Raw genomic sequence first — 576716 nt, forward strand, 5'->3', positions numbered from 1 at the left:
GGTAATTTTTAATGTAGCGCTGGTAGATTTACAATCTACCGCAGGTTAGGTAAATTTAGTAAATTTTGTGTTAGGAAGGTTAAAAGTTTGCCTCTGTTCCAGCTTGGCTGATGTTCTGTGTGCTTCCGTGCTGACCGGTGGGTGTCGCTGTTACCACTGGTCGGTGTTGGAAAAGCAACATGTCGAAGTGTGTAAATGCTCCTCTGTCTCAGAGACAAGCTCGGTGGAGGTGGTCCTCCGAGTTGCATTCTGGGAAGGGGGTATTTATGGGACAGACGCCATGTTCTAGGTTCGTTTTACAGCCACCTGCTGGCCCTCCTGGCCGACAGGTATGTGTTAAGGAGCTACCTCGTGGTCCTCCAATCGGGAGGCCCATGATACAGCGGCGCAGGGGTGGGTCCAGAGGCTTGTCTGGGGCCTACCACCGCGGCCGAGGAATGGTCCTGAGCTGTTGGTCATGTGTGACGAAGCTGAACGGCCGAGGAGATCCCAGGGGAGGACCCGTCTTGGAGAGATCATGCAGCGTGCTGGTCTATAGAGGGGCCTGGTGACTCGGTCGAAGGACGTATCCAAAAGAAGTAACTATACAGCGTGGTGTTGCCGGTTCAGCTTAAAGGTTCAGGCACTGTGACTGACTTTCACTGCAGAGAAAATCTGATACATCCTGTGGCAGAGGATTGTACGGATTTACCCCCCAAACGAATCTGTGGCAGAGACTTTTGATTCGTGCTGCGTACTGGCTGCTAGACCGGTGAGAGAGGCCTATCCAGACGAGCAAAGAGTGTGTCCCACAAGGGGAGCGCATTCCACCTAATTATTTGAATTCTACCAGAACATTTGTCGCTAAGATTCTATAAGAAGATATTTGAGTTTCTCCTGAAAGTTTGCTTTTCCGACTCTTTCCTGCTACTTCCTAAAGTTTGTTTGTTCAATAAAGCATTGAAAACGTATTCCAGTGGTGGTGCGTGTGTCGTCCAGAAGTAAACTCAACGGAACCCCTAGACTGGTGCCGGTGACACCAAGGGAAGCAAGGTGAAGGTAACAGACGCGCTTAAACTAGCAGCTCCACCGTGAGTTAGTGCTACATGAATAACATTCAATTACAATATGACTTGTATTGCAATTGTACACGTTATATTATTTTATCTTTATTTGCTATTTTTTCCCCACGAAAGTGGAGTTACCCTTTAAGGGAAAACAGGCCTGGGATCCAGTTGGGTTATATTTATATGAATATTGTTTCTCTCACATAAGATTCGGATTTAGACTGTATTCCTAATATTTGTTACTCATAATGTAAAGTAGTTATGTCATTCAACAGTTGTGTCTGTATTTTTGACTCTATGTACAATATACATTTTTAATAAATATTTGTTGAGTGTTTCTCTTGTGCCAGTGACCACCATCAGAAACTACTGTAAAATGTTATTGTTGATTATTATTAATTTTATTTTTGTGAGTATAATCAATAATAATTTATTAAAAGTGCTTTATGCAGCTTTGGGGACTACATGCAAACTGTACCGTTCAAACACTGACCATTGTGCTCTACTTAAAACCTAACCCCCAGATGCTGTTAAAGCGTTTGTTACCCTAAAAAAAAAATGTATCCTGTCCCTTTATGGCATGAATAACAGCCCAGTGCCTGTGTAATTTGGCCCCCTGTATCACCTAAAATACCTGGCTGATCCTGCCTGGTTCTTCTCTCCCCCCTGTAAACTGACCACAAATTATTATGGCTGCTGAGCCCTGATACTGTGGTCAGTTTGCGTATCTCTGTCATCCGTAGCTCTCCTCTGTCCCCCCCCACCTGTTGGCTCGTGACAGTGCCGCCTGTCCCCTCCTGCTTCTGTAATAACTTTAGTATTTTAAGGCAATCTCATGTTTATAAAAAGCAATGTCTTCATGTCTGCATCCCCGTGCCGTTCCTTCAGAGCGATGTACCAGGGCTGTAACTCCTGCACATGCGTGACGTCATCGCGGCTGGGCCATTCAAGCTGCCGGAACCCGCGAACATGGAAGGAAAACCGGGTGAAGGTGGAAGCCCTATCAGCGGTGACAGTGGAGGGCTTCATTCTAAGGTAAGTATTTCATAATGCGCTAGTATGTGATGCATACTAGCAAATTATGTAATTGCTTACCATAGGATTTTTTTTTCCCTTTTCACGGTTTACTTCTGCTTTAATCTGAATAAACTTGAAGTTTGTGAACTTACTTTGAGAAGATCCCGATACTTTTATTACCTTCACTTCTGTGACACATATTCACTATGCCCTGTGAGTAGGCACTGCTGTGTCTGAAAATACACAGAGGCTGCCTTCCGTCTTCCAAACTACAGAGGAGCTGAGAGGAGGAGCTTCAGGAGGCAGAGACAGTACAGGAATCACTGCTTGCAGGCAGCAAGGTACCATGGGATATGTAGTCCTAGGAAATTGAACGTAAACAGAAGAGGAAAAGCAGCAAAGTATGCAGAGAATCCAGGAACTGGATAGAGACAGCGAGTAGAATGGCAGAACTCACAACACAAAAGGAAATTTTTTAAGTAAGCTTATATTGGATTGTCAAAAATAGCTATTTGTATTGTTGTTACAATGCTGAGGTTATAAAGTGGAATTGTATGCTGTGACCATAGATTTCCCCCTAAATCGTTTGTTACCCCAACACTTCATATTCCTGATATGTGCTTGTTGTACCATGTACTTGTATGAGAAAGTATCTTGTTCTCTTTGTATTGTTTCTCTTATGTGAAAACTTCGGCGTTCCTGCCAGTCCCTCTGCTTTCCTATTAAAAACTGATCACACTAAGCAGGAGAGCACACCATGGTCAGTTCTCTAGCTATGCAGAGCACTCAGCATGCTCTCCTCCGATTGATCAGACTTGTCCTGACACACCCCCTCTCATCTAGATAAAGGAAGGCCCGTAGACCTGGTGTATCTGGACTTTGCAAAAGCATTTGACACAGTTCCCCATAAACGTTTACCGTACAAAGTAAGGTCAGTTGGCATGGACCATAGTGTGAGTACATGCATTGAAAACTGGCTACAAGGGAGAGTTCAGAGGGTGGTGATAAATGGGGAGTACTCGGAATGGTCAGGGGTGGGTAGTGGGGTCCCCCAGGGTTCTGTGCTGGGACCAATCCTATTTATTTTGTTCATAAACGACCTGGAGGATGAGGTAAACAGTGCCATCTCTGTATTTGTGGACGATACTAAGCTAAGCAGGGCAATAACTTCTCCATTGAATGTGGAAACCTTACAAGAAGATCTGAACAAATTAATGGGGTGGGCAACTACATGGCAAATGAGGTTTAATGTAGAAAAATGTAAAATAATGCATTTGGGTGGCAAAAATATGAATGCAATCTATACACTGGGGGGAGAACCTCTGGGGGGGAATCTAGGATGGAAAAGGACCTGGGGGTCCTAGTAGGTGATAGGCTCAGCAATGGCATGCAATGCCAAGCTGCTGCTAACAAAGCAAACAAAATATTGGCGTGCATTAAAAAGGGGAATAACTCCAGGGATAAAGTGATAAATCTCACGCTCTACAAGATTCTGGTCCAGCCACACCTGGAGTATGCTGTCCAGTTCTGGGCACCAGTCCTCAGGAAGGGCAACAAAGCTAATAAAGGGTCTGGAGGATATTAGGATATTAGAAAAGGTTGTGAGCACTGAACTTATTCTCTCAGAAAAGAGACTCTTGAGAGGGTATATGGCTTAAATTTACAAATACCATACTGGTATACAATAGGGATAAAACTTTTTCGCGGAAGGGAGTTTAACAAGACACGTGACCACTCACTTAAATTAGAAGAAAAGAGGTTTGACCTTAAACTGTGTAGAGGGTTCTTTACTGTAAGAGCAGCAAGGATGTGGAATTCCTTTCCACAGGCGGTGGCTTCAGCGGGGAACATCGATAGTTTCAAAAAACTATTAGATAAGCACCTGAACGACTGCAACATACAGGAATATACAATGTAATACTGACATATAATCAAACACATAGGTTGGACTTGATGGCCTTGTGTCTTTTTTCAACCTCACCTATTATGTAACCCCCCGCTGCACAGCCATTCACTGGAAAGCTCAGTGTGCCGCTGCCCCCCCCCCAGCTCTTATGCAGCTAAGAACAGAGGGAAAAATGTTTTGCCTTTCGTTTCTATTTTAAACTGAATTGGTTCTTTCATTATACTTTTTCTAAAAACATAGACTCACTTGTACTTCCCGGGTTGGCAAATAATGCCTTCTGCATAAATGTATTGATAAGTGCTCATGTGTACATAAGGTCTTAAACTGAACCTGTGGCCAGGCTATGGACATTTAAGTATTTACATACCCTTAACATGCAATAATGAGCTTTGAAATTCCTCACTGACCTATGTAGGTACAGCCACAGTGATGCCATTCATCCTTAAAGCTCACAGCATAAGCACAAAAGTCTTTATCTCTCATCAGTTCAGCTCCCCCTACTGCTCCTCCTTCCAGAGCACTTGCTCTGTGTTTATATTAGACATTAGAGTTACTGCTGGGAGTGGAGCTGAGCTAGCTTAGATAAGGATTTCATTTCTTCTGAGGTAAACTTTTAGGATAAATTGCTCTACAGTGCTAGAGGTCAAAGAGGGGTGGGAAATCGGACTGACAACACTGGCTGGTATTTGAGTACAGAAAAGGCACTGTGCTGTCAGTCCAAACAGGAAACGAGAAGCAGGCTGGATTTCTGGTCAACAGGTATTTTTGTACTTGGTGTACAGGATAAAAAGGAATAAAACATGGAAAAATGTACATCTATTGCAGAGATGTACTGAATATGTTTATTTATGTAGCACTACCCCCGTAGAAGCTGCTGATCAGGATGGGTCCTCTGTTCTTTGCCTGAACTTTTAAAAAAAAAACAGCCCCTCTAACACACCAGTTTGAGTGTACAAATATACAAAATCAAAATAAAGAACTGAAAGCAATACTTTGTACCCAGTAGTAACGCTATATCAAAGAAAACAGGCACCAAACCAGGTAGTAAAGGCAAACCTAATATATTGGTAACTTGGCAAGTATTAAATGGATTAACAATGGTAATAGCACAATTTAGCATACAAAGTGATTAAAAGTAAGGACTAGGCTTAAGATGACGATTGGCATCCAGATCAGCATAAACAGTAGCAAGGCTACCTCAGTTGTGGAAATGCAAGTCCTAGACCAACTGGGTATGCACTGTCCAAAAGAAATTGAGGCTGGTAGCGAAGGGGGCCAGAGAACAAAGAAGGCTTGCAGAATAATTATTATGGGAGGGACAGTCCTTTCAGATATTCTTTTGCTGGCTATTGTTGGGCCTCTTTAAGAGCGTTGGTGCACTTAACAAGAGTCCCAGTTAACCTGCATGCATATAGGTACAGTGTAGGTACAGTATAGTCTTGGCACAGGTGCAAGGTAGATGTAGTTCAGGTTTGGAATTAGTGCAGTATAGAGTGCAGTATGGGTGTGGAATGAATTTGGGTACACTTGGTGTCCTGCTCTCAGTGGCTCAGTCCATTCTCGCAGTATCAGCAATGGGTGGATAGCCCTCTTGCCAGTCCCCAGGATGCTGTAAAAAGGGAGGGCCCCCTCAGTCTCTCCCTAAAAGCCTCCGGTGATCAGCGGTAAAAGCAGAGGGAGAGTGGATCTCCACTGGTACCCAGACAGAGGTGCTATCTCTCTAACTCCCTTGCCTGCCAGGAGGAAGAACTTTCCTGGGCAGTTTAATAAAATCGTCTCTCCACCCCTCTTACTGCACAGTGTCTATTGAGATATATAGCGTGTAGCATCCTGGAGTTTAGGCAGGGTTGCTCCTCATAAATTTACTTGCCGGGAATAATTAGCCTGTTTGATTGTTAGAGATCTATTGATTTCCCCCTAAGTTTGGCCTTGTTGCAATTTTCTCTTCTACCACTAGGTGGCCGGGTACTTGGTGGTACTAGATACGAGAAGGTCAACGCAAGGTCAGGTTATGAGTATATGGGGTATCTCAGCCAATGGGCAGGGGTTTTCTTGAATCCCTTGGCCTGCTGGGAGAACCTATATATTCCGGTGAAGTCAGGTAATCTATGTTCTGCGCTACCTGGACACGTGTCTGGGTGGACGTGTGGTACGCCCCAGGCAGTTAGGCCAGGAGATTGGGCCTAGCCTGAGGGCATCTGGCTGCCAGGCTGTGTGAGGGCCTATCCAGAAGTAAGAGGGCAGCGCAGGGTTGGGACTGCGGCTTTCAGTATAACCAGAAGTGACGGTTCAGACGGCCGGAGAACCTGTCAGTGGTCGGAGGTACAAGGGAAGCTGTCGCCACAAAGGGACCAACCACCTTTACCAGGGACCGCAGTGAGTAACAAGCAAGTACCGGAACCATATTCTCACCGAAAGGGCATGGTGGAGAATTGGGAAACTTCAGGCGGTGATCAAGTCATGGATCCAACCCACGGAGGAGACGCTTGGAGAGCAACCTTGTGAGTCAAGCCAGGGCAGGGACCTCACCGTTTAGCAGGGGTCAAACTTGAGAAGTATCTGGAGTGCCAAGCTAGGGACCCAGCAGGGAAGCGTGGGTGACGCTTGAGGGAGATACCACCGCCAACCTTGGAGGAGCTCAAGGGATTCAGTGGCAGTGAATCATTGGGTCTAATGAAAGACCGGGAGCTCAGTGTTGAAGAACTACAAGAGGTATTTGTAGTGGTGATGAAAGGACTGTTACATTTGAGTTAGGAACTGTTAAAGACTGCTGCCATAGGAGACATAGCAGACAACATTCCTGCACATGCAGATGTGGCATCTTGCTGGATGCCTTTCCCTGCATGGCTGTCCTCCTCTTGAAGTCTTGGAGTCTGCCAATTGAACTTGCAACTACCTAAGGGTGTCTTGGCCTTAACCCTCTCTCCCCCAAAAAGGTTTGTTAAGAGAAATTAACTTTCTTTTGCATCCAAGAAGTGTCTGGCGCCCAATAACTTTAACTACTCTGCACCCACCATGCCTCACAACCCATTACATACAGAAGGATGTCAGCTATCCCTGGCCCTGGAGGCTCTCATTAGATCACAGGAGGCCTGGGACCTTGCTACAAGTGTAAGGAGTCTATTGGTCCCATTATTTGGCTTCCATCTCAAATTACAACTCCCAGGATTCTCAGTACTCTGCATAAAAGTCTATTGACTTGCTCGGCTTTAGCTCTCCCCCTGCTGGCCGGAGGAGAAAGGTACAGCATAACATTAGTAACTCAGTGCCTGGGACCTCTGCTGTGTCTGGCAATGACTCTGCTTGCTGAGCCACCTGGAATGCTTTATAATTCCTTGAATGATCCTGCCTTGAATCTTGTTGGTCTTGAACCTTGAACTCTTTGCTCCTCCCATGAACTTCCTGATTTAAAGAGGAACTCCAGTCTGCTCACATAATTTGTAAAAAAAAAACATTTTTACCATTCTAAAGCTTTCATCCAACCACTTTGCATATTATTTTATATATACTGTGATTCTGTACTTGCCAAATATGCTGCAGAAATCTCTCTCCACTGAGTCTAGCTGCAACCATTTTAACTGTGGGCAGCTGAAGCTGCTGCCTGTTCACTTCCTGGATTGACACAGGCACACAGAGGCACACCTCCAGCTCTGCAGCTCTCATTGGCCCTCTTATGACTCATCCCCCCTCCCTCACTGGCAAACTCTCACGAGAGTGAGAGAGAGAGAGCTGTGTACGATGTCATAGGCCTAGGCTTTTTACCAGACAAGAAACAGGAAGTGGGCTGTATAAGGTATTTGCTGGCAGAAAAAAAAATGTTTTACTATCCAAAGTTAAAACAACAAGGGCAGAAGATTTAATAGATGGAAAGTTGAAAAAAATGACTGAAGTTCTGCTTTAACCACTTCCCTACCCGTTCCATAGACTAATGACGTCCACAGATGGGATCTCCCATCCTGGGTGGACGTCATATGACGGTCTGGACTTCCCGCCGCCTAGGGGTGCGCGCGCGCGCGCGCCGCGTTGCTCGGGACCCAGTGCGTGTGCCCGGCAGCCGCGATGTCCGCCGGGCACCCGCGATTGCCCGTTAACCGGGCTGGACCGTGGATCTGTGTGTGTAAACACACAGATCCACGTCCTGTCAGGTGAGAGGAGAGCGATCTGTGTTCCCAGTACAGCAGAACACTGATCGATCTCCTCCCCTTGTACGTCCCCGCCCCCTACAGTTAGAAACACTCCCTTAGAGCTCTTGCACACTGGGGCGGGGGGCGGCGTCGGCGGTAAAACGCCGCTATTATTAGCGGCGTTTTACCGTCGGTATGCGGCCGCTAGCGGGGCGGTTTTACCCCCGCTAGCGGCCGAGAAAGGGTTAAATACCACCGCAAAGCGCCTCTGCAGAGGCGCTTTGCCGGCGGTATAGCCGCGCCATCCCATTGATTTCAATGGGCAGGAGCGGTAAAGGAGCGGTATACACACCGCTCCTTCACCGCTCCGAAGATGCTGCTGGCAGGACTTTTTTTACCGTCCTGCCAGCGCATCGCTCCAGTGTGCAAGCCCTCGGGGCTTGCACACTGGAATGAAAGTAGCGGCACTTTCGGGGCGGTTTGCAGGTGCTATTATTAGCGCAATAGCGCCTGCAAACCGCCCCAGTGTGCAAGGGCTCTTAGGAAACATAGTTAACCCCTTGTGTCCCCCTAGTGGTTAACCCCTTCACTGCCTGTCACATTTATACAGTAATCAATGCAATTTTATAGCATTGATCGCTGTATAAATGTGAATGGTCCCAAAAATGTGTCAAAAGTGTCCGATGTGTCCGCCATAATGTCGCAGTCACGAAAAAAATCGAGATCGCCACTATTACTAGTAAAAAAAAAAAAAATAAAAAAATGTTTTTTTAAAAATGCCATATATCTATCCCGTATTTTATAGACGCTATAACTTTTGCGCAAACTAATCAATATACGCTTATTGCGATTTTTTTTACCAAAAATATGTAGAAGAAAACGTATCGGCCGAAACTGAGGAAAAAATTTGTTTTGTTTTTTTAAAATTGGCCCTCTTCTTTTGTTTATAGCGCAAAAAATAAAAACCGCAGAGGTGATCAAATACCACCAAAAAAAAGCTCTATTTGTGGGGAAAAAAGGACGTCAATTTTGTTTGGGTACAACGTCGCACAGCCATGCAATTGTCGTTTAAAGTGCGACAGCGCTGAAAACTAAAAATTGGTCTGGGAAGGAAGGGGGTGAAAATGCCCGGTATTGAACTGGTCAAGCCACGTCTCTGCACTTTTGTCTCTCCTGTTGCCCTCCGTATCTTTGCTACCATTCGTTACTGACTTTTGGCTTGTTCCTCAACTACGCTTCTGCTTATTTCCAACCTGCAACCATTCGTTACTGACCTTTTGGCTTGTGTCCTGGCTACGCTTCTGCTTGATCCCTACCTGCTATATCTGCTCCTGGATCCTGACTTGCTCACCTCCTGGAGGGGCGATCCTGAGGACCGTAACCTGATATTACTTGTTTTGTTTCGTTGTCATTCGTAAAATACATAATTTTGTTCTGTTATATTCGTTATGTTACGTTAATTCGTTTTCGGATAATTCGTTATTTCTATAGAGTGACGATATTCGTTATAGTGAATCTCGAATCATGACGAATTCATTCGTTATATCCGCTATAATTTATTTCGTATTCGTTGAAATTCGATATTTATGTATGTATATATATTCGTGATAATGATTCGAAGTTTGGAAAGTCATTTGTTTATTGAATCTATTAACACACACAATGATAATATCTCTTCTCCTCTGCTCAAATACAATACAACATCCTTCTCACTCACTTCTCAGGAATGCACTTTGCCAGTAATCCAACCTCCAGCACAAAATTAATCAGCTGATTGGACTGTAAGATTTACTTTGAGTTGACCTTTTGTTTCATTAGATCTTTAAAGAACTACTGAATCATGTCGAGTTCATTCATTATATTTGCTATAATTTCTTTTGTATTATTTGAAATTTGTTATTATTTTATTCGGACATTCGGATGCATCCGAATGCCCAAAAGATGAAAAATACGGCCAAATTTCGATTCGTTACGAAAGGAATTGAAAATGTCTACCGATTAGTACTTAGACTCCGCACCTCAGGTGACCCTGTATCATCAGCTAGGGTGACCTGCTTGTATACCTGTCCCGCTTGTTGGTGGGTGCTGCTCCACTGTTATAGCTACTGGCCTCCAATCCTGACTCCAGACCGTGACAGTAGAGGGAAAGAAGAATAAAAGGCAATGTCTCCTCTTCCATATTGCTGTAACCCAGCACCTGGCTACATTTAATTTTGTCCTGACATACACATTAACTAAAGCTACTTAAAGATACTAGATTTCCATTGGGTCAGCCCTAATCTGATGACAGCCAGGATGTCTATTCCTTGACATCAACAACCAAAACTAAATGATGGGAATACCAGAGTCAATGGGAGAGTCTACTTTGCACACTGACATAAACATATATATGATACTATCACGTCAGTGTACAAATCTGTAGTGAAAAAAAAAAAATAATTCAGCGGCCAGTCAGATTAGATACAAACATGTGACCACCATCTAATGTCCAAGGCCCACTTTCAACCTTACTATTATATTCTGCAAAGCACTACATCAAAGGAATGTTTACTTTGACATGCCTCCAGTCATTTACAAACACTACATGAATCTCTTTCTGTCCTGTTTAAGCTGTAATTTAATTGCAACAATAGAGTTAGATTGCATTTAGAGAGAAAAAAATGAAATATTTCCTGCGCTTTAATATGCATTTCAAATTTAATTATCATACCTATTATTTCACCAGTAAAGTGAATACAATAATGTCCAAAGTGTTGGTTAACCAATGTCAATTACTCTACTTATCCAGTAATTGACTGCCGTAATATGAGAGAGTAGAAGTGTTTGCTGTGTAGAAGAGCTTGATGGGCATAATATTCGTCATGTAGATTTGGTTAGGACTGTAAATGTATTAGATTTCATTGCATTATGCACAATGATAATACATAATTAGTTATACACCTGCTGTATGGGTCATGATTATTTTTGCTGTCTAATAATTTAGTACAAACAGACCATTTTTCTTAGCATCAATTACTTGCTAAGTGTCTTCCAGTCTTTTAACTATTGCACGGCCATCCTAGCCTTTTGCATAGAATAGTATATCCCAAATGAATAGGACATGTGCCATTTGTGATTTACATCACCAACAGAGGTGGTACATACCTGGACTCAAGGTTTGCAGGCATAACAGCTTTGTTGGAGAAGATTTTAAACCCTAGAGTCAACTGTCAGGTACATGTGCAACATATTGATTTAAGGCGGACCTTCTGTCCCGCACCCCAGCTACCCTTCTTGCATAGGCAAGAATGTTGCCTCCTCTGCTCCAAGGCCCCCTGCGATACCATGTTACATATACCAGGATGATTCACGTTCCAATCACTGCAGCTGGTGGGGTCAGACCAGGCAGCACATCATCAGGGGACTGGGCTGCTTGAACCAGGAAGAGCCAGCTGGTTCCCCACGACATGTGAAACAAAGATGGGAGCACAGGACAAGGCATGTGGCAGCAGAGCAGCAGATCACAGCAGGACAATGCTGGATTTGCTAGCTACGTGTTTATGAGAACACCAGGGAAAATGGCTAATAACATAATAGTATTGTATGGTATTATGATTTCAAAAGTTTTGTCAATCTATCTAAGTATGCAGACTTAAAAAAAAAAGAATACCTGGCACACAAACTAAATAGCAGCTACATCAATTAAATCAGCCACCTCATATTTAGAAGGACTTTCGAAACTGAGACCCATCAACCCCTAAGTATAACCTTGCCATAAAATTGGTGCTTTTCATAGTAGCATATATTGCCACTGCAGCTGAAATGCCCTGATGGGGCACAAGGCATGATCAAGATTGCTATGAGTAATGCATTATTACTAAAATACCCCCTTCTTTGTATCTTTTACCCTATTTTCCCTCTTATCTTATCGGGGTCTAGCCCTGATAAAATGCACCGCAGTCACAGAGTAGTAGGTAAACAACCCCTTAGGTATTACAGCTGGCAGCCATTATACAATAAATCTGTGCATGTCTCCAACTATCTCCTATTGCCCTTAGACAGAATGACAGTAATCACATTACCTACATTTTTTCACCTTTCTTACAATTCCTGCTTTCCCTTATCAAATCGACTCTTTACCAAGAAGTCTTTCAGTTAGGTCATACACCTATATGTACAATTGGAATACTTACCCACAAGCTTGGTTGTTTCAGATTCCTTCACCAGAAAATGCCCATGTTTATTTACAATTTACCTATTTTTTACTAGCACATGTTAGCACATATTTCTTTTTATTTTAAAAAGTAACTTCTCTTGAAAATTCCCCTTCAGCCAACGTGGGGCTTAGGGCTATATGTCTTTTGCCCCCCTTCCCTAGAATGATAATGCAAACCTTTTCCTTTTGTCAGTATATGAGCACCTCGTATTGTGAAAATTATCCATTATTCAAATATATATTTTGTTATTTTTCTACCCATTGTGAAACATTTTAATAAAAACATTAAAACAGAAAATTCCTCTCCATTTTCCTATATGCTTTAGCCAAACATTTGGTATTGTAACCTTTCTGTTTAACCTCCGGGCCTAAAACTCCACATTAGTAAAATAGTTTCTGTGAGCCCAGAGATACTGACCAATCAGTATTCTGTCAATTAATAACCTTTTCTGTAATTTGTATCTCCAGTGGGTAATTTGTAATTTCTGTAATTTGAATCTCCAGTGGTTGGGACCTTTTTGTTCTGGTTATTAGAATGTAGGCTCTTAATGAAATCTTCAAAGAGTGACTCCACTTTTGTTGCGAAAAAAACCTTCCCCTCTGAGTGATCTACTGTATGTACTTTTTTGGGATTTCAACAAACATTGTTGTTCATTCCTTTGTTATTCTGAAGGAATAGCTGTTTGTCTGTGTTCATGTTCAGAGTGAATCTCTATGGGAGTGGTTTTATAAATATCAATCAGCTGCAGGGCTCTAGTGAGGAAAGTGGCAGGGCCTGCATCCCTTTAGAGGAGATTTCCCTTTGGGAGTATAAAGGGAAAAAAAACATGCTAAAATACATACAGCAATCTTATTGAAGTATTATAGATTATTGATGTTGATCATAAATATAAAAAGTCCCAAATAAAGCAGCAGCATATAGCAGAAATTGCACGTAATAATGGGAAAGAGAGGCTGCGCTATATGTAGATGCAGATCAGCAATGCGTTGTGTATTCCAAATCACTGAAGTGCAGTTCAAACGTATGACACCCAGGTGAACTATTCCTTAACAGTGCCACCACCAAATAAAAGACTCGCTTACCAGATAGTAAGCAGAAAGGAGCGGATGGCTAAAACCCAGCCAGGGCCTTTGTTAAACCAGCGGGGACGTCCAGACAGGGGTAGTCACTGGCTTGTTGCGTGCTCCAATTCCTCTACGGCGTAGATAGCCCATCAGAAGATCTGGAACACAGACATCCCCCCAGGTGCTGAGGTTTATGGGCTATCTACGCCGTAGAGGAATTGGAGCATTTTTGTTGCAGAGGATGCCAAAAATCTGAGTTGTATCTTAGTGCAGAATTCTGGGAAAATCAGTGAGCCAATCACACAAGCAGGAAATTACATATCTGGGAGGCGTTCTGTACACAGTCTGTGTACAGAACGCCTCCAGTTAGCCAAATTTCATTGCATTTTACAGAAAATTACAGAGCTGCAGATTGAAAAGGAAAGTTAATTTTTAATAACATTCAATTACAATATGACTTGTTTCACAATTGTATACGCTATATTATTATTTTCTTTATTTGCTATTTTTTTTCCTACAAAAATGAAGTTACCCTTTAAGTACCTGCTCTGTTCCTTTAAAATAAAAGCAACAAATTATCAATATACCTGTGCTAGGTAATTATCCGGCAATGCCTCAGTCCATCATCTGGTTAAAAACAAAAATGACCATTCCCAGTCCCTCAGATACATGTTTGCTTGGCAGAAGCAACACTTAGTGCCCCTAGTGAAACGCTGTATCTGTATAAAATGGGAACAAGTGAAGATAAACTCATTGAGAGTAAGCAAAAATGCCAATAAATCTTACACAATCTTGTTAAACAGTGTTTTATTTATATTACTCTCCTCCAGTTAAACTGCATTCAACTCCTTCTGTTAGGGATACGCAAATAGAGTGATTTGATATCTATCGCAGCCATCAATGTACCCTCAGGTACATCCATTTCATGTACCAATGTCAGTAAGGCCGTTGTGACATAAGGAAAGGTGAGGTGATTGAGGGACTCTATAGGGCTGATTTACTAAAACTGGAGAGTGCAAAATCTGGTGCAGCTCTGTATGGTAGCCAATTGGTTTCTAACTTCAGCTTGTTCAATCCAGCTTTGACAATAAAACCTGGAAGCTGATTGGTTTCTATGCAGAGCTGCACCAGATTTTGCACTCTATAATTTTAGTATATTAACCCTTATGTATCACTTTGCATTATGTGGGAAACTAAGGTGGAATTCGGTTCTTGGCAGGGTGGGTTCCAAAACAGATTTTGCTTTTCACTTTTGACCAACAGCAGGTGGTATAAAAAAGGAAGGACAGGAGCATGAGGTTGCTATGGCCTGGGGCTCAGGGAAGTTAATACCTGAGAGAGCGATAAAGTGTCACTAGTTTTAGCGGCGCTTTACCGTCGTTTTAGTGGCGCTTTTCGGCCGATAAAATGACGGGGGTTAAAAGCACCCCACTAGCGGCCGAAAAGTGCCGCTAAAATTACGGTAAAGCGCCGCTAAAACTAGCGGCACTTTACCGCTCTCTCAGGTATTAGCTTCCCTGAGCCCCAGGCCATAGCAACCTCATGCTCCTGTCCTTCCTTTTTTATACCACCTGCTGTTGGTCAAAAGTGAAAAGCAAAATCTGTTTCAGAACCCACCCTGCCAAGAACTGAATTCCACCTTAGCTTCCCACATAATAATAGTGAAAATAGGGTTAAGCAGGCGCTTCGGTAGTGCTGCCCATTCATTTCAATGGGCAGGGCTTTCCTGCTGCTTGCAGGACATTTGTCAGAAGGTCCCGCAAGCATACAGCCTCAGTGTGAAAGGCTTTCACACTGGGGTGGCACGGGAGGCGTTTTTCAGGCGCTTTACAGGCACTATTTTTAGTGCTAAAACGCCTGAAAAACGCCTTCAGTATGAAAGGTGTCTAAGAGAAGGGAAAAGGTTTGCAAATTTTTTTATTTTTGTTTGGTAACTGGAAGAAGCCCCTTACCTGTGAGGTAGGAACCTGTACTGTTTAGTTAATGTCTGGATGAAAAGGATTTTTTTTCTGTTTTATTTGTTTTCTGTGCAACCTTTTAAATAAGACTGAGTACACTTCAGAATTTTAAGAAAAGACCTGCCATTGCACTGCCTTTTTCCCTGGGAAAGTAATCCCCACTTGAGCTAACCCCTACATCGTACACAACCACAATGTATTAATTAATTTGGTGTTTGGGCTGGAATACAGCCAGCATGCAGTAGAATGATCAACTGAAAATGTCCCCAGTTCCCTGGCATGAAATAACGATGGACAATTTTAAATTGTATAAACCTATCACTGCCTGAAATCAATTGTCTAAACAAATAATCCCAGATGTCACCCCAGTTATCATTATCTAGGGTCCTCTATACATATTGTTAAGGATATGGGCTGTTGGAGAGCCTTATAGTCGAGTGAGCTTTGGATAAGGATGTTCTTATATGTTTTACCAAATGTTTTTATTTCTTGTGTCACTCAGCAATAAAGGAAAATTTGTAAAGTGCTGTCTTCCCTCTTGCATCTATGCCCCGTACACACGGTCAGATTTTCCGATGAAAAATGCCCGATCGGAGCGTGTTGTCGGAAATTCCGACCATGTGTGGGCTCCATCGGACATTTTCCATCGGATTTTCCGACACACAAAGTTTGAGAGCAGGCTATAAAATTTTCCAACAACAAAATCCGATCGCGTCAATTCCGACCGTGTGTGGCCTGTTCCGACGCACAAAGTGCCATGCATGCTCAGAAGAAATTCCGACACGGAACAGCTCGGTCTGGTAAACTTAGCATTCGCAATGGATACAGCACTTTCGTCACGTTGCAATGTAAAAAATGGTTTAATACAGCGCACTCTCTTCTTCTTTATAATGTGAGAAGAATGAAGTAGTTTTGCTGCTCATATTCACACAGACTTCTCACAAACTTCTTTCTTTATTATTTATCGGGATTCCCTTAATATATTTTGATTTGTCACATCTGCCAAAAATTTTTTTTTTTTTTTTTTTTTTTAAAGCCATTTTTTTTTAGGATTTTATGTTTGTATTTTTTCAAAGGCTGATCTATGTTTATTTTAGTTTTAGTTTTACTCCATAATATTTTTGTGTATGTTTTGTGTGTCAAGTTACCACAACACCATTGATATCTTTTATTATTTAATCTCAAGGAGATTGTTTGGTGTTGGTGTCCCTTGTTAATTTCACATTGTATTTTTGAAATGTACCTGAATCCTCACAAACAAACTGTCCTTTTTAAAGTAAAACACACATAGGCAAGTATAATTCAAACCAAAAAGGGCTCAGAACCAAAGAGGGAGGCAACGCTGGAGAAACAGGAGAAATTAGCGAAGCCTTGGACCCCCAGGGCAGACATCAATTCTTGAACCTCAAAATTGGTGGCCTGAGGAGTCCATATGTAAGGAAGTGCAGTCTGGTCCAGAAGTCCCAGAGATCCGGAAAGCAGCAGATGACATCTGTGTCCCCAGGCTGTGGTACCACAAGAGGCTGCATCTTTTGCCAGACCAGACTGGATCCAGGGTCCTCACTTTCTGGTCTTCCTTCCACGCTTCCTTCCTGGCTGTGGCTCCGCTGTTGGAGATGTGGCAGGAGGAGGAGTAGGACCTGGAGGAGGAGGAGGACTAGTAGGACCTGGAGGAGAAGGAGGAGGAGGACCTGGAGGAGGATGAGGAGGACCATGTGTGAGTTCACAAAGGTGGGTATCAGATGTTATTTGGGCCCTCAACCCCTTATTGAGAGCCTCCAACATTAATGACTCACACGAGTTGTTGCCCCTCCTCCATCCGCTGCATTTTACAGGCAATGATGGCAGCAAAGTCCTCCTCAACGGTGTGTGGTGCTCCCAGGGCCTCTGTAGCCTTCCAAAAGAGGCCTATGGCAGCCTCCTCTAGGGTACTCCTCCTCCTGCCACTTTCTCTTTGCGGGTGTAGGGGAGGGACCGGCATATCAGGCAGCCTGCTCGGCCCGGCCACCTCCTGGCTGAGACTTCCCTCTGTATGAAAAAGAGACATGGTTGTAATGTTTTGCATCATCAATCACAATCATAAATTAGTACTCCAAACTAACATCTAGTTAACATCATTGATTGGACAACCTGAACTATTTAGAAGAATGCTATACCTGGCTCAAGCTGGGCTCCTCCACATGTTGCTGCCTGGAAGGCCCAGGTTGGGCGTCAGAAGCCTCAGCTGGAGGGGAAGGAAGCGTGGAAGAAAGACTGGAGAGTGATGACCCGGGTTCAGTCTGGCCTGCCAGAAAATGCAGCCTGTCTTAGTACCACATCCAGGGGACATAGATGTCATCTGCTGCTCCGGATCTCTGCGAATCCTGGACTTTCTTGTGCTCCCTTACATATGTGCTCCTCAGGCCACCAATTAGGATCTTCAAATATGTGATGTCTGCCATGGGGGGATCACCTGCTTCACAATTTCCAACAATTGATCCAGTGCTGCTTTCCTCTTTGTTTGGTTCCTATAATGTGGGTGGTTGATCTCCCACAGACAAGGCAGCTCCCTGAACATGTCAATGAATATTGCCATGAAGTCGGTATCATTCAAGATATCCATTTTCACTGCAAGACACAACACAAGACAAACCCTAATGTCAGCCAAAACTCTCCTAATCTTGTTACAATATAGGCCTCAATCTAGAAGCAGTATAGGCCCAAGTTTGTCTCTTACCTTCGTTATTACGATCGGCGCCTCCAATGCTCCTTCCTCCGCTCACAGATCGTACGTAATACGCACGCGTGTTACGCTTTATACACACTGCGCATGCGTGTAACTCCGCCCGCCCCGACGTTCTTTCTAGTCTATTCCCCGCCCCTTTTTGTTTGGAGCAGTGGGTGAAGAGCACATGGCGGAGTCAGAGCAGGTGCGTGCAAATTATAGCAACGAGGAGGAGGAAAGCCCGGATCCGGAAACGTCCCGATCCAGAAGGAGAAGATTTAAGGCCACAAATATGTCCTTTGGGGAGATGTTGGAGATGGTCGACATCCTGAAGAAGGCCGACTATGACGGAAAGTATGGGCCTTACCCCAACCCCGATATCAGAAAGGCCAAGATCATTGCGAAAGTGGTCAAGAGTCTGCACCGGAATTTCGGGGTACGTCGATCGAAAGATCAGCTCGGGAAGCGGTGGTCGGACCTGAAATTAAGAGAGCCCGAGCAGTACCAAAAGATCCGGAGAGTGCTGCAAAAAAGTAAGTAGTTGTGCTGTGTTCCTATTCTTTTTGTCTTTATTACGTTCGTGCTGCTCCATATGCTTTTCTTAATTGTTGTACAGTTTAAAATGGCAACTTTAATGTTCATGGGCCCATTATTCGTTCGTATCAAACATTTTTCTTTCGGCCTCTAAAACACCATTGTTTAAGCCATATACATTTTCCAACATTTTTTAGGGCCTACTTGTATAAAAAATCTTTGGTTGTGTAGATGGGTTTGTTACTAGAATTAAATGCAAACCAGATTCTGTGTAAGGAGAGGAGACTCAGCAGCTGTTTTCACATCTGAACGCTGGAGCACTAGTGTGGGACACAAGAACACCCTTTTTATTAGGGGGCCCACACAGGTGCTCCAGTGTATACTATAGGGGGGTCTCCATCTGTGAAGCTTGTACAAGACAGGTAAAGTATTGAAGCTTGACAAAGGACAATAAAAATTCTACATCTTGGAACTCAGCCAAAATAGACAATTGTACCACACTTCCAAGCAATGTTTCATCTTTATATTTTGGCCATCAAATATCTGTGTGCTAATTATACCATTTTTGTTTTACATAGGGGAGAAAAGACTCGGAGGACACCCCTCATCCAAGGAGACCAGAGACCCCCCACCTCCGGAAGAAGGGGAAATACCACCAACCCAAGCTGAGCAGGAGGAGGAAGAAGATGTGGTGGAAATTGGCACCACAACAGGTGAGTGTCTGCGACCACAGACTCAGGTAAGAGATGTATGCCGGTAGATTTTTGATACCTGTTTTTGTTTGGTTTCTCTCTTTTTAGGTGATTGTGATGTTGTGGATCGAGATCCTTTCACATCAGAAAGTGCCCAGATCCTGATCGGGGAGATCATGGGGTGTAATTTAGAATTGGAAAACCTCAAGAAAAAACTCAATGATGTTATTCAAAAAAATAATAACATCATTGATGTTTTGGGGCAAATTTAAAACCGCACAAAATCACTTTGTTTTTTTGTGTGCTACAATCTTAAAAAATTTTTCGCGATGTTTCGAAAAGCCAAATTTGGAGGATGCACACAGTATGCCAACATGTGCTATCTGCCATCATGGGAGATCAATGGACGCGTTTTGGGGATGCAACCCCTTCCTCAATAATAAAGTAGCTGTGAGGAAGGGGTTGCTCCCCCAAAACACGTCCCTTGATCCCCCGTGATGGCAGCTAGCACATGTTGACATTCGTAAATTGGTGTGCATCTTCCAAATTTGGCTTTTCAAGGGGTAACTTCACCCCATCTGAACGCAATATCAAACACAGTTCCTAAATACTCATGTCTGATATTGCCTTCAAGTTTTACCATATGTGAACTTTGTTTTTTTTTTGTCTTTCTTGTTGGTTTTACACAGGCCTGTTTTATCGTAAATGGACATTTTTATTTTTGATAATGCCACCCCAAAAATTGTTATACAACTAACATGTTGGTTTGTTTTAAAAACCTTTTCTAAATGCACATGTGATTGTGCAGGTATTAAAAAGTTTGTTAATCAAGAATGTGTGGATTATTGTCTCAACGCTACAACACTTTTGTGGTGATGGAATTGCTGTTTTCTGTGAAAATGGGGGTTATTTCCTAAGGGCGAATCCTCTTTGCACTACAAGTGCAGTTTCAGTGCAGTTTCAAGTGCACTTGTAGTGCAAAGTGTCTACGCCTTTAGTAAATAACACCCAACAGTGCCTTGTATAAAAGGTTACACAATCACGCCATTTTCAGGACTCCCCACATTGCTGTCAGGATCAGCTAAAACAAACACAAGCAGTAAATGTCACCAAAGATTAGCTTTTTTTTTTTATTTGATAAATGCTTCACAAAATTGTCTGGCATATTGATGGCCCCCCTACCCTCAAAGAACTCAAGGTATCTTAACCAGACTTCACGGGCACTCAGGGAGGGCTAGCCAGGACGGCCACTTTCAAGCGCCGTCAGGGTTGTATCATGTAGAATTCCGGCCTCAGGCCCAACTGAGCCAGCATAGTTGGCAGAATGTTGGCGTAAAAAGTTATGTAGAACACAGCACGCCAGGATTATATGATTAAGTTTATACTCCGCCATATGGATGGGTGTCAGAAATAGGCGGAACCGGCTGGCCATGATTCCAAATGTGTTCTCCACCACTCTTCTGGCTCTGGCCAGCGGGTAATTAAAAACCCTCTGTTCCGGGGTGAGGGTCCTCATCGGGAATGGCCGCATAAGATGGTCCCCCAGTGCAAATGCTTCATCCGCAACAAAGACGAATGGGAGTCCTTCCACATTGTCCTCTGGAGGTGGCAAGTCCAAGCTGCCATTCTGGAGACGCCTGTAGAACTCCATCTGGGCAATGACTCCACCATCGGACATCCGGCCATTCTTCCCCACGTCCACATACAAGAAGTCGTAATTAGCTGACACCACCGCCAACATCACAATACTCAATAGTTATAGTTGAAATAGTACGACCCCAAGTTGGGTGGTGGGACAATGTGGACGTGTTTCCCATCAATTGCCCCTCCGTAGTTAGGAAAGTCCCACCACTGGGCAAAGTGGGAGGCCACAGTCTGCCATTCCTGTGGCGTGGAAGGAAACTGTTGAGGAAAACAAAACAAAAATAGTATTTTTGCACATAAACATGGCAAGCAGATTAGACACAAACATTCTTGGCCAACATCCAGATAGCATTTATTAAGGGGAATTTAACAACACCAAAGTATAAGGTACACCTATCATATCCCCCCTCCCCCCCCCCTCTCATGGGCCATTTCTAACATTATGGGGGGGGGGGGAATCTTGGACAGGTAACCCTCTCCACTTCATTGAGAGATGAATGCCTAAATACAGGGTATTACTTGGAACAGCCCCTCCTTAGTTACACTATTGGCAGCCCACTGGACAGGTAAGAAGTGTCATAATACAAAGATATAAATACACACTGTACACATTTGAGGACATTTGGACATTCTGCTATTACCTGTCAAGATAATAATAGGATACAAAAACTTTAAACAGTACCATTTGAAAGTATACAGGCAGGCCCTTGCACTACATGCTTTGGGTAATTCATCCATACATCTGACCACAAAAGAGATGGGTATAGTGTGTATGGGTTTGGCAAAGTCAGCAGATAGATGATTGAGGATAGATAGAGAATTTGGATCAGCTGACTTAGCAGGTAGGGGGAGGGAGGGTTACTAAAAATGATTTGGGGACACCACAAAAAAATGCCTCTGGCACTCTGCCTGAATTTAAAGCACAAATCACATTTAAAAACATTTTAGGGGGTGTTTGGGGTAAAGCACTACTGTGGAGCAGACAAAATACATTGTTAAGTGACTACATGAGGTGAATATAGGGCAGGAGAGCATGCTGGGGAAGTTATTGAAGGCAAATATGTAGGACTTAAAAAAATAATTACAGAAAAATCCAGCATGCATGAGAACAAAGGGGACATTCACAGCATATTACAATCATGGTAATTAGGGAATGAGGAAAGAAATACAATATATTAACAAACATTCAATACAATAAAATGTGATATTAAAGGCTAAAAATCTTACCTTCATATACTCCTTCTGCAGGACCTGGATGATGGCAGAACAGGTCTCTGGGATAATGATCCCCAGAGCCTGGGGGGAGATGCCTGTCGAGAACTTGAGGTCCTGCAGGCTTCTCCCTGTCGCCAAGTACTGCAGGGTAGCGACGAGCCTCTGCTCCGGAGTGATGGCTTGCCTCATGCAGGTATCCTGCCTGCTGACATAGGGGGTCAGCAAAGCCAGCAGATGGTGAAATACGGGGTCCGTCATCCTGAGAAAGTTCCTGAAATCATCAGGATTATTCTCACGGATCTCACGGAGCAAAGGCATATGAGAGAACTGGTCACGCTGAAGCAACCAATTCTTGATCCATGAACTCCTCCCCACCCTGTTCATGGACTGGACTTGTGTCAAGGTCAGGACTCCAACACCAAGCCCCCGCACAGCACGAACTCTACGAGGAGTACGTATACGCAACATGGCTAGAAAACGGTCGGCTGCTCAGAACGAAGTAACAGAACGCACTGAAGAACAGCAAGGCCTGTGAAGAGCGACCTGAAAAACAGTAACGAATGAACAAGAACACAATGACTATAAGTCACGCGGAACTTGCTTGCACGCACTGAAGAGCAAATACAAACCCACAAGCACAAACTGAACCGCAGAAAATGATCTGAAAGCCACGAGTCTGAAAAAGCGCGAATCGTCTCTCACCAAACTTTTACTAACACGAGATTAGCAAAAGGAGCCCAAAGGGTGCCGCGCTTGGTTCTGAACTGGCCTTTTCTAGTCTCGTCGTACGTGGTTGACGTCACCGCGTTGTTGGCGATCAGAAATTCCGACAACTTTGTGCGACCGTGTGTACGCAAAACAAGTTTGAGCCAACATCCGTCGGAAAAAATCCTAGGATTTTGTTGTCGGAATGTCCGAACAAAGTCCGACCGTGTGTACGGGGCATTACAGTTTTTCATTTAACCACTTGCCCCGATCACCCACAGTACATTTACTGCAGACGGACGGCACAGGTAGGCTGGATCACGTACATGTATATCATCCAGCCTGTTTTGCATTAGGGGCGCACTGCATGACCCCTGGGGCATGCAACACACCGCTCCCACAACAGCAGACGCAGCGGATTGCGGATCCTGCTTTGCAATGACAGGATCACAATGTCAACAAAGCTGTTATGAATGAATTTCATTCATAACATCTGTGTTTTCTGCAAAATTATGCTGTGATTGGCACACAGCTATCACATGGTACCTGGGCCAATCATAGCACCCTGTACCATGTGATTAGCTGTAGCCAAAGATCACAGTCACAGATCACTAGTAATCACTGCTGTCATTAATTTAACCCAACCCAAATATTGCTGTTACAATGATCATCATTGTAACAGCAATCAAAGTGTGTACAAAAAAAACTAAATCCCTGATCACCCACCCCACCCCAGAGTAGTACAGTGTTACTATGGTGACACTGAACTACTCTGATGAGAGTATGGAAAAATAATAGAGAAATATTTCTTTAAAAAGTGTTACAAATGTAATGAGAACTTTCCTAGCCAAAGATAGCTGACATCCTTCTGTATGTGGTGGGTTGTGATCAAAGCGGGTGCAAGGTGAACAAAGTTATTGGGCACCAGACACTTCTTTATTGTAGTTAGTTTAACAGTCCTTTTTGTATTTTTAGATAGTTGCTAATTCAATTGGCAGACTCCAAGACTTCAATAAGAGAACAGCCATGCAGGGAAAGGCCCCAGCAAGGAGCCACATCTGCCCTTGCAGGAATGCTGTCTCCTGTGGTAACAGTCTTTAACAGTTCCCAACTCAAATGTAACAGTCCTTTCAGGTCCACTATAACTGCCTCTTGTAGTTCTTCAACACTGAGCTCCCGGCCTCTCACTAGACCCTCTGATTCACTGACTCTGAATCCCTTGAGCTCCTCCAAGGTTGGTGGTGGTATCTCCCTCAAGCGTCACCCACGCATCCCTGCTGGGTCCCTAGCTTGGCACTCCAGATACTTCTCAAGCTTTACCCCTGCTAACCGGTAAGGTCCCTGGCTTGACTCACAAGGCTGCTCTGCCAGCGTCTCCTCCGTGGGTTGGGTCCATGACTTGATCACCGCCTGAAATTTCACGATTCTCCATCGTGCCCTTTCGGTGAGAATATGGTTCTGGTACTGTGGTCCCTGGTAAAGGTGGTTGGTCCCTTTGTGGCTACAGCTTCCCTTGTACCTCCGACCACTGACAAGTTCCCCGCCAACAGAACCGTAACTTCTGGTTATAACCGCAGTCCCAAAGCCGCAGTCCCAACCCTCCGCTGCCCTCTTACTTCTGGATAGGCCCTCACACAGCCCGGCAGCCAGATGCCCCCGGGATAGGCCCAATCTCCGGCCTAGCAGCCCAGGGCATAGGGCACACGTCCACTCAGACAGCCATCCAGGTGGCGCAGAACATAGATCACCTGACTTCACCCGAATATATAGGTTCTCCCAGCAGGCCAAGGGATTCAAGAAAACCCCTACCCATTGGCTGAGATACCCCATATACCCATAACCTGACTACGAAACAAGAAAAGGTGAGTGAGTCTCTGGTTAATCCCCACACACACTAGTCAGGTGCTAGCCCAGCTTGCATTCTGTGTAACATAAGAAAATGATGCCGGACAGCTGCACTTCCAAAAATCCTTTTATTGAAGCTTCATATGACAAGTTGCTTCCACAAAACCTACATGATGACAGAAGTGAAATCGCTGAAATATCATAGCTCTAAATCTACGTGGCATACAACCCCTAATCTTTTGATAATGACATTGCTAACAACTGTCTGAAATTCAAAAGAGAATGGGAAGTGTGCAGCAAAGCAGGACTCTCAGACAAGTCAAAAAAGATACAAGCTTACACTCTTCTCAATTTTGCTGGTTCAGATGCACTAGATAAATATGAGTCATTTCATTTTCAAGACAATGGGGACAAAGAGGATCCTAACATCCTTAAGCCACACTGAGACTGCTGTCTAATAAATGTGATTTTGGTGCACTAACAGATGAACTGATACGTGGCAGGATTGTATGTGGTATCTACAATGATGCAGTTTGTGATCAGAGAAAGATTTAACACTGGAATCAGCCATCAGAATATGTATGTTGTTTGAACATTCTGAAAGGGCCACTAAGGAACTAAAAAGAGAGGCAGAAGTGTTTGTGGTGCAACAGAACAAAAGACAATGCAGCAACTGTTGCAGTGAACACGCTACTGAGCGCAACAAGTGTCAGGCCTTTAACAAAAGGTGAAACTCATACAACAAATTAAATTATATTGCAAAATATTGTAGGTCCAAGCCTCAAAATAGAGGTGCGTGGATGACACCATCTAGTGATACTAAACAACAAAATGTGCAGAAAATTATTGAAGTGGAAAGTGATGATCACCAAAACTGTTTTCATTGTGAAAGTGTGGGCCTAATTGCAAATAAAGGAGAAATATTCACCACCTTCTCAACAGCATACAACAAACATGTCAAGTTGAAAATTGACACTGGTGCCAAATCCACATTCCACAGCATTGCCCCCAAGCTGAAAATGATCAGTCAAATAAAGTAAACCTAATAGCTTATGGTGGTCAATCAATTCAGACACTGTGCAGTTCTACCTTGGATCTATCAAGCTGCTATTCCACATTGTGGATAGAAATGTTAAGAGCCTGCTAGGCTTCCCAGACAGCATGCACTTAAATCCAATCTAACTCAGTCCAGAAGTACATGCTATACAACAACAGGCTCATGGGATGACAGATTATGACGACTTATTTCGTACTGACACTGTTGGTAAGCTTCCAGTCACGTATCACATGCGCTTAGATGAATCGCTACATCCTACCGTGCGTGCCCCTGGAAGGATCCCACTGACTATAAAAGACAAAGTCTTGCAAGAGTTGGAAAGGATGACTAGACTGGGCATCATTGCACCAGTGCAGGAAGATACCCATTGGGTGTCTGCCATGGCAGCAGTGGTCAAGAAAGATGCACTGTCCACATATGCATTGTTCCTTTGCACCTCAATAAGGCTCCCCTGAGGCCTTATCACCCATTAAAGACTGTAGAGTAAGTGACTGCTGATATGCCACAGGGAAAGGTCTTCAGCATTCTAGATGCAAAGTGTGGATTCTGGCAAATCCCCCTGGATGAGGAATCATCATTACTCACAACATTTATGACCCTATTTGGGAGATACAAATGCTTACGGATGCCATATTGAATTTCAACTGGATACGAGGTCTTTCAGAGATGTATGGAACAGCTCTTTGCTGGACAGCCATGTGAAATAGTCGTGGATGTTATCTTGATTTGGGGATTCTTCTTTTGAGGAACATGACAAATGACTTCAATGCATACTAGACCGTGTCAGAGCCATCAATATGCAGTTCAACCCTACCAAATGTCACTTCAGGATCTCAGAGGTGCCATATGTTGGACACCTCACGAATAAAGGTGTCAAGCCTGACCCAGAAAAAAACAAAGCCATCCATCAAATGCCTGCTCCAGAGGACAAACATGGATTGCAAAGGTTTCTTGGCATGACCAATTATCTCTCGAAGTTCATTCATCACTACAGTCATAGGTGTGCGCAGCCTAGTGCATTAGGGTGTGCACCCCAAAGCTTAAACACACACAATCAATATATATTATATATTTTATATATATATATATATATATATATATATATATATATATATATATATATATATATGTCAGTAGGGCAGGGATTGGTGTCAGTAATTTATTTTTATTTTTTTATTATTATAACTTTTTTTTTACAATTGTATTATTTTTTATAATAATTTATTATTTTTTACAATAATAATTATTATTATTATTATTATTTTTACAATTTATTAGGAGCCCCATTGGTGGACTTTGGTGAAATATCCAGGGTTTGAACAGCCTCACTTTTGAGACAGTGAGATTTTTGAGGACAGAGATTTCCCAGTCCCTTTCTCTGCAGCCAAGCAGTAAGGGGAATCTGCATAGCACTGGGTGATTAGGGTGTGCCCAGGCACACCTGGCACACCCTGTGCGCACGCCTATGACTACAGTGAGATAACATCTCCACTTCATCAGCTACTGTGCCAAGATGCCAACTGGTGTTGGACTGAACAACATGCTGTTGCTGTGGATACATTGAAAGCACATTTAACTAGTCCACCTGTCCTACAGTATTTTGATGTGCATAAGCCGGTGGTATTGTCTGCTGATGCTTCCCAGCATGGTCTCGGTGCAGTCAAGATGGGAGGCCTGTAGCTTTTGCATTAAGAGACCATACTGAGACTGAAGCACGCTATGCACAAATTGATAAGGAATTAGTTCCTGTGTAAAATTCCATTAATATAAATCTATGGCCGCCCTGTGACTGTGGAGACAGATCATCAGCCACTCATAACCATACTGAGAAAACCCCTGCACACAGCATCTGCGCATATCCAGCGAATGATGCCAAAGCTTCAACGCTACCACCTGAATGTAATCTATAAACAAGGCTGTGAACTATTTGTTGTGGATGCTCTTTCACGTTCACACCTCCCCATTTCTGATAACTCTGATGCTATTGAGGAATATGATGTGTTGGCTCTGGATGGGGTGTTGTGATCCAGAAGGATTCAGGAACGTAAGCAAGAAACACAGGCAGATGCCACCTGTCAGCACCTCGTGGACATCATTCTCAGTGTGTGGCCTGGCTCCTTTGAGGAAATCCCACATGACATTCGACCATTCTACTCTATGAGGGACAAATTGACAGTGTATGATAGATTAATCCTGTGTGGTCAGAGATATGTAATCCCTCACTCTCTCCAGAAATACTACTTGACGCAGCTCCATCAAGGTCATCCTGGCATTCATTCCACTAAGCGAAGGGCATGTGAAACCATGTTTTGGCCCACCATATACATTGACATTGAAAGAGAAGTTTCCAGATGTGCCCCCTGCAACGCTCTACGACAGCACCAGATGAGAGAACCCTTAACTTTTCACCAAATACCTGACAGACCATAGTCTATCACAACAGCTGACATATTTGAGTGGTCCAACAAGGATTACCTGGTCTTGGTAGATTCGTACTCTGGCTGGTGGGAATTTGATGTCCTCCCAAACACTTCCAGTAACACAGTGATAAGGACATTAAAGCGGATATTCTGTACACATGGAATTCCCTATCAATTCATGACTGACGATGCAACATCATTTTCAAGTAGAGAATCCAAGAACTTTGCTCACAAATGGGATTTTCAGCACATCACTAGCAGTCCCAAATACCCTAGATCCAATGGTCTTGCAGAGCATAGTGTAAGGTCAGCCAAGCATTTCCTAGAGAAATGTGCTCTGATATTTATGCAGCTCTACTCAACCTCCGCAACACACCTAGGGATGGCATGCCTTCTCTGGCACAATGTTTACTATCACGATGAATCAGGTCTCTGATTCTCATGGTCCAATCCCAGCTCCTGCCAAGAGTTGAGACTGATGTTAAGACTGCTTTATTTACACTCAGGCAAAATGGAAAGATAAGCCAGACGCCTTTCTCCTCTGGAGCCTGGGCAGGTGGTAAGGATGGAGACAACCCGTGGGTTTGACAAACTGGCCATGGTTCATGGAAAGGCCTACCAACCAAACAGTTATGCTGTCCATTCTGATGGTAGGACCTATGTAGGAAACCGCCGTCACCTCCTACAGGTACCTGAATCACACTGTACTGCCGCTGCCCATGTGCCTATGATCACTTCAGGACCCAAGCACAGCCATCTGCTGCTGTGCCAATTGACACTTCCAAGAACGGATGTAACACACAACCACAAAATTATGACGGCGACAGGCAAGAGGTTTCAGACTCCCAAGACCCACAAGTTGTTGCTTGATCTGGAAGAGTGTGTAAACACAATCCAAATATCACACACTGACTCTTATCCAGCATTTTGCATTTTATATTGTTTGTTATTGTTCCTTGCTATGCTCCACTCCTTGTTGGTTCTATTTTAAAATTAATTTATATATGCTTATCTTTTCTTTAAAAGGGGAAAGATGTAGAATATGTATGTGTTGCAGATTTACATAAATATGTGAGGACCTGGGGGTGGGAACAGGAAGTAGGATGTTCTGAAGTGAAACTAGAAAAAAGGTTTACATGCGGTTCACTGCTGCTGGAAATAAACAAGTTCTTTACAAGATTCATCTGACGACTCATCATCACATCCACAAAATCTACACCACCACCCCAGTCATATGATAACACTGCACTGGTGACAGTATGTAAAAAGAAAAGGGAAAAAAATATTACATTTTTTCATTTTCCAAAAAATTGTGACAAAAAAATTGCAACTTCAAAAAACTCGCCATGCCTCTTACTAAATACTTTGGACTATCTACATTTCAAAAAGGGGTCATTTATGGAGAATTTGTACTATTCTGGCACTTTAAGGACCTCAAGAAATGAGATGGACCTTCAGTTCATCAGGATTGATTAATTTTCAAATACCTTATTTATCGGCGTATAACACGCACTTTTTTCCCCTTAAAATCAGGGGAAAATCTTGGGTGCGTGTAATACGCTGATCCCCCGCCGATTGTGAGCCTCTCGGCCGTCCTCGGCGGCTTTCAGCCATTCTCGGCGGCTTTCGGCCTCTCTCGGCTGTTCTCGGCGGCTTTCGGCCGCTCTCGGCTGTTCTCGGCAGCTTTCAGCAGCTCTCGCAGTCCCGCGTGAGCCGCCAAAAGCCGCCGAGAACAGCCGAGAGCGTCCGAGAGCCGCCGAAAGCCGCCGAGAACGGCCAAGCGCCACTGAGATATTAAGGATATCCGTCTCTATATCTCGGCGGTGCCATTTTTAAATGGCAAGGTACTGACAGTGTACAGACTGTCTGCAAATGCACAGGGGCAAGGCTGCAATTGACACTGAAAAGGATGCAATGATGGACACTGAGAGGACACTGACAAGGCTGCAATGATGGACACTGAGAGGACACTGACAAGGCTGCAATGATGGACAAGGCTGCAGATGGACACTGATAAGTCTGCATTGATGGGCATTTAAATGTAAGTTTTTTTTCCTTAAACATCCCTCCTAAAAGTTTTTTCCTTAAAATTCCCTACTAAACTTGGGGTGCGTGTTATACGCCGGCGCGTGTTATACGCCGATAAATACGGTATATATACTGCATATACACTATAACTTTAACGAAAATCAAATAATATACACTTATTGGGATTTTTTTTTACCAAAGATGTAGGAGAATAAATTTTGGCCTAAATTTATGAAGAAATTAGATTTTTTATTGGATATGTTTTATAACAGATTTTTAAAAGCAAATTTTGGTCTATTTTCATTTATATAGCAAAAGTAAAGAAAGGTCTATTTGTGAAAAAAAAAAATGCTATAAATTTCATTTGGGTACAGCATTGCATGATGACACAATCGCCAGTGAAAGTAGCACAGTGCTGAATAGCAAATGACCTGGTCATAAAGGGGGTAAAACCTTTGGAGCTGAAGTGGTTAAACATACAGGTCTCTAGAAGTCACCTATAGAGAGTTTTTGGTAGGTGTTTTACGTTTGTTCTTGTTTACTCAAGAGTACGGATCTTCTGCTTGGGAGTGTTTAGTCGACATCATTGTTCTAGGGGTTTTTTTCTGAAAGCTCAAAAATGCAGGTCAAATGCTTTGTGCTCACCTTAGTGCAAGTCTAATTAAAACTATCTGCTGCAGAATTCAGCTGTAACCATGGTAACCTCCGGTTGCAGAATCTTAATTGAAAGTATAAACAGAAGTTTAACTAGAAAAGAATTAACATAAAGAAGGAGAAGGAGCCTCCGTGTGCTGACATAACCAGGTGTGACATTGCATTTACATGATGTGTCAAGAAGTGAAAATTAAAGAAGAATGTTGAGGCAATCTTATTCTGTCACAAAAAGGTGCTAAGTAATTTTATAGAAAAGCATTTGTTGTCATGTCACTGCAAGGGCTGGGTAGCTTTGTTGACATTTTGCTCTAAAAGAGGCGTTGAATAAAGGGGATGTCCACAAAATAGAAAAAAATATACAAGTAAGCCAGTATCATTTTAATAGAGTTTTCAATAAGTACAGAAATTACTGGTTCACGTTAAAGGGTTAGTTCGCTTTTACAAAAAAAAAAGTGAACTAACACCATACATAGATGGTGCATAGAAACCAATCAGCTTCCAGGTTTTATTGGCAAAGCTTAATTGAACAAGCTGAAGTTAGAAGCTGATTGGCTACAATGCAGAGCTGCACCAGATTTTCTTCTCCCCAGTTTTAGCAAATCATCTCCACTTTGTGTAAGGAAAGCCTCTTAGGAGATGTACATCTGGGGTGTGCCTATGTTAATAGCAACTAAGCTCACCAAAAGTTGTCCCTGCAAGACTTTTACAAGCCTGCTCAAGATGTAACAGGGACTAATATAATCTGTTTCTTGCTTCAGGAAATACAGTAGGTAAAGAGTGTGAAGAAAGGGAGGTTTGGGGGAAATTTTGGTTAAAGCGGAGTTCCACCCATTTAAAGTGGTGTTCCAGACGAAATTTTATTTTTTAAATAAAAAATACCCCTATACTACACAAGCTTAATGTATTCTAGTAAAGTTAGTCTGTAAACTAAGGTCTGTTTTGTTAGTTTATAGCATTAGTTTGTTATTTTATAAACTTACAGCAGGCCGTGGCCATCTTAAGTGTGGGCATCTGAAGCCAGACTGTATTTCTTCCTGCATCTCATCCTTGCAGATCTCGCACATGCTCAGTGCAGCACAAGCAGTGTAATAGGTTTCAGGTCAGGTTTCCATAGCAACGGCAGTGTCAGAGGAAGTTGCTGCCCCTTCCCAGAAGGCATTGCAAACAGGAAATGATGCGATGGGCCATGGCCAGGGAGGAGGAAGTGAAAAATCAATACAGCAGATATACAGTAGGTGCTGAGAAAAAAAAATTTAAAATATCCAATTCGTTTACAGTGCACAATTTAGTGAGGGATGCTGAAGAGTTGTAAAAGTGGGTGGAACTCCATTTTAAATACCAGCAGCTACAAAAAGTGTAGCTGCTGACTTTTAATAATCAGACACTCACTTGTCCCACGGTCCAGCGATGCGGGCTCACGAAGCCCCGCTCCTCTCCCCCTCCTCTCTGAGGCTCGGACATTCTAATTGAGGGCACCCAGCTGTGGCTTCACAGAAGGGCGCGCACTGCGCATGCGCAAACCACGCTGCGCGCTGTAAATGGTCAGGCAATCTCCTGTGACCTGTGACGTGTCCCAGAAGATTGCAGGGAGGGAGAGGGGAGAGGTGAACTTCCTTCCAGCGCCGCAGAGCCCGGGTAGGAAGTGGGAGCTGGGTGCCCATAAAAACTGGGTACCCCCCCAAAAAAAAAATGACATGCCAAATGTGGCATGTCAGGGGGTCACCATCACTTAAAGGTGGAAGTTCAATTTTTGGGTGAAACTCCACTTTAAGGAGGATATACACATTAAGTATTTCTGTACACAAATATGCAGCACAGAAAGCCTCATTTCATTACATATAACACATACACTAATATAATAGAAACATAATAGAAGCATTTTTCCATCACTCCATTATATACCTCAGAAATAAGAGGAATATTCTTCATTTCAAGGCAGTGGGCAAAGCCATGCAAATCATTGTATCAGGAGTCAGCAGCTGTGATGACCAGATATATGTAGCTACACAAGAAAACTGGGCCCAAACAATGAATAATAAAGTAAATTCATTAACAGCAAGAACATAAACAACAAGTGACCCACAGCCAAAAGTGCCTAATTAACAGAAGCCTAGCAAACTAACTAATACAATATATACAAATATATATATATATGGGTAACAGGAGCAATGCAAGAAAAATGGGGAATACAGGACTGGGTACATGAACAAGGCGAGCAGCAGTAAGGGAACAGGATACAAGGATAGCTCAAGAGCAGTGTGGATCTGGCAGCAAGCAAGGCAATCAAAACACTGATGCAAATTGCAATAGCAGAGGTGGGACTTAAAGTGTTACTAAACCCAGGACCCTGCATTCACTATATCTGGTCTCCCACAGTACACAAAACATGGAAATGCAATCATTTTAGTAAATATAAACTGCTAAATGCCTTTTCTCATCAGCAGCATATAGCAGTCTTGTGATTTCTATGAGTGTCTGGTTAAAGTTTGTAGAAGGATGCAGGACCCCTGACCCTCTGTCTGGACAGTGCTGATTGGCCCTGTGCTGATCACACTCACTCTCCTAAGAAGAAAAAACTCTCTAGCAATGCACACCAAACTGAGCATGTGCAGCCTGACTCCATTTACTCTGTCTTATCAAGACATGTTTTGGAGACAGTGGAAAAGGAGTAGGATCTGTGCATATAGGATCAAATAGCCTTTTCATACAATGCAGAGGATTAACCCCTTAGGTTCCACAGTAAGTATAACAAGCATGCTTTTCTGCATATACAGATTTATTTTACTGTTGTGGGTTTAGTAAACACTTTAAGTACCCTCCCAGCAGCTGGGCCAGGTGGAACTGATTGCAGGAACCTGCTGTCCGCTGGGAGAGACCTGCTGGTGGTCACTGAAACTACAGCTTTCAGCCCAGAGAACCACAGTGCCACCAGCAGATGAACTAGGTCTTGACGGTTCCCTCACCTTAAGGAGTGGCATCTGGACACTCCACCGTGCCCCACCGCCAGGGTCTAAATACTGACTGAGTATTCGCCACCAGGGTCTGAAAGTTGGCTGGGCTCCCCGCTGGTCAGACTCCTGAGGATGCGCAACAATTGGAGCTTACAATTCCTGAATGCAGCATAGGTCTCAACGCTGGGACTCCAAAGGCAGCCGAAGGCTTAATACCAGAGTCCTTGGCCCATACAGTTACCCTGATGCCAGGATGTCCAATCGCAACTGGATCATCCCCATTTAGGTAGCTAGAGTGCGCAAAGCATTTTAACTGCCACTTAGGTCTATCCAGGGGATAGGTTACCCAAACCGGACCCCTGAATGCACCTGGGATTACAGAGCTATCGCTTAGATCCAGGCAAGGTTCCAATGGAATCCTGCCCTTCCCAAGAAGACCTCTACTACTAGGGCTGTAATAGCGGGTGCAGTTCTCACATTCAAAGTAGGTATCTGGCTCTCTCTGCTTTGGCTCAACAAAAGCAAACGGCTGCAAAAGGATTTTAAGACAGGCAACAATAGGGATCTTAGACCAGACAGGTAACCCATGCAAGCCACTAGACAATGGAAACCCAGAAGCCTCAAACCCATCAGCAGGCAGGAGCATAACCCAGTTAACTGGGTCTGGCTGGGCAGCGAGTCAGGAATCAGTATATTCCGGCAGGCAGCAGCCCAGAAATCAGCATAGTCCGGCTGTCAGGGAAGGCATGTCTGTGGTACAGATAGAGTTTTACGGTGCATACATATGCGTATGCGCAGACCAGCAACTGCCAGGTAGATTGGCATAGTCGTGTACTTAGGAGCACACACCTGTTGCTAATGCTGGTGACAAGTGGGCTATTTAAACAGGCTTCTGTACGGACTCATTGCTGTTTGGTCTGCAGCTTCTGTGTGTATTCTAGATTCCTGTGTTGACCTCTGATCTTGATCCGGCTTACATCTGACCAGCGTTTGTCTGCTACTTGCTCCGACCTTGGCTTGTCTTGGATTCTGCTTCTGCCTCCTGTCTCTGCTTGATGGATCCCCCGTTGCTGACTTGGCTTGTGACTCGACCATCCTGCTGTCTGCTGTCTATGCCTGATCTGCCTGAACATTACCGACCTGGCTTGTCTGACCCTGCATCGTACTCATCCAGCCTGCCCTCAGTCCAGCAAGTTCTCATCTGTTTCCTGTTTCTTTTATATATTATAACGCTTGTTTTGCGCCTATCTTTTGGGTCTTGGGAAAGATGAATAAAAATCTGTTATTGAAAGTAGAATTCCAGGCTAAACCTAACTAATCTTAAAAAATGTTCCCTCCTCCCTCTTCCCTCCTAAATCCTATGCTGAATAACCTATGTAAGAAATATATACATATACAATATCTCACAAAAGTGAGAACACCCCTCACATTTTTGTAAATATATTATATATCTTTTCTTGTGATAACACTGAAGAAATGACACTTTGCTACAATATAAAGTAGTGAGTGCACAGCTTGTATAACAGTGTAAATTTGTTGTCCCCTCAAAATAACTCAAAACACAACCATAAATGTCTAAACCACTGGCAACAAAAATGAGTACACCCCTAAGTGCAAATGTCCAAATTGGGCACAAAGTGTCAATATTTTGTGTGGCCACCATTATTTTCCAGCAAAATATTACGTCCATGTGCAAGAGGCCTAAATGTGTCAGTCCCCCAAAACTGATATTTTAGAAAGCACTGTATTTTTGCACTTACTGGAAGACATTGCAAAGTCTTTCTGCTAGAATGTAATTTGCACTGGATCCACCAGAGTTCCTGACAATAAAACCTATGATTTATGTCAGCCTATAGTTATCTAGAAGGTGAATGTACCCCTAAAAATGTTCCAAGTGAACAGTAAATTCTGGGCCCACTAAGTTCTCTAGAAAAATCTGAAATGTTCCAGACTGTAATAGGTCCTTAGTTGTGTCTTTTTTTTATTAAACACTTATACTACAATAAATAGCTATTAAAGTGTACTTTTTCCATTACTTGTTCCCAAAGAACCACCTTGTGCCTCTAAGCGCCTGATGGGGCAGGTATTGCTCTTCAGTTCCTGAAGTCAGCCAACCGTACATGTAGGAAATTATGCATTAGACTTCTATGAAGAACATGTCTAAGTCTAAGAACATTAAAGAATTAGCAAGAATCAGTCCTGCTGATGATGGACTTTACTGGCATCCACATGAGACAAGATACAATTTATTAAAATATCACATTTTATTTGCAAATTATTTATAAAATAATGCAATTGTGTCAATACATGATTTTATTTAGAAAGAGTATGTTTGGTCCCTAATGGGATCATATGATGAGTTGTGCTAATGTATTTTAAAATTATGTATTGATGCAATTGTGTTATTTTTAAAATAATTTGTAAATAAAATTTGATATTTTTATAAATTGTATCTTGTCTCATTGGATGCCAGTAGGACTGGCTCTTGCTAATTACTTAATGTTCTATTAATACGGATGTGGCACAAGTAGAGGTCTCCCCTTTTTCTCATGTCTAAAGTCTCACGCTTAGATTTTCGGACGACCGAATGTCCATTTTTTGTGGCATGCTAGTCTCCTGTCAAAAGTGAAGAGGTTACTTACAATACGAAAATTTTCGTACGACAGAATACAATGTCAGGAGTGACGTAATGTGTTGAATAGTTTTGTATGTATTCTTTTGTTTCTGAGCATGAGTAGTCTTGCTGTTACGTTTTTTTTCCTACGAAAACCGTACTAATATAACGAAAATCAGACTTTGAGTTCACATAGTCTGCACATCCAGCTTTTGTCTGACGAAAAAGCGAAATCGGCTGTCGAAAGCACCGTACTAACGATCCGAAAATCGTCAGACAGCTGGTCATACCAATTGTTCTATCCGATTTTTATATCGCGTGTACAGGCCTTAAGTCTAACTGAAATGTGACCTCTTTTTTTTTTTTTTTTTTTTAGAAAACAATATTTCCTAAACCCACTGGAAAGATCCATGCTCCAATAGTCTATTATAGTCCAATAGTCTTTTATCCAATCCTTGATACAAGGACATTAGAACAGTTTCTCACAGCTCTCAAGAAATCATCGATGCAACGACTGCGATCTCCTCGCTTCCACTGGAGTTTTTGCCAGCACAGTACCTCCTTCATCTCTCCAAAATACTACGGAAAAGATACTATAAGTCGGTGGCTATGCATATGATTAACGCTGCTAGGCTATGGTTACCGGTCGATTGGAGGTCCAAATCACCCCCTTCAACGAAAGAATGGGCGTCACGTATCAATCACATAGCAGCGATGGAGGAGCTGTTATACACCACCCAGGATAGGATCTCCAGTTTCTCAAATATATGGGAAGCCTGGTTTAAATATCGAAACTCTCAAGGGTATCAAGAACTGATACAAGACAACGTTTAACCTTTGTTTAATGGTTCCTTATTATTTTCGAAGATACAATCTGAAGGCAATGTGGTTTTTATATAACATATATCGCTACCAGAAGTGGATGGAGAGGGTAGCTGGTGGTCATCCCACACCCTCTCCTCGCATTAGCCTCTCAGTACACCCCCCCCCCCTTTTCTTTCTCTTTTCTTTCCTTCTGCCCCCTAAGTCCTAGCATGCAGAGATTTTGGGGTAAGAGTCTGACTTCGTGATCAGCTCCTTTTCCCATTCATCTCATGTATTGCGGAACAAACAGAAATCAGATTAAGAGCATTTTAAGACGCCTTTAATTATTTAATAGTTCTGACATGTCTATAGACACCTGCAATATCATACACAAAACTAGCATTGCATTGACATCTAGAGGAGCACTTTATGTTTTTTCATGTCAGGAATGTTATTTACAATTTATACAGGGAGACCCTTGTTGGCTCCATCATTTGTTTGAAAATATGTACTGCAATTGGAGCCATGTCCTTTTATATTTTCTGTATTGTCTGTTCAAATTTTTAATAAAATTTTTAATAACAAAAAAAAAAAGAAATCATCAACAGGCATAGCTTTAATTTTATTTCTGCACTTAATCTGCAGGGGTGTTGCCCACATTCCCTGAAATACTTTTGTGAAGCTACAGTAAGCATGAAAAAAATATAAAGTCTAATCTAAGATTCTTATCAGTTAAATATTACAATAATGAATTGTATACTCACTGGAAGAAAAAAATGACTAAGGGCTGCTGCCTGCTCAGGTTATGCTCTGCATGACACATGTGCACTGTGTGCATTGTATAGGGCAGTACGATGCATTGTTAGAGAGCATGCACTTTTTGTTTTATTCATTTTTTTAAACTTTATTGCAATTTAAAATTAAGTTTCATGTAACTTTATACACTACGGGGTGCTGCAATGTGCTACAGTGGCATACAATGGGGACGGAAAGTATTCAGACCCCCTTAAATTTTTCACTCTTTTTTATTAGATCAAAAAGGTGCTTCTAATAAATACTGAGCAAAGGGTCTGAATACTTAGGATCATGTGATATTTCAGTTGTTATTTTAATAAATCTGCAAAAATGTCAACAATTCTGTGTTTTTCTGTCAAAATGGGGTGCTGTGTGTACATTAATGAGGAAAAAAATGAACTTAAATGATTTTAGCAAATGGCTGCAATATAACAAAGAGTGAAAAATTTAAGGGGATCTGAATACTTTCCGTCCCCACTGTATAGTCAATGGGTTGCACTGTGTGAACTGTTGTTTTATATGTGCCCTCGTGTTATACCTGCATTGATCAGTGTTGATCAGTGCAGTTCAATGCACCTAGTGTGAACAATCCCTTAAAGAAAGCATGTTAGCGTCATAAAAAAAAAACAGAAAAACTTTATAAAGATTTGGTTTATAAATGTGGCTGATATATAGAGGCATGTTTACTGTTAGTTCATATGGATACATGTAAACTTGAATATGCATATAGATAATCTATACCCTTTCTTTTATTACCCACAGACACACACACATATTTGCTGTTAATTTGTTTCTGTCGACCTTCCCCAGAATAATATCAAGTGACATGCATTGCATATTCATCTGTTCCTTTGTCCATATATCTAAGATACATCATGCCACAGACCACTTATGAAAAAAAAAATTGCAAAAAAACAGAGAGTCAAAATTCATATAGAACAAATTGATTGAAAAGGAGCTATGTAAATTGATCTGTTTTAAATACAAGGACAATTAAAATAAGTGTTCTGGAAGATTTGCCCTGGGACCCATTCCTTCTTATCATGCATTGTATTAATGACCTTCCAAATATCTGCACCTTCACAAAAGTCTATCTATATGCAGATGACATTCTTCTAATAAATGTGGACAGATATGTCAAAGTAGTAGAAAATAGCTTAAATGATGACAAATGTTTCCATGTGCTTTTCTAAAAACAGTTTATCTTAAGTGTTGCAAAGCAAAACCATTATTTTGAAATGTCATTATGAAATTTAAATGAGCAAAGAACTGTATAATGGTGATATCCCAATACGGAGATGTGACACCGAATTATAATATGAAATAGCTCAGAGGTAATACTATTAAACACTAGAGAAGTCACTTTAATTATTTTGAATGCAGCATTATGTTAAAGAGGCTTCCATTATACTATAGTCATTTTGATTTCTTGTATTTCACAGTTTGCAATAAAAATCTACTAATGTGGCATTTTAGGACATGTTGCATTCTTGAAAAGAATAAATTGTAAACAATGTCACAATCTCATCTAGGGTGGTCATACATGAGCAGATTTCTTGTTAAGAAAGGTGAGTGGTAAGCAAGTTGCCTTTGCTGGCTCAGATTACCCTATTTTTGGGAACTGGACAACTGTTTCTCCTTCTAATGTTCTATCATGTTACAATCATGATAGAAGCTTGCTCCCTTTTCTGTATAACTCTATAAAATTCTAGAAAATGAGTGTAAGAACAAGCCCTTCTTATGATCAAAACTGATAAGCTGATAAAACTGATAAGGTTCTGTTCTTGGACCGCTTCTCTTCTCTATCTACACCTCCTCCCTTGGTCACCTGATAACCTCCCATGGCCTCCAATACCATCTCTATGCCGATGACACCCAAATCTATCTCTCTACTTCTCACCTCACTTCTTCAGTCCCTTCTCGCATTACTTACTAACTGACATATGTTGCATGGATGTTGCACCACTTCCTTAAACTAGATCTCTCTAAAACTGAGTTTTCCACCCCCCGCCCTTGCCTTCCTCCATGACTTTTCCATCAAATTCTATAATGCAACCATCAATCCTTCTAGTCACCCCAGTGTACTAGGTGTAATCCTAGACTCTGACCTGTCCTTTCAGCCCCAAATCCAATTGTTGTCAAAAGCTTGTAGACTTCACCTCTGTAACATCTCTAAAATTAGCCCCTTTTCAAAGTGTAAGTAAACCCCTCTATCGTTTTAAGCCAATGTTAAGTGCAGTTTTCAACTTAACTGCTTCTAGTTTATATTGCTTTGCCAAATTTAGCTATCAAAGAAATAAAACACAGAATATAGGTTTCTGTATATCAGATCCGAGCCTTAAAGGTCCCGTACTATCAACTGAACCTGTCGGCTCTTTATTGGGGCTTTTTATAAGGCTGGTTACACAAGCATCAGTTTGAGCAAATTTCCATATAAGGTAACAAGCAGTATAATTTCAACATACATGACGCTGGACTTACACATCTGGAAAGACTTAAGCTACGTCTTACAACTGACACGCACACATTATGTAGAAAAATGAAAAACAACTTAAGTAGAACTCCAACCTATTATTTCCAACCTTATCAATTTCCCCCTTTGACATCATCCCCTCCACGATTCTGGGTCCTTGCAAACAAGTGAACAGCCGATACTTCAAAGAGTACTATCCCTGACCGCGGGTTGTCAGAGGAGGATAAGTCTTCTTTATTTACCCTCATCCCTCAAATCCATACCAGCATCTTATAAGCAAAGAGAATAGAAAAGGGGTGATGTCAAGTTACCCTTTTTGTCATTGGAGTTCCTAATACCTTTCTCTTTCCATTCTATCTGTTCATACCTTAATCTTCCTATATAATCAACAGTTTATCACAGTAAGCAGTACAAAAACTAAAATTAGAATAAGTATCGGATTGAGCATCCAATTAAAAATTGCCGTAGCAGTGGGTGATCATCCAGCAAATACATCATACCAATGATGTGTTGTTTCATCTCTTATTTGTGAGGATAAATGTATTAATTTCCCTTTATCTATAACCGCAGATATTAGATTATTTTGAAGGGTATGTTCTTGTGTCTCTATGTGTTTTCTAAGTATTTCGGACTCATTTAAGATTTGCCGTAAGAGCTCTAATGATATTATAAAAGGAGTAGTATCAGTAAGATTATCTACCGTCCATTCTAGATTAAATATTCTATGTGCATCTGGTTCAAAAAGGAAAGTGTCATTTTGTCATTTAAGCATTTTAACATTCTTTACGCATCCTGAAAAAAGGGGCCGTTTTATTTAAACTTTCCATAGTTTCCTGATCATTTGTGACTAAACAAATATGTTGTGTTCCTATCTCCATAAATCTGTTTCCTACACCTACTGGTAATCTCTGAAACTTACATATGTTAGATTGATGTTTCAATAAGCAAAGTTCATAGACTGGAGAATTTCTTCCACAGACTATTCCCTTATTAGTTTTAGCACATAAACTTAGATCATGAGTCATGTTTTGTGTATCTACATAGTGTCCATAAATCTCAGGATACCAAAATTCAGGTAGATCCTTTCCTATCAGGAGTGGCATCACTATTAACTTACACATTACCTGGACCTCCTCCACTTTATATACATCAAACCTTCCAGCACACCATCTTTCCTCACATTCAACTTCTTTTCCTGGTACTTCAAACCATGTACTTTCTAAATTTAAACCCTTGAAATAGTTCATCCAAGTGCAATAATTCCCTAATCGTAGCTCATCTCGAGCTCTATTAATTTGAATGTGATAAGATAGTGTAGAAAAAGCACATTGAGTAATGTTTATAAACTCCTGATTTGCTTTCCACAACTCCAGACTGGCTAGTGCTGTGTGATTAACCATAATATTGAGATATTTAGTTAATTGTACCTAGCTAATTTGTGTTTTGAATGTTGTAGGTAACCATTTACTTATGATTATTAAACTATCAGCTATGTGACTTCCTGCACATTTCCACTTATTTTGTATCATTTCCATCTGTATCCCATTCATTATTCCCATTCCAGTTCCTGCAGCTCCCAGAACTGTATCATACCATTCTCGGCGATACCATTATTCTGGTAGCTGGGGAAAAGTTACATTAAATTTGATTTTTGTTTTCTGTTGTGATACCGAAACATTTATGCAAGATCTAGGAATAGGAGTTAATAGAGAAGATTCGAAGATGGTGGGTAGAGCGTCTTCTATCTTTATATTGAAACCATAATGTTGCCATTGTATATATATCCTCCTGTTGTGCTTCCCATTTCCTTACTAGTACAAAATACCATGCTGTACAAATAAAAGTTGCAGATTGATTGGTACTAAGAGGACCTATTAGATTGAATTGCCCACTTCCCCTTGCTGGTCTAGGACCTTTTCCCTTCTGTGCTATCTCGTATTCTTTTGAATTCGGAGTTCTAAGTAACTGTAGTAATTTGTCTTTTACTTCTCTCCATGTTTCAGATGGACCTAACTTATGACATTTATGTGGTGTGTTATTAAAGGGCCATGTTAAATTGTCTCTCCAATGGAAAGTTATGTTTACTTGTGCTTGTGATTTAGCTTTTATCCACACTACTGGTGATTCCATATTCTGCATCATATAAAAAGGACCCTCCTGTCCTGACACCGTGAAATTTCCTACCGTATACCATTCGTAGTAAGGATATTGTGTTATACTCTTATCCTGATTTACCCATCTAAGATCAGTACTATTTTCATGAACTGTTACATTGATACCCGGAGTCCATGTATAAACAAACATTTGAAAACATTCAAGCACTATTATCATAGTTAGAAGGATCTTCATTCTGTTTCTCTTGGTTCAAGACTCTTTTTACAGTGTGATGCGTGGATCCAGGCTGCTTTTCCTTCCAATTTCACTGAAGTGGCTGTGGTCAAAAGCACTTGATAAGGACCTTCAAATCTAGGTTCCAATGTCTTTCTTGTGTGTTTCTTAACATATACATAATCTCCTGGTAGCAGTGTATGTGTACCTGCTATTGAGTTAGGGTCTGGAAGAGAAGAATACACACTTTTGTGGATCTTAGTTAGACGTTGTTGTAATTGTATCACATATGCAGTCAAACTATCACATTGCAATTGCATACTCTGTGGAAAGTATAGACCTAATCTAGGTGCATTCCCAAAAAGTATTTCATATGGGTTTGTTTAACTCTTGCATAGCTTTTTGTATTTTCAACTTTATTGTCCCATTTACTCTTTCCACTGATCCTGAACTCTGTGGATGGTAAGGGGTGTGAAAACTTTGTTGAACCCCTAACATGGTCATCACATTCTGCATGATTTCTCCTGTAAAGTGTATCCCCCTATCTGATTCTATTGTTTCAGGAAGACCAAACCTAGGTATTAACTCAGTGATCAGTTTCTTGGCTGTGGCTTTTGCTGTGGCTGATTTTACTGGATAGCTTTCGGGCCAACCCGAGAATAAATCGATACACACGAGGACAAATTCAAAGGGGCCGCTCTTAGGCATTTGTATGTAGTCAATTTGCAGTCTCTGGAAGGGGTATTGGGCCAGAACCTGGTATTTTCGTGGGGTTTTTACTCTCTGTCCTGGGTTATTCAGGAGACAGATTTGGCAGGCTGCACAGTAGTTTCTTGCAGTACTACTGAATCCAGGGGCGAGCCATCCTTGGTTCACAATCTTATACATGGAATTGGAACTGACGTGTGTGGGTAGGTGAACTGCCGCTGCCATTGCTGGGTACAGAGAGGCAGGCAGGCATACTTTGCCTCCTTCCCTCCATACATTGTCAAGGTCTGGTGCTGCTCCCATCCTGACCCACTTATCTTTCTCGCTCTCCCCTACTTGCTCCTGTAATTTACTCAGCTGCTGCCATGTTGGTTCTGGGATACTCACCTCTACCGCTGCTAAGGTCTCAGGGCTTCCTTCCCCTAGAGCTGCCTGTTTTGCAGTCAAATCTACAAATGCATTTCCTTTTGCCTCAATTGTTTTTGCGCTCGTGTGTGCCGCTATCTTCATAATGGACACTCGTTTAACCTTTTGAAGATTGTTCAGAACTCTCTTAATCCCTTCTCCATGTTTTACAGGTGTACCTGCTGCTGTCAGATAACCTCTAGCCTTCCATATATGGCCATAATCGTGTGCTAAGCCATAAACGTAGGCAGAGTCAGTATAAATATTCCCTTCTCGTCCTTTTAAGTATTCTAGGGCTTGTTCTAAAGCTTTTAATTCTGCTTCTTGTGCTGACATATGGGCTGGTAAGAGCTGTACGTCAATCACCTGTGTATCAGTCACTACGGCATACCCTGTGTGATATTTACCCTTGTCATCAGCAAACCTACTACCATCTATGTACAAAGTGTGCTCAGCATTTAAGATTGGTGTATCTGTAACATGTACCTTTAAGAAAAAAAAATGTACTCTGTCTTAATTATCACCAGATGTTCCTTCTAACTAGAATGACTCTATTGTAGGGATGTTTAACCCTTTCAACTCTGAAAATACACTATATATGAATGTAAAAAATGATGTGTAAAAAATATCTCATCTTGATATAATAAACATGTCCTGTCACATAAAAATTATATATAAAAACTGCAACATATCTGATGGATAAATTATTTCATCAGTAGTCAAAAAAACTAAAAAGTCCATTGTTTTTAGAATGTCCTCTCTTATCAGAAGTTCTCGAGAATTTTTTTTTTCTTTTTCCTCTTTTTCTTCCTTATTAGCACTATTATTCCCCCTTGCCAAATCTGGTGACTGAAGAGGCAAAAAGGTAGCCAAATTTAAAGTTGTACAGCGCTGAAAAGTAACATTTGGAGGTAAAAGTAAAGTACACTGTAACCTTAATTGCCTAGCCATTGAAATGTGTTTGGGCTGTACCTGAGACAAGATTGCATGTATGTCATGTGTAGTGTGCACTACAACTGGATTGTCTAGAACAATTTCTGATGACTTATCTAGGATTATCGACACCGCTGCTATCGCCCGTACACAGGACGGTGAACCTCTGGACACTGGATCTAATGCTGCTGAAAATTAAGCAACGGATCTTGGTTTTACATGTGCCTGTGTCAAAACACCTGTGGCGTGTCCAGTGATTTCAGCAATGTACAAATAAAATATCTTGGTGTAATCTGGAATATCGATAGCCAGGGCAGAAATCAACAACCTTTTCAAAGTGACAAACGACTCATAAGCTACTTCTGTAAGCATATACGGTACAATTTTCAAACAATCGTATAATGGCTGCATCAAAGCGCTAGCATGTGGTATCCATTGTCTACAATATGACACAATACCTAAAAACATATGCAATTGTTTGAAATTCCGTGGGGGTAACATTCCCTTTATCACTTGAACCCTCTCCTCAGTGAGATGTCTCGTACCCTGTGATATACAATGTCCCAAAAAGATAACTTTTTCTGACACACTTGCAACTTTTTCTTATTAACCTTGCAACCTTTTTCTGCCAAAAATCGCAACAAATTAAGGGTGGTATGCAGGCTTTCAGTCTTTCACTTATCTGTGGAATTAATCCTTCCATAAACTGTCTATTGAAGGCTCAGATCGTGAATGGCAGAGCCAAATCCAATCCCTCATCTGCCATCATACTTTCCATAGATAAGTAAAATTCCGATACAGTCTGTCCTGGCATTTGTTTCATGAGTGATATTGACCCCCCTCAGCTCAGTCTGCAGGTCGGTCATAAACTGGTTAAACAGGGTCAGAGTCATTTTATGTCTGCATAAATCCTCACCATCCTGCCAGGTTGCTTCATGTGTATTCATTAACTGTGTCACAAAAAAAATCTACAGAAAGCAGCTGGCTTTGCTATACAAAACCCATCCTCTACCCTCAATTTCAGGATATATCTTGTGTAGTTTACGTACTATGTCAGTATATGGGGGTGGGATGGCTGAACTAAGATTATTTAAAATTTCAACATTTTTTTTTTTTTTTCCCTATTCTTCTGTCTTTCATATCCCAACCATCACAATCTGAATTATATTTCCACCCCTCTTCTTTTGCTCTATTTGAGACCTTAATTAAGCATTGAATCTGACGCATCCATTGCTTCTCTAACACCTCTCCTTGTCTGTCCCTTTTTATTTCACTCCATACATCCAGGTCTAAACCCGCTGCTCCTTTCACCTTAAATTTACGAAGGACATCCTTTAAGTCCTATGCTTCATCTTTCCCATAGATGTTCTTAATTATCTGTGGCACCGTATAATGCACCACAATTCCCTGACGGGGTTTCGTGTTCTGCTGGCCCATTCTGACAGTCCGTGCCTAGGTAGCGTGTGGGACACTTAGTGTACAGTACTAAATACTAAAAAAGCTACACTAGTTCCTCGTTGCCTTCCTCCTAGGGTGCCAGAATACTAAAAACCTCTCCAGGATGAGATTTCTGAAATCGAATTACTTTATATGCTAGCCAACTCACAAATATTATGACCAGAATGGCAGCTACACATATACAAGCATTCCTTTAAGTGACCAGGTATCCGACTAGATCTCCGGGCTTATGGAGACCTCATTCCCCCTGTATCTGGGATCCCTCTCATACACTCTTATCCCTGCTTTATGGAGCAGACAGGGCTTATACTTTCAACCCGTCTATGGTTTATGAATTAAATTGAATATCAAACTTAAGCGGCAGACCCCCAAAGTCCTCTTGCGAGGTTAAGGACGCATTCCACTGCTCATTGGGATGATATTCTTTCAATTCATACCAACCTAGGCAAGGCTCATTCACTTTCTCAACAAGACAGACAGAAAACAAAACAACAATTAATTCCAGCAATATAAACCACAATATGCAGTAATTCTAGACTCACCACTACAGAGGCTGGTGTTTTAAAACCAGGAGAACCGTAACTGACAGAACGGATAGGCACAAATCAGGGGAGCACAGAATATAAGAAAAATAAAGCTTTTTCTTACCTGCGCAGGTTTTCAATCTGTGGTTCCCGGAATGCCTGACCTTTTGTTCCGTCAGTCCAATTCATCCACCTCTTGAAGTGTCATCGGTGTGTCCCTGTTCGGGCGCCAGAAATGTTAAGTGCAGTTTTCAACTTAACTGCTTCTAGTTTATATTGCTTTGCCAAATTTAGCTATCAAAGAAATAAGACACAGAATATAGGTTTCTGTATATCAGATCCGAGCCTTAAAGGTCCCGTACTATCAACTGAACCTGTCGGCTCTTTATTGGGGCTTTTTATAAGGCTGGTTACACAAGCATCAGTTTGAGCAAATTTCCATATAAGGTAACAAGCAGTATAATTTCAACATACATGACGCTGGACTTACACATCTGGAAAGACTTAAGCTACGTCTTACAACTGACACGCACACATTATGTAGAAAAATGAAAAACAACTTAAGTAGAACTCCAACCTATTATTTCCAACCTTATCACCAACAAAGCTGCCATCTTTGCTTCTGTTTAATCTACAACTGCCATGATTCTGCCCATGTGATCAGTTATGACACCCTCCATTGGATGGTTTGACAGTTTGGTTGAGAGCACAACCAATGGGAGTGTTACATTTCCAGCATGTGCCGTAAATGAAACTTTTTTGAAACTGGTAAATGGATGGGTTTACTTCCGCTTTAAATAAAGAAACCACCAAGCTACTCATTTACTCCCTTGTTATCTCTCGCCATGACTATTGCAACTCCCTTCTCATAGGCCTACCTCTCCATAGACTATCCCCTCTTCAGTCTATCATGAATGCTGCTCCCAGACTCATCTACCTCACCAACTGCTCAGTGTCTGCTACCCCTCTCCGCCAATCCCTACACTGGCTTCCGATTGCCCAGCGAATTAGATTAAAAATAATAACAACAACATACAACGCCATTAACAACTCTGTCCCGAGCTACATCACCAATCTTGTCTCCAAATATCACCCAAACCGTACTCTCTGCTCCTCTGAAGACCTCTTGCTCTCAAGCTCCCTCACTTCCTCCTCCCTTGCTCATCTCCAGGATTTCTCCAGAGTCTCTCCTATTCTCTGGGACTCTCTACCTCAATCTGTCCAGCTATCCCCTACTCTGGCTGCCTTTAGGCGACACCTGAAAACTCATCTCTTCAGGGAAGCCTATCACGCCTCTAACTAATCTTTTATTATTTCCATCAGCTCATCCCCCACAGTTATAACCTTTTGTACCACTTGCCTCACCTTCCTAGATTTTAAGTTCTTCTGAGCAAGGCCCTCTTAACCCTCTTGTATTTTATTGTATTGTAACTGTACTGTCTCCCTTCTTATATTGTAAAGCGCTGTGTAAACTGTTGATGCTATATAAATTCTGTATAATAATAATAATAATAAGCTTGCCTGTCACCAGCAATCTGTGGCCTGTTTGATCACATTGTGTGCAAACCTCAGGCCATGTGTGGCTGATCTTAAAGTATACCTAAGGGCAAAACTTTTTTTTAGTTTTAGATAGAGTGGAGAAATATTAGAACACCTGTCAAATTTGTATTGATGTCATGCCTCTGTTAGAGAGATTTCCCCTCTCTATTTGTCATGTTTACTGTTATTACCAAGAGTAAAAGTGAAAGAACATCCCAAATTTTGGGTTGTCACCAGAACAGGAATAGAGGGAAAATCTTCTAATAGGGATGCTAGCTCTGGTGACCTTGATGACAACCAGGATTTCCTTCTCTTTGAAGGGATTTCCTCTTACTTTCTGTTTTGGCTATGAGACAGGAAGTAAAGGGAAACCTCTCCAATAGGACACATATGGCAGAAAATAAACTGACGGGTTATAACCTTCCCTTACCCGATCCAAAAAAAACATTTTGACTTTAGTTCTTCTTTAACATTTACTTCCACTTTTTGAATCACACATGCTTTATGAATAAATCAACACACCTTTTTTGTGGAGTATTTTTGGGCTTCCTGTGGGCTTAATTGCATATCTTATAAGTGCATCTTATTCATTTGGAAGCTGTTTATAGAACTCCAGGAAATGCAAGTAGAAATGTCACCTACTTCTGCTTAAGTATATAGGTGAGGGAAATAAACATACGAGTGGCTTTCTGCACTAAATGGCAAGCTCTCATTGTTCTAGCAGGACTCCACCAGGCACTTATTTTGAAAAGTTTAAGCAATTCATAGGAAAATGTGCTTCTAATATCTCACAACTGCTTTTTGAATATATCAATGCACCTCTTTTTTGCAGAGTTTTTGGGGTTTCCTGCCAGTTTGGTCTGAGTGGCTTTCTGCACTAAAGCGTTGCATGCCAGTCATTACTCTAGCAGAACAGCACAGTGGCTTAAGCTGGCCATAGATAGATTGAAGTTTGGGTGGTTCAGCAGGGACTGGCCAAATTTCTATCTATCTATGGCCATTCCTGTTTATGGGAAGCCCATCTACTGATGAACTTTTTTATAAATGGGCTTATTGGAAAATGTTTGTACAATCAGTGCTACAGTCAATCGGCTGCAGCGCTAATCAGTGTATTCTGACAGTGGAAGAGTTACCGCTGTCAAAATACAATAGCATAGTGGGGAGGATTCCCCTCATCTGCCTCGCTTATGGCCAGTTTAAGTGATTAACCTTGCAGTATTTGGGTCCTCAGTTTGATATATCACTAGGACACTATCTGAACATAGTTTGCATATTCTCCTTGTGCTTCTGTGGGTTTCCTCCAGGTACTTAGATTTTCTTGCACACTCTAAAGACATGCTGGAAGGTTAATTAGCTCTTGTCATTGTGTTAACAGTTGGCTATATATGAATGATTGTAATAAATAAAATACTGTAAGTACGGTAGCAAAGGATTAAAAAGCTGGTGTTCCTTTTTTAAACATCCATACTGTATATGAGATCATTTAACGGTTCCTTCAAAAAATTTTGATCAACCAACTATTGTTTTGTAATACTCAAAAATAACCCACAAGAGTGTATGCTCTGTGTGCAAACAGCACTTGCCTATTAAAATAATTCGCTATAATACAACATGTAATTCTAAAATAAAAAAGGTTTTAGAATTTTTACAGGTATAGGGTTGGTGGCGCTGGCCGTCACACAAAGAGTGATTCTCCATAGCGAATCACTCCTTCTGGGTGAGTGTGCAAGCAGGGAAGGTGTTTTTCACTTTCGTCACCTGAAAAGTGAACCACTATTTGGGTCGCTTACAAATTGCACGGTCATGCAACACTATATCCAAACTAAATTTTTATTATTTTCTTCCCACAAATAGAGTTTTCTTTTGGTGGTATTTGATCACCTCTGCGTTTTTTAATTATTACTGTTGAGCTTTTGGGAACTTTGTTGACATTATTCCTGAACCTTTGCGTCACTTACTACTGAACCCCTGCACGCTATGTCCCTTTAAGCCACAGCGAATATTCAGCGCAATTAAAGTCACACCCAACTTTTGCTGCGGCGCATTTTTTCTCAACTGCGGGGCCCAACTTATGATCCTGCACACAGGCCCACTGCTTCCAGAAAATACCCCTGAGCTCATACTTGCGCATCCATTCCAGATGCTTGTATGTGATGTCACATACAAGCATGTGGATTGAATGTGAGAGTTGGATCAGCAGGATGAGTGTGCCAGGACAGGTAGATGTGTCTCATCTCTGCTTCCTTTAACCACTCTGCATATCACACATATCATAGATGAGAAGGGGGTTTCTAGCGGTGGAGCAGATTAGCAGGAGGGGTTCAGAGGTGGGGAAAATGAGCAGGAGGGGTTCAGAGGTGGGACAGATGTGCAGGGAGGTACAGTGGTGGAATAGATGAGAAGGGGGTTCAGCAGTGGGACAGAAGAGCAGAGGGGTACAGTGATGGTGCAGATGAGCAGGGGGGGGGGGTTCAGTGTTGGGACAGAAAAGCAGTGGGGCAGATGTGAAAGGAGGTGTATTAGTGGGACAGATGAGCAGATCGTTACAGTAGTGGAGCAGGAGAGCAGGGGGGTGCAGAGGTGAGACAGATATGCAGGAGGTACATTGGTGGGGCAGATGAGAAAGTGGGTTACAGTGGTGGAGCAAATGAGCAGACAGGTTCAGTGTTAGGACAGATGAGAAGGTGATTCAGAAGAGTAGTGGTGTGGCAGATGAGAAAAGGGGGCCATTGATGGGGCAGATGAGCAGGGTGTTACAGTGGTGGGGCAGATGTGCAGTTCAGCGGTGAGACAGAATAGCATGGGGTATGGCGGTGGAGCAGATGTGCAGGGAGGTACAGTGGTGGGGCAGATGAGAAAGGGGGAACATTGGTGGGGCAGATGAGCAAGGGGGAACATTGGTGGGGCAGATGAGCAGGGGGTTACAGTGGTGGGACAGATAAGCAGGGGGTACAGAGGTGGGGCAGATGTGCAGGGTAGTACAATGGTGGGGCAGATGAGCAGGGAGTTACAGTGGTGGGACAGACGAGCAGGGTGGTACCAGTGTTGCCAACTGTCAGTATTTTACTGGCAGCCAGTAAAAAACAGGCAGTTTTCTCCTGACAGTAAATGCTAGTAAAAGTAAAAGGTTGCCAGTAAAAAATATGGCTATGACACTCAGCTTGGTCCAGAGCCAGCTGAGACCATCCGAGTGCCTTCTACAGTGTGATCGTGCGGCTCTGGCAGAGGCGGTGCAATGGAGCAAAGCAGAGCGGCAGAGCCACGTGTGGGTCTGCGGTATGGGAGCAAGACAGGCTGGGACTGTCAGTGCTCTTTAGACTGGAGTGGACTGAAGGGACCATTTGGCATGGAGAATGTCACTGTGACTCAGGAGGGGACGTGTTGTGTCAGTGAGACCTCGTCCTCATCTGTGCTGCTGCACACTGCTGTCAGTGTCACTGTGAGAGTCAATTTTATGTGTGAGTGCCGCCCATTCTAATTTCTTGCCCTCCTGAGTCCTGTCCCTGAGCTACTTACTTACTACATCGCAAATAAAATGAGAAATATGTTTTTTGCCTTATTATCTACCTTAACCACTTCAGCCCCAGGAGATTTGGCTGCTCAATGGCCATTTTTTGCGATTCGGAGTCGCTTTAACTGACAATTGCGCGTTCGTGCGATGCTGTACCCAAACAAAATTGACGTCCTTTTTTTCCCACAAATAGCGCTTTATTTTGGTGGTATTTGATCACCTCTGCGCTATAAACAAAAGGAGAGTGACAATTTTGAAAAAAAAAAACACAATGGGGGTTATTTACGAAAGGCAAATCCACTTAGCACTGAAAGTGCACTTGGAAGTGCAGTCACTCTAAATCTAAGGGGTAGATGTGAAATGAGTGGAAGCTCTGCTGATTTTTATCATCCAATCATGTGCAAGCTAAAATTCTGTTTTTTATTTTCCTTGCATGTCCCCCTCGGATCTATAGCGACTGCACTTTCAAGTGCACTTGCAGTGCAAAGTGGATTTTCCTTTAGTAAATAACCCCCAATATCTTTTAATTTTTGCTATAATAAATATCCCACATTTTTTAAATAAATATCCCACATTTTTTATCAAAAATAATTATTTTTTCCTCAGTTTAGGCTGATATGTATTCTTATAATAAAGAAATAATAAAGAAACGACGCAGCGCTAAATTAATAAGTTGAACAGTAATGTGAAAAAGCACAAAGGAAAACCACATAAGAAAAACTAAAGCAGTTTTCAAAAAATGAAAAATTACATAGGAATATTTAACATAAATGAATGCACAATATAAAAAACATAAAATCATATATCAGTGTCACAGAATAGTGATATATTAATTCACCAGAAAGATTCAAGTGTTAAATCAGTGAAATCAATTGAATTAAACACTGAATAGCATCCAAGTGCTATTAATCACCATAAACGAAAAACAAATCTATAAAAAGTCCCATCACAAACAGTGCAAATGAATAAGAGAAAAAAAAGTCCATAAACATGATATAGAAGCTAATCCAAAAGTTGTGGTGAAAATAGATCCAGTCTCCCAATTGTTAAATGCACCCAAGTGAGTAATGAGGCTCATTACCGACTCAAATGACCACACAGGTGGTCTCACCAAGCATAGGGAATGTTAAGGTCTCCCAACAACCTCTACCGGCATCTGTAGTGTTGGCTAGATCTGCAATGACACAAGCACATGACCTTCAGACTAATAGACTGGGTAGCAACTGCTATTGTGTTCCCACCAGTATTCTTCTACATATTTTTGGTAAAAAAAAATTGCAATAAGCGTATATTGATTGGTTTGCGCAAAAGTTATAGCGTCTATAAAATAGGGGATAGATTTATGACATTTTTATTATTATTTTTTGTTTTTACCAGTAATGGCGACGATCTGCGATTTTTATTGGGATTGCGACATTATGGCGGACACATCGGACACTTTTGACACATTTTTGAAACCATTGACAATTATACAGCAATCAGTGCTATAAAAATGCACTGATTACTGTGTAAATGTCACTGGCAGGGAAGGGGTTAACACTAGGGGGGCGGTCAAGGGGTTAATTGTGTCCCCTAGTGTGTGTTCTAACTGTGGGGGGGGAGTGGGACTGTTTAGGAGGAGACAGAGATCGGAGTTTATACATAATATGAACACACGATCTGTCTCCTCTCCCCTGAAAGAACCAGGGTCTATGTGTTTACACACACTGATCCCAGTTCTCGCTCTGTCACGAGTGATTTCGGGAGCCCGGCGGTCCTCGGGGTCGGGCAAACGCTGCTGGCGTGCGCTCCCCTAGTGCCCAAAAGGCCCAGCCCTGCCATTCTGCCGCAGTAAAACTGCGGCGGCTGGTTGGCAAGCAGTTAAATCATATTGCTAATTGCATACTGTATATGTTTGTAGCCTAAATACTCTAATTTGCACTTAAAAGTTTAATTTTGTAACTTTTGGAAATGCCAGTAAAAACCTTGCTGTGCCAGTAAATGTTGGGTGTTGTGCCAATAAATTTCAATCTGGTAGGTTGTCAACACTGGGTGGTACAGTGGTGGGGCAGACAAGCAGGGGGATACAGTGGTGGGGCAGAGGAGCAGGGGGTCACAGTGGTGGGACAGAAGAGCAGAGTGGTACAGTGGTGGGGCAGATGAGCAGGGTGGTACAGTGGTGGGGCAGATGAGCAGGGGGTCACAGTGGTGGGACAGAAGAGTAGGGGGTACAGTGGTGGGGCAGATGAGCAGGCGGTTATAGTGGTGGGACAGATGAGTAGGGGGTACAATGGGGGCAGATGAGCAGGGGGGTACAGTGGTGGGGCAGATGTGCAGGCGGTTTAGTGGTGGGACAGATGAGTAGAGGGTACAATGGGGGCAGATGAGCAGGGGGGTACAGTGGTGGGGCAGATGTGCAGGCGGTTATAGTGGTGGGACAGATGAGTAGGGGGTACAATGGGGGCAGATGAGCAGGGGGGTACAGTGGTGGGGCAGTTGTTCAGGCATTTATAGTGGTGGACAGAAGAGTAGGGGGGTATAGTGGTGGGGCACACGTGCAGGGGGAACAGTGATCTGAGGTGTGAAGGTGCAGAAATTGGGTCTGATCTGAGGCGTGAGAGTGCAGGATGTTAATTTCTCACTACTAAAGTAGTTTACAGCATTTACTTTATAAAAAATCCTTTTTGTGATTGAGAGTGTGAAGTTGACATCTTGTTGTTATAAAATTGGCACGCTCAATTTCTTTGAAAACATTTTTCGGCACACTGTGCTCAAAAGGTTGCCTACCCCTGTTATAACGTATAAAAAGTAATAATACTATTCTTAGTTTCTATTAACCATTCCTGTTGCAACATCCTTTGCAGGATCCATAAACAAGTTTGTTCTGAAGACATCATCAATGGAGACAAGTCTGTACATGTAAACAAGAAAGACTGTAAAAGCACAGAAGCACGGCTATGTAGGAGGCTCTTACAGTCACAAATAAAAGAGAAGCTAATGTCCTCTGTTCCAAATGAACATAAAAATATATAGGATTTGCCTCAATACAACACAGCACATCGATGAGCAATTGGAAAACTTGGCAATTGGTAAACACAATGTTCTAGTATCTTAAACCCACTCGCTTTTCTATTACAATGAAGCACGGAAAAAACACCGCATATGCCTGAGAATGCGTTCTGGAACACTGTTTTCTTCAAATCAAAACATATGTTTTTCTAAATAGAGCAGCAATGTTGTTTGCCTGATTTTGTAGGGCACAATTTAGCCAAACAAAAATTAACTCCGTAAATAAGCTTTTAAGCAATATACAACCGAAAAAAAGCCTATTATATTTTTCAGCATAAGCTATTTTTATAAAAAAATGTTTTTATTAAAGTATGATTTCATTTAAAAAAATACTTAGGCATTGGTGTAGGTATGTTTTCTGGTCTACACAATGCTGTAGGTAAATTTTTCAATATATGTATAATTTTTGTATTTTTGTTAATGTATGTATGATAATACATTCTTTTTATTGGGGGGGGGGGGGTATTATGGTTTTTCTTTTCTTTTTTCTCTCTTTTTAGAATTTTTTTCTTTTTCTTTTAGATTTTTTTTTGTTTTATTTTGTAAGATGTTTTTCAAGTCCAGCCCTCCCTAAAGCGGTATATAGAATCTATACAGGTGCTAAATACAGCTGCCTTATATGATACATGGGTCAGAAAGTCCCAGGGCAACCGTAACAGGCCTCTTTTCTCTTTTTGTATATATACAGTGCCTTGAAAAGGTACTCATACACCTTGACATTTTCCACATTTTGTCATGTTACAACCAAAAACGTAAATGTATTTTATTGGGATTTTATATGATAGACTAACACAAAGTGGCACATAAATGTGAAGTGGAAGGAAAATGATAAATGGTTTTAAATTTATTTTTACAAAACAATATTTGAAAAGTGTGGCATGCATTTGTATTCAGCTCCCTTTACTCTGATACCCCTAACTAAAATCTATTGGAACCAATTGCCTTTAAAATTCACCTAATTAGTAAATAGACTCCACCTGTGTGTAATTTAATCTCAGTAAAAAAAAAAATACAGCTGTTCTTTGAAGCCCTCAGAGGTTTCTTAGAGAACCTTATGGCCCGTACACACGATCCGAATATTGTACGACCGATCATACGACCGTTCTCGCTTAATAGTCGCAAGTAGAATTTGAATAGCTAAGTAAAGTCCCGAAAATTCTCATACGACAGACAAAAAAATCGGAAGTGATGTCATGTGTTGTAATTTACTTGTATTGTATTTTCAGACGACAGCTATACTGACTAAACGAAAATCGTACGATCTGGAATCGTACGAGGAAAATTTTCGGGTATGTCCGATCGAATAATATCGGATGAATAGTCGTGATCGGCTGTCGAAAGTAGTGTACACGCGATCCGAATATCGTACGATCCTTCCTCGGACGACCGTTTTCGTATGTGTATGGGCCATAAGTGAACAAACAGCATCATGAAGGCCAAGGAACACACAAGACAGGTCAGGACTAAAGATGTGGAGAAGTTTAATGCCAGGATTAGGTTATAAAAAAAGTATCCCAAGCTTTGAACATCTCATAGAGCACTGTTCAATCCATCATCCGAAAATGGAAGAAGTATGGTACAACTGCAAACCTACCAAGACATGGCCGTGCACCTAAACTGATAAGCCTGTGCAAGGAGAACATTAACCACTTAAGGACCGAGCCTCTTTCTGAGATTTGGTGTTTACAAGTTAAAAACAGTTTTTTTTGCTAGAACTTAGAACCCCAAAACATTATATATTTTTTTTTCTAACACCCTAGAGAATAAAATGACAGTCAATGCAATACTTTATGTCACACTGTATTTGCGCAGCGGTCTTACAAGCACATTTTTTTGGAAAAAATTCACTTTTTTGAATTAAAAAATAAGACAAGAGTAAAGGTGGGAAGTACTAAACTGCATATTGGGATGATGGGATTATTGGATTATTTGCTGCAATACTCAAAACTCTCACTAGATGTCAGTGTACTTTATACACATGTATATGGTAATGACTTGGTTGTTTCCTCAGTTTATGTTTTTCTGCAGTGCTTGATACAATGTTGCAAGAAGCAGTTGCTAATGTTTAACTGTTCACTTGCTGTTGTATATGCAGCTGTACAACAGAATCATAGTAAATTATACAAAAGTAATGGAAAAATTACATTTGACCTGTTTTTGATGGGAATATGGGTAGAATTATTATTTTTCATGAGGATTATATGAGGAATATCATGTTAACACTTAACAATGAACATATTTAATCTATTACTGATAATAATATGCATTAAAATTATTTTTCTACATAGGGATTATGGGTGGAATATTGCAGTTAAACATACCTAGGAACATATGTAACCTGTTTCTGATAAGAATATGCATATAATTATGTTTCTGCATGGGGATTATGGGTGGAAAATTGTAGTTAAACATATATAGGAACATATTAAACCAATTTCTGACAAGAATATGCATATAATTATTTTTTTACATGGGGATTACGGGTGGAATATTGTAGTTAAACATACCCGGAAGCATATTTAACCAATTTCTCATAAGAATAGGCATATAATTATTTTTCTACATGGGGATTATGGGTGGAATATCATAGTTAAACATATCTAGGAAAGAACATATTTAACCCATTTCTGATAAGAATATGCATATAATTATTTTCCTACATGGGGATTATGGGTGGAATATTACAGTTAAACATACATAGGAACATATTTAACCAATTTCTGATAAGAATATGCATATAATTATTTTCCTACATGGGGATTATGGGTGGAATATTACAGTTAAACATACATAGGAACATATTTAACCAATTTCTGATAAGAATATGCATATCATTATTTTTCTACATGGAAATTATGGGTGGAATATTGTAGTTAAACATACCTGGGAACATATTTAACCTATTTCTCATAAGAATATGCATATAATATTTTTTCTGCATGGGAATTATGGGCGGAATATTACAGTTAAATATACATAGGAACATATTTGACCTATTTCTAATAAGAATATGCATATAAGTATTTTTCTACTTCTACATCCCAATGCCCCAGTTGAAGTCCACTGGGATGAAACGCATCGGACTTGCATTTTACTGTTTTCCACATTGCTTCTAACTCTTGTGATCACATTTTTGTACAGATCTATGATTTAATGTATGTACTTTTTACAATAAATCCACCTTTTTGACCTGCACCATATGGAGCCTTTTTGTTTTTCATCATCCTTACATTGGTCCGGGTGAGAATACCTGCCTACTTACTACCTACTTCTGGATCAATCCCCAACCAGGTTCCAGTTCCATCAAGCCTCGTGCAACATTGGAGTCCCAGGCTTTGGCCAATACAAGCTGGATTGACCCACTGTGGCTGGCATGTGAGTCCACTCCGTCTGGTAAGAGTATACATCTATACTTTCTTGGTGGAAGATATACTATTTCTGGTGTCTCAGCGACCAGTCACACTCTATTAGTATCCACTATTCAAAGTGTCATCTCAAGAGTGGACATTTGCTCAAATGAGCTCACCATAGTGGTGATTTCACGTTTTCACTGTTTCAGTCACTGGACTTCATTATTATTAATTTCTGGTATACAGTATTATTTTTCCTGTATACATTAGTATTTCATGTTTACACATCTTTAATGCACTGTATAGTATGTTGTATTTTTGATGGTTCTTAGCACTACACTGTGTTTTCACAAACACACATAGGCACATATTTAACCCATTTCTATTAATAAATATGCATAGAATTATTTTTCTACATGGGGATTGTGAGTGTAATATTGTAGTTAAACATACCTAGGAACATATTTCAAATATCTCTGACAGGAATATGGGTATAAATATTGTTCTACATGGGGATTATGGGCTGAATATCATAGCTACAAATCCTATGTAATACATTTGCCCCGTTTCTCATAGGAATATGGGTATAGTTATTGTTTTTTAGGGGGATTATGAATGAAATATCATGTTTACACCTAACAATGAACATATTTAGCCTATTTCTGATAAGAATATGCACATCATATTTTTTCTTATAGTTACATAGTTACATAGTTACATAGTAGGTGAGGTTGAAAAAAGACACAAGTCCATCAAGTCCAACCTATGTGTGTGATTATGTGTCAGTATTACATTATATATCCCTGTATGTTGCGGTCATTCAGGTGCTTATCTAATAGTTTCTTAAAGCTATCGATGCTGCCCGCTGAGACCACCGCCTGTGGAAGGGAATTCACATCCTTGCTGCTCTTACAGTAAAGAACCCTCTACGTAGTTTAAGGTTAAACCTCTTTTCTTCTAATTTTAATGAGTGGCCGCGAGTCTTGTTAAACTCTCTTCTGCGAAAAAGTTTTATTTCTATTGTAGAGTCACCAGTACGGTATTTGTATATCGAAATCATATCCCCTCTCAAGCGTCTCTTCTCCAGAGAGAATAAGTTCAGTGCTCGCAACCTTTCCTCATAACTAAGATCCTCTAGACCCTTTATTAGCTTTGTTGCCCTTCTTTGTACGCGCTCCATTTCCAGTACATCCTTCCTGAGGACTGGTGCCCAGAACTGGACAGCATACTCCAGGTGCTGCCGGACCAGAGTCTTGTAGAGTGGGAGAATTATCGTTTTATCTCTGGAGTTGATCCCCTTTTTAATGCATGCCAATATTCTGTTTGCTTTGTTAGCAGCAGCTTGGCATTGCATGCCATTGCTGAGCCTATCATCTACTAGGACCCCCAGGTCCTTTTCCATCCTAGATTCCCCCAGAGGTTCTCCCCCCAGTGTATAGATTGCATTCATATTTTTGCCACCCAAATGCATTATTTTACATTTTTCTACATTGAACCTCATTTGCCATGTAGTTGCCCACCCCATTAATTTATTCAGATCTTTTTGCAAGGTTTCCACATCCTGCGGAGAAGTTATTGCCCTGCTTAGCTTAGTATCGTCTGCAAATACAGAGATTGAACTGTTTATCCTATCCTCCAGGTCATTTATGAACAAATTAAATAGGATTGTTCCCAGCACAGAACCCTGGGGAACCCCACTACCCACCCCTGACCATTCCGAGTACTCCCCATTTATCACCACCCTCTGAACTCGCCCTTGTAGCCAGTTTTCAATCCATGTACTCACCCTATGGTCCATGCCAACAGAGCTTATTTTGTACAGTAAACGTTTATGGGGAACCGTGTCAAATGCTTTTTCAAAATCCAGATACACCACGTCTACGGGCCTTCCTTTATCTAGATGGCAACTCTGAACTCACCCTTGTAGCCAGTTTTCAATCCATGTACTCACCCTATGGTCCATGCCAACAGAGCTTATTTTGTACAGTAAACGTTTATGGGGAACCGTGTCAAATGCTTTTGCAAAATCCAGATACACCACGTCTACGGGCCTTCCTTTATCTAGATGGCAACTCACCTCCTCATAGAAGGTTAGTAGATTGGTTTGGCAAGAACGATTCTTCATGAATCCATGCTGATTACTGCTAATGATACAGTTCTTATTACTAAAATCTTGTATATAGTCCCTTATCATCCCCTCCAAGAGTTTACATACTATTGATGTTAGGCTAACTGGTCTGTAATTCCCAGGGATGTATTTTGGGCCCTTTTTAAATATTGGTGCTACATTGGCTTTTCTCCAATCAGCTGGTACCATTCCAGTCAGTAGACTGTCTGTAAAAATTAGGAACAACGGTCTGGCAATCACTTGACTGAGTACCCTCGGATGCAAGCCATCTGGTCCCGGTGATTTATTAATGTTAAGTTTCTCAAGTCTAATTTTAATTCTGTCCTCTGTTAACCATGGAGGTGCTTCCTGTGTTGTGTCATGAGGATAAACACTGCAGTTTTGGTTACTGAAGCCCGCCGATTCACTCGTGAAGACTGAGGAGAAGAATTCAATACCTTCGCCATCTCCCCATCCTTTGTAACCAGATGTCCTTCCTCCTTCTTTATGGGGCCAATATGGTCTGTCCTCCCTTTTTTACTGTTTACATACTTAAAGAATTTCTTGAGATTTTCTTTGCTCTCCTCCGCTATGTGTCTTTCATGTTCTATCTTAGCGTCCTAATTGCACCCTTACATTTCTTGTTGCATTCTTTATAAAGTCTGAATGCTGATGATGATCCCTCAACCTTGTATTTTTTGAAGGCCTTCTCCTTTGCTTCTATATGCATTTTTACATTGGAGTTAAGCCATCCAGGGCTTTTGTTCGCTCTTTTAAATTTATTACCCAATGGAATACATTGGCTAATGCCCTTATTTAATATGCTCTTAAAGCAAACCCATCTCTCCTCCGTATTCTTTGTTCCTAATTTTTTATCCCAATTTATGCCTTTTAGCAAGGTTTGTAGTTTAGGGAAGTTGGCTCTTTTGACATTCAGTGTCTTTGTATTCCCTTTATGTTTCTTATTTGTGTGATTTATACTAAAACTAATTGACCTGTGATCGCTGTTACCTAAATTGCCCCATATTTACACATCCGTGATTAGGTCTGTATTGTTGGTAATCAGTAGATCCAGTAATGTTTTATTTCTAGTTGGTGCGTCTACCATCTGACCCATAAAATTGTCCTGCAAGACATTAAGGAACTGTCGAGCCTTAAATGAATGCGCGGAATGGGTGGAATGTCATGGTTAATCATACCTAAGAACATAGGTAACCAATTTCTGATAGGAATATGGGTATAATTGTTTTTCTACAAGGAGATTATGGGGAGAATAACATGATTACACAATTTTTGATTGTCCCTCATTACAATTGAAAATAATTTTTACCAGAATGGAAAATATGAAGGGTTGATGTTTATTAGGTAGAAGTGCTTTTAGGAATGTCTGGGGCTTTTGAAAACAAAAGGAGCGACCTAAACTTTACATTTTTTATTACTTTTTTTTTTCTAGAAAGTTTCTTAGAACCCTCCGGTTGGGTTCACACTGTTGTGAATTGGATGTGGGATTCTCCACATCTAATTCACATAGCAGAAGACTGTGACCAGCTCTCTATGGAGCCAGTTCACATATCTCTGGAGCGGCTCCGGTGTGAATTGCACTGGGGTCCTGTGCATCTTCTGGTCCATTTCAGGTCCAAATTCAGCAAAAAATTTGGGCTGAAATCAGACCTCAAGCGGTGAATGGGGACGCACCGAACTCCTTCTGTGAGCCTCTCCAGTGTGCAGTGTGAACCCAGCCTCAAACATTATATTTTTTTTTTTAAGAAGAGGCACTAGAGAATAAATTGCTGGGTGTTACAATATTTTATGTCACATGGTATTTGCACAGCAGTTTTTTAAACACAATTTTTTGGGAACAAATATACTTTTTTAATTTTAATTTAAAAAAAACACAATATACAACCATATTTTTGATAAATATAAAAGACAATCTTAAGCAGAGTAAATAGATACCAAACATGTCATGCTTTAAAATTGCACATGCCGGTGCAATGGAACAAACGGCGTAAATGTTATTTGCCATAGTGAATGATTAAAAAGCCTTTACAGGTTACCGTTTTAGATTTACACAGGAGGTCCAGTATTAGAATTACTGTCCATGATCTGACGTTTGTAGTGATACCTCAGATGCGTGAGTTGATCGTTGCTTGCGTATGTGCAAAACTGACGCAAACATTAGCCTTTGCGCATGAGCATGTGGGATGGAGACGCTTTACATTTTTACATTTTTTTTATATTCTTTTACACTGTCGCTTTAACTTTTATAAAAATTTTTTATCACTGTCACAAAGAATGTAAACATGTCATGTGACAATAATAGGCAGTGACAGATACTCTTCATGGAGACCCCAGATCTCTCCTCTGCCCTTAAAAGCATTTGATCCCACCAAAATCAGTGTGACCAAATGCTTTCCACTTTAAAAACCGGCGCCGGGGGAAACCGGAAGTAATGTAAGCTAATTGCTTCATGTTTCCTATATCATAGAGGCGGACAGAGCTGTTTTGGTCTTTGTCCGTCTCTGTAATCAGCCGGTGGAAGTGCTGGCTGGTCGATCCAGTGTCAGGACAGCCTGCTGAAGGCAGCGGGAGGAAAAAGACATTGTAAAAGCAATCAAGTGGCTAGTTAGCTGCTTGGATTGCTTTTACAAGAGAGCCGACCGTCGGCTATAAACCTTGCTGCTTACAAGGCTCTATGTAAAAAAAAAAAAGAAAAGAGAAAATTCTTCCCTGGCGCCCAGAACTTCATGTCCTGGTTGTCCGGTGATAGGAATTGAATTTCCCTGCAAAAAACACATTTGACCGGATTTTGATAAGAATATGGGTACAATTACTTTTATACATGGGGAGTATAGAGGAAAATCTCATGCTTAAAGGGGTTGTAAACCCTCAAGGTTTTTCACCTTAATGCATTCTATGCATTAAGGTGAAAAACCTCTTGTGATGCGGCAGCCCCCTAGAATCCCCCCTTTTACTTACTTGAACCCGGTCTTTCCAGCGACAGGGATGAGCACACCAGCTCCAGCCGGTGTCTTGGGTCCTGATTGGATAGACTGATAGCAGCACAACCATCGGCTCCCACTGCTGTCAAGCAAATTCAACGACATGAAAGTGGGGGGCGGGGCTGAGTCCTGCTGTCTGTGTCAATGGACGCAGCAGCAGGACATGGGAGCACGCCCACACGAGTGCACTGAGAGTGACTCTTCAACGGGGCACTCGAGAAGAGGAGGAGCCAGTAGCACCGCTGAGGGACCCCAGAAGAGGAGGATCGAGGCCACTATGTGATATGTGATAATGTCATTTAAAATTTTTTTTTTTTTAAATGTCCCTTTAAGAGCTATGGGCAGAAGTGATGTTTTGATGTCGCTTCCACCCTGCAGTGGTATGGAGACGGGTGGGGGCCATCTTCCCCTCACTTGTCTCCATGCCTAACAGGAAGAAGGATCCAATCCCCTCCGCCGCTACAGATGGCTCTGGTAAGCGGCGGAGGTCACCAGAGCGTGGCGGGGGGGCCCCTCTCCCGCTGCCGATAAAAGTGATCTTGCAGCGAACCTGCCACACAGACCACTTTTATCTGAAAGCGGACCGCTCGCTGAAGAAGAGGATACCGGGGTTATGGCAGCTAGCTGCTGCCATAACAACGATACTCCTCTGTAAAGTAGCGACGTAAAACAACAGCAGGCGGTCTGTATATGGTTAATCAGAGAAGCAGCCAAGAGGCCCATGGTAACTCTGGAGGCGTTGCAGAGATCCACAGCTCAGATGGGAGAATCTGTCCACAGGACAACTATTAGTCGTGCACACCACAAATCTGACCTTTATGGAAGAGTGGCAAGAACAAAGCCATAAGAAGTCCCATTTGCAGTTTGCGAGAAGCAATGTGGGAGAAACAGCAAACATGTGTAAGAAGGTGCTCTGCTGGTCACTGGTCAGATGAGACCAAAATTTAACTATTTGGTCTAAAAGCAAAAATGTGTGTCGGAAAACTAACACTGCACATCGCAGTGAACACACCATCCCAACCGTGAAACATGTTGGTGGCAGAATCATGTTGTGGAGATGATTTTCTTCAGCAGAGACAGGGAAGCTGGTCAGAGTTGATAAGAAGGTGGATGCAACCAAATACAGGGCAATCTTAATAGAAAACCTGTTAAGAGTCTGCAAAAGACTTGAGACTGGGGCGGAGGTTCACCTTCCAGCAGGACAACGAGCCTAAACATACAGCCAGAGCTACAATGGAATGGTTTAGATAAAAGCATGTTCATGTGTTAGAATGGCCCAGTCAAAGTCCAGACCTAAATCTAATTGAGATTCTGTGGCAAGACTTGAAAATTGCTGTTCACAGATGCTATCTATCCAATCTGACAGAGCCTGAGCTATTTTGCAAAGAAGAATGGGCAAAAATTTCACTCTCTAGATGTGCAAAGCTAGTGGAGACATCCCCAAAAAGACTTTCAGCTGTAACTGCAGTGAAAGGTGGTTCTACAAAGTATTGTTTCAGGGGGCTTAAATACAAATGCACGTCACACTTCTCACATATTTATTTGTAAAAAAATGTAAAATCATTTATCATTTTCCATCCACTTCACAATTATGTGCCACTTGGTGTTGGTCTATCACATAAAGTTCCAATAAAATACATTTACATTTTTGGTTGTAACATGACAAAATGTGGAACATTTCAAGGCACTGTATATATATAAAAGTGGTAGACTATTGAGGGTTGTCTCAAAGAAAGTAAGTGGTGCGAACAGCCCCTTGAAACGTCAGTCGATTTTTGATACTCTAAATGGCTTAAAACCAGAACTGACCTGTGTGAAGGAGACTCACGCCACCTCAGAAACAGTTCAGTTTTTAAAACGGCATGGTATAAAAGTGGCATACCACTCTACATACTCCTCATACGCCAGGGGGTATCTGTTCTAGTGTTTTGTGGTGACGGATTCTCCTGTGAATGTGTGGAGATGGGAGATATGTCTTTTTGTGTTGCAGACTTTTTGCGAGGCATTTTGGGTTTGCTAATGTGTACACCCTGCCGCCGTTTTCAGATGAAGTAAATCAGTTGTTTATGAAGTTTCTAGCTGATATATTACCTCTGCCTGTCCTGTTAGTGGGTGATTTCAACAATGTTTTCAATATTAAACGGGATAGGTTTCCTCCACCCAAGCAGGTTGATGCAGAACTCTTAACCCCTCTTGGGGAATTGCGTATGCATGACCTCTGGTGTAGATTACATCCGTTGGAATCGCAATATACCTGTTACTCAAGGACCTACAATTCTCTATCCCACATCAACTTGATGTTGGGCTCCTTTGAGATATTAAGGTACATTGTCTCAATCGATATATTAGCCAGGGATGTGTCAGACTACTCCCTCTTATTGGCAACCCCAGGGGGTTTTGCGATTGGGACCAAAAGGGCTACATGGAAACTTAACACATTTTGGCTCCAGACAATTACTAATCATGATTCTAATTACTAATCATGGCTTTAATTTCTTTTCTAGACATCAATTTCAATTCAGCTCCCTATAGGATAGTTTGGGCCTAAAATGAAGGCCTATCTCAGAGGCATTCTTATCAAAGAAATTAGCTTGGTTAAAACCAAAAAGTAGACAAGCGATATATAAAAGAAATGAACGGGTGGTTGCAATGGAGACTGCTTATGTTCAAAACCCAACATCTGAAAACTGTTTGTCCTGGACTGAGGCGCAGACTCATCTCAAACTCCTTATGGAAAAAAGATCATGGAACAAGCAGTTATGGGAGGAATCATTGTTGGACTTGAAGGAAGGTGTCAGAAACCATGAAATCAGACTGAGACAGAAGTACAGTTAAATCACACTTGTTTAATAATAAAAGTAAAAAGAACAAACGTAGTCAAAACATAGCCAAAGTTCAGTAACCGGAACGGATAGTCAGCCAAGCAGAAGTCAGGGATCATAGTAGTGGAACAGCAAGCAGGATCTGGAGCCAGAAGGGATATCAGCAAAGCCAGTCTTTAAACAGGAATGCAGGAGATAGTTTCTTGTGATGTGACCAAGGCGAAGGCAGAGCTCCTCTGGACTGGACAGCTTAAGTAGGCAGCACTGACGAGCAGGATCATCAACAGCTGGGTAACAGTGGAGAGAGATGGGAGCTGGCAATCAGCCCACAGCTGAGTGGCCAGCTCAGAGAAGGAAGGGCTGAGCCCAGCCCTGACAGAAGGAAAGGACCCAGTAGTACCTGCGAGTTATAGACCGATATCATTACTAAATATAGATACAAAGATATTTGCAAAAATAATAGCAGAAAGATTAAAACCATTATTATTAACATGGATCCATAATGATCAGGTAGGGTTTGTGACAGGGAGGGAGGGGAGGAACAACTGTCTTAAGTCTCTTTTCTTGATACATGAGGTGAGAGAGAGGGAAGCCCCAGTCGTACTATTGTCAATAGATGCCGAAAAGGCTTTTGACAGAGTGGACTGGGACTTTATGCTAGGAATTTTAAGACATTTAGGTATTGGGGAAAAGATGGTGCGAGGGATTTCTGTGTTCTATTACCATCCAACAGCTAAAATTAGAATAATTGGAAGTCCCCCCCCCCTATTTAATGGAACAAGACAGGGATGTCCCCTCTCACCAATGATATTTGTAATTGTATTGGAAACCCTTCTAGCTGCGATTAGTAAAAACCCAGATATTAGAGGAGTGAGATTTGGGGAGAGGTAGCTGCTTATGCAGATGATGTGCTATTTTAAATTTCTAACCCCAGAATAACAATACCGAATGCGTTGAAAGAATTGGGCCAATATGGAAAGCTGACAAGCTTTAAAATAAAAGCATCTAAATCAGGGATTTTGAATATAACCACTTTGATCGAGGAACAGCAGGCAATCCAACCTAGATTCCCTTTTGTAAGGTGCAGAGGTGAACTTGTATATTTAGGAATAAAGCTAACAGCATCGTTAGGGACTCTATATATGGCTAATTATATTCCTATGCTTACTAAGGTTAAGATACAACTATATCATTTGAGACACAAACCTCTCTCGTGGCTTGGGAGAATAAATGCATTAAAAATGAATATTTAACCAAAATTATCCCAATAACATTGCCTCAGGAATATTGCAGGAAATTAAAATCTATAGTGTTTAGTGTTAAAATATATATGGATACATAAACATCCCAGGATCGCACTTGCGATGCTTGTAAAAGTAAAAAAAGCAGGGGGATTAGCAACCCCCAAATTGTAAGAAATACTATCAGGCAATCACTATTTCATGGAAAGGAAAGGAAGAGAAAAGTTGGGTGGAAATTGAGATGGCACAAAGTAAAGTAGATTTAGGGAAGATGGTATGGATACCACGGCAATACCGGGAATGATCTAGTAGCACAAACCCACTGACTAGGAATACTTTTAAGGTATGGGATGATCTGAGTGGACTATTTCACTAGGAATATAATGCACCTTTAATTTCTTTATTAGACAAAAATTATTTTAAGCCAGGAAAAGAGGATAATATGTATTTTACTCAGGGCCATAGATATTTTTTTTTTCCTGGGGGGGGTTTAGATCTTTCAAACTTAAAGGTATCATTTACACTTTTATGTTGGGGGAGGTACAGTTAAATCATGTGACAGCAGAGTGGGGCCATGAGGCTTTGCAAAGCAGCGCAGCAAAAATTACCCCCATCCAACTAAATAGAACGCAATGCACGCAGTTCTGGTGCAGTAGTGTACTCATTAGTACAGCGAGCTCCTCCTAAGCTCCCTTTTTTTTTCATTCAGCCCCCATGTTTAAGCTCCGGGGGACAAAGCAAAATACATTGGGGTGTGGCCTGGCGGGAACCCAGGCTGAGGTAGTGTCTCCCATCACTACTACATTACCATAGGACTCCGTGGATGTGTGGCACCGGGGATTTTTTTTCTCTCTTCCCTACATGAGCTGGGATGAGCTCCATCCTTTGCTGACACTCCTGCAGCAAATTCAGTATCATCTACATTACTCCCCACATTGACTGTGCCTGAGCGACACACTAACAAACCGTGGGTCACAATGGTTACCTGCTGTTAGGGACAAATTTCTGACCCTGGATGCAGAGAGATTTTATCCAAGGGCAAAAATGTATCCCTACCTGCAGGTAACCACTGGATGTGCAGATACATGTGGATACATGTTTACAGCAGCAGACAGCCTTGGCTCTTTTCAGCCAATCACTCAAAGATTCCCACTGTAAAATATCTCCCTCCTCAAAAAATTAACCCCCCCTGTTTCTAAACCGACACCTCCCAAAGCAAAAATATCTCCCTCAGTCAACACCCTCTCCCCCAGCAAAGATTCCTAATTATGAAGAAAAACTCCCTTCATCCAATCAAACTCCCTCCCAGAAGAAAATCCCTACCATTAACCACCCCCTGTAAACTTCTCTACAAGAAAATCCCCCTTTCTCCAAAAACAAACCCACCCCCCTTTCCTTCCTTAACCCCCCACTAAAAGAAACTCCCCAGGCTGGAATTCTCACTTCCTCCTTCCCAAAACAGAAAATGAATGCCTCCCCACTTACCAGACCTTAGATTCAGCACGGCACATAAGTAGGAAAACTTCTGCATCCCCAGTCTCCCTTCAGGTGTGTCATATGATACCTTGGGGAGGAGTCTAGGAGTTCCCTCAACCATGCACTGTCAATTGCCGGCATCCGAGACCTCGTAGTAATTTCATGCTTTTCAGGGGATCCCCTTTTTAAAGGGGTTGTAAAAGGTAAAAGTTTTTTCACTTTAATGCATTGTATGCATTAAGGTGAAAAAACATCCAATACCGGCCCCCCCAGCCCTCCCGTTTTACTTACCTGACCCCTCGAAATTCCCGCGCTCGAACCCGACATCCTCTTCGCCGCTCAGCCTGGCCATTGATTGGTTACAGTGGATGGATTGAAAGCAGCACAGCCATTGGCTCGGGTTCAGGGCCACTCTGTGCGAAACGAGCTGCACAGTGGAGGTAAGTATAACATGTTTGTTATTTAAAAAAAAAAAAAAAATTATCTTTAGTGATCCTTTAAACTGAGGGGATGGCTGCTGAACTCCAAAACTCTGGTTGCTTCTACTGTGCTGATGCTGAGGCTAAACAGCAGGGACACTGTCTGGGCATTTTGCCAGGATGCTCTGGGGGGAGGGGGGGGGTTGAACACCCTTGACCCCCCCCTTATCTATGCCCCTGATTTCACTAGATGGGCAAAGAAAGAGGAGATACTATTACAGGATGTGATGAAAGGGAATAGGATATGCACGTTTACTGAAAATACACAAAAATGGGCAAGTATGCCATTAGACAGCAAAGCAAAGTGTATCTAAAATATATTAAATACTAGTAAAAGAGGTAGAACCCAAATATCCACCCTGTTTGGGAAACCTGGAGGAGGAAATAGGAGCCCTTCGAGATGAGGAACATAGGAAAAAGATCTTAAGACTAGCCTGTTTTTCTTCAAGCAATGCTAAGACAACAGAGATGAGTTATAAACTGTTAGCCCCACAGAGGGCACGGAGGATTGGAGCAGAGGTCCCCCCCAACATGAAGTGACATCCCTGGGACTTTTGCACACCTGTGGGGGGAATGTGCAAAGATTCAACCATACTGGGAGGGAATTATCAGGGGGATTTATCAGGACAGGAGAACAAATCCAGAGAGACCCTTGGAAATGTCATATGGATAAAACAGTCACTCAGTATAGGAATACCCTAAACCAGTGGTCCCCAACTTTTTTGCCACCGGGGACCGGCTGCGTGGAAGAAAATTGTGCCAAGGCCCGGCAAGGGGGGGGGGGTGTACGCACACGCCGGGGGGTAAGCGAATTTCGCTGGCAATTTATCAGGGCAATAGCTGGTGTTCTGCTGTTGGTACTTCAATCATCACGGCACCATGGTTGGTATGGTGTCAGAATGAATGAAGCGCATTATTTCTTATATTACATTGTAATATAAATTAAATAGTTCAACTCACCATAATGCAGAATCAGTTGGAGCCCTGAGTGTGTCACTTTCCACGTCGCCTGCCACCAGATGAGGAATGCCACTTGCCACGCTGCCTGCCACCAGATGAGGAATGCCACTTGCCGCACTGCCTGCCACCAAATGAGGAATGCCACTTGCCATGCTTGCCTGCCACCAGTTGAGGAATGCCACTTGCCACGTCACCTGCCTGTGCCACCAGTTGAGGAATGCCACTTGCCATGTCACCTGCCTGTGCCACTAGATGAGGAATGCCACTTTCCACATCACCTGCCAGTGCCACCAGATGAGGATTTTCACTGTATTGGTGACACTGGTTCAGTAATCGTTCTTGAGTGAGGGCAGGAGAGCAGAGATGTGGGGCGGGCGGTGAGAGATGATGTCATCTCTCTGCTCCCCGCCGCACCTCCGACATTCTGTATGCTGTGAGGGCAGAAGAGCGGTAATGCTAGGCGGGCAGGGAGAGATGATGTCATCTCTCTGCTCCCCGCTGCACCACCGACATTCCTCACGCCGTGAGGGCGGAAGAGCGGTGATGCTAGGTGAGAGATGTCATCTCTGCTCGCCAGCCCGCTTCTCTCATTCACCCTCCCGCTTTCCTCACTGATCCACCGGTGCCTTAAATGTCATGCCGCCAGCTGCGGCCCGGCTGCAAAGACGCCGCGGCCCGGTAGTAGGCCGCGGCCTGGGGGTTGACGACCCCTGCCCTAGACCCATACCTTTTAAACGCAGCCAAAAGTTTGATCCCGAGACTGTGGAGAACGTCAGAAGTCCCTACTAAGAAGGAGTGGGTCATAAAAGTAGACTGGTTAAGAGCAATAGAAGAAACAAAAAAAAATAGCCCTGTATGCAGACAATATGCTACTTTATCTGGTCGATACTTAGGGCTCACTAGTCAGTCATAGAGAAGTTTGACATGTTTTTCAGTCTTAGGATCAACTGGAAAAAAGTCTACGCTACTCCTATTGGATCCCCTCCAGGACTCTCTCCCTCCCGTATTATCACAACTTAAGGTGGATACAAAGGTTAAATATCTAGGGATGATTATCTCTATCCATTCTAAGGAATATGTTCCCCTTAATTTGACACCATTACTTCAGAAATTTAGATCCCACAGCAAAGTATGGTGTAAGCTGCCAATTTCTGCAACAGGTCAGGTTAAGCTTTTAAAAACGATCTACAGTGCCTTGAAAAAGTATTCATACCCCTTGAAATTATCCACATTTTGTCATGTTACATCCAAAAACGTAAATGTATTTTATTGGGATTTTATGTGATAGACCAACACAAAGTGGCACATAATTGTGAAGTGGAAGGAAAATGATCAATGGTTTTCAACATTTTTTACAAATAAATATGTGAAAAGTGTGGCATTTGTATTCAGGCCCCCCTGAGTCAATTGCCACAGATTCTCAATAGGATTTAGGTCTGTACTTGACTGGGCCATTCTACAAATAAATATGTGAAAAGTGTGGCATTTGTATTCAGGCCCCCCTGAGTCAATTGCCACAGATTCTCAATAGGATTTAGGTCTGTACTTGACTGGGCCATTCTAAAACATGTATATCCTTTGATCTAAACCATTCCATGGTAGATCTGGCTGTATGTTTAGGGTCGTTGCCCTGCTGGAAGGTGAACCTCAGCCCCAGTCTCAAGTCTTTTGCAGACTGTAACAGGTTTTCTTTGGCTTTATCCATCTTCCTATCAACTCTGACCAGCTTCCCTGTTCCTGCTGAAGAAAAGCATCCCCACAGCATGATAGCATGATGCTGCCACCACCCTGTTTCACGGTGGGGATGGTCTGTTCAGGGTGATGTGCAATGTTAGTTTTCCGACACATATAGCGTTTTTGCTTTTAGGCCAAAAAGTTCAATTTGATCTCATCTGACCAGAGCACCTTCTTCCACATGTTTGCTGTGCCCCCCACATGGCTTCTCGCAAACTGCAAATGGGACTTTTTATGGCTTTCTTTCAACAATGGCTTTCTTCTTACCATTCTTCCATGAAGGACAGATTTGTGGAGTGCACAACTAATAGTTGTCCTGTGGACAGATTCTCCCACCTGAACTATGGATCTCTGCAGTTCCTCCAGAGTTACCATGGGCCTCTTGTCTGCTTCTCTGATTAATGCTCTCCTTGCCTGGCCTGTCAGTTTAGGTGGACGGCCATGTCTTGGTAGGTTTGCAGTTGTGCCATACTCTTTCCAATTTCGAATGATAAATTGAACAGTGCTCCGTAAGATGTTTAAAGCTTTGGATATTTTTTATTAACTCAACCCTGCTTTAAATTTCTCCACAACTTTTTCCTTGACCTTCATGATGCTGTATTTATACTGAGATTAAATTACACACAGGTGGACTCTATTTACTAATTAGGTAACTTCTGAAGGCAATTGGTTCCACTAGATTTTAGTGGTATCAGAGTAAAGGGGTCTGAATACAAATGCACACCACACTTTTCAGATATTTATTTGTAAAAAATTATGAAAACCAATTATTATTTTCCTTCCACTTCACAATTATGTGCCACTTTGTGTTGGTCTATTACATAAAATCACAATAAAATACATTTATGTTTTTGGTTGTAACATGACAAAATGTGGAAAATTTCAAGGGATATGAATATTTTTTCAAGGCGCTTCAAACAATTGGGGGGGGGGGTTATCTGTACCTAATCCCTGGTTATATTTCTTGCAGGTTAGGAAATAGGTGGTTTGTATGTATCCTCTTAAAATATACCTAGCTCTCTATTTTACAATAGTAGCCCGTTATGGGCCTTGGATTCTTCCACTCCACCTGTTAATCAATATTCTTATCCGACAATCTACCCGATTAACAAGGTTTGGCAGTCCACTAAAAAAAGGCTGGGTAACTTAGCGTATACCAGATTCACACCATTATGGACAAACAAAGCACTCCCTGGAATTTCCTGGCTGGACAGGTTCTCCGGGTGGGAATGGGCTGGGATAGTAACTCTGATGCAGTTGTACTCTGACAGAGTGCTGAAAACATTTAAGCAGCTCTGTATGGACTACAGTCTGGATCGAAGGTGGTTCTTCCAGTACTCACAATTAAGATATGCCTTGGAATCCCATGGTTTGGCCCTGAATGCCTCTTTTTCTCTAATTCCCATTTTGGATTGTGTAGTACAGGCTTGTAACACAAAGGGCCTTATTTCTAAAGTTTATACGTGACTGCAATCTAACTCGCTTTTTAGTTCTCATCTTCCATGTAGACAGAAATGGGGGATGGATGTTGATGTGGGTCTAGGGGACATGTGGGACCAAATAATGGAAACTGTTCAGTTGGTTTTGTTGTCTCCAACACATAGAGTCACCTAACTTTTTATCCTGCATAGGTCCTACCAAACCTCAGAACTTCTGCACAGGATAGGTAGGAAGGAAAATCCTGAACGTTCAAGATGTGCTCAATCTCTTGGTTCTTTTATTCAACTGTACTGGAGGTGACCAAAGTTACACGGGTACTGGCAGGATGTGATAGATGTGATTAACTCTGTTTATAACACTGCGTTGACCCTAGACCCGTTCTAGACCCGTTCTATGTCTCCTAGGGTTTATGTGTCAAATATAACTAACTAGCTCTTTCATGGATAGATTTTCGTGGACTAATGTGTCATTGTGCCACAATCAATGGTGTGTAATGTGAAAGATGGGTGTTCTTAAAGGGCGTGGTTTATTGTGACACACCTTTCCCCATCTTCCAGGACTAGCTTCATATGCAGCTAGTTGAGGCTGGAAGACTTTCTCTCCTAGGCACTGTGATTGCAGATTTAACTGGGGAGCAGGTGGCTATATAATGCCCAGCATGGGTCACTGTAAAAGGAAATTTGAGAGTTCTGTATATAATTGTATTCTATTTTACATGTATTGCACACTGCCCTCAGTTGTGCACACGGCACTAATGTTTTCAGCACATGTTTGCATTCTTTCGAGTCTTGATTAGAATTAGCCTCTCTATGTTATGCCCCTTGTTACCATAAAAGTACAATTGTAATATTATTGTGATACCTACGTGATCATGTGTATAAAAACCTTCAATTGTGTCATAATAAAGCAGAACAGTCATTTGGAAAGATGCAGAGTGTATCTTTTTTGTCTGTTCCCTACTGCAGTAGTTATTATTAATTTGGAACCACTAAATAATTATGTCAGGCTTTGCCTAGGAGGGGATTTTCAGGTGACCCTGAGAATCCAAAACAAGGAGCTTGAGACGATACAAGAATTTCTGATAAATCAGCCGGCTGAGGTAAGCCTTTTGCTTACATTTGCGTAATCACACTTCCTTGATCGGTAAGGCATTTTCGAGACAAAGGGTACCTATATTACTCTCCTTAATCAAACTGTATTGATTGGTGGTTATAAGTTATGTTGTCCCTGTCTACTGTCCATCGGAGTGTTATAGATAAGAAAGGGAAGAATAGTGCTGTTCACAGGTATATGTAGTACATCTGCTAGATAAAGTAGTTTAGAGGCAAGAGGGTATAGGCACACGTAGAGAAGACTGGCCAGTCATTATGGGCATTAAATTAAGTAAGGGAATGAAGGGTAAGAGACCCTCAAAAATGCCCAGAGCAAGAGGAGCGCTATAAAATATATGAACCGAAGGTGCGGTTCTGCCTATACTGAGCCCCTAGATAAATGGTTAGAGTGGACAGGGATCCACAATGGGTAACTGGGTTACCACCAAAGTCCACAGGGACTAAGAATCATGCAGAGTAAACAGTAATGCCCTGTACACACGGTCGGATTTTCCGACAGAAAATGTGTGATAGGACCTTGTTGTCGGAAATTCCGACCGCGTGTGGGCTCCATCACACATTTTCCATCGGAATTTCCAACACACAAAGTTTGAGAGCTTGCTATAAAATTTTCCGACAACAAAATCCGTTGTCGGAAATTCCGATCCTGTGTACACAAATTCGACGCACATAGTGCCAGGCATGCTCAGAATAAATTAAGAGATGAAAGCAATTGGCTACTGCCCCGTTTATAGTCCCGACGTACGTGTTTTACATCACTGCGTTTAGAACGATCGGATTTTCCGACAACATTGTGTGACCGTGTGCATGCAAGACAAGTTTGAGTCAACATCCGTCGGAAAAAATCCATGGATTTTGTTGTCGGACTGTCCGATCAATGTCCGACCGTGTGTGCAGGGCATTAGAGAAACAGCTATCTATGTGAGCAGGATGGATCAAGGGTGACAATTAACACTAGACAGAAAGGGACATTTTCATGTTAAGTTGAATTTGGGGTCAGACACTACAACTAGTAAAGTCAAAACAGAATACTTTATATGTTGTCAGAGAGGGAAGATGAGATGAGCACTATGGCTGCCCGTCTGATCATAAAATCATAGAAGCTAGAGTATGTGAAGTATAGGATTACAATACATAGGATACAAAGGATATCAGAACAAAATAAGGAAAGCAGAATTTAGGCAAGGAAATATTAAAGTGTTAAAAGAAAGTGAGAGAATGATATGCATATGTTGTGTACAAATGGGAAAAATGTAAGCGATTTTAGAGAGATATTTGTGTATGTTTGTGAATACTGGAACCTTTAGTTCTATCTCTTGTGTGTGTCATGTATGCAGATGTGACCCCCTCCTTTGCGCTCTCATGAAAGAATGTAGCTGGGATGAGAGATCAGTGATAAGCTGGAAGGACACCATGCCAATTTCAGTTTTTTAGACAAAACATTAATAACAAAATGTGATGTGTTAATTAATCTAATGATAAACAATGTGATCACAATTATTTTGAATCTGTTTTCCAAATATGGTAAAATGAAGGTTACATTTAACCGTGTATTACACAAATTGAATATCCTTTGATAGTGGAAACACTGCATTTAAAAAATGGAATCTAAGTAAAATGTCCTCCTTTAAGGAAATATATCTGTGGATATATATTAGTAATAGGGTGTGATATTGAGATTGTCACTTAATTTTAAAGTATTAATTTCTAATATGAGTTTAACAATTTTATTAATAATATAGATATATTGTAATTGGTTTAGACAACCTTTGGTTGGAAATGAAATCCAGGTTATTGGGGAAATTAGTAAAATGGGATTCGTTTAGAGTAAGATGAGTTTGGTAATTGGAAAACAGCTGCCATAATATTTAACAAAGCCAAGATGGATGGGATACATAAGAGGTTTTTATACAAAGATGAAATCTAAAGGTCTGATAATAACTTAGTTATTTGGAAAGATGCGGAGTGTGTCTTTTGTGTCTGTTCCCTACTGCAGTAGTTATTATTTGGAACCACTAATCAGTATGTTAGTCACTGACTGCAGGTCTTTCTCTGATCGATGACTGAATAGTGAAGAATCCCCACTCAGGGCCATCAGCCGAACATATCTTATAAGTACTGGCCAGTGGGCAAATGCCACAAGGGAGAGGGGCCGTGAGTCATGTTCAACCATTTCCATAAATGTCCAGGTATATCTCTTCACTCCTAGCATCCAAACTGAGTATAAATAAATATCTGAAAAGTGTGGCATGCATTTTTATTCAGCCCTCTTTACTCTGATACCCCTAACTAATATCTAGTGGAATCAATTGCCTTCAGTAGTCACCTAAATAGTAAAGAGAGTCCACCTATGTGTAATTTTAACTCAGTATAAATACAGCTGTTCTGTGAAGCCCTCAGAGGTTTGTTAGAGAACCTTACTGAACAAACAGCATCACGAAGACCAAGGAACACACCAGATAGGACAGGGATAAAGTTGTGGAGAAGTTTAAAGCAGGGTTAGGTTTTAAAAAAATATCCCAAGCTTTAAACATCTCACGGAGCACTGTTCAATCCATCATCCAAAAATGGAAAGAGTATGGCACAACTGCAATCCTACCATGACATGGCCGTCCACCTAAACTGACAGGCCAGGCAAGGAGAGCATTCATCAGAGAAGCAGCCAAGAGGCTCATGGTAACTCTGGAGGAGCTGCAGAGATCCACAGCTCAGGTAGGAGAATCTAACCACAGGACAATTATTAGTTGCACACTCCACAAATCTGGCCAAATTGTTGAAAGAAAGCTATTCCACAGCAAACATGTGGAAGAAGTTGCTCTGGTCAGATGCTACCCAAGATTGAACTTTTTGGCCTAAAAGCAAAATGCTATGTGTGGCGGAAAACTAACACTGCACATCACCCTGAACACACCATCCCCACTGTGAAAAATGGTGGTGGCAGCATCATGTTGTGGGGATGCTTTTCTTCAGCAGGGACAGGGAAGCTGGTCAGAGTTGATAGGAAGATGGATAAAGCCAAATACAGGGCAATCTTAGAAGAAAACCTGTTATGCCTCGTACACACGATCGGACATTCCGACATCAAAATCCATGTTTTTTTTCCGACGGATGTTGGCTCAAACTTGTCTTGCATACACACGATCACACAAAGTTGGTTGGAAATTCCGAACGTCAAAAACGCGGTGACGTACATGTACGACGAGCCGAGAAAAAGGAAGTTCAATAGCCAGTGCTGCTCTTCTGCTTGATTCCGAGCATGCGTGGCACTTTGTGTGTCAGAATTGTGTACACACGATCGTAATTTACGATTTACAACGGATTTTGTTGTCGGAAAATTTGAGAACCAGATCTCAAATTTTGTGCGACGGAAATTCCGATGGAAACTGTCCGATGGAGCCTACACACGGTCCAATTTCTGACAAAAGGCTCCCATCGAACATTTTCCGTCGGAAGATCCGACCATGTGTACGGGGCATTAGAGTCTGCAAAAACCTGAGACTAGGGTGGAGGTTCACCTTCCAGCAGAACAATGACCCTAAACATACAGCCAGAGCTACAATGGAATGGTTTAGATCAAAGCATATTCATGTGTTAGAATGATCTAGTCAAAGTCCAGACCTAAATCCAATTGAGAATCTGTAGCAAAACTTGAAAATTGCTATTCACAGACGCTCGCTATCCAATCTGACAGAGTTTGAACTATTTTGCAGAAGAATGGGAAAAAATGTCACTCTCTAGATGTGCAAAGCTGGTAGAGACATCCCCAAAAAGACTTGCAGCTGTAATTGCAGCGAAAAGGTGGATCTACACAGTATTGACTCAGGGGGGCTGAATACAAATGCACGCCACACTGTTTAGATATTTATTTGTAAAAAATGTTGAAAACCATTTATCAATTTCCTTCCACTTCACAATTATGTGCCACTTTATGTTGGTCTATCACATAAAATCCCAATAAAATACATTTATCATTTTGGTTGTAACATGACAAAATGTGGAAAATTTCAAGGGGTGTGAATACTTTTTCAAGGCACTGTACACTGACTATGGGAAAAAGTGTAAGTGTAAGTGTAGATATACAGTCATATAAAGGACAGCAACAAAAAGGTTATAGTCTAGGACCTTTCAAACATGATTTGGGGGAAGTGCTATTGGTGTGTCTATTTTGTACGTAGATCTTTATCAATATTAATACATTGCCTCCTCACCACCTGTTTACTCTGTAACTGCCCACATTTTGCCTACCTTCTCTTTTAAGGCAGCCCCCAACCCCAAGTGTAAACAATATTTATGTATTAATCCTTGCACTCAGTGTACACAAAAAAAACAAGCAATCTTAGTGCTTGTTCACATTAGAATGCCTTGTGGCAAACCAGTGTTCCGTGCTGGTTTCCCACACCGCATGCAAATCGTACTGCCTTTGCGATCTGCAGCAGTTGTCAGTACGACACCCCAAACGCAGGTCGCAAATGCAGTGCATTTGCTTGCACCATATCGCATGGTACAAATGCACCATGCAATCTGGTTGCAGTGTGTTTCCAAAAGTAGTGCATGCACTGCTTTTGGTGCGGTGCAGAAATCTCACTGCACAGAACTGCATGTGGATCACACAGGAACACGCAGCTCGATCCTATGCAATTCACATGCAGTTCCTAATGTGAATGGGCCCTTAAACCTGCAGGAAAGCCGCAATATAACCACTTCAATTCCTGAACACTTTCACCCCATTCCATCCCAGGCCAACTTTCAGCAGTGTTTCAGCACAAGCTATTTGAATGACAATTGCACGGTCATGCAACACTGTACCCAAATTAAATTTACCATTTTTCGAGACAGATAAAGCTTTCCTTTGGTGGTATTTAAGTATTTTTTCTTCTTCACTGATGTGCACCGATGAGGCTGCACTGATGAGGCTGCACTGATGGGTACTTATGGGCTGCACTGATGGGACTGCACTGATGGGCACTGGTGAGACTGCACTGATGAGCACTGATAGGTGGCACTGTTGCGCACTTATGGGCTGCACTGATGGGCACTAATGAGACTGCACTGATGTGCACTGGTGAGACTGCACTGATGGGCACTGATAGGCGGCACTGTTGCACACTTATGGGCTGCACTGATGAGACAGCACTGGTGAGCACTGGTGAAACTGCACTGATGGGCACTGATGAGACTGCACTGATGGACACTGGTAAGTTGCACTAATGGGCACTGATTGGCACTGCACTGATAATCAGGTCACTGATTATCAGTGTAAATGTGCCCTGTCAGACTTGCCCGTTACCGGCTCTACTTTCCTCACGCTGTGACAGTGCATGAGGAAAGGAATGCCGATAAACGGCAAGATTTTTTACATGTGATCAGCCATGATTGGACACATGGTCACATGGTAAAGGGCCGCTGTGATTGGCTCTTTACCTCAATCTCTGATGAGCTGAATCCGAAGGACACAACGATCACAGGGCACGCGTGGGAGACATGTTCTGGGAGGACGTCCATGGAGAGCCATGCTGTAGCCGTCTTTCGGCTATGATGCAGTATTGTGGCTAAATAATGCCTGAATACCACAACACTCTAAATATACAAAAACTGATTAGGTACACTATCCCTTAAAGTGATATACATAATCAGTATGATACAACATATAACAACAAATGTATATAAAAAATAAATAAAGTGCAAAGCAATAAATATCTCAATAAAATAATAATTCTTATACATACAATAAAAGTGCATCAACTAAATATGTGCAAATTATGCTGTCAAACAAATGTATCCACTCCCCAAAAAGTGCCAGGGCAATAAATAATAATAATTGAATGATTTAATAAAAAATCCAGTTGACATCAACTGTGAAATGTGAATCCACGCTGACTCTTTACATCAACTTCATTGCTCCTTCAATACACCAATGCACACCGGTTTGTTACCACACGGGTACAGACCACCATTTGGCTGAATAAGGACATCTAGGGTTAATATTCCCCACTCGGTATAGCAAATGTCCCCATATGCCAGTTACCAGCTGTTCCATCGGATATAACAGCAATCATGCACCCTCAGACATTAAAAAAAAATGACACCAAAGAAAAAAAAAACATAGGGGGTTATTTACTAAAGGCAAATCCACTTTGCACTACAAGTGCACTTGGAAGTAAAGGTGCTGTCGATCTGAGGGGGAGATGCAAGGAAAATAAAAACAGCATTTTAGCTTGCATATGATTGGATGAAAAAAAAAAAAAAAAATCGGCAGAGCTTCCCCTCATTTCCGATCTTCCTCTCAGATCTACAGCAACTGCACTTCCAAGTGCACTTTCAGTGCACTTGTAGTGCAAAGTGGATTTGCCTTTAGTAATAAAAGATGGACTTACAGGAATAAAGACATGTATAGCATCGATAAAACAATCCACCAGTGGCGGCCCGTCTATTAGGGGCGCAGGGGCGCTGCCCCCCTAATCCATGTACCTGGTCCCTAATCTACATGCAGGGCACTGGACGCATGGATTCCAATGGGTTTTTTTTTTTTAGAAGCAAATGATTAGAGCTGGGAGCTCTAATTGACTTCAAAAAGGGTGGGCTCGGGGCACAGTGCTCACCCAGTTGTGTGACATTAGCAAATTAATATTCACTAATATCTCCCTGTTTCCTGGGAGTCCTAAGTCCCAATTGACCGCGAGTCCTAACTTCTGATTGGCCGGGAAGAGAAGCGACCGCCAGGACTCAGGAAGAGACGAAGGGGGAAGCCGCCACCTGGATGGGGTAAGGGTAAGTGCGGGGCTGGTGGGGGGCCTGGCGGGCGATCAAGCGAGCGACCGGGGGGGGCGTGGTGATCGAGTGAGCGCCGGGGGGTGGTGGGTGGGTTATGTGGTCGGTTGGCTGGCTGGGGGGGAGGGTTATTGCCTGGCTGGGGGGGGTGGCTGCAGGCCACCGTGCCCCCAAGAAAACTGAGCACCAGCTGCCACTGCAATCCACAACTTTCAAGCAGCCTGAATCTGCAGCCGGCAGGATGACGTCCCTGCCAGAAGCATCGCCTTGATGCGTTTCGTCTACTAACGTCTTCAGAGGACAGTGGGCACAGGAGGTCATCAAAGGTAGATAATTGGAAAAACATCAGCTTAGCTCATGACTCTCAAGTTTTCTTCTTGACAGCTCATGGTAGGTTCACAATTTGTCAATCACAGCGTGATGGTAAAGGGAATGTGGCACGAATGTGGCAAAATTATATGTATTTTTTTAATGCCTCAGCATTCCTGAGAATTGTTGCAATCTTTTTCCACCTCTCTAGGACTGTTTTCCAGCGGCTATTGCTAGCAGGATAATCTGCCAAATCCCAAAACATCCATTATCTCAATCTCGATTCCCATGAACATAAAAGTGACATTAGTGTACTCCAGTGGCCTGCACTATACCCGAATCTCTGTCCAAAACTAGTATATGTACTGTATAATGCAAGATGAAAAACCTAACATGCTTCTAAAGCTTATTTTGTTAAAAACTACTAGCAGATTGGTTGACATTTACTTTGGTAAATCAGTGTGTTTCATAGTTGCGATGGTATATTTTCCATAAAATACTGGCTTTGACTGCACAGCATTGCTCTAGACTAGCTCGCTTATAGAGAAGACAGTGTACCATGCCTGTGTAATGAGTTTAGGTACAGCTGATTGTAGCTTAAAGTCTTCACTAGCATTGCAAGTGAGATGGTGACAACCATAGGCGTGCGCACAGGGTGTGCCAGGTGTGCCTGGGCACACCCTAATCACCCAGTGCTACGCAGATTCCCCTTACTGCTTGGCTGCAGAGAAAGGGACTGGGAAATCTCTGTCCTCAAAAATCTCACTGTCTCAAAAGTGAGGCTGTTCAAACCCTGGATATTTCACCAAAGTCCACCAATGGAGCTCCTAATAAATTGTAAAAATAATAATAATAATAATTAATTATTGTAAAAAATAATAAATTATTATAAAAAATAATACAATTGTAAAAAAAAAAGTTATAATAATAAAAAAATAAAAATAAATTACTGACACCAATCCCTGCCCTACTGACACTAATATAATATATATATATATATATATATATATATATATATATATATATATATATATATATATATATATATATATATATATATATATATATATATATATATATATTATATATAATATATATTGATTGTGTGTGTTTAAGCTTTAATGCACTAGGCTGCGCACACCTATGGTGACAACACATTTGCACAACTGGGAGACAGCTGTCCCCAAAAACAGGAAGTGCCTGAACAAGGACCTTTATGGCAACATCACCAGGTATTATTTATATGAAAGCTGCAGATCTAAAAGGATTGAAAACGATGCTTGAAATTACATTAGTGAAAGCTTATATGAGATTTTACTAATTGGGTTTAGATTTACTTTAAATTAGCCAATAAAGGGTATTATACCCCAAACTTTCTGCATCAATCCATGGCTACAATATTCTGCTACTACTATATCTAGTATAAGAAACAATTCACACTTCCTAATCTTGTACTATAGCACCATCTGCTGGAAATATACATTTATAGCAAAAACCCTGCAAAGCTGCTTTAAAACAAACTAGAACTTTTGTCAATTTATCAATGAATAAAACAAATAAATAAAATTAAATCCAAATGAGATTCTGTTCCCACTAAACAACCCAACAACTTTATCTGTGTCAATACATTATGGCGCTGTGCGATTTTTTTAAAAAAGGTACAGGTTCTTGTTTTGGTGCAGCATAGTGCATTTTTGAACCCATGGACTTTAATGGGAGTCCATAAAAAACGTTTTCTTAATGGCACCCCCATGCATCGGCAAACATGCGCATTTTGGCTCTAACCGTGGTGCAGTATAATTTTATGTAACGGTACCCCCCGCAGGAGCTGCTGGTGAATGTGATCCCCACCCTGCACAGCCAGGCACACTGTATGTTCCACAGCACACAGAGTCAGGAAACAGTCCAAGCAGCTTTGTTTTTTTGGGTTTTATTAGGGGATTTGAACTTGGAATATGGGATGTCCACTTGATCAGGGCAGTAAAGTCTTCAGGGACAACTATATACACAAACTATATACACTCCTCAGCCTCCTGCACAAACTTGTTTGCAGATTTCCTTCAACTCTTCCAGCACAACTCTTGCTTGTGGAACTACAACACCGAGGACCAGCTGGCACCATTTGGATGGTCCAATAAAGGCTCAATTAGACCAGTAGCAAATGCCTCCTACAAGCAGGGACCATGGACCCCTTTGGTGTAGCAAAGAAAGTCCTAGTGCACAACTGTCTTATCTGAGGCTACTGCTCCCAGAACCACCTAATCAGGCACTGCCAGCCCACCTGGCTGAAGCTGCCCCTTCCTCCTACCCATTCCACAACAGTCCTCCTGACCGACTCTGCATCCATCCAGAATGCTCTCATCCAGTCCTCTTATGCCGCGTACACACGAGCGAAATGTCTGACAGAAAAAGTCCGACTGAAGCTTTTCATCATCTATTCCAATCGTGTGTGCACCTCATTGGACTTTTTCTTTAGAAAATTCTGACGGACCTAGAAATAGAACATGTTCTAAACATTTGCGACAGAACCAATTCCTATCGGGAAAACCGCTCGTCTGTATTCTGTTCCGACAGACCAAAAATGACGAATGCTCTGAAGCAAGTACGAGACGGAAGCTATTGGCTACTGGTTATTGAACTTCTTTTTTCTAGTCCCGTCGTAAGTGTTGTACATCACCGTATTCTTGACGGCCGGACTTCGGTTTGACCGTGTGTAGGTAAGACCGCTTGAATGGAATTCCATCGGAGTTCCATCGGAAACCTTCAGAGATTATTGCGACGGCAAAACCGGTCGTGTGTACGCGGCATTCGTCTGACTGTGTGTCACTCACCAGCCCACCTGGCTGTCTTCATCATTAGAGATTTACCTGGCAGTATCCTCCTGCTGTCCTCTCCTTCCTCTCGTGCCTCCTGGTCAGGATCCCTCTGTGCGTCATGAGAAGGGTCCTTTCTGCACCCGGGGTAAAGGGCCGCTGTGATTGGCTCTTTACCCCAATCTGTGATCAGTTGTGTCAGAAAGCGAGTCAGATGCGCTACGGCGGGTGCGAGGGGTGTTTAGATCTGGAAGGAGGTCAATAAATGTCCTCTCAAAACCCATGTTGTAGCCGTCATTCGGCTATAGCGTGGTCAAGAAGTGGTTAAAATGAAGCTTTAGTTAAAATATATATATATAAATTGATGAACAGGCAAGATTTTTAATGCAGAAGAGACTCTGTGTTAACATTTCTTACCTGCTTTTCCACACTGTACACAGTGTTTTGTCATCTGCCAATGAATGAACTCCCATGCATGCATAGGAGTGATGTCATCTCAGGCTGGCCAATACACTAAAATGCCTGAAGATCAGGAACCCAGAAGAAAACTGGCTGAAAATGTCAGCAATGGTGGATTGCTTTTCAGAGGCAGTTAAAGTGGAACTTTAGTCAGAAAATTAAGTCATGCTAGATCACTTCAGGCTGGCCCCCTGTGTAAGGCTGGGTTCACACAATGTAAGACATTAAAAATAAGTGCCTATAGTGTTTAGAATCCAGTAATATACTGTCTCACCCTGCTCTGCACATGCTCAGTTGCTCTCCATTTTTAGGCACTGCTAAGTTTGTAGAGGCGGATCTGCTGACAGCCCTAAAGCGAAATTAAACCCTCCTATTCTTTACAGCCCAGGAAGCTGCTTCTGTTTGATCTGCAACTGCCATGATGCCTCACATGTGATAAGTTATGACACCAGTCATGTGATGGTTGACAGTTTGGTTGAGAGCACAAGCAAATGTGACAGTTAGCAATCCCGGCATACCAAGAATGTAACTGTTTTTTGAAATCATTAAGTTGATGTGTTTAATTCTGCTTTATGATTTATTGCTGCTCAGGGTCTCTGGGCTTCAGCAGAATGGCAGCCTCCAATAAGTTGCCATTTAAACCCTCCTATGCTTTACAACCAAGGAAGCTGCTTCTGTTTGATCTGCAACTGCCATGGTGCTGCACATGTGATCCGTTATGACACGGCCATTTGATGGTTCACTGGTTTGGTTGAGCAGACAAGCAAATGTGACAGTTAGCCATTCCGGCATTCCAGGATTGTAACTGTTTTTTGAAACCGTTAAAGAGGAACTGCAGTCTGCTCACATAATTTGTAATAAAAACATCTTTGCCATTCTGAAGCTTCTCTCCAACCACTCTGCATATTATTTTATATATACTGTGATTCTGTACTTGCCAAATATGCTGCAGAAATCTCCCTCCAGTAAGTCTGGCTGCAACCATTTTAACTGTGGTCAGCTGAATCTGCTGCCTGTTCATGTTCTGGATTTACACAGAGGCACACCTCCAGCTCTGCAGCTCTCATTGGCCCTTTTAGGATTCATCCCTTCCTGACAAACTCTCACGAGAGTGAGAGAGCTGTGCATGGTGTCATAAGCCAAGGCTTTGTACCAGACAAGAAACAAGAAGTGGGCTGTATAAGGTATTTACTGGCAGAAAAAAAATGTTTTACTATCCACAGTTAAGACAACAACAAGGGCAGAGAATTTAATAGATGGAAAGATAAAAAAAATTACAAAAGTTCCGCTTTAAATTGATGGGTTTAGTTCCACTTTATGATTAATGCTGCTCAGGTGCTCTTGGCTTCAGCAAAATGGCAGCTTCCAGTAAGCAGAAACTGAAGCAATGCTGGAGGCAATTTACTGCACACACTAGTTTTGGTAGCATAATTCTTAAATGCACAATGCATGTTCCTTGCTAAAGAACATTATTTTTTATCAGGTTGTTTTGGGTAAAGTTCTGCTTTAAGCAAATCCTGAGATGCTGTAACTGCGTGTGACAACCAATGCTACACAGCAAATAGTAGTCACACGCAGTTACAGCACATCCCCATTGACTTCAATAGACACATTTGCCAAGCGACATCGCCCGCCAAACATGACAAGCTGAAGATTGCGGCAATGTGAACAGGCCTCACTTGCTGCAATGTTAATTTGCAGGCAGGCAGTTGGGGCAGTAAAATTGCAGATCAATGGCCTGTTTTTACCACCCGTATAAAGCCAAAGATGGCTGTGCTGGGAAATGGCTTGTTATATAGAATAACTATGAACAAAAAACAGAATAAATACTTAATATGTTTATTGTATTATATATTGTTATTAAAATATTTTATATTAAAATGTTTATTGTATTGTATAAAATAATAAACTTAGATATTTAATGTGGGCAGCCAGTCGGTAAGCGATGTCACTGCTGCTCTGCAAGTTTATTCCAGGTATGAATGACTCCGAGTAGCAGTGACAGCTCGTTCAGCCGTCCGTACAAGGTTTGGTCCCCCGGTGTCTCATCAGATTAGGCGACGCGTCAGAATGTATCACGGAAGTGACGTTTCGTCGCCGCCATCTTGCTACACCCCGCACTCCTTCTACAGTAAGGATACACTGAGAAGGGGGGAAGCGGACATCTGTTACACCCACCAGAGTTTTGCATTTCACACTTATTTTTAACAGTAAAGTGAGTTTAAATTGTGAAATACAGTACTTAGAACTCCGTCTGAATGTTTAGATGTTTAATTTTAGAAGCAGCGAACTTCTGTCAGATTAGCAAACCTGTGAGATCAGCAAGCTTGCCGCTGCTTTTAAAATTCAACATCTAATCAGTCAGACGGGGTTCTAACTACTGCATTTCACTGGATAAACTCACTGTACTGTTAAAAATAAGTGTAAAATGCAAAACTCCGTTGGGTGTAACAAGATGTCCGCTGTCCCCCTTCTCACTGTGCAGGAGTGTGGGGTGTAGCAAGATGGCGGCAACAGAACGTCACTTCCTTTACACATTCTGACGGCTCGCCGTAGAACGCCGTGTCCGGTTGCTAGGGAACGTCCTCAGCTGATCCAGGCCTGTGTTCTGTGGTCGGGCCTGCTGTATATTATCGCACAGAGTGCATGGCTGGTCGTGTTGTTTGCTCAGCCCGGACACAGCAGTGACAGCCATGTTCCGATGGCTCTTGGGCGGGAGAGAACCGCAGGCCGGTGCGGAGGTAAGGACCACAAGTCCCAGAATGGCACCATCATCTCTGCACAGCCTTCAGACCTTTCTGACAACTGAGGAACTACAGATCCCAGCAGAGGGCCTGTACAATGACCACATTGGAGAGATGTATTCCTCACACTACAAAGTGTTTTTGTCAGTGATAAATCCTGTGTATGATACATAGGACTTCCTGTTTGGTGTATTGAACATGGCGATTGTTTCTAATACACAGGAAGTGATGGAGGCCCAACTTCCTGTCCTGTGTAAGCTCTAATCCGGGGTGCTTCCTCCGCAGAGTAGTCTACTCGCTGATTCCACGTGGGTTAGCTGCGCTTTGTCATAGGTTTCTATTATGTCTGCTATTTTGGTGCTTTTTCAGAAAGAGCGCCAAAACTGGGGGGATAATAGAAGTCTATGGCAAAGCGCAGATAACTTGCACCAAAACCACAAGGACACCAGGCACAATTCACTAAAGGTTATCACGTGCATTATGACGGTCACGTGACCACTTGGCGCATGCGACAATGAAAATGTCAATTCACTATTGTATGCCGTATTTAGCGCAAACACCAAAAACGCTTGATAAATAATGCATAAAGAGACGTTAACGTTAATTCACAAATGGAAATGAACGCATGCGCTAATTAAGTACTGGTGATGGTTTTATGCGGTATTTATGGCATAATTCAGAAAGATACTGCATGCAGGATTTTAAGGAGAGTTTCTTTGTGAATTGCACATTTTTTTTCCCCTGAATGTTGTGCATTATTTTATTACATACCCAGATGAGGTAAAATATCACTTAGTGAATTGTGCCCACTGGGCTGCTCCAATGCAAAGGGAGAAGCACACCGGATCAGCATGAAAGCGGTCGTAGAGATGAGCTCAGGCATGTTCAGACACCAGTGCACACCCACCTGAACTAACCTGCTATTAAAGCCGGTGGCCAATTAGAGGAGGCAGAGGCATTCCCCACCCCACAGACACGTATAGGCAAGGGGCGTGTATATGTGTGGGACAGGGAATGCCTCCTCCACCTTTGATTGGCTGTCGGCTGTGACAGCTTCCCTGCAGGATAGCTCAGGAAGATTCAGACTTGTGTCCAAACCCATCTAAACTCATCACCGGAGAGGAGCTTGGGCATCCTCCGAGCTCACCTCTAGCCAAACTCTGAACTTGTGCTTTTTTATTTTATGTGGTTGTAAAGGCAGAAGGTTTTTTTTTTATCTTAATGAATTCTATCCATTAAGATAAAAAGCCTACTGTGTGCAGCAGCCCCCCTAATAATTATCTGAGCCCCATCTCTGTCCAGCGATGTCCACGAGTGTTTCGGCCATCTGAGACTCTCCCTCCTGATTGGCTGAGACACAGCAGCGGAGTCATTGGCTCCCGCTGCTGGCAATCAAGGTCAGTTAGCCAATCAGGAGAGAGAAATGGGGCGGGCCCAGACTAGCTTATTCTCTGAATGGATACAGGGAGCTGTGGCTTGGCTTGGGTGCCCCCATAGCAAGCTGCTTGCTGTGGGGGCACTGAACAGGAGGGAGGTGCCAGGAGCACTGAAGAGGGACCCGAGAAGAGGAGGATCCGGGCTGCTTTGTGCAAATCCATTTCACAGAGCAGGCAAGTATAACATGTTTGTTATTGTTGAAGAAAAAAAATGAGACTTTAGTATCACTTTAAGTGTGCACCCACAATGAAACTTTTGAATGGTCCCGACTGTGGTTCACCCCCTTGGGCTGGTTCATTCATGTAATGTGAGGGCTCCGACCGTCAGTTAAAGGATAAGTTCACCTTTTGGAAAATGTTGCATATTTCACCCATATTTAGGGTGTAACATGTAACAGCTCCTGCTGCCAGTTACTATAATTCTACTTTAGGCTTGGAGGGAGTGGTCCTGGGCACAGTTCACTTGTGTTCCAGAACAATTTGCTTCAGTGTGAGTGGAGACTGTGTCAGATGTCTCTATTGATGTCTATATACTGAAGCAGGGATCACTGTGGGTTGATTAGCATAAGTATTCCCAAGAATACTACCATATAGCCCAGTGTGAGTGCAGACCACAGGAGAAGTGGGGACATTCAATCTCAGGCAAGGTTCAGTTAAAATCGTCCCAATTTGAGTGCACCCTTAGACCGGCCATGCACAGAGTAAATTTCTTTCTTGCAACCACGGGTTGCAGGAAAGAAATTTGCTCAATTCCCCATCAACACAGACAGTGCTGACAGGGGAATCCCTCCCACCGAGCCATTGTATTTAGTGAAGACAATGATTTTTGCTAGCACCTATAGCAGCTACTAGTGATAATCACAGGTGAAACCCGGCATGCTGGTTGTACCCAAGAACTGTGGGAGGGGGAAAATGAATCCCCCCCTCAGGGGACCGTGAACAGGCTGATGATTCCTCTTCCGAGGAATCAAGTGTGAAAAGACCTTCTTCAGCTTCACATGCTGAGAAGTTGCTGGTGCACTCTCTTACTGAAATGGTCCGCGCCACATTTAAGCTACCCTTAACGGAGTCGGTTGAAGAGCCCACTTCTTTGGGTTCACTAAAGCCCCCGCAAGCCTTGCGTGCCTTTCCTGTCCATTCATTACTAGAAAAGCTTATGTATTCTGAGTAGAATCGCCCAGATAAGCACTTTTTTCCTTCTAAGAAGTTTTCAACACTTAATCCTATGGAGGAAAAATTTACTAAGATGTGGAGTATACCAGCCATTGACGCTGCTATATCCTCTGTGAATAAAAGTTTGACTTGTCCGGTTGACAATGCGCAAATGCTTAGGGATCCAACTGATAAAAAATTGGAATTCCTGTTAAAAAACATTCTCTCCCTGGCAGGTTCAGTGGCTCAACCTGCAGTGGTGGCAATTGGGGTATGTCAATCCTTGAGAGACCACTTGAAACAGGTGCTCAAGGTGTTCCCTGAACAGCAGGCCCAGGAATTAGCTGAGCTGCCAGCAGCTTTGTGCTTTGCAATTGATGCAATCAGAAATTCTATTCTTCAAACCTCTCACCTTACGCTTGGGTTGGTACATATGCGTGGAATCTTATGGTTAAAAGGTTGGTCAGCCGAAGCACCATGCAAGAAGCTCCTGGCTGGTTTTCCTTTTCGCGGTGAAAAGCTGTTTGGGGAGGATTTGGACAAATATATCCAAAAAATATCAAGTGGGAAAAGTACCCTTTTGCCGTTAAAGGGGTTGTAAAGGTAAAAATTTTTTCACCTTAATGCATTCTATGCATTAAGGTGAAAAAACTTTTGACAATACCGCCGCCCCCAGCCCCCCCCGTTTTACTTACCTGACGCCTCGAATCTTCGCTGCTCGTTCTCCTCATCTTCATTACAGCTGAGCCTGGTCGCTGATTGGCTGCAGTGGATGGATTGAAAGCAGCGCAGCCATTGGCTCGCGCTGCTGTCAATCACATCTGATGACGCGGCGCGCCAGGGGGCGGGGCCGAGTGATACAGCGAGCGGCTATAGCCGCCGGCTGTATCACGGGAGCGCGCCCGCAAGCACTCACCACCATGCGAGGGAGCTCGCATTAAGGTGGTTAATGCTTGCGGGGAGGAGCTGAAACAGCCGCCGAGGGACCCCAGAAGACCAGGTTCGGGGCCACTCTGTGCAGAACGAGCTGCACAGTGAAGGTAAGTATAACATGTTTGTTATTTAAAAAAAAAAAAAAAATTTACCTTTACAACCCCTTTAAGAAAAAGAGTAAACAGCCCTCATTTAAACGGGCTCTTTCTCCAGTGGAAAACAGGAACAAGTTCTGGACAGCCGTACTCTTGAAAAATTAGCCTTGTTTATTAGGAAAAATTCACATCAAAAACAGAAATGACAGCGCACCTTTTCACTGTGCCAAAACCAAATGGGGATGTAAGGCCCATTCTAAATCTCAAAGATCTAAATCAATTCCTGAAGATTCGCTCTTTTCGCATGGAATCAATCCGATCAGTAGTCTCCATCCTACAAGGAGGAGAGCTTCTGGCATCAATTGACATAAAGGATGCATACCTGCATGTACCTATGTTCCCCGCTCACCAGAAGTATCTGCCTTTCGAAGTAGAAGGACTTCATTTTCAGTTTGTAGCCTTGCCTTTCAGTCTAACTACTGCACCTCGGGTGTTTTCAAAACTTTTGGCCCTTCCCCTGGCCAGGTTAAGGACTCAAGGTGTAACAATAATAGCATACCTGGACGACCTGCTCTTAATAGACCGGTCGGTAGTCTGCTTGGACCAAAACGTGGTCACCACAGTCAACTACCTGGAATACCTAGGTTGGGTCATCAACCTAGAGAAATCTTCTTTAAAGCCAGTGAGAAGATTACAGTACTTGTGTCTGTGGTCATAGATACAGCCCAGAAGAAGGTGTTTTTACCCCAGGCAAAGATCAGCGCCATAAAAGAGCTGGTTCAAGGGGTCAGGGCAGAGAAGGGTCCTTCCATTCACCTTTGTATGAGGTTGTTGGGGAAGATGGTGGCTTCATTTGAAGCAGTTCCCTATGCTCAGTTTCATTTGAGACTGCTGCAAAACAGTATCCTATCGGCCTGGGACAAGAAGATTCAGGCACTAGATTTTCCAATGCGTTTGTCACCAAAAGTGCATCAGAGCCTCAGTTGGTGGAGGATATCCGAGAATCTGCAGAAGGGGAAATCCTTCTTACCTGTTACCTGGAAGGTGGTAACAACAGATACCAGCCTTTAGGGTGGGGTAGCAGTCTTGGAAGAAGCGTCTTTTCAAGGGAAATGTTCCAGAACCGAAAGGACCTTGCCCATCAACATTCGAGAAATTTGGGCGGCGCGTCTTGCTCTAAGCCCCGGTTCACACAGGGGCGGCACGACTTGCAAGTCGCCTCAGCGAGGCGACCTGCAAACGACTTCCGCGGCGACTTGCAAAACGACTTCTGTATAGAAGTCTATGCAAGTCGCCCCCGAAGTAGTACAGGAACCTTTTTCTAAGTCGGAGCGACTTGCGTCACTCCTATTAGAACGGTTCCATTGTACAGAACGGGAGGCGACTTGTCAGGCGGCTAGGTCGCCTGACAAGTCTCCCCTGTGTGAACCGGCTGTAAGGGCCATTCAGGTTGCAGAATTCTCCTGTCAGGATTCAATCCGACAATGCCACAGCAGTGGCTTATATCAATCACCAAGGGGGCACCCGAAGTCAGGCAGCCCAGGGAGAGGTAAACCATATCCTAACCTGGGCAGAAAAACATGTGCCGTGCGTTTTGGAAATCTTCATTACAGGGGTAGAGAAGTGACAGGCAGACTACTTAAGTTGCCAGCAGTTGTTCCCGGGGGAATGGTCCCTTCACCCCGACATCTTCCTGGCTATATACCAAAGATGGGGGATCCCGGATGTAGATCCGTTTGCGTCCAGGTTCAACAACAAAGTCGACAACTTTGTGTCAAGAACAAGGTATACACTCGCATGTGGAACAGATGCGTTGGTGACCCCGTGGGATCAGTTCTCACTGATTTATGTATTCCCTCCAATTCTGCTGCTACCTCGACTTCTTCGCAGGATCAAGCGAGAAAGGTGGTTCTTGTGGCCCAGAAGATCTTGGTATGCAGAAATAGTAAAGATGGTGGTAGGGGCCCCATGGACAATTTTATTATGTCTGGCCTTTAGTAAATGGGAGCGGGTTCTTGATAGAACCTTCGCACCTAACCAACAAGAAGACATCATCCCCCTTGCTCTGAAATCATCCATATGCACGCGCACTCAGGAAACCAATTACAAACTAGAAAACTTAAACAGTACTGGTCAGGTGTAAAAAAGATTACTCAACAATTTACAGATTTTCCTGATAAGAGTATCCTGCCTTCTTGCTCCACTGCTCACAAGTCCCTTTGAAGAAATACAAGAAATCAGTTCTTCGTCATATGGTTAATGCCGCCAAAGCTTGTATTACCCTGTGCTGGAAAGACTCTAACCCTCCTTCCATTGCTCTGGAGGACCTAGTACTGACTGCCCAAAATAGTAGAGCAATATACCAATACATGGTCATACTGGGACATGTTTGTATATTCAGACGAGAGAAAGCCCTCTTGGAACACTACTCTGGAGATTGAAGTCTTCCTCTCTCTCCTTGCTGTGGCACATATGCACCTTACAGTGCCTTGAAAAAGTATTCAAACCCATTGAAACTTTCCACATTTTTGTCAAATTGCAACCAAAACGTAAATGTATTTTATTGGGTTTTTATCTGATTATGTGATAGATCAACACAAAGTGGCACATAATTGTGAAGTGGAAAGAAAATGATAAACAATTTTCAACATTTTTTTTACAAATAAATATGTGAAAAGTGTGGCGTGCATTTGTATTCAGACCCCCTGAGTCAATACTTTGTAGAACCACCTTTCGCTGCAATTACAGCTGCAAGTCTTTTTTGGGTATATCTCTACCAGCTTCGCACCTAGAGAGTGACATTTTTACCCATTCTTCTTTGCAAAATAGCTCAAGCTCTGTCAGATTGGATGGAGAGTGTCAGCAATTTTCAAGTCTTGCCACAGATTCTCATTTGGATTTAGGTCTAGACCTTGGGCCATTCTAACACATGAATATGATTTGATCTAAACCATTCAATTGTAGCTCTGGCTGTATGTTTAGGGTTGTTGTCCTGCTAGAAGATGAACCTCTGCTCCAGTCTCAAGTCTTTTGCAGACTCTAATGGGGCGTACACACGGTCGGACTTTTCGACTCCAAAAGTCCGACAGCCCATCCGACAAACTTTCAACGGACTTTTGGCGGACTTGCGGCGGACTTTCTACCGAACGGACTTGCCTACATACGATCACACAAAAGTCCGACGGATTCGTACGTGATGACGTACACCGGCCTAAAATAAGGAAGTTGATAGCCAGTAGCCAATAGCTGCCCTTAGCGTGGGTTTTTGTCCTTCGGACTAGCATACAGAAGAGCGGATTTCTGGGTCCGGCGGAGTTACGACGTAAAGATTTGAAGCATGTTCCAAATCTAAAGTCTGTCAGATTTGTGACAGGAAAAGTCAGCTGAAAGTCCGGGGAAGCCCACACACAATCGGATTGTCCACCGGATTTGGTCCGTCGGCGTCCGTCGGACTTTTGTAGTCGAAAAGTCCGACCGTGTGTACACCCCATTAGGCTGGATTCACTCCTTATGCATTTTCTGTGCTTTTTGCACTTTGCAGATTTGCACTACAGAACGAGTTCCATAGGAAACCATGTTAAATAAACTGTAATGTAAATATGCAAAAAGCACTAAAAATGCATAGGTGTGAATCCAGCCTAACCGATTTTCTTCCTTGCATTTGGCTCTGACCAGTTTCCCTGTCCCTGCTGAAAATAAGCATCCCCACAACATGATGCTGCCACCACCATCTTTCACGGTGGGGATGGTGTGTTCGGGGTGATGTGCAGTGTTAGTTTTCTGCCACACATAGCGTTTTCCTTTTAAGCCAAAAAGTTCAATTTTGGTCTCATCTGACCAGAGCAACCTTTTCTACATGTTTGCTGTGCCCCCCACATGGCTTCTCGCAAACTGCAAACGGGACTTCTTATGTCTTTCTTTCAACAATGACTTTCTTCTTGCCACTCTTCCATAAAGGCCAGATTTGTGGAGTGCATGACTAATAGTTGTCCTGTGGACAGATTCTCCCACCTGAACTGTGGATCTCTGCAGCTCCTCCAGAGTTACCATGGGCCTCTTGTCTGCTTCTCTGATTAATGCTATTCTTGCTCAGCCTGTCAGTTTAGGTGGACAGCCATGTCTTGGTAGGTTTGCAGTTGTGCCATACTCTTTCCATTTTTTGATGATGGATTGAACAGTGCTCCGTGAGATGTTCAAACCTTGGGACATTTTTTTCATAATCTAACTCTGCTTTAAACTTCTCCACACCTTTATCCCTGACCTGTCTGGTATGTTCTTTGGCCTTCATAATGCTGTTTGTTCACTAAGGTTCTCTAACAAACCTCTGAGGGCTTCACAGAACATCTGCATTTATACTGAGATTAAATTACACACAGGTGGACTCTATTTACTAATTCAGTGACTTCTGAAGGCAATTGGTTTCACTAGATTTTAGTTAGGGGTATCAGAGTAAAGGGGGCTGAATACAAATGCACGCCACACTTTTCACATATTTATTTGTAAGAAATTTGGAAAACCATTTATTGTTTTCCTTCAACTTCACAATTATTTGCCACTTTGTGTTGGTCTGTCACGAAAAATCCCAATAAAATACATCTATGTTTCTGATTGTAACATGACAAATTGTGGACAATTTCAGGGGGTATGAATACTTTTTCAAGGCACTGTATTGCACCTCCTTACACCTCAATATCTCTCCTGCATGAGACCTACCTTTCTGGTGCCCTTTAACCTTTTTGTTCCTTTTTTCTCTCTTTTAACATGATAGTGTCCATCCGAGAGCACTTCTTCATATTTATATTCATATTACCTTGCATTTTCTGTATCTCCCACCATGCTTCCATGATACTTTGGATTGTCTCTATTTTCTGTGAGATATTGCATTGATTCTGTTGGATTATGTTATTCCTTTATAAAATAATGAATGAAATATATAATATTATAATATATTTATAATATATTTGTGTGTGTATATGTGTGTGTGTGTGCATGTATGTATGTATGTATGTATATATATATATAATATATATATATATATATATGTATATGTATGTATGTGTGTGTGTGTATATGTGTATATATATATATATATATATATATATATATATATATATATATATATATATATATATATATATATATATATATATATATATATATATATATATATATATAATATATATATATATTACACGTGGGTGTGTTTTTGCAACCTGACTACCTACCCATGATAAAATGGCTTTATTTGGGCTTTAGTATAATGCTTGTTGATCTTGCCATGAAAGTCTTGTCCAGGTACTTTCTGTTATCATGTGACAGTGCTTTGTGCTCCTGTTTTGTCACCCTGTCACATGGGCTTCTGATGTAGAATCAATTGACTAATGCAGAAAAGTTTGGGATAATCTTTTATTTGTTATAGTAGATCTATACCCAGTCACTAAAATTACACGAAAGCTTTAATGTGAGCTCAAACATTGATTTTAAAGCTTTTAAATCTGCAGCCTTCATATAAATAAAATCTGTTGATGCTGCTATAAAGGTTCTTGTTTGGGCACTTCCTTTTATGGAGGACAACTAGGAATGCACCAATACCATTTATTTATTTTTTTTACAATGAGTATGAGTACCGATACTTTTTTTTTTTTTTTTTTTTTAGTACTCGCCGATACCAATTACCTATACCCACCGCAACTGTTTTGTTTTAACTTCCGTTGTCAGCAATGGTACAAATGAAATGAAATAAATAGATTTTTTTTTTTTTTTAATTTAGCTCTTTTTCATTGTGAAATGTGTACATATATGTTAATATATATGTGTAAAAATATTCACTAACAAAGCAAACAAAAAAAAAAAAAAGTTTTAATTGTTTTATCGTTTATAAAATAGACGTGAACAAAAGGAAAAAAACAGGAAAACAATTAAATGGAGGAGAATAGGGAGTTAATTAAGGCTGATTAGAGTAAGTTAAGGGTTATTAAGGGGTTAAACAGAGGAACATTTGTTCATTCATTTGATCTGCAGATGAAGAGATAGAAATATACAAAAAGAAACAATGTTCCTTTTTATTTTAGTGTTTGAGGGCTGAGCAATTTTGTTTATAAACATTGCCGGATGCTTTTTTTTTTTTTTTTTTTTTTTCTTGACAGCTCCAATTACTGGACTTCTTTAACACTGGGGAGACCCACTGACAGTTCAAAGTGCCGAGCCTGAAAGTATCGGTTTCAAGTATCGGTGCATTTGCACTCGTACCGATACTTGTGCAACTACTCGGTATCGGCACCGAAACTAGTATCGGTGCAACCTTAAGGACAACTGTATCCCAGTTGTGCTACTGTGTTGTCACTTGCGTTACTAGTAGAGACTACAAGTAGCCTTGCTGACACACTGTGCAGGTATAGTCCACTGTTGTCACCATCAGTGCAGACAGGCAGGTAGGAAGGAAATGTTAAAGTGGTTGTAAACCCTTACATATACTCAGTAAAGTGAATGGCCTCAGGTCATACACAAAGATGAAACATATCCGCCTACATAAGTTGTACTGTACCAGTTTACCTGCAGCCATCTCTCCTATACATCCATCCAGAATGTATACAGCTTGCCTGAGCTCTCAAAAAGCAGGAGGGGGGGGGGGTGTTAAAAAATACACTCTGCAGAGTTCAGTGAGGAGAGCTGATGGGAGGAAAGGGATACACAGCACACAGGAACAAAGATGAAGCTGTCAATCACAGGCTGGTGCTAATGCTGCCTCTCCTGTCACCTTTTTTCTCTTGGTGTCAGGAGAACTTGAAGTGACTCATGCAGACAGAAATGATGGGGAGGTTTACTAAAACTGGAGCACTTTAGAATCTGGTGCAGCTGTGCATGATAGGCAATCGGCTTCTAATTTCAACCTGTTCACTTAAGCTTTGACACTAAAACCTGGAAGCTGATTGGTTTCTATGCAGAGGTGCAGCAGATTTTGCACTCCCCAGTTTTAGTAAATCTCCCCCTTAGTGCTCCTCACAAATACACACTATAGTGGGATATGCTTTGCTCATATTTCATGTCTGAGTTTTACAACCACTTTAACATGAAAGAGATATAGGGGTTGATATACTAAAGGCAAATAGTCTGTGCACCGTAAGTGCAGTTGCTCTAGATCTGGGGGGAACCAAGTGATCTTGCAATGCAGTGTATTTGCCTTAAGTAAATCAACCTCCATATAGAGTTGCCACCTCATCCCTTTGAACCCGACCACCTTTGAATTACACAGGTTCTGAGGCTAATTAAATACAGATAAGGCACCAGGTGAGTTTAATTACCACCTTAATCAGCCACAGAACCTGTATAATTAATATGTGTTCAGGTTTAAAGGGATGAGGTGGCAACCCTACCTCCATAGTATGCCTCTTCTGCATTGAAATATTTGCCTGTTCCACTGGAAGCTTTGAAAATGAAAGCTAGAAGCTGATTGGTTGCCTCTATGGCCTTTTCATACCCAATGCATTGGGACTGCTATGGTCAGCCTATCCCAGCATAATCTCATTGCAGGACAGGGCAGTTGGCATTGTTTACAGTTGGCTCAGCTCATGCCAATGTGATGTGTGCAAAAAAAAAACTAGACATTAAGTACTTTTTTCAGTGCAGTGTATAGCAACACAATCTACCATATCCCAGTGCACTGTGGCCAATAGAATTGAATGAAATGTCAGTTTTCACCAGAAAAGGTGTTTCCATTGACTTCTCCTATATTCCTGGAAAATCTAACATTTTACAATATATATTTTTTTCTTTGCATTCAATTGTAGAAGACCACAGTGTTGAACATTGGAGAAGAACAGATCCAAAATCCTTACACCGAGCTTACAGCATTAAAAGGTCACCATGATATAGTGCGTTTCCTTGTGCAAGTGGATGACAACAGGTAGGAAATACTTAAGAAGGTTGGTTTGTCACTTTGCTGTTTGTAAAGGCACAGAACAGAATTCTAGGTACACACCTTTCAAAGATGAGAGACATACAATTTCATACAAGAAAGGTATTTTAGCCAGAGGTTGATTTTTCACAAAATGAAGGTTATCTTTTCATCCAGATGTTACTACGCTACACCAGTCTGCATTGCTCCCTGTTGGCTGTAATCTTGTGCTGGAATGCTCCTGCTGTTGCAGATGGAACACCCATTTTGCTGAAGATACCTGCCTGATAATAATATATGCTAGTATCAAGAAGTTTCTCCAACCCACCAATCAGATTAAAACTTGCCTTAAATGCTTGAATGTCTTTGTAAACACAGGACGCAGAAATAGAGGACATAGCACAGGCATTAGAAATAACTTTCCCATAGTCCTTTCCTACTTGCCCTCTATTGAGATGTGTGTGCTTATTCTGTAGGGATGCACACACAATTGGGACACCTGCATCTGCCTGATAAAATATGAAGGCTGCCACTATTGTAGACTAAACTGGACAGCGCCACCAAGCCTTGTGTGTGTGATCTTCTGGTCCCTTGATGTGCCTGGCACTGACCCCAGAGAGCTCGTCTCAATATCCAACAACTGATACAGAAGAGGAGGTTGCACACTAATGACATTAAACCATATAGTTTATTCATTCACAGTGGCTTTGTTTTTGCCTGTTGATCTATCCAGTAAGTCTGTTTTTTTCAGATTCCTTTAGCAGACCAAGCTGTCCAGCAAAAGTGGAAGTTAGAGGGTGGAGACAAACCATTTAACATTGACAGCGGTGCTTACAATTCTCAACATTTATTTATTTATGTAAAACCTTTATCCCAAAAGGAAGAAAAAACAGTTAGCTGTAATTGATTAAAAAGTGTTAGGTTGGGTTCTACTTTAATGTTAGTCAGGTTCATCTAAATTTGCCAGTGCATCCTAGGCCCCATTCAGCTGCTCGAACAGCAACTACTGGGCCGATCATTCGCAGGTAATTAATGCTTGAGCAGTTACATGTGAATGCCCACAAATATCTGTGGGAGTTGTCAGCCTCCCATTGCTTTCAGTGGGGGTTCTACCTGCAGCTAATCGCTGGAAACTCCCACTGGGTCTCTTGCATCTAATTGTTAAAGTGGTTGTTAAGCCACTATGTTATGTTTTTACCACCCCCTCTGTTAGATAACAACATGTCCTATTGTCTGTGCTTTATTAAAAAAATGAAGATTTCTACCTGATTTCACAGCACCTCCCGGTGCTCACGTGACTCCTTGGCTCTCTCCTTTCCCTGTCTGACAGTGGGCAGGGCCGAGAACTAACGCTGACGTCAGCCAGGGAGGAGAGGAGGGGAGACCTGAGGATTCACATAAGCGCCAGGGGGCACTGTAAAATCAGGTAGACATCTGCTGGTTTTTTTTTCTTTTTTATAAAGCACAGACACTAGGACACATGTTCTTATCTAACAGAGGGAATGGTATAAACATAGCAAAGTTTTATAGCAGTGGGGAGGGGAGCATAGCGGCACTGGTACGAGCAGACAGGCAGGGAGGGATGGGGGGAGAGAAGGACAGGAGAGCTGTGGATAACGGAGGCATGTAAACTGACCACGGTGTCAGGGCTCAGCAGCCATGATAAACCGCGGTCAGTTTACAGAGGGGAGGGAGGGACCAGGCAGGATCATCCAGGTTTTTCAGGTGATAGAGAGGGCCAAATTACACAGCAGAAGCACTGTGCTGTATAACATGCTTTAAGGGAACAGGATCCTTTTTTTTTTTTTTTTTTTTTTTTTTTTTTTGGGTAACAAACACTTTAATGGCTCCATTTGTAAGTGGGAACGGGGCCTAAAACTACCCTCTCCCACATTGACAATGCTGCTATCCAAAGGTGTCTCCATTGCTTCTCCATAGAGTGGAGCTACCCCATGAAGGGAACTGTGTTATTGACACAATCAGCAGGTAAAAAATAAAGGTAAAAAGCCTAAAAAAAAAGAAACCTAATGCAGCCATCACATTTAATGTTTGGTAACCTGCAATATATTACATTTTTTTGTTTTAATACCCCTTTAAAGAGGATCTTTACCCTAGAAAGAAAAAAATGTAAAAGTCGACAGCTATATACTGTAGCTGCTGACTTTTAATAAAGGACAATTACCTGTCCAAGGATTCAGCTCTGTCCTTACTTGAGCTGGTTCTTCGCTGTTCTTCGAGTCCCCAGCGCCAGCATGTTTGGTTAGTTTAGACTCCATATGGCTTCACAGCACGCATGCATGAGTTGCGCTGTGCTTTGTGAATCATCCCGCTGCCTTCTGGGACCTGTGACGTGTCCCATAAGGTTGCGGGCACACTGGAGGAGGGGGGAGAACTTCCGCTTTGATTGTCTAGGCAACAAGTGCCAAAAGAAGAGGAGGTGGGGAGAAGGCGAAAAAGTGAAACTTTTGGGCTATGCTTCTTCTTTAAGATTAACTCAAAATCAGGAACACTAAGCTTTTGCTAATAAAGTGAAACCAGGATCAGAGGGGTGCACAGAACAAACCTGTCTAGCTAACAGAAGTAATAGTTGGCATGTTTGACCAAAAAAACATTTCATAAATGTGCTCTCTCTGGAGTGCCATTTTCAAGGTGTTGTGTCTAGTGCACAGTGCAGCTATGGCATATGTATGGTACAAGTATTTGGGTCTCTAACGCTATAGAAATATCTTGAGTGTCAGATTATTCATATCCACAAAAGGTAACAATAAAAATCAGAAGTTGTGTTTCTGCCAAGACTCCTACATACTTCCAGCATTATTCCGTCTTTCACTATAGAATAGAATAGAATTGCAAATTATGTGTGTGTGTGGTGTCTGACACCGCTATTTGTACAACTTGTATACATTTTGTGTAATTTTTTTATGTTATTAGTTGTCCCAATTTTTCCAGGTTTAGGAGTTACTTTAGTCAGAATTACCTCTGGTGGTAGAGGAGGTGAACCTGCTTAGTATGTACACTTGGGTGTTCTCATCCACCTCTTTAAATAGTTTCATGCTTCAAGTACTTTGATAATATCTTACTGCAAGCTTTGAAAAGGGATTTTCATGTTCTCAGTGTAGACAGGTAGAAAAGTAAATCAGTGATTCGAACATTTACGCTGATTGACTTTTAAGATACTAAATGAATCCTGTATGAACCTTTAAAATTGCATCTGTTTAATTCCTCACTGACATACGATTATGAAGGTCATAATAATCCAGGTCATGGTTAGTATAATCTGCTGATACAGCAATATAGCAAGACTATCCTCTCTGCTTCATTTATTACTGTGTTATTTTATTGGTGGCTGTGAGCAATATAGGCAGTTCTTAATCCAGTTAAGCCTGAAAATTGTAGGATCCAGATATTGAAAGCAGGCTGAGACTTACTGCAAAAGTAATGCTCTGTGTGTATGTTTGTATTTTGCGTGGATGTTTCACCCTGGACACAGGATTCCTATAACATAGCAGCAGTATTTGTCTACTTTATGATGCCATACTGAAAGAAAATTGAGGGGTAGACTCGGCTCTGACTCATTCACTTGTGTGTGTAAATTTTAGCCTGAGCTATTGAGCCCTGTAAACAGACCTTTTTTTTATCAATGTGAAAAGAAGCCTAAGCTCCACCCTCTTGGGTCATTTCAAAATGTAAGTTATTCATATGTAAGATTTCATACTTGCCCTTCATTGATAATGTGTTTGGGTTCCTGTGTAAATAACTGCAAATATCAACTAACAGTAAATATCCCATTAACTGTGACTCTTGTCTGAAACAGCATGGGATGTGGAAAAGCCCATATCACTTCCAGCAACATGTGAAACTAGTTAGTAAGTTACTTGTGCTGACCAGGGCAACATTCAGAAACCCTGTATCATTTGATTTAAAAGAGAAGTATGGAATTTTTTTTTTATCCTATATTTATACTTGCCTAGGTGGATGCTGCATCTGTCCCCCGCCGTCTCTTCACTGAGAACCGAGCCACCGAACACCGCCGATGGCTCAGTTCTTTCACCTCCCCGAGTGGAGAACTGCTGTCTGTCAGTCAGCAGCTCTCCTGCTCTGCTCCTCAGTGCTCATTGGAATGCTGAGCTGTGGAGGGGTGGGGAGTGGGCGTATCAGCGGCTCGCTTAGAGGCTGAGACGCCTATCAGTCCAGGCACCTGGTGGATCCAGACTTCCGAAGTCGGCATGACGCAGTGCCTGGCCTGATCCTGGTGACATCAGCAGAGAACGGACTTCAGACCGCTCTCTGCTGAAAACGGGTCACAGGAGTGCAAAACTAGATGCACTCCTGTGATCCAATGGAGAAGCCCAGCCAAATGAGCTCAGGCTGGACTTCTCCTTTAATCTGAACTTTGCATATTCCCAGTGCACCTAGATTTCCCACGTTTCTCTCAAGGCTGCAGACTCTCTTGCTTATAAAAATGTATTTTAGTTGTAGAAGGTGTCTACTTGCTGAGAGTCAAGTTGACCTGGCTAATACCATTTTTGGACAGATTGCCATTTGACCTACTGATTAATAGCTGACCTGAGCAGCAGCCTTATTTCTCACACGTTGATTGATATGATTGTTCTCTTAGATCCCATCCAGTCACACTTGAGCGTCTTTGGTCGTTTTTCAGATGTTTTGCATTTATACAGGCATTTGTGCATGGGTTTCAAACCTGAGAATATTTTTTAAAATATTTAACCACTTTAGCCCCAAAGAATTTACCCCCTTCCTGACCAGAGCACTTTTTGCGATTCGGCACTGCGTCGCTTTAACTGACAATTGCGCGGTTCGTGCGATGACGTACCCAAATAAAATTGATGTCCTTTTTTTTCCCCACAAATAGAGCTTTCTTTTGGTGGTATTTGATCACCTCTGCGGTTTTTAGTTCTTGCGCTATAAACAAAAAAAGTGACAATTTTGAAAAAAAAAATCAGTATTTTTTACTTTTTGCTATAATAAATATCCCCCAAAAATATATAAAAAAAAATGTTTTTCCTCAGTTAGGCCGATATGTATTCTTCTACATATTTTTGGTAAAAAAAATCGCAATAAGCCTATATTGTTTGGTTTGCACAAAATTTATAGCATCTACAAAATAGGGGATAGTTTTATGGCATATTTATTAGTAATTCTTTTTTATTAGTAATGGCGGCGATCTGCGACATTATGGCGGACACTTTTGACACTATTTTGGGGCCATTGTCATTTTATACAGCGATCAGTGCTATAAAAATGCACTGATTACTGTGTAAATTACACTGTCAGGGAAGGGGTTAAACACTAGGGGGCGATGAAGGGGTTAAGTGGGTCCTAGGGAGTGATTCTAACTAGGGGGGTGGGCTTCGACTCACATGACAGCGGTCACTACTCCCGATGACAGGGAGCAGTGATCTGTCATGTCACAAGGCAGAACAGAAAAATGCCTGGTTTACAAAGGCATCTTCCCATTCTACCTCTCTGTGACACGATCGCAGGCACCCGGTGGACATCGAGTCCGCGGGACCCGCAGTTACGGAGAATGCGCCCGCAGTACTGCTTCTTAAAGGGGATGTACCTGTACGCCCTTTTGCCCACTCGTGCCATTCTGCCGACGTATATCAATGTGCAATGGTCAGGAAGCGGTTAATCTGCAAATGTGCACATCTTGCAATTCAGTGCTGCCTATTTTTGGAAAAGAGTTTGGGACTTCTTTTCCGCCTTTCTAGCTTAAACAACATATGCCAAATCCAGTGTTGTAAAGAAACTACTTTCAGGGGAAAGTGCACGCAGACACCTTCACATACAGTGCATCCGCAAAGTATTCACAGCGCTTCACTTTTTCCACATTTTGTTATGTTACAGCCTTATTCCAAAATGGATTACATTTTTTTTTCCCTGAAAATTCTACAAACAATACCCCATAATGACAATGTGAAAGAAGTTTGTTTGAAATCTTTGCAAATTTATTAAAATAAGAAAAATTTAAAAAAAAAATCAATGTACATAAGTATTCGCAGCCTTTGAAATTACACCAAAAATTGAGCTCTGGTGCATCTCATTTCCACTGATCTTCCTTGAGATGTTTCTTCAACTTGATTGGAGTTCACCTGTGGTAAATTAAGTTGATTGGACATGATTTGGAAAGGCACACACCTGTCTATATAAGGCCCCACAGTTAACAGTGTATGTCAGAGCACAAATCAAGCAATGAAGTCCAAGGATATGTCTGTAGACCTCCAAGACAGGATTGTATCGAGGCACAGATCTGGGGAAGGATACAGAAAAATGTCTGCAGCATTGAAGGTCTCAATGAGCACAGTGGCCTCTATCATCTGTAAATGGAAGAAATTTGGAACCACCAGTACTCTTCCTAGAGTGGGCCCCCCAGCCAAACTGAGCTATCGGGGAAGAAAGGCCTTAGTCAGGGAGGTTCAAGAATCTGATGGTCACTCTGACAGAGCTCCAGCCTGCCTTTGTGGAGAGAGGAGAACCTCCCAGAAGAACAATTATCTCTGCAGCACTTCACCAATCAGGCCTCTGTGGTAGGGGAAGCCACTCCTCAGTAAAAGGCACATGACAGCCCACATGAAGTTTGCCAAAAGGCAGTTGAAGGACTCTCAGGCCACGAGAAACAAAATTCTCTGGTCTGATGAAACAGAGATTGAACTCTTTGGCCTGAATGGCAATTGTCACGTCTGGAGGAAACCAGGCACCGCTCAACACCTGGCCTATACTTTCCCGAAAGTGAAGCATGGTGGTGGCAGCAGCATGCTATGGGGATGTTTTTCAGTGGCAGGAACACTGAGACTAGTCAGGATCGAGGGAAAAATGAATGCAGCAATGTACAGAGACATCCTTAATGAAAACCTGCTCCTGGACCTCAGACTGGGGTGAAGGTTCATCTTCTAACAGGACAACGACCCTCAGCACACATCCGTGATGGCAAAGAAGTGGCTACAGAGCAACTCTGTGAATGTCCTTGAGTGGCCCAGACTTGAACCCGATTTGAACATCTCTGGAGAGATCTGAAAATGGCTGTGCACCGACGCTCCCCATCCAACCTGATGGAGCTTGAGAGGTCCTGCAAAGAAGAATGGGAGAAACTGCCCAAACATAGGTGTGCCAAGCTTGTGGCATCATACTCAAAAAAAAAAAAAAAAAAAAAAAAATTTAGGCTATAATTGATGCCAAAGGTGCTTCAACAAATTATTGCACAGAGGCTGTGAAATAATTATGTAAATGTGATTTTTTTTTTTTTTTTTTTCTCTTTTGATTTTTTTTTTTTAAATACATTTGCAAAGATTTCAAACAGACTTCTTGCACATTGTCATTATGGGGTATTGTTTGTAGCATTTTGAGGAAAATAATTAATTTAATCCATTTTGGAATAAGGCAGTAACCTAACAAAATGTGGAAAAAGTGAAGCGCTGTAAATACTTTCCGGATGCACTGTAAGGTCAAGTCAACACATTGAACTCCTTTTTCTGTTCTTTATACCATTCTTGAACTCATCAAATCAGGCCATCTTCTTCTATTGCTCTAGAAAGGAAGGGTAACCCCTGGAAATTGCACATCTATGGTGTCCTACTGCAATAAATGGAGTGGCAACCTCAGCCTGGACTCTGACCAGGCAACGCCCCGTCTTCTATTGCTCTGTGATCCAGTTCTGATGTTCATGTACCCATTGTGGGCACTTTTGGCTGTGGACACGGGTCGGAATGGGCACCCTAACCGGTCTGTGGCTACGCAGTCCCATGCACAACAAACTGGGATGCACTGTGTTCTGATACCTTTCTATCAGAACCAGCATTTACTTTTTCATCGATTTGACCCAAAGTATCTCTTCTATTGGATCAGCTTACACTGGCCAGGCTTCGCTCCCCAAGTGCATCATTGAGCCTTGGCCGCCCATGAACCTGTCGCCTGTTTTTCTTCCTTGGACCGCTTTTGGTAGGTCCTGACCACTGCAGACTGGTAATATCCAACAAGAGCTGCAGTTCTGGAGTTGCTCTGACCCAGTTGTCCAGCCATTACAATTTGGCCTTTGTCAAATCTGCTCAAATTCTTACACTTGCCCATTTTTTTTTCTGATTTTAATACATCAACTTCATGGACAACATGTTTACTTGCTGCCTAATATAACACACACACACACACACACACACACACACACTTGTAATGAGATAATTATTGTTATTCACATTAGCTGTCAGTGGTCATAATATTATGGCTGTTTGGCTTACGTTGTAAACTAACCTTTCACATTGCCAGCAGAAAATCCTCCACTCCTTTTTAGTATATAAAAACCCATTGATTCACTTGATCTTCATCAGTTAACTGCATTTTTTTTACAGCTAACTGCAACTTTCCATCACTTTCTTTCATTCATTTTTCAGTTTTATGACTGTGGTGATTATATCATTCAGTACATGCTACGACACCATAACCTATTTGTAAACCGCATCATATACTTGGCAATAGATTTTAGGAAACATATCCATCTTTGTAAACAGCAAATCCAATAAGAGTCAATTCACCACACCAGGTTATTTGCAGTAACCTTGACAAATGTGGGCTTCTTCGACAAACCCAAAAAAATTGGCTTTTTTCCCCTGGTATTTTACTTTTGTGAAAACTGCAGATTTAGAGTTGAGAATTGCTGCTTTTCAAAAGAAAAAGCAATTACAAAGGCTTAAAAGATCAATAGAAATGATGCTGTTGTCCTAAAGAAAATGCAAAATATTGAGACTTGTGTTCTTTTGGTGCTCACCTGTCAATCCAACAGCAAACGAGGAAATCAATAGCCCAGGGAGAAGGCATTAGAAGGTGTAGTTACAGCAACAAATGTCTATCATCAGCACAGTTTCTTCTTTTAATAGGAGCAGAAAGGGGGGATATAATAAAAGCAGTCCCATTCCCTGAGGACAGCTCGGCTCAGATGAAAAAGAGAATTGAAATGCCTTTAGTGATCCTTAACCACCATATCCAATACCTATTTAATCTGGGAAAATTGACCTGGAATAAAGGGACACACATAATGGATTCATAGTAACTAAGTGGCTAGAGAACTAAGCAAAAGTGTACGCTAAAGATTTAAGGTTCAATAACCGCGAGGTTCGATAAACAGATTTTATATATATATTAGAATAGAATTTTTTTTTTTTTTTTTTTGCAAGGGTCATCTGGCAGTTCGGTGACAGGGTTTTCCTTACTCCTATACTGAATGGCTCTCACATAATGTCAAATGAGTGCCATTCAATGTAGTAATACTCTGAGCCCAGCTTAGGGAGGGTGTGTGCCTATGAGAGCCTGTCCATATATCAAAGTGATCCAGTGCACTCCTTACAGCTATAGTCCTAAGAGCAGGCAGGTGCTGTGGTGACGAATGGCGTTGTCAGCAAGACATCACAAGCACACTATTGAAGAAAATCATTATTAGTACATTTATTTGCCTACACGTTTTGGGCCACTGAGGACCCCCTCTCCAGGCAGCAGTGAAAATTAAAGCTTTTGTTACCCCAACACTTCATATTCCTGATATATGCCTGTTGTACCATATACTTAGTGTATGAGAAAGTATCCTGTTCTCTTTGTATTGCTTCCTTTGTGTGAAATTCCTGTTGTTCCTGCCAGTCCCCTTGCTTTCCTATTTTTAAAAAAACTGACCACACTAAGCAGGAGAGCACGTCATGGTCAGTTCTCTAGCTATGCTGGGAACTCTGTGTACTCTCTTTCAATGATCAGACTTGTCCTGACACGCCCTCACTGCCAATACATTCAGTAAGAAGCTAAGTGTCCTGCTGCTTCTCCTCCCCCCAGCTCTTATGCAGTTGAGAACAGAGGGAATGCGATCATTTTTTGTTTTTTTTTTTTTGTTTTTTTGTTTTTTGTTTTTTTTTTTTTATATCTATACAAAAATGTTGCCTTTTCATTTCTATTTTAAACTTAATGGGTTGTTTTACAAGGTGATCGTTTACAATCACAACAGTAGCCTGAGCAGAGGAAGTGGGCTGAATGACAATCAATGGCTGTCATTCAAACAGTGGCAGAAACTAATTTGAAGGTTAGTATTGTAGCAAAGGCTGCTTTTTAATTTTTTTTCCTTTTTTAATATTTTTCTTAAAGCTGGAGTTCTAATTTAAAGCTTAATTAGATGTAGATATAAAAGTATTAATCAACGTATTCAATAAACATTTTTTCTTGAACACAGCTAATATAAGTATCTGATTTATTTTTAAAGTGGAACTTCACTCTCTCCATCAACATCGACTATTTTTAACCACTTAAGCCCCGGAAGGTTCACCCCCCCCCCCTTCATGACCAGGCTGTTTTTTGCGATACAGCACTGCGTTACTTTAACTGACAGTTGTGTGGTCGTGCGACACTGTACACAAATAAAATGTATGTCCTTTTTTTCCCCACAAATAGCACTTTCTTTTGGTGGTATTTGATCACCTCTGTGGTTTCTTATATTTTGCGCTATAAACAAAATAAGACTGACAATTTTGAAAAAAAAAAACAATATTTTTAACTTTTTTCTATAAAACACATCCAATAAAATTTTTTAAAAAATCTATTTTCTTCATCAATTTAGATCAACATGTATTCTGCTACATATTTTTGGTAAAAAAAATCCCAATAAGCGTATGTTGATTGGTTTGCGCAAAAGTTTATTGTGTCTACAAACTATGGGATGGATTTATGGACTTTATTTTTTATTAACAATGGCGGTGATCAGCGATTTTTAGCTAGACTGCGACATTGCAGCGGACAAATTTGACACTTTTTGGGGACCAGTGACACTAGTACAGTGATCAGTGCTAAAACAATGCACTGTTACTGTACTAATGACACTGGCAGGGAAGGGATTAACATCAGGGGCTATCAAAGTGTTAAATGTGTTCCCTGGGAATGCTTGCTAACTGTGTAGGGGATGCTCTGACTGGGGGAAGACAGAGATCTGTGTTCCTGCTTAGCAGAAACCCAAGATCTCCATCTTCCCCTCGGACAGAACGGCGGTCTGCCTATTTTTACGTAGGCGGACCGCCGTTCTGCCTCTCCCACAAGCGGTTGCAGGGTGCCGGCGAACATTGGGTCCGCCGGCCCTGCTGATTGGCTCCCGCTGTGTCCAATCACAGCGAGGGCGGGTCGCGGGCAGCGCATGTGCGCCCCAGACCCTTTGCATGAAATCACGTACAGGTACGTGATTTTGCGCAGTGGGGCAGTCCAGAAGTGGTTATTCATTATGCTGCTAGCATTAGTAAATAGATAGGAAAGTATATTTACTTGTTTTAAACTTTTTTTTTTTTGCATTACTTTAGTAACTTCCTGGTTTCCAGGCCTAGGCAAATGAAGTCATACATTCCAGGAGTCTTTAGGAGGGGGAGGAGGGGTTTTCTCAGTTTAAGCATACCGTCCTGCCTACATGCCTGAGCTACACCAAAGTTCACCAAAGTAAGAGCAAATCCACAGACCATTATCACCAGAACAAGTGTTCTCATGGAGGACTTTTACTCTAATCACCAACTCAAAATTTGGGATTTTCCCCCAGGACAACGGTCATCTTGGCAAGTACAGAGGATCTCAGCAGCAGTAAAAACATGACATAGGTCATAAGGAGTGTGCTCCAGGTCGTGCAACTGCAAGGACGTCACATTGGGAGCAGCGGTTGTGTCCATGCAGTCACCGCGTCCCATTTGACAGCAATGGAACTGCCTGCAATGGGATGCATGGAACACCTGTACATCCCCATGCGGGTAAACATGTACACTTATGTACGCCCCATATGGATGAGGCCTAACTCTTCACCACTCTAGAAAAATGGCTTTAGATATACTTTATTATTATTATTAATATATTATTATTCTTTTAGAGGCAGCAGATTTTTTAATTGTAAGGTCATTGATATGGTTACCACCCCAGACTCCACTTGATGACCGTCTCTGTATTTTTTAATAGGTTTGCCTCAGCTTGTGACGATGGATCAGTCCTGGTGTGGGATCTTCAGGTATTCAACCTATAATGGCTATCTTGACCTAGTAAACTGTAGTCATTGACCAGCAAATGCACAGCTAAATGTATATAGTTTCAACTTGTGATTTGCTTAACTTTCTTCTTTGGATAATACAGTAAAGGACCGAGATGCATTTTTCTTGAATTTCCTTTGTGTTTCATAATGAAATTGTTAGCTAGAAAAATTTAGAATGCCAAGAGCTAAGGATTCTCATAAAAAAAACTTTTTTCAATTCTGATAGGTGATTGAAAACATGTCCTAAAACTATGTCTTCCACTACAGATTTTCTATGATACATTTTAGCTATGTATGTCCAACACTGTTAGGCCCCTTTCACACGGGACGGATCCGTGATGATCCGCCCCGTGAACCTCCGCTTGCTCAGCGGGGATCGCTCCGTTGATCCCTGCTGAGTTGGCAGATGACAGGGCGGTCCCTGCAAACTGTGCAGGGACCGCCCTGTCAGATCTCCGCTCTCCCCTATGGGGGATCGGATGAACACGGACCGTCTGTCCGTGTTCATCCGATCCGCTCTGCAGATGGATAGAAAAATAGGATTTTCCTCCGTCTGCAGAATCGGACGAGAGCGGGGCCAGATGATATTGGGTGTCAGCGGATGTTCATCCCGCTATCCCATAGGGATGTATGTATGTCCGTATTTCATCCGAAAACGGATGGATGAAATACGGACATACGGTCCGCACGTGTGAAAGGGGCCTTAAGCTTCATGCACACTGGACGTTTTTACAGCTGCTGTTTTTGGCTTCAGACGTTTTTTTCTGCAGCTAATAAACTCCCCTGCATGTTATCCTATGTGTCCATGCACACATATGCTGTTATCAGCAATTTTTGGCTGGGGCGTTTTCTGGCTAGAAAAACCCCCCAGAACTAGTGGGTTTTAAGGAGATTTTCAGCTGTAAAAACACTCTAACTCTTAAAAAAAAAAAAAGAAAAACAGCTTAAAAAAACGATTAAAAACATGGCTATTCTGCGTTTATCAGTGTTTTTGGGCCATAAGCTTTAATGGCAGTATAGTTTTGCTAAAAAAAAAAAAAAAAAAAAAAACGCTACTGCAAAAACACTGAAAAACTCACTCTACAGCTTTTGTACAGCTAACGTTACTGACTTTTTTAATAACGTTCAGTGTGCATGAGGCCAGAAAATGAACCTCCGGGAATAATGCACATATTGAAGTTGAACAGCAGAGAGAAGGAATGCTAACCTTATAGTAAGAAAACATACTATGACACATATGCTGCTGACAGTAAACAATATACCACATATATAAGTTGAATTACTTTTAACCATTTCAGCTCTGGAAAATTTTTAAGAAAAACCCAATAAACAAAAATGTAAAAATCTAATTTCTTCATAAATTTAGGCCAGTATGTATTCTGCTACACGTTTTTGTTAAAAAATCCCAATAAGCGTATATTAATTGGTTTACGAGAATGTTGGAGGGCCAACAAACTATGGGATATTTTTACTGGAATTTTGTTTGTTTTTTTTGTTTTTTTAATACTAGTTATGACGGTGATGGCAGGGGCGTTTTTTGGCAGCTGTTTTCAGCTGAAAAAATGCTGATAAACGCTCAAAAATGCAGCTCACCAGGTTTTTTTTTACATTTTTAATCCATTGGGAAAAAAAACGCTATTGCAAAAACGTTGAAAAACTCACTGCAAAGCCGCTGCCATTTTTATAACGTTATTTTAATGTCCAGTGTGCATGAGGCCATAGTGGGACTGTGATAGTTTGGTGGGAAGTCTGACACTAACTGACACTTAGTGGAAACTAGTGACACTAATACAGTGATCAGTGCTAAAAATATACATTGTCACTGTACTAATGACACTGACTGGGAAGGGGTTAACATCTAGAGCGATGAAAGGGTCAAATGTGTGCCTAACAGTGCTTGGTGTGTTTACTGTGAGGTGCTTTTACTAAGGGATGTGCCAGTTTTTATTCCCTGCAGGGAAACAAAAACTGGCACATCCCTGCTGACAGGACTAAGCTCTGTATTGTTTACACTGACAGATCTGTGTCCTGTCTTCCTCCTCGCTGATCAGCGGGTGCCGGAGGTCATCCATTGACCAGCACCCTCTGATTGCCTTGTGCTGTGACTAATCACTGCACAGCCAGCGCTCCCGCCCCCTAATTGGAAGTGCTGGATCACGTACTAGGTACGTGATTCGGCACAGGAGAACCGCTTTCCCGCCGTGCTCCTACTTGAGGCGGTCAGCAAATAGTTAATACCAATGGTGTACAGATTGTTGAATGCCATAAGTGGTTTTCCCCAATAAATACACATTCAGGCCAAAAGTTTGTGACCCCCCTGAACATCACAACTATCTATATGGCTAAACTTATGTGGGCACCCCTCCAAACTATTTTCAGTATTGTAAATGCTGCAGTTTGGTGAAGGACATTTCTCTGTTCCAGTATGACTCTACCCCTGGGCTCTCAAAACCAGCTAAGCAAAGATGTTGGTTGGTTGCGTTTAATGTGCAGGAACTCAAATGGCTTGTACAGAAATCTGACCTCAACCCTTTTGAACACTTTTGGGATGAATCTGAATGCCAAGTGTGAGCCATGTCATCTTGTCCAACATACATGACCTTACAAATGCTCTTTTTCCTAAATGGGCACAAATTCCCACACACTACACTGTAAAATCCTGAAAAAAAAGCCTTTTTAGACATGTTTAAGCTGTTATTGCCACAAAGAGAGGGGGGATTCAAAATTTGGTGTCCAAGTTCTTATAGATGCAATGTTTGGGTGTCCACAAGTATTTGGCTATAGAGCATGTTTATTTGATAAAGTGCTATTAATATATCAAAGCAAAAGGGAAAACATTCTGTACATACTGTACACATCCGATGCCAGATAAGATATGATAGATGCGAATTGCAGAAAAGGGTATTTATTATTTTTAACTGTTGTATGGTTATCGGAAGCAAGAATTATTTTCTTTTGTGTATCTTTGTATGTTTATGTATTTTATAGTTATGTATCAGTGCTGTTATAATATTATAATGCTATCCTATATTACTACTACTTTTCAGACTGGAGAAGTCCTTTTTGAGCTCCATGGTCACAATCAGAAGATTACCGCTATAGCTGTATTTCCCACCAGTGAAACTTACTATGTGAAGGCTAACCTGATACTTACTGCATCGTCCGATAAGACAGTAATTGTATCCTTAAAGCTGAAGGTTCATCTGCCGATGTTTTGTCTTCTCTGGTTCCTCCTTCCACCATTCATTAACCTTTAACACAACTTTATTTTAGACCTTGTGATGTCATTACAAGGTCACTGTGCTTCGCTATGCAGGACAGGCGATGATGTCAGGTTGGAGGGACCAACAGAGTAACCTACATAGCTTCCTGAAAACACCACAGAACCCTACCCCAGTATTTCTCTCAAGAGTGCTCAGCCCTGATGCAAGCAATGACCTGGCTCCTGAAAGGATGATGAGAATGACATCCATCCATCAGGGTATTTTGTTATTCTGGAGGAGTAGGCCTATACTGGCAGGCTGCATTTTCATGCTGATTGTCCTTGGTAACATCCATGTGTCATGCTGAGACTCCATGATTGAAAGACATGAAATCCAATGAATGAACACCTGTTCAATTGCTTGGTAACACAAATTGATAATCAGCCAATCACATGGCAGCAATTCAATGCATTTAGGCATCTAGGCATGGTGAACGACTTGCTGAAGTTCAAACCAAGCATCAGAACAGGGAAGAAAGGGGTTTTCAAGTAACTTTGAACGTGGCATGGTTGTTGGTGCCAGACGGGCTGGTTTGAGTATTTAAAAAACTGCTGATCTACTGGGATTTTCACGCCCAGCCATCTCTCAGGTTTACAGAGAATGTTCAGAAAAAGAGAAAGCATCCAGTGAGTGGCAGTTGTGTGGACGAAAATGCCTTGTTGTCAGAGGAGAGTGGGCAGACTAGTTTGAGATGATAGAAAGGCAATAATAACTCTCATATCCACTCGTTACAACCAAGCGATGCAGAATACTATCTCTGAATGCAAAACACATTGAACCTTGAATCAGATGGGCTACAGCAGCAGAGGACCACACTGGGTGCCACTCCTGTCAGTTAAGAACATGAAACTGAGGCTACAATTCACACAGGCTCACCAAAATTGGACAATAGAAGAAAAACTTTGCCTGGTCTGATGAGTCTGGATTTCAGCTGCGGAATTCAGATGGTAGGGTCAGAATTTGGTGTAAACAACATGAAAGCATGGATCCATCCTGCCTTGTATCAATGGTTCAGGCTGGTGGTGGTGCTGTAATGGGGTGTGAGTGATATTTTCTTGGCACACTTTTGGCCCCTTAGTACCGACTGAGCATCATTTAAATGCCACAGCCTACCTGAGTATTGTTGCTGACCATGTCTATCCCTTTATGACTACACTGTACCCATCTTCTGATGGTGACTTTCAGCAGGATAATGCACCATGTCACAAAGCTCAAATCATCTCACCACTGGTTTCTTAAACATGACAATGAGTTCACTGTACTCAATGGCCTCCACAGTCACCTGATCTCAATCCAATAGAGCACCTTTGGGATGTGATGGAAGAGGATATTCTCATCATGGATGTGCGGCTGACAAATGCAGCAACTGCGTGATGCTATCCTGTCCATATGGACCAAAATCTCTGAGGGATGTTTCCAACACCTTGTTGAATCGATGCCACAAAGAATTTAACGCAGTTCTGAAGGCAAAAAGATAAAAGCACATGGGAAGCCAGCCTTCAGATACTGTTTTGTTGATTTTAAACCTCAGACTTAGCCATCCAATTACATATGAGCCATTATGATGAATCATTTAAGTGTGTGTCCAAATTTTAGCTTGAGCTGCTAATTATTTTTTTTTTATTTTTTTACACAATGGGTGACTAAGATAAATAAAATTAAAAAAAAAAAACATAAAAAGAAGCCTAAAGCTCCAACTGTTGGCGGATAGAAAACTACATAATATGCATATGTATTTTTTTTATTTACCTGACTTAAATATATATTTATACAATTTTTGAATGCGTTTTTCTTTCTTCTGCATATAATTAATAAGTAAAAAATATACCAAATCACTACAGATTCCTATTGAGGTATCTCTAAAAATTTGAAACAATGACAGAGCAGTAACTGAGCTCAGCATTTTGAGAACTTGTGGATGTAAACCATCTAGTCCAGGTACTTTATTCACATTTTTGTGATTAGTTTTTTTTTCTGCTTCATATAACTAGAAAACAAGTCTCAGAAAAAGGCTTATGTATTTGCATGTCTCTCACTGTGGATTCTGTAAGAATTTAAAAAATGTAGTATTGAATAATTATGTCAAATAATCGTCCTTCCAAAAACATTCCTTAATAGCTCAAGTCAGGCTTGGGATTGTGAAAGTGGACAGCAGTGGCGAAAAACTTCAGATTTTCATTCTACTGTAAAGGTGAGTTAAAAATGCTTTGTATCTGCATTTTTTAAACAAAATGTCTTTGCGAGTTGGGGTACTTCTGCCAGTCACTGTAGAGGCCAGTTTTGGCGAGACGTTGTCGGATTGAATTATCTTTCAAGTTCCTTTATATCACTCAGGTGATGACATTTATCTGCAGTAGTTTAAATCTCTGCCTTGTACCAAAGCCATAATGAAGAGTTCTTGCGTGATAATTTTACTTTTTTTAAAGAGGTTTAGCAGCTTAAATTTGATTATTTGATTTCAACCTCTTTGTTTAACGTATATAGAGGTCCTTTTCACCCACTAGCAATATCGGGACCCTTGGGTAAACAGTTGGGTAGAGCAATGTGTCTCAACCTTTTTTTCAGTCAAGGCACCTTTTAAAATGATGCACAATCTCAAGGCACCCCATTTATAATAAATAGCCTTTGTACATTGGTACTGACTAGTATTCCAATGTTTCTCTTCTCCCTCACTTAGCTAATGTGACCCCAGTGCCGATAGAGAGGGGCATGGGAGGGGCAAACAAATATGTGCAGGTGCCCAATGTCCTCCTTATCCACTGACAATGTAATTTGTTGTTAGGCCAGTGACTAGAAGGTTGTAATGGTGCACAACGAAAGCCTGTGGCTTTGTGTAACTAAAAGGCAGGCTTGATCCACCCACTGGCTTGTATGTCATTTTATAGCAATTTTTAGGCATTTTGGCTAGACACCCCTGAAAAAACCTGAAGGCACCCTGGTTGAAAAAGGCTGGGGTAGAGAAAAGACCCATCCATTTAGATTTAGCAGCACTGTGGATTGCCATCTTGGATACCAAGTTTCACTTTCAAATAGTGCTTCAGGTAAAATGCGTCTGAACTGTGAAGCAGCTAGAAACATTTTGCTTACTTGTGACCGCTATCATATCTTCTTATAATTTCTTGCTATCCCTTCTTACTTAGTCTGTGAGGTTTCACCCAGTATTCCTCGTCAGATTGACCAACTTGGGGATAACCTATAAAAGCAGCAGACTTTGAACTATTTCTGATGCCACCACTTATGCCTTGAAACTTATGTGCTCCTAGTATGTTCTCACATGATGTGTAGGTGGAACCACTAAGTGATCCTGTTCAACTTTTCACTAGTCGCTTGCCAACCCATCCACTCCCATTCCGTTCCCTTACAACACTCAAAGATGAGCAATGCTGGGAGTTGTGATTCAAGCAGTTGCATCCATAGTATACATTACTAACAGTATTCATGGAAAAAGAAGCCTCCTTTTGTTTTGGCCATTTTAAGACATTGAGGACTTCAGAAAGCAAGTAGGAAGCTTAAATTCTCAACTGATTTCATGGTGCTCACTAGAGCTTTGGTAGCAGCTGAATATGATGGGTTGATTACTAGGAGGCCCTTGTCAATGCGTGTTTATATTGTGCCTGGAGATCTGCTTTGAGGCAGCATGTGTGAATAGACCCTTTTCTGTCTTGTTTTGGAAGGTGGATGCCTTTAGGGCAAGTCAGCAGTGGTCAATTCCCACATTCTTACAAGTCCCATAAAGATTTGTCAAATTTTTCTGTTTGTTCTAATTTTTCATGTGTATTCTGTTCTGACGGACATGATTACATGCACAGTTGGTAGTATAAATTGTACTGTGTAATATGTTATAAAGGTAATGATCAGATTGTCTTATCTTTTATAATACAGACCTTAATAGTTGTCCAGAGCTTGGATGTCTGGCTTTCTGGTGGATCTGAGCTCCGGGTGTGGAATCGCAATTTCAACCTCTTGGGAGAGACAGGATTCTTTTCTGATGGAGGTTTGTAAAACAATTGTGTTCTTAACCTCAGCAATCAACTTGATATAAGGTAGATAAGGATGCTTCCATTTTTGATAACCCTCAGAAAAAGTTTTAGTTGCCTGGCTGTCATAATGACCCTCTGACTTCAATACCTTCGATGGCCTGGAACAAGTACAAAGTTAGAGTAAAATTGAAACTTGATTTGCATGCATGTTCTAGATTAGCGATTTATAAAGTATTAAAGCAATGAATTTAGAATGGCATCCAGGAGACAGCATTTTCAAAAGGAATACTCCGCTATGAAAGCGTTTTATCTTTTGTTTAACCCCTGACTGTGACAGTGCTCACCTGCTCGGTAGCCATCCTGCTGGTTTCCGATCATTAGTACAGACCAAGAGCTGTCTTTGACAGCTTGGACTCTGCTGGAAGCGTTCATTTAGTCTACAGGAATCTCTGCCACCAATAGATGCATATGTGCGGTGTGTGGGCGTTAAACCACACCCTCTTTGCCTAATATGCATTACGTGGACAGCAAGAGGTTGAGTATAGTTTTTTTTTTTAAAAACAATAGGAGATATTACTAGAGAGGGTGAACTTCTAACCTTTGACCAATTGAAAAAAAGACATAGTATAGTATAGTTTTTTTTTTTTTTTTTTTTTTTTTTTTAAAGAGACTCTAAGAAAAAGAGAGAGAAAAGAGATAAGCTGCTGCAGGTTTAAAGCTCAGGCACCCTAGAGATCCATGTTTTTGTGTGTGTGTTTTTTTGTTGGTTGTATTGTATCTAAGAGCCCTTTCACACTGCAGCGCTATTAGCGCTATTGCGCTATTGCGCTAATAATAGCGCCTACAAACCGACCCGAAAGTGCCGCTGCATGTATTCCTGCGTGAAAGCCCCGAGGGCTTTCACACTGGAGCGATGCGCTGGCAGGACGGTAAAAAAAGTCCTGCCAGCAGCATCTTCGGAGCGGTGAAGGAGCGGAGTGTATACCGCTCCTTCACCGCTCCTGCCCATTGAAATCAATGGGACAGCGCGGCTATACCGCCGGCAAAGCGCCTCTGCAGAGGCGCTTTGCGTTGGTATTTAACCCTTTCTCGGCCGCTAGCGGGGGTAAAACCGCCCCGCTAGCGGCCGCATGCCGCCGGTAAAACGCTGCTAATAATAGCGGCGTTTTACCGCCAACGCCGCCCCCCGCCCCAGTGTGAAAGGGCTCTTAAAGAGGTTCTAAAGATTTTTTGCCCTAATGCATTCTCTGCATTAGCCACATTTGTGGAGCATTTGTGATATTGTTGTCACACGCACACAATGACCACTGTTTATCATAAATTCCTGCAACTGCTTCAGAGTTGCTGTAGGCCTCTTGGTAGCCTCTCTGAGAAGTTTCCTCCTGTAACTTTCACCCAGTTTAAAGCGACGTCCTGATCCAGGGAGCATCTGTGTTATACCAAATACCTTCCACTTCTTTATAATAGACTTCACTGTGCTTCTAGGCATTGATAAAGCATTTGACATTTTTTTGTATCCATCGCCTGACTTGTGCCTGTCCACAACTTTATCCCGGATCTTTATCCGATCTTTTGACAATGCCTTGCCACCCATAGTTGATTGTTTGCTTCAGTTGCACTACCAAGGACTGAAATGCTCTAAGAAAGCTCTTTTCATGCTGAGCTAATCAAAATGACCAAAGCTGATCACAGTTCAAAGTCAAATGGCTTTGTGTACCATTTGAGAAGTTGATTAGCTACACCTGATTGAGTTTACAAGTCATTTTTAGGAGGGGGTGATTCTTTTTTTCAAATTTTTTTTTTTTATTATTTATTTTTTACTGACATGTTGGTGTTCTATCTTTTACTTGGATGTTATAAGTTCCACTGAGTAAATACAACTGGATAAAAAAAATGTATGTCTTGATTTCAACCTGCAAAGCAACAAAATGTGATTATTTTAAAGGGGGGTGATTCTTTTTTTATACACATTGTATATGAACAGATGTAATTTGCAATGGCAAGAAGGAGTTATGTTTACTTGAATACTAAAAACGTACCACCATATCCTTTGTCTTTTAAGGTATTCTAGCATTGATTGAACTGCCCAAGAATTGTGTAGCGGCAGCAGTTGGAAAAGATTTGAGTAAGTTTCTTTTTTTTTTTTTTGGTTTTTGTTTTGTTTTTTATTTCATTTCAGAGTAGCTTTACATCGGTGATTTAAGGGAGCAGTAAATTAAGGTTGACTTAAAGTGGAACTTTAAGTAAAAAAAGAAAAAAAATTTGCGAGCAGGATGTTTTTTTTTTTTTTTTGGTATAGACAGGTGCCCCAAAACTTTTGGTAATATAGTGTATGTGATAAACATAAATATTTAAATCTGTGACGTGTTACTAGTGCAATGCAATATAGTGTATGTGTCTTTGTGTTGCACAGCTATACTTTTCTCTAATAGCTTTTAATGAGTCTTTGCTCCAATAAGGCTAACTGCAATAATTAAAGTGGGCTAGTGCACTGAACCACCTACAAGCTTCTTGCACTGTATATCTCTTGTGAAGTGGGGAGATCTACAGAACCCAAGGAAATTCCTAGCCCTCCTCCCTCATCCTTTACCTGACCAATGAAAACATCCTTCTAAACCTATCCCTAGATTTCAGTGGTCTGACCTTAGCTTCAGGGGTTAGGGCTTGGTAAGGCTCGATTCACACTGGGGCAACACGACTTCAGCGCGACTTTGTACCGCGACTTTAGCGCGACTTTAGCGCGACTTCGGCAAATTACGAGGCGACTTGAAGTCGCCTCCATGACAGGCGACTTCGCCTGTGGCCAATCACCTCTCTGGGAGGGAGGGGGGAGGGAGGGGTTTTCCCTGCAAAGTCGCTTGACTTTACAGAGAGATCCAACTTGCAGGCGACTTACATTGAGTTGAATGGGTACAAGTCGCCTACAAGTCGGATAGAAGTAGTACAGGAACCTTTTCTGAAGTCAGAGCGACTTCAGTAGTGTCAATTAAGATGCTCCCATTGCCTACCATGATAATCTAAATGCAAAGCGACTTGGGGCGACTTGAGGGCGTACAAGTCGGATCCCAAGTCGCCCCAGTGTGAACCGACCCTAAGATGAGCCCTTAGTAACAATGTGTCAATCACAAAAGCCTATGCTGTGTTTCAACATTAACATAAGGCACTTTCTCATGACTGTTTTTTGCCAGGGCTTTTAATAATTCAAGAAGGGTGACTGTTTTATCATAAGAGGGACCTTCCATGCTAGCACCTCTTCATTAAAGTTCCTAATCTTTGTGTGGAAAAGCAGATTTTCTAAGCATACCTGGAAAAAACACATTTAGGACCCATAAGTTGTGGTAGCACACCCAGCTCACTTATTTAACTTTGTGTTGTAGGTAATCTTAACTTGTGGTACCTCACTCCTTTGTGTAATGCGTGGTACCTCCTTTGTGTAATGCGTGGTACCTCACTCCTGTTTGTAATGCATGGTAACTCACTCCTGTGTGCTGCACTGGACAGAAATGCTGCAGGTCTGATTTTGGGTCTAGTATTCTTTGGCAGCCCATTCACATAAGTAGGCTACCTTAATATTACCCTGGTGTATATGGATCTTCAAAATGTGATTTGACCTTTTAGAAAGTACCTGCATACACATACTGTATATCTGAGATGTCTTCTGCAGAAAAAAATAAATGTCTGTGTTTGTGTCCAGTTAGGGTACATGCACCCAGCTGTGATAAAAAAAAAAAAAAAGCAAAAAAACAAAACCAAAGCTTTTTTTGTTTTCAAATCCGACTGCAAGTGTATTGTTTTTAATGGGGACATGCATACAGATGAGTAATCATCAGTATCCGTATATTATCAGTTTATAACCAAAAATCATTTTGGTGCAAGAAAAACGATCTGTATGTGAGCAGGAAAATACTGATCTTATATGCTCGTGTACATGTAACCTTGTAGTACATTTTATTTAATAATAATATGCTCTCTTACTTATAGTTAAATGTCTGGCATTACTGTTTGTACATTTGGGTAACCTTTTGTTTGTTTTTTTTGTCTTTTAGTAATCTTTAAAATGGGCACGTCCAAAGAATTGGATAAATGGGATATTTTTCAGATTAAATACCTTTCAGGTCACCAGGACATTGTTCGAACAGTGATAAATGTCAACGGTTAGCATCTTTTTTTTTTTTTTTTTTTTTTTTTTTTCTTTGCTTTATTCTATGCACTTTCCAAACATTTTTGTATAATTAGTGTAAGGCCTCATGCACACTCTTGCTGGTAAACTGATGTTTAGGAGAAGTTGGACATTTTTTTCAGCTGCTCCTGAACTCTCCTCTATGTTATCTTATTAGTACATGTACACAGAGTCGTTTATAGTTGTTTTTAGGCAGTTGAGTTTAGAAGCATTTTTTGGAAAGCAAAAAAATGCATTCAGAACGGATGTTCCGAGGCATTTAAAACGCCAAATGCCTGTAACAGCTTGTAAATGCGGCAACTCGTGTTTAGCCGTGTTTCGTTTACAGGCACTTTTAATTTTTGACTATTTTGAAAAAAAAAAACGCTCCTAGATGCAAACGCAGCAAAACACGGCATTTTAACGCAGCAAAACTGATGTTTTTAAACGTCGGTTACTATCTGTCAAGTTGAAACGTTCAGGAGAGGTTGTAAAACGTCCCGTGTATGTTAAGCCTTATACAGACATGCAAAGCTTTAAAACTTAATTTATTTTTGTAATAAACATCATTTATATATTTATTTACAATTTATTCATTAAAAATGGTGTTCATCATACAGCAGAAGCCCAAACTGACAGGTTAGTTGTCCTTCAGCCTAGGATCACACTGCTGCGGGATTGAAATTAACTCGCACGATTTCATTCCAGTATGTCAGTCCAACAATTTCAGAGACGTCTGTGCGGTTTCCTGCACAGAAGTCTATTGAAATCGCACCTCAAATCACCAAAAGCAGTACAGAAAAAACTCTGCTGCTAGTAGTAACCATTGTATTTTTCCAGCCGGTAATACTCTCCGTGCATCCCCCTCCCATCCGCTAGCAGAGTACAATAGCGCAGCAGGAGGCATTCCCCCATAAACACTGACTGTGATGACAGGGGAATCAAGCGATTTTCTTTCCTTCAGCCTGTAGTGGAAGGAAAGAAAATCGTATCGTCTATGGCCAGCTTTAGAACTATAGGAAGCAATTGATTTTTGTGAATGTTCATACATTTTGTCTGCATTTTAAATGACTGTATAATACATAGTATGCCCTGTGTGAGTGAGCCATTTACTGGCACTGCCTGCTATTAGTATTGTAGTTTTGAGGGCTGCAGATAAGACATGTTTTTTTGTTGCGGTCAGTTATTGGGCCTAAATGTTGTTTAATAGCTAATTGAAATATTTTGTGTGCCATCTGTTTTGGTTTCTTATTCTGTAGAGTTAACATTTGTGAGCGGCTGTGATGCTGGGGAGCTGATTGTGTGGGATGCTTTAGACTGGTCTATCCAAGGCTGTGAAAGAAACTTCCCACACATATATGCACAGCAAGACTCTCCTCCAGAGAATAGACTGCTGCCAACACAAGAGGAGGTGTCCATACAACACCTGTCGTCTGATAGAGAGGTCTGTATTCTGTTCCTATTTCAGTTCTGATGACGTGCTGTACATTTTTGGAGCATAAGTAGTTTATTTACTGTCCTGTTTTTCTTTATTCTCTCCTTTTTTTTAAAGCTGATCTTCAGCTTTCACTGAAGTTTCACAGTCAAAAAATGTCAGTTTATTGAAAAAAAACAAGTATGGTACAAACAGGGTAGCAGATGGCAGTTGTTACAATGCGTAGTACAGGATTTAGTAGAGAAGGTACATAGACTTAATCAGGAAATATGATTGCATTTTATACACCTTTCGGGGTACCCAGGTCACAGTGGATTACAGAACAGGAATAACAGTCATTTGTTCAATAGAGTCAAAATGGCCTTTCAGCAAAATGTACCAGTAAAAGGAAGGGAGGTAGGCAAGGAGAGGGAGGGAAGGGAGAAAAAGAAAAGGGAGGGAGAGAAGGGGGGAAAGGGCAGCGGGGGGAAAAGGGTTAAGGCACCACACATGACATTCAATTGTGTCACTCATTGCACTCATGCCCTCCAAGGTAACCAAATACCATCAAACTTTTTGGGACATTCCTATTCAAATAGGTTATTTTATACAGTGGTAAGGCACTATGGTATTTTCCCAAAGAGTAACCATTGGGGAGGGGGTGCAGAGTTCCATTTAGGTAGAATAGTTTTAGCATAATAAAGCAGGAAAGAAATCAGGAGTTTGCTGTATTGGGGCCTCTGGTCTTCCTCCTGTATTCCAAGCAGAGTCAGCTCTGGAGACTGGACCAAGGACAGCCCAAGGCGCTCATTAATGGCTTCAAATATCGCTGCCCAGAATCGAGCTACTCCAGGACATATCCAGAACATATGGTAATACAGGGGATATCAGTTTCCCAAGCCTCCCAGAGCCTCTCCAGCCTGGGGGAATCCAAGCTGAGCAGCGACAAGTAGAGGGAAGAGAGAGGCTTGGAAAGTGATTTCTGAGCTAAAAGCTCCTCTATGGGGTCCATTGACATAACGATAGGCCCCGGAATTTCACTGAAGTTTAAATAGTTAATTTGGGCCAAGCTGGTCTAAATGAACTATTAACTTTACTTACTGATGCAGCGGCTGTGCTGCGTGCACTGTATGAATGTTCTTTAGCCTCGACTACATACAGTATAAAGCTCTGTGTTCTGGCAGTGGGGTGAGAACTTCTCGTCCAATGCCTGAAACAAATTTGAGTCGGACTGAGCGCTGCTCGGTCATTCACAGGAAGCTTTGAATTCACTGAATACAAAGCTTCCTCTGATTGGTCGAGGTGGAGAGCCAGGCAGATGGTGTGACAATCTCTGCGTTACGCTAGTCAGAGGAAGTTTTGTATTCAATCATAGAATACAAAGCTCTCTGTGAATCGCTGAGCATAACTCAATCCGGCTTGAATTTGTTCCGTGAACAGGACAGGAAGTTCTTGTTTCGCTCCTAAAACACAGTGCTGTATACTGTATGTAGTTGAGGCAACTTGCAGTTTATACAGTTCACTCAGACACTGCATCTATTAGTGAAGTAAATAGTTTGCTTGAACTTGCTTGGTCTTCACTAAAAGCAGGAAACTGACAATAATTTAATATGATTACAGTAATGTATGTGTTATTTCCCTGCAGTGTGTCTACGTGGCAGTGGGAAGAGGAATTTATGTTTACAACTTACATACAAAGAGAGTTATTGCTTTTCAGAAGAACGCTCATGACTCCAGTATACAGCACATGGCAAACATTCCAAACAGGTATCAAGTCTTAATAGCATATTACTTTTTAAAATAATTGTAAATACAAATATAATTTTACACAACTATCGGCGGCTTTGCAGATCTGTGGCTGGAAAACTGTTTCAATACAGTATTTCTGAATGTATTTATTCAGTACATGCTTTTCGTGTTCATTCAATGCAATTCAGCGGCTGGTGTCTGGTGCGGTCCGGCTGAGATCAGCACAGTGATGATGTGCTGATCTCTGTGCATCACACTGTTTCTCTTTTTTTTTTTTTGTCACACAGACATCTCAAATAGTTGAATTGTCAACGGTGTGGTGCGAGGTAGTGGATTGCTGTGCACTGCGTTGCTCTGAAAACAAGTACTGCATGCAGCACTTTTTTTTTTAGTGCACATCTCCCACACACCACCGCCACGCGGCGGTCTGAACTGGGCACATAGGGAGACAAGGAATTTTCCCTTGTCATGCGTAGGACTTTGGTGGAATAGCCACCTAACACTGTCCCACCACATCTGATGTGACCTTAACCTAAAAGTAGATTTTCTGCCTAACATTAAAGGGGTTGTAAACCCTCAAAGTTTTTTACCTCTAATGCATTCTGTGCATTAAGGTGAAAAACCTTCTGTATGAATGATTTGAATGAATGATTTGTATAGCGCTGCAAATGCGAACTGAATCGCCTCAAGGTGCTAGATCCGTCCGTTCTGTAGTGCAGTACCCCCCCAGAGCCCCCCTTTTACTTACCTGAACCCGATCGTTCTATCGACAGGGATGAGCACAGCAGCTCCAGCTGCTGTCTCGGGTCCTCATTGGATAGATTGATAGCAGTGCAGCCATTGGCTCCCACTGCTGTCCATCAAATCCAGTGACACAGGGGGCGGGGCTGAATCCTGCTGTCTGTGTCAATGGACGCAGCAGCAGGACTCGGGAGCACACCCGCATGGGTGCCCCCTTGGAAAGCCAGAAGCGCCGCTGTGGGGCCCCAGAAGAGGAGGATTGAGACCACTGTGCAAAACCTTTGCACAGAGGAGGTAAGTGTACCATGTTTGTTATTTAAAAAATACAAAAAACAAAAAAAACAAACAAAAAAAAAAAAAAAACCTTTACAACCCCTGTTAGTAGCCTGAAAGCTGTATTAAACCCCAAAACAAACATATATTATATTGCAGCTAACCAATTCTTAGGTGTGATGGCTGCATTTATTTTCTATTATAGGCTTTCTTCCTTCTATTTTCATCTGGTGATCTGGCCAGTAAGTTTGTTTTTCAAAAGAACAAGCTCTCCAGCAGAATGTACCAGTTACAGAGATTAGACAAACCATATAACTCTAGCAGGGGTGCTTAAATTGATTAGCTTTTATTTATTTATGTAAAATGTTTATCTTCTTGGGTTCCCCACTGGTGCTTTTAGCCAGTCCTCTTCCTTGTGTGCTCCCATAACAAGCCACTTTCTATTGGGCACACCCGTGGGCTTGATCCCGAGCCAGGCTGTGTGCTTCTATTGACACACATAGCGCAGCTCAGTCCCACCCCCAGCTCTCTGCTCACGTGATTTGATTGACAGCAGCAGGAGCCAGTGGCAGTGTGAACAGAGAGAGGAGAAAGCTGCTGGAGATGGGCACAGCGCTGGTCTGAGATCGGGCTCAAGTAAGTATACAGGGGGTGAGGAGTGGTACAAACACTGGGACATTTTTTATCTTAGTGCAGGGAATGCACACAAATGTAAAGGAAAAAAAATGTCCAGGCTTTACAACCATTTTATTAACTCGAGTTAGTAAAGTGTATTACTTTGACTACAAACTTTTTGTGAAATACTATTTGCACTTTGGCATGAATAATCATTTTAGTTAACATCTAGAAAATGTTTATACAGTAAATAGTTGTATTTATAGTGTTTCTTTATCCAGGCAACTCGTTTCATGTTCAGAAGATGGCAGTGTTCGTATTTGGGAGTTGAGATCAAAACCCCAACTCCAGGCAGAGTCTGTGCCAGCAGGTATGTAGTGATGGTTAACGTTAATACTAGAATGAAAAAATGAGAGTAAGGTATGTACAGAGATGCCAACATCCTAAAAACTGGAACAAGAAGGAACTGTGCACTATAAGTGCACCGAGGTCGCCCTTGGAGGATTTTTACTGGCAAGAGGTAAATGTATATCAAGAGTATTTTGTATAAAAATGCACTACAGTGCAAACTTTATTAAACATATAGAAAAATATATATAAAAGGTAACAATACAAATACAATTATACAAAGTGCAAATACAGACATAATATGCACATCCAATTGTATACAAAAGATATGACACCCCTGTGCCTACAGCCCGCAGCCTAAGGGTAAAAGGTCAAGCGGATGAAGTGTACAGCACGTGACCCGACATGTTTCGGAAATAGGTATGTATTACTCCTTCATCAAGGGATTTACAATTGGGTGATCAAATCTCTATATCAATCTGATTCATAAGGACAAACAGGTGATGACAAAGCAAAAATTGAACACCAGAGGTAGAGCAGGCTGGCTTAGAAAGTCCACAAAATGTGAGATGGACATCCACAGATGTAGGACTTAGCGCTGCAACACTTTCACAAGAGACGCCTGATTTAGGTCTTGTGGTTTTTAGATGATCTCCTGAGACACAGACCTCCGGGCAGCAGTTCAAAACAATAACGTTAATGCTACCATCATAATTGATAGTTATTTATTTTAAATTCTTTATAACAGAAACTGTATCACCATTCCAGAAAACAAATGACAAATCACGTCCATTTGCAATTCAAACAATACAGTGTTAGGTATTCATAAGGCCCACATTAGTAGTTATTTATGGCAGTTGTAGTTATCACTGGCTTATAGAGCAGTGCTGTTTTTGAGTGCAAGTCGTAGTCTATGTGGGAAAAGATATGGGAAAACAAAAAAAGGAGATCACTACATGCTGCTTTTTGTTTTTCTATTTCCCACACACTGGTCCATTATACCCCTGCTCCATATCCCACGCCACCATTTTTGCCGCCATATATTCACGTCATAGGTAGCCAGCTTCTTTTTCCTTGTTTTCTGTACCCGCTCATCGATAATTTCTTCAGCAGATCTCCTATAGTGCACGATCTGTAAGAAATCTGCCATGGTTTGTTATTGTCTATACATTGCCATGATGTTAGCAACATGAGCAAAAGTACATCAGCCAACACTCTTGTTGCTAAAAGGATGGCAATATTTACACAAAAAAGGCCTTTTTTCGAAGGTCTCACAAAATCTTGGGGGATAGTAGAGTTTGACTTCCTGGAAGGCAGTGGTGACGTAACCTTCCCGGTGGGCAGCGGTAAGGCACTGGCCAAGTCACTAGTGTTTCAGAAAGAAGAATTTATAGCAAAGTAATATACATTAAACAGAAGCTTTCAATGTGTTTTGAATTCAGTCGGCAGATCTACAATACATACATATGTTTTTTTGGGGGGGAGGGGCTCCACTTTAATAGAGAAAAGGCTTTATTGGTAAAGGTTGTTGAGTGTTGATTGACAGCTGTGTATGGCTTGCCATTTCCAATATTCACTTACTTGAATGTTTTCTTTTATTATAAGGAATTTATAGGTTGAAAATGCTAAATGTTTTTTTTCAGGTTTTTTCACTATGTGGGGCTTTGGAAAAGGCAATAAGCCGTCCAATCAAACGGTGAAGAAGATGAATGAAAATGGCATTGTAGCTTCCTTGGAGCTGATTGGAGATTTGATTGGACATTCTTCTGCTGTACAGGTAAAGGCTTTGGTTTCTGTGCAGGTGTACGTCAAGAAAATATGTCTCAGCAGGTAGTGCTAAGTGTAATAGTTTGCTGGGGAAAAAAAATAGAAATCTTGTGTGGCTTTTGTTATCACTGTTTTTTTCAGCAGGGGCTGAGTATTCTGCTTAGACTGCTAAGGCGGCCATACTGTAGATGGATCAAAATTCGGTCACTTCAGCAAGGACCAGCCAAATTTCTATCCAGGTGTGGCCACTGCAATTAAACTCCCGTTCAACCGCCCTGTCAAATAAAAGCTGCTCGATCAGCGGCTGCAGCGCTAATCTGTGTATTCTGACTAATGGGGGAGTCTCCCCACTATGAGAATACAATAGCACAGTGGAAGGATTCCCCCATCCACTTGAATATGTGGGTGGGGGAATTGGTTTAGTTGTTCCTGTTCTGCCCACTGGGAGAATGAAAAAACGGAACCATGTATGACCAACGTCAGCATAAAATGGGTCTAAGGCTCAGTTCACACCTATGCAGTTTGCTTTTAGTAATTTCTGCAGTGCTTTTGCTGTGCATTTTTGCAGATGTGATTTTGCTGCGATATGCATTTTGCATTCTTTATGCTTTTTTTTTTTTTTTTTTTGGCCAATTTGTTGGGCAAATTAAAAACCGCAAATCAAAGTAAAATTGTGGCAAAAACGCACTACATGCTTTTCTGCAGCTCCTCCACTGAAGTCTATTGAACCAAAAAAGCAAAAAAAAAGCACTGCTTTGTGTTTAAAAGAGTCCCTGACCCTTTCCAAAAATGCAGCGGCTAAAAAAAGCCTAGATGTGAATGTGTGCGATAGGAAACCATGTTAGATGAACTGTAGTGCATTTCTGCATAAAGCACCAAGAAAAGCATAGGTGTGAACCGAGACTTAGGGTGTCCATACACACTGCAATCTGATTATACAGTTCCTTTACAATCTCATTTAAATTTACCAAAACCTCTACAGTCCCATCAATTTCTATCCAGTTGCACAGGCCCTTATGTTGCATAGTTTGTATATCGAAAAGGGGGATTGTACAATCAGATTTTATAGTGTATGTTTAGCTTTAGCGAGTTCATCTTCCCCATCGTCCAGTATCTGACAATTGCATTAGGGATTGTGTAGATGGGCTTTGTTTCTTCAAATGGACTTTGCATTTGCCATACATATTTATAGGAATGTAAACCCCACTAGGAGGTGCAGGCCAAATGCACTAGTCACTGAATTCTCAAAAGCTCAACTGCTGATGTCAAGCCATTGACGCAATCCCCCATAAAAAATATATTTAAAAAAAAAAAAACACTAAAGAGCTCAAAAAACAGTATTTTTTTTTTTCTTTTCCCCAAAACGTTCCCCACTCTTTGCCCATTTCATTGCCTGTGAAGAAAGAAAGCACACCTTTTCGGTCAGACTTTTTCAGTCCGACTCTTTTTTTAAGAACTTTGGAACAGATTCAAAACAAGTTGGAAAACTGTATACAGTGAAGCAATCCAAACATACTTAAAAATAGATTTTAGATTTACACACTTTAGATCTCTCCCAGAGCTTGTACAAATGCTCCTAGGTAACAAGTATGCAGCTTTAGACAACTTGCCACTGTGTATCCAGCTTTATACAGACTGCCTGTATAGTATATTACCTAGCTAGCTTTTATTTGCGTAACTAGTTCATATTTTGCTTTTACAGATGTTCCTGTATTTTCAAGATCATGGTCTAGTCACATGCTCAGCGGACCAGCTCATCATCCTGTGGAAAGAAGGAAAGCGGGAATCCAGATTACGTAGTCTTTTACTTTTTCAGAAATTAGAGCAGAATGGAGATTTGCTGATTAGATATTCCCCCCACTAACCCATTTATTTATGATGCCACAAACATGTTGTATATTGGTTCATGCAGAACAAATGATTGCAGATTATGGAGCTAATATATGTTTTTATGTTTAACACCTGTACTGGTGATGAAAAGAAAATGCATAACTGCTATTTTAATTGCGTTGAGCCACTTTAGAGGCAGAGTTGTTGTACCTGAGTGTCTCACCTGTGGGACTTGGATCATCGCTAAAAGCCCAATCGACAAAGAAGATTCAGTGGGGAAGTTAGGCCTAATTATGAAAATGAACTAGCTTCAAGGAAACACACAGATGAGGTTTTTGGTTAACCACTATCTAGGCATCTTGTGGTGTGTGTGCTTGGGCATGACTCTACTGTTAAAGGTTCAGAAAACCCGACTGCTTTACTTTAAAGCTGGGCAGGAATGCAAACAATTATTGCGAGTGACTGGTTTACAAGGATTCAAAATTTAGAACAAAAACAGTTTCCCAAAACAGCTAAGCTGACCAAAGAAATTTGTCATGTTTAGCAGGGACCCACAGAATTTCGATCCATCTATGGCTGTGCCTGTTTCCATAGATCAACTTTTACCAGCTGCAGCAGCTGATCAGTGTATTCTGACTGCCGGGAGTAACGCTTTTGAGAATACAGTGTCCACTCACTTGTGTGGATGGAGGAATCTGTTCATTTTATTTCGTTCAGCTCATTGGCTGAATGCAAAAAAGAAAAAAAAAACAAGATCTATGGCCAGCTTTACATTTACGTGAGCTCTGGTGTCATAGCTGACCACATGTGCAACACCATGGCAACTGCAGATCTAAATAGAGGCTAAGATGGCTCACTGTTTGGCCATAAAGGATAGGTGGGGCTAATTCTGCTTAAAGGCGGAAGTGGTATACTCACTCAACTGATTCTGTCTGGCAAAACTGCCAAATATCCTTTTGCTGGATCGCGTTGCCTACATGGCATTAAATAAACTTCTCTATATGTATGGATACTTTGGTGTAAATAATTTCTTAGATTTTTTAGGAGATCTTTTACATAATGTAGCTTTTTTGTTTTTGTTTTAGCTTTTTAGTGCTACTAAAGTCTCTTTGTTATTTTTAACTAAAAAAAAAAACATGTTATGCTTACCTGCTCTGTGCAGTGGCTTTGCACAGAGCAGCCTCGAACCTCCACTTCTTGGGTCCCTCTTCGGTGCTCCTGGCCCCTCCCTTCTGTTGAGTGCCCCCACAGCAAGCAGCTTGTTATGGGGGCACCTGAGCCGAGGCACAGCTACCTGTGTCCATTCAGACACGGAACTGCGGCCCAGCCCGTCCCCCTTCTTACCTCATTGGCTGATTGACTTTGACCGCAGCCGGAGCCAATGGTGCCACGCTGCTGTCTCCACAAATGAGAAGGGGAGTCCCAGGCTGCAACATCGCTGAATCTAGATGGGGCTCAGGTAAATATTAGGGGGGCTGAGGGGAGCTGCTGCACACAGAAGGTTTTTTTATCTTAATGCATAGAATGCATTAATAATAATAAAAAAAAACTTCTGCCTTTACAACCACTTTAAGTGTTGGCATTTGTATCATTTTACAAAAAGAAAAAAAAAAATTTTTTTCCAATTTTTATTTTGAATGAATGGATCCATATTACTGCTTTGATCTTACCAGTGATGTGTCTGCGTACAGGACAATTTACTACTGATTTGTTTCTATCCAAATAACAATTATTCACAATAGTATTTGCCAAACGGGTTAATTAAATAATTATGAAGTGCAGCAAATGAAGATGTTAATTATGTGGTGTAAAGATGAAGCAAAAAAGGGATTATTTGATTATTACTAATTTATACAGAGCATTGTCTCCTCCTTTGTGGTTCTTGTGTAAACAGAGGCGCTTGCACTAATCTTTTCTTTCTTTTTTTTTTTTTTTTCTTTTTTTTATCTTCAGTTTTTTTTTTTTCGTGGACAAAGACTGCTGAGATGTTCTGTTTTCTTGTAGAACAGTGTTATTACGTAGTTCTACCTTTTAGGGAGCTCCATGGATATAAATAGGGGCCTTCAACCTCAGTGGCAGGCCCCTGGCCCCTTCCCTAAGAATCTGCATACAAGTACCTGTGGAAGGAAAAATAGATAATATACTGTATTTACCTTTCCCCAACATCCTTCCCACATCGCCTAGGCAGGGTGATGTCTTCCTGCTTCCAGCCAGATCTCGGAAAATGTTCATTAGCCCAAATATCAACTTAAGACGATCCTGCATTATCGTCCTGTGAAATTTAAGCTAGCAGGAGGATGACGTCAACCCATGCACTAGGGAAGTTGGGAAATTTGAGCATACTGTTCCCCTCCCAAAGGTACTTTTATGCAGCTTTATATGGAGAGGGCTACCTAAAATAAAATGAACTTGCCACTCGGGTGGTAGGGCCACTTTGAATTTTATTGGTTTCTATGGTGAGCTAGTTAGAGTTCATGCCAAACCCTAGCATTTTAGGGAGTTTTTTCATACCACCTAGTGGTCATACTTGGCTGTAGTCCTATTTATATAAGCTGGAAAGGGAAGTATGTTCTGCAGTGTATTCTGAAGTATTTTTTCTTGGCATATTGTAATATTAAATGTCATTTTCTAAAAATGTAAGTGACTAAAAATATTAAAGATATTTCTAAAACATAGCATGTACATAGCAAAAATGACACCCCAAAATACATTCTGCTACTCTTCCTGAGTATGGTGATACATGTGTGAGACTTTTACACAGCCTGGCCGCATACAGAGGCCCAACATGCAGGGAGCACCTTTAGCTGTTCTAGGGACATAAAATACACATCTAGTTTAATGACTACCTATCACACTTTTGTGAGGCACTGATGAGCACTGTAGTACCACTGTAATGGCACAGATGAGGCACGGATGTGGCATGGTTGAGGCATGGACGAGCACTGATGTGGCACGGATGAGGCACTGATGTGGCATGGACGAAAGAATAAATACCCAGCGAGCATGCATGAGTTCGGGAGGACGTCAGTATATGCCCTCCCAGAACTAGCTGACTGCGCTGTAGCTGTCATTCGGCTATGGCCCCGGTCGGCAAGTGGTTAAAGGATAAGTTCACTTAAAAAAGTTGCTGTTTTGTTTTTTTTTTTGTTTTTTTTTTAGTAGGAGCCTGAAAAGCTACAGAATGTCAGTGTAAGCTGTCTACCTGTACATCGTATGGGCAGGCAGTTTCACACTGACAGGAAGAATCTATGATCTACAACCGACAGCTGCAAAGGTGGAAGATCCCCCCCTTGCGCACTGTCACAACAGGTGATTGGGGGGAGTGCGGGGGCCAGTGCTACAGTAACATATTATAAGTTACCCCCTAAAAATGGGTGTAACATGTTACAAAAGGTGAACTGAGCCTTTAAATGGCCAGTTGTAAAACAGGCCACAGAATTTTAGCTGTACTCATCACTTGACTGTTCCAAATTATTGTGGATTATTCAGCATTTGGTGTGAAAGAATGCTTAATGTGGATGTAAACCCTCTCCTATACCCAGTGAAGTGAATAGCCTTAGATGATAAACAGGGATGAAACAAATCTCCCTACATACATTTTGCATGCATATCTGCTGTCTTTCCCTTGTTATATTCTTTAGAATTCTTACATCGTGTTAGAATTTTTACTTCCTCGTTCAGCACTGGAAGTGATGTCTTGTTATACACTGTGTGACAGCTGGTTGGAGGAAAGGTACACATCCCCACTCCACATAGGCAGAAAAGCGAAGATCTTTTCAGAGCTGTGCTGTGTCAAGAGTGCTGGCAGCTGTTACAATAAAACAGCCAATATTGCCATCAGCCAAAATGTGAGCCATGGGTGGCCGTGTCTGCACCACCCACCTCAACAAGTCAAGGTGAAAAATTACCAACCAAACATTGACTGCATCCAGTTGTAGTTACTGTTTGAGTATTCAGACAGCTGTGGATGCCTGAATACCACAGCTGGTACTACAGGTTCCTCCATCCACACCGTTTAGTGGATAGAAGTGTGTAGCACATCTGGCAACGTGAAGTATCTGCACAATGTCACATGGCAGTGCAGAGAGCGCCCTAGAACTTTGTATGCATACTACCACTTTTAGGATAGAGCTATCAGGTGGTTTAATTTTCTGTTGTCTAAATAGAATATTTATTTTTAACTTGATCATAATTTAAAGTGTAATATTTATTGTGCATTGCAATTTAGTGTGCAAAAATATTATTCAGTATCAACAATGTAAAAGACTTTAACCACTTCAGCCTTGGAAGGTTTTACCCCCTTCCTGACCTGAGCACTTTTTACAATTTGGCACTGCATCGCTTTAACTGGTAATTGTGCGGTCATGCAATGTTGTACTCAAACGAAATTTGCGTCCTTTTTTTCCCACAAATAGAGCTTTCTTTTGATGGTATTTGATCACCTCTGCGGTTTTTATTTTTTGCGCTATAAACGGAAAAAGACCGAAAATTTTGGGAAAAAAAAGTTTTTTTTCTACTTTTTGTTATAAAAAAATCCGATAAACTCAATTTTAGTCATACATTTAGGCCAAAATGTATTCAGCCACATGTCTTTGGTAAAAAAAAAATGTCAATAAGCATATATTGGTTTGCGCAAAAGTTATAGCGTCTACAAACTAGAGTACATTTTCTGGAATTTACACAGCTTTTAGTTTATGACTGCCTATGTCATTTCTTGAGGTGCTAAAATGGCAGGGCAGTACAACCCCCCCCCCCCCAAATGACCCCATTTTGGAAGGTAGACACCCCAAGGAAATTGCTGAGAGGCATGTTGAGCCCATTGAATATTTTATTTTTTTGTCCCAAGTGATTGAATAATGACAAAAAAAAAAAAAAATTTACAAAAAGTTGTCACTAAATGATATATTGCTCACACAGGCCATGGTTATATGTGGAATTGCACCCCAAAATACATTTTGCTGCTTCTGAGTACGGGGGTTCCACATGTGTGGGACTTTTTGGGAGCCTAGCCGCGTACGGGCCCCCCCCCCGAAAGCCCCCACCGCTTTCAGGATTTCTAAGGGTGTAAATTTTTGATTTCACTCCTCACTACCTATCATAGTTTTGAAGGCCATAAAATGCCAAGATGGCACAACCCCCCCCCCAAATGACCCCATTTTGGAAAGTAGACACCCCAATCTATTTGCTGAGAGGCATGTTGAGTCCATGGAATATTTTATATTTTGCTACAAGTTGCGGGAAAATGACAAACTTTTTTTTTTTTTTTTTTTTCTTTTGCAAAAAGTTGTAAATAAATGATATATTGCTCACACAGGCCATGGGCATATGTGGAATTGCACCTCAAAATACTTTCTGCTGCTTCTCCTGAGTACGGGGATACCACATGTGTGGGACTTTTTGGGAGCCTAGCTGTGTACGGGGCCCTGAAAACCAAGCACCGCCTTCAGGATTTCTAAGGTCGTAAATTTTTGATTTCACTCCTCACAAAGCCTCCACCAGTCGGGGCTTTATGGCAGAGTGGTCCGACGGACCTCTCCCCAGTGCAAGACACATGAAAGCCTGAATGGAGTTTGCTAAAAAAAACACCTGAAGGACTCCAAGATGGTGATAAATAAGATTCTCTGGTCTGATGAGACTTTTGGCCTTAATTCTAAGTGGTATGTGTGGAGAAAACCAAGCACTGCTCATCACCTGTCCAATACAGTCCCAACAGTGAAGCATGGTGGTGGCAGCATCATGCTGTGGGGGTGTTTTTCAGCTGCAGGGACAGGGCAACTGGTTGCAATCGAGGGAAAGATGAATGTGGCCAAGTACAGGGATATCCTGGACGAAAACCTTCTCCAGAGTGCTCAGGACCTCAGACTGGGCCGAAGGTTTACCTTCCAACAAGACAATGACCCTAAGAACACAGCTAAAATAACGAAGGAGTGGCTTGAAAACAACTCCGTGACTGTTCTTGAATGGCCCAGCCAGAGCCCTGACTTAAACCCAATTGAGCATCTCCGGAGAGACCTAAAAATGGCTGTCCACCAACGTTTACCATCCAACCTGACAGAACTGGAGAGGATCTGCAAGGAGGAATGGCAGAGGATCCCCAAATCCAGGTGTGAAAAACTTATTGCATCTTTCCCAAAAAGACTCATGGCTGTATTAGATCAAAAGGGTGCTTCTACTAAATATTGAGCAAAGGGTCTGAATACTTAGGACCATGTGATATTTCAGTTTTTCTTTTTTAATAAATCTGCAAAAATGTCAACAATTCTGTGTTTTTCTGTCAATATGGGGTGCTGTGTGTACATTAATGAGGAAAAAATATGAACTTAAATGATTTTAGCAAATAGCTGCAATATAAGGAAGAGTAAAAAATTTAAGGGGGTCTGAATACTTTCCGTCCCCACTGTATATGCCGAAGCATGGGGGCATCCACCTGCAAAAGGTAGGAGCAAATCGCTCCTCCGCCCCTGCTGCCCCCATGCTTCAGCATATATGCTCTTTTTTTTTCACTTTTTTTTTCACTTTTTTTTTCACTTTTTTTTTTAACTCCAACAGCGCTGGAGTCACGGCTTTATGTATCGTGGGAGCAAACGCTGTTGCTGTCAAGATAAATAAATCCGCGCTGCAGCTGAATGGCGTACCTGAAAACAAAAAAAATGGTAAAATGGTTAACAATAAAACACAGTAAACAGTAAAATATAAAAAAATTACATACCTGCAAAGCAAACATGATAAAACATAGTAACAATAAAACATTGCAGAATAGAATACAGTAAAAAAGAGCAGAACAATAGAGAGAGAGAGAATAGAGAGAGAACAATAAAACGACAACTATTTTTATTTTTTTTTAATTTTATATTTTTTTGTGTAATTTTTTTTCTTTTACTTTTTTTTTTAAAACTGTAACTTTTGTAACTGTAACCGGTTCCAGGTTCGGGTCTTTCAAAATGCGATGGCATCTTGGGAGACCCTGTGAAAGTGTGCCTAGTCTGTGCAATGCTGTACCCTACGCTAAAACTCAACTAGTGTATGGTAGCGCTCAAAACATTCACCAATGCAAAGACCAGGATTGTCAGGACAGGAGGGACAATAATAGCGGGTGTCACGCCTATATCCGCGCTCTCTACAGACACGACATTTTCTTTGGGGGGCTCATTGGGTAGGAAGGGAGGACATAAAGAAAATGCCTCTCATGCTGCCGGCTTACTGCATTTGGTTGGGGAAGGTGAGGTGGAGCACCGTCTGGAAACAGAAGGGCTCTGACGATCTCTTCCTGGAATTTAAGGAAGGATCCAGTCCGTCCTGCAGCTCTGTATAGCACATGAGCATTCAGCAAAGCCAATTGAAATAAGTATACAGACACTTTTTTATACCAGCGTCTGGCCTTACGGGCAACTAGGTACAGCGCCAACAACTGGTCGTTGAGGTCCACCCCTCCCATATTTTGGTTATATTCATGGACACAGAAGGGTTTTTCCACAACACCAGTGGCTGTAGTAATTTGGACAGTCGTGTCTGCATGAAGGGAGGTAAGAACAAAAACATTCTTATTATCCCTCTATTCCATAGTGAGCAAGTTATTACACTTCAAGCAGGCTCTCTCCCCAGCCTAAAACGGGAATCTACAAGCCGCTGGGGAAAGCCCCGGCGATTAGATCGTACGGTGCCACATGCTCCAATCTGATGATCAAAAAGGTGACTACAAAGTGGCACGCTCGTGTAATAATTGTCCACGTACAAGTGGTACCCCTTTCCGAATAAGGGTGGCACCAAGTCCCACACAATCTTGCCAGCACTTCCTATGTAGTCTGGGCAGTTTGTCGGCTCTACGTGACTATCTCTCCCCTCGTAAACCATAAAACTACATGTATAGCCTGTGGCCCTGTCACAGAGCTTATACATCTTGACCCCGTATCTGGCATGCTTGCTGGGAAGGTACTGTTTGAATGACGAGCGGCCAGAAAACTTAATCAGGGACTCCTCAACGCAGACAACTTGATGGGGAGTAAACAAGTCTGCAAAACGTTGGTTGAAGTGGTTTACGAGGGGCCGAATTTTGTAGAGCCGATTGTATCCAGGGTCTCCACGAGGATGACAGAGTTCATTGTTGTTGAAGTGCATGAACCGCAAAATCTGCTCGTATCGTGCCCTGGCCATGGAAGCAGAGAACACGGGCATATGGTGAATTGGGTCAGTGGACCAATATGACCGCAACTCACTCTTTTTGGTTATGCCCATGAGGAGGGATAAGCCCATAAAGATCTTAAATTCGGAAACCGTAATTGGTTTCCGATCTCTGGCAAGGGAGGACTGGGGAATAGTGGCAATGTGTTGACCAGCATACAAATTGCTTTGGTCCACAATAGATCTATAGAGATCTTCGGTGAAAAACAGCAAATAAAAATCAAGCGGCGTAAAATCAACTGTTTCCACCTGAATGCCGGGTTGGCCAGTGAATGGGGAAGTACGGGTGCTGCAGAAGTGGTGGGTTCCCAATTAGGATTGGCGAATGCAGCAGGAAGGGCACTATGGGCACTGTGTTCATCTTCTTGGTGGCAGCGGGACACTAACTTGTGCTTGCCACCTCGCCAGCTTGAACTGCACTTATGGGACTCGCCACATCACCAAGTGTTACTGCAGTGCTGGATGTACGACCAGGGTGTACTAGGCCATTGGTGCTTGCCAGTTCACCAGAAGGAATAGCGGCGCTAGTACTTCTCTGCTCCATACGAGAGCCCTGCGGTTCTTTAACTTCAACAGCAGAAGAAGAAGATTGGGGTCTGGTATGCCTGACCTTGGCAGGGACCACAACTCCGTCATCAGAGCTATCTGTCATGGAGCCGCTGCTGTCTACAGGTTCGTATTCTGAGCCTGAATCTGATAGATGAGTGATTTCCTCTTCACTATCGGTCATGCTCAGAAACATGTAGGCCTCTTCACTACTGTACCTTCGATTTGACATTTTAGTAGTACAGTAGTGAGACTCACAGGTAAAAAAGCTCCTGACTGTTAGCGACTGTATCAAAACGCTACCAAAAAACTGTTAGCGATCGCAGGGATCAGGCCTGACTCTGCGAATGCTGCAGTTATGTGTTTAGTGTTTTGTAAGTGACAGTGATCGATCGATACTGCACTTGGGTGGTCTGGGCTGGGCTGGGCAGAGGGGCAAAACGCAGGTGCTAGCAGGTAGCTGGGTTGATCCCGCTAACGGATACTATACCACTAAGGGAGGTATATGCTGCGTGCGTGGGTGTTAGCGGTACTAGCACTAACCTGACACGGCCTGGGGTGACGCAGACCCTATCTGATCCTAAAACATTATATCACCCGCCGGGCGATTAGGGGGCTAAACTTTTATTAGGTAATAAACGGCGGGTGCCCTGACACTATAAAAAACTAACTAACCAGTGTCGCTTGTAACAGTTATACGGTGATCACTGGTGAAAGGGTTAACTAGGGGGCAATCAGGGGGTTAAAACCTTTACTAGGTAGTATATGGGGGTACCTGACGCCAGGGCCGTTTTTAAGGCAGGGCAAAAGGGGCAGCTGCCCTGGGCCCTGTCATTGTTGGGGGCCCAAAGCAGCTGCTTCATACCTGCCAACTATCCAGGTTTAAATTCCCTCATCCCTTGAGGTATTAGTCCTGTGCTGTGTCCCAATATCTCAATGTGAAGTGCTGCTACTAATGCTGCCCAGCTCTGTCCTTTTGTGTACAGATGACTGACCTGCAGACTCTGTGTTTACATGTAAATTACCGGCATTCATATGTAAATGTAGGCGGCATTCATATGTAAATAGTGGTGGCATTCATATGTAAATGGCCGCAGCCGGTGGCATTTATATGTATATCATTCCCCCTGAGGTCATATCCACAGTATTCTCTAGCAGCCAATCAACAAGCAGAAATCATGTGCTGTAACCTCTAGCAACTAATCAGCGAGCCGTAATGTGTGCTGTAACCTCTAGCAACCAGTCAGTGAGCGGTAATGACAGGGCCGTCTTTAAGGCAGGGCAAAAGGGGCAGCTGCCCTGGGCCCTGTCATTGGTGTGGGGCCCAAAGCAGCTGCCTCATACTTGCCAACTATCCCAGTTTAAATTCCCTTGTCCCTTGAAGATTTAGTCCTGTGCTGTGTCCCGATATCTCAGTGTGAAGTGCTGTTACTAATGCTGCCCAGCTCTGCCCTATTGTTGTGTACAGATGACTCACCTGCAGACCCTGTGTTTACATGTAAATAACCAGCATTCATATGTAAATAGTGGCGGCATTACTAAGTAAATAGCTGCGGTCGGTGGCATTGATATGTAAATAAAGGCGGCATTCATATGTATATCATGCTCCCCTGCAGTCAGGAGATGATGTGCTGTAACCTCTAGCAACTAATCAGTGAGCTGTAATGTGTGCTGTAACCTCTAGCAACCAGTCAGTAAGCAGTAAAGATATGCTGTAACTGCTGGCAACCAGTCGCAATTGCTGCCTGATCTGATACAGTAAATTGATTTTAAGTCTAGCTGCTATTTATTGTATGTCTCAGAGCAGGTGGAGAGTGAAATTGCATGGGGGGGCCCAAGAAAATTTTTGCCCAGGGTCCAATCAATATTAAAGACGGCCCTGCCTGACGCTATATTCACCTGACGGCGAACCTAAATACTTACCTCCCTAACTAGCATCACCTGTGACTCTAATACAGCGATCAGATAAACGATCGCTTAGTGACACTGGCGACGGGGGGTGATCACGGGGTTAAAACTTTATTAGGGGGGGGTTTGGGGGGTACCCTAGACCTAAAGGGGCCTACCACGAACTGCCCTACCACTTATAACTTTCACAAAATGACACCAATGCAATAATCAGAAAAAAAAAACAGCTATTGGTGTCACTGTGACATGGGGGTACAGGGGGGTGATTGGGGGGTGAAAAGTGTGCCTGCGTGTTCTACTGTAATGTGTAGTGTTGGTGCAAACTTACTTGATGTCTTCTCTCCTCGGAAGCCGGAACGAAAAGGCTTCACGAGGAGCGATGACATCACTTCCTCTGCCGTTGTTTACATTACAGCAGCAGAGGAAGATTGTCATTCTCCAGGAGCGATCGTGAGGGGGTGGCCATGAAGCAGTGGCCTCCCCCTCAGCTCTGATCGCTCCTGACAGTAATCCGACCGCTGCAGGCACCGGGGGGGGTCCGATCGGACCCCCGCCCACAGGCAGGCAGGGACGTACAGGTAAGCCCTTATGCATGCCTGTGCCATTCTGCTGACGTACATCGGCGTGCGGCGGTCGGCAACTGGTTAACCACTCCCCACTCGTAGGACGTCATATGACATCTCAAGATAGAAGTGCATCTACAGGCATCATTCAGATATCTTTCTTTCCAGCCGGTAATTCCCTGTAATGTAAAAGAAACAAAAGTGTGGCGCTATATATCACATCCACAGCCGTGTGTATTACAATAAAGACATATAAAAATAGTGAATACTACCAAAAAATGTATGATCATAAAATGGATAGTGTCAAATAATTAATCAGTGTTGATCACATATAAAGTAAATACTCAATAATGCTTAATCATCAGATGTGCCAGTGATTAGTAGAAACCTGTGCTGGTTCCATGAGCCAGACACCAAACATAAAAAACATAAAACTTTAAAAGTCCATAAAAAATGTATAGAAAAATAGTGAAGAAAACATCAACAGAGTTCAAAGGGGGTGATGCATGGCCAGATGGTATTCACAGAATTTTAGTCGCACCAAATCTGGCGAGTGGGCAGAAGTAGCACCAAAGTCGCACCAAATCTGGCGAGTGGGCAGAAGGGAAACCACAAGTGTGCATAGATTGTACATCAGTGCCGGGGGCAAACACCAGGAGTAGAGGAGGCCTACCGGAAAAAATTGACCTGAAATGGCGTACGCCAGACAAGTCAAAAAAGCATAATAACCACTGGTTCTGGGAAATGCATCTTGTCAGATGTCATCAACAGATGGTGGAAAGAAAAAGGGGGGGTCCGCACGGCTTCCTCTCCCATAGGTAATCCAGCATAAGCCAAACGTGTAGTTTCATATGCCATGCAAGGAGCAAACAAAACTCACATAGCGTAATAACGTTTTAAAACACTAGTTTATTAAAATAATAAAAAACAAACTCACATTTGGAAGAACGAAACAGAGCTCAAATATCAAATAGCGGCGATCGTGAGGGGTCCACCCGACATGTTTCAGCTAAGGAGCCGTCATCTGGGGTATGGACCACCCTCACCTCACCGCTTTATAAACAGAAGATGACCCCCACTGGGAGTGTCTACAAACCGGAAGTACAACAAGTAAGAATCACTTCCGGTTTTCAGGGTCATAGGATGACTAATTGAATAGTTATATTAAGAACAAATTAATGAAACAGAGAACCATGTATCTCATGTTTCTAAATTAGGATATTAAAAATGAAAAAATAAGTACAAAAAAACGGTAAGCTGTGCCCTGAATCAGTCGATCTATCAGGAACTGGTCAGAGCGCTAGCCATGCCTCCTTTTCAGCCAGCCTGCCTGCTCCTCAAGCCTCACTCTCATATGTGATGCACTTCCCATCACACAGAGAGGAAGTAATACCACTGCACTCCATAAGGAGGAAACCAAGCCTCAATCTGAGGTGAAGTGTCAGCAGAGAGGAGAAAAAAATCAGTGCACTGAAAAAAGGCATTAGTGTTACAATAAAAACAGATTGAAAAAGAAAAAGGGGATAAAAATTATTACACAAGGCTAATGCTAGCAATAACATTACCTTATAAAAGGTGATACAAGAACATTCTAATAAGGTTAATTAGTGATCAATATTAGAATCATGGACCATAATGTTAAAGGGACACTGCCAATGGGGGACATCAACAGCTTACATAACAAAAATTGCATTCTGAATTAAACCATAATTATCCCGGATTCCATGACATAAATTAAGACAACCAATAATCATCTTGTATAGTAAAAAAATAACAGTATTCTTTGTCATTTAGACAATAAGAGAGATAATATTTATATTCAAGCTTGGTTAATAAAAGAGTTGATGTCCCACTCCACATTGATACCCTGTGGAAAATGGGACCCCATCTCATATACCCAGTAGGTCTCTAAACGCGAGACACCTCTAAGAATCGACCCTCCCCGCCAGGGGGGCACGTACTTATCTATAATGAGGAATTGAGTACCCACAGGGTTCCGATCGTGAACCTCCCTATAGTGTCTAGGGACAGTGTGTTTAGTACTGCCCGCTTTAATGAGATTGATGTGTTCCGAAACCCGTGTAGTAAAAGATCTGATGGTCCGGCCGACATATTGCTTGCCACAAGGGCAAGTTAAAAGATAAACTATTCCTGTAGTGGCATACGTGCAGAAATGTTTAATTTTGTAAGTACGGCCGGTCACGGTGGAAGAAAAACTATGACTAGCCCTTCTGCCACAGGTATTAAATTTACAGAATCTTTGAGGTGACCGAGTCGGTCACCTCAAAGATTGGGAAATATATCGACTTTTTCCTACAGCCATCTGTACTTAAGATGCCATCCTACTTAAAGATACTAAGGATGTGATTAAACTGTTATCGAATGTTTCCCATTCTGGTGACCTTATCATGGACGTTGCGTCCCTTTATACCTGCATTCCACACCGTGAAGGTGTGGATGCGGTACATTGTTTTCTAAACAGGGATGCCTCCCTTTCTTCACCCCAGATAGAATTCATTATTGATTTAATTGAGTTTGCAACACAACACAATTATTTCTGGTTTGGTGGTAAATTCTATCGCCAACATAAAGGGGTGGCTATGGGAGCAAAATTTGCTCCCAGCCTGGCCAACCTGTTCATGGCCAAGTGGGAGGAGGATGTCGTCTATGCCATGAAGAACCCACACCTTCTGTTGTGGGCCCGGTACATAGACGACATCCTCCTCCTGTGGACAGGGAGTCATGATGGTCTGGTTGATTTTTTCACAACTTTGAATAACAATGATAGGGGTATTGCTTTATCCTTTGAAACTAGTACCACCTCAATCCACTTTTTAGACCTTGTCATTGAAAGAAGTGGGTCCTCATTTATATTTAGTACTTATTTTAAATCCACCGACAGGAATGCATACATATCGACTGATAGTTGCCACCACAGTTCCTGGATCAGATCTGTTCCCAAAAGTCAGTTCCTACGATTACGAAGGAACTGTACTGATTCAGACACTTTTAGACTACAGGCCATGACCTTGAAAGATAGGTTCCTAGAGAAGGGTTATAACTCTGTGGATTTAGATAATGATATCGAAAGTGCTTGTGCAACAGACCGTCAGTCATTATTAGAGGATAGACCTAGACAAACGAATGATGAATTCAGATGGTCCTTCTTGACATCTTTCTCCATGCGGCACAAACATGTTAAAAAAAATCTTTGAAAATCACTGGGGTTTTAAAAACAGATAAAATCTTGGGACCTCTGTTGCCTAAGACTCCAAAGGTGGTGTTTAACCACTTCCCACCCGGCCACTGTACATAAACGGCCGGGTGGGCTATCTCTCCTTCTGAGTGGACGTTCAGGAATGTCCCTCAGAAGGAGCGGGATCCCGATGCGCTCGTGTCACCCGGACACGGCGCATCTCCGATCGGCCCTCCTGATCACATGACGGCCGTGTCGAATCACAGCCGTCATGTGATGTAAACACAGAGCCGGTTGCTAGGCAATCGGCTCTCCTCACAGTGAGGAGAGGGGATCGCTGCAGCCGGCTGGTGATCAGCGAGTATGAGCTGTTTTTTACAGCTTTTTACTCGCTGATCACCAGTTTAGTGACCCCACACATGTAAAAACACAAAACAAACACTAAGTAAACACACAATGTCCCCAAAACACATGTCCCCCAAACACATGTCCCCACATATTAAAAACACATGTCCCCCACATATGTCCCAGTAAAATCTCATGTCCCAATGATTATCTGCACACATATGTCACCTGCGCACATCTGTACATGATCATTTGTGCACATGTGTCCGTGATCACACGAACCAATTATTATACACTTAACGGGATTTTTTTTACCAAAAATATGTAACAGAATACGTTTTGGCTTAAATTTATGACAAAATTTGATTTGATTGGATTTGTTTTAAAATAGAAAAAAGAAAATATTGTTTTTTTTTCCAAATTTACACTCTTTTTTCACTTATATCGCAAAAAATAAAAAATGGAGTCGTGAATAAATACCGCCAAAAGAAAGCTCTATTTGTGTGAACAAAATGATAAAAATTTAATTTGGGTACAGCGTAGCATGACCGCGCAATTGTCATTGAAAGTGTGAGAGCGCTGAAAGCTGAAAATTGGTCTGGGAAGGAGGGGGGCGAAAGTGCCCAGTATTGAGGTGGTTAAGGGTGTTCCATCTCTCCGGAATAGGTTAGCACCTAATTTCATCAACCCACCAGAGAGACCATCCTTTTTCCACAACTTGATTGGATTTTATCCTTGTAAAAAGTGCTTGGTCTGTAAATTTAATACCTGTGGCAGAAGGGCTAGTCATAGTTTTTCTTCCACCGTGACCGGCCGTACTTACAAAATTAAACATTTCTGCACGTGTGCCACTACAGGAATAGTTTATCTTTTAACTTGCCCTTGTGGCAAGCAATATGTCGGCCGGACCATCAGATCTTTTACTACACGGGTTTCGGAACACATCAATCTCATTAAAGAGGGCAGTATTAAACACACTGTCCCTAGACACTATAGGGAGGTTCACGATCGGAACCCTGTGGGTACTCAATTCCTCATTATAGATAGGTACGTGCCCCCCTGGCGGGGCAAGTCGATTCTTAGAGGTGTCTCGCGTTTAGAGACCTACTGGGTATATGAGTTGGGGTCCCATTTTCCACAGGGTATCAACGTGGAGTGGGACATCAACTCTTTTATTAACCAAGCTTGAATATAAATATGATCTCTCTTATTGTCTAAATGACAAAGAATACTGTTATTTTTTTACTATACAAGATGATTATTGGTTGTCTTAATTTATGTCATGGAATCCGGGATAATTATGGTTTAATTCAGAATGCAATTTTTGTTATGTACGCTGTTGATGTCCCCCATTGGCAGTGTCCCTTTAATATTATGGTCCATGATTCTAATATTGATCACTAATTAACCTTATTAGAATGTTCTTGTATCACCTTTATAAGGTAATGTTATTGCTAGCATTAGCCTTGTGTAATAATTTTTATCCCCTTTTTCTTTTTCAATCTGTTTTTATTTTAACACTAATGCCTTTTTTCAGTGCACTGATTTTTTTCTCCTCTCTGCTGACACTTCACCTCAGATTGAGGCTTGGTTTCCTCCTTATGGAGTGCAGTGGAATTACTTCCTCTCTGTGTGATGGGAAGTGCATCACATATGAGAGTGAGGCTTGAGGAGCAGGCTGGCTGAAAGGGAGGCATGGCTAGCGCTCTGACCAGTTCCTGATAGATGGACTGATTCAGGGCACAGCTTACCGTTTTTTTGTACTTATTTTTTCATTTTTAATCTCCTAATTTAGAAACATGAGATACATGGTTCTCTGTTTCATTAATTTGTTCTTAATATAACTATTCAATTAGTCATCCTATGACCCTGAAAACCGGAAGTGATTCTTACTTGTTGCACTTCCGGTTTGTAGACACTCCCAGTGGGGGTCATCTTCTGTTTATAAAGCGGTGAGGTGAGGGTGGTCCATACCCCAGATGACGGCTCCTTAGCTGAAACATGTCGGGTGGACCCCTCACGATCGCCGCTATTTGATATTTGAGCTCTGTTTCGTTCTTCCAAATGTGAGTTTGTTTTTTATTATTTTAATAAACTAGTGTTTTAAAACGTTATTACGCTATGTGAGTTTTGTTTGCTCCTTGCATGGCATATGAAACTACACGTTTGGCTTATGCTGGATTACCTATGGGAGAGGAAGCCGTGCGGACCCCCCCTTTTTCTTTCCACCATCTGTTGATGACATCTGAGAAGACGCATTTCCCAGAACCAGTGGTTATTATGCTTTTTTTACTTGTCTGGCGTACGCCATTTCAGGTCAATTTTTTCAGGTAAGCCTCCTCTACTCCTGGTGTTGGCCCCGACACTGATGTACAATCTACAATTCCCTTCTGCCCACTCGCCAGATTTGGTGCGACTTTGGTGCGACTTCTGCGCACTCGCCAGATTTGGTGCGACTAAAATTCTGTGAATACCATCTGGCCATGCATCACCCCCTTTGAACTCTGTTGATGTTTCCTTCACTATTTTTCTACACATTTTTTATGGACTTTTAAAGTTTTATGTTTTTTATGTTTGGTGTCTGGCTCATGGAACCAGCACAGGTTTCTACTAATCACTGGCACATCTGATGATTAAGCATTATTGTGTATTTACTTTATATGTGATCAACACTGATTAATTATTTGACACTATCCATTTTATGGTCATACATTTTTTGGTAGTATTCACTATTTTTATATGCCTTTATTGTAATACACACGGCTGTGGATGTGATATATAGCGCCACACTTTTGTTTCTTTTGTTTTTTTTCTGCCTTGAGTCTATAGGTGTGTTGGCTGCTTTTCACTTCTCGTGGCCCTATTATCGGCCAGAAGAGTGAGCGGAATCCAAGCCCTGTCTATGATGGAATCATACTGCCTAATACATATAGACAAAATAATTCTCTCGCCAGACCCGGCCTTTCTACCCAAGGTCTCTTCAACATTCCGTAGAACCCAAAATATCATCCCTTTGCTTCCAAAAACTATGGACAGCAAAAAAAAGAGACACAACAAACTAGATGTAAGACAGACACTCATAACATACCTTGAAAGAATGAAGGATTGGCGAAGAACGACTTCTCTGTTTGTCCTCTATGCAGGAGTTAACAAAGGGAAGCCAGCATCCAAGAATACCATCAGCAGATGGATAAGAATGGCCATACAGACGACCTATGAGGCACAAAATCTCACCCCTCCAGGCGGGATCAGAGTACACACAACCATCGCCTGGGCAACCTTGGTCGCAGAGAAAGCAGGGGAGCGACATGATCGCGCTTCAGTACCTTCGCAAGGCACTATCATATAGACCAGCTGTCTGACAAAGACCAGGCGTTTGGTCGCAAGGTGCTCCAGTCTCTATCCCCACCCTAGTAAGTATTGATTGATACATCCTCTCGGATGCTGCCCTGGAAGCCGACTTGAGAAAATAGAGTTAGGTACCTGGTAACTCGTTCTAAGAAGTCTTCCAGGGCAGCACTAGTTCCCACCCTTAAAACGATAAATACCAGGTACAACAGGGGAGCTATAAGCTTACTGAGATTTCCTTCGGTGCTTTAATACAACTGAGGCACGCAGGTAAGACTGTAAAATTGATAATGGTGGACTAATGTGTTTCCTGTTTCAGGGAGGAGGAGCCTATCTCTCAGATGCTGCCCTGGAAGACTTCTTAGAAAAAGAGTTACCAGGTACCTAACTCTATTTTCTTTGCCCAGTATTTGGCTCCATCCATCTTCCAATCAACTCTGACAAGCTTCCCTGTCCCTGCTGAAGAAAAGCATTCTCACAACATGATTCGACGACCACCATGTTTTACGGTGGGGATGGTGTGTTCGGGGTGATGTGCAGTGTTAGTTTTCTGCCACAGATAGCATTTTGCTTTTTAGGCCAAAAAGTTCAATTTTGGTCTCATCTGACCAGAGCACCTTTTTCCACATGTTTGCTGTGTCCCCCATATGGCTTCTCGCAAACTGCAAACGGGACTTCTTATGGCTTTTTTTCAATAATGGCTTTCTTCTTGCCACTTTTCCATAAAGGCCAGATTTGTGGAGTGCACGACTAATAGTTGTCTTGTGGACAGATTCTCCCATCTGAGCTATGGATTTTTGCAGCTCCTCCAGAGTTGCCATGGGCCTCTTGGCTGCTTCTCTGATTTAATGCTCTAATTGATCGGCCTGTCTGAAACCCTTGGTAAGGAAACTCCAAAGGCAATCAGGCAGGGTGCTCTACAGGTCCAGAGGAGTGGCACCAAGATTATAGGGGATACAGACAGGTTTTTCAGACAGGCTCTCCTTGACTGGCCTGTCTGAAAAACGAAGCGAGAATAACATACAAAAATGATAAAGAAATAGTGGGGAAATGATAATTAGTAATAATACTAATAAAGAGCAAATAAGAAATAGAGAAATAAAGAAATAATGAAATAAAAATAGAAAAAATAAAAATATAAATAAAAATAAAAATAGAAATGAAAAATAGATAAAAATAGAAATAAAAATAAAATAAATATATAAATAAACAAAAACATAGAGATATTAAAAAGAATAAGGGGGAAGGTCTGTTGTCTGTTATTCTCGCTTCATTTTTCACGACTCTTCGGTCCTATTTCCATTTCCTTTCCCCTCTTACTTGCACTCTCTCTCCTCTATCTTGTTTTCACTTCTTGGTTTCCTAGTGTGCAGCTGCTTGCTTCTTTTACATTCACATTTACCACTTCACCTCTTTTACCCACCTCCCTTGATTTGACATATCCTGGCTTAGGGGCGGGGTCCGCTGACGTCACTCGTTTCCATGACATCGGCGGCCCCAGCACAGCAGCGTCCCTCGTTGCTCAGCTACCACCGGCACAACGCGCGTGTGCGGTCAGCGGTGGCTGTTGTAAGCCCATCACCCTCATACGCTGGCTACACTACAGCACTTCAGCGTCTCCTGTTGCCCTGGTTACCGCCGCTGCATGACGCAAGCGCGGCTTACGATTACTGCTGTGATCTGCCCCACAGCCTCCGATCCCTGCACTGGCGCCGATCCATTGCAGGATTATGCGCAGCATCCTGATGTTCCCTGACAGCTGGTTTGTCCCCACAATGACTGGGGACCCACGCTAAAACACTGTTATAAAGGTGCCATAATGACATTTTCAGGATGTCCTTTTCTAAACCTTCTTTTTTGTTATGTGTTTTTTTTGTGATTTCTGCTCATGTATTTTAAACATTTGAAGAGTTTTGGCGGGATTTGTGACGTCACACCAGTCTGGGGGTGGGAGGAGCTTTTGTTTTTTTCCTTTTCTCTTTTTTTATGATTGTTTGATGTTTTTTTTTTTAAATACTTTCCACTGTTATCCCACATTTATCACATGCCTGAAGAAGGGGTCCTGCGTGACTCCGTAATGTTGCACTCTCCTTGTGTTGTGTTCATGCAATAAATTACACGTTTGGATGCTATCTATGTCGTTCCATGGTGTGCTGGCAAATATCTTCATCAAGATTATAGGGGGACTCAGTCCTTGAAGGTCCATAAGAGACAGAACCTGCCGTGATGGGTGAAGATTGGAGTCTAGCTATAAGCACAGTCCTGCGGCAGGATTGGTAAGTGATTTGTTTTGAAAAAGAAACATTTGTGCACTATTACTTAAAAACAGCATCTTACAGTTTGACAGCAAGCCGGGTGCCATGATTTGTTTTCACCACTGGAGGGCAGTGATGTCACGGATCCAGCTGTAGAGCATATATCTGGAATTCCTCTCCTAAGGAGGAGACTTCTGGTGTTCTGTCAAAATAGCCAATTCATCAAGATCTCCAATCATGTCACTTCCGGTTACTGTAAATCATCGGTAATTGGAGATAAAGCTTCAGTACTTGGAGATTTAGATGAGTTGCTGTTTTTACACAACATAGGCAAGCGTGGACACTCCAGTACACGATATTATATGAGCGGACATTGTTAGTCCGCCTGATGCTAACATGGCTGCCTCGAAGGTAGCCACAACTTTTTCCTCCTTTGCCGCTGTTCTGTCAAAACAGCATATTCTTTGTGTACCGGAGTGTACACGATTGCCGGTGTTGTGTCAAAACAGCAACTCGTCTAAATCTCCAATTACTGATGGTTTACAGTAACCGAAGTGACGTAATTGGAGATCTCAATGAATTCGCTATTTTGACAGAACACCGGCCTCTCTGTAAAGCCCAGCGGGCTGCGGGACTTAGATTCCCTGCCCGTACACCTGGTCTCTCACCCAGCGCCTTCGGGGGCCATTCCCCAACACTGTATATGCAGTAAGGTTGCCTCATCCCTTTAATCCAGGACACATATGAATTACACAGGTTCTGGGGCTAATTTAATGCAGATAAGGCACCAAGTGCATCAGCCCCAGAACCTGTGTAATTAATGTGTGTACTGGATTAAAGGAATGGTGTGGTAACCCTAAAATATCGAACAATATTTTCACAGAAAATACATGAAAATCATTATTACTTGACACAAACATTCTGTCATACATAAAAAATATATAAATTCGGCCTGCAAGCCAAAATTCTTCCAAAACAATAATGCACATATTCTATCAACTCCCAGTTCCAATCCCCTCCCCACAACTTTTTGCCCCCCAATCATGTCCCCCAGCTCGAACCCCACCTCCTAGCACAAATCTCCCTCAACCTAAAAAAAAAAATCACTCTATCTAACACGCTTCCTCTTTCTCCTCAAACTTTCCTATCCTATCCTAGCACAAATCTTCTCCCCCAATTCCCCCCTGCCAGCACAAATCCCCCCCAGTCCCTCCTATTAGCCCAAATTCCCCCACACCTTTCTGGCACCTTCGCTCGCCACGCTTCGGGTATGGCCTCGCTTCGCTCGGCGTAGATTTATTCAAACTCTATGCCCACTTGGATGGTGGGGCTTGAACCTGGACTCAGTGCGCAGGCGCCGTGTAGAGCTGACGATCAGCTGTTCAACTTCGGAGTCTTTTGGCGGCTCAGTAGTCGTTCATACTGCGCAAGTGCAGTGCATGCACAGTACAGGGGGGTCCTTATGCGCCGGGGGAACTTTCTCGGCAAGACACCGGCAGTAGGAAATGTGGATAGGGGTCGCTGTGTGTATACAGTGCGATCTACAGTAAGAGCGATCCTGTGCTGTATAGATGAACACTCTTGACAGGAGGCAAGAGCACAACACAGTGAACATTCAGCTCCTCCTGGCTTTTTTCTCTCAGCCACTTCTCCTCCCACTGCTCCAGCCTACAGGCTGCCGTCTCCTTCTCTCGGCTCTGAGTGCAATTGGGGGCAGGGGAAGGAGCTTAGCGGCTGCTGGACAGACACGGCACATCAATCGTGGAAGGGTCAGCTTGGGGGGGGGGGCAGAACTGAAATCTGGCTGGGCACAACCCACCACAGCACCCCCATAAATCTGGCCACGTGTGTCTTTCACACAACAACTGAAAGCCGGCGAAAGGGAGAGGGGGAGAAACCGGTGTAGCAGTAAGATTGGTATCCTTCCATTGCTGAAGGGAGAAACACATGTGGCATTGTTCTGTCATGCTTCATTCCCTGCTCCACCAATCCTGCTGGTCTCCGGGCCCCTCTGTGTGCTGGGCCCCCTACAGGAGGACCGGTGGTCCCCCCCTATCAGAGGCCCTGTGGTCCGGTCTGGATTTAGGTTACCTCCATTAGAGGTTTCTGAAGTTTCCTTTTCTTCATAAGTCTCATTACGCCCTCCACAGAGTTCTCAGGGCATCCCTTTGCATCCGTTTTTGGAGCAGACAGTGTATGCTGACTGGGATCACCCTGATAGGGCTTTTGCTCCTCCCAAATGCCAGACACATTGTGTTCGTGTTAACTCCCTGGCTGCATGCTTCATATAAAGTCTTGAACCCTCCCCCTATGTACTTTATCTTGGTCTCATAAGACCACAGGACATTAACGTATTGGTTTAGATGGTGTCAAACATGTGTGGCAGCAACCAGGTGAGGGGTACAAAGACAAGTGTGTCTTGCCTACAGTCAAGTATGGTGGTGGGAGGGTCTGGGGCTGCACCAGTGCTGCCAGCACTGGGGAGCAACAGTTTATTGAGGGAACCATGAATGCCAACATGTACTGTGACATACTGAAGCAGAGCATGATCCCCTCCAGGGCCGGACTTACCATTGGGCTTGACTGGGCTCAAGCCCATGGGCCCCGCTCAATAGGGGGCCCCATGGGCCCCAGCCGAGTGGACTCGGCTATACTCGGCCTAGTCCCGCCCTATGATGGACATAACACAGGGCATGACTGTGAGCGGAGCTAGCCGAGTACACTCGGCTATGTATGTATATCGGCGGCGCTCGGCTCGCTCACAGTCACACACAGTCCCGCCATTGGACCTGTGTTATGTCCATCATAGGGTGGGACTGGGCGGGACTGTGACAGGAGCCAAGAAAAGCCGTCAGGAGCCGAGATACACAGGACCGGCTCTGTGTATCTTGGCGGCGCTATATTTAAACTGCAGTGACACTGAGAAGTCACTGCAGTTTAACTGTAGCCTGGGCAAGGCTGCAAATGACGCAGACAAGGCTGCAGATGGACACTGATAAGGCGGCAGATGGAGGCTGCAAATGGCACTGACAAGGTTGCAAGGCTGCAAATGGCACTGAAAAGGCTGCATGATTGAGGCTGCAAATGACACAGACAAGGCTGCAAGGCTGCAAATGACACTGACAAGGCTGCAAGGCTGCAAATGACACTGATAAGGCTGCAATGTCACTGGGCAAGGCTGCAAATGACACTGACAAGGCTGCAAATGACACTGGACAAGCATGCATTTAAATGTAAGTTTTTTTTCCTTAAAATTCCTTAAACTCTTATCTTGAGGTTTGCTGATTGGTTATTGGCAGTTACGTAGTGCCTCTTTTACTGCCGTTGAGAAAACCTGTCTGCATTAGACAGTGATGTAATGGCGGACAATCGCTATCAGAGTGGCGTGCACACACCTCCAAGATGACCACTGCCTTGCTAAAGAAGCTGAGCGTAAAGGTGATGGACTGGCCAAGCATGTCTCCATACCTAAACACTATTGAGCATCTGTGGGGCATCCTTAAACAGAAGGTGGATGCAGGGCCGTCTTTAACATTGATTGGACCCTGGGCAAAAATTTTCTTAGGGCCTCCCTCCATGCAGTTTTGCTCTCCACCTTCTCTGAGGCATACAATAAATAGCAGCTAGACTCAAAATCCGTTTACTGAATCAGATCAGGCAGCGATTGCAATTGGTTGCCAGAGGTTACAGTGTATCATTACCGCTCACTGACTGGTTGCTAGAGGTTACAGCATACATTACGGCTCACTGATTAGTTGATAGAGGTTACAGCACATGATTTCTGCTTGTTGATTGGTTGCTAGAGATTACTGTACATCAATACTGCTCACTGATTGGTTGCTAGAAGTTACTGCACATCACTACTGCTTACTGATTGGTCGCTAGAGGTTACAGCACATCATCTCCTCACTGCCTGCACACCATGAACTGGGGAGGTGAGGGGACGCATTAATAGACAGAAAACTCCCAGGGATCCTAGGACTCCTGGGATCAGTGGCAGTGCTGGGGGGAGGGTGTGATCAATGGCAATGCTAATTTTTTTTACTGACTACCAATATAAAGATGAGTTCTAACACTGGTCACCAATGTAATAGGGGTTTACACTGACCACTAATATAATAGGGGTTTACACTGACCACTAATGTAATAGAAGCATTCACAGTAACCACCAATGTAAGGAGGGATTTACACTGACCACCAATGTAAAGGGGACATTCACATTGGCCACTAGTGTGAATGAAAGGATTCTACACCAAGCACCAATGTAATGAGAAGATTTACACTGACCACCAATGTAATTGAGACATTTAGCCTGCGTTCACATTTGTGTGTGTTCGGAACCTCAAGGGATGAGGGAATTTAAACTGGGATATTTGTCAAGTACAAGGCAGCTGCTTTGGGCCTCACAACAATGAGAGGGCCCAGGGCAGCTGCCCCTTTTGCCCTGCCTTAAAGACGGCCCTGGGTGGATGAGTGCAAGGTCTCTAACATTCACCAGCTCCATGATGTCGTCATGGAGGAGTGGAAGAGGACTCCAGTGGCAACCTGTGAAGCTCTGGTAAACTCCATGCCCAAGAGGGCTAAGGCAGTGTAGAAAAATAATGGTGGCCACACAAAAGATTGACACTTTGGACATTTTCACTTAGGGGTATACTCACTAATGTTGCCAGCGGTTTAGACATTATTGCCTGTATGTCAAGTTTTTTTGAGGGGACAGCAAATTTACACTGTCATACAACCTGTACACTCACTACTTTACATTGTAGCAAAGTGTAATGTCTTCATTGTTGTCACATGAAAAGATCTAATAAAATATTTACAAAAATGTGAGATACTGTATATCTTTGTGGAATTCTTAATGTAACAAATCCTTGTGAAAGTGATCCAAATAAAGTTATAAGTGCCACCACTCTCATGCTCCCCCCCGTTTGATGTTATCCTCACCTCAGGAAATGTGACCTCACAGTTAAGTTTGGTCAATTAGCACTGCTGAGCCACCCCCTAATAGGTTAAATCTCCAGGCTCCTTTGTTGCTCTTTTCAATAGGTATCCTCGGTGCATACAATTAAGGGACAAGCCACATAGTGCTTATACCGTTTTAAAACCACTTTTTTATTAAAATGAATAAAGGTACTCACACATTTTGGGTGCTTACAGTGCACCAATCTACGTTGTACAGACTCTGTATATTCACAAACAGGGAGCAATCAGCGCAAACAAAACCAAAAAGCACAAATGGATGCAAGCTGAACACTATAGGTAATCACATATGCCTAAAAAATATATTGGTAAATTATGGTAAGTGCAGCGCAATAAATATAGCAAATATATCAAAAAGAGAGAAAAAAGTCCAATCCGTATGAGTGGAAAAATGCTATATCCAAAGAGGATGGAAGCCAAGATTCCTCGGGACAGAAAGTGGAATAATTTCTCCAAGTGAAAATGGGTGACGTTATCCTTCACCCAGTGGTGGAACTACCGCCATAGCGACCCACGCATGCACTATGGGGCCCGCAGCCATGTAGGGCCCGGCAGAGGCGGCTCTCTAATTCGGCAATTAGGCTAATTGAAGAGCTGCCTCTGCTGAAAAATGTCGCCACGGGCGCAGCGTTAAGCTCCGGCCAGCAGCGGGTTGCCTGTGAGCTCCAAGCACGGCCAAGCAGTGGACAGAGGGGTCAGAGCGTGGCTGTCTTGGGGAGGAGGCGGGGCCACGCTGTGTTCTCTTAAGGAGGAGAAGGGGAGGAGATTCCAGCAGCCTGAGCAGTGAGCACAATTCCCTCTGCTCGGGAGACACAGATCGCGCCCCCCCCCTCCCCAGCCGTCACCCCCCCTACTACTGGAGTGCTCAGCAGAGCGGCGGTTTCCGCACACCCCAGAGGAGGCATCTGGCTGACGAGGAGAGGAAGAGGAAGGCACCGTGGAGGAGGCCTCACGAGCGCTCTATGGTGCCGATCCGACCAAAGGGAAGGTAAGAGAGAAGAGGTGTCTGGGCTGCCCCTCTCTGGGGCTGTCAATCAGTGTGTGTGTGTGTGGGGGGGGGGGGGGGATCAGGGGCTCCAGCTGCAGGGATAAGCAAAGCTACCACCATGCCACAACCTTTTCTGCAGCCAGCGACCAACATTTTTTTTTTTATGAGAGAGAGCCACCCCCCCCCCATCCATGTTCCTGCAGCATCACTCAGCCACAGCCAGAGACTGGTCTTTATATCCACCCCTGTCCCACCCCCCCACTCCATTCTTCCTGATCATGTGTCGCTAACAGTAAGGACAGCTCAGTCCTGTGCCAGTGTCCATCTGTGATTAACAGCCCCTGACCCATCCCTCCACCCTGCCCTTACCCCTGCCTATGCAGGGCTCCACGGGGGGGGGGGGGGTTGGGAGGTCCCTGTCCAGGGCTGATCCTCTGCCGTGGTGGGCCGGGTGATCCGCATCCTGCATTGGCACTGCCAGCTGATTGGCTTCTCCGCTGCTACGTCCCTCACTGACACCAGCACCGAGATAAAGAGCACCGACACCAGCACTGAGACGAGAGCACTGACACCAGCACCAGGATAGAGAGCACTGACACCAGCGATAAGAGAGCACCAACACCAGCGATAAGAGAGCACCAACACCAGCGATAAGAGAGCACCGACACCAGCACTGAGATAAGAGAGCGCCGACACCAGCACTGAGATAAGAGAGCACTGGCACCAGCACTGAGATAAGAGAGCACTGACACCAGCACTGAGATAAGAGAGCACTGACACCAGCACTGACATAAGAGAGCACTGACACCAGCACTGACATAAGAGAGCACTGACACCAGCACTGAGATAAGGGAACACTGACACCAGCACTGAGATAAGGGAGCACTGACACCAGCACTGAAAAAGGGAACACTGACACCAGCACTGAGATAAGGGAACACTGACACCAGCACTGAGATAAGGGAACACCGACACCAGCACTGAGATAAGGAAGCACTGAGATAAGAGAGCACTGACACCAGCACCAGGATAGAGAGCACTGACACCAGCACTGAGATAAGAGAGCACCGACACCAGCACTGAGATAAGAGAGCACCGACACCAGCACTGAGATAAGGGAGCACCGACACCAGCACTGAGATAAGGGAACACCGACACCAGCACTGAGATAAGGGAACACCGACACCAGCACTGAGATAAGAGAGCACCGACACCAGCACTGAGATAAGGGAGCACTGACACCAGCACTGAGATAAGGGAGCACTGAGATAAGGGAACACTGACACCAGCACTGAGATAAGGGAACACTGAGATAAGGGAACACTGACACCAGCACTGAGATAAGGGAGCACTGACACCAGCAATGAGATAAGGGAGCACTGACACCAGCAATGAGATAAGGGAGCACTGACACCAGCACTTTAAAGCTCTTAATATATGTGAGTGTGGTAATCTGTTGTTCAATGGCATTAGTTCATCTTTTTTTTTGGGGGGGGGGTTGCCCCATACAACATTTTGCTATGGGGCCCTGTGTTTTCTAGTTATGCGCCTGCCTCCACCATATAAACCAAATTGCGCTTACCAGATGAGAAGGTCAGACAGCAATATTTCCTCTCTACCCCTTCCAGCAATGTTTCCTCTCTTCTCTCTTCCTCTCTCTTCTTCTCGTAGAGAGGAAACATTGCTGGAAGTGGCAGCAGAGGAGGTTGTATTATCCTTACACTCACCATTGCCGACTTGGAGGTTTTAAAATTGGAACTCTTTGCTGGGCGTTTTCTTCCATCTTGCTGGAGTGAGGACCTTTGCAGCAGTGCCAGGAGTTACCACCATCCCTGACGGGATATATGTGTGTCTGGCCTTCTCATCTGGTAAGCGCAATTTGGTTTATATGGTGGAGGATAACGTCACCCATTTTCACTTGGAGAAATTATTCCCCTTTCTGTCCCGAGGAATCTTGGCTTCCATTTTCTTTGGATATAGCATTTTTCTACTCATACGGATTGGACTTTTTTCTCTCTTTTTGATATATTTGCTATATTTATTGCACTGCACTTACCATCATTTACCAAGACTATGTATATTCCCGAATGAAGCCGTACAGCCATTTGTTTGTCCACAGCTCCTCGTTCCTCGTGAAGCTGCTGCTGCTTACACTGTACATTGCAGAGGATTCACCATTTGGCCGTAGTGTGTTACAGGCTGCTGTTTAGACTGATGGTTGTTTTTTCATTGGGATGTGTCTTCCTCCCCCCAAAGGGATTGCTCTGGGATCCTCTTTTGGAAAGCATTGCTTGCTACAAAACTGAGGTACTTCCTGTATGGGAGGCGTTATATAGAGGGGGACTTCCTGTCTGTTCTTTTTTTTGTTGGTCTGCCAGTGTCCATTCACCTACAGGTGGTGCATAACCCAGATAATTAAGTATATAGCCTGCTCTGTGTCCTGTGATGTACTCCAAGAAATGGATTTTACAGGTAAGTATATTAAAAAAATCCTATTTTTTTCCCTTCTGTTGGTTGAACTGGATGTGTCTTTTTTTTTTAAGCAGACTAACTATGTATGAGGATTTGTTTAATCTCCGTGGATCATCAGAGGCTGTTCACTTCATTGGGCTCACTTCACTGGGTATATGAGGGGGTTTATAACCACAAAAAGGTCCTAGTAGTATGCCTGTCCCCTCTACTTCCCATAATATACTTACATCGATCCAGCGCTGTGCCTGACTGCAGTAGTTCCCGCCTCCCTCTCAAAGGCAGGAGTCGGAACCATTGAAAAAAGTGGGCATTTAATTAGATGCCCACAGCATGGGATTGTGGCAGTTAAATAAAAAAAAAAAAAAAAAAAAAAAAAAATTTGTGTGTTACTGTCTCTTTAAGGTTAGTCATGACAGGACACGAGTTTTGCGGGCGGGAACAACGTGACTTTGGGCGGGAAAAACACGTGTTTTCAAAAGTATGGACATGTGAGGAAGGGCTATATAAGACCCCCGCATTAAGGCTCCTGTCAGAGTGTGACCCGGAGTGATTTGGCGAGCTCCACAGGCTATAATACAAGAGCTATAATACAGGAGCTCGCCAATCACAAGAGGTCATGAAGACGCTATTGCGGCAGGTCTTGGAAAGAGCGGCGTCGGAAGGAGGGGAAGAATGGCTGAAGAAATGCTTATCCGAATTTACAGCGGAGCCGGCGCCGAACATAGAAGCAGAAGATCTACTAACATATCCTGTTAGTGAAGAGAAAGATGGTGAGCCGGTTGTATCGCCTAATACTCCCCCCTCTCCCAGCCAGACTGCTCGTCCTAGAAGGATTCAACGCAGCTTACCCACAGAGCGTCCGGTATCCTCTGGAAAATCGCGAGAACATGTAGAGTCCCACACGCGCAGTGAAGAGGTGGATGTCGGTCATGCGCAGCTACGTAGTGGGCAGCGCGTGCGCAGAAAGAAGAGGGCTTTCCCTCCGTCCCCTGCGCGTGTCAACGAACGGAGAGAGCAATCGCGGAAGTCTCCGCCTACGGATAGGTTTTCTCTTTTTTCTTTACAGGTGCCCCGGGAATCCACTTCGGAGGTTGCTATGCCAACGGCGTCGCAAGCGTCTAGGCTGTCTCAGCTGGACACCGCGATGGCTCCTCAGAGGACAGCGCACACGGAAGCCGCTGCGGGGGCTGATTCACAGAACAATAGTGCAACCAGCGTTAATTCTACTAGTAATCTTGCTCAGCCTGGTGAGTCAACACAACAACTTTTGTTTTCACAGTTAATTAATTCATTTTCTAAATTTACTGAGTATTTAAGCAATCCTAATTTTTCTGCTCCTGTTTCCTCGCCTGCCAGTGTTTGGGCTAGTACAGTTAACATTCACAAGCCTGTAGATTCCAATGCTGCTGTGCACAATTCTTTGATTAGTAATGTTACAGAGAATACTGCTATATCACCTGTTTTATCACATGTTCCTGAAACATGTTACAAAGAAGTTTTACCCTGTGATATTTCACCTTTGGGTTTTCATTTAGCGCCACATATAAAAGAAAAAATTTGGAAAGGTGAGTTTATTGATTTGTTAACATTGCTTCCTAATAATCAAGATTTTATACAAAAACATGATAAAAGAGCTGAAGAATCTTTAGATAGGCGTCAAACAGCACCAAAATCTTTTTACAATTGGTTACAGGCCTTCTGTATTTTTTCGGCTGTGCTTGGTGAGAAGTTCCTGGAAAAATGTAGTGGTTTGTTCCAACATCTTGAGCATATTCTTGAGGCTTATAAAAATTTTGGAGGTTTTGGCTGGTATAATTATGACGAGTCATTCCGCCAAAAATTAGCTATTTATCCTACGTTGAAATGGGGTATGAAGGATGTAGGATTATGGTTAAACCTTATCCTTCCGACAAAACCAGTTTTCAATAAACAATCGGTTAGTGCTCAAAATGTATATGTATCTACTGTTTATAAAGAAGGTGTATGTTATGCTTTTAATGAGTCCCAGTGCAAATGGGCTACTTCGTGTCGTTATAAGCACAAGTGCTCTTTTTGTTTTGGGACTCACCCATTACCAAAATGTTTCAAAAGGACCCATTCCTATACTCCAAACAGGGACAATTCCAAAAGTGTTCACACCAGTGAAGCTGGAAAGAATGTATCCTTGGCTACTGCTATATCCAGACAAGGTGAAAGCGGAAGTTTTAATTAACGGTTTTTCTTTTGGTTTTCAGCTCCCAGTTTTTACTGGTTCAGGTTGCAAGATAGTAGATAATCTTAAATCTGTTCAAGCCCATAGTCAGGTAGTTAGAATCAAATTGATAAAAGAAATTTTAGCTGGTCGAATGGCAGGTCCTTTTCTATTCCCTCCTTTCAAGAACTTCCGTATTTCACCTTTGGGAATAGTTCCAAAGAAAGAACCAAATTCTTATCGATTGATACACCATCTTTCTTTCCCCAAGGGCAATTCCCTTAATGACGAGATTGATACTGAATTAGCATCTGTGACCTATGCTACATTTGATGATGCCATTGCATTAATAAGACAATTTGACAATGGCGCTTTATTAGCAAAATCTGACATTCAATCTGCATTCAGGCTATTGCCTATTGCACCGGAATCTTTTAATTCCCTGGGTTTTTGTTTTGAAGGAGCCTTTTTCTATGACATGTGCTTACCTATGGGATGCTCATTATCTTGTAGATATTTTGAGACTTTCGCTACATTTTTACAGTGGGTAGTTATGCACGAATCTGGCTGTGAGGGCATTATTCATTATCTGGATGATTTTCTTTTTATAGGCCCTCCAGACTCACCGATTTGTGCATTATTATTACAGTTATTTTTAGCCATTTCTAAATTTTTTGGCATTCCTATTGCTCTAGAAAAAACTTTTCTTCCTGCACCAGTTATGGAATTCTTAGGAATTAAAATTGATTCTAATTTGTTCCAGTATGAACTTCCTTTATTAAAGATTTCTCGCCTTCAAAATTTAATTTGCTATTTTTTACGTCGAAAAAAGGTTTTATTAAAAGAACTTCAATCTTTTTTAGGGTTATTAGCGTTTGCGTCTCGCATTATGCCCATCGGCCGCATTTTTTCTAGGAGATTGGCATTGGCAATGACTGGTCTAAAATCACCTTTTTCGCACGTTCGCCTTACTTCGGATCTCAAAGATGACCTTTTGGTTTGGTCTCAATCCCTTATGGATTATAATGGTCGAACCTTTTTTCAGGAAGAATTTGTTTTTTCTGCGGATATGGAATTGTACACAGATGCTGCAGGATCGTATGGTTTTGCAGCTATTTGGCGTACTCACTGGTGCTGTGGCTCTTGGCCTCAATCTTGGGTCACTACAAAGGCAACAAAAAATATTGTTTTGTTGGAATTATTTCCCATCATTGTGGCTTTTGAGATTTGGGGTAAATATTTTGCTAATAAGAGGATTTTAGTTCATTCAGATAACAAAGGAGTGCTTTTTGCGTTAAATTGTCTCTCTTCAAAATCACTTTATGTGATAAAGCTTCTGCGTTATTTTGTTTTATTATGTTTAAAATATAATATTTGGGTTAAAGCAAAATACGTTCCTGGAAAACATAATGTAGTAGCTGACGCATTATCTCGTTTCCAGATGGTTCGTTTCAGACAGTTTTTTCCGGAAGCGGATCTAGTCGGTCATTCTTGCCCAAGTCACCTGTGGGATTTGATCTAGCCACGGTTTTTTTCTGCTATTCAATATTCTGTGGCTCCTAAAACATGGACTGAATATTCGGTTGCATGGAATAGGTGGCTGTTGTTTAACGATGAATTAGGTTTCTGTGGTTATGATCCTACAGAACAAACGGTTTTGGCTTTTCTTTGTTCACTTATGCAACAGAAGCTATCTTTTCACCATATTAATAAGAGTATAGCAGGAATTTCTTTTTTCTTAAAATTCTATAATTTACCAGTATGTAAAAGTTTTTTCTCTGTTCGTCAGGCGTTGAAAGGATATAGAAAAAAGAATTTTACACCTGATTCCAGAAGGCCAGTTTCATTGGATCTTTTAAAAAGGCTTTGTTTAGCAACACCTTTGATTTGTAGTTCCAAATATGAAGCGTTGTTATTTCATTCAGCTTTCGTTCTGATATTCTTCGCGGCACTTCGTATTTCTGAGCTAGTTCCAAATAATAAGAAGGGTCTTTCTGGTTTAAAATTTGAAGATGTTTCAGTTTCCTCAGGTGTTGTGAGGATTTTTATTAGTAAATCCAAGACCGACGTTACGGGTAAAGGGCACTGGCTAACGTTGCATGCTTGTGGCGATCCTATTATTTGCCCTTATAAGGTAATTTCAAATTATCTTTCCTCCAGACCGTCGTGTTCAGGTAATTTTTTGGTTCATTTAGACCTTTTTCCCCTCACAAAATTTCAATTTTCCGCTATTTTTAAACGATGCTTGTCTCATTTAAGCCTTTCTCATTTAAAATTCTCAACCCATTCGTTCCGTATTGGAGCGGCCACGGAAGCAGCCAGATTGGGCCTGGATGATGCTATTATTATGCAATTGGGGAGGTGGGAATCTAATCGTTTTAATATCTATGTTCGTCCTAATTTATCTCTCTAATTTTAGGTGAAAAGTTTTTCGTTTGGATAATTGGACACTCATTTGTTCATTGGGCCCACAAAAGAGCATGCAGACGCTGTTATACGTCCAACTTATCTTTTTCTCCTGCATCTTTTCGAATTCTTTGGAAAGGTATTCGTGGGTTAAAATGGACGAATCTTAACCTTCATCTTTCAAATTTGGCTCAGTTATGGCCCAATCCTGCAGTTATTATTTTACATTTAGGTGGCAATGATGTGGGTAAGATTAAAACGTTGGATTTAATTTTTATGATAAAAAATGATTTACATCGGATACAGCTCTCTTTTTCACGCACTCGGATAATTTTTTCCGAGATGGTTCCGCGTCTTATTTGGTTATCCTCTTCAGAGAACAAACCTTTGGAGAAGATCCGTAGACGTGTGAATCATTCTATTGAAAAATTCATGCCTCTTTTGAACGGCTTTTCATTTCGCCATGTAGATTTAGAAGGAGGTTTTTCAGGCCTTTATAGACAAGACGGAGTTCACTTGTCGGATATTGGTCTAGATATTTTTAATTTGGGTTTACAATCTATGATTGAAATGGCCGCGGTTATGGGGTAGGCCGTTTTTTGTTTTTTATTAAAACAAAAAATCGGCTGGTGGGGACTTTGATGTTTTTTATTCAGTGTACTCGCTCGAGTTCTATGACTGAGCGAGATAGTAATTGATATTTAAAGTTTTAATTTTAAATTATTTATGAATTTAAGGAAATAAATTAATTTATTTATTTATTATTATACCAATAAAAGTGCCGCGGCCATTTGTATTACCAAAAAAAAAAAAATATATATATATATATATATATATATATATCATTTATATATGATAAAGATTTAAATAAAATATATGAGATAATTTTTTGTGTGGTCTAATTTATTTATTATTTATATATGGTTCAATGAATATTATTTATACGGCCTACATTCCCATGAAAAAAGTGGGCATTTAATTAGATGCTCACAGCATGGGATTGTGGCAGTTAAATAAAAAAAAAAAATTTGTGTGTTACTGTCTCTTTAAGGTTAGTCATGACAGGACACGAGTTTTGCGGGCGGGAACAACGTGACTTTGGGCGGGAAAAACACGTGTTTTCAAAAGTATGGACATGTGAGGAAGGGCTATATAAGACCCCCGCATTAAGGCTCCTGTCAGAGTGTGACTCGGAGTGATTTGGCGAGCTCCCCTCCCTCCCACCCTGTCGCAGCACTTTTATGTGGTTTACACCCTTGGATCAAGGGGGGACTTTGATGTTTTTTATTCAGTGTACTCGCTCGAGTTCTATGACTGAGCGAGATATTAATTGATATTTAAAGTTTTAATTTTAAATTATTTATGAATTTAAGGAAATAAATTAATTTATTTATTATTATACCAATAAAAGTGCCGCGGCCATTTGTATTACCAAAAAAAATAAATAAATAAATAAATAAATATATATATCATTTATATATGATAAAGATTTAAATAAAATATATGAGTTAATTTTTTGTGTGTAATTTATTTATTATTTATATATGGTTTAATGAATATTATTTATATGGCCTACATTCCCATGGCTCCTGCTGCTGTCATTCAAATTCAGTGAGCAGATAGCATGGGTGGGCCTGAGTTGTGCTGTGTGTGTCAATGGATGTAAACAGCCCTGCTCAGGATCGAGCCTGCAGGTGCACCACCCTAGGAATCATGTTCCTACAGTGGCACTCCGAAAAGAAGTGGAGTGCAGAGTACAGAGCTGGTAGGTATATTTAAAAAAAAAAAAAGAACATTAAAGCTTTACAACCGCTTTAAACTCAAGAAAACAGACACAGATGTTAGTTTTTACACAGCAAATTTATTAAAGTTCATGTTTTATCTAGAGGTATTCTAAGCAGTATATCAAAACCTTCACGGAGAAAGGAGTAAGGACCTTTTCCATCTTTTAAGTGATAACTGCCATTATAGTTTGGCTTGAAAGTACTTCATTGGAGTGTTACTGTTTCTACAATCATAGTGATACACATTGAAAAGATGGAGCTTTTTTTTTTTTACAATTCAAACATTGGCATTTGATTTCTAATTATTTGACAGTAATTGCAGCAAAAAGAAAAGGTAAGGCCATCACTCATCCTACCAATCAAGTTTTTAGCTCTCCTTTTGTAACTTGCACAAGGAATCTGAAGAACTGACCCTGACCTTATGCCATGGATCACAGCCACACTTTTCTGTACCCCCACTTTCTCAAATATCCCCACTTAGCCCACCAAACGTTTCCATCCTGGGGAGAAGGTCCCGCTGAAATCAATGGGGATCAAATTTACAGGCACAGCCAGCACAAAGAAATTTTACTGCAGGATGTAAACAGTGCAGCCGGCCACAAGATACTGTTGTGTATACATTTGAATCGGGGTGGACAGAAAGGATAAGTGCACTTTCTGAAAAAGTGTGCTTATCTTTGCAAGATAAACTCCAGGCAAACAGCTGCACACAGATACACTACACAAAAGGGGTCGGTTTTACCTGCCAAAGAATTTATATTTCTGTCCATCCAGTCCTGATATTTACCCAGCTCTGCTATATAGCACAGCCCTATTGAGCAGGGCAGAAGATCTGTTTTTTTCTCTTTGCTGTTTTTAAGCTGAACTCCAGGGATTTAACCACTTTGTACCATGTGCTGCCGTGCTGTGAGCTGGTGGAACTAAACCCATTGATTTAGCTGTTTCTCAAAAGTTACTTTCAAGGCATGGCATGAATGATAACTGTCACAACTGCTTACACTCTTAACTAAAGAGTCAAGCTATCAAATGACTGATCATATACTGCACCATGGCAAGTGCAGTTCAAACAGAAGCTAAGATGTTAGCTGTAAGGAGAGGAGGGTTTAGTTCCACTTTATGTCCAACGAGGTGCATGCCACCTGGGGGACTTATCACTTTAATTTACAGCTAAAACTTTTATGGAGCTCTTGGAGCACAGCTATTGCTACACTTCCGGATCTCTGACAGGAGAGACGCTGCTCTCTCATACAGTAACTGCTGTGCCCACCCCTACCCTTTACTGTACATTCATAGAAGCCTTTGTATTTTGTAAATGAGTTGACATAATAATAATAATGACATAATACAAAGTGCTCTGTGATTGGGTAGGAGGAGAGGAGGGGCAGGTACAGTGGCTGCATGTGACGCTGCAGCTGCAGTCGCTGGGATCGGAGCACCAGAACTATCGAATTAGCTATGCTGAGGGCGCTCAGTAAAAATAAAACAAATTAAATTAAAGGAGATAAGTCCACAAGGGGGCAGGCACCTTGATGGACTAGCCCCCTAGTAATCTAGAACACTATACAAAGTGGCTGAATTCCTGCAGTTCAGCTTTAAGAAACACTTCTTGTCTCTTTACCATTATGTGACAGGACAGTGAAAAGAGCAGCATCACATTGATGAGCTCAGCTGTCTGTCTGTTACTCTGCTCTCTCCTCCTATCAGCATGTCCCTTCTTAGCACATAAGCACTGCAACACAGCTGATAGGCTCTTTGTGCTGCTTTGAATAAAACAAAAAACAAATGCAAGATGCATAGTCAGTTAAAGATCTACAGTATATTGATGTGTGCCTTCATATCTGCCTAGAGTTAAGCTTCAAGTAGTCAGATAAGCCAAATCATATGCTGCATTGCCTTCGTATATGTCTTGGTGACTCAAGCTATGAGGTCCTTACTGCAGAGGTTCCAGCTCTACCTATGTGCTATAGGACTATCTTTATTCCCAGCATATTCTTCTACTATGTCACATTGCACAGAATGGAACCTCAGCCATGAGATTTTCCACAAGGGACCAAAGCCAAGACAGGCGGCCGTCTACGGTGGACTTCATCTCCCATTTCTGAGCTATTGTATCAGTGTTATACCATTTGTGGGTTCTGTACATTTATAGTGAAATCTGCATTGATAATTTCATATTTTGACCATAAACTGTACAACATACAAAAATAGGACTTTGTGCTGCAGAGTAAATTGTATTCATTCTAATAATATATCATTCTATGCTGTATAAATATATCTGTCCTAGAATACATTTATATATTCTACAAATAAAACAATATCTAGATTGTAACTGTTTAGTCTCCATTGTATTTCTGAACAGTGATAGAGTCTTTCTCTAACATTAAAGTAGAGCTCTAGCCAAAACTTTAGCTTTAGAAAAGTGTAGGGATGAGTTTAAACCTCTGTTGGTTTTTATTGCAATCCATATTCCTTCGGTGGAGATGTAGCTTTGCGCTTTGTCACTGGAAGAAAAATGGTGGCCATACACATACCAGTCTGATGAAATGATTCTCTGCAGAACCAGATAGAATGATCAGGTCTATAATATATTGAGAAGATACATAAAGTGTCATTGATTGGTTTTGCTCACAATCAATCAATATCATCAGAATTACTCTGATCTGGTCTGTATAGGGAAGTAGATATTTCAAACTGATCTCTAAAGTAAAACTATAGGCAAAACTTTTTTTTTCATTTTGGATAGGGCAGATCTTTTTTTTTGTTTGCTATCTATGTCCCATTGGGGAGATTTCCCTTCAGTTTCCTGCCTCATAACCAAAACAGGAAGTGAGAGGAAATCCATGCAAATTAAGAACTAGTGTCCCCCATTGGAAAATGTACCCTTTAGAATTTTCTGGGAACAACTCCAATTTTGGGATTTTCTTATACTTTCACTTTCAGGCTGGGTTCACACATGTGTGGTGCGAATTGCAGCTCCGGTTACCCTGTGAAGATAAAAAAGGGGGGAGGTGTAGTGAGGAAGGGGAGAGAATTTGTGTTCAGAACGGTACCCATCTGTGAATCAGATGCGTTCACATTGAAGATTATGTGCCTGCAATTCTGCCTAGAAAATGCACACGTATTTTGTGCAATGCGGAGTGCGGATACAGCGCACATATGTGAACCAGACCCATTGAAAAGAACAGATTTTCAAATATTTTGTGAATTACACCACATCCAATTCGCATAGGTGTGAACCCGGCCTCAATGATAATGGTAAATATGACAAACAGAGAGGGTGAATCTCCTTAATGGGGGCACAGCCAGCAATAATAACCTGACAGGGGGTCTAATCCCTCTCCATTCTATCCAAAATAAAAAAAATAAAACATTTTTTGCCTTTGGTTATAAGTGTATGGCACATGGACCAATCCTTTTGATTTTCTGGTTGCTATTCCAATCGGATATTAAATATATTGACAATACAGTGATCTTTAGGGCCTTGTTTACACTAGCAGAATAAAACTGCCCCTCTATCACACCCCTTTAGCTGGAAAGGCAGTAGCCACTGGTGTACACATGCCGGGGTCATGATGCTTTCTGTTGGCAGGAATTATACCCCCTGTTGCGTTCGACAGGCGCTACCACCCACCAAGCGCAAACTATTCAAATGAATGGGGCCACGCTTCAACCACTAGTCTGGCATTTATGGACTTAGAACGGGCAGTGATGGGGCAATACAATGTCCCCTCGCTGCCTAGCAAATGCTCTCTGAAGAGCGATTCGAATGCAGAAAGGCGCAAGTGTAAATGATGCCTTCAATCATCCTGTGTATGGCCACCAAAAAAAAAGGGCAAATGTAAAAAGTTAAATTTGTCACTGGAATAGGAAGTGGAAGATATCTTTCAATGGGGACACCTGCTTGGTAATAACTGTCAAAGATGGGATTTTTACTCTTATTTGAATAGACTTCCACTTGTATCCTGTTGTGTCCCTGGGCACAGCAAGTCCAGGGAAATTTCTATGATGGGCTGCAGTAATGAGAACCTCACAGAGTTCTGTCCTAACTCTTCCCAAATCTAAAATAGAAATTGGCTCCACTTTAAGTTTTCTCAGTGTCCTCCCTTTACAAGTACCAGTCAACCATGACTATGCAAAGAATGTTAAGGCTACATGAATCCATCAATCAGCACATACCTCTTCTGTATAAAGTGAACCATGGTTGTGTTATGCTAACAAAAGTGTCTGTGTGCACCTTTAATTGGCGTAAACTCTGTCCCAACCCCAGGGTACTGGATGCAAATTGCAATATTTTTTTTTTATGTTGGTTGAAGTTAACCAGAATAAATGTAAATGAACAAGTTAGAAGTTCCCTTCCCTTGAACTAGCACTACTGTTTTTCTCTTGATAAGGCCTGGTTTACACCTATGCAGGTTGCAGTTTGCATATACCAGGTGCATTTTGACTTTTTCAATACACATTTTTGATCCATTGAAGTCTATGGAACCAAAAAACGGAAAGAAGTCCCTGGATCTTTCCATAAAATGCACAGATGTGAACGTGACCCATAGGAAACCATGTTAACTGGACTGCACTGTGTTTCTGCAAAACTGAAAATGCACTAAAATGCACAGATGTGAACCAGGCCTAAGCTAGTACTGGAGGCTTCTTTTGCATGGCTCCCCTGTCCTGCTCCATAGACTGATCGTTCATGTTTAGGACCCGCCTAGATGTTACAGTTACCTTCTACTGTCTGTAGCAAATGGGACCACTTCCATACTGGGCCTTTTCTGGAACTTTTTGTTTAAAAGTTTAAATTAGTATTTTTTGCCAGAAAATTACTGAAAAACCCCAAACATTATATATGTTTTTTTTAGCAGACACCCTAGGGAACAAAATGGCAGTCATTGCAACTTTTTATGTAAAATGGTATTTGCGCAACAATTTAAAAAAAAAAAAAAAAAAAAATTGGGGGGGAAAAAAAAATGAATACAAAAAATAACAAAACAGTAAAGTTAGCCCAATTTTTTTGTACAATGTGAAAGATGATGTTACACCAAGTAAATAGATACCTAACATGTCACGTTTTAACATTGCGCACACTTATGGAAGGGCGCCAAACTTTGGTACTTAAAAATCTCCATAGGCGACGCTTTACAATTTTTTTACAGGTTACCAACTTAGAGTTACAGAGAAGGTCTAGTGCTAGAATTGTTTCTCTCGCTCTAACGCACGCGGTGATACCTCACGTGTATGATTTGAATGCCGTTTGCATATGCGAGCGCATATGTGACTTACGTATGCGTTCACTTCTGTGCGTGAGCACACAGGGACGGGGGGTGCTTTAAAAAAATTTTCGTTTTTTTATTGTTTATTTTACTTTCATTTTTTTATTTTTACACTTTCTCTTTAAATTTTTTTTATTACTCTTATTCCTATTACAAGGAATGTAAACATCCCTTGTAATAGGAATGGTGTGTGACAGGTCCTCTTTATGGAGAGATATGGGGTCAATATGACCCCACATCTCTCCTCCAGGCTGGAAAGGCTGAGATCTGAAAGAAATCTTTCTTTCCAGCTGAGTCCTCTACATTTTTTACCTCGGCTGGCCGTACGTGATGTTATAACATCACGCCCGGGCCTCCGAAGGTCAGAGAGATGACTGGGGACCATCTGGTCACCAGAAATCTCTATGATTAAAATCTGGCGGCGGAGGATTCCTTCTCCGGCTTGTGGATTGTAAGGGCGAGCCGGGAGAAGCACCGGAGCGTGGCGGGAGGGGGGGATGTACCGTCCCGCCGCCTGTAAGAATGATCAAGCGGCTGAACTGCCGCTATGATTGATCTTATGGTGCACAACATTGCTGGCTGTAAAAGATATCTGAATGATGCCTGTAGCTGCAGGCATCATTCAGATATCCTCACTCAAAGTGAGCGAGGAGGAGCAGAGCATATGATGTCCTTGGGCTGGAAGTGGTTAATATTCAAAGCAAACTCACCCATCCATTCATGTCTCCATGATTTATTTTGGTGAGAAATTACTTTGAAAAACACCCCCTAGCATTTCTGGCAGTGGCCATCCTGAGTAAGGGCAGATGACTCATGTAGCATTTAAGTCCATCTGCCCTTAGCTCAGGCATGCAAGCAGGAGAGGATGTGCTTAGCTCCCCTCCTGAAGACTCTTGGGATGTATGACAACATTTGCCTAGGCATGGAAACAAGAAAGTAACTGAAGAAATGTAAAAAAAAAAAAACAGTTTAAAGAAAGTAAATATAATATACTTTCCTATCTACCTACTAATGCTAGCAGCATTAGGATTACAAATAGTCCATGTTGATTGAGAGAGTGAAGTTCCACTTTAAAACATAACAGGCACAGATTCGATTCGATTCAGTTATAAGCAGAACTACAGACAAACAGTTGAACATACACAATTGAAATACATGTATGTAAACTGCTTTTGTAATTCTGGTCAGCCAGTCCTGTATTTGTATTGGACATGACTCTGCCATATTGCATGAAAATCGAAAGTTCCCTTTATTTGACCGTTCCACTTTACGGCTTCCTGGGCTCTGTGCTTGCTTATTGGCTGATTCGTTGTCCAGTGAGCAGGCCACAGGGGTAGTGGTGACCTTAGAAGCTGCAAGCGTGAACAAGAAAAAAAGTAGCGTCACCTGCCTGACACTGCGGTGTGCAGAAGTGTGAATCACAAGACTGGCTGAAAAGAATTAAAAATCCTTTCCAAAGTAAAAATAGGTTTAAATAAATTATACAAAATAAAACCTCAAAAGAGATGTATGGGTTGCTGGTTTTTTTTGTTTTAATTACATTTACCTGGATGGATGTAGCATCTGTGACCCGCTGGCTCTAAGACAGAGCTGAGCGATCAAACACTGCTTATCGCTCGGTTCCCAAAGCTCCCTAAACAGAGAGCTGGTGGCTGTCAGTCACCGGCTCTCTGCTCTGCTCCTCCTCGCTCACTGGAGTGCTGGGCTGTGGAGGGGAGAGGTGGAAGTGACCAGCTCAGCCTCTCAGTGGTTCACTGGCTCTGTGACATCAGCCAACAGCTGGCCTCAGCCCACTGTCTGCTGAAAATTGGGTCACGGGAGTGCAGAATGAACTGCACACCTGTGATCCACAGAAGTACAGCTGTACTTCTCCTTTAAGGCCTAGTTTACATTTGCGGTCTGGTTGGTGGTAAAAATAGGCAGTTGAGCTGCGGTTGTACTATCCCCCAATCGCCCTCCTTTAAGTTGCAAATTCAGGAAAATGGGGCCACGCCACAACTATGTGCAATGCACATGGTTGCTGTATGGTAGTGCAGGCATTTAAGGGTCAAAATTGCCTCCCAGTCACCTGTCAACTGCCTTCTGAAAAGCAATCCACCGCGGATCACCTATCAAAGAGTAGTTGCCAAGTGGCTGGAAGACAATATGTGGCCTCATTACTGCCTGTTTTAACCCTGAAAAGCCCATATCACAACCACCTGCATTACATGTGATTGTTGCATGCCCCCAATCACTTAAATGAGTCGCATTTGGCAGCTGCATCTCCCACCTAACGCAACGGGGGTGTCATTTTTGTTGTGGCCACAAAGCTCAACAGGCTATTTTTACCATTCCCCAACCACAACTTTCAATGAGGTTTTAAAGCCTAACTGCATGTTTAGTGTCCCTTTATCTAGTTCATTTGGGTCATGCTGGCCCAAAGAAACGATTTGCTACACTAACAGGTGCGCCTGCTGGGCGTGTTATATAAATGTATGTAGATTTGGCTATTTACAGTGTGCAGTGCTGTGTTCCCGGCAGTAGGATGGGAAATTCTCCCGCAACAAAACCGAGTCGGTCTGAGCATTGCTCAGCCATTCATAGGCAGCTAAAAAAGTTAAATAGACTGAAGCGTCCCTTTCGGCACACATCGTGGATGATAACGTTTAAAGTGTACCTGTTTCCTATACATTGTAGAGTCACAACAGGGTTTCTTGCAGATAACAAGCTATTATGATGTGACGTCATCCCATAAACCAGTGATATGCAATTAGAGGACCTCCAGCTGTTGTAGAACTACAAGTCCCATGAGGCATAGCAAGACTCTGACAGCCACAAGCATGACACCCAGAGGCAGAGGCATGATAGGACTTGTAGTTTTGCAACAGCTGGAGGTCTGCTAATTACATATCCCTGCCATAAACTATATAAGTAATATGGGACATCAGCCCCAGTTACCAAAAAGAAAAAAAAGAGAGTGCCCCATAAATACCAAGAGCTTTTAGTTCCTCCCTAATGGAATGTTTAATAAACCTGAATGGGATCAAATACATTGGTGTAATTATACACCAATAAAGGGTTTTTGAAGGATCTGGTGCCAACTGATATAAATCATGACTGCTGGTAAGATATCTCTTTCATACCTAAGTCTATTTCTGACATTTGTTGCTTGCAAGTTAAAATCCGTATTTTTTGCTAGAAAATTACTAATGCCGCGTACACATGACCGTTTTTGCCGTCGGAATAAACTTCGGAGGTTTCTCCAACGGAACTCTGAAGGAATTCCATTCAAGCGGTCTTGCCTACACACGGCCAACCCAAAGTCCGACCGTCCAGAACACGGTGACATACAGCACGTACGACAGGACTAGAAAAAGGAAGTTCAATAGCCAGTAGCCAATAGGTTCCGTCTCATACTTGCTTCACAGCATGCGTCGTATTTGGTCCGTTGGAACAGCATACAGACGAGCGGTTTTCCCGATAGGAATTGGTTCCGTCGGAAATATTTAGAACATGTTCTATTTCTAGGTCCATCAGAGTTTTAGAAAAAAAAAGTCAGATGAGGCACATACACAATCGGAATAGACTATGAAAAGCTTCCGTCAGACTTTTTCTGTCGGACATTCCGCTCATGTGTACGCGGCTTTAGAACCCCCAAACATTTATATATATATATATATATATATATATATATATATATATATATAATATATTTATTTATTTAGCAGAGATCCTAGAGAATAAAATGGCGATCATTGCCATATTTTATGTCACACGGTATTCGCACAGCGGTCTTTCAAATGCAATTTTTTGGGAAAAAAAGACACATTCATGGATTAAAAAAAAAAAATGAAACAGTAAAGTTAGCCCATTTTTTTGTATAATGTGAAACATGATGTTACGCTGAGTAAATAGATACCTAACATGTCACGCTTTGAAATTGCGCACACTCGTGGAATGGTACCTAAAAATCTCCATGCGCAACGCTTTAAAAAGAAAATTACTGTTATCGGGTTAGAGTTATAGAGGAGGTCTGGTGCTAGAATTATTGCTCTCACTCTGACGACCGCGGCGATACCTCACATGTGTGATTTGAACACCATATACATATGCGGGCGTGATTTACGTATGCGTTCTCTTTGCTGCATGAGCTCGCGGGGGCGCTATAAAAAATATTTTTTTTCATTTTTTTTTTTACATTGTCTCTGGAAAAAAATGATATTTTTGATCACTTTTATTGCTGCCACAAGAAATGTAAACATCCCTTGTGACAAGTACTCTTTATGAAGGGATCAAAGTATTGAAGCTGCGTGCATCATCCCGGTATAACCCCTGAAAGCCGAGGCCGCATATGTGCGTACGCTCGGCGCTAAGGAATTAAACCACAGTTTAAAATATATTAAAATATATTAACAAAATTTGTCTAGGATTAAAATTTTACACCCCTGACATCCATTTCTGGAATCAAAGGCCACATATAAGTTCCAGTGTCTTCACTCACTGAGAATAGGTTTGGTCTCACTGCCCGGCCCTGGCTTGTGACCTACGAGTCCAATTGGCTACTCGAGTCAGAAACATTTGTGTAAATTTGGCTTTTGTATTTCCTAAGCGAATAGGTATGGACTGTGTTGGTATTTTTACATTAGAGTGAAAAATCCAAAGCAAGGGCAACCAATCAGCTTTCATTTTTGTTTTATGACTGAGGTGACTTTTGTAAAGTAAGGTCTGATTGGTTGCTATACTTTCCTATTAAATAAGGCTGCAGTTCTCCTATGTATTTGCCACATAAATGTCTAATAAATATTAATAAGCTCTATTTTTTTTTTTTTTACATTTTGCATGATAAGGTTTTATCATATGTGGAAATAACCTGGAATAGCCCTTGTAACACTGAACGCGGATTGAGTATCTTTCAAACATAGAAAAATATGGTCCTACATGAGGCATACAGTATATGTTTCATCTGCTGTATCTACAGTAACAGCAGCATTTCAGCCCCCCGCAAGATTACTTCTATGATATCACCATCATGAATGACATATGTCTGAATTTTATCTTGCTGTGAGCCCTGTCACAGGAAAAAAAAGAACACCAACTTAAATAAAATGTTTTTACTGCAGTGCCTCTATTTATTCTTGCTCTATACCAGTGATTTCCAAACTGTGGCCGGAGGGCCAGATGCGGCCCTTTGCTAGCCTTTATCCGGCCCTTGGGGCACTATTCCTCCCACCGACACCAACAGTGTGGCATAAATCTTGCCACTGAAAAAATGATGGGGCATTATTACTCCCACTAATATTATTGATGGGGCATTTTTCGTTCCACTGACACTAACAATGAGGCACTGTTTCTTCCACTAATACCAATGATAGGGCACTACTCCTCCTACTGACCACCAAGCCCGAAGCCATGCTGATGCTGGGTCTGGGACATTTTCTACCCCCACATGCCACAATAAGGCTCCCCCCCCCACCCATAAAGTCTGAAGGGCAGTAAACTGGCCCTTTGTTTAAAAAGTTTGGAGACCCCTGCTCTATACAACCAAGAATCCAATTTAATCAATAAAATGCAAAGAACAAGCATGCCACAATCTATCACAACCAATCAATGATGACAGTTTAGAATTTTCTTATTGTTCTGAAAGCTGATCTCTGATTGGTTCTTGCAGTTTTCTATACATCATCACTTGAATGAGTGAAATAGATTTTTGTTTTTATAAATGTTCATGGGATTTTTAGCTCAAACATTTTTTTTTTTTATTCAGAAAAATTACCTGAGATGGGCAATTGGATTTCTAAAGTAAAACTTCACATGTGTGGCATATCATGAGCACGTTCCCTGACTGAATGTATACAGGAAGCACAGGGCCACCGATAAGGCAGTGCAACTGGTCCTGTTGTACTGGGCCCAGGCCTCATCAGCTAAACAGGGGGGCCCAGGGCAGGATTATTGTTCATTTCTGCCAATAAATAATTGGATTTTATTAGACCACACCCCCGCTCCTACTTGCTTACCAGGGCTTTTATTACTTCCCTGGGCCCCATCAGGTTCCTCCTAAAGGAAACCTGTATTAAGAAAAACTAGGAGGCTTCCATTGTTGAGCTATGCTTCTAAAAATAGTGGCTATGCTAGACCTAGAATAAGTATGCACATCAAGACTTCTGACTTTCTTGATCTGTATACTTGCTGTAGAAAAGTAATTCAATGTACTGAATCTAGTGGGTCAGCTTAACAGGCAGTTAACAAGCACTTTTAGATAGCAGTCAGCAATGGTAGCCCCCTTAATTCATTAAGACAGGTTTACTTTGATCTCGGTAATTTATTTTCAGGATTCTCACTCAAGGTTCTCAGACTTCCATATCAGGGCTTTTTGTGAATGGACATGAGTAAGCTGAAAAACTGGAATGTCTAGTGGAATTTGATATTTGATGAGATCATGGGCTGATATAGGAGTTTTGAGCTCTTTGAAGCTGTATGTAGAGATGGTGGTGGATAATAGGTGGAAGAGATTGACAGGATGGTAGCTAACACAGGCCCTCAGAGCCAAGGCAGAAAACTATAGGATAGATGGCAGTGCAGTGCTACTATTATGAGTAAAACAAATCCAATAACGAGTTTGAAACAAAATCAACACAATAATTTACACAAATGGGAAAAAATACATTTTCAAAATATGTGATAACCCATACATAGTCCAATCTTGGCCTGATTAATCATATCACCATAAAGTGTCCATACAAAGTCCTCACAAAAAGAATGTTGCTGTTACCTTCCAACTATGATTTAGCAGAACATACTGACAATCAGCACATATAGAGTTATATGGTCAATCAGCGGATATAGGGTTAATGTATCCAAGTAGAATATCACCCCCCCAGGAACAGTCATCAGAGATAGCTTCCCAATTGCTTCTTATTAAAAATAGAGAAAGAAGTCACAGGAGAACCCCATAGCGTAATCCCATATAAACTGCACACTTACATAAAATAAAATCATCTGAACATGCATTGCTGTAATGCACATCCCATGGGCAAACAGTTCAGTTCCAGCCACATGTCAGCTAGCATGCGTGACAATGTCTTTCCTTACACATTTCGTCACAGATGATGTTGTCAGAGGACAGGCTATATGTTTAGATGATTATATCTATGTAAGATTTTATCTGGAAGATTACAGCAACACTCTTTGTGAGGACTTTGTATGGGCACTATATGATTAATTAGGTCAAGATTGGTCTATGTATGGGTTAATATGACATGTTTTGAAAATGTCTTTTTTCACATATGTGTAAATTATTGCGCTGTTTCAAACTCGTCATTTGATTTGTTTTACTCATACTTATAATATTAGCACTGCACTACACTGTTAATATATTTTTGATTTGGCAACACAAGTAGTATGCTAGCAACTTTCTGTTTCTTTAGTGTCTCACCTAAGTGCAGTGATTTTTTTTTTTTTTTAATAGGATAGAAGAGCCCTATAAGCACACAATTTGGGATATAAAAGAAAAGGCTGGCGGTGTCCAAGCAGACAATCTAATCGGTACATCATAAAAGTATATGTATGCGACTTTTCCCTACTTCACTGGCACAATGACATGTGAATCTTCTGCTGTAGTAGTATATAGATGCAGCGTTTCCCTACGCCATCAGTGATGTTTTTCATTTTCTGCAATTTTTTCTCTCATTCTGCACTTAAAGAAACAACTTAGGTCCTATGAACCTAGCTACATGCAATACAAAAGGCACCGCGTCTTCCTAATCATGGCTCCCTTCCTGTTAGGAAAATATGTAATAAGGCGTTTGAGCAAAGGGAAAACTCTACTATAGTCCCAGAACTGGACCAACAAATTCAAGACTCTTGCCCTATGGTAGGGATGGCCTTGGCCTTGACACCCAGATTAACATGTTCTACCTATCTCATACTAATTTGTGTAGAGGGTGTTAGATTTAATATTTCATGACTGGTTGCTTCAGTAGCACCTCATAAACAGCATTTTGAGGCCGCCTGAATAAAAACACAAGGCTGAAGTTGGAACAGGATCAAGAAACGTGTCACGCTATTGCAAATAACACCTATATTCCTGAGTCACTGGTTTTACACCCATAATTGTAGCCCTGTATGCATAAAACAGATCAGTGGGAAATTAGGAAGGCTACCCCATTCATTGTTCCTTTCTCTACAAAACGTACCATATAGATATATGTACCAAAAAGTGTGTACAGTAGCTGGCATTAACAATTTCAGAAGAAATTACGTAAAGTAAGAGTCTTGCCGAAACGAAAGTACTGTGATAAGTCAAGCTTAAAAAAAAAAAAAAAAGGTGATACAGTTCTACAGTCCCAACTAATACTAAAACTGCAAAATTGTCTTTAGATTTCTGCTTGTGGATATCAGTAGCCAGTGTAAAATGTTGTAAAAACTTAGAAATAAGAGCATCCACCAGTAGAATATTCTCTTTGAGTAAAAGTCCGAGCCTCCATGTGGGCATCAACAGGTGGCTTAGAACAAGTCTTCACTGTACAATTGTTCCATCCAGAGTTCGAAATACAGTTTTCCCTTATTCTGTAACACTCCACAAGGAAATGGTTCACAGTGCAGATAGGTCAAGAGGCTACGGAGCCTCCTTTATTTGTTGCAGTCAGATGGGTACCTGAGACTTTTACACTTTAACTCATCTAATGACTTCCAATACTTGTAGTTCTCAGTTAAGTGTTGTATGAGGTTTGGCAGGTGTGCAAAAGCTGAAAATGAAGCAGACATTGAGATTAGTAAAACGTACAGGAATCCATATCACTCATTAACACACTGGATATCCATGACGTTTGTGGCAATGAATCATTCTAGTGACAGAGTTAATTTACTAAAGGCAAATAGGCTGTTTACTTTGTAAGGGTTTGTTTTTTCCTTTAGCTTAGTGGTGAAAAGTCACTTTGCAAAAAATACCCAGTGACAAAGAAGGAAAATTAAAAAAAAAAAAAAAAAGTATTTTTGTTTGCACATGATTGGATGATAAAAGTTGGCAGAGTTTTACCTCATTCACTAAGCCAAGGGAAAATTCCCTTGCAGAGTGAACAGCCTATAAAACCTTTAGTAAATCAACCTCATAATGTACAGTACTATTTAACCGCTTGCCAACCCTATTACTTACACCTATGGCGGCAAGGCGGCTCTCCTGCGCAGGGCCACGTCTCAGTACATGATCCTGCACTTCCGGGTCTGGGGGGCTGCTGCAGTCTCAATGTCTGCCGGCACCCGACGATCATTAGGCAGAGAGCCAGAACGGCGATCTGCATTATGTAAACAAGGCAGATCGCAATTCTGTCAGTAGGGAAGGCATTGAGCCTGTGTTCCTGCAAAGCACGAACATGGATCAATGCCTTCCCCCATTAAAAGCACCTCCCCTACAGTAAACAAGCGCTGATTAGGCACACAGTTAAGTCTTTGATCACTCGTGATGTTAACCCCTTCCCAGCCAGTGTCATTAGTACAGCGACAGTGCATATTTTTTTAGCACTTATCACTGTATTAGTGTCACTGGTCCCCAAAAAGTGTTAGTTAATGTCAAATTTTCTGCAATATCGGAGTCCCGCTAGAAGTCGCTGAGCCGCCATTACTAGTAAAAAATAAATCCAAATTCCATAAATATATCCTATAGTTTGTAGGCACTATAACTTTTGTGAAAAACAATCAATATACGGTTATTGGGATTTTTTTACCAAAAAATATGTAGCAGAATACATATTGGCCCAAATTAATGAAGAAATTTTTTTTTTTTTTTTTTTTTTTTTTTATTGGATATGTTTTATAGCAGAAAGTAAAAAATATTGTTTTTTTTTTTTCAAAATTGTCAGTCTTTTTTTGTTTATAGCGCAAAAAAGTAAAAAATGCAACAGTGATCAAATACCACCAAAAGAAAGCCCTATTTGTGGGAAAAGGGACATAAATTGTATTTGGGTATAGCATCGCACGACCACGCAATTGTCAGTTAAAGTATTAAAGTGCCATATCACAAAAAATGGCCTAGTCATGAAGGGGGGTAAATCTTCTGGAGGTCAAGTGGTTAAACAAAGAATTGTTCTGTTTGGTAACTCAGAAAATGAGAAAATGATCTCTTACCATCCCACGCATCAAACATATCTGTGATAAAATAATCTATAAATGATATTTGGGATTTAGGTATGCTACATGTGTTCCGGTCAAATACTGGCATCACCACTGGCAAACCTTGTCTTTTTTCTTCATCGGTCTGCAAAAAAAAAGTGATTTTCACATTGAAAAGGCTTTATCGTAGTGTTTTATATGCAGCACCAAAGTGCCACAAGTACAAATAATAACAAAAAAAAAAAAAACTTTAAATTTTTAATTCAAAGGATAACACCCCACCTTTATCACAATAAACATACTTTCAATCCTGAAATCTTCTGGCCGGTTAATAGGGCCAATGTTTGGTGACGGTACTGGCAAATTCTTTTATAAACATAAACACGCTATTCAGCTGCTGCTCCCAGATAGTGACTTTAGACAAACCTGCTGCCCCCTAATTCTTTATATAACAAAGTGTTTCATCCCATTACATTCTGTATACATTAAAGCTGGACTCCAGAAAGATATAACAGGTACGTGTTGATGCTGTAATTATACATTGTTATCCACTTCCCGACCGGCTCACGTACATATACTGCAACAGGTTGGCAGCCCTGCGCAAACTGCCGTATAGGTACGCCGGTTCCTTTAAGAGCCTTAGCAGGGGCACGCGTGCCCACTGCAGGTCGGGGGACCCGACGCACGTGGCCGGCGGCCATCCGCAATCGTGGGCACGAGAGCCAGAACGGGGATCTGTGTGTGTAAACACACAAATCCTGGTTCTGTCAGGGGATGAGAGAGAGATCGTCTGCTCCTAAACATTAGGAACACAGTTAGAAACACCTCCCAGGGAACACATTTAACCCCTTGATCGCCCCCTAGTGTTAGCTCCTTCCCTGCCAGTGACATTTACAGGCATACCCCACTTTTAAGTACTAAAGCTGGAAAGTGCAAAATCAGGCTCCCTTCTGCATAGAAACCAATGAGCTTCCAGGTTTTATTACCAAAGCATAATTGAACAACCTGGGGTTAGAAGCTCATTGGTTTCTATGCAGCAGTGAGCCTGATTTTGCACTTTCCAGCTTTAGTAAATAAACCTCATTGTGTACTTAAAAGTGGGGTATGCCTGTATACAGTAATCAGTCCATTTTTATAGCACTGATCGCTGTATAAATGTCAATAGTCCCAAAAAAAGTGTCAAAAGTGTCCAATCTGTCCACCACAATGTTGCAGTCTCGATAAAAATCGCTGATTGCCGCCATTACTAGTAAAAAAAAAAAAAAAAAAAAATGACAAATCTATCTCCTATTTTGTAAACGCTATAACTTTTGCGCAAAGCAATCAATAAACGCTTATTGTGATTTTTTTTTTTTTTTTTTACCAAAAATATGTAGACGAATATATATTGGCTTAAACCGATGAATAAATTATTTTTTTTAAAAATTTGGATATTTATTAAAGCAAACAGTAAAAAAAAAATTTTTTTTTCCAAATTGTCGCTCTTTTTTGGTTTATAGCGCAAACAATAAAAATGGCAGAGGTGATCAAATACCACCAAAAGAAAGCTTTATTTGTGGGAAAAAAAGGGCATCAATTTTGTTTGGGTACAGTGTCACATGATTGCGCAATTGTCAGATAAAGCAACGCAGTGCTGTATCGTAAAAAAATTGCCTGGTCATTGAGGGGTAAATCCTTCCGGGGCTGAAGTGGTTATTCATATTTTTTAAAATGACAAGTAGTGTCAGTACTTCAATTTTACTTGGTATCAGCCCCTTGCAGGCTACTGTGCACTCTATACAGCTGAGCTCATTGAAGGAAAGGGAGAAGCAGCACAAGCCAATTAGGTGTTCTAGAGTACAAGGAGCATGCTTATAGGAGGAGTGAGCAGAGTGACAGAGAAATGAGCTCACCAGTCTGCTGTTTTTTTTCCCCTCTATCCAGTCACAGGGTGGAAGTAGGGAAACTGCAGAAAAGAAAGGTCAGCAGCCCTCTGTCTAACACTGGTTAGACAAAAATACAAATCGTTTGGTAGGTAAAGTAGCTCTCAAACATGTATGCAAGTTTGGACTGGACCAGCACCTGGCTCAGTGATCCGCCGAGAGCCTGATCCAGCCTCTCCCACCCACTCCACAGCCCAGTGTTACAGTGAGCGCTGGAGGAGAGAGCAGAGAGCCGCTGACTGACAGTCTGCTCACAGCGGAGGGGGAGAACTGAGCGATCAGCAGTGTTTGATCACTCAGTTTTCTCTGCAGAGCCGGCGGGGGACAGATGAAGCATCGGATTGATCCTGCATCCACCTGGGTGAGTATAATTGTTTGTTTTTAATCCCCAAATTAGTTTTAACACTTCTTTTCTAAACGTATAAAATGCTCTGCTAAATGATAATAAATATCCATGATACCTTACAGATCACAGCACTATCTTATGATATAAAAATTATATATCCACAGAACCTGGTTTTGGAAAACACCAGCAAAGGCACCCCAAAGGTGCTGGATTTGTCAGGTTTTAAATACAACAAAAGCATACTGTTGAAACAGAGGACTTTGCTGTGTAGCAGATCACAGCAATAGCCTCTGTTATCCTTTGTTCACTTTTGGAAAATTATTCTAATTTCTCCAACTGTCATTTGTCAGGACTAAGAAGCTGCCCAGAAGTAAAGCTGACCATAGATGGATCAGTTTTTGTGTATCAGTCAGCGAGCTGATGGAAAAAAACTGAACAGATTCCCCCATCCACACAAGCAAGGTGGATGGAGGAATCCTCCCCGTTGTTCTATTGTATTTTGACAGCAGGGACTCCTCCACCATCACAATTCACTGATCAGTGCTGCAGCCAATTGATCTCAGTGCTGATTGAAGGTAAATTTTCTATTGTGGAAGAAATTTTAAATTCTGTATAAAACTGTATTCCAGTTTGAATACTTTGCTTATGTATTACACACTGCACTCATTGTGCACGTGGCACTAATAAAGTTTTGATTACAGATTTGCATTCTTTTGAGTTTAATAGCTTGTCACCTTAAAGGATAAGTTCACCTTTCTTTTTCATACATCACGGGACACATCATGGGTTAGATAGTCACCTTCAAGTGTTGGACACTGGCAAACCTAATTGTAAGGAGAGTTCCTCCCTTATATAACCCCTCCCATATGGAGAGTACCTCCGTTTTTTCGCCAGCGTCTAAGGTGTTTGGTCACGATGCAAGATGTGCTTAGAAGAAAAGCTCTGTTTGATGGTCCCTGCGGGGTTCTAGGAGCTACACAGCCGGATCCATACCTTGGGCCAATTTATATCGCCTAAGATGGATGGTACCCGGGCCTCGTGGAAGAAGAAATGAGGTTTTGCCTGTAATGTCTCTCTGAGGACTGGGCTCTGGGATCCAGTACTTTTGAGTACATATATTGAAGATGCGCAAAGTTTTTTCTGGCAAAGTCTACTACAGGTCCAGGGAAGAGGCACCAAAAGTAGGAACCCAGAAGGTTGGCACAACACTACCCGCCGTGATAGGTGAGTGAAGCAATCCTAGGTGAACACCTTAAGGATTAGCTTCTTTGAGTTGTTGCATGTCCTGTTTTCCGCCACTAGAGGGAGGAAGAGGCATACCTGGTGTTACTTCCATGCTTCCAGGAAATACAGCTCAGTGAAGCCGCTCTGTCAGTCGCTCACCTCCTCCTCTGCAGGCTCTGCCACTTAAATGATAAAGGGGATCCCACGCAGTCTTGGGGTCCTGCGTAGCCTCCTGGTCTTCTCCTTTTTCCCCCCCTCGCCCCCGGCCGTCACCATATTGGCCCTACGCGCGTGTGCGCCCGTGCAGGGGGCGTGCTTTTACGGCGAAAACGGCGGGGAAGGAGGGGGCGTGGTTGCAAAAGCCGTGCACGTACGGCGTGCACAGCGATTCACTGCGCAGGTGCGAGACGCTTGTTTTAAAGAGCCCAAGTCGCCAGGGGTCTGTAAGCGGCAGGATACAGAGCTGGGGCCATGTAAGCATCTCATGTGGATCGGATACAGGCACACCTAAGACACCTACTCAGCATCAGGTTGTGCAGACTAAGCAAACACTACTATTGTAAGCTAGGCACAATGGTGTATGCAATTGATTTTAGTACCTCTGCTTTGTTAGCTTAGGACTATGTTTCCCCGCAAAAGGGTTTCAGGGGCAGGTAAAAAGAGCACCAAGAAATCAGTCAGGGTCTGGGGATTCTGGACGTGCCTGCAGGGTAACATCCCCCCCGAGAGACTGGAGGCAGCCACGCAGGGTGAGCCATCGCCGCTGTCAGGCATTGCTGCCTCTCCCAATATTGCAGCCCCTGCATATGTCACTGAAGATGCTATGGAGGCAGCATTGGGTGGTTTAGAACAAAGGATTACTGCTTTTATCTAAGCATCCTTAGGAGATAGCCGAAAACGGGGTATGTCTCCTTCCTCTGCTCTGGGTTCCCTATCAGATGATTAGCAGTCTGATGATGATGATACAACACTGTCTGGGGACAAGGGTCAGGAACAGTCGGACAAATCAGGGGATGAGGAGAAGCTCTCTTCTGCCTCGCAGGCTCTCAAGCTACAGGTGCAATATTATACAGAGATGGTGCGTACCACATACAATTTTCCCTGTACTGAACCAGCCGTGTCCCCTGTTTCATCCTTGGGGTCTCGGGAAGTCTCCACAGGCTGCATTTTCCTTTCCCATCCATCCATTAATGGAAAAGCTAATGTATGATGGCTGGGCTCACCCAGATAAATCATTTTCTCCTCCTAGGAAATTCTCCCTGCTCTACCCAATGGAGGAAAAATTCAACAAGAAATGGAGTGTGCCAGCAATAGATGTGACTGTTTCTTGTGTGAATAAAAACCTAACTTGTTCTGTAGACAATTTTCAGGGGTTTAAAGATCCAACTGACAAGAAGCTGGAATCATTACTTAAATCCTCTTTTGCCTTGGCTGGCGCTGTGGTCCAACCTGTGGTTGCAGCAGTTGGTATGTGCCAATATTTGAAGGAGCAGGTGAAGCAGGTAGTTCACTTTCTTCCTGTTGAGCAAGTTCAAGACTATCCAGCTCTTCCGAGGGCCTTATGTCTTTCAGTAGATGCTATTATGGATTCTGTCCAGCAAGCATCCCACCTTACACTCCTGCTGGTACACATGCGTAGGTCCCTTTGGCTTAAGCATTGGGCAACTGAAGCCTCATGCAATAGAGATTTAGCCGTTTCATGGGGAACGCTTGTTTGGGGATGATCTGGATAAATATATCCAGAAGATTTCCGGTGGAAAGACCACCTTATTGCCGGTTAAAAAGAAAGATAAACTTCCTTCTTTTAAACGTTCTCTTTCCCCAACCCTGAGTACCTCAGCCTCTAGACACTGGCGACGGCCTTCCCAGTTCAGTACAAGAGGAAAGGGCCAAGGCCAAGCCCATGGGCAAAAGAAGCCTTGGAGTCAAAGATCTGCTAAACAGAATCCCAAAGCCTCCTTGTGAAGGAGTGCCCCCGCTCGGCCGAGTGGGGGTAAGGCTTCGGTGTTTTGCGGGCGTTTGGCAGAAAGAGGCTCAAGACAAATGGGTATCCTCCACTGTATCTCTCTGGTACAAGCTGGAATTTCGGGAATTTCCACCATCCCGTCTTCTTTGGTCAAGAGTTTTTCTGCACCCGTTCTGCAAGGGCACAAAGAAAACAATTGTTCTCTATGTGCCCTGTTCATAAAACAACACTGGTATCATGTGCACATTTTTTCTGCGCAGTAATCTGCAATGTGTATGCAGTTTTCTGCGTGAAAGAAATAACTGACGAGACATCAACATTGTGGTGTGAACAGGGCAGAAAAGTATAATCGTAATATTGTTGTGATACCTACATAAGCATGGTTATAAAAATACCTTCAAATGCATCTAATAAAGATAGCAGTGATTTAATACTTCTAGATTGTAAGCTCTAACAAGCAGGGCCCTCTGATTCTTCCTGTATTGAATTGTATTGCAATTGTACTGTCTGCCCTCATGTTGTAAAGCGCTGCGCAAACTGTTGGCGCTATATAAATCCTGTATAATAATAATAATAATAATAATAATAAGTTACTGAGTCTTGTGTCTGTTCCCTACTGCAGTAGTTATTTTAAAAAATGGTACCACAGAACAATATAAGGATAGGAGTTGCCTATCTATAGTATTTCCAAAACACCATTATTCCTGTTTGACAAAAGTTGATAGTTAGACCAACTTCTGTGATATGGGAACAGCCATAGATAGATTGAAATTAGTTTGGTCCCTGCTGAACTGGCTGAATTTCTAGATATCTATGGTCAGCTTTACATTGGCTGTGCTAGATACTCTTCTCTCAGACACACTGACAATACACAAATTGATTCTCTTAAATGTTAATTTCATAGCAATTTCAGTCATACCCACCTGAGCGAAATACTCCTCCGAGATTCTCCCGGCCCATTCTATACATAATTCCAAAGGTCGGCAGGGGTTAGCTACATCTGCACATTTAATCATCATGCGTTTGATGAGTACACGATTCTCAGGAGAGTTTCTGATGCTAGGAGAGCATTCACAGTCACTGCCCTCGCTCTGCAAACACAAGTGTTAAAAGAACCATGTAAACAACAAAACTACAAATCCAAAACTGTACCACTAAATACTGATAAATCTATGTACATTTAGGCCTCATGCACACTGTGCGTTTAGCCCAGATAACCGAAAAAGCTAAACACCAGCCTCTGATTGAATTAAAACAAATATTATGCTCACAAACCAATGTGTTAACAAGCTATTCAGTTTAATCCAGAACTAGAAAGTTTTAGGGGAGCCAACATTTTGCATCGGATGTAGAGGGGACTCCACTTGAAATGTGTCAGCCTTTGTAGACCTGGGTGGCTGCTTCCTGTGATAGGAAGTCTGTAAAGTGGATCTGGTTCTGGAATAAATCGATGAGCTTGTTAACACATTGGTTTGTGAGTATAATATTTGCTTTTATTCATTAATAAATGATATATAGTGGTAATGTGCTAGGCTGGTGTGCCCTATTTTTGTTCTTTCAGTGTATCAGGACTTTCCCAGTCCTAAGAGGGCAGGAAAGCATGGTGGCCTTTCATGCTTCTAAAGTGAAAATGAAAATCAACTGTTTTCTGAGCATCACACTTAAGCGCAAGAAGTTGTTCTAATTGTTAGCAAATAGCTCTGGTGCATGAGACCTCAGCATTTAGGTGCAGGCAGAGGACACAGGGGTACCATCCAGCCCCGCAATCGGAAACTGACAGGCTGAAAGCTGCTGCGCCTGGGTGTTACTAGCGGGGCTATATGGTGCACTGGGTGTTACTAACGTTTAGGACAGTATGCACAGACCTCTTGAGTTCCAGACATTTGTCCCTGGGCACATACTCCCCTAAACTGAGGTCTGCTCGGTACAGCTTTCAGCCTGTCATAGAATTTGACCAGCTGCAGGCCTGGACGGTGTACCTGTGCCCTCTGCCCACACCTAAACGCCGGAGTCTCATCCACTGGAGCTGAATGTCCAGTGTGCATGTGTCCTTGCAAATTATAATGTCTGAGGAGCACTTCATATTTACCCAGTGCAAAAACCTTGTTAGTCAGGTGTTAGCATTACAGGCAGAAAATAGCCTGAAAAAGTTCCTGCTTTAATGAATAAATCTACATCACATTTGATATTAACACTTCATCTTCTACTTTTCATATGCAGTATTTGTTACCTCAACTTGGTGTATCAATCCAAGTACTGCACACCTGCTGATCACTGGAGCACACAGCCAAGCTGAGAAAGTCAAAGGGACCATAAGAGAAAACTGTATTCTTCACTCCATGTGCAATATCAATTTAAACATTCCATTGTAGCACCCTCCTAGGTAGGTGCTAGGGTAGTTTTAGATTGCGTTTTTGCAAATTTAGTTGCCACAACATAGTCAGTTTGGCTGCAATTATTTGGTAGGCAAAAGCATATTCTGCTCATTGTACCCAGTGAAGCTGTAATCTGCTAGTTAGGTCTGTGCAGTGTGTTCAGCTGCCAGTCTGGTCTATAGCTTCCTTTGTATCCAGGAGACTTCAGAAGTTTCTGGATAGTAGGGGTGACACTATACAGATGACAACATGAATATGGATATAGCCCCAGTCTATCCCAGAGATGCAGGCTCTGATGGCATGCTGAGTAACTGTATTTATACTGTGAACACACTGAACTCTGGGTCTTGTCCCAGAGTGGAGGGCTGCACACTGCCCTCCCAAGCACAAGCTGCCATGTGAAGGTATCAGGTGGGTGACCTGAGGGAAGAAAACAGAGACCCGGGTCCTTAGAAGAATCTGACTGAGGGGAGCTGTCTACCACACATCTGTCTGGTATCACTGGAGGGCATCACTTGGAAGGAGGCATCCATCTGTTCTTGGGCCTTGTGAGCACAGACATTGGAAAGATCTTGGGGACCTTGTGTTCTACTTACCCCGCTGGTGCCTAGTATAGTCAGCTGTGGATTTGTTAAAGAGGACAACGGCTGGTGTCCTGAAGAGCTCTGTCCAGATATTGTCCACTAATGAGAAGAGACTTAATCTTCCTTTCTGCTTTAAGTAGAAGTAGAACAAAGTCCTCAGTGTTCATAGTTCTTATTCCTGGAGTATCCCACCACTACCCTCATACCTACCCAAGTTCTCCAAAAATAAAAACAACAAAAACATCCCCTAGACTGTTTTTTGGAGAAAAAGTGAATAAGCCTGCAATGTGCCTGGCTGCCGGGCTGAAGTTGGAAAGACCTGGACAAGTTAAATCCTGCGGCTCCTACGGGAGTAGCGCTACATACATAAAACAGAAGCCAAAAAATATTTCCTCCCCATTCCTTACATTTGAGTTGCTCTCCTCAGCTGCAATGGGTTTGTTGATGCTGTTTACAAACTTGTTCACGTGTTCAAAATGCCTGGTCATCTCTGTGGCTAGTACCATGTCAATTATGGCTTGGCGAAGTGTTCGATACTGGGTCCTAAACAGAAGAGGCCATGTTATTTGTGTGAAATCAAAATTAGGGTTTATACAATGAGTAAACTTTTTTTACCTTAATGCAAAGAATGCATTAAGGTACAAAATGTTTAGGCTTTAGAATCACTTTAAGAAATAAACTGTAGATAGATGCAGCAAGCTTATGCTTAGGGCTCGTGCACACTGTATGCTCTTGATGCTTTTTTCGCCTACAGGAGTTTAGAAGCAGCAAAAAAAAAAAAAAAAAAAAAAAAAAAAAAAGCTGCGTTTTGCATGCATGTTCACACGTCTGGTGTTAATACATTCTATTGGACAGAATTCTGACCATTAGAATGCGGGAAGGCGCCTAGCGTTAAGGTGCTTTAAGGTGCTTTTGAATGTTTTGTTATGCTCAAAAGCTCCTCTCCTGAATGCAGGAATGATGTTTTTTTTCTGCCTCTAAACTCCCCTGCCACTAAACTCCTGAAAACCCCCATAGTGTGTTTGGACACTTAGGCTAACAGAAGGGAGCTTAGAGGCAGAGGAAAAAAAAGCTCAAATGCTTTTAAAAGCAGCTTTTCTGAGCTGCAGTGTGCATGAGGCCTTTTGAAACTTACCAACCTCTACCTAACAAATGTTTTTTTGTTTTGTTTTTTTCGATCAGCATTACCCCCCAGTACCTACCCTTTGCATAAATTATCCCTCCTGTACACTCATGAGCAGGACCCTCCTAACCTTGAACTGTATTGTGACTGTACTGCAGGGCCAGTACAAGGGGGGGGTGGGGGTGGGGGGGGGGTCGGTGGACCCGGGCAGAGTGTGGGAGGGGGCGGATTGTTAGCAGGCAGAAGAGTATCACTATGCTCCATGTTGCTGCTCCAGCCTAAATCAAAAGAGAGTGGAGGATGTGCCCTTGCCAATTGCAGTGCAGGTTTACTAAAAGAGAAAGTAACTAGGCTAGGAATATACTGGGACTTCTGAGGTGATGCATAGCTGTATTCCATATACACATCTTTTTTAATAAGATGTGTATATGGAGAGATCCAGCGTCGGTTCCTGTTTCGCATCTCTCCCGCCGGCAGTTCACACTGACCTCTGTGAACCGCTGCAGGTGTCAATGCAATGTTAATGACACCCCCAAATTGGTTTGCAGATCGCAGTGCCAACTGTGAACTCGCACAGGAATCAGATTGCATGGGTGAGAACACCCATGCGATCCGATTCCAGTGCGGAGAAAACAAAGTCCCTGCGAATCCAATGCGAGCTCAGCCATACAACTGTAATGGCTGAACTCGCGTTGAACAGACATGGCATGCGATCAGAACCGCAGTGCCGGTGCGAATCCACACTGTCAGAATACACCGTTCCATCAGGGGGATTCCCGTATCCAAATGGCTTGTGTGGATGCAAGAACCTGTCAGCTAGCAATCTGAACAAAGAAAAAACCTGTGCACGTGTACCAACTTAAAGAGTTAGTTCACTTTTTAGAACATGTTACATGTTACCCCAGTATTCAGGGTGGAACATTTAACATGTTCTAGTTGCCCCCCCCTTCTCCTCCTCAGCGTTTCCCTCAGTGTGACAGCAGGCAGAGGTTCTTCTCCCCTCACCCATGGTCACATTTTAAAAACAACATAGCTGCAACTTAAAGAATTAATTCACTTTATAGAACATGTTGGTACGCCAGTATTCAGGGTGGAACATTTAACATGTTCTAGTTGCCCCCCCTTTCTCCTCCTCAGCGTTTCCCTCAGTGCGACAGCAGGCAGAGGTTCTTCTCCCCTCACCCATGGTCACATTTTAAAAACAGCATAGCTGTGCTGGGCTCCACCAACAGCAGGAGACAGACTTGTAGTTTGAATGAACTGCAAGCACATTGATCAGCACACCTGTAGTTCATTCACATTGCCTACAGCTCTGCAATGACAGCCTGTACAGAGGTGTGGGCACAGAGCTTTAGGCAGTGTGTGCAGGAGCCTTATACTGCACCCATGATCTGTTAATCACAGGTGCACTACTTTGCAAGTTCCTGTTTTAAAAAATAATAAATGCACATTTTTATTTTACTGGCAAAAATATGTGAATTTATTTTTTTAATTAAAGGTGAACCTAGCCTTTAAGTATTTATACCTTAATCCTCTGCCCCTAGACACTGTGCATTTTCACTGAAAATCTGAAATAAAGTAAGGCATTAAAGTAACAAACACAAGTTTTCAATTTACCTGTCCATGTTCTTGAAAATATTGCATTTGTTGTCCTTTGCAGTGAGTTGAAAAGCCAGTGCAGAATGGTGACTTTCTAAGACGGCCGTGTCATTGTAAAGCAGGGCTAATTCACTGCCTGCGTTGCAAAGGAAAGAGTTGGTGCGTCCGGGGTGATCAATATCATGTACCGTGGCAGCTATCAGAGCAGCTACCTTATCCAGCTGGTCAAGACTGGCCTACAAAAAGAACTGTAGTGGTCATCAATTTAGCACTATACAACAGTTGTAGCTGCAGCTGTAACATACACCCCCCCCAATACCCAATCCCTGTTCATAGGTTCATTCACAGTACTAACAACTGATTAATAAATCTGGATTTTCAGCAACAACTACAGGCAACTCATCTGGGTTTATTTAAAGCAGATGTGCAGCTTCACACTTTTACACTGACGTGGCACATAGTACTAAAACATGCATGCGTAAAGGCTAATGTTCCCTGGCATTTTTCTGCACTTGACAAATCAGGTTAGCAAAATCCTGTTGACCTTAAAGGAGCAGTATACATGGCAGTTCAGAGACTTTGGGGGTTATTTACTAAAGGCAAATCCACTTTGCACTACAAGTGCAAACTACAAGTGCAAAGTGTACTTGAAATTGCACTTGAAAGTGCAGTCGCTGTAGATCCGAGGGGGACATGCAAGGAAAATTAAAAAAACAGCATTTTAGCTTGCACATGATTGGATGATAAAATCAGCAGAGCTTCCCCTCATTTCAGATCTACCCCTCAGATTTACAGCGACTGCACTTCCAAGTGCACTTGTAGTGCAAAGTGGATTTGCCTTTCGTAAATAACCCCCTTTGTTTTAATTTCTTAGGAAGCAGCATGTCCTACAGAGGTGCAAAGGAAATCAGGTCAAACTTACCTTTCCTTATCAACCACTGCATTTCCATTCAAACACAGCTACATGCATGCAATTAGAAAATGCAGCATTTGACAAGAACGCCTATTGACCCCTAATATATTCATTCTGAACAGCACCCTAACACACTGAGGCAATAGACCTGCACTTCATCGAACCATAAAACACTGTAAAAAATATGTGCTGCGTTACCAAGAAAGGGTCAGGACTGGTTTTTATTGTGGCGTGTGATGAGTTGTAAATCGCCCCCCCGTATGTGCTCTTGCACAGTACACTTTCAAACAAACATGACCCAAGTTTTGCCAAATGTTGCATAGCTCATATTCAAGATCATTGATTGCCATAATAAAGAACCGTTTCTCATGTACCCAAAATGAAATGGAATGGCGAAGTGAGATAAAAAAATTTACGAAAAAGGAAACCCTTATATCAAAAGGGCTTGTGACAACCATGACAATGCTGAAGTAAACTGCAGCAGACGTGGGCAGATATAATAAGCATAAAGTAGGAAAAAACTATGAGAAAAAAAAACAAGAAATGAGGGCAAAAAGAAATGGTCAGGGATGGTGTACAAAGAGATGTATCCTATCTCTTCCTCTGTCCCCCAAGTCCAGGCAGTTATTCTATTCAATGTTCTCCTGAAATGTAACGTATCCAATGGTCCCATATTTTTTTCAAATAAAATAATTTTATCCTGTAATGTAGCCAACAATTTTTTCATTTATCATTATCCATGATAACTTTGAGAGTATTAGTGTGAATGGGATAGACAAAGTCCTCCACGATCTAGCAATTGCTATGCTAGCTGCTAAAAATATGAAGGAGATCAGTTTCTTGGTATGTGTTGGTACCTCCTCTAATGCGATGTCCAGTAATTCTTGCCATGGGGGTTTTTTTGAGATTACTCTGGATCATAGAGTATATAAAATTACAGACTGGAATCCAAAACCCTTGGGCACGACCACTAGATATGGTAGTCTATGCCTCCTGTCCACATCTCCTAAAACGTCTAGGAGAGGTACCTAAGACAGATGCTGCTTCTTCTGTGATGCTGCTTCTCCTCTACTGTTGGTTGCAGGGCCCCAACACCTTAGGGAGAAGCACTCTGCCACAAGAAACTAGCTTGCCTTACCACACGTGCAATCTACTCTCTCTCTCTCTCTCTCTCTCTCTCTCTCTCTCTCTCTCTCTTTCACTCAGAGGACACGGAGTTCAGCCACTGAAGCTAAAGACAGCAAATTGCGCATGCGCAGTTAAGCACGCTGAATCCATATATCTGAGTGCTTGTACATGAAGTGTTGAGGCCCCACATCCAACAGTCAGATATCCTGTCATATAGGCAAGATGCAGCTCACAGTAAAAGCAGCATCAAAAGTAAAAGTCGTTTTGAAAAAGAGAAAACAGCATTTTAAATATAGAGACAAACCTGCAATGCATATGGATTTTTTTTTAAATATCAATATGGGAATGACAAATGTTAACTAGCCCTTTGAGTAATTCTGAGCTATCTACATGTCATTTACTTGGTAGTGGACAGTTGTTCCCACTGCCGTGGCTTCAAAGTCGCGACTTTGAATCCAACATCCCTGTGCCACTTCATCGCGGCTTGCATAGGACTTCTTTACCAGAAGTCAATGCAAGTCACGTTGAAGTAGCACCAAAGTAGTGCAGGAACCTTTTTCTATGTCAAAGTGACTTGAGTCGCACTGATTAAAACAGTTCCATTGCCATTAATAGGGCATGACTTGTCATGCGACTTTGAGCTCTCAACTCACATGATAATTTGCGGCAGTGTGAACTGGGGATTAAATGTAAAAGAAAGTTAAACTTGTATATTGTACAACACTCTTGTGAGCAGCTATATGTTAAAATTTCAAAGTTGCCAACACCCAACGCACTCCCTTTTAAAATGTGTAATTAAATCACTAAAAGAATTGGTGCAGTGCTTCCTCAATCTGATACCTTGTGCATCAAATGTAATAAATGTGCAATCAGACAACCATATACTAAGTGCAAAAATTGACAATATCCAAACAATATATACAGTATCTCCCAAAAGTGAGTACACCCCTCACATTTCTGTTAATATTTTTATATACCTTTTCATGTGACAACACTGAAGAAATGACACTTTGCTACAATGTAACGTAGTGAGTGTATAACAGTGTAAATTTGCTGTCTCCTCAAAATAACTCAACACACAGCCATTAATGTCTAAACCGCTGGCAACAAAAGTAAGTACACCCCTAAGTTAAAATGTCCAAATTGGGCCCAATTATCCATTTTCTCTCCCCGGTGTCATGTAATTCGTTAGTGTTACAACATCTCAGGTGTGAATGGAGAGCAGGTGTGTTAAATTTGGTGTTATCGCTCTCACTCTCTCATACTGGTCACTGGAAGTTCAACATGGCACCTCATGGCAAAGAACTCTCTGAGGATCTGAAAAATAGAATTGTTGCCAGCGGTATAGACATTAATGGCTGTGTGTTGAGTTTTTTTGGGGGGACAGCAAATTTACACTGTTATACAAGCTGTACACTCACTACTTTACATTTTAGCAAAGTGTCATTTCTTCAGTGTTGTCACATGAAAAGATATAATAAATATTTACAAAAATGTGAGGGGTGTACTCACTTTTGTGAGATACTGTATATATCAGTGTCGAATTAAAATGTAAAAAAAATTAAAAATATATAAATCCCCCTGAGGAAGTCACAAAGTGTGACAAAACATGTAGGGGAGGGACCTGAAAGGCTGACGCTCTGAATACAATATAATATATATTGTTTGGATATTGTAAATTTTTGCAGATGTATGGCTGTCTGAATGCACATTTATTACATTTGATGCACAAGGTATCACAGATTGATGAATGGCTGCCCAATTGTTTCAGTGATTTAAATGTAAAAGCAAGGTAAAGCTGTGAAATTTGCACTATAATCCAAATTTTTTTATGGGAATTGCTAAACTTGTATACATTTTTAGGAATGACCTTTTATTTCAGATGCCAAGAGTGATAAATAGTACATAGATCTAGTAAAGATAATATATTTCAAAACCTCCTTCAAAGTGAGGTTTTGACTTGAATCCAATAGAAAATCTATGGAAAGAACTAAAGATCAGAGTTCATAGAAGAGGCCCACGGAATCCTCCTTGCTGGAGGTTCTGACATGAGAAGCAAAGCCCTGCCTCTACCAAGATGGCCGCCTCCACAAGGACACAGCCCAGAACAAGGCAGAATTGTTTGGCCATGAAGGAAAGATCAACTGCAGGGATGCCACTGGTGTCTAGTTCTTTGCCCTCTGACTGCCCTTTTTGGGCCCAGTTTCCAGAGTTCAGTTTCTCTTTAACATACCCGCATCTGATGCTGAAAATGGACATACCTTTACACTCTCCTTTTGCAAGAAGAAGGCCGTGGCGTGCAGGACATCAGCAGCATGCGTGGAGTTGTGGTAAGAATTAGACGCATGGTAGTTGGCTTCAATCACTTGCAGCCAGGAACGGACAGTTGCTTCCGAACAATTGAGAAACTCACATACTCCAAAGCAGGTAAATATTTTAAGTCCAAGGTAAACTAATGGCCTACAAAAGACAAATACAAATATGATTAAAGCTATAGGCCATGTATTACAATTTTTCAAACCTGAATACAATTTAAGGATTCCAATCTTTCCAAAGCCATATAATTGATCAGAAGTATTTTGTTTTACAATGAGGGATGATATACAGTATGAAAACACTAAAAACAAATATTAGACTCTTTATATTTTATTGAGAGAATGCCAAAGCTCATAAACTTAACCTTTAACCTTAAACTGTGTAAAGGGTTCCTTACTGTTAGAGCAGTAAGTATGTGAAACTCCTTTCCACAGTAGGTGGTGTCAGTGGGGAGTGTCAATAATTTCAAAAAACTTTTAGCGCTGTTTCACACTGCTGCGCTGTAGTTTGTCAGTGCAGTGTATCCACGGTTTTCATGCAGTTAACCCATGGTTTACCATAGACTATCAGATTATGCATTTATGGTGCGTTTTCTGATAGCACACCAAAAGTCCTACATGCTGCATCTTTGGTGTGCTTTCAGAAACGACAGCAAAAATATGCAATCTCATAAAAAAAAGTCTATAGGAAACCGCGGGTTACCTACACAAAAAACATGAGTACACCCGCGCTGCAGCAAAACCGCAGCGTGACAGCGTGAAATGCCTATTAGATGGACATCTTAGCAAACACAACATACAGAGACATGGGAAATGGTAAATATATAATTATACACCCACACAGGTTGAGCTGGATGGACAGGTGTCTTTATTCAGCCTTACCAACTATGTAACAATATGTAACTATAAAATGTTGGTTTTGATTTAGATTTGTATTTGTTGATGCTTTGTGGAATTTGGTGTACATGCTGATATTAAAACTTCTGTTATTTGAACAACTTTATGTTATGACCACATAAGCTTACTTTTTAAAGCAATGAACATACATGCCTTTGTCGAGGTTCTGATATCACAGCGGTTTTAGGCTGACTACACACAGATGCCAAATGGGGGCTGAAGCGTCCCGCAGGAAGGAAGGGGTGTACTGAACAAGGTACAGTAACTTGGAAGAACAACCAAATAATTGTTTTAAAATGTCCTATGTCGTTAACAGTAAATTATCTGTTTGCAATGTTACTGAACCTTGCTTTTACTGCTCACACTGAAGTAGCTTATTTATCTCATGAGAGACTACACAGACCCCAGTGCAAATTTCCTCCATCATTTATTTTTGGTACTATTAAAGCTGAACTCCCAGCAGATATAAAAAGACAAATGAATACAGCCCTGTAATCTGTTAATATGTCATCACTGTACTGCAAGCAAACGCAAACACTGTAGCTACTCGGATTTGACTTGCCATCAGCCTCTTGCTGTCCTTGTAAAACAGAGGTCAGACTTGAAGAGGGAGAAGCTGCACAAATAGCTAATCAGTTGTGATGCAGTGCTCGTGTGTGAACAAGGATCTTGCTGATAGAAGGAAAGAGCAGACTGACAAAGTGATAAGTCTGCTGCTTCCCCTTTCACTGTCCAGTCACAGGCTGGGGGAGGGACAAGACCTGTAAGTGACTGCAGCAAAGAAAAACCAGGTCTTCAGCCCCACCAGACAGGACTGTGTTGTGTGGCAGAGCTAATCAAATCTCAGGACTGTATGGACAGAAATACAAATCCTTTGGCATGTAAAACAGCACCAGATATGAATTTCATCTGTGTATTTAGTTGTTTTCCTGAAGTTCAGCTTCAATTTGCAATACTGACCCCTGTACTAACCTTTTAGTTGTAACAGCTTCTAGTTCAAATATGTTAAATTCCCAGGAATCCTCGTTGTCGAGTAACTGCGCTATACGAGGTGGAACGTCATTGATTGTAACTGGCACTGATAGGTGACTATGGCTGTGCTGCATATCTGTAATAATTAGTAATTCGTTGTTAGTCCTTAGTAGCTCATTCATAAACCATACAAGCGGTTAACTCTATCAATATAATAAGGGGAAATCCATCCATAATGGATTATATCAGTTTTTTCTGTATGCTGGAGAGTTAAAACACCTTTTATTTTCCTATAACGTTTGCAAACTCGAGTGGGAAGATTCTTAATTTGAGTTCCAACACCTGGCAAAACCATTTTGAGGATCTTCCTCTACCTGGTTTAATTGCAATTAATTTCATGCCACCAAGAATGCAACAGGAGTGGGAACAACCAAAGGGGGGGCTGAAAACATCTGAAACTCCAGCGTCTATGGGAAAGAAGTATGATAGAAAAGACAAGAGACAAGAGAAATATGCATTTCTGCCACTAGGGGGCACTGCATGAAAAAAGTACCAGCCTAGTTTGCCTACAGTTGGGCAAACTGTACCTCCTACAGTTGGATGATTGGTGGGATACAGTAGATAATAGTTTCTGTCCTATCAGGACTTAATTGACAGGTAGGAGGGTATATTTTTCTGACAAATGAATTTATCTTTATAACCTTTAAATGATTCCTATTAATGTTCTCCACCATCACAGAATAATGTTTCCCTATAGTAAATTGGTATTTCTTTTCCTCCTCTCAGTAAAATGGTGAGACCAACATCTAGAGTTTAGAAACATTTGCACAGTGAAATTTCTGCTGACAGCAAAGCTGCAATTTTCAAATATTGTGAGAAGAAATATTATTTTTCAAATGCTACAAAGATGGCATGCCAGGGGTGCCCTCAAGATGTTAAAAAAAGAATTTATGAAATTAAATGATAAGGACCATATCTTTGTCAAAATTTTAAATTTTTTTACGGAAAAAACAGGGAAAAAATGTTTCATTTTCTCATGGCTTCAAGATCTCCAGAAATGTTACATCTCTAGTGAAGACAAACTACTATGGAGCAGACCCGCCATTAAATCAAATGGTGCCACGCTCCTAACAATCGTATACTGTATATACATAATGCATCCTGTAAACCAACGTGTGCTTTTCCACATCACTAACAAAAAGCAACGGTACTATCAGTTTAAAAAAAGTATAATACCTATATACCAATAACAAACGTTTAAAGAATTAAAAAAAAAAAAAAAATTCATAAATGTCCTTCAGAAACCAGATCAAACAAAATGAATATGCATAAACAAAAAAAATATATAAAATGTGGGCTATAAAGTCCCCAATATTATGTGCTCCTGTAACAAACTTATCATCAACCAAACTGTGCAACAGCTTTCTTCATGCAATTGTGAATATCCCTTCACCAGATGTGCCCTTAGGCTCGATTCGCATCTATGCATGTTGCTTTTTGAGCGTTTCTGCAGTGCTTTTTGCGGTGCTTGGCGCGTTTTTGAACATGAGCTTTTGCTACGTTTTTACCGCGTTTTGCGGGGGTTTTTTTTACATTTTTTTTTACACTGTGGTTGCTTAGCAACCAGCTATATACAGTGTAAAAAAAGAAATATGCAATAATGCAAATCGCGGCAAAAATGCAGCAAAAACTTGCTAAAAACCTGGTAAAAACGCAGTACTTGCGTTTTGGATGTGGGTCCATTGAATTCTATTACTTGCAAAACGCTGCATTTTGCATGAAAAAAAGTCCCCGACCCTTTCCAAAAATGCAGAGGCACAAAAATGCATTGATGTAAACATGTTCCATAGGAACCCATGTTAAAAAATTTCCATGCATTTCTGCAAAATGCAAAATGCAACAAAAAACACATTAGTGCAAATCAAGCCTAACCTGGGATATATGACCACAGCTATGGTCCATATGCGCTTTTTCCCACCACAGAGGATCTTTAAATGCTAAGTTCACCTTTATTTTTGTCTAAATTCCAGCTCCCCATGTACCAATATATCATTATTGTACTTCTTTTGCAAATTTAAAACAGCTTTCCATTTATTCTACACACGCTTACCTCACTGTCTTTATGGCTGTTTCAAAACCCTGCTCGATTACGTCTGCCTTACTTCCTGGACAGACTTTAGGTTATGACACAGGAAGGAGTTGACCAGCTGATCTCATTAGCACACACCCTGCATCAGCTACCCTCAGCTGGTCAACTCCTGTGTCATGACCTAAAGTCTGTCCAGGAAGTAAGGCAGAAGTAATTGAGCAGTGTGTTTAAACAGCCATAAAGAGGGTGAGGTAAGACTGTGCAGAATAAATGGAAAGCTGTTTTATTTTTGCAAAAGAAGTACGTTAATGCTAGGGGAGCTGGAATTTAGAAAATAAAAGGTGAACTTAGCCTTTAATGGTGTTCCAGACATATGGATAACATAAGCTTTACTATTCCCTCCTTGGTCTCTCTTCCACTCAGCCAAGTTAACGTAGAAAAGAACCATACATCGGGTTTCATCCTTAAAATCAACTGGTGTTTATTTGAATAAAACTATTGCTAAAACGTCACAGCGTGTTAGAGAGACAAGGAGCTGTGTTAACTACACTACTTGGGAACTGTCAGGAAAGGGTCCATCCGCTGGTAAGATATATCATTTGGCATGCAGTACTGGGGTCCACCAGCAGGTGTCTCCTGGCAGTGTTGAACTGTCAGGAGAATATTTCCCTGCTGGTGTCATTTCATCTTTTGGCCGCAGTACTGATGTCCACCAGCGGATGGATCCTGGCAGTATGGAGCAGACAACACTCCCTGCGCTCAGGTGTGACTTGAAGCCAATTAGTCAGCCCTATAAATACCCGGCAAGCCCTCACATGCTCGCCTTGGTATCGTCTCTCTCCCTGCATTCTGACCTTGCTGCCTGTTATTTTGACCTTGAACCTGCATCTGCCTTGTCCTGACCTGATCTGATCCAATCCCTATCCTGAGGCCTTCCTTGTCCCGTCCCTTCTGTTCCTGGTTACCTTGGATCCCTGCCTGTACCCCATCCATCCTCTCCCTGTCCTGTTCTGTTTCCCGTCCTTACCCATCTGCTGACTCCCCTGTGTATGACCTTGGCTTGGCTTTGTTTATGATTACGGTATCTCCTTTTACTTGTATATATTGTTGTTTGTAGTGGGTTGTTGTGTGGGTTTTTGCACTGTTTATATTCCTTTCACTTATCACTTGTTAATAAACACCATCATTTCACTTACATGTGTTTCTGGTCTCCTCTGTGCAGTCCACACAGTCTGGTCTACTAGTCTCCTGACAGGAACATTGTATTGTGCTGAATGATTACTGTCTTAGTGCTGTTATAGTTTGGTGCACTGTCAGTACCATGGAAATGTGAGTGTTTTGGCAATAGTTTTATTCAAATAAAGACCGGTTGTTTTTAAGGATAAAACACTATGTATGGTTCTTTTCTATGTTAACTTGGCTGAGTGGCCATTGAAATGAGTGAACACTCAATGAATGCTCAAGCAATAATCTTGCCTAGCATTTAGGTGACTTTACATGCGTTTAGACTCCTATCCTGAACATGCAAGTGGTGTTTTTGTTTCCAGCCTCTAAATGCCTGTAACCATCTGTGTGTGTGGACACACAAGCTAACATAGAGGGGCATTAAGAGGCAGAAAAATAAGTCAGACACCCTTAAAAGCTGCATTTATGATGCCCAGTATGCTTGAGGCCTAAGAATTGGTAAGCTGTAATATAATAAATGCTTGTTTTTGGGTTTAATATAGCAGTGCTGATCACTAACGCCCGCTAACCTATATTTTTGCAGGATAGCTTAACCCCCGATGTAGGGATATTTATTATTGTGGCCAAGTTCCTTGTTCAGGCACTTCCCATTAAAGTGTGACAATGCTTTGTCCCTGCCTCCCAAATGTGCCCCTGCATTGTCCCCCTTTCATACAGGCATCTGATAGAGACCACAAGATGCCATTTCAACACACATTACCCAGGCAGGGTAAATGGTTGTGCAATGCACCCAACGCTGTAGTCCATGTAGACCGGAAGTGATTATAACCAGGGATCAAAGTAACAGGCAGCAATGAGTTTCAATCTTGGTGCACATTGAAGCGATGCGGGAAACGCAAAAGATTTGCTGCATTTCCGCGCATCGCACTGCATAGCAATTGAACGGCGTCCATGTGATCTGCTGCGGGTGTCAATGTTAGATTACTGACACCCCAAAACAGATTTCAAAATGCAGTGCAATTGTCAGAATGGCATTGTATGGGTGTGAACAGTGAACACCCATGCAATGCAACTGAGGTGTGGGGAAATAAAAGGGTCCTGCACCATTTTGGTGCAGATGTGATGTGATTTGAACCATACAAAATGTTGTGTTCTGCACGCACCAGTGTGAACCCAGGCTAAACAAAGAAAATAAATGCAAAAACAAGTTTTTGTTAATGGTTTTATTTTTATAAAAGGCAATGCATTGTGATACTGCACAGTAGAATGTACAGAATACAGTAAAAAAAATGTTTTAATAAATTCTGACTTGATATACAAGCGATGTCTTGATATATAAGTAGCGTCACGTCACAACTGGGTATAAAAGAGAAGAGAGGAGCCTCTAAGTGTAGCAATATGGTGACATTTAATGAAAGTACAACATTTAGCAACATATTGCTATACTTAGAGGCGCCTCTCTTCTTTTATACTCCGTAGCTGCTGCTGGATTTTGCTTCTAATCCCCTTGTGGAGGCTTCCATTTGTGGATGGACATTTTATTGTTACATAACCTATCACATGCTATAATCTTTTATAACTAAAAAACTGAAGGACTTATGAATAAATGGTTGTGGAACGAATCATCTGAGTTTCCATTAATTCTTATAGGGAAATTCGCTTTGACTTATACAAGTGCTTTGGATTACAAGCATGTTTCCAGAACGAATAATGCTTGCAATCCAAGGTTTTATTGCACATGTATTTTTTTTTTGTTAGCCTGGGTTCGCACAGAAGGCGGGTTGGAAATTGTGCAAGTTCAGCTGAACGCGCACGATTTTAAACCCGCATTTCAGTCTGATTTCGGGAGCGATTACAGAGACACCTGTGCGGGCTCCTGCACAGATGTCTATTGAAATTGCCCCCGAAGTCGCCATAGTAGTCGTAGTGCAGGAACTACATTTGGGAATTGGTGCGGCGCCGCAAAGTCAGTGTCGCACCAATTCGGATGGTGCCATTGCTGGCAATATGCGGCGATTTGACATGTCAAATCACATGTCAAATTGGCCCAAAGTGAACAGGGGCTCAATGAAACCTATTCTCAGCTGCTAAAAGCTTTCAGCTGACTATTTGATTCGCCTGATCAGGGGCTGCAGGTGATTGGCTGCAGTCGCTGATTGAGGAAAAGTTTCAAACATGTTTTCTTCTACAGAATTTGATCAAATTATTAACTTTTGTCAAGCAAAGACGGACACACACTGATTGAAATTCTGCCATTTTTTATCAGTTCAGGACCAGCTTAATTTCAGAACACAACCGCAACTGCAATCATTGCAAAAGTCAAAATGTTGTATAAAAAAAACTTACTTTTTGAGAAAACATATTCATTTCCTGAAAGTCTTCTCAAACCATCCTGCAACAATTAAATAAATATATTAGTACAGAAAGGAACTGCATGGTTATATAATCCTTAAATTGCTTACATTATGATACTCCTCATTTCTAAATTACAAGCTTTATGTCTGTAGCACTGGTAGATTTGCAATCTACCGCATGTTAGGTAAATTTAGTAAATTGTGCGTTAGGAAGGTTAAAGTTTGCCTCTGTTCCAGCTTGGCTGACGTTGTGGGTGTTTCCATGCTGACCGGTGGGTGTCGCTGTTGCCACTGGTCAGTGTTGGAAAGGCAATGTGTTGAAGTGTATAGATGCTCCTCTGTCCCGGAGGCACGCTCGGTGGAGGTGGTCCTTCGAGTTGCATTCTGGGAGTGGGTATTTATGGGACAGACGCCATGTTTTAGGGTTCGTTTTACAGCCACCTGCTGGCCCTCCTGGCCGACAGGTATGCGTTAAGCAGCTACCTCGTGGTCCTCCGTTCGGGAGGCCCACGATACAGCGGCGCAGGGGTGGGTCCAGAGGCTTGTGTGGAGCCTACCACCATGGCCGAGGAATGGTCCTGAGCTGTCGGTCCTGTGTGACGAAGCTGGACAACCGAGGAGATCCCAGGGGAGGACCCGTCTTGGAGAGATCACGCAGCGTGCTGGTCTATAGAGGGGCCTGGTGACTCGGTTGGAGGACGTATCCAAAAGTAACTATACAGCATAGTGTTGCCAGCCTGGCTTAAAGGTTCAAGCACTGTGACTGACTTTCACTATAGAAAAACCTATACATCCTGTGGCAGAGGATTGTACGGATTTTGTTCCCAAACAAGTCTGTGGCAGATACTTTGATTCGTGCTGCGTACTGGCTGCTGAACCGGTGAGAGAGGCCTATCCAGACGAGCAAGGAGTGTGTCCCACGAGGAGAGCGCATTTCAAATAGTATTTGAATTAAACCAGGACATTTTGTCAAGAGAACCCTACCAGAAAATATTTGAGTTTCTTCTGCAAGTTTCCTTTCCACCTCTTTCCTGCTACTATCTAAGTCGTTTGTTTTAATAAAGCATTGAAAACGTACTCCAGTGTTGGTGCGTGTGTTGTCCAGGAGTAAACTCAACAGAACCCTAGACCCGGTGCCGGTGAAACAGAGGGAAGCAGAGTGAAGGTAACAGACCCGCTTAAACCAGCAGCTCTACCGAGAGTTAATGCTACATGTCTGTGCCTATTTCTATCAGAAGGACCAGTGTGTTTGATCATCTCCCACTGGGTCAAAAATACTCCAAGGGTGCAGGTTAAATAAAAACCTCTATACACGCCATCCACTGAAAACGCTATATCTATGTATTCTTGCTGCAATATCGCAATTTCTCTGTTCTTGATTTATGCCATTCATCTGGTCTAGAATATAAATCCTCCTATATAAAAATCCAAAAATTCGAAAATCTGAAATAACTAACTACTAATAATTTAACTATTACTAACTATTAAATTATAGGTATTGAAATTTTCTTTCAAATTTGTCTGTTAGTGAACGTAACGAATACAAATTTATCCAAAGTTAGGAATTATCCGAAATAACTAATGCTGCATCTAAACGAATGGAACGTAACAAATTAATAATAAATAATAATAATAAAACATTTTTTTTTTAATTAATAATTTGTTCTGTTCCATTTGTTTAGATGCGGCATTTTTTATTTCGGATAATTCGTAATTTAGGATAAATTCGTATTCGTTATGTTCACTAACAGCCAAATTTGAAAGGAAATTACAATACCTATAATTTAATAGATCATAACGAATGACCTGAATAACAAAAAAACGAATAAAACGCAAAATAAGGGAATGTTGGTTGCTATCATTTTATAATTGCTTACTGTCATCAGACCACCAACAAGGTCACTTGTGTGGGGATCCTCTTCTTTGGTTGCCAGCTGTGGAGAATAGAGCTCTGTGGTCCTCAGAATTTCTAACACTCTGTCCAAGGCCTCTGCCACCGTCACAGGACTGTTCTCCTGAGCTGCATTTATTATGTTAATGACCTTATGAGACAAAACAAAGAGTCAATAATCATTTTTTCAGTGCATAGCACATAACAGGATAGATCCATAGCTTGTTTCTTATGCCAATATCAATAGGTTTATCCTTACAAAAATAGCTGCAACAGTCAGCCCCATGAGGTATCTATGCACCCTACTGCATTATGAATATCCACGAAGTAGGGCCTATTATAATAACTGCTCTGCTTCAAAACAAATGCTTGTGTTAGTGTGACAGAGGCCAACACAGTGGATATGGCACCACATTAAGGCAATAGGAGCAAATGCTTTTTCCAAAAGAATTATGCGCCCCTTGTCCATCCTTCAAATGGCATTTCCTATTTTGTCCTTCACAGTAAGGGCCCCATATAATAAAGAGACACAATGCCCCCCTCTCCTTCTGATCAGTGGATGGTGCTACCACTAGACAGGAGAAGTGTATACATGTAGCGCCCTTTGTCGTTACCTTTGTAATGGGAGCCTCTATGGTCATGGTGTGAATCCGTGCCATTGATGAATACCTGTGGTTCTGTAAACTGGCTGCTGTAAAGTAAACACTAAATTGTTATTACAAAGGCCAAAATATATTCAATTACATGTGACATACTTCTTTAAATAAAATCCATAGTAAGGTAAATCTGTAGATTGCCACTGCTGATTTCTTTCAGAAAATGCTAATTGCCTGGCAAGTTCTAGCTTCATCACTTCATAAATGACAGACCCCCCCCCAAAAAAAAGTACGCAACAAGTCAAGTCAAAAGGCATGTTCTTTAATCCAGTGGATTGACATGACAACCAGGCAACTAGCATTTTCTGAAGGAGGTGAGCAATGGCTGCATGCATATTTCTCTGTGAATGGTTCTCTTTTAAGCCCGTGGTTCATTATGGCAAAAATCAGAAGTGCACATGAAGCAAAGACAGAAAACGCAAAGGCCTCTAGAATTCTTCTTCAAGAAGTGAATCCCCCCCCCCCCCCCAATATTTTATTGAAAGACTTCAGTTTAATCTTCAATGCTTGTGTTTTGGTGTTGGGTCTTTCAAATGTACAAGCTTCTGTCTCAGTGTATTGCTGGGCTTGAAGGACACAGGGGTGTGATGTTTGTTAACCACTTGACCTCTGAAAGATTTACCATCCTTCATAACCAGGCCATTTTTTGCTTTTTGGCACTGCGTTACTTTAACTGACAATCCCGCAGTCATGCAACGCTGTAAACAAATTTATATAATTTTTTTCCCCACAAATAGAACTTTCTTTTGGTGATATTTGATCACCACTAGGTTTTTTTATTTTTTGCGCTATAACGAAAAAAGACCAACAATTTTGAAAAAAAAACAAACAAACAATATATTTTTACTATCTGCTATAAAACATATTCAATAAAAATTTTTTTTAAAAAATCTAATTTCTTCAAACATTTTTAGTAAAAAAAATCCCAATGAGCGTGTATTGATTGGTTTACGTGAACATTATAGAGTCTATAGACAATGGTATAATATACTGAATTTTTTTATTTATTTTTTATATTAGTAATGGTGAAGATTAGTGACTTATAGTGGAACTGTGATAGTAGTCTGACACTAACTGACACTTTGTGGGAACCAGTAACACTAATACAGTGATCAGTGCTAAAAATATACACTGTCACTGTATTAATGACACTGGCTGGGAAGGGGTTAACATCTAGGTTAAATATGTGCCTAACAGTTCTTAGTTTGTTTGTACTGTGAGATGCTTTTACGAAGTGATGTGCTTTGGTTTTTATGCCCTGCAAGGAAACAAAAGCAAGCACATTCCCCGCACAGCGCAGAGCTCTGTCTATTGTTTACAATGACAGAGCTTTGTCCTGTCTTCCACCTCCATTGGCCCGGCACCCACTGATCGGCTTGTGCTCTGACTAATCGCAGCACAACGGGTTCGCGCCCTGCCCGGAAGCGCTAGGTATGTGATCCGGCACAGGAGAGCCACTCTACCGCTGTATACGTGAGGCGGTCGGCAAGTGGTTAAAGATCCTTCTAAGTTTTCCAACACTCTAGCTACTTACTAGGTGACTATATTACTCCATGTATTCTGCTTCCTCCCATTCAATGGTCATGTTTTTTCTTTTATTTTTTTTGGATTCTTTAAAGAAAGCCCAGTCTGGGTATACACAAACCTTCAAAGCACTCCTGAGATGTGTCCCATGTCCTTCAAGAACAGCAATAAACTGAGACAGAAGCTTGTACAGCCAAATAACCTAACACCCAAATTCAAGCAAAGTAACTTGGTTTATGCAGTGCAGTGTAGTAAGACATGCAAAGACCTGCTCACTGGGCAACCCCTTAAACAAATAAATGGCTCAGCATAATAGGGCAAATTCTGATGCCGCGTACACACGGTCGGACTTTTCAGCTACAAAAGTCCGACAGCCTGTCCGACAGACTTTCGACGGACTTTCGACGGACTTGCGGCGGACTTTCTAACGAACAGACTTGCCTACACACGATCACACAAAAGTCCGTTGAATTCTTACGTGATGACGTACACCGGACTAAAATAAGGAAGTTGATAGCCAGTAGCCAATAGCTGCCCTAGCGTGGGTTTTTGTCCGTCAGACTAGCATACAGACGAGCGGATTTTTCGACCGGACTCGAGTCCGTCAGAAAGATTTGAAACATGTTTCAAATCTAAAGTCCGTCGGATTTGAGGCTGAAAAAGTCCGTTGAAAGTCCGGAGAAGCCCACACACGATCGGATTACCAGCCAGCTTTAGTCCGTCAGCGTCCGTTGGACTTTTGTAGACGAAAAGTCCGACCGTGTGTACGCGGCATAAAGGTCAAGACTCTGTAAGTTTCCTAAACCCTAAGGAAAACAGACATTTTTTCTGAGTTTCCCATTTTGGTCAGAGAGGGCAACTGGTTTGCAGGAGACTTGAAAAAAGCCATCTATGTCAAACTCAAACCAACAAACTTCTATGAAGAAGAGTTGGGCCTTTCACACCATCTGTCTTCCATATATAATTCCGTTTTAACATCTCTACTCAGACAATTTGACAACAATGGACACCTTTAGCCATGTAATCAAAAATGTTCACCTATGCAGATTCCCTGATGCAAAAGATGCCCATTTTGGACAATCAACTTCTACACATTCCATGGTGATTGGATTAAGGTGTCTACCTTTGTGGAAGTACAGTAAACGCTGGGATACCTTTCTGACACTGAAGAACCGAAGAAGTGGCTTGGAGAAGCTTGAAACATTACAGACAAGTCCAGTTGAATGTGACTACTATTACTAGCTATATCATGACCTGGAACAATAAGAACCTTCACATACATCTAAAAGATGTGTTTAAATATATTTAAAAAAAAAAAACAATTGTATATCTTAAAGACCCCTATATGATTATAATTTTAAGAATGTAAGTGTAATCAAATACTTTTTGAATATAATAAAACTCTCAGTGTTTTCATATAAACACACCATACCTATCATGTTTGTTCTTTTATTTCTGTTGACTTAAAAAATGAAGCATGCGGAAAACTGTACTGTAGTGTAGCCTATATTACCAATTAAGGATTAGCTTTAATTCTTGGAGACAAGTTCAAGGAATAGAGAAAATCACACTGTTTGCTATGGGAAATGCTCCAGCTTTTACAAACCAACCCCACAACATTAGTGCCAATCTTTCTGTATGGAAAATAATATATTTGTGAGGTCTGTGTTAAAAATGAAATTAGGTTATTTTCCTTACCGTCACTACTCCGTGATGTGATTGACCTTACATCTATTGACTCTTTCCTTCTGTTCTTATGTCTGAATGAGTGGGAATGAGACTCTAAAAGACAATTTAAAAATACAATTATATCTAAAGTGTTAAGAATGTAAACCTCAATATTTAGTTCACAGACTGCAATGAGTCTAGATATTCCCTTTCCTAAACAAATGAATATGGGCATCCTATACCAATGTGTGTGGGAGATTTCTATAGTTTGGTTGTTTTTGGCAGCATAGGTTGATAAACTTTATTATAAAAATAAGTATGGCCAAAGCTTGTTTGCCCATACTTCTTTTCTGGGTCACAGGGGTGCACTTACTTTTGCTCTACTGTGACCCAGAGATAGCTCTGAGCTAACCGAAAACCAGAGCGATTGGCAGTCATGAGATCGCTCAGTTCTCAGTACCAGAGCTGTAGAGGGACAGCTGCAGCATCACACCAATGCTGCAGCATAGAGGTGAGCATGTGTGTTTGTTTTGTTAAAACCCTCATACTTCTCCTTTAATCATACAATACTGTAGACTAAAGGAACCTTAAAGTGTAATACCAGTCAAATCCTAACTAAGGCAAAACCTACTCTCACCCCCTTTCTAATTATTCTATTCTATCTTCCCTGTAAATGAAAAGATGCCTATACTTACCTATTCTGGAGCTGCTCTGGTCACAAGATTGGGTCCCAGCGGCAGCTTTAGTGGAGAGGAGAGGCAATGACAATGGCTGCAGAAATTGGGCAATGACGCAGTGGCGTAGCGTGGATTGTCAATGCCTGGGGCAAGGCAAATCATTTGTGTCCCTTAACCTGTGGGCTTTTAGATACCCCCCACTCTGATCACACCCCCCAGATACCCCCACCCTGATCACACCCCCCAGATACCCCCACCCTGATCACACCCCCCAGATAGCCCCCCACCCTGATCACACCCCCCAGATAGCCCTCCACTCTCATCACCCCCCCCCCAGATACCCCCAAAATTCCTTCACTCAGATTACACCCCCCCCCTTAGAATTTCTTCACTGTAATCCCACCCCCAGATTCCCTCCACTCTGATCAAACTTCAGATTCAACACACTCTGATCACACCCCCAGATCCCCCACCAGATCTCTCCACTCTGATCACACCTCCAGATCCCCCCCCCCCATCCCCCCACTCTATCACACCTCCAGATACCCCACCAGATCCCTCCACTCCGATCAAATCCCCCTGATAACCCCCTACCCCCATCACACACACAATCCCCCCTCATCTCACCAGTCCTGCAGCACCAGGGACAGGAGGGTTAGCCATGTCCCGCGCAGGCAGGAGAATATCTCCAGCAGGATTTCCGGTAGCGGTGGCAGCCGCAGCAACCAGCGGGCAGCCTCCTCCACCCAGACCTTCTCCTCTGCTAGCACCCCCCGCCTTCCTCCCTCATTCCCCACTCCCCCGCGCACAGCGTGGTACTGTCTGCGCACACTCGGGGTCGAGATCCACCTACCGCTCCGCCATCCTCTGCATGCTTGGATCCATCCTCCCTGCTTTCTCAGTGACAGAAGCTAAACAGCAGGTAAACTAAAACCTCCATGTTGTGCCCTCTCTCCTACTGGGCGCAACATGGAGGTTTTAGTTTGTCTGGTACCTGGGCTGCCTTGGCTGCCTTATGGTGGTGCTATCCCTGTCTGCGCCCATCTAAATGTTGCACTCGGGGCGACTGCACCACCTGCACATCCCGTGCTACACCACTGCAATGACATCATGTGACTGGAGTGGAGCAGCTGCAAAATAAGTAGAGACATCTTTTCTTTTACAGGGTAAATAGAATAATCTTAGAATGGAGGTGGGAGTAGGTTTTAGCCTTAATTAGAATTTGACCAGAATTACACTTTAAGAGTTTTTCAATAAGACAGCACAGAGCAAGAGCAAAGCTGAAATGCGAATGCAGTTACTTATAGCAGTGATGGCGAACCTATGGCATGTGTGCTACAGCTGGCATGCTAAGCCCTCTCTGTGGGCACGCCAGGGGAATACCCCAGCCAAGTAGTCCCTTGCACTGGCAGTGCAGGCACGGAGGAGCCGGCTCTCTTCCTTGCAATTGTGCAAGTCGGCGGGGAGGTGGGCAGCCAGTCATCTCGTCCCATGTGCGATGTTTAGGGGGGGTGTAAAGTTCTTCCTCCACTGTCCCGAGGGTCTGTGCTGCAGCTTATTGCCTCCCCCAGACCCCTACACCTCCGGTAAGGCATTCGGGCATTCCTCTCTGTAGGCACCCTATTACAGCTCCCCCTGCTTCAGGACTACTTTGGTTCAGTCTGTCCCTCTGGTGCAGCCTGTGGAACAGCGGAGGGGGAAGGCGGTGCTTGGAGCAGATCATCCATGGCAATTGGAGAGGTGCAGTGGCTGCTAGCTGACCTCCCAGCGGCGGGGATATCGAGGAGCGGCTGGATGGCGGGGACTCCTACAATACTGCCCGGGGAGAGCTGGACGACGAGGCCATGGAGAGGTGAGGGGGATGGATCCTCCGATCTACACTGTACTGTGTGTGGGGGGGATGGGGATGTGAGTAGTGCAGGAAGTATGTGTCAGGTAGGTGAGTGGATGTGTCAGGTAGGTGAGTGCATGTGTCAGGTAGGTGAGTCTAATGGTCAGGTAGGTGAGTATAATGGTCAGGTAGGTGAGTATAATGGTCAGGTAGGTGAGTATAATGGTCAGTGCATGTGTCAGGTAGGTGAGTCTAATGGTCAGGTAGGTGAGTGCATGTGTCAGGTAGGTGAGTGTAATGGTCAGGTAGGTGAGTGTAATGGTCAGTACATGTGTCAGGTAGGTCAGTGTATGTTGCACAGTGTATTCTGAGCATAATGCATTCCTGAACCCTGTATTCTGAGCAAATCTGGCAAAATCATACATTTTTGGTCCCTTAGGGCTCATTCAGAGGGACGATCAGTCCCATCCTCTGTACAGAGTCGCTGGCAGGTTTAATTCTGTGTTGGCACTTTGAAAGAAATAAGTTGGTTTTGTGTCACGGTTTGGGCACTCTGGCTCAAAAAAGTTTGCCATCACTGACCTATAGTAACCTTTTAGTTTACATTTTCTGATGCCCAAAAATATGCTTGGGTTGGATGTTTTGTGCTACTACACTATGCCATGTGTATTGAAAAAAAGAAGACACAGTTGCACAATACTCCTGCTACAGCATTTCATTCCTTGTAGACAACATTCATGTAACATATCAGTTGCCAAATTTTCACCTTTCAACTTTATAAAATTTCCATGGAGCACAGCCAGCAGCTCATAACTGTAATGCCCTGTACACACGGTCAGACATTGATCGGACATTCCGACAATGAAATCCATGGATTTTTTCCGACGGATGTTGGCTCAAACTTGTTTTGCATACACACAGTCGCACAAAGTTGTCAGAAAATCCGATCGTTCTGAACGCGGTGACGTAAAACACGTACATCTGGACTATAAACGGGGCAGTAGCCAATAGCTTTCGTCTCTTAATTTATTCTGAGCATGCGTGGCACTTTGTGCGTCAAAATTGTCCACACACGGTCAGAATTTACGCGAACGGATTTTGTTGTCGGAAAATTTTATAGCCTGCTCTCTAACTTTGTGTGTCGGAAAAAGTTCGATGGAGTCCACACACGGTCGGCATTTCCGACAACACAATCCGATCGCACATATTCCGTCTGAAAGTCTGACCATGTGTACAGGGCATAAAGATATGTTGTAGCACTTTTCTAACCTCCCTTTGCAATGCCAGCCTTACATTATTTTGCTTGCACACAGTACAGGTGTACTACAAAGTTCATCCATTGTCTCTACACTGCCATTAATTACAATTGTTGTCCAAACTAAATCTATCATAGCTCCAAATGCAATTTTAATAGAAACAAGTTTTTGTGTGAATATCAGAAAAAAACATTCTGTTTATTGGGTTTCTATAACTCTTCATCATAAATTCAGGATAAAAGCCCAAAATTGAAGAATTGGTCAGGTCTAATAATTTTAGAAGCTTTTTGTTGCTTTACTCGTATACTCTTAAGCCCCATACACACTATCAGATTTTCTGCTGATTTTTGTCTTCAGATTTACCAAAACCATATAGTGCAAGGGCCTGCCTGATTGCATACAAATTAAAACTCCTAAGGTTTGACCTCATATTATATGGTTTGGGTAAATCTGAAGGAAAAAAATCAGCAGAAAATCTGACAGTGTGTATGGGGCTTTACTCATAGACTTACTTATAGACTTTACTCAAGATCTTCTTTAATATTCACCAAAAATACACATCAATTTTAAAAAAAGTAATTTTAGATGTGGCCAAATTTTCCTGAGTCTTGTGGTCGTTTTGTTGGTCTGTAGATGCAGAATATAAAGAGTGTCAAAAATGTAATACTGCAAGTTTCCACTGCACATACATGAATGTTTATGCATACAGTGCCTTGAAAAAGTATTCATACCCCTTGAAATTTTCCACATTTTGTCATGTTACAGCTAGAAACGTAAATGTATTTTATTGGAATTTTATGTGATAGACCAACACAAAGTGGCACCTAATTGTGAAGTGGAAAGAAAATGATAAATGATTTTTAAAATTTTTTACAAATAAATATCTGAAAAGTGTGGTGTGCATTTATATTCCGCCCCCTTTACTCTGATACCCCTAACTAAAATCTAGTGGAACCCATTGCCCTCTGAAGTCACTTAAAGTGGAGTTCCAACCCCAAAAAAATAAAAAAAAAATAGTAATGTGTTTAAAAAAAATAAAAAAAAAAACATTCGGAGAAAAATTTTTTTTTTACTCACCTCTAAATGCCTGTTGCTAGGGGGTCCCTCGTAGTCTGCCTCCTTCGGTGCCTGGGCTTCTGACGTCACTTCCCTCGGTGCAGGAAGGGAGATTGCCTCTCTCCCCTCCCTCTTGTCAATCATCTGGGACACGTAACCGGTCCCAGATGATTGCGGGGCCAGTGACAGCGCGCAGCGCTGCTCGCGCATGTGCAGTGGGTGCCTGGCTGTGAAGCCACAGCCGGGCACCCACAGTCAGAATGCCGGCGCCGCCGAGCGGAGGGGGGGGGGGGGGGACGAGCAGGGCTTCGATCCCCAGCATCACTGGACCCTGGGACAGGCAAGTGTCCAATTAAAAGTCAGCAGTTGCAGTATTTGTAGCTGCTGACTTTTAATTTTTTTTTTTTTTTTAAATGGGAACCCCACTTTAATTAGTAAATAGAGTGCACCTGTATGTAATTTAATCTGAGTATACAAATACAGCTGTTCTGTGAAGCCCTCAGAGGTTTGTTAGAGAACCTAACTGAACAAACAGCATCACGAAGACCAAGGAACACACCAGACAGGTCAGGGGAAAAGTTGTGGAGAAGTTTAAAGCAAGGTTAGGTTATAAAAAAATATCCCAAGCTTTGAACATCTCATGGAGCACTGTTCAACCCATCATCCAAAAATGGAAAGAGTATGGCACAACTGCAAACCTACCAAGACATGGCCGTCCACCTAAACTGACAGGCCAGGCAAGGAGAGCATTAATTAGAGAAGCAGCCAAGAGGCTCATGGTAACTCTGAAACAGCTGCAGGTGGGAGAATCTGTCCACAGGACAACTATTAGTTGTACACTCTACAAATCTGGCCTTTATAGAAGAGTGGCAAGAAGAAAGCCATTGTTGAAAGAAAGCCATAAGAAGTCCCATTTACAGTTTGTGATAAGCCATGTGGGGGACACAGCAAACATGTGGAAGAAGGTTCTCTGGTCAGATGAGACCAAAATTGAACATTTTGGCCTAAAAGCAAAATGTGTTGTGGAAACCTAAAACTGCACACGCCATCCCCACCGTGAAACATGGTGGTGGCAGCATCATAATGTGAAGATGCTTTTCTTCAGCAGGGACAGGGAAGCTGGTCAGAGTTGATGGGAAGATGGATGAAGCCAAATACAAGGCAACCTTAGAAGAAAACCTGTTAGGGTCTGCAAAAGACTTGAGACTGGGTCAGAGGTTCGCCTTCCAGCAGGACAATGACTCTAAACATACAGCCAGAGCTACAATGGAATGCTTTAGATCAAAGTATATTTATGTACTAGAATGGCACAGTCAAAGTCCAGACCTAAATCCAATTGAGAATCTGTGGCTAGACTTGAAAATTGCTGTTCACAGACACTCTCCATTCAATTTAACAGAGCTTGAGCTCTTGAGAATGGGCAAAAAGTTCACTCTCTAGATGTGCAAAGCTGGTAGAGACATCCCCAAAAAAGACTTGCAGCTATAATTGCAGCAAAAGGTGGTTCTACAAAGTATTGACTCAGGGGGGCTGAATACAAATGCACGCCACACTTTTCACATATTTATTTGTAAAACATTTTGAAAACTATTTATCATTTTCCTTCCACTTCACAATTATGTGCCACTTTGTGTTGGTCTATCACATAAAATCCCAATAAAACACTTTTACGTTTTGGTCGTAACATAACAAGATGTGGAAAATTTCAAGGGTTATGAATAATTTTTCAAGGCACTGTATGTAGAAGGAGTGCACAGCGCTGCAGGTGTCAGCTGTCTCAGGGGGAAACAGCAATAATCAGCCCAGAAAAGCCAATTCTTCCCTGATTAGGTTCAGCGAGGGGGGATCAGGAAAAGGACATATGTTGTTCCTTTTTCATTTCATTTATATTGTACAGTACATTTCACAATTTGTTGTCATATTTATGTTTTTTAAACATATGAAAGTGAGCAACCTGTAAGTGTGTTTTCTCCAGAGTATTTCTCATCCCTGCTTATCTTGTAGACCTGGAAAAAAAAAAAAATTGAAAAAGAAATGGTATGTCAGTTAGATTTATCTGTCTTATTTTTACTTTGATGATCACTTAGATGCATTGTTAGTGGTTAATGAGCACCTTGATGATCACTTGGTGGTCACTCAACACTTTATTTACTGAAAATGTTGATGATCATTTTAGTGTTCACTTAGTAGCCTCTGATTACTTTGATGATCACTGTGATGATCGCTTGGTCTCTTAGCACTGCTGATCATCAGATGGTCACTGACCACTAATTACTTTATGAAGAGTTTTATGTTCTTGGAAATAACAAGCTAGGAAGGAAAAAAAAAATCTAAGGAAGACGAGCAATCTTATTGGATGGAACTGTGCTGCCCTGAAAGGACAGAGGCTTCTGTTACAGGCTTTATTTCCCACTGCTACACATTTGAAAATGTTACAAGCCGTTTTTTTTTTCTTTCCGAAAACAAAACAAAGCTCAAGGAAATAATCATTTTAAACCCCTATCAGATTATTTTTTGCTGCCTGTGTCCTGCCAGGGAAATTTCTCTCTACTTCCTGTTCCAAAGACGTAACAGGAGGTGAGATTAAATCTCTTAATGGAATTCCCACCTTTAAATAGTTATAACAGAGGTACATACCCATGGGAGGGGTTTCCCTCACCTCTAGTTCTGCTTGCTCTGGTGACACCTCAAAATGATTTCCCCCCACTTTCTGCCTCTGTGACAATGGTCAGGCCAAATAGAGGTTTAGGCTCCTTCATGGGGACACAGACAGCAATAAAAATGACAAAGGGTCTCATCTTTTCCTTTTCTATCCAAAGCTAAACAAAAATGTCTTTCCATACACTTTAAGCCTAGGGAGGATTTAGAATTTTTATTAACAGGAGATACAACAGATAAAATAAGTATTGAACAGATCACCATATTTTTCTAAAGGTGCTATTGACATGAAATTTTCACCACATGTCGGTAAAAACCCGTGCAATCCATACATACAAAGAAACCAAAACTAATAAGTCCAGAAATTAGGTTATGTTTAATAAAATAGAATGACAGGGAAAAAGTATTGAACACATGAAGAAAGGGAGGTGAAAAAGGCATGGAAAGCCAAGACACCAGCTGAATCTGTCAGTAATTAGAAAGCAATCCTGCCCCTTGTCAGTGCAAATTAATATCAGCTGGTTTAGTCTCAACTGATGGCCTATAAAAAAGGGTCTCATTACCAAGGTGTCACACAAGAAACATCTCATGATAGGTAAGAGCAAAGAGCTCTCTAAAGACCTTTGCAACCTTATTGTTGCATAACATACTTATGGCATTGGTTACAGAAGGTTTTCTAAACTTCTGAATGTTCCAGTGAGCACTGTTGGGGCCATATTCCAGAAGTGAAAAGAACATAATTTCACCATAAACCGGCCATGACCAGGTGCTCCTCGCAAAATTTCTGACTGAGTGAAAAGAATTATCAGAAGAGTTGTACAAGATCCAAGTACCACTTGTAGAGAGCTTTAGAAAGACCTGGAATTAGCAGGTACAATTGTTTCAAAGAAAACAATAAGTAATGCACGTAACAGCCAAGGTCTGTATGCACGCTCACCACGCAAGACTCCATTGCTGAAGGAAAAGCATGTTGAAGCTCATTTAATGTTTGCTGCACAGCACTTAGACAAGACTGTGAAATACTGGGAGAATATAGTCTGGTCAGATGAGACCAAAATTGAACTTCTTGGATGCCATAATACACACCATGTTTAGAAGTCAAATGGTACTGCACATCACCCCAAAAACACCCCCATACCAACAGTGAAGTTTGGAGGTGGGAACAACATTGTGTGGGGCTGTTTTTCAGCCTACAGTACTGGCAAACTTCATATCATTAAAGGAAGGATGAATGGAAAAAATGTACCAAGCCATTCGTGATAAAAAAAATCTGCTGCCATCTACCAGGATGATGAAGATGAAACGAGGGTGGAAATTTAATCAAAACAACGATCCCAAACACAAAGCCAAAGAAACTCTCAACTGGTTTCAAAGAAAGAAAATAAAGCTGCTAGAATGGCCCAGCCAATCACCTGACTTAAATCCAATAGAAAATCTATGGAAAGAACTAAAGATCAGAGTTCATAAAAGAGGCCCATGGAACCTTCAAGATTTGAAGACTGTGTGGAAGAATGGGCCAAAATCACACCTGAGCAATGTGACTAATTTCTCCATACAGGAAGCTGTCATTACCAACAAAGGATTTTGTATGAAGTATTAAACAAGTTTCAGTTAGCGTGTTCAATACTTTTTCCCTGTGTCATTCCTTTATATTACATATAAATTACTTTGTGAACTTATTTGTTTCGGTTTCTTTGTATGTATGGATTGCATGGGTTCTTACCGACATGTGGTAAAAATGTCATCACCTTTAGAAATAGATTTACCTAGAAAATTGGCGACATGTTCAATACTTATTTTACCTGCCGTATATAGAAGATTGGGCATTGATTATATTTGCATGACCTAGGTCACTCTTCAGTGTCCATGCAAAGTAAAGTACAAAGCTCTTTATGGAGGTATAGCATGAAACTTAACTGTATTTGTGGGAAGACATTTCAGGTAATAGACATATCAGTATACATACTAGACAAATTCAACCGGTCCTTATTCAATTTTTCAAAAGTACAGGCCAACTTTGGGTTTGGTTTCACAGTGCGAAGCTAATCTGTTCTGAAGTTGTAATACAAACAATACAGAAGCTTAATGTCTGGCTTGCAGTAAGATTGGTGGATTTTGCTAATAAAAGAAAGCTGCTATTTGACATCAATTACAGCCTTCCCATACCTGACACAGTCCATTTGGAACAACTGCTGTTGAACTGCTTTTATATTTTGTGGTATATTGAAGGACTACAGGTCATTCATTTAGTTAGTATTATCCCCAAGAGATTTATTGAGGACTACAGACATATGTGCATCTCTTGACCCATCTAGACTTCTAGATAGAGAAAAAGACGTGTCGACTTTCAAAGCCCAAGATCCATTTAAGTTTATTTTCTAAAAATTGCAATAAGGTTGAGTTTGATGATTGGGATTTATACAGTTCCTTGAAATAGTGAAATCGTGTTTTTCTTGTTCAATGAATTTCATACCTAAGGCAGGCCATAGATGGTGTTAAATTCGCATGACTCCCCCATTAACATAGACAGTGCTGAAAGGGGAATTTCTCCTGCTAAGCAATTGTCTGCTCCCGGTGTGGTGACTAGTTCTTTGCGCTATGCTTGTCTTTTTGGGCGCATTTTCTACAGCTCGGGTCCTTTCTAAAGTCACCCACAAGTTTAAGGTTGTAAAACTATTTTCTTGGAGAAGTGGAGATAACTTTAAAAAAAAAAAAAAAATCAAGGTTAAAAGCGGAGCGCTGCCCACAAGGGGAAGCTCCGCTTATCTGCTTCTGCCTCCGCTGCCACATTTGGCACCTTTCGGGGGGAGGGGGGAGCAGATATCTGTCAAAATTAGGTACTCTCTCCCACTTCTGGGTAAAATCGCTCCAATTGTTGAGTGGTTATCTACGCAATTCCACCCCCCCCATCTGCCTTCTAGGAGACACACAGGTCCCAGAAGACAGCGGGACCATTCAGAAAGCGCAGCACGACTTGAGCATGCGCAGTAGGAAACAGTCTGTAAAGCTGCAAGGCTTCACTTCCTGTTTCCCTTAGTGAAGATGCCGACGCCTGCACCTGGAGCCAATGGACGGATCGTTTTCTGGTGCCGACATCGTGGGATTCCAGGACAGGTAAGCGTCCTTATATTAGTCAGCAGTTGCAGTATTGTAACTGATGACTTTTAATTTTTTTTCCCCCAGGCTGGAACTGCTCCTTAAGTTAACTTCAAGTGTATATATTAACACATGATTTCTGGCTTTTCATTTGGTACTATAATATAAATATATTTATTTGTTCATATCTATTGTTTTGATAAGTGTGTGATATTGTAATATTCTGATGAAGAGAATAGCTACTTTCTCCTTTCTTTTTTCCTCTAAAAGAAGTTGATAGTGTTTCCTTAATCCAAAAATGTGTTTCTCTGTAAAAGCACTGCATCATGGAAAATGTATGAATCTGGTGTAAGGGTCAGGTTCACACCAGAATGCAGTGGGGGAAATCCGCATTCAGTTTGTGTTTCCCACACTGCGTTCAAAATGCACTATACTTGTGACCTGCAGTGGGTGTCAGTACATGGCTGTCAACACTTCAAACGCAGGTCACAAACACAGCGTGTCTGCCTGCATTGGATCACAAGGTAAAGTTGTATTCAAATGAATTGGCTGAAATCGCACTGCACCCAGATCACATGTGAATCACACGGGGGATCCATGGTGTGAACGGGCCCTTAGACCCCACTCTCTATGGTAATGGGGTTCCCACTGTTCACTCTCAAATGCATTATAAAATCAAAATAAGATTTGCAGCAAAATGGGAATAACTGGAGAGATAGTGTCCCAAGCTCTCACTACTCTTCAATAAAATATTTTTTTGTGATACAAACATATTTAATTCCTTATTTTGCATTTTGTTAAGACAAAAATGTAAGTATTTTGTGAGTTGAGTTCTTTTAAAGGGTGGCTCACTTTGTAGAACATATGAGATATCATGTTCTACCAGACTATCCCACACAGGGACAGACACCTTCTACTTCCATATCGCAGAAGTGTAAAAATCTGAAAAAAAATGTTGTGTCCATCAATTCTGAGGTTTGCCATTATTTCTAAGCATAAAGGTCTGCTTTCTTATTTTTAAACTCAAAAAATTAGGTTGGCTTGATGCACCAGGCTTGGCTCCAGTAGACCTGATTATAGATAGGATATTGGGGTAGAATGCTGTTGGTTACTGAATGCTGGTTGTCACTATCTGGTTTTGGATTGTACAATAATAATGCTCTATTGGCAATATAATTTCTGTTTTCAGCCACTAGGTGGGGCTGTATGTTCTCTTTAGTGAGCTCTATGCAGTTGGAAGCTGTGATTGCCTATTTGTTTTCTACTGTTTTGTACATTACGACTTTGCATTCTTTTGTGTTTATGGAACATGTATTCCGAAAGCCTGTTTCTTCCCCTGAGAAAGAGTTGGTAAAGAAAGGGGAGTTTTGCAGAGCTAAAGATATTTTGAAATTTGCATATCCCTTTATTTAGATAATAGACTTGATCAATGTTGGCCATTGATGAGCTAGGCTACTGAACCAAATACGTCAAAGACATTTTCCACCAAATATTCTGCTATTTAAAGCAAACATGTTATAATAGCTCACGCAACAAAAGTAGTTTTACTTCTGACTGACTACTGGTCTATTTACTGGTTCTAGAGCAATCACATTACTCAGAGTGAAGCTTCTATGATTAGAAAGCACAGCTCAAAATCCTATGACTGGTTATTTGCTTGTAAGTGCTAAAGTGGTTTCACAGGTATGAATCCATTGAATACTGGAGCCATATGTATATAAAAAGGACAGATGATATAGCATGAATGCATTTGACAATAAAAAAGTATTAATACCTAAATTCATTTCCTTCAGAAAATGTGAAAAAAATATATAACCCGATCCTTTGTTGCATTCGACCAATCATATAACCCTCTATGGCTTGGTAACAAAACTGTGTGGTAAATTAAATGAAGTGAAGACATGGGTTGATTTGCCAAAGAAAAATAGACTTTGTACTTTACAAAGTGCAGTTGCACTCTGCAAGTGCTGTTGCTCCAGAGCTTAATAAATGAGCAGAAGCTCTGCTGACTTCCATCATCCAATCATGTGCAAGCAAAAATGCTGTTTTTTTTTTCTTCTATTTTCCTTGCATGTGATTCTTTGCAATGGGAAGTTGTACCTCATTTGCTAAGCCCTGGAGCAACTGCACTTTGCACAGTCTACCTGCCTTTAGTAAATCAACCCCATGGAAACAAATGTGGTTTCATTCTGCACAGACACATTAAAGCGGTCTTACCTGTTTATTGTTGTCACTGCCACTGCAAAGCTTCTTGATGGACACAAAATGTCTAATTTTCCTAGTAAACAGACAACAATTAGCCAATTACACCGTACTACCTACAATTTCATGCACATGACAATGGTACTGTAGACCGTCTTTTTATATTAATTTTATGCATAATTTTGTAGGAAAAAGAGAAAATGTCATGTCAGCGAATCAATATAAAGGTTTAGCCAAAATGAGAAGAAAACCCAAATTTTATGGCAAAGGCCATTTGGTATCAGGGAACAGCATGGCACTGTTTAAAACAAGAACTATTCTACATTTAGGCCTCATGCACTAAAAACTTCTATTTTTATAGTCTTACCTCCACTTTCGTTAGAGCAATTGTACAGGGTATCTAAACATGACTTTTCATGAGTTAGAGCCAGTACACTCTGTAAAGTAAATGATGTGGTCAGACACTCTGCCCTTCTCTACATGTCTATGTGAGGACACTTGTGAGGAGATGTGTGGCTGTTACTTAGCTCTGAAAGCACAGACTACTGGAGACGAGAGGAAAAAGCCGATTTCCTAGTTGCAAATCAGAAATGGGGTACAGGACTATAATGAGATAAAAATGTGAGAGACCTAAATTGGCCTTTAAAGTTAATCTCCTCTTTTCCTAACCTGCATACTCCTAATATACATTTAGGCCAGGTTCACAATGGCTCGCAGCAGGGGGTCCGATGCGTCCCTGTTCTCTGTTTCAGGGGCAATGAGGTCCGAATTTTTGCCTGAATTTGGACCTGAAACAAAGCCAAAAGACGCACGGGACCCTTTTCCAGTGTGGACTGCGACTGCTCTGGAGGTCCATTGCGAGCCAATCACAGTCTCTTGTCATGCGAATTTGCATAAGTATGAACCCAGCCTTACTACTCGCTTTGAATTTGCTGATGTTTTTATTTCAACCATAAAACAGGTCTAAAATGGTAAAATGAAGTTAAATATTTCCACTTTAAACTGAAATATCACATTTTCTCTTCTGATCCTGTCTTTTTTTTTTAAACCTGGTGACCCAGTATATCCTCCAGTTCACTGAGGACTCCTTCTGTTTGAATATCATTAATAAAGTGATCTCTAGAAAGCTGCAACTTAAGTCATTAAAGGAACAAAAAGGTTTCTTAAATGTAATTTTAGTTAGTCTACTTGATGATGTCTACTCACCCTCCTTGTCCGACTACAGGAGTGACTCTTACATGTTGCTGAATGCTGTCACCCGATTTCCGTCTTGCATAATAAATCCCTTGCCATTCCTTTCAGAAAAGTAAATAGAAGTAACAAAAAGTTAAATAGAAGTGGTCACATCTTCACTTTAAGCTGTGGAGATTTTGTTTTGGTGCAGACTGGTAAGTTATGACAGCTTGTTGTAGGAGATCCTCCTTCTTTTTTAGTAAAGTAGTGCAAGGAACAATATTGTGCAAAATGCAGTCAGCCACATCAACCAACAGGATTTCAGTTCACTGGAGTCAGATCATTGAATAATATGTTGAGTGGTTGCATTTATTACATTACTCTAAAGCTGGCCAAAGACAGATAGAATTCAGAATGAAAATTCTTGGGAAATTTTGTACGGAAATTCTCAGAACATTTAAATGTCGTTCAAAAAATGTAATTTGCTTTTAACATTTGATTTTGGAATGAATGGACTTTACTGAACTAAACCCACATGCACTGTTAAATATTTGTTCATTCAAGGAATTTTCAAAATTCTATCCATCTATGGCCAGCTTTACTGGTTTACTGAATACAGGTTGATCAGACATTTGGATGACAATTTTAGAAGGATATTAAAATGTTGTGTTTTGATGCAGCCAATGCTAACTGTTTGCTTACCTTTCCCTTTTTGATGCATGTATTGATGGTATCTAAAAGGTCTGCTCGGTTCTTGTCACTCTTTGGCAATTCTATCAGTTCTTTCCCCAGGAGTTCCTCTTTGGTATAGCCCATCATCCGCTCAAAAGCTGGATTAACATACTGACAAGTTATAAGTACTTAGAACTGTGAAGTTATTAAGTGCTTGCATAAAAAATAAAATAATAACTATACTGATTAAAGCCAAGCAAATTTCCAAGAATCTGGTTCATTATGTCAATCTTTTTTTGGAGTAGTAGAGTGTTTTGTTAGTTATACCCTTTATTGGTTAACTTAAAGTAGACCTATAGTCAATTTCTTTTCATATCGGATAGAATAGGGGAGGGTTATAACACCTGTCAGTTTTTTATTATTGCCATCTGTGTCCTATTGGGGAAATTTTCTTTTACATGTTTCATAGCAAAAACAGGAAGTGAGAAGAAAACCCTTGGGGCCCCCAAATCACCACAACTAGTGCCACCATTGGAAGATTTCCCCTTAATTACTATTCTGGGAACAGCCCAAAATGTGGAATTTTCTTTTACCTTTACTTTCAATAATAATAGACAGAACAAATAAAGAGGGTATTCTCCCTAACAGACGTAGAGGTAGAACTGACAGGTATTGTAATCCATCTTCACCCAAAACTTAAAAACTAAAGAAAACGTTTTGCCTTTGGTTATACTTTAGTTGTTTAAAGATGCAACCTTTAGATCCCTTCTCCAGGTTCTATAAATCCAGGCTTTAAAATATATATATATATATATATATATATATATATATATATATATATATATATAATATAAATTTTTTTTTTTTAACTAAATGTTGTTTTCTTTTATGTTGGTCAGTCTTACAGTTGGTCATGGGACTCCTTAAAGTGATTGAAAAGTCTCATTTTTTTTACTTACCTGCTCTGTGTAGTGCACCACAACAGATGTCAGAAAACCTTTACTTTACTTTTAGAATCAACATTTTCTATGGGACACTATACTACAAAATACTCCCACAAATGCGGGCCATTGATTGCAACCAAGATTTGTTAATTTGCACGCACAAAAAAATATTTTTCCTAACAAATTAATTTAAGACCATGCTGCAAAAATGAATAAACCCCAATGAAAGTCTTAGGAATAAAGCTAAATTTTAGACAACAAAATCCTAATTAACAAGAATTCAACTTCAGGTGAGTCTAACTATTCATTAAATAGACGTCCAGTAGACAGTTGATTATAAAAGGGCGTTACTTAACAAAGAAAACCCCTTCCCATTTCATGCTGTCAGCAATGGCACCACATGGAAGAGTAATGTCACAATGCCTGAGAAAAAAAAAAATTTTCTTTACACAAGAAAGGTGAAGGCTACAAGAAGATCAGCAAAGCTTTACTTATCAGTCAGAATACTGTAGCAAAAGTGATACAAAATTAAACGTGATGGAACTGCAACCATCTAACAGAGACGTCCAGGCCATCCACAGAAGTTAACACCTCGACAGGAGTGTCTTACGATGAGAAGGGTTGAAGAAATTGCCATGCAAGTTTACTGCAGTTAGCTAAAGTAGAAAGCGAAACTAGGGTGATTGTTTCCCGTGACACAATACAGCGTCACTGCAGAGGAATGGCATGCATGGGTGTTATCCAAGAAGGAAGCCTTTCCTAAAGCCCATGCACAAAAAAGCCCACCTAGAATTTGCCAGGACCCATGCTGAAAAAGAAGAAGACTACTGGGACTCTCTACTATGGAGTGATGAGACCAAGATACATGAGTTTTTAACTGATGGTTTTAAAATTGTATGGCGTCGCAAAGGTGAGGAGTACAAAGAAAAATGCATGGTGCCTACAGTGAAACATGGTGGTGGCCGTGTCCTTCTGTGGGGCTGCATGAGTGCTGCTGGTGTTGGGGAGCTGCATTTTATTGATGGTATCATGAATTCACAGATGTCTATATTGAAAGAGAAGATGCTACCATCACTCTGTGCCCTTGGTCGTCGACCCTAGGGTTCCACCAGAGGTTGCTAGGATATTCCTGAGCAATTTCTGCCTCTCAGAAAGGTAACCACGTTCGCTAATGATCTTTTCAACAATCTGTAATGAAGGGGGGGACTTTTTCCCACTGACCACAAATGTAAGGGGAAGTCTTCCCTCATCATGCTAATGGACCCTGAGCTGTAGGAATAGTATTATCTGCAGCGGTTCTATGTGCCTGGAAAGTTATTTCAAGGCTTACTCCATATTAAAAAGGCTGAGAAAGACTGGCCTAGAGGAAGGAGATTGTTCATGGTGGGCATCATCAGTAATAGGGTTCAAAAATAGTCCAAGAAACTGGAAAGATACACCACCGTGGCATGTCCTACAGGCTCTGACATGTGTCGCATGGCAGTGTAGATATGAATACAGTACAGACCTTTGTGGCAGGGAAATACTTCTCATATATATGTACGTGTGTAGTCAGGTGTTAGCTGGAACTACTTTAATCTCTTTTGAGTGGCATTTATCTCATTACAACCACGCTTATCTACTCTCGTGGCTGTGCCAGGTCTCTTGTCAAACTTCTGAAAGTAATATACTCCAACAATAAACATGACCATACCTGAACACTACTAATTAATTGCATAAATAACTTATCTGTACCTGTATGACATGTTCTTCACTTGTAATCTCTATGGCTTCTTGGCAGTGTTCCAATGCTGTAAATATTGAATTGCAGGACCTACAACAAACACACAGTCAATGATTATTATTAAGTTATGCACAAAAGAGGCTTTCACGTCCAAAATTGATATAGACGCATTAATGGAAACCTCCCACTGGCCAAACTCACTTTAGTACGAGCTATTTAACTTCCTAAGATCAATATCACTGTAGAGTAGAATGTCCAGCCAAAAAAGAAGTAATGCAATTTAATGTGTGGAGATTGTTATTGTCTCTTTATATTTTGCAAATCAGTTTTAAAGAACAACTCTAAGTCACACATAAACTCAGTCCCTGACGGCTAAGATTATCCAGAAAATGCTGAATATGTGCTCATGTCAGTGAACCCACTCCATTAACCTTTATATTATCTATAGCACCCAACTCCTGCAAGCTTTGCACTGTTCTCCTGGGTAGGATTGCAGACTTATGAGATAACATATACTAACATAGACATACCCTGATCTTTTGAGGCCCTTTTCGTAAACAACAGCAGCACCATTATCTATATATTATAGTGCAACTTATGTATGACATTCTAAACAAGCCACAAATCCAATTACTATGGAAAGCACAAGCCACATAAAGTAAACAAAAACTTCCTTTACCTTCCCTGAGCCAAAACCTCCTTCATGTGGGTCTCACATGCCCCCTCTCCCCAACACTACAGCCTACAGTGGAAGGGTTTCAGCATAAAAAACAGTGCTGTCAATCTAAAATGCCATAGGGAAGAATTGGTATGCCCAGGTGCTAGATGACTGACACTGCCTACACGAGAGTGGCACCTCTGCTCTGAATTCAGGAGTGGTTTAGCATCATTGCCAGACTAGAAGCTGCATTTGGTGGACTTTGCTTGCAGGCTCTCCAAGTATTTGTGGGACTTTGTAGGAGGGCTAAGAGAAAACTGTCATTGCAGATGCCCTTATAATTACGGTAAGTGCTGCAGCACATTTTTTAATGGGAGGCCACAGTTCTACTTTAATAGAAGATATTTTACATCATTACAAGATGCCAGCAACGTGTTTACATAATCTAATACTACCAAGTTTTTTAAACATATTTAAGGGAAGCATTTAAGTAAACATGTTTTACTTCCAATAGCAAAACCTTTATGGTTTTAGGGGGAGAGGACTGCTTAGAAGTTTGGGCTGTGTGGATTTTGCTAGCTAAAGACCTTTGACAATATCACAGTCCAGGTGACTTGCATGAGTTTACTATTGGTTAAGAACCAATAAAATGTAACCTTTTGTGAGAGAATAATGGAGCCTGCCATGTCTCTGCTCCATGCAGATGCTTGGTTTCAATGCTGTTTTAATAGCTGACATGGACAATGTATAGATATAAGGAATTCTTAAACTTTTCTGCCACTTGTATAAAGCATTCGTCCTATGAGTCTGTCACTCAAAATCAGAAACCTAGTCAAAAGGCCAGCAATGACATCCCCCAATAATTCTTTCATGGCAGGTTTATTTTAGACTGTAAAGCAAACATCTGAATACTTTAACTGGCCCATGATAGCATTAAGAGGAATTGGATGTCTCAGCTTGTCATTAAAGAGGACCATTAACGACTGAGTTTATGCAAGAATATTAATATTTGGTCATAAATTATACATACTTGGGCAGGCTTACTTATTCAGTGCATATACATTATATTACCAAAAGTATTGAGATGCCTGCCTTTACATGCACATGAACTTTAATGGCATCTCAGTCTTAGTTCGTAGGGTTCAGTATTTAGTTGGCCCACCCTTTGCAGCTATAACAGCTTCAACTCTTCTGGGAAGGCTGCCCACAAGGTTTAGAAGTGTGTTTGACCATTATTTGACCATTCTTCCAGAACCGCATTTGTGAGGTCCGGCACTAAAGTGGACAAGAAGGCCTGGCTTGCAGTCTCCGCTCTAATTCATAATTCTAATAAGGTGATCTATCGGGTTGAGGTCAGGACTCTGTGTAGGCCGGTCAAGTTCCTCCACCCCAAACTCGCTCATCCATGTCTCTATGCACTGGTGTGCAGTCATGTTGGAACAGGAAGGGGCCATCCCCAAACTGTTCCCACAAAATTGGGAGAATGAAATTGGCCAAAATGTCTTGGTATGCTGATGCCTTCAGAGTTTCCTTCACTGGAACTAAAGGACCAATCCCAACCCCTGAAAAACAACCCCACACCATATTCCCCCCTCCACCAAATGGTTTGGACCAGTGCACAAAGCAATGTCCATAAAGACATGAATGAGTGAGTTTGGGTTGAGGAACTTGACTGGCCTTGTGGACAGCCTTCCGAGAAGAGTTGAAGCTGTTATAGCTGCAAAGGGTGGGCCAACTCAATATTGAACCCTATGGACTAAGACACTAGTAAAGTTCATGCGCATGTAAAGGCAGGTGTCCCAATACTTTTGGTAATATAGTGTATGTGTATCCACATATTATGTATAAATTAGATCTAAACCCAGTTGTTAAAACATTGTATCAGTATTAATATTGTAGATGTAATTTCAAAAAGTTGTTTTAAACCCTTTTATCTTTTAACTTCAGTGTTTTGACTGCGTAGCTGGAATACAGCATGTGTTCTCAGGATGAGTTCAGACCGCTGACAGGGCAGCAGCTGTCAAACCTTAGGTTGGTCTATCACCTCTGACTCTCTAAGAGGTATCTGTAAACAAATTAAAGCCCAATAAGTGGATAAATATAAATCTTATATAGGTACGCCTGCAAAATTCTAACAATTAAAAAAACGGAATGGCCAGATCCTTGCATAAATCTAGGTGTGACGGATTTTCTCCAACAACCTGCCTGATTTTTACAACAACACTTCAGAAAAATGTGCAGATTTTCCTCCTGTGATCAAGACTTCTTTGGACAATAAAATAATAAACCAATCTTTATAAGTGGAGTGTTTCTTTAATATAAAAAAGAAAATATTTAAAAATAACTCATCTCCCACATACATCTTGTTATAGGTGCACTGAACTTGACACGCATCCATTATGCTGGTCATACTGCATTTATATTAACATCATTTTCAACAAGAATATGCATACATACCTCAGTTTGAAGTGTGAGCGCACCTCCCCATGTTCTATCTGGATAAGCTCATTGTAACAGGCAATCATACTGTTTTTCTCATAAAATCTCTGAAAAATATATTAATAAATTGCTGCTTGTTTTAAAATGACAGTATTCATAAACAATCACTACATTTAAACTACAGCTTTGTTGAGAAAGTCTCCCCCCCCCCGTGTCATTGGGGGTGGTGTCCGTTCAGGATAGACAGCAGGCTGCTGAGTTTTATGCCCCGTACACACGGTCGGACTTTGTTCGGACATTCCGACAACAAAATCCTAGGATTTTTTCCGACGGATGTTGGCTCAAACTTGTCTTGCATACACATGGTCACACAAAGTTGTCGGAAAATCCGATCATTCTAAACGCGGTGACGTAAAACACGTACGTCGGGACTATAAACGGGGCAGTGGCCAATAGCTTTCATCTCTTTATTTATTCTGAGCATGCCTGGCACTTTGTCCGTCGGATTTGTGTACACACGATCGGAATTTCCGACAACGGATTTTGTTGTCGGAAAATTTTATATCCTGCTCTCAAACTTTGTGTGTCGGAAAATCCGATGGAAAATGTGTGATGGAGCCCACACACGGTCGGAATTTCCAACAACAAGGTCCTATCACACATTTTCCGTCGGAAAATCCGACCGTGTGTACAGGGCATAAGAATGAGCCAACTGCATCTTTGCATGTTGTGTTGCCTAGTTGTCTTGACCGCTGTGTCTGGCGTTTAAACAATAGGCATAACAAAAATAGCTGACATGGATTTTTACAGCCATACAAACCAATCTATTAACCTTCTATGAGGAGGTGAGTTGCCATCTAGATAAAGGAAGGCCTGTAGACGTGGTGTATCTGGATTTTGCAAAAGCATTTGACACAGTTCCCCATAAACGTTTACTGTACAAAATAAGGTCTGTTGGCATGGACCATAGGGTGAGTACATGGATTGAAAACTGGCTACAAGGGCGAGTTCAGAGGGTGGTGATAAATGGGGAGTACTCAGAATGGTCAGGGGTGGGTAGTGGGGTTCCCCAAGGTTCTGTGCTGGGACCAATCCTATTTAATTTGTTCATAAACGATCTGGAGGATGGGATAAACAGTTCAATCTCTGTATTTGCAGACGATACTAAGCTAAGCAGGGCAATAACTTCTCCGCAGGATGTGGAAACCTTGCAAAAAGACCTGAACAAATTAATGGGGTGGGCGACTACATGGCAAATGAGGTTCAATGTAAATGTAAAATAATGCATTTGGGTGGCAAAAATATGAATGCAATCTATACACTGGGGGGAGAACCTCTGGGGGAATCTAGGATGGAAAAGGACCTGGGGGTCCTAGTAGATGATAGGCTCAGCAATGGCAGGCAATGCCAAGCTGCTGCTAACAAAGCAAACAGAATATTGGCATGCATTAAAAGGGGGATCAACTCCAGAGATAAAACAATAATTCTCCCGCTCTACAAGACTCTGGTCCGGCCGCACCTAGAGTATGCGGTCCAGTTCTGGGCACCAGTCCTCAGGAGGGATGTACTGGAAATGGAGCGAGTACAAAGAAGGGCAACAAAGCTAATAAAGGGTCTGGAGGATATTAGTTATGAGGAAAGGTTGCGAGCACTGAACTTTTTCTCTCTGGAGAAGAGACGCTTGAGAGGGGATATGATTTCAATTTACAAATACCGGACTGGTGACCCCTCAATAGGGATAAAACTTTTTCGCAGAAGAGAGTTTACCAAGACTCGTGGCCACTCATTAAAATTAGAAGAAAAGAGGTTTAATCTTAAGCTACGTAGAGGGTTCTTTACTGTAAGAGCGGCAAGGATGTGGAATTCCCTGCCACAGGCGGTGGTCTCAGCGGGGAGCATTGATAGCTTCAAGAAACTATTAGATAAGCACCTGAATGACCAAAACATACAGGGATATACAATGCAATACTGACACATAATCACACACATAGGTTGGACTTGATGGACTTGTGTCTTTTTTTAACCTCACCTACTATGTAACTATGTAACATGGCACATTATTGGTTGTAGCAAACATCCATAAACCACTTATGCTGGAATAATCTATGTGTGCAGGTAATCCAACTTTAGACTTCTGCCAGCATAGTGAGCCAATCATTAAAGCAGAAAATGAGATTTTATAGGATGTTTTTTGCACAGAACTAGAAGCTACAAAAAGGCTTGTTTAGCCAATGTGTGTGTGACATCAATGTTTTGAAAAAAAAGTAGAGTTTGCCTTAAAAAAAAGACTTTTCAGTTTCTATATTGTAGAAAGCTAATCTCAAACTTGTTTCACCAAAGTCTCACAAAGTCATTGATTTGATAATTTAAAGTGTTTCTTTTTAGGTCTAGGGTGGAATGTGGATAGGGTCAGTACCCCTTTCAGGTTGTCATTGCTGCCTAGGTTATTATTTGCCTTCTTTATGTATCCTAATGACCATTGTTACCGGGACTGAAAATAAAGAAAATTCTATAATTTGGAGTTGTCACCAGAATAGGAACATCTTCCAACTGAGACGTGTGTTGTTGAGACAAGTGTCTAAAGCAGCCTTTCTCATCAAGGGGTCCTCCAAGGGTTGCTAGGTGTTCTTGAGCTATGAGAAATGATAAATCTTGATCTCCCACCAACACTGGCCATCAATGTTAGGGGACTATTTTTCACTGGCATCCAATGTAAGGAGACACTTTTACACTTATCAGCAATGCAAGAAGGTGATTTTCAAGGGACCAATAATATAAGACGGCACTTCTCCACTGACCTTTAGTGTCGTGTTTTCACAGTCTGTTTTTTTTTCTGGCAATTATTATTCATTTCTTTTCATGAATATTGAAATTAATTTTGTCATGTAGAGCAAGTGGGCATGGTAAAATGATCCACCGTGTGGGGTTGATTTACTAAGACTGGAGAGTGCAAAATCTGATGCAGCTGTGCATGGTGGCCAATCAGCTTCTAATTTCAGCGTGTTCAATTAAGCTTTGACAAAAATAAAGGAAGTTGATTGGTTTCTAAGCAGAGCTGCAATATAAACATTAAAAATGTAAAATGACGTAGTCTAGCATGGCTTTCTTTATAAAATAAAAATATATATTCCCGGTACATAAAAATGTAATAAATTTGTTTCACAGCCTGTCGTTGATCTTTCAACCTTATTATGTACCACTTGTCTGCTTTCTCCTTTCCTTTCCTTTATGGTTCAGATCATATAATCTATACATGCAGAATGGCACTGACAGGAAGATCAAAGACAAGCTGTGAACCAAATTTGCAAAACTTGTGTGTAATACATTTTTGAACGTATAAAAGAATCCATGCTGGGCTATGTCATGTTACATTATTAATGTTTTATATGAATTGAATAAATCAATGACATTTTAACAGTAGTGTATATGTAATATATTGTCAGGCACCTTTAAAGTCCCATGTATGGTGGAGTTTTTTGCTATTTTGTAATTTTAGGGATGGTGGTGCCTATTTGGGCAACTCTGGCAATATAATGTATATGTCTCAATAGACCACTTTTTTTTATTGAATCGGTCTATTGTGTTTCTCTTTCTTCTTTTATTACCCTTTATTATAGCAAAATATAACACAGCACTCTATTTTAACTATTAATAGGTGGTAAATTCCTGGCTCAGGTTGATGTCCTGAAAAAACGGAAGGACGAGCAGTCCTTCACCCAATGGCTTGGTACCTTAGTGTTTAATATATGAGTTAAATCTTATATTATTATGGTTTTCACTTGCCCAGTCGGAGGGGTGGGCAGGGGTAGTCCTGCCTGACCCTTTCTGCATGCCTATAAATAAGGCCCATTTTTGGTCTAGCCTTTTCTAGAAATATAGCTCATATGTTAGGCAACATGGGACTCTTCATGGTTGTTCATTTTGATGTAGTTTCTCATACTTGCTTATGGACTTTTTATGGGTCCATGGTTGGACCCCCCATTCTCCACATATGTTATGGTTGTTACTGTTTATACTTTGACTATGCTGACGGTTCTATTTTTGTACTTGACTTTTTTTACTTAAAATGTTCTTTTATTATTTGATATCTTAACAAAAAGATTGAAACAGAAAAAAAGGGAGGGGAGAGCAGTCCTTCACCCCTAGTATTAAGTCTATAGAAGCAGAAGGAAGGGGAGAGTATCCCACCACTATTTTACTATTGTAACAATCTTGTGAATGCTACCTGGAGGAATAGAGTGACAGCTTTCCAAACTGTCCATTTTTGTGACCTTTTTAGAGTAAATGTAGGTTGAGGGAGATCAGATCCTGCACAACTGGGTTTAAAGTCTATGACCTGCCTAAGCCCAATGAAGATCTGAAAATGTTTCCTGAGTCACCATTTTCTTGTACAGACTACAATAACTAGCATGGTTAAATGTCCTCACCCTGTTAAAGCCAGCATGCAGGAGAGGAAGGACCGACGTTTCTTCTTGATCAGATGCTCTGCAACAAAACAGAAATATTCCTATGAATACATATTATTTACTTAAAGCAGCAGTAAATACTCGCTTTACACCTGTACCTCCAGGTAAGCTTACAGTAAGGCTTACCTGTCCATACAATGGATGTTTCCTAAATGTGCAACCTTTAGAAGATGTTCATATCAACAAAAGCCAATTATATCACTGGCACATGCACAGTGATGCTCTGCATTCAGGGCACACAGAGTGTATTGTGGAATGCAGCGCACTATGCAGTGATTGTGACTTCTATGCGCATGCACAGGAGTGATGTCATTGTGACCCGGCCATTCAGGAGACCACAGTGTGCAAACCCGGAAGAAAGACTGAGTGAAGGTGGAAGCACTGGCAGCGGGGACAGTGCACCACTGGAGCGCTTCTTTTAAAAGGTAAGTTTGGTATAATGTGTTAGTTGTACTACTGCTTTAAAGTGGAATTCCAGCTAAACACTTAACTAGCCTTAAAACTGTCTCCTTCCACCCCTAACACCTATGCCCCCAGCGCAGACTTTGGAAGACCTCACATCATTTTGATATATTTTATAAAGAAATGGTGGAAGAGAAGGACTTTGCCACATATTATTTATTCTATGTTGAATTTTGCGCTGCATCGTTTTATATATGATAAATGTGACTATAGAGTCACACGTGGGAGTATACACAGTGCTAAATGACAGCCAACTCCCTCCCTTCTCCTCCATGCCCACTAACCAGCTAAACACAATGAGGGCGGAATATTACTTCTTGATTGATGGAGGCTTTACTTCCCTCTTATTCCAAAACATAGGTTGGAGGGGCGTGACACAGCCAGTGACTGGCAGAAATCTGCCCTCACCATATTATTGTGCTCGATTTCGGGTCCTCCCTTATGCACATAGCCAGCCAACAGGAATTTTTGCAGCTTTTATGCAGACTCAAGAATTAGTCCAGGTGGTGTTTGTTTATTTAGGGTTTTAAACTTGGATGGGGTGAGGAAGCATAGGATGCCCCCATCTGTGGAACTTGATTGAAAATTTTAGGACTTGCTAACCTTTTGGCTGCTAGGAATGAACGTTACAAAAGCTATCCTCCCATAGGATTGATAGTACAGCAAAAACAGATAGGAAAAGTTCCATCTGCGTAATACAGGTTTTACTCCGTAGAGAACTGCTAATGCACCTGGCTGCTCTTGAGCTGGAGGTGTAGAGTGGCTCTCTTGGTGGTGAGCGATCTCTAAGCTTTTCCCTTAGTTATGGACAAGCAAAGTATTTTTATTTTTATATTTATTTTTTACAATTTTTTTTTTCAATACATTTTTTAAAATATTTTTCACAACATTATTTTTTGTGTTATTTTTTTTTTTTTACAATGCTGTCTTTTTTTAGGGGGGGAGTGGACAGTGTCAGTGTTTTATTTTATAATTTTTTTTTTTTTTTACACTATTTATGGGGGGGGCTTTAGTGAGCTTTAGTGAGATATCACCAAGACCCCTGATAGCTCCCCTTTGAGTCAGGAAAAGGGACTGAGGACACAGATTCCCCAGTCCCTTTCTCTGCAGCCTCAGCTGCACTGAAGATGAATGGACAGGAGACAGCAACTCCTCTCCATTCATAAACTGAAACATCGTAAACACAGGTTACAATGTTTCAGTTATAAATGGACTGTAAATGACAGACTCCTTTGCATCCTGAAAGATCTGGGATGGGGGGGGGGGGGCCAGAGGAGGACAGAGGGGGACCAGAGGAGCACGCGGAGAGTCGGGAAGGACCCAGGGGGACCCGGAGGATGACCCAGAGGAAAAAACGGATCGGGACCAGAAGCTGGACACGGAGAGCCGGGGAGGACGCAGGGGGACCCGGAGGATAACACAGAGGGGGATCCGAAGATGAAACAAGTTGGGCCTCAAAGCAGGACATGGGGAGCACAGAGGGGGACCCAGAGAAGGACCCAGGGAGCACAGAGGGGGTTGACTGATGCGGCGATGGGGGCAGTTACAAGCACCGATCTCCCTGACAGCTGCAGGAAGGAGAGGAGGAGAAGCAGCTATTAGAAAAGCTAAAAAGGGATATCGGTGCTTGTAACTGCCCCCATCACCGCACGATCATCCTTGAGACTGCCCATGTATCGGGTCAAGCATCGGAGCATTTGCACAAGTACAAGTACTCATAAAAATGCTTTGTATTGGCACCAATACCGATACTAGTATCAGTATCAGTGCAACCCTACCTTAAATGGAATCTGTTGCTTTGTCCTCTATGTATAAAGTACATGTTCACTAAGACAAAACTGTAACCTGGAAACTAAAAAAATTGGGAGTAGGGACGATTTGTTTTTATTACATAAGAGGCATACTATATCTCTTCTACAATAAAGGCTTCTTACCTCACAATCTTCTTTACACTGTACACTGAGCTGCATATGCATAGCTCAGATTACAATTCCGGCAAATGTCTGATGCCGGGACAAATAAGTCCCATGCATATGCAAGGGAGCCATGCCCTTCCACGCTGGCCAATCAAGATGGTTGAAGACCCAAAACATGGAAGAAGGCAGAGAGCAGATTTCGGCACTAGCGAGGGAGCTCATAGGCTTTGAACCGTTGCAGCGCAAGTATTTATAAAGTGGGTTTAGTTCACCTTCTCCCACAACTTACAGCTGGTTTAGTAATGTGATGGATAGCCGCATTGATCAATAGTTGGAATTCATGGGAGGAGAGAAGCTGGTCTTGGCTTATACAAGAAATATACAACCTCAACTGCTTCTGTCTCCAGATCTCCTTATGATTTTAACACATGGTTTTCACTAAAGTTATTCTCTATGCATTTCTTCATGATACGTTCAGTTAAAACTGCCCAGGTTTATAAGAGGTTTACTTTAAAACTGAACCTAAAAAAGAATAAAATACTAATAGTTTTACAGGAAAGACATTGATCAATAGGAAAGCAAAAAAATAAAAACACAAACTTACAATCGTGGGACAACAGCAAGGATTGTAGTGTGCTCTGATGGCTTTGTTGCACGTATCGATCTGCAAAAGAATGAAACATTTAGATGGCAATAGCAGTGGTGCACTATAATCCAAGCAATCAGAAATTGTGTTAAAACTTTGGTACAGGATGTATTCTCCCTTGAACAAATACTCAACCCTTCTTGGTCCTCTTTCTCAATTACCGAGATCGGGATAGGATTCTCTCGGAAGCTCGCAAACACTCCACACTTTCGTACGACAATACCTCTGTCCTACTATTCCCAAATTTTTTGGCTGAGCTACAGCGCAAGAGGAAAACCTTTACCAATGTTCGTAAAAGGCTTTGTGAAATAAATATTAAATACAGCATGCTGTACCCTAGACATCTCTGAGTCCCACATAATGACTCGGTTCGCTTCTTCGACTGCCCGGCTGACGCAGATGAATGGCTGAGTACCCTGCGGTGAGCACAACATTCCGCTTATGACTCACAAATTAATTTCCATATCGTGCCATGGAAATGTCCTCTCCTCTTTGGGTCCCTCCTTTAAGTTGTCTGTTTAAGTGTTCCATTATCCGGTTCATTCTGCCTCCTTACTACAAAGCCTGTTGCCGTTTGGCTCCCTTGCTCCTGAAACAAGACAAGCTTGTTCCATCAGACAAGTCGCTGATGGCACACTCCTTGGGGTAGCTACTATTTTTATATAGCCCTACTTGTGGTGCCTTGCTTCATAATGCCCCATGGCATATGCAGTCCTCATGGTCCTATATGCAACTTAATCTCAATCTGTATCCTTACTCCACCGGAGCTACCTCACGTGCTAGTTAACTGTTCTACACACCTAACCCCTCCAGTTCTGCCTCCCTGAAGTGGTATCAGAGGTTCTACTATTACCGCTCTCTGGGGCTTCTTCAAAGAAGACAAACTTTTTGTTTAGTTACGGGTATTAAACTGACTGGCATAGTTGTTGGGGTCGCTAGTCATTAGGGAGTTTACTATCTTTACTATGTCCACTATGTTCATGTTGTATGGTAACTAATTGTCCAACTTAATGTTTATTCTCACTTGCTGGAGTGCTCTAAGATTATTTTACGCAGTGTTGCTGAACTTGGAGGTATGGCGACTCCCCCCACGGATAAGACCCCTTTTCCCCCCTTCTGGTCGGTTTCTAGATTCCACTCATACTTCACTGCACCCTGTTCCCATTTTGCTCTTTTTATATAGTTTAGCGTCCCTATGGAACTGAAATTAGTATCTTGGAACACAAGGGGCCTTAAAAACAAAATCAAAAGATTTCTAATGTTTAAATTCCTTAATACCCATAAACCGCATATCCTTTTTTTACAGGAAACTCATCTTTTTCAGAGCGTGAGTGCAACAGGCATTTCATGTCACCTATTAGAGCTATGCTGGGGGGGGGGGCACCATTCTTCTTCTGAATAAATCCCTTGCGTATAAGGTAATACATGTATGTTCAGATCCAGGGGGTAGGTTTAAATTTTTAGTTCTAGAAATTGGTACTGTGAAATACGTGTTTGTCAATGTATATATTCCTCAGCCTTTTTCTCCTGGAAAAAGGCTGAGGAACTTTATATACCATCCAGGAGAAACTGGCTCCACTACAGATAACTAGAGTTATATGGGCTCGGGATTTGAATGCTGTATCGCAGGCTGACTTAGACTACTCCAACCCTCAGAGAACGTCCAGTGTAGACCTTGGGTCCTGGGCTCACACCTTTGACCTGACAGAGATTTGCAGATTCAAATTTCCACTAGACCATTTTTACTCACATTATTCCGCCTCCCATAAATCTGGTTTACGCATTGACTTAGCGTTTAGCTCTAGGCTGATGCTATCCGCCATACAGGTAGTTTCCTACTTGTCTGCAAGCATTTCGGACCACTCTCCGATGGAACTTATTGTAAAGGTTGGAGGAGGTAAATCCCTGGGCTGCTGGCGCCTAGATTCCAAATGGCTTCTTAATGAGAGGGTATTGGAGCTGCTGTAGGACTCAAACGTACAATACTGGGTGATGAATGAATCCTCAGCATCCCCCCAGATGGTGTGGGATGCCTCTTAAAGCATTTACCCGAGCTCAATACATTTCAGCCATCAAATTTGCAAGAGTCGAGTATAATTCCCAACTGACCTTGCTTGAGCGTGCTGAGTCCGAGGCAGCTTCCGATTTTGTATCTTCTCCTACTGGGGAAAACTATTCTATTTTGGCAAAGGCCCGCAGAGACCTGGAACTTCGCATTACGTCCCTCACACTGTGCTGGAGGTACTGGGTTTTGGGCCACGTTTCCGTAACTGGGTCAAGATCCTTTATAAGGCTCTTCCTGGTGTTATTTATGCTAATGATGGAGCCAATAGCCCAAGCCATATGTAATTCTCCCCTTATTAAAAGGTATACCAGTAGGTACTGTCATTGAAAAAGTGGCACTATACGCCAATGACATGATCCTTTTTTCGAATGACCCCAGTCCTTCCCTTTAGGAAGCTCTGGCCCTGCCTTCCTTGTATTCTCCCTTGACAATTGTGAAGGTTAACTCTGATAAATCCCTCATCCTGCCGATTGATGGAGAGGTGGAAGTCATGGTTGACCCGGACTCACCACTACGGTGGACTTCTTCTGCCAAATATTTGGGGGTAGTGATCTCCTCCAAAGCATCAGACTACATTAACCGTAATTGAATCTAACAAAGCAGCGATTGTCGGCATGGTCCCACCTCCCCCTCTCCCTCGTGTGGATTAATCTCATAAAAATGACGTTGCTCCCCACCATATTGTATATGCTTTGTCATGCCCAGTGTGGATCCCTAGGAAATACTTTAGGCAAATTGAGTCTGCAATGGCCTCATTTCTATGGGGCTCACTATGGTGATCTGATGGTTTCGATACTCGGTGTCACTGCTGTATAGAAGTCTACAGATCAAAAGCTCTGGCTGCACACTTACTCTTGGTCAGAGACTCAGGAAGTTTGAAAACTAGAGACAACCAGGGATCTAGCATTGTCAGAAAGGAGTCAACAATCACTGGAAACAATAGGTACTACAGTCACTGGAGTGCTATGTACACGGCATCTCACAGTATTTCCACCAAGAAGGTTTAAACCAGTAAAAAGATTTTGTTAAGCTAGAAGAACTTTGGTACTCTAATTAGCACTGGCAGAATTTACTGTAAACAGGGTCTATAATTTTAAATCCAAGATAGCAATTTTAGAATTGCTTTTATCCTGCCCAACTGGGTGGGTTTAAAGATGGATATTAGTCATTCTGTGACCAGATTCTTAGTCTAGAAGAGGGTCTAAATGATTAATTAGTTCCTAGATAAAAAATACTCCAAGAAATCATAACTTTGAATGAATTATGGCATAACACCCATTTCATCATTGAGGAAATACAGAATATTACATGTGAGCATAGCTGCAATAAATCTATGATGGAGGTCAGGTTCATGGGAACTCACAGACTGTCCTTGTAAAAATGATCTGTTTGTGTCTCAGGACAAAAATGGTGCTTTATATAAGTTGATCAAACTATTTTGAGACAAATCCCTTCAGGCTGCCCATACATTCTCATCTTAGCACTCTGTTCTCTGTAATGGTCAGTGATGAATAGGTACAGTATACTACCTTCTTCAAAATTATCCTGGAGAACATAGAAGTAGACTCATTGGGATTGCTTTACCAAAGACAAATAGGCTGTTCACTTTCAAAAGGGAAGTTGCACTTTGCAAGTGAATTTTTCTCCTAAAGCATAGCCAATGAGGATGGTGCTGGCTGGCGCTGGCTTCCATCACCCACTAATGTTCAAGCAAAAAAGCAGTTTTTGTTATTTTCCCAGAGCATGAATGGGTATTCTTTGCAGAGTGAAACTGTACCACATTCACTAAGCTCTGGGACAAACTTGTGTCAAACACAAGATTCTGGCCAATGCATGCCATACATGCTGAACATTCTATCAGCCTATCGAAAGAATTTGTTGGTAATATTACAAATGTGCCACATACAGGGTGACAAAAGATGCATATGTAGGGGTGACCTTCAATGAAACGATCAGTAGATCCAGATCTATAGGCAGCTGAATGATATATTTTTTTCCTGTAACAATTGAGCTTGACCCTGCTGCTCCATCTACTGCATTTCCCTACTGGTCTGTAAAGTTGTCCATCTAGGGTAACTACAGTAATAAGAGGCTGGGGGGGGGCAGGCAGAAGGAGGTAGAGCCAAGCTCAACTTTTTGGGAAAGGCTAATATTTAAGGCGAATGCGCTCAAATTAAATTGCATAGGATTGTGATAAGTTTCCTTTAAGCATATTAAATAATATGAATTGAAAATTGATCTCATACAAACAAAACAGTAACAGTGCTGGATTTCTGTCCATACTTTGTACTTGCCTGCAAACCGCCTCTGCGTCAAGGTATCTTGAGTGCCTGTGATCTATAACAATTATTTCATGATGTTTATCAAGGAAACACTCTAGGGCCGATTCGGGTGTTCTGGCTATATTACACCTGTACCCAGCCCGGTCACAGGCCCACCAGAAGGCATCGCTCTGACTGTCTTCCTTTGCGAACACCAGCAGCACCTGACAACGAGATGTTGAAGCACAAGACAATTCATATGAAATACAAAGTTCCACTACACAGAGTGGGTAGTTTTGACTTTTGCATTGCGTTTAGCACTGTATCTGATAACTGGAAAGCCCAGCATGTTTTACAAGCTGAACATCATGGATGTCCTTGGCAATACATTTTTCTTTGTACTACATTTTCTTTGTACTGTGAGAAAAAAAAAACCCTGGCCTTCAATCAGCAATACAATATTAGCAGCATTTGCCCCTGGACCCCACAAGGCCACACCTATTTGCTGATTGTGCAATAGGTGCAGCCTCTCCTATAACATCATCTGAGGACATCAAGAGTCCATCCACACCCTGGGCAGCATGGAACAATGTAAGTATTCCTCTGTGTTAATGCTTCTCTAGACTAGACAAGCAATCAAACCTTATTATTATCAGGGAAGAAAGGGAGAGGGGACAGCAAATCCTACTATTTTACTGCAGACTGAAGTTCAGTTTAAATTGCTGTCTGTGTCCCCCATGAAGATGATTTTCTGTATCCCATTATATGAGATCTCTCTTTTTTAATTTTTTCTCTGGAACCCATCACTTGGGAAGAAAGAGTGGATAAATCTACCTCATGGGGAAACAGACAATTAAATCTTGACAGAGATGGTACACCTTCAGTCTACTAGAAAATTTGCTGTTACGGCTGTCTGTGTCCCCATTACAGAGATTTTTTCTCACTTCCTGTTCTGTTAGACAGGAGGAATGGAGAAATCTGCTAAATGAAGAGGAAGGCAGTGATAAAAAGATGACAGAAGTTCTAACCCTTTCACAACATCCTAAATAAAATTAAAAAAAAAAAATAGCTGGGGCTTTAATCTAGTATCTAAAACATCTGTTTAAAAAAAAACTTAAATGTTAAAATATTTTTAAATAAAAGTGACCAAAAAATAAACCCAAGAGCGAAAATGTAATATATTGCAGCACATGTCCTTCTGTATTTTATTTTTTTTTTTCCTTTAGTATCGCTTTACAAAGGGAAACATTAGATCTTGATTCAAATTGTGCCTAAAGATAAATGTGGTAAAATTGAAGAAATGACAAGGGAGTTTTCATTTAAAAAAAAAAACAACAAGGGAGTTTTCATTTTCATGATCTAAACTAAAGTGGTTGTAAAGGCACAAGGTTTTTACCTTCATGCATTCTATGCATGAAGGTAAAAAACCTTGTGTGCAGCAGCCCCCCCCCCATTACTTACCTGAGCCCCCTCTCCTTCCAGCCTTGCCTCTCCGGGGACTACCACTCCTGATTGGCTTTTGGCAGCAGTGGGAGCCATTGGCTGCCGCTGCTGTCAACCACAGCCAGTGAGCCAATCAGGAGACAGAGGGGACGAGCTATGGCTCCATGTGTGAATGGACACAGAGAGTCGTGGGTTGGGAGCCCACCTGCTTGGGCGCCCCCACAGCAAGGTGCTTGCTGTGGGGGCACCCACCAGGAGGGAGAGGAGCCAGGAGTGTCAGCATGGTACCTGAGAAGAGGAGGATCGGGGCTGCTCTGTGCAAAACCACTGCATAGAGCAGGTAAGTATAACATGTTTGTTATTTTAAAAAAAAGAAAACAAGGCTTTGATTAAAAGTTAGATATGTCATATGGGAAAAGCAAGTAAACGTCTTCACTTGTTTTAACTTTAGATATCTAAGGTGTAGTGTTTTCTGTGATATTGAAGTAATCATGGCAAGACCAGTAGAGCTCTCCCTTATGAGTCCGCCGATCCCCGCTGAGCAGGAAAATGACAGGTCCGTCACTGCACAGTGTGCAGCGACGGACCTGTCAGAGCGCCGCTCTCCCCTATGGGGGATCGGGTGATGACGGACCGTAGAGTCCGTCGTCACCCGATCCGATCACGGATGGAAAAGTAGGTTTTTCCTCCGTTACACTTTTTCGGATCGGAGCGGGTCAGATGTCAGCGGACATGTCACTGCTGACATCCGACGCTCCATAGACCTCCATGGAGTGTCCGTTCAGGTCCGCCTAAAAAACTGACAGGCGGATCTGAACGGACAGTCCGTGTGAAAGAGGCCTAATAGTTTGGGTTAAAGTGCATACATCTACAGTCAGAAAGAGATTGTAACAATTTTACCTGGGTAGGCGGTATGTTAGCAAAAAGCCTTTACTGTCCAAAAAGAATATTAGAGCAATTGACATTGAACATGTAGGCAAAGAACTGGCCTTCTGGAAGAATTTGCAGAAGACTGATCAATCAAAGATAGAGTTGTTTGGTCACAGTAAATATGCATGTTACAGATACTGGTGGGCAGTTATACAAAATCTCTACACAAAGTCATTTTTGGGGTGGCTTAACCAGCTTTTGATGCCAAATATATCATTGTTTTTTTTCACATCTTTACATCTATTGATATTGATGTTGAATACATGAATGAAGGGCACATTTTTCCTGTGCTTTTATTCAAGTTTATCATCTTTATCTGTAGGCACTGTTTGAATAAATCTCAATTTTTTTCAGGTTGAAATATGTTGAAAAGGTCAAGAATTTCCATTGGGTGCACTTAATTTTTCACAAAGCTTTTCCACAACAATCCTTACATGACATGTTAAATTATTAGCATTGCATAGTGGTACTCATGGATGTCTATGTCCAGCATTTTTAGGGCAACATATCCCCTTCCCCCATCTTTAAAACACAACCAGCACATTAAATGACACCTTATTTATTATAATTGTCCACCATGCTTGCTATGCACTGGGTTTCCGTCAAATTATAATGAAATCTGAACAGTTATGTCATGCTTCCTGCAGAAATGTACTTTGCTATGGTTCACTCACTTTTATAGATGTATATTGATAAAATAAGCATTGTTTAACCAGGGAATAGTGTTGTTATATAAGGGTATGCTTCTTCGGGAATTAGGAAAGGCTGCAGTCAGACTCTTGTAAACACAGCACTGTTCCATGACCCTGGTTTGTTGGAGTGTATTACCATAGCAACTCCGCTTTGTGACAGAATCAATAAATTCCCCGTAGTCTGACAAGAGCCGCTGGACTTAGTGACCTGCTTTCAAACTCCTCTGCACACTGGACTGTTTTTCTAATATGGATACTTCAAACACGTACTTAACAATCTTTCAAAAAGGGGCAAACGTGTTTATTATAAATAAAGGCACATTTGGATTATTATTATAGTTAAAGCGAAAGTTTAAGCAGCTTTAAAACACTTCAATTCAACCCAGTTGAATTTCCAAAAACATCGCGATGTGTTTTTAATTGCAGCTGGTATAAATACACGTATCTGCTTTTATATTGGCTTCTCTTTGGCCTGATAGCATTAACATTTTCTTGTTTTTCAAAGGTAAGAAGATAAATGATTTCAAAACGGAAGGTTTTCTTGGTATGTGTTGCCGGGTTTAGTTATTACAGCATAACTAAAGCAGGGGGTGCAAGAGTAGTGTCCTTTAGCGCAGTGTTTCTCAACCTTTTTTCAGTCAAGGCACCCTTTGAAAAAATTGACAATTTCGAGGCACCCCATTATAAAATGTAAAAAACTATTCTAATAATTTGACATAATGCAGCAACATCCACACAAGTAGGACACCCAACATTAGAGGGGGTTTATTCTTCCAAAGCAAATACACTTTTGCAAACTGGTACTTGACTAGTATTCCAATGTTTCTCTTCTCCCTCAGTTTTTCTCTATGGCTCAGCTAATGTGACCCCAACGCTAATGAAGAGGGACAGGAGAGGGGGATACAAGGATGCTGTGCAGGTGACTGACATCCTCCATATCAACTGATGATGCCATTGGTCGTTAGGACGCCGGCAGCTAGAAGGTTATAATGGTGCACAATGAAAACCTGTGGCTTTGTGTAACTAAAAGGCAAGCTTCATCCACACGCCAGCTTGTATACAATTTTTGGGCAATTTCCCAAGGCACCCCTAAAGAAACCTCAAGGCACCCTGGTTGAAAAAGGCTGCTTTAGACAATTATGCCATATTTTCTCATATTTTTGAATTTTGAGAACTGCCTCTGCAGTTGCAATTTTGTTCTTTGTAGATGCAGGATTGAATTTACCTTATCTATCCAGAGGCGGGTTGTGGGAGGTTGAGGAGACAGCCAATTGTGGGCTATAGTTTCCATGGCTAAGTATAGGGTTCAGTGACTGCAAGTTCTATGTGAGAATCAGCAGGGAGTCCCAGTAATCCACAAATGTACAATCTAGAGGTCTAAGAGGTAGACACAAGTAATAAGGGAAGTAAAAAAAAGCTGTACATGAGGTAACAGTGTGTGCCTTAGGCAGGCCATACATTATACTCGTGGTGGATTGAAAGAAAATCGCTAAACTTCCCCATTAACACAGTCAGTGTTGATAGGGGAATCCCTCCCGCAGAGCTATTGTGTTCTGCCGACGAGGAGCCTTCCCTGCTGGCAGAACACAAAAATTAGTGTTGCCAACTATAGCCGGCAGCACTAATTGCTCATGAAAAACCCGACAGGCTGGATGTACACAAGTCAATTGATGGATCAACTTGTGTATAACCAGGGTGCTCATACATAGATCGGAATTTGCCCGGCCCCTGCAGAAAAAGCCAAAATTTCAATCCATGTATGGCTGGCTTTAGACAAAGAAGCATTGCTGGATTGAACTGAAAAGAATAAAGACCACCATAGACATCAGAGAGCAGTCAGCCACCCAGAGGCATCAAAGGTGACTGCTGAGTCTCTGAACATCAGTAGTCTCATCCTGCAGCAGTCTGAGTCCAAGCTATGAAGGGAGGCAAGGTACTACAAGTGCCTTTGGTATCAACTTATCAGGATAAAAATAGCAACCTGCACAGGTTATCCCATTCTCTGATTGTTCTTGCTGATCAGCCTCAGGCTTCTGCCGGAGACCCAGAGTCATTAGGTCAAAAATGCCTGGACCAAGAGACTTATGTTTTGGCACGTTATGTAGTTGCATGCTTCTCTAAAGAGGCTGGTTTTGAGGGTACACTTTAAGGTTTCCAGGATTGGAGAGTGCCAAATTATATGGATGCCTGGGATAGCTCATTCTCTGCTCTACTCTGGCACTCTCATTACTCATGTACTGAGCCACTGAGAATAATATTGGTCACCATCTGTAACTCAGTGCATGTGCACATTGCAATTAGGTAGTGGTTCTGGAGAGCCAGGCTATCCAAACACTTTAACAGAAAGCCTAGGAGAGCAAACTTTAGTTCAGTGCATATGAGAGCTGTATTTTTTGAGTTACAGTATACCTGTATGATGAGAAAGGCAGGGAGACAGTGGGGGATTTCTTATGAAACTGGATTCACCCTTAAATGTTATTTTATAACCATGTAGAGACGTTTTTAAAAGGGGAGTTGGAACTGACACTGGTAAAATATTTTTGCTAACATTTGTTTGTTAATACACACAATAGTATATAAAAGACGTATGATCAATAGATGTAATAGTCATATACTAAAACAGCGCTAGTGTTGAGCACATAAATGAAAAGATGATGTGTGGCCAACTTCACACAAAAAAAGTCCATAAGAATAGTGAAGTACAAGTAGTGGTTCAGAGAGTGTTCAAAGTAGATCCTATAGAATGTCACAGCGTGCACCATCCACCGATCACTCCAACTCCACCATGCGTGAACACACTCTCCTCAGGGGATCAAACTCACCAGAGCTAAATTAAATATAAGCCTCCAAAGTAAGAAGTTTCCTGGGCCACATTGATACAACACTTTTCCAGGTGACAGGTTGTTGGAAGGGCTCCAAAAGAATTATAAACAAAAGAAAAACGCATATAGTGTAATTCCATTTATTGATAAAAGAAACCCATCACATCATATGTCCCCCATCAATATCTACGTACTAGACACAAGCAGAAAGAATAAAGTCACCGTGCACTGCACCGTAGGTCCTCCGGTTATCCGTCTCGGCAATCAAGGAGCAAAAGATTCACTTCCTCGTTCCGGGTCCGACAACGATGGAGCGCACGTGTCACTTCCGGCGTCGTGTAGGCCACGCACTGACGCGTTTCGTCATATCCTGACTTCAACAGATGCATGCTGTGACATTCTATAGGATCTACTTTGAACACTCTCTGAACCACTACTTGTACTTCACTATTCTTATGGACTTTTTTTGTGTGAAGTTGGCCACACATCATCTTTTCACTTATGTGCTCAACACTAGTGCTGTTTTAGTATATGACTATTACATCTATTGATCATACGTCTTTTATATACTATTGTGTGTATTTATTGTTTTTTAAACAGCAGCTTAGCCTCCACACCCTGAGTTTCAACCATTTGGGTGTTTTGGAAGGTATATTTTTATTATGTCATCCCATATGCTGGGTGCTGTGGAATAGTGGCTGGGGTTCTGTGGCGCTGAGCGGTGTATTATAGGCCCAAACATACACTTTTTGTTACGTTTGTTTGTTAATGATGTATAACTGTACACTCTAGGATGCTATAGAGTTGGCCATCCAAGGCAAAGAAAAAGGTGCACTTTAATGCCGACCTCTTCAGAAGAACATACCTTTCCTTTTGTTTCCCAACCACTCTCCTCGGTCACTGTGTAAGCTGCAAGTTGATTTAGTTGGAGCTTACATAGGACTAACCATCTACCCATGCCATGTGACAAAACAGGGCTAATGGAAAAAAAAAAAAAAAAAAAAGAGTGCCTCAGGTATTTTCCTCATTCCTGGGTAATTGAACCAGTGGGGGATCAAAATGTTGTGCCTGGGAGTTGGGGGAGGGCAATTAAGAAAACATGTTGCTGTAACAAATAGATGGGGAAAGCCAATGTTCTTCCAATACACTTCTTTCTACACAAAAAGTTCAAAAATCACCAACTAACACATGAGTTAATTTTCTAGTATAACAGATCAATGTCACTTTATATAGCCATTTCATAAAGCTAAATAATATTTTTTTATTTACCTGTATAGGATCCTGTGTTAGTCTCATAGGTCCCAGCCACAGTTCTGTTGACGAAACCTGCTAAAAGTTAAGAATACGGTTCATTATTCTGTATTCTTTTTATATATACAGTAAAAGTAAATTGAGTATCTAGATTTGCTAAACAACATGTAACAATGGCAGAACAGAATATCATAAAATACATGTTCTTGCTGCCCTGACCTGTAGAATCAGATTCATATCCCCCGGCTTGCCATTTAGCTATGTCATTACATAAAACAAAGTTTTAGCCTATACTGTATACAGAACTATGGACAGTTGCCTGAAACATTAAAAAAAAGTTACTTACTGTGAATTAACCAAAGATTTTAAATGCCTTTTAATTCATTTGAGTATTTATGTTGCACATAAATGTGTTGGGTTGTTCATTGTGAAGGATATGTGTTATTATGCAATACGGACAATAAAACCTTTCATTTAGACCTTTCTTTACAAAGAACATTGTGTGATATACCTTCCAGGCTTATACAGTAAATATCCTACACTTGTACTGTCTAGTCTAGTATAATTCTTATCAAATGTCCTTGAATTTAAAAATTAGTTTCCTTAGAATGTTAAAGAGTAACTGCAGTCTGCTCACATAATTAGTAATAAAAACATCTTTGCCATTATGAAAGCTTCCCTGCAATCACTTTGCATATTATTTTATATATACTGTGATTCTGTACGTGCCAAATATGCTGCAAAAATCTCCCTCCACTGAGTCTGGCTGCAACCATTTTAACTGTGGGCAGCTGAAGCTGCTGCCTGTTCACTTCCTGGATTTACACAGACACACACCTCCAGCTCTGCAGCTCCCATTGGCCCTCTTATGGCTTTTTATCCCCCCTCCCTTCTTGGCAAACTCTCACAAGAGTGAGGGAGAGAGCTGTGCATGATTTCATAAGCCTAGGCTTTTTACCAGACAAGAAACAGGAAGTGGGCTGTATAAGGTATTTACTGGAAGAAAAAAATGTCTTACTATTCAAGGATAAAACAACAAGTGCAGAAGATTTAATAGATGGAAAGTTGAAAAAATGACTGAAGTTCTGCTTTAAGTACAGCGTGCATGCATTCAATGGGATACTAACTGTTTTTAGTGACTTATTTTTATTTAAGCTTCTTAGTATCTGTGTTTTATATACAGTATTTGTTTCTAATAATAATTATATAATAAATACAATTATTTTCAGCCAAGTCCAATAAGATTAGTTACATGGCTAAAATTGATATCCTTATCTGTATGTTATAGCTTTTTGAATTGAGCCTATTGTTATCCATACGGCATCCTTATCTGAGTTCTGGATGGTCTGCTCACTGTTTCTTCTGTAAGCTGCACTACAAAGCTGGCCAAGAACTCTGCAAGTGACAAACCCCAAGAAAGCTGTTATGAACAAAAGCCTACCCCCTAGGCTTGAGGTCACCAGATCCTGGAAACTGAACTGCAAATGCATAGTTTGATTTGTTACCAACCAACAAAATGGTGGTCTCTAGTGTCAGTAATATGATTCATCTCAGCTTTTCATATATGAATCCACTGACAACGGCCACAGTCATCACTCCTTTGACTTTAGACTGGGAAGTAACAAGTTTCACTTTTCAGCACAGCATTCAAGATAGTAATCAGTGAGCTCATACAGATCTCAGTCAATAGACACTTTGTCATGGATGGATTTACTATTTGAACAGTCAATGGGTGCCTATTTTTAATATCAACGAGTAAGGTTTAACCACAGAATGTTTAAGGTAACAAATACTCTGCAGAACATTAGTAGAATAGGTTAACAACAAGAATGATGGAGCATCTGCAGAAAATAACAGAAATGATTGGGTTGGATTTGGTTTACAGCCTGACCACATCAATTAGAAAACTGAAAGAAGGGGCCTGTGTTGGTGACAGTACCATGACAGCTCATAGAAAGAGTGTCTATTGGTGTAATGGTCTAATGGTTTAACAGCAAAAACATTAGCATTAAGGTGAAAAAAAAATAAACCTTTTCAGCACCCTTGATGGGAATAGATGGATTTCATAATGATCATAATGTACTGTAGATTTTACAATAATAATGCTCCTGTTTTTATTGCATGCAATCATTTCAGATTGTTTTCCAATGAAGGATATGATTCAGCCTGGAAAATGATGTTTTATACACCTTACATCATTCTCTTTCTGAGCATTATTGAAAGCAGACATCCATCGATACACACAAAAAAGGAAATGCAATCTCTTGCCAAGGATATCAGGGAATTATGGGGGTTATCTGACATGATATGAAATGTTGAATGATCCTTGTTTCCTGCAACCCCTGACCACCATTTAATATAGAATGTACAATAGGTTAATTTTGTTATATGCTTGTGTATGTCATGGCAAAAAATAAATAAAAACCTTGACTATGCAGGGCAAAGAGACAGTGGGGGTGATTTACGAAAGCCGTGTGCCATCAGTAGAAGCGCACGGCGAGGCGCAACGCACATTTCCATATTTACAGAATGGTGTGCCGGTAACAGAGCTCGAATCCCCCATTTACTATAGCGATCTCGGCGCATGGGAAAATGCAAACTGTGCGCCACTATGGACATGGCATCTTCAATTCAATATTGACAGAAGATGGAGGTGCCAATTTTATGGGGTGATGTGAGGATGTTTAGTAACAACTGCCCAAGTAACAAATATGCCCAAAATAGAATGCGAAAGTAACTTTTTCAGAGAAAGCCTGCTGTGCCTGCAAGTAGGTTTAGAACTGCGTGAGATCAATGTAAGCAGTGAGTTTGTTCACTGCGCGGCCAATATCTTAGTAAATGTTAAGCAACGTACATGCAATTGCATGGGTTGAACGGGCACACCTCTAAACTTGACATTTTTTTTTTTTTTTTACGCTGGTTCACCTTTATGTATTTTTTTAAGGAGATTTGCACACAGGTCATGTTAGCAAGTTATGTTGCCAACATGTGACATGCACCTTGTTAAAATTATGTAAAAAGACTCGCTCCTCTAGCTCCTCCTAAAAGAGCATTTAACCTTTCCCCTCTAATGCATACAATTTCCTTGGGCTAACTTTTGCCTTATAAAGGGGAACGTCACACTCCCTTCTACAATGCTCTTGTCTCCCCCCTCTAATCCCTTGGATTTCCATGGGCTAACTTTTGCTTTTAAAGGGGAACTCCACACTCCACTGCATTCTCAAAAGGCTGTAAGCTGCCTTCACCAATCCAAACCAAATCCTTTTTCAGAGCATACAACAGGGCCAGCTAAGAAAGGGGCGAGAAGAGCAATCACCCAACCTCCTCCTGAACCATACAAGGCCACATGCACTCAACATAGTTGGCTGCCTTTGGGGCATGTTGGGCTCAGCCCAATACAACCACAAAGCACCTTGTACCCACTTGTTTAAAGGGGTTTTCCACATTCCGTAAGGCCCCCTGTCTGCAGCCCCCCACAACCCCTGCCTATGGTTGTGTGGAAGAGGCCCTTGTCCCCCTGAATATGGGAACAAGGTGGTTGACTTTTGGGTTGCCTGAGCCCCTCCTGCCCCCAAGCATCCACCCCCCTGGGCTGGCTTGCAGTGTGTTTGGCTAGGGGTTTGTTAGTTTGTGTGGGAGGGGCACAATATTTTTTTAGTTTGGGGTGGTATTTTTCATGGGGGTTCTCATTGTAAGCCTTAACAGACCCAAATGGCCTTGTATGAATTGGGGGGGCAAGCTATTTTTGTTTTGGGTTAAAATCTTGCAGCTGCAATGTAGATTTGTAAGTTTTCTCTAAAGCCGTACATCTTTGAAGCAGCATTTTGGATACATGCTACAGATGCACCACTTTACAGGCAGAGTAAGCCCCCCAAGTTTCTAGTTTTTAAGCAATCTTGCATTTTTAAAAGCACTTCTCCTTGTTTTGTTTTTGGGGTTGTCCAAATTGCTGACATTGATATATGTCCCTCAGGGTGGGACCTGGGCCCCCATACCCATTTTAAGGACAATAACTAGAATATAAGCCAGCCAAGTGGGGACTAACAAAATTAACAAGTCAGTTCCCATAGACTGCAATGGTATTTGTTGTATAACTTTTGCCCATGTTAGGCTCTTTGTTTGCCCCCCTGGACCGGGGGGTGTTTGTCCCATTTGTAATTTTGTAGCATGCTGGATGATGTGCTTAATTTTGGACAGGGGTGGCTTATTTTGTGCTGGCTGCATTTGGGTTGTTCTGGGCATGCTCATGGACTTTGTTTTTTTGCTGTGGCTTTTGGTGTGTGAAATGCATTTGGGTTGGTCTGGGCATGCTCAGGGACTTTGTTTTTTGTGCTTTTTGTGTGTGAACAGCACTTGGATTTTTCTGGGCATGCTCAGAATGTGTTTTTTGGGTTAGTCATTTAAGGACATCCTTAACAGGTGTACCCACTTTGAAGTAATGTCTCTACACTGGATGAACTTGCATTTTGTGTGGTTCATGGACTGTGCATGTGTTTTCAATTGCCTCATTAACAGACAAACCTATGTTATATAAAGCTAGAGTACATTTGGGTGCCCTTATGTAACATGTATTTTCTCTTTGTATTTTGTTTGTTATGTCTTTGCAAAACAGATGTGTTTTAAAGCAAGTATATTTTACTTGTGTTTATTATTTTTTTATTTTTTTGGGGGGGGGGTATTTTTCCCTGAAATATTTTTGATGTTGTCAATGTGTGTTGTTTGTAGGTTGTTAGTTTCACTTTGATTTAATTGCCTGTGCTGCATTATTTTGAAAAATCTTCCTCAAGATGTTGTGACTAATAAATGTTTAAATCCTTAAGAGACTGTCCGTTTGTGGGCACAGTACTTTAACTCCTGTTAATTTCCTCTGCAAAATGGTCAGACCTCAAAACCATATTCTGTTAGTGTCTCAAATTAACATGCATGTGTTTTTTGCTTTCCTTGCTCTTTTACAAGTCCTGTGTTGTTGACCAATATAATTTGTAGCAAATTTTTATGTTTTGTGGGTTTTGTTATTAATTTGTTTTGCAGATGCATGCGCAATCCAAGTAATGCAACACTCCGCCCCCCACCCCTAAACAATTTTCATGCAACAGATTTCCCAGCGCAGGTTAACAAGGCTGATTGGCATAGGAAAACAAAAAAGGTGTGATCTGGTGCCTTCATGGTATCATATGCATGAATTGTGCGTATGCTGCCATAGAGAGGCACCAGGAAAGGAAAATTACAGAGAGGTAAGTATTACATTTTCCATTTTAGCACAGTGGTTCTCAGCCTCAGTCCTCAACTACCCCAGACAGGACATGTTTTGGGAATTTATCTTAGCTAAAATAGCTGTCCAAAATACCAAGCCATTGACTCTGATTTAAAGCACCTGTGCAAGATGAAGGAAAACCTGCAAACATGGCCTGTTGCAGGTACTTGAGGACCGGGTTGAGAACCACTGATTTAGAGCACTGAGCTAAAATCTAGCTCAAGACAATCCTATTCTAATTGTGGGCATTCGACCAAGTGAGTGTTAGAAACCCTGCATGTCTTTTTTAGGTTGGGCTTTGTGTCCCTTTTCTGAAAATTGGCTTCACTTCCTGTCACATAGCCAAATAGGAAGTGAGGGTAAAACCCTACCAATGTCTTTCCTTTGGGACACACAGGTCAATCTAACTAGTGTTCCCATTAGGCAAATTGCACTCTAGCACTTTGTTGTGTACACCCCAAATTATTAGGTGTTTTGAGGTTTATTAAAGGCAAATCCACTCTGCAATACAAGTGTACTTGCTGTAAATCTGAGGGGAAGCACTGGTGATTTTATCATCCAATCATGTAGAAGCAAAGATGCTGTTTTTTTATTTTCCTTGCATGTCCCCCTCGGATCTCCAGCAACTGCACTTCCAAGTGCATTGTAGTGCAAAGTGGATTTGCCTTTAGTAAATAAACCCAAAAGTCCAAGATACCTAATAATCTAGAGTGCAATTTACCTAATGGGGAACTATTTAGATTGACCTGTGTGTCCCCAAGGAAAGACATTGGTAGGGTTTTACCCTCACTTCCTGTTTGGCTATGTGACAGGAAGTGAATAAATTTGAAGGAGTATCAGGGGTGCAGACATCCCCAAAAACTGACAAGACTTCTAATCCCTCTGCACTCTGTCCCCAAGCAAAAATAAAGGATTTCGTTTAGTTTAACTTTGCAAAGACACATTCCTAAGTTCAACTGTGATGCATGTCAATGGCCCATTTAGACCTTGTTTAATAGAAAACACCAGTTGCCTTTCACTATAAACATTTGTTAGTCCAGTCCTGGAAATCTGCATCTGCCTTACTATTAATTTCCATAAAAATTGGGTGCCTGCAGCTAGATGCGCAGCTGCTGTGTATGTGAGATGCGCAACTGCTGTGTGCGCGGAGGTATGTACCCGTGGCGCACATCTGGTTCCTGGAAGCGATGGACAGCACACAGGAATGACATCACTCCCCTCCCCCTCCTGCTTGTACTGCTGCTCATTTCTTCCCACCACCATTCCCCGCTCACTGTTCTGAGGAAGAGATGATCCTTATTTGCAAATTAAGATAATTTTTTATTTATTTTTACATGGGTGGTTTGTGTGGGTCATGTGTGTATGTCTAAATGATTTGGACTCAAAACACACATCTACTTCCTGTGTACAGATTCACTTCCGGGCCAATGTATATTGCTTCCTGCTTCAGTGTGTGCGTGTGTGTGTATAGATAGATAGATAGATAGATAGATAGATAGATAGATAGATAGATAGATAGATAGATATATCTACATATGTAGGCTCTCATGTCCACCAGCAGAGACAAGTTGGATAGATGCCACACTCCCAATTCTGGAGGCATAATAATGGTCTAGCACAGGGGTCTTCAAACTACGGCCTCCAGTTGTTCAGGAACAACAATTCCCATCATGCCTAGTCGTGTCTGTGAATGTCAGGGTTTTACAATGCCTCATGGGATGTGTAGTTCCACAAAACAGCTGGAGAGCCGTAGTTTGAAGATTCCTGATCACTCTAGCCTGTCTTGAAAAAAGGTGTTTTTTCATGTGCCTCGTATAATGCCCAAGATATATAGTTTGGAAAATACAAGTGGGTCATGGCACATTTCAAATTTGGCACTTAAGATGGTCATGCACTATGCAATCTGATTGGCCAATCTCTGTACAACTTGATATTTAGGCAAAATAGGTAATAGGAAGACGCACTTGAACAATTAATTCAAATTATAGGAAATCAAACAGGCTCTTGCACTAAATCTAATTTATTTAAGATCTAACTGATTGCAGTGTATGGTCACCTTTAAAGATCAAGATCTAAAAATATTAATTTATTGGGTTTAGAAACACTTCTCCGTTCTTTGTAATGTATTGAAAGATTTGGGTAAAAAAAAAAAAACACATTTTAAAGATATATTAGAAGTGATAGGAATGAGATTAGAATCAAAAGGGTTAATTATCTTAGAAAGCCTACTAATTGCCTAACGACACATCCAATGAGATGAAATTAACCAATTGTATTGGGCGTGCGCTGTTAACAATGAGAAAACCGCAGTTACCCTAGTGACAGTTGCAGTTTACATATGCAGGGATTTCCTATCGCTATTTGCACTTCAGTGTGCGCCGGTTCGCACGTTCGATTAATGACTTTTCCGGCGCACCAATTAATGTATGAACTGGTGCAGTGCCTTCTTCTTAGTAAATCACCCCCCAGTGTCTCTGCAAACAGAAACCCCCATGCCCTCTATACTCTTTGTGCCACCGCTCCCTCGTCACTCCTTCCTCCTCTGCAGTGGCCACGGAAATGGGCTGTGTTAGCGGCCCAGGAGTGATTATGTGACAATGCTCAGGCCTAGTAACTAGCTGGAGCTGGGCTTTAATACCTTCAATCACCAGTGTGCTTACTCTAAACTACGATTGTACATAATGATGATATATAACAGTGAAAACTTTGTAACGTATGAAATTATAGTGAATCAGTGTGAATGCCTGACAACAGCAGTTTGCGTTAAGATTGGCACAGTCAGAACACACTAGCAGATGGTTTTTGTCGGGTCAGTGGATGTGTGGAGGAGTTCCAATATAGAAGTGTAAAAATTAAAGTTAGGTGTGCGATAAAACAGGATGAAGGGCTTCAATGTAGGATCCTGTCTCATTTCTTCAAACTGGGCCTAGGAGCTTCGGTATTTTGGCAGTAAGCATATAGGGTCAGTACCTAAAGAAAGGTCTCAGAGCACCAACAGAGCACAGAGATCCATTGATTTGGGGAAAACTAGGAGAAAGCACTGCCCAAAGGGTCAAGTTATTGTATTTCTGCCTAATTAAAGAAAATGAAAGCAAATATGTAAAGATGTGATCCCCACTGATTACAGCTCTAGAGTTTTATTTGAAATCAAGCTATACACACACAAATTTTACACACAGGTATAAACTTCAAATTTTACCAACATCACAGGTGAAACTACAACACAAACATAAAATACAGTGATATTCTATGTCTTGGTGCCCAACGTGTGACTGCTCGGCCCCCTTTGGTACTTGCTATGGAGAACCCGATTCTCAGCAAACATAGGGCTGTTATGTTAGCGATTCAGAACAGGTGCATGAAACGTGTTTCCAGTCTCTAACTTTCTCCAGCACCATGTCTCCAGTAACCAACTTGTCTGTAGTCTCTAACAGTCTTCTGTGGTATTACAGTACATATTAAAATGTGCTGGTGGCCTATTATGCATAACTCCCAACTGTTCCTGATTTCGAGGGACTTTCCCTGATTAAGAACGAAGTCCCTCTGTCCCTCTCCCCCCCTCATTTGTCCCTCATTTTGGTCTGATCTATATAGTTGTATATAAAATGCACTTTTTATCTTTCAAAAAGTGTTTCCCAGTGCTAAACTGCTGCATTTCTAAGTGATAAAAGTCAGTATAAAGGAATAGTGGTAGTAAAAAAGCACTTGTGGGTTTAACTAATATTTTTTTTGTCTAATTCTCCTTTAAGGGGACATGGCAGGGGGTGTGTCCTATGCCTACATACTTTTGCTAATAGGTGTCCCTCGTTCCTATCTCAAAAAGTTGGGAGGTATCTATTATGCCCTATATGTTATAAGCAACAAAACATTTCCCAGCACATTTACCAGCTAGCCTGCAAAAAAATCCAGTTTAGCCCTATCTAACAGTTCATGTCAAAAACAGAGGGTTTAGTTGCACACACTTGCAAATATATGTGAAAGCCACAGCGCCTCGTCAATGTTCCTCTGTATACTGTAGTCCTAACATTATACGTTTGAGAGTCTCCAGGTTGGAGCACATATAGCAGTGGATAAGTTAAAGGGGTTGTAAACCCTCAAGCTTTTTCACCTTAATGCATTCTATGCATTAAGGTGAAACATCTCCTGTGATGAAGCACCCCCCCCCCCCAAGAGCCCCCCTTTTACTGGGTCCTGATTGGATAGATTGATCGCAGCGCAGCCATTGGCTCCTGCTGCTGTCAATCAAATCCAATGACACGGGAGCCGGGGGGCGGGGCCGAGTCCTGCTGTCTGTGTCAATAGACGCAGCAGCAGGACATGGGTGCGCGCACGCACGAGTGCCCCGAGGGAGAGCAGATCTCCAATGGGGCACTCGAGTAGAGGAGGAGACAGGAGTGCTGCTGAGGGACCCCAGAAGAGGAGGATCAGGGCAACTCTATGCAAAAACCAACTGCACAGAGGAGGTATCAGTGTTGATTATGGCAGCAAATTTCGATTTCGTTTTAGTCTTAGTCTCAGGACAAAAATGGCATTTTAGTTTTAGTCCCATTTTAGTCTTCTGCGATTGTTTTAGTTTTAGTCATATTTAGTCGACTAAATCTCCAGTATATTTTAGTCGATGAAAACGTCCTATGTTTTAGTTGACTAAAATCTCCAGTACATTTTAGTCGACTAAATTCATTTTAGTCGTCTAAAATCCAATGGGTGTAATTCAATCATAATGCATTAGTTAACATTTCTCTACAATTTACAAACTCATTATATACTGCTGGAGTGAAAAATCGAATATGTTATTATTTATGGTATTGAGGTATGAACATGCACTACAGACCAGTGTTAATTTTGAAGTCAATTTTCAATTCAGTTTTAGTCTAATGCCCCGTTCCCATTCCGCTCAAGCTTGCCTTGTATACACACGGTCACACAAAAGTTCTCTGAACTTTCGACCATCAAGAACGCGGTGACGTACAACACTACGACGACCCGAGAAAATGACGTTCAATGCTTCTGAGCATGCATCAAACTGTTTCCGAGCATGCGTAGGAATTTTGCGCGTAGGAATTTGTACAGACGATCGGAATTTCCGATCAGAACTTTTTCCGACTGAAAAATTGAGAACATGCTCTCAATCTTTTGCTGGCCGAAATTCCGCCAGCAAAAGTCCGATAGAGAATACACACGGTCGGAATTTCCGACCAAAAGCTCACATCGGACTTTTGCTGGGGGAATTTCTGATTGTGTGTACGAGGCATAAGTCTTGACTAAAATGGCATTTTAGTTTTAGTCCTATTTTAGTCTTTTGACAAAAAAAATGCCATTTTAGTTTTAGTCATATTCTAGTCATCTCAATTGTTTTAGTTGTATTTTAGTCAACGGAATTAACACTGGTAAGTATGACATTTTTTTTTTTTTTTTTTTTTTAAACAAACCTTTAGATCCTTTAAGAGCCTACTCCTCCTTAAAGGCACAGGGAAACATTAGATGCCCAGCAAAAGCATAATGACAGCTGAAAGCATCCAATGTCTCCTTACACATAATTCAGCCGACGAGCTGTGCAGATAAGTGGCACCCCAATCTATACCTAGCCTTTGCACATTACAAACAAAAAACATATACAAGTTGACAACCACTGCCCTATGTGAACCACGGTATGAGTAAAGTCTGACTCCATCAAACAGAATTAGGATGAAAAAGCACAAGTTCACTTCAAAGAATATTCTATAAAAATAAGAGCTGAGACGTTTTCCAAAATGATATAGGCGACAATGGCAACTGATCTGTGATAGATAACTATAAAACAAATGTTAAAGGTTTAACCTATAAATATATGTTTAAATGAATGGGGAGTGATGTAATAAACCCTCACCTGTATACAGTATTTCGTTCTTTATACTAATGCTACAGTGAGGTGTAATGATTAAGCATTGTTTACTCTAGCAGCCTGTGGAAGGAGTGATAAGATATTTAACTGCTAGAGATCATAGAAGGCAGAACACGGTCTTTTACAACACATCTTACCATCAGTTGTTTTGGTCTATATTACAAGCAGCGTGTGAGCAATGAAAAAAGAAAATTCATTGACATGCATAATTATCAGTGAGGGGCAAATATCACAAAATATGGCAATTAGGCTAACTATAGGGTTACAAGTGCATCGCTTGCTGGATATTAGCAACCCAATCAACATACTGTATATAAACTGCTAAGGAGTTCTGAGGTTATGCACTGCTGAGTGGGGTGACACAGAGATAGGAGGTCTTTCTTTGCTCATAGGGAGGTGTATAAGGATCTGGAGTGTGCTGCGGCTATATATGGACCAGGAACCACATTTAAGGCTTCAGATAGCGCTGTTCACCTAAAATGTACAGATTTTGTTTGGCTATCCGCCACATATGTCTCCTTGTGATCACCAGGCCAATTGAACGGGTAATCCCCCATTCCTCTGATATTGTTGTGCATTACTGATGGCCCTGTTGGGCAGCCACTGATACCCCCGCTGGCAGTGTTTCATCTATTTTTTCTAAGTTGTATGGTGGAACATTTCACATGCAAGACAAAAGTTATGACTGCATAAACTCTTATCTAATATCCCTGATGAAGGTGCTTGAACCAGAAACGCGTCGGGTACTGGAGATCATTATACACTGGAGTGTAACAATTACTTGTGTGTCGTATATACCACTTGTTGTGTTTTTTGTCTTGTTTATACTTTTTTGTATATTTGTGTAGTATTTTTTTATGTCTTTTTAACCATTGGTCATTGTATGATCAAATGATTTTATGAACATATAATAAATTACATTTTTTCAAATTCTTTTGTGTGGTTGCTGCCTACAAAGTCCCAACAAAGGGGGAAACTTTTTTCTTGATAGACAATTAGGGATGTGGCAACAACACACTAATCTGACACGGTGAAACCCTCTTTTTTTGTTTTAGGTTATGCATTAGGCCCCTTTCAGACAGGCATTCCGATTAAGCCCACCTGTTCATTTTTCATGTCTTGATCGGAATGTCCATTTATCCCTATGGACAGGTGGATAGAAACAGACTTGTGTTAGTTTTCACCCGCCCACCTCCGAGTCCGATCAGGCCCACTAAAGAATATGAGAGAGGGCTCTGTCCTCTTATGTTTTGGTGGAGTGGATCGGAGGTAGCTGGGTGTAAATTGCCAGTCTGTTTACTCCCGGCCGCCCAAAGAGTACAGCAGGCTCTGCCCATGTCCGCTCTGCAGAAACTGAGTAGACATGGATGTGTCGTTCTACCACTCTGCTCCAATCAGTAGGGAAATCACAGATCCCCTGCTGGTCGGAACGGAATCTGCTCCATGTGAAAGGGGCCTTAAGAAAGAAGTATATGACTTCCTCAATAGGGCAGTGATGTCACAGGTGGTAGAAAATCCCACCCCACCCACCAGTGGAGTAAAGCTGTACACATATCGAAATGGAGCTGGTTCAGCAGGAACCAGACGAATTTCAATATGTGTGAACCCTGTCTGTTCAACAGAAGCTGGTTGTTAGAGTGGCTTCTATCAAATGGTCTTGCTGGAAAAGCAGCATTTGATCAGTGCTTTCAGACAATGGCTGCAGCGCTGATCAGTGTATTCTAATGTGGTGGGAAGGGGGAGAGAAGGAGGGGGGTCCTCGCTGTCAGAATACAATCAATAGCGAGGCAAGGGAAATCCCTACATCCACATTACTTGTGTGGATGCAGGAATCTGTTTTTCTTTCGATCGACACGCTTGTTGAATGAAAAAAAAAAAAATTGTCCATGTATTCCCTGCTTAACAGCAGCTATAGCAGCCCATGCAGTTGCTATGGAACCTGGGGTGTGATGTTTCTAATATAGAGGGGCTGACGTCAGATATCAGGATTTTTGCTAGTCAAAGATTCCCCTCTCTGTGCAGTAAGAAGCATTTGGTTTAGCTGCCTTAGCAGTGTAGATTTACTGCCCTCTGAACTTCTGCTATAGGTTGAACGTGACTGAGGAGGCTGCAGAAGTAGGCACTCACAGCAGTCAGTTGACTGAGCTGCGGTCATCATTGGAGGCTGGCTGCCTAAACCGGGAAGAGGCAGATGGCTGCCGATAACTAAGAAGGACTAAAATGTATCCATGGGACCCGACTTCTGCACCTGATCAACATATCGCAGCAGGACAATGCTGGATCCGCTGGGCAGGTGAGACTCTGAATCCAGGAAAATGAAGTTCCTCTAAGGCTAAATTTAATTTTTTTTTTTAACGTCCTCTCCTCTCTGGTCCTGTCCCCTGCATTAATTGCTTTTTGCTAGATGTCTGCAGTCTTCTGAAGACTGAGGACATACTATCAGTGCAGGGCATCATAGACTCCTGAGCAGGCTTTAAAAGTTTATCGATGTAGAGTGCAGCCCTGGTGTCTTAACATCAGAGATAAATCGGAAGAGGACCCCGCATGTCACCCGACCGGCTTGAAGACATCCAAAAAGCTTTAAAATGCACACCGGGGGCCTCAAGGAGGGGGGGGGGGGGTCTCAGAGTTGGGCTTTAAGCATACTATAAGTTTGAGAACAAAATAATGCACTGAAAAAAATAAAGTATGACATACTGGTCACTGGAAATGTAAAAAAAAAAAAAAAAATCTAAATTCCTACTAATGCAAAAAAAAAAAAAAATTAAATGAAAATGTCTGCTATAAGAATAATGGACATGACACAGAAAATGAGATTTGTTTTCCTAAGCTGATACAGTAGTGTGGGGGTTTGCGTATAAACTGGTTAAGCTAGTTTTTTAGTGAGTAGATAAAGGCATCATTGAAAATGCAGCAGAGAAGATTTCTGGCTGATTCCAATCTTTTCATTGTGTGAATGCTCAATAATGATTTGCACTCTAGAAACATAACACAGGTAATGCTTCACACATCTCATTGGTACTGGTGACTGCTCTGGATGGAATAACCTTCCATACTGGTGGACATGGAGAGCCCAACAATATACACCAACCTTATATGGAGAATACACAAAAAATTGGTTAAACCCACAAGAGTTTTTTTTTTTAACCACTACTGTTCCCTTATACTGGCTTTTGACATTTACAAATGCAAAAATTTGGAAATTGGATGTAAGATACAGCACTGTAAAACACTTTTAAAAATAAATATAACATTTTTTACACAGGTACTGTATATACATCAGACCAAAATGAGGGACAAATGAGGAGGAAAGAGGGACAAAGGGACTTTGTTCCAAAAGAGGGACAGGCTCTCCAAATCATGAACAGTTGGGAAAAATGTTTGGTCATGGATGATTCCGGCTTCACACAGCTTTCTGTATTAATATTCACTGGACATGCACACTGCTGCTCCTGAACTGACGTTTTTGGGGCTTTTGCCGTTGTTTGCCTCAGCCTCTAAAAGCACCTCAATAAAGCCTATGTATCCAAGCACATATAGGCTTTTAGAATGAGTTTAGGAGCAGCAGAGTTTAGAGCATGATTGCTCAACCTGTGGCCCTCCAGCTGTTGTGAAACTACAAGTTCCATCATGTCTCTGCCTTTGGGAGTCATGCTTGTAACTGTCAGCCTGTCAATGCGTCATGGGAATTGTAGTTCCGCAACAGCTGGAGGGCCACAGGTTGAGCACCCATGGTTTAGAGGCAGGCAAAGCTCCTTCTCCTGAATCCAGAAGAATCGCGCTCAGGAGAGGAGCTTTTGGGCATAAAAACGCTAAGCGCGGCTGAATGCACCCAAGCCATAGACACAGTTAGCACTTCATCATTTATTAATTTCAATAGGCAAAATTTATTAAGATTCTGGCCAATGAAATAAACACTCAAACACAAAACGCTGCTAAACTTGCCTAAACTGGTTTAAAGAAAACATTTTTTAGAAATGGCATTTACAATAAATCATTGTGCACAAGGCCTTCATGCAGCACTTTGGTGATATCAAGGGCTACACTTGAGGCCTCCTATATCAATTAAGTTGACCACCACTGGGCTATGACATCCAGGCATGGTACATTTTTACATCCAAGATGGACCATTGTAACTATGTATATAACATACATGGCTGATGTCCTTGGAAGCTGGACATCACTGAAATACACTTCAGTGATCTCCACTTGCTTCCAGGTCCTGTGCCGACTGGCTGACCTGATTAATTCTGAACACATGAGGACAGCCACTATTCCGAGAATGTTTTGCAATTTCTGAATGAATGCAAAACATTCTCTGACTGGACATAGTGGACAGGGGGGGAAGGTGACAATTTTCCACCTGGCTCCTTTTTTAATCGACATTTGTTGATCCAGTTGTAGTAGACAGGGCCCACCAATTGAGCAAATTTCAGCTGATTCAGCATGAAATCAGACAAAATTTGAAGCAAGCATGGCCAGCTTAATACTAGCCAGTAAAAATTTATACCTGATTTGGACCAGCTGGGGGCATGTGATGAAATCATGCATCCCTCATAGACACCAAACATCCAGCTGAAATAGCATGCATACCTTTATAGTACAGAGTCCTCTTCAGGCTTGGTAATTACAGGTAGAGATAGGAAACAACTTTGCATAATCAACTGCATGAATCTATAACCCAATCTCTTTATTTGCCTAGACACAGCACAAGTACTTTTACTTATTGAAATACATACTATTAGTAATGTAAAATAGTGTCTTAAAAATTCAATGTTGAGTTGTAATAAATATTAGACTATATAAGGATTGCTCAATATTCTTATCACACAACCCGATTTATGGAACTGTCTGTACAAGGCGTTAACAATACAGTATATGGAAAAGCAGATTGATCATTGAGTGAAAAAAATTGGAGGTGTCCTTATATTGGAGATAGGACTCCTGGCATGGGGGCACTGTTACCTGGGTTAACCTAGTAATTCAGACTAGTACAGAGAAAGTGAGAGGCCATCCTTCAGGAGTGCATCTAAAAACCCCAGAAGAAAAGAAAAGTAGTGGTGTCAAAATGATAAGCAGGTTTAATAGCGCATTTTTTTGTGCATTCATTCTTCACAGTGCATGTAACTAGGGTGGGAGAAGGATGTCCTTAGCCTCCATATACTATATAACTACAACATTGCTCTTCTTGATTTCTCAACTTAGGCAAGATAGATCACATGGTCTTCAGCTACCAATCTATAGAAGCTATGGTAACCATTATGTTTTTAGACTCTCCCCATCTGGCAGGCTTGCAGTAAGATAAAATGGCCATTTAATCAGTTTTGCCCCCCCCCCCCCCCCCAATTCAACCCCAATAAATACACTGACTGAGTAACATGGATTTGAAATGGCCACAGCAGCCCCTTATTAAACCACAATGGAACAATTAACAATTTGATTATTAACCAAAAAAAAAAATACCCGATAAATTATATGGCAACTGTTGGATTCTTGGATGGGGTCTTTGGTGTCCATTATCCTAAAGGTTTGATTATGATCCAACCCTGTCCCTAGCTTTACCCCACCGATTTGGGGACAGCTCTAAATTGACCAACCAGACCATTCGGTAAGGACAACCAATATCAAAACAGGAAACACCATACAACCAGATGTGCCCCAAATTTTGTAACCATCCCACTATTCCAGAGACCCCCAAAGACTGCCAACCTGCCAAGCTGCTGTGACAAATCTTCCCTTAATCTGACCCAGTTGATGTACAAGAAATGGGGCAAGATTGGTGGGATGGCTTTCTCAATTTGTCCAGACTTTTACAGTAATCTCCCAGCAATCTACCCCTATGGCTCCTCTCAACAACTTGACCATCAATCTTCAATCAAGTAAGGTGGCTTGTACCTACATTGACCTCTTACATTTTAATTATTTCTTAAGACTGTTCTTACCCTAGTCATGTAGCCTATACATTATATTATTCAGCCAGGTCTATCTTTAAAAAGTCTACAGATTCGGTTTAAAGCTATGCATGGTCAAATGACTTTTGAAGGTAAAACTGTCTGTAAATGAATGCCTCAGGACCCTTGTATAAGCACTTCTAGAACAGCATGACTATATAAGTGTCTCTTCAACCAGTGTGACAGCTATCCTTGTTAAAAAAACTGAATAGGAAGCCATGGAATGCATACAAGCACAGCAAGTAAAGCTGCACGATTCTGGCCAAAAGGAGAATCATGATTTTTTTGCTTAGAATAAAAAGATCACAATTCTCTCACAATTCTTGCGACGCAAAATCTTTCACATTATACAAAAAAAAAAAAAAAAAAAAAAGGAAAAGGCTAACTTTACTGGTTAGTTTTTTATTTTATTTTTTTAATTCATTAAAGTAATTTTTTCCAAAAAAATTGCATTTGAAAGACCGCTTCGCAAATACAGTGTGACATAAAATATTGCAACAACCACCATTATATATATATATATATATATATATATATATATATATATATATATATATATATATATATATATATATATATATATATATATATATATATATATAATGCTTGGGGGTTGTAATTTTCTAGCAAAAAAAATGATTTTAACTTGAAACCAACAAATGTCAGAAAAAGGTGTAGCCTTGGTTCACACCAGAGGCGGCACGACTTGCAGGTCGCCTCACCGAGGCGACCTGCACACGACTGCCGGGGCGACTTGCAAAACGACTTCTGTATAGAAGTCTATCCAAGTCGCCCCCAAAGTCGTACAGGAACCTTTTTCTAAGTCGGAGCGACTTGCGTCGCTCCGATTAGAACGGTTCCATTGTACTGAACGGGACGCTACTTGTCAGGCGACCTAGGTCGCCTGACAAGTCGTCCCAGTGTGAACCGAGGCTCAGTGTTTAAGTGGTTAAACTTTTTTCACTTACACACAAAGTCTATTCCATTGACAAATTGTTACAATGTTTACACTTAAGTTCAACTGATAAAGAGTGTTTTGATTCTTGGCAGACTACCCAGTTTTTCTCTTCCTTTCTTTTGGACAGCTGTGGCTTCAGAAGAGCAGAGAGAATTGTTTGCATAGAAAGAATAGGGAAGGGGGGGCAGGAGGCGGAGCCTAGCGGAGCAGACATGCATTGTTAGAGCTCCACACCGCTGAGGAGAGAAGAGAAGGACAAAGCGGAGCCTGCAGGCTCAAAAGTTATCCATTTGAAACTTTTTGCCCCTGGGAACAAACTGTGAAAGTTTGGGCAGGAAATATGGTACTGGGAGGAAACCGTGGCAGAAATAAAAATCACCTCACAAAGAGCTCACAGGCACTCACTGCAGCGGAAGCAGCTCCAGTCACCTCACAATATACAGCATCAGGGCGCTCTCACAGACAGAAAATGTCACAGCAAGACTCTCCATTTGAGTCAGATACAGAACAAATCCTCTCACAAACTTCTCCACAAGCCTCCTCAGTATCCCCAGTAATATTATTACAATTTGAAAAGATGCTTCATAAGGCTTTAAAACAAACCTCAGACCAAATAACAAAAAGCCTAACCAAAGAAATAAGAGAGCTGGGAAACCGCACCGCAGCCTTAGAAATAAAAATGGATGAAATTGAAATTACAACCCAAGAAAATATAACAGAATTGGAACAATTAAAAAAAGAGAATTTAATACTTCAAACTAAGCTCGAAGATTACGAAAATAGAGCCAGACGTTCAAACTTGCGCATAAGGGGAATACCTGAAACTGTGACAGACCTGCAATCTACTATTACTGCTCTATTACAAGAACTAAAGCCAGATATCCCTATTGAACGTTTAGAACTGGCCAGAGTACACAGAGCCCTCACAGCCAAAAAGAAAGATGGACCCCCACGTGATATAATCACAAAATTTCATTATTACAGAACGAAAGAACAAATACTAATTGCTGCAAGAGAAAAAAAAGGAACTTAATTTTCAAGGACACAATTATCAAATTTTTGCTGACCTATCCCAACTTACTATTACTAAAAGACGATCCATGAAACCCCAACTAATGGAACTGCAACGCCACAACATTATGTATCAATGGGGCTTCCCCTTTTCAGTCAGATTTAACTACCAAGGTACAATTTACAGAAGCAGATCAGCAGATGAACTACAACAAACCCTTTTAAAATTAAATCTGACAGAACCCACAAGCAGCAACACTCCCACACGCAGAAGAATGGCATCATCTTCATCTTCAGGCAGCACCCAGAAAATTTCAGAACAAAATGGGAATCATCATTCTCACAAAAGAGGCCGTTATGCCACATCATCCATGGACCAAGAAGATTCAATGGACTGACATCCTAATTCCTGATATCTCTTCATTTATTATACTAAGAGATGGTTCTCTATAAAAAACCTATATTTATAACTGAATGTAACTGCATTCTGATAGTCACACACTGTGTGGGATCATGTTACATTCCAGTTATATTTCTTATTACTTCTGATTCATATAGCCTTAGAATATATAAGTGAAATAAGGAAATTCTTGTTCAGTTATATATTATCAGGTAATAACAATAGATTTATTACTTTTTAGGACAAATATGTTCAATAATCCAGAAGTAATGGAAGCTTTTTCTTTCTTTTCTTAAAACAAATATATTATTACCTAACTAGTTCCTAGAATTATGTTTTTGTTTATTCTAATCTGAAGCAATACAACCTCAATTTTATGAGTTAACATATCTAAACAGTTACATATGAATAAAATATGTAATTGTTTACTCTAAAAGGGTTAAAATCCCAAAATAATTCAAACTATCTTCATCAATACCAAAGTTATTAACAGTACCTTTCTAACTGAATTATTTAGCCTAGGGCAAGACTAACCATATACAACCACCCTGGAATAAATAATTTCAACAAAAACTATATTCTGCACTCCAATTAATGAAACATCATTTTGATGTCTTTTGACATAGCACTTCTCTCCTGTAAGCGGAAGATCCGTGTACCCCCATTAGCCCTCCTCATTCTCCCAACCATATTATGTGGGAGTGTGACGAAGGCACTTATTCCCCTGAGAGAGATATTTATTCTCTTTCACGGGTAAATTGTGATTACTTGCAAAAAATAATTTATACAATGTATCATCTAATCTCATATGTTTTTTGTTTACTCTTTACTCCAGAATTCACTGGTTTCTTTTCTATCTATTCATCTCTTCAGTCCACCCAGGTTGATCTGCGCAGTCAGCTCTGCATAACAAAAAGTAAGTCAAATCTATTTGATCTATTGCCATGGCACCACTGAATATACTTTCCCTGAATGTTCAGGGAATAAATGTCCCTCAAAAAAGGACCAAAGCCTTCCGTACTTTCCATAACAAGAAGGCTCACATAGTATGCCTCCAAGAAACACACTTCACCAAAAATTCTACTCCAAAATATATTTCTCCTTTTTATCAACAAATTTACACGGCTTCTGTCTGTACCAAGCAAAGGGGAACTCTAATTGCATTTCACCGATCCACACCATTCACCTTATTATCAGAAATTAAAGACCCAGAAGGTAGATACCTGATACTCATGGGTTATATAATGGATACAGCAATCACGGTGATTTCCTACTACGCTCCTAACAAACAACCTACACCATTCCTCTCACATATATTACAAGTGATTAATACACACAAAATAGGAACAGTGATAATGTGTGGGGATTCGAACCAGGTCCTCCTCCCATTTCTAGATAAATCACCTTTTACACCATCCAAAATAACCTCTAGATTACCTTTTTCTCAACTTCTTTCCAAATACAATCTGGTAGATTCATGGAGAGAAAGTAACCCAATGAAAAAGAAATTCACTTATTTCTCGCACCCTCATCAAACCTTCACCAGAATAGATCATATTTTTCTAACAATAGGAATGATACCAGAAATTATTGCATCAGATATAATTCCGATTCCGTGGTCTGACCATAATGCAGTATACACTACTATAGCCTCAGCCATACCAAAAGCGCATGACCCAACGTGGTACTTACCGGACATAATGCTCAAACACCCACTACATCAGATGGCCATTGAACAAGCTTTAAAGGAATACATATCAATTAATAATACAACAGACATCTCCCCAATAACACTGTGGGAAGCTCATAAGCCTGTCTTGCGTGGTACAATACAAAGACAAATGGCACTATTTAAACGGGAACGCAAAAATCTAGCAAAAAAACTAGAACTCAATTTTAATGCAGCCTACATATCATTTCAAGATAATCCATCTCAGAGTACAAAATCTCATCTGGAAAAATCTAGATTGGAATACGATCTATTTCTCACTGAGTCAGTTGATAAATCCCTCAAACGCTCCAAACACAATTTCTACATGAATACAAACAAACCAGGTACATATTTGGCTCGGGCATTAAATTCAACTAACAAATCTTTCAAACCAATACGTTTGAAATTATCAAAAAATGTTTACACTTGTAATCCAGTTAAAATAGTCCATAAATTTCACTCACATCTCGCAACTTTATACAAGACAAACAATGAATTTAATCCTACAGAAACTGAATCCTTCTTCTCAAAAATAACCTTACCTGAGTTATCTCAGAATCAAAAAAGCAGTTTGGATGAGCCTATAACTATAGATGAAGTTGCTAACGCCATAAAAGACCTAAAACTTAACAAAAGACCAGGCCCAGACGGCTACTCGGCTTTATACTATAAAACATTCTCAGAAATACTCTCTCCCATTCTCACTGAAACTTTTAACAAACTTCTAGATGGACATTCTTTTCGGCAAGAAACACTAATGGCAATTGTTTGTATGATCCCAAAACCCCTTTCTGATGATACTTCCTGTGTGAATTATCGGCCTATCTCTCTGTTAAACCTCGATATTAAATTATTAGCAAAAATAATAGCAAAACGCCTCAATAGCATTATAGGAAAATTAATACATAGAGATCAAGTAGGCTTCATGCCAAATAGACAGGCAGGCGATAATATACGCAGGGCAGTGTTATTGGCACATATTGCTAAAAAACGGAAAATCCCTTTATGTTTGCTATCTCTCGATATTAAGAGGGCATTTGACACAGTATCCTGGCAATATATGCAATATTCATTACAAAAATGGGGTTTTGGACCCCACTTTTTAACATGGATCAAAGCATTATATAATAAACCCAAAGCCTATATAAAATATGCTGGATACAAATCTGAAGCCTTTAATATCGAAAGAGGTACCCGACAGGGTTGCCCATTATCTCCCTTATTATTTGCCCTTATACTCGAACCCATGGCCCAATACATCAGAACAAACCAAACTATAACTGGCATTGAAGTAAGAGGTATTACACACAAATTATGTATATTTGCAGACGATATATTACTTTTTCTATCATCACCACAGGTCTCTGGTCCTAACTTAATACCAGCTCTTGATGAATTTGCAGCCCTATCCGGCCTTATGATTAATCCTAAGAAATGCCTAGTGCTTAATATTTCACTCACAAACATGGAATTGATCCCGGCTAGGGCTGCACTCCCATTCACATGGGCAGAAAAATCAATCCCATATCTTGGAATTCATTTAACAGCATCTCATTCTGACTTATTCTCAACCAATTATCCTCCTGTATTAAGACAGATCACAAATCTAATAAAACAATGGTCGCAACTTCCTTTATCCTGGATAGGGAAGATTAATGCAATCAAAATGACTATTCTACCCAAATTGCTTTATCTATTCAGAGTCCTCCCTATTCCAATTCCTTCCTATTTTTTGAGAATAGTACAAAAAAGAGCAACTTCGTTTATATGGGGCTCTTCTAAACCACGTATACCTATACACACACTACATCTTCCCAAAAATAAAGGAGGCCTGGGATACCCTAATTTTACTAACTACTACAGAGCAGCACATTTGGCCAGTCTGTCCAAATACCATGCAAAACAGGAAATCCCATTATGGGTATTTATAGAGGCTTCAGAAAATGACCCTCTATTAATATCAAATTTATTATGGCTTGATCCTAAAGACCGCTTTAAAATTCATAATCCCATAACTAAACACTTCTTATCTCTCTGGGATAAACTAAAAACCAAATATCAGTTACAATCTCCACACAATCCTCTCCTTTCTTTTATCAGAAATCCGGCCTTTTATCCGGCATGGATCTACCCAAATTCTTTTAAAGCTTGGACAACATCAGGCATTCAGACACTAAATGACTTCATAGCATCTAAATCATTCCTTTCATTCCCATCGCTTAGAGAAAAATATGATCTACCAAACTCTGAGATATTTAGATATCTTCAAATCAAAAATTTCTATACACCATTCCTAAAGGGGGATACACCATTATCCCAATTATCCATTTTTGAAACAATCTGTACAAAAGATCCATTTGCTAAAGGTACAATTTCATCACTTTATAATCAATTATATGGAGTAGCAAATCTTAATAGACCCTCTTACGTTCAGAGGTGGGAGGAGGACCTGGGACGAACTTTAGAAGACACGGACTGGTCTAACATATGGCTCACATCTAAGTCATCTTCACCCAACATCTTAGCACTGGAGACAAATTATAAAGTCCTAACTCGCTGGTACCTTGTACCCGCTAGAGTGGCAAAATATTCACCTAATACCTCAACTCTTTGTTTTCGAGGATGCCCAGAAATAGGCACATATTTACACATATGGTGGACGTGCCCAGTAATCCAAACCTTCTGGAAGGAAGTCTTCGTGATTGCATCTAAAATATTTAAAAAAATAATACAACCAGATCCATATTTAACTTTACTTAATCTAAAACCGGAATGGTTAACACTCTCTCAATTCAAACTTATGATCCAACTAATAACGGCTGCAAAACAAACAGTGGCCAAGGCATGGAAATCTCCTACATTGGTACTAGCAGAAACAATTCACAGAATGAATAATACAATGTCCCATGCTAAGATGGTAGCCATCGATCAAAATCAAATTCCAAAATTTGAAAAACTTTGGCATCCTTGGATAAAACAACAGTTCCTGTCAAACTTCAATGACTCTGTCCTGTTGCCATGGTAACAGATTAAATGACTTACAGAGACACCCATTCTAAAGCTTCAAAGAGAACTAAAAAGAATAATAAACTGACGAGCGGGACAACCTTGTGGACCATACCTCTACCTTTCAACCCTATTTCTTCTTTCTCTTTCCTTTTCTCCACCTTACGATTAAAGCTCATTATCAGAATTTATTTGACCTATATACACTCTACTTGTAAACAATATGTATAGTAGGTATAAATCATTTAAATACCTACAAAAGTAACTAAGGAAATGATATATATCTTTAATTTAGGTTTACATGAACCCAATGTTTAATATTTGAAATTTCATGATATTTACCTATATAAACCCTACTGTAAAACAATGAGCATACTTTATAGATCCATGTAAACTTACTTTATGTATCTTTATAACATTGTATACTCAATAAACTTCTTTTGACAAGGAAAGAATAGGGAAACACTTTAGTCAAGATCGCGATAACGATTCTTGACGATTAATCGTGCAGCTCTAATACCAAGCAAACAATGTTTTTTTATTCAGGCATATGTGTAATGCACCTGGCTACCCTGCAGATAAAATCTGAAGTGTTCATTAAGGCATAAAAACACATTCCAAGAATTAAACCAAGCACACAGTACAAGAAGTGTTACTATGCAGTGTCCATACATACAGAAAAAAAAAAAAAAAACGAGAAGAGAAGCAGCTCAGAGGTGCCAATAGTGTAGAACTTTGATAAAAGTTTTAATGAGAACAAGTGGATTGAAAATCGTTCACAAACATCAATGTCTCGGCAGAACAGCTGAGTTTGGTGGAATCCCTGACCCAGAGGGAAATCCTCTGCCTTGGCCAGTCAACAGAGTCCTCACCTATCAAAACAGCTTCCACTGGGAAGGCAGCATGAGTGTTTTTTTTTTTTTAAAGCCACCCTCCAGAATCCACTTTGAGATCTGCTTGGGGGAGAGAAACCCCCCCACCCCCACCCCCTTTCTCCCGGAAATTATGTGAAAACAGTGCAGGGATACGTTTCGTGAAGAAACTCCCCTTCCTCAGCCTGAGGAAACCAAGTGAGATGTAGAAAACCAGATAACTTCCATGGTTTTAGGGTGAGCTGAAAAAACTGCTACAGATAGACAGGACAGCTGAAACTATAAATTGGGAGCTTACTGAGGCACTGAGTGGAAGACGTGCAGGAAGACAAGGCATGCGGGTTTGAAGAGCAACAAGAGGACACTCAGAGTCCATCAGAGCCAGCATGCCAGCAAGAACCTAATACAAATTAGAGGAACAAGAGCCCTACAAGCAAGTCCCTGGTATACAGCATAGCCAACAAGGTTTAATAGTATTGAAGTTGAGTGGCCTTGCTGCTACAACATGACCAGGCTGGTTGCTTAGTGACCTGCTCGCAATCATTTTTTTCACATGAACTCTATGAACTTGAAGATTACATGGCTAGAAGTGTTTTCTGAACGACAAAATCCTATTTTCCTGTATTATGATTATACAAATACAAAGTAAGGGGATGTTTGTGCTGAAATGCATCTATACTTTCCCCTGACCCCTAAACCTCTGATAATAAACTGTGTTTACCTTTTCATGTGCATTGAATCATGGTTTACTGGCGGACACAGAACACTTGTAGAATGGCTGTGCTATGTATAGCAAAAATCAATTATGTTCAAGTTCCATAACCCAAGAAACAGGTAATTACTAATCTTACCTGTTGAATACCTTGGAATATGTAACTTGAAAATACTGATTTCTGCTATACATAGACAGTAAGTTTATATTATTGAGATGCCCTCTAGTGGAAACATCCAATTAAGAAATATAAGCAATAACTCACGGTGGAGCTGCTGGTTTAAGCGGGTCTGTTACCTTCACTTTGCTTCTCTCTGTTTCACCGGCACCGGGTCTAGGGGTTCCGTTGAGCTTACTGCTAGACGACACACGCACCAACACTGGAGTACGTTTTCAATGCTTTATTAAACAGTCCAACTTTAGGAAGTAGCAGGAAAGAGGTGGAAAAGGAAACTTTCAGGAGAAACTCAAATATCTTCTTCTAATATCTTAGCAACAAATGTCCCGATAGATTTCAGATAATTGGATGGAATGCGCTCCCCTTGTGGGACACACTCTTTGCTCGTCTGGATAGGCCTCTCTCACCGGTCTAGCAGCCAGTACGCAGCACGAATACAAAGTCTCTGCCACAGACTTACTTGGGGGGTAAATCTGCACGATCCTCTGCCACAGGATGTATCAGATCTTCTGCAGTGAACAGTCAGTCACAGTGCCTGAACCTTTAAGCTGAACCGGCGACACTATGCTGTATAATTACTTCTTTTGTATACGTCCTGCAACCGAGTCACCAGGCCCCTCTATAGACCAGCACACCGCACGATCTCTCCATGACGGGTCCTCCCCTGGGATCTCCTCGGCTGTCCAGCTTCGTCACACAGGACCGACAGCTCAGGACCATTCCTCAGCCGTGGTGGTAGGCTCCAGACAAGCCTCTGGACCCAACCCTGAGCCCCAGCATCGTGGGCCTCCCGATTGGAGGACTACAAGGTAGCTCCTTAACGCATACCTGTCGGCCAGGAGGGCCAGCAGGTGGCTGTAAAACGACCCTAAAACATGGTGTCTGTCCCATAAATACCCCCTTCCCAGAATGCAACTCGGAGGACCACCTCCACCGAGCTTGTCTCCGAGACAGAGGAGCATCTATACACTTCGACACGTTGCCTTTCCAACACTGACTAGTGGTAACAGCGACACCCAACGGTCAGCACGGAAGCACACACAACGTCAGCCAAGCTGGAACAGAGGCGAACTTTTAACCTTCCTAACACCCAATCTGCGGTAGACTGTAAATCTACCAGCGCTATATCTATCTATCTACATACATATACATATACATATATACACACACACACACACACACACACACACACACACACACACACACACACACACACACAGTTGTGCTCATAAGTTTACATACCCTGGCAGAATTTATGATTTCTTGGCCGTTTTTCAGAGAATATGGATGACACAAAAACATTTCTTCCACTCATGGTTAATGTTTGGCTGAAGCCATTTATTATCAATTAACTGTGTTTACTCTTTTAAAATCATAATGACAACAGAAACTACCCAAATGTGCCTGATCAAAAGTTTACATACCCTGGTGATTTTGGCCTGATAACATGCACACAAGTTGACACAAAGGGGTTTGAATGGCTATTAAAAGGTAGCCATTCTCACCTGTGATCTGTTTGCTTGTAATTAGCGTGTGTGTATAAAAAGTCAATGAGTTTCTGGAATCCTGACAGACCCTTGCATCTTTCATCAAGTGCTGCAATGGAGTTTCTGGATTCTGAGTCATGGGGAAAGCAAATTAATTGTCAAAGGATCTGCGGGAAAAGGTAGTTGAACTGTATAAAACAGGAAAGGGATATAAAAAGATATCCAAGGAATTGAGAATGCCAATCAGCAGTGTTCAAACTCTAATCAAGAAGTGGAAAATGATGGGTTCTGCTGAAACCAAAGGTAGACCAACTAAAATTTCAGCCACAGCTCCCACGAAAAAATTATTCGGGATGCAAAGAAAAACCCACAAACAACTTCAGGTGAAATAAGGGACTCTCTGAAATCATGTGGTGTGGCGGTTTCAAGATGTACAATAGTGGCGCGTGCACGCGGTCGGATTTTCCGACAAGAAATGTTCGATGGGAGCTTGTTGTCAGAAATTCCGACTGTGTGTAGGCTCCATCGGACATTTTCCATCGGAATTTCCAGCAAACAAAATTTGAGATCTGGATCTCAAATTTTCGACAACAAAATCCGTTGTCGTAAATTCCGACCATGTGTACACAATTCTGACGCACAAAGTTCCACTCATGCTTGGAATCAAGCACAACAGCCGCACTGGCTATTGAACTTCATTTTTCTTGGCTCGTCGTACGTGTTGTACTTCACCGCGTTCTTGATGTTAGGAATTTCCGACAAGATTTGTGTGATCGTGTGTATGCAAGACAAGTTTAAGCCAACATCCGTCAGAAAAAAAACATGGATTTTGTTGTCGAAATATGCGATCGTGTGTACGCGGCATAAGGAGTCACTTGAAGAAAGATGGGCTGCATGGTCGAGTCACCAGAAGAAAGCCATTACTACGCAAATGCCACAAAGTATCCCACTTACAATACGCCAAACAGCACAGAGACAAGCCTCAAACCTTCTGGCACAAAGTCATTTGGAGTGATGAGACCAAAATTTAGTTTTTGGAGAGGAGTCAACAAGGCCTATGATGAAAGGTACACCATTCCTACTGTGAAACACGGAGGTGGATTGCTGATGTTTTGGGAATGTGTGAGCTACAAAAGGCACAGGAAATTCAGTCAAAATTGATGGCAAGATGAATGCAGTATGTTATCAAAAAATACTGGAGGAACATTTGCATCCATCAGCCAGGAAGCTGCGCATGGGACGTACTTGGACATTCCAACATGACATTGATCCAAAACACAAGGCCAAGTCGACCTGTTATTGGCTACAGCAGAATAAATAAGGTTCTGGAGTGGCCATCTCAATCTCCTGCCCTCAATATCATTGAGCCACTCTGGGGAGATCTCAAACGTGCAGTTCATGCAAGACAGACCAAGAGTTTACAGGAACTGGAGGCTTTTTGCCAAGAGGAATGGGCAGCTTTACCATCTGAGAAGATAAAGAGCCTCATCCACAAATACCACAAAAGACTTCAAGCTGTCATTGATGTTAAAGGGGGCAATACACGGTATTAAGAACTGGGGTATGTAAACTTTTAAATAGGGCCATTTGGGTAGTTTCTGTTGTCATTATGATTTAAAAAGAGTAAACACAGTTGACTGATAATAAATGGCTTCAGCCAAACACTAACCATGAGTGAAAAAAAAGTTTGTGTTATCATTCATATTCTCTGAAAAATGGAAATCATAAATTCTGTCAGGTGTGATATTAGGGAATGTCTAGCTCAGTGGTAGATGCATTTTCAGTGAACAAAAAATGAAAGTTTATACATGCACGGGTTGCTCACACAGGGGTTCTTCTCCCAAAAATTACAACAAAAACGAAAATGCCAAGCCACCTGGCTCTCAAGGCTCACTCAGCCTTGGTCGCAGTACAAAGCTGCGCTGGCCCACTCCTGGCCTCTAGGAAGGGGCTCTCCTGACACTCCAGGCTTTCACACTCCTCCAAGACTCACGGTCCCCTCTGGTCACCAAGACTCTGTCTTCCAGTTGTCTCAGCTACGGTCTCCCCAACTCTCTCAGCTGGCCCAACTCAGTCCACTGACCTGGAACCTCTCCCACATGGAGTGCTGTCTCAAGGGTATTGCCTGGATTCTTAAATAGTAGCACACCTCCCTCCTGGCTGCAGCAACTGCTCCAACACCAACTCCTATCCCACCTCCTCTGAGCTATGCTCAGCTCTGCCTTATAATGAGTGTGTGCACCTGGACACACACACAACCTGCAGAACTTCTGGAAAGCCCGGACACAAGACTGAAGACTCCATCCCTCCCAATGCTCTTCGAAGTCTTCAAGTTTCCAGCCCCAATCCAGACTTACAAATTCCAGAGAAAACTTAAAGCATAGCTTTCTCTGCTCACATATCTTCTGCTGGAACTTCTCAAACTGCCTCTTTAGGAGTTCTGTGTCCATTTTACCCTCATTTTCACCGAGACCAGGGCTCTCACTCTCACACAGGGTATGTAAACTTATGAGCACAACTGTATGTATGTATATATATATATATATATATATATATATATATAGATTGTAAGCTCTAGCAGGGCCCTCTGATCCCTCCTGTATTGATTTGTATTGTGTGTACTGTCTGCCCTCATGTTGTAAAGCGATGCGTAAACTGTTGGCGCTATATAAATCCTGTATAATAATAATTATATATATATATATATATTTTTTTTTTTTATATTATTTCTAAGAACTTAATCTCCTAGTTCCACTTTGGTTACTGATGTGTTTTGTTTCAGCCCTGATGAAGGGGGAATTTTTGGCACCTGAAATGGGTTGGATCTGTTTTCTTGTTTTCAAAGTATTGGCAATAAAGACCTATGGACCCTTAGGACATACATTTGGTGCTCTGTTATTTGTTTTCATGTAAAATTTATATTGTTGTTTTTGTCTCCACTGGGAAGGCCCCCCCACTATTTGTTCCAATGACCGTTGTCATCCACAGCAAAAAGTGAGGGAAAATCCAAAATGTTAGAGTTGTCATTACAGCAAGAAGTGAGAATTAAGTATCAAAAGTTACAGTGACAGCTGTCTAAGATGGGCAATACCTTCACTCTGAGGGGACTTACTCTCATTTCTTATTGTTTAGGTTCCTCAAAAACGTTATCCCCAGTGCTTAGATTTGCCACTGGAACTCTCTGAAAATCTTACGTCAATGACTTTCTAAAAGTTAGTAATTGTTTGGGGCTCAGCGTACCTCTAGAGTGACAATGCTGAGACCCATTAAATCATCATTCACAAAAGCAACATTGCATTGTGGGGGTATGCTCATTGCAGATTATCTCACAGGGTTTCCATTACCAGATTAAAGAGGTGGGGAGTATGGGCATGCAGCACTGTTGGGGTACCTTATAGTACCTGTTGTTGATGGTCAAGTCTATGGGAATGCAAAACCTACAGTACTTGAAGATGGTCAAAGGCAGATCTGAATGAGGTCAGTTACAGGTTCCATGGCACCTTTTTATGAATTCTGAGTGATCCCAGATGCATCTAAAATGTATGTCAAACTGATGGCACCTAAACCCTTACCATAGCTACAATTCTTTACTAAGTTGGTGCTATTACTGAGTCATTTTAAACAATAGCAAACAACCTTGATCATCTTTCTTGATTGATGTCTCAGATGTAACGTATTGGTTGGTGCATTTCCTAACATAATGTTGCTGTATATGCCAATTACTATAAATGTTTTATTTTTTTTTGTAAAATTCTGTTTATTAAGAATTTCAACACAGATACAAAAAACACACAGTATATGACAGCCTTAACATAGACCACATATTACACACAAAACAGTCAGCACTGGACTTACTGTAGAACCCTGAGACTAAACATGTAAAAATGTTCACAAGTGCGACTGTATATAACAAGCTTACCTGTAGATACAATCTCCTAAACATGCACCATTTAGGAGATATTCGTTTTTTTTGCAGCTGGTGATGTCACCTGCGCATGCACACTTTGCTCTGAAATGAGGGCACACGAGTGTGCTGTCAATCCAGAGCTCTGAAATTTTTTTTAAAATAACAAACATATCCACTGTGCAGCTCATTTTGCACAGAGTGGCCCCGAACCTGCTCTTCTGGTGCCCCTCGGTGGCTCTCGTGGCTCTTCCCCGCATCAGATAAACCCCTAGGAGAAGTGCTCTCCATAGACACGAATGCCGGACTTGCATGCACACCTTGCTCTGAAATGAGGGCACACGAGTGTGCCGTCAATCCAGAGCGGTGTGCCGCGACTGTGACTCCCATCCATATGTGTGGGAGTGACATCATCACTGCTCAGCCATTTAAACATCTGGAGCCCTCAAGCCCAGAGGAAAGACCATTTAAAAGGTAAGTCTCTCATAATGTGCAAGTATCAGGTGCATGCTAGCACATTATACCATTACCTTGCAGGGGGACTTTTTTTTTTTTTTATTAGACTTATCGCATTAACCAGGTCAGGCCAGACAAAGAGAATGTTTTAGTGTGATTGGTGCTTAACAACCACATTGCCTCCTCCCAGCCCTTTCCAATCCATTATATTAGTTATACACAGCAAAAGCTTTCCAAAACATTAAGTGGATTTTTCAAAGTGGGTCAGATGAGCAATGAAAGACAAGAATGAGGAACAGGATTAATCAAAAGCCACAAGAGAAAATTATAGAGTCTACTGGAAGCCTGCCCACTGTAAATGGTATAATGACTTTTAATAAATGGTTAGAAGAGGTTAAAATCCCAATGTGGATACCCTCTTAAAGTGATTGTAAAGGCTATTTTTTGTTTTTTTTGTTTTTTGTTTTAAATAACAAACATATCATACTTACCTCCACTGTGCAGCTCATTTTGCACAGAGTGGCCCAGAACCTCGTCTTCTGGTGCCCCTTGGTGGCTCTCGTGGCTCTTCCCCGCATCAGGTAACCCCCTAAGAGAAGTGCTCTTCATAGACAAGAATGCCAAACTCGGCCCCGCCCCGGCGCCCATGTCATTGGATTTGATTGACAGCAGCAGGAGCCAATGGGCTGCACTGCTATCAATCTATCCATTAAAGAGCCGAGAACCCCAGGCAGAGGAAGAGCACGTCTCCGCCAGGTGAAATTACAGGGCTCAGGCAAGTAAAACGGGGGGGGGGGGGGGGTTGGTCACTGGCAGGTGTTTTTTCACCTTAAAGCATAGCATGCATTAAGGTGAAAAAATACAAGGGTTTACAACTTCTTTAAAGTTGAACTTGATAGACCACTTCATGTTGGCCCGTTTTGCAAGGTATAGCTATGTAAAAGATTAAACATTAGTGCCTATACTGTTTAAACTCCAGTAATGCATGGTCTCTTCCTGCTCTGCACAGCCTCAGTTCACTATTCTTGACACTGTGGGAAATTAGAGCTACTACAGGTCAATCTGCTAACAGCCTAAAGACGTACTGCTGCTCAGGGGGTCTGGGTTTCAGAAAAGTGGCAGCCTCAGCCAACATGAAATAGGAGCAATGCTGGAGGCAGTTTACAGCACAGACTAATTTTGGTTGCATAATTATTAATGTGGAATGTATGTTCCTTGCTAAAGAACATTATTTTTTAACAAAAGTTGCTCTGGGCAAAGTTTTGCTTTAAAATTAGGTCTTGTGCTGCTGCATAGGTCACATATCCAAGGCTGGCCATGTTAAAGAGGAACTGCAGCCTGCTCACATAATTTGTAATAAAAACATCTTTGCTATTCTGAAGCTTCCCTCCAACCACTTTGCATATTATTTTATATATACCGTGATTCTGTACTTGCCAAATATGCTGCAGAAATCTCCTGCCACTAAGTCTGGATGCATCCATTTTAACTGTGGGCAGCTGAAGCTGCCGCCTGTTCACTTCCTGGATTTACACAGAGGCACACAGACACACACGCACACACACATATATATACAGACACACAGAGGCACACAGACACACACAGACACACATATATATATATATATATATATACAGATACACCGAGGCACACACACACACACACACACACACACACACTCACACCATTGCTTGCCTGCTTTTCTCCTCTGTGGATGAATACACATGGATTTCTGCAGTCTCCTGTTATCTCCTCCCTCATCCAGCCCCCTACAGCTTTGCAGCTCTCATTGGCCCTTCTATGACTCATCCCCCTTCCCTTGCTGGCAAACTCTCATGAGAGTGAGAGAGAGCTGTGCATGATGTCATAAGCCTAGGCTAATGACCAGACAAGAAACAGGAAGTGGGCTGTATAAGGTATTTAGTGGCAGAAAAAAATGTTTTACTATCCAAAGGTTAACCATTTCAGCCCCGGAAGAATTTCCTGACCAGAGCACTTTTTGTGATAAAGCACTGCATCGCTTTAACTGACAATTGCGCGGTCGTGTGAAACAAAAATTGACGTCCTTTTTTCCCCACAAATAGCGCTTTCTTTTGGTGGTATTTGATCACCTCTGCGGTTTTTATTTTTTGCGCTATAAACAAAAAAAAGCTAAATTTTTTTTAAAAAAGCAATTTTTTTTGCTATAATAAATATCCCCAAAAGATATATAACAAAACAAATTTTTTCCTCAGTTTAGGCTGATATTTATTCTTCTACATATTTTTGATAATAAAAAATCACAATAAGCGTATATTGATTGGTTTGCGCAAAAGTTATAGAGTCTACAAAATAGGGGATAGATTTATGACATTTTTATTATAATTTTTTTTTATTAGTAATGGGGGCGATCTGCAATTTTTATCGTGACTGCGACATTATGCAGACACATTGGACACTTTTGACACTATTTTAGGACCATTGTCATTTATACAGCGATCAGTGCTATAAAAATGCACTGATTACTGTATAAATGACACTGGCAGGGAAGGAGTTAAACACTAGGGGGCGATCAAGGGGTTAAGTGTGTCCTAGGGAGTGATTCTAACTGTGGGGAGGATGGGCTACCACTGATATGACAGCGATCACTGCTCCCAAAGACAGGGAGCAGTGATCTCTGTCTTGTCACAAGGCAGAACGGGGAAATGCCTTGTTTACATAGGCATCTCCCCGTTCTGCCGCTCCGTGACACGATCGCGGGACACCGGTGGACATCGGGTCCGTGGGACACGTGGGCACGGTTACGGACTACGTGGTGGGTGCACGCGCGCCCACAATGCCGCTTCTTAAAGGGGACGTACCTGTACGCCCATTGGCGCAGACGTGCCATTGTGCCGAAGGCTATCGTCGTGCGCTGGTCGGCAAGCGGTTAAACAACAAGGGCAGAAGATTTAATAGATGGAAAGCTGAAAAAATGACCGAAGGTCCACTTCAATACACAGAAACCAAAAATAAATGTAACATCCTTTGTACTCAAAGATTGTCCACAATCTAAATCACAAACCTCCAAATTAAGCACGGAAATGTACGGCTGATACACCCTGATCCATACAGAGTTTTTCTGTGTAAGGATACACTTAACTCTAGAATCTATTATGAAACAGAAGTATGAGCTGTTCTTCAATGACGTCAGCAGTCTTCTATTTTTGACCATAACTAGGTAGATTAACTATGTGGAACGTGCATTACAGCAACAACATTTTTATAGTGTTTACACCACTATACTATTTCAGTTAGTAACATGCTTACTGAGAATTAAACAGCCATGGTACCACTAAAAGTTTTTAGGAATAAATAAAAATAGATTTGACCTTCTTTTAACTTTGAGTTAAAATATCCTTCTAAGCCAATGAAGCACCAGCTAAAAAAAAAAAAATGACACCAGCCTAAGGGCTAGGGTTGCCATATCATCCCTTTAATCCAGGACACATTAATTACACAGGTTCTGAGGCTGATTTAATGCAGATAAGGCACCGAGTGAGTTTAATTACCACCTTAATCAGCCACAGAACCTTTGTAATTAATGTGTGTTCCAGTTTAAAGGGATGATGTGGCAACCCTACTAAGGGCCCATTCACATATATCTGGCCAACTGCAATGGTAATGCACACTTGTTAACACCCATTAAATTGAGCATTAATGTGCTTTGGCTAAGACAGCCAATTCATTGAAATGCCTACCAATGTACCGTATATACTCGAGTATAAGTCGACCCCAATATAAACCGAGGCACCTAATTTTACCACAAAAAACTGGGAAAACTTATTGACTGGAGTATAAGCCTAGGGTGAGAAATGCGCAGCTGCTGTAAGTGGAAAAAAGGGTCAACAATGCCCATTTGCAGCCTCACTGTGCCCATTTGCAGCCTCACTGTGCCCGTTTACAGCCATAGGTCCCCCGAACTTCAAACTCAGTAGTTAAGGGTTCCTAGATGCCCCCTAGCTGCAGACAAAATTTGGGGTTTCTGGACCCAAAGGGCCCCGAAATGACATTGCTACAGATGGACACAGTTGACTGACTTTGGGGCCTCATATCTCAGGGAGTTGGTGCTAGGAACCCCAGATTTGGTGTGAAAACCCAGTGGAACTAGCACTACAACATATCCAAAGCTGGGGTTCCTAGCACCAAGTGGCCCCGAGATACGGGGCCCCAAATTTGGTTTGGAAAATGTCAAGCACTTTTCTGCAGCAGAGAATGACATTTTCCGAACCGAATTTGGGGACCCGTATCTTGGGGCCACTTGGGGCTAGGAACCCCAGCTGGGGTTGTTGTTGTTCTAGTTCCACTGGGTTTGCACACCAAATTTGGGGTTCCTAGCACCAAGTTGCCCCGAGATACAGGGCCCCAAAGTCGGTTTGGAAAATGTCATTCTCTGCTGCAGAAAAGTGCTTGACTCAAGTATAAGCCGAGGGGGGCATTTTCAGCACTAAAAAATGTGCTGAAAAACTTGGTTTATTCTTGAGTATATACGGTACCAGAACAGACCAGACCATCAATCAGACATGCACCATTTTCCCAGGCACAGTAGTGCATTACTGTGCTTTGTGGTGTGCTACAACATAGGTGCATTAGGTGAGTTCCTATAGTGTGTCGGGATGCCACTGAAAAAAATGGCAGCACAATGCACTAATGTGTGCATGCTGCATTGCAGTGAGTTACTGCAATTCATAGGTCTGAATAGGCTCTAAAGGCGGTTTAAAAAATTATCTATCTATATACTGTATATATACACACACACACAGGGCCGACACAAGACATTGTGCTGCCTGGGCCCAAGAATGAAATGCTGCTCCCCCCCAAAAAAAATCACACCCACCAAAAAGCCCCCACATTCATTATTTTATATCAAGATAATTAAAACTAAAATTACATTTATCAGAAAATCGTATTTACATGCAACAGCACCTTGTCCACATGGAAAATTATATCACAAACCATTACATTCAAATCCAAACCTTTTTTTGTTTAAAGCACAAAAAATAAAACTGCAGAGGTGATCCAATACCACCAAAAGAAAGCTCTATTTGTAGGAAAAAAAGGACGTCAATTTTGTTTGGTTACAGCATCGCACGACAGCACAATTGTCAGTTGAACCTTCCAACTAAAAAGTTGTTGCACTTGAAGTTAATTTTGTATTGCACGTATTTGTAGAGGAGTTTCCACCATCCCTGCTAAGTTTCATTTCTTATGTCTTGTTCTCAGTTTGAACTAGATGTGAAGCTGCGTATCGCAGAGACAGATATTGTGGTAATATTGAAGTTTATTGAGATTTCTATACATTAGAGGGTTCCACCATTATTGTTAAATTATCGACTAGTAAGTTAGCGCTGCACTTTTCTTTTTTTTTTTTTTTTTTGTGGTGTGGGAACAAGCGGTAGGCCTTTTACTGACACTTTTTTATTTTACCTCCAGTAGTTTATTGTAAATAGTAGTGTGGTGATTACCTATTATACTAAAGATTGGCATGTGGAATTAATAAACATAGATAAACAGCACTGATTGGCACTGATGGGCAGCACTGATAAGTGGCACTGATGGGCAGCACTTATAGGTGGCATTGATAGGTGGCACTGATGGTCACTGATAGGTGGCACTAATTGGCACTGACAGGGGAGAGGGGGAGTTTCACATTGAGCAGATCATAAGGCTTGCCGGAGCCCCTCAGTGTGTGACACTGTCATCTAATGTAACTGCATTGAGGGAAAGAAATCAGCTGTCACAACTCAGCGGTGATGTAGGGGGTGGGCGGAGCTGCGGGACTGAGCAGCTATCAAACATCAGCCAATCGGGCTGTTTAAGAAAGAGGCGGAGCCACATAAATGTAGCGGCCCACCCAGACCCCATCCCGTTGGCTGGTGTTTAATAGCTGTTCGGTCCTGCCCACTCCCGACATCACCGCTGAGTTGTGACAGCTGATCTCTCTCCCTCAATGCAGTTACATTAGATGACAGTGTCACACACTCAGCGGCTCTTACAAGCCCCACAATCTGCTCCACGTGGGCTGCACACTCCTTGGATGCCTTTCACAGCATCCCAGTGGATAGATAATCGGAAGACATCCCGGTGACTAGGATGTGCGGCGACAGGCGGCGGTGGGTACTCCTGACAACTTTTCACTGCACGCTCTGGCCGGCTGCACCCCTCTTAAAGTGGCGCCTGGGACAATGGTCCCACTGGGTCCCATGGTTGGGCCGGCCTTGTACACACACACACACACTCACTGGCCACTTTATAAGGTACACCTGTTCAATTGCTTGCTAACATAAATTGCTAATCAGCCAATCACATAACAGCAACTCAATGGATTTAGGCATCTAGACACAGTGAAGACGACTTGCTGAAGTTGCTGAAGCCGTGCATCAGAATGGGAAAGAAAGGGGATTTAAATGACTTTGAACGTGGTATGGTTGTTGGTACCAGACGGCCTGGTCTGAGCATTTCTAAAAACTGCTGATCTACTGGAATTTTCAAGCACAACCATCTCTGGACAAAAATGCCTCGTTGATGTCAAAGGAGAATGGACAGACTGGTTTGAGATGATAGAAAGGCAACAGTAACCTAAATAACCACTTGTTACAACCAAGGTATGCAAAATATCATCTCTGAACACACAACACAACGAACCTTGAAGCAGATGGGCTCCAGTAGCAGAAGACCACACCGGTTGTCACTCCTGTCAGCTAAGAACAGGAAACTGAGGCTACAATTCGCACAGGTTCATCAAAATTGGACAATAGATTGTAAAAACATTGCCTGGCCTGATGAGTCCCATTTTTAGCTGCGACATTCAGATGGTAGGGTCAGAATTTGGCATAAACAACATGAAAGCATGGATCCATCCTGCCTTGTATCAATGGTACAGGCTGGTGGTGGTGCTGTAATGGTGTGGGGGACATTTAGGGCTCTTTCACACGGGGAGGATCAGTGATGATCCGCCCCATGAACATCCGCTTGCTCAGCGGGGATCGCTCCGCCGATCCCCGCTGAGCAGGAAAATGACAGGCCCGTCGCTGCACACTGTGCAGCGACGGACCTGTCATAGCGCCGCTCTCCCCTATGGGGGATCGGGTGATGACGGACCGTAGAGTCCGTCGTCACCCGATCCGATCCGAAAACGGATGGAAAAGTAGGTTTTTCCTCCGTTACACTTTTTCGGATCGGAGCGGGACGGATGTCAGCGGACATGTCACCGCTGACATCAGACGCTCCATAGACCTCCATGGAGTGTCCGTTCAGGTCCGCCTAAAAAACTGGCAGAGGCCTAACACATTTGACCTGTGATTTATGCCAAGCCCAGAACCATTCATTTTCAATGTATATGTAACCATGTAGAGAATGATAAACTTTGAAGCCAAAAGCAAGTAGAAATTTGTGCCATCAAATGAAATATCAAATAATAAGCTTTCACTAGCACACTACTGTATGTTTAAAGATGAAGATAGGACATTTATTTGTCACCCATAAGAAGCGTTGTTTTGAAGCAACCAAGGACCTCTTGCTTAGGCAGCAGTGAAAAGAAAGTAGTACTTTGAGGCCTCAAAATCTTGCTTCTTATGGGTGATGAATACATATCCTGTCCTCATCTTTGATCATGGTGAGCTTGTGATATCATATTATTTGGACCTTTGCTATAATGGCTCAGTCCACCACTTCTCCTTAGCAACTGCTGTTGACAAGGTCTATTGCTGTATGGAGCTTGCTGGATGTTTTGTATTTATGATCAAATTAACTGCTTGTCGACCGCGCTATAGCCGAATGACGGCTGCAGCGCGGTCAGATAACTGTGGGAGGGCGTACATTGACGTCCTCCCAGAATCCTGCTGCACCCGGGAACATCCGTGACCACTGGGTCCAGAGAACACGGCGCATTACAGATCACTGTAAATGGGCGCTGATAGCGGGCGTTTGCCACGTGATTCCTCCGTCAAATGACGGAGCGATCACTTGTAAACAAACCGGCGTCACGTCCGGTTCCTCTCTCCCCTCCCCGTACCTATTGGTACAGTGCGAGTGGAGAGGGGAGAGATCGGTGGCAGCAGCGCTGTGGGCTGGATGTGTAGTGCCCACAGCGCTGATATGTGCCCATTCCAGCCATCCATCCATCCATCCCCAGTCATCCATGCTCAGCATATCCATCCATACTCAGCATACTCATCCATCCATCCATGCTCACCCATCCATACTCAGCATACTCACCCATCCATACTCAGCATACTCATCCATCCATACTCAGCATACTCATCCATCCATGCTCACCCATCCATACTCAGCATACTCATCCATCCATCCATGGTCACCCATCCATACTCAGCATACTCGCCCATCTATACTCAGCATACTCATCCATCCATCCATGCTCACCCATCCATACTCAGCATACTCACCCATCTATACTCAGCATACTCATCCATCCATCCATGCTCACCCATTCATACTCAGCATACCCATCCATACTCAGCATACCCATCCATACTCAGCATACTCATCCATCCATCCATGTTCAGCCATCCATGCTCAGCATACCCATCCATACTCAGCATACTCATCCATCCATCTATGCTCACCCATCCATACAAATCCATCCATCCATCTATGCTCACCCATCCATACTCATCCATACTCAGAATACTCATCCATCCATGCTCAGCCATCCATACTCAGCATACTCAGCCATCCATACTTGGCATACCCATCCATACTCAGTATACTCATCCATCCATCCATGCTCAGCCATCCATATTCAGCATACTCATCCATCCATCCATGCGCAGCCATCCATACTCAGCATACTCATCCACCCATTCATGCTCATCCATGCCACATCAGTTATCATCCATGCCACATCCATGCCACTACAGTGCCTCACAAAAGTGTAATAGGTAGTCAAATTAGATTTGAAACGTATGCCCCTAGAACACCTGACGGTGCTCCCTGCATGTCGGTCCTCTGTATGTGGCCAGGCTGTGGAAAAGTCTCACACGTGGTATCGCCGTACTCAGGAGGAGTAGGAGAATCTATTTTGGGGTGTAATTTTTGGTTTGTACATGCTATGTGTTAGAAACATTGTCAAAATGGTCAACGTTGTGAAAAAAAAAATGCATTTTCATTTTCTTTACACATTTTCCAAAAACTTGTAGAAAAAATTACATTTTCAAAAGACTCATTATGCCTCATAGATTATACGAGGGGTTGTTTTCTTTCCAAAATGGGGCCATTTTTGGGGTGTTTCCATTGTCCTGGTTCTCCAGGGCCTTCAAAAGTGCAAGAGGTAGTCAAGGAATTATATGTGTAATTTATGCTCCAAGAATGCCTGACGGTGCTCCCTGCATGTTGGGCCTCTCTATGTGGCCATGGTGTGTAAAAGTCTCAAACATGTGGTATTGCCATACCTTGGAATGTTTACTTTCCAAAAAGGGGTCATTTGGGGGGTATTTGTACTTTCCTGGCTTGTAATGCCGGCCATACACGGTTCAAATTTCGAAAGAATTTTCTTTCAAAAATTGCATCTAAGAATTTTCGTACTAATTTCACACCATTAGTGGGCTGCAGAAATGGCCGATTTTCGTGCGGCAATCAAATTTGAGGAATCGGACATGTTGGAAATTTTTTGAAAAACTAACGATTTTCTAATCAATGATGGGAGAATCGTGCGAGAAATGTAATAAGAAAAGAAAATTTACGTAGAGAAAAGAAGATTCCCGGCCACGAAAATTCTTTTCTGTAGCAACATGAGGTGAAATTGAAGGCTTGGTTGGCCGAATTTAGAAAATCAATAGTGGCACCATCGGATCACAAAAAAACTAACTTTCTGATTTTGAAAAGAAAATTTGTTCGAAATTCGACCATGTATGGCCTGCTTTAGGGTCTCAAGAAATGAGATAGGCTGTCAGTACTTCAAGTGTGATCAATTTTCAGAGATTGGCACCATAGCTTGTGGACTCTATAACTTTCACAAAGACCAAATAATATACACCGATTTGGGTTATTTTTACCAAAGATATGTAGCAGTATAAATTTTGGCCAAAATATATGAAGAAAAATTACTAATTTGCAAAATTTTATAACAGAAACAAAGAAAATGCATTTTTTTTACAGAATTTTCGGTCTTTTTTCTTTTATAGCGCAAAAAAAAAAAAAAAAAAAAAAACAGCGGTGATTAAATACCACCAAAAGAAATATCTATTTGTGTGAAAAAAAGGACAAAAATTTTATATAGGTACAGTGTTGCATGACTGAGTAATTGTCATTCAAAATGTGAGAGCACCAAAAGCTGAAAATTGGTCTGGTTAGGAAGTGGGTTTAAGTGCCCAGTGGGTAAGTGATTAAAGAGACACTGTCACAACATCTTACCCATACAACTAAACACAGATCAGCAGTCTGCATTAGGTGTACTTACATAAATTCTGCTTGCTGAAGAAATTTAAGACTCTTGGCAAATATGTCAGTACTGCAATTCAGCCAGAAAAATTGACACTTTCAGGAACGTCGGATTGTAAGACTCCTGGGTCGCCTGCAGTGATCTCACCCACAACCAAAAATGTGGGTCTAATACAAAAGTTCACTATGAGGTCTTATTCATTAATGGGGAGCGCAGACCCCCCTCCAGTCCCTACGTCATTACAGTGGCTCTTCTGTAAGTACAAAACTCTCATAAGAACGGAACTGAAAGCCGCTGCATAATAGACCTGCTGTTATTGTTTACTACGCATTGGAAATCAGTGCCAATCTTATGAGATGTTTGTACTTCCAGAAGAAACACCGATGACGTAGGGAATGGAGGGGAGTCTGTATGCCCCATTTATGAATAAGACCTCATAGAGAACTTTTGTTTTAGACCCACATTTTGTGAGCCAAACCTGGAGGATGAATTGCAGATTAACCATGAACTCTTTGCAATGCAGCAAACATGACACAAAGCCCCCTTCACCATGGTAGCACTCCTTTAATCTACATGTGAACTCCACTGAACTCTGATAGACATCTTTGTGGTCTTAAATACATTTATTTTTTTCATCCCTATTTGTCAGCTTTTAGATAATGATATGTCCTTATGACAGATAGGGATGAGCTTCGTGTTCGAGTCGAACCCATGTTCGACTCGAACATCGGCTGTTCGATCGTTCGCCGAATTGCGAACGTTATGGGCAGTTCGCGCTAAATTCGTGTGGCGCGTCACGGCCCATAATTCACTGCGGCATCGCAGTGCATTGCTGGCTGATGATTGGCCAAGCATGCACTATGACCCGCATGCTTGGCCAATCACAGCGCCGTCAGTAGAGAGAGCTGTAATTGGCCAAAGCCAGGGTGGCTTTGGCCAATTATGGCTCAGGGGATTTAGTACACACCCCACACTATATAAGGCCTCCTGCACGGCGGCCCTGTGTAGTGTGTGTTCCGGTGTGCTGAGAGATAGAGAGAGAGAGAGACAGTGTCATTTGATTTGAGTTAGATAGATTAGGCAGAACAGTCAGTCAGTTAGCTGCACTTACAGTGTATTGTGTATATATATGCATCCCAGGTGTTGCATATATATATATACACTGTATTCAGTTTAGCTAGATCCGTTCCTGTTATCTTCTATCTAGACTATTTACATTTAATGCAGTGCGTCCTGCTCACAGTGTTCAGCTAGATCCGTTCCTGCTATTTACATTTAGTGCAGTGCGTCCTGCTCACAGTGTTCAGCTAGATCCGTTCCTGTTATCTTCTAGACTATTTACATTTAGTGCAGTGCGTCCTGCTCACAGTGTTCAGCTAGATCCGTTCCTGCAATTTACATTTAGTGCAGTGCGTCCTGCTCACAGTGTTCAGCTAGATCCGTTCCTGCTATTTACATTTAGTGCAGTGCGTCCTGCTCACAGTGTTCAGCTAGATCCGTTCCTGCTATTTACATTTAGTGCAGTGCGTCCTGCTCACAGTGTTCAGCTAGATCCGTTCCTGCTATTTACATTTAGTGCAGTGCGTCCTGCTCACAGTGTTCAGCTAGATCCGTTCCTGTTATCTTCTAGACTATTTACATATAGTGCAGTGCGTCCTGCTCACAGTGTTCAGCTAGATCCGTTCCTGCAATTTACATTTAGTGCAGTGCGTCCTGCTCACGGTGTTCAGCTAGATCCGTTCCTGCTATTTACATTTAGTGCAGTGCGTCCTGCTCACAGTGTTCAGCTAGATCCGTTCCTGCTATTTACATTTAGTGCAGTGCGTCCTGCTCACAGTGTTCAGCTAGATCCGTTCCTGCTATTTACATTTAGTGCAGTGCGTCCTGCTCACAGTGTTCAGCTAGATCCGTTCCTGCTATTTACATTTAGTGCAGTGCGTCCTGCGCACAGTGTTCAGCTAGAGCCGTTCCTGCTATTTACATTTAGTGCAGTGCGTCCTGCTCACAGTGTTCAGCTAGATCCGTTCCTGTTATCTTCTAGACTATTTACATTTAGTGCAGTGCGTCCTGCTCACAGTGTTCAGCTAGATCCGTTCCTGCTATTTACATTTAGTGCAGTGTGTCCTGCTCACAGTGTTCAGCTAGATCCGTTCCTGTTATCTTCTAGACTATTTACATTTAGTGCAGTGCGTCCTGCTCACAGTGTTCAGCTAGATCCGTTCCTGTTATCTTCTAGACTATTTACATTTAGTGCAGTGCGTCCTGCTCACAGTGTTCAGCTAGATCCGTTCCTGCTATTTACATTTAGTGCAGTGCGTCCTGCTCACAGTGTTCAGCTAGATCCGTTCCTGTTAAATTCCTACTGACCGGCAGGCTTGTCTGGTTACAGTATATAAAGCTACCTGAAGAAAATTACAGGTGTTCTATTTGATCCTATTAGTACCACGGTCAGGCAGCTAGACTATTTACATTTAGTACAGTGCGTCCTGCTCACAGTGTTCAGCTAGATCCGTTCCTGTTATCTTCCTACTGACAGGCAGGCTTGTCTGGTTACAGTATATAAAGCTACTTGAAGAAAATTACAGGTGTTCTATCCCAGCTTAGTGCAGCTACAGGCCATTAGTATGTCTGGAAGGCCAAGAAGGAGAGGCAGACAGTCACAAGCCAATAAGAGAGGGCAAGCAGGCTCTGTGTCTAGTGCTGGTCGTGGAGACGGTGCATCCTCATCAGCACGTGGCCATGGGACACGCTTGGCCTTTTTTTCGGCAGCTGGCCATGTTGAGCCGCAACATGCGGAAGACTTGGTCGAGTGGATGACCAAGCCGTCCTCATCCTCCTCATCCTCTCTCACCCATGCCCAGGGTGCTTTGTCTGGCAAAGCAGCGGCCTCTTCCCTCAGCTCAATGTCATCAGTGACTCCTTCCCTAGCTCCACCATGTCCTCATGAGGATTCCCTCGAACTGTTTGACCACAGTGTTGGGTACATGCTCCAGGAGGATGCCCAGCGTTTGGAAGGCTCTGATGACGATACTGAGCTCGATGAAGGCAGTAACATGAGCGCGGACAGAGGGGGTGCCCAAGAAGGACAGCAATCTGGCAGTCATGCTCCCCCTGCTGCAGCATACTGCCAGGTTTGCTCCAGTGATGAGGAGGGAGGGGATGATGAGGTCACTGACTCAACGTGGGTGCCTGATAGGAGAGAGGAGGAGGAGGAGGAGGAGGAGGAGGAGGAGGAGGAGGAGGAGGCGGCAGCACATCACCAACGAGGCAGGATGCCCTCCAGGGGCCAGCCTAAGGGCAGCACATTGACTGCATCACACCCCAAAGCTCCACATGTGCAGGGCGCTGCAGTCTCTGCGCGTTATTCAAAAAGTTCTTTGGTGTGGGCCTTTTTTGAGACGAGTGCATCAGATCGCACCGCTGCTATTTGCAACATATGTCTCAAGCGTATCTCGCGTGGCCAAAATATCTCCCGCTTGGGTACCACATGCTTGACCAGACATATGTTGACCTGCCATGCAGTTTGTTGGCAAGCGTATCTAAAAGACCCACACCAAAGAACAAAGAGGATCTCTCCTTGCTCCTCATCAGCTGAGATTTCCAACCCCACTAGACCTTCAGTCCTCTCTGAGACCTGCAGTGAGAGGAATGAAGGTGTAGAATTAGGTGTGTCACAGCCAAGTACTTGTGGGCAATCTGCTTTTGGTACACCGACGTCAGATTGTACCAGGCAAATTTCCCTGCCCCAGCTGCTGCACCGCCGAAAGAAGTTTGCTCCCAGCCATCCACATGCCCAGCGGTTGAATGCTAGCTTGGCAAAATTGCTAGCACTTCAACTGCTGCCTTTTCAGTTGGTAGACTCTGCCCCCTTCCGTGAGTTTGTGGAATGTGCGGTTCCTCAGTGGCAGGTACCCAAACGCCACTTTTTCTCACGGAAGGCGATTCCGGCTCTCTACCGGCATGTGGAAGGCAATGTCCATGCCTCGCTGGACAGGGTGGTCAGCGGTAAGGTGCATATTACCGCTGACTCATGGTCCAGCAGGCATGGACAGGGACGTTACCTAAGTTTCACGGCGCATTGGGTGACTCTGCTGGCAGCTGGGAAGGATGCAGGACAAGGTGCAGTAGTGTTGGAGGTTGTTCCGCCACCACGCCTCCAAAATGCTGATTGTGACACACCTCTCTCCTCCACCCCCTCCTCTTCTTCTTCCTCCATGGCCTCTTCCTCGGAACCAGCGGTGCTCCGTAGGCGTTCAAGGGGCTACGCAAGTACGCAGGCCAAAAGATGCCATGCGGTGCTTGAGCTGGTGTGCTTGGGGGACAGGAGCCACACTGGGGCAGAGGTTCTGTCAGCTCTGCAGGGGCAGGTTCAGAGGTGGTTGACGCCACGCCAACTTAAGGCAGGAATGGTGGTTTGCGACAATGGCACCAACCTCCTCTCTGCCCTCCGACAGGGACAAATGACCCATGTGCCCTGTTTGGCTCACGTCCTTAACTTGGTGGTGCAGCGGTTCTTGGGCAGGTACCCGGGCTTACAGGATGTCCTGAGGCAGGCCAGGAAAGTCTGTGTGCATTTCCGCCGGTCATATAATGCCAGTGCTCGGCTGACGGACCTCCAAAAGGAGTTTAACCTGCCCAAGAACCGCCTAATCTGTGACATGCCCACCAGGTGGAACTCAACGTTGGCCATGCTGCAGCGGCTGCACACGCAGCAGAGGGCCATCAATGAGTACCTGTGCGACTATGGCACCAGGACAGGGTCAGGGGAGCTTGGTTTTTTTTCCCCACGCCAGTGGGCCATGATCAGGGATGCATGCACTGTCCTGTCACCATTCGAGGAGGCCACGAGGATGGTGAGCAGTGACAGTGCATGCATCAGTGACACTGTCCCCCTTGTCCACCTGTTGGAGCACACGCTGCGTGGAATAATGGACAGGGCACTTGAGGCAGAACAGAGGCAGGAAGAGGAGGACTTCCTTAGCTCTCAAGGCCCCCTTTATCCAGACAGTGTTCCTGCGTGCCCGCCGATCACACAGGAAGAGGACGAGGAGGAAGAGGAGGAGGAGGAAGATTGTGTCAGTATGGAGGTGGAGCCTGGCACTCAGCATCAGCAGCAGTCTTTAAGGGATCAGTCCCAAGAAACACATGGACTTGTACGTGGCTGGGAGGAGGTGGCTGCGGACCATGTCGTTCTTAGTGACCCAGAGGACTCCGGACCGAATGCCTCAGCAAACCTACGCTGCATGGCCTCCCTGATCCTGCAAAGCCTGCGTAAGGATCCTCGTATTCGTGGTATCAAGGAGAAGGACCAATACTGGCTGGCAACCCTCCTTGATCCACGTTACAAGGGTAAGGTTGCGGACCTTATCTTGCCATCGCAGAGGGAGCAGAGGATGAAACATCTTCGGGAGGCCTTGCAGAAAGGTCTGTGCAACGCGTTCCCAGAGACTGGGAGGTTACAAACTCCTGTTTCTGGACAACGTGTTGCTGAGGCTTCGGTCAGTCAAAGAAGGAGCGGTGGAGAAGGTGGCCGTCTGACCGATGCGTTCAGACAATTTTTTGGTCCGCAGCCCCAAGGTATGATCGGTTCCAGCAACCATCGCCAGCGTCTGTTTTACATGGTGCAGGAATACCTAGGGGCAAGATCAGACTTGGACACCTTTCCCACCGAAAATCCTCTGGGTTACTGGGTCTTGAGGATGGATCACTGGCCAGAGCTTGCACAGTATGCAATTGAGCTACTGGCCTGTCCTGCATCCAGCGTTCTTTCGGAACGCACATTCAGTGCTGCTGGAGGCGTGGTAACCGATCACAGGGTGCGTCTGTCCACCGACTCGGTCGATCGGCTGACCTTCATAAAAATGAATGAGTCTTGGATCACCACCAGCTACCAAGCACCTGATGCTGATGTAACCGAATAATTTTTTTTGAAATCTCAGATCCCTTCAAAGACTGCCTATGCTGATGCTGAGTGACTATCCCTGAGTAATTATCCTCTTCCTCCTCAATCATCACGCTGATAGCTTGTAAGAACATTTTTGGTTCTGGGCGCCACCACCAGTGCCTAAGGCACAATTTTTCAGCCCCTGTTTAACAGGGGCGTGTAATTACAATTTTTGATGTAATACTTTGCAGCAGGGCTCGTTCCTGCATTCCAACTAGAGTGTCTGTGAGGGGTTGCAGTGTTGTGGCACCAGCACCAGTGCCTAGGGCCCAATTTTTCTGCCCCTGTCTAACAGGGGCGTGTAATTACAATTTTTGATGCAATACTTTGCAGCAGGGCTCGTTCCTGCGTTCCAACTAGAGTGTCTGTGAGGGGTTGCAGTGTTGTGGCACCAGCACCAGTGCCTAAGGCCCAATTTTTCTGCCCCTGTCTAACAGGGGCGTGTAATTACAATTTTTGATGCAATACTTTGCAGCAGGGCTCGTTCCTGCGTTCCAACTAGAGTGTCTGTGAGGGGTTGCAGTGTTGTGGCACCAGCACCAGTGCCTAAGGCCCAATTTTTCTGCCCCTGTCTAACAGGGGCGTGTAATTACAATTTTTGAAGCAATAATTTGCAGCAGGGCTCGTTCCTGCGTTCCAACTAGAGTGTCTGTGAGGGGTTGCAGTGTTGTGGCACCAGCACCAGTGCCTAAGGCCTAATTTTTCAGCTCCTGTTCAACAGGGGCATGTAATTACAATTCTTGATCTAATATTTCACAGCAGGGCCCTGTGAGGGCTTACAGTGTTGTGGCCACAGCAACACCTAAGGCCCAAATTTCTGCTGAGTATATAGGGCAGGACCCTACTTTCAAACATCTAACTTACAAACGACTCCTACTTGCAAACGGAAGGAGACAACAGGAAGTGAGATGAAATCTACCCCTAGGAAGGGAAATTCTCTCCTGTAAGAGTTAATATGGGAAAACAATTTCTCCTTTCCACTGATGCTTTCCAATCCTTGTTCCACAAAAAAACCCAAATTTTCAAAAAACATTTTTCATTGGGACAAAAAAGTGAGGTGAAATCTTCTGAAGAGGAGGAAAGACAGCAAAACAAATGTCACAGGGGTGATAACCCTTCCCTATGTTTTCCAAAAAGCTTAGAAAAGATTTTTTGGCTGGAGCTAAACACGTTAAAAATGTTCAAAATTACAAACAGATTCTACTTAACAACAAACCTACAGTCCCTGTCTTGTTTGCACCGCCTGTATACTGCTGTTCAGAGTATATAGGGCCTGGTGGCCCCACACCTTTCCTTATTTTAATTTGGGTGCGGGGTTCCCCTTAATATCCATACAAGACCCAAAGGGCCTGGTAATGGACTGGGGGGTACCCATGCCGTTTGTCTCACTGATTTTCATCCATATTGCCATGACCCAACATGACATTAAACCCGCAAGCAGTTTTAAATGAGATTTTTTCCTTTAAAAATGACATTTGGTGCAGGGACTGTTCTAAACATGGGAAACACGCGTCACTTTACAGGCATACTATAGACACCCCCCAGGTACGATATTTAAAGGAATATTTCACTTTTTTTTTTTTTTACTTTAAGCATCATTAAAATCACTGCTCCCGAAAAAACGGCCGTTTTTAAAAGTTTTTTTTGCATTGATACATGTCCCCTGGGGTAGGACCCGGGTCCCCAAACCCTTTTTAGGACAATACCATGCAAATTAGCCTTTAAAATGAGCACTTTTGATTTCGAACGTTCGAGTCCCATAGACGTCAATGGGGTTCTAACGTTCGTGCGAACTTTCGGTCCGTTCGCGGGTTCTGGTGCGAACCGAACCGGGGGGTGTTCGGCTCATCCCTAATGACAGATCATCATCTTACCCCAATGATAGCATGTAGTTCAACAGTCATCATCAAATGGTGTATTACTGATAGTCATTGATCGAGGTACTTTAATTCTCACTAATCACCATGGGCAGTGTATTTATTAATGTGCTCTTGCTAGTATCTCTGATTCCATGTAATTCTGCAAGAATACATTACTCTGATTTCCTAAAAGCAAAAGCAATGTTCAAGTGCATTAAAAGCATGCAGGTCCAACTTGAAGCTGTGCCCATGTAAATCCAAGCATACTTGTATTTATTTAGCTTTAAACATACAGTGCCTTGAAAAAGTATTCATACCCTTTGAAATTTTCCACATTTTGTCATGTTACAACCAAAAGCGTAAATGTATTTTATTGGGATTTTATGTAATAATCCAACACAAAGTGGCACATAATTGTGAAGTAGAAGGAAAATGATAAATGGTTTTCAAAATGTTTTACAAATAAATATCTGAAGAGTGTGGCGTGCATTTGTATTCAGCCCCCTGAGTCAATACTTTGTATAACCAACTTTCGCTGCAATTACAGCTGAAAGTCTTTTTGGTGATGTCTCCACCAGCTTTACACATCTAGAGAGTGAAATGTTTGCCCATTCTTCTTTTCAAAATAGCTCAAGCTCTCATTTGTATTCAGCTCCCTTTACTCCGATACCCCTAACTAAAATCTAGAGGAACCAATTGTCTTCAGAAGTCACCTAATTAGTAACTAGAGTCCACCTGTGTGTAATTTAATCTCAGTATAAATACAGCTGTTCTGTGAAGCCGTCAGAGGTTTGTTAGAGAACAAACAGCATCATCAAGGCCAAGGAACACACCAGACAGGTCAGGGATAAAGTTGTGGAGAAGTTTCAGGCTGGGTACACACTGGTCGGATAAACGCTCCGACATTGGGAGCTCATGTCGCATGACGTGTGAAATTCAATGTTTCACGACGGGAGCCATCCTAACTGGTCCGACACAAGTCGTTCCGACTTTAGAAATGCTCCCTGTACTACTTTGGTCCGACTTTGATCCTACATCAGCCCATTGACTATCATTGAAGTAGGATCAAAGTCGGATCCTTGTCCTAACCATCTGACTTTGGCATCCGACATTGTGTTATTTCCTGCCCCCTGCTGTAGCCCCTCCCATTGTGTGTTAGTTTTGATTGGTCAAAGGACAAGTGTACTATCTGAAAAGTCGGATCAAAGAAGTATCCTGTTCATGAAAGTCGGATGGATGTAGGACCAATGTAGGATCAATGTAGGACCAATGTAGGACTGATGTTGCAGAGCAAAGTAGGATGAAAGTCGTACTACTGTCGTGTAGTATAGTGTGAACCCAGCCTCATGAACAGGATTTGTCGGACCAGTGTGAACCCAGCCTCAGGTAGGAGAATCTGTCCACATGACTATTATGCCGCAGCCACGTACACACAACCGGTTTTGCCGTCGGAATAAACTCTGTAGGTTTCTCCGACGGAACTTCAACGGAATTCCATTCAAGCAGTCTTGCCTACACACAGTCAACCCAAAGTCCAACCAAAGTCTGACCGTCAAGAAAGCGGTGACGTACTACATGTACGACGGGACTAGAAAAAGGAAGTTCAGTATCCAGTAGCAACTAGCTTCTGTCTCGTACTTGCTTCAGAGCATGTGTTGTTTTTGGTCCATCGGAACAGCATACAGACGATCGGTTTCCCGATAGGAATTTGTTCCGTCGGAAATATTCAGAACATGTTCTATTTCTAGGTCCGTCGAATTTTCGAAAAGAAAAGTCCGATGAGGCATACACACGATCGGAATAGACGATGAAAAGCTTCTGTCTGACTTTTTCTGTCGGACATTCCGCTCGTGTGTACGCGGCTTTAGTCATGCACTCCACAGATCTGGCCTTTATGGAAGAGTGGCAAGAAGAAAGCCATTGTTAAAGGGAAGCCATTAGAAGTCCCATTTGCAGTTTGCAAGAAGCCATGTAAGGGACACAGCAAACATGTGGAAGAAGGTGCTGTGGTTCTACAAAGTATTGACTCAGGGGGGTTGAATACAAATGCACGCCACACTATTCACATAATTATTTGTAAAAAATGTAGAAAATAATTTATCATTTTCCTTCCACTTCACAATTATGTGCCACCTTGTGTTGGTCTATCACATAAAATCTCAATAAAATACATTTACGTTTTTGGTTGTAACATGAAAAATTTCAAGAGGTATGGATACTTTTTTAAGGCACTGTATATTGTGCATTCACATCACTCCCTACCCTCAAGTAGAATAGAATAATCACTTTTATTTGTGTACTTGATTATCTGCACACAAGTGTGTGAATAATTAAAGCTGCAAGCATAAATTGGAAAAAAATCACTTGAATGTATATAAAAGAGTAAAAGCTGCACTGTTACTAATCATTTATCTGTGACTAAAAACCAATGTCTGTAATCTGGTGTTCTGTGTGTTTTCAGCAATCATCAATTAAATCGGAAAAACAACTATAAACCAATTATAAACAATAAAACAGCAAAAGTGATTTTTTGTGATCATTTTTAGACCATGTCATTAGTGAAGTGACAGTGCATTTTTTTAGCACTGGTGACTGTAATTATGTCACTGGTCCCTCAAAAGTGTCACTTACTCTCCAATTTGTCCACCGCAATGTCACAGTCCCGCTAAAAATCGCTGATCGTCGCCATTACTAGTAAAATAAATAAATAAAAATTCCATATATATATATATATATATATATATATATATATATATATCCCATAGTTTGTAGACGCTATAACTTTTTGCACAAACCAATCAATATACGCTTATTGGGATTTTTTTTACCAAAAATATATAACAGAATACATATTGGCCTAAATTGATGAATAAATTCAATTTTTTACATTTTTTTATTAGGTATGTTTTATAGCATAAAGTAAAAAATATTGTTTATAACTCAAAAAAATAAAAACCGCAGAGGTGATCAAATACCACCAAAAGAAAGCTCTATTTGTGGGAAAAAAGGGACATTAATTTTATTTAAGTGGATAAAGAGTTAATTCACCTTTACCAAAAAACTGCCTCTGCAGCTAAGGGATGCCTGTAGATAAACACAAACTGGGCAGCTTTGACCAAAGTTGAATAATGCCCTTGCTATAGGTGTAGGCTATTTGAATGCCTCATGAAGCCTGACTAAAAAACATCCAGAGATCGTATCATCCCCTCCTGCCTTGCTAGGACCTTGCTAAGAAATTTAAAGCTGTTATCATTCATCTCCATTACAGGAGTGAGTTCTATAACACTGAGCTCAGAGCTATTGCGTCAGGGGAGGGAAAGTGTATGTGAGGGGGTTTGAATCAATGAAAGAGCTCACTCCTGTGATAGTAGAGATGAACAGTAAGAGCTAGGAGTCTCTGCAACATCCTGGCAGGACGGGATGATGTGATCCTGGGAAGTTGAATATATCTTGGTCTTAGATGAGATTGTAGCCTCCCTGGCGGTATGATTATGTCAGATTTTTGCATCTCAAAGCAGTACAATTATTTTGCATAGAAATTTGGCATTTTATATTGTAGGCCTGTAATTCTTAGCAATAACACACTTATATCTGTCCAAACAAGAGTCTAGTAGATATTCCGGGTATGATGAAGTTTGAAACACAAAATCATAAATTATAACATAATAAACAAATATAAATAATTATAAAAAATAATAATATAATAATAATAATATTAATTTCCCCACGATTCACTATCGCTCAATTCTGCAAGTGATTCAAATTTACTATCGCTGTTTTCTAGCTGGTCTAAAACCACTTTTGACATAAAGGGACACTTTTTGGTTGCTATGGACAATCTCAAGTTTCCAGGCAGAAAGAACAGTATATATATAAAACTGCATGCAGGGCATTGGACAAACCACTAGGGACAAAAGGGATGTGAAATAATTTCATACAGTACTGTAATCTGTAAGATTACAGTGTACTGTACATGTTGTGATTTTTTAAGTTTTTTCATTTGCCGCCGGGCTCCGCCTCCGTGCGTCACGACGCTCGCAGGGAACGGAGCCTGGAACACAGAGGCCAGAGCCCGCAGACACAGCGGGGAGACGTTGCAGGATCCTGGGAACAAGGTAAGTACACTGCACCAGGATCCTGGTCTCAGGAATGAATCCCCTTTTAATGCATGCCAATATTCAGTTTGCTTAGTTAGCAGCAGCTTGGCATTGCATGTTATTGCTGAGCCTATCATCTACTAGGACCCCCAGGTCCTTTTCCATCCTAGATTCCCCCAGAGGTTCTCCCCCCAGTGTATAGATTGCATTCATATTTTTGCCAACCAAATGCATTATTTTACATTTTTCTACATTGAACCTCATTTGCCATGTAGTTGCCCACCCCATTAATTTGTTCAGATCTTTTTGCAAGGTTTCCACATGCTGCGGAGAAGTTATTGCCATGCTTAGCTTAGTATCGTCCGCAAATACAGAGATTGAACTGTTTACCCCAACCCCCAGGTCGTTTATGAACAAATTAAACAGGATTGGTCCCAGCACAGAACCCTGGGAGACCCCACTACCCACCCCAGACCATTCCGAGTACTCCCCATTTATTACCACCTTCTGAGCTCGCCCTTGTAGCCAGTTTTCAATCCATGTACTCACTCTATGGTTCATGCCAACGGACCTTATTTTGTACAGTAAATGTTTATGGGGAACTGTGTCAAATGCTTTTGCAAAATCCAGACACACCACATCTACGGGCCTTCCTTTATCTAGATGGCAACTCATCTCCTCATAGAAGGTTAATAGATTGGTTTGGCAAGATCAATTCTTCATGAATCCATGCTGATTACTGCTAATGATACCGTTCTCATTACTAAAATCTTGTATATAGTCCCTTATCATCCCCTCCAAGAGTTAACATACTATTGATGTAAGGCTAACTGGTCTGTAATTCCAAGGGATGTATTTTGGGCCCTTTTTAAATATTGGTGCTACATTGGCTTTTCTCCAATAAGTAAGGTAAGATATGGATCAGTAAGGCAGAAGACAGGGGTAAGCAGATTAGGGGTTAGCAGGGCAGTGGACAGGCAGGTCAGGAGGGCACAGTACAGGAAGGTTAGGAGGGTGTGGTGCAGGGAGGTCAGAGTGCAGTGCAATAGGTCAGGGGGTCAGGAGCATGCGGTGCAGGGGGGTTAGGAGGGTGTGGTGCAGAGGAGTCAGGAAGACATGGTGCAGGGGATCAGGAGGGTGTGGTGCAGGGGGTCAGAAGGGTGTGATGTAAGGGGGTCAGAAGTGTGCGGTGCAGGGGGGTCAGGAGGGTGCGGTGCATAGGGAGTCAGGAAGACATGGTGCAATGGATCAGGAGGGTGTGGTGCGGGGGGGGGTCAAGAGGGTGCGGTGCAGAGGGGACAGGTGGGAATGGTGCAGGGGAGTCAGGAAGACATGGTGCAGTGGATCAGGAGGGTGCGGTGCAGGGTGGTCAGGAGAGTGCAGGGGGGGTCAGGAGGGTGCAGTGCAGGGGGGTCAGAGGGTGCAGTGCAGGCGGTCAGGAGGTATGGTGTAGGGGAGTCAGAAAGGTGTGATGCAGGGGAGTCAGGAGGGTGTGGTGCAGGGGGGTCAGGAGGGTGCGTGCAGGGGAGTCAGGAAGACATGGTGCAATGGATCAGGAGGGTGTGGTGAAGGGGGTCAGGAGGCTGCGGTGCGGAGGGGTCAGGAGGGTATGGTGCAGGGGAGTCAGGAAGACATGGTGCAGGGGATCAGGAAGGTGTGATGCAGGGGGTTAGGAAGGTGTGGTTCAGGGGGGTCAGGAGGGTGCAGTTCAGTGCAGGGGGGGTCATGAGGGTGCAGTGTGGGGGGGTCAGGAGTGTGCAGTGCAGGGGGGTCAGGAGGGTATGGTGCAGGGGAGTCAGGAAGACATGGTGCAAGGGATCAGGAGGGTGTGGTGCAGGGGGGTCAGAAGGGTGTGGTGCAAGGGGGGTCAGGAGGGTGCAGTGCAGGGGGGGGTCAGGAGGGTATGGTGCAGTGGAGTCAGGAAGACATGTTGCAGGGGAGTCAGGAGGGTGTGGTGCAGGGGGGTTAGGAGACTGACATGCAGGGGAGTCATGAGGGTATGGTGCAGGGGAGTCAGGAAGACATGGTACAGGGGATCAGGAGGTAATAGTGCAAGGAGGTCAGGAGGGTATGGTGCAGGGGAGTCAGGAAGACATGGTACAGGGGATCAGGAGGTAATAGTGCAGGGAGGTCAGGAGGGTATGGTGCAGGGGAGTCAGGAAGACATGGTGCAGGTGATCAGGAGGGTATGGTGCAGGGGAGTCAGGAAGACATGGTGCAGGTGATCAGGAGGGTATGGTGCAGGGGAGTCAGGAAGACATGGTGCAGGTGATCAGGAGGGTGTGGTGCAGAAGTGTATGGTGTAATGAGAGCGTATCTTAGTGTGACTGATAGGTAGAACTAGCCATTAAACCACGGATCAATGGGAAAGAAAGAGCAGAGAAAGAAGAGAGCGATGACCTTCACATCACTCAGGGCACTCCTCTATCTGTAACTTTGCGGGGGGCAGGCCGAGCCTTTGATGCCAAAAAAAACATGTAAGTAAACAAACACAAAAAAAAAAAAAATGATATTGGCGCTGCGGAGGGGGAGCAGAATGGAGGAAGAGAGTGCCGTGGGAGGATGAAGGTCCGCTTTAAATATGAACAAATCTTGGACTGTTGACACATAAGGCAACAGTACTTCCTGATAATACCAAAGCATACCCACCTCTTCCTACCTTTTGCACATTACTATTGGCCAGTGAGGCAACCCATCATAATGATGAGAAAATAGGAGTGAGGGCGAGACTTAGTGGGAAGCTCAGACAATACCCAGAACTGTCAAAGCTTTGCCTGACAGATCAGCCCAGGATTTGGCCATATCTACAAGCTATTTTTAATCTGATGTAGGTATGCGAATGCCGCTCTGGTGACTACATTTTAAACCTGCTACTGCTTCCTTGTTTTTCAGTTTTTGCATACATTTAATGAAGACAGTTCAAAAACAAATGATAATATGTAGGGGCAAAAGGAAAATGAAGGACAAAAACACTTCTTATAAGTAGTTGAAGAAAAGTTAGATACTTTGCCAGGTTATTTTATTGCTGATTGTTTAGTTGAGCTGTTATCAGGATACAGACTGCAGCGCCCACTACCAAGAGATCTAACTCTACCAAAGCCCTGGAGAAGGGCAGTCTTTTTCAAATGACTGTATATCAACTGAGTAAAATAGGGGTGTTTTATCTGCCTATACTTCTGAGAGTAGAGTGGTTATAAGAAAGAGATTAAAATGGTTGTAAACCTCAGACATAAATATGAACAAAACATATCACTCTATAGTATGTACCTGTCTCAATCCAGAGCACTAAGTGTCATTTCTGGCTGCTGCTTCATTCCTCTATCAGCCTGAATCATTTGTAACAAGTTTTCCTGACACCAAAAAACAAAAGGTGACAGGGGAGGGACATACAGCTGATTGTCAGCCTCAGCTCTGTTCCTGTGTGCTGTGTGAAGGGGGTGAGTCCATTCCCTCCAATCAGTTCGCAGACCTCTCCTCACTGAGCTCTGCAGAGTGTAACTTCAGCTCTCCGCTCCCTTTTTTTCTATGACAGCTCAAACAAGATTTATAAATTCTACACTTTGAACGGCTGTAGAGGAGAGAACACTGCAGATAAACAAGTAAATCATACAGCATGTAGGAGGATTTGTTTCATCTCTGTGTCTCACTTGTGGTGGATGCATGCAACACCTGGAAGGGATTTTTTATAAGTAAAGAGGAAGTATTAAGATCACAGCACAGTGGTGGACAACTTTTTTGGACACTTGTGATATTATTTGACGATGGGACATTTAGATGGGACATTTTTTGTTTTCTCTTTTTCAGTTTATTTATTTGGATTGCGCTACATCTAAATGTATGGTATATGTAGAAAGAGGTGTAGTAAAATACACTGGGAGATGTTTTAGCAGCAATCATAGTATATGGTTATATTGTGAATTAATTTATAACTGCACTAAGAGTTTTTCACATATTATGCAAATGGTGTGTACATGTTTCTAATGGAACTGAGGAACAACACTTCACAATTCCCTGTGTTGATGATGTTAGCTGAGTATTGAAATCATGCGCTGGAAGCTTCTTTTTTGCAGCAATAGCTTTGCTTTTATGGAGGATTACAGAACATATCTTACAGCATGAGAAACATGAAATAGGAACTGAATACAAACAAGTGCACACTTAGATACAGAAGGTACATCCTGTGATTATATTACCATAGAATACACACTATAACACTGCAGTGCCACCTGCTGGTATAGACAGGTATAAAGCACATGTATAGTTCACAGTATATAAAGCTACTATGTGGTTGTTCTTCCAATCTATCTATTTTTCAGCCCACTCCATATCTATTATCATATCATATATATATTATCATATCATATATCCTATATCATATAATTATATCATATATCCATATCTATTTTCAGCCCACTCCAGTCTGGTCACATAATTGACTCGCCTGTGTCAGCCAGCAGCAGCTGCAGGTAAAAGAACAACATAACCAGCCATTGAGATAGATCTCTCCTCTCCCCTGCAGCCGGCGCTGGCTGACACAGGGGAGATCACGTGACTGGATCAGAACGGGCTGAAAATAGGTAAGTATAGACATCTTTCTTTCACAGTTTAGTATAGGTGTTAGGAGGGTATAGGGAGTGTTTACGAATAATTAGGTAAAGCCCTGAATTCTACTTTAATTTTAACCTCCTGGGTACACCATGGAAATAAATGCAGAGACACAGATTTCCCATACCTTTGGCCGGTAATGGTGGTCTGAGACTTTACAGTTCAGACTTTTATGTTCAAATATCAAGGATTTCAAAGCTTTAACAAAGCATTGTCTTATTCCTATTTTTTTAGTTGGGTAATCACATTTTCTACACTACTCTGTTTATTGCTTTTCCTTACGTCACACACAGTATGGCCCAGCGAGTGTACTAACACACCGGAAATGTTCCCATCAGACACAGGAAAACTACTAAGCTTAACAGTTTATTATATAACAAAAGTCACAATTATAAAATGTATTTTTTTCAGCCACTGCTCACAGTAGTCTTTCCTATCTATTGAAAAACAAATGAAAGCCAAAAACAGATAAAAACAAGGGTAGCATTAGACAGGCAGATGACTCACCAAAAATAAAAGATAGTGAGAAACCATTCTGCCCTTGATTACACCAATATACCGCTGGTATAACTCATGCTCTTCTTCCCAGCTTTAGTAGACCATGGGACTTCTACAGGACCCACCAACAGGTCAAGGCCTGCAGAATATTGTATCGAGGCAAGTACTTTGAAACTAACATATATATTAACATATAAAATGAATTTACATACCTCAGCCTGGTAACAGAAAGCACAGAAGCACGGAAATGCTGGATAATATAACAAACAAAAACACGTAAAATGTTAACTTCTTGGACCTTATAAGGGATAAGTTCAACCTTTGTCTCCAGAGCCACTTCAGCCCTTCTTTTATAGATCCAAATCTATGGGGGTTATTTACTAAAGGAAAATCCACTTTGCACTGCAAGTGCACTGAAAGTGCACTTGGAAGTAAAGTGACTGTAGATCCGAGGGGGACATGCAAGGAAAATAAAAAACAGCATTTTAGCTTGCACATGATTGGATGATAAAATCAGCAGAGGTTCCACTCATTTCAGATTTACCCCTTAGATTTAGAGCGACTGCACTTTCAAGTGCACTTGCAATGCAAAGTGGATTTGCCTTTCGTAAATAACCTCCTATATGTAGTAGACTGTGGGGGTTATTTACGAAAGGCAAATCCACTTTGCACTGGTGGGGTCCAGTGAGGGCTTTTTAAGTATGGGGATGACTAGCGCATGTTTTAGAGAGTTTGGGAAGATGCCACAAGAATTTGCGAGGGAGCAGGATCCAGGGGGCAGGTAGTTAGATGCGTGTTACATAAAAGTTTAGCAACCTCATTAATACTAGCAGGGTTGAATGAGGGAAGTAATGATTGTATCTGTGGACATGAGGTGTTGCGTGGGGGAGGTTTCTGCGCGTTAGAGATCTCCTCATGAATTGTATCAATCTTATTTAGAAGTGATTGGTGACCTCCTGGGAAGTGAGTGAGTTAGAGGGTGGAGGCAGTGGAGGACAGAGTAGAGTGTTGAAGGTAGAGAAGAGTTGATGTGGACTGGATGAGAAGGTGTTAATGAGAGTGATAAAGTAGGTCTGTTTGGCAGTGTGGAGGCAAGAATAGTATTTTAGGTGGGCAGATTTATATTGTGTGAAGTCTTCCTGGAACTTAGTCTTATGCCACAGACACTTAAGAGCACGGCTATGTTTTCTGAGACTTCTGGTGTCGTCTGTTTGCCAGGGTTGTAGCAGTTGGGGCCTAATTCTGCGTGTAGTAAGTAAGGGGGGCAGGCTTGTCTAGGGAGGAAGACAGTGAGCTGTTGTAGATGAAAGTGGCTAGGTTGGGGCAGGACAGGGGTGAGATTTTGTCATAGAGGTGATCAGTAGCAGAGTAGAGAAGAGAAGAGTTGAGGTGGCAAAGGTTTCTATGTGTAACTGTTAGGCGGTTGGAGGGAGAAGAAGTGGAAGACAGGGAGAGAGAAAAACGAATAAGGTGGTGATCAGAGAGTGGGAGAGGATTGTTGGAAAGGTTGCACGGAGTGAGTAAGAGCCTGTGTCCATTGCTTCAGGTCAATAGATGACGTTAGACTGAGAAGTTTAGAAGTATTAGTAGTGTTAATGTTAACAGGGATGTTGAAGTCACCTAGAATAATTGTGGGGATTTCAGAAGAGAGAAAGTAGGGTAGCCAGGCAGAGAAGTCATCAAGGAAGGCTGATACTGGTCCAGGGGGCCGGTAAATGACAGCAATTTTTAGAGAAATGGGACAGAATAGACAAATGCAATGTGCCTCAAAAGAGGAGAGTGTCAGAGAGGGAGGTGGGTGAAGTACCTGATAGGTGCTGCATGGGGCTAGAAGGATTCCCACTCCACCTCCCTTCTGTCGACTTGGGGGAGTGAATCCAGAGAAGGCCACAATGGAAGAGGGAAGCAGGAGAAGTAGTATCTGATTCATGAAGCCAGGTTTCAGTAATGCAAGTAGTTTATAGGAATTTGTGATAAAGAGGTTGTGGAGGGCAGTGAGTTTGTTACAGACAGAGCGTGCGCTGCAAAGGGCACAGGAGACGGTGGGCTGGTTTTGGAAAGAAGAGGAATAGAGACTAAGTTCTGTGGGTTGCGGCTGAAGCCAGAGGGTGTAAGGGGGTGGGAGTGTTGGGCAAAGACAGATGATGGAGGCCCAGGGTTTGGAGATATGTCACCAGAGGTTAGGAGAAGCAGGAGGGTGAAGGAGGTAATGTGGGAATGTGATTTATATGAAGGGGCATGCCTCAGAGTACTGGAGGTTTTATCAGTATATGTATGTAGAATGAGCAAGAGTTGGTAGGAGCAGTAATAGGGAGAGGACAAAAGGCTGGGAGATACGTATAAGCAGGGGGGTGGAGAAGAGGGGTGAAGGTAAGAGAGTTTGAGGAGAGAGGACATGAGTGTCAGAAGGAGGGGTAGAGAGCCCATGTTACAGAGTGGAAGGAGAGCTTATTAGAGAGACAGGGTCACCTGCAGTCTGTTAGATGCTTTCCCGTGCAGTTTGCTATGTATGTTTGCTTTGTGCAATCGCTGAAGTGCATATCACTTGTAGAAAGAATCACTTAGAGATAGAAGCCTCAGGGATAGAAGCCCCTGCAATGTGCTCCCCCAGCAATGTGCTGACACCTTAAGGATACTCAAATTTATACTGTTATAAGGGTGGGGTGGAAGTTTGTTAATTAATCATGACTGAATATAAGAATGCCTAATAATCAAAGTGGACCTTTGGCTTCTAAAGTCAGAATAGCAATAGGTCAGAGGCCAAGATAAGATCAACACATACAACTTAGGTAAGATAGTCCAGAGCAACAAAAAACAACATCACTTTAAATAGTCAAACTTTGCTCAGGGTGTATGACTGATCATTTAGATCAGACTGATCAGCAATTCTCAGACGGGGTGCCCCCTTAAGCTTTGGCATCCTGGTTGAGAAGGGCTTTTAGATTTGACTGTACATTGGCACAGAAGGAGCTCGATCAGGACAGTGCCATGAAAGCAGTGGAAGGGGGAGGTGAAGTCCTGAGTCCTGTGCTCTTTTTCTCCCCCTGCCAGGCAGTACCTGGCAGTGCAATCCCTGGTGATTGTATAAGTACAATATTACAGTTTTTGAAAGGTTGTGTATATGTTTGTGTGTGTGTGTGTGTGTGTGTGTGTGCCTTTTTAGGGCTTGTTCATAATAGTGTCAAGGATTGCATCTCTTTTAAAAAGTGATCCATACTTAGATCGCTTTACAAAGGCATTTGCTAAGCCATGAAAACGTGATATGCTGCCTCCTCACCACCTGTTTTAACCCCCTAAATGCAGTACTTTTTTTATGAGATCATTATTTGGAAGTATATCAAATGCTTTGCTGAAATCAAGATAGGCTATGTCTACAGCACCACCCTGGCCCAAAACATTCATGATGTAATCAGATTAGCCTGCCACGATCTGTCCTCAGTAAAACAATGCTGCTTTGGGTTCAGCAATTTATGTGATTTGTTTAAATTAATATTAAGCCCTGGTTCACATTGGTGCATTTTGACATGCGATTTGACATGTCAAAATCGCATGTCAAATCAGCGGCAATTGCCGGCCATGGCAAAGTCATAATCTGAACAACGCTGCATTTGCAGCGCTGCAACCATGTCAAAAAGTAGTTTCTTTTTGAGAAACCTGCACAGATGTCTGAAATTGCGTCCGAAATCGGGACTGACATGCGGGAGTTAAATCAGCTGAACTCGCACGGCTTCATTCTCGCAGCTCAGTGTGAACCTGGGTTACTCTTTATTTTTAAGAGTGAACCTATCAATCTTACTGTTACAGATGTTAGACTCATTTGCCTGTATTTTCCAGTGTCTTTGCTACTACCCTTCTTGTGGATAGGTACAATATTAACTCCCAGTCATGGAAAATTTCTATTAGGGCTGATGCACACTGAAGCTAAACAAAAACAGCTAATTTTACAGGCATTTGAGATTTTATATCAGCTTGAACAAGGCTGTAATTTTGTGTGCTCTTGTGCACGTTTTTATTGAGCTTCTTTGAGCATAAGCGTTTTTTTTTTAAAAAAAACTTCCCCTCAACTAATTTTTTTCTATTGTTTGTGTGTTTTCAAGCTTCTTTGAGCTTTTTCATGCTTTTTTACATTTTTTCCACTCAAAAGTGTTGGGTGGGTTTTTTTCTGCCTGTAAGAGCATACGCCTGTAAATTCTTGAAAAAGCCAAGTGTGCATGGATACCATTAGGGGCACCCAGGCGCCGCCCCCTCTCTCCCCGCCACCCATATGCATAATGGATAGATTCATGCCTAGCATGAATCTATCCATGGCCGCTGCGGCCACCCCTATGAATGCGTCCAGCCCCTTCCAGGGCACTGGGCGCATAAATTACGACTCCGAAGCCGCCCCGTACAGCGTGACTTCAGCGCGGCTTGAAAAACGACTTCTGTATAGAAGTCAATGCAAGCCGCTCCGAAGTCACCCCCAAGTAGTACAGGAACATTTTTCAGAGCGTCTTCAGTCACTCCTATTAGAACGGTTCCATTTTACTGAATGGATGACAAGTCGTCTGACAGGTTACCCCTGTGTGAACCAGCACTTAGAGTTCCCTTAGAACTCTGGGATGAATACCATAAAGAGGTGGATTAACTAAAACTGGAGAGTGCAAAATCTGGTGCAGCTGTGCATGGTAGCCAATCAGCTTCTAACTTCAGCTTGTTCAAATAAAGTGGTATTAATGAGGAGGACGTTTTGGGACTATAGATGAGGCACATGAAAGGAACCGGATGAGTAAAAAAAATGTATTTATTGGATAAGCACATACAGCATAAAAAATCAAACTGAATAAATGCTTAAATAAAAAGTTTACTCGTATAGTGACCATAGGCCAATCAATTGCAACTTTATAACAGAGTAAAAACATAACATTGCACAATGTACTCATCCAATCAATACAATTTTTTACACATCCGGTTCCTTTCATGTGCCTCATTTAAAGTCCCAAAAATGTCCCTCTCTGAGGTGTCCTTTTATTAACCCCCCTGGCGGTATTCCCGAGTCTGGCTCGAGTTGGATTTTTCATACCAAAAGCGGTAACCCCGAGCCAGACTCGGGCTTGCATCGCAGGATCCAGGAAGAGCATACTTACCTTGTCCCCTGGTTCCTGCGATGTCTCCCCGCTGTGATCGGCGAGCCGCTGTGTCTCGCTCGATTCACAGTGCCGAGCTCCGTTCCCTGCGAGCGTTGCGACGCACGGGGACGGAGTTCGGCGGTAAATTCAAAAGTGAAACACACAGTATAGATACAGCATACTGTAATCTTACAGATTACAGTACTGTATCAAATAACTACACATCCCCTTTGTCCCTAGTGGTCTGTCCAGTGTCCTGCATGCAGTTTTATATATATAAAACTGTTCTTTCTGCCAGGAAACTGGAGATTGTCCATAGCAACCAAAACTGTCTCTTTACATCAAAAGTGGTTTTAGAGCAGCTAGAAAAAAGCGATAATAAATTAGAATCACTCGCAGAATTGAGCGATAGTGATTTGTGAGGAGATCCGTCATCAAACACTAAAAGTAACAAAAGCTAAAATTCTGCAACTGAGCAAATTTCAGTGTTTTTGATTTGATTACATTATTGAATAATTTTTATTATTATTATATTATTATTTGTTATAATTATTTATAGTTATTTATTATATTATAATTTTTTATTTCGTTTTTCAAACTTTATCATACCCGGGATGTCTACTAGACTCTTGTTTGGACAGATTCAAGTGAACTATTCCTAAGAATTACAGGCCTACAATATAAAACGCCAAATTTCTGTGCAAAATAATTGTACCGCTTTCAGCACCTAAAATCAGAAATAATCATACCGCCAGGGAGGTTAAACTGCGATCAGCGGCAATCCCGAGTCTCACCGCTGATCTCAGGTCATTACCAGTTACTGAGGTAATCAGCAGAGAACATGTTCTCCATTCATTATCTCAGCACAGTGAGAATCTGTAACTGACTGTCACAGAAACGGCCAGTTTATGAAGGTGCGATCTCGGGAACCTCACTGGTGATCTGTGACAGAATTCTCACTTTCTGATTCACCATTCCAGAGGTGGAGAATTGGAGAGAGAAGCGTGAAGCTGGCTGAGTATTCTGGAGAAAGCAAGAATTCTTTCTTTCACCAAACAGTCAGAGCACATCTTCCCCACCATTACACACCCCAAAACCAGCAGGATAGGAATTTATAGTGTATATATATATATATATATATATATATATATACATGTTTATTTCAATGTGTTTGTATATGTATATATATATATATATATATATATATAAAAAATCTGCATATACATGGCTTATCTGCATATACATATATAATCAGGACACTGATGATCAGTGTCCTGATTACCAGTGCAGTTACCAGCTCTCTCCTCTCCTCTCCTGTGATTGGACACAGCTGATCAATTGGTAAAGAACTGCTGTGATTGGCTATTTACCCTGATCTGTGAGGACACAGCGATCACAGAGCGTATCAGGTGCAAGCCGCAGCGGGCGTGGGGGGGGGGGAGGCAGGGTCGTGGTTCTGGGAGGATGTCCATAGATGCCCTCCCAGAACTGGATGACCGTGTTGTAGCCACCATTTGGCTATAGTGTGGTCAGCAAGTGGTCAAAGTGGAACTATAGGTAAAACTTTTTTTTCCATTTTGGATAGTAGTTTAGTAAGTGAGGGTTATAACCCCTGTCAGGTTTTTTTCAGCATTTGTGTCTCATTGTGGAGATTTCTCTTCACTTCCTGTCCGTTAACCAAACAGGAACTGAGAGGAAATCTCTGTAAATTAAGGGAAAGTTTTGGGGACCCCAAGGTCACCAGAACTAGTGTCCCCATTGGAAGATTTCACCTCTATTACTTTTCTGGGGACAACCTAAAATGTGGGCGTTTCTTTAACTTTCACTTTCAATGATAATGGTAAACAGGACATTTAGAGAGGGTGAATCTCCTTTTCTAATCCCTCTCCACTCTATCCAAAACTAAAGGGAAAAAAAAGGTTTTGGTGTTAGCTATACTTTAATAAAGCCATTTTTTAGCTTTAAACATTATAAAAACATAAAAATCCTGCACAAAGCAAGGGTCAGTGCTAGATATACAGTATGCACCACTAATATCCATTTGTGCAGACCACCAAAAATGAGAAAGGAGAGACAATTTCATGCTTGAACTGAAAAAGAACCTTCTGACTCCTCTCAACATTTGCTGCACCCGCTACAATGATCTTGCTAAGTTAAGTGATAAACATTCTAGGTTTGATGCTGCCATTCTTTCCCTGCTGCCCTAGGTACAGGTACATAAATTTCATTATGTAAATACAGCTAAGCAAACGGGTACAAATGCCATTGGTGTTGGTGGAGCATATTGTTTCCTTTTATTAACTTTCAGCATTGGGAACTTATGAATATAATGCATGCAAAACATAGATTGGTGAGAACACACACATTCGCAATGTTTACTTTCGCCACATTTTATAGAAGAATATGAGAATTACCATTGCCGTTTGCACAACCTTTCTCACCCATTTGCTAGAGGGAATCTTGAGGACTCGCTGCTATAAATAAAAATGACCAGAGAAAGCGGGTTCGTGCCAAATCATCTTTGCTGCCCTATTGCTATTCTACAACCCAAAACAAGGCCTGCTCTCACCTAGTGGAAAAAGTGGTCTTAAAAAGAAGTAATTCCATATCCTACATGCTTGAAAGGCTTTATTCTCAGTATCAAATTAATTTTCAGATTTGTAATAGCTCCCTCTAGTGGCTACATGCATGTCTCAAAGTGCAATCAGCATGCTTGCTGAAAAACCTCTGCTGCAAAATGTAAATTCCAGACTGTTGCAAACTGTTTTGTTTTCCAGGCTGTGTGTCATGTCATCATAGTTAAAGTGGTTTTGTTCTGGGGTATACCCAGATTTGGATTAATTGACAGAGCTGATAGATGCAGCATTTTCCAACCACAGCTTCTAATCCGTTAAACTATCTTTACAATTTTCTTAGGCTGAGAGTGCCATTGTCTGGTTGCAAGATTGGTCTCCAAACCACTTTTGTCTGGTGTGACTAGCAAATCTTACCATACAATATCTTATCTGATTGCTGCAATCTGGTCAATTTTAGGCTGTGAGCCTTTAGAGAAAATGCCTGGAGAAATAAATTCACTAGGTTCATTTTTTCTTAGTAATTTTTGTTAACTCTCGCTCTCTCTATTAATATATATATGTATATATATATATATATATCTATATATAGATATATATATATATATAGATATCTCTATCTATCTATCTATCTATCTATCTATCTATCTATCTATCTATCTATCTATCTATCTATCTATCTATCTATAGATAGATATACACTGGCCTTTTAGATAACATGATTGGCAGGCATGAATCTGTGCCGTTTCTGTACATAAATGCTGCAAGCACAATCATATGATATATCCTTAAGTGACTGAGGATAGAAGGCTATTTGTTATGGCAATCTGTTTTCTCATACGTGTTGTACATCAAAAAGTCCCGAAATAGTTTCATACGAAATTGCTTGAGGCTAATTCATGAGTGTGATGAATTTAATTGAGCAATTACGCAACTTCACAGTTTAAGCCACTCTTCCCAGTGGTTTATGTGGCTTAAATGCCATGCTTTAAAATACACAGTTAAGTCAATGATGAATGCAAATATAAGAAAAACATTTAATCCTAGATCACAAAGGACTGAGAAAAGTGGTGTCTAGAGAATGTTTTCTTAACTGTATAAACCTATAAACACTGTATTCCATTCTGACAAAACCTACTTACACAGCTGTCTATCTAAGGCCTCATTTACATGGGGCGTATGTACCTGGGCCCCCGCGTAAGGGCCATGTATATCTGACCCTGCACAGATGTCACATTGGGAGCAGTGGCTGTGTTTGTGTGTCCCAATATACAACTATGGGACTGTGAACCCCCGTGCAGGTATACGCGGTCATCATACGGGCATGGGTGCATAAACCCCAAGTAAACTAGGCCCTATTCTCAGAAGTAAACAGTAAAATGAATCCTCTTTATCTTCTTAAAAGATGCTGGAAACATTGTTTGTCTGAAGTAACTCAGGGCAGAAAGAAAACTTTCCTTATGCAAAATTGTTGAATTGTTCCCCTGAAGAAGTCATGTGATCGGTGTCGCAACGTGTCGGGAGGAGCTGGTGATGCCACTTCCGGTGCCTCGTGAAACCCAGAAGAAGTGGTGAGGAGGCAAACCACTCGTTGTGAGATCTTTTTATGCCATACACAAGATGATAGCTATGTAAGTGGGCATTTTTTAATCTAATAAAGCTGATATTTTTTCAAACAATTTTGCGCATTGAAAGCTTTCTTTCTGCCCTGAGTTACTTCAGACAAACAAACAGTGTTTCCAGCATCTTTTAAGAAGATACAAAGGATTCATCATACAGCGGTGGTTCCTTGGAGGATTACTAAAGATCAGTATACCAAAAGGCGTGATTAGACCCAGGGGATCTTTCCCTAAGGTGAGCGGCTAATTCACCTGGAGGTGGCGGTGGTGGTCACATATTATTTGAATTGTTTTCACGACGGGGCACATGTTGAAGGATCAGGAAGGAAGGAAGGATCCTAGACCTGAAATCATTGTGTGGGACATTTTTTACACTTGAAGTATTTCTTATACCTGGACTATTTATTAAGAGGTTGTCACCATCCACTATTTTTGTGTCACAAGTAGCAATAGATTTTGTATTTTGAATTATGTGTCGTTTGGATGAGCGCACAAATTTTTCCCTGTATATATAATTTTCCAGTTTGAGATCACTATTGGAATCTTGCAGCTGTCCTAGCTTAATATATTTCACATTATTATATGTTTATAACTGTGTGCATAGCAGCGCTCTAGTATGCCATACAAAGATTAAAATGCTCTCATTCCTTGTTTGACCACATGCACACTGGCCATTTAGCCTATGTGTGGTGCAGTACTCATGTTTAGGGCCCTATGCTTTCAGGGAAGAACACAGAAGTATTCTGCATTCTAGGAATTCGTCCTTGAACGGATAGTACCAGAGTACCACTCAGTACAGCATTCAGCCTTATCCAGCCACAGCAGCATTCAGCCTGCCATAGACATTGAAAGCCTTTAAAGCAGCATGGTTGGACACTGCTTCTGTGCCTCCTGGGCTTACTAAAATGCCAAGAGTGGGTGCACGCAGGCTAAATACCTAGTGTGCATGTGCCCTTAAAGAGGCGTTCCAGTCTGTAAAAAATAAAAAATAAATGAAAAGTCAGCAGCTACAAATACTGTAGCTGCTGACTTTTAATATAAGGACACTTACCTGTCCAGGGATCCCACAATGTCAGCACCCCTAGCCGATTCGTCAATTTGTTTTGGGTGCAGGCGCCATCATCTGTAGTAAGGGAAAGAGGAAGTGCAGCTTTGCAGCTTCACAGCCTGTTTCCTACTGCGCATGTGCTAGTCATGCTGCGCTTTCTGAATTTTCCTGCCGTCTTCTGCGACCTCTATATGTCCCAGGGGAAAGGAGGAGGGGTCGGAAATGTCGTAGATCGCCGAGCGGCGATCTTATTTGGAAGTGGGAGCAGGTATCTGTCAAAACCAGGTACCCCCCCCCCCAAAAAAAGTGCCAAATGTGGCAGTGGAGGGAGGGGGGTGCAAACAAGCAGAACATCCCCCTTTGGGGGAAGCTCTGCTTCAAACCCACTTGAAGATTGACTGTACTGCCTTAAACATGAACTCCAGGATAGTAAGAACAGCAAAAAGGGCCCATCAGCCTAGTTCATGGGTCTCCAAACTACGGCCCTCCAGTTGTTGAGGAACTACAATTCCCATCATGTCTATTCATGTCTGTGAATGTCAGTGTTTTACAAAGCCTCATGGGACATGTAGTTCTGCAACAGCTGAAAGGCCGTAGTTTGGAGATCCTTGGCCTAGTGCATTGCCTCAGTCACTATTTATAAAAGTATACAATAACACTAAATAAGTATATCATAAAAGTATATACTGTAAAAAGTACTCACAGGACCTGGATGACATAAAACAATGCAAGTATGCTGATGCTCTTCAAGGGATACAGTATCTCACAAAAGTGAATACACCCCTCTCATTTTTGTAAATATTTTATTACCGTATTTTTCGCTCCATAAGATGCACTTTTTTCCGCCCCAAAAAATGGGGGAAAATGTCTGTGCGTCTTATGGAGCGAATATTGACCAGACCCCCCAACCTGGATACAAGCTATCTGCCTGGTTCTGTCCCTCCATCTGTGACTGTACGGCTCTGTCTTTCCTCTCCTCCCTGACCACCGGGAATGGAGTGTGTTAAGCCTGTCATTGCCGCTGCACAGCTGCTTGTATAGACCCGGACACCAGCCACCTGTCTGGCTCTGTTCCTCCGCTCCGGACTACAGAGCATTGTCCCCCTCTCCTCCCTGACCATCGGGAACGGAGTGTGCCTTCCCTGGGCTGACCCTGGAGTATTACAACTCCCCCCTTGTTTGACAACTGACAGTTTGAGAGTGGGAACCTCCTCCACACCCTCCGTGGACATCTCACTGTCTCTACACAGGATCAGGGTCGGTGACAGCCATCAATTCCCCCAGGACTGCAGAGGATGATATGCTAGCCTTGAGTTACTGGGATTCCCAGGCTTCTCTCCACTTGATCATCTGGATAATGTTTGTGAAAGGATACATTATTAAATCGGAACTTCAGTCATTTTTTCATCTTTCCATCTATTAAATCTTCTGCCCTTGTTGTTTTAACTTTGGATAGTAAAAAAAAAAAAAATTCTGCCAGTAAATACCTTATACAGCCCAAGTCCTCTTTCTTGTCTGGTAAAAAGCCTAGGCTTATGGCATCACGCACAGCTCTCTCTCACTCTTGTGAGAGTTTGCCAGGAGGGGAGGGGGGATGAGTCATAAAAGGACCAATGAGAGCTGCAGAGCTTTAGGTGTGCATCTGTGTGCCTGTGTAAATCCAGGAAGAGAACAGGCAGCTGCTTCAGCTGCCCACAGTTAAAATTGAAGGAAACAAGACTCAGTGGAGGGAGATTTCTGCAGCATATTTGGCAAGTACAGAATCACAGTATATATAAAATAATATGCAAAGTGGTTGGAGGGAAGTTTCAGAATGGCAAAGATGTTTTTATTACAAATTATGTGAGCAGACTGCAGTTCCTCTTTAAAGCTTGATACCTTTACTTTAATTTTCTGATTTATTCACAAAATACTGGATCGGTGCTCCTTGTGTTGTTTTTTTCACTGAGTTGGCAGATCCTATGTAAGTTCACCACATTGATTATTCAATAAACTACCTTTTTTACATGGAACTTTTAGAGGCTGTCATCTATTACGTAATCTGCAAGACTGTCATTTTTTCCCCATATCTACATTGATATGGGGAAATTGGTTCAGAATATTTTTTTTCTTATTTTCCTCCTCTAAAAACTAGGTGCGTGTAATGCCTTGTACACACGGTCGGATTTTCACAAAGTGCCACGCATGCTCAGAATAAATTAAGAGAAAGCTATTGACTACTGCCCCATTTATAGTCCCGACGTACGTGTTTTACGTCACCGCGTTCAGAACGATCGGATTTTCCGACAACTTTGTGTAACCGTGTGTATGCAAGACAAGTTTGGCCCAAAATCCGTTGGATTTTGTTGTCGGAATGTCCGATCAATGTCTGATCGTGTGTACAGGGCATTATGGTCAGGTGCGTCTTATGGAGCGAAAAATACAGTATATCTTTTTATGTGACAACACTGAAGAAATTACACTTTGCTACAATGTAAAGTAGTGAGTGTACAGCTTGTGTAATGCCCAGTACACACGGTCGGACATTGATCGGACATTCTGACAACAAAATCCTAGGATTTTTTCAGACGGATGTTGGCTCAAACTTGTCTTGCATACACACGGTCACACAAAGTTGTCAGAAAATCCGATCGTTCTAAAGGCGGTGGCGTAAAACACGTACGTCGGGACTATAAACGGGGCAGTAGCCAATAGCTTTCGTCTTTTAATTTATTCTGAGCATGCGTGGCACTTTGTGCGTCGGATTTGTGTACACACGATCGGAATTCCCGACAACGGATTTTGTTGTCGGAAAATTTTATAGCAAGCTCTCAAACTTTGTGTGTCGGAAATTCCGATGGAAAATGTGTGATGGAGCCTACACACGGTCGGAATTTCCGACAACAAGTTCCTATCGCACATTTTCCGTCAGAAAATCCAACCGTGTGTACGGGGCATAACAGTGTAAATTTGCTGTCCCCTCAAAATAAACTCAACACACAGCCATTAATGTATGTCCTAAAAGTGCAGCGCTAAATAAAATTACTATGTGCAAAACACCATATATGACATAGTGCAAAACCGCTGAAGCGAACAGAAAATCCGATCAAAATATTATTCAATCCAAAAATGTCCTTATGCAAAAGTGCAAAATATATTATATTTATGAAGTGCAAAGTTCATAAAATGATCACTAAAGTGCTCCTGTGCAAACCATTCATGCATGTCAGTGTCCCACACTGGATAGATCGATCCTGACGGCGTAGTGCTCAGACATTCACCATTGTGACACCTTCACCATAAATCAGACAGGGGCTTAGCAGATCGCTAGAGATCTTCCTTACTCAGGAATAGGGATGAGCTTCGAGTTCGAGTCAAACTCATGTTCTACTCGAACATCGGCTGTTCGCAAGTTCACCGAACAGCGAACAATTTGGGGTGTTCGTGGCAAATTCGAATGCCGCGGAACACCCTTTAAAAGTCTATGGGAGAAATCAAAAGTGCTCATTTTAAAGGCTTATATTCATGGTATTGTCATAAAAAGTGTGAAGATGAAGAGAAGATGATGAAGAGAAGAAGATGAAGAGAGAAGCGTCACACAGCGGGAGCCTCCCTCCATGCCATCATGGATGCGGAGCGGCCCGGTGAAGAGGGGAAGAAGACGCCGACGCCATGGAGGAAGATGCCGGACACGAACACCGGAGAAAGAACCAGAAGAAGATGGAGGAAGAAACCGAAGGAAGATAGAAGATAGAAGAAAGAAGAAGCATTTAAATAAAGGAATTGTCAAAAACTGTCTCTTGTCATTTTTAACATTTTTGACAGTTTTTTAGTGAAATGGTAGGCCCTTACCATTTCACACAGGGGGGAGGGCTGGGATCTGGGGGTCCCCTTGTTAACCTCCCTGGCGGTATGATTATTTCAGATTTTAGGTGCTGAAAGCGGTACCATTATTTTGCACAGTAATTTGGCGTTTTATATTGTAGGCCTGTAATTCTTAGGAATAATTCACTTAAATCTGTCCAAACAAGAGTCTAGTAGATAGACATCCCGGGTATGATAAAGTTTGAAAAACGAAATAAAAAATTATAATATAATAAATAACTATAAATAATTATAACAAATAATAATATACTAATAATACAAATTATTCAATAATGTAATCAAATCAAAAACACTGAAATTTGCTCAGTTGCAGAATTGTCACTTTCGTTACTTTTAGTGTTTGGTGACGGATTTCCCCACAAATCACTATCGCTCAATTCTGCGAGTGATTCTAATTTATTATCGCTTTGGTTTTCTAGCTGGTCTAAAGCCACTTTTGATGTAAAGGGACAGTTTTGGTTGCTATGGACAATCTCCAGTTTCCAGGCAGAAAGAACAGTATATATAATATAAAACTGCATGCAGGACACTGGACAGACCACTAGGGACAAAGGGGATGTGAAATTATTTGATACAGTAATGTAATCTGTAAGATTACAGTATACTGTATCTATACTGTGTGTTTTACTGTTTGAATTTGCCGCCGAACTCCGTCCCCGTGCATTGCAACGCTCGTAGAGAACGGAGCTCGGCACTGTGAATCGAGCGAGACACGGCGGCTCGCCGATCACAGCGGGGAGACATCGCAGGATCCAGGGGGCTACCCCAAAGCACCCTCCCAATGTTGAGGGCATGTGGCCTGGCACGCAACCTGGCAGGCCGCAGGAAAAGAGGGGGGTATGAGAGAGCACCCCCCCTCTTTTCCTGCGGCCTGCCAGGTTGCATGCTCGGATAAGGGTCTGGTATGGATTTATGGGGGGACCCCAAGCCATTTTTTTTTTATTTTGGCGCGGGGTTCCCCTTAAAATCCATACCAGACCTGAAGGGTCTGGTATATATTTTGAGGGGGACCCCACGCCATTTTTTTTTTTAATTTTGGCCGGGGTTCCCCTTAATATTCATACCAGACCTGAAGGGCCTGGTATGGAATTTAGGGGGACCCCCCACGTCATTTTTTTTTAAATTTTGGTTCGAAGTTCCCCTGTGGGGAATTCCCATGCCGTTTTTATCAATGAACTTTTATGTGCATTGTCAGACCGGCAATTCATTAATAGCCGCGAGTAGTTTAAATTACTTTTTTTCCTTTGAAATGTCATTTTGCTGTCAGACTGTTCTAAACACGGGAAACATGCGCCCCTTTACAGGCATACTATAGACAACCCCCAGGTATGAAATTTAAAGGAATATTACACTTTTATTGTTTCACTTTAAGCATTATTAAAATCACTGCTCCCGAAAAAACGTCCGTTTTTAAAACTTTTTTTTGCATTGATCCATGTCCCCGGGGGCAGGACCCAGTTCCCCAAACACTTTTTATGACAATAACTTGCATATAAACCTTTAAAATTAGCACTTTTGATTATTCATGTTCGTGTCCTATAGACTTTAACGGTGTTCGCAAGTTCTAGTGCGAACCAAACAGGGGGGGGGTGTTCGGCTCATCCCTACTCAGGAAGGTCATTCAGCACTTATTGGGATCTCTGATCCTCAGATGGAAATCCGGAAGTAATTCTCGCCAGCTTAACTGTGTTCTACTTATGGTGACAAGATGATCCAGCTCACCGCCTCAGATGGGATGGATGAATCTTCAGTGTTAAAATGGATAAAAACAGGGAGACTCCACATGATGTAGTATGGTCTTAGGCTCAATGCACATCTATGCATGTTGCTTTGGAGCGATTCTGCAGTGCTTTTTGCGGTGCTTGCCTCGTTTTTGGACATGCGGTTTTACAACGATTTTGCCGCGTTTTGCGGTTTGTTTTTTTTTAACTGTATATAGCTGGTTGCTAAGGAGGGGTCCGGAAAGCAGTCCGCCGTGTCCTTAACAACCGATGAGTCATCAGCTGTCAGCTGGCTTCTCTCTCAATGTAAAAAAAAATGCCGGCCCCCTTGTTAAAGGGGGCTTCCAGAGCCCGATAAGCCCCCCACCCGCAGACCCAGACAACCACCAGGCAAGGGTTGTCGGGAAGAGGCCCTTGTCCCCATCAACATGGGGGCAAGGTGCTTTGGGGTGGGGGGGTGCAGAGCCCCCCAAACCACCCATCCCCCCATGTTGAGGGCATACGGCCTGGTATTGTTCAGGAGGGGGGACGCTCGCTCGTCCCCTCCCTTTCCTGACCTGCCGGGCTGCATGCTCGGATAAGGGTCTGGTATGGATTTTGGGGGGCCCCACGCCATTTTTTAAACAATTTTGGTGTGTGGGGGTCCCCTCCGAATCCATACTAGACCCAAGGGAGTCTAGTAGGGTCTTGGGGGGGGGACCCCACGCTGTTTTTTTTCACGTTTTTTTTTTAGCCAGGATTTTTTTTTTTACTTTGAGCAGGAAGCCAACTGACAGCTGATGACTCATTGGTTGTTAAGGACACGGCGGCTGGCTTCCCGGCCCCCTCCTTAGTAACCAGCTATATACAGTGTACAAAAAAAAAGAAATGAAAAAACCCGCAAATCATGGCAAAATCGCGGTAAAAACGCGGTACTTGCATTTTGGATGCGGGTCCATTGAATTCTATTACATGCAAAATGCTGCATTTTGCAAGAAAAAAGTCCCCGACCCTTTCCAAAAACGCAGAGGCACAAAAATGCATTGATGTGAACATGTTTCAGTGGAACCCATGTTAAAAAATTTCCCTGCATTTCTGCAAAATGCATCAAAAAACGCATTAGTGTGAATCGAGCCTAAATCGTTTTATTTTAAAATCAGTGCACTTACATATAAAACAAAAAATGCTGCTGGCTGTAAATCTCTCCACTATAGCTAGTGCTATCCTTCAAACAGTCATTAATTCAAAAAATTCAAAAAAGCATCTGTGCAGCAGGAGCTCTTTAGTGATCAATCTATGAACTTTTGCACCTTATGAATATAATAAATTTTGCACTTTTGCATAAGGATATTTTTGGATTGAATAATATTTTGATGGGATTTTCTGTTCACTTCAAAATGTTTTGCACTATGTCATATAGGGTGTTTTGCACATGGTAATTTTATTTAGCACTGCACTTTTAGGACATACATTTTTGATTGACCTGGTATTTAGGTTTTAGTGCGCAGCTGCTGTATTTACATTTGATCAGGGCTTTTTTTCATCAGGAACGCGGGGGAACGCAGTTCCGGCACCTCCAGCACTGAATGCATGTAATGGTAAGGGATGCTGGAGGGTCTATGATGCTGGCTGCTGGGGGATCTATTGCAACTGGAGGGGATCTATTTTTGCATGGGGGGGTCTTGTTGCATGGGGGAATCTTATGTTGCTGAGGGGCCAATTGTTGCTGGAAGGGATTTACTGTTGTGGGAGAGGTGTATAGTTGCTTGCTGCTGGAAGACCTGTTGTTGCTGCTGGGGGTCTATTGTTGCTGGGTGGTTCTATTGTTGCTGAGGTAGTATTTTGTAACAGGTGGCCCATTGTTACTGGGTGGGTATAATGTTGTGTAAGGGGTCTATTGTTGCTGGGGGAACTATTATTGCTGGGGTATATATTGCTGCTGGGGGAAGATCTATTGTTTCTGGGGGAGATCCATTGTTGCTGGCTGGAGGGGATCTATTTTATTGTTTTTTTTGTTCTCATTAACAAATAGCATACAAATTACTTAACGCCATAAAATAATACTTGGTACCATATTCTCGAAAAAAGGTGGGTAGGGGACGGAACCAAGCGATGGTACTCAGGGGTGGGGGGGAGAGACAAGGGATGTTACTTAGGGGTGGGAAGGGGCGGAACCAAGGGATGGTACTCAGGGGTGGGAAGGGGGCGGAACCAAGGGATGGTACCCAGGGGTGAGTAGGGGGCGGAGACAAGGGATGGTACTCAGGGGTTGGTAGGAGCGGAGACAAGCGATGACTCAAAAGGGGGGGGGGGGTTCCTGCACCTATTCTCTGAGAAAAAAAGCCCTGCTTTTGATAACACACTAGCGCGGATTTTTTTCTATATAGTACACAGCCATTAATGTCAAAACCGCTGGCAACAAAATTGAGTACACCCCTAAGTGAAAATGTCCAAATTGAGCCCAAAGTGTCAACTTTTTGTGTGGCCACCATTATTTTCCAGCACTGCCTTAACCCTCTTGGGCATGGAGTTCACCAGAGCTTCACAGGTTGCCACCGGAATTCTCTTTCACTCTTCCATGACGAAATCACAGAGCTGGTGGATGTTAGAGACCTTGCGCTCCTCCACCTTCCATTTGAGGATGCCCCACAGATGCTTAAAAGGGTTTAGGTGTGGAGACATGCTTGACCAGTCCATCACTTTTACCCTCAGCTTCTTTATCAAGGACGTGGTCATCTTGGAGGTGTGTTTGGGGTTGTTATCATGTTGGAATACTGCCCTGTGGCCCAGTCTCCAAAGGGAGGGGATAATGCTCTACTTCAGTATGTCACAGTACATGTGGCATTCATGGTTCCCTCAATGAACTGTAGCTTCTCAGTGTCGGCAGCACTTATGCAGCCCCAGACCATGACACTCCCACCACCATGCTTGACTGTAGGCAAGACACACTTGTCTTTGTACTCCTCACCTGGTTGCCCCCACACACACTTGACACCATCTGAGCCAAATAAGTTTATCTTGATCTCATCAGACACAGGACATGGTTCCAGTAATCCATGTCCTTAGTCTGCTTAAACAGCAAACTGTTTGTGGGCTTTCTTGTGCATCATCTTTAGAAGAGGCTTCCTTCTGGGACGACAGCCATGCAGACCAATTTGATGCAGTGTGCGGTGTATGGTCTGAGCCCGGACAGGCTGACCCCCCACCCCTTCAACCTCTACAACAATGCTGGCAGCACTCATACATCTATTTCTCAAAGACAACCTCTGGATATGATGCTGAGCATGTGCACACAACTTCTTTGGTCGATCATGGCGAGGCCTGTTCTGAGTGGAACCTGTCCTGTTAAACCGCTGTATGGTCTTGGCCACCGTGCTGCAGCTTACTTTCAGGGTCTTGGCAATCTTCTTATAGCCTAGGCCATCTTTATGTAGAGCAACAATTCTTTTTTTCAGATCCCCAGAGAGTTCTTTGCCATGAGGTGGCATGTTGAACTTCTAGTGACCAGTATGAGAGAGAGCGATAACACCAAATTTAACACACCTGCTCCCCATTCACACCTGAGACTTTGTAACACTAATGAGTCACATGACACCGGGGAAAGAAAATGGCTAATTGGGCCCAATTTGTCACATGAAAAGATATAATAAAATATTTACAAAAATGTGAGGGTGTACTCACTTGTGAGATACTGTATATCCTCTTCTATGGTTCTGAGGAGTTCTGAGGAAGAGGGAATATCCTTTGAAAAGTGTCAGCATACTTGCATACTGCTATACACCCTTTCTAGTAAACGTTGCAATGAAAAACAGGGATTTTTAGTTCACACATATTGCAATACATGTTTAACCTGGCCCACTGCACCAAAGAAATCCCTCTTATGGCCAGTCCTACTCTGCTCTGCCAATGCAAATGCTACGGTGGACACAATGCCAACATGGGGCAAACAGACACAAAATGACTCATGCCTGCATCTTCCCGTCTGTTGCTGACCTGGCTGGTTTGACCAGGCATCAAGTTAACCGTCTTTTCTGTTCTGCATACTACCTGTTCCCTGCTGGTTCCTCACCTACCGTGTGCTGCCAGATTCTCAAGAATCTATTACCAGCCAGCTGCCTGCCAAGCAACTGCCGCCTGCTGTCTGCCCAGTCCAGGGTCCATTGCCATGTGCTGTACTGGCCATCTGACCTATCTCTGGCAAAGAATCTGCTACTCATGGCTACGGTTGGCCAGACAACTTACAGGAACTCATACCTCGCCACGCTCTTGCAGCCACTGTCTCAACATCAGTTTTCCCTGGGCTGAGTCTGTAAGAGAGGCCTTCCTCTACATGTCAGGCTCTGCTATAAGGTACGTGACAATATGCCTTTGATTTTAACAGCTTTGAGAGTATATTTCCTAAACTTTTATCAATAAATGATGTCTGAGGTAATGCACTAGACTGGTGCGCCCATTTTACGCCTTTTGGTTTGCCTAGAATTTAAGATTTCGCTAATCCGAAGAAGGCTGCAAAGCTGAGAGTGGCACTGCACAGATTTGATCAGTGAGCAAGCCAACTCCTTTCCAGTCAAGGTCCTTTGGTATGTCTTTAAAACTTGAATGTTAATATGATGTTCCTTTCATATTGTTGATGAACTGCAGGATAAGCAAAAAAATGGTTCAAATATCAGTTATGTGTACTTTCTTTTTTTTATTTAAAAGGTTGTGTAATATCTGTATTTGTGTTTTTTAGTCTTTTTTGTGTGTTTCGATAGTTATTGAAATATTCTCGCATTAAATTGTTGATTTTACTTTTTTTGCCCTCTCTTCCATTCTGTAAAAAAATTAAAAATAAAATAATAAGAGCCTCATTTTTTGGCAGCACAAGAACGGGTTCGGGATAGTTAGACTTCCTTTCTAAAAATGTAAAGCCCAGTACACACTTACACCGCGTACACACAGTCGGACATTCCGACGGGAAATGTTCGATGTGAGCTTGTTGTCGGAAAGTCCGACCGTGTGTAGGCTCTATCGAACATTTGCTGTCGGAATTTCCACACACAAATGTTTGAGAGCAGGTTCTCAAATTTTCTGATCGTGTGTACACAAGTTCGTCACACAAAAGCTCACACATGCTCGGAATCAAGCAGAAGGAGCCGCACTGGCTATTAAACTTCCTTTTTCTCGGCTCGTCGTACGTCTTGTACATCACCGCGTTCTTACGTTCGGAATTTCCGACAACATTTGTGTGATTGTGTTTATGCAAGACAAGTTTGAGCCAACATCCTTTGGAAAAAAATCCACGGTTGTGTTGTTGGAATGATCGGAATGTCCGATTGTGTGTACGCGGCATTGAAGTGTTACTAAACCCACGACATTAAAATCAGTCTGTGGATGTAGTAAAGCATGCTTGTTATTCTCACTGTGTAACCTAAGGGGTTAATCCTCTGCATTGTGTAAGTGCTGTCGTGTATGCACAGATCTTCCCCTTCTTGCATTGCCCCCAAAATATGTACGGGTAAGACAGAGTTACTGGAGTCAAGCTGCACATGCTCAGTTTGGTGTGTATTGCTAGAGTTTTTTTTTCTTAGGAGAGTGAATGTGATCAGAACAGGGCCAAACAGCACTGTGCAGACAGAGGGTCAGGGGTCCTGCATCCTGCATTCTATGCATTAAGGTTAAAAACAGCCCCCCAGAGCCCCCCCCCCCCTTTACTTACTTGAGCCCAGTCTTTCCAGCGACGAGAACGAGCACACCAGCTTCAGCCGGTGTCCTGGGTCCTGATTGGATAGATTGATAGCAGCAGGAACCATTTGCTCCCGCTGCTGTTAATCAAATCCAATGACACGGGAGCCGGGGGGCGGGGCTGAGTCCTGCTGTCTGTGTCAATGGGCGCAGCAGCAGGACACAGGAGAGAGCACCCACACGAGTGCCCCGAGGGAGAGTGGCTTTCCGACGGGGCACTCAAGAAGAGGAGGAGCCAGGAGCGCAGCTGAGGGAGGAGGATCGGGACCACTCTGTGCAAAACCAACTCCACAGAAGAGGTAAGTATGACATATTTTTTGTTTTTTTATTTTAACAAACCTTTATATATCCTTCAACCAGACACTGATAGAAGTCACAAGACTGCCATATACTGCTGATGAGAAAAGTCTATATTTACTAAAACAATTGCATTTCCATGTTCTGTTTAGTGTGGGAGACCAGATATAGTGAATGCAGGGTAATGGGTTTAGTGACACTTTAAAATGCACTGACAACCGCCATCATTTCACCTTCCCCAGTGACTTTAATGCATTTACTGAAATGGTGAAATTCTGACAACTAAAATGAATACTCTTATCCCTATGAGAAAGGAAGCCGCTCCTCCCTTCATTGACCCACTGATGCCCTCAAACCATTATGGTAGAATTCCATACTTCAGAGATACATAGGGAGGGATGATGCTTATTCTGAATCTTCTTTTTTTTGGTGCATAAGACAGTGCCGCTTATCAGCTCAGATAAAGTCCTCTATTATGCTGAAGAACCTCTATTGAGAAATCATGGAATACAAGTGTTCAATAACCAGGCAGTAAGTAAATCTAATGTACATGCTAGTCTTGATTCACAGACATCTTTTCACTTGACAAGGTACAAGAAAGCCTGTCACATGAGTAATTCATGCGGAAAACAAGCTCTGTGAATAATCTTTCATCACAGAAATAGCATTAAATGGTCATTAGCTCTTGGTAGGCATCAATCATTCCTAGATTATACATTTAAAATGCAAATCCACCCAAAACTGACATTGTCAAGTTGAATTGCATGCTGTCTTCTTTTATCTCTTGCACATACCAGAGGAAAGATCTGTTCAATGGAATTCCACATTTTAACCGGAATTCAGTGGACATTATAAAATTGAATAATTCTGTTAGATTCCCTCAGTGGTTCCCTATAAGGCTTCAGTCACACTTGTGATTAGGGCCGGTGTCTTGCCGAAAAAGTTCCCCCGGCGGATAATGACCCCCCTGTACTGCGCAGGCGCAGCGCTTGCGCAGTACGAAGCACATGCATCTGCACCTCCAGCAGTTCCCTATGGTTAGGCACATACTGCGTCCAGGTCAATCATCTCTCCCTAACCACAGGGAACTGATGGATACATGCAAACAGTGGCAGGCAGCTACAGCTCATGTCAGCCTGTCATTGCTTTGAATAGGTTTCCCGCCATAGCTGTTTACATATATCTATGCTTCCTGCCACAGGAATCTGCTCTCATTGCCCTAATGGCAAATGTGATTAACCGGTTCCCGACCAGCTCACGCAGATATACTGCGGCAGGATGGCTCTCCTGGGCGAAATCCAGTATATATACGGCTTTGCCCAGGAGAGCCTCCAGAGGGCGCACGAGTGCCGCTGGAGGCGCACACACGCGATCGCGTGCACGAGAGCCAGCACTGGGATTTGTGTGTATCCCTGTGTTGTCAGAGGAGAGAAGACAGATGTGTTCCTACAAAGTAGGGACAGGGAACTGTCATCTCTCCTAGTTAGTCCCATCCCCACACAGTTAGAACACAGTGAGGGAACACACAGTTAACCCATTGATCGCCCCCTAGTGTTAACCCCTTCCCTGTTACTGACATTTATACAGTAATCAGTGTATATTTATAGCACTGATCGCTCTATAAAAGTCAATGGTCCCAAAAATGTGTCAAAAGTCTCCGATCTGTCCTTCACAATGTTGCAATACCGATAAAAATCACACATCACCGCCATTACTAGTAAAAAAAATTCAAATAAATAAAACCACCATAAATCTTTCCCATAGTTTGTAGACGCTATAACTTTTGCGCAAACCAATCAATATACGCTTCTTGCGATTTTGTTTACCGAAAATATGTAGAAGATTACTTATTGGCCTAAACTGATGAAGAAATTTTTTTTTTTTAATCTGGGGGATATTTATTATAGCAAAAAGTAAAATATATATTTTTTTCAAAATTGTCACTATTTTTTGGTTTATAGCACAAAAAATAAAAACCGCAGAGGTGATCAAATACCAGAAAAAGATAACTCTATTTGTGGGAAAAACAGACGCAAATTTTGTTTGGTTACAGCATTGCATGACCACGCAATTGTCAGTTAAAGTGACGCAGTGCCAAATTGTAAAAAGTGCTCTGGTCAGGAAGGGGGTAAAATCTTCCGGAGCTGAAGTGGTTAAAGTGTTACTAAACCCACAACAGTAAAATCAGTCTGTATATGCAGTAAAGCATGCTTGTTATACTCACTGTGGAACCTAAGGGGTTAATCCTCTGCATTGTGTAAAAAGGCTGTTTGATCCTGTCTTCTCTGATTCTCCCCTTCTTTTACTGTCCCCAATCCATCTGCTGATAGAACAGAGGCTAAGAGACAAGCTGCACATGCTCAGTTTGGTATATATTGCTAGAGATTTTTTTTTTCTTGGGAGAGTGCATGTGATCAGCATAGGGCCAATCAGCACTGTCCAGACAGAGGGTCAGGGGTCCTGCAGCCTCGTAGAACAGTCAGAGCAGAAAGAAAACTCCTCCTACAAGCTTTAAACAGACACTGATAGAAGTCACAAGACTGCACTATACTGCGGATGAGAAAAGGTATTTAGTAGTTTAGATTTACTAAAATAATTGCATTTCCATGTTATGTACTGTGGGAGACCAGATATAGTGAATGCAGGGTCCTGGGTTTAGTAACACTTTAAAGTCTAATGTTATTTATCCATCTCAGAGGCATTTTCTATACTGCCTGTTGTGTAGATCTTCGGCAGAAATGTTTCATTTTGCAAAATTGATGTTTTCACCTGTTATGTAGCAGCAATTTTTTACTATTTCACACAGATTGTTTCCTGCCACTAGAGGACACTGTGTTTTTAACAGCTTGCCAGCAATGGATTTTAGGCTATCCCAAAATGGCCGCCTCAATTTACCACTACAGGATGGCTACTGAAAAGGAGACATGTGTGGCACTCTGAAGAGCGACACAGTCTGGGAACAAGACAGCAGTGTGACTTATGGCCTCTCCCACATCCTAGGTCCTAGAATGTTCTACTATATAGAGAATTCACGCTCTTTTAGAGCTTCCATCAATGTCTTCTCTATTCTTGATGACAAATACCTTCCTCCGCATAAACATCATCTTAAAGAAATTTGCATTAAAAAAATGTTTCTGATTTCTCTAAGGCTGGGTTCACATATATGCGAATTGGATGCGGGTTTCCCTTTCAATGGAGCCTAGGGTTGCCACATCATCCCTTTAATCCAGGACACACATTAATTAGACAGGTTATGAGGCTGATTTAATGCAGGAAAGGCACCAAGTGAGTTTAATTACCACCTTAATCAGCCACAGAACCTGTGTAATTAATGTGGGTCCTGGATTAAAGGGATGATGTGGCAACTCTAATGGAGCCCGTTCACACAGCTTCGGGGCGGCCACGGTCCACATTGAAGAAGGGTCCCGAGGGTCTTCTGGTCTGATTCAGGTGCGAATTCAGACAAAAATTCTGACCTGAATCTGTGGACAGGGACGCCCCGGACCCCATATTGTGAGCCACGGCCGCAGCATATGTGAACGGAGCCTAAGCCCTCTTTCACATTAAAACGATTTGTCATGCGATTTAACAGGTCAAATCACATGACAAGTCTCAGCCTATTGCCGACAATGGCACCGTTCCAATCGTTGCGTCGCCGACTTTGTGGCGCTGCACTGATTTGCAAAAGTACTTCCTGCGCTACTTTTTTTGGCGATTTCAGGTGTGATTTTAATAGACATCTGTGCATGAAGCCGCACAGATGTCTTTCAAGTCGCACTGAAATGCGGCTTTGAAAATTGAGATTTCAGATGAAGTCGCCCGATTTCAAAGCCGTGTTCAATGCGAACGAGGACTCAATCTTAGTTCTGCCTAATAAATATCTCAATTACTGTGCCCTTATAGTAGTGATCGGATTATCCAGGGCTGCGGTTATTGTCTGTAGGTACCTTTAACAGCGAGACAAACACAAGCCTTGTGCTGCGTTCTCTAGAGTGTCACATGGGTATTTTGTTGACAGCGGACAAAGACTGCTGTAGATGTATGTTGACTGTTTTCAAAGTGTCATATCCGCTAAGATTTACGTCACTCTGTCAGTGTCTTCTCACTAAAAAGTACTCTGGGGAGATGCTGGCGGAACTAGAGTCTCCTGTATATTGGTCCCAGAGGGAAGCCTGCTCTAACAGTTGGGATCTTCCTGTTGTATCCCCAAAGGGACCGATCTTTTCCCTCTACATTTGTTCCTTGTCAAATTCTCAGCACTCACAGCTGCTGCATTCTATCAAAACATTTGTTTTTGTCTTTGGTTCAGAATCCATGTTGTATCAGTCGCCCATAAATATCTTTGCACTGCGCATAAAAGCAAATATATTTTAAATATGCATCCTATTAAATGCACTTATGCATTTCTGATGTGTTTTAATGCTTTTTTAATGTTTTTTTATCCTGTCTTTAGGTTTTCCCTGGGAATTTTTTTTCTATAATTAGTGTATGTCAAAACAAAACTTTTTTTTTTTTTCTAGTTTCAGAGAGCAGAGAAGGATTAACTCCTGCTGTTTTTTTACTGCTATCCTGAGCTCTGTTAGAGAGATTTACCCTCACTTCCTGTCCTGCTGACAATAGTGTTTCAATAGACAGGGAGTGAGGGAAAATCTTTAACAGGGGCCCAGACAGAAATAAATATCTGATAGGGTTCCTAGCCTTTCTCTACCTTATTGAAGGGGTTGTAAATTCTAATGTTTTTTCACCTCAATGCATTCTATCCGTTAAGGTGAAAAACATTCTTTGCTGCAGCTGCCCCCCCCCCCAGAGCCCCTGCCCCCCCTTTTCTTACGTAAACCGATCCGTTCCAGCGATGTGCATGAGCCCAGCGGCTCCAGCTGCTGTCTCTGTCCTCAATGGATAGATTGATAGCAGCAAGAGCCATTGGCTTCCGCTGCTGTCAATCAAATCCAGTGACACGGGAGACGGGGGCGGGGCGCGAGTCCTGCTGTCTGTGTCAATGGATGCAGCAGTGGGACTCAGGAGCGCATCTGCATGGGTGCCCCCAGGGAAAGCGGCGCTCCCTTGGGGGCACCCAATGAAGGGGAAGAGCCAGGGCAGACGGCGGGGCACCCCAGAAGAGAAGTGTGTTATTCACTGGACTACCATGCAAAAAAAGGGAAGAAAGCCTGAAAAAAGGAAACAAATGATAATGGTGAGCTGCAATCTGTTAACTTTTTTTTTTTATTTCTCTGGTTTAGATACGCTTTAGGTGTTAAGAGTTAAGTATTAGGTTAAGGAGTAATGCTAAGTTGAGGTTAAGGCCGGGTTCACACTAATGCGGTCTACCACATGTCATTTGTACAGGAATCGCACCAGATTTCTGTGCAAATGACATGCAAATTCAGTGCAGTGCGAATTGAGCCATACATGCTACCTTTCTTGTGTGAATAAGACTGACGGTGAGCGAGCTCTGAATGCAGCCATCGTGGGACACATAGTGGGATTCAACAAGCTCCAGGACAATGTCAGGTGTGACGAAATGCATAGGGAGGAGTGACCTGCTGACGTCACCGCATTCACGCAGGTCCCGGAGTGACAGGCTGCTATCGAGAGCCGACCGGCTCGTTTATACTGCAATCTCTTATTGTTTTAACTGTAAGTGCAATATTTTCTTATTTAAATAAAGTAACCTAGGATTTTACACTATGGAAGCTTTTATGTCTTTTTGGGGATCAATGGGCAACACGTGCCCCTGAAAGATTACATTCTGTGAAGACGCTGGGATCACTGTTCCATCTCTCAAAAGGCCCAGGCTGGGTATTAAGCCACAAGCGAGTATGATCTCCTGTATCTCCTGGTCTGGTGCCCTGTATGTAGATCAGCGGGCCGGACGCATGGATAGGGGGGAGGGCGGCACCCGTGCGTCCCTAATGGACAGGCCACCACTGCCTATAACATTTGCAGATTTTTTTGTAGATGGTAGAAAGGATAAATGTGCTTTGTATCAAAATGTTTAACAGGGTTTAAAGTGATTTTAAAGGTTCCTTTTTTTTTTTTTTTTTAATAATTAACATGTCATACAATGGTTTTTCACAGAGCAGCCCTGATCCTCCTCTTTTTTGGCTGCTTCTCCCTTTTGAGGCTTGATATGGGGGCACTCGTGTGGGCTTACTCCCGAGCTGGGCTATGTGTGCTCACTGACACACACAGCGTGGCTCCGCCCAATCCCCATTGCTTCTTCCGTGTTCAGTGCGGAGGGAAAGAGAGAGCAGCATTGGATCGGGATCAAGTATTTAGGGAGGGCTGAAAGGGAGCAGAACACAGAATGTTTTTATCTTAATGCAGAGAATGCATACCTTTCAACTTTATAAGATGGGAATGAGGGACACCTGTTAGCAAAAGTATATAGGACACACCCCTTGCCACGCCCCTTAAAGGAGAATTTAAAACAAATAACTGGTTAAACCCACAAGCACCTTTTCCTTTATAATGTCTCTTGAAAATCTGCAAACACAGCAATTTAGAAATTGGATGAAAGGTTTAAACACTGGGAAACACTTTTTCACAGATAATGCATTTTATATAGAAATATACAGATCAGATCAAATCAAAATGAGGGACAATTGAGGAGGAAGAAGAGACAGAGGGACTTTGTTCCAAATCAGGGACAGTTGGGAGCTGGGTGCTTTAAAGTGATTGTAAAGTCTCTTATTTTTTAATTAAAAAATAACAAACATGTTATACTCACCTCTTCTGTGCAGTGAATTTGCACAGAGCAGCTCAGATCCTCCTCTTCTTGGGTCCCTCTTCGGCTCTCCTGGCCCCTCCCTCCTGTTGGGTGCCCCCACAGCAAGCAGCTTACTATGGGGGCACCCAAGCCAAATCACAGCTCTCCGTGTCCATTAAGACATGGAGCTGTGGCCCGGGAGGCAGCGGGAGCCAATGGTGCCGCGTTGCTGTCTCAGCCAATGAGGAGGGGAGTACCGGATGGCCGAGACATTCCTACAACATCGCTGGAGCTAGAGATACCTCAGGTAAGTATTAGGGGGGCTGAGGGTGGCTGCTACACACAGAAGGGTTTTTATCTTTATGCATAGAATGCGTTAAGATAAAAAACCTTCTGACTTTACAACCGCGTTAAGTAATATGTGGATGTCTTCATTAGTAAACACCTAAATTGTGTCATTGTCAAATTTGACACAACTTCTTTAAAAAATGAGGTCTAGGCGCTCTTTCGCAAGAGAGATCCTTGGCTTGCACATTTTCATCTCAACCCTCCCTTTTCAAAAAGCCTCAATTTAAAATAGCCACCTACCCTGTTTCCCCGAAAATAAGACCTAGCGTGATTGTCAGTGATGGCTGCAATATAAGCCCTACCCCCCAAATAAGCCCTACCCTTTTTCCCCAAAAATAAGCCCTACCCTGGAAATAAGACCTACAAGGACTTTAACTAGGGCTTATTTGGGGGGTAGGGCTTATATTGCAGCCATCACCGACAATCACGCTAGGTCTTATTTTCGGGGAAACAGGGTAGGTACTACTAGCGGCTAAACAAAGTATTATAAGAGTTTGGAAGAAGCATTTCACACAATTCATTAAAGTTCAACAATGCTTAGATGCATTGTTTATTAATGAGAAACTCACTAGTATCCTCCTGGCCACTAACATAAAAGTCTTCCTGTAAGAACACAATAGCTCAGTGGGGAGCTTTGTCTTGTTTAACCTAGTTGTGTAATTATATTTTTTTATGTCCCGGTGCCTAGGAATAAGTTTAAACTACAGTCTTGGGTGGTTGGGTCTTTAGACATGTAAATCACAAACCACTAGTTTTAACGAAGTATCCACCTCCAATTTTGGTTCTGTTTCTTAGGGACTTCATGGTCTTGATCTCTGACAAACTTCATCAACCTTCCATTGCTATTACAAAAAGTAGCAGAAATAAGACTATGTAGCAAAGGAGCAGAAGAGGCTTCAGAGGAAAGATGCTAAAGTTGCCAAGGTATGACATAGATTGAAATCGAATTCTGATTAGCATAATGGGAAGGAGATCTTAGTCCAGTGTTCTTGTCCTTTTTTAATAACACACACCTCCTTAATGACATCTAAAATCCTTCTATCTGCAAAAGACATTAGTGCTATTGACACTTGGACTAGAAAATAATTCTGAGTGCCTTCACAACACAAAATCCACTTGTCTACCAATAAACAGAGCTAACCTTCTGGCTTTGACCTTGACATACTATTGAGTGACTAATCTCTATGGCCCACATTATCCATACTTCATGTATACCACCACTTTACACCTCTCTTTTATTGAAAAGCTGTTACTTCAATTCCATGTTGTGCTGTGACGCATGTAATTTTGAAGCACTTTGTCGCAAATTTTCTAAAATGCACCCCCACCTGGCTGCTGCTAATACAGAAAACGTGACCACTTCACATTGATTGAATAAATACCAAAACAGTGCTGCACTGCCAATCATATAAATGTGCAAAGAATAAAATAAACTTCAACTTGATTCAACCTGCAAAAAAATGTGCAAAAATACAATTTCAGTGCAATATAACAGTTAGGGGCAACTTTACACCTCCACCTGATTGCTGCTAGTACCGATCAAATAGATAAAAACAGTACTGTGCTAACTACACACGAAATTGTATCAATTAAATTTCATATAAAATGATAGCTGTGACAGTCCAAAGTACTGAAATAAAAGTGATATAAAAGTCTTATAATCTTAAAATCTGACCCCTGTTTTACCAGCAGGTCAGATAAAGCAGATCCCCTATGGGGGTAATCAATGAATCGGCCCGGCGTGGAACTCCTAATCCCTCCGTTTCACCTTCTCTCTCTCTCTTTACTGGCTTCACCAGTCTCAGACCTCCCTCAAGTGATTCTGGTACAACATAAGGATAAGAACTCACCAGATCGTCACCACTTAGGGGAGGAGTCGCATTGGTGACGTCATCCCGTGAGTATCTCTTTGTATCTTGCGTCCTTAGCCCGCACTGCTGAAGTGCTTTATTTGTGAATATATATCGTATGTTGAGTATATCATATGTTGTTCCTATTGGACAAATAAACCTGTGCCAAACAGGGAGCATTAGATCTGGTGTGTTTTTATCCTTATGTCGTACCGGAATCACCTGAGGGAGGTCTGAGACTGGTGAAGCCAGTAAAGAGAGAGAGAGGATGAAACGGAGGGATTAGGAGTTCCACGCCGGGCCGATTTATTGATTACCCCCACAGGGGATCTGCTTTATTTGACCTGCTGGTAAAACAGGGGTCAGATTTTTAAGGTGAGCGGCTAGGACATTGAGGTGGAGGAGAGCACCAGCACTTTCAACTTGTTGTGCACTATTTGGTGAAGTCTTCAATCTGGAAGAAACTGAAGACTTTTATATCCCTTTTCATATCAGTACTTTGGACTGTCACGATTATCATTTTATATGCAATTTAATTGATACAATTTTGTGTGTTGTTAAAAACAGTACTGTGCTATCTATTTGATCGGTACTAGCAGCAATCAGGTGGAGGTGTAATGTTGCCTCTAACTGTTATTTTGCACTGAAAATGTATTTTTGCACATTTTTTTGCAGGTTGAATCAAGTTGAAGTTTATTTTATTCTTTGCACATTTATATGATTGACAGCGCAGCACTGTTTTGGTATTTATTCAATTAATGTGAAGTGGACACATTTTCTGTGTTAGCAGCAGCCAGGTGGAGGTGCATTTGGCAAACGTGCACAAACGTAATTTTGCACATTTTTTTCACAGGTCTCATGATATTTTTGTCACCAATTAAATTTTTTGCGCTGATAGATACTTAGTATTATATCACCTTACTCCAGTTATTTAATTCAACCTCTTAGCAAATTTATACAAACAACTGGATACGTTGCTGGTCTTGCAGACTTAACTTAAAATTATTATATTATTATTATTATTATTATAACACAGGATTTATATAGCGCCAACAGTTTACGCACCGCTTTACAATATAAAAGGGAGACAATACAGTTATAATACAATAAAATAAAAGAGGATTAGGAGGGCCCTGCTCAGAAGAGCTTACAATCTAATAGGGTGGGGCGATTTTACTGTCATATCATTCATTCTGTAAGATACAACACAGTGTTTTTGTTTCTTCTTGGTACCTTACTTAGTATATCATGCATCCACCTGAATATATTTATCTACCATTTAGCTAGTTCAGCCATCACAGTCTTGCTGAATGTATATGTGAATGTAATGATTTGACTGTGTTGGGTATATTCGGTCACTGAAAAAAGTGGGTGTCTACCACCCTAAATGAAGCAGGCTAAAAAACGGAAAGTGACCTTTTATTACCCAAACAAGACAGAGGCAGCCTTCCATCCCTAAATATATGCGAAAACAGGGAAAAAGGAAAAGAATGCGGGACTTTAAATGAAGCCTCTCTGTGACTAGAAATCAATGGATTTATTAAACCAATCCCCAGTGGACAATCCACATAGCCATGATATAATTGATTAATACTTTAGTAATTTTAAAAGATTTGATAAATGAGTATAATATATAGTGCATCATGTAAAGATACATAATGCATGGGGTTTACAAAGAAAATCATAATTATTAATAATAACATATTTAATCTTAAATGAGCATGATTAGTACAGAGAACGATGATACATATAATAGACATATAAATCGATTATACATGATTATCATAAATAATACAAACAGTACATAAAGATAAAAAAAATATATATACAAACATTGAAAAATTCATGATGGCCTCCCGTGCGTCGCCATGCGGCGTCGGGTACTCCCGCTTGGAATGCAGGGGTTCATCTAACCCTGCCGCAGCGTGAGATGTGAAAGCACAAATACCCATCGCGGCATAATGTAGTAGCCGCATTTGAGGCACGCTGGCATGGCTCCGAGGTGCAGAGGTCGATCCCCGCCCCCACCGCCAGAAGGGGTGGGAGGGGATCCTACTCCTGATGATTGGCTTTAAATGCCATAAAACGCGTAGAGTCCACATTCAAGGGTGCCAAGCTATAGCTTATTCACCATCATGAATTTTTCAATATTTGTATATATATTTTTTTATCTTTATATCATATACTGTTTGTATTATTTATGATAATCATGTATAATTGATTTCTGTGTCTATTATATGTATCATCGTTCTCTGTACTAATCATGCTCATTCAAGATTAATTATGTATCTTTACATGATGCACTATATATTATACTCATTTATCAAATCTTTTAAAATGACTAAATTATTAATCAATTATATCATGGCTATGTGGATTGTCCACCGGAGATTGGTTTAATAAATCCATTCATGGCTATGATCAAATAGTTCATATACTTATTTGTAGTCACAGAGAGGCTTCATTTAAAGTCCCGCATTCTTTTCCTTTTTTCCTGTTTTCGCATATATTTAGGGATAGAAGCCTGCCTCTGTCTTGTTTGGGTACTAAAAGGTCACTTTCCGTTTTTTTAGCCTATTTTAAAGAAGGGACCTTGTTCTGCACAAAGAAAATGGTGGTGGTGGTGGTCGAGTACAATCATGGGCATGGCTCTGGCTTACCCTGATTAGGTCATGCCTTTGCATGCAAGGGGCAAGGCTGAGTTAAGCTGCGACTGATTGTATTTGTTACCATAATATTTTTTGTGAAGGTTGGGCATGAAGCAGTGTGAAGGTCATGGATGCATGTTGAGCACTGAATATGAGCTGAAAAATTCAGTGGGTAGTGAATGTCAGGAGGGTGTTGAGCAGAAACATTGAACTAAAAGAGGTGCTGGGCAGTGGATTTTGACTAAAGAAGGTACCGAGCAACCAATTTCGACTAAAGAAGGTGGTGGGCAGTGAATCTGAACTAAGGTGCCAATCACACTTGGAATTGCACAGGAACGGGCTGCGATTCACATGCAGTTCTGCACCAATTTTGTAAGGGCTGAAATCGCACATCAACAAAAGAAGTGCATGCACTACATTTGGAAACTCACTGCAACCAGATCCCACGGTACTTCTGTACCTGTAACCTGCGTTTGGGGTGTCATTAACTTGACATTGACACTCTCTGTAGTTCACAACTGCAGTGCATTTTGAACGCGGTGTAAGGTACATGCATGGAACACGGGTTCCCTGCACTACGTTCTGGTATGAACAGGCCATAAAGAAGATGGTGCGCAGTGAATCTAAACTAAAGAAGGTCTTGGGCAGTAAATATGAACTAAAGAAGGTCGTGGGCAGCCTAAGTAGATTTTTAAATTACAAAGTAGAATACCTGATGGATTGAATTTTGAATGGGATGTGACACACTACTATGAGTAATTATGGTATTTTAATACATCCCATTCGTATTAATGCAATCAAGTTCTTCGACTGTTACATTGAGATATATATATATATATATATATATATATATACACAAACACATACACTATATTTATATCTATATTTACATTATTACTGTACTGTATGTGGTCTTAACAAACCATGTGTATATGTTTTATTTATGAATATAACCGTGATTGGATAGTATGTATATAGTATGTATTAATATGGAATAATCTTTTTCTGTTTCCATATGCAGTTTTTTCCTTTTGCATTTTTTACAATATGCATCTTTTCTTGCAACTTTCCACTATACCTATTCCCTATAAGTTCAATGGGGTAATTTTTTATTAGTTGTGCAAGTGTCTTCTTATAATTTAGATCATCGGTTGTTAATATTTCTTGCACATCTACCTTAGATACGTATATATATATACCCCAAATGGAACTGGTTACAAGTATATATGTGCATTTCTTTTTAAGACATCTATATATATTCTTTTCTCTCTTTAGTTGTGGCTCTTTTTGTGATGTTTGTCTGGAGCAGAGCCAATTAAGAACTTTAATATCATTCAGCTGTGTTATGACTATGTAAGATATGTGGTTGCTAGTGCTTATGGGTTATGGCTAAGTGAAGAGATTTATGAAACGCGTCAACCATGCTCCCCCGTGAGTACCATAATGCTGTTGCTGTAAATATTTTTGATGTTGGATGCTTTTTATACAATAAAGCTTTTTTGCTTATTTTTGGAGTGCGGTCATTCGCTTTTCTATTTGAAGCCTAAGTAATTTACATTGCCCTGTAGCTCACAAAGCCTTTTTCTTGGGCTATCATTATCAGTTTCTGTCAAAGTTTAAAAGAATAAAGATGGGAATAGTGTGTTCCAAGATAAATGAGAGGTGGTTCTTTGCTCACTATTTTCCCACAAACTTCACTGTTTATTATTATTTATTATTACAAATTATAGCTATAAAATACAATCAAAACTATTATAAAATATTATATATTAACTACTATAGCACCGCCAAGTAATGCAATGATTTACATACTGTACATTCACATAAGTACCTGCCCTCAAATAGTTTTTTTCCCATGCATATACACACATTAGGGCCAATTTTTAGACAGTAGCCAATGAACCTACCGTCTTTGTAAAGTGAAAAGAAACCAGAGTACCTGGAGGAAACCCATGAAAGCACAGGGAGAATATGCAAACTCCATGCAGATAGTGTCCTGACCAGGCTTTTGAACTATTTTTTTTTTTTTTTTTAAACACAGGCAGGCAGAGACCCTTTAGGTTTCATCTCACATAAATGCCTTTCCTGGCCTGTCAATGCGAGCTTTGAAGCTCAGACTACATTTACGGCATCCTCGTTGTGCTGTGGTGATGTGACTCCCGTGCATATGTGTGCTGGAGCGTCACGCCAAGATATCTAGTTTTCTTAAAAGTATACTCTATATTTTAGCTGGCAGGCCTGGCTATGGCAGTATGTATGTGTAAAGGGGATAAACTACCTTTTGTGCTATTTTAGCATGGCGTGTATTGCCAGTAAAAGTGACAACATTTCCCACCTATGACACTGGGTCGCATGCTCCTAAAGATCCATTGTTATCATTCTAAATGCCATATTATCTTTGTACTCTGAAAACCTCTGAATAAAATTTGAAGTGAAAAAAAAAGTGACATTTCCCCTTTAACGCACAATTAAAGGTGAACTCCATGCAGGTACACAAGGACAATTTACTGTTAGGAGTACCTGCATCTGTCTTACTTAGGCTATATTCACATGGGTGTAAAAATTTTACTGATTCTATTACACGTTTTTTTTCTAGCACAAACGTTCCTGCATAATGATTAGTAAACACTTGTGTAAAACTGTTCTTTTTTTTATATACCTGCATCTGGCATATTTGTATACATACTGTAAATCCTCAGGTGCAGATTTTTGGATTTTGTGTTACAGATCTGAACACAGTTCATGTTTAGGCATTGAGAACAATGCAGCTGCATTCAGATTCATAAATAAAAAAACACTTCTAAATGTGTTTTTTTTTTTTTTTTTTTTTTACAGCCATGTGAATGAAGCCTTAAAGGAGAAGTATGACTAAAGCTCTTTTGGTTACAGTTCTCCTGTGGGTCACAGGAGTATACTTAGTTCTGCACTCCTGATTCAGCTGTTAGTGGACGAAAGGCCGCTGTCGGCTGACATCCCAGAGCCAGTCCAGTATCTGGATATAGCCCCACAATTATGCCAGGATCCACCCAGATGCCTGACCAGCAGCTGACTCAGACTCTCAGCACACTGCTGAGATCCTGAGCCAGCTGCTCCTACCCTCTTCACAACCCTGTGCTCCAGTAAGCACTGCAGGGGCAAAGCACAGAGCGTTGACTGACAGTCACCACTCTGTGCTCAGAGTAGACCTGAGAACTGAGCAATCAGTGGTGTTTGATCACTCAGTTCGCAGTGTAGAGCCAGCGGGGGACAGCTGCAGCATCTGATCGATACTGCAGCCATCTAGTTGAGTATGTCTAAATCTAAGGTACATTTTCATACAAACCTTTGTATGAAAAAAAAAATGTCAGTACATACCTACAGAGACCGGATGAATGTTGTTTAAATTTACCTAAACATTTCAAATGCTTTTAGCATTTGATTTTGGAATGAATGCAATTTGCCAACACAAAAAACACATTTATTATTAGAAATCCATTTGTTCAAGAAAATACTTCCATGCTGCTCAAATTTTCTCGTCACTGTGGCCATAAACTAATGTCAATTGGACCTCAGTAACAATAAGAAAATCAAACAAATGTTCCAAAAAAGAAATATGTTTTAACAATATTCTACAGGTGTATGGCCATCTTAAAGTGTTACTAAATCCAGGACCCCGCATTCCCTTTATCTGCTCTCCCAAAGTACACAGAACATGGAAATCCAATCATTTGAATAAATATAAACTGCTAAATACCTTTTCTCATTAGCAGTATAAAGCAGTCTTCTGACTTCTATCAGTGTCCAGCCAAGCACTGGTTAAAGCTTGTAGGAGGCGTTTTCTGACTGTCCTATGAGACTGCAGGACCCCTGACCCTCTGTCTGGCCAGTGCTGATTGGCCCTGTGCTGATCAGCTTTTTTACACAATGCAAAGGATTAACCCCTTAGGTTTCTCAGTGAGTATAACAAGCATGATTTACTGCATATACAGACTGATTTTACCTTTGTGGGTTTAGTAACACTTTAAAGTTGAATTCCTTTTCTTAAAGTGAATTTTCGCCCTTCCCATCCCCACTTCCTTTTTTTAACCTCTGCTTACCTGGCGCTGTGTTCTGCACATTTCAGATACACACCCACCCAGCGGATCCAGCCTTCTCCTGCTGAGATCCCCTTCTCTCTGCCCCCCTCCTACTTTGTCAATGCCTGCCCTACTCCTCCTTCATCAATGCCTGCCCCCATCCTCCTTCGTCAATGCCTACCCCCCTTCTTCTTTGTCAATGCCTGCCCCCCTCCAACTTTGTCAATGCCTGCCCCCCTCCTCCTTTGTCAATGCCTGCCCCCCTCCTCCTTTGTCAATGCCTGCCCTCCTCTTACTTCGTCAATGCCTGCCCTCCTCCTCCTTTGTCAATGCCTGCCCCCCTCCTACTTCATCAATGCCTGCCCCCCTCCTACTTCGTTAACGCCTGCCTCCTTCGTCAATGCCTGCCCTCCTCCTCCTTCTTCAGTGCCTGCCCCCTCCTCCTTCATCAATGCCTGTCCCCTCCTCCTTCATCAATGCCTGCCCCCCTCCTACTTCGTTAACGCCTGCCTCCTTCGTCAATGTCTGCCCTCCTCCTCCTTCTTCAATGCCTGCCCTCCTCCTCCTTCATCAATGCCTGTCCCCTCCTCCTTCATCAATGCCTGCCCCCATCCTACTTCGTCAATGCCTACCCTCCTCCTTCATCAATGCCTGCCCCCCTCCTCCTTCGTCAATGCCTGCCCCCCTCCTCCTTCTTCAATGCTTGCCCCCCTCTTTTGTCAATGAAGGACTATGCCTCCTGGGATATGTGACATGCATAGTGCTCATCATTTGCATAGGTAAGTGACGTGTATTGGGAGGGGGGGGGGGGGGGGACTGGAAGTCTGTTTGTTCAAAAAAGTAAATAAACAAAAAAAAGTGCCCTATTTTTGTAATGGAGGGGATGAGGAGTAAATAGGTGGGAACATTCATTTCAGGATGTAAAAAAGGACCTGAATACTTACCTTCTTTTCAAATCACTCTGGTCCAGTCACGCGATTCAGCAGCTCCAGCTCCCCAGTGTCAGGGAGAAGCCGGCTGCAGGGGGAGCGCTGACAGTGGCTGGACTATGGGAGCCTATGGGTGATGTCACCGCACCCAGAAAATGACTTATTTCCGTCATCAATGCTAAACATGGAACATGGTGCAACCTCCTTTCTGCGGCTATTGATGCAGTTACTGTTCACCCGAGAATACCCAGCTCAGATAATTTTTCAATCACAGAACCTTAGAAAAACATCCTTTTCAAATTTGTTTTACACCTGAAACAGTGGCGGTGCATCCATAAAAGGCGCAGGTTCTCCACCCCCTCTCTCCTGCACCCCTCAATCTTCGATAGATTCATGCATTGCATGAATCATCTATTGTCGCCGCTGCTGCCCCCTATTCAGGTGTCCGGCCCCATGTCGAGCGCCGGGAATCTGAATTACAGCGGCGGGGGGTTTTTTGGAAGTGCCTGATTAGAGCCGCCAACTCTAATAGGCGTCCTGATTAGGCCTGAACAGGCTTCCAAATTGATAAACAGCAGGCGCACTGCTGTGCGTTCGCTGCTTACTTAGTGCTGTCTTAGGGAATCGCATAAATTGCTTCCCTAACACTGACCTGCCTCTCAGCCAATCAGGTGCACCGGGTCCGGTTACCTGTAACCTGATTGGCTGAAGCGACAGGAGCTGTGATTGGATGCCTATCGGGCATCCAATCATAGCAGAAGAGGACGGGAGAAGACATTGAGGACTCAGAGGAATGCTCTGACCCGAGACAGGTAAGTGCCGGGCGGGGGGGGGGGGACACCGGCGGCATTTGATGGGGCAAACTGGCTGCAATTGATGGTTACAGTGGCTGCACTTGATGGCACAGTGGTGACAATTTATGGGTACAGTGGCTGCGCTTGATGGCACAGTGGTGACAATTTATGGGTACAGTGGCTGCGCTTGATGGCACAGTGGTGGCAATTTATAGGTACAGTGGCTGCGTTTGATGGCGCAGTGGCTGTGTTTGATGCGCACAGTGGCTGCGTTTAATGGGCACAGTGGTGGCAATTTATGGGTATAGTGGCTGCGTTTGATGGCACAGTGGCTGCATTTGATGGGCACAGTGGCGGCAATTGATGGGCACAGTGAGGCTGAAATTGATGAGTTTTTTTTCAGTTTGCGCCCCCCCCAAGCTGCCACTGACCTGAAATATAAATCTATAAAATATATGGAACCTCACTGAAAATTAATATAACTGCAAAAAAAAAAAAAAAACGTATTACCAAAAACACAAAAAATGTTTCAATCTAATTTGTTAAACCATTGTGACGCCAACAAGGCCACCCACAGCACGGATTTCGGGTGCGAAAACCAGCCTAAGTTCCAGTCATGTATGGCTAGCATTGTAATCTCCAGCAGATCAGCAAAGAGAGGAACAGCACTGAAATTCATTTGGACTTTACTACATTGCACAATGGTAAAACAACAGAAGCTTGCTGACATGAAGAAAAGAGAGTGATATCCTTATTAGTGTGCCAATGCACCTTCCTTATCCTATCAACAAGTGGCAAGGATTCAGGGACCAGGCGGTATTTGACTACACTAGAGAAAACTGAGATCACCCATGTGGCTATGCTGTATGGCAGGAGTACCCGGATCACAAGGCTAGCTGAGTGCAGTAATGAATGCAAAGTGCAAAATCCTTTAGTAACCAATGAGATTTTACTTTAAAACCGAATTAAACTTGCAATTTAAAAAAAAAACTGCTAACAGAAAGGGTTTTTATAATAGAAGATACCCTGGTCTTTTCTGTCATAAATGCTTCCCCCTGCCTGTACAGTGTGGCACACATGCACAACTCAGAGTAAATTTATGCCACCGCTCTGTGTTGTGATGAGGCAACTTTCGTGTGCATGCATGGGAGTGATTTCATCATGGCCCGGCCATTCAAGAAACCGAACTGGGTGAACCCAGAAGGAAAACCAGGCAAGGATGGAAGCACCCTGGACCAGCTGGAGCGGTGACGCTGCAGCTCTGGAGGGTTTTTGTTTGACAGGCCATAATGTGCTAATATGAGGTGTGTACTAGCACATTACGGCTTAAACCGCTTGGGAGCCCCTTAAAAAAAAATACGAGTGGAGTTTAATTCTGCTTCAATAAAGTCACATTAGTGATAGGAGAGGAAGACTCTGCTCACTGTTTTAACTCCACCAAAAGTGTCGCAGAACCACAAAGCCCAGCATATCTTACAAGCTACACATAATGCCTAGGAATACTTCTTTTATTTGTATAAATAAAAGCCACATACTGTATATACATGTTTTCTTTCAAAAGACGTTATTCATTAATCCCCACTAGGCCCCCAATGTGACCCTGTCAGACATAACTCTCTTTCAAGTCAAGGGGAATTATTGCTGGAGAGGCCTTGCAAACCCCTTAAAGCAATTACATGAATGACCCCACTGTGGCTTTCCTAGTAAAATATTATTTATAAAAGCCTGATAACATTGTCAGCCTTTACAAAAATAGCATGCCCTGCACATGTTCAGTCATAAATACTAGAGGTTTTTCCATGTATTCTGATGTTCTCCAGTGCCCTTCATTTTATTTCTGTAACACATTTACTAAAAAAAAACAGAATTTGGTGTAAAAAAGTAAGACAGGGAGAGGATGCAATCTGACTGGCTGGAGAACCTCATTTGTGTCTTTTGCACGGCTTCATTGATTAAAAACAAAGACTAAATATTTTTACAAATTTTACCAGTTTTTGTTTTTTTTTTAAGTTTTCAGTACCTTTACAAGTCTGCAATACAATAAATGCCTGCCATGTGCGGAAGTTACAATTTGCATTATAGGAGTGGGGCATCCACTTTTAAAACAGACACAGTGAGAGAGATTTACTAAAAATAGTGCACACAGAATCTGGTAACCAATCAGCTGCCAGGTCAAAGCTTCATTGAACAGGTCAAAGTTAAAAGCTGATTGGTCACAATGCACAGCTCCACCAGATTCTGGGTGCACCAGTTTTAGTAAATCCCCCCCCCCGATGGTTTTTCTACTTATTATGCCTTGTTTTGTTGCTTTTATTATCAACATTTTTGTGACTGCTCTCTTCTGTAGAGATTACAGACTAATATATGATTTGTTATTTACTGTATACATTTTTGCTCATGTGTTTGGAATATTTATATCTCTCCTTTATTATTTAAATAAAAATGTATAGTAAAAAAACAAGACACTGGGGTTGATTTACTAAAGGTAAATCCACTTTGCACTACAAGTGCACTTGGAAGTGCAGTCGCTTTAGATCTGAGGGGAAGATCTGAAATGAAGGGAAGCTCTGCTGATTTTATCATCCAAATCGTGTACAAGCAAAACTGCGTTTTTAAAAATTTTCCTTGCATGTCCCCCTAAGATCTACAGCAACTGCACTTCCAGGTGCACTTGAAGTGCACTTGTAGTGCAAAGTGAATTTGCCTTTAGTAAATAAACCCCATAGTGTTTTATAAAAACACCCCCAACGCTGAAGGTTATGTGAGCTGGATTTACGATAGCAGGGGGCACCGTTTTTTTCGGTTGGTGTTAGATTTTTTTTTTAGTTGGTACTAGCTTGTATATAGCCCTTTATTTACAAGGCAATTTTTCAGTTTTCAGTGTTGTGATAGTTTGACTGATAACTACTTGGTCATGCTACACTGTACCCAAATTAATTTTATATAGTTTTCGAGCAAGACAGAGCTTTCTTTCCGTGGTGTTTAAAAAAATACCCTGATTTTTATTTTTTATTACTGTAAGCCTTTCATTAATAATAGTACTTTGTACATGCTGTTTTACCTCGTCAAATTTCGGGATCTGTGATCTCTCTTTTTGCTATTGTCTTTTTTGTCACCATGAAGATATGGTTGATTAAAGAGGAGCTCCAGGCTCCTACAGAAAAAATCCAAAGCCAGCAACTACAAATACTGTAGCTGCTGAGTTTTAATATTAGGACACTTAGCTGTTCACAAATCTAGCGGTGTCCTCACATGAGACGATTTTTCAATTGTCTCTCGGATGCTGCCGCCGCCATCTCGGCTAGGGGAAACCAGCTGTGAAGCCTTGAGGCTTCACAGCTGGTTTCTTACTGTACATGCACGAAGTGCGCTGCGCTTTGTAAATGGCCCTGCTGCGGGGGAAGGAGAAAGCGGGCCGAACTTTCGGCTTTGTTTGCCGCAGTGAACTCAGCCGGAAGTGGGAGCGGGAACCTGTCAAAACCCGCTCCCCCCCAAAAGGTGGCAAATGTGGCAGTGAAGGGGGGAGGAGTCAGATAAGCGGATCTTCCCCTTTTGGGTGGAGCTCCACTTTAAGGTATGTTGTTGATGGAATACATGTATATTCGGTTGGTGCAGGAGCACTTCCCAGGGATTCTATCATAAATTGGTATGGAGTGTCATACTGACCATAGTGTATATCCTAACGTTAGGACACGTCCACCAGATGTGTTTAATGTCTTCTAATTCCTCACAGCCTTGGAAACAAAGGAGGGATAAGTGCGAAGGCAACACGTATTCTTGCAGGGGTGTAATACCATCGAAACATAACTTTAAAAGAATTCTCCAAAGCCAGGACGTTGCGTCAGAATTTAAATAAAGTATCCAACATTTTATTCTATGTTTCTAGAGGCAACATTATCTCAAAGTTGCGCTCCCAGTGTGTACACTATATCAGGGATGGAATGTCAATATTACTGAATAGAGGAATTGAGTGAAGAAATTAAGCCCGAGTTGTAGGGTTGTATTGACACCTTGACTGAAAAGCTGTTGAAGGTCGGGTCCTATTGTAAATTTTGAGCAAGGATTCAACAAAATGGCAAATCTGAAGTAGCAGAATTTTTCAGAATCTGGGAAATCCTAAGACTCTCAAAGTTGTTGGAAGGAATAGACACCTCTCTATTAGTTAATTATAAGAGAACGAACCATTGTAAAACTGGGGGTGGTCCATCAATAATAGTTCTGTGGATTTTCTATCCCAGGGTAGAAGAGAGGATAGTTGAATAGTTGCAGTAGTGGTAAATGGAGGGAGAGAAAGAGTCCCATATTGCCAAGGTGTGTTAATGCTGGGCTAAGAGGTTTCGGTCATAACAGCGGGGGGAATCCATGGTATTAAAGAGAGAGGGATTGGGTCAGAGTCCAATACATCTATGAAAATCCATTTGGGCGCCAAGTTGCCAGTGTGTAGTTGAACTAAGACAATTTGAGCCGCTTTATAATAAAGGGAGATATTAGGGACTCCCAAACCTCCTTTAGTCTTCTGTCAGTATAATATTGTTCTATTCAATTGTGATCTAGTGGAGTCCCAAATACATTTCAAGAGGAGTCGTTGAAGAGAGCGACAGGTAGCTGGGGGTACAAGGATTAAAAGGACTCTAAATGAGTAGAGAAGTTTCGGCAGGAATATTAACTTAATCACGCGTATAAGACCCAGCCAAGAAATACTAGGTATATCCCAAGATTTAAGCATCTGGGTAACGGATTTAAAAAGAAAATGGTAATTAACCATGTATAAAATATGGCAGGAAGGAGAGAGATTGATTCCAAGATACGGGAGCGGATTAGACCATTCAAAAGAGAATTAAGCCTGTATGGCGGTGTGTACATTATCCAGTAAGGCTGCTTTTAATTTTTTTACCTAATGAAGAAAGAAGAAGAAGGCCAAAAAATTGATGTATCTCATTTTTTGAGGCACTGAAATGCCTCCAAAATTTTTCATATAGTATACAGCATAGCAATTAGAGTGTAGGGGTGTCAGGGCTGGCTCAGCCCTTCCTTCTCTGAGCTGGCTGTTCAGCTGTCGGCTATTGCCAGCTCTCATCTCTCTCCACAGTTAACCAGATGTTGTGGATCTGCTCATCAGTCCCATCTACTTAAAGATTTCCAGCTCACTTCATTTCTACCTTTGCCTTGGTCACATCACAAGAACCCATCTCCTGCATTCCTGTTTAAAGACTGGCTTTGCTGACATCCCTTCTGCCTCCTTATCCTGCTTGCTGTTCCTCTACTTGGATCCCTGACTTCTGGTCTGGCTGATTACCCAATCTGGTTACTGAACTCTAGCTTGGCTGATTACCCGATCTGGCTACTGAACTCTGGCTTGGCTGATTACCCGATTTGATTACTGGACTCTGGCTATGCTTTGACTACGCTTACTGTATGTACCTTTTTATTTTTATTAATAAACAAGTGTGATTTTACTGTACTTCTGTCTCGGTCTGGTTCATGGTTTCTGGCAAGGGGTCAAGAGTATGCAATGAATAGAACAGCTTGCAGGTTTCATTGGTCAGGAGTTAGCGCCTCCTTATGGTGGGAGTTGGTGGTGAGTGCCCCTTTAAACGTTGGTGGTCAGTGGTATGTGAACCCTTTAATTTTGGTGACCAGTGGTAGCCAGTGGTGTTTTCCCCCATAAAAATGGTGGTCAGTGTGAAAATGCCCCCTGTGTGCCTCCTTGCAGTGCTCATGTGATCTTTGCCCTTACTGTTGCTTACCAGTGTGACCATTTTTCATTGGTTGACAGTGGGAGCAAATTTACTCACAGGACCAAGCTGGAGAAATGCCGACTGTGGAACAATGAAGGAGATCTAGATGATTGGTGGCAGAGAAGGTGGTTTTTCAGATGTAAACACAAACTGTGCCTACATTTGTGATCACGGTGATTGGCCCTCATAGTGATCACAAGGCACAGAGCCAACTAGATCAGCTCTGTGCCTTTTGCCTGTTACATAAGCTGCCTAATGACCACCCGACTGCTGGCTGTCTACTGGCCGCCCATGACTTATTTTCCCAGTGACCTTCATAAACTACACTCCAGAAATGTCCACCTCCCTACCGATCATGTACAATAGAGCAGTATGAGAGTTGTTTATTTTAATTTCCTTATAAATGCACTGAAACCTCCTTTTGGCAATAGCTCTCCATGGTGCTGAAACCATGTTTATTTACAGTTTCAGCACCATGGAAAGCTATTGCCGGCAAATTCACCTGCAGACCGACAAAATACGAGATGGGTGAGATTTGATGGCAGTTCATTGGCATCTGCATTCACCTGGTCAAATATTGGTCAAAATATCAATTGTTGCATTTACCAACTGACATGCAAACCTTGTTAATAGTCCCTGGTGTTGACAAACCACCATCAAAAACTAAAATCTAAGTGATCCTAATGGGATCACACATCCCTTGCTGCCTTTTTGCATTGAAGAGGCCAAAAATTCTGGACATGCCTAAGGAGAAATCTCTCCTCCATTGTCCAACCATCATAGAGAAGTCAGATTTGGGTGTACTGTCCCTTTAAGAGTTAGCACAGGACCTTCTTAAACTCAGTAAACATACGTAACTTCTAGGGTTAGTACACCTTTACTTACTTTTAACACATACACATATTCACACACACACAAATTGAGTCACCCTCTGAAAGTGTGCGGACATTCTTCTCCCTTATAAGTAGCTGTCAAATTTGAAATTGGCACACCTGTGTGGAGTTCTGTAGATCTCTGCAGAAATCTGTGAATGAATAAACTACAAGTTCCATATTCCACTGTGGCAGACGGACATGTAGTTCACAATAGAACACAAGTGTGGTCATGGCACAGTCACCTTCAGTTCATTGACACTTCATCCAGCTCTCCAACTGAAGGTTTGCACCACAGTAAGAGACCTAATCGCAGTTGCTAAGCTTTGCAGGCTCATCTACAAAAATATATGTGCATTTATTATTAATATTATTTTTTTTTTTTTTTTTTGCAAAAGGTGGGCCTAGCCTTTAATACATTAACATGCTGTGCTCCATTTTGTAAATAAATGCTTACATTTGAAAATGTTCACATAATTGTCCTCCTCCAGATAGTATGACGTACCCAGCGTTGGATAAGCGCCCCCTCCTGGCTTTGTTCCCTACCCACGCGTGTGCAGTCCTTTCACCCTTGCAGGATGCTGAGCTGCAAGATTTTCAAGCAAGTAAAATAGTAAGCAGCATATTTTTTAATCATCCTAGATGTTTGGGAGCAAGTGGCAAATATAAAGTAGGTGTTATCCCAATTTAGTTGCAAAATTGGAAATGCATTTTAAGAACTGTAGATTTTTAGACCCCCTTTTACAAACAAGCATGCCCTGACCACTAATAGGTCAAAAAAGCAGGCTAAAATGGGTGCTGTATAATAGAAACTGAAAAAAAATACACGTTAAAGGCACTGTCCAAATCTACCAGCCAGTTACACCTGAAATCTGTTCAGTTATAAATGAGCCCAATTGTAGGTGTTTTTTCACAGGGTACATTGTAAAAACAAGCTTGTACATGGGATTAGCATGATTAGTGGTTGTGGTTAAGTTTGATTGAGGCATTTCCCAGTGTTTGGAGATGAGGCACCAAGAAAGGGGCAGAAGGAGCCTATATTAAACACCCTCCTCCTCCCATTGGAATTCACATTACATTTGCTAAAAGTAAAACATGATTATTAATTTAACACTGAAAATGATAAGGCTCTCTGTTTTCACTAGAAAACCTTGAGGAACACCTTTGAATGGGACCATTATTCCCATTAAATATCGTAAAAAACATAGTAAATTACTGTATGGAAAGGGAAAATAAAAATGTAGCGTAACTAGAAGAGTAGAGGTCAGCTTTTGCCATACAAAAAGCAGATCTTCACCCTCCCACCCCATAGTTTTTTTAACCCCCTGCTTCCCAGGTTGCAGTCTCTGCACAGTTCAGATACTCACTAACCCAGCATACCCAGTGCAGAGCTGCAGGGCTATACTAGAGATAGGTTTCATTTTACTGAATAATAGAAGTTTTTCTGCAACCAATCTCACACCCTGAAGACAAAGTGAAGGAATCTGGGTACAGATGGCTGGGAGCAGCAATTAGTCTTTAAAAATGATATGCATTGCAGTCCTGAGATCATATTCAATTTAGATTTAAGCCATTATTTGGTCCTTTTAGGATGAAGATGCAGAAGCCATTTATCTTTTATTTGGTATGATGATTTTTGCTTGATATTTACTTATTACTTATATAGCACCCTCAGTTTACATATATATTATGAATTCACATCAGTCCCTGCCATCGTGGAGTTTACAATCCAAGGTCCCTAACTCACATTCATACAAACACATACGGGGACCAATTTAGACAGGAGCGTTTTAGCCTACCAGCATGTCTTTGGACTGTGGAAGGAAACCCACGCAGGCACGGAGAGAATATGATAACTCTGTGCAGGTAGTGCTGTAGTTGGGATTTGAACCAATGACCCAATTGCTACTGTAATGGATGTGATTATGAGTGTTATGGTGAAATGCCTATTTCAAATATAACCATATAGATATAAGTGCTTATCTCTCTCTCTAAGCTATCAGCCTTAACCATATTCAATTAGATGTCTGCCAGCTTACCCCCCCCCCCCCCCCCTTCATGTGGAACAGAATTGCAAGAGTTAAGAACAAGTTAAAAGAAGATTGCGCCTGTTTTCGAGAACTGGAAACAAGACACTGTATTTAGCTATGATAGTCTGCTTTTCCCTTATATAGATATAACCCAGCTAAAAGCTTATACTTTGTCACAATAATGAATATGTATATCTTGTGGTCTGCATACGCTTGTCTTATTTGATATTTGATTTGATAACAAAATATCCGGCTCACAGTATATTAGCCGGAGTTCAGGAAGTAATAAAAGCAGAAGTATCAATCTACTGAACTCGTGTATGTGTCAGTAATTTGCTTCAAGTGTGCACACTTTTACATTGAAGGTTAATTTGGCCAGCGGGACAGAAACAAAAATACCGAACGGTTCTGGTTCGGTCCAAAACATTTGGCGCCCAAAAGTGGGGCTCGGAAGTCGGTCCAAAGGACAGCCGAACCGAATTAGACTGAAAAAACACCAATACGGACGGACCGGAGCCTGATCAACTCTGGATAAAACGGTAAGACATTTTCCTTAATAATTTGTCTGCTGTTTAATCCGCATCCATATTTGGTTAATTTCTGTCTCAATATCGGCTTCCTGAGGCCCCAAAAGACAGGTATATATCTTCTTCCGAGTCCATTTATACGGACCTGCAATTGTTTCTGACCCGCCTGTATTTGGAGTGTTTTGTGTTTTGTTTTATGGATCGATCTTGTGTTTTGTGACGGCCGTTGTGAATAAGGGATTGATTATATAGTCAGGGATGGAATAATTGACGTGGTTAAACTTCTCCTGAGGATTTAAGTCAGGAGAGGGCGTCGGGACGCGGTAAACTCCTCCTGGGGGAAATAATTGTGCGGTAAAGCACGGGTGCAAGGAAGTGCACGGGTAACGTAACCAGGAGGGGGTGTCAGTAATACGCCCAGCGGTGGTGTGGGGATCCCGTGAGGATCTGATTAATCCCATATTTCATTTCAATTGTCACATTAATTGTTGTTGGTAATGTCATGTCCTAGATGTGTCTGTGGACTGTTATTTGGCATTAATGAGGAGACTTGGGGAATGGTCACGAAAGTAGAACCAGGTTATAAGAGATCTATTCTCGGTTACAAACCTCTAATGCCAGAGGCCCCAATTGATGGTATTCAGATTGAATGTATGTAGTGTAAATATCAGCTGCTGGTGTTTCATGTCTGCTCATTAACTGTCTTAGCAGAGATCTCTCCACTTCCTCATCTTCCACATCACCCTACTTCTATATCTACGCTCAGTGAGGCGTTCACCTTTGTTTCTTTTCTGTTTCACCTTTAATCCAAGAGTTGTGAAAAAATGGGAAACAAGTTGACTAAGCCCACAGAGGGTAGTCTGGCCTGTGATTTGGTATTAGAACAGGAGGGAGAGGATGCTGTGAAAAAGGGAAAGAAATTAGCAAAAGTGTAAGGGATTGATATGCATTTTGGTGGGAGATTACAAGTAGATGAATGGTGTACTGTTTTTTGAAATGTAAATAAGGTCTGTTGTCAGATTATGGGTTGCTACGAGCAGCAGATGCTTGGTTTAAAGTTGCAAACGCTATTCATGAAGAAGAGGGTGGATGGAACAGGAAACAAACCAAAATGGTTGCATTGTGTACGTGTACAAGAAAACTAGAAAAGAGGAAGCTAAGTAGTCAGCCACCGCCCTATAATGGCGTCTGGTCGGAAGTAGACACTGCCCTTCGTCTACCGCCCCTCTGTTCTAAGTGACACCTCACTTCGCCTACCTCTCCGGATCACATGGACCTTCTCCACAAGGATTCAGGCAAGCCTGTTTCACCTGCCAGCTACACTTGGACTGTCATGCCCCTAGGAGCACAGAACTCCCCTACTCAATTTGCCAAAGCAAGGCTCTCATTCTGGACACATGGATGAGACTACACCCAGATGTTGTACTTCTCCAATATGTAGATGACCTCCTGCTGTGTGCAGATTCCTTCGGTGATGCCTCCATATTCTCAGAAAGTCTCCTCCGCTACCTGGCTGAGCAAGGCTGCAAGGCCTCAAAACAGAAGGTCCAGTGGTGTAGAGAGAAGGTGATTTTCCTGGGTCATTGCATCTCCCAAGGTACCCGGCATCTCACTGAAGAAAGAGTTGCTGCAATCAAGACCATCCCTTTGCCCCAAGGACAGAAGCCCCTCCATGCCTTCCTGGGACTAATCTCCTATTGCCGTGCTTGGATCCCAAAAGCCTCTCTCTTGATGCAACCCCTCTATGAAGCTTTGAAGTCTGACCCTTTCTCACTCTCCCCAGAGGCTATAAACAACTTTGAGACCCTGAAGAAGATTCTTTCCACGGCCCCCGCCTTGGACCTGCCTAACTACGAAAAGAATTTCAAACTGTTTGTCTCAGAGAGACAAGGACACGCCACAGGAGTTCTGACCCAGGCCCATGGCAATAGACTCAGACCCATTGGATACTACTCTGGCCAGCTGGACTCAGTGACCAGGGGGGACCCTCCTGCCTCAGAGCCGTCTTTGCAGCCCAAGTTCTCTTGGACAAGACTGCGGACCTCGTCTTGGGTCTTCCCTTAATCCTCCTTGCTCCTCATGACATCACTGCCATACTGAACCAGATCCAACCCAGACTCCTGTCTTCACAAAGGCACCTCAGACTCCAGTGTGCCTTACTTCTCCCTGACAACATCACCATCCTCCGATGTGATACCCTCAACCCATCCACTCTACTTCCCCTTCACGAGGGGGGAACCTCTGTGGAAGATGATTACCACTACACCGCCCATGACTGCTTTGAAGTGATGAAGATGGAGACATCACACCTACCGACAGTCAGTGAAACTGCCCTTGAAAGTCCTGACCTGACAATCTTTGTGGATGGTTCCAGATATGCAGATGATGCTGGGCAGTACCATACAGGATATGCAGTCACCACAGAAGACACGGTTCTCCAGGCCTCAGCGTTACCCCCCTCCATGTCTGCCCAAGAAGCAGAGCTGCAGGCCCTAACTATGGCATGCAAGTTGGCAGAAGGGAAACGAGCTAACATCTACACAGACTCAAGATATGCTCTGGGAGTGGCCTGCGATTTTGGGATCATCTGGAAAACTAGAGGATTCCTGACAGCAGCAGGAACTCCTGTAAAACACAGCACAGCTATCAAGAACTTGATGGATGCCTTACTGCTCCTAACACAGGTGGCAATACTTAAAGTAAAAGTACACGGCAAACTGGTTTCCCAAGAAGCACGAGGCAATCATCTGGCAGATACTGTCGCGAAGCAAGCTGCAGATGGAACGCGAGAAGTGGTCAGCAGAGTGAATGCACCTATCCTGGATGACCCAATAAACAGCCCTGAAAAGACAACACAAACGACCATGATTCTACAAACCCCTCCTGTGAGCAGAACTCACCTCAAGGAGCAACAAGAGGCAGCTGACAAAGAAGAAAAGGAAATGTGGATCAAGAAAGGTGCCATAGAAGTTGAAGGAATCATGGAGTTAAACAAAAGACCGTGCCTACCACAATCAATGTTTCCTGCAGTGGTACAGTGGGCCCATGGGGCCTCCCACCTGTCAAAGACTCTGATGAATGCCCTAATCAACAAATACTACCTAGCCCCAGGTATCACCCCACTTACCAACAACTTCTGCAGATCATGCGCTATCTGTGCCAAATGCAATCCTGGAAAGACAGAAAAGGTACCTTTGAAGCACCTGGCAAAGGCCCAATACCCCTTCCAAAGGATACAGATTGACCACATCCAGATGCCGAAGAGTGGCCGGTATGAATACGCATTGGTCATCGTCTGCATGTTCTCCGGATGGCCAGAAGCTTACCCTGTCACCAACATGACGGCCAAGACTACAGCAAAACGACTTTTGACTGAAATTGTGTGCAGATATGGTATTCCAGAGGTTATAGAGAGTGATCAGGGGCCGGCTTTCACGGCCTCAGTAACCAAAGAAATATGGACAGCCTTAGGGGTCACACTAGCTTTCCACACTCCATACCACCCTCAGAGTAGTGGGAAGGTGGAAAGACTGAATGGCACAATAAAGTTTAGAATGCTGAAAATGTCTCAGGAAACGGGAATGAGTTGGCCAGACCAGACAGCCTACCCATTGCCTTTGCCATTGCCTTTTTCAGTGTTAGCTACACTCCAAGGGGAAATCATGGTTTGTCATCCTATGGGATATTGTTTGGTTCAGTCTTCAGTCTAGGTTGTTATTTTCCACAACAGTTGCATCTCTAATCTGATGTATTAACTGTGTATGCGACTGTTTTATCTCGAGAATTAACCCGTATCCATTCGGAAGTGTTTTCTTCCATTCCAGATCCTGAGCTGGATACAGGAACGCACAAGCTGGTTCCCGGTGACTGGGTCCTAATAAAGAAGTTTTTGAGGAAGCACACCCTTGAACCCAGATATGATGGTCCTTTCCAAGTCCTTCTGACAACTACCACATCAGTAAAAGTGGCCGAAAGGAACTCGTGGATACATACCTCTCACCACAAGTCCTGTGCCCGAGGAAGAAGCTGAGGAGACCAAGCCATGATCCTGTTTATCCTTTTTATTGTGATTGTTGTTCAGGCACAAGAAGTAGCCATCAAACAGAAAGATGGCATAACCCAATTTTGGTATAATTCATCCAACATACATGTTGCCACTTTCATATCCCCTTATAGTAAGATACTTCCAGGTACCGATTACAGTGTCCGGTCCAATGAAAGAGCAATAGGTCCCATGACTGTGTATGTATGTGTCACTGACACATATTGAAGTCACTCTTAGATAGAATGACAATCAACAAGCACACATATCAATACTTCACCAAAGGTTATTGTGAGTCTTATAGTGAGGTGTCTGCAGATCTAGCGCAAAATCAAGTTCAGTCCTTAGGGGACGTGTACTGGATCTGTGGAGACATGAAAATTAGAAGTAGAATGACAGGACAGTGAACAGGAGAATGTGCAATGGCTAAAACCATAATGCCCCTGCATATTCTCTCAGAGAACCCAGAGCCAGAAGCAAGAGATGTACCCAAACCCAACAGAAGACGCAGGAGTGCCCCAGCAGGAAGTTTTGACCCCCATGTATACATAGATGCCATAGGGGTCCCAAGGGGGGTCCCAGATGAGTTCAAAGCAAGAGACCAAGTAGCAGCAGGTTTCGAGTCACTGATTCCCATTATCACTGTAAACAAAAATGTAGACTGGATAAACTACATCTACTATAACCAACAAAGATTCGTTAACTACACCAGAGATGCACTCCAAGGTTTAGCCGAACAGTTAGAAGCAACTTCACACATGACTTTTCAAAACCGTATGGTCTTAGACATGCTCCTAGCTGAGAAGGGGGGTGTATGCAAGATGATCCCTGAGACAAGTACATGCTGCACCTACATCCCAGACAACACCGGTCCAAATGGTAAGGTGACCTTAGCCATCCAGAAACTTGAGGACTTATCCAAAGAACTGAAACAGAACTCAGGGCTCACCAACCCATGGGACCAGTATTTTACCTGGATAAAGGGAGGATGGCAGGGACTACTGACCCAGATAGAGATAGCCATCCTGACAATAGCTTCCATAATCTGCTGTGTTCTCCCCTGTATTAGGAAGTGTGTAGAAAACGCTGTTGATCAAACTACCCCTACGTTCATGAACCAGATGATGATGACGATGTCTATGTAAGGCTTGATGAAAATTATGATGATAATGTGTTACACTCCGTTACAGTCACCCTCCCCCGAGATGCAACACCGTAGGGCTATAGGGACAGATAGCATTTGGCTGCACTCCCCCAGCTGTATCGAGGGGGGAAGTGAACTAGTCATTGCCCTTTCTCTACATACAGCTTAAAATAGTTGCAGAGGGGGGTGGGCTGCGTGATTGTAGGTGGTTTTCCAGTGTGAGGGACAGTTTTGTGAAATAAGCATTTCAAGGGGGGAACTGTAATGGATGTGATTATGAGTGTTATGGTGAAATGCCTATTTCAAATATAACCATATAGATATACGTGCTTATCTCTCTCTCTAAGCTATCAGCCTTAACCATATTCAATTAGATGTCTGCCAGCTTACCCCCCCCCCCCCCCCCCTTCATGTGGAACAGAATTGCAAGAGTTAAAGCGGAGTTCCACACAAAAATGGAACTTCCGCTTTTCGGAACCCTCCTCCCCTCCGGTGTCACATTTGGCACCTTTCAGGGGGGAGGGGGGTGCAGATACCTGTCTAAGACAGGTATTTGCACCCACTTCCGGCATAGACTCCCATGGGAGTCTATGCCTCTTCCTGTCCCTCCGCGCTGTCTCCTGGGAAACACACAGCTCCCAGGAGAGAGCGGGGACCACTTACGATGCGCAGCGCGACTCGCGCATGCGCAGTAGGGAACCGTTAAGTGGAGCCCCAACGCTTCACTTCCTGATTCCCTCACCTAGGATGGTGGCGGCAGCTGCCGAGAACCGAGCGGGTTCTCGGCGTCGCCTGCCGACATCGCTGGACCCTGGGACAGGTAAGTGGCCATGTATTAAAAGTCAACAGCTGCAGTATTTGTAGCTGCTGGCTTTTAATATTTTTTTTTTTGGCGGTGTGGGTGGACCCCCGCTTTAAGAACAAGTTAAAAGAAGATTGCGCCTGTTTTCAATAACTGGAACCAAGACACCCTATTTAGCTATGATAGTCTGCTATTCCCTTATATAGATATAACCCAGCTAAAAGCTTATACTTTGTCACAATAATGAATATGTATATCTTGTGGTCCGCATACGCTTGTCTTATTTGATATTTGATTTGATAACAAAATATCCGCCTCACAGTATATTAGCCGGAGTTCAGGAAGTAATAAAAGCAGAAGTATCAATCTACTGAACTCGTGTATGTGTCAGTAATTTGCTTCAAGTGTGCACACTTTTACATTGAAGGTTAATTTGGCCAGGGGGACAGAAAAAAGTACTGAACGGTTCTGGTTCGGTCCAAAACACTACTACGCTAAAGTGCCACTTAGCCACTGTGCTCATAATCTCCATATTATACCTTTTTTGCAAATGTTACAGGCTTTAGTCTCTTTGTACTATTCCCAATTTTGTCAGTTCTTGAATATGTACACTTTTGCTAGTTTACATAAAACAAGACAATGGGGGTTATTTAATAAGGCTGGAGATTGTAGAATCTGATGCAGCTCTGCATAGAAACCAATCACCTACCAGGTTTTGTTGCCAAAGCTTATTTAAATAAGCTGATTTTAGAAGGTGATTGGCTACCATGCACAGCTGCACCAGGTTCTGAGTGCACCAGTTTTAGTAAATCTACTCCATTGTGCTGTATGACATACTTTATATAACTCCACTTTGTATACGGTGCTGAAAGACATACTTCACTCCTCTAGTACACCTCCTGTGTCTGCTTGGTACTGTGTTCTATAACCCACACCCTTTATTTCTGCTTGCTGTGCTATATGATGTACAGTCCACATAGGTGTGCCTAGGGGGAGTGCCAGGTGTGTCTGTGCACCCTAATCACTCTGTGCTGTGCAGACTCCCCTACTGCCCGGGCTTCCCCCCCATGTTGCTAGCGCTGCTGGCTTCCCTCCTCTTCCCTTGGCTGCTGCGGGGGATGGTTCAGGATAGAGAGCGGAGTAAAGGGCTAGTCAATATGTCATTTACTGGCCCCTTCCTTTTCTAAATGAGCAGTGATCACACTCACTGTGTTCAATCATAACTAAAGCATGATAAACTGTGCTCAGCCAGAGCACTTCCCATTTATTCTGTACAGCTGAGGCTGCAAAGAAGGGCATGTGTGCCTAAGCTTCGGAGTGCACACCCTAATGCAATATGCTGCGCACACCTATGCTCCACTCTTAAGGGTACATTCACACCAGGTGTGGTAGGACTGCGTTGGGCAGCTATTTTAAGCACAGTCGCCCGCAAGACAAGGCAAAATGCCTGCTCAGTTCACACCACTGTATTGCTGTGCGCTGAAAAAAGTACTACATGCACAACTTTTATTTCAGTGCAGGTTGACACAATCCACCACCTCACAACATGCTGTGGGCAACAGAAATAAATGAGATGTCACTGAGTGAAATTTCAATAAAGTTATAAAGTTAGTTAAAAAAAAAAAAAGTGAACAGTGAGATGTGTTGCAATCGCCACACTGCAGTCATCCCACCACACACCAGCTGCTCCGTTCTAACACAGCCACTGATGTGAATGTACCCTCAAATAGTGAAGTATGACATACTACATGCCACTTTACTCTGTCCCCTGTGCTACATGAGATATATTTCCACACCACTCCACTGTGTACACTGTACTGAATGCCCTACTCCACACAGCTATACTCTATTTACTGTTCTGTAACATACAGCCCATACCACTCTGTGTAATTGTGCTTTATGAAATATCCTCCATACCACTCTGTGCTTTATGAGATATCCTTCATACCACTCTGTGTAATTGTGCTTTATGAGATATCCTCCATACCACTCTGTGCTTTATGAGATATCCTCCATACCACTCTGTGTAACTGTGCTTTATGAGATATGCTCTATACCACGGTGTGCCTGTGCTTTAAGAGATATCCCACACATCTCTACTAAGTTCACTGTGCTGTATAACATATGCATAGCTGTTCAACTGTCCCTGATTTAAAACAAAGTCCCTCTGTCCTCCTCATTTGTCCCTCATTTTAGTCTGAGCTATATAGTTATATATAAAATGCACTATTTATCTTTCAAAAACTGTTTCACAATACTAAACCTCTCGTCCAGTTTCTAAATTGTTGCATTTGTAAATTTCAGAACCTAGTTTATAGTAGTGATAAAAATAGCATTTGTGGGTTTAACTAATCTTTTCTTTATTTAGAATTCTCCTTTAAGGGGGAGTGGCAGGGGGTGTGTCCTATGCCTACATACGTTTGCTAATAGGTGTGCCTCGTTCCCATCTCAAAAAGTTTGGAGGCATGTATACATCACACTGCTCTACCCTGTCCTAAAGCCACATATCGATTGTGGACATATCTGGTTGTCCAGGCAGGAACTTATTCAAATTATGCTTCTAACATGCAGGTTTTAGAAACTATTAACTAAACTACATTTTTGTACTTTATCTTTATTTATTAATTAAAATGTGCTAAATTAATATAAGTACTTGCATGTATTTTTGTATTGACTCCCTGCAATTATCTATACAGAAACTCAACAGGGATGACAGCAAGAACCAGCAGACAACTGTGGAGCAAAGAGGAGGCCCTGGGAATATTTAGGACTCATAGAGCATATTAAGACTGGTGAACCACAAGTTTTTTTTTTTTTAATATAAAAATAGCTGCTTTCTAATAATATTTGTTTTTGACTATAAAAATCTTTACCAAATGGGCCTACTTTGAGTCATCATAGTACAGTAAATTTAAAATTCTGCACATTTCATTTCATCGCGTACATTGCATCACATTACATGTGAACATATGGCCCCGAGAATGACTCACCCTGCTACACATTAATGCTGCATCTGAACGCACAGTCTCATTGATTTGATTTGATAAAACAGAGGCAGCAGCTGCATAAACACGCAATACAGCTTAGCATGTGATGGAAAAATTCAGCATGTTAATATGCATGCTTTCTTTTCTCCCTGTGTACAGTTGTATGTATACATTTAATCACACACAAGTGATCAGTGGGGCTGTGATAATTACAGACAGATGTGGAAAGGTCAACGGGAGTATATTTTTAACCAGAAAAGGAGGCAAGTGGAGTTAGGGCTCATACACAAAGATGATCATCCAGCACCCATGATAATCAATGGCCAAGTGCGGCATGCAACAATCAGGCCATTGCAACATGAATCCACATCCAGTGAAAGGAGCCATTTCCAGTGCAGCCCCAACGCATAAACACTGATTCCTAAACCGTCACTCTCAACATTACTGTGATACGTGCTGAAAAAAAGTACCACATACAGTACTTTTCTTCAACGCAGTATGCTGCAACACAAACTGCCACAAGGCAACACTGCTGCCATGAATACAAATTTATTGAAATGTAATTTGTAACATTTCAGCAATGTTCATTGAAAAAATGAGAATAAATAGTGAAATGCTCTGGGAACAGCATATTGGCATTGTGTCTCCAAATGCACACCAGTGGCCGTGCCGTGCGTTAAGCATGGCTCACGGATGTAAAGGAACTCTAAAATTAATCTAAATGCAATAACTAATGTCAGATGGTAATGCAATAGTTATTTTCAACATAGGTATGTGCAGCCTATTGCATTAGGGTGTGCACACCAAGGCTTAAAAACTCATGCATGTGTGTGTTAGGGTATATACTGTATATATACTGTGTATATCAGTGGCGGCTGGTGGTGTATTTTGAGGGGGGGGCGGAAAAAACATTGCACCGCCCCCCCCGCCCCCGTGGGTCGGTTGGTCACACAGCTGTCAGGTCAGGCTCAGTACAGTACTCACACCAGGCACTGTCACTCCTCTCTGCCCATACTCAGCTCTGATCAACAGCTCCTCCTTCGTACAGCTCCGTGGCTGCAAAACTCTCCAGCAGCACCAGAGGCCGTCACCATACCATCCCCACCCTCCTCCTCCTAGGCCAATGGGCTCGCTTCTCCTTTTGGCCAATCGGGACACGGGTCTCAGGACTGCTACTGTGTATATATATATATATATATATATATAATCTCCACACTCTTATAAGCCACTCAGTGGGAGATCTTTCTTCCCCAGTGGGAGATCTTTCCCATCTCCCTACTGGCACACACACTAATGCTAATGGGGTATTAGGGTGTGCCCAGGCACATCCGGTACACCCTGTGCGCAAGCCTATGATTTTTAATCTCTTTATGTAGTCACGGATGTCACCCGGAAGAGGCAAGGAAGGAACTGTCATTTAGGCAGTTTCCCTACACACATACAGGGTGGATGGGGGAATACTTTCCACTGAGTTGTTGTACTATGACAGAGGAGAGACTTCCCTTCTGTCAGGATACATTGATCCTCATTGCAGGCTATAGGTTGCAAAAGCTAATCGAGCAGTAGATCGACTTCTGTACAACCTCCCTGCCCATACATGGATCGATACAGGGACTGAATTTTGATCCATGGATGGCTGACTACAACGACAATATATATATTTTTTTAAATTACACTTTTGCTGCAGAAAATCCTATGTAAAATTATATGTGTATGTAAAGGACCCACTCCCTGCTGAACAGTATTAAAAAAAAAAAAAAGTTCTGGCTCATGTACATGTCCTCTATGGCAATGGCCCTTTTTTACCAAAAGCTTGTAAATTGTCTATGTAAAAAACAGAAAAAAAAAATCCAAAGATTCAGGATCCAATAGACTTTAATTGGGTTCAGACACTATTTTTGTCAAATAAGGATTTTGAGGATTGCAGTTGCAGATCCTCCCATGAACCGAATCCAGGCCGATTTACTCATCACTATCTACAATGTAAATGAAGCAGATCAGCATGTCCCCTGATGGGTAGGTGTAAGTGTATTCTCTTGGCTCCTAATCATCTCCTGCTTTTGCCAACAGCAAAGACGAGAGTTTTTTAACTGTCAAAACAAGAACTCGAACACTAGGAGGACGGGAGGGAAGCCCAAAACATGTAATTGATGCTGCTCGAATGATTTATGCATGTCATAGGCTCTTGTGTTCGAGTTCTTGTTCTGATGGCTGTACACTGTGTCCTCACAGCTGGCCAAAGCATCTTGGACTGGTTAAGGACAGATGAATAAGAAAACAAATATGGCTGAGTCAGGTAGGTAGGCCTTTCATATTGCAGATTCTTCTATCACTAAATTATGTTTTCATTGGTAAAGCTTTAGGACAGGGACCTTAAAAACTACAGCCCTCCAGATGTTTCGGAACTACACGTCCCAAGAGGCATTGTAAAACACTGACATTCACAGACATGACTAGGCATGATGGGAATTATAGTTCCTGAACAACTGTAGGCCATAGTTTAAGACCCCTGCTTTAAGGTATTACCTACAACAGACCATGGTAGTTAGCCAAAACCAGAGCAAAGTTGTGTCAGTCTGTTAATGTTATTGGTTCCACAATAAAGTATCAGTACTGTAGCAGAATATTGGAGCAAATCACTCCAAGTGACCATCCTGTGATGGATGCACTGAGCGACACCAGAATCCAGAGACAGTTTGGAGTCATGAAATATGCCTCAGATGGCCATTAAAAGACAATGTTGTGTGGGAACTGGAACTGCTGATATGATAACCAGAAGGAGTAAGAGATATGGATGACTGTAATATAAAAGAGTGACTGGTGGCAAGTGTGCAGACATTTGAAATTATAGAGCAGTGGGGAAATGATATGGGCTTGGTCTGCCCTATTTCAACTTAGCCAGTGCACACAGTTTTTCCATGGAAGATGTAGCATTGTTAATGACTTTTCCATGAGTTGACAACAAATTGTCTGCCAGGGTCCCACCATGATCAGAATACCAAAAGAGAGAAAAGCAAAGCAACAGAACTAGAGCAAGATGCCCATGCTATTCACACCAGTATTTTTTCCACTATGTCATTGGGGGTCAACCTTCTCTCTTGTGTCTTCTCTTTGCAACTAACATGATCGTTTGTAACAAGGTAGAGAATAAGATAACAGCAAACTCCCTTTAAGCAGATTATCTATTTGTATTTACAAGAGTTATTTTACAGAAGGTAAAACTTAGTTTACATTCAGTAGAGTGCTTTGCAACAGCTGAAACGTGTGCTCTTGTAATAGGAAAAATGGCCAAAACGGAATGAAGTAAAATCCAGCCAAAACTTTTTTTTAAGTTTTGACAGACTGGGGAAGGGTTAGAACTTCTATCAGGTTGTTATCACTGTATGTGTCTTTTAAAATAGAGACATTTTAAAAGACACATTTTGAAGCTGTGGAGCTGGATTAAGTGGGAGTTAAAAACAAGTGTTAGAGTATACAAGTCTTGCTGTCTGTTGGTGTGTGTTGCTGTCTGTTGATGTGTGTTGCTGTCTGTTGGTGTGTGTTGCTGTCTGTTGGTGTGTGTTGCTGTCTGTTGGTGTTTGCTGGGTTGCATTTTGGGGACTTTTCCTTTTAGTTTTTAATTTGCCTTTTGCTGTCATTTTTTAAAGTGGAGTTCCACCCAAAAGTGGAACTTCCACTCATTAGATTCCTCCCCCCCTCCGGTGACACAGTTGGCACCTTTCAGGGGGGAGGGGGGTACAGATACCTGTATATTACAGGTATCTGTACCCACTTCCGGCGTAGATAGCCGCAGAATCTGCGGGTATTTACGCCACATCCTGTTCCCCCCCCCCGCTGCCTGCTGGGAAACACACGGGTCCCAGAGGCAGCAGGGACCATTCGTATTGCGCTGCGCGACTCGCGCATGCGCAGTAGGGAACCGGGAAGTGAAGCCGCACGGCTTCAAATCCTGATTCCCTTACCGAAGATGGAGGCGGCAGCACCCGAGGACGGAGAGATGCTTCGGCCTCGGGTGCCGACATCGCGGGCGCCCTGGACAGGTAAGTGTCCATGTTTTAAAAGTCAGCAGCTGCAGTATTTGTAGCTGCTGACTTTTAAAAATGTTTTTTTTCGGTGCCGCTCCGCTTTAAATAGCTTTTTTTTTTTTTTTTCTTGTTCGAAGCTGTGGAGCTTGGTGTAAGTGGAGCTGGATTAAGTGGGAGTTAAAAACAAGTGTTAGAGTATACAAGTCTTGCTGTCTGTTGGTGTGTGTTGCTGTCTGTTGGTGTGTGTTGCTGTCTGTTGGTGTTTGCTGGGTTGCATTTTGGGGACTTTTCCTTTTAGTTTTTAATTTGCCTTTTGCTGTCACTTTTTAAATAGCTTTTTTTTTTTTTTTTCTTGTTTCATCAGTCTATCAATTAAGGGGTGTGGTTAATTGCTCACAGGTGCCTATTTAACTTGTTGTAGGACTCAGTCTGAGCGTGCACAGTTTGAAGCTGTGGAGCTTGGTGTAAGTGGAGCTGGATTAAGTGGGAGTTAAAAACAAGAGTTTAAAACAGGAGGTTATAACAGGGGTCATAGTACCTGTGTAGTGTGAGTATCTGAGTGTTGTCTGAGTAGTGTGTGTGGATCGTTAGTACTTGTGTATTGTGTACCTGTGTATTGTCTTGTCGTGTTGTTAGGTAATTTGGACAGGGTAAAATCCCCAAATCCTCACCAAATTTAATAGGTACGATGCCCGGCGGGTGTGGAGAGGCGACTCTTTGTACATCTTGCCGCATGTATGCGTTCCTTGATCATCCGATCGAGGGCGAATACTGCTGTGCAAAATGTAAGCACATTGTTTCCCTGGAAGCCCAGGTTCTGAATCTGGGGAAGCAACTGTCAGCACTGAGAAGTCCCTCCATACTAAAGGTGAGCCAGGAACGTACACGGCAGGTGCCGGCAGGGGCCAACACAGAGGCGGGTGGAGACAAAGAGGTGCAGGCACTAGCAAAGAGTAGATGGGTGACAGTCAGGAGGGGTAGAGGGGGAAGTGCCAGGGAGGCCGATCCAGGACTGGAGCATCCCAATAAGTACGCTCCATTGAGTGACATTGGTGAAACCAGTCAGGGACCAGCACTGCTGGAGATGAGGGACTCTCCTAGCTGCCAGGGGAAGAACTCCTCCAGTGAGAGTAAGGGGGCAGCAAAGGGAAAGGAAAGACAGATTCTGGTGGTAGGGGACTCAATTCTTAGAAGGACAGAGAGGGCAATCTGTAACCAAGACCTGAAGCGCCGAACAGTATGTTGTCTACCGGGCGCTCGGGTTCGGCACATCACGGATCTTGTGGACAGATTACTGGGAGGGGCTGGGGAAGACCCGGCTGTCATGGTGCACGTTGGCACCATGACAATATTAGGAACAAAGAATACGGAGGAGAGATGGGTTTGCTTTAAGAGCATATTAAATAAGGGCATTAGCCAATGTATCCCATTGGGTAATAAATTTAAAAGAGCGAACAAACATCCTGGATGGCTTAACTCCAATGTAAAAATGCATATAAAAGCAAAGGAGAAGGCCTTCAAAAAATACAAGGTTGAGGGATCATCCACAGCATTCAGAATTTATAAAGAATGCAATAAGAAATGTAAGGGTGCAATTAGGATGGCTAAGATAGAACATGAAAGACACATAGCGGAGGAGAGCAAAAAAAATCCCAAGAAATTCTTTAAGTATGTAAACAGTAAAAAAGGGAGGACAGACCATATTGGCCCCATAAAGAATGAGGAAGGACATCTGGTTACAAAGGATGGGGAGATGGCAAAGGTATTGAATTTATTCTTCTCCTCAGTCTTCACGAGTGAATCGGGGGGCTTCAGTAACCAAAACTGCAGTGTTTATCCTCATGACACAACACAGGAAGCACCTACATGGTTAACAGAGGACGGAATTAAAATTAGACTTGAGAAACTTAACATTAATAAATCACCGGGACCAGATGGCTTGCATCCGAGGGTACTTAGGGAACTCAGTCAGGTGATTGCCAGACCGTTGTTCCTAATTTTTACAGACAGTCTATTGACTGGAATGGTACCAGCTGATTGGAGAAAAGCCAATGTAGCACCAATATTTAAAAAGGGCCCAAAAAACATCCCTGGGAATTACAGACCAGTTAGCCTAACATCAATAGTATGTAAACTCTTGGAGGGGATGATAAGGGACTATATACAAGATTTTAGTAATAAGAATGATATCATTAGCAGTAATCAGCATGGATTCATGAAGAATCGTTCTTGCCAAACCAATCTATTAACCTTCTATGAGGAGGTGAGTTGCCATCTAGATAAAGGAAGGCCCGTAGACGTGGTGTATCTGGATTTTGCAAAAGCATTTGACACAGTTCCCCATAAACGTTTACTGTACAAAATAAGGTGCGTTGGCATGGACCATAGGGTGAGTACATGGATTGAAAACTGGCTACAAGGGCGTGTTCAGAGGGTGGTGATAAATGGGGAGTACTCAGAATGGTCAGGGGTGGGTAGTGGGGTTCCCCAGGGTTCTGTGCTGGGACCAATCCTATTTAATTTGTTCATAAACGACCTGGAGGATGGGATAAACAGTTCAATCTCTGTATTTGCAGACGATACTAAGCTAAGCACGGCAATAACTTCTCCGCAGGATGTGGAAATCTTGCAAAAAGACCTGAACAAATTAATGGGGTGGGCGACTACATGGCAAATGAGGTTCAATGTAGAAAAATGTAAAATAATGCATTTGGGTGGCAAAAATATGAATGCAATCTATACACTGGGGGGAGAACCTCTGGGGGAATCTAGGATGGAAAAGGACCTGGGGGTCCTAGTGGATGATAGGCTCAGCAATGGCATGCAATGCCAAGCTGCTGCTAATAAAGCAAACAGAATATTGGCATGCATTAAAAGGGGGATCAACTGCAGAGATAAAACGATAATTCTCCCGCTCTACAAGACTCTGGTCCGCCCGCACCTGGAGTATGCTGTCCAGTTCTGGGCACCAGTCCTCAGGAAGGACGTACTGGAAATGGAGCGAGTACAAAGAAGGGCAACAAAGCTAATAAAGGGTCTGGAGGATCTTAGTTATGAGGAAAGGTTGCGAGCACTGAACTTATTCTCTCTGGAGAAGAGACGCTTGAGAGGGGATATTATTTCAGTTTACAAATACTGTACTGGTGACCCCACAATAGGGATAAAACTTTTTCGCAGAAGAGAGTTTAATAAGACGCGTGGCCACTCACTACAATTAGAAGAAAAGAGGTTTAACCTTAAACTACGTAGAGGGTTCTTTACTGTAAGAGCGGCAAGGATGTGGAATTCCCTTCCACAGGCGGTGGTCTCAGCGGGGAGCATTGATAGCTTCAAGAAACTATTAGATAATCACCTGAATGACTGCAATATACAGGGATATGTAATGTAATACTGACACATAATCACACACATAGGTTGGACTTGATGGACTTGTGTCTTTTTTCAACCTCACCTACTATGTAACTATGTAACTATTTTATTATTCCCAACAACACCGCTGTCTACATTACAAGTGCCAGGTTCTAGGGTGATGCCCCTCTAGAAGGTATGTGTTTATACATTAAGGCCTGGTTCACACTAGTGTGATTGCAGATGTGACCTGAGGCACACAGAATTGTAGGACAATGGAAATCACATTGCTTTCAGTAGTGGGTCTTCACATCAATTCAGCACATAACGGCACGATTTTGGAAAAGGGTTCTGTGCTACTTTGGTGTGATTCCAGCATGATTTTGTCCCTATAGAAAATGCAAACCAAATCCAGAATGTAACAAAGTCACACTATATAATCGCACTGAAAATCAGATAAAATTGCACAGTAGTTTGAAGCTAGCCTAAAGCCTAGTACACATGGGCCAAATGTCGGCCGTCATTTGGCTCGTGTGTATGAGCGAACAGGTCTGCAGACCGACTCCCGATCAGCCCTGTCCCCATGTCAGAACACAATAGCTCAGCGAGGGAGATTGCTGTACTAACATTGGATTGTTAGTATAGTGGCTCCTACCTGTCAGTTTTTTTTCATTCAAGCGGCTGGATTGAAATAAAAAAAATTGTGGTGTGTACGAGGCTTTAGACAGCTAACTGAAGTTAAAGGTAGAATTACTAACCTCAACATGGAGGAATATGCATATTATTCTCCCCTATTACAACTATAAAGATGTGATTTTGTAAAATAATCCTCTACCAAACCAGGTGATTACACTCCCTGTTCACTCCCATTTCAGAGTAAGGCCTAGTACACACAATGAGATTATCGGACCAATTAATGTCTGTCTTTTTTTTTTTTGCATGCTATTCTCCATATCGAAAATGAAACTAAAGTTACGAAAATTCTCGTACGACAGAATAAAAATTCGGAAGTGTTGTATTGTATTTGTGTTGTATTTTCGAACACAAACTGTCCTGATTAAATGAAAATCGTATGATCTGGTATTGTACGAGTAAAAAATCTTAGTATTTGTCCCTGTAACGACACCCCGAGTATGAAAGGGGTTAAAGTCGTTAAGGACATTCCATACCCAAACACAAAGGCAGCTACCGAACACTCCAATCAGCCGAACAAGGAACCCATACAAATAATCCACCCCAAAAACGAGACACGGCTCTGTCTTCAGGTTTCAAGCAGAAATGAATCTTTATTCAAAAAACACATGTTATACAGATCCCACTCCAAAGCATTTCCCCCCCACCCTTGGAAAACAGGGCGGGTTAAACTGTCCAATAACAATGGACACACAGGTCAGGTGTGCTTAACTTCTCATCAGTAAACAGTCTTAACAGGGGGGCTGCTGGAAGAATCCCCCCTCCCTCTTTCCTCACAGCAATACACATCCTGTGATCCAAGGCAGACAAACACAATAGAACATTGGAATACAGCCCCACCCCAAAGTAGCACAGCAAACAGTACACATTCTATATACACATATATACAGCATTGAGTCTCTGACTAGCACAGATCATAGTGGGGTTCTCATTCACCTTGTGCCCCTATTAGTGACTCCCATCACAATGGAATATCCAGGGTCCCCAGAGTCTTGGGGGACATGGACCTGAATCTAAAGTAACGCCACCTCCAGGGTCCCCAGGCATACAGCTCACAAAGAGCACCGTCCCCCCAAATGCCAGGGACCATAATCGGTTTGCAGGAGGCTGGCATTCAGTCCCCTCCAAAAGCCTCTTTTCCGGCAAGGTCTGTCACAGTCCCTTCAAATAATTTTGGATGAAATGTCGTGATTGGCTCTTGAAAACTGTGTACGAACGATCAGATTATCATACGATTGCTTCGAAAGTGGTATTTTTCATACGATTTTCTGATTGTGTGTATGGGCCTTTAGAGACAGATGGACTATAGCATCATGCTTATCAGCATCCATCTTAATAATATTTAATTCCTATTTCTTGTTCTGTTACAGACAATAGCAATTATACATGTATTGATTTTTCTATTTTTGCCGTGCTATTTTCTCTGTTGCCTGTGTGCTCTGATACAGTTAATTATCACTGCTCTCTGATCTTATTATGGGCTAATAGGAGGGGAGTGTCCTTCATTTCACTTAATAACTAATTGATCACTCAAAGCCATACACTCCTACACTAGCTTGTATTTTTTACTAGAATAAATCTATGTTGAGTGGACAAAGGGGAACAGAAGAATACAAAATATGAAAATGTACCAATAAAGATCAAAAATAGAAAGCAAAAACCTTAGAATAACCAATGTAAGCAGCATTGGGGGGAAACGAGGGACATTTGTAGTAAAGCCATTAGGGAACTGGTGGATGAGGTGCGTCACCAGCTATCCATCTAAAGAGCCAATACCTTCAAAATATCCATATTATCATCTACTAAAATGTCATTCACATTACAAGTTGATTCTGCCTCAAATAACTTACCCTTCCATGGTCAAAACAGTGTTTTTAAGCTTTCTGCCTTGCCATTGAAGAATCCCTTGGGTTTTGTTAACCCCCCCTGGCGGTATTCGGGGTGACTCGGGGTGGATTTTCAATACCAAGAGCGGTATCCCTGAGCCTCGGGATTGCATCGCAGGATCCAGGAAGAGTTTACTTACCTTGTCCCCTGGTTCCTGTGATGTCTCCCCGCTGTGATCGGCGAGCCGCCGTGTCTCGCTCGATTCACAGTGCCGAGCTCCGTTCCCTGCGAGCATTGCGACGCACAGGGACGGAGTTCGGCGGCAAATTCAAAAAGTAAAACACACAGTACAGATACAGTATACTGTAATCTTACAGATTACAGTACTGTATCAAATAATTACACGTCCCCTTTGTCCCTAGTGGTCTGTCCAGTGTCCTGCATGCAGTTTTATATTATAAATACTGTTCTTTCTGTCTGGAAACTGGAGATTGTCAATAGCAACCAAAACTGTCCCTTTACATCAAAAGTGGCTTTAGACCAGCTAGAAAACAGTGATAATAAATTAGAATCACTCGCAGAATTGAGTGATAATGATTTGTGGGGAAATCCGTCACCAAACACTAAAAGTAACGAAAGCGACAATTCTGCAACTGAGCAAATTTCAGTGTTTTTGAATTGATTACATTATTGAACAATTTTTATTATTATTATATTATTAGTTATAATTATTTATAGTTATTTATTATATTATAATTTTTTATTTAGTTTTTCAAACTTTATCATACCCGGGATGTCTACTAGACTCTTGTTTGGACAGATTTAAGTGAATTATTCCTAAGAATTACAGGCCTATAATATAAAACGCCAAATTTCTGTGCAAAATAATGGTACCGCTTTCAGCACCTAAAATCTGAAATAATCATACCGTCAGGGGGGGTTAAAAAAAAAAAAAAAATTTTTAGCTTGTTACATTTAAGGCTCTCATTAAGAACTTCCTCACACGTTGTGGGTATTTTCCTCCATTTCTGAAAGATTTAATAAAGTCAAGAGAAAGTAAAATCTTAGTTCATCTCACAATTTTATCTGGATATTTGCCTCCCACCTCGCATGCTCTCTATACACATCTATGCTGTCATTCATAATGTGCTATCACTCTACAATTGATCTGCTAATTTCACATTTGGTACAAAGACAAATGGCCATCCCAAGGGCATCTGCCACCCAATTTTGGGTCCTGACCAATCGTTTAAGAAATACTGACTTAAAGTGTTTGTTATGTCATATGTATAAAGTACTGCCAGCCCCTCTATTAGAGCCTGGCATACTACACTATGTAAGTCATTTCTAAAAACGAATGTTGTAAATACCACCTGACTCTTTACAGCTCCGATACATGGATTCTGTGAGAGGGGCCGAGATCACCCTCTGTCCCTCTGACGTCAGCCGGAGAGATCACGTGGCCTCCCGCAGAAGCCCTGTCTCGGAGCTGTAAAGCGGCTGCCAGTCACGTGACCGGCTTGAAGATAGCTCTAAATAGGTATTTAAAAATGCTCATTTTTAGAAATGACTTACATAGTGTAGTATGCCAGGCTCTAATAGAGGGGCTGGCAGTGACCATTGTAGGTTTTTTATTTTTAATAATAGTGGCTGGGGGGGGGGGGCAGAGACAGAGAGGGAGCTGACAGGCAAGGAGGAGAGGGTGAGGGGGAAAGAGGAGAGCAGAGAGGATAGCTGTGTATGACGGAGGGAGACACTCTGACCACGGTGGTCAGGGCTCAGCAGCCCTGAATTTTGTGGTCAGTACAGAGAGGGGATACAGGAAGTGGCAGGTTCAGGGAGGTTTTTTACAGTTAAGAGGGGGGCAGATTACACAGCACAAGCACTGTGTTGTTTAATCTGCTTTAAGGGATCAGGATCTGATTGTTTGGGGGGTTAACAAACACTTTAATGGATTACTTGCAAGTTGTAAGCAATATTATTATGGAAAGTCAATCAGGATCTCATCACTGCATAATTATTGCCCCTACAGACAAAAAAGAAGAGAAGTCATATTTATTTTTGGGAGTTTTGGAACCTGCTGTTTTGTCAAATCTCCTATTTCTGACAGCAGACCAGAATTTTTGTAGCTACCCAACACTCCACATATCGACATATCATTATATCTAAAATGTGTGCTGCATAAACTTGATTTCTCTGAATAGATCTCATAAAGGAAGGCTGGAATTGTGAAATCTGCATATGAAAAATTCTATACTTTGCTGAAATTAGACGATTAATACCATAATTAGAAACACATTGAAGCAGACGTAGAAATTGTTAGATTCTAGAATGGAACCAGGTTAAGAAAAAAAAAAATTTCCTTTTTTGCCCAATTGAGAAGTGAAGGCATTACAAAGTTGCACAAATTATACACCGATCAGCTCTCTAACATTATGACCACTGACAGGTAAAGTCAATAACTTTGATTATCTTTAAATGGCAACTAGAAGTGTATGTGATATATTAGGCAGCAAGTGAACATGTCCGTGAAGTTAATGTGTTAAAAAGCAGAAAAAATGGGAAAGCGAAAGGATTCAAGCAATTTTGAAAAAGCCCAAATTGTAATGCCTAGAAGCCTGGGTCAAAACATTTCAAAAAGTGCAGCTCTTGTGGGATGTTCTCGGGATGTTCTTGATCTGCAGTGCTCAGGGATTACCAAAAAGGAAAGGATAACAAACCAGCAATAGAGTCATGGGCAGCCAAGGCTCATTGATGCACGTGGGAAACGACGGCTGCCCTGTGTAGTCCGATGCAATAAAAGAGCTACTGTAATTCAGATTGCTGAAACCGTAATGCTGGTTCTGATAAGAAGGTGTCAGGCAACACATTTCAATGTATTGTGTGTTCTATGGGGCTGCATAGCCGCAGACTGGTCAGGGTGCCGTGCTGCCCTGTGCCAACAGCCAAAAGTGCTTACAATGGGCATGTGAGCATCAGAACTGGACCACAGAGCAATAGAAAAAGGTGGCCTGGTCTGATGTATTCAAGAATGGCTTGAGCAACACAACAATGCATTTAAGGCCTCCAAATTCTCCAGATCTTAATCCAATCTGTGGGATGAGCTGGAAAAACAACTCCTATCCATGGAGGCCCCACCTTTCAACTTACAGGACTTAAGCCTAATACACAGGAGCCAAATGTCAGGAGACATTCAATAAAAACCGTCCGACATTCAGTCCATGTGTATGGCAGCCAGTTCAACAGAAGCCGGCCATTTGGCCAGCTTATGAAGGATGAGCATGCTGGAAAACCATCAGTCGATTGGCTCTCAATCTCCAATGTGTTCTGGAGGGAGGCTGTCCCCCTGTCAGAACACAAAAGAACAGTAGGGGAGATTGCAGCACTAATATTGCATCGTATATAAGGAAGACTGCGCTTAGTGTGCAAAATGAATAATAAATAAAAATTGTAAATGACAAACCAGCAGCACTCACAAATATGTACACACCATAATAAACAAATTAAATAAACAAACGTGTTGCGCTGTCACATATGTGAAAAACTGCCTTCTCAATTGATATGTGAAGGCAAAAAAGTCCACCAAAATAAAACTATATTAAGTTAAATCGATAAAAATAAAGTGTCCAGAAACTGGCAAAAGTCCGAAAAAGGAGTTGTAAAGGCAGAAGGTTTTTTATCTTAATGCATTAAGATAAAAAACCTTCTGTATGTAGCAGCCTCCCCAGCACCCCCCAATTACCTACCTGAGCTCTTCTCTCCAGCGATGTCCACGATCCCCTCAGTACACTCCTCCTAATTGGCTGAGACAGAGCAGCGGCTCCCGCGGTTGTCAGAGTCAGCCAGCCAGCCAATCAGGGGAGAGAGGGGGCGGGGCCAGGTCGGGGCTCCATGTCTGAATGGATACACGGAGCTCTGACTCAGCTTGGGTGCCCCCTGTAGCAAGCTGCTGGCTGAGGGGCACTTAAAGGAGGGAGGGACAAGGAGCAGCAAAGAGGGACCCGAGAAGAGGAGGATCCAGGCTGCTCTGTGCAAAACCAACTACACAGAGCAGGTAAGTACAACATGTTTTTCATTTAGAAAAAACAAAAACAAAAAACAAGCCTTTACAATCACTTTAAGGTGAAGAAAAAGAAGTGTCCTTCAATTTTCAACAGGTGCAACACCCAGTGCTCCCCAAAGGATAGACAGGGCAAATATATCCTCTTACCAGATATTTAGACCTATCAAGGTCTGTATGCGTATCAGTGATCATCCCTCACTTCGGGTATAGGCCGCCTTTGCTGTTCAGCCTGCTTAATGGACGCCAATGATACAAGTCACCGCATTAATTGTTCTTTAGGGAGACCCAGTCATACGATATGCCAAATAGAAGAGGAAACAAACTCATTGTGCAGCGTTCAGTAAAAGCACAAGAGTTTAATAAAAAGAGTCTACTTACAGCAGAAAATATTTGAACAGGCATTTTGGAAACAAGCATTCATCAAACACCCTCCACGAGTGTCACAACATCACTGCTATTCCTTGCCTTGCCTGACTTACGTTTCGTCCAATGGGACGTCTTCTGTGAGGCAGTAGGGGCTAGGGTTAGGGGTTACTAATATTATATTTTTAGTACAGCGGCTCCAACCGGAGCATTCAGTTTTTTTTCGTTCAACGCAGCGATTTGTGTATCAGGTTTTAAAGGATCTTCAGAGGTCTAGTGGAGTCTATGGCTCAACTTAATGGATTATGATAGGTGGTCATAACGTTATGGCTGATTGGTGCATATAAATGTGCTGTGTTTACAGCCTCTATGCAGAAATTTTGTCAGATGCTACCTGTGCCTGCACATTATCTTCCCATAGATGCTCGTACTTGTACAAATGAAGTAAGAACCCATTCAGGCAGCGTGCCACATCCAAATTTTTTAGATATCCTTTAAAGTCACGAGTTACATTTTTTTCATGTTGTATGCACTATGTATTTTTACAATTGTCAGTTGCAATAGCATGCATAAGGCCACATTTTACATACTGGAATAAGTGCTGTTTTTTGGTATTTTTCAAGTGCAATTCTCCAGATTCTTATTTACATTGAGGGTGTAGTATGGATTACAGTACTTACAGCACTACAGGCTGCATTTGACCTACTTTGCTTTGCGTTTCTTTGGATGAAGTAGGCCCTGTTGAGATGTGTTTGCATTTTAGGCACAGCAAAGCAAAGGAAGCCTTTGCTGTGTTTGGTCTTACCCCTAAAGTGTTAATAAACCCACTAACATTCAAACTATATTTAGCAGCACATGCTTGGTGTATTGCTTTCAAGTTTTTCACCTGTGCTTTTTTTTCAGCATACTGAGCACTTGAAAAACCTGTCTAATATATTTTTGTCTATAGGGTGGTTATACTAGCTTGCAGGGCCTCCTTGGAGTAAGGTGACCAGATTTTAAAATTAAATCCAGGGACATATTTTTTTTTTTTTTTATTGGCAAATAGTAAATTTTATAAGCACATTTTCCTCAAATGATATACTGTATGCAGTGTACAATATGTAGTATGTGTTTATGTAATGATTGTATGATATATACGTTATTTCTGGAAATCATTTCATACCAGCCCCATAGCATTAATATACCAGCCCAACTGCATAACGTCATTATTTTCTTGTTCAAAAAAAAGGGAAAACCATGCCTTTTAAAGCACATTTGAAGAGTGTATTATACTCACTAGTGCTCATCAGCGCAGCCTCATCGGTGCAGCCTCACCAGTGCCCATCAGTACAGCCTGATCAGTGCCGATCAATGCAGCCTCACCAGTGAGCATCAATGCAGCCTCATCAGTGCCCATCAGGGCAGCCTCACCACTTCCAATCAGCTCAGCTTCACCAGTGCCCATCAATGCAGCCTTTAAAAGTGCCAATCAGCTCAGCCTCATTTGTTCCCATCAATGCAAACTCATCAGTGCCCAATCAGGGCAGCCTGATCAGTGCCCAATCAGGGCAGCCTCATCCGTGCCCATCAGGGCAGCCTCACCACTTTCAATCAGCTCAGCTTCACCAGTGCCCATCAATGCAGCCTCACCAGTGCCCATCAGTGCAGCCTTTACAAGTGCCCATCAGCTCAGCCTCATTAGTGCCCATCAATGCAACCTCATAAGTGCCCATCAGTGCAGCCTCATCAGTGCCCATCAATGCAGCCTCATCAGTGCCCATCAATGCACCCTCACCAGTGTCCATCAATGCAGCCTCACCAGTGTCCATCAGTTCAGCCTGATCAGTGCCCATCAATGCAGCTTCACCAGTGCCCATCAGCTCAGCCTGACCAGTGCCCATCAATGCAGCCTCACCAGTGTCCATCAATGCAGCCTGATCAGTGCCTATCAATGCAGCCTCACCAGTGCCCATCAATGCAGCATGTTCTGTGCCCATCAATGCAGCCTGTTTAGTGCCCATCAGCTCAGCTGGCTCAGTGCCAATCAGCTCAGCCTGCTCAGTGCCCAGCAGCTAAGCCTTACCTAGAGGAGAGGAGTCGGATTATACAGGGTGGGGATCTCCAGTTTACCTTGCACGGCCGCTGTCCTCAGACGAAGTCACGCCACCTATGATAGATGTCATCAGTGTGCTGTCTATCATAGGAGCTGGCCCAGGAGGCAGGACTTCGTCTGGCAGCCTGGTAAGCAGCTCTATATAATCCAGCGGTGCTCGCCCTCCCTGTCCAAGACAGACCAAGCCCCAGCAGGACTTAACGCAGGATGGGGCGCCGCCACACTGGATATTTCACAGCCCAGGCAAATATAGATTAGGATGAGTGACCAGACGCCCCCGGCCCTGTAAAGCGGGGACAAAACCAGGAAACCAGGGATGACGGGTCACCCTATTCTGGAGGCCCAGTGTAGCTGACCTTATGAGCGCTCCTGTCCCGGTCCATAGATGTAAGCAAAGAAGCTCTGTGCGCCAACAGGTTCATTACAGTAAGCCCAACCCCTGTTCAGTCCACTAACACTTCAATTGGTGGCGGGTTCCTTTTTATGAGAATTACATAGTGGTGTTGATTTGCTAAAACTGGAGTGTGCAAAATCTGGTGCTTCTAACTTCAGCTTGTTCAATTAAGCTTTGACAAAAACAAAAACAAAAAACTCGAAACTGATTCTATTCTGGTTTCTATGCAGAGCTGCACCAGATTTTGCACTCTCCAATTTTATTAAATCAACCCCAGAGAGTGTTGTACAGTTGATCCATGTTTCTCAAACAGAAGTAAGACTCTGAGGACTCACTTTGTTTAATGGACACTATACAGTATATAGACTACAGTACTGAAAAAAGCAGGGTAATTAAATTTATTTAAAAATATTTTTTTTTCTTACCATTTTGCTGGTTCTCTGCTGCATGAAGCTGGGTAAGGGTCCTTTCACACGGGCTGTCCAAACAGGTCCGCTTGTTAGTTTTTCAGGCAGATCTAACCCGGACCTTACAGTCTCCCCAACGGATGTCAGCAGTGAGATCAGTGGTGGCCCGTAATTCAGTGCGCACGGATGTCGCCCCCCCCATCCATGCGTGCGGCCCCCTAATCTACATGTGGGGTGCTGGACACATGGATTCCAATCAGGGTTTTTTTTTTATAATGCACATCGCGGAAGGGAGTTTAATAAGACCAGTGGCCACGCATTAAAATTAAAAGAAAAGAGGTTTAACCTTAAACTGTGTAGAGGGTTCTTTACTGTAAGAGCGGCAAGGATGGAACTGTTTGTTTCATGGAACAACCTAAACAAGGAGACAATATAAAAATACTCTGGTTCCGTTTCTGCTCAATGCGGCAAAAGGCCTTATCCCTAAAAAATGGCTGTGCATAGGGATGAGCTTCGAGTTCGAGTCAAACTCATGTTCGACTCGAACATCGGCTGTTCGCCAGTTCGCCGAACAGCGAACAATTTGGGGTGTTCGTGGCAAATTCGAAAGCCGCGGAACACCCTTTAAAAAGTCTATGGGAGAAATCAAAAGTGCTAATTTTAAAGGCTTATATGCAAGGTATTGTCATAAAAAGTGTTTGGGGACCTGGGTCCTGCCCCAGGGGACAAGGATCAATGTAAAAAAAGTTTTTAAAATGGTCGTTTTTTTGGGAGCAGTGATTTTAATAATGCTTAAAGTGAAACAATAAAAGTGTAATATTCCTTTAAATTTCATACCTGGGGGGTGTCTATAGTATGCCTGTAAAGGGGCGCATGTTTCCCATGTTTAGAACAGTCTGACAGCAAAATGACATTTCAAAGGAAAAAAAGTCATTTAATGAACTGCCGGTCCGACAATACACATAAAAGTTCATTGATAAAAACTGCATGGGATTTCCCCACAGGGGAACCCCCGAACTAAAATTTAAAGAAAAAAAATTTGTGGGGGTCCCCCTAAATTCCATACCAGGCCCTTCAGGTCTGGTATGGATATTAAGAGGGACCCCGCCCCAAATTTTTTTTTAAAAATGACGTAGAGGTCCCCCTCAAAATTCATACCAGACCCTTCAGGTCTGGTATGGAATTTAAGGGGAACCCCGAGCCAAATGTAAAAAAAAAAAAATTAGCGTGGGGTCCCCCAAAAATCCATACCAGACCCTTATCCAAGCACGCAACGTAGCAGGCCACAGGAAAAGAGGGGGGGACGAGAGAGCACCCCCCCTCCTGAACCGTACCAGGCCACATGCCCTCAACATTGGGAGGGTGGTTTGGGGTAGCGGCCCCCCCCTTTTGGCGCGGGGTTCCCCTTAATATCCATATCAGACCTGGTATGGAATTTAGGGGGACCCCCCACGCCAGTTATTTTTTAAATTTTGGTTCGGGGTTCCCCTGTGGGGAAATCCCATGCAGTTTTTATCAATTAACTTTTATGTGTATTGTCGGACCGGCAATTCATTAATAGCCGCGAGTAGCTTTAAATGACTTTTTTTCCTTTGAAATGTCATTTTGCTGTCAGACTGTTCTAAACACGGGAAACATGCGCCCCTTTACAGGTATACTATAGACACCCCCCAGGTACGAAATTTAACGGAATATTACACTTTAATTGTTTCACTTTAAGCATTATTAAAATCACTGCTCCCGAAAAAAAACATCTGTTTTAAAACTTTTTTTGCATTGATCCATGTCCCCTGGGGCAGGACCCGAGTCCCCAGACCCTTTTTAGGACAATACCATGCAAATTAGCCTTTAAAATGAGCACTTTTGATTTCGAACGTTCCAGTCCCATAGACTTCAATGGGGTTCTAATGTTCGTACAAAGTTTTGGTCTGTTCGAAAGTTCTGGTGCGAACCGAACTGGGGGTTGTTCGGCTCATCCCTAGCTGTGCACTAAGAAGCCAAGTATTAGAGAGTGGTTAGAGCGAGTGGATTATATTAGCAATATGGAGTACCTAAGCAGTGTGGAGCAGGGACGGACCGAAAAACTTTAGGGCAACTTGGGCGAAATGGAGAATGTTTAAAACTTCAAAAAATATTCACAGGCAATGGTAGAAATAGGTTAAAGCAGTTTGTTGTAGAAGAGAACAGATCATTAAGGGAGGGTGGGTGGGACAGGGGATTTCGATATATGCGACATAATGAATAATGTTAAGATGAGAATTGATGATTTTTGTTTGTATATCCATAAAATATATAATAAAAAATTAAATTATAAAAAAAAAAGAGCGGCAAGGATGTGGAATTCTCTTTCACAGGCAGTGGTTTCAGCAGGGGCATTGATAGTTTCAAAAAATTATTAGATAAGCACCTGAACGACCACAACATACATCGATATACAATGTAATACTGACATATAATCACACACATAGGTTGGACTTGATGGACTTGTGTCTTTTTTCAACCTCACCTACTATGTAACTATATAATTAGCGCCTGAGGCACTGCGCCCTGAGCCCACCTAGCTGTGTGACAATAGCGAATGAATATTCGCTATTGTTACACTGATTCTCCTCCCGGGCAATCAGGAAGCGGTCGTGAGACCCGTTTCTTGATTGGCCAAAAGGAGAAGCGTTCCAATTGGCCAAGGATGGGGGAGACGCCTTTATGCCGAGGAGGAGAAGCAAGGGGAAGCCGTTGCCTGCGCCATAGATGGGGTAAGTGCCAGGCTGGGGCAGAGCAGTGGGAGCGGATGACCCGACCGGAGGGGGTTGGCTGTGGGTGCACTGTTTGCCGCCCCCATCGGAAATATACCACCAGCCGCCGCTGGGTGACATGTCTGCTGACATCCGCCGCTATCCGATCTGATCCTGCCCACAAAATCCAGAGGGATGGTGGTCCTATTTTCCATCAGTCTGGTGGATAGGATCGGATTGAAATAGACAGGCGGTCCGTTTCCACCTGATTTCCCCATAGAGGAGAGTGGGACTTTATCCGTGTCAAATCTGCACAGCGGAGCGGACAGGACCTGTCATCCGCCTGCTCAGCGGGGATCAGCGGAGGCATCCATGTGAAAGGGGCCTGTGGAAGGACCAGCAGAAGAACTATGAGAACAATTCACAAATGCGCTGTAAAATCAACGCAGATTGGATAATGGAATATGTAGGTCAATAATTATTTACTGACATGCACAGTTTACTCCCTGAGCAGAAGTTCAGGGAAGTCCTCAGTGTTTGCACAATGGAGGTAATGTAAAAGGTAAAAAAGTTTTTTGGGGGCCGAATAAAGAAAACTATGATATAAGTAAAGTTATTTATATTAAATTAAAAAACCTGGACGATTTGCTGAAGGTTTAATGTTATCTTAAAGCATGGATTCACAGAGTCCATATATGCAGGATGTTGTCTAAGACAAGCTTCACTTCCTGCTACAAGCCTAACAATATTTTTTCTTCCAGATGGTACATCTAAAAACAAAAGCATATGGCTAATCGCTTTGCTGTGTGTTCTTCCTAAAGAAGAATATCATTGTGGGCTGCGAAGTTCAAAGAAAAAATATTGGGTATGGTTTGTAAATAGACAAGACCTTGCGTTCAATTAAGATGATAAAAAAACTTGGAATACATCATGAGAGCGGGTCAATAAAAGTAACAAAAGACACATGTTCTTCCTTCCGTCACATCAGCACCTCATGGGGATAAACTTGTCTATCTGCACGTCCCTGCTAACACAACCATCAGTAACGCATTAAAATTGTCCAAATTAGATGTTTGGACAATATCAGGAAATCTACTATACATATTTCCTGGTAAGGGTTTTATTACCCATAATGACCAAGAACAAATACTCTCAAGAGAATCCACAACAAAACTCACTGATGTTTAAAATAATGTTGACCTTTGAAAAATTAAGCTTTTTAAAAGGACATTCTTCATTAAAGTGAAGCCCTGGGAAAAAAGATAAATACAGCTGGAATGTGCAGTGTATATATTATTTTATATATATATATATATATATATATATATATATATATATATATATATATATGTACACACACTGTATACGCAGCACAGCAAGGTCCAGGACCTAGCTCAACCTGTTGATTGGATAATATTTGAATATCAGAACACTGATGGGGTTATTATTCTGCTCTCCCCTTCTGTATACATGTATGAGCTTAAACTACCAGCGCTGAGTGAAGCAAGAGTGATTTTGTTGAGATAATGGTTGCCTGGGGTACCTATCCCTTATTCCAGCATTTTGTTTATGAGGTCACAGGGGAGGTATTTGCAAATTAATTAAAGTGAATTTTGCATTTATTCTCCTAAAGCACCTAAACCTCCCCCATGCAACACCCCATGTCCACAGATATAATCATTACTTCCCTCATTCAACCCTGCTACTATTACTGAGGTTGCTAAACTTTTATCTAACACTCATCTAACCACCTGCCCCCTGGATCCTGCTCCTTCGCAAATGCTACGCTCACCCTCTGACTCGATTTGACACTCTCTAACTCACATTTTCAACCTCTCCCTCTCTTGTGGCATCTTCCCAAACTCTCTAAAACATGCGCTAGTCACCCCCATACTTAAAAAGCCCTCACTAGACCCCACCAATCTCAACAACTTACGTCCCATCTCCTTACTCGCCTTCTCCTCCAAACTTCTTGAAAGACTGGTCTACAACCGACTAAGCGACCATCTGACCATGAATAAACTTCTTGATCCCCTTTAGTCCGGTTTTCGCCCTCAACACTCCACAGAAACTGCTCTCCTTAAACTCTCAAATGACCTACTAATGGCTAAAACCAGTGGACACTATTCTGTACTACTTCTCCTGGATCTCTCTGCTGCCTTTGACACAGTGGACCACCCCCTCCTCCTCAAAAAACTCCACTCCTTTGGTCTTCGTGACTGTACTCTTCGCTGGTTCTCATCCTACCTATCCCACCGCTCCTTCAGTGTCACTTACAACTCTACTTCCTCCTCTCCTCTTCCTTTCTCCGTTGGGGTTCCCCAAGGTTCTGTTTTTGGACCTCTCCTTTTCTCAATCTACACCACCTCCTTGGGTCAGTTGATTGCCTCTCACGGCTTTAAATATCATCTCTATGCTGATGACACCCAAATCTATCTCTCCACCCCCCAGCTCTCTCCATCTGTCTCCTCACGCATTACCAACTTACTAGCAGACATATCAGCCTGGATGTCACATAAGTTCCTCAAACTCAACCTATCCAAAACCGAGCTCATGATATTTCCTCCCTCAGATGCCACTTCCCCTCATTTCTCTGTCAATATCAACAGCTCAACTATCAACCCATCCCCCCACGCCAAGGTCCTAGGTGTAATCCTGGACTCTGAACTAACCTTTCGACCCCACATTCTATCACTATCCAAAACTTGCCGCCTCAACCCCAACATCTTCAAGATACGCCCCTTCCTAACCAATGTCACCACAAAGCTTCTAATCCACTCCCTGGTTATCTCCCGCCTCGACTACTGCAACTCCCTCCTCATTGGTTTACCTCTAAATAGGCTATCCCCACTTCAGTCCATCATGAACGCTGCTGCCAGGCTCATCTACCTCACAAACCGCTCAGTGTCTGCTATACCCCTCTGCCAATCCCTCCATTGGCTGCCACTCAGTCACCGAATTAAATTCAAGATACTAACTATAACTTACAAAGCCATCCACAATCTGGCCCCCAGCTACATCTCTAACCTAGTCTCAAAATACCAACCTAATTGTTCTCTTCTCTCTTCCCAAGACCTCCTGCTCTCAAACTCCCTTGTCACCTCATCCCATGCTCGCCTTCAGGACTTCTCCAGAGCCTCCCCCATCCTCTGGAATGCTCTACCCCAATCCGTCTGATTTTCTCCTACTTTATCCACTTTCAGACGATCCCTGAAAACTCATCTCTTCAGAGAAGCCTTTCTGGCCCCCACCTAACAACTGTACATTTATCTTCTCAATCAGCACACCACCCACAGTTATTACCTCTTGTATCTCTTGACCTTCCCTCTTAGATTGTAAGCTCTAAGGAGCGGGGCCCTCTGATTCCTACTGTATTAAAGTGTATTGTATTTGTACTGTCTACCCTCAAGTTGTAAAGCGCTACGTAAACTGTTGGCGCTATATAAATCCTGTATAATAATAAAGCAGAACTCCATATATAAACTTTTTGTATATATTCTGTTTGCAATTTTCCTACCTTTATTGAATTTGCCATTAGGGTTGCCACCTGTCTGGGATTCACCCGGACAGATCAGGTTTTGAATCATGTGTTTCAGTCCACCTTAAACCCGGACACATTATTCAGAAAGGAATGTGGCTCAGAACAGGGCTTGACCGGAGGGTGAGGGGGCACTATGTGCGCTGCATTACTATTCTCCTTGGAGTGCCCAAAGGTGTCCCGGGCCTGTTACAATCCTATAGTGTATACTAAAATAAAAATTACTGTGCGTTGCTAAAGTGTTGGTGTTTGGTTTGAAGAAAAAGTAGCAACCCTATATGTCATCCATCTTGTCAGCTCACTACTTTTCTTGATATAGCCTTTTCTTATCTGAAGAAAATCTTTAATCCCTAGTGACTCCCTGTTGGTAAGACCGGTGGCTTCCAGCTGTACTCTCAGCCACCGGTCTTGGCACGCCCAGTTGTAGTTCTCTAAATAGCAAGCTGGGACGTACTTCCGCCTTGTCTAGCTGTAGAGGGAGGGTGATACTCACAGTCCGCCCCCCCCCCCCCCCAACTCGGTCTAAAATGTAAAATGACAGCTCAGGAGCTTGGTGTCTGTTCAGCCTCCGCTATCTCGTATCATCTGACACAAAAAAATCAATGAGGGGAAGTATAATAAAAAAAACAACATGTGCAGTGTGCTGCTTAATGTCATTCCCGCTGCCAGTGTGCATCTGCCCCTCCTTCCTTGATTATCTATGTACCCAGCAGTGTTCAACTGCCTATTTCTCTGCATGTGTACCGCTGTCTGAGTGCCCCTGTCATTGTGTTGTTCTGGTGTCTGTCACCAGTTGTCAAAGTACCGCTGCATATGTCCCCTAGCGTGTTGCTTGTCGGGATCTGCAGGTGCTGTTAACTCTGGGGGTGGGGCAGCGATGTCATCTTGAGCCGAGGAGGAAGTTGCCCAGTGCCCACACATGCTTGAGGTGGTCAGCTGTCTAAACGCAACAGTAAGTGACTGTACGGGGGACACTGTGTGGTTTTCATGAGCAACACTCCAGGGTAGGGCCGTCTCTAATGCAGGGCAAAAGGGGCAGCTGATCTGGGCCCTGTCATCGCTGTGGGGCCCAAAGCAGCTGCCACTTAAGCCCTGCGCTGCCCGCAGTTTTCCCAGAGAGGCGGGTGCAGCCAATCCCCCCTCCGCTGTCAGGGAATGACAGAGCGGCACTCCGTGTTTCTTCCGCCCCCGCCTGACAGACCCGTGTAGCACACAGCTGAGTGAAGTGTTCTGGCTGTGTGCTACGGGTCTGATAGGCAGAGACTGTGTTGCACCGCTGTGTCATCTGGTGAGAAAGATCACCGTGGAGAGATGGGGAAGGGGATTCACATGTGCAGAAAATTCGGGGTACAGAGGTATAGTGGAGGAGGGGGGTAGAGAGGTGTACGTGGATGGGGAGTACAGAGGTGGTGGAGGAGGGGAGGGTACAGAGGTGAACGTGGATGGAACCTTTTTCTAAGTCGGAGCGTCTTGAGTGGCACAGATTAGAATGGTTCCAATGCCGTTAATGGGGCTGATGGCCGGTTCACACCAGGAATTGCACAGGAACACGCTGTGCATTCCTGTGCAATTCACATGCAGCACTATGTGGTGCCATTTCAGCCCAATCATTTTGAATGGGCTGAAATCCCACCCCACCAAAATGAGTGCATGCATTAGTTTTGGCAACTTACTGCAACCAGATTGCATGGTACTTATGTACCATATGATTCGGGGCGGGCAAACACACAGAGTTAGCAACCTGCATTTGGGGTGTCATTAACTTAATATTGACGCCTGCTGCAGATCGCAATGCATTTTGAATTTGGTGTGGGAAACACACGAAAAGCAGGTTTCCCGCACCACATTCTGGTGTGAACGAGCCCTTATATAACTTTTAACATGTAAAATAAACCTTTGCTCACTTTTTATACTTTATTTAACTGTACTCCTCCTACCCCATTTTTACAATTTGCAACTCATTTTGTTCTCTTACAGGGGGAGGAGGTCCCTTTTTTCTGAGAAGTGAAGTCTGGCCTTCCACATTTCTTGCCTATTATTATTATTGTTATACAAGATTTATATAGCGCCAACAGCGCAGCGCTTTACAACATGAGGGCAGACAAAACAGTTACAATACAATCCAATACAGGAGGGATCAGAGGGCCCTGCTTGTTAGAGCTTACAATCTAGAAGGGAGGGTCAGGTGAAACAAAAAGGTAATAACTGTGGGGGATAAACTGATGGAGAAAGTACAGTTGTTAGGTGAGGGTAGGGTAGGCTTGGCTTCTCTGAAGAGAAGGGTTTTCAGGGATCGTCTAAAAGCATAGAGTAGGAGATAATCAGACAGGTTGGGATAAGGAGTTCCATAGGATTGGAGAGGCTCTGGAAAAGTCCTGGAGGTGAGCATGGGAGGAGGTGACGAGGGAGCTAAAGAGCAGGAGGTCTTGAGAGGAACGAAAGAATGAATGAGTGACTTGTACAGCACTACCTATGCGAACTGAGTCGCCTCAGGGTGCTGTTTGCCACCGGTGTCCATCTGCGGTATAGACGGTCCTTTACCCCAAAGGGTCCCAACGTGCTTACAAACACATACACATATTTGGCCAATTTTTTCAACAGGATCTGATTAACCTACCAGCATGTCTTTACAGTGTGGGAGGAAACTGGAGTACCCAGAGGAAACCCACAGGCGCAGGGAGAACATGCAAACTCTAGGGAGATGGTGTCGTGGTCAGGATTTGAACCAGCGACCCTATTGCTGCTAGGAGAAAGTGCTAACCACTACACCACTGTGCTGCCCAGTGAATGGCGAGAACGATTAGGTTGGTATTTTGAGACTAGGCGAAAATGACATTTCCTCCCCGCCCAAAGCCTCCTGGGGCAGCGACAGCACGCATGGAGGCATCCAGGCTGTGTTGAACCCACTGCACATGCACAGTGTAGCTTCATTGGGTTCGTTGGCTGCTGTGACTCAGAAGAGACAGCCAGCCTCCTGATAATGTCACAAAGAAGATGGATGCGCATAACCCAGAGTGTGGCAGCTTTTGTCAGATCACAGCACAGCAGTGCTGGATTTGCTAGGCAGGTGAGCATGCTATACCAGCATACCAGGTAAGAAGGAGTTAATATTAAAATTAACCCAGGGGGGTGAAGTTCCTCTTTAAGTCAACTTTAGAAATGCGCTGATCTTGGTTACTCAATTATTTTGTTTTCTCTTTGAAGTAAAAGTGGTCTTGGTTTTCTAAAGCACAATGAGAGGCTAATACATGAACCTACAATCTGAAACTGCATAATGTATATGTCTCTTATGAGCACCCCTATACTGCTGAGTGTGGGGCAATGCCCTTTGTGCCTCTTTATAAAAAACTATCCTGGCACTTCTCCGATTAGAAATGCATGTTGTTGTCAAAGCTCCCTACAGTGCACTGAAATCAGGACATCAAAGCTTTTCTCCTTACTGCCAATGCTTGGGGATCTTCTATGACAAGCACTTTGCGCTGGCACATTTTCTCCAACTACCAGCAATGGTATCATGCTATACATTTTTAATACTAAATCAATGTTAAAGGAGTAAACTGCTTGCTCTGAAGCCGTTATGTTTTTAGGCTTTCTACACCACAAAACAATCATCTCCATTCTATTATCGGCAGTGCCAGTCCCTACGGACAGCTTTCTAAGCCACAAAGTAGTGAATAATTGGAAAGGCATTGATGCAATTAATATCAATTGAGCTGAGTACAATGTGCAACTATGTTACAGCCTCACGTATTAAGTGCTTCTTTATCTTTGCTCTAAATATGTCACACATCATCAAATATAACATAAACAGCAGTGCAAATGTTCAAAATCACCAAATTCACTATCACAAGTGTCTGTGTATTCTTATATCATGCACGTGCAAATGTAGATGTACTGTAAATGAAAAAATAACTTTAAAATAAAAAAAAAATTAAAAAAAAGGAAGAAACTTGTCAGAAGTGATTCATACTGATAGCAGAGGAACAAAGCAGCAGACAGAAAGGACACTTAGCCCTTGCTCACACTGCCGCGGCTTCGAAGTCGCGTGACTTTGAATCCGACAACCCTGCGTGATTTCATCGCGGCTTGCATATGCCTTCTTAAGAAGTCAATGTAAGTCATGTTGAAGTCCCACCAAAAGTTACATAGTAGGTGAGGACACAAGTCCATCAAGTCCAACCTATGTGTGATTATATGTCAGTATTACATTGTATATCCCTGTATGTTGCGGTCGTTCAGGTGCTTATCTAATAGTTTTTTAACCCCTTGCCGACCGGCGCACGCCGATGTACGTCGGCAGAATGGCAAGGCCGGGCAAATGGACTTACAGGTACGTCCATTTGAATTCACCGGCGTGCCATTGCATGCGTGCGCCGGCCGGGAGCTTCGCGATTCTGGCGCGGGTCCCGCAGACGCGATCGCCGCAGGGATACCTGCGATCGCCTCACGGAGAGGACAAACAGGGAGATGTTGATGTAAACAGCATCTCCCCGTTCTGCCTAGTGACAAGTGTCACTGATCACAGCTCCCTGTCATCGGGAGCAGTGATCAGAGTAATGACACTGCTAGCCCATCCCCCTACAGTTAGTAATCACTCCCCTAGGACACACTTAACCCCTTCACTGCCAGTGTCATTTACACAGTAATCAGTGCATTTTTAATCACACTGATCGCTGTATAAATGACAATAGTCCCAAAAATGTGTCAAAAATGTCCGACATGTCCGCCATAACATCGCAGTCACAATAAAAATCGCTGATCGCTGCCATTACTAGTAAAAAAAAAAATTATTAATAAAAATGCCATAAAACTATCCCCTATTTTGTAAACGCTATAACTTTTGCGCAAACCAATCAATAAACGCTTATTGCGATTTTTTTTTACCAAAAATATGTAGAAGAATACGATCGGCCTAAACTGCTGAAAAAAAAGTTTTTTATATATTTTTGGGGGATATTTATTATAGCAAAATGTAATTAATAATGCGTTTTTTTCAAAATTGTCGCTCTTATTTTGTTTATAGAGCAAAAAATAAAAATCGCAGAGGCAATCAAATACCACCAAAAGAAAGCTCTATTTGTGGGGAAAAAAAGGACATCAATTTTGTTTGGGAGACACGTCGCACGACCGCGCAATTGTCAGTTAAAGCGATGCAGTGCCGAATCACAAAAAACGCTCTGGTCAGGAAGGGGGTAAAATCTTCCGGGGCTGAAGCGGTTAAACTATCGATGCTCCCCGCTGAGACCACCGCCTGTGGAAGGGAATTCCACATCCTTGTCGCTCTTACAGTAAAGAACCCTCTATGTAGTTTATGGTTAAACCTCTTTTCTTCTAATTTTAATGAGTCGTCACGTGTCTTGTTAAACTCCCTTTCGTGAAAAAGTTTTATCCCTATTGTGGGGTCACCAGTATGGTATTTATAGATTGAAATCATATCCCCTCTCAAGCGTCTCTTCTCCAGAGAGAATAAGTTCAGTGCTCGCAACCTTTCCTCATAACTAAGATCCTCCAGACCCTTTATTAGCTTTGTTGCCCTTCTTTGTACTCGCTCCATTTCCAGTACATCCTTCCTGAGGACTGGTGCCCAGAACTGGACAGCATACTCTAGGTGCGGCCAGACCAGAGTCTTGTAAAGCGGGAGAATTATCGTTTTATCTCTGGAGTTGATCCCCTTTTTAATGCATGCCAATATTCTGTTTGGTTTGTTAGCAGCATGCTATTGCTGAGCTTATCATCTACTAGGACCTCCAGGTCTTCTTCCATCCTAGATTCCCCCAGAGGTTGTCCCTAGACATGTGCAATTCATTTAGTTCAAAATTAGTTTAACAAATTTTAACAAATTTGTTCATTCCGAAAATTCTGAATTTTTCAATTTCCGAATTTCCAAATTTTTCAAATTTTCAAATTTTCAAATTTCCTTTTTTAAATCAAATCCTTTTATTATTTTATACATAGTTACATAGTTTGTAAGGTTGAATAAAAGACACCAGTCCATCCAGAGTGAGGTTGTGTGCCTACAATTATCCCTATTTATTTAAGGTACCCATATAGCGCCATTAATTTACGCAGCGATCCACACATACATCGCACCCTATCCTCAAGGAGCCCACATTCATATACTAGGGCCAATTTTGGACAGAAACCAATTAACCCACCAGCATGTCTTTGGAGTGTGGGAGGAAACTGGAGTACCTGGAGGAAACCCACGCAGGCACAGGGAGAACATGCAAACTCCAGGCAGGTAGTGTCGTGGTTGGGATTTGAACCAGCGACCCTTTTTACTGTTAGGCGAGAGTGCTACCCACTACACCACTGTGTCGCCCTAAATTTTATATGAAAACAACATTGACACGATACAGACAAAACCACAAAAATAAAAATCACACCAAACCAACCCCCCCCCCAAAAAAGAAAATCTTCCCCCCAGACCACGCCCCTTCAACAAACCCCACGATTTCACCACCCCCCACTCATTTGTAGTATATATATATGACATACAAAAAAAAAAGAATAACAATATTCAGTATTGCAAAGTACACAGTACCCATTGGTTGACATGATACCCAAGTCATAGATTAAAGCCATCTAGACCAGATAACATCAAACTTATTCAGGGAGTTCCTTAGGGAATATGTATTCTTTAATTCTAAATTTCGAAAATTGGAAAATTTGAAATTTCAGAAATTCGGGAGGTCGAAAATTCTGAATTTCGGAAATTTGAAAATTCTAAAATTTGGAAATTTGAAAATCCGAAAATAAGAATGAAAATCTGAAAAAAGAATGAAAACCCAAAAATTCGAAAACCCGAAAAATCGGAAATAATAACTATTAAATAATTTAGTGAATGTAATGAGTACGAATTTATCCGAAGTTACAAAATTATCTGAAATAATGAATGCTGTATCTAAAAGAATGGAACGTGACGATCTAATAATAATAAATAACAATAATAATAAAACCTTTTTTTATTATTTATTATTAATTTGTTCCATTCAGTTTGTTTAGATGAGGCATTCGTTATTTCGGATAATTAGTAACTTCAGATAAATTTGTATTCGTTACGTTCACAAACACCAAATTTGAAAGGAAATTCCAATACCTATAATTTAATAGTTAGTTATTATTTAGAATTTTACTGATTTTCTTTCTTTTTTCAGATTTTCAAATTTTCGAAGTTTTGAATTTCCAAATTTTTGAATTCCAAAAATGCTGAAATTCGGAATTTTAAACTTCCAAATTCAAAAATCAAAATTCGAAAATTCTAATTTCTGAATCCCGAAAATTCGAATTTCCGAATTGTCGGATTTCCGAATTCCAAATTTTTGAATTTCCGAATTCCCAAATTCCGAATTTCCGAAAAAACGAAAACTAACAAATTTTTTTCAGTGCACATGTCTAGTTCTCCCCCCTGTAAGTAGATTGCATTCATATTTTTGCCACCCAAATGCATTATTTTACATTTTTCCACATTAAACCTAATTTGCCATTTAGTTGCCCACCCCATTAATTTGTTCAGATCTACTTGCAAGGTTTCCACATCCAGCGGAGAAGTTATTACTCTGCATAGCTTAGTATTGTCTGAAAATACAGAGATTAAACTGTTTATCCCATCCTCCAGGTTGTTTATGAACAAATTAAATAGGATTGGTCCCAGCACAGAACCCTGGGGGACCCCACTACCCACCCCTGACCATTCCGAGTACTCCCCATTTATCACTACCCTCTAAACTCACCCTTGTAGCCAGTTTTCAATCCATGTAGATCTTGGTGGTAGTAGCAAATATTCAAACAAGAACGCCAAAGTGGAGAAGGGTTCAATGTGAACTGCTGTGGTACATGCCAATGGACCTTACTTTGTACAGTAAACGTTTATGGGGAACTGTGTCAAATGCTTTTGCAAAATCCAGATAAACCATGTCTACGGGCCTTCCTTTATCTAGATGGCAGCTCACCTCATCATAGAAGGTTAATAGATTGGTTTGGCAAGAACAATTCTTCATGAATCCATGCCGATTACTGCTAATGATACCATTAATCAATAGCAATGTGATTTGGCCCTTTTTAAAATATTGGTGCTACATTGGCTTTTCTCCAATCAGCTGGTACCATTCCAGTCAGTAGACTGTCGCTAAAAATTAGGAACAATGGTCTGGTATTTACCTGACTGAGTTCCCTAAGGACCCTCAGGTGCAAGCCATCTGGTCCCGGTGACTTATTAATATTAGGCTTTTCATGTCTACACCTAATTCTGTCCTCTGTTAGCCATGAGGGTGCTTTCTGTGAAGTGTCATGAGGATGAACACTGCAGTTTTGGTTACTGAAGCCCCCCTGATTCCCTCGTGAAGACTGAGGAGAAGAATGAATTCAATACCTTCACCATCTCCCCATCCTTTGTAACCAGATGTCCTTCCTCATTCTTTATGGGGCCAATATGGTCTGTCCTCCCTCTTTTACTGTTTATATACTTAAAGAATTTCTTGGGATTTTTTTTGCTCTTCTCTGCTGTGAGTCTTTCGTGTTCTATCTTAGCCGCCCTAATTGCACCCGTACATTTCTTGTTGCATTCTGTAAAGTTAGAATGCTGATCCCTCAGCCTTGTATTTTTTGACGGCCTTCTCCTTTGCTTTTATATGAATTTTTACATTGGAGTTAAGCCACCCAGGACTTTTGTTTTGCTCTTTTAAGTTTATTTAAGGCCCCTTTCACACGATCGGACCGTTCAGGTCTGCCTGTCAGTTTTGACGACGGACCTGAATGGGCGCTCCATGTTAGCCTATGGAGCGACGGATGTCAGCGGAGACATGTCCGCTGACATCCGACCTGGTCCGACCCGCTAAAAGCAGACGGATGCCTCTACGTTCGGATCCACCGCTGGCGGATCGGGTGAGATCGGATGAAAACAGACATGCTGTCCGTTTTCATCCGATCTCTCCATAGGCAGCAGCGGCTCTTGACAAGCCCCTCCCCGCTCAGTTAGCAGAGAGGGACCTGTCATCCACCGGCTCAGCGGAGATCAACAGAGAGATCTCCCGCTGAGCCGGCGGACCGAGGTGGACTCCGTTGAAGCAGAGTCCGCCTCGTGTGAAAGGGGCCTAATGCCCTTATTTAATATGCTCTTAAAGCAAACCCATCTCTCCTCCGTGCCTTTTGTTCCTAAGATTTTTTCACAATTAATATCTTTCAGCAAGGTTCGTAGTTTAGGGAAGTTGGCTCTTTTGAAATTCAGTGTCTTTGTATTCCCCTTATGTTTCCTATTTGTGTGATTTATACTGAAGCCAATTGACCTGTGATTGTTGTTTCCTAAATTGCCCGGTATTTCAGGTCTGTATTGTTGGTAATCAGTAGGTCTAGTAACGCTTTGTTTCTACTTGGCACATCTACCATCTGAACCATGAAATTGTCCTGCAAGACATTTAGGAACTGGTGAGCCTTAGATGAATGCGCGGTTCCTTCTGCCCAGTCTATGTCTGGATAATTAAAATCTCCTATTATGATAACACTTCCCATCCTTGCGCCATCCTTGTGTTAGAATGGCCCAGTCAAAGTCTAGACCTAAATCCAATTGAAAATCTGTGGCAATACTTGAAAATTGATGTTTACAGACGCTCTCCATCCAATCTGACAGAGCTTGAAATATATTGCAAAGAAAAATGGGCAAAAATGTCACTCTCTAGATGTGCAAAGCTAGTAGAGATATATCCAAAAAGACTTGCAGCTGTAACTGCAGTTCTACAAAGTATTGACTCAGGGGGTTGAATACAAATGCACGTCAAACTTTTCAGATATTTATTTGTAAAACATTTTGAAAACCATTTATCATTTTCCTTCCACTTCACAATTATGTGCCACTTTGTGTTAGTCTATCACAAAAAAATCCCAATAAAATACATTTATGTTTTTGGTTGTAACATGACAAAATGTGGCCAATTTCAAGGGGTATGAATACCTTTTCAAGACACTGTATATTCAGTGTGCAGGGCCAGCATTTAAGTGAACCTGTTGCATTGCTCCATATAAGTAGAATATAGGTTCAATGCCACAATGCTTTAGAACAAAAGACAAGACAGAAATGGCAGAGCGGCTGTGATGAGGACAGGTTGTTCAAGTGCTCTCCTCTCACTCTTACGCTGAGTAAATGGAATGCAGTGTTCTGTTCGTCTACAACCATCCATACAGACACAATCTGTACTGTCTGTTCTGCCAAGAATCATTGTTTAAAAAAAAACATTTTCCCAAAAGAAAAGGAATTTAAAAAAAGAAATAAATAAAAATAAATATATTTTTCTGGCACTATGCGTATTGGGGGACATTTTAAAAAAAGTCTGAAAACCAGATGAGGTCTGTGCTTTCCTGAAAATATGCATATTTTCTTTTTTTTTTTTTTTTTTTAAATCACAAAGCTGTAAAAAATTATGTAACTGTGCAGTTTTAACCACTTGTGTGCCAGGGACTTTAATTGAAGCCAATTTCCAGGCAAACGGCTAAATATACAGTTGAAATACACATTTTTGAAATATCATATTTGACAAAAGATTTGTAGTTTTGTCTGGCCACTTTTGTGATTCATATTCCTCTGCCAGACAGCACAGCCAGGAGGATGAAACCCCTTCACCCAGTCTGCTGATCTACATGATATAAGCAAAGATTTATGTATTTCAGATACTTATCATAGTTGTATGTTCAAATAATACATTTAATTTTAATTTTTATATATATATATATATATATATATATATATATATAAAATATGTTGTAAATTAAGAATTTAGACTCCATGATGTTGGGATCAGGGCTCTGTGAAGGCCAAACCATCACTTCCGTGACTCCTTGTTCTTCTTTACACTGAAGATCGTTCTTAATGACATTGGCAGTATGTTTAGGGTCATTGTCCTGCTGCAAAATACATTTGGGGCCAATCACACGCCTCCCTGATGGTATAGTATGATGCATATGTACAGTATCTCACAAAAGTGAGTACACCTCTCACATGTTTGGAAATATTTTATACTTTTCATGTGACAACACTGAAGAAATGACACTTTGCTACAATGTAAAGTAGTGAGTGTACAGCGTGTATAACAATGTAAATTTGCTGTCCATTAAAAATAACTCACACAGCCATTAATGTCTAAACTGCTGGCAACAAAAGTGAGTACACCCCTAAGTGAAAATGTCCAAACTGGGCCCAAAGTGTCAATATTTTGTGTGGTCACCATTATTTTCCAGCACTGCCTTAACCCTCTTGGTCATGGAGTTCACCAGAGCTTCACAGGTTGCCACTGGAGTACTCTTCCACTCCTCCTTGACGACATCCCGGAGCTGGAGGATGTTAGAGACCTTGCGCTCCTCCACCTTCCATTTGAGGATGCCCCACAGATGCTCAATAGGGTTTAGGTCTGGAGACATGCTTGGCCAGTCCATCACCTTTACCCTCAGCTTCTTTAGCAAGGCAGTGGTCGTCTTGGTCGTCTTGGAGGTGTGTTTGGGGTCATTATCATGACTGCGGCCCAGTCTCTGAAGGTTTCTGTAATCCATGTGCTTAGTCTGCTTGTCTTCAGCAACTGTTTGTGGGCTCTCTTGTGCATCATCTTTAGAAGAGGCTTCCTTCTGGGATGACAGCTATGCAGACCAATTTGATGCAGTGTGCGGCGTATGGTGTGAGCACTGACTGGCTGACCCCCCACCCCTTCAACCTCTGCAGCAATGCTGGCAGCACTCATATGTATTTCTCAAAGACAACCTCTGGATATGACGCTGAGCAGGTGCACTCAACTTCTTTGGTCGACCATGGCAAGGCCTGTTCTGAGTGGAACCTGTCCTGTTAAACTGCTGTATGGTCTTGGCCACCATGCTGCAGCTCAGTTTTAGGGTCTTGGCAATCTTCTTATAGCCTAGGCCATCTTTATGTAGAGCAACAACTCTGTTTTTCAGATCATCAGAGAGTTCTTTGCCATGAGGTGCCATTTTGAACCTCCAGTGACCAGTATGAGAGAGCGAGAGCGATAACACCAAATTTAACACACCTGCTCACTATTCACATCTGAGACCTTGTAATACTAATGAGTCACATGACACCAGGGAGAGAAAATGGCTAATTGGGCCCAATTTGGACATTTTCACTTAGGGGTGTACTCACTTTTGTTACCAGCAATTTAGACATTAACCACTTCAGCCCCGGAAGAATTTACCCCCTTCATGACCAGAGCGCTTTTTGCGATTTGGCACTGCGTCGCTTTAACTGACAATTGTGCGGTCGTGCGACGTGGCTCCCAAACAAAATTGACATCCTTTTTTTCCCACAAATAGAGCTTTCTTTTGGTGGTATTTGATCACCTCTGCGGTTTTTATTTTTTGCGCTATAAACAAAAAAATAGGGACAATTTTGAAAAAGACGCATTATTTTTTACTTTTTGCTATAATAAATATCCCCAAACAAATATTTAAAAAAAAACATTTTTTTTCCTCAGTTTAGGCCGATATTTATTCTTCTACATATTTTTGGTAAAAAAAAAAAAAAAAATCACAATAAGCGCTTATTGATTGGTTTGTGCAAAAGTTATAGTGTCTACAAAATAGGGGATAGTTTTATGGCATTTTTATTGATAATCTTTTCTTTTACTAGCAATGGCGGCGATCAGCGATTTTTATCATGACTGCGATATTATGGCGGACACATCAAACATTTTTGACACATTTTTTGGACCATTGTCATTTATACAGCAATCAGTGCTATACAAATGCACCGATTCCTGTGTAAATGACACTGGCAGTGAAGGGGTTAACCACTAGGGGCAGTGTAGGGGTTAAGTATGTCCTGGGGAGTGTTTCTAACTGGGGGGGGAGTGGCTATGTGTGACATGTCACTGATCTCTGCTCCCGATCACAGGGGGCAGAGATCAGTGACACTGTCACTAGGCAGAACGGAGAGATGCTTGTTTACTAGGGGTGCAACAGATCGTTGCCGATCCATGATCCATACGGATCACCCTTCGCGGATCGGCACACCCGCGATCCGCGGAGCACTTTTCGGCCTCAGCCATAGGAAAGGCCGCGGCTTCGGCCTAGCTCTGGAGCCGGCGGCCATCTTAGTACACCCGGAAGCGGCCGCTGTCTCGACAGGAAGTGACATTTCGTCGCCGCCATCTTGCTACACCCCATACTCCTGCACAGTACAATAATGATAGAGTGAGAAGGGGGCAAGCGGACATCTTGTTACACCCACCGGAGTTTTAGATTTAAAAGCCATTTTCAACACAAAACTGAGCTTATATGCACAAATACTGTATTTATGCATATAAGCTCAGTTTTGTGTTGAAAATAGCTTTTAAATCTAAAACTCCGGTGGGTGTAACAAGATTTGTGTGGGGTTTTTTTTTTTTTTCTGATCCGAAAATGATCCGATCCGTGACTCTGATCCGAGGATCGATCCGATCCGTGAGATTTTTGATCCGTTGCACCCCTATTGTTTACATTAACATCTCCCTGTTCTTCCTCTCCGTGAGGCGAACATGGGTATCCCCACGGCGATCGAGTCCACGGGTGCGCACATAATGGGCATTCTGCCGACGTACATCAGCGTGCGCCGGTCCGGAACCGGTTAATAGCTGTGTTCAGTTTTGAGGGGACAGCAAATTTACACTGTTATACAAGCTGTGCACTCACTACTTTACATTGTAGCAAAGTGTCATTTCTTCAGTGTTGTCACATGAAAAGACATAATAAAATGTTTACAAAAATGTGAGGGGTGTACTCACTTTTGTGAGATACTGTATCTGCCTGTATTTCTCAGCATTGAGGACACCATTGATCCTGAGCAAATCTCCAACTCCATTTGCAAAAATGCAGCCCCAAACTTGCAAGGAACCTCCACCATGCTTCACTGTTGCCTACAGACAATCATTATTGTACCTCTCTTCGGCCCTTTAGCCAAACATTTCAAATTCTGACACATCAGTCCAAAGCATCTGCTGCCATGTTTCTGCACCCCAGGTCCTATGTTTTTGTGCATGCATAGTTCCGCTTAGCCTTGTTTCCACGTCTAAGGTATGGCTTTTTGGATGCAATTCTTCCGTGAAACTACTTCAGTTCTGTGCTGATGGCACTGCTGAACATCTTTCAATGTCAAAGAGAAGTAAGCATGATGTGTCTTTCATCTGCTGCATTCTGTTTTCTTGGTCATCCACTGCATCTACGGTCCTCAGCGTTGCCCGTTTCTTTGTGCTTCATCAAAAGAGCTTTAACAGCTTATCTTGAATCCCCAGTCTGCTTTGAAATCTTTGCCTGGGAGAGATCTTGCTGATGCAGTATAAGTACCTTGTGTCTTGTTGCTGTGCTCAGTCTCACCTTAGACCCCTTTCACACTGAGGCGGTTTTCAGGCATTTTAGCGCTAGAAATAGCGCCTGTAAAGCGCCTTAAAACCACCTCCCATTAATTTCAGTGTGACTTTTCACACTGGAGCGGTGCGCTTGCGGGACGTTAGGAAAATTCCTGCAAGCAGCATCTTTGGGGTGGGTTGGAAGCGCTAATTTAGCGCTCCCAGGACGCCCTGTCCATTGAAATGAATGGGCAGCACTTCCAAAGCTCCTGAAATGCGCTGCAACATGGGTGCTTTTAACCCCTATTTTGGGGTTAAAAGTGCCCTGCTAGCACCCGAAAAGCAGCACAAAAGCGCTGCTCAACTGTGGTAAAGAGCAGTTAGAAGGAGCGCCGCTTTAGTGCTAAGATGGCCGCGGCCCCAGTGTGAAAGGGGTCTTAGTAGGAGAGTTTGGCTGTTCCTCGCCCAGTTTTAAGCCTCCTACATAGCTGTTTCTTTTTCAGTTAATGACTGTGTTTCAGGCTGGGTTCACACTGGTACGACAAACGATCCGACATTGGGAGCTCATGACGCGTGAAAATCAAAATTTCCCTATGAGAGCCGTCTTAACTGGTCTGACACAAGTCGGTCCGACCTTGAAAATGCTCCCTGTACTACTTTGTTCCGACTTTGATCCTTTTTCAGCCCATTGAATATCACTGAAGTCGGATTAAAGTCGGATCGCTGTCTTAACTGATCCGACTTTGGCATGCGACTTGTGCTCTGATAATCTTGAAATGGAACTCCATGCCAAATAAAAAAAAAAAAAGAAAAAAAAAGCGGCATAGGTTCCCCCTTCAAGAGCATACCAGGCCCTTCGGTCTGGTATGGATTTTAAGGGGAACCCCCATGCTGAAAAATGGGTGTGGGGTCCCCCCAAAATCCATACCAGACACTAATCTGAGCACGCAGCCAAGCAGGTCAGGAAAGGAGGTGAGGACGAGTGAGCGCCCCGCCCCCGAACCTTCCCAGGCCGCATGCCCTCAACATGGGGGGATGGGTGCTTTGGGGCAGGGGACCCTGCGCCCCTCACCCCAAAACACCTTGCCGCCATGTTGATGGGAACAAGGGCCTCTTCCTGACAACCCTAGCAGTTGGTTGTTGGGGCCTACGGGCGGGGGTTTATCGGATTCTGGAAGCCCCCCTTTAACAAGGGGCCCCCAGATCCCGGCCCTCCACCCTATGTGAATGAGTATCGGGTACATTATACTTCATGAAAAAGAAAAAAGAAAAACTAAAGCAAAGTGACAGTGAAAATTTAATTCCATAAATAAAGGGTTAAAGTGGCTGTACACCCTGTACAACCACTTTTACCTACAGGTAAGCCTATATTAAGGCTTACCTGTAGGTGCTTGAAATATCTCCTAAACCTCCACGGTTTAGGAGATATTTACTAAAATGACGAGCGACGATGACAACGGCACATGCGCCAATGTCATTGCCGCATGCGCCCTTTAGAAAGGGCACATCGTGCCTTTTCTAATAGGGGTCATACTGTGACTGGCGGCTCCAGCGCACATGCGGGATGGAAGCTCCCTGTTCGTGGGGACAACGGCGACAGCGCAGGCTTCGGTGTCAGGTAAGTGACACATAATGGGCTACTATGCGATGCATAGTAGCCCATTATGCTTTACCTTTACAGGGAAATAAAGAGGAAGTAAAACCCACCAGGGTTTACTTCCTCTTTAACCGGTTCAATACAGGGCATTTTCACCCCCTTCCTTCCCAGGCCAATTTTTAGTTTTCAGCGCTGTCGCATTTTAAACGACAATTGCGCGGTCGTGCAACGTTTTACCCAAAAAAAATTGATGTCCTTTTTTCCCCACAAATAGAGCTTTCTTTTGGTGGTATTTGATCACCTCTGCAGTTTCTATTTTTTGTGCTATAAACAAAAGAAGAGCGACAATTTTGAAAAAAAACACAATATTTTTTACTTTTTACTATAATAAATATCCCAATTTTTTTTAAAAAAAACAAATCTTTTCCTCAGTTTCGGCCGATACGTATTCTTCTACATATTTTTGGTAAAAAAAAAAAAAAAAAATAGCAATAAGCGTATATTGATTGGTTTGCGCAAAAAGTTATAGTGTCTACAAAATACGGGATAGATTTATGGCATTTAAAAAAAAAAAAATTATTTTTTTTTTTTTACTAGTAATAGCGGCGATCGCGATTTTTTTCGTGACTGCGACATTATGGCGGACACATCGGACACTTTTGACACATTTTTGGGACCATTCACATTTATACAGCGATCAATGCTATAAAATTGCAGGCAGTGAAGGGGTTAACCACTAGGGGGACACAAGGGGTTAAATATGTTTCCTAGGGAATAATTCTAACTGTAGGGGGCGGGGACGTACAAGGGGAGGAGACCGATCAGTGTTCCGCTGTACTGGGAACACAGATCGGTCTCCTCTCAACTGACAGGACGTGGATCTGTGTGGATCTGTGTGCCTGGTTAACGGGCAATCGCGGGTGCCCGGCGGACATCGTGGCCGCCGGGTACACGCACCGGGTCCCGAGCAACGCGGCGGGCGCGTGCGCATGCGCCCCCTAGGTGGCCGGGAAGCCCAGGCCGTCATATGACGTCCACCCAGGATGGGAGATCCCATCTGTGGACGTCATTTGACAATGGCCGGGTACTGAAGTGGTTAAACAACACCCATCTGTGTAAGGTATCAGTGGCAGATTGCAAAGGTAGAAACCGTGAAAGATCCTTCAAAGAATGTGCATCCAGCTCCACACCCAAGTGAGTAAGTAGCCTGCTTACCAGCTATCCATGACCACATATGAAATTGATGATCATTAGCACCTGCTTGGTATAATTGGTTAATCATACACCTGATGCTAATCCTACAAAATCCCTGACTTTGTGCAAGTGTAAGAATTAATGCTGGTTTGAAGCCAAAGAATTGCACACCAAATATTGATTTGATTTAGATTTTTCTTTGCTCACTTTGAATTTTGTAAATCAATAAAAATAAACAATTAGAATATATTTTTTTTAAGCATTCTTACTTCGCAGCAGCATTTCTTCACACCTGCCTAAAACTTTTTCACAGTACTGTAAATATATATGTAGCACCCTCTAGTGTGTGCTACTAGTGGTGAGAGTAGGAAAAAACATAGCTGGCTCTGGGTTAGAGTCATTAAAGTGGAGTTCCAGCCATAAATGGAACTTCCCCTGATCAGATTCCCCCCCCCCCCGTGCCACATTTGGCACCTTTCAGGGGGGAGGGGGAGCAGATACCTGTCAAATCCAGGTATCTGCTCCCACTTCCGGGGAAAGATCGCCACACTTTGTACGGCGAACTACGCAATGTCCAGCCCCTCCTCCCCCCCCCCCTGCTGTCTTCTGGGAGACACACAGGTCCCTGAAGACAGCAGGGAGCATGCGCAGTAGAGAACCAGGAGTGAAGCCTTCACTGCCTGGTTCCCTCACCAGGAATGGTGGCGGCAGCACCCAGGAGTCGATCCGAAGATTGGTTGGGGTGCCGACATCGTGGGCTCCCTGGACAGGTAAGTGTCCTAATAAAAGTCAGAAGTTACAGTATTTGCTTATTTGCAGTATCCGCTTTAAATATGGGTCAGGGTTACTATAGGCCAGAGCTGGATGACTCATCCTGGCAGGTCTCTGGCACCTTCCCCTGTTTCTAGGATATTGTAGAATGTTCTAGAATGAGTGGGTGAAGACTAGGAGGGGCTGCTATGAATATTTATGGGCCCTCAACCAACACCCAGGAGTGGGCCTGGCAGGGGACTGAGAAAACCTATAAATAGACATGGGTCATGCCAGCAGGGAGTTGGGTGGAAGATGGAGAAGCAGTGCTGAGGAGAGACTGTCAGTGGCCCTTGAGGGAACCCTGCTGGGGAGGGGCTTTGCCTCAGGCTGGAGCTTGGGAAAGCTGGCCAAGAAGGATCCAACTACAGAAGGCAGTTGGAGGAATTCATGCCGGAGAGGCAGCAGGCGAGAGCAAGCAGAGACAGTGAGTAGATCAGCACAGTGCAGGGACAAGACAAGGGGAGAGACTTTCAGCTGTAGCAGTGCTCTCTTGATGACCGTGGAGTGCCAAGTCTTCTAACCTTGCCCTGGGAATGGAGAGTCTCCATATGTGTGCCAGTCAGGACACATGCCAGTCAGAAGGACTGGGGGGAGCAAGCAGCCAGGTGGGCTCGTAGTCTTCTGCAGTGGTAGAACTGGGCTCAGCGTCTACAGGGAAGCAGGAGGAGATGCTGTTCACTCCACAATGTGCTAAACTATCCACAAAGGGGCGGGAAGTTCCTAGCCTGTAATGGGCTGTTGCTGAATTACCAAAGTGACTGTTATGCTGCGGACACACGACCGGACTTTACGGCATACCCCGAAAATAAGTCCTAGACTGATTGTCCGTGATGGCTGCAATATAAGCCCTACCCCCCAAATAAGCCCTACCCTGTTTCCCCAAAAATAAGCCCTACCCTGAAAACAAGACTTACAAGGACTTTAACTAGGGCTTATTTGGGGGGTAGGGCTTATATTACAGCCATCACCGACAATCACGCTAGGTTTTATTTTCGGGGAAACAGGGTACTTTGTCCTACGGACTTTTCGACGGACTTTACGATGGACTTTCCGAATGAACTGACTTGTCTACACACGATCAACCAAAGTCCGACGGATTCGTACGTGATGACATATGACCGGACTAAAACAAGGAAGTTCATAGCCAGTAGCCAATAGCTGCCCTAGCGTCGGTTTTTGTCCGTCGGATCAGCATACAGACGAGCGGACTTTTCGACCGGACTTGAGTCCATCAAAAAGATTTGAAGCCTGTTTCATTTCTAGCGCCGTCAAACTTTTGGGGAAAAAAAGTCCGCTGGAGCCCACACACGATCGAATTGTCCGACGGACTCCGGTTTGCCAGGCCAAGTATGCCGTGAAGTCCGGTCGTCTGTACGCGGCATAAGTTCCACCAGGAGTGATCAGCAGGTGCACCATAGTGTACCAAGTTTGTGCTGGAGAAAGGAAGAGGAGGATCTTTCTAAATAGGGAGGAAGTTGTGCCTTGTTCTGTGTTTTGGACATTTTTCAAATTGAATGAAGGAAATGCTGTATGACCGGCTGTGCAGCAGTGAAGAACCCTAACTTCAGCAAGCCCTACAGGGTACTGCTACATATATGTAAAGAGAGAGATATTAAAGTGGAAGTAAACTTTCATTACTAAATTTTGCCTATAGGTAAGCCTATAATAAGGCATATCTATAGGTAGTGTACATATCTGCACTGTTTAGGTGAAATTTACTGTACATGCAGCCAGTGACATCACTGGCGCATGCGCTCTAAAGGAACGGCCACCCGTGCCATTCCTTCAGAGCCCTGTGCTGTGAACAAGACAGGTGAAGATGGAAGTGGCCTCGTTTTCGTTTTCAGGTAAGTTTTACATATTTGCTAGTATGCGATGCATACTAGCACATTATCTTGCAGGTAAGAAAAAAAAAAACGTCCAGCGGTTTACAACTGCTTTAAGTTCAGCTTTATGTGTTCAAGGTGTACCGAGTACCTCTCACCTGCCTTAGGAGCACTCCTAAACATGCCTCTCCTGGGACCCTCTATATAGCCAAAGTTCTGTTGTGTGCACAGGAGTTGCTGACAGTATTTTCTTCAAGAATCGCATTTAAAAATTGTTATCATTGATATAATATAATTAAACAGTTTAATTTTATCTAAGTACATTTAGATGGTCCATGCAAATGTAAAGCTTTCCCTGTTGTATCATATGTAACTTCAGTGGAACATTACAAAGTATAAGAAAAAGTAAAATTTTTGAAGCATCACGATACTAGTAGAGTTCTGCCCCTCCTCAACCTGCCCAACTAGTGTTTCCCTCAAAGACTGACTTCAGATCACTGGGTGACCATGCCAAAAGATTGCACTGCTCATTGGCTGCACATCGGCTTCCTAAAAAGTGTAAAACGGGTAGGCAAACTTGAAGGGGAGGAGATCTACTTAAACAACATGGAAAAAAAAAATCAAAGGTCACCGGCCTGTAGCACACTTTTTTTTAAGGAGGTAACCTAGCATGGCCCTATTAAAAAGAAAGGTTTGAAATGTTTAGGGGGCAGTTGCAAGTACTGCAGAGTTCAGAGGTCAGTAGTATGTAACATGGAGTGCAGAAGTTAGTAATATATCGTGCAGAGTTCAGAGGTCAGTAGTATGTAACATGGAGTGCAGAGGATAGTAATCTATAATGCAGAGTTCAGAGGTCAGTAGTATGTAACATGGAGTGCAGAGGTTAGTAATATATAATGCAGAGTTCAGAGGTCAATGGTATGTAACATGGAGTGCAGAGGTTAGTAATCTATAATGCAGAGTTCAGAGGTCAGTAGTATGTAACATGGAGTGCAGAGGTTAGTAATATATAATGCAGAGTTCAAAGGTCAATGGTATGTAACATGGAGTGCAGAGGTTAGTCATTTATAATGCAGAGTTCAGAGGTCAATAGTATGTAACATGGAGTGCAGAGGTTAGTAATATATAATTCAGAGTTTAGAGGTCAGTATTATGTAATGCACAGTTTAGGGGTCAGGCATATGTAGTATGTAACTCAGGGGTCACGATTAAGTAATGCAGAGCATAGGAGTGAGTAGTGCACAGCTCAGAAATCAGTAGTATGTGAACCAGAGTTCAGAAGTAAGTAGTAAGTAACACAGAGGTCAGGGTAGGGTTGCTACCTCATCCCTTTAAAACCAGACACATATGAATTACACAGGTTTTGAGGCATATTTAATGCAGATAAGGCACCAAGTGAGTTTAACTACTTCACACAAATCGCTGTACCCGTACATCATTTTTTTTATACTAAACCCCGGTATTTTCGGGAACGGCGTGCGTTCCTCTTTATGATAAAAGTGGTCTCTGCGGTGGATTCACCGCAAGATCACTTTTATAGGCGGAGGGAGAGGTGCCCACCTCCCTCCTGTCACGCTCTGGTCGTCTCAGCCGGTAGCGGCGGAGAAGATCGTATCCTCTCCCATGGATGCCTGGCTGCCGACTGAGGGGAACATGGCCCCTGCTCGGCTCCATAGCATGGGAGGGCGGAAGCGACGTCAAACGTCACTTCCGACCATATCTCTAAAAGGAGAATTTTTTTTTTTTTTTCAAGTGACATTTTTTTTTGTATTGCATTTTAGTGTAAATATGAGATCTGAGGTCTTTTTGACCCCAGATCTCATATTTAAGAGTTCCTGTCATGCTTTTTTTCTATTACAAGGGATGTTTACATTCCTTGTAATAGGAATAAAAGTGACACGATTTTTTTTTTTTTTTTTTTTTAAAGACAGTGTCAAAATAAAAAACTAAAAGTAAAATAAATAAGAAAATTTTTTTTTTAAAGTGCCCCGTCCCGACGAGCTCGTGCGCAGAAGCGAACACATACGTGAGTAGCACCCGCGTATGAAAACGGTGTTTAAACCACACATGTGAGGTATCCCCGCGATCGTTAGAGTGAGAGCAATAATTCTAGCCCTAGACCTCCTCTGTAACTCAAAACTGGTAACCAATAGAAATTTTTAAACAGCGCCTATGGAGATTATTAAGGGTAAAAGTTTGTCGCCATTCCACGAGCAGGCGCAATTTTGAAGCGTGACATGTTGGGTTTCAATTTACTCGGCGTAACATTATCTTTCACAATATATATATTAAAAAAATCAAACAAACAAACAATGGGCTAACTTTACTGTTTTCTTTCATTTTAAATTAAAAAAAGTGTATCTTTTCCCAAAAAAGTACATTTGTAAGACCGCTGCGCAAATACGGTGTGACAGAAAGTATTGCAATGACCACCATTTTATTCTCTAAGGTGTTAGAAAAAAAATATATAATGTTTTGGGGTTAAGTGGTTAATTACCACCTTAATCAGCCTCAGAACCTGTGTAAATTCATATGTGTTCAGGTTTAAAGGGATGAGGTGTCAACCCTAGGTCAGGGTCAGTAGAATGTAACAAACAATGTGGAGGTCAGTGGTGTAAAGGGCCTGTTCACACTGGAGCAGTGACTTGGGTTTTTCTGCACTGAAAAGATACCAGTCACTGCTAGGGCACATAGAAAACAACTGTTTACTACGTGCCCCATTCTGAGGTTGCACAGAGAAGAGAGATAATGGGAATTTCAAGTCCCAGACCACTGGACCAGATGCATGGACATTGACAGCTCAGCATCTCCGGAGGTATTTACAATAGAGACCGGGGGGTGGGGAGGGTGTTCGATGCTAGTTCACATTTTAATTTTTTCTGAAAAGGTGAGCTAACACTTTAAATTTAGGTCCAACAGCTGAAGGAATTCTGTGGCAATCAGCAAAGCCCACGCTAACTGCTGATTAGATGTTTGGAGAGCTCTATCTGTGACTCTGCAGGGGAGTAGGTCAGACCACTGCAGAGAGACCACTGCTTCCACACAGTGGTCCTGTCTACAGCATGCTGCTGGTTCTACATTCTGGGGTTGATTTACTAAAGCTGGAGAGTGCAAAATCTGGTGCAGCTCTGCACGGAAACCAATCAGATTCCAGGTTTTATTATCAAAGCTTAATTAAACAAGCTGAAGTTAGAAGCTTATTGGCTACCATACACAGATGCACCAGATTTTGCACTATCCAGATTTAGTAAATCCACCCCAGTTTGTATAGTGGACATAATTTGTAAGCCAAGCAAAAAAAGTAAGGCTTTGAAAGTTGACTGTTTTTAGCATCCTGCGTTTAAGGGTCGATGCACTGAGCTTAAAAAATGCTGCTCGATGTTATCCTATGTGTCCATGTGCATTAGGAGGTTTAGAGGCATATTTTAAGCTCAGGATTTAGAGACAGAAAGAAAACCCTCCTGGACTGTGTTTTTGAGAGAAGTTTTCTGGCAGAAGAAAATGCTAAACACACCTAGACGCATGTATAAAAGTGTTCTATATGAGTGGTTTTTTTTTTTATGCCAAAAGAACTGGTGTCTTTTTTTTAAGCCCAATCTACATGGACCCTAACTATCTAGATTTTGTTAAAGACATAGTTGGAAGGGAAAAAGGAACATTGGAAACCATAGAAAAATTAAGTGTCTGGTCAAATCCATTCACTTACTAATGATCAGTTTTGGCCAAAACTAAGCATCAGTACCTACCCAGAAATGAATACAAGCTTTTATCCTCATTACAAGCAGTTTGTCTGACAACAAACATGAAATGTGATCTTCTTGTATCACACATAACCTTGGGGACCTTGCTGCTCTCCAAAGCTGCAATTATTGTTTTACACTGTCATTTACATAGACATTAAGGACCAACAAATGCCTTGCATGTACTATCCACTGTATCTATTTAATATACACACACACACACCCAATGTCACCAAAAGTATTGGGACACCTGCCTTTACATGCACATGAACTTTAATGGCATCCCAGTCTTAGTCCATAGGGTTCTATATTGAGTTGGCCCACCCTTGGCAGCTATAACAGTTTCAACTCTTTGGGGAATGGTCAAACATTCCCATAGACACACTCCTAAACCTTGTGGACAGCCTTCCCAGAAGAGTTGAAGCTGTTATAGCTGCAAAGGGTGTGCCAACTCAATATTGAACCTTACGGACTAAGACTGGGATGCTATTAAAGTTCACGTGCGTGTAAAGGCAGGTGTCCCAATACTTTTGGCAATATAGAGTCTCTCTCTCACCTGCACTTACATGCATCCTCTGTACAGACATGCACACTGCTGGCTGCCCCTCTGCAGCCTTATGGACTCCTTGGGAGGGTCTGAGGCCTGAACTCCTGTGAGGTCCTTGACTATAACAGGTAGGCACACCTGTACACCCAGCCTATACAGAATTACACATACTTCTTCCCTCCCAAAGCTCTTCGAAGTCTCCAGACTCCAGATCCTAATCCAGGAACTACAAAACCTTGAGAAAGCTGCAATATCAGATCTGGAGCCCCTCATTTTACATTTTTGAGAACCCTATGTCACTTTTGCCTGTTCTTACTTAGTGGCAGGGCCTCGCACTGTCACTATATAGAACATATATATTGTAACAGTGCGACGCCCAGCACCTTTTGAAAACCACAGCAAAAATGTCACCAGCACACCATGGGTCTCCAAAAAATGGGTCCACTCCAAAGCTTTATTCAGTGATCACATTGTTACAGCAAACAGTAACATTTTGGAGCCTTGCAGGACCCTTTCATCAGGCATGTGATTTGAAAATAACATCTGCACAGAAATAACATGGTGCTTTTGCACAATGTGATTTCCCACACCAAAAAACACACTGCATTTTGAGATGTGTGGGGGTGTCATTAGGAAATAATGGCAGCCCCACACATCTGCGAAATGCCTGTGCATATGGGAACGCGTGTAAATTACACATATTCCCGCACCTGCATATATGTGAACCTAGCCCAAGACCACACATACATGTACTTGCTACAGGTGAAAAATAATTAAATATTTCCCTAGAGATGCTGCCCTCTTCTACCTCACTGCACTAGAAACTGGCCAACAAGTGCCCTCAGGATACCTATAGTCCTGTCACTAGGTTCAAAAAACGTAAATGTTAGTGCAAAATATTGGCTCTGATTAGCCAAGCTTTAATTAGCACTTAAAGTGGTTCTCCGGGCAAAAATAACAAACGGGCTTTTGTAAGGGTACCAATGGAAAATGCACAATCCTAATAAGCTAATTTTTGTAGGCCTTACCTGGTGATCCTGTGGTTTCCTCATATCTAACCCTGGTTAGAGTGTTGGCCTACAATGGCATTCAATCGCTATTGAAATGGCTGATCCCCTCACCACTGTCAGCATACGGAAGTTTCCCCTCACTGCCCATGCATCTGCCCCAGACAACACTGCTGGGAAGTGAGTGCGACTGTGCATTAAATTAAAAAATTCAAGTTTGTAATGGGCAATTTTTAAGATTGTAAACAGGGCAATAGGACTTAAGGTTGACCTGCTACCATGTTCACAGAGGTTAACCTACACAACTACTTTACAGCATGTTAAAGTGTACAACTCTCTCACCAAACTAAAGCTTCCAGTATAAGAGCTCTCTTTAGAAAAGAAAATGAATACTTACCTTTCCTGCCACCCACATCACCATATGTCAATCTGTTGAGCAAAAATCCCCATCTGAAGTCTGATACTTCCTGCTGACCCCTATGTCTTTATAGGAGGAACCACTAAGAAGAGGATGTGAGGAACTGACACTCCCAATTTCTATAATACAGATATTATAGAACAAGCCCACTGGGTATATGGGAATTACCATGGCTGGTGTTCTTTGAAAAATAGTTGTGAAAGTAATTACTGTGTTTACATTTTGAGGCTTGCTACAACCTTACTTACCCTGCTGCCATAAGCACTGGCCCTCCCATGCCATCCTGGCGAATACACCCCTGTTTCTTTTTATGGTAGCTAATATTATAATTGCGTTGATTCAAAGTCAAATATTAAATATGAGGTAAATACCGCAAAAAAAAAAAAAAAAATAGGTAAATCATTAAAGTCAATTGACTAAAAACCACACACGTTCATTATTTATCACCTGGCAGTAGGAAGTCGGTATTTAATGGATATGTACAAAATAACAAATGAGGGGAACACTGCATTGGCAACTAAGTTAAAAGTATACAATGTATTAATGTAGAAAAGTTCTGCCCTGAGCTCAGGAATAAAAATAAATTGTAACATTTCACCAGATGGAGATGATTCTGTGAATGGAAGCACCCTAGAATGTTTTCACGGTTTCATAATATTTCTGTGTGAATTTATTTACAGAACTATCTTCCTCTGGTGCAGTGTCAGCATGTAAAAAAAAAAATGTAAACAATGCCAAAATAACACTAAATGTAAGTGAAAAGATTGCAAAACATAAATTATTAATGCATTCTGTAAATATTGCTTTTTTTTTTTTAGTGAATTGACTACTTTTGAGATAAATCAGTTATTTTAGCTAAAAATGCATGCCGTAATATACCGCTATCTCTTAGTGAACTGGTCCCACAGTCTATAGAGGAAAGGGTTTTATGATACAGATTAGCAGACCTGGCATCTGGTGCCTGTACTTTAGAACTGTCCCCAGACATCATGGACCAGCTCTAGTACAAAATCCAACCTGTGCTCCATGCAGGAAAAATCCACACTTGGGTCCATACACCCAAAATATAACATAGATATTGCCCATTGGTGAACAGTAAAGGGATTTAGAATATAGATTCTATTAGCTGACATTCAGGCACATGAACCCTGGGACTGTCCCTGGACAGCATGGAACAGCTATCACAAATAAACCCAACCTGTGCATCATGGATTAGAACCCCTGGCTGCAGTCCTTACACCCCGTACTGTATAATGTATGACACAGATAATTGTCATAGGTAAGCAAAAGAAGAGATTTTTTAATTCCGATTATGAGAGCTGGCAGCTAGGGACATTAACCCTGCGACTGTCCATGGGCACAGTACAACAAAACCCAACCTATGCACCATGGATTAGAACCCCATACTGCAGTGTTTGCACCCCATATATAATATAGGCATTACCTATTAGTGAGCAATAGAACAGATTTTATAGTACAGATGAACCCTGGGACTGTCTGTGGACAATAAAATTCAACATGTGCACCCAGACTGCAATCTATACATGCTATACATAACATAGACATTGGCATAGGTGATCAGAAGAATTGGATTTTATAATATGGATTATAAGAGCTAGCATTCAGGCACATGAATGCTGGACTGTGCTTGGACACTACGGAAGAAGTTAAGTACACTAAAACCCAACAACTGCACCATGAATTAGAAACCCAGACTGCAGTTTATACACCCCATTTATAACATATACTTTTCATTGTCCATAGGTGATCATAAGAAGAGGTTTTATAATATAGATTATTTGATGTATCATTTAGGGACAAGAACCCTGGGACTGTTCCTGGACACCAACCTGTGCAGCATGAATAAGAACCCCAGACTGCTGTCTATACACCCCATATATAACATATACATTGACCCTAAGTGATCAGAAGATGGGCTTTACAATACAGATCAGAAGTATACACACCATGCGTAACAGACATTATCCAATTGTTCATGGGTATTCAGAAAAAGGGGTCTTATAATGATATATACACACACACACACACACACACACATATATATATATATATATATATATATATGTATATATAACCTTATATGACCTGACATCCAGGCACATAGACACTGGACTGTCCTTGGACACCATAGAAGAACTCTACTACAATAAAACTCAACCTGTGCACCATGGATTAGAACCCCAGACTGCTGTCTATACACCCCTTATATAACATAGACATTGTCCTTAGGTGATCAGAAGAAGGGGTTTTATAATATAGATTATTTGACCTATCATTTAAGGACAGGAACCCTGGGACTGTCCCTGGAAACCATGGAAAAACTCTAGTACAATAAGACCCCAACCTGTGCACCATGGATTAGAACCTCGACTGCAGTATATACACCCCATATATACATAAACATTGGCCCTAGGTGAATGGAAGAATAAAATTTATGATACAGATTGTATGAACTAGCATTCAGGGACATGAACCCTGGGACTGTCCCTGGACACCGTGGAAGAATTCTTGTAAAATAAAACCCAACCTGTGCACCATGGATTAGTACCTCACACTGCAGTCCATACACCCCACATATATACATAGGCATTGTCCATAGGTGATTGGAAGAATGGTATTTTATATACAGATTATATGACCTTGTATTCAGGGACATAAACCCCGAGGCTGTCCCTGATTACCATGGAAGACCCCTAGTACAATAAAGTACGATAAACATCACCGTGGAAGAATTCTTGTAAAATAAAACCCAACCTGTGCACCATGGATTAGAACCTTATACTGCAGTCAACACACCCCATATCAAACATATACACTGTGAAAATGTGATCAGAAGCAGGGATTTTATCATATAGATTATATGATCTATCATTTAGGGACAAGAACCCTGGGACTGTCACTGGACACCATGAAAGAACTCTAGTACAATAATACCCAACCTGTGCACCATGAACTAGAACCCAAGACTGCAGTCTATACACCCCATATATAACATAGACATTGGCCCTAGGCGATCAGAAGTGGGGGATTTACAATACAGGCTATAAGAGCTGGCCTTCAGGCACAAGGAGTTGAACTGTCCTTGGACACCACAGAAGAAGTCTAGTACAATAATACCCAACAAGTGCACAATGAATTAGAACCCCAGACTGCAGTCTATACAACCCTTATAAAAAATATACATTGTCCACGGGTGATCATAAGAATGGGTTTTACGATATAGATTATATGACCTATCATTAAAGAGCCCATGGACTGGACACCATGAAAACCTCTGGTACAATAAAACCCAACCTCTGCACCATGGATTAGAAGCCCCAAACTGCAGACAATACACCCCATATATGACATTTACATTGTCCATAGGTGATCAGAATAAGTGGCTTTATAATATAGATTATATGATTTATCATTTAGGGACAAGAACCCTGGGACTGTCCCTGGGCACATGGAAGAAATACAATAAAATACAACCTGTTCACCATGAATTAGACACCCAGACTACAGTCTTTAAACCCCCATATATAACATTTACATTGTCCATAGGAGATCAGAAGAAGGGGTTTAAAAAAATAGCTTAAATGACCATATATCATTTAGGGACAAGAACCCATGGACTGTTCCTAGACGCCATGGAGGACCTCTCATTACAATAAAACCCAACCTGTGGCACCACAAATTAGAACCCCAGACTGCAGTCCATACACCCCATGTATAACATTTACAAAGTCCATAGGTGATCAGAAGAAGAGGTTTTATAATATAGATTATATGACCTATCATTTAGGAACAAGAACCCTGGGACAGTCCCTGGACACCATGGAAGACCTGTAGCACAATAAAACCCAACCTGTGCACCATGGATTAGAACTCCAGACTGCAGTCCATACACCCCATATATAACATATACATTGTCCATAGGTAATCAGAATAATGGAATTTATAATACAGATGATAAGAGCCAGCATTTAGGACCATGAACCCTGGGACTGTCCCTGGACACCATAGAAGACCTGTAGAACAATAAAAGCTGACTGCTGTCCATCCCCCAGACATTGGACCATGAACCCTGGGACTGTCCCTGGACACCATAGAAGACCTGTAGAACAATAAAAGCTGACTGCAGTCCATCCCCCAGACATTGGCCCTATAGGAGGTGATGGGCCCCTTACCTTGACACTGGTGTGGCTGGTTTGGGTTTCGGCCTCTATACAGCTGTGATATCCGGGCTCCTTGCGATCTTTCCTGGAGCCGGTCCTTGTAGCAGGCGGCGGCTGGTAGCGGCTCTGATAGGCGAGTACGGAGGGGATGGTGTCGGCGGCGTCGGTCTTGATGAAGAGCCCGTGTAGGGTGGCCGCGGTGCCCTGGGAGATGGTGGTGGTCTGGTGTGGAGAGTTGGACTCGTCTGAGTCCCTGCAGTAGATGACTCCGCTCTGAGAGACGTGGATACTGGGAGCGCAGCCCATCCCTGACCACCCACGAGGGATCACTAGTGCCAGGCTACAGGGCAGCCCCGCGGAGCATGGTGGCGGAGCGCATCTAAAGCCAACAGAATGGGGGCGCTTCCTACAGGAGTATCACCCACCGGCTCATTTTAACAACGGAGCAGCCCTACAGCGTCAATGGAGGTGTGCCAATGCGCTGCTGTGCCAGCCTACACATCAGTAAGGTGTCATCCCATGTGCCAGGGGGCATCAAGGTCCTTTAAACCTCCCCCTCCCCCTAGATGCTGCCAGCTGCTTCCTCCCCCCTAGATGCTGCCAGCTGCTTCCTCCCACCAGTTGCACAGAGAATGAATGAATGAAATGGAGCAGAAGTGGGGATTCCCTGCTATGGCAGTACCACCCCCCAGCCTGGCATGGATCACAAGCTTCCTTCCACAGGTTCTTGAATTCTGCTCAGCAACTCGATGATTTTCCCAGCAGCTCTCTGCCCCTGCAATGCTTTGACATCATCTGTGCCTGCAGTAGGTAGATGACAGAGGCACACACACAGATCTAAGGTTGGTACATGTCATCTGGACCTGGCACTACCTTCACCCAGCAAGACCACTTCAATCTCCTCCTAGTTCACCACCTTTACCAGATCACTGGTGCCACCCCCCACCCCCCTTGTCCAGACTGCTGTTTAGCATTGCATCTCTGCAGCAGGTAAGCCTATTGCATGCGTGTGATCTCCAGTGACCCCGTAGCAGGCAATGCTGGCTGTGTCCCCCTCGATGTTTGCTATAGATCCCCTGATAGTGATCCTTCCTGGAGACTGCAGAGATCCTGTCCACGTCCAGCTGTAGATCATCGTCTCCTGAGCCCTCCCAGCCCTGTCACTGCTGCTGCTGCTGCTGCTGCTTTCTCCTCCTCTTGCTGGAAAGCAATGAGGCGTTGTCCCATTTACACATCTTTTCATGTCTTTTATCTCAGGGATCAGCAGGTGATCTCTTCTTTACCCCCTGCAGGCAGACTGACAGGTGCTGCTTCCATAGAAGTCAGGGGATGGAGATCACTGATGTCCGGCTCTGCTCCCTTATATTGTACAGGTATCTGCAGTCTATGTGCACCCAATCACTAAAATCGCATATTATGCCATTTCCAACGTCCCCTCCAATTATATGAAATCTGCAGCTTTTCATTCAAATAATACTTGTGATCCTGCCATGAAGGATCTGCTTGCTATGGGTGACACCGCTCTGCCCCTTCCAATTGTGCTCCTGGGTTGTCACCCTGTCACATAGACTTCTGATGACCGTTTTAACACACATTGTACAGGCTTGTACCACTAATGTCAACCTGTGACTACCCCCATGAGAAATGACATGCAGATATCACTGGGGTGCATGTATGTAGGCAGGAAGTGAATGCAAAGAGGCTGCAGGAGATCAGCAAACAGATGCACGAAAAGCAGGGTTGTGCCGATGCCGTCGTGTCTGTACTTGGTATTTGTGAGTACTTGACTGAAAGTATCGGTACTCGTACTCGCCGAAAAAAATATGGTATTGGTGCAACCAAAAGGCACGGTTCACACTTGCCCACACTGTACCTTCCGGTTGCGGGTGCAGGAATTGCATCGATTCTACGCACCCGCAACCGAATTGCACTGCTCTTGCGAGATGCACGGGGCTGTCATTCATTCCGAACAGCACCCCCACACATCTCAGCCCGCAGCGCGATGGCAGGTGTGGGAACCGCAGGGAAACCACCTGATCAAAAAGACCCTGTGGCCGCATTTTTAAAAATGTGCATGCGCCTTTTTTGTGCGGTTCACATGGAATAGCAGCCCATTCAAATGATGCCCAAGCAAACGCAGGCTGCACGGCTGGCACTGAAAAACGATTGATTTCTCTGGCATTGAACTGTGTGCACAGCTCCCCTTTCCTAATTACATGCCCTAAAGAAGAACTGGTCCGTGAGACATTGTGAGACACACAAATCACAAACTCACATTCAACCATGCTCCAATAATTATGGCCAGGCTTAAAGCGCTATTAAATCCAAAACCAAAAAATTGAATATATTGCCACTTACTAATCATTAGATGGCTGCATTTGTTTTCTTTTTTAAGGCTTTTTCCCTTCTGTTTTCACCTGGTGATCTGGCCTGTAACACACTTCCTCTATTAGCCTTTTTAAGACCAGGCTTTTTCTGGCATTTTTTGTTTACAAGTTTAAATCGGTATATTTTGCTAGAAAAAATGACTTATAACCCCCCAAACATTATACTTTTTTTTTTTTTAACAGAGACCCTAGGGAATAAAATGGTGATAGTTGCAATTTTTTATGTCACATGGTATTTGCAAAAAATACACTTTAATGAGAAAAAAAAAACAAATAGATGAAACACATTATATACAATATATGTAAAATGTGAAAGATGATGTTACACTGAGTAAATAGATACCTAATATGTCACACTTAAAAATTGCGCACGTTGTTGGAATGGCGACAAACTACGATACTTAAAAATCTCCATAGGCAACACTTTTATCCTAGGGTCACATTGGTGTCAAATCGCATGCCAAATCAGCGGCTATTGCCGGCAATTGCACCGTCCGAATTGTTGCGGTGCTGACTTTGCGGCACCGCACCGATTCCCAAAGTTAGTTCCTGCACTACCTTTGGCGACTTCAGGGGGCGATTTTTATAGACATCTGTGCATGAACCAGCACAGATGTCTGTCAAATCACCCCTGAAGTCGGACTGCATTGCCGGGTTGATCTCGTGCGCGTTGATCTGAACTCACAGATTTCTAGCCTGCAGCAATGTGAACCTGGTCTAAATGCCTTTACCGGTTACCTGTTTACAGTTACAGAGGAGTTCTAGCACTAGAATTATTGCTCTCGCTCTAATGTTCCTGGTAATACCTCACATGTATAGTGTCAATACCGTTTACATATGCGTACACGACTTATTTATACGTTCGCTTCTGCAAGTGAGAATGGAGGGCTTTAAAAAAAAAATTCTTATTTATTATACTTTTTATTTTTTATTTTTACAAATAAAAAATTTAACTTTTTTTTAGATCTTTTGCTTTAAAAACTTGGACTGGAAGTGACGTCATGATGTTGCTCCAGTCCTCCAAGGCCATAGAGGCGATCAAAGAGGATCTACTCTTTGATTGCCTCTGGGACTAGCTGGCTGCATTAAAGCTGTGTGTGTGAATGAGGTATTGGGGCTCATTGACAAGGGCACTGTGGCCTGTGCAATGTGAATCAGTGGTTTATGTAGCTGGAACCACCTGGAACTATATGCAGGCAGCATATGTTACACTATGGCAGGGACGTGCAGTCAGGGGAGGCAGGCGAGGCAGAGCCTCACCTGCCATAAACAAAAAAAAAAAAAAATTTTTTTAATGATCAAGCTTTGAGGGTCATAGTTTGGCAACCTGGGGAGTAGGTAGCTGAAGTCCTACGACGATGAGCTCACAGTGCCTCTCACTTCTTGTCAGAAGCACTGAGATTAATGGACAGCTTGAAGCCTTGGACCAATGGTAAAGCACCATTGGAACAAGCTGTCCAATAAAAATGCTGCAGTGGAGGCTCTCCTCCCACTGCAGTGTCATAGAAGACACCCTAGGGAATAAAATGGTGCTTGTTGCAACTTTTTATGTCACACGGTACTTGAGCAGCAATTTTTCAAACGCAATTTAAAAAAAAAAAAAACATGAATATATTAAAAAAGAAAACACTAAAGTTAGGCAGATTTTTTTGTACAATTTGAAAGATGATGTTATGCCAAGTAAATAGATACCTAACATGTCACGCTTTAAAATTTCGCACACTTGTGGAATGACGCCAAACTTCGATACTTAAAAATCTCCATAGGTGACATTTTAACATTTTTTACAGAGGAGGTCTAGTGATAGAATTATTGCTCCCGCTGTAACCTGTGTGTATCTGGCTCTGATACTAGCCAGTGCCTCACCAGCGACTGACCTCACCGGACGTCTGGACTATGGGTGACAGGTGTACGGCCCCAAACAAAGAAATTCACCTGCACATCTGTCAAATTAGGACCTGTGGCAGTGTTCATACAACTGATTCGTCTCCTTAGGGCCTTTTCACACAGGCTTTCTGATCAGGTCTGTTTGACAGTTTCTCAGGCGGACCTGATCGGAGCCTCCATTCACTCCTATGGAGCAGCGGATGTCAGCGTTGACATGTCAGCTGACACCTGCTACTATCCGATCCATTCCTGTCCGTGAAATCCAGACAGATGGTGACCCTATTTTCCATCCGTCTGGCGAATTGGATCGGATCAAAACGGACAGGCGGATTCGTTTTCATCCGATCTCCCATAGAGGAGAGCGGGGCTCTGACAGGTCTGTCACTGCGCAGTGAGCAGAGACGGACCTGTCATCCGCCTACTCAGTGAAGATCAGTGGATCGATCCCCCGCTGAGAAAAGCAGAGTCCGACGGGGCGGACCGCCCGTGTCAAAGAGCCCTTAGAGTAACAGGCAGCTCCAGCTTTGTGGCTTTGTGGCTTTTTCATTCACACAGCCAGAGTACATGGATAAATGAGTCCTTGGGGCTCATTCATATGAGTTCTGGGGCGGTAAAAACTCATGGTTGAGCTGCGCATTTCCACCCGCCAACTGCTACACCCCTTATCAATGGAGGTAGTGGTTAGGGTTGTACATATGCCACGGCTGCGATGCCATGCTTCACAGCCATGGCAAAAATTATACCCTCATTGAACAAGACCCATTCAAGTAAATAGTGCTGCTCTGCAACTGCCCTGTAACTGCATGCAAAACACACAATTGCAGTGTGCTAGTGTGGGGTTAAAGCAGGCTCCTCACCACCTGTCAAAAGCTCTCTGAAGAGCGATCCAAATGCTGACAGCTCTTCAGACAGCAAAGTACATGTGAACAAGCCCTTCATTTTTTGTTAATTGTGTTTTAGAATTGAATTTGTTTTAAACATTTTTTTAAAATTAATTGTATTGATTTTTTAAATTATTAGTATTAGGTGCCTTTAGTGTGCGTTTCCCACACTGTGTTGGAAATCACTGCCCTTGTGATCTGCTACGGGTGCCATTGTATTGGTAAGGGCACCCCAAAAGCAGATTGTGTGGTATGGTAGTGTGGAGTGTTTTTAAGCATGCACTCATTTTTCTGTTTTCTGTTGTGATTTACAGCCCATTCAAATGAGTAGGCACCAAAATCACACCGCATGGGAACGCTCAGGACAACCAAGCTTTACCCCCTCCTCTCAGTAAAAATCTCCCATCCAAGGTCATATTCCCCCATAAAAGTTCCCCCCACAGCCCCAAATCTCTACCCAGTACAGATTTCCCCCACAGTCCTAAACTCCCTTCCGCACAGGCCATCCTCCCAGCTCCATCTCAGTACAGACCCTCCAGTAGGGCAATGGTGGGCATAGGAACCAGCCACCTTATCAGTGAACTTCAGCCAGGTACAAGTGGCTGGGCAGATCCTGTGCCCCTCTGTGATAGGCAGATTCTGAGCCCCTCTGTGATTCGCAGATTCTGAGCCCCTCTGTGATTCGCAGATTCTGAGCCCCTCTGTGATTCACAGATTCTGAGCCCCTCTGTGAAAGGCAGTTCTGAAGGCAAAAGGGGTATACCTAATAAAGTGGCGGGTGAGTGTACATCTTTCTTACACAGGTTAGTTAGCACACGTATTATAAAGTAGAAGGGGCAGTTCTAAGGCTAGTAGGGTATAAGCTAGAATTCCACTTTAACCACTTCAGTTCCTGACCAGGCCATTTTTTGCGATACTGCACTGCATTGTTTTAACTGACAACTGCACGGCCGTGTGACAATGTACCCAAATAAAATTTAAGTCCTTTTTTCTGCCCCAAATAGAGCTTTCTTTTGGTGGTATTTGAACACCTCTGTGTTTTTTATTTTTTGCGCTATAAACAAAAAAAATAGCAACAATTTTGAAAAAAAAATCATTTTTTACTTTCTGCTGTAAAACATATCCAATAAAAAGAAGGTAAGATCAAATTTGTCCATCAGTTTAGGCCAATATGTATTCTTCTACATATTTTTAGTAAAAAAAAAAAAAAAAAAAAATCCCAATTAGCGTATATTGATTGGTTTGCGCAAAAGTTAGACTTAAACTATGGTATATATTTTTGGACTTTTTAAATTTTTTTCCTAGTAATGGCAGCGATCAGCAATTTTTAGTGGGACTGCGACATTGCAGGAGACAAATCGGACACCTAACTGACACTTTTGACACTTTTTGGGGACCAGTGACACTAATACAGTGATCGGTGCTAAAAAATATGCACTGTCACTGTACTAATGACACTGGCAGGGCAATCAAAGGGTTAAATGTGTTCCCTGGGAGTGCTTTCTTACTGTGTGGGGGATGGTTTAACTGAAGGAAGACAGAGATCCATATGCCTGCTTAGCAGGCACACAAGATGTCTGTCTTCCTTACAAGCAGAACAGCGATCTGCCTTGTTTACATAGGCAGACCACCATTCTGCCTCTCTCGTAACGATAGGCGGGTTTCCGGCGGACCTTGGGTCTGCCAGACTCACTGATTGGCTCCCACTGCACGTGCCCCAGAGCCGAGGAAAAGAATCTTGTACAGGTAAGTGATTTTGCGCTTAAGGGCCTCCCTGCCGCAGTAAATGTACGTGGGACGGTCCTTAAGTGGTTAAGGTTACAAACCCTACAAGTCACCCAATGCAGGTTTTTTATGATCATCCACATTTATGTGTTCAAAAATCAGAGCATAACAATGGTAAGACTACCTATAAACTTTTTTTAGCAGTCTGAAGAAATTGCAATCTTGAGTCCAACATTTTGTTCATCTTAAGGTCATCATGCATTTAACAATCTGATTGTATAATCCATGTACAATCTCCTTCAGATGTGTCAATACTATGAGGACCTACCTAAACTAGCCAAATAATTTGTATGTAACAAGCAAGCACTTGGACATAATGCAATAAGGTTGGAACACATGTGGTGAGCTTAAGAAAGGCTGCGAAAAGATCATTAGTGGAGTTGGAATATGACATTGTTTTCTATTAGAGGAACAAACTTTTCACTATTCTATTTTGCATCTTAAAGCTCTAGGTAGATATAAAAGACACCGATTAGTGCAGCACCATAATCATCAATACATCATGATTTTTTTTTTTTGTATAATACATGCAGTGTAAGTGTCTGAATGTGAACTGGTATCAGCCTTTGGCAGTCACTGTACAACAGAACTGGTGTAGCAATACAGGAAACAAATGAGTTCACGTTCTGACAGTGAACATGCTGATAGGAGGAAAGAGCAGAGTGGCATAGAGCTGAGCTCTTCACTGTACGTCATGCAGTATCCTTTCACAGTCCAGTCACAGGCTGGGGTGGCTCCAGGATGACCTGGGCTCAGAAAAAGTGGATTGAATGATGCTGGCTATCAGACTGAGGACATCTTGTGGCAGAGATAAAAAGTACTGCAGTGTCCTAATTATCAGTTCAGCCCCAACAGTGCCCATCAGTGCTGCCTATCAGTGCCAATCAGTGATGCCCATCAGTGCTGCCAATCAGTGCCCATCAGTGCTGTCAATCAGTGCCGCCTATCGGTGCCCATCAGTGCCGCCTATAAGTGCCTTTCAGTGCTGCCTATCAGTGCTCATCAGTGCCGCATATCAGTGCAGCCTCACCAGTGCCTCCTCATCACTGCAGCCTCGTTAGAGCACATTCATGAAGGAAAACAATTACCTGTTTGCAAAATTGTATAACAGAAACTAAGAAAAACTTTTTTTTTTTTTTTTTTCAAATTTTTTTTTTTTAGTGTAGCACCCTGCTCCTAATGAGCAGACGCTATTTTCTTTTTGAAATTTAAATTATTTGAAGCTACAGTTTTGGCTCAACTTATTATTGGCTAAATTTAATGGTTTCTGTGCCAGATTGGCTGGACTGTGCAGATTTCCATCTAACCATGGGTGGTGCTGTCATCATTGGTGGATCGGGAAATACAGTCTGGTCAAACACATTGACTACTCGTTGCTCAGAGGCTTTTCGGTGGGAGTGGTTCACACATCGGACATTTCTGGGTAGGGGTATTAAAGGCACAGACACCATCTTGGTTTTGTTTTTGTGCTATCGGTTGGGCAGCATGTTCAGGATTGGGGGATGGGTTGGCGCTCCCCACCTGGTGGCCCTCCTGGCCTGGGAGACTACGAATCCTTAAAGTTCGGCCTTGAGCTTGGAAGATCTAAGGCCTAGCTACTAAAGGAAGGATCAGAGTCTTGGTGGCCTATGGGTCAGCATGATGGTCTCTTTGCTGTCAGGCCTGCGGGAAGAAGCAAGGGACTGCAGTGACCAGGGGAGGACTCTTCGAGAGAGGACCGAGCATAAGGCTGGTATCTTGAGAAGAGCCTGGGAACTCAATCGGAGATGCCTCTTGGATTAGTACCACAGTCAGTTCTTTCAAGACTTGCGGTCCTGTGGCAGAAACCGTTTAGATCATCCACAATTTGCTCACCCAGAATCGTAAGGTCTGTGGCAGAGACCGTGTTCGATCATTGCATCGGCTGCTAGGTCAGTGAGAGGGGCCTATCCGGTGATTGCTGAATCCAGCTTTGGAAGTGTTATTCGCTGGATGTAAAAATTATCTCCAACCGCAATGTCCAAGGTACCTGAATCCCTTTTTCACCCTCTGTCTTTCTATTGCGTGTGATGTTACTGAATAAAACTTGGAAGGAGAAGCTTCACTTATGCCTGGTACACACGATCGGACTTTATGGCATACTTGGTCCGGCGTACTGGATTTCGTCGGACAATTCGATCGTGCGTGGGCTCCAGCGGACTTTGTTTTCTCAAAAGTTTGACGGACTTAGATTTGAAACATGTTTCAAATCTGTCTGACGGAGTCGAGTCTGGTCGAAAAGTTCGCTCGTCTGTATGCTAGTCCGACGGACAAAAAACGACGCTAGGGCAGCTATTGGCTACTGGCTATGAACTTCCTTGTTTTAGTCCGGTCGTACGTCATCATGTACGAATCTGTCGGACTTTGGTTGATTGTGTGTAGGCAAGTCCGTTCATTCGGAAAGTCCGTTGAAAAGTACGCCGGACAAAGTCTGCCGTAAAGTCCGATCGTGTGTATGTGGCATTAGTCATCAGTGCTTTCTGAAATGCTGACCCCAAAGGGAACTCTTAGGGGGACAGGTTATGCGTCGGTTATCCAGGATCAGGTATTCCATGCACTGAATGTTTCACAGGAATGACTGCTGTGGCCTGGGAACCACCATGGCCGGGATCATCACTGTCGGACATACAGCCATCTTTGAAACATTTACACCATTCAAATGTCTTGCTGCGGCTGAGCGTCTCATCACCATACTGTATTTGAGGTCTTCTGTAGATATCAACGGGTTTTATGCCTTTGTTCACAAAAAACTTCATCAACACACACTGTTCCATGCACGCACTAACACTGTTGTCTGCCATCTTGGTAAACGGTCTCTGGACTGACCCGCAACATGTGCGCCACCTATCAGTAATAGGCAGGGCTTTTTTTCAGGGGGAACTTGGTGGAACTCAGTTCCACCACCTCTGGCTCAGACCCTTGGGGGGGCTGCTCACCATAATCACTTGTAAACACAGAAGTCTGGTTTCTGTGTTTACAAGTGACAGCTCTGCACTCTGTGTGCAACCCCCCTGAATTCTGCACTCTGTATGTAATGCAAGCCTGGTATTTAATGCCCCTTTAAGACCCTCCTACTGTTCGTGAAATTGAAACTGACCACAGCCACTATTTGATGTGATTTGGAGGGTGTGTGTGGGTGGAGGGGTTTTAGGGGGTCGTGGTTGAGTTCCAGCACCTATTGTTTGAGGAAAAAAAGCCCTGGTAATAGGACACACTTGCCACTTACTACTGCGTGTAGTACCGCCACGCTAGCTTCCCTTTTTATAGCTGTTAAAGTGGTTGAAAACTCATTATGAAATACTTACCTTAGGACGAAGCTGTTGCAGCGGTCTCCGGCGCTGTGATTGGCCAGAGCCGCAATGACGTCACTCCCGCTCTTGCCACCAGTCACGGCACAGCAGCTGAAGAAATGGTACAAATCAGCCATTTCTTCAGTGCGCATGTGCCGATGACGTCAGCACATGTCGATACAGTGAATATCTCCTAGACTGTGCAAGTTTAGGAGAAATTCACGGTAGCTATAGGTAAGCCTTATTATAGACTTACCTGTAGGAAAAAGTGGTTATAAAGGGTTTACATACCACTTTAAAAGAAAGTCCCGGTTTGACTTGAACACCCCTCGTAGTCTCCAAACATGACAAACACATAGGGTAGGCAAAATAACATATAGAGAAATACCGCGCTAAGTGAACTAATACATAAAAAAAAGCAGCAGCTCATAAGTGAGATACACACATATAGAAATTATAATTAAGACGGAGCTGCGCTAAAAAATTTTTAAAAAATAAACAGTATGCCATACGTAATTTTCTATATATCTGAAAATGATTCTACACCAAATACATTTGTGAGAGTGTATAAAATAAACTTAGTCTATAAAACACAATTTGTGTGAAATCTTGAAGTGACTTCCAGCACCAGCATAAAGTCGTACACCTCCACCACATAAAGTGCGTGCTTACCGGATGGCAAGCTATCATAAGCCTGCGGGCTGCGGCTAATACCCAGCCAGAGCCTTTATCGAGGGAATATGGAATAACAGCTTCTGGAACACTTAATAGGCAAGTTAAAAGAATGCAGCAAACAGGCAGGGAGACTTGAACATTCAGAGGTCATGGATGTAGACCAGGTATTACCCAAAATAGAAAGGAGCTCACCATAGTGTAAATCGCTTCATATACATTTATTAAAGGCTAAAAAATGCACTTACAGAAAGTAGAATTAAATTGTCACAGTTTAAAGGCCGGCCGCCTAGCGAACACCTGTCCACTTAGATAAAATCATCGCGATGACATCAGCAGGCCACTCCTCCCGACGCACGTTTCGTCACACACTGACGTTGTCCTGGGGCAAATAGGGTAGGCAATCCTGGAAAAGCAGTGTTCTACCTAATCATCGTGGAAGATATCAAAGACCACCAGATTGCATTTTTTAAGGCAATAACCTATTCAGGACATATTAAAAAGAAAGGATGATAACAGCTGTAGTTAACAGTTTTAAAGTGAACATTCAGCTGGGCTTTGACAAAAAGTGTGTATGACTGTATTGAATATGATATTATTCACATCAATGCCACAAGGTGATAAATATTGTGTGACACGTTCTAATTGTGCCACCTGCTACTATAAAGCAGTGTGTACAAAGAAGGATCCTTCTGTACAAATCCATAATTGGTTTAATTATTGCAGGATACAAATGTATCAAAAGAAGCATATTAAAGGCAGTATGAATGAAGAAAACTATCCCCTGGCTTCATTGGTACAGTTCTTTAATATCCACTGTGAGATATGACTATTAAACTGTATTATTTACAGAGATGAATCATTTTCCTAATAAATGATTAGATTACTACTGAAAGCCTCTGAGAGTACGCTGCATAATAACTGTGTATGCCTAAACTTCAGTGTATTTCATTTATATATTACAGCAACACTTTACATATTGTACATTCAGTCATTGACCTCAAGGAGCTTACAATTTAAAGCGGAACTTCACTCTCTGACTTTTTTTAATCTCTATGCTTTTAGCATTACTAAATAAATAGGAAAGTATATTATATTAACTTTTTTTTTTTTACAGGAGTCTTAAGGAGGGGAGAAGGTTTTTTTCAGCTAAGCACAACCTCCTGTCTGCATGCCTGAGCTAAGGGCAGTTGGATTCCAGGAAGTAAATGCTACATGAATCATTTGCCCTTACTGAAGATGGTCACAGCTTTTTCAAAGTGATTTCTCAGAAAACTAAAGCATGGAGATATGGATGGGTGAGTTTGCTTTAAATAATACAAATTAATTAAATAGTATTTTTAGTTTGTGGTGCTCGGATGCCATGTAGTTCTGCCTTAAAGTGTTACTAAACCCAGGACTCTGCATTCGCTATATGTGATCTCCCACAGTACACAGAACATGGAAACGCAATTATTTTAGTAAATATAAACTACTAAATACCTTTTCTCATCAGCAGTATATAGCAGTCTTGTGACTTCTGTCAGTGTCCAGCTGAGCACTGGCTTGTAGGAGGAATTTTCATTCTCCTCTGACTGTCCTATGAGGCTGCATGACCCCTGACCCTCTGTCTGGACAGTGCTCATTGGCCCTGTGCCGATCACATGCACCCTTCCAAAAAAAAAAACTCTCTAGCAATACACAACAAACTGGGCATGTGCAGAGTGCCTCCAACGGCGCTTTGCTATCAGCAGATGGAATGGGGACAGTGGAAGAAGGGGAGGACAGCATCAAACAGCCTTTTTACTCAATGCATAACCCCTAAGGTTCCACAGTGAGTATAACAAGCATGCTTTACTGCAGATACAGACTGATTTTACTGTAGTGAGTTTGGTAACACTTTAAGGTCCCTCTGTCACATGCTTGCATACACCTACTAGCACCAATTTACACACTAGCATATTAAGAGTGTGGGAGGAAACCCATGCAAGTACTGTAAATGGGACGTGAGGGAGGGTTCACGCCCCCATCCCTATACTATATGGAAAGAGGGGGGAGGTTGGGACTTTGAATGAGGTGTGTGTGGTGGAACCAAACAAATTCACATAGGTATAAACATTTGTATGTTTATTAGACCCCTTTCACACTAAGCCGCACGGGCATCAGCGGTAAAGCGGCGCTATTTTAAGCGCTGCTTTACCGTAGATTTAGCGGCGCTATTTGGCTGCTAGTGGTTTTAACCCCGTGCTAGCAGCCGAAAAAGGGGTTAAATCCGCCCGCAAAAGGTCACTGCAGCGACGCTTTGCCGGCAGTATAGCGGCGCTTCCCCATTGAAATTTTCAATGGGGAGGAGCAGTGTAGGAGCGGTGTATTCACAGCTCCTACACCGCTGCAAAGAAGCTGCTGGCAGCTTCAGCACAGCTGAGGCTTTTTTTCAGGCACTTTACAGGCGCTATTTTTAGTGCTGTAGCACCTGAAAAATGCCTCAGAGCCCTTTCACACTGGGGGGGGGGGGCGGCGTCGGCGGTAAAACGCCGCTATTATTAGCAGCGTTTTACCGTCGGTATGCGGCCGCTAGAAAGGGTTAAATACCACCGCAAAGCACCTCTGCAGAGGTTGATTTCAATGGGCAGGAGCGGTAAAGGAGCGGAATACACATCGCTCCTTCAACTGCTCCGAAGATGCTGCTGGCAGGACTTTTTTTACCGTCCTGCCAGCGCATCGCCCTGAGGGCTTTCACACTGGAATGCAAGCAGCGGCACTTTTGGGTCAGTTTGCAGGCGCTATTATTAGCGCAATAGCGCCTGCAAACCGCCCCAGTGTGAAAGGGCTCTCAGTGTGAAAGGGGTCTCAGTAAACCAATGAAGTAAATAAAACAGTATAACATACATGTAAGTAGTGGCGGACCGTCCATAGGGGGGCGCAGGGCACCCCCCCCCCCCCCTCCAGGCAGTCACAAAAAAAAATAAATCATTTTTTAAAACTGGCCCTTTAAAAAAATAAATAGAAAAAAAAGTTCTATAAGTGCACTGTGTTCAGACGCCGGACACAGTGCACTATGGGAAGCCCCACGTCTATGCAATCACGAGATAAATAAATAAATAATAAATCACACAAATAGGAAACATAAGGTAAAAACAAAGACACTGAATTTCCAAAGAGCCAACTTCCCTAAACTATGAACCTTGCTAGAAGATATAAATTGGGATAAAATCTTAGGAACAAAGAAAACGGAGGAGAGATGGGTTCGCTTTAAGAGCATAAATCCCAAGAAATTCTTTAAGTATGTAAACAGTAAAAAAGAAAGGACAGACAGTATTTGCCCCATAAAGAATGAGGAAGGACATCTGGTTACAAAGGATGGGGAGATGGCGAAGGTATTGAATTTATTCTTCTCCTCAGTCTTCACGAGGGAATCGGGGGCTTCAGTAACCAAAACTGCAGTGTTCATCCTCATGACACATCACAGAAATAACCCTCCTGGCAAACAGAGGACAGAAATAGAATTAGACTTGGTAAATTTAAAATTAATAAATTACCTGGACCAGATGGCTTGCACCTGAGTGTACTTAGGGAACTCAGTCAAGTAATTGCCAGACCATTGTTCCTAGATTTTACTGACAGTCTACTGACTGGAATGGTACCAGCGGATTGGAGAAAAGCCAATGTGGCACTAATATTTAAAAAGGGTACAAAATACATCCCTGGGAATTACAGACCAGTTAACCTAACATCAATAGTATGCAAGCTCTTGGGGGGGATGATAAGGGACTATATACAAGATTTTAGTAATGAAAACAGTATCATTAGCATTAATCAGCATGGATTCATGAAGAATCGTTCTTGCCAAACCAATCTATTAACCTTCTATGAGGAGATGAGTTGCCATCTAGATAAAGGAAGGCCCGTAGACGTGGTGTATCTGGATTTTGCAAAAGCATTTGACACAGTTCCCCATAAACGTTTACTGTACAAAATAAGGTCCGTTGGCATGGGCCATAGGGTGAGTACATGGACTGAAAACTGGCTACAAGGGTGAATTCAGAGGGTGGTGATAAATGGGGAGTAGAATGGTCAGGGGTGGGTAGTGGGGTTCCCCAGGGTTCTGTGCTGGGACCAATCCTATTTAATTTGTTCATAAACGACCTGGAGGATGGGATAAACAGTTCAATCTCTGTATTTGCGGACAATACTAAGCTAAGCAGGGCAATAACTTCTCCGCAAGATGTGGAAACCTTGCAAGAATCCCCCATTCACTGGTATTCCATTGTTGAGGCAGCACATCCCATGCACCTCCAGAACACTGTTTTCTCAGCCTAGCTCCCTAATCCACTTGGATTCACTAAGGTAAACCCACAGTGAACATTTTGTGTACATTGTTTTCACTTCGGCATTTCTTTTGAGCCAAAATTTGTAACATTCATTCACTCCTGTTTTCTTTACTTTTCTTTGTATTCCCCTTTCTAAGAGATCTTTTCCTAATAGTTTCTTGAAGCTACCAATGCTCCCCGCAAAGGAGCATTGATACCTTAATTTCTTATATCCCTGATCTGGTCACTGCTCTCCTTTTCACTTTGGTCATATGTTCCATATTATTTCTTCGCCAGGGCTTCATCCTATTCTTGTCCCATTGACTTACATTGTCATGGATACATACCACTTATTTCTTTTCATATATTATAGAAGTCCCATTCATCACAACATGAAGATATCTCTCACATATGACATTCCATGAGGGATGGTGTGTATGCTCCTGGTTTTCCTGTTGGGTCCCTTTCTCAGCTCCGGTGCCGGGCTCATTTGGCCGACCCCTGGCATGTGGTATTGCATGGTCCTATTATCGGTTTATACGTGAGTATTTTTCGGCATGGCCAGTTATCTCCAATTTACTCTCTTCCCCCCTTGTGGGTATTTACACCAGATTATATTGGTATCTATATCCCTTTACAGGAACATCGATGCATTTTGCTGCTGATGAGTAGATAGAAGTCCATGAAACTCGTCAAGCCCATTCTGATGCATCCAATATACATCGAGAATTCTAGATAGTTTTACCCTCTCCTATATTTTTTACCCTCTCATATTTTATGATATGGTTTACCCTGCACATGGGGGATTATGATGTACAGTTTTAATTGCTTGTGCCAAGCTGGTATATATATATATATATATATATATATATATATATATATATAATTTTTTTTTTTTTTTCTATGTATATTGATACCTCCTATGCTAACATGCATGTTATACAGTTTTATGTCATGCCAATCATTGGTTTACTAATAAACATACAGATGTTTATACCTATGTGAATTTGTTTGGTTCCACCATGCACACCTCATTCAAAGTCCCAGCCTCCCCCCTCTTTGCATGCAAGTACTGAGAGAACATACACACTCCATGCAGATAGTGTCCTGGTTGGAATTCAAACTGAGGTCCAAAGCATTGCAAGGTAGGAGTGCTACCAACTAAGCCACTGGACTGCCTCGTGCATAGTCAAGAAGAGAAAGTGGAAAGACACGTACACAATGATGTGCATAATGAATTAAAGACAACCTGTCAAAATGGAAATGGGAGAGCTTGCTTCCTCCTAAAATGCGTGTAAATGATCCATCATGTAGCAAATTATTAGACTGTACAGATACAGCAGTGCTTGGATCCCAAAACCAAAGAAAACATGAAACAAGTCAAAATCATACCCCTGGGTACACAAAAATAGCAGCTGGAGGACTGACTTCACTAATATATTTAAAGGAATTTTTAATTTTTATTGTTTCACTTTAAGCATCATTAAAATCACTGCTCTTGTAAAAACGATCTTTTTAAAAATGTTTGCATTGATAAATGTCCCCCAGAATTAGGATTTTTCAAATTCAGGTCCCATAGACTTCAATTGGGTTCGGAGTTCGGGTCCGAACTTTTGCGATGTTTGAGAGTTCTTGTGTGAATCGAACAGGGGGGTGTTCAGCCCATCTCTCGTTACATTGTACCTATCTGTTTTCCTTTGCCTAGGACAGGGGGAGAATTGTTTTTTTGTAATACAAAATAATATTTTGCTATACTTCTTTGTTAGCGGATCACTGGAAAATGACAGTGCCTGTTACAGCAAGTATACAGAACATAGGAGCTCACACTTTTCTGCACATAATCCTGCAGATACCTGTACAAATATATACCTGAAGAAGCATGCATCTGTACCTAAAATTAGGTCACGACCATCCTTCCTTTGAAAACCGGCCACGGGGGCGAGTCCAAAGGGTAGTGATAAATGGGGAGTACTCGGAATGGTCAGGGGTGAGTAGTGGGGTCCCCCAGGGTTCTGTGCTGGGACCAATCCTTAATTTATTCATAAACGACCTGGAGGATGGGATAAACAGTTCAATCTCTGTATTTGTGGATGATACTAAGCTAAGCAGGGCAATAACTTCTCCGCAGGATGTGGAAAAAGATCTGAACAAATGAATGGGGTGGGCAACTACATGGCAAATGAGGTTCAATGTAGAAAAATGTAAAATAATGCATTTGGGTGGCAAAAATATGAATGCAATTTATACACTGGGGGGAGAACCTCTGGGGGAATCTAGGATGGAAAAGGACCTGGGGGTCCTAGTAGATGATAGGCTCAGCAATGGCATGCAATGCCAAGCTGCTGCTAATAAAGCAAACAGAATATTGGCATGCATTAAAAAGGGGATCAACTCCAGAGATAAAACGGTAATTCTCCCACTCTACAAGACTCTGGTCCGGCCACACCTGGAGTATGCTGTCCAGTTCTGGGCACCAGTCCTCAGGAAGGATGTACTGGAAATGGAGCGAGTACAAAGAAGGGCAACAAAGCTAATAAAGGGTCTGTAGAATCTCAGTTATGGGGAAAGACTGCGAGCACTGAACTCATTCTCCCTGGAGAAGAGACGCTTGAGAGGGGATATGATTTCAATGTACAAATACCATACCGATGACCCCACAATAGGCATAAAACTCTTTTGCGAAAGTGCATTTAAAAAGACAAACAGCCATTCACTAAAACTAGAAGAGAAGCGGTTTAAGCTTAAACTGCATAGAGGGTTCTTTACTGTAAGAGCGGTAAAGATGTGGAATTTTCTTCCACAAGCAGTGGTTATTGCGGGGGGCATCAATAATTTCAAAAAACTATTAGACATCTTTTTTCAACCTCACCAACTATGCAACTATAGAAATGGTATTTATTACAGGTACTTATATATCACCATTAATTTACACAGTGCTTTTAGATATATATTGTACATTCACATCAGCCTTCACATCAGCCCCTGTCCTCCAGGAGTTTACAATCTTAGGTCTCTAACTCACATTCATATACCAGGGGCCAATTTAGACAAGTACCAACTAACCTACCAGCATATCTTTGGAGTGTGGGAGGAAAACCACACAGGGAGAACATGCAATCTCCAGGCAGGTAGTGTTGTGGTTGGGATTTGAGCCAATGACCCTAGTGCTGCTAAGCGGAAGTGCTAACCACTTAGCCACTAAGCTGCCTGTATCAATGTTATTATAGTTATACAGTGTCAATGTTCACACTATCTAGTTACACTATGCAACCATTATTTATCTCCAGGTCTAGAGATCTGGGAATTCCCAATGCTGCCTACTGTGTCCATGGCCCCATCTGGCATAATTGGTAACTTGCAGCTAATTACAGCATTATTTAGAGCAATTAGTTATCATAATATGTACACACCAAACAGTAATAATGTCACTTTATCCATAGCCATCCACACATTTCCAGTCTGTCCCCCTTTCTTCCAGAACGTCTTTTATTGGAACTTCCTATACACTTATGGCATATATATATAATATTATATATATATATATATATATATATATATATATATATATATATATATATATATATATATATACATATATATATATATATATATACCAGAAGTGTATATTTTAAAAATGTTGTCAGCTATGCTTTTTTGTAACATTTTATAAAATTTCATTGCAACCAATGTTTTCAGTAATGTTTTGAAAACATTATGGAGAGGGGGTTGAAATTATAATACTATAGCTGTACCAGTAATGATGAAAATTGGCTCCCATGAACAAACCAACTATATTTTTTAGCGGTCTGTTAAGGGGATTTTCTTTTTGAAATATTTCATTTTTTGTTTATTTCAAATATTGAGGAGGTATTTTTTTTCATAGACAGCATTAAACTGGTTGTAAACCCTTACCCAGTAAAATGACTATCCTCAGGTGATACACAGAGATGAAACAAATCCTCCTTCGTAAGTTGTACCTATTTATTTGCTGTCTTCTCTTCTCTACGTTCATTCAAAGTCTGGAATTTATAAAGCTTGTCTGAGTTGTCAGAAAACAGGGGGCAGGGAGCTGAAATGACATACTGCAGAGCTCAGTAAGGAGAACTCTGAGAGCTGATTGGAGGGAAGAGACACACCTCCCTTCACACAGCACACAGGAAAAGAGCAGAGGCTATTAATCACAGGCTGTGTGCTGGAGATCCCTCCCCTCACCTTTTTTTTTGTGTCAGGAAAACTTGCCAGAAATGACATGCTGATAGCAGAGGAAGGAACAGCAGACAGAAATGAAACTTAGTGCTCTGGAATGAAACAAGCACACACTATAGAGGGATATGCTTTGTTCATATTTCATGTCTAAGGTTTACAAACACAATAATGCTGAACTCAAAATAAACCCAACTTTTTGGCCAGAAAATTTTAACTTTAAATAACCTCAATAACCACAATAGATATAAAGCCACTTTGTGTGGACCAAAGCCTTTGCAAATCCAGCTAATACCTTGTAAAAGTAGCAGTGACATCACCACTGTGGGTGGGACCAGAAGACCCCACCCACTACTGGCAGCCTGCAGAAAATGACAGGAGGGGCGGAGACAAGATCAGTACCCTGCACAAGGAGAGAGAGCAGTAGTGATCGGTCTTTATTACAGGAAGCACAGGGGCAAAGTTTCATGCTGGATTACTGTACATATCTTTAAGAAATACATCAAGATTCAAGACATAATACAGATGACTCTTGTATTTAGACCCTGTAGTTCAGCTTCCCATGGGGGCACTTATGAGAGCTCGCTCTCGAGCCCTGCTGCTGTGTCCATTGACTCGTCCTAGCCCCCCCGCTCTCTCGTTACTGGCTTTGATTGACAGCAGTGGGAGCCAATGGCTCCTGGAGCCCCAGCAAAATCAACTAGACCCGAAAGTGAGGGGAGAGAAGAGCTGCAGACGTGCACGGCGCTGGATCGAATGAGGGCTCAGAAAAATAAAAGGGGGGATGCTGATGCCTAAACAATTTTTATATTAAAGCAAGGAATGCATTAAGGTAAAAAAATATTTAGGCTTTAGAACCACCTTAACCGCTTCCGGACCGCCCACCGCACATTTATTGTGGCAGGGCGGCCCGGCTACAAGAAACAACGTACCTGTACATTGTTTCCTCTTCAGGGTCTGTCCGGCAACCCGCTCCTCCTGTGATTGGACACAGCGGGAGCCAATCAGCGGGACCCGCCGATCGTTCACTGGAGAGGCAGATTGGCGGTCTGCCCATGTAAACAAGGCAGACAGCCGTTCTGTCAGAGAGGAAGAGAGAGAACTTGTGTTCCTGCTAATCAGGAACACGGATCTCTCTCTTCACTCACTAGGAGCACACTTAACCCTTTGATCGCCCCTGATGATAACCCCTTCATTTATACAGTGACAGTGTACTTTTTTTTTTAGCACTGATCACTGTATTAGTATCACTGGTCCCCAAAAGGTGACAGAGGGTTATTTACTAAAGGCAAATCCACTTTGCACTACAAGTGCACTTGAAAGTGCACTTGGAAGTGCAGTTGCTGTAGATCTGAGGGGGACATGCAAGGAAAATAAAAAAACAGCATTTTAGCTTGCACGTGATTGGATGATAACATCAGCCAATGCTTGCAAGTGCACTTGCAGTGCACTTGTAGTGCAAAGTGGAGTTGTCTTTAGTAAATCAACCCCTTAGTGTCCAATTTGTCTGCCGCAATGTTGCAGTCCCGCTAAAAATCGCTGATCATCGCCATTACTAGTAAAAATTTAAATAAAAATGCCATAAAAATATCCCATGGTTTGTAGACGTGAAAACTTTTGTGCAAATCAACAATATACATTTATTGGGATTTTTTTTAACCAAAAATATGTAGCAAAATACAAAGTGGCCTAAATTGATGAAGAAATTGTATTTTTACATTTTTTTTATTGGCTGTGTTTTATAGCAGAAAGTACTTTTTTTTTTTTTTCAAAATTGGCAGTCTTTTTTTTGTTGATAGCGCAAAAAATAAAAATGGCAGAGGTGATCAAATACCACCAAAAGAAAGCTCTATTTGTGGGAATAAAAGGACATGAATTTTATTTGGGTACAGCTTTTGGAAATGGTACTATTTGTACTAAAATAAAAAAATGCAACATACGTTTGCAAAATGTGGCAATGAATTCAAGTGTTTGTTCACCAATGCCAGAAGTCTGCCAAGCAAAATAGGTGAGTTGGAAGCTCTGGTGCACGAGGAGAACTATGATCTAATTGGTATTGCTGAATCTTGGCTTCATTCTTCTCATGACTGAGCTATTAATATTCCTGGCTATGCACTTTTTTGGAAAGACAGGGTAAAACGGAGGGGTGGTTGGTGTCTGTCTCTATGTGAGAAGTGATCTCAAAGTGAGTGTGAAAGAGGACCTAGTTGATGGAGAATATGATGAGTCTGAAGCATTATGGGTGGAACTGTGCATGGGTATGCGTACTACAAAGGTTGTCACTGGAGTTTGTTATAGGCCACCCAGTGTTAATGAGGATGGAAAGGGATGCAAGGGCTGGGACAGTGATAATAATGGGGGATTTTAACTACCCGGAAAAATGGCACTGCTGGGAGAGTTAAAGGGCAAAAATGTATAAACCTATTACAAGACAATTTTATGGTCCAGTTTAATAAGGCCCCGACTAGGAAAGACACTCTGCTGGACCTGGTAATCTCAAACCATGCAGAGCTTATTACCAATATTCATATAAAAGAACATCTGGGTAGCAGTGACCATAACATGATTTCATTTAACCTCTTCCCGCCCAAGGTACGTCATATGACATCCTTGACTTTGTGCGGGTATATCTGAATGATGCCTGCAGTTACAGGCATCATTAATATTTTGGCTTTTTCAGTGGGCGATTTCCTACACCATACGCTGTTCCGCCGCTGGATCATTCTTACCGGTGGTGAGAGGGGACTCCCCCCCCTTCTGCCGCCCTCCGGTGCTTCTACCGACTCACTGCTTCCATCGGTGAGTCAGAGAACGGATCCGCCGGCCCCGGATGGTGACCATAGAGATTTACGGAGGACCAGATGGTCGCCGGAGTCTCTATGATTGTTCGGAGCCCAGCCTCTGCATTCAAACAATGGGAAGCCAGCTGGGAAGCCGAGATTGTTTATTTTTTTCTTTTTGGTTTCAGGCTTCCCAGCCTAGAGGTGAGATGTGGGGTCTTATTGGCCCCATATATCACTGTAAAGAGGACCGATCATGCCCTAGTCCTATTACAAGGGATGTTTACATTCCTTGTAATGGGAATACAAGTGATCAAATTTTTAATTTTTTTTTAAAAAGTGTCAAACTAAAAAAAGAAAAGTAAAATTAAGAATAAAAAAAAAAGAATTTAAAGCGCCCCCGTCCCCGTGTGCTCGCACGCAGAAGCGAACGCATACGTTCCACATATGAAAACGGTGTTCAAACCACACATGTGAGGTATCGCCGTGAATGTTAGAGCGAGAGCAATAAATCTAGCCCTAGACCTCCTCTGTTACTCAAAACATGTAACCAGTAAAAAATTTTAAAGCGTCGCCTATGGGGATTTTTAAGTACCGAAGTTACAAGGCTACAAGGGCGAGTTCAGAGTGTGGTGATAAATGGGGAGTACTCGGAATGGTCAGGGGTGGGTAGTGGGATCCCCCAGGGTTCTGTGCTGGGACCAGTCCTGTTTAATTTGTTCATAAATGACCTGGAGGATGGGATAAACAGTTCAATCTCTGTATTTGCAGACGATACTAAGCTAAGCAGGGCAATAACTTCTCCGCAGGATGTGGAACCCTTGCAAAAAGATCTGAACAAATTAATGGGGTGGGCAACTATGAGGTTCAATGTAGAAAAATGTTTAAATTAATGCATTTGGGTGGCAAAAATATGAATGCAATCTATACACTGGGGGGAGAACCTCTGGGGGAATCTAGGATGAAAAAGGACCTGGGGTCCTAGTAGATGATAGGCTCAGCAATGGCATGCAATTCCAAGCTGCTGCTAACAAAGCAAATAGAATATTGGCATGCATTAAAAAGGGGATCAGCTCCAGAGATAAAACGATAATTCTTCCGCTCTACAAGACTCTGGTCCGGCCGCACCTAGAGTATGCTGTCCAGTTCTGGGCACCAGTCCTCAGGAAGGATGTACTGGAATTGGAGTGAGTACAAAGAAGGGCAACAAAGCTAATAAAGGGTCTGGAGGATATTAGTTATGAGGAAAGGTTGCGAGCACTGAACTTATTTTCTCTGGAGAAGAGACGTTTGAGAGGGGATATGATTTCAATATACAAATACCATACTGGTGACCCCACAATAGGAATAAAACTTTTTTGCAGAAGAGAGTTTAACAAGACTCATGGCCACTCATTAAAATGAGAAGACCAGAGGTTTAACCTTAAACTACGTAAAGGGTTCTTTACTGTAAGAGTGGCAAAGATGTGGAATTCCCTTCCACAGGCTATGGTCTCAGCGGGGGGCATCGATAGTTTCAAGAAACTATTAGATAAGCACCTGAATGACCACAACATACAGCGATATACAATGTAATAATGACCTATAATCACACAAATAGGTTGGACTTGATGGACTTGTGTCTTTTTTCAACCTCACCTACTATGTAACTATGTAACTACGTTTTTGCGCCATTCCACGAGCGTGTGCAATTTTGAAGCGTGACAGTATCTATTTACTCAACATAACTTCATCTTTCACATTATGCAAAAAAATTGGGCTAACTTTAATGTTTTTTTTTTTTTAAAGCATGAAACAAAAAAATGGGTTCGAAAAATTGCTGCGCAAAATACTGTGTGAGATAAATAGTTGCAACGACCGCCATTGTATTCTCTATGGTTTTTGCTAAAAAATCATATATAATGTTTGGGGGTTCTGTGTAATTTTCTAGCAAAAAATTGATGAATGTTACATGTAGGCGAGAAATGTCAGAATGGGAAGTCGTTAATGTTAGCTGTAAGCAGCAAACACATACGGGTAAAATAAAAACACTTAACTTTAAGAGAGCAAATTTTCCAACATGAGGGCTGCTCTCCAGGACTTGGACTGGGAGGGAATATGGGCATCAATGGACACAGAACAGAAATGGGAATTCTTCAAAGTGACTGTATGTAAACTTACTGCAAAGTATATTCCCATGGGCAATAAGTTTAAAAGGCTAAAAATAAAATCTATGTGGCTCACGGCCAAAGTTAAAACGGCTATAAATAATAAAATAGAGCTTTTAAAAAATATAAAAATGAAGGAACGCCATTATCATTTAAATGTTACACAGAATATAACAGAATATGTAAAAAGGAAATCAAGGATGCAAAAATTCAAAACGAACGACAGATTGCAAAAGATAGTAGGACAAACCCCAAAAAATTCTTCAAATATATTAATAGTAAAAAGATAAGGTCTGAGCATGTAGGCTCTTTACAAAATAATCTTGAGTGGGTGACTGGGGACAAAGAGAAGGCAAATGTATTAAATATTTTCTTCAGTTCTGTGTATACAAAGGAGCATGGGGGAGTTCATGTTCATAATGGGGATGGTAGTGACACAGCCCCAAATGATCTACAATGGCTCAAAAGTGATATGGTCCAGAAACATTTAGACAGAATAAAGGTGGATAAAGCACCTGGACCAGATGGCATCCACCCATGGATCCTAAAAGAATTGAGCTCTGTCATTTCAAGGCCATTGTTTCTAATATTTAGGGACTCGTTAATGACTGGAATGGTACTACTAGATTGGCGCAGGGCCAATATGGTGCCCATATTAAAGGGATTAAAGTCTTTACCAAGTAACTATAGACCTGTTAGTTTAACTTCTATAGTTGGGAAGATACTGGAGAGTTTATCCACTTCAATACCAGGCACTTAGACACCTTCCTGCCCAGGCCAATTTTCAGCTTTCAGCGCTGTCGCAAATTGAATGACAATTGCGCGGTCATGCTACACTGTACCCAAACAAATTTTTTATCATTTTGTTCCCACAAATAGAGCTTTCTTTTGGTGGTATTTGATCACCTCTGCGGTTTTTATTTTTTGCGCAACAAATAAAAAAAGACCGAAAATTTCGAAAAAAAACAAGTTTTTCTTTGTTTCTGTTAAAATTTTTTGTAAATAAGTAAGTTTTCTTCTTCAATGATGGGCACTGATATGGCTGCACTGACGGGCACTGATACGGTGGCACTGATGGGCACCGATGAAGTGGCACCAATGAGGTGGCACTGATGAGGTGGCACTGACGGGCACCGATGATGGGCACTGATAGGCGGCACTGATGGGCACTGATAGGTGGCACTGATGGGCACTTATAGGTGGCACTGGTATGCGGCACTGATGGGCACTCATAGGTGGCACCGATGGGCACTCATAGGCGGCACTGATGGGCACTCGTAGGTGGCATTGATTGGTACATATGGGTGGCACTGATGGGTACTTATGGTGGCACTGATGGGTGGCACTGATGGGCACTGATAGGTGGGCACTGATGGGCACTGACAGGTGGCACTGATGGGCAATGACAGATGGCACTGAACACACTGATTGGTGGCTCTGATAAAACATATTGGGGGCATTGCTGGGCAGATCTGGAACATAATGGTGCCAATCAGTGCCCATTTGTGGGCACTGATTGGCACAGATTGGGCACATTGGGCACATGTGGATGGCCATGGGGTACATACCTGGCCATCCACATGTTGCCCCTTCCCTGGTGGTCCTAGTGGCGATCCCTGGTGGTCCAGTGGGGTGATCTGAGGGGGGGCTGCGCTGATAAACAATCAGCGCAGACCCCCCCTGTCAGGAGAGCCACCGATCGGCTCTCCTCTACTCGCGTCTGTCAGACGCGAGTGAGGAAAAGCCGATCAACGGCTCTTCCTATTGACAGCGTGATCAGCCATGATTGGACACGGCTGATCACGTGGTAAAGAGCCTCCGCCAGAGGCTCTTTACCAAGATCGGTGTAGTGGTGTGTCAGGCTCCACCGATCGCCGCGATGCGCGCCCCTACGGGCACGCATTGGCATGTTATCCTGCTGGACGTCATATGACGCCCAGTCAGGATAACTGAACCACTGCCCGGCCATCATCTGCTATGGGCCGGGCGGGAAGTGGTTAATAAAAGACCACATAGGCGATTTCTTGCTGGAAAAAAATATTTTACGCAACAGACAGCATGGATTCATGAAAGACAGAAGTTTTCTTTTTATGAGGAGGTAAGTAAAACCTTGGACAGAGGGGTGGCTGTGGACGTGGTATACTTGGATTTTGCAAAAGCGTTGACACAGTTCCCCACACACGGCTCATGTGTAAGGTAATGTTTTTTTTTGCCTTCCTCTGGATCAACTGCGGGTGAAGGATTGTGTATATGGGATTGTTTTTTGTTTTTTTTTGTGGTTGAACTAGATGGACGTGTGTCTTTTTTCAACCTGACTAACTATGTAACTAAGTCGCATGGACGTACAATTATCAGTTAAAGCAACGCAGTGCCGTATTGCAAAAACTGGGCTGGTCATGAAGGGGGTGAAACTTTCCGGGGCTGAAGTGGTTAAAGCTGCTTATATTCTGCCTTCCCTGGTTCCTCCTTCCTCCCTCTTCAACATGCTAAAAAAATGCACAAATAAAACGTTCATAACTTTATTTTAGAACTAGTGCCATCATTAATGAGTCTCTGTGTTTCTCTATGCAACTCTGTGCCTCAGTACTTCTCTCAAAATCCTTCAGTCCTGATGCAGTGAGTGGGCTTGGGAGGAGTTATGCTCAAAAACCCCTAAACAGCTCATGCACACTGCAGCTCAAAGGAGCTCAAATAAGCTGTTCCTACAGGGTTTTGAGCTCCTTTGAGCTCTTATTTTTTCTACCTAGAAACTCCCCTCCATGTTAACCAATGTGTTCATGCACACAAGGCTTTTTCAGGTGTTTTCAGGCATATGCTTCTACAGGCAGAAAAACCCCTTACCAAACTCGCGTTTTTGAGAGGAGCTAGTGCCCCAAAGAGCTCAAAAAAGCTCAAAAACGCACAAAAACTTTTGCTCCAGCTTTTTGTTTTGTTTATACAGTGGTTAATACCATCTAGGAGGGTTTGTGAAAAAAAAGCACTTATGCTCAAAAAAGCTATAAAAAGCGCAATAAAAAGGCGAAAAAGAGCACAAAAAAGAACAAGCTTCTTCAAGTTTTTATAGGCAGAAATAAAAGCTCAAACACCTGTAAAAAGCAGCTTTTTTTGAGCTGCAGTGTGCATGAGCCCTATTAGGCAGAAATAAATGCCCAAACGCCTGTAAAAATTAAATAACTGAAATCCAAGCTAGGGACAGTCAGGCTGGGCACGAACAGGCCTAGATGATGCTGGATGTCCTCCAGCCCAGAAATGAGTTGGGCTCTATCTGCGTTGCTGCAGTTTCTAATGCACACTGAGAAGCTCACAGCATGCAACAAAATCAGAGCAAGCAATGTCACTAGAGGAAGGCTGAGGGTAAGGCTTGGAATTCAGCTTTAATGAGAGTGTCTAAGAAGTGCAAGTCATTCTTTGTGCGTGTGAATCCTCCTGTGCTTTTCATAATAACTGGAAAATTATTTTATTAAATAAGTGTCAGCGGTTTCATGCTTGTTAGATCTCATCAATGCAAGTTATGAAAACCGAAGGTTCCAGTGTTCTATAGACTATATTGTTGTATATAGAGTCAGGTCCATAAATATTGGGGAATCAACACAATTCTAATCTTTTTGGCTCTATACACCACCACAATGGATTTGAAATGAAACGAACAAGATGTGCTTTAACTGCAGACTTTCAGCTTTAATTTGAGGGTATTTACATCCAAATCAGGTAAACGGTGTAGGAATTACAACAGTTTGTATATGTGCCTCCCACTTTTTAAGGGACCAAAAGTAATGGGACAGATTAACAATCATCCATCAAACTTTCACTTTTTAATACTTGGTTGCAAATCCTTTGCAGTCAATTACAGCCTGAAGTCTTGAACGCGTAGACATCACCAGACGCTGGATTTCATCCCTGGTGATGCTCTGCCAGGCCTCTACTGCAACTGTCTTCAGTTCCTGCTTGTTCTTGGGGCATTTTCCCTTCAGTTTTGTCTTCAGTAAGTGAAATGCATGCTCAATCGGATTAAGGTCAGGTGATTGACTTGGCCATTGCATAAAATTCCACTTCTTTCCCTTAAAAAACTCTTTGGTTGCTTTCGCAGTATGCTTCGGGTCATTGTCCATCTTCACTGTGAAGCGCCGTCCAATGAGTTCTGAAGCATTTTGCTGAATATGAGCAGATAATATTGCCCGAAACACTTCAGAATTCATCCTGCTGCTTTTGTCAGCAATCACATCATCGATAAATACAAGAGAACCAGTTCCATTGGAAGCCATACATTCCCTTGCCATGACACACCACCACCATGCTTCACTGATGAGGTGGTATGCTTTGGATCATGAGCAGTTTCTTTCCTTCTCCATACTCTTCTCTTCCCATCACTCTGGTACAAGTTGATCTTGGTCTTATCTGTCCATAGGATGTTGTTCCAGAACTGTGAAGGCTTTTTTAGATGTTGTTTGGCAAACTCTAATCTGGCCTTCCTGTTTTTGAGGCTCACTAATGGTTTACATCTTGTGGTGAACCCTCTGTATTCACTTTGGTGAAGTCTTCTGTTGATTGTTGACTTTGACACACATGCACCTACCTCCTGGAGAGTGTTCTTGATCTGGCCAACTGTTGTGAAGGGTGTTTTCTTCACCAGGGAAAGAATTCTTCGGTCAACGACCACAGTTGTTTTCCGTGGTCTTCCGGGCCTTTTGGTGTTGCTGAGCTCAACGGTGTGTTCTTTCTTTTTAAGGATATTCCAAATAGTTGATTTGGCCACACCTAACGTTTTTGCTATCTCTCTGATGGGTTTGTTTTGTTTTTTCAGCCTAATGATGGCTTGCTTCACTGATAGTGACAGCTCTTTGGATCTCATATTGAGAGTTGACAGCAACAGATTCCAAATGCAAATAGCACAATTGAAATGAACTCTGGGCCTTTTATCTGCTCCTTGTAAATGGGATAATGAGGGAATAACACACACGTGGCCATGGAACAGCTGAGCAGCCAATTGTCCCATTACTTTTGGTTCCTTAAAAAAGTGGGAGGCATATATACAAACTGTTGTAATTCCTACACCATTCACCTTATTTGGATGTAAATACCCTCAAATTAAAGCTGAAAGTCTGCAGTTAAAGCACATTTGGTTTGTTTAATTTCAAATCCATTGAGGTGGTGTATAGAGCCAAAAAGATTAGAATTGTGTCGATGTCCCAATATTTATGGACCTGACTGTACATTGTTCTATAGGCTATATAGAACAGGCCTTGTTCTATATAGCCTCTAAATTAAAGTTAGCCTATTTTTTTTCTAAAGCCTGCCCTTTCTGATATTTGTTGTGTAATATGGAATGCCTGATTGTATACGTTTAGGTTTAGTGACCCTTTTATAGTCAGAACACAAACAACCAAGGATGACGGTCAGAACTGGTCACTGCAAAACACACCACCAGCTGCTGCTCCTATTTTAAGTAAAATCAGGAGATGATGCTTGCGGCATGCACCCCGCGCGTTTTACCTTACTGGGAACAAACGACAAATGTAATAACTGTTTTGTGTTTGAGTTAGAAAAGTGTAAATGTTTTCCTCCCGATAGCGGCGGTGCAGATGTTTCAGGGGCTCTACATATGTGGGAAGCGATGTGTTTAAAAACAATCTCCGCTAAATTTGTTATTAACATGACTTGGAAAGACACCAAACATTTGGAGGGATCTCCGGAGTATGGGAAACAGGAAATGAAGACGATGGAGAGGACATCGTATTGGACACACACATTCTTCTCTTTTCTTTTTGTTTTATAATGTATTGAATATATTAGAGAAATGTTCTGTATAGTGAGATCCTTTCAATGTACTTATAAACATGCATAATTCATGACAACTACATCCAATTTTAGATGATATATATAATATGTAGATATAGTAATATATTTATGATATTATATATATATTAAAACAAAAGGTATTTGCGCTAAAGTGTTACTTTTGAATAAGTATAAATATCTCAATGGCAGCCGCACTCAATATATCTCTAAATTTGAAATATATACTGTAGTTATCTCGATTGCGTTGCGCTACCAAAAATAAGACAAAGTGCATGACAATAAAACAATTCATATACATAAATATTAAATAAATACATCAAATTCATAAAAATTCAATAATTCAAAAACGTGCTTCACAAAATTCATACGAATTCATTACATGTGACAAAAAATATGAGGGTTCTTCAAAAAGTTTCCATACTTTTTAACTCTTTTTATTAAGAATTCACCACAGCGTGACGACTCTTAGACCCTTTGCACACTGAGGCAGTTTTCAGGCGTTTTAGCGCTAGAAATAGCGCCTGAAAACTGCCTCCCATTCATTACAATGGGTGCTTTTACCCCCGGGCGGTGTGCTCGCGGGATGTTCGGAAAAGTCCTGCAAGCAACATCTTTGGGGCTGTATACAGCGATCCCAAAACGCCCCTCCCCATTGCAATGAATAGGCAGCACTTCCGAAGCACCGCAACAAGGGAGTTGTTAACCCTTTTAGTGGCCAAAACCCCTGAAAAGTGCCACTTAAACAGCGGTAAAGCGATGCTAAACGAAAGCTGGCGCTTTCAGTGTGAAAGCAGATTTATTCTAAACTGCAAGGTCAGACGGCTTGCCAAACAAACTAGTCACATGACCCTCTCAGACGACCAATTACTACTCCTCCCACACTCACCGTTTTTAACAAAAATATAAAAGTGCAGAAAATTTTTGAAGACCCCCCTCATTCTCAGTGCTACGAGTTCATAACCAAGAAGCAGACTCTTCACCACTTGTAAACACCAACAATCAAAAACTGCTTACCAGATTCTCAGACCTCAAACTAAAGGAGGTCTGTCCACGCTTTTAGGGAGAAAACCCAAAATGGATAGATGGATGGTGGCTTCCTAGCATATCAGACAGTACACATCGCTCATCTCACCAGCAACAGAAATCCACCATAAACCAAACCGACCAGAAGTTATATCAATGTATAACATACAAGAAGAAGAAGAACTCTCATGGTGCAGTATTATTAAAACATGCTTTAATAAAATAAGGCAACTACTCACAAGTAAAAAAAATAAAACAGCATCTCAGGTATTCCACAATCGACGCCTCGGCAGTCGTGATGATGTCACCACAGTAGCACCGCCCGACGTGTTTTGTCATATGGGACGTTGTCACTGGGGCAACTGAGTAATTATATATATATATATATATATATATATATATATATATATATATAGCCACTATCATTTCCTTAATCTTTTTGCTGCTAGAGTGTCTTTTGTGCTTTTTTTTTTGCACACCTGAAGATTACTTAAAACCCCCAAAATATTGTATAGTTTATGAAAGTGGAGACCCTAAGTAATAAAATAGTTGTCATTCCAGATATTGATGTTACACAATATTAGCGCAACAGTTTATCAAGAGCAAGATTTCAGTAAAAAAAAAAAAAAATACAATAAAGTTAATTCAGGGAACACAAACGCAATATAATATCAAATTTTTTGGTAAGATATAGAAGATGAGGTTTCGCCAAGTAAATAGATACCCAACAGGTCAAACCTTAAAATTGTGTCCCCCTGTAAAATGGCAGGAAACTTTGATACCATAATTTTTCCATAGGTGACATTTTAAAGGCCCCTACAGGTCATCAGTTTTGAGTTAAAGTGGAACTGTAGAATGAAAAAACTGATTGATTCATTTTTAATATTCAGAGCAAACCCGCCCATCCATCCATGTCTCCATTTTGTTGAGAAATCACTTTAAAAACACCTGCCAGCATTTCTAGCCATGGCCATCTTCAGTAAGGGCAGATGATTAATGTAGCATTTACTTCCTGGAATCCATCTACACTTAGCTCAGGCATGCAGGCAGGTGGGTGTGCTTAACTGAGAAATCCCCTCCTCCCAATGAAAAAAAAATGCTCATGAAGACTCATGGGATGTATGATATCATTTTGGCCTAGACAGGAAGCAAACTGAAGTAAAAAAAAAAAGGTTAAAACAAGTAAATATACAGTGCCTTGAAAAAGTATTCATACCCCTTGAAATTTTCCACATTTTGTCATGTTACAACCAAAAACATAAATGTATGTTATTGGGATCTTATATGATAGACCAACACAAAGTGGCATATAATTGTGAAGTGGAAGGAAAATGATAAATGGTTTTCAAATTTTTTTACAAATAAATATGTGAAAAGTGTGGCGTGCATTTGTATTCAGCCCCCTTTACTCTGATACCCCTAACTAAAATCTAGTGGAACCAATTGTATTCAGAAGCCACCTAATTAGTAAATAGAGTCCACCTGTGTGTAATTTAATCTCTGTATAAATCCAGCTGTTCTGTGAAGCAGTGAAGAGGCCCATGATAACTCTGGAGGAGCTGCAGAGATCCACAGCTCAGGAGCGAGAATCTGTCCACAGGACAACTATTAGTCGTGCACTCCACAAATCTGGCCTTTGGAAGAATGATTAGAAGAAAACCATTGTTGAAAGAAAGCCATAAAAAGTCCTGATTTCAGTTTGCAAGAAGTCATGTGGGGGACACAGCAAACATGTGGAAGAAGGAGCTCTGGTCAGATGAGACCAAAATTGAACTTTGGGGTCTAAAAGCAAAATGCTGTGGCGGAAAACTAACACTGCATATCACCCTGAACACACCATCCACACCGTGAAACATGGTGGTGGCAACATCCTGTTGTGGAGATGCTTTTCTTCAGCAGGGACAGGGAAGCTGGTCATGGTTGATGGGAAGAAAAATGGAGCCAAATACAGGGCAATCTTAGAAGAAAACCTGTTATGCCGTGTACACACGGTCGGACTTTTCGTCTACAAAAGTCCAACGGACGCTGACGGACTAAAGCTGGCTGGTAATCCGATCGTGTGTGGGCTTCTCCGGACTTTCAGCAGACTTTTTCAGCCTCAAATCCGACGGACTTTAGATTTGAAACATGCTTCAAATCTTTACGTCGTAACTACGACGGACCCCGAAATCCGCTCGTCTGTGTGCTAGTCCGACTGACAAAAACCCATGCTAGGGCAGCTATTGGCTACTGGCTATGAACTTCCTTATTTTAGTCCGGTGTACGTCATCACGTACGAATACGTCGGACTTTTGTGTGGTCGTGTGTAGGCAAGTCCGTTCGTTAGAAAGTCTGCTGCAAGTCCGCCGAAAGTCCGCCGGAAGTCCGCCGGAAGTCTGTCGGACAGGCTGTTGGACTTTTGTAGACGAAAAGTCCGACCGTGTGTACGCGGCATTAGAGTCTGCAAAAGACTTAAGACTGGGGAGGAGGTTCACCTTCCAGTGGGACAAATCTAAACATACAGCCAGAGCTACAATGGAATGGTTTAGATCAAAGCATAGTCTTGTGTTAGAATGGCCCACTCAAAGTCCAGACCTAAATCCAATTGAGATTCTGTGGCAAGACTTGAAAATTGCTGTTCACAGACGCTCTTCATCCAATCTGACAGAGCTTGAGCTATTTTGCAGCAAGAATGGGCAGAGATTTCACTCTCTAGATGTGGAAAGCTGGTAGAGACATCCCCAAAAAGACTTGCAGCTGTAATTGCAGTGAAAGGTGGTTCTACAAAGTATTGACTCCGGGGGGCTGAATACAAATGCCCGCCTCACATATTTATTTGTAAAACATTTTGAAAACCATTTATCATTTTCCTTACACTTCACAATTATGTGCCACTTTTTGTTGGTCTATCACATAAAATCCCAATAAAATACAATTAGGTTTTTGGCTGTAACATGACAAAATGTGGAAAATTTCAAGGGGTATGAATACTTTTTCAAGGCACTGCAATATACCTTCCTATCTATTCACCAATGCTAGCAGCAAAAGGATTAATAATAGTTAATAAATAATGGGCCTAGAATTATTCACTCTGCGTGGCAATATGTAATATGTGTAGTGCAATCGAAGTGGGTGTTTACATTCATAAGTGTGTGTGTATGTGGGGGTGGGATATTTAAAGTGCTTGGGTGTAACTTTAATTTTTGACATTTTTTTTTTTTTTTTTACTCAAACTTTATAGGGGATAAAAAATGTGATACCTTTTTGGGGACAGGTTCTTTTTAATGAGACAGCAGGGGTTTAAAAGACCCCTGATGTCTCCTCTCCCCTATGTTAGCTTCTTCCTCAGCCAGACTGGCCAGAGAAAGTGACATCAGAAACCAGAAGTGATATTTTACATGTCGCTTCTGAGTTATTAGTATGGGGGGGGGGGGGTTGCTGGGGTGTGTGAAAGTGGATCGCTTCCATCTGATAGGCTGACAAATCAGCTTGTTCGATTTACACACATGCTGCAGCAGCCACCCTCTGACCCCCCCCCCGCTGCTGCCAACTTTTGGCAGGCATACATTGGTAGTGGCGAAAGGTTTAAAGATAACTTTAGGAATGGGGTCTGCTCAGATCATATCTCTCCAGTTTGCCTCTTCATGCAGTGCTACTGGAACAGCCATTCTCAACCACAGTCCATAGAACCCTAGGGCTCCTCCAGAGGTTGCTAGGGCTTCATTAAACTCTGGCTGAGGGTTCCTCTGGGGTAAAAAGTTTAAGTAAAGCTGCACTAGAATGTAGATGTGTAGTTACAACAGACAATGAAGTCAGCATTTTTGCTAAACAACTGTTGTGAGAAGATTTGGGTTCAGTACTAAACATCTAGATAGTATTAGTATTTATTGTGTACATTCCAAACTGGGCAAATCTTACTATGAGCCTACATCTTTCAGCAAATCTCTTTAACCTTTTCCACAGTTAGAAAAAGAAAAATGTTGATCAAGTTCAACCTTTCACAAAGTAGTTTTGGTCCAGATTATTCCATATAGTGTGCACAGTGAGTAAATATATGTAGCGCTGGTAGATTTTTAATCTACCGCTTATGTGTACATTTAGTGGGTCATCTGTTCTGTACATAGTTCAGATTTAATGTATGGCTAAATTAGCTTCTGTTCCAGTCTTGGTTGTGTTGCGTGCAGTTCCACTCCGTCGCCTGTAGATGTCGGTGTCAGTACAGACCGGAGCTGTAAAGCAACAGACTGAGGTGTATTGAGTGCTCTTCTTTCCCTGAAGTAACACGGCAGAGGTTGTCCCCTGGGGTGCATTCTGGGAAGGGGTATTTAAGGGACAGACGCCATATTTCTTGGTCTCTTTCTTTCCACCTGCTGGCCCTCCTGGCCGACAGGTATGTGCTAGGAGTCCTACCTCGTGGTCCTCCGGGCCGGAGGACTGCATTGCTGCAGAGTGTGGGTGGGCCCAGAAGTCTGTCTGGGGCCTACTACTGCTGCTACAGAGATGGTCCTGTGCTGTCTGTCCTGCGGGAAGAAGCTGGACAATTGAGAAGAATCCAGGGGAGGACCCGTCTTGGAAGGATCATGCGGAGCGCTGGTCTGGAGAGGGGCCTGGTGACTCAATTGGAGGACGCATCTTAAGTCAACCTAGCACATAGTACTGCCGGGTCGGCTTAAAGGTTCTGGTACTGTGTTGCTGTTCATCCAAAACTACTACGTCCTGTGGCAGAGGATCGTGCAGTTACTTTATTCTTCAGAAGTCTGTGGCAGAGACTTTTTCTTGTTCGTGCTACGCTTCGGCTGCTAGGTCAGTGAGAGAGGCCTATCTGGGTGGGCAAAAGATTAAATCTTTAACTGAAGGAATACTCGTCCTTAAGAAATTCAAGTACTCAAAGATCAAAGACAGAAAAAGTATTTGAACTTCCCTGAAACTCCCTCTCTACCTCTTTCCTGCTACTTCTTTCGTTTATCTCCCATTAAAGCATTGGAAAAAGTACTAAAGTGCTGATTCATACGTTGTGGATGCAAAGCTCAACATGGACTCTAGGTTCCTGATGTGGTGAAAATACAGGTAATGGGTGGCGGAAACAGCCCGATCAAAATCAGCAGCTCCACCGTGAGTTATTGCTACCTATATAACAAAGCAAAGAGGTTGTTCAGTGATCATATATGCATAACTCCCAATTTTTTCAGTTGGGAACGAGGGACAGCTATTAGCAAAAGCATGTAGGCATAGGACACACCCCCTGCCATGCCCCCTTCAAGGAGAATTGCACAGAAATAAATGATTGGTTAAACCCGCAAGTGCTTTTTTACCACAACTATTCTTTTATATTGGCTTTTGGAATTTACAAATGCAGCAATTTAGAAATTGAATGAAAGGTTTAGCACTGTTAAACACTTTTGGATAGATAAATAGTGCATTGTATATACAAATATATAGATCAGACCAAAATGAGGAGCAAAGAGGGACAGAGGGACTTTGTTCTAAATGAGGGACAGTCCCTCCAAATCAGGGACAGTTGGGAGCAATGCATATGGTGGGAAAACAGTCAAAGCATACAGTATGTCTTCAAAGCATTTCAATGTCAGGCTATCCCATATAGTCCTTTAGGCCTGGTTCACACCTATGCAGGTTGCAGTTTGCATATTCCAGGTGCATTTTGCGTCTTTCAATACACGTTTTGATCCATTAAAGTCTATGGAACCAAAAACCAGCAAAGAGTCCCTGGCCCTTTCCATAAAATGCACAGATGTGAACTACATTCATAGGAAACAAATTTAAATGGACTGTAGTGTGTTTCTGCAAAACTGAAAACGCACTAAAAAATGCATAGGTGTGAATGAGGCCTTAGTGACTGTGCAGATTAAAAAAAACAGCTGTATACCATACAGCCCATGGGATTTAGCTTGACATGCAATAAATGAGAATAAAGCCATCCTAGCAGGAGTAAGGTTTGAAGAAACATTAATATTTTTTTCCTTGTCAAAAGAAGTTTATTGAGTATACAATGTTATAAAGATACATAAAGTAAGTTTACAAGGATCTATAAAGTAAGCTCATTGTTTTACAGTAGGGTTTATATAGGTAAATATCATGAAATTTCAAATATTAAACATTGGGTTCACGTAAACCTAAATTAAAGATATATATCATTTCCTTAGTTACTTTTGTAGGTATTTAAATGATTTATACCTACTATACATATTGTTTACAAGTAGAGTGTATATAGGTCAAATAAATTCTGATAATGAGCTTTAATCATAAGGTGGAGAAAAGGAAAGAGAAAGAAGAAAAAGGGTTGAAAGGTAGAGGTATGGTCCACAAGGTTGTCCCGCTCGTCAGTTTATTATTATTTTTAGTTCTCTTTGAAGCCTTAGAATGGGTGTCTCTGTAAGTCATTTAATCTGTTACCATGGCAACAGGACAGAGTCATTGAAGTTTGACAGGAACTGTTGTTTTATCCAAGGATGCCAAAGTTTTTCAAATTTTGGAATTTGATTTTGATCGATGGCTACCATCTTAGCATGGGACATTGTATTATTCATTCTGTGAATTGTTTCTGCTAGTACCAATGTAGGAGATTTCCATGCTTTGGCCACTGTTTGTTTTGCAGCCGTTATTAGTTGGATCATAAGTTTGAATTGAGAGAGTGTTAACCATTCCGGTTTTAGATTAAGTAAAGCTAAATATGGATCTGGTTGTATTATTTTTTTTAATATTTTAGATGCAATCACGAAGACTTCCTTCCAGAAGGTTTGGATTACTGGGCACGTCCACCATATGTGTAAATATGTACCTATTTCTGGGCATCCTCGAAAACAAAGAGCTGAGGTATTAGGTGAATATTTTGCCACTCTAGCGGGTACAAGGTACCAGCGAGTTAGGACTTTATAATTTGTCTCCAGTGCTAAGATGTTGGGTGAAGATGACTTAGATGTGAGCCATATGTTAGACCAGTCCGTGTCTTCTAAAGTTCGTCCCAGGTCCTCCTCCCACCTCTGAACGTAAGAGGGTCTATTAAGATTTGCTACTCCATATAATTGATTATAAAGTGATGAAATTGTAGCTTTAGCAAATGGATCTTTTGTACAGATTGATTCAAAAATGGATAATTGGGATAATGGTGTATCCCCCTTTAGGAATGGTGTATAGAAATTTTTGATTTGGAGATATCTAAATATCTCAGAGTTTGGTAGATCATATTTTTCTCTATGCGATGGGAATGAAAGGAATGATTTAGATGCTATGAAGTCATTTAGTGTCTGAATGCCTGATGTTGTCCAAGCTTTAAAAGAATTTGGGTAGATCCATGCCGGATAAAAGGCCGGATTTCTGATAAAAGAAAGGAGAGGATTGTGTGGAGATTGTAACTGATATTTGGTTTTTAGTTTATCCCAGAGAGATAAGAAGTGTTTAGTTATGGGATTATGAATTTTAAAGCGGTCTTTAGGATCAAGCCATAATAAATTTGATATTAATAGAGGGTCATTTTCTGAAGCCTCTATAAATACCCATAATGGGATTTCCTGTTTTGCATGGTATTTGGACAGACTGGCCAAATGTGCTGCTCTGTAGTAGTTAGTAAAATTAGGGTATCCCAGGCCTCCTTTATTGTTGGGAAGATGTAGTGTGTGTATAGGTATACGTGGTTTAGAAGAGCCCCATATAAACGAAGTTGCTCTTTTTTGTACTATTCTCAAAAAATAGGAAGGAATTGGAATAGGGAGGACTCTGAATAGATAAAGCAATTTGGGTAGAATAGTCATTTTGATTGCATTAATCTTCCCTATCCAGGATAAAGGAAGTTGCGACCATTGTTTTATTAGATTTGTGATCTGTCTTAATACAGGAGGATAATTGGTTGAGAATAAGTCAGAATGAGATGCTGTTAAATGAATTCCAAGATATGGGATTGATTTTACTGCCCATGTGAATGGGAGTGCAGCCCTAGCCGGGATCAATTCCATGTTTGTGAGTGAAATATTAAGCACTAGGCATTTCTTAGGATTAATCATAAGGCCGGATAGGGCTGCAAATCCATCAAGAGCTGGTATTAAGTTAGGACCAGAGACCTGTGGTGATGATAGAAAAAGTAATATATCGTCAGCAAATATACATAATTTGTGTGTAATACCTCCTACTTCAATGCCAGTTATAGTTTGGTTTGTTCTGATGTATTGGGCCATGGGTTCGAGTATAAGGGCAAATAATAAGGGAGATAATGGGCAACCCTGTCGGGTACCTCTTTCGATATTAAAGGCTTCAGATTTGTATCCAGCATATTTTATGTAGGCTTTGGGTTTATTATATAATGCTTTGATCCATGTTAAAAAGTGGGGTCCAAAACCCCATTTTTGTAATGAATATTGCATATATTGCCAGGATACTGTGTCAAATGCCCTCTTAATATCGAGAGATAGAAAACATAAAGGGATTTTCCGTTTTTTAGCAATATGTGCCAATAACACTGCCCTGCGTATATTATCGCCTGCCTGTCTATTTGGCATGAAGCCTACTTGATCTCTATGTATTAATTTTCCTATAATGCTATTGAGGCGTTTTGCTATTATTTTTGCTAATAATTTAATATCGAGGTTTAACAGAGAGATAGGCCGATAATTCACACAGGAAGTATCATCAGAAAGGGGTTTTGGGATCATACAAACAATTGCCATTAGTGTTTCTTGCCGAAAAGAATGTCCATCTAGAAGTTTGTTAAAAGTTTCAGTGAGAATGGGAGAGAGTATTTCTGAGAATGTTTTATAGTATAAAGCCGAGTAGCCGTCTGGGCCTGGTCTTTTGTTAAGTTTTAGGTCTTTTATGGCGTTAGCATCTTCATCTATAGTTATAGGCTCATCCAAACTGCTTTTTTCATTCTGAGATAACTCAGGTAAGGTTATTTTTGAGAAGAAGGATTCAGCCTCTGTAGGATTAAATTCATTGTTTGTCTTGTATAAAGTTGCGAGATGTGAGTGAAATTTATGGACTATTTTAACTGGACTACAAGTGTAAACATTTTTTGATAATTTCAAACGTATTGGTTTGAAAAATTTGTTAGTTGAATTTAATGCCCGAGCCAAATATGTACCTGGTTTGTTTGTATTCATGTAGAAATTGTGTTTGGAGCGTTTGAGGGATTTATCAACTGACTCAGTGAGAAATAGATCGTATTCCAATCTAGATTTTTCCAGATGAGATTTTGTACTCTGGGATGGATTATCTTGAAATGATATGTAGGCTGCATTAAAATTGAGTTCTAGAGTTTTTGCTAGATTTTTGCGTTCCCGATTAAATAGTGCCATTTGTCTTTGTATTGTACCACGCAAGACAGGCTTATGAGCTCCCCACAGTGTTATTGGGGAGATGTCTGTTGTATTATTAATTGATATGTATTCCTTTAAAGCTTGTTCAATGGCTATCTGATGTAGTGGGTGTTTGAGCATTATGTCCGGTAAGTACCACGTTGGGTCATGCGCTTTTGGTATGGCTGAGGCTATAGTAGTGTATACTGCATTATGGTCAGACCACGGAATCGGAATTATATCTGATGCAATAATTTCTGGTATCATTCCTATTGTTAGAAAAATATGATCTATTCTGGTGAAGGTTTGATGAGGGTGCGAGAAATAAGTGAATTTCTTTTTCATTGGGTTACTTTCTCTCCATGAATCTACCAGATTGTATTTGGAAAGAAGTTGAGAAAAAGGTAATCTAGAGGTTATTTTGGATGGTGTAAAAGGTGATTTATCTAGAAATGGGAGGAGGACCTGGTTCGAATCCCCACACATTATCACTGTTCCTATTTTGTGTGTATTAATCACTTGTAATATATGTGAGAGGAATGGTGTAGGTTGTTTGTTAGGAGCGTAGTAGGAAATCACCGTGATTGCTGTATCCATTATATAACCCATGAGTATCAGGTATCTACCTTCTGGGTCTTTAATTTCTGATGATAAGGTGAATGGTGTGGATCGGTGAAATGCAATTAGAGTTCCCCTTTGCTTGGTACAGGCAGAAGCCGTGTAAATTTGTTGATAAAAAGGAGAAATATATTTTGGAGTAGAATCTTTGGTGAAGTGTGTTTCTTGGAGGCATACTATGTGAGCCCTCTTGTTATGGAAAGTACGGAAGGCCTTTTTTGAGGGACATTTATTCCCTGAACATTCAGGGAAAGTATATTCAGTGGTGCCATGGCAATAGATCAAATAGTTTTGACTTACTTTTTGTTATGCAGAGCTGACTGCGCAGATCAACCTGTGTGGACTGAAGAGATGAATAGATAGAAAAGAAACCAGTGAATTCTGGAGTAAAGAGTAAACAAAAAACATATGAGATTAGATGATACATTGTATAAATTATTTTTTGCAAGTAATCACAATTTACCCGTGAAAGAGAATAAATATCTCTCTCAGGGGAAAAAGTGCCTTCGTCACACTCCCACATAATATGGTTGGGAGAATGAGGAGGGCTAATGGGGGTACACGGATCTTCCGCTTACAGGAGAGAAGTGCTATGTCAAAAGACATCAAAATGATGTTTTATTAATTGGAGTGCAGAATATAGTTTTTGTTGAAATTATTTATTCCAGGGTGGTTGTATATGGTTAGTCTTGCCCTAGGCTAAATAATTCAGTTAGAAATGTACTGTTAATAACTTTGGTATTGATGAAGATAGTTTGAATTATTTTGGGATTTTAACCCTTTTAGAGTAAACAATTACATATTTTATTCATATGTAACTGTTTAGATATGTTAACTCATAAAATTGAGGTTGTATTGCTTCAGATTAGAATAAACAAAAACATAATTCTAGGAACTAGTTAGGTAATAATATATTTGTTTTAAGAAAAGAAAGAAAAAGCTTCCATTACTTCTGGATTATTGAACATATTTGTCCTAAAAAGTAATAAATCTATTGTTATTACCTGATAATATATAACTAAACAAGAATTTCCTTATTTCACTTATATATTCTAAGGCTATATGAATCAGAAGTAATAAGAAATATAACTGGAATGTAACATGATCCCACACAGTGTGTGACTATCAGAATGCAGTTACATTCAGTCATAAATACAGGTTTTTTTTATAGAGAACCATCTCTTAGTATAATAAATGAAGAGATATCAGGAATTAGGATGTCAGTCCATCGAATCTTCTTGGTCCATGGATGATGTGGCATAACGGCCTCTTTTGTGAGAATGATGATTCCCATTTTGTTCTGGAATTTTCTGAGTGCTGCCTGAAGGTGAAGATGATGCCATTCTTCTGCGTGTGGGAGTGTTGCTGCTTGTGGGTTCTGTCAGATTTAATTTTAAAAGGGTTTGTTGTAGTTCATCTGCTGATCTGCTTCTGTAAATTGTACCTTGGTGGTTAAATCTGACTGAAAAGGGGAAGCCCCATTGATACATAATGTTGTGGCGTTGCAGTTCCATTAGTTGGGGTTTCATGGATCGTCTTTTAGTAATAGTAAGTTGGGATAGGTCAGCAAAAATTTGATAATTGTGTCCTTGAAAATTAAGTTCCTTTTTTTCTCTTGCAGCAATTAGTATTTGTTCTTTCATTCTGTAATAATGAAATTTTGTGATTATATCACGTGGGGGTCCATCTTTCTTTTTGGCTGTGAGGGCTCTGTGTACTCTGTCCAGTTCTAAACGTTCAATAGGGATATCTGGCTTTAGTTCTTGTAATAGAGCAGTAATAGTAGATTGCAGGTCTATCACAGTTTCAGGTATTCCCCTTATGCGCAAGTTTGAACGTCTGGCTCTATTTTCGTAATCTTCGAGCTTAGTTTGAAGTATTAAATTCTCTTTTTTTAATTGTTCCAATTCTGTTATATTTTCTTGGGTTGTAATTTCAATTTCATCCATTTTTATTTCTAAGGCTGCGGTGCGGTTTCCCAGCTCTCTTATTTCTTTGGTTAGGCTTTTTGTTATTTGGTCTGAGGTTTGTTTTAAAGCCTTATGAAGCATCTTTTCAAATTGTAATAATATTACTGGGGATACTGAGGAGGCTTGTGGAGAAGTTTGTGAGAGGATTTGTTCTGTATCTGACTCAAATGGAGAGTCTTGCTGTGACATTTTCTGTCTGTGAGAGCGCCCTGATGCTGTATCTTGTGAGGTGACTGGAGCTGCTTCAGCTGCAGTGAGTGCCTGTGAGCTCTTTGTGAGGTGATTTTTATTTCTGCCACGGTTTCCTCCCAGTACCATATTTCCTGCCCAAACTTTCACAGTTTGTTCCCTGGGGCAAAAAGGTTCAAATGGATACCTTTTGAGCCTGCAGGCTCCGCTTTGTCCTTCTCTTCTCTCCTCAGCGGTGTGGAGCTCTAACAATGCATGTCTGCTCTGCTAGGCTCCGCCTCCTGTCACATTAATATTTTTTTAAATTGTACACAAGAGCACAGTCATTTACATGTACAGGGTATCATGTTTATCAGATGCAAAACAATATGCATAAAGTGCATCTTCAGCTGATCCTCTTTTTTGGTAGCGTGAGGAAGGGTTAAAGTGACGCTAAACCCTGGTTTTAAAAAATTCTGTTCACGTATGTATTCTTAAGAGGGAAGTATGGCCAAAGCTCCTTTGGCCATACTTCTCTTGTTGGTTACAGGGTCAGGGCCACTTACTTTTGCACTCCTGTGACCCACAATCAGCTGACAGCAGGCCAAGGCCCGCTTTTGGCTGACGTCACTGAGCTGCTCTAGTCTCTGGATATACCCTGACAATAATGGCGGGATCTACCCTGATGCCTGATAGGCAGAGCCTGAGCCAGGCGCTCCTGCCTCCTCTGTGTATGGAATAGTTTTGGAGAATAAAGGTATTATTTAAAGCGGAGTTCCACCCAAAAATGGAACTTCCGCTTTAAGGGAAGGTGACCCCCTGTCATGCCACATTTGGCACCGGAAGGGAGATCACCTCTCCCCTCTCCCTCTCGGCGGTCATCTGGGACACGTCACAGGTCCCAGTTGATTGTCTGGCCAGGCACAGCGCGCCACGCAGCTCGCGCATGCGCAGTGCATACCCGGGCTGTGAAGCCACAGCCGGGCGCCCACAGTGACTATGCTGGCGCCGCAGAGAGGAGGGGGAGATGAGCGGGGCTTTGTTCCCCCGCATCGCTGGATCCTGGGGCAGGTAAGTGTCCGATTATTAAAAGTCAGCAGCTGCACTATTTGTAGCTGCTGACTTTTAATTTTTTTTTTAAGTGGAACTCCGCTTTAAAGTGTTAGAAAAATGTAAAGGTGAACTAACACCAGACACTCCCTCAAATCCACTGGTCCCCACTGTTCTTACCTCTGGGGTTGCCAAGCTGTTAGCAGCCCCGCAGCCACTAAACAGTTCAGGGATTTGAAATCCACGCTTTTCTCCCTCTTCTCCTTCAGCGCTTCTAGGACAGCCCCTCTGATTGGTCAGCATCATCATTGTGAGCAGAGAAGAGCAGCTCAATTTGAAAGAGCCCTTACTGCAGTGGCTGCCAGTCCATAAGGGGCGCAGGGGCGCCGCCCCCCCTAAGTTCCCAAAGTTAGTTTGCCTAATAGGAAATCTAATCATAGAACTATTTATTTTTAAATAAATGATAATATGACTAACATTTTTAAAAATCTTAAAGTTTAAAAAAATGTTAGTCATATTATGATTTATTTAAAAATAAATCGTTCTATGTGTGTGCACTGTTCGGGGTGCCGGACTAATGGGTTTCTATTAGGTTCGTAAATTTTTGGCAAGCACGTGATACGTACCTTAGGCTTTAATTGGCTTGTCTTAGGTTATCCTAAGAGCACTGTGCCCTGAACCCTTCCACTTTGGATCTTAGCAAATCAATATTCGCCATCACGTCACTTTTGGTTTTCCGGCTTCTCGTCCGGGCAATCAGGAGGCTGAAGATTTGAAACCCAGAAAGAAGACCGGGTTAACCCAGAAGCCACCGGGTCTCAGCCGTGATAGCCCAGCGTCCTCTGGTGAGTGCGGACCTAGAGGGGTTTGTCTGTGCCCTCCAAGAATTTTTAGCACCAGCTGCAACTGCCTTACTGAATAAATGTGGGTCATCATTTCCCACAACCAGACTATTCTATGGAAGACATGAATGTTTTTGCTCCTAAAGGAAATTTAAAAAAATGCTCAGGAAGGAAAACCCTGGAACTAAAAAAATATAATTCTGTTTGCTATAAGAGATAATAGAATGTGGACTTTTTTCCAAACCACTATCACACTTTTATGAGCATTCTAGGTCTAGATCTTTGGGATACATTTTTATAGAGATCCAGTTCTGTGATGGTTTGGTTTTGAGCCCATAACTAGTTTCTTTAGTTTTTTTTTTTTATGAGCATTTCCACCTCTGTGATCCCAGGGAGCCCGCGATGTCGGCACACCAGCCGATTTTCGGCTCTGTCGAGTGCTGCCGCCGCCATTCGTTGTAAGGGAAACTGGCAGTGAAGCATTTTAACTGGCCCGGAGGCGGAGGAAGGAGGAGGGGGGCTGAACTTCCAACAGGTATCTGTCCCCCCCCCCCCCGTCAAAGGTGCCAAATGTGGCACCGGAGAGGGGAGGAAGCAGATAAGCGGAGGTTCCACTTTTGGCTGGAACTCCGCTTTAACATCTGTGCTATGTGCCTAAAAAAAAAAAAATTCAACTTTAAAGAGGAATTCTAGGCATGTGTATTTTATATATAGTTACATTAGTCCATATACCATACCTGACTGATGCCCCTGGAAGCTGAAAATCACTGAAGTAGATGCCCCTACTCCAGTGATCTCCACTTGCTTCTGGGTCCTGTGTTCAGCGGTTGGCTTGCTGTATTTTGAACACAAGAAGTAGGCTGCTCAGCACAGGCACCATTTAGAGAATGCTATGCATTTTCTGAATGAATGCGAAGTGTTCTCTGATTGGACGAATTGGAGAGAGTGACCTCCACCTCTCCCAATCAAAGAATGCTTTGCATTCATTCGAAACATGCAAAGCATTCTCTGAATGGCACCTGTGCTGAGCATCCGACTTCCTGTGTTTACAATACAGCAAGCCAACCGCTGAACATGGCTGTATCCACAATGCATCAGGGCAGCCGCTCAGAACCAAGTAGAGATCACTGGAGTAGTGGTGACTTCTTTAGTGATTTCCAGCTTCCAGGGGCATCAACCTGATGTGGTATATACATGATTACATTGGTCCAAGGTGGACCAATGTGACTATGTATAAAATACCCATACCTGGAATTCTTCTTTAACATTTTGCTAAAGCCTTGTGTATCTGTACTGCTTAGACTTTTTTGATGGGAACACCCTGAAAGCTTGTCTCAAAAATTGAACTGTTAGTGCAAATAAAAAAAACATCTCAGACAGTACTCAATTATTTCATTTCTCTAACAGAAACAGTAGTACAAGGAAACTGTGTTACGAATACATTTTGTAGTAGGATGATTGCTACAAGTAGTGTACATCTGATTTTCTTCTTTGTAGGGAAACTGAACATTTTGACCTAAAAATTTAGAACAATATGTTCCTAACCTACACAGCTTCACTTCACGTCATCCAGCATCGCAAACATCTCAAATCCTACAGCCGGGCTTCTGTGCTTGAGTTCTGATTAAGCCCCTTCATGTGCGGTTTGATTTTAGTGGTGAGATCATCTAAATCATCATAAATGGGTCAGACTTTCGTTTCTCTTTACAGAAAATTAAAGCAGAACTTCAGCTTTATCTAAATTAAAAATTAAACCTCCCAAGTTCACTACATATCATTTCAGGGATTTTAGCTAAATTTATTGCATATATGTTCTTGCATCCTTTCAGTTCTGTGCTTCCAAACATAATCGCAAATCCCAGCATACTTCACTGTTTCCAGGCTACGGAGCAAGGGTGGATGAGATATATAATAATTCTGTATAATGATAAAAAGTTAAATCATATATTAGATAACTACACATGTTATAAATTAGTGTAATGGAATAGAAAGATAAGAAGAACAGCAGTGCGCAATCTGAGTGTAGTATGTTAACAGATTTATTGTGCTGAAAAGACAAATGGCAACTCACATTGTGACAGTTAAAATCCGGCTCATCACATAGTAAGGGCTTTCCCTTATCCAGACGTTAGGCTGGATGACAGTTTAGATGAGGAAGTCTAAGTTATTTAAGTCCTCATCGAAGCTATCATCCAGCCTAACATCTGGACTTTCCAGGCTGCAAGTTGTAGGAAGAGGCTCCCCATCCCAGATGCATGAGCTGACCGCTCATAGATTACATACGAAAAGTGCTATTTCTTCTTCCCATGTGAGTTGCGAATATACAAGTATTTTTCAATACTATTAATGCTGCACTTAGTTTGGTGCCCCGGTGTGTTCTCTTGGTCCTGCAGGAGTATCCACCCAGTACTCCTATCTTGGTCTGAGGTTCCCTGCTGTTGTGAGACTGTCCATCAGAAGCCCTTACTATGATGAGCCTGATTTTAAGTGTCTCAATGTGAGTTGCCATTAGTCTTTTCACCACAATAAATCTGTTAACATCCTACACTCAGATTGCACACTGCAGTTCTTCTTATCTGTTTGCCTGGAGATACTTCAGTCTCTTTCAGTGGCAGCTTCCCCATACAGGGCACAGGGGTGCCACCCCCCTAATCCATACGCCCGGCCCCCAATCTACATGCAGGGTGCCGGACGTATGGATTTCAATGGGATTTTTTTTTTTAAGCGCATGAGTAGAGCCAGTGACTCTAATTGGCTTAAAAAAAGGGTGGGCTTGGGGCGCAGAGCACTGCGCCCTGAGCCCACCCAGTTGTGTGTCACAGCAAGCTGCAGCAGGTGGAGGGGCAGCTTACAGGAGCCCTCCCCCAGATCACCAGCACCACCTCCTAAGGTAAGGACATGGATGGCCCTGTCCATGCAGGAGGGGGGGGCCAGTGCAAGCGAGGGGACCAGGGGCAGCTTCCAGGAGCCCGCACCACCTCAGATTTATGTCCGTCTCCCGTATGAGAGGGGGGCTGGGGGTGCCATCTGGTGCAATTGAGGGGGGGCAGGTTTGTTTGCCGCCCCCCAAAAAAATATTGAGCACCAGCCACCACTGGTCTCTTTAGAGGTGCTGCATCTGGTGCATTGAGATCAGTGGAAAGTTATCCTGAACACTCCATTTGGACTGTTCTGCATAGACCTTAAACTGCACACAACACTTATTGCGCCATATAACCCATTACTACTGTAGTGGAAATGAAAAACAATATTTATATTATACTGGTCTTAGAGCTTGCTGTACAATATTTTTCAGTCAACGGAACAGACCATCCACATACCTGCTTCCCTAAAGATGCCCATAAATTTTATATAACAACCTCCTGATCCAGCCTTTGCCAGTCAAATCAGGGGCCGGACTAATGCCTATGAGTCACCATCCTAGTACATGACCATTGCCAGGGGTTAAATGGATTGGGTGGGTTCAAAAAGCCTGTGTTCACCAGTATTTCCCCCAAATTAGCCAGCACGCACCCCTCTCCACCTCCCACACCTCCTCCATTAGCGATACTGTAATTCTCTGGCATCCTGGGCAATACTATTTAGGGTACAGTGTGTACCTGCAGCACTTGTCGAACGCTCGGATCTGACTATTGTTACCTAATAACCCCTGGGAGCAGCACATCCAGGGATGGAAGATGACTACAGAAATTGCTACTAGCAAATGGTTTCTCCCTTGACAATGAGCACTTTTTAATCGAGGCTGTTTGGATATTTGGAAATTTGACTCATAGCTGTATCATTATCCCAAACAGGGGCGTTGCTAGGGGGTGGCTATTGGGGCTATAGCCCCGAATCTGGGGCCCATAGCCCCGAGTCTCTTGTCGCAGGGTCCCTGCCTAACCAGCGGGTGGTGGCTGCTGCGGCGGGCGGGCTGGCTGCATGAGAGAGGCGGAGGAGAGGAGAGAAGCGAGTGGACGGACGAGCAGAGATGACACCTCTAACCGCCCGCTCCACATCAGCACTCTTCACAGCCAGGTCGCCTCAATTTGGGAGCGAGGTGTGGCAAGCGGCAGAGAGATGACTGCCTGCCACACTTCTGCCCTCACAGCACAGTGGAGTGGAGGTCATGTCCTGCCTGTCATCGGTGGTGCTCCACTTTGCAGCCAGACCCCCTTGCTTCAATGTCGGAGGTACGGCGGGGAGCAGCGAGATGACATCTCTCACTGCCCGCCCCGCATCACTGCTCTCCTGCTCTCACTAAATGGACCAGTGCTGCCAGCCTGCCACCAATGCAGCGTCAATGCACATTTGGTGTCACTGGCTGGCATGGCAAGTGACAACCTACATCTGGTGGCGGTGATGTGGCAAGTGGCAATCTGCAAATGGTGGCAGGAGATGTGGCAATCTGCAAATGGTGACAGGAGACGTGGCAAGTGACAATCTGCAAATGGTGGCAAGAGACGTGGCAAGTGGAAATCTGCAAATGGTGACAGGAGACGTGGCAAGTGACAATCTGCAAATGGTGGCAGGAGACGTGGCATTCTGCAAATGGCGGCAGGTGACATGGCAAGTGACAATCTACAAATGGTAGCAGGTGACAAGGCAAATGGCAATCCACATCTGTTGCCAGGTGAAAGTGGCAAATGACAATACACATCTGGTGGCAGGTGACGGTGGCAAGTAACACGCTGCATCTGGTGGCAGGAGATGTGGCAAGTGACATGCCCAGGGCTCCCACTGATTCTGCATTATGGTGATTTGAACCACTTCATTATATATTAGAATGTAACAATAGAAATAATGCACTTCATTCACCCTGACACCATATCAACCATTGTACCATGATGATTGAAGCACCAACACCAGCCATCGCCCGTGAAAAATTGCTTACCACTGGCATGCCCCCCCCCCCCCGCGGGCATGCAAAAAAGTTGGTGACAGCTGCTATGGGCTCTAGCCCCAGATCTTTTGCAGACCTAGCAACGCCCCTGATCCCAAACCAAGTAAATATGAACATCAAGAAATGTATTCAAATCCCAATTGTGATTCTAAGTTCAGAAAAGAAAAGTACTTTTTAGGCTGAACAAATGTAAGAGGTAACCCCTGCTGCTGTTTTCTTTTCTGACTGACACGGTGTGTAATGAGCTGGACTGACAGTATGAGATTTTGCAATAGAGCTTTTGGTGAGCCACTCACCTAGAACAGAATATACTGTATACAGAATATTTTTGTGATTTTAAGATTTTGGCCAGGATGTGGAAATCCACTTAAAAATAATAATCATGATCGAAAATGACAAGGTATGTGTATTAGTGTTTAATTCTATTTTGATGGACCTAAACAGCCTTGAAACAAAGTAACACCTTTCTTACTTTTGGTCACCCATAATTTCTGCTCTAAGCTTTAAAGCTTTAAAGTGGAACTCTCTCACTTTCACTCTCCCAATCAACTTTGATTATTTTTAATCCTCATGCTGTTAGCATTAGTAAATAGATAGGAAAATATATCATATTTCCTTTTTTTTTTTTACTTTTTTCTTTTAATTTCTTTAGTTACTTCCTAAATTCTTGTCTAGGTAAATGATGTCATCAATCCCAGTATTCTTCAGGAGGGGAAGGGAGGAGAGGTGGAGGGGGTTTCTCAGCTAAGAACTCTCTCCTGCATACTTGAGCTAATTGCCTGCATACTTGAGCTAAGGGCAGATGGATTCCAGGAAGTAAATGCTACACGATTAATTTGCCCTTACTCAAGATGGCCACAGCCAAAAATGCTAAATGGATGGAGGAGTTTGCTTAGAATATACAAAATTAATTAAATAGTGTTTTCTATTTATGGTGCTCCAATGCAGTGAAGATCTGCTTTCAGTGGCGGCTGGTGCTGTATATTTTGGGCCCCTGGTCAGCCAGTCAGTCAATTGGTCGCTCAGTTAAACTGGAGGAGCTGAGACTATCCTGAAGCCTGTTGTATGTTCGAACAGCGTTTCTCAACCCTTTTTCAGTTGCGACACACCTTAAAAGTATGCAAAATCTCAAGGCACTCCAATTTACAATGTAAAAAATTGAAATGTTACTTATGGCAGAAAAAACGGAGCCTGGAAAAATGCACACAATTGCCTTGATATAATTACCATATCAGAAGTCCCCCATCACATCAGAGGTCCCCCATAATGTCAGAGGCTCCCCTTTACATCAGAGTTCCCCTATACATGAGAGCCCCCATTGCATCAGAGTTTCTCCAATATATCTGAGGTCCCCCATCATATCAGAGGTCCCCTATCATATAAGAGGTCTCTCCTTTACATCAGTGCCCCCCCTTACATCAGAGCCCTCCATCAAATTGGATTCCCCCCATAACCATGCCCCCCAATCACACAGTCCCCTCTTCACATCAGTGCTCCCTAGTTACACAGACCCCCCCCCCACAAATCACAAAGTCCCTCCCCATCACAAAGCATGCCAATCACACAATCCCTTCTTCACATCAGAGCCCTACCTTTTGGCTCAAACAGCACTTCAAAAACCAGGAAGTGGAAGAGACGGACTTCTGTCTTCTCATGAATGCTGGGGGCAGCAATGCATGTCACCTGCCCTGGAGTTATGTATTGTGATGGTGTAGGCGAGCTGGCAATCATCACCATAGCAACAAAAGACACAGTCTTGACCCCTATAGCCTCATTGGTTGGTATTGTGCTGTCAGCCAGTCCGCACCAGGGCACTATACCCACTAAAAACAACAGGGGTATCATTCCTGCCACAGTCCCCCCCCCTCCAACATCATGAATGAACAAGTCCTAATAGTGTAGACAACACCAATGTCCCCAGTCACTACTACACCAGTCCCAGTGTCTCTATAAGGCCTCTTTCACATGTGCGGTGCTCAGATTGCTCTTCAGAGAGCATCTAACAGGCAGTGAGAAGCCGTTGTATTTTTACAATTTTTACATTTTGGGGTGTAATCTTAAGTTTGCATATGCTGTACTTTAGAAATACCCTATTAATTGACAACTTTGGTGTAAAAAAAGTGCATTTTAATTATCATTCAGCATTTTCCAAAAACTTGTGGCAAAAAAAAGTCTTACCATGCTTCTTAGAGAATAATTTGGGGTGTCTGCTTTCCAAAATGTGGTCACTTTCTGGGTGTTTCCACTATTCTGAAGCTCCAGGGCCTCCAACAATGTGATAGATTGTCAGGAAATTGAATGTAATTTATGCCCCTGGAGCGACTGAAGGTGCTCCTTGGATTTTGTGCCTATATATGTGACTAGGGTGTGAAAAAGTCTCACACGTGGTATCACCATACTCGAGAGGAATAGCAGAATGTGTTTTGAGCTGTAATTATAAGTATGCCTATGCTGTATGTTAGAAATATCTTATTAATTCACAACTTTGTGTAAAAAATTAATTTTCATTTTCTTTCCTGCATTATACAAATAATTGTGGCAAAAAATTACATTTAAAAAAAGACTCTATATGCCTTTCAAAATATACTGTACTTTGCAGTGTTTGCTTTACAAAATGTGGTCATTTTTTTGTGGTGTTTCTCCTCTCCTGGCAATTCAGGAATTCCAGAAATGTGATAGGTAGTCAGGAAATGAGATGTGTAATTTATGCTCCTTGAAAACCCAACGGTGCTCCTTGTATTTTGGGCCCCTTTGTGTCTAAGCTATGAAAAAGTCTCATACATATGGTATCTCCATATTCAGGAGGAGTATGTGCTTGGGGATTTAACTGTAAGTATACTTGTGCTATTTGGGAGAAAAAAAAAACTTTATTTAACTTATTTATAATTCTATTTATAACATAAAATGACAACTTTGTGAAAAAAAAATATTTTATTTAATGGCTTCACTTTTTCAACTTCAAAAAACTCACCATGCCTCTTACTAAATACTTTAAACTTTGAACTTTCTACTATCCAGAAAGGGTGATTTTTTGGGGTAATTGTATGATTTTACATTTTAAAGCCTCAAGAAATGAGATAGGCAGTCGCAACACCAGGATTGATCAATTTTCAAATATATATAACAGTTTGTAGACTCTATGACTGTTACCCAGACTAAATAATACACTGATTCATTTTTTGCTTTGTTTTCTTACCAAAGAGATGTAGCAGAATACAGTTTGGCTTAAATTTCTGAAGAAAGATTACTGTATTTATCGGCGTATAACACACGCCGGCGTATAACACGCACCCCAAGTTTAGGAGGGAAGTTTAAGGAAAAAAAATAGGATTTTTTAAAACAGCTTACCTGTAAAATCCTTTTCTTTCGAAGGACATCACGGGACACAGAGCCACAGTAATTACTGATGGGTTATATAGGTATCACTGGTGATTGGACACTGGCACACCCTATCAGGAAGTTCAACCCCCTATATAATCCCTCCCCCTTGCAGGGATACCTCAGTTTTGTAGCCAAGCAATATAGTGTATTAGAAGAGGGGTGGGACCTCTGTGTCCCGTGATGTCCTTCGAAAGAAAAGGATTTTACAGGTAAGCTGTTTTAAAAAATCCTATTTTCTTTCTCGAACATCACGGGACACAGAGCCACAGTAATTACTGATGGGATGTCCCAGAGCAATGCTACCTGAGGGGGGGGAACCACGACCAAGTAGGGTGCAATCAGACCTGAGGACCCTGTACTGCTGCCTGCAGCACACTACGCCCAAAGGCGATATCCTCATGCCTTCTCACATCCACCTGATAGAATCTGGTGAATGTATGAACTGAAGACCAGGTTGCGGCCTTGCAGATTTGAGCCATAGAGGCCCGGTGATGCACTGCCCAAGAAGCACCAATAGCCCTTGTGGAATGTGCCCTGATCTGAAACGGAGGAATCTTCTGTTTCAAACCGTAAGCTTGAATGATCAACTGTCGAATCCATTTAGAAATGGTAGCTTTTGACGCTGCCTGTCCTCTATTGGGACCCTCTGGCAGCACAAACAAAACATCCGTCTTGCGGATCTGAGTAGTTGCCCCTAGATAGGCCTTAACTGCTCTTACTACATCCAACGAATGTAGAGATCTCTCTTCCGGAGAACAGGGATCTGGAAAAAAGGAAGGTAGAACAATGTCTTGGTTTAAATGAAAATCAGAAACCACCTTCGGTAAAAAACTAGGATGAGGGCGTAGCCCCACTCTATCCTTGTGTATAATCAAATAAGGCTCCTTACAGGAAAGAGCTGCTAATTCTGATACTCTTCTAGCAGAAGAGATGGCCACCAGAAAAATTAATTTCCTTGTCAACATGACCAAAGGAATCTGACTTATTGGTTCAAAAGGCTGTTTCTGTAACACAGCCAGGACCAAATTCAAGTCCCAGGGGTTTAGGGGCGCTTTAACCGGAGGATTAAGACGCATCACCCCCTGCATAAAGTTTCGGACCAAAGAATGCGAAGCAAGTGGCCGCTGAAATAATACTGATAAAGCAGAGACCTGGCCCTTGATGGTACTCAAGGCCAGCTTCATCTCTAATCCCATCTGTAGAAAATCAAGGATTCTACCTATGACATATTTCCTGGGATGCCAACCTCTGGATTCACACCAGGTTATATAAGCTTTCCAGACTCTATGATAAATCATCCTGGAAGCTGGCTTCCTTGCATTAATCAAGGTAGATATGACAGGACCTGAGAGCCCACGACTCTTCAGAACGTGGGTCTCAATATTATATAATATCTCAAATTTAGCGTTTGTAAGGCAGGATGGAACACTGGACCTTGAGATAACAGGTCTGGGCGTTCCGGTAGTGTCCACGGGGAACCTACCGTCATCCTTACTATTTCTGCATACCAAGTCCTTCTGGGCCAAGCGGGGGCCACCAGAAGTACCGACTTCCTTTCCTGCCTGATCCTGCGAAGGAGTCGTGGTAGTAGCAGAATAGGCGGGAATGCGTAAATCAGTGAGAACCGATGCCACGGAATCACCAACGCATCCGTCCCGCATGCAAGAGGATCTTTTGTCCATGCCACAAATCTGTCTATCTTTTTGTTGAATCGGGATGCAAAGAGATCTACATCTGGAACCCCCCATCTTTGGCATATGGCCCAAAAGACGTCGGGATGCAGAGACCATTCCCCTGGAAGTAACTGCTGGCGACTTAGATAGTCCGCCTGCCAATTCTCTATTCCCGGGATGAAAACTGCCGATATGCATGGCACATGCATCTCTGCCCAGACTAAGATCTGGTTCACCTCTTTTTGAGCAGCTCGGCTCCGGGTGCCTCCCTGATGATTGACATAAGCCACTGCTGTGGCATTGTCGGACTGGATCCTGACCGGCTTTTAGAGCTAGATGTATCGCCCGGATCTCCAGAATGTTGATGGGTAAGGTCCTCTCTGTCTTGGACCATACTCCTTGGACCGCAGCCTGTTCCAGAACTGCTCCCCAACCTGACAGACTGGCATCTGTTGTTACCACCGTCCAGGTAACCGGTAGAAAGGATTTCCCCTTCTGCAGGTTTTCGGGTATGAGCCACCAATTGAGGCTCTGACGCACCGCATGCGACAGGTGCATCGGAAAGTCTAATGCCTGAACCTTCTTGTTCCAGGTCGACAGAATACTGTGTTGCAGCATTCTTGAGTGAAACTGAGGGAACTGCTTCGAATGAAGACACCATCTTCCCTAGTAGCCTCATACAAAGGCGGACTGAGGGACCCTTCTTGGTCCTTACTGTCAGAATCAGCTCTCTCAAAGCAGTGATCTTTGCCTGGGTAGAAATATTTTCTCCTGGCTTGTATGTATAATCAGACCTAAATATTCCAGTCTTCTTACTGGTTTTAGGAAAGACTTTTCTAAGTTGAGGATCCAACCCAGGTGTTCTAGATACCTGACCGTGGTCCTCAAGTTTCCATTCAAAGAGGCTACCGACCGGTCTATCAAGAGCAGGTCGTCTAGGTATGCTATGACAGCTATACCCTGAGCCCTTAATCTGGCCAGAGGAGGAGCCAAGATCTTTGTGAACACTCGAGGTGCAGTGGCTATCCCAAAGGGCAGAGCCATAAACTGGAAATGGCGCCCTCCTACCTCGAAGCGCAGAAACTTCTGATGAGCAGGAAAAATGGGCACATGCAGATATGCATCTCTGATGTCTATTGATGCCAGAAATTCTCCTCCCTGCAGGGTGGGAACTACTGTTCGAATTGATTCCATGCGGAAGGATTGAATCCTTAGGAATCGGTTCAGATCCCTTAAGTCCAAAATGGGCCTGACATCCCCATTTGGCTTTTGGACCGTAAAAAGGTTGGAATAGAAGCCCAATCCCTGGTCCTTTGCGGGAACTATCATAATGACCTCCTGCGACAAAAGTCGCTCTAACGCTAGAAGGAGCGACTGCTTCTTCTCTGGGTCTCTGGGAACATTTGATCTGAGGAACCGAGGAGAAGGGAATTCCTGAAACTCCAGCTTGTACCCTAAGGTTACCGTGGAGACTACCCATCTGTCCTGGAAGTCCTCCTGCCAGAGCTCTGAGAATTGTCGCAGTCTTCCCCCCCACTCGAGTGAGCGGGGGCGCCCCCTCATGCAGAGGTCTTAGTGTTTTGCCTAGTAGGCTTCTTTCCCCAGGACTTCTTTTGTCCCTGGGGTTGACTCTTGTCTCTGGACCCCGATGGAGGCGGCCGTCGAGACTGCCTGGAGGCTGAAGCCCCCGGCGCTGGGGAAAGAGTCCGTTTGAAAGAGGGACGCTTACTCTTCTTCTTGACAGGTAAGAGAGTGCTTTTCCCACAAGAGATTCTCTTGATATAGTTATCCAAGTCCTCTCCAAACAACCTTGCACCACGAAATGGAAACCCAGCCAGTAGCTTCTTACATGGTGCTTCGGCTGACCAATTTTTCAACCATAGGATTCTACGTATATGCACCAACCCCAGTGAAAGACGGGAGGTTTGCACGATAGAATCTCTAATGGCGTCAACCACAAAGCATAAGGCCGCTGGAAGGTTAGCAAACCCCTGGGCCTGCTGTTCAGGTAATACTTTGATGACCTGCTTAACATGGTCTCTTAAGTATTGACAGACTCCAATCGCTGCTATTGCAGGTTGGGCCACTGATCCTGCTAAGGAGAAAACATCCTTCAATAGGGATTCCATCCTTTTATCTACAGGATCCCTGAGCATCTGAGCATTGTCTACAGGATCTTAGGATATTCCCTTTGGAGCTCAGCACAGGACATCTTTACACGTCCATCACCTAAGACACTGGCGTAAAAACTGAGGTATCCCTGCAAGGGGGAGGGATTATATAGGGGGTTGAACTTCCTGATAGGGTGTGCCAGTGTCCAATCACCAGTGATACCTATATAACCCATCAGTAATTACTGTGGCTCTGTGTCCCGTGATGTTCGAGAAAGAAATTAGCATTTTAAATGCCCACCAATGCAGCCTTATTAATGTCCATCTGCAGCCTTGCCCATCATTGCAGAAGGATCAGTGTCCATCTGCAGCCGTGTCCATCTGCAGCCGTGCCCATCATTGTAGAATGATCAGTATCCATCTGCAGCCTTGCCCATCATTGCAGAATGATTAGTGTCCATCTGCAGCCTTGCCCAACAGTGTCCATCTGCAGCCTTGCCCAAAATTGCAGCATGATCGGTTTTTAAATTGCGCTGCCGAGATAGACAGAGCTGGATGTCCTGTGTACGCGGCTCCTCTTGGCTCGTCTCGTAGTCCTGCCCAGTCCTTCCCCTTGGCCCGGCTCCTATGATCGACACAACACCGGTCCAATGGCGGGACATAAATGCTAGGAGGCGGGACTGGGCGTGACTGTGAGCGGAGCCGAGCCTAGCCTAGCCGAGTACACAGTACACTCGGCTCTATTTCGGCAGCGCTCGTTCCCTCCTTCCCCTCCGAGGCAGCGGTTCGGCGTACAACACGCACTCACGATTTTCCCCTGATTTTAAGGGGAAAAAAGTGCATGTTATACGCCGATAAATATGGTATTTATTTGCAAAATGTAACAGAAACTCCTCCAGCTCTGCAGCTCTCATTGGCCCTCTTATGACTCATTCCCCCTCCCTTCCTGGCAAACTCTCATGAGAGTGAGTGAGAGAGCTGTGCATGATGTCATAAGCCTAGGCTAATGACCAAGCAAGAAACAAGAAGTGGGCTGTATAAGGTATTTACTGGCAAAAAAAAAATGTTTTACTATCCAAAGTTAAAACAAGGGCAGAAAATTTAATAGATGGAAAGTTGAAAAAATGACTGAAGTTCCTCTTTAAATACCACCAAAAGAAAGCTCTATCTTTCTCAAAAAAATTGATACAAATGAATTTGCATGACTAAGGTGTCCTTTTATGAAAATGCGGTAAAATACCGCTTTTCAGTTCTCAGGCATTCTCAGAGGAGATCGCTCTCCTCTGAGTGCCTGTTAATGAAAGTCTGTAGCTCGCTTCTCATGTTGAGTTGAGAAGCGATCTACAAACGCCGGGAACTCCTGAGAACGGCTCCTCTCACTGTAATCTCACGTGATGTAGTGGGATTACAGTATGAGGAAGCATCGCACCGACTCGCATGTCAGTTCACACTGCCATATGCGAATCGCTGCGGAGTGTCAATACATTGTTAACGACACCCCCAGTTGCATATCGCACTGCGAACTGACAGATCGGACATGAATCGGATCGCATATGTGTTCACACCCATGCGATCTGATTCTGGTCCGAACAGAAAAAAGGGTCCTGTGCGTGTTTACACCGAATGCGGTGCGATATCAGCCATACTATCTGTACAGCTAATATCGCACCGAACAGACATTGCATGTAATGTGAACGCCAGTGCGCTGCAAATTACATGCGATGCCTTGCGATGTCTGGCATCATACAAGTATGAACCGGGCCTAAAAGTTAACGACACCCCCAAATCAGTTCGCATATCGCAGTGCGATCTGCAAACTCGGACAGGAATCGGATCGCATGGGTGTGAACACCCATGCGATCTGATTCTGCTGCAGACAAAAAAAAGGGTCCTGTATAAGTTTGGTCCGAGTGCAATGCGAATTCAGCCATACTATCTGCACGGCTGAAATTGCATCACACAGAGATCGGATGTGATTTTGCACTGCAGTGCGGTGCGAATCACATCCGATCTCGGACACCGCAGCAGTGGGAACCGGCCCTAAATCATATTGCATTTGCACCAAAATGGTACAGGACCCTTTATTTGGTTCGCACTGGAATCGGATCGCATGGGTGTGAACACCCATGTGATCCGATTCCTGCACCATTACATAGTTCGCACTGCGATCTGTGAAATGATCTGGGGGTGTCATTAACTTTACATTGACACCCGCAGTGGTGCGCAGATGTCAATGTAGGTGCGATGTGGAAACCCGCACAGGAATCACGCTGGTTCACGAATCGCACAAGTGTGAACCCAGCCAGAGACGTGAACATCTAAAAAAAAAATATATATATATCTATATATATAAATATATCTATAGATAGATAGATAGATAGATAGATAGATAGATAGATAGATAGATAGATAGATATATCTTTAAATATCTATCTACCTATCTATCTATCTATCTATCTATCTATCTATCTATCTATCTATCTATCTATCTATCTATCTATCTATCTATCTGTCTATCTGTCTATCTGTCTGTCTGTCTGTCTGTCTATCCTGCTGGTTTTGGGGTGTGTAATGGTGGGGAAGATGTGCTCTGACTGTTTGGTGAAAGAAAAAGAAAGAATTCTTGCTTTCTCCAGAATACTCAGCCAGCTTCACGCTTCTCTCTCCGATTCTCCACCTCTGGAATGGTGAATCAGAAAGTGAGAATTCTGTCACAGATCGCCAGTGAGGTGCTGAGATCGCACCTTCATAAACTGGCCGTTTCTGTGACAGTCAGTTACAGATTCTCACTGTGCTGAGATAATGAATGGAGAACATGTTCTCTGCTGATTACCTCAGTTTCATAAACTGGTAATGACCTGAGATCAGCGGTGAGACTCGGGATCGCCGCTGATCTCAGTTTCATAAAAGGACAGCGCAGAGAACTGAAAAACAGCCTGGACTGGAAGGGGGTGAAACACTGTTGGATCTTTAAATGGGTAAATGACATTAAGGCTTGTGCTATATTGTTTTTTTATTTGCTAAACTGTATTTAGCAAATAAATGAAGTTACCCTTTAATTTTACATTGCAGTGGATTCATTCTGAGAGAATAAAACCATCATTGGACATTGTAGTGATTACAGGGGTTGGGGGGAGCAGAGAATGCTGTGCATTGCACCCCCTAGATTCCCAGAGAAGATATAAGAAGTAAGCATATGCTGCAACTTATCAGCAAAGATACAAAACAGACATTTGTTTTTGTGTGCAGATTCACATGTATCAGTAAAATAAAGAACGAGGGCAACTGATATTTAAACAGTTACTACATCTCTTGTTACAGTAATAAACTTTGCTTTCTGCTGCTGTGTCCATTCGTTTTTACGCAGATGTTTTTGCAACACAATAAAGGTAGTGATTAGTGAACATATATTACAACGTCTACTTAGGCCACCCCTAGAGATTTCAATGTAGTCCTAAAACCACATCTCCAGAAAGATATTAATAAACTTCAATAACTGTGCTGCTCGGCAGGCAGTCTCTAAATTAGAGCACCGGCTTGCTGGATTAAAGGCTTTTAGAGTTCATGGCAGTTTGCTGTGGCTGTGTGCTGTCTTTCAGATGTAGCTGTACCCCGCTGACCACCAATCTAAACAGGTGAACTTTCTAGAATCACGAGAACCCCTTCATTAAAGAACAATCCCTTCCTACATACATTCACAGGTTGCAGAGGTTATGAGTAGATGTGAAATGTCAGTGGTAAGGGTGACTAAGTTCAAAACTTTGTAACATACTATTTTTTTTTTCTAAAATCTTTTATAGCTATTTTTTTTATTACAGCTGAGGTCCAGGAAAGCAGTTTAAATACATACAGTATAGGAATACTGCTATACTTGTCAAGGAATACATATTTCTCTGATATGAGCAATTTTACCAGACAGCCCAACCAAAATTCTAGACCTGCTGCACTGCAGTAGCAAAGGTGGGTCAAGAAAGAACACCCAGCCTGTTGATTGGACAAAGAAGGAGCTGTAGCACACTGGTGAGGTAAGCACTTTGCTCTACCCTATTGTCAACATACTTCCCATAGTACATGTGCACTGCTTCTAAGCCTGATTGGTTTGGAATGCTGTCACTCCCTTTCTCTGTCTGGATGCTGCTGTACAGAGGATTATAGGTAACTGGTATCAAAACAAGTTCTTGTAATGCACATCCAAATGCCTAAGTCAGGAACTACAATTAGCAAGTGTTTTTCTGTCTAAAGAGGCCCCTTTCCCTTAAGGCAAGCAGGCCTAAAAATATTTGGTTGCCCCTAGGTCTTAATAAACACTGCTGGCCACACTGACACTGGGACTGGGCAAAGACAACAAGAAAGGGTACTTGTAGGCTAGAGGCAGGTTGAACAGAGCCTGTGGACAATGGAGAACATTAGTGTGACAGTCTAAGGTCAGGGCAGGCTGTGGACAGTAAACAGTTCTGGGGCTGTCAGAAACCATGAAATCAGGCCGAGACAGAAGTACAGTTAAATCACACTTGTTTAATAATAAAAGTAAAAAGAATAAACGTAGTCAAAACATAGCCAGAGTTCAGGAACCGGAATGGATAGTCAGCCAAACCAGAAGTCAGGGATCAATGTAGTGGAACAGCAAGCAGGATTTGGAGCCAGAAGGGATGTCAGCAAAGCAAGTCTTGAACAGGAACACAGGAGATCGTTTCTGTGATGTTGACCAAGGCGAAGGCAGAGCTCCTCTGGACAGGACGGCTTAAGTAGACAGGACTGACGAACAGGATATCATCAACAGCTGAGTAATTGTGGAGAGATAGGAGCTGACAAGTAGCCGACAGCTGAGCGGCCAGCTCAGAGAAGGAAGGGCTGAGCCCAGCCCTTACAGGGGCCAAGGCTGACAGGGGGCAAGTGTATTTCAAAAGACATTCCAATCAATGTTAATAATGCTACCACTTCTAAACTACTCAACTTAACCTCCTCTTTTAACCTAACACAATGGACACAAACCACCACTCACTCCAACGGCAACACTCTTGACCTTGTATTCTCCCATCTCTGCACTCCCTGCAATCTCTCCAACGCACCCTTTCCTCTCTCTGATCACAACCTTATCCATTTCACACTCTCCTTGTCTCCTATATCCCATGCTGCCAACCCACAAACCACTACCCGCAAGAATCTTCGCAACCTCAAACCTTCCCTTCTTCACTCTGCTACTGATGGCCTTTATGACAAAATCGCACCCCTGTCCTGCCCAGACCTAACCACTTCCATCTACAAAACCACATTGTCGTCCTCCTTAAACGTACTTGCTCCTCTTTCTACACGCAGAACCAGGCCCCATCTGCCACAACCCTGGCAAACAGACGACACCAGAAGTCTCAAGAGACACAGCCGTGCTCTTGAGTAGGGATGAGCCGAACACCCCCCGGTTCGGTTCGCACCAGAACCCGCGAACGGACCGAAAGTTCGCACGAACGTTAGAACCCCATTGACGTCTATGGGACTCGAACGTTCGAAATCAAAAGTGCTCATTTTAAAGGCTAATTTGCATGGTATTGTCCTAAAAAGGGTTTGGGGACCCGGGTCCTACCCCAGGGGACATGTATCAATGCAAAAAAAACTTTTAAAAACGTCCGTTTTTTCGGGAGCAGTGATTTTAATGATGCTTAAAGTAAAAAAAAAAAAGTGAAATATTCCTTTAAATATCGTACCTGGGGGGTGTCTATAGTATGCCTGTAAAGTGACGCGTGTTTCCCATGTTTAGAACAGTCCCTGCACCAAATGTCATTTTTAAAGGAAAAAATCTCATTTAAAACTGCTTGCGGGTTTAATGTCATGTCGGGTCATGGCAATATGGATGAAAATCAGTGAGACAAACGGCATGGGTACCCCCCAGTCCATTACCAGTCCCTTTGGGTCTTGTATGGATATTAAGGGGAACCCCGCACCCAAATTAAAATAAGGAAAGGTGTGGGGCCACCAGGCCCTATATACTCTGAACAGCAGTATACAGGCGGTGCAAACAAGACAGGGACTGTAGGTTTGTTGTTAAGTAGAATCTGTTTGTAATTTTGAACATTTTTAACGTGTTTAGCTCCAGCCAAAAAATCTTTTCTAAGCTTTTTGGAAAACATAGGGAAGGGTTATCACCCCTGTGACATTTGTTTTGCTGTCTTTCCTCCTCTTCAGAAGATTTCACCTCACTTTTTTGTCCCAATGAAAAATGTTTTTTGAAAATTTGGGTTTTTTTGTGGAACAAGGATTGGAAAGCATCAGTGGAAAGGAGAACTTGTTTTCCCATATTAACTCTTACAGGAGAGAATTTCCCTTCCTAGGGGTAGATTTCATCTCACTTCCTGTTGTCTCCTTCCGTTTGCAAGTAGGACTCGTTTGTAAGTTAGATGTTTGAAAGTAGGGTCCTGCCCTATATACTCAGCAGAAATTTGGGCCTTAGGTGTTGCTGTGGCCACAACACTGTAAGCCCTCACAGGGCCCTGCTGTGAAATATTAGATCAAGAATTGTAATTACATGCCCCTGTTGAACAGGAGCTGAAAAATTAGGCCTTAGGCACTGGTGCTGGTGCCACAACACTGCAACCCCTCACAGACACTCTAGTTGGAACGCAGGAACGAGCCCTGCTGCAAATTATTGCTTCAAAAATTGTAATTACACGCCCCTGTTAGACAGGGGCAGAAAAATTGGGCCTTAGGCACTGGTGCTGGTGCCACAACACTGCAACCCCTCACAGACACTCTAGTTGGAACGCAGGAACGAGCCCTGCTGCAAAGTATTGCATCAAAAATTGTAATTACACGCCCCTGTTAGACAGGGGCAGAAAAATTGGGCCTTAGGCACTGGTGCTGGTGCCACAACACTGCAACCCCTCACAGACACTCTAGTTGGAACGCAGGAACGAGCCCTGCTGCAAAGTATTGCATCAAAAATTGTAATTACACGCCCCTGTTAGACAGGGGCAGAAAAATTGGGCCCTAGGCACTGGTGCTGGTGCCACAACACTGCAACCCCTCACAGACACTCTAGTTGGAATGCAGGAACGAGCCCTGCTGCAAAGTATTACATCAAAAATTGTAATTACACGCCCCTGTTAAACAGGGGCTGAAAAATTGTGCCTTAGGCACTGGTGGTGGCGCCCAGAACCAAAAATGTTCTTACAAGCTATCAGCGTGATGATTGAGGAGGAAGAGGATAATTACTCAGGGATAGTCACTCAGCATCAGCATAGGCAGTCTTTGAAGGGATCTGAGATTTCAAAAAAAATTATTCGGTTACATCAGCATCAGGTGCTTGGTAGCTGGTGGTGATCCAAGACTCATTCATTTTTATGAAGGTCAGCCGATCGACCGAGTCGGTGGACAGACGCACCCTGTGATCGGTTACCACGCCTCCAGCAGCACTGAATGTGCGTTCCGAAAGAACGCTGGATGCAGGACAGGCCAGTAGCTCAATTGCATACTGTGCAAGCTCTGGCCAGTGATCCATCCTCAAGACCCAGTAACCCAGAGGATTTTCGGTGGGAAAGGTGTCCAAGTCTGATCTTGCCCCTAGGTATTCCTGCACCATGTAAAACAGACGCTGGCGATGGTTGCTGGAACCGATCATACCTTGGGGCTGCGGACCAAAAAATTGTCTGAACGCATCGGTCAGACGGCCACCTTCTCCACCGCTCCTTCTTTGACTGACCGAAGCCTCAGCAACATGTTGTCCAGAAACAGGAGTTTGTAACCTCCCAGTCTCTGGGAACGCGTTGCACAGACCTTTCTGCAAGGCCTCCCGAAGATGTTTCATCCTCTGCTCCCTCTGCGATGGCAAGATAAGGTCCGCAACCTTACCCTTGTAACGTGGATCAAGGAGGGTTGCCAGCCAGTATTGGTCCTTCTCCTTGATACCACGAATACGAGGATCCTTACGCAGGCTTTGCAGGATCAGGGAGGCCATGCAGCGTAGGTTTGCTGAGGCATTCGGTCCGGAGTCCTCTGGGTCACTAAGAACGACATGGTCCGCAGCCACCTCCTCCCAGCCACGTACAAGTCCATGTGTTTCTTGGGACTGATCCCTTAAAGACTGCTGCTGATGCTGAGTGCCAGGCTCCACCTCCATACTGACACAATCTTCCTCCTCCTCCTCTTCCTCCTCGTCCTCTTCCTGTGTGATCGGCGGGCACGCAGGAACACTGTCTGGATAAAGGGGGCCTTGAGAGCTAAGGAAGTCCTCCTCTTCCTGCCTCTGCTCTGCCTCAAGTGCCCTGTCCATTATTCCACGCAGCGTGTGCTCCAACAGGTGGACAAGGGGGACAGTGTCACTGATGCATGCACTGTCACTGCTCACCATCCTCGTGGCCTCCTCGAATGGTGACAGGACAGTGCATGCATCCCTGATCATGGCCCACTGGCGTGGGGAAAAAAAACCAAGCTCCCCTGACCCTGTCCTGGTGCCATAGTCGCACAGGTACTCATTGATGGCCCTCTGCTGCGTGTGCAGCCGCTGCAGCATGGCCAACGTTGAGTTCCACCTGGTGGGCATGTCACAGATTAGGCGGTTCTTGGGCAGGTTAAACTCCTTTTGGAGGTCCGTCAGCCGAGCACTGGCATTATATGACCGGCGGAAATGCACACAGACTTTCCTGGCCTGCCTCAGGACATCCTGTAAGCCCGGGTACCTGCCCAAGAACCGCTGCACCACCAAGTTAAGGACGTGAGCCAAACAGGGCACATGGGTCATTTGTCCCTGTCGGAGGGCAGAGAGGAGGTTGGTGCCATTGTCGCAAACCACCATTCCTGCCTTAAGTTGGCGTGGCGTCAACCACCTCTGAACCTGCCCCTGCAGAGCTGACAGAACCTCTGCCCCAGTGTGGCTCCTGTCCCCCAAGCACACCAGCTCAAGCACCGCATGGCATCTTTTGGCCTGCGTACTTGCGTAGCCCCTTGAACGCCTACGGAGCACCGCTGGTTCCGAGGAAGAGGCCATGGAGGAAGAAGAAGAGGAGGGGGTGGAGGAGAGAGGTGTGTCACAATCAGCATTTTGGAGGCGTGGTGGCGGAACAACCTCCAACACTACTGCACCTTGTCCTGCATCCTTCCCAGCTGCCAGCAGAGTCACCCAATGCGCCGTGAAACTTAGGTAACGTCCCTGTCCATGCCTGCTGGACCATGAGTCAGCGGTAATATGCACCTTACCGCTGACCGCCCTGTCCAGCGAGGCATGGACATTGCCTTCCACATGCCGGTAGAGAGCCGGAATCGCCTTCCGTGAGAAAAAGTGGCGTTTGGGTACCTGCCACTGAGGAACCGCACATTCCACAAACTCACGGAAGGGGGCAGAGTCTACCAACTGAAAAGGCAGCAGTTGAAGTGCTAGCAATTTTGCCAAGCTAGCATTCAACCGCTGGGCATGTGGATGGCTGGGAGCAAACTTCTTTCGGCGGTGCAGCAGCTGGGGCAGGGAAATTTGCCTGGTACAATCTGACGTCGGTGTACCAAAAGCAGATTGCCCACAAGTACTTGGCTGTGACACACCTAATTCTACACCTTCATTCCTCTCACTGCAGGTCTCAGAGAGGACTGAAGGTCTAGTGGGGTTGGAAATCTCAGCTGATGAGGAGCAAGGAGAGATCCTCTTTGTTCTTTGGTGTGGGTCTTTTAGATACGCTTGCCAACGAACTGCATGGCAGGTCAACATATGTCTGGTCAAGCATGTGGTACCCAAGCGGGAGATATTTTGGCCACGCGAGATACGCTTGAGACATATGTTGCAAATAGCAGCGGTGCGATCTGATGCACTCGTCTCAAAAAAGGCCCACACCAAAGAACTTTTTGAATAACGCGCAGAGACTGCAGCGCCCTGCACATGTGGAGCTTTGGGGTGTGATGCAGTCAATGTGCTGCCCTTAGGCTGGCCCCTGGAGGGCATCCTGCCTCGTTGGTGATGTGCCGCCGCCTCCTCCTCCTCCTCCTCCTCCTCTCTCCTATCAGGCACCCACGTTGAGTCAGTGACCTCATCATCCCCTCCCTCCTCATCACTGGAGCAAACCTGGCAGTATGCTGCAGCAGGGGGAGCATGACTGCCAGATTGCTGTCCTTCTTGGGCACCCCCTCTGTCCGCGCTCATGTTACTGCCTTCATTGAGCTCAGTATCGTCATCAGAGCCTTCCAAACGCTGGGCATCCTCCTGGAGCATGTACCCAACACTGTGGTCAAACAGTTCGAGGGAATCCTCATGAGGACATGGTGGAGCTAGGGAAGGAGTCACTGATGACATTGAGCTGAGGGAAGAGGCCGCTGCTTTGCCAGACAAAGCACCCTGGGCATGGGTGAGAGAGGATGAGGAGGATGAGGACGGCTTGGTCATCCACTCGACCAAGTCTTCCGCATGTTGCGGCTCAACATGGCCAGCTGCCGAAAAAAAGGCCAAGCGTGTCCCATGGCCACGTGCTGATGAGGATGCACCGTCTCCACGACCAGCACTAGACACAGAGCCTGCTTGCCCTCTCTTATTGGCTTGTGACTGTCTGCCTCTCCTTCTTGGCCTTCCAGACATACTAATGGCCTGTAGCTGCACTAAGCTGGGATAGAACACCTGTAATTTTCTTCAAGTAGCTTTATATACTGTAACCAGACAAGCCTGCCTGTCAGTAGGAAGATAACAGGAACGGATCTAGCTGAACACTGTGAGCAGGACGCACTGTACTAAATGTAAATAGTCTAGCTGCCTGACCGTGGTACTAATAGGATCAAATAGAACACCTGTAATTTTCTTCAGGTAGCTTTATATACTGTAACCAGACAAGCCTGCCTGTCAGTAGGAAGATAACAGGAACGGATCTAGCTGTACACTGTGAGCAGGACGCACTGTACTAAATGTAAATAGTCTAGCTGCCTGACCGTGGTACTAATAGGATCAAATAGAACACCTGTAATTTTCTTCAGGTAGCTTTATATACTGTAACCAGACAAGCCTGCCTGTCAGTAGGAAGATAACAGGAACGGATCTAGCTGTACACTGTGAGCAGGACGCACTGTACTAAATGTAAATAGTCTAGCTGCCTGACCGTGGTACTAATAGGATCAAATAGAACACCTGTAATTTTCTTCAGGTAACTTTATATACTGTAACCAGACAAGCCTGCCTGTCAGTAGGAAGATAACAGGAACGGATCTAGCTGAACACTGTGCGCAGGACGCACTGCACTAAATGTAAATAGCAGGAACGGATCTAGCTGAACACTGTGAGCAGGACGCACTGCACTAAATGTAAATAGCAGGAACGGATCTAGCTGAACACTGTGAGCAGGACGCACTGCACTAAATGTAAATAGCAGGAACGGATCTAGCTGAACACTGTGAGCAGGACGCACTGCACTAAATGTAAATAGCAGGAACGGATCTAGCTGAACACTGTGAGCAGGACGCACTGCACTAAATGTAAATTGCAGGAACGGATCTAGCTGAACACTGTGAGCAGGACGCACTGCACTAAATGTAAATAGTCTAGAAGATAACAGGAACGGATCTAGCTGAACACTGTGAGCAGGACGCACTGCACTAAATGTAAATAGCAGGAACGGATCTAGCTGAACACTGTGAGCAGGACGCACTGCACTAAATGTAAATAGCAGGAACGGATCTAGCTGAACACTGTGAGCAGGACGCACTGCACTAAATGTAAATAGCAGGAACGGATCTAGCTGAACACTGTGAGCAGGACGCACTGCACTAAATGTAAATTGCAGGAACGGATCTAGCTGAACACTGTGAGCAGGACGCACTGCACTAAATGTAAATAGTCTAGAAGATAACAGGAACGGATCTAGCTGAACACTGTGAGCAGGACGCACTGCACTAAATGTAAATAGCAGGAACGGATCTAGCTGAACACTGTGAGCAGGACGCACTGCATTAAATGTAAATAGTCTAGATAGAAGATAACAGGAACGGATCTAGCTAAACTGAATACAGTGTATATATATATATGCAACACCTGGGATGCATATATATACACAATACACTGTAAGTGCAGCTAACTGACTGACTGTTCTGCCTAATCTATCTAACTCAAATCAAATGACACTGTCTCTCTCTCTCTCTATCTCTCAGCACACCGGAACACACACTACACAGGGCCGCCGTGCAGGCGGCCTTATATAGTGTGGGGTGTGTACTAAATCCCCTGAGCCATAATTGGCCAAAACCACCCTGGCTTTGGCCAATTACAGCTCTCTCTACTGACAGCGCTGTGATTGGCCAAGCATGCGGGTCATAGTGCATGCTTGGCCAATCATCAGCCAGCAATGCACTGCGATGCCGCAGTGAATTATGGGCCGTGACGCGCCACACGAATTTAGCGCGAACGGCCCATAACGTTCGCAATTCGGCGAACGATCGAACAGCCGATGTTCGAGTCGAACATGGGTTCGACTCGAACACGAAGCTCATCCCTACTCTTGAGCGAGCATGGCGTAAATCTAAATCCCTGCAAGATTTTACCCTCTACAAATCTGCCCTTCTTAAATACAACTCCTGCCTCCACACTGCTAAACAAACCTATTACAACACTCTCATCAAAACCCTCTCATCCAAACCTCGTCAAATCTTTTCTACCCTTAATTCCTTATTTCACCCCCCACTGCCCCCGCCCACCAACTTGCTTCCCGCTCAACATATTGCCAACCACTTCAATAGCAAAATCAACACAATTCGCAAGGAGATATCCAGCATTCAAATTCCTCCCCTACCCAACATATCAGGTCCAACACCACACTCAATACTCTCCTCCTTTTGCCCAGTTACCACAGAAGAAGTTGATAAACTCCTCTCCATGGCTCACCTCACTACATGTCCCCTGGACCCTGTCCCCTCTCAATTACTGCGACCACCTTCCCACTCTAACCTCAACTCCCTAACCCACATCTTCAACCTCTCCCTCTCCTCTGGCACCTTTCCTTCCCCACTCAAACATGCACTGGTTACCCCCATACTCAAAAAACCCTCACTAGACCCCACCTGTTTGAATAACTTAAGACCTATCTCCCTGCTCCCGTTTGCATCCAAGCTCATCGAACGCCTTGTTCATGACCAAATGAGTCGCTACCTCACGGACAACAACCTTCTCGACCCCCTACAGTCTGGCTTCCGCCCACAGCATTCTACTGAAACTGCCCTACTAAAACTCACCAATGACCTAATAACTGCCAAAACCAATGGCCACTACTCCATACTCATACTTTTAGACCTCTCTGCTGCCTTTGACACAGTTGACCACCTGCTGCTCCTCAGCAAATTACACTCCCTTGGCCTCCGTGATTCTGCATTATCCTGGTTCTCCTCCTACCTATCTCAGCGCACTTTCAGTGTCACTTACAACTCCATCTCCTCCGCTCCCCTTCCTCTTTCTGTTGGGGTACCCCAAGGCTCCGTCCTTGGGCCTCTCCTTTTCTCACTCTATACCTCTTCCCTGGGCCAGTTGATAACCTCCCATGGCTTCCAATACCACCTCTATGCTGATGACACACAGATCTATCTCTCCACTCCTCAACTCACGCCCTTTATCTCCTCACGGATCTCAGACTTGCTGAATGACATATCGGTATGGATGTCACACCACTTCCTCAAACTTAATCTTTCTAAAACTGAGCTTGTTATATTTCCTCCTTCACGATCCCCCTCCTGTGACTTCACCATTAATATCAACAACACAACCATTGGTCCCCCCTCCACACATGCCAGGGTCCTGGGTGTAATCCTTGACTCTGACCTCTCCTTCAGCCCCCATATCCAATCACTGGCTAAATCCTGCCGCCTTAACCTCCACAACATCTCCAGCATTCGACCCTTCCTGACTAATGACACCATAAAGCAACTTATTCACGCCTTGATTATTTCCCGCCTCGACTACTGCAACTACCCTTAAGCAGGCTATCCCCCCTTCAGTCTATTATGAATGCTGCTGCTAGACTAATACACCTCACTAATCGATCCGTGACTGCTGCTCCTCTCTGCCAATCCCTTCACTGGCTTCCCCTACCCCACCGTGTAAAATTCAAAATGCTAACCATAACATACAAGGCCATTCACAACATCGCCCTCATCTACATCACCAACCTCATCTGCAGATATCGCCCAAATCGCCCCCTCCGCTCCTCCCAGGACCTCCTGCTCTCCAGCTCCCTTGTTACCTCCTCCCATACTCGCCTTCAGGACCTCTCCAGAGCCTCTCCCATCATCTGGAATTCCCTGCCCCAGTATGTCCGTGTATGTCCACCTTTAGGAGATCCCTGAAAACTCATTTATTCAGGGAAGCCTATCCCACACCCACATAACTGTCCCTGAGCCACCCCCATCAAATCATTCTTTGCAGCTATTAACTTTTGTACCACCACCCCCTCCCTTTAGAATGTAAGCTCTACGAGCAGGGCCCTCCTGTACCTCTTGTATTGAACTGTACTGTAATTGTGTTGTCCTCCTTATACATTGTAAAGCGCTGCGTAAACTGTTGGCGCTATATAAATCTCGTATAATAATAATAATTTCAAAAGACGGCTCTGAGGTCAGAGAGAGTGGCAGACAAGTGTGGTGCAGTAAACAGTCTAAGGTCAAGGCGGGTGGAAATCCAAAAGAGCAGTTGGTAGTCCATCATTTGCTCTGGCACTTCCACCTCTCAGGAAAAGTCCTGCATTAAAGAGCGATGCTCTCTATTTAGCACACTGAGAGGAAGTTGCTGGAAAACCCGATGGAGGAGGACATTGCTTCCTAGCAAACGACATATTCACCATCAGTCACACGGAGGTGGCATCTGCATAATTTGTTTGTGCCAAGCTGGCCCAAAGTAAGTGTATAAAGTAAGCCCATTCCTGGAGTTCTTCTTTACGCAGCAGGGTTATCTGGATGAAAAAGTAGGCATCTTTAGCTTTAGAAAAACAATAAGATTTCACAATGCGCCACTAATAAAGAGCTAAACACTGCGCCACAGAAAGCACTAATCACTAGTGCAATCAGTTAAGAATATATATATAAATGTGCGATGTACGTCGGCAGAATGGCACGGGCAGGCAAAAGGACTTACAGGTACGTCCTTGCCTGCCCGCGGGTGGGGGGTCCGATCGCACCCCCCCCCCGGTGCCTGCGGCGGTCGGCAAATCCTCCCCGGTGATCGGTGGTGAGGGGGAGGCCATCCATTCGCGGCCCCCCCCCTCGCGATCGCTCCTGGTCAATGGGATCATTTCCCTGCCTCTGTATTGTACACAGAGGCAGAGGAAATGATGTCATCTCTCCTCGGCATTTTCAGTTCTGGCGCCGAGGAGAGAAGACTGGAATGTGAGTGCACCAACACACACAGTAGAACATGCCAGGCACACATTACACCCCCGATCACACCAAGCCCCCCCCCCCCCCGTCACACTGACACCAAGCAGTTTTTTTTTTTTTTTTTCTGATTACTGCATGGTGTCAGTTTGTGACAGTTAGTGTGTTAGGGCAGTTAGGGTTAGCCCCCTTTAGGTCTAGGATACCCCCCTAACCCCCCCCAATAAAGTTTTAACCCCTTGATCACCCCCCGTCGCCAGTGTCGCTAAGCGATCATTTTTCTGATCGCTGTATTAGTGGTGACGCTAGTTAGGGAGGTAAATATTTAGGTTCGCCGTCAGCGTTTTATAGCGTCAGGGACCCCCATATACTACCTAATAAAGGTTTTAACCCCTTGATTGCCCCCAGTTAACCCTTTCACCACTGATCACCGTATAACTGTTAGTCCTCATGCACACGGATGTTTTTACAGCTGCTTTTTTGAGCTTTTTTTGCAGCTTAAAAAGCCAGGACTAGTGGGTTTTGAAAGACGTTTTTCAGCTGTAAAAACGCTCTAACGCTGAAAAACGCTCAAAAACGCTCAAAAACGTCATTTACTAACGTTTTTTAACGTTTTTGATCCATTAAAAAAAAAAAAAAAATTTGAAAAAAAAAAAAAACGCTAAAAAACGCTAACGCAGAAAAACGCTCAAAAACGCTCAAAAACGCTAAAAAACGCTATTGCAAAAACGCTGAAAAAAGCTGAAAAAAGTAAAAAAAAAATCACTGCAAAGATACTGGCGTTTTCATAACGTTATTTTAACAGCCTGTGTGCATGAGGGCTTACGGGTGACGCTGGTTAGTTCGTTTATTTTTTATAGTGTCAGGGCACCCGCCGTTTATTACCGAATAAAGGTTTAGCCCCCGATCGCCCGGCGGTGATATGCGTCGCCCCAGGCAGCGTCAGATTAGCACCAGTACCGCTGACACCCACGCACACAGCATACACCTCCCTTAGTGGTATAGTATCTGATCGGATCAATATCTAATCCAATCAGATCTATACTAGCGTCCCCAGCGGTTTAGGGTTCCCAAAAACGCAGTGTTAGCGGGATCACCCCAGATACCTGCTAGCACCTGCGTTTTGCCCCTCCGTCTGGCCCAGCCCACCCAAGTGCAGTATCGATCGATCACTGTCACTTACAAAACACTAAATGCATAACTGCAGCGTTCGCAGAGTCAGGCCTGATCCCTGCGATCGCTAACAGTTTTTTTGGTAGCGTTTTGGTGAACTGGCAAGCACCAGCCCCAGGCAGGGTCAGGTTAGCGCCAGTACCGCTAACACCCACGCACGCACCGTACACCTTCCTTAGTGGTATAGTATCTGAATGGATCAATATCTGATCCGATCAGATCTATAATAGCGTCCCCAGCAGTTTAGGGTTCCCAAAAACGCAGTGTTAGCGGGATCAGCTCAGATACCTGCTAGCACCTGCGTTTTGCCCCTCCACCCAGAGGCAGGCCTGATCCCTGCGATCGCTAACAGTTTTTTTGGTAGCGTTTTAGTGAACTGGCAAGCACCAGCGGCCTAGTACACTGCGGTCGTAGTCAAACCAGCACTGCAGTAACACTTGGTGATGTGGCGAGTCCCATAAGTGCAGTTCAAGCTGGTGAGGTGGCAAGCACAAGTAGTGTCCCGCTGCCACCAAGAAGATGAACACAGGCCCGTCGTGCCCATAGTGCCCTTCCTGCAGTATTCGCCAATCCTAATTGGGAACCCACCACTTCTGCAGCGCCCGTACTTCCCCCATTCACATCATGAGAGGCATTTTCTTTATGTCCTCCCGAGTACCCCTACCCAACTAACCCCCCAAAAAAGATGTTGTGTCTGCAGCAAAGGTGGATATAGGCGTGACACCCGCTATTATTGTCCCTCCTGTCCTGACAATCCTGGTCTTTGCATTGGTGAATGTTTTGAACGCTACCATGCACTAGTTGAGTATTAGCGTAGGGTACAGCATTGCACAGACTAGGCACACTTTCACAGGGTCTCCCAAGATGCCATCGCATTTTGAGAGACCCGAACCTGGAACCGGTTACAGTTATAAAAGTTAGTTACAAAAAAGAGTGTAAAAAAAAAAAAATAGATATATATATAAAAAAAAAAATAGTTGTCGTTTTATTGTTCTCTCTCTCTCTATTCTCTTTCTATTGTTCTACTCTTTTTTACTGTATTCTATTCTGCAATGTTTTATTGTTATTATGTTTTATCATGTTTGCTTTTCAGGTATGCAATTTTTTATACTTTACCGTTTACTGTGTTTTATTGTTAACCATTTTTATGTCTTCAGGTACGCCATTCACGACTTTGAGTGGTTATACCAGAATGATGCCTGCAGGTTTAGGTATCATCTTGGTATCATTCTTTTCAGCCAGCAGTCGGCTTTCATGTAAAAGCAATCCTAGCAGCTAATTAGCCTCTAGACTGCTTTTACAAGCAGTGGGAGGGAATGCCCCCCCCCCCACCGTCTTCCGTGTTTTTCTCTGGCTCTCCTGTCTCAACAGGGAACCTGAGAATGCAGCCGGTGATTCAGCCAGCTGACTATAGAGCTGATTAGAGACCAGAGTGGCTCCAAACATCTCTATGGCCTAAGAAACCGGAAGCTACGAGCATTTCATGACTTAGATTTCGCCAGATGTAAACAGCGCCATTGGGAAATTGGGAAAGCATTTTATCACACCGATCTTGGTGTGGTCAGATGCTTTGAGGGCAGAGGAGAGATCTAAGGTCTAATAGACCCCAATTGTTTAAAAAAAGAGTACCTGTCACTACCTATTGCTATCATAGGGGATATTTACATTCCCTGAGATAACAATAAAAATGATTAAAACAAAAAAATTAAAGGAACAGTTTAAAAATAAGATAAAAAAGCAAAAAAATAATAAAGAAAAAAAAAGAAAAGCACCCCTGACCCCCCCTGCTCTCGCGCTAAGGCGAACGCAAGGGTTGGTTTGGCGTCAAATGTAAACAGCAATTGCACCATGCATGTGAGGTATCACCGCGAAGGTCAGATCAAGGGCAGTAATTTTAGCAGTAGACCTCCTCTGTAAATCTAAAGTGGTAACCTGTAAAGGCTTTTAAAGGCTTTTAAAAATATATTTATTTTGTTGCCACTGCACGTTTGTGCGCAATTTTAAAGCATGTCATGTTTGGTATCCATGTACTCAGTCTAAGATCATCTTTTTTATTTCATCAAACATTTGGGCAATATAGTGTGTTTTAGTGCATTAAAATTTTAAAAAGTGTGTTTTTTCCCCAAAAAATGCGTTTGAAAAATCGCTGCGCAAATACTGTGTGAAAAAAAAATTGAAACACCCACCATTTTAATTTGTAGGGCATTTGCTTTAAAAAAAATATATGATGTTTGGGGGTTCAAAGTAATTTTCTTGCAAAAAAAAAATAATTTTTTCATGTAAACAAAAAGTGTCAGAAAGGGCTTTGTCTTCAAGTGGTTAGAAGAGTGGGTGATGTGTGACATAAGCTTCTAAATGTTGTGCATAAAATGCCAGGACAGTTCAAAACCCCCCAAATGACCCCATTTTGGAAAGTAGACACCCCAGGCTATTTGCTGAGACGCATGTCGAGTCCATGGAATATTTTATATTGTGACACAAGTTGCGGGAAAGAGACAAATTTTTTTTTTTCTTTTGCACACTAAATGATATATTGCTCAAACATGCCATGGGAATATGTGAAATTACACCCCAAAATACATTCTGTTGCTTCTCCTGAGTACGGGGATACCACATGTGTGAGACTTTTTGGGAGCCTAGCCGCGTACAGGACCCCGAAAACCAAGCACCGCCTTCAGGCTTTCTAAGGGCGTAAATTTTTGATTTCACTCTTCACTGCCTATCACAATTTCGGAGGCAATGGAATGCCCAGGTGGCACAAACACCCCCCCCCCAAAATATTTTGGAAAGTAGACACCCCAAGCTATTTGCTGAGAGGTATAGTGAGTATTTTGCAAACCTCACTTTTTGTCACAAAATTTTGAAAATTGAAAAAAAAAAGTTTTTTCTTGTCTTTCTTCATTTTCAAAAACAAATGAGAGCTGCAAAATACTCACCATGCCTCTCAGCAAATAGCTTGGGGTGTCTACTTTCCAAAATGGGGTCATTTGGGGGGGGGGGGTTTGTGCCACCTGGGCATTCCATGGCCTCCAAAACTGTGATAGGCAGTGAAGAGTGAAATCAAAAATTTACACCCTTAGAAATCCTGAAGGCGGTGATTGGTTTTCGGGGCCCCGTACGCGGCTAGGCTCCCAAAAAGTCCCACACATGTGGTATCCCCATACTCAGGAGAAGCAGCTAAATGTATTTTGGGGTGCAATTCCACATATGCCCATGGCCTGTGTGAGCAATATATCATTTAGTGTGCAAAAGAAAAAAAAAATTTGTCTCTTTCCCGCAACTTGTGTCAAAATATAAAATATTCCATGGACTCAACATGCCTCTCAGCAAATAGCTTGGGGTGTCTACTTTCCAAAATGGGGTCATTTGGGGGGGGGGGGTTTGTGCCATCTTGGCATTTTATGGCCTTCAAAAATGTGATAGGTAGTGAGGAGTGAAATCAAAAATTTACACCCTTAGAAATCCTGAAGGCGGTGATTGGTTTTCGGGGCCCCGTACGCGGCTAGGCTCCCAAAAAGTCCCACATATGTGGTATCCCCGTACTCAGGAGAAGCAGCTGAAAGTATTTTGGGGTGCAATTCCACATAAGCCCATGGCCTGTGTGAGCAATATATCATTTAGTGACAACTTTTTGTAATTTTTTTTTTTTTTTTTGTCATTATTCAATCACTTGGGACAAAAAAATTAATATTCAATGAGCTCAACATGCCTCTCAGCAATTTCCTTGGGGTGTCTACTTTCCAAAATGGGGTCATTTGGGGGGGGTTTGTACTGCCCTGCCATTTTAGCACCTCAAGAAATGACATAGGCAGTCATAAACTAAAAGCTGTGTAAATTCCAGAAAATGTACCCTAGCTTGTAGACGCTATAACTTTTGCGCAAACCAATAAATATACACTTATTGACATTTTTTTTACCAAAGACATGTGGCCGAATACATTTTGGCCTAAATGTATGACTAAAATTGAGTTTATTGGATTTTTTTTATAACAAAAAGTAGAAAATATCATTTTTTTTCAAAATTTTCGGTCTTTTTCCGTTTATAGCGCAAAAAATAAAAACGACAGAGGTGATCAAATACCATCAAAAGAAAGTTCTATTTGTGGGAAGAAAAGGACACAAATTTTGTTTGGGTACAGCATTGCATGACTGCGCAATTAGCAGTTAAATCGACACAGTGCCAAATTGTAAAAAGTGCTCTGGTCAGGAAGGGGGTAAATCCTTCCGGGGCTAAAGTGGCTAAATACAAAATCTACCAAAGTGCAATACAGGTAAACAGCCGTAAACAGTGGCGCTGAGGGTAGTATTAATGCAAAACCTATATATAGCACACCCAAAAGATATGGTACAGTGCAGAACTAATAGTCCATGAATGGAAAACTTGATGTTGAAGACAGTAATTCCGTGAACGGAGAATCAGTAGCTAGGATTGATCTGACACCACACCACGTGTACACAGCATGTCTCTGCTTCCCCAGTCAGATGTACACTCACCAGCACAAGTTGCCTCACACTCTCGCGTTTTGGCATAAACAGCACTAAATCCCTCAGGATTTAAAGCAGGGGTCCACCTAAACCGCCAAAAAAAAAAATATTAAAAGCCAGCAGCTACAAATACTGCAGCTGCTGACTTTTAATAAATGTCCACTTACCTGTTCCAGGGTCCAGCGATGTCGGCAGGCGACGCCGAGAACCCACTTGGTTCTCGGCAGCTGCCGCCGCCATCCTAGGTGAGGGAATCAGGAAGTGAAGCATTGCAGCTTCACTTCCCGGTTCCCTACTGCGCATGCGCGAGTTGCACTGCGCATCGTAACTGGTCCCCGCTATCTCCTGGGAGCTGCGTGTTTCCCAGGAGACAGCGCGGAGGGACAGGAAGAAGCATAGACTCCCATGGGAGTCTATGCCGAAAGTGGCTGCAAATACCTGTCTTAGACAGGTATCTGCACCCCCCTCCCCTCTGAAAGGTGCCAAATGTGACACCAGAGGGGGGAGGGTTCCGAAAAGCGGAAGTTCCATTTTTGTGTGGAACTCCGCTTTAAGGACATCCCATCAGTTAGTGTTCCAAAATGAACGCAATCTCTTTTTTTTTACCCAAGGAAGTGCAGCTTTTGCACCAGTGACTGTAAATATGGGTAATCTGCTCCTGGAACCTCATTTCTTGTTCAGCAAAGTGGTCAGCAGTCAGCAGTCATTTTGGAACGCTAACCAATGGGATGTCCTTAAATCCTGAGGGATTTACTGCTGTTTATGCCAAAACACGAGAGTGTGAGGCAACTTGTGCTGGTGAGTGTACATCTGATTGGGGAAGTGGAGACACGCTGTGTTGGTGTAACTTAAAGTGTTACTAAACCCAGGACCATTCACTATATCTGGTCTCCCACAGTACACAGAACATGGAAATGCAATTATTTTAGTAAATATAAACAGCTAAATACCTTTTTTCATCAGCAGTCTATAGCAGTTGTGTGACTTCTATCAATGTCTGGTTAAAGATAGAAGGAGGAATTTTCATTCTTGCCTGATTGTCCTATAAGGCTGCAGGATCCCTGATTATCTGTCTGTAGAGTGCTGATTGGCCCTGTGCTAATCCCAAGAAAAAAAAACTCTCTAGCAATACACACCATGTGCAGCTTGCCCCCAATTCTCTGTTCTATCAGCAGATAGATTGGGGACTGTGGAAGAAGGGGAGGTTAAGGGAGGACAGGATCAAATAGCCTTTTTACACAATGCAGAGGATTAACCCCTTAGGTTCCACAAGTATAACAAGCATGCTTTACTGCATATACAGACTGATATTACTGTTGTGGGTTTAGTAACACTTTAAGCAATAGAAAACTGACAGAGATGCTAAACCTTCCACATCCAAAACAATGCCAAAACTTTTTTTTTTAAGATAGGATGGGGAAAGGTTAAAACATTCCATTAGAGAGATTTACATTTACTACGTGCCCCAAAACACATCAGCAAGTAAGACAAACTCTTACTGGGTAGAAGATAACACAGGCAATTTTTCACAGTGATTAATCACTGCTACAAATTGCTATTGCCATTGATTAACAGTGATTTTTAGCAAGCATATTAATGGCTATAGTCGCTGGCGATTTGTTACAACATTGGGTTGTGATCTGCTACAAAGCACTCTTCTTCAGCGATTAGTAGCTAAATGTAGTGATTGCTGTAAAAGTTAATTGAGAAGCATTAAGAGTGATTTTGCCCATGAGCCAAAACACAGATGAATCTCAATCACTGAGTGACAGAGAGATAAATCGCTTTAAAAAAGTCACTGTTAGTGATCCTATAGAGAATCATTATCTCTGTAACAAAATGTGAAAATAACATCTGGCTTTAGTTTCACTTTAAAATTTGAAAGACCACTGTGTAAATACAGTGTGACATAAAATATTGCAGCAATCGCCATTTATTCTCTAGCGTCTTTGCTAAAATATATATATATATATATATATATATATATATATATATATATATATATATATATATATCTGTGTGTGTGTGTGTTTGGGGGTTCTAAGTAATTTTCTAGCAAAAAATACTGATTTTAAACTTGTGAGTAACAAGTGTCAGAAAAAGGCTTAGTCTTTAAAGTGGATCTTCAGTAATTTTTTTTAAACTTTTATCTATTAAATCTTCTGCCTTTGTTGTTATAACTTTGGATAGTAAAACATTTTTTTCTGCCAGTAAATACTATATACAGCCCACTTCCTGTTTCTTGTCTGGTCATTAGCCTAGGCTTCAGTGTTGCCAACCGCCAGTATTTTTACTGGCAGCCAGTAAAAAATGGGCACTTTTCTCCTGCCAGTAAATGCCAGTGAAAGAAAAAGGTTGCCAGTAAAAAATATGGCTGTGACGCTTGCCGAGACAATCCAAGTGTCTGCTACAGTGTGTTTGGCCTGTGTCAGTAGTGGGTCATGTGAAGTCATGATGCAAAGGAAACAGAGCAGCCGGAGCCTCATGTGCAGGTCTGCGGAACAGGAGGAAGGCAAGCCGGGAGTGCACTGAAGGGACCACCTGGCATGGAGAGAGAGGGTCACTGTGACTCTCCATGCCAGGAGGGGACGTGTCATGTTGGTGAGGTGCCATCATCATCTGTGCTGCTGCACACTGCCGTCAGTGTCACTGTGAGAGTCAATTTCATGTGTGTGTGCCTTCCTATTCTAATTTCTTGCCCTCTTGATTCCTGTCCCTAAGCTACTTATTTTCTATATCGAAAATAAAATAAGAAATATGTTTTTGCCTTAATATCTACCTTAGATCACATTGCATATTGTACTTGTTTGTAGCCTAAATGCTGAAATATGCACTTCAAACTGTCATTTTGTAACTTTTAGATATGCCAGTAAAAACTTGACAGTGCCAGTAAATTTTGGGTGTCGTGTCAGTAAATTTCAATCTGGTAGGTTGGGAACACTGCTAGGCTTATGACACCATGCACAGCTCTCTCTCTCACTCGCCTGAGAGTTTGCCAGGAAGGTAGGGGGGATGAGTCATAAGAGGGCCAATGAGAGCTGCAGAGCTAGAAGTGTGCCTTTTTGTGTATCTGTGTAAATCCAGGAAGTGAACAGGCAGCAGTTTCAGCTGCCCACAGTTAAAATGGCTGCAGCCAGACTCGGTGGATGGAGATTTCTGCAGCATATTTGGCAAGTACAGAATCACAGTATATATAAAATAATATGCACAGTGGTTTAAGGGAAGCTTCAGAATGGCAAAGATATTTTTTATTACAAAGTATGTGAGCAGACTGCAGTTCCTCTTTAAGTGGTTAAACTGACCTCATTTACAGACCGAAGTTAATTTCTTTGATCTAAAAAAAAATCCTGTTCCCTAAAGCATGTTATACAGCACAGTGCTTGTGCTGTGTAATTTGTCCCACTGTATCACCTGAAATACCTGTCTGATGCTGCCTAGTTCTGCCCTCCTCACTGTAAACTGACCACGGTATATCATGGCTGTTGAGCCCTGACACTGTGGTCAGTTTACGTGCCTCCGTCATCCGCTCTGATCTCCCCCCTCCCCTCCCTGCCTGTCAGCTCCATCCACTCCTCAGCGCTCCCCTCCTGCTGCAACTATAACTATATTATGATCATGCCATCCCCTCTGTAAAATAACATTATGTATCCCAGTGTCTTTGCTATATAAAAAAGATGCTGACGTCTAACTTATATCAGAGCATCTCCCAGCACTCACGTGACCGCTAGGCTCTCTCCCCTCCCTCCTCCCCTCCTCCCTGGCTGACGTCAGTGGGAGATCTCAGCCCCTCCCGCTATAGCTGTCAGCCAAGGAGAGAGCCGAGGAGTCACATGAGCGCCGGGAGAGGCTCCGATCAGTGGTGGCCCATCCATTAGGGGTGCAGGGGCGCCGCCCCCTAATCCATGCGCCCGACCCCTAATCTACATGCAGGGCACCGGACGCATGGATTTCAATGAGGTTTTTAATCTGAAGCACATGATTAGAGCCTGAGGCTCTAATTGGCTTCAAAGAAGGGTGGGCTCGGGGCCCACCCACTTGTTTGACAGTAGCAAATTAATATTCGCTAATGTCTTCCTGCTTCTCCTCCCCGCCAATCAGGAAGTGGCTCTTGAGACCGTATTGGCCAGGGAGCCTTAGGACTCCTGGCCAATCGGGTCTCAGGACCTACTTCCTGTTCGGCCGGGAAGAGAAGCAATGGCCCCGACTCTTCCCTCGTCAAGCTGGAGCGAGGAGCAGCATCGGCCCCCTAAGGTAAGGCCACTAATCACCACTGCCCATCTCCTGCGGGTGGGGGTACTGATCGTCGCTGTCCATCTCCTGGGGGGGCACTAATCGCCGCCGTCCGCCTCCCATGGGGGGGCAGGTTTGTTTGCCCCCCCCCCCCCAAAATATTGAGCACCAGCCACCACTGGCTCTGATATAAGGTAAAAGTCAGCATCTTTTTTTTTACAACACGGACACTGGGATACGTAATGTTATTTAACAGAGGGGATGGCATGATCATAATATAGTGGCTTAAAAACTACTTTCAGCAATCTATCTCTACACCTCCATTCCTCTCCTTGGGAGCACCACAATGTTGTGACCACTCCTATGTGTATACCAAGTTCACAGAATTTGGCTTCCATCACCAAGTCACAGGACCCGCAGCTGAGGGTCAGGGGTGGTCAAGGTGCTTTTTTTTAGTATACCGTTCCCTTCCCATTGTCCCTCCCATAGTTCTGTCCAGCCAAGCATGCTCCTAGATAGCATACTCATTCCCAGGCTTCACCACTACTCACATGAAAGCACTCTGGTGTCCTTTTATGAAACTGAGATCAGCGGCGATCCCGAGTCTCACCGCTGATCTCAGGTCATTACCAGTTTATGAAACTGAGGTAATCAGCAGAGAACATGTTCTCCATTCATTATCTCAGCACAGTGAGAATCTGTAACTGACTGTCACAGAAACGGACAGTTTATGAAGGTGCGATCTCAGCACCTCACTGGCGATCTGTGACAGAATTCTCACTTTCTGATTCACCATTTCAGAGGTGGAGAATTTCAGTTTTTCTTTTTTAATAAATCTGCAAAAATGTCAAAAGTTCTGTGTTTTTCTGTCAATATGAGGTGCTGTGTGTACATTAATGAGGAAAAAAAATGAACTTAAATGATTTTAGCAAATGGCTGCAATATACCAAAGAGTGAAAAATTTAAGGGGAACTGAATACTTTCCGTCCCCACTGTATATATATATTTTTTTTAGATGTTCACGTCTCTGGCTGGGTTCACACTTGTGCGATGCGTGAACCAGCGTGATTCCTGTGCGGGTTTCCACATTGCACCTACATTGACATCTGCGCACCACTGCGGGTGTCATTGTAAAGTTAATGACACCCCCAGATCATTTCACAGATCGCAGTGCGAACTATGTAATGGTGCAGGAATTGGATCGCATGGGTGTTCACACCCATGCGATCCGATTCCAGTGCGGACCAAATAAAGGGTCCTGTACCATTTTGGTACAAATGCAATATGATTTAGGTCCGGTTGCCACTGCTGCGGTGTCTGAGATTGGATGTGATTCGCACCGCACTGCAGTGCAAAATCACATCCGATCTCTGTGCGATGCAATTTCAGCCATACAGATAGTATGGCTGAATTTGCATTGCATTCGGACCAAACTCGTACAGGACCCTTTTTTTGGTCCGCAGCAGAATCGGATCGCATGGGTGTTCACACCCATGCGATCCGATTCCTGTCCGAGTTTGCAGATCGCACTGCGATATGCGAACTGATTTGGGGGTGTCGTTAACTTTTAGGCCCGGTTCACACTTGTGCGATGCCAGACATCGCACAGGCATCGCATGTAATTCGCAGCGCACTGCCGTTCACATTACATGCAATGTCTGTGCAATGCGTTATCAGCCGTACAGATAATATAGCTGATATTGCATCGCATTCGGTGCAAACACGCACAGGACCCTTTTTCTGTTCGGACCAGAATCGGATCGCATGTGTGTTCACACATATGCGATCCAATTCATGTCCAAACTGTCAGTTCTCAGTGCGATATGCAAGCTGAACTGGGGGTGTCGTTAACAATGTATTGACACTCCCCAGCGATTCGCATATGGCAGTGTGAACTGACATGCGAGTCGGTGCGATGCGGGAACCCGCAGTGGATTTGCAGTGTTCTCGCATCGCACCAGTTTATCAATTTTTATGTTTATCAATTATGAAATATATTTTATTTTTATTTATTAATAAATATTTATACTTGTATACTTTATTAAAATTATTTTTTAATGATTATAAATGTATTTTGCATTTATATGAATGATGTATAGCTGCATTACATATGTTTATTACAGTCATTTACTATACACCATTCACATTTAAATAGGAACATGTATCATCTTTAAATATTGATAAAAACAATGTTTTTTTTAATAAATAGGTTAATGTATATTGTGTAGGGGGAATGTAAGCAATCTACACACTTTCATAAACAGGCACTTAGAGGAGAGCGATCTCCCCTGAGAATGCCTGAGAACTGAATAGCGGTATTTTACCGCAGTTTCATTAAAGGACACCTCTGTCCAGACCCCCAAGGCCTTATGTACTCCACTGCAGGACCTTCAGAAAAAGGAGACAGGACGAATACAGCAATTCCTCCCAACACTTCACCTGGGGACCTCACCCCTTTAAAGGGCTCTATAGATCAGCTTTGCAGGAGACTATATATTAGACATGTGCAATACGTTTCGTAACAAATAGAAATTCAGCCGAATTTTGCATCTTTCAGACATTCGGATGCATCCAAATAAAAAAATAACTAATTTCAACTAATACGAAAGAAATTATAGCGGATATAACGAATGAATTCGACATGATTCGGTAATTCGTTAAAGATCTAATGAAACAAAAGGTCAACTCAAAGTAAATCTTACAGTCCAATCAGCTGATTCATTTTGTGCTGGAGGTTGGATTACTGGCAAAGTGCATTCCTGAGAACTGAGTGAGAAGGGTGTTGTATTTTATTTGAGCAGAGGAGAAGAGATATTGTCATTGTGTGTGTTAATAGATTCAATAAACAAACGACTTTCCAAACTACGAACCATTATCACAAATATATATACATACATAAATATTGAATTTTAACTAATACGAAAGGAATTATAGTGGGTATAACTAATGAGTTTGACATGGTTCGAGATTCAGTATAACGAATTTCGACACTCTACAGAAATAACGAATTATCCGAAAACGAATTAACGTAACATAATGAAAATAACAACAAAATTATGTATTTTATGAATGACAATGAAACGAAACTATACAAAATTGTGCACAAGTCTACTATATATTAGAACCTTTGGGGTATCACACTCCCATACCCCATCTACTCTGTTCCCCTCCCACACTTGCATTTATATGGGCACTAACTACACCCATTACATCAATAAGGAAATACTTTTTTTTAAAGGGGAGCTAACACCTAATTACAATGTTCTCTTACCATCCTATAATGGGAACAGAGCCATCTGGTGGCAGGCAAGCTAACGTCACCTGCCAACATCCTGGCTTCCTACTTTTTTTTAATGCAAACATTTAGATTAAAATTAATATTTTATAATTCAGTTTAATGAATATAACATAATGGGATTATTATTCCAATTAAATCTAGGTTCACTGATGTAGCAATTGACTCTGGAAACTTTTTTTCAATGTCAAAGGGGCCTCTCCCAGGAAATCATTTAATTATGTATTTGCCAGCCTTAGATATGATTAATACAGGTACTCTGGTGCTTCCCCAGTAGTATCTAGAAATTGCAGCTGTATTTTTTTATACAGCCTGTGTTGCTCTCTGGTTATTTGTTATTTATTATGCTGCCACCTAGTTACCATTTTTTTGTATTGCATGTTTCCTGAATTTCCTTCTAAATCTTGTGAGGTGTGGGCTTTTTACACATTGGTTTTACACATTGGGGCTAGGAAAGCCAATATTTCTTTTTGACAACCTTAAAACTTCTATGTCAAGACCACTGCATCTTTGTTATATTTACATAGCTTTATGCATGCAATACATGTAATAAAGACATTGTGCATTTCAAGGGTTTGATGAGTTCAGCTATCTGACGAAGATTATCCACAGTGAGTGTCTCTGCTATATACAGGATAGCCAGAGGGGGCTCTTTTATTAGGCAAATTAGGCAGTTGCCTAAGGCCTCGTGCTCATGGAGACCTTGTGGCCGCCTAAATTGCCTAAATTGTGGGTGCCGTGGATCCCCCTCCTGCCGAAAAATGATAGCAATGGGTCCGAGGAGGAGAGACTTTGCTACCCCCTCCCCCCACCCACCCCTGTTTGAGCCACCACTGTCAGCAGCAGTAAAGGGCTCTCTGTTTCCTGCCCGTTCCCTTCCCTCCGTCTGTCAGCAGCGGAGGGCAGAATAGCAGGAGATCAGAGCAGCTGTGTCTCTGGAGAGAGAGCAGCTTTGGGCTCTTCTTTCCCCCCTCCCTCTCCTCCTCGTGCTGCTGTACTCGGGAGCCGCGCTTGTCAGGACAGCCACCTGCTATGTTTCTTCCCTCTCCTTCCTATTGGCCAGGGGAAAAAACAATCAAAAAGGAGCAGAAAGGAGGATTGTGGGACATATAGTCCTGAGGACTGGTGGGCCCATTGCAATTCTAAGGGGGGGGGACTGCAGCCCCCAGTATGCCCAGCTGAAGGGGAGGGAGAGAGCCAGGAGCCCAGGAAAGCTTTCGGGTAAGTGCACCCAGGACTCCAGAGAGAGAGGACTGTGCTGAGGGGACACCTTCTGAGAGGGAGAGAACACCACAGGGAAAGCCACACAGCCTTGCACCATCCCTTGTGAATAAAGGAATGGAGTCATTGCCAGAATACAGATCTGGGCGTTACCCAGCGGAGTCACCAAAAGTGATCCAGAGTGGCAACCTGACTCCTGATTAGAGGAACCATTGTTGAGCCAGGTCCGGTGAGAGGGACGGTCGGCCATTATCTACTGCCATCCATTTGGAACTAAGCCATTAGGAACTGCCCATCCTGTTATTCTTTGGCCCTAATACTGCCTGCCGGCCCCTTTCACAGCCGCAGCATGCGCCAATGATTAGCTGGTGAAGATTTAGGACTAAAGAGGGCCCTATAACAGTAGTAGCCCCAATGCCAGGGCTGGCACTAATAAGGCGGCTTAAGCAGCCACCTTAGGCCCCTTTCACATGGGCTGCCCAATCAGGTCCACCTATCAGTTTTTCAGGTGGACCTGATCGGACCCTCCAGTTTCCCTATGGAGCAGCGGATGTCAGTGGTGACATGACTGCTGACATCCGCCGCTATCTGATCCAATTCTGTCTGCAAAATCCAAATGGATGGTGGTCCTATTTTCCATCTGTGTGAAAGGGGCCTTAGGGTGCCAGGATAGGGGGGCTGTAAAATCAGAATCCCCAGCCACTGTCGACTTTCATGTGGAAGTGATACAAGTGGCTGTGAAGTCGCCTATCACTCCCACCACTGCCGTGATGTTAAGAGCCCTGTCTTACTTAACTGCTTGCCGACCGCCGGCCGTCAATTGACGGCCAGGCGGCACAGCTCTCGTTGCGGGCGGACGTCATATGACGTCCTCGCTTTCCTAGGCCACCAGGGGGCGCGCGCGCCGCCGGCGGCGGTCGCACGCGCCCGCCGTGTCACTAGGCACCCGGTGCACGTGCCCGGCGGCCGCGATGTCCGCCGGGCACCCGCGATTACCGGTAACACAGCAGGACCATGGATCTGTGTGTGTAAGCACACAGATCCACGGTCCTGTCAGAGGAGAGGAGACCGATGATGTGTTCCCAGTACAGCGAAACACCGATCGGTCTCCTCCCCTAGTGAGTCCCCGTCCCCTACAGTTAAAATCACTCCCTAGCAACACAGTTAACCCCTCGATCACCACCTAGTGTTAACCCCTTCACTGCCTGTCACATTTATACAGTAATCAATGCATTTTTATAGCACGGATCGCTGTATAAATGTGAATGGTCCCAAATATGTGTCAAAAGTGTCCGATGTGTCCGCCGCAATATCGCAGTCACGATAAAAATCGCAGATCGCCGCCATTACCAGTAAAAAAATTTAAAAAAATAAAAATGTTATAAAACTATCCCCTATTTTGTAGACGCTATAACTTTTGCGCAAACCAATCTATATACGCTTATTGCGATTTTTTTTTACCAAAAATATGTACAAGAATACATATCGGCCTAAACTGAGAAAAAATTTGTTTTAAAGAAAAAAAAATTGGATATTTATTATCGCAAAAGGTAAAAATTATTGTGTTTTTTTTAAAACTTGTCACTCTTCTTTTGTTTATAGCGCAAAAAATAAAAACCGCAGAGGTGATCAAATACCACTAAAAGAAAGCTCTATTTGTGGGGAAAAAATTATAACAATTTCATTTGGGTACAGTGTTGTATGACCGCGCAATTGTCATTCAAAGTGCGACAGCGCTGAAAGCTGAAAAATGGCTTGGGCAGGAAGGGGGTGAAAATGCCCAGTATTGAGGTGGTTAAGCGGGCCTCATGGTGGCTAAACAGCTGATTTGCAGTGTGACTTTATTTTAGAGGTGACAGGACACCTTAACACTTCTGTGAGCAGGCAGCATTGAGAGCCCTGTCACACTCACCTCTCGTGTAATCTAAGACTTCTGGAGCTCCTTCCACCAGCCAATGAGGAGTGACGTTATGTCCGCGCGCGGCACCCCTCCCATCCACAGCATGAGAATCTCAAGCTGGGAAGACCAACAGAGGATCTTAAAATTGGAATTGGAGGGCTTGGACTTTTTATATATTATATATATATATATTATGTTGGTTTCCATTATATATCTTGTCTTTTATTCAGTAAGTCTGTCCGATGCTCCTGAAGAAGCGCTAAGCACGTAACATGTAGAGCCCAAGATGCCATTACCATCTTAAACAATCACATAGCCTTTATCTGGAGTTCAAAAAAACAATTATGGAATCCCTACACTGTTTATGCTATCTCCCAGGGCTATGTACTGGATATACTATTGTAACCCTGTTATATGGACTTGTTCCTGTTGATGATGTCGGCTAATTGCCAGCTCCTTTCTCTCCACAGTGACTCAGCTGTTGATGATCTGCTCGTCGGTCCTGGCTACTTAAAGCCGTCCAGCTCACTTCATCCCTGCCTTCGCCTTTGGTCACATCTCAGAGACTTTCTCCTGCGTTCCTGTTGAAGACTTGCTCAGCTGACGTCCCTTCTGGCTCCTGATCCTGCTTGCTGTACTACTATGTTGATCTCTGGCACTCTGACATTGGCATTGGCTGACTACCCGATCTGGTTACTGAACTCTGGCTATGTATTGACTACGCTTACTCTGTTTACCGTTTTATTATTATTAAACAAGTGTGATTAACTGTACTTTTGTCTCGGTCTGATTCATGGTTTCTGACAACTATTTATTAACCACTTACGGACCGCCGCACGCCGAGATATGTCCTAACTTTGAAGAGGAATATTGTTGTTATGGCAGCAGCTAGTTGCCATAACCCTGGTATCCTCTTCTTCGGCTGGTGGTCCGTTTTCCAATAATAGTGGTCTCTGCGGTGGATTTTCTGCAAGATGACTTTTATCAGCGGCGGGAGAGGGGCCCTCCTCCCTCAGCCGCTTACCGGAGCCGTCGGCAGCGGCGGAGGCAATCAGATCCTCTAACGTCAGTGGCATGGAGACAAGTAAGGGGAACATGGCCCCCATCCATCTCCATACCATTGCAGGGCGGAAGCGATGTCAAAACGTCGCTTCCGCCCATAGCTCTTAAAGGGCCATTTTTTTTGTTGAACTGACAACATTTTTTTAGTTCTTTTTTTTATTGCATTTTAGTGTAAATATGAGATCTGAGGTCTTTTTGACCCCAGATCTCATATTTAAGAGGTCCTGTCATGCTTTTTTTCTATTACTAGGGATGTTTACATTCCTTCTAATAGGAATAAAAGTGACACAATTTTTTTTTTAAAGAACAGTGTAAAAATAAAAAATAAAAGGTAAAATAAATAAGAAAAATAAAAACAAAAATTAAATGCGCCCCGTCCCGCCTAGCTCGCGTGCAGAAGCAAACGCATATGTCAGTAGCGCTTGCATATGAAAACGGTGTTCAAACCACACATGTGAGGTTTCGCCGCGATCGGAAGAGCGAGAGCAATAATTGTAGTCCTAGACCTTCTCTGTAACTCAAAACATGCAACCCGTAGAATTTTTTTTAAATGTCACCTATGGAGATTTTTAAGGGTAAAAGTTTATCACCATTCCACAAGCGGACGCAATTTTGAAGCGTGACATGTTGGGTATCAATTTACTCGGCGTAACATTATCTTTCACAATATGAAAAAAAATTGGGCTAACTTTACTGTTGTCTTATTTTTTAACTAAAAAAATTTTATTCTCCAGGGTGTTAGAAAAAAAATGTATAATGTTTGGGGGTTCTAAGTAATTTTCTAGCAAAAAAAACTGTTTTTAACTTGTAAACAACAAATCTCAAAAAGAGGCTCGGTCCTTAAGTGGTTAGCAATACCCTCAAGAAATCCATGAAAATAAATTAATTCCACTGTATCAGACTGCTGGAACATTGTTTGTTTTCTGTTGACTTGCCTAGAAGACAGAGTTTTTGTCTCCCCCATTGTGTGTCTCCTAGGTGTGTAAATTCCCATTGTTAATTGAGTCACCTATTGTTTCTGTCTGTCTGATCATCTCTTGGAGAGATGATTAATATTGTGTCCACTTTAACTTGTTATCAAACTATTGGGGGATGTTATGTGTTTATGTTGATTAGCTTATGGGTTAATTAGATCACTGTCAGCTATTAGTTGCTAGATGTGGAATAGCATTATGTGTATATTGGCTGTTCCTTAGTTATGTTAATTATATTCCTGTTTACAGTTTGTATTGTAAGGGTAATGTGATCAGGCCCTACCTGGTCCTGTGTGCTATATGAACTCTGTGTGAGTTTTCACTAGTTCCGTGTTCCAGTTCCTGAGTACCTAAGCTAGTGTCAGCTAGATTTTTGGGTGCTATGCAATATTCCACTATATTACCTGGTTTTTGGGCCCAGACTGGAGGAAACAATATCTTGACAGAAGCACCCAAGCTGGGTGCTGGACGGTTCCGTCACATTGCATTAGAATTTTTTGCATATGTAGGTGTTTTTTTGCATCCATTTAGTGAGGAAAAAAATTAAAGGAGGAGGTTACATAGTTACATAGTTACATAACTACATAGTAGGTGAGGTTGAAAAAAGACACAAGTCCATCAAGTCCAACCTATGTGTGATTATGTGTCAGTATTACATTGTATATCCCTGTATGTTGTGGTCATTCAGGTGATTATCTAATAGTTTCTTGAAGCTATCAATGCTCCCCGCTGAGACCACTGCCTGTGGAAGGGAATTCCACATTATTGCCGCTCTTACAGTAAAGAACCCTCTACGTAGTTTAAGGTAATGTCACATAATTTTGACAGTTCACGTGATGGGCCCTCCTATCACAGAGTGTTCTTTGCCATGTTAAATAAAAAAAAAAACAGAAGAAAGGACACCACAGGCTCCACACAGCATATTGCATTTTATGAATGAAGCACAAACTGCAGACGCAGTGTGGAGTACTCACTGGTATATCCTGTGGAAAATGGTGTCCACACTCTTAGAAGCCCTGAGTTTCCTTTTGGCTGGGAGTTCTGACTGTTATTGTCCAGCTATGTATGTTCCAGTAACTCCTTTTGCATTCTTAATAATATCAAATTAAAAAAAAAAAACACATCAAGGAGTGTATGAACTCCTCATAATGGCCACTATAAATGTGAAAGGCCAGGAGCTCAAGCGCAGAGATCTCACCAATAGAGTTTCCGATAGGTATAAGAAATTGTTGGATTGTTTACCTTTACAGCATCTACCAAAAATGAAAGTTTGCGTTTTGGGTGAATTGACCCTTTAAATGAAGCCCACAATAGGAAATAGCCATGTGAAACATTACAGACATGATATCACAAAATTTAGCAAGCATTATTTTCGATGACCGCAATAACCCACTGACAGTCATTTCCTATAACAGTATACAGTATGTAATACTTTGTTTGGAAGATATTGCACACTTATGTTTATCCATTGTCTCTTATTTTGTAAATCATTGCAGGCTACAGGAAAATTTACAGATGACAAGCACAGGTAGAGGAAGCTCAAAGAACATTTACTATCTACTTACCCATGGGAAAGTAATATGAGAGAATGTCAGACTCTTTTAGTTGCTGGTGCACTGACAAAATAATAAGTATTTATAGATTTAAATCTAAACAAACTTTAGAAATTCTTTACAAATTGTGAGTCTACCACAGCTTTCAATGGCTTATAACCAATTATGAATAAAAGTTAAGAATGAAAGATTTTTATTAAAAGTTTGTAGGCAGGTGACTACAAGTTGGATCTATGGTAGTTAGAGAATCTGGGTTGTCCAGGTGGGAAAGGGTTAATACTGGGTCTGCCAGTTTATTTGGCTTGTTGGGTTCTGCTCTCCACCCTATTCAGCATATAAACGGGGGTAGCGAGTGGGACTACAACGAAAGGAGAAGGGGTCCAGTAAGAAGATGTAACTCAGTTTCATTAACTGTTTATGAGTCTGGTCTGAAGGTATTCAAAGGGGTGAATGGTGGTACATGGCTTATCAGAAGAACAGGGCCTGTAAAAGCATACACAGGTTATAGCAGGAAGTCTATAAACAAAAAAGGTTAACTCAACAAAGGAGTTGGAGGAAGGATTTTAGTTGCTATGGGTAACCATGAACTGGTGGGAATGAATAGCAGCCAGACAGCAAGGAGCTGTACCAGGCTTGGGTGGCAGGTCCTCTGGTAGTGAGGGGTCAGTATTTTGACTCTCTCCCTAGCAGTTGGTTTTTCCCCAAACCCACAGTACGGAGACCCCATATACCAAGCCACGTGGTACGGGAGAGTTAATTAAGTGCACGCATGAAGTCTGCACTAGTGCATGGCTGGACCACATTCTGTCACTGGGAGTGAGGTGGCAGAGTTATGCTGGACTGGTGGAGAAGGCATAGGATCAGCAGCGGTCTTCCTAACTGTTACATTCATCAAGCATAGGTGTATAATGATATGGAACAGAAAGCTTCACAGAGGAACTCTGTATGTACACAAGTGCACATAGTGTAAAGCTAATTTAGACGGGGTTCCGCTTTAATGTTGACTTTCACATGAACGCAGCACTGCTAGGTCCTGGGCATTGGTGAGCGCGTACAGAAGAGAAGAGGTACACCCGTGCGTGCAGGGCGAGTAAGCCCTGCCCAAAAGTTAACTGCATAAAAGTTAAAATCATCAACAGAAATATTTGTGTACATGATAGTTCAATACAAAGGCATAGTTAAGACAAAACATGATTAGAATAGCCCTTTAAGGAGAAAGTACAATACACATAAGCTTGAATCTCTGAAAAGGAACTGAAAGAGTAAAGGTGTATCCATCCGTAAAGGGGAGGATCTTATGTCAGCTCAACCTCTACATGTTTCGATGTGAGACCGCTTCTTCAGGAGTGTACTTCAGAGTTTTTTATGTGTAGATATCTCTATAGAGAACAAACATATATATGAGCAAACTTTGAAACAGTAAAGTCGAGTATATACAATAATAGTTGCAAAGATTTGGCCAAACATGGAACCCAGCTCTGACTGCAACAGAGGTGAACCAATCCAAAAATCAAGCAACCTAAATCTATAATATCTATCATACAATTTAATTCAATATCCCTGTAGATATATCCCCAAACAGAATGGACCCCAAAATGGAATGGAGCTTACCAGCGCAGGACTGACACAAACCAATAGGACATCTCAGGCCCCGAAGGGCAATTTCCTGGGCGAGAGTGGAAGCCAGGTCACAGTACAAAGAATAAAAAACTGTCAAGGGTAAGCAAAAAAGATGTATAACTAGTACAGCAAAATCAAATAATTGCTGACACAGTGTGCTTGCAAATCGCATAATCAACATGCAAAATAAGCCACACTTATATATAGAGAATATACATCTCAGATAATACACACCAATTAGATGCTTATCATAAGATAAGATAGATGGTGATGAGGCCTGAGGGGGCGGGAATCTCAAAGGATGGAACTCAGGAGCTTGAAGCTGGTGAGGGAGGGCTGTATAAAATATGTATCAACAAATAGATTTTCTAAACGCTGTATATTCAGTTATGTACACACAACTAATACTACCATTGAGAGCATAAAATCAAGATAGTCAATAGAAAAACTCACCCTGCTAAGATGGTTGAGATATGAAAAGACATTTCATCATTTATACTAAAAGTCCAATCAAATATAGGTGAGGTAGATTGGAATTCATCAGGCTTAACCATAGCCAGAAATCCCTGAGGATTAATAACAAGTGGAAGGTTAGGTGTAAAACAAAAAATGGGGCATTGCAGCAAATTGCAAATTACCCAGACCTCTACATGAGTCTTACCTCAATCCAAGCTTCAAGTGGATTACACCGCAGGGTCCCATTATATAGGCCTGGCTCCTATCCGAGTGTTGTCACAGCATAGCGCGCTGGCGCCAGCCAATGACCTCTCCGAACACGATTTCGGACGACGCATGCCCAGTACTGCAAAACTGGCACATAGACCCAGAGAGGCATTTTTCTCTTGGATGCCGTTCTAGTGGCCGTTCTAGTGGATAGACCAAGAACGCCATAGGACAGGAGATCACACACTCGCCCAGAATACACCAGACACCCAGTGGCAAGGGACAGCACTACAGGGAGCAACATATTCCAAACCATATAGATACAACACAGGGGGAATAAAGTAAACAGGGCCAATAGGTAACTGTATATAAACATATAATGATTTAAATTGAGAAAGTTAATAAACTAGTGCCAGCAAATGCTTTCTGTGGAGACAAAAAGGCATATAGTAGTCATCCTGTCCCAGGGAAAATTACAGGAGACCGACCAACAATCAGGAGAGCATTCCATAACAGCACCAGAGATGGTCTCAATGAAAAACAAAGAATAATGGAGAAGCTGAAACAGAACACCATGAAAGATATACATGGAAAAGCACCCAAAAGACGATCCACATCCTATCATAATGACATTGTATCTATAAGAAGGGTTTATATGAAGAAGCGGTCTCACCGCGAAACATGTAGAGCTTGAACTGATATAGGACGACTATCTGATCCCACCTTTACGGATGGGTAAACGTTTACTCTTTCAGTTCCTTTTCAGAGATTCAAGCTTATGTGTATTATATTTTCTCCTTAAAGGGCTATTTTAATCATGTTTTGTCTTAATAAATTTATATTTTTTATACTTTTGCGTATGTGAGTCTTTACCGTACCATGAAAGTGCAAAGTTGCCTCAAATTTGATGCCTCTTGTTTCTTGAATTGATAGGATGACGGTACATTACTATATCTTTATTTGTTCAGTAGTGATAATTAACAAAGGCATAGTTCTTAACGTCCCTCCCAACATGAATCTCCTCCTTAAATACATATCACCATGCTCATGAATACAATTGTCTATATTCTTCCAGAAATTCCATTTTTTTTTCCTTGATGGTCTTTTCATTCAGTCTTCCCCTGACATGTTTTGCAATATAGCTTCCACAGTAGAATAGGAAGAAGTTATTCTATAATATCATACAAGCTGTATTGTGTGGAGAAAAAATGTGGCACAGAGGGGACTAGTTATAAAGGCTTTCACATAACTTTGTAAAAGGGATCTCAAATATTTCCAATTGAATCCAATTAGATAAAATGGGAGAAAGCTGAGGGAACCTTCTGTGAAAACCTTTATAACTTGACCTTAGAATATTAGATTGTGTCAGTGCGTATGCAGAGTTGAAGCAGAACTCCAGTTTCTGCTGATTGTATTCTAAAATGGTTAGTACAAAAAAATGTAGCTTTCATTACAATATTCCCATTCAGTCTACCACTGTCCCTTGCATAAAGTCTACACTGTCCTACATAAAGTCTACACTGTCCTGCTGCTGGTCTTCCAAGTAAAATGCCGGGGGCCAGTCCAGGCTGTCATGGATCTGATCCCTGGGGGTGTGACATCATGCTTCCTGGCCTCACAGTAATCCTTGATTGAGCGGTGTTCCCATGTCATAATATTAGTGTCATTTAATTCTGTATTCCTGTCGCTCAATTGGACATTCAGGCCTGGAAACATTGTGTTTTTGCTAAGGATTCTATTTCCAATATGAAAATAACATGGGTAATTTATGCAATGTGTTTCTTGAAGAAGAGGGTAGATACTTGAGTAGTTGTTTGGATCTAAGGATGCATGTGACCAACAGTAGCCACACCTTGACAAAGTGCATGCAAGAGCAGAGGCAGATTTCAGGGAACCTTGAGTTTTCCAAGCCATTTCAGCTTACTTCTCAATAGCACAGAGATGTATGAAAATCTGCCCTTTGAGCGGAATGTCTGTCTATCTTTGAAATAATGGCTTGTGTATGGTCTCTTCTATCAGCTTTCATCTGGATATACTGGCAGCTAATCTTCAAGCCCCTGTCCCCTTATCCTGCCATATGTCTTGGCTTTGAAGGTTACTGACTGATGTACACTAGTGGATGTGTGCCTTACATGGAGTGTTTAACATTATTATTATACAAGGGGATGCCTGCATTTCACATGCATAAGGACATGAGCCCATTTTAGTAATTGATGCTTTGAAGTTACTTCACATGCCTTCTCTGCAAATGACTTTCATTTACACTATTTGTATCTAGCTGCTATTAGAATTGTGCATTTTTAGCATATATGGGCTATCTCACCATCCAGCCTCCATAGTTTACATCCACAACAAAGAATCTTCATTAGCTTTCATGCCTATTGACAGTATTTATTAGTTCAAAGGCTTCTGGTTAAGATAAGTTTACCTTTTGTAACATGTTACATGTTACACCCATGTTCAGGGTGTAACATGTTACAAATCCACCAGCCCCCGAACCTCCCCGGCTCCCTGATGTAACAGGTGGTGGGGGATCTTCTTCCCCAGCTTTCTGTCATACTCTGCAAAGAACATGGCTGTGTGGGGTTCCTCCCGCCCCGCCATGTCCCTCACTCACAGAGCTCTGTGAATAGAAAACTACAAGGTCCGGCAGCCTTAGCAGCTCTCGACTTGTAGTTCTCGATGAACTACCACGGCGATGTTTGATCTACCACAGCGCTAATTTATGCTTCCTGTTATAGGGCGTACACACGGTCGGACTTTGTTCGGACATTCCGACAACAAAATCCTAGGATTTTTTCAGACGGATGTTGGCTCAAACTTGTCTTGCATACACACGGTCACACAAAGTTGTCGGAAAATCCAATCGTTCTAAACGCAGTGACGTAAAACACGTACGTCAGGACTATAAACGGGGCAGTGGCCAATAGCTTTCATCTCTTTATTTATTCTGAGCATGCGTGGCACTTTGTCCGTCGGATTTGTGTACACACGATCGGAATTTCCGACAACGGATTTTGTTATCGGAAAATTTTATATCCTGTTCTCAAACTTTGTGTGTCGGAAAATCCGATGGAAAATGTGTGATGGAGCCTACACACAGTCGGAATTTCCGACAACAAGGTCCTATCACACATTTTCCGTTGGAAAATCCGACCGTGTGTACGGGGCATTAGTGTGTAACTGTTTGGCCATACAATGTACAGCCAAGCAGCTTACACACAAATCTTGCAAGAGCCCTGAATTGCGCCCACCATCTACTGATCGTGGGTGCAATGCTTTCCAGGCTCCCAATAAAAAAAATAATACATTCACATTTTTTTTACCTGCAAAAAGATGTATATTTATTATTTCTTTTAGGTGAACTTGGTGGGTTTTATTTCCTCTTTTTTTCCCCTGCAAAGTAAAAGCATAATGGGCTAGTATGCATCGCTACATACCTGCAAACGAAGCCCGCAATGTCCCTACTGGTGGCCACATCCATCTTCACCCTTCTTCCTTCTGGGGCCGTGGACTCCGGCATGTGCGCAGGAGCCACCAGTCATGGCACGAACCCCTTAGAAACTTAGATCATGCCCTTTCTTCGGTGCGCATGCGTTGATGATGTCGGCGGAAGCGTATATGGTAAATATCTCCTAAACCGTGCAGGTTTAGGAGATATTTCGAGTACCTACAGGTAAGCCTTAGGTTTACAACCACTTTAAGCATTAAATGATTCAGGGGTATATCCTGTTGCTAGATTGTTGCTACATTTTATCCATGAAGTATGCTTTTTCTAATGTGTAGCCAATTTAGCCACTCAGTGAGATTTTTTAGGTTTACGTCTCTATCCAGAAACTGTATTATGTGTTAATAAAGTATATTTGTGATAAATTTGCCTTTTGTGTTCTTCCAGTTCTTCTTTTGATCTATTTTCAATATGTCATAGTTTACTAAATAAGTTCCTTACCATACTAAAAAAACTACAAACTACCCTTAAAACTCAGCAGGTATTTCCTCTATGTGGCCCATTCATCAACATTAAATTGTCCTAAGACTGGCTTCACACCGGCTTTCTGATCAGGTCCGCCTGTCAGTTTTTTAGGAGGACCTGATCGGACCCTCCAGGGATTCTTTTACCATTCTTCCAGAAACATTTGTCAGGATCTGATGTGAACAAGAGGGCATGGCTTACATTCTCCACTCTAATTCATCCCAAAGGTGTTTTATCAGGTTGAGGTCAGGACTCTGTGCAGGCCAGTCAAGCTCCTCCACCCCAAACTCGTTCATCCATGTCTTTATCGACCTTGTTTGTGCACTGGTGCGCAGTCATGTTGGAAGAGGAAGGGGACATTCCCGAACTGTTCCCACAAAGTTGGGAGTGTAAAATTGTCACAATGTCTTGGTATGTTGACGCCTTAAGAGTTCCCTTCACTGGAACTAAATAGCCAAGACCAACCCATGAAAAACAACCCCACACCATAATCCCCCCCCATCAAATTATTTGAACCAGTGCACAAAGCAAGGTCCATAAAGATATGAATAAGCGAGTTTGGGGTGGAGAAACTTGACTCGCCTGCACAGAGTCCTGACCTTAACCCAATAGAACACCTTTGGGATGAATTTGAGCAGAGACTGTGAGTTAGGCCTTCTCGTCCACATCAGTGCCTAACCTCATTCCCATAGACACACTCCTAAACCTTGTGGACAGCCTTCCCAGAAGAATTGAAGCTGTTATAGCAGCAAAGGGTGGGCCAACTCAATATTGAACCCTACGGACTAAGACTGGGATGCCATTAAAGTTCATGTATTAGTGTGGATGGTCTCCCCTGATATGCAGTGTTCGCCTTTCTAATTTGTCCCTGGTTCAAGCTGCATCCACATTGAACATCTATGACAGGTATTTTCATTGTTTGTACAATACATATGGGGTTGGATGTTTGTGTTTACCTGTCTGTTTGCTTATATGTATGCGACTACATTATGCTCATTATTACTTTGCTTATAATTTGTAGAGTTTCATGCCAGTTCTACCTGAGGAAGCAGGCCTCGTCCCAGCAAAACACGTCAGAGATTGCTAAATGGAACACCCTGAATGAACATCTGGGGTTATGTTGAATTATTTATAACTGGCAATATAGGCAACTGCAGTTATTTCATATGTGACACCTATGTGTTTAGGTATTTTTTGTTTTAAGCTTTTTAAGCTTTTTGCGCAAATAAAAATTTGAATTTTAAATTCATGTTGTGGTTGTCAGAAACCAGACTGAGACAGAAGTACAGTTAATTCACACTTTTTTTTTTAATTCACACGTTTAATAATAATAATGATAATAAAAAGGTAAACAGAGTAAACATAGTCAAAATATAGCCAGAGTTTAGGAACTGGAACGGATAGTCAGACAAGCCAAAATGTCAGGGAGCCAGAGATGAGCATAGTAGAACAGCAAGTAGGATCTGGGGCCAGAAGGAATGTCAGCCAAGCAAGTCTTTAACAGGAACACAGGAGTGCGTCTCTAGACAGCTAAAGTAGGCAGGACTGACGAGCAGGATATCATCAACAGGTGAGTCACTGTGGAGAGATAGGAGCTGGCAATTAGCCAACAGCTGAGCGGCCAGCTCAGAGAAGGAAGGGCTGAGCCCAGTCCTGACAAGGTGGATTAAAACACCTGTCAGGTTTTCTGTCTGTGCCCTCAATAAGGAGATTCAGCCTCTCTATTTGTCTTGGTGACCATTATCACCAAAAGTGAAAGTGAAATTAAATCCCAGATTTTGTGTTGTCATCAGAACAGGAATAAAGGGGAAATCTTCCAATGGGAACACTAGTTCTGTTGACAACCTTGGATTCCCTCATTGTGGATGGATTTCCTCTCACTTCCAGTCTTTACTACGGGACAGGAAGTGAAGGGAAATTTCTCCGGTGGAACGCAGATGGCAAAAAAGAAACTGACATGGGATATACAGTGCATCCGGAAAGTATTCACATCACTTCACTTTTTCCACATTTTGTTATGTTACAGCCTTATTCCAAAATAGATTAAATTCATTATTTACCTCAAAATTCTACAAACAATACCCCATAATGACAATGTGAAAGATTGTTTGAAATCTTTCTAAATTTATTAAAAAAGAAAAACAAAAAATCCCATGGACATAAGTATTCACAGCCTTTACCATGGCACTCATAATTGAGCTCAGGTGGATCCTGTTTCCACTGATCATCCTTGAGGTGTTTCTACAACTTGATTGGAGTTCACCTGTGGTAAATTCAGTTGATTTAAATAAGAATAAGATTGCAGCGCCAGATAAATACTACAAGTGAGTATGATATGTGTAATAATAATATATACAGTATATCATCAATATAACAATAGTGATCAATAATCCAGTGCAAAAATGAAAAGTCAAGTGAAAAATGAATCGATATATAATGACTCCATTGACAGTAAACATGCAAATAAAAACACAAAAAACTAGTGACAAAAATAGTTCATAAATGAAAATATACAAAAGGAAGATTTCCAATGCGTCAATAGAAACAATGGAGGCTTACCAGAAAGCCTGCGACCGCCCTTACTAAACAGGGGTCTAAACAGGCTTAGTAGAGGAACAGGAACGCTGCTAGGATCTCCCAGACACATACACAGGTGACAGGTCAGCTTCAATGAAGATCATCCTCAATGGCGCACTTCCAGGAGACAATTGCCATACACCAATGGACGTGAGCTTCCACGGATCAGGCGTGAGCATCCAGTGGTTAACCCAAAAGAAGGAAAAAAACTCCAATAGTGCAGAGATTCCTCCTAATGTAGACCCCACTGCAGAGTCACACACCATGGTGTTATATCGCTCAGGATACCTCGGGAAGACGAATCCTCCTCCTAGTGCCCCTGGGCAGCTCAGACCTCCTCCCGGGATCTCATTCAGTCACGTGTGGCTAAGTAAAAGCAGTAGCTTTTCTTCCATTAATCATCAAGACGGGAAGAAAACCTTATTCACAGAAATCTAAAGGGTCCTCATGGATCATCTGGTCTGTGTATTAACCTTGGGGTGATCCTTTCACAGCCGATCACTAAATGTAAAACATAGAGCGGTAACGAGATGTTACCGGGTTCTCCTCCTCACACTCCAATCGTGTGTGAGAAGGAGATTGCGGTAACATCTCGTTACCGCTTACAGTGTACACCAATCACACTGATTGCCCCCCCCCAATAAAGAGGACCTGTCACCACCCATCAAAGTACCAGTCACAGTTCATTTGAGTACCTGTCACAGTCCATATGAGTACCTGTCACAGTTCATCTAAGTACCCGAGTAGCTGTCACAGTCCATCAGAGTACCCGAGTACCTGTCACAGTCCATCAGAGTATCCGAGTACCTGTCACAGTCCATCAGAGTATCCGAGTACCTGTCACAGTCCATCAGAGTACCCGAGTACCTGTCACAGTCCATCAGAGTATCCGAGTACCTGTCACAGTCCATATGAGTACCTGAGTACCTGCCACAGTCCATATGAGTACCCGAGAGTACCTGAGTACCTGTCACAGTCCATATGAGTACCTGAGTACCTGTCACAGTCCATATGAGTACCTGTCACAGTTCATATGAGTACCGAGTACCTGAGTACCTGTCACCGCCCTTCAGAGTACCCGAATACCAGTCACCAGCCCATCAGAGTACCAGAGTACCTATCTGTAGCCCATCAGAGTATCCGAGTACCTGTCACCAGGCCATCAGAGTACCCAAGCACCTGTCACCAGCCCATCAGTGTACCCGAGTACCTGTCACCAGCCCATCAGAGTACCCGAGTTCCTGTCACCAGCCCATCAGAGTAACCGAGTACCTGTCACCAGCCCATCAGAGTACCCGAGTACCTGTCTGCAGCTCATCAAGTTACCCGAGTACCTGTCTCCAGCCCATCAGAGTACCCGAGTACCTATTTGCAGCCCATCAGAGTACCCGAGTACCTATTTGAAGCCCATGCCTCATAGAATATACGTTGGGGTGTTTACTTTCCAAAATGGGGTCATTTTGTGGGTAATTCCACTGTCCTGGTGCTCAAGGGCCTTCAAAAGTGTGATAGGCAGGAATAAAATGAGATGTGTAATTTATGCTCCTAGAATGCCTGAAGGTACTACTTCAATGTTGGGCCTCTGTATGTGGCCAGGCTGTGTAAAAGTCTCACACATGTGGTATCGTCATACTCAGGAGGAGTAGCAGAATGTATTTTGGGGTGTAATTTTTGTTATATACATGCTATGTGTTAGAAATATCTTATAAATTGACAACTTTGTGAAAAAAAAATGGGTTCTCATTTTTTTTCCACATTTTCCAAAAACTTCTGGAAAAAAATGAACCGTTCAAAAGACTCATTATGCCTCATAGATTATACGTTGGGGTGTTTGCTTTCCAAAATGGGGTCATTTTGTGGGTAATTCCATTGTCCTGGTGCTCCAGGGCCTTCAAAAGTGTAATAGGTGGTTTGAGAAATGAGTCATTTATGCTCGTAGAACGCCTGAAGGTGCTACTTCAATGTTGGTCCTCTGTATGTGGCCAGGCTGTGTAAAAGTCTCACACATGTGGTATCGCCATGCTCAGGAAGAGTAGCAGAATGAATTTTGGGGTGTAATTTGTTGTATGCATATGCTGTGTGTGAGAAATAACCTGATAATATCACAATTTTGTTAAAAAAAAAATCTTAATTTTGCAAAGAATTGTGGGAAAAAAATTACAACTTCAAAAAACTCACACGCTACTTACTTAATACTTTGGAATGTCTACTTTTTAAAAAGGGGTCATTTGGGGGGTATTTGTACTTTCCTGACTTGTTAGTGTCTCAAGAAATGAGATTCACCTGATGTACTGAAGGCCTGATCAGATGTCATTAATTTTCAGTGATTGGCACCATAGTTTGTAGACTCTATAACTTTCACAAAGACCAAATAATATACACTAATTTGGGTTATTTTTACCAAAGATATGTAGCAGTACAAATTTTGGCCAAAATTTATGAAGAAAAAATACTAATTAGCAAAATTTTATGACAGAAACAAAGAAAAAGGCATTTTTTCAAAAATGTACGGTCTTTTTTTATTTATTGCACAAAAAAATAAAAAACCCAATAGTGATTAAATACGACCAAAAGAAAGCTCTATTTGTGTGAAAAAATGACACAAATTTCATATGGGTACAGTGTTGCGTGACTGAGTAATTCAAAGTATGAGAGTGCTGAAAGCTGAAACTTGGTCTGGGCAGGAAGGGGGTGTAAGTGCACTGTATTGAGGTGGTTAAGGACACCCTAAACGCAGGTAGCAGTCTTATATGCTCGTGTACATGTAACCTTGTAGTACATTTTATTTAATAATAATATGCTCTCTTACTTATAGTTAAATGTCTGGCATTACTGTTTGTACATTTGGGTAACCTTTTGTTTGTTTTTTTTGTCTTTTAGTAATCTTTAAAATAGGCATGTCCAAAGAATTGGATAAATGGGATATTTTTCAGATTAAATACCTTTCAGGTCACCAGGACATTGTTCGAATTGTGATAAATGTCAACGGTTAGCATCTTTTTTTTTTTTTTTTTCAACATTCAGGAGAGGTTTAAAACGTCCTGTATAAGTTAAGCCTTATACAGACATGCAAAGCTTTAAAACACAAATTTATTTTTGCAATAAACATCATTTATATATTTATTTACAATTTATTAATTAAAAATGGTGTTCATCATACAGCAGAATCCCAAAATGACAGGTTAGTTGTCCTTCAGCCTAGGTTCACACTGCTGCGGGATTGAAATTAACTTGCACGATTTCATTCCAGTATGTCAGTCCAACAATTTCAGAGACGTCTGTGCAGTTTCCTGCACAGAAGTCTATTGAAATCGCACCTCAAATCGCCAAAAGCAGTACAGAAAAAAATCTGCTGCTAGTAGTAACCATTGTATTTTGCCAGCCGGTAATGTTCTCCGTGCATCCCCCTCCCACCCGCTAGCAGAGTACAATAACGCAGCAGGAGGCATTCCCCCATCAACACTGAATGTGATGACGGGGGAATCAAGCAATTTTCTTTCTTAGTATTGTAGTCTTGAGGGCTGCAGATAAGACGTGTTTTTTTGTTGCGGTCAGTTATTGGGCCCAAATGTTGTTTAATAGCTAATTGAAATATTTTGTAGCAGTTGTGTTTTACGTGGTAAAATATTCAATGCAAAGCAGGCTTGGCTCAGTGCCAAAAAGGTACACAAGCTAATTTGGTGAATTTGTTGCACGTAGGGAAGCCCATGCAAGTAAACGGGCTGCCCTATGCTGTTGGGTGACAAACGCACCAAAAAAAAGCAGACGAAAAAAGTGACGTGTTGTATCTCACAGGTGTGAGTGTGGCCTTAGTGTTTTGTTTAAAGAATAAATAAAGTTATAAAAACTAAGTAAGTAAGGACCTTATTGTCCCTTGCTGGCAACTGTGTCTTTTTTAACTCTGGTTCTCGCTTGCCTCTGGCGACAGGAGTGGTCGTCTCTGATGGCAACTATTTTCCTTCACCTGTGGCAACTACTTGGGTCTCCGGCTGGCAGAACCTCTTGCAACTTGGTTGAGCTCCAAGCCTGAAGCCCCAACCCCGCGCTACTAGCTTCCAACCTGGATAGGCCTCAGTCCGCCTAGCAGCCAGGCATTCCCGGATAGGCCTCAGGCTTCTGGCCTAGCAGCCGGGAGCTTTTCAAAACACGTCCACCCAGACAGCTGTCCAGTTGGCACCAACCCCGATCACCTGACCCCTCCCGAATAAATAGGCTCTCCCAGCAGGCCAAGGGCAAAGAAACTCCTGCCAATTGACTGAGACAACCCATACACTTCTAGTCTGGATTTACTAAGTCAATCTAATGAAATAGGTAAAAATGCCACCTAGTGACAGAAGAGAGAGGTGCATCAAACCCAGATTTAGGAAAAGGTCAGTGGATCTCCCTAACAATCAGGCAGGCTGGTTACCGCTGAGCAAACTAAATTTGTTAGTAACCCTACCTAACACCAGGGTGCTACAGTAACTTAACCACTTCATTACCGGGCACTTTCACCCCCTTCCTGTCCAGGCCAATTTTCAGCTTTCAGCGCTGTCACACTTTGAATGACAATTGCACGGTCATGCAATGCTATATCCTTATGAATATTTTACCATTTTTTCACACAAATAGAACTTTTCGTTTGGTGTTATTTACTCCCCACTGGGTTTTTAATTTTTTGCTAAATAAACAAAAAAAAAACTAAAATATTTCTTCACTTCTGTTATAAAAATTTGCAAATAAATAATCTTTCTTCAAAAATTTTAGGCCAAGATACATTTGCTGCAAATAACTCAAATCAATGGATATTATTTAGCCTGTAGGAAAGTTATAGAGTCCACAATTTTGAAAATCGATCAATCCTAATATACTGATGGCCTATCGCATTTCTTGAGGCCCAAATATGCCACGATAGTACATATATTCCCAAAATATAATATAAAATACTTATTTCCAAAAACATAGTTTAAGGCTCATTTACAGCAGAACGCGGTGAGGGAGACCAGCAATCGGTGTGCACACCGCATTCAAAGCACAAAGTGCTCTGGAGGTCAATATAATTATCAGATAGTTATCAGCAAATCAGTTTGCCATAGTGGGATTGTGAAAACTTTTCCAGGAGTATGCAACCGCAAGTTCTTAGGTGGTCAAACTGTAAAGTTATTTTGAGTAATATATTTTTTTATTAATAAAATGTGTTCTGCCTTTTTTTTAACTGAACTTTTTTAATTGAGAGGTACAGTACCTGAACAATACAAGCATTCTATGTCATTCTCTGTATGTATACATATATATATATATATATATATATATATATATATATATATACAGTATCTCACAAAAGTGAGTACACCCCTCACATTTTTGTAAATATTTTATTATATCATTTCATGTGACAAGACTGAAGAAATGACACTTTGCTACAATGTAAAGTAGTGAGTATACAGCTTGTATAACAGTGTAAATATGCTATCCCCTCAAAATAACTAAACACACAGCCATTGATGTCTAAACCGCTGGCAACAAAAGCGAGTACACCGCCAAGTAAAAATGTCCAAAATGGGCCCAAAGTGTCAATATTTTGTGTGGCCACCATTATTTTCCAGCACTGCCTTAACCCTCTTGGGCATGGAGTTCACCAGAGTTTCACAGCTTGTCATTGGAGTCCTCTTCCACTGCTCCTTGACGACGTCACACAGCTGGTGGATGTTAGAGACCTTGCGCTCCTACACCTTCCGTTTGAAGATGCCCCACAGATGCTCAATAGGGTTTAGGTCTGGAGACATGCTTGGCCAGTCTATCACCTTTACCCTCAGCTTCTTTAGGCAGTGGTCGTCTTGGAGGTGTGTTTGAGATTGTTATCATGTTGGAATACTGCCCTGCAGCCCAGTCCCTGAAGGGAGGGGGATCATGCTCTTCTTCAGTATGTCACAGTACATGTTGGCATTCATGGTTCCCTCAATGAACTGTAGCTCCCCAGTGCCAGCAGCACTCATGCAGCCCCAGACCATAACACTACCACCACCATGCTTGACTGTAGGCAAGACACCCTTGTCTTTGTACTCCTCACCTGGTTGCCCCCACACGCTTGACACCATCTGAACCAAATAAGTTTATCTTGATCTCATCAGACCACAGGACATGGTTCCAGTAATCCATGTCCTTAGTCTGCTTGTCTTCAGCAAACTGTTTGCAGGCTTTCTTGTGCATCATCTTTAAAAGATGTTTCCTTCTGCCATGCAGACCAATTTGATGCAGTGTGCGGTGCATGGTCTGAGCAGGGCCGGTACAAGGGGTGGTCGGAAGGGGCAGTTGCCCTGGGCGGAGCAATTTATTGTAGGAAGGGGGCGCAGTGCTGGCAGTGTGATGTTAAACTTTCTGGGCAATAAGTGACTACCACCGGCCTCCCCTACAACACTGCAGAGCTGCGCCTGCTTCAAAGATGTGCTGAGAGCAGAGGCGTACCAACTGGGGGGGGTGGGGAGTACCACACACACCCCCCCGGGTACCACACACTGGGGGGGTGTCAGGCCGGCACCACCCTCCACGATTGAAGCAGTGTCAGCGCCGAGGGTTTAGGCAGTGGCGCAGTTACAGGCACAGGCAGGGAGAGGCGAGCTATATTGTGATGCAAGGGGAAGGGGGTGTGCAGGGGGGGTGCAGGGTGACACCGCTGCACCTACTATCCCCTCCTCTTGCGGCAGGGGGCTGTCTGTCTGTGAGGTTCGGATGTCACACAGGCACAGCCGAGCAGAGTGAAGCCGCCTCCCCCTCCTCTCTGTTTATGTGTAAACAGGGGGAGGGGATATGCTGAGCATGTGCCGCTGCTCTGATCTGAGGTACTGAATGGGGGGGTCTGCACACTGCACTGAACGGGGGCTACACTGAAGGGGGGTCTGCACTGAAAGGGGGCTACACTGAAGGGGGGTCTGCACTGAACTGGGGCTACACTGAAGGGGGGTCTGCACTGAAGAGGGGTCTGCACTCAACGGTGGGCTACACTGAAGGGGGGGCGCTGCACTGAACGGGGGCCTACACTGAAGGGGGGTCTGCACTGAACTGGGGCTACACTGAAGGGGGGTCTGCACTGAAGGGGGGTCTGCACTCAACGGTGGGCTACACTGAAGGGGGGGGGCGCTGCACTGAACGGGGGCCTACACTGAAGCGGGGTCTGCACTGAATGGGGGTCTACACTAAAGGGGGCATCTGCACTTAAAGGGGGTGTGCACTGAACGGGGGCTACACTGAAGGGGGCATCTGCACTGAATGGGGGGCTATACTGAAGGAGGGCATCTGCACTGAACGGGGGGCTACACTGAATGGGGGGCTACACTGAAGGGGGAGTCTGCACTGAACGGGGGCTACATTGAAGGGGGCGTCTGCACTGAATGGGGGGCTACACTGAACGGGGGCATCTGCACTGAACGGGGGGCTACACTGAAAGGGGGCTACACTGAAGGGGGGTCTGTGTAACATACAGGGGGTCCAGAGCTGCAGGGTGCTGTGTAATGTAAAGGGGTCCAGAGATGCAGGGTGATGTGTAATGTAAAGGGGTCCAGAGGTGCAGGGTGCTGTGTAATGTAAAAAGGCCCAGAGGCGCAGGGGGCTGTGTAATGTAAAGGGGCACAGAAGTGCAGGGTGTTGTGTAATGTAAAGGGGTGCAGGGGGCTGTGTAATATAAAGGGGTCCAGAGGTGCAGGGTGTTGTGTAATGTAAAGGGGTCCAGAGGTGCAGGGTGCTGTGTAATGTAAAGGGGCCCAGAGGTGCAGGGGACTGTGCAATGTAAAGGGGCCCAGAGGTGCAGGGGACTGTGTAATGTAAAGGGGCCCAGAGGTGCAGGAGGCTGTGTAATATAAAGGGGCCCAGAGATGCAGGGTGCTGTGTAATGTAAAGTGGTGCAAGGGGCTGTGTAATGTAAAGGGGACCAGAGACGCAGGGTGCTGTGTAATGTAAAGGGGTGCAGGGGGCTGTGTAATGTAAAGGGGCCCAGAGACGCAGGGTGCTGTGTAATGTAGCAGGACTGTGGGGGGGGGCTGGGGAGGGGGTCCAATGTAAGTTCACCTTGCAGATTTTCTGTAAAGTGAACTTACAATTTAACCATTTGCCAACCCGCCGCAGTACATATACTGCGACGGGGCTACAGCTACAGTATTGTATTGTTGTATTGTAGTGTTGTATTGTTTTAAGTGTTTTCTGGTTTTGAAAGGAAACTGACTCTCTCTTTAAACCCGGGGGGCGCAGTTTGCCACCTTCGCCCTGGGCACCAGACGGCCTTGTCCCAGCACTGGGTCGGAGCACTGACAGGCTGGCCCCCCACCCCTTCATAAGTGCTGCCCCTTCTGCAGCAATGCTGACAGCACTCATACACCTTCAAGACGACCACTGCCTTGCTAAAGAAGCTCAGGGTAAAGGTGATGGACTGGCCAAGCATGTCTCCAGACCTAAACCCTATTAAGGCATCTGTGGGGCATCCTCAAACGGAAGGCGTAGGAGCGCAAGGTCTCCAACATCCACCAGCTCCGTGATGTCGTCATGGAGGAGTGGAAGAGGACTTCAGTGGCAACCTGTGAAGCTCTGGTGAACTCCATGCCCAAGAGGGTTAAGGCAGTGCTGGAAAATAATGGTGGCCACACAAAACATTGACATTTTGGGCTCAATTTGGACATTTTCACTTAGGGGTGTACTCACTTTTGTTGCCAGCTGTTTAGACATTAATGGCTGTGTAGTCAGTTATTTTGAGGGGACTGCAAATTTACACTGTTATGCAAGCTGTACACTCACTACTTTACATTGTAGCAAAGTGTAATTTCTTCAGTGTTGTCACATGAAAAGATATAATAAAATATTTACAAAAATGTGATGGGTGTACTCACTTTTGTGAGATACTGTATCTAAATCAAATTTATATGTATCTTTTGTGTTGTAGTATCACAGAATATATAATCCGGTATGGTATAGATTAGCCTTTCTCCACCTTTTTACCCAAGAGGAACCCCTAAAATAATTTTCAGGTCTCGAAGAACCAATTCATTGGGGTTTATGGGAAAAATGCTCCTTACATTGGTGGTCAGTAGGAAGAATGCAACCCTTGCAGAGGTGGTCGGAATGCCACCATTAAAGATAGCTAAAAAGTTAAATTGTTGTCATGCTGTTGGCTTTGTCAAGTGGTGTAGACCTAGGAACTTTGCAGGCACCATCAGCTGGGGAGACAATCAGCCACAGTTCAAGGAACCCCTAGCAACCTCTGGAGGAAACCTGGTTGAGAATGACTGTAGGCAGATGCAGTCTACTTTCTACACTGCAGGTGGAGGTGGAGCGGTACCACAGTTGGAGAGGAAGTTGAGAGGAACACATTTCCTCTATGGTTTCCTGGGTCACTGGGGAAGCACCCAATTGGATGCTGCCATCCCATGTGACTCCAGCAGCCATCTTGGGTCAGGCAGAGACTATTTAAGGCCCTGAATCCCAGGCTTTGTGCACATTTTGTGAGTGGGCAGAGTAGGGAAAGGTACTCATCTGTTAGGGGCAGTATTGGTGTTAGGGAAAGGTTTCTGATGAGGAGAGAAAGTATAGGGTCGCATCTCTTCTGGACCTTCCCGACTAAGCACTAGATGGCCAGGCCGGATTCTGTGCCTTCTCAACAGACACTGTCAGTCTGGCTGGAATCTGATTCTTCCACATGGCTGTAAACTGTGAGTGCGCCCAGCTGGGTAACCTTCCCTCTGGGTTTGTTGTGAACTGTTACTGCATTATTTCAATATAAGTCTTCTATTGTGCCTGCCTGTGTGAGTTATTGCCTCCGCACCACACTGCACCCCATCTACAGGGCTGTTATAGATGATGGCCTGCACGGTAAAACACTGCACTTTACTGTGCAGGCTGGTGTGATCTTAGCCTTTAAAGTGTTTCCAAAGGCAGAAGTTTTTTTTATGTTAATACATTCTATTCTAGACACAGCACTGTTCACCATTGGCTCCCACTGCTGTCAGTGAGCCAATGAGGAGAGAGAAGAGGCGGGTGGAACCATGGCTCCCATGTCTGAATGGACACCCAGAGCAGCGGCTCGGGTCCCCCCGTAGCAATCTACTTGCTGTGGGGGCAATCTGCAGGAGGGAGGGGCCAGGAGTGCCAGCGAGGGACCCGAAAAGAGGAGGATCTGGACAGCTCTGTGCATTATCACTTTTAATCTGCACCAGGAATCATAACTGTGTTAAAAATGTAATTGCTAAAATGATGACATTATACATAATTGTTTCATATTGTTGGTTTTGAACGATCACCACCGTCCTCGGTAATGGCCATTATTACAAGGGGTTTAATATTTGTATGTAATGTAAAGGGGGCTGTGTAATGTAAAGGGGTGCAGGGGGCTGTGTAATGTAAAGGGGTGCAGGGGGCTGTGTAATGTAAAGGGGCCCAGAGATGCAGGTCCTGTGTAATGTAAAGTGGAAGCTCTGCTGATTTTATCATCCAATCATGTGCAAGATAAAATGCTGTTTTTTATATTCCTTGCATGTCCCCCTCGGATTTACAGCGACTGCACTTCCAAGTACACTTGCAGTGCACTTGTAGTGCAAAGTGGATTTGCCTTACGTAAATAACCCCCATTGTGGTATAAACTAACAATACCAACATTGTAAAGGACAACAATCAAAGCCGAGGACATTGCAATGCAGGCTGATACGGTTGAGAGAAAAACGTGTAATGTGCAGTGTTTACACAAGAAAGCATGAGGTACTTAGGAATGTATACACATACTGTGAAACACATATGACTGCTATGTGAGATGGGATTGACATTAACCATTATCTGCTTGTCCTGGCGTACACTGCACTCAGCTGTCATTTCTTCATTACAAGTCTAATCATATACTATACACTTTGTGTTATGGATGCTGTTCCCTGAACAACCGAGTCATCAGAACCCAGTGGCTGCTTACAACGGGAAGGAGCACCTCTGACACAGTGACAACTGAACGCTCTACCTGTAATTTTAAATTTACACTCCTGTTGCTCTCTGAAGAGCAATCCACGTTGGGTTCATTCTTCAGAGAGAGCACGGTTACATTCATTTACCCAGTGTTCTTAAGTGTGTGGCGTCCCCTTAGCCGATATTGCATACATGGCATATGTAAATCGGTAATGACAATGAAGATCAAATCAGACTTACCTTTTCTGGCAACCCACGAGAACAGCCATCCTCCGATAAGGATACTAAAAAAACTCTCTTTAAAAATCATAAAAAATGAACCATTAAGCAAATGAATAGAAATGGGATATTTTATCCCTTAAATCATACATAGACAAAGAGATTATCCCGCGAGGACTATGTGAAAGGGTTGTCCCTGCGGAACACCTACAAAATGATCGCTTCCTGGGAACATGGAAACAAACCTGTATTAATCACGGTTTAGAAGTCATGAAATTGATTGTTGAGGAAGAGAAACTACAACTTACTGAGATCCAAACCCAGATTGATTAAAGTCTACGTCTCCTAGAACCATTTGGTGATAAACCAGAGTTTGAAAAGCATAATGAGCTCTTGAAGAAAGAGATAATAAAGGTGCAGCAAAATCTGATGGTAACAAAGCAGTCCAAATTCCTACGAGATTCAGATGATTGGGAAAAATCTTTGACCTACAAAACAAAAAGGGGACGTAGTAGATCCAGAAGGCCAAGAAAGGGCTCACGATCAGCATCAAGTAATCGCCCCTACCCTCGGGATGGAAGTGAAGATAAGGAGGATTTATCGGTTGGTTTTTTAGGGGACGAACCAGAGCAATCCGAGGCAGCTATACCTGGGAAGAGTATACTCAGAAATTCAGTGAAAAACTCCTCAAATCCAAAAGGAATAGAAAAACAAAAACGAGGAGGCAACGCCAGGAGAGGGGGATCAGGAATCTCAACCTGCAGTCAGCGGAGGAATTATATATGCCTCCACCAAATCAGCAAGACAAGCCCCCTAACGGTGATCACATAAGCAATAACACTGTTATCAATTTATCTGACTTTGTTCTGCATGAAAGACATATTAAATTACTTAAGAGAGGACTGTCGTTCTCCCCAATGAATACAATGAACGACTTTGTGGTATATAAGGATATATGCCTTTTTTTCAGAAAGGTATACCTTAGACAAGTACATCAAGATCTGGATACCTTAAACCCTGAGGCAGGTATGAACACTACTCAAGATCGTGAAAAATCGATACTTTGACTTCACTATGGTGTGAGGCTGAAGAGGAACAAGAGGATCTACTAATACCAACTCCCTCAAATCCTTGGAGAAGAGAAGCCAGTCTCCAAATTAGGTCCTTAAAAATGCCTTCCTTCAAGAAGAATAAGTGGCTCGGGGTATTCCTGGATCTTGTCCAAGAAGATCTGTCTAATTTAGACTGGACAACCAACATTAAAAAAAGACAATCTAAATCGGGATGAACGCCAAGCCCTTCGCGAATTAAAAGAAGCTCCTGGATTGATTATCAAAAAAAGTGATAAGGGAGGGTATGTTGTCTTGCTGTCTGAAGAATATTATGAAAAAGAGATTAAAACCCAACGAAGTCACAAATCAACACATGCAAGAATTTCCTCTAATCCTTTTTCACTGATAGTGGAAGAACTAAACTTTAAACTAAGCTTCGCCTATGATGTGAATCTCATATCCAAAAAAGAGTTGGACTATTTGAAGGTGACAGAATTTAATACACCCACAATCTATATCATCCCCAAGGTCCACAAATCACTACAGAACCCACCAGGTAGACCCATCATCTCGGCCGTTAAAGGCCCATTGGAGTAAATAGGAAAATGTCTTGATGCTCTTCTCAAAGAGATGGTCACAAAACAACCATCCTTTGTACAAGATACAAGACATGTACTGATGACTATATATATACGTTCTCGGTTCCACCTGACGTTATCCTTGTAAGTTTAGATGTAGAGTCCTTATATACGTCTATACCCCATGTTTGTGGCCTAGTGGCAATTGCAAACTTTTTGGTTTTGCTTTGACCATTAACTGTTTCCAATTTTTGGGAGTTAACTACAAACAGATTTGAGGCACATCTATGGGTTACCATGGGCACCGGCATACGCATGCCTCCACCTAGGTTGGTGGGAAGAAAAGGTGGTCTACTGTTCGGAAATGTACCTTGGCCATGCTCTTCTATGGCTAAGGTACATAGACGATGTCCTATTGCTCTGGAAGGGTAGCCCTGAAACATTGGAACAGTTCATTTGTAAGCTCAATCTAACCAATAGGAACATAAATCTGACCATTAACTATGACTTTAAAGAAATTTCGTTTTTGGATCTCCACATCAGGATTGAGCAAGGTAAACTCCTGACAAGTATATATAGAAAAGCAACTGCTGCTATCACTTTACTCAAAGCGAACAGTCATCACCCAAAGTCTCCGATTAAAGGAATTCCAACAGGACAATTCCTGCAGATACACAGGAACTGTACACTTACAACAGACTATGAACATGAAGCTGCCGAACTATATAGTAGATTGAGGGAGAGATGCTACCCCCACAAGACTTTGAGAAGATCAAGGAAGAAAGCTTCCATGAAACCGAGATCGGACCTAAAAATAAAACCTGCCGAAAATCAGGCCCCGAGTGGCCAACTGCACCCGGTACGGATTATCACCCCCTATGGCTTGCAGTGGGAGGAGGTACGTAACATTCTTACCAAGCATTGGCATATACTAATGAGATCACCACAATTTATGAATATCGTAGGGTCAAGACCACATTTGGTAGCTAAAAGAGCTAAAAATCTTTCTGACGAATTGGTTTGATCGGAATTTACAAGAACAACCCTGCTCAACTGGTTAACGGACCTGCCCGAACTGAAGGTCTTGTTCCTTTGTGGAAGATGCCATATATGTAATACGGTGGAAAGAACTGACACCTTCAGTGATGCAGGTAGGATTAATACGTACAAGATAAAGCAGTTTAGATGGCGGTATGATTTTCCCACTATATGTACACTGGGTTTTCAAATACTCCTCCTTGTTAGGGGTTAATTATACAAGGATTAGGATGAGAGGTGCTCCACCTGCTGATCTCCAATTAGGAAGAAATTCTGAACATATATAAGCTGCAGATCAATGTGAGCACATTACTCACATTGAAGAAGTCCACGCCACCTAGTGGACGAAACGCGTCAGTGCATCCTGCCTGCGCACACTCCCAGCTCACCACCACGCTTGTGATCTCCTCTTTACCCCTCATCTCTGGCACATGAGGCTATCACTGGTTAGCAACATCATCTGGATACCATCTGGCCATTCAACAAAATATCTGTATTAAGGGATCCCAGAGGAACCGATTCTGTACCATCCTTGCTCCCTTGAAATGAACTGTGAATAAATATGACTGTTTCACATCCCCCACAGGGAGCCACTTCACCACTTGCCAGGGTCATCCTTGTTTGAGAGGACTAACCCAATCAACGCATTGTGTGACTATTGCCTCATTACAGAACCTTGTTTATCACTGAGACTGCCAGACTGCTTTCTACCAGTAAAGCTTACTAACATCAGTGTGTGTGGCCCACCAGCAATCACATTTAAGGTTCTAGGCTTAAGGTGTGAGCAGAGATCCACACTGCTGTGTATCGCCTGTGACAGGTGGACACCATCGTGGTTTCCTGCCATTACTTCCTTGCCTGTTCTCTTACTATACCTTCCACATTAAGGATGCACGGTGACACCCAGATAATATCTGGACACCTGATCACCATTGATGCTGCTGGCTCATTGGGGACAGAGGAGTCTCTCACTTATCATTTAGAGTCATTAGCAGATACCTACCAAGCCGAAGGCCCATGGTGTGAGCAGACGTCCACACTGTGTAAAGCCTGATCCAGGCTGACACCTCTGTGGTTTCCTGCTATTCTACCCTGCTTGGCTCTTTACTGTACATTTATCTGCCCCATGCCTCTGTTTCAGATTGTGGTAAGCATGTGAGGAGTGTGTGCTTTTAAGCGACAACGTTGTCTCTTAGATTTTTTACTTTCCGTGTAGTCTGTGTTTTTGATATATTTGTGTGATTTTTGTGAGATTTTAATTGATTAAAGTTTATTACTGAGGTTGAGACTGCAGGTGCCTCATTCCCTTCCTACCTCTAGAACTCCTTTGGGGCTTTCCCCACTTTTTTGTGCCAAGATTCACAGTGTTCAGGAGTTGAGGGGAATAGCACCACCGACTCTTTGGTGAGACAGTACCCCTGGTGTGTAGTTTCACTTTAGTACTGTACTACATTCAAGGACTTTCCTGGTGCTTTTTATGACAAGTTAAAGTACCGCAGCCACATTCATTGCGCACGGTGGGCCAGTTGAATGGATCGCATTCAGCGGGCGGTAGTGCTTCCAGAACGTGGCGGGGAATAGTTCCTCCCGTGGCCAAGAAAGCAAAGCATTGCGGCCATGGCATGTGTGCATCCCCGCCTGCTGTCTTACTAGCTAATGAGGGGGCGGATGAGGGGTGGTAAAAATGCATCTCAACCACATGTTTTTTTTACCACCCTCCAATTGTTAATGTAAAGGAGTCCTAAGACATTTTTATAGACATTTGTAAGTATAAGGGCTCATTCCAAACCTTATACAGTGCTCTAGGTGGGTCTGCCACAATCATTCAGCTCTAAAGAATCAGGTGCTGGTCTGGCTCATACTGTAAGCCCTGTTCCCATCACAACGCTGTGTTGAGGTGGGTTGCAGTGCATTGCATAAAAAAGGAAGACATGCTGCATTTTTATACAATGCAACTCACTGCACTTGCCTGTCATCGCAGCACGTCACAAGTCATTTTGAAACACCAGCCTTTACATGTTTTAGGGCTTGTTCCCACTTGCTGTTGGGGGGGGGGGGCAAACTTTGCAGTTGAGCTGCATTTATACCTGCCAACCCCCCCCCCCCAAGGGCTCCCCCTTTACCTGAATAGGCAGCGGCCAGGCATGTACACATGCTTTGTACAGGCAGGAGTTATGCCCTCTTTTGCTTTTGACGGGCGGTAGTGCAGACATGCAAAATTTTTATGCAACACAACTGCATGTCACTGCACCCCCCTGTTGCATTTGGCAGCTACTACCACCCGCCGAACGTGACCCATTGATGTAAACTGGGCCATGCTGCGACCACCCCACAACTGTATGCAGGGCCGGAGCTACCACTAGGCAAACTAGGCAGCCGCCTAGGGCGCACTGCTGCCTAGGGCGCCCGGCCACTGGTGTTCCTACTCTCTGCAGCATGCAATGGAGCCACTGCTCCATTCGCACATAGTGTCAGAGACGCAGCAGCGGCGGAGGACTGTGTCTGTGTCCTGACTCCCGAATGAATAGAAGCAAGCAAACATTCATTGATGGGCACTGGTAGGCTGCATTGATATGCGCTGGTAGGCTGCATTAATAGGTGCTGGTGGGCTGCATTTGATGGGCGCTTCATTTAAATGTGAGGTATACATGGGCAGGGAAAAGGGGGTGGAGTCAGGGGTGGAGCCAGGGGGGATAGCAAAATGAGATTTCGCCTAGGGTGTCAAAAATTGCACCAGCCCTAACTGCCTGCAATGCACGTGGTTATGGTGCACTGAAGTGGCATTTAAGGTAGGGATGCACCGATACAGTTTTTTTTTACTGGCACATACAAGTACTGATACTTTCGGTCAAGTATTCATCAATACTGTGTACCAATACCTTTGCCATGCAATTTGAGCCCATACAAAATGAATGGGCTCAAATTGCACTGCAAATAATCGAAATGCGATATGAACAGGAGTGCAGTTCGATTCCTGCCCAAATCACATGCGATTTCCCGCACCGCTCCAGCGTGAACCCAGGCTGAAATCACTATGACATGCACTCTGGTTTGCGTTGTGTATGGGTGATGAAATGCAATGCATCACTCTTATTACTTTTTCCTATTTTTTTATTTTTTTGAAATGTCACAAAATGATCATTCATTTAACTCTACCCACAGGGGGCGTGGCCGGGATGCTGGACTGAGCAGACGTGCCTCACTGAGCTCTGCTGGAGAAAAATCCGTCCATAGATCCGTAACTGAGATAGACACACTGTAATTGGCCTGACAGCCTCTGTATGCCTTCAAGAACACCCGGGGGCCCGAATCGGGGCAAAAAACTTAAATTCCCTCTTGACATAGCGGCGGAAGGGACTCCGGCTCCAGACCTGCGGCCTATACCAGCGCGCCTTAACAACATGGCGTCACAGACGGAGCGCGAGGAGAATGCTCCACCGGGCATCCCTGAGGTGATGGCAGCTATTTCCCTATGTCAGACGACCCTTACAACTAAAATAGAGGCGGTACAGCTGGACGTAGGGCTGCTGAGGCAAGATCTGGATAAAATCCGCACTAGGATTACAGAAGTGGAGCGGAGGGTCGGAGATACGGAGGACGTAGTGACTGACCATGCGGCCTCCATTAGAACACTGCAAAACAAAGTGAAGGCGCTGGAGTATCGGGCAGAGGACGCCGAAAATCGCAGCAGGAGAAACAATCTTCGGATTGTTGGGCTCCCTGAAGGGGCTGAGGGACGCAATCCCACTGCCTTCACTGAAGATCTGCTGCGATCGGTTCTCCCTGCAGCACACCTGTCCCCGTTCTTCACGGTGGAACGAGCACACCGAGTCCCGCCGAGACCCGGACCAGAAGGGGCACCCCCACGCACGCTAATTCTACGTCTGCTTAACTACAGAGATAGAGATGAGCTTCTGAGAGCGGCACGAGCAGCAGGTGACATCCCCTACCGCAATGTGAGGTTAATGCTGTTCCCGGATTACACGATGGAGACACAGAGGCAGCGTCGTTCCTTTGATGCGGTGAAAGCAGCTCTTAGAGCCAAGGCGATCCGATACAGTATCCTATTTCCCGCTAAGCTCCGTGTAGTGGATGGAGAGGCGATACGGATCTTCACCAGCCCCAAAGATGCTAATGCCTGGCTTGAAACCCTGCCTCCCTAAACCTTCGGGTGTGAGGGACTGAATCTCCCTTTGCAATTTCAGTTTATTCCCCCTTCTGCTGACTACCTTTTTGCAACAAGCATTGTTGGAACTCCTGCACAAAGAGGTACTGACGATATCCGGTCGTAGTTCCATCTGATGCTTCTGTGTGCAAGTACAGAGCTTCAGGCCTAGTGAACCCTGTATTTCTAAGGCCCCTCATAAGCTGTTAATGGTGTCCATGCTTTCTCCTGAGATATCCCCTTAAAGGAAGACCCCATACAGCAACTCGACACATGTGCCTCACCATAACTATGATGCCGCTTTGGAACATTCAGTGTTCATCGCATGTGTCAGCTCTCCAGCAACTCACTATAGTGAGGATTTTTCATTTTACATCCCCCCTTTTTTTCTTTTTCCCGTTCTTTCCTTTTTTCTTTTATTGTTTTTGTTGTCATTTTTCTATTTTTTTTTTTTTTTTTGGTATGCTCTAATCGGGTACACGCTCCCCGATAACAAATTCTTGATATTGGGACTCATAGTTTGTTTGGGAATATGTGTCCCTTGAAGTTGGAGGGTACACGGGGTGGGGGGGGGGGTTGGATGACCGTTGTCATCATCAAGTTATATGTTATGTTTAATATATGGTTTCAGATGTGCTTGGTTGGTCATGGTGCTCTCAGTGTTGGACTTCCTGTGTGGTGGTCCGGAGGGGTGGAGTCCCCGCCCCCTGGTGGTGCTGCGTACCCTGGGCTCGAGTGGGGGATGGGCGGCTGCGCTCCCTCGGATGGGCCCTGCAGGTCGCAACACTCAGATATCCTTCATTTCTGGGTACACAAAAAATATGGCTGATTTTACAGTGTTGTCCTGGAATGTTAGGGGCCTTAACTCAGCAATTAAGAGGTCTCTGGTACATAAGTATATAAGGCAGTATGGCCCCAAAATATGTATCCTACAGGAAACCCACTTGATAGGAGCCAGAGTGATGGGGTTAAAAAGAGCCTGGGTCTCTGCCCATTACCACGCCTCTTATTCCAACTACGCCAGAGGGGTGAGTGTCTTAATACACAGATCCCTATCCTTTCAATTGGTGGATGTTAAGACTGATCCAGGGGGCAGGTATGTCCTCATACATGCATTAATAGCTGGTTCCCCATACATAATAGTAGGGGTATACCTGCCTCCTCCTGCTGATATTACCCTGCTTCACACACTGATGCACACTGTTATCCAATATGATGTTGGTAGAGTGCTGGTGGTGGGCGACTTTAATCAGGTAATGTCAGATGCTTTGGATAGACTCAGACCATCTTCCTCCACTGGTGGAGGCCTGTCCCACTGGGCATCCTCTTTTCATATGACGGATCTCTGGCGCCATTTCCACCCCTCAGATACTCAATTTACTTGTCTATCCACCACTTTTCGGACGCTGTCGCGTATAGATATGGCCTTTGCCTCGACAGAGATGCTTGGAGAGACGGTGTCTGCGGAAATTCTCTCGCGGGGCATCTCGGACCATGCTCCACTATTAGTCACGGTCCGGGCGGCCCCTCCTGGGGGCCTGAGATTGTGGAGATTGTCCAAATATTGGATAATGGACCCAGAGATCCAGGAGGAGATACCAGAGGAGCTGTGTACCTTTTGGTTGGCCAATGCTGACTCATCTGGACCACTCATACTGTGGGACACATTTAAGGCGTGGTTGAGAGGTCAATATATTAGGAAAATTGCAAATAAAAAAAGGATGATGGTGCAGTCTCTTGGGCAGTTGGAAATACAGGCCCGAGAAACGGAACAAGCGTATGTTGCCACCCCAAACTCTGCTAATTATATAACTTGGCAGCACTCCCTCAGGGAGTTGGCATTACTGAGAGTAGACCTTACTAAAAAGTCCATGCTAGCCTGTGCCCAAAGAGTTTTTGAATATGGAGACAAGAATGGCCGACTTCTGGCCTGGTTGGCAAAGGGACAGTTTGCAGCGACACATGTGGGTAGACTGAGGGACGCAGATGGCGCTTTACTGACCACCCCTGGGGAAATTAGTAATAGATTTTTAAAATTCTATCAGCAATTATACGCCACTAGGGTAAATTATACAACAACCGACCTCTCTGATTTTTTGGACCTCATACCGCTGCCCGAATTGGACTTAGACCAGAGGGAAGCTCTTGATAAGGACATAACCCTAGAGGAGGTTCAAAAGGCCATGAGTTGCATGCAGGCAGGAAAAGCACCTGGCCCAGACGGTATCCCCATAGAGTTCTATTCACAACAGCAGGAGCTGCTGGCCCCCAGATTGACCTCTCTCCTATCAAAGTTTTATGACCTGGGTTCACTTCCAGAGTCTATGTCGGAGGCAGTAGTGGTATTGGTGCCAAAACCCGGTAGGGACCCTGAGGAATGCGCTTCCTTTAGGCCCATATCTCTCATTAACGCGGACGCTAAATTATTGGCCAAAATTCTGGCTCTTAGATTAGCCACGGTGATTGAAGACCTAATTCACCAAGACCAGACGGGATTCATGCCGGGGAAGGGCACCGATATTAATATACGAAGGCTTTTTGTTAATCTTGACACAGCACATGATAACGTAGGCACTAGAGTCATTGCTTCCCTGGACGCGGAGAAAGCCTTCGACTCCGTGGAGTGGGGCTTTCTATGGGAGGTATTAAAAAGATTTGGATTTGGCCCAAAATTTTTAAACTGGATTGGTCTACTATATAACTCCCCCAGGGCCAGGATTCGAGTTAATGACACCCTCTCTGACTATTTTCTCCTCCAGAGGGGCACGAGGCAGGGATGCCCGCTATCACCCGGCCTCTTTGCCCTGGCTCTCGAGCCGCTAGCTGTACTGATCCGCGAATCGGAGGCTGTGAAGGGGCTTAGGGTAGGCCCTCTGGAGGAGAAAATCTCACTATATGCAGATGATGCACTGCTGTACCTCAACGACGCTGGTCCCTCATTACAGGCGGCACTGGAGATTTTTAATAAATATGGGGGATTCTCCGGAATCCAAATAAACTGGTCCAAATCGGTCATTTTCCCTGTAGATCCTAAGGCCCGGGACGAGATTCCATTGACTCCATTAGTGTGGGTGGAGGAATTTAAGTACCTGGGGATAGTGGTGTCCAGGGATATCCAGGCCTTCCGTCGCCTTAACGTCCAGCCCATTATCACTAAACTTAAGGAACACTGCATCAAATGGAGGGAATTACCACTCAATCTACTAGGACGCATCAATATAATTAAAATGCTTTACCTGCCCAAATTTAATTATGTATTTAGGAACTGCCCAGTGTGGCTCCCCAACTCACTATTTAAAGACCTGGATGGATACATTGGGTCATTCCTATGGAAGGGATCTTCCCCCAGATTAGCTAGGTCAACTCTACAACTCCCGGTCCATTGCGGGGGCCTCGCATTACCAAACCTTTTGATATATTACTGGGCAGCGGTGCTAGTTACCATGCGATGGTGGTTTGAACAATCCAGATCTAACGCCGCCACATGTCTAGAGGCGGCTATCATAGGCTCCTTTAAGGAGCTAGGGAATCTAGCCTATAGAGGCTCCTCAGCCTACCCTCTGCTCCCAGGACCCACCAGGACGACCCTGAAGGTATGGGCGGTGGCTAGAAGGAGGTTTATGCGCCCATGTCAATACTCCCCCTTTACACCACTTTGGGGGAACCCATCCCTCCATCACTTTAGATCCATACCTGATCCACAGTTATGGGCCAGAATGGGAGTTAAGGTCCTCAGTGATGTTATACACTCAGGGACATTGCTTTCATTTCAAGACTTAGTTGTGAAATTTGGGCTCCCTGGTAATATGATATTCAGATATTATCAGCTGCGGCATGCAGCTAGAGCCCAATTCCCCACGCCTATACATCTCAAACCAGACCCTATTGAGGAAACATTGGCTCATGAAACCCTTGGAAAGACCCTTTCCACTCTGTACCTCGCTCTGATTGAAACTGACTCACCTAAGATGCACTCACTGTGGACCAAATGGCAGACTGATATTCCCAGTTTGGATAGGGCGACTTGGGAAGAATGCTTTGAAGAGGGATCCAAGTTATTAATTTCATCTAGAGACAGGTTGATACACACCAAATTCCTACACCGGGTATATTACACCCCACAGAGACTGCACCAGATCTATCCCAATAGATCACCAAACTGTAATAGATGTCAATCTCCGGACAGCACATATTTACATATGTTCTGGACATGTCCTCTTATTGTGAAGTTCTGGGCAGACGTTTTTGAAAGCATTAATATCCGCTTACAGTTAACGCTGCAGACATCCCCCGAGCTGGCCCTCTTGTGCATCCATGATGATGACCAGAGACCTAGGTATACAAAAATACTAATCTCCTTACTGCTGTTTTACGCCAAGAAGGAAATTCTAAAAAAATGGGCATCACCATCCTCCCCCAAGGTGGAGGCGTGGGACTCCGCTGTTAATGCGGTGCTGCCTCTTTATAAAATGACCTATACCAATAGAGGATGTCCGCGGAAGTTTGATCGAATATGGCTGCCCTGGACCGAACAGTTCTAGTGCCCCATGGTGTGTTTTAGTAGGACATGTAGACAGACTATAAGGTATTAACATTGTAAAATGTACGGCCCCCCCCCCACCAAATAGGCAGCTGATTAGACCTAGCAACATAGATTATATGCTAATAGATGACTATATCAGAGATATCTGTAACGTTTAGTACTGTTTTCCTTCCTATATCTAACCCAGCAATTCACGTTGCTCTACAAAGGATTCTTTTGTATTTTATTCCTTGCATTCTGTATTACACACGAGAGCTTGACTATGAATGTTAACTGTACAATGATGCCTTATTCAATAAAGACCAACCTTGTTGTTAAAAAAAAAAACTCTACCCACAACATGCGGTGCTGTGTGCTGCTATGTAAAAATGCGAAATAGACCCCCCCCCAACAGATCACCCTCACAACAATAGACCCCCCCCCCAGCAACAATGGACCCCCCCCAGCAACAAAGGACCCGCTACAACAAAATACCATCCCAGCAACAATAGACCCCCAGCAGAAACAATAGACCCTTCAGCAGCCAGCATCAATAGATCCTTCAGCAGCCAGCATCAATAGACCCTTCAGCAGCCAGCATCAATAGACCCTACAGTAGCCAGCATCAATAGACCCTACAGTAGCCAGCATCAATAGACCCTACAGTAGCCAGCATCAATAGACCCTACAGTAGCCAGCATCAATAGACTCTCCAGCAGCCAGCACCAATAGACCCTCCAGCAGCCAGCGTCAATAGACCCTTTAGCAGCCAGCGTCAATAGACCCTTCAGCAGCCAGCGTCAATAAACCCTCCAGCAGCCAGCATCAATAGACCTCTCCCTCAACAATATATTTCTCCCAGCAACATAGGACCCCCAACAAAAATAGATCCTCCCCAGTGACAATAGATCCCCCAGAAGACAGCATCAATAGACCATCCAGCACACCCCAGCACCCCTTGCCATTACATACATTCAGTGCTGGAGGTGCCGGAACTGCATTCCCCTGCGTTCCAGCTGAACAAAAGCCCTGGCTGTTTGATCACACAACCTTTTTGATCTTCTGACTGAATTAATCAGTTATTAACTGCTTGCCGACCAGCCGCCACAGTTTTATGACGTTACCTTACGTCGCTTTGCCTCTTGGTCACTAGGGGCGAGCACACGCCCGCAGCATGTGCCCGAAGCCGATGCGAGTGCCGGGCGGACGCGATGGCTGCCGGGCACCCGCGATCGCTCGTAACAGAGCGAGAGCCAAGATCTGTGTGTGTAAACACACAAATCCCGGTTCTTTTAGGGGAGTAGAGACGGATTGTGTGTTCATACTAAGTATAAACACCGATCTCTCTCTCCTACTAGACAGTCCCATTCCCCCCCCCACCCACAGTTAGAACACACATAGGGAACACAGTTAACCCCTTGATTGCCCCCTAGTGTTAACCCCTTATCTGCCAGTGACATTTATACAGTAATCAGTGCATTTTAATAGCACTGATCGCTGTATAATTGTCAATGGTCCCAAAAATGTGTCAAAAGTGTCCAATTTGTCCGCCGCAATATCGCAGTCCCGATAAAAAACGCAGATCGCCGCCATTACTAGTAAAAAATAAATAATAAAAATGTCATAAATCTATCCCCTATTTTGTAGACGCTATAACTTTTGCGCAAACCAATCAATATACACTTATTGTCTTTTTTTTTTTTTTTTTTTACCAAAAATATGTAGAAGAATACATATCAGCCTAAACTGAGGAAAAAAATTGTTTTTTTGAAAAAAAAATGTAGCCTATTTATTATAGCAAAAAGTAAAAGATATTGTGTTTTTTTCAAAATTGTCGCTCTTTAGTTCATAGCGCAAAAAATAAAAAATGCAGAGGTGATCAAATACCACCAAAAGAAAGCTCCATTTGTGGGGAAAAAAGGACATCAATTTTTTTTGGGTACAGCATTGCATGACCGCGCACTTGTCAGTTAAAGCGACACAGTGTTGTATCGCAAAAAATGGCCTGGTCATTGAGCAGCCAAATCTTCCGGGGCTGAAGTGGTTAAGTATCATTTCTATTGCTTGTTACTGTTTTTTGTAGTCTAAGGGTTGCTATACACACACTACAATCTGATTGTATAATCCCTGTACAATATCATTTTAATTTACCAAAACTATGAAATATGAAGACAAACCTATAAAATCCAATCAATTTCTTTTTATCTCTAAAATGATCATTTTCACTTTTGTTAAATTTTTCCAAAAAGCTTTTGACATTAAAAGTGACTAAGTGGGTTTACTGTCTGTGTTGCATCAGAAGATCAAATCAATCAGACATCAGACCGACCAAAATTATGAGACTAACCAATCACATTAAAATCATGTATGGCCAGCATAAGGAAAGAACTGCCTCATAGACTGGAAATGACTTGGAGAATCAAAGTTTAGGTGGCAACACTGACTGACAGTTAATCCCTTTGACTCGGAAGTGGCGGTGTTATAAAATAGATTGTCCACATTTAGGCTAAGGTCACGTTTGTGAGCTGCGGTAATGTGCGCGCTCCGTCGCACCTGCATAGGTGTGATCCCTCAAAATTCATCTTGGCAAAGAAGTAGGGATGCACCGATATCATTTTTTTTACAATGAGTAAAAGTACCGATACTTTTTTTTTAGTACTCGCCGATACCAATTACCGAAACCTACTGTGACTGTTTTGTTTTAACCACATGCCAACCAGCGCGCGACGATATACATCAGCACAATGGCACGGCTGGGCAAATGGGCGTACAGGTATGTCCACTTTATAAAAATAATAATAAAAATGCCATAAAACTATCCCCTATTTTGTAGACGCCATAACTTTTGCGCAAACCAATCAATATGCGCTTATTGCGATTTTTTTTCCCCAAAAATATGTAGAAAAAAAACTGAGGAAAAAATGTGTTTTTTATTTATTTTTGGGGGATATTATAGCAAAAAGTAAAAAATATTGCTTTTTTTTTCAAAATTGTCGCTCTTTTTTTGTTTATAGCGCAATTTTGTTTGGGCGCAACATCGCCCAAACAGCCTTCCTCTGGTCAGGAAGGGGGTAAATCCTTCCAGGGCTGAAGTGGTTAACTTCAGCTGTCAGCAATGGTACAAAGCATTGAAAAGTTATTTACAAATTAAATAAAATTGATTTTTTTTTTTTTAATTTAGCACTTTCTCAATGTGAAATGTGTAAATATATGTTAATATATATGTGTAAAAATATTCACTAACAAAGCAAACAAAAAAAAAGTTTTAATCGTTTATCGTTTATAAAATAGACGTGAACAAAAGAAAAAAAAGCATGAAAATAATTATATGGAGGAGAATAGGGAGTTAATTAAGGATGATTAGAGTAAATTAAGGATTATTAAGGGGTTAAACAGAGGAACATTTGCTCATCCCTTTGATCTGCAGATGAAGAAACAGAAATATACAAAAAGAAACAATGTTTCTTTTTATTTTAGTGTCTCAAGGGCTGAGCAATGTTGGTAATAAACATTGCCGGCTGCTTTTTTTTTTTTTTTTTTTTTTGACAGCTCCAATTACCGGACTTCTTTAACACTGGGGAGACCCACTGACAGCTCAAAGAACCGAGCCTGAAAGTATCAGTTTCAGGTATCAGTACATTTGCACGAGTACCGATACTTCTGCAAATACTCAGTATCAGCACCAATACCGATAATAGTATTGGTGCAACCCTACAAAGAAGTCTATCCCACCTCCACCTAAAAACTGAACTTTTTACCATCTCCATCATATCATCCTTCACCGTTATTACATTTTCTATCACTTGCCTCTCCCTTTTAGATTGTAAGCTCTCATGAGCAAGGTCTTCCTATTCCTCTTGTATTGAATTTAATTGTAACTGTACTGTCTCCCTTTATTATTCTTATTTTTCTTCTTCTTCTTCTTCTTCTTCTTCTTCTTCTTCTTCTTCTTCTTATTATTATTATACAGGATTTATTTAACACCAACAGTTTGCGCAGCGCTTTACAAAATATATTTTAGAATTTTAAAAAGCTCCCTTTATTTTGTAAATCCTGTACTAATCTAATAATAATAATAATAATAATAATAATAATATACAAGTGTATTCTAAACAATTTTACGATGAACAGAGCACAATTCATAAGCATGATTATAAAACACATAAAAACGGAGCAAAAACCTACAATCGGATGAGTAAGCGACACACGATGCACAATAAACATTGAATGTAGAAAAGTTAGGATGCTCACACTGTCCCGCTCCTGGCTGCAGCCTTCCAGGTTCATGGTCAGCAGGCAGACTGAGTTCACCTGTGTGGACTGTCAGTTCTCCATGTCCTGTGCTGAGTGCAGTGGCTGAGACATTACAGTGCACACAGTGATCAGTCACCTCTTGTTGTCCTAGCAGGAGGGGGGGGGGGGGGTCACACCTTTTCATAAGCCATCTCCTCCTCCCACCCGGCCACAGGCCACCCCTCCCTGCCCTGGAAGCTGCACAGCCGGAGAAGGCTGTTTGTTTTGCCTTTTCTTTTTCTTTTTTTTCCTTTTACACAAGCTCCTTGTGAACTTCAAGTTGTGCCAAGTCGTCTGATAGAAGCAGGACAGGCACTGGGAAACCTGCTCTGAGAAATCTGCACTTGCTGACTTCTCCTTCTAAAAATGCTAGTTGCCTGGCTGCTCTGCTGGGCCATTGGCTTCAGTACTTTCTGACAATGGCAGTGTTCAGGCAGTTTCAAACACTTTGGACCCACTTGGAATCCCAAAAATAATAAAAGTTTATAAAAACCCAAAAAATACATTTCTCCTGGGCTTCGTTCACATGGGTGTAATTATGCATACATCCCTGTGAAGGGCTGTGTTTGCCCACAAGGGATGCACAGATGTTCCATACATCTGCATGCAAGCAGTCACATTCAAGTCTATTTGGATGCAGCAGCTGCACAGACACAGCCACAGCCACTACACCCAATTTGACAGCCGTGCGTGTGTAGGTGCATGTCACCGAATGCAGACAGTGTGCATAGTATTCTGTGATGCTTTTTCACCTGCAAGAGATGTTTAAAGTGGTTGTAAAGGCAGAAGGCTTTTTTTTATCTTTTTTTTGAAAAATTATGTTTATTCACAGTTTTAAACATACATACAAAACATAACATAACTTGCGTTCCCAATCCTCCCTCCATTGACCTCCCCCCATCTCGTGCAACAACCCTTTTCATTATAGGAACATGTTCTATATCATGGTGTTTGGCGACAGTAACCTTACATTCTCATTGATATAACATCTCACTGTAACAGACACACAAAAAGAAGGATCTTCTACCTAGCCACGCCTAGACTTCAAACAATACTATAATGTCCATCAGTTCCTAACACATTTAGTCATTATGCTAAGGTCTCATCAGGGGCGGACTGACCATCGGGCAGTTCGGACGCTGACCGAGGGCCCGTGGCCAGTAGGGGGCCCCATGGCAGCTTCCACTTCGGGACCCGATCTACCCGTCAGCTAGCTGTGATTGACGGGCTGATCGGGTCTCTGCTCACTGCTAAGAGACTGCAGTGTATACACACACCTCGTGATGCGCTCCTCCTCCTCCCCGCCGGCCCCTCCTTCCCTCCCGTCCACCCCAGGTGCTTGTATCTGTCATCACCTCGGATGGACAGAAAAGAGGAGGGGCCGGCGAGGAGGAGGAGGAGCGCATCACGAGAGGTCTGTATACAGCCGCTTCCCGCGCTACTCTGCATGTAGGAAGGAAAGTGCAGCAGCTTGTACCACGTGCTGCTATTAGAAAGTTGCTGCACAGCTTCCCACCCACAGTGTCCCCCTGTGCCCCCCACCTCCCCACAGTGTCCCCCTGTGCCCCCCACCTCCCCACAGTGTCCCCTTGTGCCCCCCACCTCCCCACAGTGTCCCCCTGTGCCCCCCCACCTCCCCACAGTGTCCCCCACCTCCCCACAGTGTCCCCCTGTGCCCCCCACCTCCCCACAGTGTCCCCCTGTGCCCCCCACCTCCCCACAGTGTCCTCCTGTGCCCCCCACCTCCCCACAGTGTCCCCCTGTGCCCCCCACCTCCCCACAGTGTCCCCCTGTGCCCCCCACATCCCCACAGTGTCCCCCTGTGTCCCCCCACCTCCCCACAGTGTCCTCCTGTGCCCCCCACCTCCCCACAGTGTCCTCCTGTGCCCCCCACCTCCCCACAGTGCCCCCCTGTGTGCCCTCCACCCCCACAGTGACCCCCTGTGCCCCCACCTCCCCACAGTGCCCCCCTGTGTGCCCTCCACCTCCCCACAGTGTCCCCCTGTGCCCCCACCTCCCCACAGTGTCCCCCTGTGCCCCCCACAGTGCCCCCCTGTGCCCTCCACCTCCCCACAGTGCCCCCCTGTGCCCTCCACCCCCCCCACAGTGTCCCCCTGTGCCCTCACCTCCCCACAGTGCCCCCCTGTGCCCTCCACCCCCCCCAGTGTCCCCCTGTGCCCTCCACCTCCCCACAGTGTCCCCCTGTGCCCCCACCTCCCCACAGTGTCCCCCTGTGCCCCCCACCTCCCCACAGTGCCCCCCTGTGCCCTCCACCTCCCCCCCACAGTGCCCTCCACCCCCCCACAGTGTCCCCCTGTGCCCCCCACCTCCCCACAGTGTCCCCCTGTGCCCTCCACCTCCCCACAGTATCTCCCTGTGCCCTTCACCCCCCACAGTGTCCCCCTGTGTTTTCCATCCCCCCCCCATGGTGTCTCCCTGTGCCACTCACACACAGTGTCCCCCTGTGCCCTCCACCCACCTACAGTGTCCCCCTGTGCCCTCCAACCCCCCCCCCATGGTGTCTCCCTGTGTCCTCCACCCCCACTGTGTCGCCTTCCCCCCTGATGGTTACCCTGAAAGACACTGTGTTAAGTCTGGAGGATCCCAGTGCTCTACTGTGTGCCCTGTGTTTTGGTTTGTGCCCTGCTATTTGCCCTACTGCGTGCCCCATGGCCTGTGATGTGCCCTGCTAGTGTACCCCCTTATGTGCCCTACTCTGTGCCCCTTGCCCTGTGATGTGCCTTGTGATGTGCCCTGCTGTGTACCGCCTGTTGTGCTCTACTGTGTGCCCTGTAATGTGCTCTGTGTGCCCCATGCCCTGGGATGTGTGCCCTGATGTGTACCGCCTGTGTCCTGTTCCCAAGGATGTGCCCTACTGTGTGCCCTGCTGTGTGCCCTACTATTTGCCACATGCCCTGTGATGTGCAGCACGCTCCCTGCTGTGTATCTCCTGATGTGCTCTGTGATGTGCCCCGCTGTGTACCCACTGATGTGCCCTGTACCCTCTGTGATGCACCATGCTGTGCTCAATAATGTGCCCTGATGTGTACAGCATAATAAACCCTGCTGGGTGCCCCATTATGTGTCCTGTGATGTGCCCTACTGTGTGCCCCATGCCCTGTGCCCCATGATGTGCCCCGTGCTCTGCAGTGTGCCATGTGATGTGCCTTACTGTGTGCCCCATGTAAGTGGGGCTTTGTGTAGGTGCGGCTTGCATGTGGGCGGAGACACAGGGGGCCCCATGATCTTCTATTGCCCGGGGGCCCCATGAGTTGTCAGTCCGCCCCTGGGTCTCATTAGCATCAATCCAACACTGCCACACCTTCTCAAATTTTGTAGGGCAACCCCTGCTTAAATATGTAGCTTTGTATAATGGAAGTACCTTGTTTATCATATCTTTCCAAAAGGGTACCGTTGGTGGTTCCGACTTCTTCCAATAGCTTACTATGGCTTTACGTGCATAAAACAAAACAATAGAAATCAATGTCCTCTGAGCTCTTCTTGATGCAATACCTTCCAGCAAGCCCAGCAGGCATACCGACACCGTGAGTGGAATAGGTATTTTCAACAAGGACTGGACAGTACAAGTGACCCCCGTCCAGAACTTCCTGATCTCCTGACAATGCCAGAAAATGTGGTCAAAGTCTGCTGGGCTGCACGCACAATGCCAGCACTCACCTGTGCCAGTGCCATATATGCCCGCCAGCTTCGCCGGAGTATAATAAATCCTATGCAACAGCTTGAATTGGATAGGTCTGTCTCTAGTTGATACTAAAATCCCAAATGTGTGGTCCCACATATCATCCCAGTCATCTCTCCTGAAATCAGGGATTAGCGCACTCCAAGTGTCTCTGCACTTATTAAGCATTTCTGGTGTTTCAACAAATAACCCTTTATATACCTCCGATAAAGGTTTCTATAAATTTTCCTCACTCAATAATGACTCTATGGGAGATGTACCAATATCTAGGCAGTCTGATCCAAATTGCGACTTAAACGCGTGGCTAAGTTGCAAATAGCAGAAAAAGTACCAGTTGGGTAGTTTATGCCTATCCTTCAGCTGGTTAAATGTAAGAAGTTTTTTACCACCCACTATATGTTTCAGTTGTTTTATACCAACTCTGGCCCATATGATTGGATCAGGGATTGTGTTCAAATGCGGCAGTTTGGGGTTGAACCACAGGAGAGTATCTGGGGACCACACATCAGATTGAGACTTCATCAACACCTTCGCTCTATCCCATGCGCGAATCGTTACGCGCATTGAATCAGTCGGCGATGACATAGCCGAGGTACCTCTATAGAGCAAAAAGGATAGGCTCTCAAAAGACCGCAGATGGGCCGCTTCCAACACATTTGCCGCGTCCCCGTCATCACGTAGCAACCATCTTCTGGCCACAACCATTTGTCCGGCTATAAAATATTTAAATAAGTCCGGGAGAGCAAGTCCTCCCTGCCCCCAGGGCTCCTGCAGTGTCCTAAGGCCCATTCTGGGGTGTTTTGCGGACCAAATGAAAGACCCAAACATACTGTTTACCTTTTTGAAAAAAACTGCCGGGACCCATACTGGAGAGTTTCTCAAAAAGTATAAAAATACCGGCAACACCTTCATTTTAATGAGGTTGACTTTCCTGATAAGCGAGAGTGGCAGGTGCTTCCATGCGTCTAGCTGTATTTTAACTTTTGCCAGTACAGGCATAAGATTAAGGCCCCTTTCACACTGGGGCGGTAGGGGGCGTCGGCGGTAAAACAGCGCTATTTTTAGCGCTTCTTTTCCTGCGGTATTCGGCCGCTAGCGGTGCGGTTTTAACCCCCCGCTGGCGGCCGAAAAAGGGTTAAAACCCCTTGTATTACCGCGGTATAGCCGCGCTGTCCCATTGATTTCAATGGGCAGGAGCGGTTTAGGAGCGGTGAATACACCGCTCCTTCACCGCTCCAAAGATGTGGCTGACAGGAGATTTTTTCTTCTCCTGCCAGCGCACCGCTTCAGTGTGAAAGCCCTCGGGCTTTCACACTGAACAAACAGCGAAGGCTGTTTTGGGGCGGTTTGCAGGCGGTATTTTTAGCGCAATAACGCCTGCAAACCGTCCCAGTGTGAAAGGGGCCTTAATGACATAAAGTCACTCACTTTAGGCGTTATGTGAATACCAAGGTATTTAAACTGTGATACCCAAGTAATGCTGAAAGTCTCTATATTCGCCCTATACCATTCTATACATAGACCTTCAGGCCCTGGTGATTTATGCGGTGGGAACGATTTGATGGCTGTTTCAATCTCTTTTTCAGTAATCTCAGCCTCCAGGTCAGACCTGTCAGACTCCAAGAGCGTAGGGATTTCCAGAGAAGTTAGCAACATTTCTAATTCTTGTAGATTGTATGTAGGTATGGGAGCATACAGGGTTCTATAGTATTCTACAAATGTTTCTAGAATATCATTGGGATCTGTAAGGAGACTACCCTGGTTGTTCCTAATACACGGTATGTTTGTCTGAAGTCTCTGTTCCACAGCTAAAATGGCCAATAGTTTCCCATTTTTGTCACCCTGTTCAAAGATGGACTCAGTCCTCCTTGTCCAGGAAGTATGTGTCAACTCTGTGAAGTGCAACGCCAACACATGCCGCGCCTCCAAGAGCTCCAAGTATGTGACATCTGAGTGATCGTTGGCATGTGCTGCTTCGCGTGTCCTCTCTGTCTCCTGCAACTCTTGCGTTTTACTATTAAAGCTTTTCCTTGCCTGTTTAATGGCCGAAATGTACTGCCCCCCGCATGCATGCCTTAAAGGCATCCCATACAATAGGTAAAGAAGCTGAACCTAAATTGTCCTCCCAGTAACTAGAAACCTAAGGTGTCACCTGCGATGCTACAAACTCTACCTCTATCCAACCCGGGTTCAATCTCCATGCACCCCCTCTGAGTCTTCTTTTTTTTTATCTTAATGCATTCTATGCATTAAGATAAAAAGCCTTCTTTGTGCATCAGCCCCCCTAATACTAACCTGTGCCCATCTTGATCCAGAGATGTTGCATGAGAGACTCGACTGCCGGTACTTTCCCTACTCATTGGCTGAAACAGCAGCAAAGCGCCATTGGCTTCTGCTGCTGTCAATTAAAGTCAATGAGCCAATGAAGAGAAAGAGTGGTTCTGAAGGCTGAAGGTTTTTTTATCTTAATGCATTCTAATCATGAAGGTAAAAAAAACTTCTATGTGCAGCTCCCCCTTATACCCACCTGAGCCCAATCCCGATCCAGTTATGTGCACAAGAGCAAAAGCTCTCCTGGTCTCTGCCTCCTCATTAGCTGAGACACAGCAGAGAGAGCCAATGGCTCCCAATGCTGTCAATCACAGCCGGCGAGGAGGGAGGAGGGGCAGGAACAAGCCACACTCTGTGTGTGTGTCTCATAGACACACAGAGGTGCCTCGTGTGGGAGCACTTATGCATGCCCCCAGAGCTTGCTCTGGGGGCACTCAGCAGGAGGGAGGGGCTAGGGGCGCCAGCAGGGGATCCGAAAAAAGCAGGATGATTTTGTAATGAAATATCCCACACTCCGCTTGAGTGCTTCTGTCAATATACCACTTCCTCCAGTCTGAACATAGATATCAGATATTATAGCCAGCTATTGCAACCAAGAACTAGGCAGGACTCATTTGGTTGCAAAGCTGGAACTCTTTATTTGAAACTCAGACACATACTTTTATATCCCACAGGAGGACATCCCCCTCTCCTGTTAATATTTCCCTAACAATACAACTTGTACACAAGAATATATTTACAACAACCAACATATGCTATAAACATTATGCTAATTAGCTACCTGGATGACTCATTCAGTCAGACCTGCCGGCTTCGAGCTCACAAGGTACAATACGTGTTGTTACAAGTATAAACACATCCCTCAATGGTTTGTTAGCAGACAGACAATAGGTGAGTTAATTAGTACCATTGGCAATACAAACAATGATCTCCCCCCTCCTCAGCCTAGTAGATAACAGGAGACCCAGGGCTTTCCAGATCTTATTCCATCTTTCTTTTCACAAACATCTGTCCACTGAGTCCCAAGCTGGCAGAGACCATCATGGCCTCCTTAATAATGTCATTTTGCGTTACATAACAGAACATCTTCCTAAATGCTTGTAGCTCCCTCAAATGCCAGGGTCCATAGTCGGTAGGCAAGAGGTTAGTATTCAGTCCCCTCCAAAAACCTCTGTCCCGGGAGAGTCTATCAGAGATTTGGCCTGATGAAGGAGCACGCATGCTCCAAACGTGTGCTGCCTCCCTGCATCCTGAAAGCAATTCGCACCCTGGTCTGCAGCATCCTCAGCCTTCATGAGCACTATTGGTAGTGCAGGAATCCACCAGCACAGCCGACAGTCTGCCATTGTTACAGAAACAGAGAGATGCCCAGCGGGACTACCTGGGAACTATGAGATGAAACTTACATGTGTGTATAAGCACAATCTCATCTATACCTGTGAGTGCAACATTCGAAACAGAACATTCTGCCCAAAGAAGCATTTGACAGTAGTGGGAAACCCAATGCAAGATATTTTCACCACTGCTATGTTAAAACATTGTTTTTGAAGTGGAACTCCAGCCAGACTCTTAAAGCAGTAACAAGCTGAAAAAAACACATTTATTATATTGTAACTTACTAATTCATGTGGCTGCATTAGTTTCCTTTTTTCAGATTTCTTTCTCTTATTTTCACCTTGTGATCAGGCCAGTAAGTCTGTTTTTCAAAAGCACAAGCTCTCCTGCAGATGTGACATTTAAAGCGATGAGACAAACCATTTAACACTGATAGAAGTGCTTACAATGATCAGTTTTTATTCATTCATTTAAAATCTTTATCCTAAAAGGGAAAAAAACAATTTGCGCTAACTGATTATAAAGTGTTAGCTGGAGTTTGTCTTCAATTTGTTAATGTATCAGTACATTTTAAACTCCCCTTCACCCCAGACTGACAATGTTGCTGTCTGCTGTACCCCCTGTGCTACTTCAGCCAGAGTGGGGGCACTGGCAATCTAATACAGGAGGTGGGTTACTAGCCAGATCACCAGGTGAAAACAGAGGGGTTTAATACTGCTTTACAAGTAATATGTTCGCAGGTATGCCAAATCAAGATCTCATGAGGGTTTGGATGCTGAAGCTACAGACAGATGACTGAGGGGCTGTCTGCTAAAGATCTAGTCTGGTATCACTGGAGGAAAGTGTTGCATGATAGTTGTTAGAGGTGGACAGCTGTCCCTGGACATTTTGTGAGTACAGACTTATGCCCTGTACACACGACCGGTTTTCCCATCAGAATAAACTCTGAAGGTTTTTCCGACGGAGGTCCAACGGAATTCCGCTCCAGCTGTCTTGCATACACACGGTCACACCAAATTCCAACCACCAAGAACGCGGTGACGTACAACACGTACAACAGGACTAGTAAAAGGAAGTTCAATAGCCAGTGCGCCACTCTTTGGGCTCCTTCTGCTAATCTCATGTTTATCTCGTGTTAGTAGAAGTTTGGTGAGAGACGATTCACGCTTTTCAGCTTTCGTGCTTTTCAGAATTACATACAGTGGGGGAAATAATTATTTGATCCCCTGCAGATTTTGTAAGTTTGCCCACTTACAAAGAAATGAAGGGTCTATAATTTTTATCATATGCATATTTTTATTAAACCTGGTAACCAACTACAAGAAACGTCTTACCTCTGTGCTTGCCAAGAAAGGTTTCTCCACCAACTACCAAGTCATGTTTTGCTTGGGGATCAAATACTTATTTTACTCACTGAACTGCAATTCAACTTATAACATTTGCATCATGTGTTTTTTCTAGATTTTTGGTTGTTATTCTGTCTCTATCATTTAAAATGCACCTATATTAAAAAATTATAGACCCTTTATTTCTTTGTAAGTGGGCAAACTTACAAAATCTGCAGGGAATCAAATAGTTATTTTTTCACCACGGTACATTACAACCAACTGAGATGAGAAGGGGTGAAACTTTTAGGCCCTTGCCACACCATCTGATGGCAGGGACCATGACAAATTAAAAGGCAAGAATGATCACTTAAATCCAGTAGGATTTGTTACTGCTACTTAAACTTTACAGAAGCATAGTTGCAAAGGATAGTTGAAAAGTGTATTGCAATATAAACATTGACTTTCAGATAGTACACTTATTTGCACTGATCAGACATAGCTTTATGACCATTGACAGGTTAGGTAAATAACATTGATTATCTTGTTACAAATAGCATTTGAAAGTCGATGGGATATATTATGCAGCAAGTGACCATGTTGTCCCTGAAGTCGATGTGTTTAAAAGGAAAAAATGGGCATCACAGTTTTTTATGTATGAAACTGCAGATCAGTCAGGGTGCCCATGCTGACCCATGTCCACAGCCAGAAGTGCCTACAATGGGCATGTAAGCATCAGGAATGAAATGCGAAGCAGGTGGAAGAAGGTGGCCTGGTGTGATGAATCCTTTTTTCTTTTACATCATGTGGCCAGGTGCGTGTGTGTCGCTTACTTGGGAAAGAGATAGCACCAGGCTGCAGTATGGGAAGAGAGCAAGATGGCAGAGGCAGTGTGATGCTTTGGCCAATGTTCTGCTGGGGAACCTTGGGATACTTCCTCTAAACAGGGACAGATGGGCACTATGGGTCTATTAATATTAAAAAGCTGTGCAATGGCCAGAACAAGTGCATGCAATCTGCCCACTTTCCTGTCCTCTCTGTCAATCCAGTGGTTTGTCTTGGATCTTTGTCACACAATAACAATGTTGGGAAACACTCCTCCTTCAAAACAAGGATATGGTAAAGGGCATTACGAGGGGCTCTAATACAGCATTCATTTCGGAAACTTAAAAGGACTTATTAATGCATTGCATAGGACAATCTACCATAATTACAAAGGGATTTCCCTCTCAGGGCATTGTACATTTTTTCTACTGTTTTGCTCTAATAAAAATCTGCAAAGGGAAAAAAGTACAATAGGCCACAGATTAATCATAATCCGCTCAGTGCTGTGATGTGGAGTACTGCTCAGCACCAGTATTTGCCCAGCAAAGAAAACTCTGTGGACTGTCATTATATTAGCGATGAGTCACAGCATTGGATTTCCCCTGCATTGATTGTTAATGAATGAAAATCGTTACATTCAGGCTCCCAGTCCCAGTAAAATAGAGGTGAAGGCCCTCCTTAGTATTATACACACAGGTTAAAGGCATTGATAACATTTTGAAGCAACAACTATTTAGAGATTAATCTTGTTCGGTTATGATAACACAACTAAAGGTTTGCCCTAATAAAATCAATTAATTGCTGTGATTATTTAATGACCATATTTCAGATAGAGAATTGTAGGATCCCCATCTAGTGGCTGTCTGTATTACAGAAAATATTGTTTTTCTCTCTGTTGAGTAACTGCTGCTCAAGAAATGTAGACATGGAATGAACCACCTAAAGTCCAAGTCTAGTATTTTTTAAAGTGTAACTAAAGACAAAACTTTATTTTTTTTTTTTAGTTTAGTTTTGGATAGAACGCAGAGGGATTAGAACACCTGTCAGGTTTTAATTTATGTCTAAGCCCCATTAGGGAGATTCGCCCTCTCTATTTGTCCTGTTTACCAATAAAGAAAAGTAAAAGAATATCCTACATTTTAGATTGTCTCCCAAACCAGTATAGAGGAGACATTTTCAAATGGGGACACTAGTTCTGGTGACCATGCTGACAACCAGGGATTCCCTCACTTTGGAGGGCTTTCTTCTCCTTTCCTGTTTTGGAAGTGAAGGGAAACCTCCCCAACGGCACACAGCAAAACCTAAACCAACAGGTTATAACCCTCCATGACTTAGAAATGAAGAAAAAAAAAAGTTTTGCTTTTAGTTCTAATTTAAAGACTCATTGCCAGCCATAAATTCCTGCCAAAGCAAGGTACAATAATAGAGGAATTTTGGCTGGCTAAAATTGAATTTCTTGTAATTAGGGATAAGTGCCTAACATGGCACTTATCCATGCTATGGCTTTCTCAACTTTTTTAACACAGGAGAACCCAAAAAACAACTTTATGATCTCAGGGAACCCTTTCTAACAATTACTATATCTACTGTAAATTAGTGGGATGGTTGGTAAGAAGAATGCTTTGTGAAGAGTGAGAAAAATCCACTTCTTACAGATGGCTAAAAAAACATTGGTGTCAGTGGGAAATCACCCCTTGCTCAGAGAGCCTCCATCAACCTGTGGAGGAACCCTTGTTGAGAAAGCCTGACCTAGCAGAAACATTGGAAATTTACGCCACACACTTCTAAATCTTCATAGCTCAGTCTATGTAATTGATGAGAATTTAATTTTCAGAAATTAGATACAGTATCTGTTGCTATCAAGTTGTTATCGTTTCATCTACACAGCAATGCAAATATTAAAGTGGACCTTGCATGGATATAAATACAAGGTACATGGAGCTGGGAACTCAGGTGCAAAGATCTTTTTTGCTACTCTCCAAAAGATGCAAAAAGTCAGATAACTGTTCAACCCACTGGTATCAAGGTTGAGTAGCAAAGATATTTGCATGTCCCGACATTGATGTGTGTAGTTACTAATAATTTGAAGGGTTTGGGTTGTATATGTCATAGTTGAAACTTCCCAAAAGTTTTCTTCGCTGTCACAAGAACAAACTATGTAGATTTTAGAAAATATTACTTTATACTCTCATCTAAATTACATCTGCCACATAGCTGTGGGTGTGGGAGTATGCATCATTTAGCAAGCAACCAGAATGATTTTCTTCCCCCAGTTACACTTCTGGAGTGCCCACTTCATTCTGTTCCCCCATAGAATATTCTTGCATTGCTAGTCACTGGACATGTCATGTGATGCGTAGGAGGTCAGGATAAAGCAGAATTAGGGCATGCCTTTCTAGGAATGGTGAGCTAAGAAAATGCTCCAACCATTTGTTGTCATGGATGCTGGTGAGATCACAGACATTATTAGATGTCACTTGTGCAGCAAAATCATTTACTGTATTAAAGGATGTTGACATATGTCATATGCCCATGATGCAAATGCCCAATTAAATGTACATGGGATGACATAAATAAATAGTATAATTACTGATTAAAGTATACCTAAAGGCAAAACTTTTTTTTAGTTTTAGAGTGGATAGAGATTAGAACACCTGTCAGTTTTATTGCTGTCTGTGCCCCCATTAGGGAGATTCACCCTCTTTATTTGTCCTGTTTACCACTATCACTGAAAGTGAAAGCAAAAGAAAATCCCAAACTTTGGGTTGTCCGAAAAGTAATAGAGGGGAAATCTTCCAGTAAGGACACTAATTCTGGTGACCCTGGAGGGCTCCAAGAGATTCCGTTAATTTGCAGGGATTTCCTCTCACTTCCTGTTTGGCTATGGGACAGGAAGTGAAGGTAAATCTCCCCAATGGGATACAGGCGGCAAAAATAAACCTTACAGGGGTTATAACCCTCCCTTCTATGCCAAAACGAAAAAGAAAATTGCCTATAGTACTACTTTAACCACTTGCCGACCAGCCCCACAGTTGTACTGCGGCAGAATGGCACGGCTGGGCGAAACAACGTTATGTAACGTCGCTTAGCCCTGTGGCCACTAGTGGGTGCGTGCGTGCCCACCGCTCACCCCCCGTGCTGATGCGAGTGCCCGGTGGTCTCGATCACTGCTGGGCTCCCGCGATCGATCGGGGCACACGGAGAACCGGGATCTGTGTGCGTAAAAACACACAGTTTCCGGTTCTCTGAGGGGAGAACTGACAGATCCTCTGTTCATATGTATGAACAGACGATCTGTTAGTTTCCCTGCACAGTCCACATCCCCCTTCAGTTAGAACACTTTCTAGGACACACATTAACCCGTTCACTGCCCCCCTAGTGTTAACCCCTTCACTGCCAGTGACATTTTTACAGTAATCAATGCATTTTTAATCGCACTGATTGCTGTATTAATGCCAATGGTCCCAAAAATGTGTCAAAATTGTCTGACGTGTCCACCATAATGTCGCGGTCACATTAAAAATCGTTGATTGCTGCCATTACTAGTAAAAAAAAAAAATTTTTAATAAAAATGCCATAAAACTATCTCCTATTTTGTAGACGCTATAACTTTTGCGCAAACAAATCAATATACACTTATTGCGGGGTTTTTTTACCAAAAATATGTAGAAGAATACATATCGGCCTAAACTGAAGAAAAAAAATGTTTTTTTTTATATATTTTTGGGGGATATTTATTATAGCAAAAAGTAAAAAATAATGTGTTTTTTTCAAAACTGTCGTTCTTTTTTTGTTAATAGCGTAAAAAAATAAAAGCCGCAGAGGTGATCAAATACCACCAAAAGAAAGCTCTATTTGTGGGGAAAAAAGGACATTGATTTTCTTTGGGAGCCACATCGCACGACCGCGCAATTGTCAGTTAAAGTGACGCAGTGCCCAATCGCAAAAAGTGCTCTGGTCTTCGGCCAGCCAAATGGTCCGGGGCTGAAGCAGTTAAGGATAAATTAGATTCTACCAGACATTTGTGGTACAAAGAATTCTACAGGTGGATTTTACCTGTATAAATGACCAAAAAGAAGCAGAGGCTTCACTTTCATATTGACCACATTCTCCTGTGACATCATAAGGGCTCTGTTAATATCTATACAGGGCCCATTGTGTTATTGATACACAGAAGAGGGTCCTAATTAGATGTATAGAACAGGAACTTCTGAAAATTAATATATAGCTAAAACTTTTTTTTGTTGCTTTTAGAGAGAGTAGGGAAGTATTAAAACCATTCTCAGGTTATAGAAGAAGGAGAAGGAATCTCTCCAAAGTGAAAGAAATTCCCTCCTTAGACGGTTCTCATAGGAACAGATGTCCCAATAATCCCAAAGATTTCCCTGGTGACAACTCTAAAATTTTGGATCTTCCTCTCACTTTCTATCTTGGTAACGTGGTCACCAATTGATGGCGAATGAAGGTAAATAGGAATGACAGGTGGGTTTGGACACAGGTCTAAACCCACCAGAGCTATCCCATCAGGAAGTTGAGAACGTGGAGAACCAGTCATAGGTGGCGGAGGCATTCCTCACCCTGTAGCCATAAACAAATGCTAGGGGCATGTATACTTAGCTAAGGGGCAAGGAATATCTGCACTTTCTATGGTTGGCACTTGGCTGTTCGCCTTGACAGCTAATTGATGAGATAGCTCAGGTGGGCTTGAACTCGTGTCTGAACACTCCTGAGCTCATTCCTGATGCTAAAGCTGAGTTCCATTCAAACACAATCGGGTGCAAGGGAAATTTAAAGCATAGGATTTTTGCTTTTACATGATTGGATCGTTGATATGAACAAAGCTTTACCTTATTTACTTTTAAGTAAGTGAACAGTCCACAAATCAACCCCAGTGTGTTGTAGGGAGACATACTCAGCCACTGGTTATCACCCTCAGTTGTGAGCAAGAAGGGTAGATGGTTGCTAATTCATCTCCACACAATTAGGGTCATTCACTAAAAATAATGTCTGCATAATTTCTGATTTGTAAAACACATCAGCAAATAAATACATTCACTTCAAGTGTGCAAAAGTATGTTTGTTATAAATGAGAATATTCTGGGTGGCGGTAACATGAATGTTTCCTATGTGAAATCAATGGGTACATTTACTGAAACATCGATAAGAAATTTCACTACAGATTTGAGCCATGTCTAACTGGCTTTGGACTGAGCATACTAAATGTACACTCATAAATGATACTCTTTATAAGTATAAATAATTATTTGCAATAGTGTTTTTGTCCTAAGGTTGAATGTAAGTTCTTGCTGCCTGTAGCACCAAAATCATACAACAATTCAACAGTGAGTCTCTGTGCTATATAGCCATTAACCTGACCCTAGCAGTGAGCCTTCCTCCTAATGGAACCCCAACACTTGACTTAGAATCCAAAAACAAACTCTTAAAGTGGTTGTAAACCTCTGAAATGAAAAATGAACAATGACCCAAAGCACCTAATGTGTTTTTGTCTCCTCTCTCACTCCTCTGCTGTCTGCATTAGTCACTCCTGATAGTCTATGCCAACATCAAGCAATCCTGGGAGATGGCCCCGCCCCTCAGCACAAAGTAAGTGATTGACACCCTTAGCTATGCATGTTTCCCTGTGAGACTGTGTAGAGGGGGGTGTGTCCATTCCTTCTACTCAGGTCTCAGATTATACTTTGCTCTATGTTCAGTGTGTGACATCAGAGCCCCGCCCCCTGCCATCTGGAGCTAAGGAATGCTGTGTAAAATGTGTGCTTTAAGAGACTGTAGAGAAGAAATGGGTGCAGATAAACAGGTACAACTTATATAGCAGGATTTGTTTAATCTCTGTGTATTACCTGAGGCTAGTTACTTCAGTGGGTATATGGAAGAGTTTACAACCACTTTAATATGCATCCTTATATTTAAAACTTTCTGTAAACCCTGCAGTAAACCCGTAACACCTAATCTGACCCTAAAATCGAATTCTCCGCCTAACGCTAACAGTTAACTTAACCCTTTAACCCTTAATTAACACTAATATGTGACCTATCACTAGACCTCCAACACTACCCCTTAACTTACTGCTAAACCTTATTCTTAAAGAGGTTGTAAACCTCTGAACCCCCCCCCCCCCCAAAAAAAAAACCCTGCAAGACAAAGGCATAATGAGCTAGTAGGCATGCATTATGAAATACTTACCTTAAAACAAAGCTGTTGCAGCGATCTCCGAACACCGCTGTCACGGCTGAAATCCGGAGCTTCTGCCGGGTTCGGGGGCTCCGGCTCTGTGATCGGCTGGAGCAGAAATGACATCACTTCTACGCATGCGCGCGGGTTCACGGCACGGGCTCAGAAGGAGCGGCACCCATGGGCCGTTCTTGTAGAGCGCATGAGCCAGTGATGTCACTGACTTCATGCACTAGAAATATTTCCTAAACTGTACAGGTTTAGGAGATATTTTCAATATCTATAGGCAGTGGTGTATTTAGGTTTTGTGCTGCCCTAGGTCTGACTAAACTTGTGCAGCCCCTAATTTAAATGTGACCCACCCCTTCCTTTTTAAGACCCACCCTGAAATTTTCCAGTGGGGACACTAGTTCTGAGGGCCTTGAGGTGGGGGGGTGACATTCCTTTTATTTGCAGAGATTTCCTCTGACTTCCTGTTTGGTTATGGGGCAGGAAGGGAAATCTCCACAATGGGACACAGATGGCAAAAAATTAACTGACAGGGGCTATAACCCACCCTTACTCTATCCAAAATGGAAAAAAAAGAAAAAACTTTTAGTTTTACTTTCAGCACAAATTTCTGCTTATGGAGAGGACTTAGAGGATAGAACCATGCCAGTGGTGCAGCAGAAAACATAATATGAAGGTATGTGGTCCAGGCATTGAGCAAAGGAAGCATTGGGGCAGGAACAAATGAATCAATATGTTTATTTTTCTCATCAGCAATCAACAGAAATAACATTTCAATGTTTCAATGTTTGTTTGGTTTTTTTTTTGTTATTTTAGTTTTTTGTGGAAGCACACGATTAAAGCCTGAGGCTCTAATTGGCTTCAAAAAGGATGGGCTCGGGGGGCAGAGCACTGTGCCCTGAGCCCACCCAGTTGTGTGACAATAGCGAATTTATAGCGAATTTAGTGTAAGAAAATATATATTCATGATGGATAAGGGACTATATACAAGATTTTAGTAATAAGAATGATATCATTAGCAGTAATCAGCATGGATTCATGAAGAATCGTTCTTGCCAAACCAATCTATTAACCTTCTATGAGGAGGTGAGTTGCCATCTAGATAAAGGAAGGCCCGTAGACGTGGTGTATCTGGATTTTGCAAAAGCATTTGACACAGTTCCCCATAAACGTTTACTGTACAAAATAAGGTCCGTTAGCATGGACCATAGGGTGAGTACATGGATTGAAAACTGGCTACAAGGGCGTGTTCAGAGGGTGGTGATAAATGGGGAGTACTCAGAATGGTCAGGGGTGGGTAGTGGGGTTCCCCAGGGTTCTGTGCTGGGACCAATCCTATTTAATTTGTTCATAAATGACCTGGAGGATGGGATAAACAGTTCAATCTCTGTATTTGCAGACGATACTAAGCTAAGCAGGGCAATAACTTCTCCGCAGGATGTGGAAATCTTGCAAAAAAGACCTGAACAAATTAATGGGGTGGGCGACTACATGGCAAATGAGGTTCAATGTAGAAAAATGTAAAATAATGCATTTGGGTGGCAAAAATATGAATGCAATCTATACACTGGGGGGAGAACCTCTGGGGGAATCTAGGATGGAAAAGGACCTGATAGGCTCAGCAATGGCATGCAATGCCAAGCTGCTGCTAATAAAGCAAACAGAATATTGGCATGCATTAAAAGGAGGATCAACTCCAGAGATAAAACGATAATTCTCCCGCTCTACAAGACTCTGGTCCGGCCGCACCTGGAGTATGCTGTCCAGTTCTGGGCACCAGTCCTCAGGAGGGATGTACTGGAAATGGAGCGAGTACAAAGAAGGGCAACAAAGCTAATAAAGGGTCTGGAGGATCTTAGTTATGAGGAAAGGTTGCGAGCACTGAACTTATTCTCTCTGGAGAAGAGACGCTTGAGAGGGGATATGATTTCAATTTACAAATACTGTACTGGTGACCCCACAATAGGGATAAAACTTTTTCGCAGAAGAGAGTTTAATAAGACTCGTGGCCACTCATTACAATTAGAAGAAAAGAGGTTTAACCTTAAACTACGTAGAGGGTTCTTTACTGTAAGAGCGGCAAGGATGTGGAATTCCCTTCCACAGGCGGTGGTCTCAGCGGGGAGCATTGATAGCTTCAAGAAACTATTAGATAATCACCTGAATGACCGCAACATACAGGGATATACAATGTAATACTGAGATATAATCACACACATAGGTTGGACTTGATGGACTTGTGTCTTTTTTCAACCTCACCTACTATAGGTAAAAAGCTGAATAGGTGGAGATGACAAGGGCTCTGCTATCCCTCCTAATTGCACAATTGATTGTGGTAAAGTACAGTGACATCATGAGAGTTTATTAGAGATCAGTCGGTTGTTTCGGTAAAGGTACCCCCTGTGTAAAGCAGTGACCCTGTTCAAAAATGCCTAGCGTAGCCCAGAAGAACCCACCCTTGGGGTAGGCCTCTCATGGGACCCTTGCTTGGTGCCCAGTGAGGAGGGAAACATGGAGGATGTGACCACCAACTGCACCCCAATCTAGCCCATACCCTTAGATACGCAGCACTTACCAACTACATTTCTTTCAATTAGTGGTCACCTTACTATTACTAAAGTTTGTTACTATATAGTGTACATCAGGGGTCTTCAAACTTTTCAAACAAAGGGGCAGTTTATTGTCCTTCAGACTTTAGGAGGGCCGGATTGTGGTCGGCAGGGGCAGAAAATTTCACGGGCTCAGCATCAGTGAGAATAAATATGGCCTCAGGGTCGGTTGTCAATAGGAGAAGGAGTATTCCCCCTATTAGTAGGAGGAATAGTATTCCATCATTACTATTGGTGGAAGATATAGTGCACCATTTTTGGTATCAGTGGGAGGAATTGTGCCCCAAGGGCCAGATAAAGGCTAGCAAAGGGCCACATCTGGCCCTCGGGCCGCAGTTTGGAGACCCCTGGTGTACATTCTCCATAGTATATCAGCACTTGGTTCCAGCATAGATAGCTAGATTAGTTATAGAATAATGTGACTGAATCTACTGCATGTTAAAATTTTACATGTGCTTTCAGAACTTTGATAGCACCGTTTTGTCTGCCCCTGAGCTACACATTTTAAAATAAAAGGCAATTTTAGATGAAAGGGTATGATTTAGGAATTAGGACAATATTAGTCATAAATGTATGATAGTGCTTCAATCTGAGGCAATGCATTGTCTTGACTTCAATACACTGGAGGCTCTTCCAGGAATACTATTGCTAATGGTTTAAAAATTGATCATTTTCAACTCTCTGCCTATAAATACTTCTGAGTCCAACTGACAAAAGAACAAAATGATGACACCATCCTTAAAGAGAGGGGAGAAGAAAATACTTTTTTTTTATCAGCTGCGACAAAAATGAAATCACTTTTAGTAGAGTGTAAATTGGTCACGGTCAATATTTTTTTTTCTGATCAAATAATTTCTTGCGACTCTTGAATTCACAGTATATAATTTTACAAAGTAATTTAAAATTTGGTAGAACTTTCTAACAGGTGCAAAATATTCAGGATAAAACATCCTTTAAAAATAAGCCTCGTTACTCGGGGACCAATGCTTCTTCAAGGCAATTTGGAAACTTTGAGGGGATGACCCCCTAGAGAAAACAATATCTATTATATATAAAACACTCTTACCCTCGGCCCATTTTGGTATGGAGGATTTATACTCTAAGGTCTCATACACACGGACGTTTTTACAGCGGCGTTTTTGAGCTTTTTTCGCAGTTTGAAAACGCCACTCCATGTTATTCAATGGCCTCATACACACCATGGCGTTTTTGAGCTGTAAAAGGCAATGGCATTTTTAAGCTCCAAAAAAACCCCAGGACCATCGCGTTCTGAGGCTCCAGCGCTAGAGCTATAAAAATGCCAGACGCCGGTAAAAGGTGTTAAAACGAGATTTAACGAGGCTTAACGCTGAATACACAGCGTTTAGCCTCGTCTGGCACTTCTCTGCTTCTATACAAAATCAGTGGTTCCCTATGGGAGCCCATTGATTTGAATAGAAGTCTGATCAAGATGATCTGACTTGCGGTGCGATGCGGTGTGCTGAGAATCTTAACCGGGAACCCCGCCAAAATGTAAAAAAAAAAATTTGCGTGAGTTTCCCCCCCCCAAGACGGAGCCCCCAGATCCTGACCCCCCCACCCTAGGTGAATAAGTATGGGGTACATCATACCCCTACCTATTCAAGCCAAAAAAGTGTCCAGAAATAAAAACACTACACAGGTTTTTTAAGTAATTTTTTCTCCCCTCTCCAGCTCTTCTCCCTCTTTCGCGCTGTCTTCTCCCTTTTCTGCCAGGTTTCCTCCCTCCACTATCTTCTAGCTCTTTTGTTGGGTCTTTTCGGTCTTTTGCTGGTTCTTCTTCCTCTGTTCTTCTTCCGATGTTGACTTGTCGTGATCTCCCGGTGTAATGCTGGGTCCGCCGTGTGCAATGACTTGTATTGGCATGGGGCGGGGCCACCCAATGGCGTAATTTGGAGGCTACACCCCTTGTGATGTCATCACCCCATCATGCCCCGGGAAGTGACATCACAAGGGGCGTGACCTCCAAATTACGTCTCATCAACATGGAGACAAGGTGCTTTGGGGTGAGGGCACAGAGCCCCCCTGCCCCAAAGCACCCACCCTACCATGTTGAGGGCATGTGGCCTAGTGTGGTCCAGGAGGGGGGTGGTGCTCGCTTGTCTCCCCTTTTCTGACCTTCCGCTGTGTGCTCGGATAAGGGTCTGGTATGGATCTTGGGGGGACCCCCACGCCATTTTTTTTCTTAAGATCCATACCAGACCGAAGGGTCTGGTATCGTCTTGGGGGTGAACCTCACGCAGAATTTTTTTTTTTACATTTTGGTGGGTTCCCCTTCAAGATTCTTAGCACACAAGTTGCACCGCAAATCATCTTGATTCGATTTCTGGTGCCACTTCTATTCAAATCAGTAGATCAACGGGCTCTCGTAGGGAACCAATCATTTTGAATAGAGACAGAGAAACGCGGCTAAAAGCTAGAGCGGCTAAACACGCATTGGCGCCAATGCAAAACATGGATAAAATCACGTTTTTTCCTGTCGTCAGTACTAGCTTTACAGCCCTTGTGTATGAGACGAGAGGAAATGGAGAGAGGATTTTCGCGATATGGATATGGAAACCTGGGAAGATATATGGGAATACCCCTTTCAACAACTAGTGTTGGTTAGAGACCGCCTAATACAATTTAAAATAGTTTATAGAGCCTACTTTACACCGCTCCGCCTTAACAGAATATATCTTGGGGCCTACCCCCAATGTTGGAAATGCACGTAAACCATAGCAGACTTCAAACATATGTTTTGGTTATGTCCCGAAGTGAGAGGGTTTTGGGTAGAGGTTACTGATTTTATCTCCTCCCTAACTACTATCCACACACATCCCCTTGTCAATAGAAATATGCTTGCTAGCTTTTCTCCGAGCAACCAAGAAGCTCATAGGCCTACTCCTATTCTATGCAAGGAAAGCCATAGTGCATACATGGAAGTTGAATTAGGCACCATCTTTAAATGTTTGGAAATCTCTGATAAATAATGCCATCCCATTATATAAAGCCACCTGTTTCTCACAGGGCTGCGGGCTGCCCAGCCAAGTTCAGTAAGGTATGAAACATCTGGGTGGAATCTTTCTACTAATGAAACCTAGGAAGTGTTCTTAATGTGTAGCTTCCCACACTAACATAATCTTAAGCCCCAAGTTCTCTTTAATGGAACCAGTCAGAGGTTGTATTAAAGTGGTTGTAAACCCTCCCTCCTGACTTTTAACTATAAGTAAGCCTAGAATAAGGCTTACCTATAGGTAGTGAAGATATATCACTTGTAGTGCGCCGATGATGTAATCGGCGCATGTGCTGTGAAGAAACGGCCCTCAGTGCCATTTCTTGCCCAGCGTGTGCTGTTACTGACGGCTCCCGCATGCATGTACATGCATGCGGGAGTGACGTCACGCAGTTCCGGCCAGTCACAGAGCTGGAGTCCGCGGCCCCAGAAGGAAGAGGGGCGAAGATGGACGCAGCCTGCTCAGGGGACAGCGATGGATTTGTTTGCAGGTAAGTGTCGCATAATGGGCTAGTAGACGATGCCTACTAGCCCATTATGCTTTTAATTTGCAGGCTTTGCAGGGAGCAAAAGAGGAAGTAAAACCCATCAGGGTTTACTTCCTCTTTAAGGTCATGGCCAAGTAATACTTTTATTTCAGAAGCTTGCAGAGTGAGAGTGCTTATATGCAATGACAACCCCCTCTCCTGTCCTTTTGGTGGAACCAAGCAGTAGAACCTTGTTTTTACTTTGTCTTTTATTTTCTTAGTTTATGGTAGTACTGAGATATGTGTTCTATCTCGATGTTATGTTTGAGCTGGGGAGTGACCAGAGGCTCAGCTTTGTTGAACCTTTATTTTTTTTAAATAATTTTCAAAAAAAATAAAAAATAGGCCCCATCACCAAGCTGTATATAATTTTGATGAATAGCTTTATTATACCATAAGGGATGCATCGACTGCTATGTTTTCTATTCTTTTTACCATTTATTCAGTTTCAATAAAATATATACAGCTTAAAGTAAAGTAAAGACAAAACTTTTTTTTTTTTTTTTTATAGTTTTGGCTAGAGTGGAGGGGGATTAGAACACCGTCAGTTTTTATTGGATTCTGTAAAATAGAGATTTACCCTCTCTATTTGTCCTGTTCACCATTTTTATTGAATGTGAAAATAGAAGAAAATCCAAAATTTTGGATTGTCCCCAGAAAAGTAATAAAGGGGATATTTTCCAATGGGGACACTGGCCTGATTTGACCTGTGAAGCCCCAAGAAATTCTCTTGATTTGCCCTTTCTGTTTTTCAGTATGGAACAGGAAGTGAAGGGACACAGATAGCAAAAAATACTAACAGAGGTTATTACCCTCCTTTACTCAATCCAAAAAAAAAAACAAAAGTTTGCCTATACAGTGGTACCTCTGTTCATGAACAACTCGGTTTATGAAAGGAAGAGTTAACAAAAATTTGCTCCAGTTCACGAACACGAGCCGCAGCCATCTTCTCTGCTCTAACACGTTCATATAGAGAAGAGCAGCTAACCTGTCCACTCAGATAGGGATTTCTACCCCCTCACCAGGGGTGTTGCTAGGTCTACAAAAAATCTGGGGCTAGAGCCCATAGCAGCGAAGTAAAGAAAGTCATACGCTTGGGCAAGCATACACATGTATATAATGTGTGTGTGCGTGTAACATTATATATTATCATTAAATCAGGGTACCCAAAGCTCCCCATCATTACATCAGGGTCTCCAGAAAGCTTCACCTTACATCGGGGTCACCAGAGAGCTTGTCATGTTACCTGCCCCAAGATACAGTTTGCTACATACAGAGAGACTAGTGTGTATAGAAGACAGGCTAGTGTATACAGAGAGGCTGGGAATGCAGAGAGGAGAGTGGCTAGGTAAACAGAGAGGCTGGGTATACAGAAAAGGCAGATGCTGGGTATATAGAGAGGGGAGAGGCTGGGTATACAGAGAGGGGAAAGGCTGGGTATACAGAGAGGGGAGAGGCTGGGTATACAGAGAGGGGAGAGGCTGGGTATACAGAGAGGGGAGAGGCTGGGTATACAGAGAGGGGAGAGGCTGGGTATACAGAGAAGGGAGATGCTGGGTATACAGAGAGTGGAGAGGCTGGGTATACAGAGAGTGGAGAGGCTGGGTATACAGAGAGGGGAGAGGCTGGGTATACAGAGAGTGGAGAGGCTGGGTATACAGAGAGGGGAGAGGCTGGGTATACAGAGAGTGGAGAGGCTGGGTATACAGAGAGGGGAGAGGCTGGGTATACAGAGAGTGGAGAGGCTGGGTATACAGAGAAGAGAGAGGCTGGGTATACAGAGTTCCCCCCCTCCTCATTGGTCTGCACTCACCTGCTCAGGAGCTCTGTGTGAGAAAGTTCCTCCCAACTCTATGATATGGGCAGAGCAAGGGAGGAAACTCACTCTCACACTGATCTCCCTTCCCGTCTGGCTGTCAGTGAACCATGGAGTGCACAGTACTCAGTGAAAGTGCCACGGGTGTGCGGGAAGCACTGTGTCAGACAGCCCGGGACACTCTCACTGTAGGGCCGGCCCTGGACTCAGGGCTATGGGCCCCAGATTCGGGGCTCCAGCCTCAATAGCCACCCCTTAACGACGCCACTGCCCCTGACTACCATGAGGATGGGCTCACTTGATTGGGAACAGGGGTGGAACTACCACCATAGCGACCAATGCGGGCGCTATGGGGCCCGCAGCCGAGTGGGGCCCGGTGAGGATGAGAGCACCGCGGGCACAGTCTCCCAGCCAGGGGAAGAGAGAGGAGAGGAAGAGGCAAGCTGTCCGTATCAGCAGAGAGCTGAATTGCCCGATGTAATAGCTTTCATTAGAACTTCCAGTGTTTCCGAGGCTCAAGTCACATAGCTCCACCTCTTGGCCCGGCGCCTTTGATAGACAGAACGCCAAGCCAATGCGGGACGTGTGACGTCATCAAAGGCGTCAGGCCAAGAGGTGGGGCTATGTGACAATGAGCCCCGGGAAGACGGGAAATTCAAATGAAAGCTATTACAGCGGGCAATCCTGCTCTCTGCTGATCCGGGTGGCTTGCCTCTTCCTCTGCACAGGTGAGGCTGTATGGGGCACAGGCAGACCAGGCTGTATTGGGCACAGGCAACACTGTATTGGGCACAGGTCACGCTGCATTGGGCACAGGTCACGCTGTATGGGGCACAGGTCACGCTGCATTGGGCACAGGTCACGCTGCATTGGGCACAGGTCATGCTGTATGGGGCATAGGTCACGTTGTATGGGGCACAGGTCACACTGTATGGGGCACAGGTCACGCTGTATGGGGCACAGGTCACGCTACATTGGGCACAGGTCACGCTGCATTGGGCACAGGTCACGCTGCATTGGGCACAGGTCACGCTGCATTGGGCACAGGCCACGCTGCATTGTGCACAGGTCACACTGCATTGTGCACAGGTCACGCTGCATTGTGCACAGGTCATGCTGCATTGGGCACAGGTCACGCTGCATTGTGCACAGGTCACGCTGCATTGACACTAGGGCAGCTGTGGGGGGGGGCTGTTTGCAGGGAGGCCCCCATACAACATTTTGCTATGGGGCCCTGCTATTTCTAGTTACGCCCCTGATTGGGAATCATGGAAAAACAGTTTATATGAATTCTACTACTTTATCATGCCCTCAGATGATCTTTTCCTGGATGCACAGTGCAGTTTTCTGCCCCCCGTCATTTAAATTGGGGTTTGGGATTGTTTCAAACAAGGATTAACGAGGAGCTATAGTTTATTTATTTTTAGATGTACACATGAAAGAGGTCAGCTTAATGTACAAGACCATATGTAATACATGTTTAAAATCCTTTTTTTGTACATATATTTCATAATTTTACTGTATTAATAAACAAAAAAAAAAGTTCACAACGGATTAACCTGATTAACATTGAACCCTATGGAAAAATTTGCCTCGGTTCACAACCAATTTGGTTTTGCGACCAAAGTCATTTCACAAATTAAGTTAGTGAACCAAGGTATCACAGTAGTTCTATTTTAGTATAACTCTGAGGGGCAATGATCAAGCAACACAATTAGAAACAAATCAAGCTGCCTATCATGACTGCTGTGGTGCAATAAGCCCAGGTCCCATCCAACTTACCATGACCACTCATCATACCTTAGCCCTTCTTCCCATCCAATAAAAAACCACATACAACCATTAACGTTGGAAAGGGCAAGGCCACAGCTTTATTTAACTCAAACATAACATTAAATATTTAAACCGTGCCAGTCACAGTTGCACTGTGAGCACTCAACTCCAAATGTAAAAGGGAGATGAAGGAGGGTCCTGTCCTTACCATAAGTGCCGGACCGGCCGTCTATCTCCCAATTACCATCAGGGCATAAAAAAGCTTCCATATTTGCTGGCAAGGTCACCAAAACCGCAACACGCTGTGACATACCATCAAAAATAGGGCGGGAGGGTGGGCAGCTCTTCCATGCTTTCGTACGAAAAGGACCATAATCCCCTGGGGTGCCAAACTCCTGAGCTCAGGCCCAACCCCTGTCCCTTCTTGTACCAATCCCAAGTGAGCCAAATTCACCTTAACTCCTCCCTGGCCATGCCCCCATCAGTCAGGGCTCTCTTTCCCGAGGGGCTCAAGAGGCCTTCATGACTGCTGTGGTGCAATAAGCCTAGGTCCCATCCAACTTACCATGACCACTCATCATACCTTACCCCTTCTTCCCATCCAATAAAAAAACACATACAACCATTAACGTTGGAAAGGGCAAGGCCACAACTTTATTTAACTCAAACATAACATTAAATATTTAAACCGTGCCAGTCACAGTTGCACTGTGAGCACTCAACTCCAAATGTAAAAGGGAGATGAAGGAGGGGCCTGTCCTTACCATAAGTGCCGGACCGGCCGTCTATCTCCCAATTACCATTAGGGTTAAAAAAAGCTTCCATATTTGCTGGCAAGGTCACCAAAACCGCCACCCGCCAGTCAGTAAGCTACTGACGGGCGCCCCACCGCAGCCAGCGCCTGTTCCACCCCCCTCTGAAGTCCCAGGTTAAAGATGTCCATACCAATCTTGTTGAGATGAACACCATCCCTCCTCAGCAAGTCAGTGTTGTTCCCTTCCAAATCTCTGTGACGGACCACAACCCCCCCCGATCCTCCGGACAAATATGGACACCTGAGCATTGACCTTTCTACGAAAATTCTCCAAGCAGGGGCCAGGGACTTCTCTCGCCCATATTGAGCGAGGAACAATTTTGGACCAGACAAAAGTCATACTTGTGAAAATTGCGAAACACTGAGCAATATCGCTTTTAATTGCAGCAATGAGATCCATGGACCGGGTGTAGCCAACATCATTCCCACCAGCGTGAACAACAAGGATAATATGACCTGACACACGGCACGGAGCTGCCAACATTCCGTCAAGACCTGATACCAACGCAACCCACGCAGGCCAAGTCAGCGAATTCTTGCCACGTCGGATGAGAATCCCAGATTTTTGCCGTAATTGCGGATCTCTGCACGACGAGCGGCCCAGAAGATAAATGAATCACTCAGTATCCATATTTGAGCCGGGGGGAAACCTGAAATTTAACACAAAAGATGAGGGCGAACATACAGTGAGAAACGAGACGACTCCCATCTCCCCAGTCGCTGAAGTTCCGTATCGGAAAACCCCAAGCCAGAAGCGGCGGTAGCAGCACCTATACGAAATGAATGGGTCGAAAAGTCGCCCGCAGGTAAACCTAAGGCCTCAAGACAAAGGCGAAAAACCCTCAAAAATTGAAAACGACTCAGCGAGGATGTACTAAAAACGTGAAGGATGGGGGGCGCGCAGAAACAAAAGGAAAGGCCAGTGACACTGGGCAAAATGGGCCGCCACAGTGGTGCAGCACCACTCGGCGGCCCCTACCGAAACTGTCGGTCTTGGATGAGCTCAACAAAACCGTGACGCTGCATCCTCCGACCGAATACCCCCAGGGGACGACCTGGATTTTGCAACTAATTGCAACTAATTCACCGATGCGAAAAGCCCCAAAAAACGCCCACGAAAAAGCCACCCGAAAAAGCAAGGTCTTGAACTCTGATGAGCATACCTCCGGCAACATAGCCAATATGTCCAATAAGATTTGAAGGGAAATGGGGCGTCCGGAATCGGGAAGGTGAGTGATGCGTTTCCAGCCTCGCAATACCCGACGTACCGGGAAAGCTTTTGTGACATCCTCCCATCCCAGGAGTTGGAACCAAAAGGATAAGGCAGACATGGCAGAAGAGACAGTGGAACCTGACACACCCTTTTCTTGTAACTGGACAAGGTAAGCGAATAAAACCAAACGTCTATCATCCGGAGAAGAAATAGAGAACTCACCGCCCGACGCTTGGAACCACTCGTGCCAGACCCGACAATACGACGCCCACGTCCGCGGAGAAAGAGATGACCGAAGAAGCTCTTACAATCCCCGGAAACGAGGTTCCATAAGTGGGCCGGACAGGGGAGGCCCTCCAGCGAAGCCGACGGAGCCAAGGAGCGAAAACGAAGAAACTGTTGGCGGGAAAGAGCATCGGCAATATCATTAGAAACTCCCGAAACGTGTTTCGCCTTAATATAAATGTTAAAATGCAAACATCTTAGAACTAAAAAACGCAACAGCAAAACCACCGGAGGGGAACTGGCCGATTGCTTGTTCACTACCTGCACTACACTCATATTGTCCAACCAGAAGATTACCTGGTGATTGCGCAACTGTTCGCCCCACAGTTCCACAGCTACGATGATCGGAAAAAGCTCCAAAAGGGTGAGATTGCGCAATAAGTCCATGCGGGCCCATGAGGCCGGCCAACATTCTGCGGACCACTCCCCACGAAAGAAAGCACCGAAACCACAGGAGCCTGCAGCATCAGTGTACAGCTCCAGCTGTGAGTTCGGTACCTCCTCCCGCAACCAACAGGACTGTCCATTGTAAGACTGCAAAAAAGTTAGCCAAATCCCCAAATCGGCCCGCATGGGCCTGGTGATCCGAATGTAGTGGTGAGGGGCCGTAACACCCTTCGTGGCCCAAGACAGGCGCCTGCAAAAGGCTCTCCCCATGCGTATGACCCTACAGGCGAATACTAGGTGTCCCAGCAAAGATTGTAGCTGTTTTAACTGCAGTTTCTTTGCCCCTTTAGCCAAACGAACCAAGGATAGAAGCTTGGTCAGCTTCTCCCTCGGCAGACGAAAGACCATAGCCTCTGTGTCAATCTCGATCCCCAGAAAAGACAGTACCATTACCGGACCCTCAGTTTTGTCCGCGGACAGTGGGACGGCGAAACGCCGACAAAAATCCTGAAAAACAGAGAGCAGGCATTGACACTGCCCACTGCCCGCGGGGCCCATGAAAAGGAAATTGTCCAAGTAGTGCAGAAGGGGCTGAAACCCAGCCTCCTGGGTGACTACCCACTCAAGGAAGCTACTGAATAACTCAAAGAAATAACACGAAATGGCGCAACCCATAGGCAGGCACATATCGAAGAAATAGCTTCCCTGAAAGTAGCAACCCAGGAGATGGAAACAGTCCGGGTGGACCGGAAGAAGGCGAAAAGCGGACTCAATGTCCGCTTTTGCCAACAGCGCGGACCGCCCTGCTGTCCTAACGAGGTGAAGAGCCTTATCAAAGGACGCATAGTGTACCCGGGATTCCTCGTGATCAATTCCGTCGTTAACCGAGGAGCCAGAAGGGTAGGATAAG

General features: G+C 42.6%; 2 protein-coding genes and 1 long non-coding RNA gene across 4 annotated transcripts; 2 read left to right on the plus strand and 1 right to left on the minus strand.

Annotated features, from left to right (window-relative positions):
• The first annotated feature begins 87421 nt into the window (after window positions 1-87421).
• WDR41 (WD repeat domain 41) lies at window positions 87422-137661 on the plus strand. Its single transcript, XM_073623906.1, has 13 exons — window positions 87422-87713; window positions 99120-99235; window positions 111194-111242; window positions 114311-114442; window positions 116655-116717; window positions 118409-118520; window positions 120569-120631; window positions 122553-122660; window positions 123925-124109; window positions 125725-125846; window positions 127739-127827; window positions 129449-129582; window positions 131275-137661. Exons 1-13 carry the CDS (start codon window positions 87666-87668, stop codon window positions 131434-131436), a joined length of 1383 nt encoding a protein of 460 aa, XP_073480007.1. The 5' UTR covers window positions 87422-87665; the 3' UTR covers window positions 131437-137661.
• Window positions 137662-166634: 28973 nt separating this feature from the next.
• On the minus strand, window positions 166635-420917 carry PDE8B (phosphodiesterase 8B). The gene is made up of 22 exons (XM_073623914.1): window positions 419727-420917; window positions 250001-250060; window positions 242878-243068; window positions 238477-238536; window positions 235456-235513; window positions 231047-231135; window positions 227943-228021; window positions 225295-225435; window positions 224626-224714; window positions 223435-223495; window positions 217418-217469; window positions 210674-210757; window positions 207410-207486; window positions 206782-206946; window positions 204897-204942; window positions 199277-199412; window positions 197354-197552; window positions 193070-193287; window positions 190737-190872; window positions 188294-188461; window positions 181928-182057; window positions 166635-180552 (listed from the first exon to the last, which is right to left on the minus strand). Exons 1-22 carry the CDS (start codon window positions 420018-420020, stop codon window positions 180437-180439), a joined length of 2649 nt encoding a protein of 882 aa, XP_073480015.1. The 5' UTR covers window positions 420021-420917; the 3' UTR covers window positions 166635-180436.
• LOC141134351 (uncharacterized) lies at window positions 419684-435761 on the plus strand. 2 transcript variants are annotated; one of them, XR_012243135.1, is made up of 4 exons: window positions 419684-420704; window positions 431752-431932; window positions 435297-435464; window positions 435564-435761. It is a non-coding gene; the product is annotated as an uncharacterized lncRNA (long non-coding RNA). The 2 variants fall into 2 exon arrangements; XR_012243134.1 differs by having other exon boundaries at window positions 419684-420556.
• The last annotated feature ends 140955 nt before the right edge of the window (window positions 435762-576716 follow it).

The sequence above is a fragment of the Aquarana catesbeiana genome, linkage group LG01 (genome assembly GCF_042186555.1).
Source record: "Aquarana catesbeiana isolate 2022-GZ linkage group LG01, ASM4218655v1, whole genome shotgun sequence".
NCBI classification, from domain to species: domain Eukaryota; kingdom Metazoa; phylum Chordata; class Amphibia; order Anura; family Ranidae; genus Aquarana; species Aquarana catesbeiana.

What these genes read in the sequence shown, in the direction of transcription:
- PDE8B (XM_073623914.1), bottom strand. Translation starts at nt 420,020, where the DNA reads ATGGGCTGCGCTCCCAGTATCCACGTCTCTCAGAGCGGAGTCATCTAC. An exon ending in GACGCAGAGGCGGTTTGCAG is followed by an intron (nt 238,537 to 242,877) that starts GCAAGTACAAAG and finishes ATTCTTTTGCAG; the next exon opens with ATCGATACGTGCAACAAAGC. An exon ending in CACATCACGGAGTAGTGACG is followed by an intron (nt 207,487 to 210,673) that starts GTAAGGAAAATA and finishes TTTACTTTACAG; the next exon opens with CAGCCAGTTTACAGAACCAC.
- WDR41 (XM_073623906.1), top strand. Translation starts at nt 87,666, where the DNA reads ATGTTCCGATGGCTCTTGGGCGGGAGAGAACCGCAGGCCGGTGCGGAG. An exon ending in CGTCCGATAAGACAGTAATT is followed by an intron (nt 114,443 to 116,654) that starts GTATCCTTAAAG and finishes AGCTCAAGTCAG; the next exon opens with GCTTGGGATTGTGAAAGTGG. An exon ending in AGCAGTTGGAAAAGATTTGA is followed by an intron (nt 120,632 to 122,552) that starts GTAAGTTTCTTT and finishes TTTGTCTTTTAG; the next exon opens with TAATCTTTAAAATGGGCACG.